At 30.5% G+C, this 565,613-nt stretch overlaps 28 protein-coding genes and 10 long non-coding RNA genes across 63 annotated transcripts; 11 read left to right on the forward strand and 27 right to left on the reverse strand.

The window, feature by feature from the left end:
• Positions 1-3,609: 3,609 nt before the first annotated feature.
• On the reverse strand, positions 3,610-10,724 carry LOC111420184 (MAPK/MAK/MRK overlapping kinase-like). Of its 2 annotated transcripts, none has more exons than XM_023053108.2 (7): positions 10,547-10,724; positions 10,382-10,496; positions 10,242-10,331; positions 9,744-10,169; positions 4,506-4,710; positions 4,235-4,447; positions 3,610-4,180 (listed from the first exon to the last, which is right to left on the reverse strand). In XM_023053108.2, exons 1-7 carry the CDS (start codon positions 10,563-10,565, stop codon positions 3,668-3,670), a joined length of 1,581 nt encoding a protein of 526 aa, XP_022908876.2. In that variant the 5' UTR covers positions 10,566-10,724; the 3' UTR covers positions 3,610-3,667. The 2 variants fall into 2 exon arrangements, with proteins under 2 accessions (XP_022908876.2, XP_022908879.2); XM_023053111.2 differs by having other exon boundaries at positions 10,238-10,331; positions 10,547-10,719.
• A 2,899-nt stretch (positions 10,725-13,623) lies between these two features.
• LOC139429617 (uncharacterized) lies at positions 13,624-19,829 on the reverse strand. The gene is made up of 3 exons (XR_011640185.1): positions 14,550-19,829; positions 14,234-14,494; positions 13,624-14,170 (listed from the first exon to the last, which is right to left on the reverse strand). It is a non-coding gene; the product is annotated as an uncharacterized lncRNA (long non-coding RNA).
• Positions 19,830-25,747: 5,918 nt separating this feature from the next.
• LOC111422097 (aaRS-interacting multifunctional protein 1) lies at positions 25,748-34,486 on the forward strand. The gene is made up of 3 exons (XM_071195563.1): positions 25,748-25,941; positions 25,997-26,479; positions 34,179-34,486. Exons 1-3 carry the CDS (start codon positions 25,804-25,806, stop codon positions 34,464-34,466), a joined length of 909 nt encoding a protein of 302 aa, XP_071051664.1. The 5' UTR covers positions 25,748-25,803; the 3' UTR covers positions 34,467-34,486.
• LOC111422735 (anaphase promoting complex subunit 1) lies at positions 34,459-51,354 on the reverse strand. Its single transcript, XM_071195554.1, has 11 exons — positions 51,198-51,354; positions 50,052-51,119; positions 49,860-50,002; positions 49,606-49,800; positions 48,652-48,835; positions 48,434-48,594; positions 45,727-46,127; positions 44,442-45,669; positions 39,945-41,042; positions 34,916-35,912; positions 34,459-34,864 (listed from the first exon to the last, which is right to left on the reverse strand). Exons 1-11 carry the CDS (start codon positions 51,219-51,221, stop codon positions 34,484-34,486), a joined length of 5,880 nt encoding a protein of 1,959 aa, XP_071051655.1. The 5' UTR covers positions 51,222-51,354; the 3' UTR covers positions 34,459-34,483.
• Positions 51,355-51,376: 22 nt separating this feature from the next.
• On the reverse strand, positions 51,377-52,014 carry LOC111422457 (uncharacterized). The gene is made up of 2 exons (XR_002707338.2): positions 51,878-52,014; positions 51,377-51,798 (listed from the first exon to the last, which is right to left on the reverse strand). It is a non-coding gene; the product is annotated as an uncharacterized lncRNA (long non-coding RNA).
• A 139-nt stretch (positions 52,015-52,153) lies between these two features.
• LOC111422452 (uncharacterized) lies at positions 52,154-52,726 on the reverse strand. Its single transcript, XR_002707336.2, has 2 exons — positions 52,556-52,726; positions 52,154-52,477 (listed from the first exon to the last, which is right to left on the reverse strand). It is a non-coding gene; the product is annotated as an uncharacterized lncRNA (long non-coding RNA).
• Positions 52,727-53,570: 844 nt separating this feature from the next.
• On the forward strand, positions 53,571-54,863 carry LOC111422451 (Mos oncogene). Its single transcript, XM_071195564.1, has 3 exons — positions 53,571-53,731; positions 53,786-54,404; positions 54,468-54,863. The coding sequence occupies exons 1-3, from the start codon at positions 53,634-53,636 to the stop codon at positions 54,759-54,761; spliced, it is 1,011 nt and encodes a 336-aa protein (XP_071051665.1). The 5' UTR covers positions 53,571-53,633; the 3' UTR covers positions 54,762-54,863.
• A 455-nt stretch (positions 54,864-55,318) lies between these two features.
• On the reverse strand, positions 55,319-56,158 carry LOC139429612 (uncharacterized). Its single transcript, XM_071195548.1, has 3 exons — positions 56,055-56,158; positions 55,903-56,001; positions 55,319-55,850 (listed from the first exon to the last, which is right to left on the reverse strand). The coding sequence occupies exons 1-3, from the start codon at positions 56,119-56,121 to the stop codon at positions 55,678-55,680; spliced, it is 339 nt and encodes a 112-aa protein (XP_071051649.1). The 5' UTR covers positions 56,122-56,158; the 3' UTR covers positions 55,319-55,677.
• Positions 56,159-64,069: 7,911 nt separating this feature from the next.
• On the reverse strand, positions 64,070-65,478 carry LOC111422453 (barH-like 1 homeobox protein). Its single transcript, XM_023055641.2, has 3 exons — positions 65,138-65,478; positions 64,522-64,798; positions 64,070-64,469 (listed from the first exon to the last, which is right to left on the reverse strand). Exons 1-3 carry the CDS (start codon positions 65,196-65,198, stop codon positions 64,232-64,234), a joined length of 576 nt encoding a protein of 191 aa, XP_022911409.1. The 5' UTR covers positions 65,199-65,478; the 3' UTR covers positions 64,070-64,231.
• A 5,529-nt stretch (positions 65,479-71,007) lies between these two features.
• On the reverse strand, positions 71,008-71,854 carry LOC111422456 (uncharacterized). Its single transcript, XR_002707337.2, has 2 exons — positions 71,686-71,854; positions 71,008-71,596 (listed from the first exon to the last, which is right to left on the reverse strand). It is a non-coding gene; the product is annotated as an uncharacterized lncRNA (long non-coding RNA).
• Positions 71,855-76,586: 4,732 nt separating this feature from the next.
• LOC111422454 (NDT-like domain-containg protein raw) lies at positions 76,587-114,614 on the reverse strand. Of its 3 annotated transcripts, none has more exons than XM_071195559.1 (7): positions 113,595-114,610; positions 98,003-98,112; positions 92,073-92,210; positions 91,884-91,996; positions 85,521-85,732; positions 85,043-85,461; positions 76,587-78,624 (listed from the first exon to the last, which is right to left on the reverse strand). In XM_071195559.1, exons 1-7 carry the CDS (start codon positions 113,960-113,962, stop codon positions 77,987-77,989), a joined length of 1,998 nt encoding a protein of 665 aa, XP_071051660.1. In that variant the 5' UTR covers positions 113,963-114,610; the 3' UTR covers positions 76,587-77,986. The 3 variants fall into 3 exon arrangements, with proteins under 3 accessions (XP_071051660.1, XP_071051662.1, XP_071051661.1); XM_071195561.1 differs by lacking the exon at positions 113,595-114,610 and adding an exon at positions 98,706-98,873; XM_071195560.1 differs by lacking the exon at positions 92,073-92,210 and having other exon boundaries at positions 113,595-114,614.
• Positions 114,615-116,963: 2,349 nt separating this feature from the next.
• Positions 116,964-120,728, reverse strand: LOC111417267 (uncharacterized). Its single transcript, XR_002706670.2, has 3 exons — positions 119,793-120,728; positions 117,174-119,732; positions 116,964-117,121 (listed from the first exon to the last, which is right to left on the reverse strand). It is a non-coding gene; the product is annotated as an uncharacterized lncRNA (long non-coding RNA).
• Positions 120,729-121,408: 680 nt separating this feature from the next.
• LOC111417258 (kanadaptin) lies at positions 121,409-171,279 on the forward strand. 11 transcript variants are annotated; one of them, XR_011640178.1, is made up of 11 exons: positions 121,409-121,827; positions 122,019-122,177; positions 122,368-122,527; positions 124,586-124,677; positions 125,175-125,600; positions 125,653-125,791; positions 131,427-131,889; positions 132,558-133,789; positions 149,652-155,038; positions 155,132-155,367; positions 170,355-171,279. XR_011640178.1 is itself a non-coding variant. In XM_071195555.1 (9 exons), exons 5-8 carry the CDS (start codon positions 125,239-125,241, stop codon positions 133,763-133,765), a joined length of 2,172 nt encoding a protein of 723 aa, XP_071051656.1. In that variant the 5' UTR covers positions 121,409-121,827; positions 122,019-122,177; positions 122,368-122,527; positions 124,586-124,677; positions 125,175-125,238; the 3' UTR covers positions 133,766-133,789; positions 170,355-171,279. The 11 variants fall into 11 exon arrangements, 3 of the variants coding, with proteins under 3 accessions (XP_071051656.1, XP_071051659.1, XP_071051657.1); XR_011640177.1 differs by having other exon boundaries at positions 149,652-154,675; positions 154,771-155,367; XR_011640180.1 differs by having other exon boundaries at positions 149,652-154,296; positions 154,390-155,367.
• On the reverse strand, positions 134,116-134,939 carry LOC139429618 (uncharacterized). The gene is made up of 2 exons (XR_011640186.1): positions 134,750-134,939; positions 134,116-134,657 (listed from the first exon to the last, which is right to left on the reverse strand). It is a non-coding gene; the product is annotated as an uncharacterized lncRNA (long non-coding RNA).
• LOC111417264 (uncharacterized) lies at positions 138,384-138,913 on the reverse strand. The gene is made up of 2 exons (XR_002706669.2): positions 138,724-138,913; positions 138,384-138,603 (listed from the first exon to the last, which is right to left on the reverse strand). It is a non-coding gene; the product is annotated as an uncharacterized lncRNA (long non-coding RNA).
• LOC111417261 (Sine oculis-binding protein) lies at positions 139,335-157,533 on the reverse strand. Of its 2 annotated transcripts, none has more exons than XM_023049489.2 (4): positions 157,156-157,533; positions 149,829-149,982; positions 140,469-140,644; positions 139,335-140,417 (listed from the first exon to the last, which is right to left on the reverse strand). In XM_023049489.2, exons 1-4 carry the CDS (start codon positions 157,219-157,221, stop codon positions 139,392-139,394), a joined length of 1,422 nt encoding a protein of 473 aa, XP_022905257.1. In that variant the 5' UTR covers positions 157,222-157,533; the 3' UTR covers positions 139,335-139,391. The 2 variants fall into 2 exon arrangements, with proteins under 2 accessions (XP_022905257.1, XP_071051663.1); XM_071195562.1 differs by lacking the exon at positions 157,156-157,533 and adding an exon at positions 150,057-150,150.
• Positions 166,008-167,657, forward strand: S2 (membrane-bound transcription factor site-2 protease). The gene is made up of 2 exons (XM_023049488.2): positions 166,008-166,183; positions 166,238-167,657. The coding sequence occupies exons 1-2, from the start codon at positions 166,112-166,114 to the stop codon at positions 167,639-167,641; spliced, it is 1,476 nt and encodes a 491-aa protein (XP_022905256.2). The 5' UTR covers positions 166,008-166,111; the 3' UTR covers positions 167,642-167,657.
• Positions 167,547-169,032, reverse strand: LOC139429615 (LYR motif-containing protein 2). 2 transcript variants are annotated; one of them, XM_071195565.1, is made up of 3 exons: positions 168,966-169,032; positions 167,973-168,234; positions 167,547-167,895 (listed from the first exon to the last, which is right to left on the reverse strand). In XM_071195565.1, the coding sequence occupies exons 2-3, from the start codon at positions 168,003-168,005 to the stop codon at positions 167,677-167,679; spliced, it is 252 nt and encodes an 83-aa protein (XP_071051666.1). In that variant the 5' UTR covers positions 168,006-168,234; positions 168,966-169,032; the 3' UTR covers positions 167,547-167,676. The 2 variants fall into 2 exon arrangements, with proteins under 2 accessions (XP_071051666.1, XP_071051667.1); XM_071195566.1 differs by lacking the exon at positions 168,966-169,032 and adding an exon at positions 168,309-168,394.
• A 187-nt stretch (positions 171,280-171,466) lies between the features above and the next one.
• Positions 171,467-184,027, forward strand: LOC111417262 (prefoldin subunit mgr). The gene is made up of 3 exons (XM_023049490.2): positions 171,467-171,816; positions 183,256-183,653; positions 183,703-184,027. The coding sequence occupies exons 1-3, from the start codon at positions 171,736-171,738 to the stop codon at positions 183,785-183,787; spliced, it is 564 nt and encodes a 187-aa protein (XP_022905258.1). The 5' UTR covers positions 171,467-171,735; the 3' UTR covers positions 183,788-184,027.
• LOC111417257 (Fancd2) lies at positions 172,006-177,473 on the forward strand. Its single transcript, XM_023049481.2, has one exon. The coding sequence runs from the start codon at positions 172,070-172,072 to the stop codon at positions 175,892-175,894; it is 3,825 nt and encodes a 1,274-aa protein (XP_022905249.2). The 5' UTR covers positions 172,006-172,069; the 3' UTR covers positions 175,895-177,473.
• On the reverse strand, positions 183,913-184,994 carry LOC111417263 (c-Myc-binding protein). The gene is made up of 4 exons (XM_023049491.2): positions 184,830-184,994; positions 184,575-184,747; positions 184,400-184,521; positions 183,913-184,348 (listed from the first exon to the last, which is right to left on the reverse strand). Exons 2-4 carry the CDS (start codon positions 184,596-184,598, stop codon positions 184,102-184,104), a joined length of 393 nt encoding a protein of 130 aa, XP_022905259.2. The 5' UTR covers positions 184,599-184,747; positions 184,830-184,994; the 3' UTR covers positions 183,913-184,101.
• A 157-nt stretch (positions 184,995-185,151) lies between these two features.
• LOC111417259 (eukaryotic translation initiation factor 2 subunit 3, X-linked-like) lies at positions 185,152-200,490 on the forward strand. 2 transcript variants are annotated; one of them, XM_023049487.2, is made up of 5 exons: positions 185,152-185,277; positions 185,418-185,592; positions 199,108-199,748; positions 199,799-200,029; positions 200,085-200,490. In XM_023049487.2, the coding sequence occupies exons 1-5, from the start codon at positions 185,206-185,208 to the stop codon at positions 200,376-200,378; spliced, it is 1,413 nt and encodes a 470-aa protein (XP_022905255.1). In that variant the 5' UTR covers positions 185,152-185,205; the 3' UTR covers positions 200,379-200,490. The 2 variants fall into 2 exon arrangements, with proteins under 2 accessions (XP_022905255.1, XP_022905254.1); XM_023049486.2 differs by lacking the exons at positions 199,108-199,748; positions 199,799-200,029; positions 200,085-200,490 and adding an exon at positions 189,160-191,349 and having other exon boundaries at positions 185,156-185,277.
• Positions 200,491-202,943: 2,453 nt separating this feature from the next.
• LOC111417268 (5'-3' exonuclease PLD3-like) lies at positions 202,944-205,835 on the reverse strand. Its single transcript, XM_023049493.2, has 5 exons — positions 204,703-205,835; positions 204,377-204,645; positions 203,700-204,327; positions 203,340-203,645; positions 202,944-203,287 (listed from the first exon to the last, which is right to left on the reverse strand). The coding sequence occupies exons 1-5, from the start codon at positions 205,006-205,008 to the stop codon at positions 203,024-203,026; spliced, it is 1,773 nt and encodes a 590-aa protein (XP_022905261.2). The 5' UTR covers positions 205,009-205,835; the 3' UTR covers positions 202,944-203,023.
• An 8,148-nt stretch (positions 205,836-213,983) lies between these two features.
• Positions 213,984-215,913, reverse strand: LOC111421880 (ATP synthase subunit O, mitochondrial). The gene is made up of 3 exons (XM_023055079.2): positions 215,586-215,913; positions 215,115-215,489; positions 213,984-214,354 (listed from the first exon to the last, which is right to left on the reverse strand). The coding sequence occupies exons 1-3, from the start codon at positions 215,610-215,612 to the stop codon at positions 214,127-214,129; spliced, it is 630 nt and encodes a 209-aa protein (XP_022910847.1). The 5' UTR covers positions 215,613-215,913; the 3' UTR covers positions 213,984-214,126.
• A 497-nt stretch (positions 215,914-216,410) lies between these two features.
• On the reverse strand, positions 216,411-232,222 carry LOC111421878 (Tumor necrosis factor alpha-induced protein 8-like protein sigmar). 3 transcript variants are annotated; one of them, XM_023055077.2, is made up of 4 exons: positions 232,042-232,222; positions 223,473-223,600; positions 222,268-222,422; positions 216,411-217,569 (listed from the first exon to the last, which is right to left on the reverse strand). In XM_023055077.2, exons 2-4 carry the CDS (start codon positions 223,543-223,545, stop codon positions 217,156-217,158), a joined length of 642 nt encoding a protein of 213 aa, XP_022910845.1. In that variant the 5' UTR covers positions 223,546-223,600; positions 232,042-232,222; the 3' UTR covers positions 216,411-217,155. The 3 variants fall into 3 exon arrangements, with proteins under 3 accessions (XP_022910845.1, XP_071051669.1, XP_071051670.1); XM_071195568.1 differs by lacking the exon at positions 232,042-232,222 and adding an exon at positions 223,327-223,401 and having other exon boundaries at positions 223,473-223,579; XM_071195569.1 differs by lacking the exons at positions 223,473-223,600; positions 232,042-232,222 and adding an exon at positions 222,874-223,299.
• A 107-nt stretch (positions 232,223-232,329) lies between these two features.
• LOC111421877 (nuclear exosome regulator NRDE2) lies at positions 232,330-246,901 on the reverse strand. The gene is made up of 5 exons (XM_023055075.2): positions 246,137-246,901; positions 245,360-246,076; positions 237,281-238,672; positions 232,544-232,674; positions 232,330-232,399 (listed from the first exon to the last, which is right to left on the reverse strand). The coding sequence occupies exons 1-4, from the start codon at positions 246,803-246,805 to the stop codon at positions 232,552-232,554; spliced, it is 2,901 nt and encodes a 966-aa protein (XP_022910843.2). The 5' UTR covers positions 246,806-246,901; the 3' UTR covers positions 232,330-232,399; positions 232,544-232,551.
• A 5,523-nt stretch (positions 246,902-252,424) lies between these two features.
• Positions 252,425-257,317, reverse strand: LOC111419569 (cytochrome P450 4C1-like). The gene is made up of 7 exons (XM_023052395.2): positions 256,993-257,317; positions 256,827-256,936; positions 256,689-256,779; positions 253,570-253,813; positions 253,213-253,519; positions 252,741-253,164; positions 252,425-252,685 (listed from the first exon to the last, which is right to left on the reverse strand). The coding sequence occupies exons 1-7, from the start codon at positions 257,183-257,185 to the stop codon at positions 252,522-252,524; spliced, it is 1,533 nt and encodes a 510-aa protein (XP_022908163.2). The 5' UTR covers positions 257,186-257,317; the 3' UTR covers positions 252,425-252,521.
• An 8,310-nt stretch (positions 257,318-265,627) lies between these two features.
• On the reverse strand, positions 265,628-289,642 carry LOC111419568 (L-type amino acid transporter sobremesa). 2 transcript variants are annotated; one of them, XM_023052394.2, is made up of 10 exons: positions 289,531-289,642; positions 270,850-271,143; positions 270,697-270,798; positions 269,907-270,149; positions 269,727-269,852; positions 266,828-266,972; positions 266,297-266,621; positions 266,086-266,235; positions 265,871-266,039; positions 265,628-265,812 (listed from the first exon to the last, which is right to left on the reverse strand). In XM_023052394.2, the coding sequence occupies exons 1-10, from the start codon at positions 289,571-289,573 to the stop codon at positions 265,748-265,750; spliced, it is 1,662 nt and encodes a 553-aa protein (XP_022908162.1). In that variant the 5' UTR covers positions 289,574-289,642; the 3' UTR covers positions 265,628-265,747. The 2 variants fall into 2 exon arrangements, with proteins under 2 accessions (XP_022908162.1, XP_022908161.1); XM_023052393.2 differs by lacking the exon at positions 289,531-289,642 and adding an exon at positions 278,200-278,326.
• Positions 289,643-304,658: 15,016 nt separating this feature from the next.
• Positions 304,659-411,854, forward strand: LOC111420709 (monocarboxylate transporter 12-like). Of its 3 annotated transcripts, XM_071195571.1 has the most exons (8): positions 388,370-388,619; positions 401,024-401,172; positions 401,225-401,453; positions 401,530-401,698; positions 406,212-406,376; positions 406,432-406,952; positions 410,496-410,633; positions 410,819-411,854. In XM_071195571.1, exons 2-8 carry the CDS (start codon positions 401,056-401,058, stop codon positions 411,481-411,483), a joined length of 2,004 nt encoding a protein of 667 aa, XP_071051672.1. In that variant the 5' UTR covers positions 388,370-388,619; positions 401,024-401,055; the 3' UTR covers positions 411,484-411,854. The 3 variants fall into 3 exon arrangements, with proteins under 3 accessions (XP_071051671.1, XP_071051673.1, XP_071051672.1); XM_071195570.1 differs by lacking the exons at positions 388,370-388,619; positions 401,024-401,172; positions 401,225-401,453 and adding exons at positions 304,659-304,728; positions 313,842-314,610; XM_071195572.1 differs by lacking the exons at positions 388,370-388,619; positions 401,024-401,172; positions 401,225-401,453 and adding exons at positions 348,329-348,451; positions 358,604-358,910.
• LOC111419928 (uncharacterized) lies at positions 320,491-321,704 on the reverse strand. Its single transcript, XM_023052816.2, has 5 exons — positions 321,481-321,704; positions 321,185-321,318; positions 321,018-321,132; positions 320,833-320,950; positions 320,491-320,779 (listed from the first exon to the last, which is right to left on the reverse strand). Exons 1-5 carry the CDS (start codon positions 321,499-321,501, stop codon positions 320,583-320,585), a joined length of 585 nt encoding a protein of 194 aa, XP_022908584.2. The 5' UTR covers positions 321,502-321,704; the 3' UTR covers positions 320,491-320,582.
• Positions 333,446-412,634, reverse strand: LOC111419927 (ras-related protein rac-2-like). Its single transcript, XM_071195573.1, has 7 exons — positions 412,514-412,634; positions 412,387-412,446; positions 401,928-402,171; positions 334,233-334,402; positions 334,070-334,184; positions 333,754-333,871; positions 333,446-333,698 (listed from the first exon to the last, which is right to left on the reverse strand). The coding sequence occupies exons 4-7, from the start codon at positions 334,337-334,339 to the stop codon at positions 333,484-333,486; spliced, it is 555 nt and encodes a 184-aa protein (XP_071051674.1). The 5' UTR covers positions 334,340-334,402; positions 401,928-402,171; positions 412,387-412,446; positions 412,514-412,634; the 3' UTR covers positions 333,446-333,483.
• A 1,532-nt stretch (positions 412,635-414,166) lies between these two features.
• LOC111420712 (mediator of RNA polymerase II transcription subunit 22-like) lies at positions 414,167-414,850 on the forward strand. Its single transcript, XM_023053750.2, has 3 exons — positions 414,167-414,348; positions 414,403-414,616; positions 414,665-414,850. The coding sequence occupies exons 1-3, from the start codon at positions 414,249-414,251 to the stop codon at positions 414,768-414,770; spliced, it is 420 nt and encodes a 139-aa protein (XP_022909518.1). The 5' UTR covers positions 414,167-414,248; the 3' UTR covers positions 414,771-414,850.
• LOC111420710 (neutral alpha-glucosidase C-like) lies at positions 414,758-417,374 on the reverse strand. Its single transcript, XM_023053749.2, has one exon. It carries the CDS (start codon positions 417,303-417,305, stop codon positions 414,789-414,791), a length of 2,517 nt encoding a protein of 838 aa, XP_022909517.2. The 5' UTR covers positions 417,306-417,374; the 3' UTR covers positions 414,758-414,788.
• A 1,140-nt stretch (positions 417,375-418,514) lies between these two features.
• On the forward strand, positions 418,515-545,954 carry LOC111419075 (gamma-aminobutyric acid type B receptor subunit 1). Of its 5 annotated transcripts, none has more exons than XM_071195577.1 (14): positions 418,515-419,844; positions 420,751-420,901; positions 420,960-421,061; positions 421,139-421,531; positions 442,627-442,860; positions 465,300-465,434; positions 530,938-531,738; positions 531,792-531,933; positions 535,723-535,873; positions 535,927-536,416; positions 536,480-536,704; positions 536,759-536,896; positions 542,705-542,807; positions 543,386-545,954. In XM_071195577.1, the coding sequence occupies exons 4-14, from the start codon at positions 421,529-421,531 to the stop codon at positions 543,394-543,396; spliced, it is 2,433 nt and encodes an 810-aa protein (XP_071051678.1). In that variant the 5' UTR covers positions 418,515-419,844; positions 420,751-420,901; positions 420,960-421,061; positions 421,139-421,528; the 3' UTR covers positions 543,397-545,954. The 5 variants fall into 5 exon arrangements, with proteins under 5 accessions (XP_071051678.1, XP_071051677.1, XP_071051676.1 ...); XM_071195576.1 differs by having other exon boundaries at positions 543,587-545,954; XM_071195575.1 differs by lacking the exon at positions 543,386-545,954 and having other exon boundaries at positions 542,705-543,379.
• LOC111419700 (uncharacterized) lies at positions 428,796-428,956 on the reverse strand. The gene is made up of 2 exons (XR_011640091.1): positions 428,922-428,956; positions 428,796-428,862 (listed from the first exon to the last, which is right to left on the reverse strand). It is a non-coding gene; the product is annotated as an uncharacterized lncRNA (long non-coding RNA).
• Positions 503,802-504,830, reverse strand: LOC139429620 (uncharacterized). The gene is made up of 2 exons (XR_011640187.1): positions 504,529-504,830; positions 503,802-504,470 (listed from the first exon to the last, which is right to left on the reverse strand). It is a non-coding gene; the product is annotated as an uncharacterized lncRNA (long non-coding RNA).
• On the reverse strand, positions 525,445-525,916 carry LOC139429621 (uncharacterized). Its single transcript, XR_011640188.1, has 3 exons — positions 525,840-525,916; positions 525,656-525,786; positions 525,445-525,595 (listed from the first exon to the last, which is right to left on the reverse strand). It is a non-coding gene; the product is annotated as an uncharacterized lncRNA (long non-coding RNA).
• A 12,672-nt stretch (positions 545,955-558,626) lies between the features above and the next one.
• LOC111422611 (von Willebrand factor-like) lies at positions 558,627-560,061 on the forward strand. The gene is made up of 6 exons (XM_071195580.1): positions 558,627-558,816; positions 558,872-559,207; positions 559,261-559,411; positions 559,465-559,580; positions 559,632-559,791; positions 559,846-560,061. The coding sequence occupies exons 1-6, from the start codon at positions 558,739-558,741 to the stop codon at positions 560,022-560,024; spliced, it is 1,020 nt and encodes a 339-aa protein (XP_071051681.1). The 5' UTR covers positions 558,627-558,738; the 3' UTR covers positions 560,025-560,061.
• The last annotated feature ends 5,552 nt before the right edge of the window (positions 560,062-565,613 follow it).

Below are 565,613 nucleotides of genomic sequence, written 5' to 3' on the forward strand. Positions count from 1 at the left end.
AGATTCTATTTTTTTAAATTGTCACTAGAACTAGAACAATTCGGATTTAGCCGAATGTCTCTAAAGACGGCTAAACCCGAATGTTTCTAGTTCTAGGGTTAGTATTAGTTCTAGTGACAGTGCTAAATAGTGCTAGAATCTTTATTTTTTTAAATTGTCACTAGAACTAACACTAAACTTAGAACTAGAACCATTCAGGTTTAGCTGAACGTCTCTAAAAACGGCTAAACCCGAATGTTTCTAGTTCTAGGGTTAGTGTTAGTTCTAGTGACAGTGCTAAATAGTGCTAGATTCTATTTTTTTTTAATTGTCACTAGAACTAACACTAAACCTAGAACTCGAACCATTCGTGTTTAGCCGAACGTCTCTAAAGACGGCTAAACCCGAATGTTTCTAGTTCTAAGGTTGGTGTTAGTTCTAGTGACAATGCTAAATAGTACTAGATTCTTTATTTTTTTAAATTGTCACTAGAACTAACACTAAACCTAGAACTAGAACCATTCGGGTTTAGCCGAACGTCTCTAAAGACGGCTAAACCCGAATGTTTCTAGTTCTAAGTTTAGTGTTAGTTCTAGTGACAGTGCTAAATAGTGCTAGATTCTTTATTTTTTTAAATTGTTACTAGAACTAACACTAAACTTAAAACTAGAACCATTCGGGTTTAGCCGAACGTCTCTAAAGACGGCTAAACCCAAATGTTTCTAGTTCTAGGGTTAGTATTAGTTCTAGTGATAGTGCTAAATAGTGCTAGATTCTTCATTTTTTTAAATTGTCACTAGAACTAACACTAAACTTAAAACTAGAACCATTCGGGTTTAGCCGAACGTCTCTAAAGACGGCTAAACCCAAATGTTTCTAGTTCTAGGGTTAGTATTATTTCTAGTGACAGTGCTAAATAGTGCTAGATTCTTTATTTTTTTAAATTGTTACTAGAACTAACACTAAACTTAAAACTAGAACCATTCGGGTTTAGCCGAACGTCTCTAAAGACGGCTAAACCCAAATGTTTCTAGTTCTAGGGTTAGTATTAGTTCTAGTGACAGTGCTAAATAGTGCTAAATTCTTCATTTTTTTAAATTGTCACTAGAACTAACACTAAACTTAAAACTAGAACCATTCGGGTTTAGCCGAACGTCTCTAAAGACGGCTAAACCCAAATGTTTCTAGTTCTAGGGTTAGTATTAGTTCTAGTGATAGTGCTAAATAGTGCTAGATTCTTCATTTTTTTAAATTGTCACTAGAACTAACACTAAACTTAAAACTAGAACCATTCGGGTTTAGCCGAACGTCTCTAAAGACGGCTAAACCCGAATGTTTCTAGTTCTAGGGTTAGTATTAGTTCTAGTGACAGTGCTAAATAGTGCTAGAATCTTTATTTTTTTAAATTGTCACTAGAACTAACACTAAACTTAGAACTAGAACCATTCAGGTTTAGCTGAACGTCTCTAAAAACGGCTAAACCCGAATGTTTCTAGTTCTAGGGTTAGTGTTAGTTCTAGTGACAGTGCTAAATAGTGCTAGATTCTATTTTTTTTTTAATTGTCACTAGAACTAACACTAAACCTAGAACTCGAACCATTCGTGTTTAGCCGAACGTCTCTAAAGACGGCTAAACCCGAATGTTTCTAGTTCTAAGGTTGGTGTTAGTTCTAGTGACAATGCTAAATAGTACTAGATTCTTTATTTTTTTAAATTGTCACTAGAACTAACACTAAACCTAGAACTAGAACCATTCGGGTTTAGCCGAACGTCTCTAAAGACGGCTAAACCCGAATGTTTCTAGTTCTAAGTTTAGTGTTAGTTCTAGTGACAGTGCTAAATAGTGCTAGATTCTTTATTTTTTTAAATTGTTACTAGAACTAACACTAAACTTAAAACTAGAACCATTCGGGTTTAGCCGAACGTCTCTAAAGACGGCTAAACCCAAATGTTTCTAGTTCTAGGGTTAGTATTAGTTCTAGTGATAGTGCTAAATAGTGCTAGATTCTTCATTTTTTTAAATTGTCACTAGAACTAACACTAAACTTAAAACTAGAACCATTCGGGTTTAGCCGAACGTCTCTAAAGACGGCTAAACCCAAATGTTTCTAGTTCTAGGGTTAGTATTATTTCTAGTGACAGTGCTAAATAGTGCTAGATTCTTTATTTTTTTAAATTGTTACTAGAACTAACACTAAACTTAAAACTAGAACCATTCGGGTTTAGCCGAACGTCTCTAAAGACGGCTAAACCCAAATGTTTCTAGTTCTAGGGTTAGTATTAGTTCTAGTGACAGTGCTAAATAGTGCTAAATTCTTCATTTTTTTAAATTGTCACTAGAACTAACACTAAACTTAAAACTAGAACCATTCGGGTTTAGCCGAACGTCTCTAAAGACGGCTAAACCCAAATGTTTCTAGTTCTAGGGTTAGTATTAGTTCTAGTGATAGTGCTAAATAGTGCTAGATTCTTCATTTTTTTAAATTGTCACTAGAACTGACACTAAACTTAAAACTAGAACCATTCGGGTTTAGCCGAACGTCTCTAAAGACGGCTAAACCCGAATGTTTCTAGTTCTAGGGTTAGTTTTAGTTCTAGTGATAGTGCTAAATAGTGTTAGATTCTGTTTTTTTTTAATTGTCACTAGAACTAACACTAAACCTAGAACTAGAACCATTCGGATTTAGCCGAACGTCTGTAAAGACGGCTAAACCCGAATGTTTCTAGTTCTAAGGTTGGTGTTAGTTCTAGTGACAATGCTAAATAGTGTTAGATTCTTTATTTTTTTAAATTGTTACTAGAACTAACACTAAACTTAAAACTAGAACCATTCGGGTTTAGCCGAACGTCTCTAAAGACGGCTAAACCCAAATGTTTCTAGTTCTAGGGTTAGTATTATTTCTAGTGACAGTGCTAAATAGTGCTAGATTCTTTATTTTTTTAAATTGTTACTAGAACTAACACTAAACTTAAAACTAGAACCATTCGGGTTTAGCCGAACGTCTCTAAAGACGGCTAAACCCAAATGTTTCTAGTTCTAGGGTTAGTATTAGTTCTAGTGACAGTGCTAAATAGTGCTAGATTCTTCATTTTTTTAAATTGTCACTAGAACTAACACTAAACTTAAAACTAGAACCATTCGGGTTTAGCCGAACGTCTCTAAAGACGGCTAAACCCGAATGTTTCTAGTTCTAGGGTTAGTATTAGTTCTAGTGACAGTGCTAAATAGTGCTAGATTCTATTTTTTTTAATTGTCACTAGAAGTAACACTAAACTTAGAACTAGAACCATTCGGGTTTAGCCGAACTTCTCTAAAGACGGCTAAACCCGAATGTTTCTAGTTCTAGGGTTAGTGTTAGGTCTAGTGACAGTGCTAAATAGTGCTAGATTCTATTTTTTTAAAATTGTCACTAGAACTAACACTAAATCTAGAACTAGCCGCACGTCTCTAAAGACGGCTAAACCCGAATGTTTCTAGTTCTAGGTCTAAAGTTAGTTTTAGTGATAGTTCAAAAAAATATGCAACATAGCACTGAATATCAATTGAAACTCGAACTAACACTAGTTCTAAAAATCAATAGATTGTTTTAATAAATTTAAATCGACTAACTTTACTAAAACTGTAAATTATTTTTTTTTTAAATTTTTACTTTTATTTTTTACCCCAACATTTCAAAATACAAACATCTCACTTTTTAGCATTTAAATTTACTTTTATGACCTTTTCGATCCAATTCTCATTGACACAATCGATTTTGTGTTTGGCTTTTCGCGGGATAACGAGCGATTTTGAATAAAACTGTTTCTGTTTCGAATGTTCCGGTACCGTTTTAGTCTTGCTGCTGAAAATGTTCGGTAGATTCGACGTGGTTTTTCTGTACGTTTCGTTCGGCGGATGCGATTTAATCGTCTGTTGACATTTATGGACGTAATATCTTCTCGTGGCTTCCAACTTTCTCTTCAACATTTCCTCGTCCGTTAGCTTTTCCAAATCTTTCTTAGCACTTCTTATCATTGTTGAAACACTTCGCATCGTTGAAACGCTGTCCATTGCACCTATACTTTTCAACGTTGAAACGCTTTCCATTGATGAAAGAATGCTTTGAATTGATCCATCTTTTTTGACTATAACAGTTTCACCTTCTTTTTCAACTAGATTCTTATTGAGTGGTTTCGCGTCATTTTTATTCATGTTTTGAAACTAAATTAATTTTTTTTTTAATAAAAGAGATTAATTTATGAGTGAATTAATTACTTTCGGGGGTTTCCATTGATCTGAAGTCGAAGTGGGACAATTCGTCGGGGTTTTTTGATCACCCCTGCCTTTGCTACACCTTTCCAAATCCCTTTGGTTTTGAATCGCGTTAAATTTGAATTGGTAAATGAGATAATATTGACGCACAGAGGCGAAATAACGGTTTTCTATTAATCGACGGACGTTTATTCGGGTTTCAGGGTCGTATTGGAGCTAAAAAATACAAGTTGATATTAACTTTATATATTATTATCATTACCATCACATTTACCATCAACTTTAAAATAATGTGTGCCTCCTCAGAAAAGCTATTCATCATAATTTTTAAACCGCAACCGATTTGCCGTGGAAAATGTTGGCAGTTATGAGATTTCTTTTTGATTTTTGTAACCAATCTGTTACTGGGACTTCCTAAGATCGCGTGGATCTTCGCTAGTTGATCTATTTCGTTTGATCCGGGAAAAAGGGGATGGAACCTAAAAATAGTTTGCTTTGAACTGTACTGTTCAGAGGGAAATTATAACTTTTATAAGAGTACACAGCGCCAACAAGCAACAATATTGAAAAATGTTTCAAACAAAAGTTATTGCTTACTTAATTCTAAGCAAATATTGTTTGAGAAATTTTTCAATACAACCAACAATTATTAAGATAACCTCAAAAATATCAATTTTTATATCTATATATAGCCCCATCTAGAGGAGATACAAAAAAAAATTATTAAGATAATCGATTTCAAATCAAATTTCAAACAAGATTTATTTGAAACATTTTTCGATACTGATAATAAAGTAATAAAAATATACAGGGTGATTCATTTTTTTTTAATTTTTAACTTTTTTTAAGTAACTTTAAGAAATGTTGTTATTAAAGCAATTTTGAGCGTGTTTTGATTAAATTAGTTTATTATTACACCAAGTATTGCTAAAATAACCTCAAAAATATCAATTTTTATACCTATATACAGCCCCATCTAGGGGAGATACAAAAAAATTTTATTAAGATAATCGATTTAGAATCACATTCCAAACAAGATCTATTTGAAACATTTTTCGATGCTGATAATATTTCGTCTTCCACGGAGACATAAAGTCATAAAAATATACAGGGCGATTAATTTTTTTTTTTAATTTTCATCTTTTTTTTGAGTAAATTTAAAATATGTTGTTATTAAAGTAATTTTGAGCGTGTTTTGATTAAAATAGTTTGTTGTTACACCAAGTATTGCTGAAATAACCTCAAAAATATCAACTTTTATACCTATATACAGCCCCATCTAGGGGAGATACAAAAAAAATTTATTAAGATAATCGATTTCAAATCAAATTCCAAACAAGATTCATTTGAAACATTTTTCAATGCTGATAATATTTCGTTATCTACGGAGACATATCATAAAAATATACAGGGTGGTTAATTTTTTTAATTTTTCTCTTTTTTTGAGTAAATTTAAAATATGCTGTTATTAAAGTAATTTTGAGCGTGTTTTGATTAAAATAGTTTGTTGTTACAACAAGTATTGCTGAAATAACCTCAAAAATATCAATTTTTATACCTATATACAGCCCCATCTAGGGGAGATACAAAAAAAATTTATTAAGATAATCGATTTCAAATCAAATTCCAAACAAGATTCATTTGAAACATTTTTCGATACTAATCAGATTTCGTCTTCCACGGAGACATAAATTCATAAAAATATACAGGGTGATTAATTATTTTTTAATTTTTAACTTTTTTTGAGTAAATTTAAAATATGTTGTTATTTAAGTAATTTTGAGCGTGTTTTGATTAAAATAGTTTGTTGTTACACCAAGTATTGCTAAAATAACCTCAAAAATATCAATTTTTATACCTATATACAGCCCCATCTAGAGGAGCTACAAAAAAAATTTATTAAGATAATCGATTTCAAATCAAATTCCAAACAAGATTCATTTGAAACATTTTTCGATACTAATCAGATTTCGTCTTCCACGGAGACATAAATTCATAAAAATATACAGGGTGATTAATTATTTTTTAATTTTTAACTTTTTTTGAGTAAATTTAAAATATGTTGTTATTTAAGTAATTTTGAGCGTGTTTTGATTAAAATAGTTTGTTGTTACACCAAGTATTGCTAAAATAACCTCAAAAATATCAATTTTTATACCTATATACAGCCCCATCTAGAGGAGCTACAAAAAAAATTTATTAAGATAATCGATTTCAAATCAAATTCCAAACAAGATTCATTTGAAACATTTTTCGATACTAATCAGATTTCGTCTTCCACGGAGACATAAATTCATAAAAATATACAGGGTGATTAATTATTTTTTAATTTTTAACTTTTTTTGAGTAAATTTAAAATATGTTGTTATTTAAGTAATTTTGAGCGTGTTTTGATTAAAATAGTTTGTTGTTACACCAAGTATTGCTGAAATAACCTCAAAAATATCAATTTTTATACCTACATACAGCCCCATCTAGAGGAGATACAAAAAAAATTTATTAAGATAATCGATTTCAAATCAAATTCCAAACAAGATTCATTTGAAACATTTTTCGATACTAATCAGATTTCGTCTTCCACGGAGACATAAAGTCATAAACATATACAGGGTGATTAATTTTTTTTTAATTTTTATCTTTTTTTGAGTAAATTTAAAATATGTTGATATTAAAGTAATTTTGAGCGTATTTTGATTAAAATAGTTTGCTTTTACACCAAGTATTGCTGAAATAACCTCAAAAATATTAATTTTTATACCTATATACAGCCCCATCTAGAGGAGATACAAACAAAAATTATTAAGATAATCGATTTCAAATCAAATTCAAAACAAGATTTATTTGAAACATTTTTCGATACTAATCAGATTTCATCATCCACGGAGACATAAAGATATAAAAATATACAGGGTGATTAATCTTTTTTAATTTTTATCTTTTTTTGAGTAAATTTAAAATATGTTATTATTAAAGTAATTTTGAGCGTATTTTGATTAAAATAGTTGTTGTTACACCAAGTAATGCTGAAATAACCTCAAAAATATCAATTTTTATACCTATATACAGCCCCATCTACACGAGATACAAAAAAAATTTATTAAGATAATCGATTTCAAATCAAATTCCAAACAAGATTTATTTGAAACATTTTTCGATACTAATCAGATTTCGTCTTCCATGAAGACGTAAAGTCATAAAAATATACAGGGTGATTAATTTTTTTTAATTTTTATCTTTTTTTGGGTAAATTTAAAATATGTTGTTATTAAAGTAATTTTGATCGTGTTTTGATTAAAATAGTTTGTTGTTACACCAAGTATTGCTGAAATAACCTCAAAAATGTCAATTATTATACCTATATACAGCCCCATCTAGGGGAGATACAAAAAAAATTTATTAAGATAATCGATTTCAAATCAAATTCCAAACAAGATTTATTTGAAACATTTTTCGATACTAATCAGATTTCGTCATCCACGGAGACATAATGTCATAAAAATATACAGGGTGATTAATTTTCTTTTAATTTTTATTATTTTTTGAGTAAATTAAAAATATGTTGTTATTAAAGTAATTTTGAGCGTGTTTTAATTAAAATAGTTTGTTATTACACCAAGTATTGCTAAAATAACCTCAAAAATATCAATTTTTATACCTATATACAGCCCCATCTAGGGGAGATACAAAAAAAAATTATTAAGATAATCGATTTCAAATCAAATTCCAAACAAGATTTATTTGAAACATTTTTCAATACTAATCAGATTTCGTCTTCCACGGAGACATAAAGTCATAAAAATATACAGGGTGATTAATTTTTCTTAATTTTTAACTTTTTTTGGGTAAATTTAAAATATGTTGTTATTAAAGTAATTTTGAGCCTGTTTTAATTAAAATAGTTTGTTATTACACCAAGTATTGCTGAAATAACCTCAAAAATATCAACTTTTATACCTATATACAGCCCCATCTAGGGGAGATACAAAAGAAATTTATTAAGATAATCGATTTCAAATCAAATTCCAAACAAGATTTATTTGAAACATTTTTCGATACTAATCAGATTTCGTCTTCCATAAAGACGTAAAGTCATAAAAATATACAGGGTGATTAATTTTTTTTAATTTTTAACTTTTTTTGGGTAAATTTAAAATATGTTGTTATTAAAGTAATTTTGAGCGTGTTTTAATTAAAATAGTTTGTTATTACACCAAGTATTGCTGAAATAACCTCAAAAATATCAACTTTTATACCTATATACAGCCCCATCTAGGGGAGATACAAAAAAAATTTATTAAGATAATCGATTTCAAATCAAATTCCAAACAAGATTCACTTGAAACATTTTTCGATACTAATCAGATTTCTTTTTCCACGGAGACATAAAGTCATAAAAATATACAGGGTGATTAATTTTTTTTAAATTTTTTATCTTTTTTTGAGTAAATTTAAAATATGTTGTTATTAAAGTAATTTTGAGCGTGTTTTAATTAAAATAATTTGTTATTACACCAAGTATTGCTAAAATAACCTCAAAAATATCAATTTTTATACCTATATACAGCCCCATCTAGGGGAGATACAAAAAAAATGTATTAAGATAATCGATTTCAAATCAAATTCCAAACAAGATTTATTTGAAAAATTTTTCGATGCTGATCATATTTCATCTTTTACGCAGACATAATGTCATAAAGATATACAGGGTGATTAATTTTTTTTCAATTTTTATCTTTTTTGAGTAAATTTAAAATATGTTGTTATTAAAGTAATTTTGAGCGTGTTTTAATTAAAATAGTTTGTTATTACACCAAGTATTGCTAAAATAACCTCAAAAATATCAATTTTTATACCTATATACAGCCCCATCTAGGGGAGATACAAAAAAAAATTATTAAGATAATCGATTTCAAATCAAATTCCAAACAAGATTCATTTGAAACATTTTTCGATACTAATCAGATTTCGTCTTCCACAGAGACATAAAGTCATAAAAATATACAGGGTGATTAATTTTTTTTAAATTTTTACCTTTTTTTGAGTAAATTTAAAATATGTTGATATTAAAGTAATTTTGAGCGTATTTTGATTAAAATAGTTTGTTGTTACACCAAGTATTGCTGAAATAACCTCAAAAATATCAATTTTTATACCTATATAGAGCCCCATCTAGAGGAGATACAAAAAAAATTTATTAAGATAATCGATTTAGAATTAAATTTCAAACAAGATTTATTCGAAACATTTTTCGATGCTGATAATATTTCGTCTCCCACAGAGACAAACGTATAGAAATATACAGGGTGATTATTATTATTTTTTTTAATTTTTCATTTTCTTTGAGTAACTTTAATGGATGTTGTTATTAAAGTAGCTTTGTTTAAAATTACACCAAGTATTTCTGGCATAACCTCAAGAATATCAATTTTATTCCCATAAACAGCCAGAAAATAGAATTTTAAATCAAATTCTTTACCTCTACTATACCTAATAAATACTATTTTTTGCTTACGTTAACATTTCGTAAAAAACACATCCAGCAGCCCAAATATCCATTTTCGGTCCATAATATCCAACCGATAATAAACACTCAGGCGATCGATACCATCTGGTTGAAATGTATTCGGTGTAAGGTTGTCGACTATAAACGCCTCTTATAGATCCTAAATCACCTAATTTGACGATTTCCGACGGAAATCCGCCTCCTCCCGAATCCGATTTGTTTCCGTCCGGATTCAATTTGACGAGAATATTTTCCGGTTTTATGTCGCGATGAAACAGTCCGTTCTTGTGTAAATGTTCCAAACCTTTTAAGATTTGATACAAATACCACTTCACTCTTGACTCGGCGAACGGGCGCCGTTTCAACTTCATAAAATCGTACATACTCAAATCCATCAATTCAAAAACGTACGTTAACGATCCTAGATTTGTATCGCTAAATTTGGGGAAAAATGAAGAATTTTTTTAATATATCGACGGAAGTAGGTTTTGATTATTGAGTACCTACTAAAAAAAATCCATCATGTAAACCACGTTTGGGTGTCTTGTTAATTTATGCATTGCCACCACCTCGGCACAATTCATTGCATCCGATGGACTAGAAATTAAAAATTAGTAAATCAATTTTTTTTTTAAGATTTTTTTAACCTTTTAAAATGTTTCTTTAATCGTTTAGCAGCATAAAGATGACCCGTTATTTTCTCTTGACATTTAAGAACTTCCGAAAATGATCCTTCTCCGATTTTTTGTATAACTCGATATTCTGGAAATCAAAAATGAATCGTTAAGATTTCTTGTTTAAAAACAATTTACTTTCTGTAAACAATCCCATCCTAAATCACCACCAGACATTGGTATTCGCGTGGCTGGAATTTCAAAATTAAACCCCGAGTCGATCGTGGCGAATGGAGAAGGCGCGAAATGAAATTTTTTCAGTTTTTTTTTTGACGTTACATATCCATTTAGGATAGATGAATGACATACAAATTTGACAGCGATAGAAAAAAAATATCATCATAGTGTGTAAATGTACAATAGAAATTGATAGCTACTGATTACAGAGTGTTACAGAGCTTATCTGAGGAAACCAAAGAAGATACGGTCGTTTGTTAATAACAAAAAGGGTTCCTCATCCGGCATGCCAGCCTCAATGATGGAACCATAGTTGACTCATGTCTTGCAATCTCTTGTGCTCTCTCGAATTACTTCTCGTCTGTTTTTGTAGATGGCACAATCGACAGCTCAGTGATTGACACTTGGTTTACTTTATCCAACATAAAAGCTGTGTTTGGTACACTTGCTATAAATACTCCTAGTGTAGCAAGTGTAGTGCAGTTGTCAACTGTCTAAACGCGAAAAAAACTCTATAATTAGGTATTGTGAAGAAGTACAGACGGAGACACCAAATACGAATTTAAAATATACAGGGTGTCCCGTTAAGCGTACGGAGCGGCTGTATCTCTAGAACGGTAAGGCCAAGAGGTTTGGAAAAAAAATCCTTATAAGCAAAGTGACCAAGAGAAATAGCTGGAAATTATTTTGAAGTTCGTAATTCGACCGCTAGGGGGTGTAACTGCCATTGAAAAACATAAAGTTCCCGCTATCTCAGAACCTTAGACGATGAGCTATAACTTTGACAACATCATTTAATAGCTTGGATAATACCGCATCGCTTTTGGTTTGCGATATTTCTCATATCTGTCATAATAAGGGAGGGGGAGGCCAATGCGTTTTCATATGTTTACATTTTAATATCTCCTAGACCATTCAACCGATTTGAATATATATTTTCGGTGTTGTTTGAAAGAGCATTTTATGCTCTTTTTAAAGATATTTTCAGTAAGGCGGTCTGCTTTAAAACAAATGAGCTAGAGGACGTTATCTGCAGCGATTACATACTTTTGTGATTTTTGAAGAAAAGTTAAATGGAACGATACTATTTACTTCACAGACCCTTAGTCACCTTCAAATTTGCAAAATTTTAGTGAAAACCGCATCTCGATGTCGCCACCCGTTCTCGAGTTATAGAAGAAAATGTTAAAAACTCGAGTGCCATCAATCGGATCCAGTTACCTCATCGAGAAAAACAAGTCACATAACCATGGTAACTGTAAACATGTCATTTACTAACGCAGAAGCGTATGATAGAGCGTATGATGATTTATTTTCAATGTTTAGAATACGATGCAACTGCATGGCAAAAATGTGCAATGCAATTACGACAAAGAAAGACATTTTTCTCTAGAAGTGTTTTTAAGATTGACTTAGCGATTACGGAAAACTGGCAACGTGTAGCCCATTCAGACATCTCTATGAATTCGTAAATCATATTGGTGCGCAATGTGATCCCACATAATCTGGGAACTCCGAAAACAATTGTCCACAAGAGTTCTCAAGAGAATAATATCTCCACCACGTTGTTTTACATCAGGCCTTAACAGATACCGATTTTGATAACAGACTGAACTATTACCATTGACTTTTAAATATGATTTGGGCAAATCCAAACCTTTTATCACGAATGCTATGGATGCATGAAGCATCTGTCCACAAGCTGATGTAAACTTGCATAATATGCATTCTTGGTTCGAGCAAAACCCACATTGCTTTCACCCCTTTATCTATTGGGCAGACTAAACGACCTGACTTTTCCAGAAAAACCAATAACCAGGGAAAATATGACAAAACACTAAATACCAGTAAAAACGTTTCCAGGGAAGAGACTTAAGCAGCGCTTTTTTTTCGTCGAAACTAGATTAAATAAATGCATCAAGGTTTATGGAAGGCATTTCGCTCATTAGTGCGTTATTTTTGCCAAAAATTTAAGTTATTCTAGGTGTTTTGGTTTATTTTGTTTTATTATCATTGTTGATGTTTCATTGATCCGTTGGCTTTTCAACACGCCTCAAAAGTAGTTTTGAAGCAGTTCTAAGCTTAGATAAAGTGTGAAGGAAGGTTCTAGATAATAAAATTTTTGTTCTCTCTTATTTGTTTCCTAAGGTAACTTGATCCCATTAAGATATACGAAATTTTAACATTTTCTTTTATAATTCGAGAATGCATGGAGATATCGAGATGCGGTTTTCACTAATATTTAGCAAATTTTATGGTGATTAACGGTCTGTGAAGTAAATAGTATCGTTCCATTTAACTTTTCTTCAAAAATCACAAAAGTATGTAATCGCTGCAGATAACGTCCTCTAGCTCATTTGTTTTAAAGCAGACGGCCTTACTGAAAATATCTTTAAAAAGAGCATAAAATGCTCTTTCAAACAACACCGAAAACATTCAAATCGGTTGAATGGTCCAGGAGATATTAAAATGTAAACATTTGAAAACGCATTGGCCTCCCCCTCCCTTATTATGACAGATATGAAAAATATTGCAAAACAAAAGCGATGCGGTATTATCCAAGCTACTAAATGATGTTGTCAAAGTTATAGCTCATCGTCTAACTTTCTGAGATAGCGGGAATTTTATGTTTCTCTATGGCAGTTACGCCTCCTAGCGGTCGAATTACGAACTTCAAAATAATTTCCAGCTATTTCTCTTGGTCACTTTGCTTATAAAGATTTTTTACCCAAACCTCTAGGCCTTACCGTTGTTGAGATACAGCCGCTCCGTACGCTTAACGGAACACCCTGTATATGTGATAAAGCTTAACGTATTTTTGATGTATGTGTATTGCACTTGAGTTTTAAAATTAAATTTATATTCAACATAATTGTATTAGGTTCACAGCACGACGGTTTTTAAAATTATTCAAACCTACAAAAAATATTAAACTGTAAAAAAACCAAAAACACAAGGACGTTGTAAAATGAACTACAAAACGGATAATAATTTATATTTTATTAAAGAAGAGTTAGGAAGACAAATACAAAAAGTGCATGAAAAGAAACAGTATTTTAAGCTTAATGATTTACTTAATTTTGCAAGAAATGAATGTGATTTTACTAATGGTAGATCAAAATTACATAAAATTATAAAATCTATGGGATATAGATATAAAAAGATTAGCAATAGAAATGTGTTAATTGAACAACCACATATAGTTTCAAAAAGAATTACATTTTTAACGACATACTTGCAATACCTAGAATCCGGAGAGTATACTTTTGTTTTTCTTGACGAAACTTGGATTTACGAAAATGGCACCCAAGTTTATCAATGGGTAAATGAAAATGAAAGATTCGGTATTCCGCAAAGAGCAGAAGGCAAAGGAAAAAGATTTACAATCTTGCACGCAGGCACTTCGTCAGGGTTTTTGCCAAATTGACAACACGGAGCACAGAGATTATCATAAAAATATGACGTCAATTATTTTTATGGAATGGGTGAAAAATCAATTACTTCCAGCATTAAATAATTTGGGTGCGAAGTAGTAATGGATAATGCTCCATATCACTCAAAACAAAGCGAGAAAGCTCCAAGTTTCTGCACAAAAAAAAATGATATGAAAAAATGGTTAACTGAACATAATATACAGTTTGAACCAACCTTAAATAAAAAATCGTTATGGGAAATAATCCGTTATTACAAGCCTCAAATTGAAAAATCCTTTGAAATTGAAACTGTTCTTCGCCTTCCTCCATACAATTGCCAATATAATCCCATGGAACTATGTTGGGCGTTCTTAAAAACTTATTACAATAAACATGTTCAGTCCAGCTCGGAGAAAAAGATCTGTCGTGTCAAGGAGACTTGGCAAAAAGCTCTTGGTCATTACACTCCGGAGATGTGGGCAAACACTGTGAAGAACTAATTAAAAAAGATTGCACAACATTAATGGGAAATTCATTAATAACTGGTTTACCTCCTGTCATCATCCAACTAGCGGAAGACTCAGATTCTTCCAGTAATTCTGATTTTTAAACAATATTAAAATTTTAATTATAGCACTTAATTATGTTATCTTAATATATTGCTCACGAGTTTTAATTTCAAAACGTAGATATTAGCCAAGCGACGAGAGATTAGTGGCTTCGTCTTTAAAGTGACAATCAGTGACAACTTCGTTTAGAATATACACAACCTTACTTATTATTTAGTGGAAAATATTATAAAGCGTGGTCATAGAACATGGTATCTAGGGTGGTACAGACCGTTTTTTTATAAAAATTTGACAATGACAATTGATTTAAATAAAAAACAAATATTAGTTCTATACTCTGTTTTTAAACCAGGAGGAGTATTTTAAATTTGTCACCAGATTGACCTTGCACGTGATTGGTTGAATGCGAGGAAGGTTCACACACAGGCAATTTTGAATTTGAAGGTTAGGTAATTGATAATTCGACAGTTTCGTGTCATTATTGTATATTTTGTGTTCTTAAACCCTTTTTTATTATATTTTCAAATAAATACACTCATAACTTCAATGTTAATTTGTATGTATAATGTTGACAATAACAAACGAAAATAAATACAATAATAAGTAAATAAATAAATAATAATTATTAATTTAAATTTACCGCCAAAATATCTAGTGATATTTTCTGGTGATTTTTCCTAGTGTAAATCTGACTTTCGCGTTTACTCCTCCTGGTTTAAAAACAGAGTATAGTTCTAGTGCAAGTGTTAGTTCTAGTTTTAATTGTTATTCAGCGCTAAGTTGTATATTTTTAAGTTTCGGGTTTAGCCCTGTGTCTTCAGACGCTGAATGTTAGGTAAGGTTAGTTTTGTTTACAAACATTAATTATACCATGAAGTATTCTTTGGCAATTAGTAATGGCAATTATAGCGTGAAGTTTTCTTTTGTAATGTCAATTATAGCGTGAAGGAATGTTCGGTAAGGTTAGTTTTGTTTACAAACATTAATTATACCATGAAGTTTTTTTTGGCAATTAGTAACGGCAATTATAGCGTGAAGTTTTCTTTTGTAATGTCAATTATAGCGTGAAGGAATGTTAGGTAAGGTTAGTTTTGTTTACAAACATTAATTATACCTTGAAGTTTTCTTTGGCAATTATACTCTGTTTATAGGTTGATGCATATAGTAGAACAGGAAAACCTACTTTCTAACTTCCAATTTGGATACAGACAAGGTCGCTCCACAATTGATAGTATTGTTTTGCTTGAGAATGCTATTCAGGAAGCCTTTCTACAAAAACAGGTTTTGGTAGCGGTGTTTTTTGACTTAGAAAAAGCATATGACATGACATGGCGCCATGGAATAATGGTTCAATTGCACAGCTGGGGTTTACGTGGCATTTTGCCTATGTTTATTCAATCATTTCTTTCGGACCGTTCCTTTTGTGTCAGAGTGGGGAATGGGATCTCATCGGAGCATTTGTTGGAAAATGGCGTTCCTCAGGGTTCTACTTTAAGCGTGGCCCTTTTTCTCATTGCTATGAATGGTGTAATATCCAATCTTAACCCAGAAATAGGAACATCTTTATACGGGGATGACCTTTGTATATATTTGAACAACAACTTAACAATTCACTTCAGCCTGCCATCAACACTATATTAGAGAACACTATATCGATTGGTTATAAGGTATCTGTGCAAAAAACAAAGTGTGTTCTATTCTCTAGACGATACCGTCATCAAGAAAATCCCTCTTTGTATTTACAAAGTATCCGTATTGGTGTTGTTCCTGAAATTAAATTCTTAGGGATGATATTCGATGCCAAGTTACGATGGCAGAGCCATATTCAGTACATTATTTCGCGTTGTCGGAAATCCTTGGCTGATACTACAGTGCTGAAGATGTTGTATAAAAGTGTGATATTGCCTGTTATTGATTATGGTAGTGTGGTGTATTCCTCTGCAAGAATAACCGTACTCAAAAAACTTAATGTAATACACAATCTTGCAATACGGTACATAGTTGGGGCTTTTCCCACTAGTCCGGTTCATAGTTTGTATTGTGAGTCTGGTATTGCTCCTCTTCGCCATCGGCGTAATTGGCAAATTCTTAATTATTTTGTAAAAAAACGCATACAACCTGAGCACCCAATCTCTATATTGTTTTCCCAACAGCCACCTGTCTACAGATTAACAGCCACAAGACCGGCAATAGTAAGAGCCAAAGAACTGCTGGGAACTTTAGATTTTACGATGCCCCCCTTACTTTCTTTATGCAGTATCGAATTTACTCCTTGGCAGTTAAATAAACCCGTTTTCAATTTAAATCTAACATGTTATGCTAAAGAGAGTACACCACGGGAATTACTTAGAGCTGAATTTAGGAATATAATCAATGCCTATGATGATGCTGTTTTTATTTATACTGATGGTTCCAAAATGGAGAGTGGGGTTGGTTGCGCGTTTGTGGTTGGGGATAGTGATTATTCATGGAGCTTACAGAGTTTTGCGTCTATCTTCTTTGCGGAGTTGTATGCCATCTTCTAAGCTCTGTTATTCATCCGTATGAGTCATAATGGAAATAACTTTGTCATAGTTACAGACTCGTTGAGTGCTCTTAAATCTTATAATGATTTAAGACAGATCGTATTTATATGGGTGCCCGGTCATATCGGCATTGAGGGTTGGGTTGGGTTGGGGCAGATAAAGCAGCAGGACACGGGGTTGACGGTAACAGTGTTGACGTCAGTGTATGTCGTCATAAGGATGTCATAAGGCATCTTAAATCGCTGGTATATAACAAGTGGCAGAATGACTGGCAACACAATGAAAGTTTTCTACGCCGTATCAAACCCTTAATAAAACCTTGGAATCAGCCCATTATCTTCAATAGATTAGAACAGGTGAAACTAGCGAGATTACATATAGGACATACACAACTAACTTCCGGTTATTTGTTAAAACGAGAACCAAGACCTGTATGTCTGGGCTGCGAAGTTCATCTCACGGTAATGCATATCCTGCTAGACTGTGAATTATATGCCAACGAGAGACAATTACATAATATCTCATGTCTGGATGATGCATACGCGAATCCTGTTAATTTGATTGAATTTTTTAAGTGCATTGATTTGTTCCATCAATTATAAATACGGTGAGCGCTAAAGATCTTCGCTATCGAAGCGCTTCTAATATCAATAATAATAATATACTCTGTTTTTAAACCAGGAGGAGTATTTTAAATTTGTCACCAGATTGACCTTGCACGTGATTGGTTGAATGCGAGGAAGGTTGATTTTGAATTTGAAGGTTAGGTTATTGACAATTCGACAGTTTCGTGTCATTATTGTAAATTTTGTGTTCTTAAACCCTTCTTTATTATATTTTGAAATAAATACACTCATAACTTCAATGTTAATTTGTATGTTTAGTGTTGACGATAACAAACGAAAATAAATACAATAATAAGTAAATAAATAAATAATAATAATTATTAATTTAAATTTACCGCCAAAATATCTAGTGATATTTTCTGGTGATTTTTCCTAGTGTAAATCTGACTTTCGCGTTTACTCCTCCTGGTTTAAAAACAGAGTATAGTTCTAGTGCAAGTTGTATATTTTTAAGTTTCGGGTTTAGCCCTGTGTCTTCAGATGCTGAATGTTAGGTAAGGTTAGTTTTGTTTACAAACATTAATTATACCATGAAGTTTTCTTTGGCAATTATAGCGTGAAGTTTTCTTTTGTAATGTCAATTATAGCGTGAAGGAATGTGAGGTAAGGTTAGTTTTGTTTACAAACATTAATTATACCTTGAAGTTTTCTTTGGCAATGGGGTCATACACACTTATTAAATTTAGAGAAAATTTTTACGTCAAACGATATATGCAAGTATATGCATGAACACAAAGTAAAAGACATTTTTTGATCAATTTTATATTTTGCGTAATTTGAAGTGAAAAATAGCAAATATTCAAACGAAATAATTTCGCGGCTTTTCTGTGACCGTTAGATAGCGCTTGCGGTGTGACAGTGTCATTGAGGTCTTATATATAGAGACCGGATTTTAAGCATTATGCTTATTGCTCAATTTTATAAGCAAATATGAGATATTAAGTTTCTAGACGAATTACGCAAAATTAAGTATGTTGCGACATATTATTTAATGCTTTTTTTGCTTTTTTTGAGATTTTATGCTTTTTTTTATTTCGTGCTTATTTTTAACTTTTTATGCATGTTTATATCATTTTTAAGAATAATACAATATAATATAAAACAATATACGCGTAAAAACGTGTACATAGAGTAAAATTGGCAACTGTGTAAAGAGTCGCGTGATTCCCCGAAGTTTCCGATATCTCTGTTTACGTCATATTGTGTCGTATGTGCGTGGTACTTATTTGCAAAATGCCAAAATATAAATCAACCGTAGAAGAGTGGATTAGAGGCCACAAATAATTGAAAATTGACAATAAAAAGATTTTTTGTCAAGCATGTTCTAAAACTGTAAGTACAAATTTGCGAATTCAACATTACTTCGTCTTTTCTTAACTGTTTAAAACGTCATTTTATTTTGATGGCTCTTACGGGACGTTCTTAATGTCTTTAAAATGTGAATAAAATCCTTAACAAAATATGTTTTAATCAAGAACATAACCTTACGTCGTATGGACTTTAGTTTTAATAAACTACTCGCTTACTTTATTGCAGATCGTCTGTAACAAAAAATATGATATTACTCAACATTTGAAAACTGACCGGCATAAGGAGCACATTAAAAAAATCGAGGAAAATAAAAATAAGCAACACACTATTTCGACTTCAATAGCTTCAAGTTCTGGTTTCAATGAACAAAAACACTTTAATTTTGATTTGTGTAGTGCTATGATTAAATCAGATATTCCCTTGAATAAATTACAAAGTAGGTCTTTTAGAGAATTTCTAGAGAAATATTGCAAAAAAAATATCCCAGATGAAAGCACTCTCCGTAAGAACTATGTCGCCCCAGTTTATGATGAAACTATGCAACAAATTAAAAAATATATTGCAAATAACTATATATGGTTCGCAGTAGATGAAACTACTGATACGTGTGGGAGATATGTAGCCAAGCTTATTATAGGAGTTTTGAATGAAGATGTTGTAACAGAGGGTTTTTTAATAAGTTCAAAAGAATTAACAAAAACGAATAGTAATACGATTTCTAGATTTGTTCACGACGAGTTAAACAAGATTTTTTTGCCCGAGGCAGTTCCAAATGAAAAAAATTTATTAATGCTTTCCAACGCTGCAGCTTACATGATAAAAGCTGCGTCAAATATAAAAATTTTCTATTACAATTTAATACATTGCACCTGTTTAGCTCATGGACTCAACCGCATAGCTGAAACTATAGGATTGCAGTATCCGATGGTAAATACACTAATAAAAAATGGTAAACAAATATTTATGAAAGCTCCATTGAGAGTGCAATTGTTTAAAGAGACATTGCCTGACATTCCTCTACCCCCAGCACCAGTTTTAACAAGATGGGGAACTTGGCTAGATGCTGCCGTGTACTATGCCGATCATTTTAAAGAATTTCAAGGCATAATACTTGAATTTCAAAGTACAGAAAGCAAATCTATTGAAGAATGTCAGAGAGTTCTAAAAATACCCGAACTTGCACAACAATTGGTTTTTATTAAAAGTCACTTTAAATTTGTAAGTTAGTATATTCAATTTTTAGAAAAACAGCAGCTACCCTTAGTAGAATCCGTAAATATTATAAAAAATTTTGAAGCGGCAGCAAATAGTGTCCCAGGATCTATTGGTCAAATAGTAAAAGAAAAAGTGATTCAAACTCTCTCAAAGAATGAAGGATTCCAGACATTGTACAAAATATCTACTATTTTAAATGATTATACCAAAATTTAAATATGCACCAATAACAAGTGTAGATGTTGAACGTAGTTTTTCTACATACAAAAACATTCTAACAGACAGGAGACAGAATTTTAGCATAAAAACTTGGAGAAACATTTAGTTATTCATTCTTTTAAGCATTAATTAAGAAATCTTTTAAGCATTGTATAATAGCAGATAGATATTTATTATGTAAACGCAATAAATTGTAAAATATAAATATTAAATATATTATTATCATCATTATAACAAATTTTTATTTATTTTTTCTCTATTATCGTTTTTTGCTTAATTTTGTTTATTCTATGCTTTTTTAACCGATTGTGTGCCTTTTAAGAACTTTTTGTTTAAGATTTTCATGCTTTTTTAAGCACTTTTTTCCAGTTTTTTTACACTTTTTTATCCGGTCTCTACTTATATATAATCTAGAGTGCGTATGCTGTTGTCCCCACCACGCCTAAAATGAAGCCAGAAAGGTCAGCCATTAGATGTACCAACTTAGCGGGAAATTCGAAATTCTTATCTATACTTATGCAAGAATTTACATTATTAATAATTATTATTAATTATAATAATTTATTAATTATACGATATTTTAAAAGAACTTAATAATTTTTAGCCACAATCCTTATAATTAACATAAACTAAGAAGAAAATATTTAAACCAATTCTGATTGATCACGTTAACCTTTGCTTATAAATAATTGTTAGTTTATTTAAAAAAAACTGAACATTCTTTAATAATAAACTTTACTTGAACTTCAATTGAAGACCTCGGTGCAAGAAGGGAGTAGCTCCATTTATCAAGAGAAAGAGTTGTCCCCTTCTTACACCGAGGTCTTCAACTGTTAATTCCAAGTCAAGTAACCAGAAACACTTTATGGACTGTTGTAAATAATCGTCCAACCTACCAAATTATAAAAAACATATGTGAAACGAAAAGAATTCGAAAACTTTCATCAAAAATCAAATTTTAATAAAAATAACAATATGTTTATGAGAATTGTGAGGTTATAATTGTAGGTACAATAGAGACTTGAAACTATAGCTAAATTCAGGTCGGTACATCCAACATGTCTGACTTACTGATTACCCCCACCACCACCACATACGCTCTCTAGATTATATATAAGACCTCAATGGACGTAGGGCTAAATCCGAATGTTTCTAGTTGTCGGTCTAGTGTTAGTTCTAGTCTTTGATTATATATAATATGGATTGAGCTAACTGAATATATCTACTAACAAAAATGTGGCTCAAGGTGAATAGACGCAGATGGAAAGCGATAATGTGAAAGTGTAACAAAGATAGACACAAAACGGTACTAAACAGACGGGCGCATGCGCACAAAAGTGTCAAACCTCTTCTATTTGACGTTTATCGTTTTGTTGTGTCACAGCCAGTCACACCGTTATGTTTAAAAATGTATTGTTTCGTGTGCAAAGTTCGCGATAATACAGTTTCACATCACCTGTAAGTATTATAAATGTTACTTCTAATTGATAGTTTTTTATCTTATAAATTAACGCACGCCCATTATATATCAGTACGCTTCTATGTCTATCTCGGTTCGATCACCTTGCGCAAGCTATCTCTCTCGTTGGCTCAATCCATATTATATATAATCAAAGATGATATACAAATAGCCGTGTTAATGATAAAAATTTGTAAAAAAAAGTTCTTTAAAAGGAATTAAGTTGAATTAGGATACGTTCGAAAACGTCAAAATTTAAGAAAACCTCATTGACTTTATTTATTGGAGTTAAGAAACGATTTATGTCACAAATTAAAGATAAAAGACCATATTTTAAAGTATGATATAAAAATTGCCGTGTTAATGATAAAAATTTGTAAAAAAAGTTCTTTAAAAGGAATTAAGTTGAATTAGGATACGTCCGAAAACGTCAAAATTTAAGAAAACCTCATTGACATTATTCATTGGAGTTAAGAAACGATTTATATCACAAATTGAAGATAAAAGACGATATTTTACGGTATGATATACTTTGATTATATATAATATGGATTGAGCTAACTGAATATATCTACTAACAAAAATGTAGCTCAAGGTGAATAGACGCAGATGGAAAGCGATAATGTGAAAGTGTAACAAAGATAGACATAAAACGGTACTAAACAGACGGGCGCATGCGCACAAAAGTGTCAAACCTCTTCCATTTGACGTTTATCGTTTTGTTGTGTCACAGCCAGTCACACCGTTATGTTTAAAAATGTATTGTTTCGTGTGCAAAGTTCGCGATAATACAGTTTCACATCACCTGTAAGTATTATAAATGTTACTTCTAATTGATAGTTTTTTATCTTATAAATTAACGCACGCCCATTATATGTCAGTACGCTTCTATGTCTATCTCGGTTCGATCACCTTGCGCAAGCTATCTCTCTCGTTGGCTCAATCCATATTATATATAATCAAAGGTTCTAGTATTGCACTAGCACTATCACTCAGATTGATGGGAGTGCCCGCTATAGCCAAAAGAATCATTTTAATGCACACAAATTCGAAATGTTATCCACACCGTTGCGTTTTTTAATAATTATAAAGAGATGGCATAGCTAGGAACCAAATTCCTATTATATACACAAGTTTTCAGTGTTATCCAGCTAGCTTTTAATTATTTAGACAAGCTTTCAGTGATACTTATCAATTTTTAATCATTTCGAATAAGTTTTACACCTGTGAACCAGATATTAAGCATTTAGACATTGTATCAAAGATCACCAACAAGTTTGTAATTATTTAGAACAACCTGGCATAGCTATAAATCATTTTGTAATCATTTAGACAATATTTTAGACAATATCAACCAAGTTTTAATCACTTTGAAACATTTTGCAACATCATAGACGTGTTTTGAACGACATTCGATGCTGTTTCATATGGTTTTGAACAACTTGAAATAGCTATAGATCATTTTGCAATTATTTAGACAAGTTACCAACTAATTTGTAATCACTTTGAACAATTCTGCAACGTTATAGGTTTGTTTTGCACAAAAGAGTCATTTTAATGACACAAATTCGAAATGCTATCCACTCCGTTGCATTTTTTAATAATTATAAAGAGCTGGCATGGCTAGGAAGCAATTTGCAATGATATACGCAAGTTTTCAGTATTAACCAGCTAGGTTTTAACCATTTAGAAAAGCTTTCAGTGATACTTATCAATTTTTAATCATTTCGAATAACTTTTATACCTGGGAATGAGATATTAAGCATTTAGACATTGTATCAAAAATCACCAACAAGTTTGTAATTATTTAGAACAACCTGGTATAGCTATAAATCATTTTGTAATCATTTAGACAATATTTTAGACAATACCAACTAAGTTTAAATCACTTTGAAACATTTGGCAACGTTATAGATTTGTTTTGAACGACATTAGATGCTGTTTTATATGGTTTTGAACAAGTTGGAATAGCTATAGATCATTTTGCAATTATTTAGACAAGTTACCAACTAATTTGTAATCACTTTGAACAATTCTGCAACGTTATAGGTTTATTTTAAAAACAAAAGAATCATTTTAATGCACACATATTCGAAATGCTATGCGTTTTTTTAATAATTATAAAGAGCTGGCATAGCTAGGAAGCAATTTGCAATGATATACACAAGTTTTCTGTATTAACCAGCTAGTTTTTAACCATTTAGACAAGCTTTCAGTGATACTTCTCAATTTTTAATCATTTTGAATAACTTTTATACCTGTGAACCAGATATTAAGTTATGCGAATTACCCATGTTGCAAGTAAAATGAAATTTGAATATGAAAATAAAACAGAATTTATGAACCTTACACTTGCAGAGATTATTTAATTTATATCGGAACCGGTTTCGAAGTTTATAACTTAATCTTCAGCCGAAAACTATACAAAAATGTAAAAAATATAAAATACTCACTGTCAGAAAGTGGCTTCGCTTCTATAAAATATGTGTCGTTAAAATTTAAAATTCCAAATGGAGGAGGCATTAAAAATTACAATGAAATCTAGAAAGTAACATAAATTAGATTAAGATCAATCTAACAAACATAAAAATAACTTACAAATCGAAAGTGATGGTTAAATATAAAATTCGTTGAACAATTACAGCAAATGAGGTATTAAAGGTTAAATGTGACCATCTTGGCGGAGCGAGGACAATGTATCAAAGATCACCAACAAGTTTGTAATTATTTAGAACAACCTGGCATAGCTATAAATGATTTTGTAATCATTTAGACAATATCAACTAAGTTGCATCACTTGAAATAGCTTTTTGGCATAGCTATAAATCATTTAGACAATATTTTAAACATTATCAACCAAGTTTTAATCACTTTGAAAAATTTTGCAACGTTATAGACTTGTTTTGAACGACATTGGATGCTGCTTCCTATGGTTTTGAACAACTTGGAATAACTATGGATCATTTTGCAATTATTTAGACAAGTTGTCAAACATTACCAACTAATTTTCAATCAGTTTGAACAATTTTGCAACGTTATAGGCTTGTTTTGAACAAAAGCATCATTTTAATGCATGTCTGAAGACGCACGGCTAAACCCTAATTTTTGTAGTTCTCGTTCTTGTGTTAGTTCTAGTTTTACACTAGCACTATCACTAGAACTAATACCTAAAGGATTAGTTCTCGGTCTAGTATTGCAGGAAAAATTCTGAGAAAGAGGTCCATAGGAAGAAGACGTAACTCTTGGATGAAGAACCTTCATGAGTGATTAGGCTGCATTAGCAACAAACTATTCAGATCTGTGGTCTCAAAAGTTAGAATCGGATTCGGCACCTAAAAAAGTGATTGATTTTATTAAAACTCTTTCAATGAAGTTCATTGATTAGGATGCAATTCTTGTTTTTATGTGTTCTAATTAATCAGGTTTTATTAATTATAACAAAACCTATCTTAATCCTAATCTATAATACTAATCGGTTTCATTACATTGATTAGCTATAGTGTGGGGTTTCAATATCGAGTTGTGTCAATATTTTTGATAGATTAAAGTGATTATTTGATAGATAAAAGGATAAAAAGATTATTTTTATTTGTATAAAAATATAACCTTACTTTTCATATTTTGAATATGTCAAAAAAAATTGACAAGATAACTTAGATAACTATAAATCTAAAAGCATATCTTATCTTTATAATAACAAATTAATTTAATTAACCACATAATTTCGAATCATTAATTTATATTTAAAAAAAATAAGTAAATTTAATTTAAAATTGCATTAAAAAAATATTAATTTCGCTTTTCCGATAGATGTCGCAACAAACCACATTTTGACATAATCGAACCTAACCTTACTTCTATAATTGACAAGTTTAATCTGTATGTTAACAAACCGATTTTCTCTAATTTTTTCACCGCTTTTAAGGCGTTTATTAAAAATGACCGAACCAGTTAGTTGGGTGGCCCTACAAGATAAAGCAACCGCTATACAAAATACTATTGTTGAAGTACAAAAAGAGGTATGTAAAAATCGAAAAAATCGTTCAAATATACACCTAAAACGATTTTCTTTAGCTTGATGTTGTAACCCAAACCTACAACGACGCTTTCTGCGATCACTTACGCGATGAAAATCGTCGATTAAAAGAAATGATCGAAAACGCTCGCATGAAATTGATAATTGCAGAAAAAAAGAACGGAGTTCCTCAAATTGCTGTTCCAAAGCGAAACGTTGCGTGTTCTAATGAAACTCAAAAAGTAGAGGAGAAAAAAGATAAGGGTGATGTTCCAAAGAAAGAAAAAAAAGCACCGAAAGAAACCAAACCGAAACTTCCTGTTGCCCCTGAACTTCCTGTTGATGTAGGTCGTTTAGATTTGCGTATTGCAAAAATTGAGGATGTTCAAAAACATCCCGATGCTGATACTTTGTATGTTTTAAAAATTAATTGCGGGGAGGATAAACCAAGGACTGTTTGTTCTGGATTGGTGGAACAGATTCCTAAAGAAGATTTGGAAAATAGATTCGTTGTGTTACTTTGCAACTTAAAACCACAAAAGGTAATTAAATTAGGAAAAATTAAAGAATCATCATGTGGTTGCATAAAAAAGCACGTTAAAAATAAAAAGAAAGTGCAAAAAAGTGTAGAATATACCAAAAAATCACATTAAAGTTTTGATGTGACGTCAGAAGTAATGTTAGCCATGCATTTTACTCGTGCCTCAGCCAAGTAGACACACTTTTATGAGAAATAACATTTGTGAGTGTCTGCTGTGGCCCCCAAGGCTGGCTATATAGAGAATATTTCCCTTTTGTTTACTCAAAACTTTATTTTTTACCAATACAAAAGAAGGTTAACCTTATTTCTCCTTATGAACAATATTAAAACAAGTGACATGGTTATCAACGTTTTCGCAGAATAAAGTGATGCCAGTAGGGTATGCAACCAACATTGCTCTTACTAAAATAGCATAATAAGACAAGTATGAGCAAGTTGCTTCATGTGTATATCTAAAATGACATTATTAAAATGTTATTATTAAAATATTATTAAAAAAATTATTTTATCAGCCCCGCAATAGCATTAACTACGCTTTTGCCTACAATGGTCACTGTTGGTTGCCTAACCCATTGACATCACTCTTTTACACGGGAACTATGCGGAACGCTCAGTCCAGTTAATAATCATGTCACTGTATTAAAACATTCCAAACAATATCTTGGCTGTTTCTTGCACTGGGTGCAATACGTCACCTTTTTCACCTGAGACTTAGGAATGATTCCATCCTGCTTCTTTTTGTAGCAGCCACGACAGTATTTGTGGTTTTCCCTAAACTTGTAGTTTAGTTTACTACACACGTGGCTACGCATATTAGTGTTTGAAATATTAGGGGCTTCAACCTCATCTTTATCTTGCCATTTCAACAGATCTTCTATAACCGAATACCGGAAATACATAATGGAAAAGACGCTGTTCTCGACTAGTTTGTACACAAAGTGAGCGCTTATGACAGACGTTCCCATCAGTATTTCCGTTGCTACTTTCTTATACCAACGAATTGTTCTCCGCAAAGCGATTTGGTCACTGAGCTTCTCGCTTATCGAGCCATTTTAGGACGCAGATTCCTTTTTCATTTTCTAGAAGCTCAAGATGAAGCTAAAAAAGGAGAAATGGTAGTATTTCTCCTTTCTTTAGCTACATCTTGACAACATTAGCTGGATTTCCTTTCCTGTTGCTGCGTAAAGTTCCAAGACAGTGTGTTTTACAATCTAACAGTATATGCGCGAGCTGGAGACTTGTATACCAATTGTCGGTCACACAAATCCGACAACATTGCAATAGATTTTTAGCCAAATTGAGAACAATTTTTGGTCGATTTTACAAGTTCCACGTGTAACCTTTTCCGCAGCAGAGTTTAGAAATTTTGATACCATATTTATGCGCTTTTTGAGAGTTGTATTGCTTGAATAGCGACCTTGCTTGGACAAGCCTTTATGGCAACTTGCCACTCTGGTCTTATTGCACTTTGAAAATCATCTGCAAATTGCAACTGGTTTCCTGAAGAAATAAATTTCTAATTTCGTACTGACCAATATCTTCAAATTCAGTTAGTTCCGGTTCTAAGTCTAGTGTTAGTTCTACTTTTCTTTCAATAAAAATACACCTAGAACTAGAAAGTATCGCGTTTACCCGTGCGTCTTCAGACGAAATTTACAACCCACCCTCTGCTCTATACAGGGTGTATCTGAATGACATGCCCAAACTTCAGGGGGTGATTCTTTAGGCAATTTTAAGGGTACTTTGATATATAAACCATGGGCGACTTGGGCTCCCCCTAAGGAGCTACACCCCTCCAAAAATGGCGGAAAATTTTGGTTTAATTTTTTTTTCTCAAAAACCATAAACGCTAGGACAACGAAATTTGGGGAATATGTTTAACTGGTAGTAGGGCACGTTTTCACCCTATTTGGACTTTCAACCTATCCTTCTAAACTACTAAACGCAACCACCCCCTTTACATTTGTGCTAAAAATTTTTTATGCAGAGGGTAAATACATTAAAAAAAAATTACATAGGTAGATGAAAGTATCCTAAAACTTTTTTGTCTCTCTAAAATTTTTCCAAAAACGACTAATTTTTGAGAAAAAAAATAATAAAGCAAACACTGCCCGTTCAACAACGGGGTTGTCGATCAAAAGTTGGAATGAATTTTTAATGAAAAAATCTTAGTAGGCTTTGCAATCTTTATCAGAAATATTTTTGACGTTTAAATGTCAGTGGTTTTCTTACTATTATTATTGTTTTTCAAATTAATTTATGAATTAAGTTCTACCGCATTTACGCTCGTTCACTCGACGTTTCAAAATTTTAAATAAAACAATAATAATAGTAAGAAAACCACTGACATTTAAACGTCAAAAATATTTCTGACAAAGATTGCTAAGCCTGCTAAGATTTTTTCTTTAAAAATTCATTCCAACTTTCGATTAACAACGCTACAGCTTAACAGTTAGTGTTTGCTTAATTAATTTTTTTCTCAGAAACTATTAACTTTTCGAAGAACATCAGAGAGGCAAAAAAGTTTTAGAATATTTTCGTCTATCTAAATAAAATATTTCCAATGTATTTATCATCGTCATAAAAAAGATCTAGACAAAAATTGAACGGGGGTGGTTATGTTTAGTAACTTAGAAGGGAAGATTGAAAGTACAAATAGGCTCGAAACATGTCCTATTATAAGCTAAACATATTTCCCAAATTTCATTTTCTTGGTGTTAATGGTTTTCGGGAAAAATATAATAACCCAAAATTTTTCGCCATTTTTGAAGGGGCGTAGCTCCGCAGGGGAGTCGAAATCGCTGATAGTTTATATGAGAAAGTACCCTTAAAATTGCCTAAAGAATTGCCCTCTGAAGTTTGGGCACGTCATTCAGATACACCTGTACATAACCCAACATTTGAGAAATTCGCCTTGGTTTAAATGTTAATTAACCTAACTCAAAGTAGAATTTCTACACAAAATTCTGAAATAAATCAATAAATTAGGTGAATCTGAATGTAACATTTAAGGAGATATCCCCTCTAAAAAGATACGTCGCATCTGGGTGACAAAGAATCGAGTGTTGTAGCAGCAATTTTTAAATCTGTAATGGAAGGAACACAGAAAGGTATCACTCAATAAAAGAATAGTATCAGTAAATAGTCTTCAGCCAGTAGTATTGTAATCTCCAAGCACTTAGTAGTGTTTTGGGGTTATACAGGGTGTTTCAGGTTTTCGTAGCAGGATTTTGATAGATCTTTTAAAATTAGCACAAAAACTTCATATAAACATACAGGGTGTACAAAAAAGTATGGAATAATGGTTCTACAGCCTAAATTCCAACTTATATTAAAAAAAGTTTTAAATAAAAGTTATTTGAAACTATTTTCCGCATATCTTGGCGTAGAAATAAAGTAAAAATGATGACGGCAGTCTGAGTTACGACATGGTGAGTGTGTTTTTTAAATGGAACACCCTGTATATTGTAAGGTTTTTGGATTCTTTTGACAAGTTGTTGCAAAATGCCATAAGGTTTTAATGCTTTAAACTACATAGTTTTCGAGATATTGAAACTTTTATTTAAAAAGATTTGACATAGCGACAACTAAATTATTGAAAAGATAACCTAAGCCTTGACGTCACAGGGATGGGCGGAGCATATACCGACTCCAAATATCTTCGTTGCTAACGAAAAATTCCCATATGCAATTTTTCAATAGTCAAGGCTTAGGTTGTCTATAGACTGCCTAAGTCTGACGTCACAGAAGTGGGCGGAGCTTATACTGACTCCAAACAATTTCGTTGCTAACGATAAATCGCCAAAAAATGTCATTTGAAATGTCATCACTTAGTTTATTTTATTTTAACACTAATGAAACATTGCATATGGTAATTTACCGTTAGCAACGAAAATGTTTGGAGTCGGTATAAGCTCCGCCCATCCCTGTGACGTCAAGGCTTAGGTTGTCTATTCCATAATGACAACCTAACCCGTCATCATTTTTATTTTATTTCTACGCCAAAATATGCGGAAAATAGTTTCAAGTAACTTTTATTTAAAACTTTTTTTAATATAAGTTGAAGTTTAGGCTCTAGAACCAGGGACTAAGAACGGAACGAAAACGAGAACGAAATTAACCGAATAATTTATAAGAACGAAAACGGAAACAAAAACGAAATTTTTAATGACACAATATTTTTATAACCTACTCCTAGTAGAGATTCTTAGATTAAATAGTTACAATTAATTTTTATATAAATATATTCATATATACTAAAAGTAATAATTATCCTGTGATTTACTTTAGAATATATCTTTAATTTAATTAACTAAAATTTTTATTTATTTTGGAATGCTGAATTATTTATATACAGGGTGATTCACATAAGAACCGACATAGAACAGGGACATGTAGAGGATAATAAATTAAGACGATTTCACACAACTTATCTCTATACTAAGTTGTACTCCTGAGGAGTTATAGGCCTTCAAAGTTAGGTCTTAAATTTTTAAAACATTGAATATCTTCGTAATACATTAAGTTAGAAAAACCAAATTTGGTATACGTTATGAGTGTACCGAGGGTATTAATTGGTAGCAAGTTGAGACCAATTGAGGCATTTGAAAGGGTTTATTACGGGTGATGGTCCCCTAAATTTTGACAGATTTTTTAAACCTTTTGGTGGATTTAACACATTATTACCTGATTTCATGTGGAATTTAATTCTAAAACTTTTTTTACTCTTATTATTTTTTAAAAACATTGTCGTTTTCATAAAAAACTCCAATAACTAAAGACACGAATTTCGTTAATGCTACTTAAAATCATCGAAAATTCAGTAGTCGGCTGTGAAATTGTACGTCAAACTTGACAAATAGGTTATAAAACCTTGTCGTCAAATAACTTTATAACCTATTTGTCAAGTTTGACGTACAATTTCATAGCCGACTACTGAAGATACTACCTACTTGAGACTACTAAAGAGGTTTCTTATTCGAGTAAAACATTCCAAGCTACTCGACGTGCTTTAGAACTCTATCTTAGGTTCGTTTCAAAGTGTCGAAGAATTCCGAAACGTGCAATTTCGCTATTAGTTCCGCGAGTTCCAAGAAATTCTAGATAATCATTTAAAACTAAAATGCTTTAAGGAAAACACGTTATACCTTAAGCAAAACTTTAAACTTATTTTTCAATAGATCTTACGATATATTGAATGGTTTAAAAGTAGGCTAAAAAATTAAATTTTACATATTTGAAATCTTTTGATATCTAAATGTAGATTGATATTGAATGTAATTGAAGAAAGTTATTTACTTTGTTGCTATAATTCATTATCTATTACTTTGATCATACATCTCTGACATCCTGCCGCGCATCCTGCTCTGACACTCGGCTATGAAATTGTACGTCAAACTTGACAAATAGGTTATAAAACCTTGTCGTCAAATAACTTTATAACCTATTTGTCAAGTTTGACGTACAATTTCATAGCCGACTACTGAATTTTCGCTTATTTTAAGCAACATTACGAAATACGTGGGTTTAGTTATTTAAGTTTTCTATGAAAACGTCGAAGTTTTTTAAAAAATAATAAGAATAAGAAAAGTTTTAGAATTAAATTCCACATGAAATGAAGTAGTAATGTATTAAATCCGCCAAAAGATTAAAAAAATCTGTAAAATTTAGGGTACCATCATCTTTAATCAACCCTTTGAAATGCTACCCTTGGTACACCCATAACGTATACCAAATTTGGTTTTTCTAGCTTAATGTATTACGAAGATATTGAACTTTTTAAAAATTTAAGAGCCAACTTTGAAGGCCTATAACTCCTCAGGTGTACAACTTAGTATAGAGGTAAGTTACGTTAAATCATCTTAATTTATTGTCCTCTACATGTCCCTGCTCTGTGTCGGTTCTTATGTGAATCACCCTGTATATTTTTACTATAAAATAAATATGTTAAAAATTTTTTTCTTTTATTTTTAATAATAATAATAACTTTATTTACAAATAACCAAAAATTAACCATAACACAAAATTTTTAAATAAGTAAAAGTTAATTGAAATTAAGCAAGATCAGAGAGAAAAGAAACAAATATTATTATTTAAAATATGTAGCAAAAAAAATCTGTCACTGGCATACCACTAAACTGCATAGCAGTTTGTGCGTGGTTTTCAAGTAACTAAATTTAATGGGAATAAATGAAAGAAACTAAAACAGATTCGTACCTCTCCAATACAGAAACGGTCCCAAACAATTCATTCTAAATTTTATTTTTAATATTTATAAAAAGCAAAAATGCCATTATCACTTAAAATGCAGTTGATTGAAATTTTTAACATTTAAGTTTTTAAAAGCATAAATTTTATGTTAGTAATTTTTGCCAGCTATGATTAAAATTATGACAAGTGACTTATTTGTCAAATATAAAAAAAAATTAAAAAAAGCATGTTGGCATACTTTTATTAGAAAAATAGTAAAAAAACGGTTTTAACCGTTATTTCATTTCGGTTCACGAAAACGATATTTTTTGGGTGTGAACGAAAAGAACGAAAACGAAATTTTTTGTTTTCGTTCTGATCGGAAACGAACAAAATACTTTTCGTTTTTAGTCCCTGTGTAGAACCATTATTCCATACTTTTTGTACACCCTGTAGGTCGACAAACGATTTGTTTTGAAGATACAGGGTGTTTAAGTTAAATTTTTAAATTGATTTTTTTTAATATTACACGTGTATTTCAACCGATTCTATTCAAATTTGATATACGGAGGTTTTGTGGCATGAGAAAGACGATTATGGAGTCCGTTTTACTATAGCCGGTAGAGGGCGTCCCGTAACGTATTCTTTACGGATTAAAATAACAATAACTTTTCTGACAGAATACTTTTTGGGGTTTTGAATAAAAACTTTTATTCTCTGCACTTTTTAAGCAAAAAGAGTACTCTTATCAAAATGTGCTAGAATTGATCGTTTTCAAGATAATGCGCTTTTTATTATTCGATATAGACCAATTTTTTTAGTATCTACCTTTTTTGGAGAGCATATCTCTACTTTCTAAGTAGTTATTAGTCTTTTCCAGTAGTATTTAGCATTATGGCTGCATTAGGTAGCTTTTTGGAAAGCATATCTCTTCTTTCCAAGCACTTGTTAGTCTTTTCCAGCAGTATCTAACATTCTGGAAGCGGTAGGTAGCTTTTTGGAAAGCATATCTCTTTACCAAACAGTTATTAAAGTCTTTGAAAGCAATAAGTAGTCTTAGAAGCAGTATTCCGCCTATCCAAGCAGGTCGAAACCTTTAACAGCAGTGTTTATTTTGCGTTCTGGAAGCAATAGGTATTATTTTGAAAACAGTATCTAGTCTTTTAGGCGTGTTAGAAGCAGTAGGTAACTTTTTGAAATAGTATTTCCTCTTTCCAAGCAGTTTTTAGTCTTTTACTAGCAGTATTTAATCTTCTGATAGTAATAATTAGTCTTTTGCCAACAGTATCTAGCACTCAAAAACCAATAACTTAAAGAGGAAGCGTTTTAATCAAATGTGCTGCGAAAGTATTTGGTTAGTAGTGACGTCGTGTCGAAACGTTAAAGTGATTTTTCAGTAAATTTTACACTTTGCCCATCGATTAAAAAAAAATTGTCGATTTTTAAGCGACATGATGATTCCTTAAATTAATTAAAATAATATCTGAACAAAAAAATAAATTTACCTTTAGATGCGGGGAATTACTTCGGAAGCAATGGTCATGTGCGCATGTTCTTCAGATGCTGTTGAAGTCTTAATGCCTCCTGAGAACTCCCAAATTGGTGATTTAGTGTATTGCGAGGGTTATGAAAGGAATCCAGACGCTGTTATGAATCCGAAAAAGAAAATCTTTGAAGCTGTAGCTCCCGATTTACGCACTAACGATAAATTGGAGGCTTGTTATAAAGGAGTTGTTTTTAATGTTCCAGGAAAAGGAAATATTGTTGCTAAAACTTTAAAAAACGTCCCAGTTAAATAAAAAAAATTTATTTCATCCTACTCACTAAGAATTATAACCTTATTTAACATCTCCAAAGGTACATTTAATAACTTTAAATTTTGCATCATCTCGAATTTATTTTGAGACGCGCTAAAGTTATTAAAATGGAAAGGAATATCAAAAAACGTTACATAACTAACAAGATCGTATAAAACATCGTTTTTGCAATCGTCGATTTTCCCATTCAAGTACGATTTTATACTTTGTTTTAATTTAATTTCTTGCCTTTCTAAATAATCGAGCAGGTTATTTCGCATTGATGACATATTTTCGATTGAAATCAACGTTGTGCATAAATTCCTTTTTAAAATTGCCCGCGATATTATTTTAAATTGCCATAATTGGATGTAGTCGATCGAGGAAATATTTTCGATAACCTAAATTTAAAATTTTTTGAGATTAAATTAAAAAGTGATTTAAAAACGTACCTTTAATAAATTTAAAAAAATCGGAAGAACATTTAATTTATCTCCAATAACCGATTCGTAACTTCCCCTTAAAATTTGTTGTTTCAAAACGTGTTCTTTTTCGCTTAACTCTTTGCGTTCGCTTAAAAAATAATTACAAAAACTCCAAACGGTACAATCAGGTGAAAATGTTAAAATTGATTCTTTCGATGGTAACCATGGGCTTTTTTCTGTTAATTCTAATCGATTATTTTCGTTGTCTTCTTCGGAAAATCCACCGCAACCGGCTCTTTGCATGATACAAACTCCTTTGTAAGTACTCAAAATTGATTCTAATTTATCCCAGTTTCTTCCCCTTTCAAAAACGACGGGTAAATAACGTTCGTCGTCTACGCAAACTTTAAACAACGAATTTAATTCCGGAAGTAACGCCGGTGCTTTTAACTGGATCGTTTCGCCGTTTAATTTGATTAAACTTAAATTTGCGTAACACATTTTTCCTTTCATAACATCCTTAGTTACTAATAATCTTGGTTCAATCGCCAAAACATATAAATGTCTAAACGCTTGAAGATGGTAACGATTATCGTTGGAATGCATTGGAAATTTTGGATAAAACGCAATAATTAAAGCGGCAACACTCGCCGGGTTATTACACAGCGTGTATCTTCCACCTCCTAGAAATAATAAACCTAACGCCATATGAGTGGCTAAGTGAGAGCCGTATGTGACGACAGCGGAAGCCGCCGTTCCAACGCGACGTCTTAAATGTCGAATGATTCTCATTATTTCTATATTTCCAGTTCCGGCCATTACCATTGATGTTGAAAGTAGCACGAGATTTAAACAACACTCTATACACGGTTTTCCGGCTAATTCAGCTAAAGATTTTCCTAAGAGGCTCGTGAATAAATGGCAATAATGGAGGAGAACTTGAAAAACTTGTTCGTTTGCCGATCCCGCGTGTTTTAATCCTAACGCGAAACACGCACCGGAAACTATATTACAATAAGCTTGACTAAAAAAAAAGGAAAAAATATTATTTTAATATAATTCATAGGCAACTTTAGGTAATAAATGTCAGCTTTAATTTTGTTATATTCTTAATCTTTACGAAAAATCCTTTAAAATGAGTCCAAACTCGACTATTTTATCTCAAAAAATAACAAAGATACAACAAAAAGTTGATAAAATTAAAGTTAACAAAGTGAAGTTGGCTACAAACCATTAAAAATGTTAATATCTCGGTTATTTTTTGAGATAACCCCATCGTGTTTGAACTCATTTTAAAGGATTTTTCATAAAGATTATGAATATCACAAAATTAAGATTGACATTTAAAACCGGAAGTGTCCCGTATTTCGATTATTTTTAAAGTTGTTGTTGTAATATTCAACAAACATTAAATTAAAATGATTACAAACAAACCATATTTAACTAAAAAATGCTTAATGGGCGACTTCCGGTAATAAATGTCAACTTTAATTTTGTTATATTCTTAATCTTTACGAAAAATCCGTTAAAATAAGTCCAAACTCGACTATTTTATCTCAAAAAATAACAAAGATACAACAAAAAGTTGATAAAATTAAAGTTAACAAAGTAAAGTTGGCTACAAACCATTAAAAGTGTTAATATCTCGGTTACTTTTTGAGATAACCCCATCGTGCTTGAACTCATTTTAAAGGATTTTTCATAAAGATTATGAATATCACAAAATTAAGATTGACATTTAAAACCGGAAGTGTCCCGTATTTCGACTATTTTTAAAGTTAAATGTATACTTTTTGTAATATTCAATAAACATTCACTAAAATGATTACAAACAAACCATATTTAACTAAAAATATGCTTAATGGGCGACTTCCGGTAATAAATGTCAACTTTAATTTTGTTATATTCTTAATCTTTACGAAAAATCCGTTAAAATAAGTCCAAACTCGACTATTTTATCTCAAAAAATAACAAAGATACAACAAAAAGTTGATAAAATTAAAGTTAACAAAGTGAAGTTGGCTACAAACTGTTAAAAGTGTTAATATCTTGGTTATTTTTTGAGATAACCCCTTCGTGTTTGAACTCATTTTAAAGGATTTTTCATACAGATTATGAATATCACAAAATTAAGATTGGCATTTAAAACCGGAAATGTCCCGTATTTGATTATTTTTAAAGTTAAATGTATACTTTTTGTAATATTCAACAAACATTAATTTAAAATGATTACAAACAAACCATATTTAACTAAAAAAATGCTTAATGGGCGACTTCCGGTAATAAATGTCAACTTTAATTTTGTTATATTCTTAATCTTTACGAAAAATCCGTTAAAATAAGTCCAAACTCGACTATTTTATCTCAAAAAATAACAAAGATACAACAAAAAGTTGATAAAATTAAAGTTAACAAAGTGAAGTTGGCTACAAATCATTAAAAGTGTTAATATCTTGGTTATTTTTTGAGATAACCCCATCGTGTTTGAACTCATTTTAAAGGATTTTTCATAAAGATTATGAATATCACAAAATTAAGATTGACATTTAAAACCGGAAGTGTCCCGTATTTAGATTATTTTTAAAGTTAAATGTATTCTTTTTGTAATATTTAACAAACATTCATTAAAATGATTACAAACACACCATATTTAACCTAAAAAATTCTTAATGAGCGACTTCCGGTAATAAATGTCAACTTTAATTTTGTTGTATTCTTAATATTTACGAAAAATCCTTTAAAATAAGTCCAAACTCGACTATTTTATCTCAAAAAATAACAAAGATACAACAAAAAGTTGATAAAATTAAACTTAACAAAGTGAAGTTGGCTACAAACCATTAGAAATGTTAATATCTCGGTTATTTATAACCCCATCGTGTTTGAATCCATTTTAAAGGATTTTTCATAAAGATTATGAATATCACAAAATTAAGATTGACATTTAAAACCGGAAGTGTCCCGTATTTCGATTATTTTTAAAGTTAAATGTATACTTTTTGTAATATTTAATAAACATTCACTAAAATAATTATAAACAAACCATATTTAACTAAAAAAAATGCTTAATGAGCGACTTCCGGTAATAAATGTCAACTTTAATTTTGTTATATTCTTAATCTTTACGAAAAATCCTTTAAAATAAGTCCAAACTCGACTATTTTATCTCAAAAAATAACAAAGATACAACAAAAAGTTGATAAAATTAAACTTAACAGAGTGAAGTTGGCTACAAACCATTAAAAGTGTTAATATCTCAGTTATTTTTTGAGATAACCCCATCGTGTTTGAACTCATTTTAAAGGATTTTTCATAAAGATTATGAATATCACAAAATTAAGATTGACATTTAAAACCGGAAGTGTCCCGTATTTCGATTATTTTTAAAGTTGTTGTAATATTCAACAAACATTAAATTAAAATGATTACAAACAAATCATATTTAACTAAAAAAATGCTTAATGAGCGACTTCCGGTAATAAATGTCAACTTTAATTTTGTTATATTCTTAATCTTTACGAAAAATCCTTTAAAATAAGTCCAAACTCGACTATTTTATCTCAAAAAATAACAAAGATACAACAAAAACTTGATAAAATTAAACTTAACAAAGTGAAGTTGGCTACAAACATTAAAAGTGTTAATATCTCGGTTATTTTTTGAGATAACCCCATCGTGTTTGAACTCATTTTAAAAGATTTTTCATAAAGATTATGAATATCACAAAATTAAGATTGACTTTTAAAACCGGAAGTGTCCCGTATTTGATTATTTTTAAAGTTAAATGTATACTTTTTGTAATATTCAACAAACATTCATTAAAATGATTACAAACAAATCATATTTAACTAAAAAAATGCTTAATGGGCGACTTCCGGTAATAAATGTCAACTTTAATTTTGCTATATTCTTAATCTTTACGAAAAATCCTTTAAAATAAGTCCAAACTCGACTATTTTATCTCAGAAAATAACAAAGATACAACAAAAAGTTGATAAAATTAAACTTAACAAAGTGAAGTTGGCTACAAACCATTAAAAGTGTTAATATCTCGGTTATTTTTTGAGATAACCCCATCGTGTTTGAACTCATTTTAAAGGATTTTTCATAAAGATTTGAATATCACAAAATTAAGATTGACATTTAAAACCGGAAGTGTCCCGTATTTCGATTATTTTTAAAGTTAATGTATACTTTTTGTAATATTCAACAAGCGTTCATTAAAATGATTACAAGCAAACCATATTTAACTAAAAAAATGCTTAATGGGTGACTTCCGGTAATAAATGTCAACTTTAATTTTGTTATATTCTTAATCTTTATGAAAAATCCGTTAAAATAAGTCCAAACTCGACTATTTTATGTCAAAAAATAGCAAAGATGCAACAAAAAGTTGATAAAATTAAACTTAACAAAGTGAAGTTGGCTACAAACCATTAAAAGTGTTAATATTTCGGTTATTTTTTGAGATAACCCCATCGTGTTTGAACTCATTTTAAAGGATTTTTCATAAAGATTATGAATATCACAAAATTAAGACTGACATTTAAAACCGGAAGTGTCCCGTATTTCGATTATTTTTAAGGTTAAATATATACTTTTTGTAATATTCAACAAACATTAAATTAAAATGATTACAAACAAACCATATTTAACTAAAAAAATGCTTAATGGGCGACTTCCGGTAATAAATGTCAACTTTAATTTTGTTATATTCTTAATCTTTACGAAAAATCCTTTAAAATAAATCCAAACTCCACTATTTTATCTCAAAAAATAACAAAGATACAACAAAAAGTTGAAAAATTAAACTTAACAAAGTGAAGTTGGCTACAAACCATTAAAAGTGTTAATATCTCGGTTATTTTTTGAGATAACCCCATCGTGTTTGAACTCATTTTAAAGGATTTTTCATAAAGATTATGAATATCACAAAATTAAGATTGACATTTAAAAAGTTTAGCCATATTGAGAGACGTGTGGCTAAACCCGAATGTTTCTAGGTAATATCTCGAATTAAAAAATAAAGTATAGTACTCCTTAAAAATTAACTTACTTCACAGCTTCATAATCAATGTCATTATTCCAAGGTTCAACCATACAAAACGGCTTAATATTCGCAGGAATGTGCCCCTCGATCCAATCTATGGAAGCTTCGATATCATTCCAAAGGATTAAAGACTTAGCTAAAGTTCTTAGTATTAAGAAGTCGGGTCGAACGGCGTCTAATAAAAATTGTGTATCTGGAATTGACATCCAATCAGCAACGACTTTATTCCCCGTTCCAAAATACATCATTCCCAAAGCTAATGTAGACCCCGAAGCTGTTACATCTAAATTAACGGTGGCACCTTCTTTGATTTGAAACGACGGTATTTTATATTTTTCTCTTTGTGGTCCCGTTCTAGGTCTTTTATTTCCGCCGATGATGTAGTAATGAAGTGTATCGGCGATATTTAAATCTCCAAGCCCGCAAGGTTTATCTCCTTGCCCTAAAATAACTAAACCCAATCCTAATCCAGCTGCTAAAGCATAAGATTCTCTATCAACGCTGTTATCCATTTCCGGCCCAGGTGGACGTCCAATTTCGTTTAATAAAACTTCAGTCATATGCCTATGAGCTGTCCCTTGATATAACAACCCAATCCCTAATAAAGTCGCGATTTGAGAATTGTGCGAAACTTCCATTTCCATCGATGTGGGCGGTAATAAAGCCTCGGAATGGATACTTAACATTCTCGCAATGTTAACATCGCACGTCCCACGAAAAGCAGCCGCTAAACCCAATAAAACCCCCACAGTAATCGTTTCTTGCGCTTTCGATAAATAATCAAAAATACTTTTAGTTTCTAAATTTTTTAAGTGACCATTTAAACCCATCGCTAACAAAAATCCACCGTGTTCTATTTCACTACTTCCGGTTGGTTTATTAAAAACAATCCAAGTCGAATCGATTTTAGCTTCCGGGCAAATTCTAAGTCCGTTTGCGACGCCGTTATGGAAAAGAGGCCAATGATTCATCGAGGGCGGTGTATCAATGTGACTTAATTCGACGGTTGTACCACGTGGTGGTGCTTTTCCGGTTAAACACAGAGGGGGAACTGTTAAAGGTTCTGTTATTACCGGTGAAGCCATTCGTAATGTAAAAATTCCTCTAAAATGAAATAAAGTAATGATATAGTGAGTTTTAATTAAAATCAATATACAAAAATATATTTTCAACTTTTAATTTTGACAAATTTGTCAACTTCATAAAAAATCCTTTAAAATGAGTCCAAACTCGACATATTTAGCTTTAATATTAATGAAGATACAATCACTTCCGGTTTGAAACGTCAACGTCAATTTTGACATATTTGTCATCTTCATTAAAAAACCTTTAAAATGAGTCCAAACAAGACGCACTTATCTCAAAAAACAAAAAAGTTAGAATAAAAAACATTAAACCGGAAGTTAGCAACAATGAAGATAGCGATTTAATTTTTAAATATTAATACCAACCTTAATTCTTTATTTTTTTTTTATTATGTTTGTTTTTGTGAAAAATATTAAGACATTTTATAAAAATTAAGAATATGTCAATGACGTTGACATTTCAAACCGGAAGTTGCTTATATCTCGAGTAATATTGGAATTAAACGTATCATGTTTAGACTCATTTTAAAAGTTTTTTCACGACGATTACAAATATGTCAAAATTTACGTTGACATTCTTAACCGGAAGTTGACCATAACTTTATTAATATTGGAGATAAATATGTCGTGTTTGTACTCATTTTAAAGGGTTTTTAATGAAAATTACAAATATGTCAAAATTGAGGTTGACATTTTAAACCTGAAGTTAGTTATCATATAATAGACAAATGGGCAACTTCATGGTGTTCTTTCATGATGTATTCCTTATTAAAAAAACATTTCAAATGAGTCCAAACAAGACGCACTTATCTCAAAAAACAAAAAAGTTAGAATAAAAAACATTAAACCCGAAGTTAGCAACAATGAAGATAGCAATTTAATTTTTAAATATTAATACCAACCTTAATTTTTTATTTTTTTCTAGTATATTTTTGTTTTTGTGACAAATATTAAGTCATTTTATAGAAATTAAGAATATATCAAAATGACATTGACATTTCAAACCGGAAGTTGCTTATATCTCGAGTAATACTGGAATTAAACGTATCATGTTTGGACTCATTTTAAAGGATTTTTCACAACGATTACAAATATGTCAAAATTTACGTTGACATTCTTAACCGGAAGTTGACCATAACTTCATTAATATTGGAGATAAATATATCGTGTTTGTGCTCATTTTAAAGGTCTTAAGATGCACGGCTAAACTGGATACTTTCTAGTTCTAGGTCTAGTTTTACACAAGCACTATCACTGGAACTAACACATGACGTAAAACTAGAATCATTCGGGCTTAACCGTCTTGAGAGACGTGTGGCTAAAGCCGAATGTTTCAAGTTCTCGGTCTATATACAGGGTGTACCTAGAATATACACTAAAAGTACACTAGAAACATTCGGTTTTTAGCCGCTAGTTTCATTTTTCTGGTGTTTATAGTTCTCGAGAGAAAAGAATTAAACCAAAATTTTCCGCCATTTTTGAAGGGGCGTAGCTCCCCACGGGAGTCGAACTCGCTCATAGTTCATATCAGAAAGTACCCTTAAAATTTGCTAAAGAATCACCCCTGAAGTTTGGGAAAGTCATTCAGATACACCCTGTATATGCAGAGTGAGTTATTAGTATCCCGACGGACGATAGTTGCTAAACCGGTTGAGAAAGAAAAAAATGCTTTATACAAAAGTTGTTTGATCCATCAATTTCTATTACGTAAAATTATTTTCACTTATACAGGGTTGTTCCATTTAGGCGTAACGGAGAATATGTAGATTTTTTTTAAATGGAACATCCTGTATATTTTATCATATTATGAATAGAATTAAATTTGTTTATACAACCGTATATGTTACTAATAGTCAAAGCTAGAAGGCAAATGATAGTATTCAAATATATTAGATATGCTATACAGCGTGTTCATAAAACTTAGTTACTTTTGATATTTTTAAAATGGCTTTTTCATAAATTTTTTAAATGGAGCACATGTATTTTAATATAAATATACTGATTTACAAATGATAGACAAACAAAAAAGAAAAATCAAAAAAATGGTCATTCTATCACTTTTTTAAGTACAATAATGACATTTTAGTACACATTTTTCTTTAAATTCTAAATATCAGGAAAACTATTAAACTTAGACATATGACATACTTATCATTAATTAAAGGGAATTTGATGAGCAATTCAACTAGCACATAATATACAGGGTGTTCCATTTAAAAAACTTAAGAAAAAGCCATTTCATCAAAAGTAACAGATTTATAAACAACCTGTATAGTGTATCTAATATCTTTGAATACTATCATCTATCTACTGATTTTAATTATTGTTTTTTCGTTTTTACATCGTTTTCAAAAAGATCCTGTAACAGGTATGTTGGAAGAACAATAGACTGCCTAAGTCTGACGTCACAGAGATAGGCTTATACTGACTCCAAACAATTTCGTTTCTAACGATAAATCGCCAAAAAATGTTATCACTTAGTTTATTTTATTTTAACACTAATGAAAAATTGCATATGGTGATACTGTTAGCAACGAAAATGTTTGGAGTCGGTATAAGCTCCGCCCATCTCTATGACATCAAGACTTACGTTGTCTATTGAATATTTCAGGAACTATGAACGCTGTAAAATAGTAACATGTACGATTGTATAAACAAATTTAGTTGTATTCTTAACATGATAAAATATACAGGTGTCCCATTTAAATAAATTTACGTACTCTGAGTTACGCTTAAATGGAACACCTGTATAATTGAAAATAATTTTACGTAATAGAAAGTGATGAGTCAAAGAACTTTTGTATAAAATATTTTTTTGTTTTTTAAATGGTTTAGTAACTATCGGCCGCCGGGATACTAATTCTAATAACTCACCCTGTATACAGGGTGTGTCAAATGTCTGGAATATAGCCAATAACTTCGCCATTTGTGGTTTTAATGAAAAATGTTTCGAATAAAAGTTTTTTTATTAATCGTTGCGCATTTTTTGGCGATATTTGTTTGTTTGCATTAATTTTTGTTTCGTTGCTATGGCAACCAACATTGTTATTTTAAATGGAATGCATATCTTTTTTCTGCATATTTTGATAGAAGATAAATCCCTCTATGCGATGAAAATATGAAATCAGTAATTTATCTATTAGGTTTTTCAAAGGATCTCTAATTCCAGTATATCAAATGGCAATATCTCTAAATCTTATGGCGTTATCTGGAATGGATGATATTTCAAGTAGATTTCTGATTACAAGTATTTCTAGGAAGGTTCTTATAAACGAAAACTATGCTATATAGAACTAGTTAAAAGTTTGAGAACAGAACATGAACTTTGCTACAAATAGAATTAGTAATGACAGAAACGTATTGGCCATATTCCAGACATTTGATACACCCTGTAGATTAAGTTTAAAACTATTTTTACCTCCCAACTGGTAAAGCCATCGTTCTTGAGCATAAAGCATAAAGATGTCTTTCTTGTTCTTCGATATAATCGTGATCAGAAACGTCAGGTCTTTGCGTCACAATAACAGGAACCGGTTTTGAGCTACACAATAACCGACGTACCTCTAAAACCCTCAAATCGTTGGGAAATCTTAATTTTAATAACGCATTATCGGTGTCTTCCATTCCATCGTCAGTTTCAGATTCGGTTTGTGAAAAAATCGGGATGCTTTCGCTTTTATTTTCTTTATTTGTGATTAAAGTTAATGCTGTTAAATCGGGTCTTTGTAATAAAGTGTAACATTCGGTTGGCCAATCGTTTGGTGGGTTCTCTCTGCACAACCAAATCGTGTCGTAAAGAATGAGATAAATACTGCTTGGGTAAGTTTCTAATTCACGGTTTGTTATTCCAAGGTGGGTCATCATTTCAATTACACGAAACAGATTGTTATAGGAGCAATTTGATAACAATTTTGGTTCGGATATAATTTCTTGTTTTAACCCAGACGGCGATATAATATTGATTAAATTTTCGATGTTTAGGTCCACATCTTTTTTTGAATATTTTATATAAAAAACGAATAATTGTATGACGTTTTTCGTGCGAGAATTAACGTTTTTAATGTAAGGGAATCCGCTTATTTTGTTGGTGTTTAATAGTTCATAAAGAAATTGGAATATCCCTGATGGTTTGTTACTCATCCCAGACCATGTTAAAGTTCCTTTTAATTCCTGTTCATTTAACATCTTCCTATCATCATAATTCACTTTGCAAGTATCGGGGTAATCCTTCCAATAATGTACTTGAAACTCAATTAAGCATAAATCGTGCGAAATTTTGCTTAAAAATTGTGCTAAATGTTTTAATTCGTTTTTACGTAAAGTATTCAATTTTAAATCTTCGTACAACAAATGAAGCGTAAAATGAATTATTTTAATGTAAGGGAATAAAACAGAGTTTGTATTCACTTGAATGCCACAATTTGGATTGGTTTGTTTCGAATCAAATCCAGATTGAGATGGTTTTAAATGCAAAATTTTCGAAAGATGGTTATGAATTTTTTTGTGGTGATTCGTTGTTAATAAATAATCCCAGTTTGAATTGTTTGGGGTGAATGAATGCCTCGAACGTTTCGAGCTTGAACTTGGAGTGCTTGAATTATCGCTCGAACCATTACTCACATTCGAATCTTCATAACCCAAGAGTTCTAAAACGAAAGATAAAAATGTTTTAATAAAAAATTAAGTTAAGAAATAAATCTTACGGAAAATCACGCTATAAAATAACTCCCACTCCTTCTCTGGCGTTAAATCGAAATTTCCCAAAGAATTTCTCGTTGTGTACCACCGCACAATAACCGTCATTAAAACATCCCTTGGTAAACATTCTCTTAAAGCGTTTAAGCAACTCTCAACTAAAGTTGATGTGGATAAATAAGGTATTTTAATTCGATAGAAGGTGTCATCAGAATATTGGAGGGTAATTCTATTTAAAACGGGGTCTCTTAATCCAATTAATTGAGGCTTCGAATCACCAGAAATAATTGTGCTTATATGGACCGATTTTGGTCTTGAACTAACAGTTGGTAAAACTGGGGATAATAAATGTTCATCAAAACGTGGAGCTGCAGCTGATGAATCCGAAGTAGGCAATAAACTACTTCTCCTATTACAACAAAAATTAATCAAAATTAGTATATTATTATAATTTATTTTTTTAAATAAATTTTTGAATAAAGTTTAAACGTCAATGTGACACAAATTCAATGTTACCAACTGTAACCAACTTCACAATTTGTCAAAATTAAATGTCAATTTTATGAAACGTCATGTTTTTTTTTACGAAAATTAATTAATTTATGCTTAAATTATACGAAAAAATCAATTTGTTTAGGTTTCTTTAATGTCAAACGTTTAGAAACTCGTAAAAAATGGAATGAAATTAAAAATATAAGACTTTGAAGTTGAAATTTTTGAAGAAAATAATTCATCGTATAAAATAATTAATCAACGTGAAATGACCCAAAAAAACACGTTAAAAATAAAAAGAAAGTGCGGAAAAGTGACTAAAACTAGATTAACTTCAGTTATAGAACTTCTATTATACAGGGTGATTTATAACATACGGAGCAGACTAAGAGGGTAGGTACTAGAGGTAAAACTGAAGAGATTTTCTTAATAATGTTTTGTTAAAAAGTTAAGTAGTAAAGAATAAGTCAGTAAAGAATAATTAAAATACTTGTCCGCTGCTAAGTAACCCAATCCACATACCAAAAATGGTATGAATCAAGATATGGACGTACTACTTAGATTATTTCACCACATACATTATTAAGAAAATATCTTCAATTTGGCTCCTAGTACTTACAATTTTAGTCTTTTCCGGATGTTATAAATCACCCTGTATATGATAACTAACTTCAGATTTAAAATGTCAACCTCAATTTTGACATGTTTGTTATCTTCATCAAAAATCCTTTAAAATGAGTACAAACAAGACATATTTATCTCCAATATTAATGAAGTTATGGTCAACTTCCGGTTTTAAATGTCAATGTCATTTTGACATATTGTTAATTTTTATAAAATGTCTTAAAAACTAAAATATAATAAAAAAAAAATTAAAAATTAAGGTTGGTATTAATATTTAAAAATTAAATTGCTATCTACAGTGTTGCTAACTTCCGGTTCAACGTTTTTTAGTCAAACTTTTTTGTTCTTTGTGATAAGTGCGTCTTGTTTAGACTCACCATGAAGTAGTTAATTTGTTTATTATATGATAACTAACTTCAGGTTTAAAATGTCAACCTCAATTTTGACATATTTGTAATCTTCATCAAAAATCCTTTAAAATGAGTACAAACACGACATATTTATCTCCAATATTAATGAAGTTATGGACAACTTCCGGTTAAGAATGTCAACGTCAATTTTGACATATTTGTAATCGTCGTGAAAAATCCTTTAAAATGAGTCCAAACATGATACGTTTAATTCCAATATTTCTCGAGATATAAGCATCTTCCGGTTTGAAATGTCAACGTCATTTTGATATATTCTTAATTTTTATAAAATGTCTTCATATTTTTCACAAAAACAAACATAATAAAAAAAAATAAAGAATTAAGGTTGGTATTAATATTTAAAAATTAAATTGCTATCTTCATTGTTGCTAACTTCCGGTTTAATGTTTTTTATTCTAACTTTTTTGTTTTTTGAGATAAGCGCGTCTTGTTTGGACTCATTTTAAAGGTTTTTTAATGAAGATGACAAATATGTCAAAATTGCCGTTGACGTTTCAAACCGGAAGTGATTGTATCTCCATTAATATTAAAGCTAAATATATCGAGTTTGGACTCATTTCAAAGGATTTTTTATGAAGTTGACAAATATGTCAAAATTAAAAGTTGAAAGTTCGAACTTTTTGGTTTTTTTGAGATAAATGCGTCAAGTTTGGACTCAATTTAAAGGTTATTATATGGAGATTACGAATATAATAATAAAATTAAAGTAGACACTGACAACTAGTTTTAGTTCAATAAAAATATACGACATAGTGATATCTTATTTCTGGTTCTAGGTCTAGTGTTAGTTCTAGTTTTAGGCCCACTTTTACCACCTCTTGATAAATTTAACCGATAGATAATTACCATGGTTACAGCGGTTTTAAGCGCTCTTAATTTTTGAATAAAGTTTAAACGTCAATGTGACACAAATTCAATGTTACCAACTTCACAACAATTTGCCACAATTAAATGTCAATTTTATGAAACGTCGTTTTTTTTACGAAAATTAATTAATTTTTGCTTAAATCATACGAAAAAAAGAATTTGTTTACGTTTTTTTAATGTCAAACCTTTAGAAATAAATAAAAAATTGAATTAAATTGACGTTTTTTGAGATTTTGACGTTTCAAATAATTATTAATAGTCTGATAATTGTGGACAAAAATATTTATTTGCTCATTATTACCTTGGAAAAGGTGATTGTAAATGGCGAATATTCTCCATAACGTACGGTGATGAAATATGTTGTGGTAAAACTCCGCCTATGTTTAGTTTTCCAATCATTGTTAATCCAGAATATAAAACTACGTTTCCACTGTGTTCTAAAATCCCATACATATGCATCGACTGAAAAGAAATTAATATTTTATTTGGAATTAATTATTGGAATTATCGTTTTTTTACCGGAATTGAAATGGCATCTTTAGCCCCAATGCTCATCGACATTCCAAAAATAACATTATTAATTGAAATTTCAATTTTAACTACGTACAACTGATTTTTCGATGGGACCATAAAACATAAATAATTTTGGGAGGTGAAATCTTCAGTTATAAAAGCTTTCGAAGCCGAACCATTTAAAGCATCTCTTAAATAAAACAAAATCACATAATTAAATCAAATAAAATAAATGTATTTATCCCGGTAGACCGGAAGTGGCGACCATTTTGAAAATATTTTAGATGGAAAGTTTCAAATCAAAATTTCAAATATTTACGAATAGTGGAACTTGAAAAAGTTCTAACGACACCCTGTATTATACTACATTCCTTATCAAACCAGGTTTCATCTCGTTTTTGGCATTTTTCTTATCCCAATGTTAATTATAATCTATCACTTTACTAATTGCACAAGTAATTACATATTACGTAATAAAATAACAAGATTTAACAACATTATGTCTTTGTAGGTTAGAAAAATATGACATTTGACAACTATCACTTGAAATTTGAAATAACTGAGATGTGTGAAGTTGTTTCATATGTTCGCTAACTTCACATCAGTGTCAAATTTAAATCGTCTATTAATAGGTTTGTTCTAACCACACTTTTGACTATCTAATAGTGTTCTAACCGAACCGTTGATTGATTTTTGCCATGAATTGCAACGATTATCGGACTAGTTAATGTTCGCGATCACTCAAATTCGTACCTGGTCAGGAGCAAATACATTTTGGTAGTAAATACATGTCAATGTGTGTTGAGGTTATGTTTGCTGTCAAAGCATACCTATGGATTAGGAAAAACGTATAATTTCTTAATTTTTATGAAAACCGGACAAATTAATAACTGACTAGGACTAATAACCTAATAACCTCTGGTGGCAACATTGATTTTAAATAATTATTTCGAAACTTACAAATTTGTTGGTGGATTCTCCGTCCAAAGGTGTTCCAAACATATTTTAGGAGTCGTCGGTGGCAAAATCTCCCCATCTTCCATTTCAATATATCCATATTTAGGAACATTAACGTTTTTTAATAAACTGTTCATTCGAGATGATTTTAAATTTGATGGGGTTAATGACCCAATTGATGTTGATGAGTTATTATATCTTAAAAAAGCAAAAATTAAACCAATTTTAATTAATAAATTAAATCATTCTCAAGTTACATCATTGGACTTTGAGATCCTGAAGGATGATAACCACTTTGACCACTTGTATAACTATTCGATCGTGTACTAAATGGACTTGGAGCTCCAGGAGTTGTCATGTTTGGTTTTAAATGATCCCAAATTGATGTTATATTTTTCATCTAAAAATAATTTATTAAATTTAAAAAATTACTATAAATTACTACTTACTTTACTAGAAGTACTAAAACTAGAATGACTATATCCTTCAGTTTTATTCAAATCATCCACCCATTCGTTTAAAAATAACCTCCTAATTTTATAAACGTTATGAACACCCAAATTGGCATCGTAAATCATACAAATACTAGGAGATTCGCTTGTAAAGACAACTTTAAATGCTTCATCATTCGCAATTTGAGTATTGTGATGTTTTAAAACAACAGGGCTTAATTCATCCAAAGGATGTGATAATGAATACATAACCGGTGATTTTGCAACACAAGTTTTATTGTTTTTATCTATTGTTGTGGTATCGCGTTCTAATAGAACGCCAAATTTTGTTGTCCAAACTTTTTTTACTTGAAACATTAAAGCAACAGTGAAATCTTCACTTTCTTTTATATACGTTCGAAGATAATGAGTGTCCAATATAATTACACCAGGAATTGGGTCATTTAATAAATCATCGTTACATATTTCTTGATTTTCAATGTTTAAAATTGGTTTTTCACAATAAAAATTACACCAAAGTGCTTGTTTTATTGGGAATGTTGACGAATAACAGCTGATTATATCTTGAGTTGGATTTGGATCTCCACAAGAAATTCCTCGACTCCAAATAACCGTGTTTTCTTTAAAATAAAGTTCTTCCTCCATAAAATTTAGCAAAGGCTTACAAGTAATTGGAAGAGATTTATTATTTATGCTATTTCCTGGTGATTTAGCACCACTTTGACATGTTTTACCATCTCCGGCACCCGAAAAAATTCTTTTAAAAGCAACATCTGATAACCTTTTTTTTGATAAATTCACTTTGCTTTGATATAATTGACTATTTTCGTTTGGTTCTTGTTCAAAATTATTTTTATTTTCTTCTTTAACTGTCTTAACAGCGTAATCATCAAAATATTCCGGGCTAAGCCTTAAAATCCACTTTTCTGAACATTGATCGGCAACAATAGAAACTTTTTCAAAGTCTTCAATTAAAAACTTATCATGACCTTCAGCTTCCGTTTGAAGAACTTCAATAGGACCCGGATGTTGGTTTGCTTGCTGCCTTCCACGTGGAACGAATTCCTAAAATAAAAATAAAGTAAAAATTAAATTTAATGAAAAGTGAGGTTATGTTGATTCTTTTAAGTTTTCGTGATTTACCTGTGGTTCATTGGCAGCAATCATTATTTCGGCTTTCACATCCAGATTTGCCACGTTTTAAATCGATTCCATACGGAGGAATCCTTTTTTTTTAATTCTGTAGAAAAAACCGGTTGAAATTGAAATCTGAAAATGTTAGGTTATGTTTAAGATTTGTAGTGGAATTAAAATTCATACAACAATATTTAACAGTTTTATTTTTTAATTTATAATTATATATGTATTTATAAATAATCATTAAATTAATTTGGGGCTATAATTGTTTTAATTATAAAAATTATCAACTTTTAGAATTAATTTAATTTTTGTTCAAAATTTATACAAAGTGGTCGAAATACATACATTTACAAAATATTTATTTTCGTTTGGTTCTTGTTCTAAATTATTACTTTTATTTTCTTCTTTAACTGCCTTGACGGTGTAATCATCAAAATATTCCGGGCTATGCCTTAAAATTCACTTTTCTGAACATTGATCGGCAACAATAAACTTTTTCAAAGTCTTCAATTAAGAACTTATCGTGACCTTCAGTTTCCGATTAAAGAACTTCAATAGGACCCGGATGTTGATTTGCTTGCTGCCTTCCACGTGGAACGAATTCCTAAAACAAAAATATAGTAAAAAACTAAATTTAATGAAAAGTGAGGTTATGTTGATTCTTTTAAGTTTTCGTGATTTACCTGTGGTTCATTGGCAGCAATCATTATTTCGGCTTTCACATCCAGATTTGCCACGTTTTAAATCGATTCCATACGGAGGAATCCTTTTTATTTAATCCTGTAGAAAAAACCGGTTGAAATTGAAATCTGAAAATGTTAGGTTATGTTTAAATTTGTAGTGGAATTAAAATTCATACAACAATATCTAACAGTTTTATTTTTTAATTTATAATTATATATCTATTTATAAATAATCATTAAATTAATTTTGGGCTATAATTGTTTTAATTATAAAAATTATTAACTTTTAGAATTAATTTAATTTTTGTGCAAAATTTATACAAAGTGGTCGAAATACATACATTTACAAAATATTTATTTTCGTTTGGTTCTTGTTCTAAATTATTACTTTTATTTTCTTCTTTAACTGTCTTAACAGCGTAATCATCAAAATATTCCGGGCTAAGCCTTAAAATCCACTTTTCTGAACATTGATCGGCAACAATAAACTTTTTCAAAGTCTTCAATTAAGAACTTATCGTGACCTTCAGCTTCCGTTTAAAGAACTTCAATAGGACCCGGATGTTGATTTGTTTGCTGCCTTCCACGTGGAACGAATTCCTAAAACAAAAATATAGTAAAAATTAAATTTAATGAAAAGTGAGGTTATGTTGATTCTTTTAAGTTTTCGTAATTTACCTGTGGTTCATTGGCAGCAATCATTATTTCGGCTTTCACATCCAGATTTGCCACGTTTTAAATCGATTCCATACGGAGGAATCCTTTTTATTTTTAATCCTGTAGAAAAAACCGGTTGAAATTGAAATCTGAAAATGTTAGGTTATGTTTAAGATTTGTAGTGGAATTAAAATTCATACAACAATATCTAACAGTTTTATTTTTTAATTTATAATTATATATGTATTTATAAATAATCATTAAATTAATTTGGGGCTATAATTGTTTTAATTATAAAAATTATTAACTTTTAGAATTAATTTAATTTTTGTTCAAAATTTATACAAAGTGGTTGAAATACATACATTTACAAAATATTTATTTTCGTTTGATTCTTGTTCTAAATTATTATTTTTATTTTCTTCTTTAACTGTCTTAATGGTGTAATCATCAAAATATTCCGGGCTATGCCTTAAAATCCACTTTTCTGAACATTGATCGGCAACAATAAAAACTTTTTCAAAGTCTTCAATTAAGAATTTATCGTGACCTTTAGCTTCCGTTTGAAGAACTTCAATAGGACCCGGATGTTGATTTGCTTGCTGCCTTCCACGTGGAAGGAATTCCTAAAACAAAAATATGGTAAAAATTAAATTTAATGAAAAGTGAGGTTATGTTGATTCTTTTAAGTTTTCTTGATTTACTTGTGGCTCATTGGCAGCAATTATTTCGGCTTTCACATCCAGATTTGCCACGTTTTAAACCGATTCCATACGGAGAAACCCTTTTTATTTTTAATCCTGTAGAAAAAACCGGTTGAAATTGAAATCTGAAAATGTTAGGTTATGTTTAAGATTTGTAGTGGAATTAAAATTCATACAACAATATCTAACAGTTTTATTTTTTAATTTATAATTATATATGTATTTATAAATAATCATTAAATTAATTTGGGGCTATAATTGTTTTAATTATAAAAGTTAATTTAATTTTTATTCAAAATTTATACAAAGTGGTCGAAATACATACATTTACAAAATACCCACCTATACAGGGAGTAAAAAAGGTGCTTTTCAAGTTTTTCTTGTTAAGATTAAAAATGGCAACCCCAATAAAGATGATTTTAAGCCCAAAAATCTTATCTCCCATAGGAAATAAGGTAAATTCCTTATTATTTATACCAACAACTCAAAAAAGGTAAAAACCACCTTTACGATCAAAAAATTTTATTCCTCAATGTATTTTTTTTAGTTTAAACATTCCAAAGATTATTTGTACATCACCAATACAAGATAATTATAGTAATAACACGATAAAAATACACGTAACAAGATGTAAAGATCACAAAAAAGTCTTAGAAATTAATACACCAAATAAAATTGATCTTTTAGAAAATGGTCTCGCCGGTTTTGATTTTAACATTTTGGGTCGAGGTTCGTTTGGAACTGTGGTAAAAAGTACTTATAAAAACAAAGCGGTTGCCGTTAAAATCGTAAAATTACGTGAAAATAAGAAAGTGTTGAATGAAACGTTTGCTTTGAATTTAAATCATAAAAACGTAATTAAATTTCACGAAATTATTAATTACGCCGATAAAAATTATGGGATCATCATCATGGAATATGCTGATAACTTTCTGCACCTAGAAAGTGTTATTAATCGTCATGAATTGGATGATTTAACGATTTATAAATATTCTAATGATATTTGTGCTGCTATTAAATATTGCCAAGATAACGGAATTGTTCATTTAGATATTAAACCGAGAAATATTTTAGTAAACACTGATGCTTGTGTTTGTAAATTATGCGATTTTGGAAATTGTTATAAAATGGGTTTAAAAGAAAATGAGTTTAAATACGTATTTCATGTAAGTTTATTTTGTTTAAAATGAAATAATAATAAATGTGTAAGGTTTTGATTTGTTTTATAGGGAACTATTAGTTACACAGCTCCTGAATTACTTTTGGGGAAATCACCAACGTTTAAATGTGATATATTTTCATTTGGAGTTCTACTTTGGCAATTAATGCATCGAGATACTCCATATAAAGGAGTTGAATTTGAATTAATTATTTACAGAGTGGTTAAATTTAATTTAAGACCAACGTCTTTTATAAATAATCAAATTTTTCAACCGTTATATACAAAGTGTTGGTCCACAAATCCCGATGAGAGGCCAACAATCACCGAAATTATAAATTATTTGAACCAAAAATTTAATTAATACAAGTATTTATTTATATATTAGGTTAAGTTCAATTTCTTTTAATATTATTTTGTACAAATATTTATTTTTTGAGTCTTTTTAAAGCTGAGGGATTCATTAAAAATTATTTATTTAACCGAGCGTGTTTTATTCCTCCTCAGTTGGTGCCCACTTCACTCTCGTCCATCCGTCTCATCCCATTCCTCATTGCAAGGGGTTTGCGCAAATTTTTCTCTATCCCTTGAATACTTTTTGAATATATAAACTGAAATGGAGAGAGATGGAAAAAACGGGGAGATGTAATGCCTCGGAATCCGGCAAATAGCAGCGAAGAAGGGATGAATGTAGAAAAAGAAAGAAAAAATTCTACAAAAAAAGTGCGCTCTTCTCTCGTGGCTTTTAGATCTCGTTGAAAATCGGACCCCGAGAAATACTAATGATGCCTGCGGATGATGTTTAATTGGGATGAAATGTTTTTTAAAGCTGTGTTATAATAAAAGGTAAAAGAGGTTAAGTTAAATAATAAAAAATTCCTCTTATAATTACGAAAAATTAGTATTAAAATTTATTTTGATTTAAAAAAATAAATGTATGCAACCCAACGTACATAGAATGATTCGGTAATAGAGTTAATTATTTATAAAATGCTTTTGTCTACGACTACCTTATAATTTATAATATATACTTTATTAATGAGTGACATTATTATTGATTTAAGTATAAATTAATTAATTTTCGTAAAAATCGTTTCATAAAATTGACATTTAATTTTGACAAATTGTTGTGAAGTTGGTTACAATTGAATTTGTGTCACTTTATTCAAAAATTTATTAAAAAAATAAATTTATAGAATCAATTTCAATAGTCGTGGAAAAATTATAGTATAATAATATACTATTTTTACATTTTGAAGGGAAACTACTATAATTTTTTATTACTTAGCTACTTGTCCTTTTTGAATACGACTCATTCTATGTTGGCAATAATGCTTCGCCCAATTTTGATTATAAGAAATGATGGCAAGAGTTGCTTCAACGTATTTTACGACATTCGTTAAAAGATCTACACCAAAACCAGGGCGAGTTATTGAAGATTTTCCATTAACACCTTACAAATAAAGAAAGTAATAATTCAACATATTTAATGAATAAATTTTTACCAGGACATAAAGTTGATTCCCATCCAATCGGATTTTTCATTATGTTAAAAAGAATCGTTGCTGATTGACTTGCCACATACTGCAAATTCTGTTGAGCTTCTATAAAAACGTTTTTAAATTAAATTAATTAATTAATAAAATTAAAATCATACGGGTTGATTGAAATAAACATAATTGTGTAATCGATAACAAAAATACGACTTTTGATACGTTTTTCATTTCTATCTTCGAGTTATGACGGTTAAATGTAAAATTTTAATTAACAATACGCTTATTAACTTTAATATAATGATCCTCCTACATAGAAACCCACATTTAATAGAATTTACTTAATTTTGTTTTAATCCAATCCTGTTTAAGTATTTCTACAACAAAATTATTTTTTTATAATTTTTTTTAGTATTATAACCAATTATCAAATTAACAAGTATAACAACTATATACAGAGTGAGTCAGAAATAATGGGAAATCCGAATACCGGAGACACCAAAATATGACGATTTAATCCAACATCTCCTATACAGATGTCGTTGAAAGATAAATACTTAATAATTTTGAAGCTTTTTGTACTATTAACATAAAATTTGGTAGTTTTGTGTTTTCGAGAATGAGAAATACGAATTTGAAACTTGTTTTGTGATTGTATAGTGAGAGAAAATATCTCTTTTACAATTTATTATAGCCCCTTATTACTGTTTTAAATTTGCCGCGTGTTATTTCCACAAGGATCCTTTAAATATTGTCTTCTCAAAAACGAAAAGTTATTTTTCAAAACGGTTTGGTTCATTGGAAAGATGAATTTAGATTTTATTAGACATTATTAGACATTATTAGACAGATTTTATATGAATTTTTAAAACTTAATGGGCGAAAATTGCAAAATTCGAAAAAATTGTCGATTATTTCATAAATTTATTTCTCAAGAACTAAAAGCGATTTTTCAAAGCGGCTTTTTGCATTAAAAAGAGGATACTTTAATTAATAATTGGTGATATTTCCACAAGGATCCTTCAAGAAATTAATTTTATAGCGAATTTTGAAAATTATCGATGAAAATTGCTACATCGAAAATTTTATGAAAACTTCAAATGTTGTTTTCTCAAAAACGAAAAGTTATTTTTCAAAACGGGTTTGTTCATTGGAAAGAGGACACTTTTATTAACATTTTGCGAAATTTTCATACTCATATTCCAAGAAATGGATTTTATACGAATTTTTAAAACTTAATCGGCGAAAATTGTAAAATTCGAAAAAATTATCGATCATTTCAAAAATTTATTTCTCAAGAACTAAAAGTGATTCTTCAAAACGGGTTTTTGCATTAAAAAGAGGATACTTTAATTAATAATTGGTGATATTTTCACAAGGATCGTTCAAGAAATGAATTTATAGCGAATTTTGAAAGTTATCGATGAAAATCGAAAACTTTATGAAAACTTCAAATATTGTTTTCTCAAAAACGAAAAGTTATTTTTCAAAACGGGTTGGTTCATTGGAAAGAGGGCTCTTTTATTAACACTTTGGGAAATTTTTATACTCATATTCCAAGAACTGGATTTTATAGGAATTTTTAAAACTTAATCGGGAAAATTTCAAAATTCGATAAATAGTCGATCATTTGAAAAATTTATTTCTCAAAAACTAAAAGTGATTTTTCAAAACGGCTTTTTGCATTAAAAAGAGGATACTTTAATTAATAATTGGTGATATTTTCACAAGGATCGTTCAAGAAATGAATTTATAGCGAATTTTGAAAGTTATCGATGAAAATTGCAACATCGAAAATTTTATCTAAACTTTAAATATTGTTTTCTCAAAAACGAAAAGTTATTTTTCAAAACGGGTTGATTCGTTGGAAAGAGGACACTTTTATTAACACTTTAGGAAATTTTCATACTCCTATTCCAAGAACTGGATTTTATACGAATTTTTAAAACTTAATCGGCGAAAATTGCAAAATTCGAAAAAATTATCGATCATTTCAAAAATTTATTTCTCAAGAACTAAAAGTGATTCTTCAAAACGGGTTTTTGCATTAAAAAGAGGATACTTTAATTAATAATTGGTGATATTTTCACAAGGATCGTTCAAGAAATGAATTTATAGCGAATTTTGAAAGTTATCGATGAAAATCGAAAACTTTATGAAAACTTCAAATATTGTTTTCTCAAAAACGAAAAGTTATTTTTCAAAACGGGTTGGTTCATTGGTAAGAGGGCTCTTTTATTAACACTTTGGGAAATTTTTATACTCATATTCCAAGAACTGGATTTTATACGAATTTTTAAAACTTAATCGGGAAAATTTCAAAATTCGATAAATAGTCGACCATTTGAAAAATTTATTTCTCAAAAACTAAAAGTGATTTTTCAAAACGGCTTTTTGCATTAACAAGAGGATACTTTAATTAATAATTGGTGATATTTTCACAAGGATCGTTCAAGAAATGAATTTATAGCGAATTTTGAAAGTTATCGATGAAAATCGAAAACTTTATGAAAACTTCAAATATTGTTTTCTCAAAAACGAAAAGTTATTTCTCAAAACGGGTTGGTTCATTGGAAAGAGGGCTCTTTTATTAACACTTTGGGAAATTTTTATACTCATATTCCAAGAACTGGATTTTATACGAATTTTTAAAGCTTAATGGGAGAAAATTGCAAAATTCGAAAAAATTGTTGATTATTTCAAAAATTTATTTCTCAAAAACTAAAAGTGATTTTTCAAAACGGCTTTTTGCATTAAAAAGAGGATACTTTAATTAATAATTGGTGATATTTCCACAAGGATCCTTCAAGAAATTAATTTTTTAACGAATTTTGAAAATTAACGATGAAAATTGCAACATCGAAAATTTTATCTAAACTTTAAATATTGTTTTCTCAAAAACGAAAAGTTATTTTTCAAAACGGGTTGATTCATTGGAAAGAGAACACTTTTATTAACACGTTGGGAAATTTTTATACTCCTATTCCAAGAACTGGATTTTATACGAATTTTTAAAACTTAATCGGCGAAAATTGCAAAATTCGAAAAAATTATCGATCATTTCAAAAATTTATTTCTCAAGAACTAAAAGTGATTTTTCAAAACGGCTGTTTGCATTAAAAAGAGGACACTTTAATTAATAATTGGTGATATTTCCACAAGGATCCTTCAAGAAATGAATTTTATAACGAATTTTGAAAGTTATCCATGAAAATTGCAACATTGAAAATTTGATCAAATCTTCAAATATTGTTTTCTCAAAAACGAAAAGTTATTTTTCAAAACGAGTTGGTTCATTGGAAAGAGGACACTTTTATTAACATTTTGCGAAATTTTCATACTCATATTCCAGGAAATGGATTTTATACGAATTTTTAAAACTTAATCGGGAAAATTGCAAAATTAGAAAAAATTGGCGATTATTTCAAAAATTTATTTCTTAAGAAGTAAAAGTGATTTTTCAGATCGGCTTTTTGTATTAAAAAGAGGATACTTTAATTAATAATTGGTGATATTTCCACAAGGATCCTTCAAGAAATTAATTTTATAGCAAATTTTGAAAGTTATTGATGAAAATTGTAACATCGATAATTTTATCAAAACTTCAAATATTGTTTTCTCAAAAACTAAAAGTAATTTTTCAAAACGTGTTGGTTCATTGGAAAGAGGACACTTTTATTAACACTTTAGGAAATTTTCATACTCCTATTCCAAGAACTGGATTTTATACGAATTTTTAAATCTTAATCGGCGAAAATTGCAAAATTCGAAAAAAATTGTCGATTATTTCAAGAATGTATTTCTCAAGAACTGAAAGTGATTTTTCAAAACGGTTTTTTGCATTAAAAAGAGGATACTTTAATTAATAATTGGTGATATTTCCACAAGGATCCTTCAAGAAATGAATTTTATAACGAATTTCGAAAGTTATCGATGAAAATTGTAACATCGAAAATTTTATGAAAACTTCAAATATTGTTTTCTCAAAAACGAAAAGTTCTTTTTCAAAACGGGTTGGTTCATTGGAAAGAGGACACTTTTATTAACATTTTGGGAAATTTTCATACTCCTATTCCAAAAACTGGATTTTATACGAATTTTTAAAGCTTAATCAGCGAAAATTGCAAAATTCGAAAAAATTGTCGATCATTTCAAAAATGTATTTCTCAAGAACTGAAAGTGATTTTTCAAAACGGCTTGTTGCATTAAAAAGAGGATACTTTAATTAATAATTGGTGATATTTCCACAAGGATCCTTCAAGAAATTAATTTTTTAGCGAATTTTGAAAATTAACGATGAAAATTGCAACATCGAAAATTTTATCAAATCTTCAAATATTGTTTTCTCAAAAACGAAAAGTTATTTTTCAAAACGGGTTGGTTCATTGGAAAGAGGACACTTTTATTAACACTTTGGGAAATTTTCATCCTCATATTCCAAGAACTGGATTTTAATAAGTGATTTTATATATCGTATTGGGATTGTTATAATGAGGTTGCTAATGACAAATCTGATATAAATAAAGTTGTATTCAATGAAAAAAGTCCTATTGGGGTTGAACTTGATTATTACCTGCAGTGTCCAACACCTAAAAGAAGTAATAGATTTGTAATATCTTAATATTCCTTTTTAATATCTTTAAAAAGTATCCGGCCGGATTTTAAAAAATGGCCGGGTAGGCCGGATATCCGTTCCACCACTAAACTCGGGGTTGCGTTGGTTTACTATCTTGGCAAGTTTTCTAGGTTGATGGATCTGAAACCTGATCACTAGCTGGACTGATAACTTTTGTAATAACATAGCTCCCTATGGTTACGTTTTGGAACAAACTTTTCAGAAACTTTCTTATCAGTACTACTAAGCACATGCGAGCCAACCAAAACTCAGTCTCCAACCTTGAATTCACCATCTTTTGTCGATCTTGCTGTTTCTTATGCGTGCTACGGGCATCTTGTAGAATTTTGAGTAATCGTTTTAGACAATCGTTACCTCACTGGTTTGGTGGCCAAAAACAAATCATAAGACACCACAACAACAGCTGGCATAAATCTATTCTGTCGGGCCGCCCTAAACACAATTTTGATTCCGCAATGATTAGAGAGTGTATCAGCAACCTGAGAGAACTCGTTAGGGGCAATGATGTTACTCTTGGTATAAAATTTGTTTGTATAACCGCGGGGATTTCTTGATTTCTGGTGCCTAACAGTAATTTTTCATTTTGTTACTGCATGGGATTAATAGATGGCGTTACATAGCACATTAAATGTCACCAATTGGTGCCATCTCTTATTCAATAGGACAACTATAATTGGACGTGGATAGTTTCAGACATGGTAGTCTTTATGCTAGATATAAAATTCTTTAAATCTTAATAAATGCATAACTGCATAACATCTCGTAGAAGACTAAAAAGAGGGGTGACTAAGACTAAAAAATAAAAAAAAAACAGAAAACGAACGAGAATATCCAGGGGGTTCTTAATACGGTCCTCTTGCATTCATCGTATTCAGAAGCGTGCCTTTTCTCTTCGTCGTTAACAAGACGGCTCCGGTCGACGAGTTTACCCCAAGCAATTAACATATCATTTGAGTGTTTGTTGCTCGTTATTGCGCGCCGTGGGCGGTCCAATTGCCCAACAACTCCCAGCCCCAAACTTGCGTAATCGGTCCTGATTGGAACCCGAGGCGACGCGCGACGTCGCGACGCCCCAAAAACCGTTTCGAGAACACGGAAACGTTGTCGTCGATTAACCAACAAGCGCCCTCTATATCCCCCCGGGTTTCGATTGCTTATGTAATGGGAACTGGAAAGCCGAGACCGAGCTGGACTCGGTGATGTTTCAATTTGCAAGTTAAAGGATATCTTTTCGAAGTGGGAATCGAAACTTTTTTACTTTTCAAATAACAATTGAACGAGAAGAAAGAGGCAATTTCAAAACAACCACGACATTAAATTTATTAAAAACCAAAAATCGCTTTAATTAAGACTTGTAATAGTGATAATCCTGGGGTTTAAATCTCTATTATACTGGGGGCCAAATGAACCGTAACGATGTAATTAGGGTCTTCGAGGCCCCTTTTTCAACAGTGTTTACTGTCAATTATTCCGCATATCTAACAGTTGCTGAATATATCCCTTAGTTTGAGGCGCAAATTGGGGGAGCTTGAATTCTATTTGAGTTTTTGATTGCGGTTAGAGGTCTAATTAGAGAATAATAACCACTTTGAAAAATATATACAGGGTGTTACACGCCATCTATCGATTTTTATTGTAAAAAGAATTAATTAAATTTGATCTTTATAAATTTATTTATTTTTCTTTTTTAAGTTAATAAAAATTTTCTTCTTTCTTTTTTATATTTAAAATAAGGTTTTAAAGTCAATTTTTAAACATTAAGAAATAAATTAAAATAATAAAATTAAAATATAATAAGTAGCTACTTCACATTGGTTGGAGTATCGTTGCGATTTAATCGTAAGTATTTCGTTAAAAATTATTTTCTGAAATATTAAATTAAGTCTGCTGAATAAGTAATTAATTCATAAAAAAAATCAATCAAAAAATTATTTCAATTAATTGGATAAATAATTAGAAAAAATATGGCGCCATCTGTTGATTTTAATAGCAAAAATAATTCGTTAATGATGTTCGATCTTAATTAATTTTTAAAAATTTTTTACATTACTTTTTTAAATAAATTTTCTTTTTATTCTTTTACATTTAAAATAACATTTTAAAGCCAATTTTTGAAGATTAAGAAATAAATTAAAATAATAAAATTAAAATATTTTATAATAAGTAGCAACTTCACGTTGGTTGGGGTATCGTTGCGATTTAATCGTATTTGGTTAAAAATTATTTTCTAAAATACTAAATTAAGCGTGCTGAATAGGTAATAAATTCATAAAAAAAATCAATCAAAAAATTATTTAAATTAATTGGATAAATAATTAAAAAAATATGGCGCCATCTGTTGATTTTAATAGCAAAAAAATTATGGTTAATGAAGTAAGATCTTAATAAAGTTATAAATTATTTTACGTACATTATTTTTTTAAATAAATTTTCATTTTATGCTTTTACATTTAAAATAACATTTTAATGCCAATTTTTGAAGATAAAGAAATAAATTAAAATAATAAAATTAAAATATTTTATAATAAGTAGCAACTTCACGTTGGTTGGAGTATCGTTGCAATTTAATCGTAAGTATTTCGTTAAAAATTATGTTCTGAAATACTAAATTAAGCGTGCTAATAACTAATCGAATCATAAAAAAAATCAATCTATAAATTAATTGGATAATTAAAAAATATGGCGCCATCTGTTGATTTTAATAGCAAAAAGAATTCGTTAATGAAATTAGATCTTAATAAATTTATTAAGTAATTTTTTAAATCCATTTTATTCTTTTATATTTAAAATAAGATTTAAAAGTCATTTTTCAATATCTAAAAATAAGTTATTATTATTTTATTTCAATACTTTTTTTATAAGTACTAACTTCACTCATGTTTTGGTTTTGTTGTGATTCAGCGGTTGACAGTTTTAAAATTGTTTAAGTTTTAACCGTAAGTATTTCATTAAATATTATTTCCTGATACTTAAATTCATTCTAAATCGCTTCGTGGAACGATAAATTAACTATAACAATAATTATTCTTCTTCGGGAAATAAGTAAAAAAAATCAATAAGAATCGATAATTGATTTAGAATTAATTTATGATATCAACACTTTTATTTCAAATTAAGTCATTGAGATTGATTTATTATTAATAATGTTGCAGCATCTTAGAATATTTGGAATTGTGGCACCATCTATTAGGGATCGGATTTTTTCCATAAAAACCAACTTCACTTATGTTTTGGTTTTGTTGTGATTGAGTGGTTGACAGCTTTAAAATTGTTTAAGATTTAATCGTAAGTATTTCATTAAATTTTATCTCCTGATACTTAAATTCATTCTAAATCGCTCCCCGGAACGATAAATTAAGTATAACAATCGTTTTTTCATCATCATGATGTTGATTTATTATTAATAATCTTATTGTTGTAGCATCTTAGAATATTTGGAGTTGTGGCGCCATCTATTAGGGATTCGTGAAAATTTTTGGGTGAGCTTTTATTAATAATTTATTATTTTCTTTTTAATTAATTTATTATTAATTATATCTTCTACATAGATAGATTAAAACAAACATCTAATTTTATTAATAATTGCACCGTATGGTTTAACAAATACATAATCTACAATAAATAATTATTGTTATAAATCCTAAAAAAATGCTTAAAAATTTTTAAGATAACTTTCACCCTCACTTTTTAATTTTAATTTAAATTTTATAATTGGCATCCATGAACATAAGTGACATTGTGAAAAATAGCAGCTGCTGCAGTGGTCAAAAAGCTGCACGGACTTTGAGTTGTGTATCTACCCATGGTAACTGGAGGGCAACAAGGTGGTTGTTGTTGTTCGTTTGAAGATCTTAATGAGCTCGTCGAAAGCAACTCCTTTTCAACATTCGCTTGATGCCTTAATTGTTCCAATCTCAATTGGTTTTGCCTTTTCCATTTTGTCCTAATCAAATCATTTCAATCTTTTTTGATCAAATACTACAAAAAAAATTTACCTTCTATTTTGATACCATGTTTTTACTTGAGTTTCTGATAGATTTAAAGCGTCGGCCACATCGCTTCTATCAGCTACTGAAAGATATTTTTGACACCGAAATTTTCGCTCCAAATATGCCAATTGAGCGTGGGTGAACGCGGTTCTTCGTCGACGGGGTTTTCGTCCTTTTACGGATTCATTAGAATCTGTCGGATTGATAATGGATTCTTCGGAACTCAATCGAGAATCCGACGGGTCGATATCGTTCCGTTGGGTTTGAACCAAATCTTCGGTATCTAATCGTTCGAAAAAAGAAATTTAATTTAATTTTAAAACATTGAGATGATTTTGTGAAATGTAATTTTAAAAAACGAGTTTTTCTCGCTAAGGTGATGTAATACGTTTGGGAAAAAGTCCCTTCAAGTGCCCAGATCGCCTTCGGCATTAATTAAGCTTTGTTTCCGTGCCTTGCGTATATTAAAGCGAAGTCATGAAGCCGCTCTCCAATTATTTTTTTCCAAGAACAACAACAGCAACAACAAAAAGAAGTACTTTTATCCCCCGAAACAAAAAAAAAATAAGAAAACAAAGCGAAAATCTCTCCTTTTTTTAAATAAAATTAAATTAGTACTCACCTGATGTCGCCAAAACATCCCCCAACAAATCCTTGATTAAAAATGATTTATATTCTTGCATTTTTTTGGATTCAAAACGATTCACTTTGTTTTAACCACTTAATTGTACATATTTTCTCACTAAACAATCTTCTTTAATATGTTATTATATTATTTATACATTTTTATTGAGGCAGAAAAAAATTAAATTAAAAATAATATTAAAATCACTTAATAGTTAGATGATTTAATGGAAAATTTGTTTCTAAATCGTTCGTAACCGCAGTTGTGGATCGACTTCCGGTAGGAAAATCTGTTGGCGGTGGTAACAACGGCGGCGGTGGTGGTGGTGGCGTAAATACATCGCCTATCCACGAGAATCCACCCCCGTATAAATGCTCCGCCCATCCAGATTACCAAGAGCCACGCCTCGCACATCCCCCTTGCGCTATTATCCGACTAATTTCGGGGCAAATCTGCCACTTTCAAGTACTCTGTATATATTTACGAATAGCAAGACAGAGAACGATAGCGAGAACGCGAGGGTTGAAACGAAAAATACCTTGAAAACGAATTGTAAACGAATTTTTTTGTGTTTGTGAGTTAAGAAAGGGATGTTTTGTGTATTTTGATGAAGGATGAAAAATGTTGTAATTAAATTTCAAGAAGGTATGTACGAAATATTTCAGTGCTTTAATTTGACGTATTTAATTCTTTTTTAGGTTTTCAAGATTTCCAGAGAAGACGAGTTTAATAACGAATTTGTTGGCTTATTGTTAGAAGAACGACATGGATTTTCAGCGATGATCATGTTTGTGAGGAAATGGAAGATTCATCTTCTAACTTCATCATTAGGCTTCAAAAATAGACTCCCAACAATGAAGTTTAGCTGTTTTAGCAAAGTTGACAAATTCAGGATAAAATCCTATAACGGAAATTACCACACAACTCTATTCTTTACTTTATAAGCTGTCTCCTCTTCCATCTTCTTATTATATAGAAGGTGTTCTTCTTGAGAAATTATCTACAATCAAGGATCTGGGAGTAACTTTTGACCGCAAATTGTCTTTTGTACCTCACATCGAAAATATTGCATCTTCTGCAGCGAGGATGCTTGGTTTCGTTTTGCGCACCTCGCGTGCTTTTTCTGATATCGGTGTGTACAAGACCCTATTTTCGACCTTTGTATTGTCCAAATTGGAATATGGCTCTGTAATTTGGTCGCCACATTATGTGTGTCATAGACTTATATTGGAGAGAATTCAGAGGAGATTTCTCAAATATTTGTCTCTACGCCTGGACGGATCATACCCGGATCGTGGAATGGATTACGCATCCCTGCTGCGGCGTCACCATTTTTCTGCATTAGACGTAAGAAGAGATGACCAGTGCATCAAGTTTTTGCAGAAGTTAGTGCAAGGTGAATTGGATTGTGGTTGGTTGTTGTCGCGGATCATTTTCGCGGTGCCTACGCGTGCAACACGTAGTACAAATCAGTTTTATTTGAGGAATTGCAGATCCAATGTTTTAGCCAACTCCCCGGTGCAGAGGATGTGTAAACTAACTAACAATCAATAATAGTGTAAGAGTGTTTATGTGAATTATTATTATTATTATTATTTATAATCCATAAGCACAACACACCAAGCCACTTTCATTGGTTTAAGAAATACCACATCAAAGTTTGCAGATATGCGTATACAGCGTGTCCCGTATCTTCCGCATCAGAGCATTATACGGTTGTAGAATACATTATTCTGAAGCGATCTTTCTAATAAAATTTTTTCGAAATGTTTATAATAACCGCACGGGAACTGTTTAACGACGACCAATAACGGACAACTTTGATTCATCGAAAAAGTTTATTTCTCTTTCCATGACGAATTTATTGGTGAGTACACGTGGGAAACGAGTTATCATCGGCGTAGCGGACCGGCCGAGGGTGGCACCGATTACCTGAGTCTGATTTGCGATCTACTGATTGGACGAAAAACAGTTCCTTTAAACAGTTCCCGTGCGGTTATTATAAACATTTCGAAAAAATTTTATTAGAAAGATCGCTTCAGAATAATGTATCCTACAACCGTATAATGCTCTGATGCGGAAGATACGGGACACGCTGTATAGAATGTGGGACAAGACACACAAAGAAAATTTTATTTTCTTCACACAGACGGATTACAGCATTTTAAAACGTGATGCTAAATTGTTAAATCGTTTGGCATGTGGCATAAAACAAGACTCTAACTCTTGGACATCATTTGTATCCACTTATTTATGAGAAGTCTTGTTAACTCATCACTGCGACTTATAATATTTATTGTAACTTGCGCCCTCCGATAGTTTCGGGCAGATCTAGTCCTTAGTATTGCGCCAAAGTGCCTTTGTGTCGGTAGGTGTCAGATAAACCTTTTCGAAAATTTTACGTCTTAGGCAGCTTCTGACTCGTCGTTCCAAAGTCAACAAGTTTCATTCTCAGCTTATCCAAACTTGAAGAGAAGGTAATTTAAGGAGTCCCCTTTGCTGAAGCATACAACCTTTCTAGTTTTGTTTTGCGACGAATTATCATATTCTTCGTCTTTCTGTGTTCTGGAAAATCATTCCAGTGCAAAGCTTTCTTTGAGTCCTCCCATCTTTGGCCTTTTCAATATCCACAATGTCCTGTATATTCTTTGACCAGTGCGGATTTACACGTGTAGGCCTGAATTGCCATTAGGGCAGCACTTCATCAAGGTTCAAAATGGTGCAGAAGGTTTTAAGGCTGGAAAGTGGTTGTATCCGGCTTCAAGTTTTAATGAGGCCAGGGCTCTTCTTTTGAGTTGAGGAAACATGATACATATAATACAGCAGGGTTTATTACATGGTTTATCTTTATCACTGTTCATCACTGTTTATGGTTTATCTCCTGAAAAGTTGATTGCCACCTCCCTCTCCATCTCTTTGGACCAACATCAATTGCACTTTTTTCCCCATCTCACAATGTCTTGAACATTGTATTAGTCTCTGATGCCGGAGTTTCTAATTCTGTGCTATTTATCTAATTTCTTGAAATTATCCTTCATTTCTACATGTTCTTAGTTTTGTTCGGGTATTCGCGTATTTCAAAAGTCTGCTCTTTATTATCCATACGCATGAATTTTGTTGATCTGACTTTTCAGGAAATTTGCACAAAATCATGAGTGCTTGAGATGTGCATAGCCAAGTGAGATAATTCCATGACTTGTTTGATAGGGGTGTTATTGACTACCAGCTTACATCTTATTGGCTCCCTTGCTACCACCATGCATTGAGTTTTTGAAGTTGAAACAGCCAAGATAAGTCATCCACGTTGCATATTACAGATTTTCTTTTGGCCCACTATGTTTAACAAAAATGAGCTGAAACTACCGCCTTGTCTGATGTCACGTATTATTGCAATATCTTCTGTATTATTATAAAGGGGTTTATATTTCCATATCACATAAAGGAAGCAGCATCCTGTCAGCAAATCGGCAAATCATAATTATCCAGTAAGTTCTAGTAAGTATGTAGAATGTTGTTACAAGTGTAAAAAATACAAACATCGCCGGACATCTATGTCCCTCTATGTCTACTCGTATTAAAGCTAAGGTATACTTGGAGCGCGTGATACATCACTTGATTAAGCGACATTTTATCGTTTTTAGAGATTTTCAAGCTGTCTGGTAGGTAAAGGTGTAACTTATGTTAGAAAAAATGCAGAATACCGAAAAACCTAAAATACTATTTGTTTTCAAGGATAAAGCTAAGCTCCAATCACGCAATCACCAAGAAATTCTACAATAGAAAAAATAGATAAAACTACAGTTTCAGGCGAGTGTCGTTTTCTAGATGTTAGTATAAAATTAAAAGTGTATGCCTTTTATTTTATATAGAATTTAAGTCTAACTAGTTTCGGCCCTTAGCCATCTTCAGAGACTCTACAAATAGATTAACATCTCTCATCTTATCCATTTTATAAACCACAGCGGTAGGACGCGCTTGGTAGCTATGTTGCATACTTTTATTGCACTAAAACTAGAACTAACACTAGACTGAAGACTGATGACTATGTTGTATTTTTTTATTGAACTAAAACTACAACGAGAACTAGAAACATTCGGGTTTAGTCGTGAAAAGAACTTTCAGTTGTCAATGTCAACTTTAATTTTATTATTATATTCGTAATCTTCATAAAATAACCTTTAAAATGAGTCCAAACTCGACATATTTAACTTTAATATTAATGGAAATGCAATCACTTCCGGTTTGAAACGTCAACGTCAATTTTGACATATTTGTCATCTTCATTAAAAAACCTTTAAAATGAGTCCAAACATGATGCATTTATCTCAAAAAACAAAAAAGTTTGAATAAAAAACATTAAACCCGAAGTTAGCAACAATGAAGATAGCAATTTAATTTTTAAATATTCATACCAACCTTAATTTTTTATTTTTTTTTTGTTATATTTTTGTTTTTGTGACAAATATTAAGACATTTTATAAAAATTAAGAATATGTCAAAATGACATTGACATTTCAAATCGGAAGTTGCTTATATCTCGAGTAATATTGGATTTAAACGTATCATGTTTGGACTCATTTTAAAGGATTTTTCACGACGATTACAAATATGTAAAATTGACGTTGACATTTTTAACCGGAAGTTGACCATAACTTCATTAATATTGGAGATAAATATGTCGTGTTTGTACTCATTTTATAGGATTTTTAATGAAAATTACAAATATGTCAAAATTGAGGTTGACATTTTAAACCTGAAGTTAGTTATCATATAATAGACAAATAGACAACTTCATAGTGTTCTTTCATGATGTATTCTTTATTAAAAAAACATTTAAAATGAGTCCAAACAAGACGCACTTATCTCAAAAAAGTTAGAATAAAAAACATTAAACTGGAAGTTAGCAACAATGAAGTTAGCAATTTAATTTTTAAATATTAATACCAACCTTAATTTTTAATTTTTTTTTTATTATATTTTAGTTTTTAAGACATTTTATAAAAATTAAGAATATGTCAAAATGGCATTGACATTTCAAACCGGAAGTTGCCTATATCTCGAGTAATATTGGAATTAAACGTATCATGTTTGGACTCATTTTAAAGGATTTTTCACGACGATTACAGATATGTCAAAATTGACGTTGACATTCTTAACCGGAAGTTGACCATAACTTCATTAATATTAAAGATAAATATGTCGTGTTTGTACTCATTTTAAAGGATTTTTAATGAAGATTACAAATATGTTAAAATTGAGGTTGATATTTTACACCGGAAGTTAGTTATCACATAATAGAAGTTTTATAATTGAAGTTAATCTAGTGTTAGTCATTTTTCCGCACTTTCTTTTTATTTTTAACGTATTTTTTTGGTCATTGATTAAAAATATTCGTCGATTTTTAAGCTACATTTTGTTAAAAGAGTGGTTAAATTTTAACCTGTTTTAAACTTTTTTAACAAAACAGAAATATTAAGAAGCTTATTTGTAAAATGGATAAAATGAGAGTCTCTGAAGATGGCCCCTAAATTCTATATAAAATAAAAACCAGTTTAAAAGTACAAAATCAAACTCTACATTAATTCTTCAAAAATTTTTACACGAATCGTCATCATTTTGTCTCTAGTTTTGGTGATTAAATTAAACAGAAACAGCCTGTATAATTGTAAAACATAACGAGTGACCAAACGGCTTCTGTGATTGGGATAAAAATGGACAGGCACCAAACAATTTTCAATAGTTTGTGCCTGTCTATTCTGAGAAGTCTTATATTTTTAGAGATCTCGTTTTTCTCAACATTATTCATTTCTCGCTTAGTGAAGTGATGCATGACGCGGTCCACTTAAGGTTGAAACAAAGATTGACAATGTAATGCAAAAGTTATATTGGTTCTAAAACAGATCCTAGCAGTATTTCTGAAATAGTAAAGCTTTAATTCAAAATTAGAGCCATTTTGATACAAAGTATCAAGTACAACGGGTTTACAACTAAAGTACATTCTTATCAAATTTTGTATGTATAGCACCATTTATAATTTGACTAAAATTGAAATCTCTTTATTCGTATACTTATAAAAAATCAAAATATAAATATTTGATTTAAACCAAAGATCATTAAAAGATCAAAAATAAAGCTTTTATAATCAAACATCGTCCGTTGTAGAAAATCCTTTTAAAGATCGCGTCGCACAGATAATCGTAACAAAACCAATCCCCATTGGGGCCCAATGAGCGATAACGCGCCCCCCCATTTTTACCATTGACTCGTGTGCAACGGCGCTTTTGCACAACGCTAATGGCTCTCCGAAGACCATTATATGCGCGATCCCGTCGGTTTCTTGCTTGTAATGGGGCCTCGTGCCGGCACTCGACTTCGACTCTTCACCCATTGTCCGGTAGTCTCCAAAAAAAAAAACCCTCACATTCAATACAACCTCAAAATCCTTCAGTTTTCTGTCTTTCAAGTCGACGTTAAAATAGAAAAAAAATAAATAAATTTGAATTAATACGATAATTTATAAAATTATTTGATTTCGTAACGATTACCTTTGGGTCAGTGACTTCTTCGTTTTAAATGCGGCGCGAATGAATAGGTCCATCATCAAAACGGGAGCGGTTTTGCGAACGTAATAGGCTCGTTAGGCTGGTTTAGTCTCGCGCAAATTGCGGCCTTCGACGCGGCAGCGGCGGCATCAGCCGGGGGAGTCCCCGCGTCGATCTCCTCTCTCAATTACTGCCAATCAGTGCGGCGTTTGTACACCGACGTGCTCATCTCTCCCGGCCTTTAGTTAAAGCATCCCGATAACCACCCCATTTAACGATGCAAATCGAGACACAAACTTCCTACTTCACCAAACTCTCTTTATATCATTATTTCACTCTTTCAACGTTCATAAAGAAAAATTATAAAAGAACTAAATAAATAGGTTTAATGGAATGAGATGATAATGATTTGTGACGGTTTGTGTTTGGTTTTGATGGTAGCATTGATTATTAATACGTGGATGGGAGTGTTCATAAACACACCTCAATATACACCTTCGGAATAGGTGAACAGCTCAAAGGCCCGTTCGTGACGTCAGCGCTGACTAACAATTGGAATTAGAACTAACACTAGAACCAGAAACATTTGGGTTTAAGTGTGCCTCTCTTAAGACGGCTAAACTTTATGTATCTCTCTATCTCTTCAAACCATTTTCTTATGTCGTTTTCTGACACGCAACTGCTTGCGGCAGTTACTCCTTCAGAGGTTCTAAATGTAATATCAGAATGACGTTTCAAAAATGCTTTGAACCAACCGATTCCTGGTTTGTTGTTTGCAAAGGGATTTTTCCTTGGGTTTTCTTTCAGAAAGTTCATACTATTTATATCTAGAAAACTATTAAAAACAAATGGTTTGAATGAATGAAACCTGCGTATTCGAAATATTCGAGCCAAAATGGTGGTTTGACAGCTTGTCAGTGCATCTTACTACTTATCTACAAAAATAATGCCGTCTTGTTGCCTTTGGAGCAAAAATAGCAGTAAGAAGAGCTTCGACTCTTCAAAGTACCACGAGAGAGGCGTAATTTTATCAACAGAACGACATAGTTTTACCAACCTTAATTTTATTATTATATTCGTAATCTTCATAAAATAACCTTTAAAATGAGTCCAAACTTGAGGCATTTATCTCAAAAAACCAAAAAGTTCGAACTTTCAACTCTTAATTTTGACATATTTGTTAACTTCATAAAAAATCCTTTAAAATGAGTCCAAACTCGACATATTTAACTTTAATATTAATGGAAATGTAATCACTTCCGGTTTGAAATGTCAACGTCAATTTTGACATATTTGTCATCTTGATTAAAAAACCTTTAAAATGAGTCCAAAGATGACGCACTTATCTCAAAAAATAAAAAAGTTAGAATAAAAAACATTAAACCCGAAGTTAGCAACAATGAAGATAGAAATTTAATTTTTAAATATTATTAGCAATCTTAATTTTTTTTTAATATATTTGTATTTTTGTGATAAATTTTAAGACATTTTATAAAAATTAAGAATATATCAAAATGACATTGACATTTCAAACCGGAAATTGATTATATCTCTAGCAATATTGGAATTAAACGTATCATGTTTGGACTCATTTTAAAGGATTTTTGACGACGTTTACAAATCTGTCAAAATTGAGGTTGACATTTCTAACCGGAAGTTGATCTTCATTAATATTGAAGATAAATATGTCGTGTTTGTACTCACTTTAAAGGATTTTTAATAAAGATTACAAATATGTCAAAATTGAGGTTGACATTTCACACTTGAAGTTAGTTAAATATTAATACCAACCTTAATTGCCGTTTTTTTTATTATATTATTGTTTTTGTAACAAATATTAAGATATTTTATAAAAATTAAGAATATGTCAAAATGACGTTGACATTTCAAACCGGAAGTTGACCATATTAATATTGAAGATAAATATGTCGTGTTTGTACTCAATTTAAAGGATTTTTAATGAAGATTACAAATATGTAAAAATTAAGGTTGACATTTTAAACCTGAGGTTAGTTATCATATAATAAACAAATGGACAACTTCATGGTGTTCTTTCATGATGTATTCTTTATTAAAAAAACGTTTGCACTGTATCCAAACATGAACATTTATCTCAAAAAACAAAAAAGAGAATAAAGAGCATTAACCTTGACTGTTTTTAGTTATAGGTCTAGTCAAAGATTAGAGAATAAACAAAATGCGACGCTAAAGAGAAACGAGTTTTGAGAAGAGATAGAAGACATTCCACTTTAAATGTCCTGGCAATAACTAACCTAACATACAAATGTGACAGTTGGCATATTCTAACCTACAGTGTGTCCCAGGATAGATGTTACAAGAGATATATTGACTTAAAAGTTTTTGAATTTTATTTTAATACTGAGGAATTAAGCCCTGCTTGGTGTAAAGAGAATTTTAAGAATATTTTCATATTTTGAAAACAAAGTCGGCCTTGACAGTGAATCAAAAACTATTTTTAGTTTAGGTAAAGTAACCTTTTTGTTCATGATACGGAAAAATTTTATTTAAAAAAGTTGTTCAAAATGAGAAATTATGGTCCTATACAAAATTTCAGAAGGATCTATCTGCTTTGGTTGAACCATCACATTTTAGTTTAAATAACATAAATGTTGTATAATTTTATTTTATTTATAAAAAGTCTAACGTACACACTGTCGTTTATTCAACATAATAACCACCCTTTGTTGCACACTTTTCTATACAATGCCTGAATTCTCTTAACCTAATTTTCTATTGTCGTTATATTTCTTTTTCTCGCATAACAGTCATATATGTGAGATTAGTATTAGGAAATCTCTCGTTAAACTGCTGCACCACTGCTCTTACAATTAGTGCACTTGGCCCAAGCCCATAACACTATACGACGTAAATTTTCTGTTCTAATATTAAAATAATGCAAGAGTAATCGAAAAGTGAATTAAAACTGAGGGATAATACATTTTTTTTATGGCATTTTTCATTGTTTTTGTTTACTCTGATCTAATCTAAAATATAGTAATTTAATCAATGTAGGTACATCTTTCTGGAATTTTGCATGGTGCCAAAATTTTTCATACTGAACAAGTTTTCTTAATAAAATTTTGCCGTATCATAAACAAAAAGCCTACTTTACCTGAACTAAAAATAGTTGAATGAAAAAATTGATTTTCAAAATATGAAAATATACTTAAAATTCTCTCCACACCAAGCAGAGCTTAATTCCCCATCCTTAAAATAAAATTCAAATATTTTTAGGTCATTATACCTATTGTAACATCTATCCTGGGACACACTGTATATAAGATGAGACGTTAGAGTGAGAAACCCTAGTTTTGAAAAAAGATAGAAAACATTCCAATTTAAATGTCCTGACAATAACAAATCATACCAAATTAAATGTCCATAGCATTCAAGGTCATAAAAAATGGTAGTCCTACATCAAAGGTGCCTACACGAAGCGTCGCATCTTGTTTATTCTTTAATCTTTGGTCTAGTGTTAGTTCTAGTTTAACATTAACACTAACACAACAATTAGAACTAGAATTATTCGGGTTTAGCAGTATGGAGAGACGTGCGGCTTTTTTGTTCTAGTTTTACACTAGTACTATCACTAGAACTAACATTATACCTATAAATAAAATCATTTGGGTTTAGACTAGAATTAGAATCATTCAGGTTTAGCCGTCTTAGGAGACGTGCGGCTAAACCCGAATGATTCTAATTCTAGGTATAGTGCTAGTCCTAGTTTTACACCTACACTATTTCTATGTAGAACTAACACTATACCTAGATCTAGAATCATTTGGGTTTAGCCGCACGTCTCTTAAGACGGCTAAACCTGAATGATTCTAGTTCTAGGTTTTGTATTAGTTCCAATGATAGTGGTAGTGTAAGACTAGAACTAACAGAATGAACCAAAGGGAGGGGTATGAACCAAAGTTTGGGGGAAAAAAATTAGGTTGGTATTAAAAGTAACTAGATCTAGGGATTTTTAGAAAAGTAAATAGAAAAATTTAAATACAATGGCGCCACCTAGATTTGAGTGTGGTGAATAAATAAAACACAAATTTAATAAATAAAAATTAATATATTTATTTTAAAACACATTTTTAGTGTTATCTTATGCTAACTAGCACTACCTACCACTGCCACTAGAACTAACACAAGACCTAGAACTAGAATCATTCGGGTTTAGCCGTCTTGAGAGACGTGCGGCTAAACCCGAATGATTCTAGTTTTAGGTCTTGTGTTAGTTCTAGTGATAGTGTAAAACTAGAACTAACACTAGACCTACAACTAGAAAGTTTCCGGCATTAGTCTAGAATGTGTTTTAAAATAAATATATTAATTTTTATTTATTAAATTTGTGTTTTATTTATTCACCACACTCAAATCTAGGTGGCGCCATTGTATATAAATTTTTCTATTTACTTTTCTAAAAATGCCTAGATCTAGTTACTTTTAATACCAACCTAATTTTTTTCCCCCAAACTTTGATTCATACCTCTCCCTATACTTAATACATTGAAACGTGACGTCACCGCAGGATTGGCAGTTAGAGGGCGCCGCGACCGCCATCTATAGGTTATCAGGCCAACCACACCCTTTTAGTTTCACCACCCACCGCTAGGTGGCGTCGCACGAGGTAGGCAACCAACAACGCATGCGCGTGTGACGTCACGAAAGAATGAAGGAATCCTTCCGCTGCAGAACTCTCATTATTCCCCTACTTGTTGTATATTTGTATTGAAGTAAAACTAGAACTAGAATGTTTTTAGGCGGCCAGCAACATCTCGAATTTTCTTAGTATAATTTTTGCTAAAAAACTGACCAATAGTAATTTTAATTATTTTTATCTTTAGTTAATAAATTTAATTTAATTATAGGTGAGAAATAAATAAAAATAAAATTTTACAATTCTTTATTAGACATTAGAAAATACAAATAAATATTACATTAATTATAATAGATAAATCGTAACAAACATCATTTAGTCTCGAAATGTACACAAAAAAAAAATATAGATGAAAAAAAACCTGTCGCCTATTAACTATGTGGTAATTACTTGTATTTTTTTGTGATTAATTAACTAAACAATATAATACAATCCCTAATAACGTATTGGGAGGGCGTTTTTTTAAATTTATTTAAATATTAATATAGTTATTTACGACCATTTCTATTTAACAAAAACAAAAACGGTTGTTCTATTTTTTTAAAGATATCCTACGCGTAATAATTAATAATATACCGAGAGATTCGCATTTTATTAAATTCTTGCTTCTCCTTATCATAATAAATTCAGGTACTTTTCCTATCCCAATAAAAAACCGTACCTTTCATTTTCAAGATGAAAATAAAGTCGGTTCATCACACCAAACTAATTTGGCAGTATGACATTATTTTTTTCTTTAATCTAATCATAATATACCTTCTATAAATTCATAATACAACCCTTTTTAGCTTTAAATGTGAAGAAAAAAATATATAGTGGTTTTATTACGTATTGAATATTGTTAAGTGATGTGAAAATACAAAAATTATGTTATTACACGTTATCAAGGTTATATTTGTTTAAAATTAAACATTTGGTAAAGATAACAATATTGATTGGGATTAAATTAAATTAAATCATTCAATATGGCTTCTTTTTGTATGTTTTTTTTTTTTGGAGATTTTTAATATAAACCTTGATGCTTATGGGTGATGTAAATATAAAAATATATCAAAATAATATCAATTTGTTAAACAAAAAAAATCAGATTGTTAAAAAAATCTTTTTTTTGGTGTTTTTCAATTTTTAAATAGTTTTTTAATTAATAATTTATTTCATATAGCTGCCTATAAGGAAACAAATTACACAAATCACGCAATTTTTTAATTAATTAAACAAAAATCGCGCGTACACAATAAGCCATAGTCCTTTCGATTAAGATCCATTTCTAATTAAATCAGTATAAGAATCGATTTATTCAAAAAAAATATATATAATCTAATAATAATAACTATAAATTAATAAATAATTAACAAAAAATATAACGTACATCTTCAATTTTCAATAAATTTCCATCACAATTTATACACACCCAACTTTCTTTTAAACATCTAAGTACACGTATTTGTAAAAAAATATTTACAATAATTATTACGAAAAAAAAATCTAAGATTAAGTATAAAACGTGATGAGAACTTAATGAAACACAGAAACAAACAGACAAATTTTTTTTCCATTTCTCAATTTTCAAAAATTACCCACACAAAAAAAAAACATCCACAAAGAAACAACCAAATTTCGTTTAAACCCCTACCTTGACCTTTGACATTCATCTACAGCGCATTGGACAGCCATCGTAACATTCTCAAATACTGGAACTTGTTTCCGTTTTGCTAAATCCGTCAAATACACCCTACCCCTATTATAATCCTTAACAGCTTGTTTACTTAACTTTTCATTACCCACCTCAATATCATCCTCACCTAAATGTTGCACACACAAAACAACTTTTCGATTCAAACCAATATAATAAGCGGCCATTATCATCGTCGTTAAACATCTCGTTTCATTCGAAACGACAAACAATAAAACACGACTCCGATCGATCGCCTTCCTCCATTGCAAAACGGTGCTATCATCCAACGGTTCATCGTCGTAAAACGAATTGTTTGAAACGAAATATAACGATGTTGATCGAAGAACGTTTCCGTTCGTGAAATTTTGATAGTTTGATAACGATGTTGAACAAGTTGTTGGGTTATAATAAGACAATCCGTGTTTCGAGATGAGATGTTCCGCTTGTAACCTCCACCGACGGCTGCTCGTGTGACAAGAACCACCGAGGAAGATATCGTGGATTTCCCGAGGATTTGTGATCACATTTCTGTTTGTTATTAAACTGTTGTCAGGTTGATATCGTGATGATTGTAAAGGTTGACTTACCCAAGCTATAACAAAAATAATAATTAAAATATTAATTTACAAATTTATCATATAACTCGCAATATACAGGGTGCCCATATGTATGGAATATAGTATATATCTTGGTAGGTATCAACTTTATAAAAACACATTTTATACAAAAGTTGTTTAATATTTTATTTGCCATAATAAGACAGCATTCAAATGTTTTTATTTCAGAAAACAAATGAGCAACGAATAACACTTGAAGTTTTTTAAATGGCAATGTACCCTTTCGTTAGGCTCATTTGATAGAGATTTTTTATCTCTTTACGATGACGTAAAATTTTAGTACCCTTATATCAGAAAATTTTTGAAACAAATGTAATAATTGTTTATTAAGAAAATTTAACTAATAACATTAATCTAGATATCCGAGTCGTCAAGTACCTCGAATTATTGGGGATATGTACACTAATTCTTCGTTTATTTGTTTTATTTTGTATGTAAATTTAATTTACAGTAATAATTCGAGGTACTTGACGATCTCGGATAACTAGATTAATGTTATTGATTAATTTTGATTAATAAACAATTTTTCCATTTTTCTCAAAAATTTTCTGATGTAAGGATACAACAATTTTACGCCATCGTAAAGAGAAAAATAATCTCTATCAAATGAGCCTAAAGAAAGAATACATTGCTATTTAAAAAAATTTAAGTATTATTCTTTACTCATTTGTTTTCTGAATTAAAAACAATTGACTGCAGTCTTATTATGGCAAATAAAATATTAAACAAGTTTTGTATAAAATGTTTTTCTATAAAGTTTGATACCTACAAAGATATATACTATATTCCATACATAATGGGCACCCTGTATAAATGCAATAATCATAGTTATGAAACTACTATGTGTTTGCATTGTTCCACATAAAATGCAATATAACTTAATAGTTCAGGCATTGCGTAGTTTTGCAAAGGAAAAGTTTTGCTTGGAAAGGGTGACGTCCTTATATCTCTGAATTTCCGTCTTAAAAGATGCATGGCTAAACCGAAATGTTTCTGGTTCTAGGTCTAGTGTTAATCGTAATTAAATAAATTCCTTCAATAGAAATATTACACATTCTAACGCTGAATAACAATTAAAACTAGATAGATAACTATAAACATTCCGGTTTAGCCGCATGTCTCTTAAGGCGGCTAAACCCAAATGATTCTAGTTCTACTATACAGGGTGTGTCAAATATCTGAAATATAGCCCAATAATTTACTGTAACTATTTGTGGTTTTAAAGAAAAATGTTTCAAATACAAGTTTCTTTATTAATCGTGATGCATTTTTTGGCGATATTTACTTGCTTACATTGTTTTTTGTTTCGTTGCTATGGCAACCAACATTGTTATTTTAAATGGGATGCATATGTTTTTTCTGCATACTTTGATGATGGAGGATAAATTCATCCACGCGATGAACATATTAAATCATATGGTTGTTTAAGAAAAAAATCGAGAAAAATGCGTTTTCTGAAAATATCAAGAAATATGCAAAAAAAAGTATCAGCTTTTAACAATATTTTCCAAAAAATCGTCAAAAATACATTTTTTTTTAAATCATTATGTAATTACCACCAATTATAAGCTTTTCAATGAAAAAGACCGCTTCTTAAAATAAGATTTAGTTTTTGAGATAACAATTTGTAAAATCTGTCGTGTTTTTTGAACATGTGAGGTTAAGATATTTTTCGAACACATTTTAAAAAATCGTAGAAAATCGATTTTTAAAGATATCGTTATGAAATTTTCAGGAAATATGCAAAAAAGTATCAGCTTTTTAACGAAAAAGACCGCTTTTGAAAATATCAATTAGTATTTGAGATAAACATTGTTAAAGGTGACGTTACATTTATCAATTTTTACTTTTAACAATATTTTTCAAAAAAATCGTCAAAAATACATTTTTTAATAAATCATTATGAAATTATCACCAATTATAAAAAGGATTATAAGCTTTTCAATGAAAAAGACCGCTTCTTAAAATAAGATTTAGTTTTTGAAATAACAATTTTTAAAATCTGTCATGTTTGTTGAACACGTTGAGGTTAATTACTTTTTAAAAAATCGTAAAAAATCGATTTTTAAAGATATCGTAGCGAAATTTTCAAAAAATATACAAAAAGGTATAAGCTTTTTAACGAAGAAGACCGCTTTTGAAAATATCAATTAGTATTTGAGATAAACATTGTTAAAGGTGACGTTACATTTATCAATTTTTACTTTTAACAATATTTTTCAAAAAAATCGTCAAAAATACATTTTTTAATAAATCATTATGAAATTATCACCAATTATAAAAAGGATTATAAGCTTTTCAATGAAAAAGACCGCTTCTTAAAATAAGATTTAGTTTTTGAAATAACAATTTTTAAAATCTGCCATGTTTTTTGAACATGTTGAGATCACTTTTTAAAAAATCGTAAAAAATCGATTTTTAAAGATATCGGTGACATACATTTAATGTAGTATCGTCATTGGTAGCCATCCACTTTTTGGAAGGTTTTTAACACTTCCGGTGTTAAAGAATTTTTTTAATATTTTGGATACTGTGGATTGTGTAATTTGTGTATGCGGGTAAATATTATTGAACAAACTTCACTTTGAGTGCGTTTTATATCACCGTACCCATACAGCATTAATATTTGGATACATTATCGTTCATCTGTCAATTTTTGACATTTAAAGCTGTCAATGGCGTTATTGCGGCGCCTACTTTGATTGTAATTTGCTGATTCAATATTTTCCTATTTTTAATATTTGATTTATTGTTAGTTTTGATATGTTGATCGTGTAAAGGGATTTATCCTCTATCAAAATATGTAAAAAAAAATATGCATTCCAAGGACAGTAGAATCTAACAGAACTATTACATCCATTCTTGTTTTGTAGCCCACTAGGGGTTGGTTCTTAGAGGTTATATGATAGACATTTGATTTACTTTTTAAGTTAATATGAATACGTCTACGATATAACCTCTAAAAATACATACTGGGCGTGGCGAATGGTGTGACGTAGTGTGCGGGCACGTTGTCACAACAATAGATGTAGCAGTCCTGTTAGATTCTACTGTCCTTGATGCATCCCAAGGACTGTAGAATCTAACAGGACTGCTACATCCATTGTATTTTTGTAGGGTTGGTTGCCCACACTCTACGTCACACTATTTGCCACGCCTGGTAACTGTCTGTGTTTTTAGAGGTTATATGATAGACATTAATACGTCTAAAAACATAAAACTTCAAAAATAATATGAATACGTCTAGGATATAACCTCTAAAAATACACAGCAAATAAATAGACCATAACAACAGCAGGGTGTGGAAAATGGTATGACGTAGTTTGCGGGCAGGTTGTCACAACCATGGATGTAGCAGTCCTGTTAGATTCTACTATCCTTGATGCATCCCATTTAAAATAACAATGTTGGTTGCCATAGCAACGAAACAAAAAACAATGTAAACAAGCAAATATCGCCACAAAATGCGCCACAATTAATAAAGAATTTTTTATTTGCAACATTTTTCTTTCAAACTATAAATGTCGAAGTTACTGGCTATATTCCAGACATTTGACACATCTTGTATAATCTAATATACGTACTTTTCTAATACGTATATTTAACCTTTCAACTACTTCAATAAAAATATACAAGAATCTAGCGCTGAATAACAATTAAAACTAGAACTAACACTAGACCTAGAACTAGATACATTCGGGTATCTAGTTCGGGTTCTAGTTTTACGCTAGCACCGTTACTCCGTAGAACTAACACTAGAATCATTTGAGTTTAGCTCCAACCAGTTTTACACTTGCATTGTCACTAGAACTAACATTAGACCTAGAACTAGAAACATTTGGGTTTAGCCGCCCGTCTCTAAAGACGGCTAAACCCAAATGATTCTAGTTCTAGGTATAGTGTTAGTTCTAGTTTTATGCTAGCACAGAACTAACACAATACCTAGAACTAGAATCATTTGGGTTTAGCTGCACATCTCTAAAGACGTCTAAATATTCTAGTTCTAGGTATAGTGTTAGTTCTACATAGTAACAGAACTAATGTAAAACTAGAACTAACACTATACCTAGTACTAGAATCATTCGGGTTTAGCCATCTTTCGTGATGTGCGGCTAAACTCAAATGATTCTAGTTCTAGGTATAATGTTAGTTCTAGTTTTACACTTGCACTGTCACTAGAACTAACATTAGACCTAGAAACTTAGAAATTAGAACTAGAAACATTTAGGTTTAGCCGTACGTATCGTAAGAAGTCTAAACCTGAATAATTCTAGTTCTAGGGTTAGTTCTAGTTATAGTTCAATAAAAAGATGCAACATAGTGATATTTTACACTAACTAGCGCTACCTACCAGCCGTCTTAGAGGTATGGCTAAACGGAATATTTCTGTTTCTAGGTCTGGTGTTAGTTCTAGTGCTAGTGTTAGTCTAGTTTTATTTATTATTCAGCGCTAGATTGTTGTATATTTTTATTAAGCTATGCATTCCCCGTACTAATCCGTTATATCGAGGTTTTACTGCAATCTCAAATTATTTTGACATGTTGCATTGGATGTGGGACAATGTAAGTAGGTACGCCCTGGTTTCTATACAGGGTGATTCGCATAAGAACCGATACAGAGCAGGGACATGTAGAGTACAATAAATTAAAATGATTTATAACGTAACTTTCCTCTGTACTAAGTTATACCCCTTAGGTTATATACTAAGTCTTAGGATAGGGATTGCAATCAACAAGAGTTTTTATAATCCCGGGATTTTGGGATCAGAATTCTCTATCCCAGGTAATCCCTGCTTTTTTGGGCCACATATACAGGGTGGTTCGGGAGGAAATGGAAAGATTTTAAGGACATGTCTAGGAAGCTAATATAAGCAAAGTAAGCCCATATGTTCAAATCCGATTTTCATTTGTTTCCGAGATAATTAGGTTTTTCTTTTTAAAAAGTTAATCAAGTTATGTTTGACAACGTTATCCTATATGACAATTTGAAACAAAATGTTAATTAAAGTGATAGTTGTAATTGTTACGAAATAATAAAAATGCCTCACATTTTCAGTCATAGAGAATATGCAGATATTTGGTTTGTTTATGGTTTTTGTAATATTAATACTGTTCGTTCAGTAGAAGAGAAAGCGGCAAGGCTTAAACGCCTTTCATTTGCAGAAAGTACAAAATCTCCAAGAAGGCGATTATCCATTAAGACTACAATTTTGTCAATGGATTCGTGAAAACAGAAGATTACTTAAATGCATATTATTTTCTGATTAGTAATTATAAATAAAGTGTTGAAGGTGGTTTTAACGTTACAGTTTATTCTAACCATAACACAAAGCATTATAAAAAAATCCACCATCCATAAAACTATTTTTAAAAAAATGTCGCTGAACATGTAATTTATCTATTGTTTTATCTCCTGAACAAGATCTAAAATTTGTGTTTAATAAACTTGCTAAAGAGAAGCAACGTTCCAATTCCACACTTGTTGGTGGAATAGTTTTCAAACATTGAAGATTTTTACCGCTATTATTAAATATATCAATTTTTTTGGCAGGTAGCTGTTGTTGAGGCTCCGCAATTAGTAAATCATCTTAATCATTTTCAAACATATTTTGTTCATCTTTTAATTGTTAAACGTAATATAAGATTCTCTAATGTTTTGCTCTAATACATTTTGTTGTTCTTTTGGCTTTTTGTATAACACATCTATTACTGCCAGCTGTAAACCATGTGTTAAACATAATTGTAGGCTTGAAAGCGTTGATGTGCCTAAAGTACTAAGTGAATTTAAAGTTGCAAGAGAAGCTTGTTCTTTTCGTTGCTCTTTAATGTTCATTTAATCATTCAATCGTTCGTTCATTCATTCATTTAGTTCATTAAATTCGCTTTTTATAGGGATCATCACCTTTAATCAACCCTTTGAAATGCCTCAATTGATCTCAACTTGCTACCAATTAACACCCTACACTCATAACGTATACCAAATTTGGTCTTTCTAGCTTAATGTATTACTAAGATATTACTGAATGTTTTAAAAATTGAAAACCCATCTATGAAAGCCTATAACTCCTTAGGGGTACAACTTAGTATAGGGGTAAGCTGCGTTAAATTAGCTTAAATTAGCTTCTTATGCGAATCACCCTGTATTTTTGTATATTGCATCTTAAGTAAAATTTACTGTAAATTTAAAAAAAAAAGGTTAAAAAGCTTTTAAGAATCTGTAATCTGCACAAATAAATAAAACCGAAACAAATTAAAACTAAAAAATTAAAATTAACCCAATCTTTTTCTTTTTTAAATAACTACCTATAACAGTCGTAACTGGTTTAATAACCACAGCAAGCAGATTTCGGCTTCTTAAAAGTAACCCACTCGTAAAAGACACCCTCATAGTACCGTTGTTAAAATCATCGCATCCGTCAACGCTAAATTCGGCAACCAACGCACAAAAGTGTTGAAACGTAAACCCCGCCGTTGAATTTGCATCTTCCGCCGGAGATTTTCTGTTGTAATTTAAATAATTGTGAACGCGAATAGGCTCGATGTTATGATTCGTCAGTTTTGTATAAGCATCAACAACGTCTATCAATGATATCTCCCCCGTTTGATCCTTATCGTAGCGATCGAAAGTCTCCCGAAGTTTTCTTAGTTTAAATGTGATTTGTTCTTCGGCCGTTAATCGATTCATACTAGGATTTCTTAAGATTCGCGTCGTACATTGAATTGCCGATTTTAAATTATCGTGTACTTTAATTCCGTGACTTTTTACTAACGTCAGTAAAGTGGTTTGGCCACTTACTAAATCGAAACATTCCCTGTAAAAACAAAAATTAGAACGATAAAATTAATTTAAAAAAAACTTAAATTAATTTACCTTTTCGTAATAATTTCCCCCATAATCGTTTGTCCTAAACTATACGGGTAAGCGACTAGTACAACACATCTTCCAGATGCCACTAAATACGCTACCTCAATCATTCCGGAAACACTTCTCGTTTGACTATCAACGACATATAATAAAACCGATGCAGATTCTTTAGCGTTATGTTCAGCTGCCACTAATTCAGGAGCCCACATAGGAACTTGCTGGAAATGTTTGATATTATTTTTAATACTATTTTATTAATTAACGAAATCGGAAAAATTCAAGAATCATCATGTGGATTAAAAATGGACGATTTTTTTTTATTTTGTGACGTTACAGGCAATGTTAACCATGCATTTTTCTATTAAACTGAATTAAATTGTTTATTTTATAGCCACGCACAAAATTAATTTGATAAACTTAAAAATAAAGTTATTTTCACTAAACTAGATGAGATTACAACGTATATTATTACAGATGAAACACCCTTGTTTTTCTTAGGCTGTAATCGATGCATAACGACTAAATACTTGTCGTTAGATAGATTGTGTGCTAATACTACAACTAACACTAGACTAAAAACTAGAAACATTTGAATGATGCTAGTGCTAGGTCTTGTGTTAGTTCTAGTGATAGTGTAAAATTAGAACTAACACTAGACCTAGAACTAGAAAGATTCGGCACGTTAGTTCTAGTTTTAGTTCAATAAAAATATACAACTTGCTATCTTATGCTAACTAGCGGTACCTTCTTAGTGGTGGAACTGGTTGGATTGGGTTACCATTGTTTAAAATCCGGCCGGAAATAAAAATCTATTACTTAGTACTCCACCATCCACAGAAATTAGTATCTCTTTTAGGTGTTGGACACCAGAGGCTTTTTAATGTTTTCTGCAACAATATCTTATCTTTCTTTTGCAGTATTTAGACCTGTTAGCAGTATCTAGTCTTCAGAAAGCAGTATTTAGTCTCCACAAAGCAATTTTAGTCTTTAGAAGGCAGTATTTAGTGTTCCAGACGTTGTATTTAGACCTCTCGGAAGTATCTAGTCTTCAGAAAGCAGTATTTAGTCTTCTAGAAGCAATATCTAGTCTCCTGCCAACATTATGTATGTTTTCTCCGACAATATCTTATCTTTCTTTTGCAGTATTTAGACCTGTCAGCAGTATCTGGTCTTCAGAAAGCAGTATTTAGTCTCCATAAAGCAATTTTAGTCTTTAGAAGGCAGTATTTAGTGTTCCAGACGTTGTATTTAGACCTCTCGGAAGTATCTAGTCTTCAGAAAGCAGTATTTAGTCTTCTAGAAGCAATATCTAGTCTCCTGCCAACATTATGTATGTTTTCTCCGACAATATCTTATCTTTCTTTTGCAGTATTTAGACCTGTCAGTAGTAGCTAGTCTTCAGAAAGCAGTTTTTAATCTCCACAAAGCAATTTTAGTCTTTAGAAAGCAGTATGTAGTGTTCCAGACGCTGTATTTAGACCTGTCAGTAGTAGCTAGTCTTCAGAAAGCAGTTTTTAATCTCCACAAAGCAATTTTAGTCTTTAGAAACCAGTATTTAGTGTTCCAGATGCTGTATTTCGACCTGTCGGCAGTATCTAGTCTTCAGAAAGCAGTATTTAGTCTTCTAGAAGCAGTATCTAGTCTTCTGCCGAAGTTATGTATGTTTTCTCCAAATATTTTATCTTTCTTTTGCAGTATTTAGACTTGTTAGCAGTATCTAGTCTTCAGAAAGCAGTATTTAGTCTCCACAAAGCAATTTTAGTCTTTAGAAGGCAGTATTTAGTGTTACAGACGTTGTATTTAGACCTCTCGGAAGTATCTAGTCTTCAGAAAGCAGTATTTAGTCTTCTAGAAGCAATATCTAGTCTCCTGCCAACATTATGTATGTTTTCTCCGACAATATCTTATCTTTATTTTGCAGTATTTAGACCTGTCAGTAGTAGCTAGTCTTCAGAAAGCAGTTTTTAATCCCCACAAAGCAATTTTAGTCTTTAGAAAGCAGTATTTAGTGTTCCAGGCGCTGTATTTAGACCTGTCAGTAGTAGCTAGTCTTCAGAAAGCAGTTTTTAATCTCCACAAAGCAATTTTAGTCTTTAGAAAGCAGTATTTAGTGTTCCAGACGTTGTATTTAGACCTGTCTGCAGTATCTAGTCTTTAGAAAGCAGTATTTAGTCTTCTAGAAGCAGTATCTAGTCTTCTGCCGAAGTTATGTATGTTTTTTCCAAAATATTTTATCTTTCTTTTGCAGTATTTAGACCTGTTAGCAGTATCTAGTCTTCAGAAACCAGTATTTAGTCTCCACAAAGCAATTTAAGTCTTTAGAAGGCAGTATTTAGTGTTCCAGGCGTTGTATTTAGACCTCTCGGAAGTATCTAGTCTCCAGAAAGCGGTATTTAGTCTTCTAGAAGCAATATCTAGTCTCCTGCCAACATTATGTATGTTTTCTCCGACAATATCTTATTTTTCTTTTGCAGTACTTAGACCTGTCAGCAGTATATAGTCTTCAGAAAGCAGTATTTAGTTTCCACAAAGCAATTTTAGTCTTTAGAAAGCAGTATTTAGTGTTCCAGATGCTGTATTTCGACCTGTCGGCAGTATATAGTCTTCAAAAAGCAGGATTTAATCTTCCAGAGCAGTATCTAGTCTTCAGAAAGCAGTATTTAGTTTTTTAGAAGTAGTATCCAGTCTTCTGCCAACGTTATGCATGTTTTGATACTGACAGCTACTTCTTTCTGGGTCTCCATCATCATCTTTTTGGGAGCCTCTTATTATCTATACAGATCTTGTACCACCCGGTACCTCATTTCTGCAGCTGTTACTTTGCTTTTGTGCTTATCCTGCTCCAAATTGATTGGTGATTTCCTGTCCTGTGCAATAACAAGACAAGTCCATTGGTTTCTTGTTCATATTCTTCACATTCTTTTATTAAACACATAAGTATTGCCATGAAAAATCATGTTTGGTTTATAATCAATTTTTTGTTTTCTCAAAACAGTAATTTCAGACTTCATGTGGACTTTGAACAATGTAATTCATGTTTTTTGCTGAAGTCTAGTTTATAACTATTGCAATTTCAGACTTTTTCTTGCAAATTATCCTTCTGACCAGAGTATTCCCGACTATTCCCTTACGTTTGGTTTTTCACCAGCATAATTCTTAAATTTTTGCTAAAGTATGGATTATGATTATTCCAATCTTTTTTAAGTTTATTTATATTTCTTTGATTATATATTTTTTTTTTATTAAAATGCATTTTTTAATTTTTCCCCCGCATTTTGGGCGCTTCCCCCCGCACTCCGCCCAAAATGCTTGTTGGACACTGCAGATAATAATCAAGTTCAACCTCAATAGGACTTTTTTCATTGAATACAACTTTATTTATCATTAACAACCTCATTGTAACAATTCGTCTAGTTTCCTTCTCTTCGCTTATAATTCATCATCACATTCATTACTAACAGAACTGTCGCTGTTATCACTTTCGATTATTAATTAAAGTATTCTCTTTTTAATGCAAAAAGCCGTTTTGAAAAATCACTTTTAGTTTTTGAGAAATAAATTTTTGAAATAATCGACAATTTTTTCGAATTTTGCAATTTTCGCCGATTAAGTCTTAAAAATTCGTATAAAATCCAGTTTTTGGAATATGAGTATGAAAACTTCCCAAAATATTAATAAAAGTGTCCTCTTTCCAATGAACCAACCCGTTTTGACAAATAACTTATAGCTTTTGAGAAAACAATATTTAAAGTTTTGATAAAATTATCGATGTTGCAATTTTTATCGATACTTTTCAAAATTCGCTATAAAATTCATTTCTTGAAGGATCCTTGTCTAAATATCACCAATTATTAATTAAAGTATCCTATTTTTAATGCAACGAGCCGTTTTGAAAAATCACCGTTAGTTTAGTAGTTGGCAATACTTATTTCTAGCATTTCTATAATTTTATAGTGTAGTCCAAAAGACATTGATATCTACGTTAATGTTTATTTTGTCATCATGATTAAATGTATAGTTTGCCAATAGCTGCCACTCATCCTCTACACTCTGTTTCGTACTTTTTTCTACTAATCTTTCTAATTTATGTAGAATACGCGTGTCTCATTTGCCTTATTAAAAATCTTATCGTTTTCTTATTTCTTTATAGAGAGTTACGTAGAATTGAAGACAACCGTCGTAAAAATAAATTAGTAACTCTTGTTGTTGCTGAATTTTGGGTTTATTAATTTCCTTACAGATCTGTATGTCAAAATATAAATATATTGTTTTCTGGAAAAAAATGTCTGGAATCCGGCTTTAATTAAATTAATTTCAGTGCTATTTACGTAAGAACTTTGCATATAACATAATAAAAAATCTTTATTCGTATTAAACATTGCATTATGTAAGTCTGTGATTATAATCTTCTCTGTCTGAAAATATTGATTTAGTTTGCATATTCTTGGAAGGACATAATTAAGAAATGTATGTCATTGAAAATTTTTTTTGAAAAAGTGTGTGGTTCCCCGTTTATCGATTGAACAGCAATTTACCCCACTTGTTATGGCGCCACCTAACGCCATCCTACGTACAGTACAATTTTTTTATATTAAATTACAGATTTCTAAATTACCTTACATTTTTTTATGGTATTCAGCTTTGTACTGTACATTTAGTAGTTCTAACACTAGAGCTAGAACTAGAAAGTGTCGGGATTAGCCGTCTTCAGACCTAACTCAAAGTGGAATTTCTACACAAAATTTTGAAGTATTATCCTATCTGTTTAGTGCGCCTTACCCCCCACTAAACAGATATGTCGCATCTGGGTGACAAAGAATCGAGTATTGTAGCAGTAATTTTTAAATCTGTAATGGAAGGGACACAGAAAGATCACTCAATTAAAGAATGGTTTCAGTAAATAGTTTTCAGCCAGTAGTATTGTAATCTCCAAGCACTTAGTAGTGTTTTGGCAGCAGTATACAGTCTTCTGAAAGCATTAAATACTCTTTGCCAACAATATCTAGCTATCTCCAAGCAATTAGTAGTCTTTCCAACAATATTTAGCATTCTGAAAGTAGTTAAAAGTCTTTTGGAAGCAGTATCTTATCTTTCCAAACAGATAATAGTTTCTCCCAGCAGTATTTAGTCTTCTCCAAGCAGGTCGTAATCTTTTCTAGTAATATGTAGCGATCTGAAAGCAGTAACTAGTCTTATGGAAGCAGTATCTCGTCTTTCCAATCAGTTTGTAGTTGTTTGTTAGCACTATCTAGTCTTTTCCAAGCAGATTGTAATCTTTCCACCAGCATCAAGCATTTTGGAAGCAGTAGGTACCCTTTTTGGAGAGCATATCTCTTCTTTCCAAGTAGTTATTAGTCTTTTCCAGTAGTATTTAGCATTCTGGCAGCATTAGGTAGCTTTTTGGAAAACATATCTCCTTTCCAAACAATTATTAAAGTCTTTGAAAGCAATAAGTGGTCTTGGAAACAATATTCCGCCTGTCTAAGAAGGTCAAAACCTTTAACAGGAGTGTTTAGCGTTTTGGAAGCAATAGGTATTATTTTGAAAACAGTATCTAGTCTTTTCCAAGTAAGTTGTGGTTTTTTCTGCAGTATCTAGCATTTTAGAAACAGTAGGTAACTTAGTAGTAATAATATTTCCTCTTTCCAAGCAGTATTTAATCTCTGATAGCAATAATTAGTCTTTTGCCAACAGTATCTAGCATTCAGGAACCAATAAGTTAAAGAGCGGGGGCATCATGTATAGATTTTAGGTTATCTTTGGTTTATAGATTTATAAACAACGACATTTTAGTCGTTGTGCGTCAAAAACAACCGTATTTCACCCGAAAATATGCGTTTTAACCAAATGCGCTGCGAATATACAAAGTAATTCAGTTTTTAAAAGTTGACCAATCCTTGTAATTGTTGATGATTATATTTTTTTATGTTAATATTCCATGGCGTTAAAAAGTTGTTTTAAAAAATCAAAGTGGTTGCAAATTTCATCCTCTTAGAGTATGGTTGAAAATAAGGTTGAAATAAAAGATAAAATGTAAATTTTTGGTTCAACTTTGACAGCTCATAGCTTGAAAACAAAAGAGTTGCGCTCCTATGTTTATATAAAAAACTTGTGTTATTTTGGCAAGTAGTAGATCCTAGCAAAAGTTTCCCAATTAAAAAATGAACCACCCTGTATATGTATCATTAGCATGGTCGATGACGTCACAAAAAGTGACGTCACGTCGAATCTTTAAAGTGATTTTTTGGTAAGTTTTACACTTTTTCACGCATTTTTTTGTATTTATAAAGGCTTACTTGAGTGATTAAAAAAAAAATTGTCGATTTTTAAGTGACATGATGATTCTTGAATTATACCACGAAATCTTACAGGATTATAATAAGATATTCCATGTTTTTGTAATTCAGGTATAGCAGTATCCACTCTCCAAGTAGTTGGGTTACAAGAACCACCCAAAAACACCTCACAATTATTCGTACAATCTACAAAAAAAAACAATCACAAAAAAAACGAAAATATAACAACAAAAACTCCTTTAAAAATTAAAAATTTACCTACTTTTCGTCCTTAGAGCGTTTAAAGCTAGTCGATTAACAGTTTTCATTTCACGGGCGAATAAACAAAACTCTGGAAATGTAAGGCAAGGGGTCCCATTTCGCCTGCTGCACTGTCGCGCACATTGCAACATATCTGATACTATAATAAACAATAATTATTAAACTCCAAAGTGGTGAAAGTTTTTTCTTTTTTAAGGTTATGGTGTTAAATTTACCTTTAGAGATAACCTCAAATTTTGAGATGTAACCTTTTAAATCGAAACGAAAACATCTTTTAAGCGTAAAAACGACGAGATTTTGTCGTTTTGGTAAAGTGCAGCTTTGGTTTGCCGCAGTTTCAGAACTGCGCCCACTACATTTTAGTTGTTTTCGAGGTTATTTTGAGAATGCCAAAATATCGATTTGCTTAATAATGAGGTCGTTTGGGTTGCATATCGTTAAGGGGGGAAATTTATTGTAATAATTTTTAGAAAAAGAATAAAAATGTAGGTAAAGTTTTTATATTTAGGAATTTTTATTGTTTTAAGTTTGGTAGATTATTGATTTTAATTGAACTTTTTTTTTATTGCAAATAAAAGATAAATTTAATCTTATCTTAAGCATAAATCATTATTAACGTAAATAAGAGATAGTGAGATAGTAAATAAAATTAATTTTTATTAGTATACAGGGAATTTCATATAACTCGCAATATATGAACGTAGTAACCATGGTTACGAAAGATAGTTACTATGCAGTTGCATTGTCCTATATAAAATGCAACATAACTTAAAAGTTACTATACTTTTGATAATAAAGTTTTTTTGTAAAATCGAAAAACGTCAATGAGTAATTGTAACTTTAAAAAATCATACCAACTTCATTTTTAAGAACTAAGAAATGATTTTTTTATTAAATTACAGCTTAAACTTTGAGCTTTGCTTGCATGCATAATTATTAATACGTTTGATGATAAAGTTTTTTTGTAAAATCGAAAAACGTCAATGCTTAATTGTAGCAGAAATCGAAAATCGTTGTTAAACTTTAAAAAATCATACCGACTTTATTTTTAGGAACTAAGAAATGATTTTTTTATTAAATTAAAGCTTAAACTTTGATCTTTGCTTCTATGCATAATTATTAATACGTTTGATAATAAAGTTTTTTTGTAAAATCGAAAAACGTCAATGTTTAATTGTAGCAAAAATTGAAAATCTTTGTTAAACTTTAAAAAATCATACCGACTTTATTTTTAGGAACTAAGAAATGATTTTTTTATTAAATTAAAGCTTAAACTTTGATCTTTGCTTCTATGCATAATTATTAATACGTTTGATGATAAAGTTTTTTTGTAAAATCGAAAAATGTCAATGTTTTAATTGTAGGAAAAATTGAAAATCTTTGTTAAACTTTAAAAAATCATACCAACTTTATTTTTAGGAACTAAGAAATGATTTTTTTATTAAATTAAAGCTTAAACTTTGATCTTTGCTTCTATGCATAATTATTAATACGTTTGATGATAAAGTTTTTTTGTAAAATCGAAAAATGTCAATGTTTTAATTGTAGGAAAAATTGAAAATCTTTGTTAAACTTTAAAAAATCATACCAACTTTATTTTTAGGAACTAAGAAATGATTTTTTTATTAAATTAAAGCTTAAACTTTGATCTTTGCTTCTATGCATAATTATTAATACGTTTGATGATAAAGTTTTTTTGTAAAATCGAAAAATGTCAATGTTTTAATTGTAGGAAAAATTGAAAATCTTTGTTAAACTTTAAAAAATCATACCAACTTTATTTTTAGGAACTAAGAAATGATTTTTTTATTAAATTAAAGCTTAAACTTTGATCTTTGCTTCTATGCATAATTATTAATACGTTTGATGATAAAGTTTTTTTGTAAAATCGAAAAACATCAATGTTTAATTGTAGCAGAAATCAAAAATCTTTGTTAAACTTTAAAAAATCATACCAACTTTATTTTTAGGAACTAAGAAATGATTTTTTTATTAAATTAAAGCTTAAACTTTGATCTTTGCTTCTATGCATAATTATTAATACGTTTGATGATAAAGTTTTTTTGTAAAATCGAAAAACGTCAATGTTTAATTGTAGCAAAAATTGAAAATCTTTGTTAAACTTTAAAAAATCATACCAACTTTAATTTTAGGAACTAAGAAATGATTTTTTTATTAAATTAAAGCTTAAACTTTGAGCTTTGGTTCTATGCATAATAAGTAATACGTTTGATGATAAAGTTTTTTTGTAAAATCGAAAAACGTCTATGTTTAATTGTAGCAGAAATCAAAAATCTTTGTTAAACTTTAAAAAATCATACCGATTTTATTTTTAGGAACTAAGAAATGATTTTTTTATTAAATTAAAGCTTAAACTTAGATCTTTGCATCTATGCATAATTATTAATACGGTTGATGATAAAGTTTTTTTGTAAAATCGAAAAACTTCAATGTTTAATTGTAGCAAAAATTGAAAATCTTTGCCAAACTTTAAAAAATCATACCAACTTTATTTTTAGGAACTAAGAAATGATTTTTTTATTAAATTAAAGCTTAAACTTTGATCTTTGTTTCTATGCATAATAAGTAATACGTTTGATGATAAAGATTTTTTGTAAAATCGAAAAACGTCAATGTTTAATTGTAGGAAAAATCAAAAATCTTTGTTAAACTTTAAAAAATCATACCAACTTTAATTTTAGGAACTAAGAAATGATTCTTTTATTAAATTAAAGCTTAAACTTTGAGCTTTGGTTCAATGCATAATTATTAATACGTTTGATGATAAAGTTTTTTTGTAAAATCGAAAAATGTCAATATTTAATTGTAGGAAAAATCAAAAATCTTTGTTAAACTTTAAAAAATCATACCAACTTTAATTTTAGGAACTAAGAAATGATTTTATTATTAAATTAAAGCTTAAGCTTTGATCTTTGCTTCTATGCATAATTATTAATACGTTTGATAATAAAGTTTTTTTGTAAAATCGAAAAACGTCAATGTTTAATTTAGCAGAAATCGAAAAACTTTGTTAAACTTTAAAAAATCATACCGGCTTTATTTTTAGGAACTAAGAAATGATTTTTTTATTAAATTAAAGCTTAAACTTTGAGCTTTGCTTCTATGCATAATTATTAATACGTTTGATAATAAAGTTTTTTTGTAAAATCGGAATACGTCAATGTTTAATTGTAGCAGAAATCGAAAATCGTTGTTAAACTTTAAAAAATCATACCGACTTTATTTTTAGGAACTAAGACATGATTCTTTTATTAAATTAAAGCTTAAACTTTGATCTTTGCTTCTATGCATAATTATTAATACGTTTGATAATAAAGTTTTTTTGTAAAATCGAAAAACGTGAATGTTTAATTGTAGGAAAAATCAAAAATCTTTGTTAAACTTTAAAAAATCATACCAACTTTAATTTTAGGAACTAAGAAGTGATTTTTTTATTAAATTAAAGCTTAAACTTTGAGCTTTACTTGCATGCATAATTATTAATACGTTTAATGATAAAGTTTTTTTGTAAAATCGAAAAACGTCAATTTATCATTGTAGCAAAAATTGAAAATCTTTGTTAAACTTTAAAAAATTATACCAACTTTAATTTTAGGAACTAAGAAATGATTTTTTTATTAAATTAAAGCTTAAACTTTGAGCTTTACTTGCATGCATAATTATTAATACGTTTGATGATAAAGTTTTTTTGTAAAATCGAAAAACGTCAATGCTTAATTGTAGCAGAAATCGAAAATCTTTGTTAAACTTTAAAAAATTATACCGACTTTATTTTTAGGAACTAAGACATGATTTTTTTATTAAATTAAAGCTTAAAGTTTTATCTTTGCTTCTATGCATAATTATTAATACGTTTAATAATAAAGTTTTTTGGAAAATTAAAAAACTTCAATGTTTAATTGTAGCAAAAATTGAAAATCTTTGCCAAACTTTAAAAAATCATACCAACTTTATTTTTAGGAACTAAGAAATGATTTTTTTATTAAATTAAAGCTTAAACTTTGAGATTTGCTTCTATGCATAATTATTAATACGTTTGATAATAAAGTTTTTTTGCAAAATCGAAAAATGTCAATGTTTAATTGTAGCAGAAATTGAAAATCTTTGTTAAACTCAAAAAAATCATACCAACATTAATTTTAGGAACTAAGACATGATTTTTTTATTAACTTAAGGCTTAAACTTTGAGCTTTGCTTGCATGCATAATTATTAATACGTTTGATGAAAAAGTTTTTTTGTAAAATCGAAAAACGTCAATGTTTAATTGTAGCAGAAATCGAAAATCTTTGTTAAACTTTAAAAAATCATACCAACTTTATTTTTAGGAACTAAGAAATGATTTTTTTATTAAATTAAAGCTTAAACTTTGATCCTTGCTTATATGCATAATTATTAATACGTTTGATAATAAAGTTTTTTTGTAAAATCGAAAAAGGTCAATGTTTAATTGTAGCAAAAATTGAAAATCTTTGTTAAACTTTAAAAAATCATACCGACTTTAACTTTAGGAACTAAGAAATGATTCTTTTATTAAATTAAAGCTTAAACTTTGATCTTTGCTTCTATGCATAATTATTAATACGTTTGATGATAAAGTTTTTTTGTAAAATCGAAAAACATCAATGCTTAATTGTAGCAGAAATCGAAAATCTTTGTTAAACTTTAAAAAATTATACCGACTTTATTTTTGGGAACTAAGAAATGATTTTTTTATTAAATTAAAGCTTAAACTTTGATCTTTGCTTCTATGCATAATTATTAATACGTTTAATAATAAAGTTTTTTGGAAAATTAAAAAACTTCAATGTTTAATTGTAGCAAAAACTGAAAATCTTTGCCAAACTTTAAAAAATCATACCAACTTTATTTTTGGGAACTAAGAAATGATTTTTTTATTAAATTAAAGCTTAAACTTTGATCTTTGCTTCTATGCATAATTATTAATACGTTTGATAATAAAGTTTTTTTGTAAAATCGAAAAATGTCAATGTTTAATTGTAGGTAAAATCAAAAATCTTTGTTAAACTTTAAAAAATCATACCAACTTTAATTTTAAGAACTAAGACATGATTTTTTTATTAAATTAAAGCTTAAACTTTGATCTTTGCTTCTATGCATAATTATTAATACGTTTGATGATAAAGTTTTTTTGTAAAATCGAAAAACGTCAATGTTTTTTTCAAATGTAGGAAAAATTGACAATCTTTCTTAAACTTTAAAAAATCATACCCACTTTAATTTTAGGAATGAAGAAATGATTCTTTTATTAAATTAAAGCTTAAACTATGATCTTTGCTTCTATGCATAATTATTAATACGTTTGATAATAAAGTTTTTTTGTAAAATCGAAAAACTTCAATGTTTAATTGTAGCAAAAATTGAAAATCTTTGTTAAACTTTAAAAAAGCACACCGACTTTCTTTTTAGGAACTAAGAAATGATTTTTTTATTAAATTAAAGCTTAAACTTTGATCTTTGCTACGGCTAAACCCGAATAATTCTAGTTCTTGGTTTAGCGCTGCATAACAATTAAAACTAGAACTAACACTAGACCTAGAACTAGAATCATTCGGGTTTAGCCGCACGTCTCTAAAGACGGCTAAACCCGAATGTTTCTAGTTCTAGGTCTAGTGTTAGTTCTGGTGCTAGTGTTAGCCTAATTTTATTTGTTATTCAGCGCTACATTGTTGTATATTTTTATTGAGCTATAACTCACACGTTCCGCATATTGATCCGTTATATCGAGTTTTTACTGTAATATCAAATTATATTAGCATGTTGCATTTTATGTAGGACAAAGTAATTAGGTACTCCCTGGTTTTTATGAAAATATATTTTTGTATATTGCATCTTAATAGAAATTCACTGTAGATATAAAAATAAAAAATTAGATTAAAAATTTCAATTACCTAGTTGTTTGGACGGAAACAGATCTATATCGTGAAAAAATGGTAAAACGTTTTCTTCGGTGATGTATTGAGTATTCCCCAACCGTCCGCTGATTGCATTGTAAATTTCTCTGAAATCAAAAATTAACTCGATTACTTTAAATTGTTTTTATTTCCGATTACAATTACAAAAGAATCCAAAATAATCTAACACTTAACAACACGATCGACTGCATTCTCGAAAAGCTTACGCTCAACTAACGAAGTCAAGAAAATGTTATCAAGAGTTAGAGTTTATCAAACTGAATAAAAAAGAGATAACTTCAAATTTTTGAAATTTTCATAAAAATGGCGCGTAATAATCAAAAAAACACGCCAAGTTTAATAATTAGATGGATTACTCAAGTGTTTCGTTGTAAGCGGTCGTTTATAAAGACGCATTTTACTAATTATGTCGTTAGGATCGTTGAGGACGTTAATTGGTGGATGAGTTACGGCTTTCTTGTGTATCTCTTGTAAACAAATATGTAGGTAGTAGTTAAAAACGGTTATAAACAACGTTTACACCTCATTAATATCTTTCTTTAATTGACTTATAAAATTTGTAATATGTCAAATTTGACGTATCAAAGAATTTAATTGTAATATGTCAAATTTGACGTTTCTTTGCCAACTTAAGAAAATTTAGGTTAGGTTATTTGATTTAAATTGATTTCTTTATTACCTGTTATTGCAAGGCATTCTTTATGAAACGAAATTCCCAATTAAATTTTAAATAACTCAACTACATAAAATAAACACAAAACAGAAACGAATTACAAACAATTACAACAACAAAAATCGACGAAAACGCGACGTCAAACGATCATTTACAAGAGCTTTAACAATTCCGACTGTGAACTGGTTCTCATTTTCAATGACGAAATGTTTTTATTACGCTCGCCCCTCTCCAACACAACAAAACGAGACTAAAAGGAAGACTACTTCCACTTCAACTTTATATATTATCCCGCTTAAAAAAAAAATAGTAAAGCAGGAAATAGCAGGAATTTTTTTATCATAAATTCCCAGCATTTCTATCTATGCAGTATCTCAGCAACTTAGTAAATAGGATACTATATTCTTACTAAACGGTTTTAACTTACTCTTTTTTCTTTTTCCGGTATGTAAAAAAATAATTAAGGAAATTATTGGAAAGAATTTATCTCAACTTTGACGTTTAATTAATTTGACATTTCTGGTTATCTTTTAGAGCCAACCCTAAAAAAATAAAAATTACCAAAAAAAAATTTATATTTATTTAAATAATTTTAATATTAATTTATAATCTCATCCAATAAATAAATAAACGGTTTTAACTTTTTTTTTTCTTTTTCCGGTATATAAAAAAATTGTCAATGAAATTAAGAAAGAATTTATATCAAATGTGATGTTTGATTAATTTGACATTTTTGGTTATCTTTTAGAGCCAACCCTAAAAAAATAAAAATTCCGAAAAAAAAATTATATTAATTTAAATAATTTAATACGTTAAATTTTAAAATTAATTTATAATCTCATCCAAAAACACATCATTTGACGAATATTTCTAGTTCTAGTGTTAGTTCTAGTTTTAATTGTTATGACAAATGATTCTAGTTCTTGGTCTAGCGCTGCATAACAATTAAAACTAGAACTAACACTAGAACTAGAAATATTCGTCAAATGATGTGTTTTTGGATGAGATTACAAATTAATGTTATAATTTAACTTATTAAATTATTTAAATTAATATAAATTTTTTTTGGGAATTTTTATTTTTTTAGGGTTGGCTCTAAAAGATAACCAGAAATGTCAAATTAATTAAACGTCAAATTTGATATATGCAAATTCTTTCTAAGAACTTAATGAATCTTAATTATTTAAAAAAATGGTATGTTATGTCACATCTCATTTCGTTTTTTTTGTTGTTTTAAACAGGATGTTAAAGTAAACCGTAAGTAAAAGAAATTGTCTCACGTTACTGTTTATTTTTATTTTATCAATGAGTCTCTTCCGTCCTATACTAATGCTTAGATTGAACTTTTTTATACCGCACACAAATTACCATCAATGACGCTTTTGTTACTTTTGTTACATATTCTCGATGAATGAAACTAAGTAGCAACAATGTAACAAATAGTAATTGATAAGAAAATGTGTCTCTTAAAATGATTCATAAATTGTTTAATGAATTAAAATTTGTTTAATAATTAAACTATGTTTTTGTTTTGTTTTAGATTCGTCAACAAAAGGAAACATTATCAACAACAAATTTAGAAAATTGTGTCAATGTCTGGTTCTTTGACTTCAATTTCTTTCAAAACCGATTCGTTCAAGGCGAAAGGAAAGTATCAAGGTAAGAATTAAGTTAAGGAAGAAAATGTTATAACAAAAAGAGTCGCTTTTGAAACAATTTAAGTAAAAAAAAAAAAGAAATGACTCATTATTTCAGTAATTTTTCTGTGTAACTCGTATGAAACTATAATACACGTCATCCACGTTTATTACTTAATTATTTAATAGGAAATATCTAACAATTACAATAAAAACGTTATTTTTTGTGAGTTGGCAACATTAAAATATTTGACATTTGATAAATTTCGTAGGTTAATAATAATAGTAGTTAATAAATATCGTGTAAAACCGAATAAACCACAAAAAACTAACCGCCGGCGTCGCTTAATCAAAAAAAAAAAATTAATAGAAAGAAACATAAAACGCAACGCAATGTTGTCATTTAAAACTTATTCATAGCCATAAAAAGATTATGTTTCACAAAGCTGATTTCAGCTTCCTGTCTTTTTTAATTCGCCAATCTAAGTCCACAAAACCCGATAACGTTAAATTAAAAAAAAAAATTAAAAGCATCAGATTTTATAATGTGTATATTAGAAGTATACATGTAAAAAAAAGTCATGATAAGGCGCCGATTTTCTTATCAAATTACTGAGCTAATATTTAATTTTGACTCGATGATATCATCAACATCTTACACACCACTTCTTTTATAATTAGGTAAATTGTAATACGATTTTCTATTTCAATTCAAAAGGTAAAAGGTAACTTTTTCCCATTTATATCCTCATGTTGAACACTTTCTTAGCTATTATATTCTATTCTTCTTTCATTCGAACCAGATGACCATACCAATTTTGTTGTTTTCCCTCTATTTCCTGTATCAGAGGGTTCAAGTTTAGTTCTTCCCTGATGTTCTTGTTCTTTCTGGTTTTACTGCCGTAACTTTTCATCTTTACTGCTGTTATTTTTGATTTGTACAACATTCTCCAAGTTTCTGATCCACAATTTTATTAAGTGTGAGTTTATTGATTAAGTGTGATTGCATTTTTGCTTTAGTACCAGGCAAGGGCTCCTCTTTGAATTAGGTTGGGTTTGGTTAAGTTAGTACTTTACTTTAGGTTAAACAAATCATTAATACAATATCTTCAATCTTAATATCAAAACTTGGAATTATCGCTAATTTATCATAGATGGCGTCTTATCTACTTACGTCAAAATTGACACAAATGTCAAGTTTTGAAGTTGTATCGCATAGAAAAAGATCTAATTTAAAGCAGGAAACGCGTCAAAATAATATCCACGTGTCATATCCATAAGTCTAATCCGTCCCTATATCCCGGATTTGGACTGATATCAACAATAAATGTACTAGGTGGCGCAAAATTCATCGGCCTATTGATGAGCAATGCTGATGGTTATCTTATATTGATAAATTACATTATTTAACTTTTCAATTCAATAAGATCTCAGAGTTTGCAATAATCATACAACCATCAGAAACTCCAGGAAATTTTTGTATAACTCATTGAAGTCCAGAAATATGAATCATTTTCATTAGAAATTTTAAACATTTGTATTCCGACGGGTTCGCCTTCCTAATACAGAGAATTTTAGTACACTAAAACTAGACCTAGAACTAGAAAGTATCGGGTTTAGATGACGTCTTCAGACAAAGTTTTTTTGTAAAATCGAAAAACGTCAATGTTTAATTGTAGCAGAAATCAAAAATCTTTGTTAAACTTTAAAAAATCATACCGACTTTATTTTTAGGAACTAAGACATGATTTTTTTATTAAATTAAAGCTTAAACTTTGAGCTTTGGTTCTATGCATAATTATTAATACGTTTGATGACAAAGTTTTTTTGTAAAATCGAAAAACGTCAATGTTTAATTGTAGCAGAAATTGAAAAACTTTGTTTAACTTTAAAAAATCATACCGACTTTATTTTTGGGAACTAAGACATGATTTTTTTATTAAATTAAAGCTTAAAGTTTGAGCTTTGCTTCTATGCATAATTATTAATACGTTTGATGATAAAGTTTTTTTGTAAAATCGAAAAACGTCAATGTTTAATTGTAGCAGAAATTGAAAAACTTTGTTTAACTTTAAAAAATCATATCGACTTTATTTTTGGGAACTAAGACATGATTTTTTTATTAAATTAAAGCTTAAAGTTTGAGCTTTGCTTCTATGCATAATTATTAATACGTTTGATGATAAAGTTTTTTTGTAAAATCGAAAAACGTCAATGTTTAATTGTAGCAGAAATTGAAAAACTTTGTTTAACTTTAAAAAATCATACCGACTTTATTTTTGGGAACTAAGACATGATTTTTTTATTAAATTAAAGCTTAAATTTTGATCTTTGTTTCTATGCATAATTATTAATACGTTTGATGATAAAGTATTTTTGTAAAATCGAAAAATGTCAATGTTTAATTGTAGCAGAAATTGAAAAACTTTGTTTAACTTTAAAAAATCATACCGACTTTATTTTTGGGAACTAAGACATGATTTTTTTATTAAATTAAAGCTTAAAGTTTGAGCTTTGCTTCTATGCATAATTATTAATACGTTTGATGATAAAGTTTTTTTGTAAAATCGAAAAACGTCAATGTTTAATTGTAGCAGAAATTGAAAAACTTTGTTTAACTTTAAAAAATCATATCGACTTTATTTTTGGGAACTAAGACATGATTTTTTTATTAAATTAAAGCTTAAAGTTTGAGCTTTGCTTCTATGCATAATTATTAATACGTTTGATGATAAAGTTTTTTTGTAAAATCGAAAAACGTCAATGTTTAATTGTAGCAGAAATTGAAAAACTTTGTTTAACTTTAAAAAATCATACCGACTTTATTTTTGGGAACTAAGACATGATTTTTTTATTAAATTAAAGCTTAAATTTTGATCTTTGTTTCTATGCATAATTATTAATACGTTTGATGATAAAGTATTTTTGTAAAATCGAAAAATGTCAATGTTTAATTGTAGCAGAAATTGAAAAACTTTGTTTAACTTTAAAAAATCATACCGACTTTATTTTTGGGAACTAAGACATGATTTTTTTATTAAATTAAAGCTTAAAGTTTGAGCTTTGCTTCTATGCATAATTATTAATACGTTTGATGATAAAGTTTTTTTGTAAAATCGAAAAACGTCAATGTTTAATTGTAGCAGAAATTGAAAAACTTTGTTTAACTTTAAAAAATCATATCGACTTTATTTTTGGGAACTAAGACATGATTTTTTTATTAAATTAAAGCTTAAAGTTTGAGCTTTGCTTCTATGCATAATTATTAATACGTTTGATGATAAAGTTTTTTTGTAAAATCGAAAAACGTCAATGTTTAATTGTAGCAGAAATTGAAAAACTTTGTTTAACTTTAAAAAATCATACCGACTTTATTTTTGGGAACTAAGACATGATTTTTTTATTAAATTAAAGCTTAAATTTTGATCTTTGTTTCTATGCATAATTATTAATACGTTTGATGATAAAGTATTTTTGTAAAATCGAAAAATGTCAATGTTTAATTGTAGCAGAAATTGAAAAACTTTGTTTAACTTTAAAAAATCATACCGACTTTATTTTTAGGAACTAAGACATGATTTTTTTATTAAATTAAAGCTTAAACTTTGAGCTTTGCTTCTAAGCATAATTATTAATACGTTTAATGAAAAAGTTTTTGTGTAAAATCGAAAAACGTAAATGTTTAATTTAGCAGAAATCGAAAATCTTTGTTAAACTTTAAAAAATCGTACCAACTTTAATTTTAGGAACTAAGAAATGATTTTTTTATTAAATTAAAGCTTAAACTTATAGCTTTGCTTCTATGCATAATTATTAATACGTTTGATGATAAAGTTTTTTTGTAAAATCGAAAAACGTCAATGTTTAATTTAGCAGAAATCGAAAATCTTTGTTAAACTTTAAAAAATCATACCGACTTTATTTTTAGGAACTAAGAAATGATTTTTTTATTAAATTAAAGCTTAAACTTTGATCTTTGCTTTTAAGCATAATTATTAATATGTTTGATAATAAAGTTTTTTTGTAAAATCGAAAAACGTCAATGTTTAATTGTAGCAGAAATCGAAAATCGTTGTTAAACTTTAAAAAATCATACCGACTTTATTTTTAGGAACTAAGAAATGATTTTTTTATTAAATTAAAGCTTAAACTTTGATCTTTGCTTCTAAGCATAATTATTAATACGTTTCATGATAAAGTTTTTTTGTAAAATCGAAAAACGTCAATGTTTAATTGTAGCAAAAATTGGAAATCTTTGTTAAACTTTAAAAAATCATCCCGTCTTTATTTTTAGGAACTAAGAAATGTTTGTTTTATTAAATTAAAGCTTAAACTTTGAGCTTTGTTTCTAAGCATAATTATTAATACGTTTGATAATAAAGTTTTTTTGTAAAATCGAAAAACGTCAATATTTAATTGTAGCAGAAATCGAAAATAGTTGTTAAACTTTAAAAAAATCATACCAACCTTATTTTTAGGAACTAAGAAATGATTTTTTTATTAAATTAAAGCTTAAACTTTGATCTTTGCTTCTAAGCATAATTATTAATACTTTTGATGATAAATTTTTTTTGTAAAATCGAAAAACGTCAATGTTTAATTTAGCAGAAATCGAAAATCCTTGTTAAACTTTAAAAAATCATACCGACTTTATTTTTAGGAACTAAGACATGACTTCTTTATTAAATTAAAGCTTAAACTTTGAGCTTTGCTTCTATGCATAATTATTAATACGTTTGATGATAAAGTTTTTTTGTAAAATCGAAAAACGTCAATATTTAATTGTAGAAATCGAAAATCGTTGTTAAACTTTAAAAAAATCATACCAACCTTATTTTTAGAAACTAAGAAATGATTTTTTTATTAAATTAAAGCTTAAACTTTGAGCTTTGCTTCTAAGCATAATTATTAATACGTTTAATGAAAAAGTTTTTTTGTAAAATCGAAAAACGTAAATGTTTAATTTAGCAGTAATCGAAAATCTTTGTTAAACTTTAAAAAAATCATACCGGCTTTATTTTTAGGAACTAAGAAATGATTCTTTTATTAAATTAAAGCTTAAACTTTGAGCTTTGCTTCTATGCATAATTATTAATACGTTTGATGAAAAAGTTTTTTTGTAAAATCGAAAAACGTCAATGTTTAATTGTAGCAGAAATCGAAAATCTTTGTTAAACTTTAAAAAATCATACCAACTTTATTTTTAGGAACTAAGAAATGATTTTTTTATTAAATTAAAGCTTAAACTTTGATCTTTGCTTCTAAGCATAATTATTAATACTTTTGATGATAAAGTTTTTTTGTAAAATCGAAAAACGTCAATGTTTAATTGTAGCAGAAATCGAAAATCGTTGTTAAACTTTAAAAAATCATACCGGCTTTATTTTTAGGAACTAAGAAATGATTTTTTTATTAAATTAAAACTTAAACTTTGAGCTTTGCTTTTATGCATAATTATTAATACGTTTGATGATAAAGTTTTTTTGTAAAATTGAAAAACGTCAATGTTTACTTGTAGCAGAAATTGAAAATCTTTGTTAAACTTTAAAAAATCATACCAACTTTATTTTTAGGAACTAAGAAATGATTTTTTTATTAAATTAAAGCTTAAACTTTGACCTTTGCTTCTATGCATAATTATTAATACGTTTGATGATAAAGTTTTTTTGTAAAATCGAAAATGTCAATATTTAATTGTAGCAGAAATCGAAAATCGTTGTTAAACTTTAAAAAAATCATACCAACCTTATTTTTAGGAACTAGTTCTTGGCCTAGCGCTGCATAACAATTAAAACTAAAACTAACACTAGACCTAGAACTAGAAAGTTTCGGGTTTAGCCGTCTTTAGAGACGTGCGGCTAAATCCGAATATTTCTAGTTTAATGTCTAGTGTTAGTTCTAGTTTTACACTATCACTAGAACTAATACAAGACCAAAAACTAGAATCATTCGGGTTTAGCCGTCTTGAGAGACGTGCGGCTAAACCCGAATGTTTCTAGTTCTCGGTCTAGTGTTAGTTCAAATTTTGCAACTAGAATTAACACAAGACTAAAATGCTATTAATGAATTTCTTGTTGGTTATCAATAATTTCCTGCTTTATGAGCTAATTGCGACATATTGAACAACACAAAGAACAGCTCATTTTATTTGTTTATTTATATTAATGATGAAAAATTACAAAACAATATCTGCTGACACCAATAAAACCCAAATAAGATTTTATTAAATCGATACGATAAAGTAATCTTGTTTTATCTAAACACAAAGTTTAACCGCAAGAAAGCTGTCTCCTTTTCGGGCCGTTTTGTTATGTCTACAAAAAAAAATAACAAAGAACGATTTATAAGATTACAAAGAAGTTGACTTAAGTAGATAAAAACTTAAATTGTTGTGATTTGGTAAACTAGCATAGATTAAATTAGTGGTTAAAAACTAAGTTAGGTTAAAACGAAATTACTTTACAACGAAAACTACTTTACAACCAAATTAAAGGTCCAATAAAAGCGAGAAGAAACCGTTTACTTTTTGTAAGAAAAAATTTTAAGTTTATTTACACAAATCATTCAACGTCGGATCATTTCAAATTTTTTTTATTAAACACAAAGACAACACTGAGATTATGGCCAATTTATGGCTCGAGCGGTTTATATTTAGACGTCCAACCGTGAGCAGTGTGTATGTTTTGTGTCGATAACCGTGACCCGATATTCTTTTAATAAATCCAATTTCGAGATTTTAGTTCAAATTCGATTTAAATTGTAAAACACAAAGAGAAGGGAAAAAAACGTTTGCGGTTTTTTGTACGTTTTAACATTAAACTGCTTTACTATTCTGTACAAAGCAAATTCATTTCGTATGATGTAATTTACCACTTTTATAGATTATTTTATCGTTTGAATATTTTCATTTTAATAAGTATTAATTTTTTTAGGTTAGTTTTGACGTTTAATTAATTTGACATTAGTTACTTTTTAGTGCCAACCATAAAAAATGAAAATTTTCTAAATTATTTTTATCAAATAAAAATGACGTTTCTTCATTTTTAGGTTATGTTAATTATTTATTTCGTTTTTCTTGGTTTAATATGATTAAATATTGGGGTAAAATGAAATAAACGATTTTAATTTTTTTAAAACGACCGAACGGGGCAACAGGAACATGATGTCATCGTTATTTTCAGTTCCTCCTGCGGGGCCGGCTACCTATAATTGGACGGCGGCGCTCACTGTTCTCTACGTTTTCTCTGTTTATAAGTTCAAAAGGCCCCGGCGCTTACACGTTTTCAATCGAATACCTTAAAAACTCTCAAAAGAATTTGTATACGAAAAGTTTTCACTTCTTAAAGCGCCAAAAAAGGGATAGACTTTAATGTTTAACACTTTTATGCGAGAACATAAACAAATCGGCTTCCTGCATTTCCCGAAAAGGAGCGTTACTTTACAAGAAGCGAGGTTGTGTTATAAACCAAGGTTATGACATTTTCCGGTATTGTATAAATTTGTTGTAAAAAATTTTATTTCCTGGTTGTATTGTTGATGCAAACGATTGTTATGAATGAAAATGAAATGATATTGAGCTGTTATCTCTTTAATGCGGGGAGATAAGAAAACCATTGTAATTCTGAGAAAACGCGAGGCAATTCTAAGAATTTAGGTTAAAATTCTAAGTATGTATTTACTCCGTTTTTTTATTTATTTTATAAAGTTGTAAAGTATTAGAGAAGTATAAGAACAATAAAGCGTCACTCACTTTAGATCACTTTGTAAATAGAAATAAATTAGATAGTAGATTCTTTGGCGTTTGCTCGCGTTTGCTTCTCGACCTCGACAAGGTTGTTGAATTGGATTCAAAACAAAAAAAAAAATTTTTAATATAAATGAAAATTCTTTAATATTTTTTTGCTTTCTCGGCCTCGACAAGGTTATTGGGTTGGAAGAAAAACGGTCTCTATTAAAATGCCACAATTAACTCTTTTTTTTGTACTTTCTCGTATATGTACCGTTTTAACGGCGCCAAATCAAATACAAAAACCTTTTGAACAGCGTTTACAAAGCACTTATCGCGTTGTTTATCACTTATCTATTTCGATTCTCATTGGATTGCGATGACACTATTTTTATAAAAATAAACGAAAATTAATGTGTAATAACAAAGCTGATAGAGACAATAACATTGTTTATATGTTAAGATAAAGGTTATAAAAATAAAACAATAAAGAAATTCAAAAAGTTAATACTAAAATTAAAGAAAAATGTTATAGATTATGATATCATCACTAATTTTAGTACATTTTAACGATAAGTTATTATGGACACGGAATATTATCTGAACGTTTTTATTGACGAGACAATCTACGTTTAGAAATTACATACAAACTCAAATTATACCAAAATTCCCGCAAACAAAAACTGCTTTGCAAATTTTTTTTAAAAACTTAAAAATTTTTAATTGGTACTAAAAGACATTAATGTCATCGATCGAAACAGTTTTGAAGAATGCTTATTATCATTAAGCCGAGGTCGCTTACGGCCGAGGCGCTACATCGATATCTTGTCCATAAGAAAATCAATAGTTCTCAACGATGTTTATAGTAATTAAGCCGAGGTCGCTTGCGACCTAGGCGCTACAATGATATCATGTCGATTTCTTATCGACAGTTCTCAACGATATTTAGAGTAACTAAGCCGAGGTCGATTGCGGCCGAGGCGCTACATCGATATCATGTTGAAAAGAAAATCAACAGTTTTCAACTATATTTATAGTAATTAAGCCGAGGTCGCTTGCGGCCGAGGCAGTACATCGATATCATGTTGATAAGAAAATCAACAGTTCTTAACGATACTCATAGTAATTTAGCCGAGGTCGCTTGCGGCCGAGGCAGTACATCGATATCATGTTGATAAGAAAATCAACAATTCTTAAGCCTTGTTTTCGTAAGGACACAACATGTCGGTCGACTTGTCGGTTATAACGTAAACGAAATGCATTTCTTGTCGGGACAATAAAATGACATGTCGGTGTCGGATACAAAAAATGAACCGCACATGTCGGGTCACCGTTCATTTGCCCCTACGTAAACAGTCGTTAATTTGTGTTGTGATCAAATATTATGTTGGGAATCCATGTTGCAAGTCATTTCAATAAAAAAAAAAGGTTTACTTTCTGCCAACACCAAGAAAGCTGACACTACTTGTTCGACTTGATCGTCTGCCATCTTGATGCTAACTGCAGAGTTCAATTTTCAGATCGTTTCCACGACATGTCGGTTGCCGACAAGTAACTACGTAAACACACGTTAATTTTGACAACTTGTCGCCCAACAAACATGTCGGGCCGACAAGTCGGCCGAATTTGTCCTTACGAAAACGTACCTTTAATGATACTCATAGTAATTAAGCCGAGGCAGTACATCGATATCATGTTGATAAGAACATCAATAGTTCTTAACGATACTCATAGTAATTTAGCCGAGGTCGCTTGCGGCTGAGGCAGTACATCGATACCATGTTGATAAGAAAATCAATAGTTCTTAACGATACTCGTAATAATTTAGCCGAGGTCGCTTGCGGCCGAGGCGCTACATTGATATCATGTCCATAAGAAAATCAACAATTCTCCACGATATTTATAGTAATTAAGCCGAGGTCGCTTGCGGCCGAGGCGCTACAATGACATCCTGTCGATTTCTTATCGACAGTTCTCAACGATATACAACATCGATATCATGTCCATAAGAAAATCAACTATTCTCAACGATATTTATAGTAATTAAGCCGAGGTCGCTTGCGGCCGAGGCGCTACAATAATATCATGTCGATTTCTTATCGACAGTTCTCAACGATATTTAGAATAACTAAGCCGAGGTCGATTGCGGCCAAGGCGCTACATCGACTACATGGTGATAAGAAAGTCAACAATTCTTAACAATACTCATAGTAATTTAGCCGAGGTCGCTTGCGGCCGAGGCGCTACATTAATATCATGGCGATTTCTTGTAGATAGTTTTCAACGACATTTATAGTAATTAAGCCGAGGTTGATTGCGGCCGAGGCGCTACATCGATATCATGTCAAAAGAAAATCAACAGTTCTCAACTATATTTATAGTAATTAAGCCGAGGTCACTTGCGGCCGAGGCGGTACATCGATATCATGTCGATAAGAAAATCAACAATTCTCCACGATATTTATAGTAATTAAGCCAAGGTCGCTTGCGGCCGAGGCGTGCGTTACATCGATATTATGTCGATAAGAAAATCATCAGTTCTCACCGATACGCATAGTAATTATACCGATACGAAAGTTAACAATTGTCAATGACATTGATCTTAACTAAGACGAGGTCACTTGCGATAACATCCTTAAAACTTATCGCCTTCCATAACAGTACAATATCAATGAAATGCCTCGGCCGCAAGTAACCTCGGTTTATTTATAAATATTGTTGAAAATTGTTATCTTTCGTATTAGTATAATATTGATTTGCTGCCTCGGTTGCAAGCAACCTCGGCTTACCTATATTTAATATTGTTGAAAATTGTTATCTTTTGTATCAGTATAATATCGATGTATTGTCTCAACCGCAAGCGATCTCGGCTTAATTATGATAAACATCCTTAAAAATTGTTACCTTTCAAATCAGTACAATATCAATGAACTGCCCCGGTCGCAAGCGACCTCGGTTTACCTATAATAAATACTGTTTAAAACTTGTTGCCCTTCACATCAGTATAATATGAAAGAACTGCCTCGGTCGCAAGCGACCTCGGCTTAATTATGATAAACATCATTGAAAATTGTTATCTTTTGTATTGATATAATATTGATCTGCTGCCTCGGCCGCAAGCGACCTCGGTTTAATTATGATAAACATCATTGAAAATTGTTATCTTTCGTATTTGTATAACATTGATCTGCTGCCTCGGCCGCAAGCGACCTCGGTTTATTTATAATAAATATTGTTGAAAATTGTTATCTTTCGTACTAGTATAATATTGATCTGCTGCCTCGGCCGCAAGCGACTTCGGCTTATTTATAATAAATATTTTTGAAAATTGTTATCTTTCGTATTGATATAATATTGATCTGCTGCCTCGGCCGCAAGCGACCTCGGTTTAATTATGATAAACATCATTGAAAATTGTTATCTTTCGTATTTGTATAATATTGATCTGCTGCCTCGGCCGCAAGCGATCTCGGGTTATTTATAATAAATATTGTTGAAAATTGTTATCTTTCGTATTAGTATAATATTGATCTGCTGCCTCGGCCGCAAGCGACCTCGGCTTATTTATAATAAATATTTTTGAAAATTGCTATCTTTCCTATTGATATAATATTGATCTGCTGCCTCGGCCGCAAGCGACCTCGGCTTATTTATAATAAATATTTTTGAAAATTGTTATCTTTCGTATTGATATAATATTGATCTGCTGCCTCGGCCGCAAGCGACCTCGGTTTAATTATGATAAACATCATTGAAAATTGTTATCTTTCGTATTTGTATAATATTGATCTGCTGCCTCGGCCGCAAGCGACCTCGGGTTATTTATAATAAATATTGTTGAAAATTGTTATCTTTCGTACTAGTATAATATTGATCTGCTGCCTCGGCCGCAAGCGACCTCGGCTTATTTATAATAAATATTTTTGAAAATTGCTATCTTTCCTATTGATATAATATTGATCTGCTGCCTCGGCCGCAAGCGACCTCGGCTTATTTATAATAAATGTTGTTAAAAATTGTTATCTTTCGTATTGGTATAACATTGATCTGCTGCCTCGGCCGCAAGCGACCTCGGAAAATGTGACTTACTATTGATGACAGTATTTTTATATAAATGAACGACAATTAATGTGTAATTAATAACAAAGCTGATATAGATAATAACATTGTTTATATGTATGTTAAGATAAAGGCTATAAAAATAAAACAATAAAGAAATTGAAAAAGTTAATACTTAGTTTGTCAAAAAAATTAAAGAAAAATTGTTATAGGTTATGATATCATCACTAATTTTAGTACATTTTAACGATAAGTTATTATGGACACGGAATATTATCTGATCGTTTTTATTGACGAGACAATCCACGTTCAGAAATTACATACAAACTCATCTCTACATCCAAATGAAATGAATGAGTTTGTTTACTGTATTACTAGAATAGAGATGGATCTTCTCGCATTAAAAATTATTACGTGGGGCGTAGAAAGTGCACGGGAATCTAAAAATAGCTAACACGGGCCCCGTGTGCGATTCGCGAATTGCCCAAACAACAACCGAGTTTCAATTACGTCATCTGTATTAATGGAATATTGTATGTGTATAAAAATTAACGTTTAACTACATAACATACATAAATTTAATTTGATTCACAATCAATTTGGATCAAGTTTAATCAACTTACTGATTGTGGATGATTTAAATTGACATAAATTGATGATAATATTTTATTGAGATTTCTTTCTAGATATTTATCGTGCTCGAGATAAAACGATAACAATTAAAAAAATACAATTTGACACTGACGTTTAACTTTGACGTTTTAGCGCCAACTGCAAAAAAATTAAATAAATAAAAAAATGACAGAATTTTTTTAGGTTATGTTATATTTAATCGTTAAATTCGGTTTGAAGGTGATGTTTCGTTTTTGGGCAGGTGTAAATTGCAAATTTGAATTAACTAGGACAAGGTTGGCAAAAATTGCACAAAAAATTTAATTTTCAAAAGTTCCAAATCAACAAAAACATCGCAAATTTATTCAGTATTTCCATATTAACTTTAAGAAAACTCTTTAAGTCTCGTTTAATATCCAGTTTGCCTACGCATGTTCGAACCGGCACTTTTCTGGGGATACATTACGTAAGTTTCTCTCTCTTTCTTTACACCGGTACCAACACCGGCCAATTGGAAAGTTAAATAAGTGCTATGTAAAGTAGTTTTAACTAGAATTTAGAAGGAATTAGTAGATACTCATTATACTTAAACTTTTTTTTTTATTTTGAGGTTAGAACAATAAATTCAATGTCTTGGCATTGTTAGGCATGCTAAAGGTCACGTGAAGCTGAATCAGTTGACCCCTTCGCATTATTATTATTGTTTTTTAAGTCCGGAAGACATTCAAATTCTTGCATATTTTTTAAATAATTTAATAATTTATAATTGAAATTTTTGATTTATGAATTGACGTTTAAATTTGACATTTAGTAGTTTTAGTGCCAACATTTAAAAATGAAAATTTATTAAATAAATCTTACCTTGTAAAAGTTCCTATGATAAAATTATCCCAAAATCCATTATTATTTGAAGTTGTCGATGAACATTGAGATGTTGACGATGATAATGTTGTCGAAGAAGAAGAACTTGAAGATGCCGAATTATTATTATTGTTGTTGTTGTTTGAAGTTGAAGAATAATTATTTCTATAATAATTCTTATTTTGATGGTGATGAATTCGATTATGTTTATTACTAGAGGTTGCGCTACAGTTATTATTAACAGAGTTGTTCCTATTTCCGGATTGTTGTTGTCTTCCTTTAGTTTTCTTAAAAAGATTTGTAGCGGCCGTTCTAAACCTTTTCAATTTCAGATCGTTTCCATGTCCGGACATCACAAAGCTTTCCATCTTCCAAAATATTTCAAGTCAACATCTCGTTCATTATTTTTAACGATTAAAATATTAGCGTTTTATTAAAAAATTTTAAAAATTTCTTCGTGTCACCAAAAATTAAATTCAAATTTATCTTCAAAATCAAACACAACATTTTTAAAACAATCTTATTTCTTCTTATTTCTTTGCCTCTTTTTGTTTTAGTTAATTTTGTTATTTATTTTTATCTAACTGGATAAATAATAAATACGCGTGCCATTTTCGCGCGCATTTCTTATTCGCGAAAACGTTCCAAAAAGTAAAACAACGTCGTCCTTTAAAGAGAGAGATGAGGATAAAAGAAAATGAAAAAAAAATTCGTTGTAAACGGAACGTTACGCGGATAGCGACGATTTCGCGGGGACTAAAATACTATTTAGTCGGTAAGTCGACGGCCAAAGTGCTGTGCCGTTCATGTCTCTCCCACCAGTATGGGGCGCGCGCCGAACGGTTTTATCTTTTTATAACGTTCCCCCATCGTTGATTCTCCGTTCTCCGTTCGTGTCTAACAGCCTCAAAGAACGCTACTTGCATGTGAGACAGAAAAACGACAAAACGAACGGTTTACGTCATCGATATATTGGTGGTTTATCGTTCGCACTTATATTAAAACTTTATCTACTTTTTACAAAATTTTCTTTCTTTTATTCTTACTTTAGATTTATTTTTTTGACAAAAAAAATCGCTTAAAATTTAATTAATCTTATCTTATTAACATAAGAATTAAATTTGACGTATGATTTGACGTTTCTAAGAATTTTCAAATTATACCAACCTCAAAAAATTAAAATTCCCAATAACAAAAACTACTTTTTCGATTCTTTTTAGAAACTTTTTGTAATTAAAAATAATAAAAGGCATCGATAGAAAGTCAACAATTATCAAGGATATTTATTACAATTAAGCCGAGGCGCTACATCGATATTGAATCGATAGAAAATCAATAATTTTCAACAATACAGGGTGTTTCATAATATATGCGCAGGACTTCAAGATGTGATGGCTTATCCAAAAGTTTGGAAAAAGTTTCTATCAACTCCCTCTAAAATATTCGTTTTTTGCGAAAATCAACAATTAAGTTTGGGAAATCCAACGGTTTGGGTATTCGTCGTCCAAGTATTGGCGAGCAACCAAACTAAAGTGGGCCGGAGCTTCATCATGCATAAAATACATGTTTTGTCTTACTTGAAGCGGTACATCTTCCACCAGTTCCGGTAGTACTTCTTCTACATATTGTCAATAATCTGCACCGTTTAATCTGTTAGGTAAAAAATGTGGGCCTATCAAATGATCACCGACGATGGCAGCCCAAACATATACGAAAAATTGTTGCTGATGATGGCCTTCTGCAATTTTATATAGATTTTCTTTTGCCCATACGTGGGTATTATAAAAATTGAAAATACCATCCATCGGTAAACAGAACTTCGGCTCCAAACTCAGGATTTTGAGCTATTTTGTCTTGCATCCATGTACAAAAAGCCAATCTTAGCAATAAGACTTGTACTCTTTGGATATGGTAGGGATACAAAAGTTTCCTTTTCAAAACTCTCCTTTCAAAACTGTCGAGTGAGATAGATTTAAGTTGTGAGCAATTTTTCTGGTAGTTGTGGTCGGATTTTCATCAATTTCTTAGTTCTACTTGGGGATTTGCAACATCCATAAATCGCCGATTATCAACAGTATTCCTCCATTTTCCCATAGTCGTTGGTGAATGCGTAGAAACAAGTTATGGTGTGGTACTGGGCGATCAGGATATCTTTCTTGCTTCTGCCGAATTACCGCATGCCATTCCGTAAAGGTAATGCCTTTCGCACATTTCAGCGGTTGTGTATGTATTGTTATTTTGACAAGAGGTAGCTTTTGTTATAAAATTTAAAGCCTACTTATAAAAAATTATACAACTTCTTACACAAACGCTAAAATGCAACTTTTGTATCTAGCTTGCTTTTGTTACTTGTTCTAACGTTTCCATAAACTTTGTTTGATTGTAAAATAAAATTTTTATTTCAAAAAATTGACCATTTTTTTCAACATAAAAATTGATTTTTCTAGAAAACTGTCAACTTTAAAGCTCATGACCTACAATACCTTTTTTGTGTAGAAAACATTGACGGTTAAAATGAGCGTCTCAAAACCATACTTTTTCCAGTGGCGTAGAAGTTGGGGAGAAAAACAACCACTACCCCTTCAAAATCTTCACCAATTATGACTTTAAAAAAATTTTTTCTCGCACAAAACTTTGCTAATTAAGAGTAGAAAATGCTTACAAACGCTGTTTTCTGTGCGATAAACGGTTCCGGAGATATTCGCAAAAAACGTTTTTTTTTATTAAATTTCAACACCCTGTATCTCGAAAAGGTAAGTTGATAGAAACTTTTTTTTCAAATTTTTGGACAAACTATCACATCCTGAACTCCTGCGCATTTATTATGAAACACCCTGTATTTACAATAGGTAAACCGAGGTTGCTTGCGGCCGAAGCGCTACATCACTCCTGCACAGTCTACAAGGATTTGTTATTTATTTAAGCCGAGGTCGCTTGCGACAATATCCTTAAAAGTTGTTGCCTTTTATTTCAGTATATCATTGAACTGCCTCGGCCACAGGCGACCTCGGCTTAATTATGATAAACATCCTTAAGAAGTGTTGCCTTTCATGTCAGTATAATATCAAAGAACTGCCTCGGCCGCAAGCGACCTCGGCTTAATTATGATAAACATCATTGAAAATTATAAGTACGAAGGCTTTCACGGCCGGTGTGAATTAAACTAAGATTAGAACTAAAACTAGAACTAACACTAGAAACTTTCGGGTTTTGCCGTGCGTCTTTGAATAAAAGGTTTGACGTTTCGGATGCCATGTTGCAACCTTCTTCAGAAACTGGTTCGAAGTGACACTTCGTGTCTTATAAAAACTTATAAAAAATTAATAAAACACTTCGTGTCACTTCGAACCAGTTTCTGAAGAAGGTTGCAACATGGCATCCGAAACGTCAAACCTTTTATTCAAAGACGCACGGCAAAACCCGAAAGTTTCTAGTGTTAGTTCTAGTTCTAATCTTAGTTTAATCATTGAAAATTGTTATCTTTCGTATTTGTATAATATTGATCTGGTGCCTCGGCCGCAAGCGACCTCGGCTTATTTATAATAAAAATTGTTGAAAATTGTTATCTGTCGTATTGACCTCATGAAGGTTTGATGAAAACTATGATTCATACTATAAATAAACTTTATCCAATGCCATCTTCAATTTCAAGCGATTATCAACTTTTGATTTTCAAATTGCTCGGTGTGTTTTTCTTCACGCTATTGGATAGAGATTCCTTTTTTGAATCCATTAATGTATAATACATCAACATTAATTATGTTAGTTTCCTAACATTCTCTTAAAGTTACTTGTGTTATACTGTAGTGTGCCATGGGAAAAAATAAAAAAACAACTTATAAGCATTTAATGATTGTTATCAGTCTTGCGCGTTATTTTTTTCCATGACACACTACAGTATTACAGAAGTCACTAAGACAGACAATGTTTGGAAAATGTTTTTTTTATTGTTTTTCTCTGCTAAAATTACAATTAATGTTAATGTATTGTACATCATTGGGTTCAGAAAAAAATCTTAATCCAATAACGTGAAGAAAAACATACCGAGCGATTTGAGAATCAAAAGTTGATAATCGCTTGAAATTGAAGTTGGCATTGGAAAATGTTTATTTGTAGCATGAATCATAGCATTCATCAAACCATTTCATTTGATACCTCGTTCATGAGAATCAGAAGGTAAATAACAGAGTTACAGCTTGGGGTGTTTTTTGTGTGACCCCCTGTATATATTTTCCAGTCCAGTCAGACTGTCTACGTCATCTTTTAGATGACATGCGACTATTAGAGTGTTAATAATTATGAATTATGATAAATGTTGAAAATTGTTGCATTTCATATCAGTACAATATCAATGAACTGCTTCGGCCGCAAGCGAGTTCGTCATACCTATATTAAATATTGTTGAAAATTGTCGCTTTTCATATCAGTACAATATCAATAGACTGCCTCGGCCGCAAGCGACCTCGGCTTACCTATAATAAATATGGTTAAAAATTGTTGCCTTTCATATCAGTATAATATCAATGAACTGCCTCGGCCGCAAGCGACCTCGGCTTACCTATATTAAATATTGTTGAAAATTGTTGCCTTTCATATCAGTACAATATCAATAAACTGCCTCGGCCGCAAGCGACCTCGGCTTACCTATAATAAATATGATTAAAAATTGTTGCCTTTCATATCAATATAATATCAATGAACTGCCTCGGCCGCAAGCGACCTCGGCTTACCTATATTAAATATTGTTGAAAATTGTTGCTTTTCATATCAGTACAATATCAATAGACTGCCTCGGCCGCAAGCGACCTCGGCTTACCTATAATAAATATGGTTAAAAATTGTTGCCTTTCATATCAGTATAATATCAATGAACTGCCTCGGCCGCAAGCGACCTCGGCTTACCTATATTAAATATTGTTGAAAATTGTTGCCTTTCATATCAGTACAATATCAATAGACTGCCTCGGCCGCAAGCGACCTCGGCTTACCTATAATAAATATTGTTAAAAATTGTTACCTTTCATATCAGTATAATATCAATGAACTGCCTCGGCCGCAAGCGACCTCGGCTTACCTATATTAAATATTGTTGAAAATTGTTGCCTTTCATATATCAATACAATATTAACGGACTGCCTCGGCCGCAAGCGACCTCGGCTTAATTAATCTAAACATCTTTGAAAATGTGACACCAATACTGTAAAAAAAATCTTGAATTTCATTGTCATTTAAATTTGACATTTCTAAATATTTTTTAGTACCAACCCTAAAAAGTTAAATTTCCTAAATAAAAAGAAATTTAACTGAATTATAAATTTTAATGATGTTATTTGTATGATTCAACAAAACTTAACATGTAGAATGAATAGAGTAAGTTATATTATTAATTCTTTACCTTTCTCAATGCATTTAAAGTTCCGCAATGAACCAAAGAACTTGACGTCACCTTTCAGAAGATTACTAACGGTCATTCTGAGTGTGTCACATCGTCGGTAGTCGATAATAATTTTCCTTTGTGTTTTTACCGCGATGTTCTCATTAACCAGGATGATCGCTACCTTTTTTTATGTATGAAAGCCATGACGACATCGCTTCAAGCAAGAATATCAAATTAAAATCCGCTTGTATTCCTCGAAATTACAAACCAATCTGTGATGGCATTAATCAAAATAGATTTTTATTTACTCTTAGCTTTCTGGTAAATGCGTTACATTTTTATTTAGTTAATATTCGAAAAGGATCCGACTTTTCCGAGAAGTTCCTTTACTTTTTAATAATTTGCATTTTAAAAAAGTCATCGCACGATTTCAAAATGAATAAAGAAATAAAGAGAAGTATCAGTTCTAAATATATCAATGACTTGTGTTGACTTCCAACTCTCCCTCCAAAGAAGTCTCCGACTCTTTTCCGATGCTTCTCTCACTTTCACTGGTTCTCTTTGTGCCCCAGCGTTGCCTTTAGGTTTTTGTTACAACAACAGAGCCAGAAGTCGACGTCGGGTTACAACCTTACGAAGTCAAGGTTTTTTTAAGTTCTTTTTGTCAGTGACCTTGTCATTGAAATGAAAAAAACCTATTCGAAACGATTTCTTTATAAAACATTATTTTTTAACTCCAATATAGATGTTTTTAAGTCTCTCTATAAACAGGATGGTAAAAAAAGGCGTTTGCATGATATAATTCTTAAAAATACACTCACTCAATCGACGTTTGACGTTGTACTCGGTGTATATCTCCTATTGTAACGTTTTATAAAACGTTCTTAAAACGTACGACGTTGTTATTTATTAATAAATATGATCTGGTTGTTCATATTAATGTTAAAAAAATTATTTTATAATATAAGTAGGTGTCAAATTGACATTTCATAAACTTGACGTTTAGTATTTTTAATTAGTGCCAACCTAAAATTATTTATAAATAAATTTTATAACAAAATTGTTAATTAATGACCACGATATTGTTCAAATTGTTTCTAATGCGATTAACAAACGATAAATCTCTACAATAACCATTTATTAGAAGCGCAACTTCTCAGTTTTCGCATCTACGACAATAAACTTAATAAAGTTTAAGTTTATGGCTTACTCCTTCTAATGACGTGTTATTGTTGATTTTATTGCTTTAACGAGTGTGTTAAACATTACGTGCGTACAATCCTTTTTTTTTTTTTTTTCGTTTTATAAAGATCTAGAAAATGATTATTTAAATACGGAAACGATTGCGAGTTTCACGTTTCACCCGAACGAGATCCAATGAAAACGTTTAACCTTCGAATTGTTTTTCAAAAGAGAGGGAGAATTAATAATTACGTAAAATGAAAAAAAAATTATTATTTAAAAAGACGTAATTTGTAACCTATACGATTACATTCGTACGGAGGCGATTTGCAAAACACTTTCACGGGACAAATTTATCGCCCATACTCGAAAACCTACGTCTTAAAACGAAATTCCTTGAATATCTTTAAGACCACCTACTTTTCTAATCTAATTTGAAATTTTAAATCAAATTTGAAATTTATTCCCCCATCTATCGGCGTTTATTTGAATTATTAAATTAAAGCGATCTCTACTAGATGGCACCATTTTATTTAAACACTAATTTTTATTAATAACAAATTTATTAATTCTAATTATTAAAATTTAAACAAACTCTGGGACAACTAGCAAATTTAAACTTATTGGAAATTTTATATCCATCTAACGCTAATAAACCCTGATGCTTCCACTCATCCGATCCATCACAACAATCACAAACACGATCGTTTACTTTATCCGAAGGAATTTTTCGTGGATATTTCCCATATTTTCCTCTAAATAAACAATAAAATTCTCCGTTCCCGCAAGCATTCGTCCCCGGCTCATCACTCCCATCCGAGCAATCACAATAATCGTCGTTAATCTTATCGTAACTAATTAATTCACCACTCTTTATACACTGGAATATCACATCATCGTTTTTTTCGTAAAAATGCTGCAATTTTGGGTCAATCCCCATCACTATCACTCCGAGATTTTCGTAATTTGGCCGTTGCGGTTCAGTAATTTGCCAAAAAACGGCTATTTGATAGAAAACGTAGATAATCGAACCGATTATTGTTAACGTTAGGGCGTACGTTAATTTTTTTCGATAAATATGAACGTAAATAAACTTACTCATTTGAAATGTTTTGATTTTTGAGATATAACCTTAAAAATCAGCTGATTAGAATCAATTAATGCAAAATGACAGAAAGGGTAGGTAACCTAAAAGATTTCTTTTTCGATTTAAAGTTGCAATCTTGAAAACATAAATACAAACAAAAAAGTGAGGTTATGTGTATTTGGTTTCATTAAAATCATATTAAAATGGATCAAGGTCCGTTAAGTAAATATACTGTATAATGTTATAAAACTCCATATGGACACTGTTGTTATGAACGTATCCCCCCGCAAAGGCTTTGGTGTGACATCATTGGAAAAATTGATATTTCTATGTTTTATATACAGTATATTTCACTAAAAAGAAGCAATATACAACAATATTAAAAGCGAAATATTAACGGTTATAATTTTATTATTGTTAGGTTATCCAACTTGTCTCGGTTACCATGGTGATTAAGATCCAAATATTGCAGGTGTTTGTCAAAATTGAAATTGAATTTAAGTTTTTTTAAGGAAAAAGTCTTATTTAATTGGTTTAAAAGGCTGTATTTAACTCAAAATTGGTTTATCTAGGATATTATAAACAAGGTAAATGGATTAAATAAAAAAAAAAGATATTTTTAATTTATTTCTCTTAATTAGAATCGATTTAAATGAACTACAATTAACGAATTTGTTATGAATGCGAGATAATCGTAAAGAATTCGAATTGTTTTAAAATTAATAAAAATTAGGTTAGAATTGATAAAAAAATTGGAATAAAATTTTATTATTTTAAGGTTATTCAACTTGACTTGGTTACCATGGTGATTAAGATCCAAATATTGCAGGTGCTTGTCAAAATGAATTTAAGTTTTTTTAAGGAAAAAGTCTTATTTAATTGGTTTAAAAGGCTGTATTTAACTCAAAATTGGTTTATCTAGGATGTTATAAACAAGGTAAGTGGATTAAATCAAAAAAAAGATATTTTTAATTTATTTCTCTTAATTAGAATCGATTTAAATGAACTACAATTAACGAATTTGTTATGAATGCGAGATAATCGTCAAGAATTCGAATTGTTTTAAAATTAATAAAAATTAGGTTAGGATTGATAAAAAAGTCGGAATAAAATTTTATTATTTTAAGGTTATCCAACTTGACTTGGTTACCATGGTGATTAAGATCCAAATATTGCAGGTGCTTGTCAAAATTGAATTTAAGTTTTTTTAAGGAAAAAGTCTTATTTAATTGGTTTAAAAGGCTGTATTTAACTCAAAATTGATTTATCTAGGATGTTATAAACAAGGTAAGTGGATTAAATCAAAAAAAAGATATTTTTAATTTATTTCTCTTAATTAGAATCGATTTAAATGAACTACAATTAACGAATTTGTTATGAATGCGAGATAATCGTAAAGAATTCGAATTGTTTTAAAATTAATAAAAATTAGGTTAGAATTGATAAAAAAATCGGAATAAAATTTTATTATTTTAAGGTTATCCAACTTGACTCGGTTACCATGGTGATTAAGATCCAAATATTGCAGTTGCTTGTCGAATGATTCTAGTTCTAGGTCTAGTGTTAGTTTTAGTTTAATTCAATAAAAATATGCAAAATAGTGATAAATCTTATAAATAATAACGAAAAACTTTATTTTTTGATCTAAAAGCTTAATTAAACGAATAATTTTTCCTTTATAATCCGCCATTTTGTTATTATTATCAAATTTGATTAATCCAACATCGTATTCATAATCTAAATTAAATTCTCTTTAAAACGAGCCCAAACTCGATGGGATTATCTTAAAAGATAACAAACTTCTGATTGTCACTTTTTTGAGGTTATATCAAAATTAAATGTTGAATATCTCGGGTGCTTTTTAAGATAATTGGGTCGAGTTTGGACTCAATTTGAAGCATTCTTAATTCCCCGCACGATCGTGAATAAATAAAAACCTAACCTCACTTTATAAACGTCAAATTAATATTATTTGATTTTTTTCCGCCATCTTGATTAATAATTTTAATTAAATAATAGCGAAATTCTATATTTTTACTTAAAAGTCCCCCGCGAACTTAATTTCGTTCAAATCGAATTATTTTTCATTGAATTATCCGCCATTTTGTCTTTATTTTGACAGAATTTAATTAAACCAACATCGTATTCGTAATCTATATTAAATTCTCTTTAAAACGAGCCCAAACTCGGTCGAGTTATCTTAAAAGACACGATTGTCACTTTTTTGAGGTTATGTCAAAATTAAATGTTGAATATCTCGGGTGCTTTTTAAGATAATTGGGTCGTGTTTGGACTCGATTTAAAGGATTTTTAATTCCCCACCCGATTATGAATAAAAAAAGAACCTAACCTCACGTTGTAAACGTCAAATTGATATTGTTTCATATTTTTCGCCATCTTGATTAATAGTTTTAATTAAATAATAATAAAATTCTTTATTATTAGATCTAAAAATACCCGGTGAATTTAATTTCGTTGGAATCGAATCATTTTTCTTAAATCATTTTTCATTTTGTTTTTATTACTATCGAATTTGATTAATCTAACATCGTATTCGTAATCTACATTAAATTCCCTTTAAAATGACCCTAAACTCGGTCGAGTTATCTTAAAAAACAACATACACCACCAACTTCCGGTTGTCACTTTTTTGAGGTTATATCAAAATTAAATGTTGAATATCTCGGATGTTTTTTAAAATAATTAGGTCGTGTTTGGACTCGATTTAAACGATTTTTAATTCCCCACCCGATTATGAATAAAAAAAAGAACCTAACCTCACGTTGTAAACGTCAAATTGATATTGTTTCATATTTTTCGCCATCTTGATTAATAGTTTTAATTAAATAATAATAAAATTCTTTATTTCTAGATCTAAAAATACCCGGTGAATTTAATTTCGTTGGAATCGAATCATTTTTCTTAAATCATCTTCCATTTTGTTTTTGTTACTATCGAATTTGATTAATCTAACGTCGTATTCGTAATCTACATTAAATTCCCTTTAAAATGAGCCTAAACTCGGTCGAGTTATCTTAAAAAACAACATACACCACCAACTTCCGGTTGTCACTTTTTTGAGGTTATATCAAAATTAAATGTGGGATATCTCGGGTGGTTTTTAAGATAATTGGGTGGTGTTTGGACTCAAATTAAAGGATTTTTAATTTCTCACGTGATTATGCACAAAGATAAAACCTAACCTAACTTTGTAAACGTCAAATTAATTTTATTCGTTATTATTAGGCATTTTAACGCAACGTTTTGTTTTTATTTTTATTTATTGACTTATTTTTGCAGTAAACTTGGTACACTCCTAACGAATACCAAATTTGTTTTTTCTAGCTTAATGTATTACGAAGATATTGAACTTTTTGAAAACTTAAGAGCCAACTTTGAAGGCCTATAACTCCTGAGGTGTACAGCTTAGTATAGAGGTAAGTTACGTTAAATCATCTTAATTTATTGTCCTCTACATGTCCCTGCTATGTGTCGGTTCTTATGTGAATCACCTGTATATACTATATTCCATACATAATGACCACCTGTATATTATACTTTATACATAAAGAAGGAAGAAAGAGTAATTAATTCACACTCTTTATATATTGGAATATCACATCATCGTTCTTTTCGTAAAAATGCTGCAAATTTTGGGGTCAATCCCCATCACTATTACTCCGAGATTTTCGTAATTTGTCCATTGCGGTTTAGTAATTTGCCAAAAAACGGCTATTTGGTAGAAAACGTAGTTAATCGAACCAATTATTCTTAACGTTACGGCGTACGTTAATTTTTTTCGATAAATATGAACGTAAATAAACTTATTAATTTGAAATGTTTTGATTTCTTAAAAATCAGCTGATTAAAATCAATTAAAACGAGATGACAGGAAGGGTAGGTAACCTAAAAGTTTTTTTTTTTCGATTTAAAGTTGTAATCTTGACAACATAAATACAAACAAAAAAGTGAGGTTATGTGTATTTGGTTTAATAAAAATGGAAAAAGAAAGCTTTAAAAAACCGGTTTTAATAGGGAAAGTGGGAAAATTCCCTAAAAAAGTTATAAATGAAGTTAAAAAAGAAACCCTCAAAAATGAAATAACCGAAAAAGAAGTGATTCAAAAAGAAGATAACCCTATTATCGAGAATACTTCATTAAAGTCACAACCACAAACAGCTGAGTTATCTTATAAAGAACCAGATTGGGGTGGAATCCCCGATTGCGATGATGAATATGTTTTAGAGGTTTTAAAATCGGGACAAATAGTTGAAAGGATTAATTTGATGAAGAAAAGTTTTACGGTTATTGGTAGATTAGATGATTGTGATATAACGATGGCACATCCTACTGTATCAAGGTGGTTTTTTTTATGCCTTTTCCTGTTATTTTTGTTAAAATTTAATTTGTAGATATCACGCGATATTACAATATAGAAAAATAGAATCGGAAGATAACCCAAAAGGATTTTATTTATTTGATTTATCGAGTACTCATGGAACATTTTTAAATAAACAAAAATTAAAACCGAGGGTATATGGAAAAGTTTATGTGAGTATATAAAAAAAATATAAATAAAAATTTGATTATTAGTCCCCATATTTTCCTTCGCTAACATCACTTAAAGCACTTATCGTTTTCGAAATCGCCTCTTCAAACGTTTTCGTTTCACTTTTTGTTTGTCCGTTAAGGGTTTGTAATCGGTTTTGTAAATTTCCTAATTTCTCTTGAACGAGTTTAATTTCCTCTTCGATTTCTTCATCCGTTTTATCGATATTATCCAAATATTCGGGACTGCTCATTTTACTGATATGATCCCTTTGAAATAAAAACTTTATATTTTCAATATCGTTTTTAGCCGAACGTAAAAAAGCCCCGCTCGAATCCAAACGTTGCCGCAACTGTTGAAAGTACTTTTCCGCTTTGTTGTGGTGATCGTCCGCGGCCAATTTCATTTTTGTCGTTTTCTCAATTAACTCTTTTATTCTTTCGTTGGTTTTGTTATCGCCCGGAGGAGAACTCTTTTTTATTGAGCTTTTGTGAACGCTCATGATTTTCGTTTTTTTTTTAATTACGTTCTCAATTTGTCAAAAAAATGTTTGATCAATAAAAGAAAATTAGAACGACTTGATTCATAGAAAATAGCTTGTGTGGCGCCATCTGTTAAGGATCTTTTTAAATTATTAAGCTAAGAACCGAACCACTACAATACAGGTTGGATTGGGTATATAGTATATACAGGGGTGTTTCAGGTTTTTGTAGCAGGACTTTAACAGTCGATAGATCTTTTAAAATTAATACAAAAACTTCATATAAACATAAGTCGACAAACGCTTTATTTTGTAGATACAGGGTGTTCAAATTAAATTTTTACAATGATTTTCATTTAATATTACACGTGTATTTCAACCGCTTCTATTCAAATTTGGTATACGTAGGTTTTCTGAAATGAGAAAGACGATTATGGAGTCCGTTTTACTATAGCCGCTCTGTAATGTATTCTTTACGGATTAAAATAACAATAACTTTTCTGACAGTATACTTTTTGAATAAAAATTCTTATTTTCAGTATTTTTTAAGCAAAAACGGTACTCTTATAAAAATGCGCTAAAGTTGATCGTTTTCAAGATAATCCGATTTTTATTATTCCATATAGACCAATTTTTTTAGAGGATTGTTAAAGATAGATATAATAATGTTTGCCATTGAAATAAAGTAGGTAAGTTTACTAATGTTTTAGTTTATTGCATCAAGTGTCAAATCACCAGTAGTTGTTGATCAGTGTTAAATTTTTCTTAACCAAGAGTTAGCGGATATATAATATATACAGGGTGGTTCAGTTTTTAATCGGGAAACTTTACTAGAACGTAGTACTTGCTAAAATAACACAAGTTTTTTATATAAACATAGGGTCGCAACTCTTTTGTTTTCGAGCTATGAGCTGTCAAAATTGAGCCAAAAATTTACAGTTTATCTTTTATTTCAGGTATAAGTAAACCATAGAATTTGAAATTTTGTATGCATGTACTACTGGTTAATATCTTATTTTCAACCATACCTTAAACTTCCCTAGCGCCCTCTAAGGGGATGAAATTCACAACCCCTTTGATTTTTTTATAACAACTTTTTAACTTAAGTAACCTTCCTTAATGTAACTTTAAGGAAAATACTAAAGAGACAAAAAAGTACCGTTAACGAATGAGCTTTACAACCCATATTTTTTAATGTTAATATTCTATGGCGTTAAAAAGTTCTTATAAAAAAAATCAAGGGGGTGGTGAATTTTATCCCCTTAGAGGGCGCTGAGGAAGTTTAAGATATGCTAGAAAATAAGGTGTTAACCAGTAGTACACACGTACAAAGTTTCAAATTGTACGGTTTACTTACAACCGAAATACGAAACAAAATGTAAATTTTTGGCTCAACTTTGATCGCTCATAGCACGAAAACAAAAGAGTTGCGAGCCTATGTTTATATAAAAAAATTGTGTTATTTTAGCAAGTACTACATCCTAGTAAAGTTTCCCGATTAAAAACTGAACCACCCTGTATATATATACAGAGTGTCTCACGTAACTGGTTCGTTAGAACTTTTTCATTTTCCACTATTCGTAGAGATTTGAAATTTTGGTAGCATGGGTTGTTCATTCGGAACTTTCGCTCTAAAATATTTTCAAGATGGCCGCCACTTCCGGTCTACCGGAAGTAGATCATAACTTCGCTATTTTAAATGGAATGCTATAGTTTTTATTACACACTTTAATTGTACGTAAAAAAATAGGTTGACTTTGATAAAAGTTATTGATACCTAGCGTTTTTTGTTTTCGAGTTATTTTGGTTTTAAGCTTTTTTTTGGAAAATTTCAACATACTCTTTAAAACTCCATATCTCAGCCAACGTTCGTTCAAAAAATATCTACGTTGGCACGATTACTCTTCAGATGTTGTCAAATAGATTGTCATTTGTTGTATCGGAGTATCTTATACAGAGTGGTCAAAAATTGAATTACCGTTTCTCCCTATTCAATGAGGAGAAAGTCGAAAATTTTAAATAGAACGCCCCATATTTTATAATCATGCCAATTTAGAGCTTATTTGAATGAACGTTGGCTGGAATATAGGATTTTAAAGAGCATGGTGAAATTTACCAAAAAAACCTTAAAATCCAAATAACTCGAAAACGAAAAACGCTTGGTACCAATAACTTTTATGAAAGTCAACATATTTTTTTGTGTACAATTAAAAGGTGTAATAAAAAGTAGAGCATTCCATTTAAAATAACGAAGTTATGGTCTACTTCCGGTAGACCGGAAAGTTCCGACTGAACAACCCATACTACCAAAATTTCAAAACTGTACGAATACTGGAACCTAAAAAAGTTCTAACGAACCAGTTACGTGAGACACCCTGTATATATATTCATTTTCTTTATGCATAAATGCTATGTGGACATCTTTTCCTATATTCTAGGGCTACTTCTGCTGAATTTCCGTTTGTAAACCCAACCCAACCAATGGGTTTACAAATGGGTTCCTATACTCTAGGACTACTTCTGCTGAATTTCCGTTTGTAAAACCCAACCCAACCCAACCCATGGGTTTACAAATGGGTTTACCCATGGGTTGGGTTAGGTTGCGTTTACAAACGGAAATTCAGCAGAAGTAGCCCTAGAGTATAGGAAAAGATATCCACATAGCAGACGTCCGCATCGTTTTGTGTTTGTGAAAGTGCATAGACAATTAGTTGAACAAGGGCTAAATAATGACGGGTAGATCGTAATGATGACAATGTTAAACTGCAAAGAAACTTGAAGAAAATTGTATGAGACACCTGGTCCCACAAGGGATGGGTGATAATAGGATTAAAAATCTATCGACTGTTAAAGTCCTGCTACAAAAACCTGAAACACCCTGTATAATATAAAAGCTCCAACCACAGATAAGGTGGTTTTTATTTAAAGATTTCGGTGCTTATTGATAAATCACCATAGTAATGGCAAGGTTGAAAGCTTTTAAACCTTTGATTATATATAATATGGATTGAGCTAACTGAATATATCTACTAACAAAAATGTTGCTCAAGGTGAATAGACGCAGATGGAAAGCGATAATGTGAAAGTGTAACAAAGATAGATATATTATATGTCAGTACGCTTCTATATCTATCTCACTTCTATCAGTACACCCATTATATGGCAGTACGCTTCTATGTCTATCTCGGTTCGATCACCTTGCGCAAGCTATCTCTCTCGTTGGCTCAATCCATATTATATATAATCAAAGTTTTAAACACAAAATTATTTTCATCACAAAATTTTCAGACTTTTCTGTCGATGTAATAAGAAATAAAACTAACTGAACTATAGTTTTAATAGTTCGTTTTTTTTCTATAATACTTGTCAATGTAAATTTTTTAGGGTTTCTGTTGGTATTATCTAGGACCCTTATAAAATTTATGTTGTTTTCCTGATTTTTAGTAACATTTTCAGTAACTAAATAATTGAGGTTAAAATACTAATAAATTTTTAGATAAATACGATTTTAACCAAGTACATATTTATTGTAAAAACGTGCTACATAATAATTAAATAGAACAAAACACCTTTTGTAGGTAAATAAATGCCAAATATTATATCAAATATCATATTTATTTCAAAACATCATATAACAAAACTCCCTGTTAGTTTTGCCAACTTTACAACAATTTGACAGGTATTATAGAAAAAAAATGAACTATAGAAATTTTCGGGTTATTTCGTCTTTGACGCACGGCGTAACCTCAAAATTTCTAGTTTTAGTTTTATTTCTAATGCAAAATGAGTTGAATTAAATTATTTTTTAATGAAACGACAAAAATGTCACTTGAAAAAGACGCATAAGAGATAGATGGCGCTATCTCCTATAAGTGACGTTGTATTGACATTGTATTTTGACATTTTAATGAAAAAACGGATGTATTCAACTCATTTCGCGGTAGAAATAAAACTAAAACTAGGAATTTTGAGGTTATGCCGTGCGTCAAAGGCAAGTTTATTTCTACAGCAAAATGAGTTGAATACATTTTTTTTTTATTAAAACGTCAAAATACAATGTCAGTTGAAAGTGAGGTTAGGTTGTGTTATTAAAGTGAGGTTAGAAATCTTTAACATGACTTTCCAGTACCAACACGGCCGTTTTCGAAGACATCGGCCGCCCCCGGCCATCCCAGACGCTACAACATTAAGAACTTTCATTTCTTGGTGCCGAAATTCACTTTTTGTTACAAAGTACTCCTCGATTTAGATTTAATTCTTTGACGCACGGCATAACCTCAAAATTCCTAGTTTTAGTTTTATTTCTACCGCAAAATGAGTTGAATACATTTTTTTTATTAAAACGTCAAAATACAATGTCATTTGAAAGTGAGGTTAGGTTGTGTTATTAAAGTGAGGTTAGGAATCTTCAACATGATTTTTGAGTACCAACACGGCCGTTTTCGAAGACATCGGCCGCCCCCGGCCATCCCAGACGCTACAACTTTCAGTTCTTGGTGCCAGAATTTTTGTTACAAAGTACTGGTCGATTTAGATTTAATTCATTGACGCACGGCATAACCTCAAAATATTTAGTTTTATTTCTAACGCTGTATGTGTTAAATAAAAGTTGAGAGAAATGACAACACAAATTTTACAACGCAATAACAACAAGATCATTAAAAAAGTTAAATGTACTTACTCTGCCTTTACAATTATGTTTTTGCTTGGTTTTTATTTAAAAATGACGGTGCTTATTGACAAATCACCATGGTAACGGCAGGGTTGAAAACTTTTACACACAAAATTATTTTAATCACAAAATTTTCAGACTTTTCTGTCGATGTAATAAGAAATAAAACTAAAAAACGTCTTAGACGCACGGCATAACCTCAAAATTTCTAGTTTTAGTTTTATTTCTAATGCAAAATGAGTTGAATAAAATTATTTTTTAATGAAACGACAAAAATGTGACTTGAAAAAGACGCATAGGCAACAGATGGCGCTATCTCCTATGAGTGACGTTTTCATGTGTCATTCTGAACAAACTTCAACTTTTAAAATTCTTTACGGCAAATTTAAAAGTATAACACGCGGTGGGATTGCGACACATAATCATAGCCAAGTTCTCCTATCTAAGATATCTGGGGCTGACTCGATTTTATTTCTGTTTAAAGGTTGGTCACATGATAAAATTTGGTTGTAGCACCCGAACTTATTTATTAAACGGACCGGAATATGACACGGAAAATGAAGATCCCTTAACTGTAACCGAATTAAAACAAAAACGTAAAGAGGACATTGAGAAGCGAAGGCTAAAAGAGGAGGAAGATAAACGGATGTTGTTGGAGGAGGAGGAGGAGAAACGGCGGAAATTAGAGGAACGTGGGGTCGATTGGGGGATGGGGGATGATGCCGATGAAGAAACCGATTTAAGCGAGAACCCTTATGCGCAAACTAACAATGAGGAGCTGTATTTGGATGATCCTAAAAAGGCTTTGAGGGGATTTTTTGAACGGGAAGGCTTGGATTTGGAGTATGATTGTAACGAACAAGGCCCAGGACAATTTTTATGTAAAGTACAACTTCCGATTGATGACGAAAGAGGGAAATCTATTTTTGCTGAAGTTTTACATAAAGGTTAGACAAATTACATAAAAAATAAATAGAGGTTACGTCAAATTTAGACTCAAAATATAACCGATAGATGGCGCTCAAATTAAAATTAAATTAATTTTTTTAACATTTTTATTTCTTAGAAAGTAAGAAATTAATTAAAGAAAGTTTAAGGAAGCTTAAAGTGATTAAAAGGACTTACCTTTATTTAATTAATGATGTTTAATCATTTTTTTTTTAGGTGTTAACCCCAAAGTTGGAACTGTCAAAGTAAAAAATGATTAAATTTTTATTATAAAGGGGTTTTTAGTAATTACTTACCTTTATTTAATAAAATAACTTCGTCTTAGATGTTTAATTAATATTATTTACGATTAATCACTTTATATTATTAAATTATTAATTTCCGTTTTGACACATTAAAAAAGTTTTTAAAATTCGCCGCTAGATGGCAGCTTTTTTAAGTGTTAACCTTAAAGTAAAAAATGATTAAATTTTTATTATGAAGTGGTTTTTAGTAATTCTTTATTTAATAAAATTACTTCATTTGAGATGTTTAATTAATATTATTTATGATTAATCACTTTATATTATGAAATTATTAATTTTCGTTTTGGCACATTAAAAAAGTATTTTAAATTCGCCGCTAGATGGCAGCTTTTTTGAAATAATTAATATTAATTTAATTAAAGGAAAGAAGAAAGAAGCTGTTATTCAATGTGCTTTAGAAGCATGTAGGATTTTGGATCGCCACGGAATTTTAAGGCAAGCAACTCACGAATCGAGAAAGAGAAAAGCGAAAAATTGGGAAGAAAATGACTTTTATGACAGTGATGACGACACGTTTTTGGATAGAACCGGGGTTATTGAGAAAAAGCGGGAAATTCGGATGAAAAATAAAGTCCCACAACAAGCAGAAACTTACCAAAGTCTCGCCGAAAAAGAATTGAAATTAAACGGTGACATAAAAAGGATAGAAACTCAACTCCTCGAAGCTGAAAACGAAGAAAAGAATCGTAAAGACCACGAGGAAGGTGATTCTTTGGAGACGTTTATGAAAAAATTAAAACGTTCGAAAGGTATCGATAAGGAGAAAAAGAATAAGTTGAAAATTGAGCTCCAACAAATTAAAAATGAAATGGAGCGGGTTAAAAAATTAATGGGGATTGCAAAACCAACGAATTTACCTGAATTGGTGGTAAAAGAAAGTAAAAAGAAAGATAAATTACCTATTTTTGGAAAAAGACTTAAAGTTAAAGTGAATTTGCCTCAAAGAAATGAGGAAAAATTTGATTTCCACGAAGAAAATGAGATTGAAAGTGAAAATAAAATTGAAGAAACCACAAATAAAGAACTCGAAAAAGAAATTGTAAAAGAACCCGAAAATAATCCTAAAACCGAAAAAGATCAAAAAAAATCATCAAAAAGCAACTCATTTATTAAAGATTGGAACAAAATCGAAATAAATTTTTCGAAAACTTACCCGTTAATGCCGCATAATCACGAAAGATACGTTTCATTAATTTGGCAAAACTTAAAAAAATTACATCCCGAATACTTAGAAGATATGAAAAACGACGTAATAAAAATCTTCGAAGAATACTTATCGATTTCATCATCATTAACGGGAAATAAATTCGCGAATGACGTTGATTTTATAATAACCGGTATTAAATTGGCAGAAAACGGCGCGGACATTTCAAAATTAGCCTCAAAGTTTTTAGAGTTATCTCGTGAAATAACCCATTTAGTCAACGAAAATGAAAAGGACGACGATGATGATGATGATACATCAGAGATGAAAGAGGATGATTTTGAGGAAGACTATGATATGTGGGTTCCCCCAGAAAATCAAACCGGTGATGGAAGAACGAGTTTAAATGATAAATTTGGTTATTAAATAAAGTTTAAGATATTTTTTAAGGTAAGTTTTAGTTTTATTTCATTTTTTTTTATTAAAACGTCAAAATACAATGTCATTTGAAAATGAGGTTAGGTTGTGTTATTAAACTGAGGTTAGGAATTTTCAATATTATTTTCGAGTACCAACACGGCCGTTTTCGAAGACATCGGCCGCCCTCGGCCATCCCAGGTGCTACAACATTAAGAACTTTTAATTTTTGGTGCTGGAGTTCACTTTTTGTTAAAAAGTACTCCTCGATTTAGATTTCATTCTTTGACGTACGGCATAACCTCAAAATTCCTAGTTTTAGTTTTATTTCTACCGCAAAATGAGTTGAATACATCCGGTTTTTCATTAAAACGTCAAAATACAATGTCATTTGAAAGTGAGGTTAGGTTGTGTTATTAAAGTGAGGTTAGGAATTTTCAATATCATTTTCGAGTACCAACACGGTCATTTTCGAAGACATCGGCCATCCCAGACGCTACAACATTAAGAACCTTCAGTTCTTGAGGGCGGCCGACGTCTTCGAAGTCGGCCGAGTTCAATTTTTGTTACAAAGTGCTCCTCGATTTAGATTTGTCTTTGACGCACGACATAACCTCAAAATTTCTAGTTTTATTTTTATTTCTAACGCAAAATGAGTTTACATTTTTTTTTATTAAAACGTCAAAATACAGTGTCATTTGAAAGTGAGGTTAGGAATCTTCAACATGATTTTTTAGTACCAACACGGCCGTTTTCGAAGACATCGGCCGGCCCCGGCCATCCCAGACGCTACAACTTTCAGTTCTTGGTGTCAGAATTTTTGTTACAAAATACAGGTCGATTTAGATTTAATTCTTTGACGCACGGCATAACCTCAAAATGTTTAGTTTTATTTCTAACGCTGTATGTGTTAAATAAAAGTTGAGAGAAATGACAACATAATTTTTACAATGCAATAACAACAAAATCATTAAAAAAGTTAAATGTACTTACTCTGCCTTTAAAATTATGTTTTTGCGCTATTTAATGCTGTCACAAGTGGTTTTTATTTAAAGATGTCGGTGGTTATTGACAAATCACCATGGTAACGGCAGGGTTGAAAACTTTTAAACACAAAATTATTTTAATCACAAAATTTTCAGACTTTTTTGTCGATGTAATAAGAAATAAAACTAAAACTAGAAATTTTGAGGTTTTTGGTGCTGGAGTTCACTTTTTGTTAAAAAGTACTCCTCAATTTAGATTTCATTCTTTGACGTACGGCATAACCTCAAAATTCCTAGTTTTAGTTTTATTTCTACCGCAAAATGAGTTGAATACATCCGTTTTTTCATGAAAACGTCAAAATACAATGTCATTTGAAAGTGAGGTTAGGTTGTGTTATTAATGCGAGGTTAGGAATTTTCAATATTATTTTCGAGTACCAACACGGCCGTTTTCGAAGACATCGGCCGCCCTCGGCCATCCCAGGTGCTACAACATTAAGAAGTTTCAGTTCTTGGTGCTGGAGTTCACTTTTTGTTAAAAAGTACTCCTCGATTTAGATTTCATTCTTTGACGCACGGAATAACCTCAAAATTCCTAGTTTTAGTTTTATTTCTACCGCAAAATGAGTTGAATATATCCGTTTATTCATTAAAACGTCAAAATACAATGTCATTTGAAAGTGAGGTTGGGTTGTGTTATTAAAGTGAGGTTAGGAATTTTCAATATTATTTTCGAGTACCAACACGGTCATTTTCGAATACATCGGCCAAGGTTTATAGAACATAAGGTTACCTCATTCCCTATGCCTCTGTAGTATCGATTATTACCCCGCAAATTGACGTCACTGGTTCGATACAGTCAGAATAAAAGATAGCCTATACACGTGCCTATACTGTGGTACAGTCTATATAAAATATTTAAACCTCGCATCGTGTTGTGTTGTTCATAGAACCAGCTACGTCACTGACCCACCTTGCCTCTCAGAGGAGGAGAATCGGTATTGGGTAACCTTATGTTCTATAGACCTTGGACATCGGCCATCCCAGACGCTACAACATTAAGAGTCCTGCTTCCACGCGTGGGAAATTAGAATTGGGAGGCCGGGTTAAAATAGGGTGTGGTTTTAAGAAAAGCATGAAACAGAGATAAAAGGATATTGTTGACCAATAAGATATCAGTAGTTATTCGTAGAAGACGACTGTAATAAAAAAAACGGCTAACCGGTGTCTGATTGTTCTTACAGAGAACGCCGCGCAACGGGTTTAAAACCTTGTGGTTTGTGACTGTAAGAGGTAAACAAACGTTTAATGTAGAGTAAAATAAAAAAAAGAAGTTTTATTAGTTTTATTATCGTGATATCTAAATATAAAAAGTGAGAAATTATCTTTTCTATATGGTTAGTACAAACTCCCGGACTGGTCAAATATCGTTGTTACCTGAGATTTTTTTTTAATGCGGCGTTATATGTATAGTAAATGACGAATTTATTACAACATTCAAATTTTTTTTTTCGCTACCGTTCTTGGCCGAAAATGTCATTTTTTTTAGATAGGATCCCAGTAATTTTTTTCATTTTTGAATACAACATAAAAACTCCTTTCAGAAATTGCAACAAAAATATTAAAAAATTACTACATTCAAAGAAAAGGAAGTATTTTGTATGAAACTGTTCCGGGCCTATTTGTACTATCCCGGTGTAGATTTCATTGAAAGAAGTAATTTTCGATATCATTGTAGTTCTTTTATACTGTTACTGTTACTGGTCGTTTTCGATTTATCTGCGCTGCTTTTATAAAATTTGGTTCGCGAATTGGTAGGTGACGAGTATGCCGTGGATCAACTAATTCTGGTAACATACATTCTTTATAAAATCTTAGTAATTTAATTTCCATATTTGTTCTCCAAAACTGTTTATCTCTACGAATGTATGCTACTTTCATGGGAATGTTGTGTCCTGTCCAAATTGCAAATAAACATCCTTTTCTCCCTGTAATTTGTAGTTGACCTTGAATTTGGTAAAACCATTTATCCTTTTTGTTGATATCAAAGGTATTCGATGTTGCATTGAAAGTTCAATATTTAATTTTTTTCTGTTTGATTGCTTCTTCGGGGCACGTTTTGTATGCAGAGAAAGGACACTTCACTTCCACAACTAGATCATCTCCGACTAAACCGTCAGGTGTGGCTCCTAAAAAGCAGTACTGTGAATCCACAAACAAACCACATTTCTTAATTTTGACATTTTCTTGTACTTCTAGTTGCCTCAATGCTATACCCTCATTATTTCTTTCATGTTGCACTGCTTTGGATTTAATTGCCGTACCACAATAATATAAAATACGTTTTACCAAATTAGCGCATAATGTCGTATCTTTTCTAATACATACAGGGTAAAAATTTGATGCAGTTAATAATTTCCTTCTCTCTTCGAGCCAGTAATCACTTTCTGCTTGTAAAGTAGAATTCCTTTCCAAGTATTCCCGTTGAGTTGAAGTTCTTTCCATATTTTTTAGGAACTTGTTTATTTCTTGCTCTAAAATGTCGGTATATAGGTCAGGTTTCAAGCTGTTATCTCCGTAATCTTCATCATCAATTTGCGATTTCTGCAACTTTGTCTTTTTTTTACCCGTAAGTTTTAGTTTCTTTGCGTTTTCTCTTGATTTTCTTCTTCTTTTTTCCAGGTTTTCTACATTTAAGTTTTTATGCGCAAATGTATGTGTTTTACTAACAAGCGAATGAATTCGGTTTGAATTAAATGATATCACTGCGCCTTGACAACGAGTTTGATACGACCGTTTTTGTGAAAATTTATTCGTTTGCCTCCAACAAATTTTGCAATTATTGCATGAAATTGTTCAACTATGTTGCTGTTGACTTTTTCTAGTAAGCTCCTGCTATGGTTTGAAATTGAGGATATAATTTCATTCAGGCGACAATATAATTCAGGACACTGCGTTTTGATTTCTGAAATGTAGTCATATTCATTTTTTGGTTTACAGAAATACGTATCACACATCGCATGATTACCAAATATATGATTTAGCGAATTATCGATATCTTTCTTTAATAAATACACCGCACTTTCATTTCTTTCTTGCTTTCTGAACTCGACTGCACCGTTAATCGATTTCGGAATCGTAAAATGTTTTTTGTAACAAATTTTCTATACTTTATAGGAAATCTTGCATCTTTCGATAATGCAGTTAGTTTGTTACAAAAATTTCGCAGAAGATGATTGGAACATTCTATCTTTTGTACCGTCAGGTTTTTATAAGGTCTAGCATTCAATATACGTTTGTATGTACTGCTATCTCCATCAGCAATAAGGGTTGCAAATCGCACCCCATACAATTCTTAGCTCTTACGGAAGCCCTCTACTAAACCATCAGCTTCCATTCCCGTAGAACTTCCACTATAGTTTTTGTAACAAATGTGCTCTTTATTTTTGTCTCTTGCACATATACAACAAAACTTATTTCTGATTCCCTCTTAAGAACCTTCAGTTCTTGAGGGCGGCCGACGTCTTCGAAGTCGGCCGAGTTCAATTTTTGTTACAAAGTGCTCCTCGATTTAGATTTAAGTCTTTGACGCACGGCATAACCTCAAAATTTCTAGTTTTAGTTTTATTTCTATCGCAAAATGAGTTGTTACATTTTTTTTATTAAAACGTCAAAATACAGTGTCATTTGAAAGTGAGGTTAGGAATCTTCAACATGATTTTTGAGTCCGTTTTCAAAGACATCGGCCGCCCCCGGCCATCCCAGACGCTACAACTTTAAGAACTTTCAGTTCTTGGTGCCGGACTTTTTGTTACAAAGTACAGGTCGATTTAGATTTAATTCATTGACGCACGGCATATCCTCAAAATTTTTAATTTTATTTCTAACGCTGTATGTGTTAAATAAAAGTTGAGAGAAATGACAACGTAATTTTTACAACGCAATAACAACAAAATCATTAAAAAAGTTAAATGTACTTACTCTGCCTTTAAAATTATGTTTTTGCGTTATTTAATGCTGTCACAAATGATTTGTATTTAAAGATGTCGGTGCTTATTGACAAATCACCATGGTAACGGCAAGGTTGAAAACTTTTAAACACAAAATTATTTTAATCACAAAATTTTCAGACTTTTTTGTCGATGTAATAAGAAATAAAACTAAAACTAGAAATTTTTAGGTTATAACCCGAAAATTTCTAGTTTTAGTTTTATTTCTAATGCAAAATGAGTTGAATAAAATTATTTTTTAATGAAACGACAAAAATGTCACTTAGACGCTTAGGAGATAGATGGCGCTATCTCCTATGAGTGACGTTTCCATGTGTCATTCTGAACAATCAACTTTTAAAATTCTTAACGGCAAATTTAAAAGTATAACACGAATTGGAATCTATACTTTTTAAATTAAAAAAATGATACTGGTAATACTTATTATTGCTGTCTCTCATCATTCCCACTATTAATAACAAAATTATTAGTTTAATCAAATTATTTCAGCCCTCTCGCGGTGGGATTGCGACTTATAATCAGACCCAACTTTTCCTTTCTAAGATATTTGGAATAAATTTGATTATTAAATAAAATTGAAGATATTTTAAGATATTTTTTATTAAATACTGATATAATCTATAATTAAAAAAGAAAGATCTACGTCGGGACGGATTTTTTCGAATTTTTTAATATAATTTTATTACCTCCGTCCAAAATTCGTTTCCTTTTCCTTAGAGGTCTTGAAATTCCATTACTTAAATCATCTTTTACATCATCTTTAACTAGATTTGAATTATCAAGAGGTAAAGGAGTCGAATTCGACTCATTTTCCACATTATCACTATTAATTACATCTTCAGTTCCATTCACAACATCAACAACATCGTTTTCGTCCGTTTTATCATCATTATTACTTAAATTATTCGCTTTATTATCGTCGTTATGACTAGAAATGTCTTTTAAATCAGTGTTAGTTTTATTCCTAGTTTTTTCGGCATCGAGAAATGATTGAATAGGTAATGGTACGGGGATTGGTAACGGAACTGGAATTATTATTGGATAAGGGACTAGAATTGTTACAGGTGGTACGATATTTTGATTAGTTTGTTTTTGTGTAGTATTTGGTAAAGGTGGATTTTGATTAATACAATTATTAGAGTTAATATTAGGATTATTAAATTGAGGTGGAACACGAATATCGTTTTGAAAACTTAAATCATTTTGATTTTCGTACGATAAAGGTGGCGATTGTCGTATTCTCAAATCTTGCGGTAAATCGATCGACGTTGTTTTTGGAAAATCTAAAACGTTATTTGGTCGTTTTCTTTTTCGTTGCACAGGAGTCCGTTTTCTTTTATTATTTTCTTCTAAAGTAGATGGTGCTAATAATTTCGAAGGGTGCGCAACCGTTATTAAAGGTAACTTTGAAGTTTGCGGTAAAAATTCCCTCGGATTAAACACCGACGTTGATTTCGGCGAGGTCGCAGGTGGACTTATCGAGACCCTATCGGGGGATTTACAATTTTTTAACCACAAATCGGGCGTGATTAAACCACTTCCGTTATCAACGTTTGGTAGATGAGGGTGCATTTCTAAATGGGCGCGCGTTTCACGGCAGAATATGTGCATTTTGTATTGATTTAGGCACTTATCCGAACAAAATTGTAATTGAGATGCACCATCCTAAAAACAAAGTAATTAATAAGTAATCTTTGCGAATTAATTTTTGTTTACTTGAAAATCCACGTAAGAAACTGTGTGGCGAACGTGACGACACCAATCGCAAGTTTTGTTCTTCTTAAAATTGGCTCTTCGTGATTGCGAGAAACAAAGTTCCGAACAAAATGATAATGCCCCCACGGAAATTCCCGTTTTTTCTTCCACTATTTTACTACACCAACCGCATCCCTCTAAAATAAAGAAAATAATTAGATTAACAAGTAGATATAAACTAAAAAATTTGGTGTAAATTATTAATTAGGGGCGACATCTCGTATGGGATCATTTAACTTCGAATGACATCTATTAAAAAAGCTCAAAATAATAATAAATACAAAAAAATCCTTTAAAATGAGTCCAAACTCGACATATTTAACTTTAATATTAATGGAAATACAATCACTTCCGGTTTGAAACGTCAACGTCAATTTTGACATATTTGTCATCTTCATTAAAAAACCTTTAAAATGAGCCCAAACATGATGCACTTATCTCAAAAAACAAAAAAGTTAGAATAAAAAACGTTAAACCCGAAGTTAGCAACAATGAAGATAGCAATTTAATTTTTAAATATTAATACCAACCTTAATTTTTAATTGTTTTTATTATATTTTTGCTTTTGTGAGAAATATTAAGACATTTTATAAAAATTAAGAATATGTCAAAATGACATTGACATTTCAAACCGGAAGTTCTTATATCTCGAGTAATATTGGAATTAAACGTATCATGTTTCGACTCATTTTAAAAGATTTTTCACGACGATTGCAAATATGTTAAAATTGACGTTGACATTCTTAACCGGAAGTTGACCATAACTTCATTAATATTGAAGATAAATATGTCGTGTTTGTACTCATTTTAAAGGATTTTTAATGATTACAAATATGTCAAAATTGAGGTTGACATTTTACACCTGAAGTTAGTTATTATATAATAAACAAATGGACAACTTCATGGTGTTCTTTCATGATGTTTTCTGTATTAAAATAACCTTTAAAGTGAGTCCAAAGATGACGCACTTATCTCAAAAAACAAAAAAGTTAGAATAAAAAACATTAAACCCGAAGTTAGCAACAATGAAGATAGCAATTTAATTTTTAAATATTAATACCAACCTTAATTTTTAATTGTTTTTATTATATTTTTGCTTTTGTGAGAAATATTAAGACATTTTATAAAAATTAAGAATATGTCAAAATGATATTGACATTTCAAACCGGAAGTTCTTATATCTCGAGTAATATTGGAATTAAACGTATCATGTTTCGACTCATTTTAAAAGATTTTTCACGACGATTGCAAATATGTTAAAATTGACGTTGACATTCTTAACCGGAAGTTGACCATAACTTCATTAATATTGAAGATAAATATGTCGTGTTTGTACTCATTTTAAAGGATTTTTAATAAACATTACAAATATGTCAAAATTGAGGTTGACATTTTACACCTGAAGTTAGTTATCATATAATAAACAAATGGACAACTTCATGGTGGTCTTTCATGATGTTTTTTTTATTAAAATAATCTTTAAAGTGAGTCCAAAGTTGACGCATTTACCTCAAAAAACCAAAAAGTTCGAACTTTCAACTTTTAATTTTAACATATTTGTCAACTTCATAAAAAATCCTTTAAAATGAGTCCAAACTCGACATATTTAACTTTGATATTAATGGAAATACAATCACTTCCGGTTTGAAACGTCAACGTCAATTTTGACATATTTGTCATCTTCATTAAAAACCCTTTAAAATGAGTCCAAACATGACGCACTTATCTCAAAAAATAAAAAAGTTTGAATAAAATACATTAACCTGAAGTTAGCAACAATGAAGATAGCAATTTAATTTTTAAATATTAATACCAACCTTAATTTTTTATTTTTTTTATTATATTTTTGTTTTTGTGAGAAATATTAAGACATTTTATAAAAATTAAGAATATGTCAAATTCTGACATTCTGACAAATTGACATTTCAAACCGGAAGTTCTTATATCTCGAGTAATATTGGAATTAAACGTATCATGTTTGGACTCATTTTAAAGGATTTTTCACGACGATTACAAATATGTCAAAATTGACGTTGACATTCTTAACCGGAAGTTGACCATAACTTCATTAATATTGAAGATAAATATGTCGTGTTTGTACTCATTTTAAAGGATTTTTAATAAACATTACAAATATGTCAAAATTGAGGTTGACATTTTACACCTGAAGTTAGTTATCATATAATAGACAAATGGACAACTTCATGGTGTTCTTTCATGATGTATTCTTTATTAAAATAATCTTTAAAGTGAGTCTTGACGCATTTATCTCAAAAAGTTCGAATTTTCAACTTTTAATTTTGACATATTTGTCAACTTCATAAAAAATCCTTTAAAATGAGTCTAAACTCGACATATTTAACTTTGATATTAATGGAAATACAATCACTTCCGGTTTGAAACGTCAACGTCAATTTTGACATATTTGTCATCTTCATTAAAAAACTTTTAAAATTAGTCCAAACATGATGCAATTATCTCAAAAAACAAAAAAGTTAGAATAAAAAGCATTAAACCCGAAGTTAGCAACAATGAAGATAGCAATTTAATTTTTAAATATTAATACCAACCTTAATTTTTTATTTTTTTTATTATATTTTTGTTTTTGTGAGAAATATTAAGACATTTTATAAAAATTAAGAATATGTCAAATTCTGACATTCTGACAAATTGACATTTCAAACCGGAAGTTCTTATATCTCGAGTAATATTGGAATTAAACGTATCATGTTTGGACTCATTTTAAAGGATTTTTCACGACGATTACAAATATGTCAAAATTGACGTTGACATTCTTAACCGGAAGTTGACCATAACTTCATTAATATTGAAGATGAATATATCGTGTTTGTACTCATTTTAAAGGATTTTTAATGATGATTACAAATATGTCAAAATTGAAGTTAATGAAGTTAATTATCATATAATAGAAGTTTTTTATTTAGAGGTTTAGTACAAAAAAGTACAAAATCAACAACAAACTACTAGACAAATTTACTAGACTAGCTAGAACTAGAAGTCATTGTTCATGGCGTCATGCGATTTTGGGAATTATTTGATTAGCTGTCTCTATTTCAAGGTCATTGTGGAGATCACATTGTTTCTCAGTGCTTTGTTTCGAATATTACTTCTACTAGCACTTAGATGTGTCCAGCCCATCCAAGTCTGTGTGACCTTACAAACCCTATGACGTCTTTCCCTCCCATCAAATCTCAGAGTTCAAAATTCATTCTTCTCCGTATTCCATCTGCTTCTATCACTGGTCCAAATATCCTACGGAGTATTTTTCTCTCAAACACCCGAAGAGCGCTTTTGTTCGCTTCCGTCAGATTCCAGGATCAAGGTCTTAGGCATCCTCAGGTTGACCTCTCTAGATATGTCTTTTTATTTGAAAATTCTCATGTGCGTATAGTAACATCTGTGTGCAGCCTGTATTCTGTCTTGTATTCTTACCGTTATGTTATTATCAGTTGTAAAGACCAATTGTATTTTTGCTCTCTTTTTATGCCCTTGTGTGCAGTTACAGTGGCCATATTAGCTTTAATACTTAGTGGGCTTTTCAGCATAGCCTTGCGTCTAAGGTCATGTCCAGGTATTTCGCCGAGTTAGTATGTGGGATCATTTATTCTGATGGGTATATGCTGTTTTAATTTATTACTTATATATTACAAGTATTTATTTTGTTCATAGAGGATTGTAATTTTTCAGCAACCTCTTCATGATTGCAATGGTGTTCTGTTTAAGATCAGGAATATCACTACCTTATGGGCACTCCAACCTAGATCTTTTTAAAGTTAGAATACGCCTTCTCCTGCATTATTCTAAAATATCTTCTTGTAAGTGTTAGCGTTCTTTTATGTGTGGTGCGGTTTTTGTACGATAGATGGCGTGGGGAGGTTCTTGTGGTGTGTATATTTAAAAACTGGCACATATGTAGTCATAAGGTTTAGAGTAGAGTAGTTTAAAAAACCGTTGGATTAAGTGTAACCGTTGGATAATAAAGAGTTGTTTAGCCATTCAGAGGAGTGTGTTTAAATAGTTAACATATCAGAAGTGGGATAGGGATAAGTTCTACTGTGAAGTGACCAAAAGTCTGGACCTACTGTGAAGTGCACAAAAGTCTGGATCTACTGTGAAGTGCCCAAAAGTCTGGACCTGCTGTGAAGTGCACAAAAGTCTGGATCTACTGTGAAGTGCCCAAAAAATCTGGACCTACTGTGAAGTGAAGTGCACAAAAGTCTGGACCTACTGTGAAGTTAAGTGCACAAAAGTCTGGACCTACTGTGAAGTTAAGTGCACAAAAGTCTGGATCTACTGTGAAGTGCCCAAAAGTCTGGACCTACTGTGAAGTGAAGTGCCCAAACGTCTGGATCTACCGTGAAGTGATTTTCGCTGGACAGATTCCACGTCTAAGATTATACTGGACTTATGAGTGATCCACATAGTGAGTTGCCGTCAAACAACACCGAACCGAATAAAGCAGAAACAGGGGGCTTTTGTTTCAATTTAAACGAAGCAGGAACATCGACCATGGCGGAAAATTCAACTGGAATAGGCGGCGGAAATATGCAGAACGTGTTGATCGCACTGACCGAATGTTTGCGAGAAATGCGAGCCGAGACTAATACCAGAAAAGCCGAACTTGCAAGTAGTAAACCAGAGCAATTCCAAATAATGCCTGACTTAAATAAAACCATTTCAACGTTCGATGGAGATGTTGATTTGTTGTGCGCCGCAGAATGGATAAGAGGTATCGAAAATAGTGCTTCGATGTATAAGTGGCCGGAATGTATTAAAATCGAAACGGCGAGAAACCATCTCGTAGGACCTGCACGCGATTGGTATAACGCACGAAGCGGCGATATCCGAAATTGGGATGACTTCAGGGTGAAATTTGAGAAAACGTTCATCGAAACTACTAGTACGGGAGAAAAATGGGACCGTATGCGAAAACGAATTCAAAAACAAAACGAGTCCGTGATGTCGTATTATCATGATAAATATAAATTATGCAGAGCATTACAATTAAACAATAACGAGATAAAAGAGGAGATCTTACGAGGTCTTTATTCGAGAGTGATTGCCGGTAATTTATGCGTTAAGTCTTACGGCGATTTAGATGAATTGTACCAGGATATCGTAAATAGTGAACGATTAATTGAAAAGAGAAAGGAAGTTCACGAAAAAAGAGAATCAACCACAGGAAATAAAAATACAAAATCACAAGGTACAATGTTGCGGAAAAGCGTAGGGGAAAACGAAGGTGAGCAAGATCAACGTAGAAACAAGTCAGAAAGTATAAAATGTTTCCGATGTGGAGGGTTGGGACATATGGCATCACAATGTCTAAAACGAGAAGCAGTATGCTTTTTGTGCAACAAATCAGGGCATCAACGTAAAGATTGCAGATGGAGAAAAGAAGATAGTGATAGAAGAGAAATTCGTGTAGTAGAAGATACAACAACGACATACAACAGCGGTATTGAAAAGTACTTTAAGCGAATCCTATTGAACGAGAAAAAGTATGTGGCCTTAGTCGACCCAGGCAGCGCCGTTTGTACAATTCAAGCTCACTTGGTTGCTGAGAAAAATCGGCAGAAAACAAATATTGAGCTTACGGGATTCGGAGAGGGAAAACCAGTAAAGTGCAGCGAGAAGATAATCGCGCGGGTAATGGTGGACGAAGTGTTCGTAAATAACGTGGACATTTTTGTGGTTCCAGAGAACGCTCAATCCGTGCCGGTGATAATTGGTCGATCTTTTACGGAAGCTCCGGAGTTAGCTTACGCTCGAATTAAAGACAGTCTCGTGTTTGGTTGGGATGATTCATTGCCGTTTAGTGAAATCAGCGAACTTGATCGATCGCGACGCGAATGTGTGGTGGCTGCTGAGGACGTTATTGTGTCTAACAATTCAATGCAGCTAATCAAAGCAAAGGTAGCGAACATTGATGTACTTGTACCAATGAAAAACAAAAGTGAGAATCCGAAACAATTTATGAAGGATGACGTGGTTGGGATTGTGCGTGATATAAACACTATTTCGGAACAAATACCGTCGAAGGAACCCATAACAGTGGATATGCTCCGGGTAGATAGTGAAACAAAGGACGAAGTGATTGACAAATTGTGCAACGAATATCGTGACTGTTTTGCGTTGAATGTGTCGGAACTAGGATGCACAAATGCGATTACTATGGATATTGACGATTCGGGGGTGCCGGTAAGATCGAAACCATATCGCGCAAACATTGACGAGAGAAAAACTATCGCAGAAATTGTAAATGAATGGAAAATAAATGGAATCGTGACGAAGACCGATTCTCCTTACGCGAGTCCGGTCTTATTAGTTAAAAAGAAAACGGGTGAACCGCGTCTAGTGGTGGATTATCGGAGGTTGAACCAACAGACGATAAAGAAAAACTTTCCGATAGCCAGTTTGGACGAACATTTAGAAAATTTACAGAATGCCAAATTATTTACGACGTTGGATCTGGCACAGGGCTATCTGCAACTACCCCTTAGTGAAGCAGCAAAACTGAAAAGAATAATTGAACTTCTTAAAAAGCCTAAACGTATACGACAAGAAGAAGAAGAAGTAAAATTGTATGAGATTGATAACTCTAGATTAGTACGAAACGTGAAGGTGGGAAAAATAGAGAGAAAACTCTACGTTGTACCGAAAAGTGTCCGGAAAAGTATTGTGGTACAACACCATGATGGACAAGGACATTTCGGAGTGGATAGAACGATGGCGAGCATTCAAAAGTATTATTGGTTTGGAGGCATGAGATCATACGTGAAACGTCATATTCGAGCTTGTGTTGAATGTTTGTTATCAAAGATTCCAAGTGGGAAGAAACCGGGAGAACTACATCCAATACCTGTATCTCAGCGTCCGTTTGGACGCATTCACATTGATCACCTAGGACCATTAATTCGTAGCAAGAAGGGAAATGTACACATACTGGTGGTCGTGGACGCGTTGACTAAGTTTGTTAAGTTGTATGCGGTTCGTGATACAAAGACTGTTTCGACAATTCGTGTATTGAAAAAGTTCATTGATCAATTCGGGATTCCAGATCAAATTATCTGTGACCGGGGAACAAGTTTTACATCGGACAATTTTCGGAAATTCATGACGGAGTGTGGTATTAAACAAACGCTAAATTCGTCTCAATGGCCAAGTGCGAACGGTCAAGTGGAACGAGTAAACCGAACATTAATTCCGTGTTTAATGACTGAAAAAGAAGAAGAGGACCGATGGGATACGAATCTAATTCAAATAGAGCAGAATTTAAATCTTGCGGTAAACAAAACCACTGGTAAGACGCCGTACGAAGTACTTTACGGGTATTTGCCAAAATTTGGATCCGCTAAATTAAAAACAGTAGCTAAAGACGCGCAGAACGAGTGGATACCATCTGAAACTGTACAACGTGAAGTACGCGATGTGATCGAAAAAGAACAAATTCGATATAAAGAACGATATGACCAAAAAAGATATTCAGGTTTAAAATATAACGTTGGTGACATAGTATTTATGAAGCGTGTCGCGAAGCCGGGAGATGGCGAGCCGACAAAGCTACAAGATAAGTACCGAGGGCCGTTAGAAGTGATCGCCGTACTGCCAAGCGACACATATCGAGTGGCAACCTTGGACGTAGAAGACCAGCGAAAGTTTGCCACAACTGCCCATGTATCGCAATTAAAAATATACCAAAATCATGAGGAGTCGGATGATGAAACCGAGGAAGAATCACCCTCAGATGAGAGTGAGAAGGAGCAAGACGATCCGCCTTGTCGCAGTGCTTCAAAGATAGAAATCGGAGAGGAATCTACAACTCGACGAATACGAAGAAAACCCACATATTTAAATGATTATGAAGTATAACATCGCGCGGGTGCGCGATTAACATCAGGGTGGCCGAGTGTTAGCGTTCTTTTATGTGTGGTGCGGTTTTTGTACGATAGATGGCGTGGGGAGGTTCTTGTGGTGTGTATATTTAAAAACTGGCACATATGTAGTCATAAGGTTTAGAGTAGAGTAGTTTAAAAAACCGTTGGATTAAGTGTAACCGTTGGATAATAAAGAGTTGTTTAGCCATTCAGAGGAGTGTGTTTAAATAGTTAACATAAGATATGATTTTATCAATTGAGAGTGTTGTTGTGGCAAGATTTTATTCAATTTATGAAGTAATCCTTCGTGCCAGACTTTATCAAAACTCATCATCCAGGAATATTACAGAGCAGACTTCCTTTCCCTCTAAAGACTTTTGAATAATATTTGTAATCCTGTGTATCTGATCTATTATAGAGTGGCTTTCTCAGTTATCCATTCTTGCCTTCTTCTGGACGTCTGTTTTGATACCACAACATTTTTCGTTGACATTTTCCTTTATCTTAGGTTGCAATTCATTTCGTACTGTTTGTTTCTTCAGTTGTTCATCCGATTTTCTTTTTTTCTTCATTATTCTTTTGAGTTTGATGTGCATTTTTTTGGTTTTCTCGACATTAATTGCGACACCGTGTCTACGATGACTCTCCCTATTGCCAAAGAAATATAATTTTTGAATAAAAATTTTGTATTAGTTTTGGTATCAACACGTTCCATGCCCAATTCGATTTCCCCAAATTTTTTTGTTGTAATATTCCAAATTAACCCCCGTTATTGGTCTGAAACCTCGTTTTCCTTTAAAGGTAAAAAGGGGCGGATTGGCCAAAGTCACAATTCGAGGAAATCCAATTAACCCCCGACCAATAACCTTCCGTTTTCGCACCCTCTTTTATAAATAACGTCGAAAACTTATTGGTTAACCCTTAATTATCTTCGTAAATTAGAATAAATGATTGATATTTAGGTTCCATTTAGATAATTGCACCAATTCGAAGTCGAGTTCAATTAATTACCATCATCATCAGATTCATCAGATTCATCAGCATTTCCGGATGGTTTTTCATAGTTGGAAACGGCCGATAATGAACCTCCCAGCAGTCGTTACTTTTCCAATTCGAATTTAGCGTATCTAATGACAATTAGTCTAATTATTTCCGGTTCGTTTCCAAAATCAATGTTGAAAATTCTTCGTTTATTTTTAAATATGCATCGCGTTTTATGTTTAATTAAAAAGAATTTTTTTTTTAGATCACAAGTTACAAGTCAGCTGAGCTTTGTATGTGCAGGTATCATTGGCATTGAATAACGCTTAGAATCCGTTTATAATTAAATCAAACCAGGTTTAATTAGTCATTACAACATGTGAGTCTATCAATCACGTTTTAATAATAGGATTTTTTAATCGACCAAGTTATTATAACTCACCTGCGCTTTGTGAGGGTGAAGAAGGACCCGAACTATTATTACTATTCGAATTCGAATGGCTATTAACGGTTGTTTTGACCATCATATCTTCTTTGGTAGCACCACCGTATCCGTACCAACCCAATAATTCGTTCATTGCAGTTTCAGCATATTGCTGAAAAGAAATAAAAATAAGAATTTTGTGACCAATTGTGGAAAGATAAGTTAAACGGTAATTGAATACCGTACGTCTTCCTTCCCTGTATTTCCTTCGTTCCTTTCGGATGAGGAAAATTTACGACGAAACTAACCCCATCCAGCGCGTTCGGGCGTATTTTAATTAAAGAAGTTATTAATAAACCCCGCATCGCGCGCGCTTGTCTCGGCGCGCGGTGTAAACGGATACTGTAGTCGCGATCGTGTTCGTCAGTATATTAAAAAAATAAACAAATTAATAAAAAATATATAAATTAGTATTAAATAAAGTAAAAAAAAATTATTTGACACTTCTAACCAAAAATAATTTTGAGGTTATATTTTTTTTATTTATTTAGGGTTGGTATTGAAATGTCAAATTAATTCAAAATGTCATACGAAAAGTGTCATTTGGACCGCGTTATGCAACTTAACTAAACGACAAATGAATAATAAATATTGAGAAAAACGAGATTATCGTTTTCACCTCTCTAAAAATGTAAGACTTCTCAGAATAGACAGGCTCAAACTATTGAAAATTGTTTGGTGTCTGTTCATTTTTATCACAAAACACTGGTGACAGCTATCACAAGTACAGAGCCCTATCACGTTTTAACAATTAAGGTGAGTTTAGACAAGTTTTTATAACTATATACACAAATTAGGACCTCAACCGAAACGAAAATAGATATATTCTAGGTTAAATGTGGATAATTAAACGTTATCTTTGAATGTGTTAACGTGATTGGGATTTAATTTGAATGCAATGAAACATAACCTAAATTTGACATTAAAAAATTTTATGTTTTTGTGGATACTCATCTATGTTGTCATGGTTATATGTTTTTAGACTCATCACTGGCGCCAGTGATTTCAGAAGGGTGCAGACTTTTCCGATCCATGCATGTGTGATTTCCTAATATAATAAAAACGCTCCTTTTTAACAAAAGAAATATTAAAAAACTTGAGTAACATTCAAGAATCATCATGTGGCTTAAAAATCGACGATTTTTTTTAATCAATGTGAAATGATCCAAAAACACATTAAAAATAAAAAGAAAGTGGGGAAAAGTGATTAACACTAGGTTAAATCCAGTTATAAAACTGCTATTACATGATAACTAACTTCAGGTTTAAAATGTCAACCTCAATTTTGACATATTTGTAATCTTCATTAAAAATCCTTTAAAATGAGTACAAACACGACATATTTATCTTCAATATTAATGAAGTTATGGTCAACTTCCGGTTAAGAATGTCAACGTCGATTTTGACATATTTGTAATCGTCGTGAAAAATCCTTTAAAATGAGTCCAAACATGATACGTTTAATTCCAATATTACTCGAGATATAAGCAACTTCCGGTTTCAAATGTCAATGTCATTTTGACCTATTGTTAATTTTTATAAAATGCCTTAAAAATTAAAATATAATATAATGTTTTTTATTCAAACTTTTTTGTTTTCTGAGATAAGTGTGTCATCTTTGGATTCGTTTTAAAGGTTTTTTAATGAAGATGACAAATATGTCAAAATTGACGTTGACGCTTCAAACCGGAAGTGATTGTATTTCCGTTAATATTAAAGTTAAATATGTCGAGTTTGGACTCATTTTAAAGGATTTTTTATGAAGTTGCCAAATATGTCAAAATTAAAAGTCGAACTTTTTGTCTTTTTGAGGTAAATGTGTCAAGTTTGGACTCACTTTAAAGGTTATTTTAATAAAGAATACATCATGAAAGAACACCATGAAGTTGTCCATTTGTCTATTATATGATAACTAACTTCAGGTTTAAAATGTCAACCTCAATTTTGACATATTTGTAATCTTCATTAAAAATCCTTTAAAATGAGTACAAACACGACATATTTATCTTCAATATTAATGAAGTTATGGTCAACTTCCGGTTAACAATGTCAACATCAATTTTGACATATTTGTAATCGTCGTGAAAAATCTTTTAAAATGAGTCCAAACATGATACGTTTAATTCCAATATTACTCGAGATATAAGCAACTTCCGGTGTGAAATGTCAATATCATTTTGACATATTCTTAATTTTTATAAAATGTCTAAATATTTCTCACAAATACATTAAAAAAATAAAAAATTAAGGTTGGTATTAATATTTAAAAATTAAATTGCTATCTTCATTGCTAACTTCGGGTTTAACGTTTTTTATTCTGACGTTTTTGTTTTTTGAGATAAGTGCATCATCTTTGGACTCGTTTTAAAGGTTTTTTAATGAAGATGACAAATATATCAAAATTGACGTTGACGTTTCAAACCGGAAGTGATTGTATTTCCGTTAATATTAAAGTTAAATGTGTCGAGTTTGGACACAATATGTCAGAATTAAAAGTCGAACTTTTTGAGGTAAATGCGTCAAGTTGGGACTCACTTTAAAGGTTATCTTAATAAAGAATACATCATGAAGTTATCCATTTGTTTACAAATATCCAAATGGAACAAGATAGACTAATGAAAAGGGCCAGGGATAAATCGCCGCTAGGTAAACGGAGTCTAGGACGACCAAGGATAAGAAGATTTCTGCACAGAATAGCGACATCATTGACTTAAATTTAGAATTATTTCATGGTTATGTTTTCTTTCTTTTTTTATTTATTTAGGGTTGGTATTGAAATGTCAAATTAATTCAAAATGTCATACGAAAAGTGTCATTTGTGGCATCGAAAAGTTAATTCAGATTTATCGAATTCAAATTTACTTTCAAAAATATTTTAACTGCTATATTATTTTTAGTTATTTAAATTTAAAAATCGCGTATTCACCAACTGATCAAATTTAATTCTCGTTTAATTCTCCACGTCTTATGGATTGAAGCGAACATAACCTCAATTCTCTAATTTGGTTTTAACCATTTATTTATTGGAAACAGCAGAAATCAAGATAATTTTGAAGACATAAAAAGGTTATGTGGAGTGGAAAATATCAACAATTGGACACATAAACGAAAAAAAGGAGAGAATGCACACATAAGAAAGAATGGGATAAGATAGACTATTGAAAAGGGTCAGGGATAAATCGCTGTTAGGTAAACGAAGTCTAGGACGAACAAGGAGCGATAATTTCTGCACAGAATAAAGACATCATTGACTTAAATTTGGAATTATTTGATGGTTATATTTTCTTTTTTTTTATATTTATTTAGGGTTGGTATTGAAATGTCAAATTAATTACGTCTTATGGATTAAAGTGAACATAACCGCAATTCTCTAATTTGGTTTTAACCATTTATTTATTGGAAACAGCAGAAATGAAGATAATTCTGAAGACATAAATAGGTTATGTGGAGTGGAAAATATCAAAAATTGGACTCATAAACGAAAAAAAGGAGAGAATGCACACATAAGAAAGAATGGAACAAGGCAGACTAATGAAAGGACCAGGGATAAATCGCCGCTAGATGAACGAAGTCTAGGACGACCAAGGAGAAGAAGGAGCGACAATTTCTGCACAGAATAGTGACATCATTGACTTAAATTTGGAATTATTTGATGGTTATATTTTCTTTTTTTTAAATTTATTTAGGGTTGGTATTGAAATGTCAAATTAATTACGTCTTATGGATTAAAGTGAACATAACCTCAATTCTCTAATTTGGTTTTAACCATTTATTTATTAGAAACAGCAGTAATGAAGATAATTCTGAAGACATAAAAAGATTATGTGGAGTGGAAAATATCAACAATTGGACACATAAATGGAAAAAAGGAGAGAATGGAACAAGATAGACTAATGAAAGGACCAGGGATAAATCGCTGTTAGGTAAACGAAGTCTAAGACGACCAAGGAGAAGAAGGAGCGACAATTTCTGCACAGAATAGAGACATCATTGACTTAAATTTGGAATTATTTGATGGTTATGTTTTCTTTTTTTTAATTTATTTAGGGTTGGTATTGAAATGTCAAATTAATTACGTCTTATGGATTAAAGTGGACATAACCTCAATTCTCTAATTTGGTTTTAACCATTTATTTATTGGAAACAGCAGAAATGAAGATAATTCTGAAGACATAAAAAGATTATGTGGAGTGGAAAATATCAACAATTGGACACATAAACGAAAAAAAGGAGAGAATGCACATATAAGAAGGAATGGGATAAGATAGACTAATGAAAAGGACCAGGGATAAATCGCTGTTAGGTAAACGAAGTCTAGGACGACCAAAGAGAAGAAGGAGCGATAATTCTGCACAGAATAGAGACATCATTGACTTAAATTTGGAATTATTTGATGGTTATATTTTCTTTTTTTAATTTATTTAGGGTTGGTATTGAAATGTCAAATTAATTACGTCTTATGGATTAAAGTGGACATAACCTCAATTCTCTAATTTGGTTTTAACCATTTATTTATTAGAAACAGCAGTAATGAAGATAATTCTGAAGACATAAAAAGGTTATGTGGAGTGGAAAATATCAACAATTGGATACAAAAACGGAAAAAAGGAGAGAATGCAGACATAAGAAGGAATGGGATAAGATAGACTATTGAAAAGGGTCAGGGATAAATCGCCGCTAGGTATATAAACGAAGTCTAGGACGACCAAGGAGAAGAAGGAGCAACAATTTCTGCACAGAATAGAGACATCATTGACTTAAATTTGGAATTATTTGATGGTTACGTTTTTTTTTATTTATTTAGGGTTGGTATTGAAATGTCAAATTAATTATTTCTTATATGGATTAAAGTGAACATAACCTCAATTCTCTAATTTGGTTTTAACCATTTATTTATTAGAAACAGCAGTAATGAAGATAATTCTGAAGACATAAAAAGATTATTTGGAGTGGAAAATATCAACAATTGGACACATAAACGGAAAAAAGGAGAGAATGGAACAAGATAGACTAATGAAAGGACCAGGGATAAATCGCTGTTGGGTAAACGAAGTCTAAGACGACCAAGGAGAAGAAGGAGCGACAATTTCTGCACAGAATAGAGACATCATTGACTTAAATTTGGAATTATTTGTTGGTTATGTTTTCTTTTTTTTAATTTATTTAGGGTTGGTATTGAAATGTCAAATTAATTACGTCTTATGGATTAAAGTGGACATAACCTCAATTCTCTAATTTGGTTTTAACCATTTATTTATTAGAAACAGCAGAAATGAAGATAATTCTGAAGACATAAAAAGGTTATGTGGAGTGGAAAATATCAACAATTGGACACATAAACGGAAAAAAGGAGAGAATGGAACAAGATAGACTAATGAAAGGACCAGGGATAAATCGCCGCTAGATAAACGAAGTCTAGGACGACCAAGGAGAAGAAGGAGCGATAATTCTGCACAGAATAGAGACATCATTGACTTAAATTTGGAATTACTTGATGGTTAGTTTTCTTTTTTTTTTAATTTATTTAGGGTTGGTACTATATCGAAATGTCATTAATGACGCCGAAAATTTAACTTAAATTTGTGTTAAAAAAAAGTTTTGGAAAAAGTTTGCATCGATGATGATGATGATAACCTAATGGGTGCTGCCCTGTAAGGGAATACGACCAGTAAAACACGCTGTAACGTATAATTAGAGAACGTTTGAAACTTTATCTCCCCGGTTCGGTTTACTCTCATCTCGTCGGCTTTCTATCTGCTTTCATACGGCGCGACGAAACCCCCACAACCCTATTTACATCCCTACGCCACTGACACACGTTTCGAACGCATCGTATACTATCAGTAAAATGCACCTCAAAATATTCTTTTGAAATCACTTTTTTTTTAATTGAAAAAAGGCGGTAAAAAAGTAAGAAAAATAAAACAATAGAAAAAGGGTTGTCGGTGTCGTGACCCTTCGGGTCCACGGATAAAGTCTAAAAATATGGAGAGTAATGCGGCATGTAAGCCAGCACGAGCCCTAACACGGTTTAGAAACGCGATACCGCAACCGAACACCGCGGCGTCGAATTGCAGATGGCTTGGAACTGATATCCATCAGGGCCCCAGACGCTGTAAATACGCGGTCACCCAACACCGAACCAACCGAAGATACCATCCGAACCTCGCTTACTATTTTTTTTTAATTTAAATTAATTTTTTTGCGCATTTCAAATCACGACTAAAATTAACCTAAAAAATAATTTTGACATTTATCGAAAAAGTTTGGCAAACATTAAAATAATTAAATCACTAATAATTTGACGTTTAAATTGAGGTTATATACGATTTTATTTTATTTATGTATTAATTAATTGATTAAATATTCTAGGAATGAAATGCAATTTGCTAGGGTTCGAATAAACAGTAATATTTGAAATTCCTAGAAATTTAACCGTAACCCCGTTTCAATTAATATGTTTTGCCCTCACCCCCAGATTGAAAATTTCGAATCCAATTATCGGTATTATTCGAAAACGAAAAAATCGGGGGTTTGGGGGGTTGGGAGGACCATTAGCGGTGATGCGTTATTCGCAAAATCTCGAATACGAATCTACGCACTTCGGCCGTAAAACCGAGCGTTTTACCGTTTCGAATGCATCGGCGAATTACGATCGGTTTCGTTTACAAATTTGTAACTTTAAACCAACGTGCCATATCGAATATACACACCCTGAGCAACTCTCCAACACTCCGATATAGCTATAACATGGTATCCTGAATATTTTATTATTTACAACAATCGTGATTCAAAAAAAAAAAGGATTAATTAAAAACAATTTTATCCGTTTCCTATTGACACAACTTCCTGTCGATACCAAAACGTATTTTAAACCTCCAAATATTGAGTCAGATTCGAAATTTTGAGTCATTATCCTGTTCGATATTAAAAATCTTTATTTTTAATCAATTTCACGATAACAACCCGGAAAATTCCTAAAAAAAATCATCAAATTAAATTTGGCGCTAAAAAAAAATAAACGTCAAAATGACATTTCAAGCAAAAAGTGACGTTTAAAATGTCATTAAAGATTAAGGTTAAAGATTGGATTACATTTGAGTTTCGAGTGGCAGAAAATTTTAAAAAAAGACCCGACACGGGCCGAATTACCAAACAGTAAGTTATTTTTAACCGCCCAAAATCCGATTCGCGACCTGAAAACTCCGCATAACATTATCACGCGCTTCTCGCGCCACATCTCGATACAAATTTTCGAAAAAAAAAAAACCTTAAAATGTGTTACCTTAAAATCTTCTTCTGCTGATTCCTTTTTTACATGTAATCCCCGCGGTGCGCCGACATTATCCATGAAAAACGACGTCCGATTGTCAAAATTTTCATTCGAATTTTGATTTTTTTTTCTCTGCTATTTTAGCGTTACTCTTATTTAGATTTCTTTCTTTGACTAACAATAAGCAAAAGACGTAGCCGGTGCACACGACTCCAAATTAAGAAAACGACTCGAAACGAGCGCCCAACGCGCGGAACTCGCTCTATTGTGAGAACACTTTACGCGAACACTTTCCGACAACGAGTGGGATTTATTTTCGGTACTCTACGTCTCTGTGTTGGGTACACGATTCCCGCCATACAATTTTAAATATAAAATGCGCATGGCTAAAATTCCCTTAAAACATTTAGTTTCACTTCTCAATCATAGATGTCACTTATTCTTTAAATATTCTTTTTTGTAACTGTCATTAGTGTCATTACAATAGATTTAAATTATTTTGAAATCGGTTTGTTATTAATAAGTATTAGGTTGTGTAACAATATCAATATTAAGATAGTGTATATTATTGGTTTTAGTGTCTCGCCCGCAAGGCGCAAACGACCTGAAGTGAACCAAGTGTACAGGGTGGTTCAAATTCGATGTCCGAATAGGCTAATTCGGAAACTATAAGAGTTAGAAAAAAAGTAGCTTAGATGTCATGATCTCGTTTTTCGAGAAACTGCTAATGCCGAAAACCTCAAAGCGGTATCGTCTTTTGTTTTTTTGCTAGAGGCCAAAATTGAAAATATCGTAAAACCAACAAATGCAATTATCTTCGTTATTATTCCAGGTGGAGTATTATAACTAAGACAATATATGGACACTTTTTTACAAAGAATTTCATGACGTAGCCAAAAAAAAATTTTCGGTTTTAGATTTTGAGATATCATGACAATTTTCGTTTTTTTAAATGGAAACAACCACTGATTATTCGCTTATTAAATTCGTTATTTTTTTCTGATTATATAAATATAAGGTTTGACAGGTCTATTTCTTATTGTTTTAGAATAAAGCTAAAAATAAACTTTTTTTTAGTGTCAAAGAAATTAATTTTACAGTTTCCTGTAAATTATAACTAAAAATTAAAAAAACATTTCCGATATTTGAAACAAATACATTTTTTGAACTATTTAATTTATATTTGTTTTACAAAAAAAGTTGGAATAGATTGCATTATTTCACATTTTTTATTAATATTTAATATTATTATTAAATGACTTAATAAATTATTGATAGATGGCGCTCATATATTTTGAAGAGAGATGGCATTAGCGTCTATACTAAAATAATTTAATTAAACTAACAATTTTATTATTAATAGTGGAAATGATGAGAGATAGCAATAACAATTATTACCAGTATCATTCTTTTAATTTAAAAATTATATATTCCAATTCGTGTTATATTTTTAACTTTGTCGCTAACTTAAATTTTTAAAAAGTGAAGTTTGTTCAAAGTGACAGACGAAAACGTCATTTTAAGGCCAAAATTGAAAATATCGTAAAACCAACAAATGCAATTATCTTGGTTATTATTATAGGTGGAGTATTATAACTAAGACATTATATGGACACTTTTTTACAGAGAATTTGATGACGTAGTCAAAAAAATTTTTTCGGCTTTAGATTTTGAGATATGACAATTTTCGTTTTTTAAATGGAACAACCACTGATTATTCGCTTATTAAATTCGTTATTTTTTCTGATTATATAAATATAAGGTTCGGCAGGTCTATTTCTTATTGTTTTAGAATAAAGCTAAAAATAAACTTTTTTTAGTATCAAAGAAATTAATTTTACAGTTTCCTGTAAATTATAACTAAAAATTAAAAAAACATATTTCCGATATTTGAAACAAATACATTTGTTGAACTATTTAATTTATATTTGTTTTACAAAAAAGTTGGAATAGATTGCATTATTTCACATTTTTTATTAATATTTAATATTATTATATTACTTAATAAATGATTGATAGATGGCGCTCATACATTTTGAAGAGAGATGGCATTAGCGTCTATACTAAAATAATTTAATTAAACTAACAATTTTATTATTAATAGTGGAAATGATGAGAGATAGCAAGAACAATTATTACCAGTATCATTCTTTTAATTTAAAAAGTATAGATTCCATTTCGTGTTATATTTTTAACTTTGTTGCTAACTTCAACTTTTAAAAAGTGAAGTTTGTTCAGAATGACAGACGAAAACGTCATTTTAAGGCCAAAATTGAAAATATCGTAAAACCAACAAATGCAATTATCTTGGTTATTATTATAGGTGGAGTATTATAACTAAGACATTATATGGACACTTTTTTACAGAGAATTTGATGACGTAGTCAAAAAAAATTTTTCGGCTTTAGATTTTGAGATATCACAATTTTCGTTTTTTTAAATGGAAACAACCACTGATTATTCGCTTATTAAATTCGTTATTTTTTTCTGATTATATAAATATAAGGTTCGACAGGTCTATTTCTTATTGTTTTACAATAAAGCTAAAAATAAAGTTTTTTTTAGTGTCAAAGAAATTAATTTTACAGTTTCCTGTAAATTATAACTAAAAATTAAAAAAACATATTTCCGATATTTGAAACAAATACATTTGTTGAACTATTTAATTTATATTTGTTTTACACAAAAGTTGGAATAGATTGCATTATTTCACATTTTTTATTAATATTTAATATTATTATTATATGACTTAATAAATTATTGATAGATGGCGCTCATATATTTTGAAGAGAGATGGCATTAGCGTCTATACTAAAATAATTTAATTAAACTAACAATTTTATTATTAATAGTGGAAATGATGAGAGATAGCAATAACAATTATTACCAGTATCATTCTTTTAATTTAAAAAGTATAGATTCCAATTCGTGTTATATTTTTAACTTTGTCGCTAACTTCAACTTTTAAAAAGTGAAGTTTGTTCAGAATGACAGACGAAAACGTCATTTTAAGGCCAAAATTGAAAATATCGTAAAACCAACAAATGCAATTATCTTGGTTATTATTATAGGTGGAATATTATAACTAAGACATTATATGGACACTTTTTAACAGAGAATTTGATGACGTAGTCAAAAAAATTTTTTCGGCTTTAGATTTTCAGATATTATCACAATTTTCGTTTCTTTTAATGGAAACAACCACTGATTATTCGCTTATTAAATTCGTTATTTTTTTCTAATTATATAAATATAAGGTTCGACATCTATTTCTTATTGTTTTAGAATAAAGCTAAAAATAAACTTTTTTTTAGTGTCGTCAAAGAAATTAAATTCACAGTTTCCTGTAAATTATAACTAAAAATTAAAAAAACATTTCCGATATTTGAAACAAATACATTTTTTGAACTATTTAATTTACATTTGTTTTACAAAAAAGTTGGAATAGATTGCATTATTTCACATTTTTTATTAATATTTAATATTATTATTATATGACTTAATAAATTATTGATAGATGGCGCTCATATATTTTGAAGAGAGATGGCATTAGCGTCTATACTAAAATAATTTAATTAAACTAACAATTTTATTATTAATAGTGGGAATGATGAGAGACACCAATAACAATTATTACCAGTATCATTCTTTTAATTTAAAAAGTATAGATTCCAATTCGTGTTATATTTTTAACTTTGTCGCTAACTTCAACTTTTAAAAAGTGAAGTTTGTTCAGAATGACAGACGAAAACATCATTTTAAGGCCAAAATTGAAAATATCGTAAAACGAACAAATGCAATTATCTTGGTTATTATTAAAGGTGGAGTATTATAACTAAGACAATATATGGACACTTTTTTATAGAGAATTTGATGACGTAGTCAAAAAAATTTTTTCAGCTTTAGATTTTGAGATATTATCACAATTTTCCTTTTTTAAATGGAAACAATCACTGATTATTCGCTTATTAAATTCGTTATTTTTTTCTGATTATATAAATATAAGGTTCGACAGGTCTATTTCTTATTGTTTTAGAATAAAGCTAAAAATAAACTTTTTTTTAGTGTCAAAGAAATTAATTTTACAGATTCCTGTAAATTATAACTAAAAATTAAAAAAACATTTCCGATATTTGAAACAAATACATTTTTTGAACTATTTAATTTATATTTGTTTTACACAAAAGTTGGAATAGATTGCATTATTTCACATTTTTTATTAATATTTAATATTATTATTATATGACTTAATAAATTATTGATAGATGGCGCTCATATATTTTGAAGAGAGATGGCATTAGCGTCTATACTAAAATAATTTAATTAAACTAACAATTTTATTATTAATAGTGGAAATGATGAGAGATAGCAATAACAATTATTACCAGTATCATTCTTTTAATTTAAAAAGTATAGATTCCAATTCGTGTTATATTTTTAACTTTGACGCTAACTTCAACTTTTAAAAAGTGAAGTTTGTTCAGAATGACAGACGAAAACGTCATTTTAAGGCCAAAATTGAAAATATCGTAAAACCAACAAATGCAATTATCTTGGTTATTATTATAGGTGGAGTATTATAACTAAGACATTATATGGACACTTTTTAACAGAGAATTTGATGACGTAGTCAAAAAAATTTTTTCGGCTTTACATTTTGAGATATTATCACAATTTTCGTTTTTTTAAATGGAAACAACCACTGATTATTCGCTTATTAAATTCGTTATTTTTTTCTGATTATATAAATATAAGGTTCGACAGGTCTATTTCTTATTGTTTTAGAATAAAGCTAAGAATAAACTTTTTTTTAGTGTCAAAGAAATTAATTTTACAGATTCCTGTAAATTATAACTAAAAATTAAAAAAACATTTCCGATATTTGAAACAAATACATTTTTTGAACTATTTAATTTACATTTGTTTTACAAAAAAGTTGGAATAGATTGCATTATTTCACATTTTTTATTAATATTTAATATTATTATTATATGACTTAATAAATTATTGATAGATGGCGCTCATATATTTTGAAGAGAGATGGCATTAGCGTCTATACTAAAATAATTTAATTAAACTAACAATTTTATTATTAATAGTGGAAATGATGAGAGATAGCAATAACAATTATTACCAGTATCATTCTTTTAATTTAAAAAGTATAGATTCCAATTCGTGTTATATTTTTAACTTTGTCGCTAACTTCAACTTTTAAAAAGTGAAGTTTGTTCAGAATGACAGATGAAAACGTCATTTTAAGGCCAAAATTGAAAATATCGTAAAACCAACAAATGCAATTATCTTGGTTATTATTATAGGTGGAGTATTATAACTAACACATTATATAGACACTTTTTTACAGAGAATTTGATGACGTAGTCAAAAAAATTTTTTCGGTTTTAGATTTTGAGATATCACAATTTTCGTTTTTTTTAAATGGAAACAACCACTGATTATTCGCTTATTAAATTCGTTATTTTTTTCTGATTATATAAATATAAGGTTCGACAGGTCTATTTCTTATTGTTTTAGAATAAAGCTAAAAATAAACTTTTTTTTAGTGTCAAAGAAATTAATTTTACAGTTTCCTGTAAATTATAACTAAAAATTAAAAAAACATATTTCCGATATTTGAAACAAATACATTTTTTGAACTATTTAATTTATATTTGTTTTACAAAAAAAGTTGGAATAGATTGCATTATTTCACATTTTTTATTAATATTTAATATTATTATTATATGACTTAATAAATTATTGATAGATGGCGCTCATATATTTTGAAGGGAGATGGCATTAGCGTCTATACTAAAATAATTTAATTAAACTAACAATTTTATTATTAATAGTGGGAATGATGAGAGACAGCAATAACAATTATTACCAGTATCATTCTTTTAATTTAAAAAGTATAGATTCCAATTCGTGTTATATTTTTAACTTTGTCGCTAACTTCAACTTTTAAAAAGTGAAGTTTGTTCAGAATGACAGATGAAAACGTCATTTTAAGGCCAAAATTGAAAATATCGTAAAACCAACAAATGCAATTATCTTGGTTATTATTATAGGTGGAGTATTATAACTAAGACATTATATGGACACTTTTTAACAGAGAATTTGATGACATAGTCAAAAAAAATTTTTCGGCTTTAGATTTTGAGATATCACAATTTTCGTTTTTTTAAATGGAAACAACCACTGATTATTCGCTTATTAAATTCGTTATTTTTTTCTGATTATATAAATATAAGGTTTGACAGGTCTATTTCTTATTGTTTTAGAATAAAGCTAAAAATAAACTTTTTTTTAGTGTCAAAGAAATTAATTTTACAGATTCCTGTAAATTATAACTAAAAATTAAAAAAACATATTTCCGATATTTGAAACAAATACATTTTTTGAACTATTTAATTTATATTTGTTTTACAAAAAAAGTTGGAATAGATTGCATTATTTCACATTTTTTATTAATATTTAATATTATTATTAAATGACTTAATAAATTATTGATAGATGGCGCTCATATATTTTGAAGAGAGATGGCATTAGCGTCTATACTAAAATAATTTAATTAAACTAACAATTTTATTATTAATAGTGGAAATGATGAGAGATAGCAATAACAATTATTACCAGTATCATTCTTTTAATTTAAAAATTATAGATTCCAATTCGTGTTATATTTTTAACTTTGTCGCTAACTTAAATTTTTAAAAAGTGAAGTTTGTTCAAAGTGACAGACGAAAACGTCATTTTAAGGCCAAAATTGAAAATATCGTAAAACCAACAAATGCAATTATCTTGGTTATTATTATAGGTGGAGTATTATAACTAAGACATTATATGGACACTTTTTTACAGAGAATTTCATGACGTAGTCAAAAAAATTTTTTCGGCTTTAGATTTTGAGATATCACAATTTTCGTTTTTTTAAATGGAAACAACCACTGATTATTCGCTTATTAAATTCGTTATTTTTTTCTGATTATATAAATATAAGGTTTGACAGGTCTATTTCTTATTGTTTTAGAATAAAGCTAAAAATAAACTTTTTTTTAGTGTCAAAGAAATTAATTTTACAGATTCCTGTAAATTATAACTAAAAATTAAAAAAACATATTTCCGATATTTGAAACAAATACATTTTTTGAACTATTTAATTTATATTTGTTTTACAAAAAAAGTTGGAATAGATTGCATTATTTCACATTTTTTATTAATATTTAATATTATTATTAAATGACTTAATAAATTATTGATAGATGGCGCTCATATATTTTGAATAGAGATGGCATTAGCGTCTATACTAAAATAATTTAATTAAACTAACAATTTTATTATTAATAGTGGAAATGATGAGAGATAGCAATAACAATTATTACCAGTATCATTCTTTTAATTTAAAAATTATAGATTCCAATTCGTGTTATATTTTTAACTTTGTCGCTAACTTAAATTTTTAAAAAGTGAAGTTTGTTCAAAGTGACAGACGAAAACGTCATTTTAAGGCCAAAATTGAAAATATCGTAAAACCAACAAATGCAATTATCTTGGTTATTATTATAGGTGGAGTATTATAACTAAGACATTATATGGACACTTTTTAACAGAGAATTTGATGACGTAGTCAAAAAAATTTTTTCGGCTTTAGATTTTGAGATATTATCACAATTTTCGTTTTTTTAAATGGAAACAACCACTGATTATTCGCTTATTAAATTCGTTATTTTTTTCTGATTATATAAATATAAGGTTCGACAGGTCTATTTCTTAATGTTTTAGAATAAAGCTAAAAATAAACTTTTTTTTAGTGTTAAAGAAATTAATTTTACAGTTTCCTGTAAATTATAACTAAAAATTAAAAAAACATATTTCCGATATTTGAAACAAATACATTTTTTGAACTATTTAATTTATATTTGTTTTACAAAAAAAGTTGGAATAGATTGCATTATTTCACATTTTTTATTAATATTTAATATTATTATTATATGACTTAATAAATTATTGATAGATGGCGCTCATATATTTTGAAGGGAGATGGCATTAGTGTCTATACTAAAATAATTTAATTAAACTAACAATTTTATTATTAATAGTGGAAATGATGAGAGATAGCAATAACAATTATTACCAGTATCATTCTTTTAATTTAAAAAGTATAGATTCCAATTCGTGTTATATTTTTAACTTTGTCGCTAACTTCAACTTTTAAAAAGTGAAGTTTGTTCAGAATGACAGATGAAAACGTCATTTTAAAGTGATTTTTTGCTGAGAGTATAATAATGTAATAATGGTAAGATTAAATAATTAGATTATAATTGACAGTATAGCTTTGTTTCAGCTAACGTTATAACTGGTTGGAAGCAATCTCACATGTCATATGATGCCGTGATATTCAAATGTGGCGACATTATTTGACAGGTGTAATTGCCATAGGTAATTGCATTTGAGGAATTCCCAACCAGTCCGAATGTTAATTATCTGGCTCCAAACAGTTATTTTGTGGTTTAAGCTTTTATATATTAAACCCAATCCAACCTGTATTCTAGTGATTCGGTTCTTAGCTGAATCTAAAACATCCCCAACAGATGGCGCCACATGCGTTCAATTTTTAGTACGAAATTTTTGTTTAGAGAGTTACTTTTCTACGAAGCTATATATACTTTTGCGCACTTTTTTTAATCATTAACGCCTTTTTTGAGTCATTTCCTATCGATTAAAAAAAAAATCATCGATTTTTAAGACAGACCGCTAATCTAGAATTATTCCATTTATTTATACTTTTATATTTATTTATACTTCAGTTTTTAGCGAAATTATTAAAAATCACAAAATCATTACAATATTTATTATTATTCGTTTTTGAATCGAACAATTATTCTAAATAAAGTACACTGATTTATCGACATTTATGACACAATAATAAAATGAAGTTGGTTACGTCAAAAATGGGGAAAACATCAAAATGATTCCAACGTTTTTCTTAGTTATTCTTTTTATTTATGGCCTTTTATACTTCTTCGATAAATTTTACAAGGTAAAAACAAGATGATTTTGCATAAACAATTTTAGTACCAATTTTCTTTTTTAGACATGTGCTCATTACCCTTACATCCAGTTTTTGAAAAACACCGGATTTGAAATCAAATTTTTACAAATTAAATGGGAAACGACCGCTTTTAATCGTTTATTATTAAGATGGGGTAGCTCTCATTCATCGTTTCTCTCCACATGGTTTTCAATAGGCTTAAATGTAACTTTAATTTTTTTACCAATTTCTTTCGTGTTACTTTTAGTTTCTTTATATCAAATGTTTTTTGTACAAAACGAAAATCCTTTAGAATCGAGTATTATTGTGCCTATAATACCAGGAGCTACCTTGGCAATATCAGATTTACCTTATTATGTTGTAAGTTTGGTGATATCGAGTGTTTTCCATGAATTTGGGCATGCTTTAACGGCTGTTAAAGAAGATGTTCATTTAATTAATGTTGGATTTACTTGTATATTTATCTTACCCATTGCTTATGTTGGTTTAAACACTGAAGATATATTAAAATTAACCCCGATTAAATCACTTAGGATTTATTGTGCTGGTGTTTGGCATAATATTTCGTTAAGTATATTTTTTTATTTAATCTTTTTGATGTTGCCGTATATCTTTTCACCATTTTATGAGGTTAATAACGGTGTAATTGTAACTGATTTATCTCCAAATTCCCCATTAATTGGCGAAAATAACGGTTTAAACGTAGGGAATCAAATTTTTAAAATAAATAATTGTAAAATCAACAATTTTCAAGATTGGATTAATTGTATTAACATGTATCGTAATTTAAATCTCGGTTTTTGTACTCCCAGTGAAGTTATTTCGAATCATGATGAAACTGTGTTTAAACATTCTAGTACAAATGATTTTGATTGTTGTAATGATCAACCGGGTGCTTTATGTTTTGAATACTTAGAAGCAACAAATGGAATATTGGAAATTCCCCCTCATACATGTCTACCAGTTCGAGTTGTTGTTAGCCATTCAAATAATTATTGTAATTCATCGAATGATTGTGTGATTATCGAGAACACGCATTGCCTTAAACCGATGTTAAAAGATCACAGTCGCGTTTTAGTTATAAAAAGAAAAAGTGAAGAAAAACCAATTGTCTATTTAGGTTTAGCCGAAGATTTACTTTTAACCGTTCGAGTTTCTGAGTATATTCCGAAATATGTTTATTTAAGTTTAAATTTTCCAAATTCAGTTGAAAAAATCTTTAAATACATTGTAGTGATTTCGTTGGGTTTAGGGATTGTTAACGTCCTCCCATCACTTTGGATGGATGGGCATTATATTTCAAACGCTTTAATTAAGATATTATTAGGGAATAGAATTAAAAACGAAAAAATTTATTTAGGTGTCACTTTATTAGTGCCTTTTTTTGGTACTTTACTATTTTCTAGTCTTGTTTTACACACATTATGGGTTTTTGTATTTAAATAAAAGCAATAAAATAAGATTTTTTTATTTTCTTTAACCTATTTGGCTAAAGCAAGACTTGACTCTAACTCTTTCAATGATCTTTCGCCGTAAGTAATCATCATTTTTATTGTTACTTCATCAGTATGATGAGAATTATTCTTAAAATCACTTCTAGCCCAATCCAACAATTCTTTTTGATGGGTTTTATCCGGCACTTCTTTTATTGTCCTCAAAATCCTTCGATATAACCTCAAAACTTGTTGTCGTAGCATAAACTTTATTATAAATCATTTATTATTACGTTATTCATCGAGGATTAATAATGAAATTAACCAAAATTGATTTGCTTTACCTGTTTTAAATTCATAATACGTTTTCCACTCATTTTAAGTAAAAAAATTTTTAATTTTAGGTTATGTTATGAGTTGGGTTGACACAATTTTTTTTACTGCCAGATAACTGTTGTTATACAAGATTTTTAATCGTGTTTTATCCCCATTTTAGTTGGTAAGCATTGATTTCTTCAATCCAACAATTATTTTTGATCTATTTTATCCGACACTTTTTTTTTATTGTCCTCAAAATCCTTCGATATAACCTCAAAACGTGTTGCCCTAGCATAAACCATTTATTATTACGTTATTCGTCAAGAATTAATAACGAAATTAACCAAAATTGATTTTTTTACCCGTTTTAAATTCGTATACGTTTTCCACTAATTTTAAGTTAAAAAAATTAAATTTTAGGTTATGTTATGATTTGGGTTGACACATTTTTTTTGACAGCTTTTATACAAGATTTTTAATCGTGCTTTGTCCCCATTTTGATTGTTAAGCATTGGTTTCTTCAATTCAACAATTCTTTTTGATGGGTTTTATCAGGCACTTCTTTTATTGTCCTCAAAATCTTTCAATATAACCTCAAAACGTGTTGCCGTAGCATAAACCATTTATTATTACGTTATTCGTCAAGAATTAATAATGAAATTAACCAAAATTGATTTGTTTTACCTGTTTTAAATTCATATACATTTTCCACTAATTTTAAGTTAAAAAAATTAAATTTTAGGTTATGTTATGATTTGGGTTGACACATTTTTTTTTGACAGCTGTTATACAAGATTTTTAATCCTGTTTTGTCCCCATTTTTATTGTTAAGCATTGATTTCTTCAATTCAATAATTCTTTTTGATGGGTTTTAACCGGCACTTCTTTTATTGTCCTCAAAATCCTTCGATATAACCTCAAAACTCGTTGCCTTAGCATAAACTTTATTATAAACCATTTATTATTACGTTATTCATCAACAATTAATAATTAAATTAACCAAAATTGATTTGTTTTACCTGTTTTATATTCATAATACGTTTTCGACTCATTTTAAGTAAAAAAAATTAAATTTTAGGTTATGTTAGGATTTGAGTTGACACATTTTTTTTTGACAGCTTTTATACAAGATTTTTAATCGTGCTTTGTCCCCATTTTGATTGTTAAGCATTGGTTTCTTCAATCCAACAATTCGTTTTGGTGAGTTTTATCCGGCACTTCTTTTATTGTCCTCAAAATCCTTCGATATAACCTCAAAACTTGTTGCCCTAGCATAAACTTTATTATAAACCATTTATTATTACGTTATTCGTCAAGAATTAATAATTAAATTAACCAAAATTGATTTGTTTTAAATTCATAATACGCTTTCGACTCATTTTAAGTAAAAAAAATTAAATTTTAGGTTAGGTTATGATTTGGGTTGACACATTTTTTTTTGACAGCTTTTATACAAGATTTTTAATCGTGCTTTGTCCCCATTTTGATTGTTAAGCATTGGTTTCTTCAATTCAACAATTCTTTTTGATGGGTTTTATCAGGCACTTCTTTTATTGTCCCCAAAATCCTTCAATATAACCTCAAAACTTGTTGCCTTAGCATAAACTTTATTATAAACCATTTATTATTACGTTATTCGTCAAGAATTAATAATTAAATTAACCAAAATTGATTTTTTTTACCCGTTTTAAATTTATAATACGTTTTCCACTCATTTTAAGTAAAAAAAATATAATTTTAGGTTATGTTATGATTTGGGTTGACACATTTTTTTTGACAGCTTTTATACCAGATTTTTAATCGTGTTTTGTCCCCATTTTTATTGTTAAGCATTGATTTCTTCAATTCAATAATTCTTTTTGATGGGTTTTATCCGGCACTTCTTTTATTGTCCTCAAAATCCTTCGATATAACCTCAAAACTTGTTACCCTAGCATAAACTTTATTATAAACCATTTATTATCACGTTATTCATCAAGAATTAATAATTAAATTAACCAAAATTAATTTTTTTACCCGTTTTAAATTCGTATACGTTTTCGACTCATTTTAAGTTAAAAAAATTAAATTTTAGGTTATGTTATGATTCGGGTTGACACATTTTTTTTGACAGCTTTCATACAAAATTTTTAATCCTGTTTTGTCCCCATTTTTATTGTTAAGCATTGATTTCTTCAATTCAATAATTCTTTTTGATAGGTTTTATCCGGCATTTCTTTTATTGTCCTCAAAATCCTTCGATATAACCTCAAAACTTGTTGTCGTAGCATAAACTTTATTATAAACCATTTATTATTACATTATTCATCAAGAATTAATAATCAAATTAACCAAAATTGATTTTTTTACCTGTTTTAAATTCATAATATGTTTTCCACTCATTTTAAGTTAAAAAATTTTAATTTTAGGTTATGTTACGATTTGGGTTGTCACAATTTTACAAAAAATGCTAAAATAAGGATTTTAACTTCTGGAAAATAGTAATCCACATAATCGGATACCTACATTCAAGCGTGGTGGAAGTTTGGTGATGATATTGGGACGTTTTTTAGCAGCAGGAGGCCGAAATCTTCACTTTATCGATGGAATACTGACTTTGAAGGGGTGTATAATTATTAAAAAAAAAAATTGAGCAATGTGCAACAAAAATTGGGTTGTTTACGAGATTTTATCTTTCAACAGGATAATGATTAGCTAGATGTTAGATTTTGGATCATGTACAACTGTCTAAAGCAACTCAAAAGCCATTACAAAGCCCAGATCTTAACCCTATTGTCAATATTCAACAAGAAACTGAAATATTACGATATTAGAAACGTAATTGACTCAAAAATAACGTAGAAGACAGTGGATTAAACAACCACTGCTGCCTTGGTTTCCTTCAATGTTAATTGTACAAGATTAACCAATTTCTGTGGGATATCCAGGAGTAACAGGTTCTGAAAGTTGTAATGTTAGTTCTAGTTTTACATTAGCACTATTACTAGAACTAACACTGGACCTAGACCTAGAAACATTCGGGTTTAGCCACACGTCTTTCAAAATGGCTAATCCTGAATGATTCTAGGTCTTGTGTTAGTTCTAGTGATGGTGAAACGGTAAAACTAGAATTAACACTAATACTAGAAAGCATCGGGTTTGCAATCATCTTGTTTTTACCTTGCAAAATTTATCGAAAAAGTATAAAAGCCCTTAAATAAAAAAAATAACCAAGAAAAACGTTTTTGACGTAACCAACTTCATTTTATTATTGTCATAAATGTCGATAAATCAGTACACTTTATTTAGAATAATTGTTTGATTTAAAAATTAATAATAAATATTGTAATCTTTTATGATTTTTAATAATTTGGCTAAAAACTGTAGTATAAATAAAAAAAAAATTTAAAAAAAGAAAAAATTAAAAACATTAAAACTTTATTTATAGATATACATAGTTATTGAACCGATGTTAGTTTGTGTTCGTGATACACAGATGGCAGGCTAATTTATGTATTAATTTACACGTGGAATACAAGAATGAACTAATCGTCAGATTATAAAGAAGTTATAAGTGCAAGAAATATGGTGTAAAGAGAACAAAAAACTGAAAAGATTATGTATTAATTTACACATAAATTGCCCTGCCATCTGGTTATCACGAACACAAACTAATATCTATAAACAAGGATTAAAATAGGATTTTTTTCTTGACAACTTAATAAAAATAAAATTACCCAAAGCAACCCATCCTACCGATTGACAAATTTGGTAAAGTTATTTTTATAGAGATATTTCAAGAAAAAGAACATGGAAAAAGAATCAAACAATACAACGGCGCAAATAGAAACCACCACAAAACCCAAAGTATGCCCGGAAGCTGAATTTGTGGTGAGTTAATTTCATTTCTATAATCTAACCTCACTTTTTCAATCAATTAATAATTAGCCCCGTCTTGTTACTATAATATAAATAATTTAAGTATAATAATATTGTAAATGATATTATTTTATTCATCAAATTATTCTTATTTATTATAAGAATAAAAACGTTTTATTTATAATTAATTTATTATCGACAGTTGGTATTCCTTACTGTCATTTATTTTCATATAAATGTTATTACAAAAAATTTCGTTATTAAAATGGATATATTAAGTAAATGTGGTGTTAAATTATCAGACGATGAAGAAACACCTCACGTTTTAACTCAAGAGCAATCATTGGTTATAAGAGACATCGAAAAGTGTTTAAATCAAGGAATAAAAGAAGATAACCTCAAAATTTTTCTCAACACTTTGAAGGAATTATTTGATGACCGCCAAAATTTTAAATTGGGTTTATTACCGACTATTTTAAGAAAAAACGATGTCGGTGATATCAATCAAGATAGTTTAATAAGGATGTTATTAACCATAGATGATTTACAATGCGATATTATTAAAAAACTTTTGGATGAGATAACCCGTTGCGCCCCCGAAAACACCAACGAAAGCGCTTTATTTCTACGATTGTGTTTAAGCGCTTTATCAAACTTACCTTACATTAAACAAAGCGTTAAAATAAAATTAATTAAAATCATTGATGTTTTAGATATTGCCACTTTTGAGAATCGATTAGAAATGTTAAATGCAATTCCGTATATAATTCCTGATTCACAATCAGATGTGGCAGGTAAAGAAATTTCAAAACTATTAAGAGAAGATTTTAGTTTGGCAGCTGCAATAATCGATTGTTTGAACGCTTTAAATTTATCTGTTGAGTCTAAAATGGAAATTGAAGACATTTTGATTGAGTTTTTAAACGATTCAAACGCGATTAAATTTTTCGCCGTTTTATACGAATTTTTGGTTAATAATACTCCGAAAGTTGGGTTATTTGGAGTTTTAGAAAAATGTAGAAATGCTTTAAGTGATGTTTTGTTGTTTGAAGAAGCTGGGGAATCCCATAAAGTAATTATTTTCATGAAAATTGGGTATTCGATGTTGATTAAGGACGTCCAAGACATGTATTTGATGTTTTATGGGAAAATCAAAGAATTTAAATCGATCGATATCTTATTTTTGATTTTGTTGCATTCGTTTAGTGATAACAAAAAGGTTGAGGTTATGTTTAAGAGGCTTGTTAAAGAGGATTCTTTGAGAATAAACCATTTGGAGGAGTTTTATGGGAAATATTTGGATAAATTCATCGTGGAGAATTATTTAAATTCGATTAAATCTTTGTGTTCTTGCTTAATTTGTGATAAAAAAACGGTGGATTTTTGTGGGGGCATGTTTAAATTGACTTTTGATAATGAAAATTTAAATTTTAATCAGCGCAGGGGGATTGTGGAGACTTTAATTATGTTAATGGGGGCTTATGGGGTCAAAAATGTTACTGAGACTTTGAAAATTTTGTTGATTTTGTCGGAAAATGTGAACAAAATGAAACAAAACGCGCATCAAATGATGTTATTGTTGGAATATTTCGATATTTATAGTGTTAATGACGCGAAAATCGTCTTTGATATACTTTTTTCGTTGGTTTGTGGCGATGAGAATTATTCTGGGATTAAAAATGAGTTGCATATTATAATTAGGAAGGAGTTGACTTCATTGAAGACTTCAATGAAGCAATTTGGGTTAATTGGGGCTGTGTTTATGATTAAGCACGTTTTGATTTTGATTAAAGATGAGGGTGAGATGGAGAATTTGTCGAGGGAATGTAAGGAATGTGTTAAATTGTTTAATTTGGCCCAAAATGCGTGCGAGGATTCCCCGAGTTTAACCGCGCTATTTTACGACCAATTAGCTGATGTTATTATATTGAATGAGTTAAATAAGAACTTTTTGAAGTGGTTAAATGAAAAAATAACCGCGGATTTCCAAAATAAGTATTTATCCGATTTTATTCCGAAATCGACGAATTCAAACGTCGATTTTATTGCGTCATTTTCTTTAAATGGGGTTGATGAGGTTGATTCAGAAATTTACGTCAATATTGCTGAATTAACGACGAATCAAAACAACGAAATCGAAATTTTAGCCCCTTTTTTCCGCCTGGTGCGGGTTTTACACTACATCGAAAACAACGGTGATTTAACACCGATTAACGCCGTGTTAGGATGCGGGGTAATTTTGCCCCAATTCGAAGACATCCTTTGTTACTCAATGGATGATTTAAAATTCGTCGCGGATTGCTTATTTCATTGCACCAGTTGGTTTCGGGAGGTAATCAGCGCTTTCGTTGCGCAAAAGGCGAAAAATATTCGAAGGAAAGTGTTGGAGCGTTTAAAGAATTTGATCGAAATCGAAAATGTGTTAAGCTCCGTTATGAAACAAATCCCGCATCACAAATTACCTGGGGGTTTAGAATCTGAGGGGGATCCCAAAAAGATAAAAAAACCAGCGAAAAGGCCCAAATTAGATACAACGACGTCGAGTGTAACAACGAATATTACGAAATCGAAGAAAAATGTTAATGTTGTTTATAATTTCCGCGAAATGGACGCGAGCGTTATGATCCTCCTAAAATATCCGCTTAAATTAGAAACGGGCGATCTCGAAGAATTATCCCAATTAACTCAAGAAACAACAATCGATTTGTATTCGTTTGATTTCCTCGTTAAAGATTTAGCCAAAAAATTAGAAACAATTTCAAAACACAACATCAAACCCCAAAACTCAATCACCTCATCAATAAAACCCATCGAAATAATAACCGACTGCATCAGATTATTACCAAAAATTCTTAACAAATTCAACGTAATCCATAACAGATTAACAATAACCTTAGAAGAAAACAATTTCATTTTCGACCACCAAAAACTCTTCACCCCCGAAATCAACGAGTTAAAATCAACGATTACATCGAATCTAAAATGTTTACACTTAATTTTTGATTGGAACGGATTTAAGAACCCAAAAAATCTGAAATTATTAAAAGAAGCGATAAATAACGTATTAATAAAAAAGGATTCGAAAAAATTGCAATCATTGAACCAATTAAGCCTCGATTTAACAAACGAATTAGTTAATTACTCAAATAATTCGTTAAATTTAACCTCCGCCGTTTATTTAATTAAAATCGTCGATAATTTGCATCAAATAACATCAAATTGTGAAATCAACAAAAAAATAATCTCGATGAGTCTAAATTTATTATCGAGACCTTGGTACGATTCAAAATTAAGCTTGGAAATTGGAAAAGAGCACTATTTACAATTAGATTATTTGATTAATAATTATTTAAGAGGGGCGAACGTAAAAACTTTGGGGGGGTTAATTTCAACGCTACAAGAACAAGTTAATTCGTTAAAATCGAAGGAAGATAATTTAGAAATGTTGAAAGCGGTGACTAAGTCGAGTTTTCACGTTTTATACCGACGATTTTGTACGAGTTTATTAGAAAAAATTAAAATTGAAATTGTTTCATTAACAAACAACGAACATTTAATGTTATGGAAAACCACCGCTTTAAGTCTTCAAGGTTTAATGGCAATCGTAAAAGTACAAGAATCCCACTCGAATTTAATCCACTTCTTGAAGCAATCAATCGGAGTCTTTAAAATATTTTTATCACAAGGAATACCCATCATGGAAATACTTCTAAGAAATAAAACCGATCAAGTTATCGAAATTTTAAAAACTTTACAACTAACGGTACGGTTTTTGCATCATTTGTGTTGCCACTCGAAAATAACTAAAGATATCTCCTTAATTGCTCACGTTCCTCGATGTCGATTAACTTTGGAGACTTTTGTGTTTCGCGTAAAAGCCATGTTGGTTGCGAACGATTGTTCCGCGGCGTTTTGGATGGGGAATTTAAAAAACCGGGATTTACACGGTGAAGAAATTTTGTCACAAAACTCAATTAGTACGGATCAAAATGTTAATGATGAAGATGAAGAATTACCACCCGATGAAGATGATTCTGATGTTGATGGAAGTGAGGTTGAAGAAAGAAGTGCAAGCGAAATCTTCGATTAGGTTGTTACATTAATTAAGATTCATTAAAAACAAATTAATTTAAGTTTAATAAAAGTTTTTTAAAAATTAATTTTAACTCAATGAGGTTATGTCAAATTTTTGTTACCAACGTCAAAAAAAAATTTTTTTTTCTTAACCTTAAAAAAATTTGAAATTCAAAGAATCATGTGGCTTAAAAATCGGTGATTTTTTTTTGAATCGATGTGAAATGACCAAAAAAAATACATTAGAAATAAAAATAAAGTGTAGAATTATCGAAAAATCGCATTAAAATTTCGATGTGACGTCACAAGCAATTTCCTGTTAAACCGGCCACCACCCTAACCTATAAATTGTTTATTTTATGACCATTTATGACTACCTGTCGTTAGATAGACTGTATGTGAATAGATTAATACTAGAACTAATACTAGACTGAAAACTAGAAACATTCGGATTTAGTCGCACGTCTCTCAAGACTAGAACTAACACTAAACTAGTTTTATTGCAATAAAAATATGCAACATAGAGATATTTTATGCTAACTAGCGCTACTTACCACTATCACTAGTAGGTCAGGTAAGTCCTTTTAATCACTTTAAACTTCCTTAAACTTTCTTTAATTCATTTCTCACTTTCCTAGATATAAAAATGTTAAAAAAAAATTTAATTTGAGCGCCATCTATCGGTCATATTTTGAATCAAATTTTGATGTTATAACCTCTTTATTTATTTTTAATGTAATTTCTCTAACCTTTATGTAAAACTTCAGCATATGTAAATAGATTTCCCTCTTTTATCATGAATCGGAAGTCGGTCATATTTTGAATCTAATTTTAATGAAATTTAATAATTTTTTACTTTGACAGTTCCAACTTTGACGTTAAAAAGTGGATAAAATTCAAGAATCATCGTGTGGCTTAAAAATCGACGATTTTTCTTTTAATCGTTGTGAAATGACCCAAAAAATACGTCAAAAATAAAAGGAAAGTGTTCAAAATTGTAGAACATACCAAAAAATCATATTAAAGTTTCGATGTGACGTCATAAAAATGTTAACCATGCATTTTCCTATTAAACCGGCCAACACCTAACCTATAAATTGTTTATTTTATAACTACCTTTCGTTAGATAAACTCTGTGTTAATACTAGAACTAACATTAGACCTAGAACTAGAATCATTCGGATTTAGCCGCACGTCTTTCAAGACGGCTAAACCCGAATGATTCTAGTTCTTGGTCTTGTGTTAATTCTAGTGATAGAGCTGGTATAAAATCAAGAGACGTACGGTTAAACCCAAATGTTTCTAGTTCTGGGTCTAATGTTAGGTTTAGTGACAGTGCAAGTGTAAAACTAGAACTAACACTATACCTAGAACTAGAATCATTCGGGTTTAGCCGTCTTGAGAGACGTGCGACTAAACCCGAATGTTTCTAGTTCCACCACTTAAGTGGTGGTCCCGGTCCTCTAAAGGTTAACACGTTGACTACCACGACAATTTTCAGGATTCCGGTCCAAAAAGACAAATTAATTTTATAATATTATGTTATACTGTCATAAACTCTAAATTATGGTTAATATAAATAATCAAAAAGCGTAGGGAATTTTTTTTTTTAGAAAATAACGATCATACGAATTATCTCGTAGTTGGCTTCTGTTACAAAAAACTCTTCGCAGAAGCCAACTACGAGTTAATTCGTACATACCAAACACGTTTCGACTTGTCGCTTGATGCGTCTAACTTCGTCAGTAGAAAATCAGATATAGTGGAGTGCATTACGTTTTTACGTCTTTCTTGAGTGTGTATCTTTATAATTTTTATTTATAATTAATATTATTAGTTAATTATAAATATCTCAATATGGATAAGAAACGACGACGGACTGAAAAACAAGTTGATTTTTACGACAATCCCAGCGATTCACAATTGGACGAGGGTAGTAACGACAGTAGCGATTCCGAATTTTCTGAAAATTCAATGGACAGTGATTATGAAGTAGTCTCCGAAACTGAAGATAATAATGATGTGTCCGAAGCAAGCACATCAAGTACGGGTGACAATTTGTGGACAGAAATTCCACAAAACCTTGAATTATTTGTTTTCCAAGAAAACGTTGGTTTTAAATTGGATACGACAAATCTTAGACTTATTTTTTTCGGAGGAGTTTCTTGCATTATTGGTTGAGCAAACTAATTTATACGCTAAGCAAGAAATTGCAAATCTTAAAAAGATAAAAAAATCTATAAAAATAGAAAACTTTTTGTGAGAAATAATTAAAATTAAAATTTATTATTAAAGAGTAGTTTAGTTATTAAAGATGAAACAATCGTTTCGAAACATGTCTACTCTTTAATAATAAATTTTAATTTTAATTATTTCTCACAAAAAGTTTTTACTTTTTCTATTTTTATATATTTTATTGAGAAATATGGAGAATTTCATCCCCCATAAAAAAATCTAACAGGGCGTCACAGTGGATAGATGTAACAGTGTCAGAAATGAAAGTTTTTATTGCACTTTTGTTACAAATGGGCCCTTGTACATTTCCTTCAATAGAGCATTATTGGAGTAGAAATAAACTATATAATGTAATGTTTTGGCGATCGCATATGAGTCGAAATAGATTTCTATTGCTACTGCGTTATTTTCACTTAGTTGATAACTCAGTACCATCTTCTGATAGATTATACAGGGTGATTCATAAGTAATGGGCCAAATTGTAAATGTACGTTCAGGAGGCCAAAATAATAATATTTTCATTAACAATAATGGGTCTTAGTCTGCTCCTTACTGAGATACAGGATGTTAAAGCGAAAAAAATAAAATAGATTTTTGTTAATAGATCAGCTACTTTTCTACATAATGACTCATAGTTGACTTATAGTTTTTGTAAGGGTAAACAATAATGTGTGAGAGGATTTGAGGACGTCCTAAGATTATCACTCCGCAGCAAGAAGATGAAATTTTGGTAAGAATTGCGCAAAATTCTGAAATAAGCACTCGTCGATTATCTGCAGCAACTGGAATAAGCCAACCATCCGTGACTAGAATTTTACACAAGGAAAATTTATATCCCTATCATTTATACCTGTGCAAAATTTACTTCCAACAGATTATCGAATCAGAGTTCAATTTTGTCAGTGGCTAAAAGGAAAATTGAATAATAATCCAACATTCCTAAATAACATTCTTTTCACGGATGAAGCAACCTTTACCAGACGCGGAGTTTTTAATTGGCGAAATAGTCATGCCTGGGAAACCGAAAACCCTCGTTTAAAAAAAGATAGACATTTCCAGCACGAGTTTAAAATAAATGTGTGGTGCAGTTGAATTACCTCCTAATTTAAATGGAGAGTCATATTTAATTTTTTTAAATAATGACTTAGTCGACCTCTTGGGAGATCTTCCATTACAACTAAGAAGAAATATGTGGTTCATGCAAGACGGTGCTCCTCCACATTTTTCACGTGCTGTGCGCGAACATCTGAATGAAACATTCCCTCACCGTTGGATTGGACGTGGTAGTGAATTTCAGTGGCCACCATGTGTGGGGTTACATGAAATCAATGGTCTATGCTGAACCTACTATAAATACACGAGACGAGTTATGGAATAGAATTCAAGATGCAGCCAATTCAATACGAAATAATCCTGCTACATTTTTTAAAGTCAGACAATCCTTAACCAAACGGTTAAATGCGTGTATAAATGCTGGTGGTGGTCATGTTGAAAACCTTTTGCAGTAGCTCATAATTAAGCTTAAATTTAATTTAACTTCGCACAACATTAACATGTAGGTTTTGATAACAGTTGTCGTAAGTGGTCTTAGTTCAAGTCTGTTCTAATGTTGTATTTCGTTTTATTAACTGGCGTACAATAAATTGTTTTATTACGTAATTTTTTTATGGTTTCAGTTTAATATTGTTATCAATTATCAATTACGGTTAGGTAAATGTCAACATTCCATGCCATGCTTGTGTCTTAACAGATTAATGCTACGTCGACCACCGTGAAATGTAGTGTAGTGAATTAGTAAAATTCAAATATCTCGAAAATCGTTAATATTTTCAAGATCAAAGAAGTATAGCTTTTTTCTACAGAAATGATATGAGCGATAAAAAATTTGTAGCTGATTTCATCTAATTCATATGGCGCATGTGGCGACATCTACGAGTTAACTCAAATCCTCTCACACATTATTGTTTACCCTTACAAAAACTATAAGTCAACTATGAGTCATTATGTAGAAAAGTAGCTGATCTATTAACAAAAATCTATTTTATTTTTTTCGCTTTAACATCCTGTATCTCAGTAAGGAGCAGACTAAGACCCATTATTGTTAATGAAAATATTATTATTTTGGCCTCCTGAACGTACATTTACAATTTGGCCTATTACTTATGAATCGCCCTGTATAAGGTAAGACCTATACTAAATCATTTCAATGATATTATGAGCCAAAACTACGTGCCAAATAAAAATATTTGTATTGATGAATCAATGCTGCTATGGTGTGGAAGATTATATTTTCGCCAATACATAAAAAATAAAAAACATAAATATGGTATCAAACTGTATGAATTATGCGAGTCCGATGGTATTCAAGGTTTATAGAACATAAGGTTACCTCATTCCCTATGCCTCTGTAGTATCGATTATTACCCCGCAGATTGACCTCACTGGTTCGATACAGTCAAAATAAAAGATAGCCTATACGTGCCTATACTGTGGTACAGTCTATATAAAATATTTAAACCTCGCATCGTATTGTGTTGTTCATAGAACCAGCTACGTCACTGACTCACCTTGCCTCTCAGAGGAGGAGAATCGGTATTGGGTAACCTTATGTTCTATAGACCTTGGATGGTATTGTCATGAAAATAAGAATTTATAGCGGAAAATCTGAGAAAACTGACAATAATTTAGGTCACACAACTGATATAGTCTTACATTTAGCTGAAGATTATCTCGATAAGGGATATACACTACACATGGACAATTTATAATTCTGTTACATTTACAAAATTACTGACAACCCGAAAAACTTTTGTATGTGGAACTTTACGAAAGAACCGAAAGGAGAATCCCCAAGATGTGATAAATCGAAAGCTGAAAAAAGGGGAAGTTACATGACAGCGAAACGGTCCCGTTACTGTATGTAAATGGAAAGACAAACGAGAAGTCTTGACTATTTCAAACATGCATGTTGTTGAAATGGTGGAGGTATCCAATCGCAATGGTAAACTTTCGACGAAACCAAATATAATTCGAGATTATAATAAAGGAATGTCTGGTATTGATCGATCAGATCAAATGCTGGCTTACTACACATACCTAAGAAAAACTATTAGGTGGCCTAAAAAGGTTGCTTTACACATTATAGAAATATATATACACAATGCGCATAAAATATTTCAAAAAATAACTGCATCTAAAATAAAACTAATAAAATTTAGGGAAGAATTTGTCATTGTGTTGATGGGAGAACAGTTTCAACCAGTTGCGGAGAAAATAAGATTGCAAAATCTTCATTATTTGGAGTGTATTCCACCCAGCGAGAAAAAACAGCGGCCCACAAAGCCATGTCGAATTTGTACTCAGGCTAAACAACGCCGAGAAACGCGTTATTTCTGCCCAGTTTGTGCAGAGAAACCAGCTCTTTGTGTGGAAGATTGTTTCAAAAAGTATCATAAACAATAAACGTATTATTTTGTATAAAGACAATAATGATTTTGCATAAATCAGATAGTACTATATTTTCTGTTCATTTATTAATAAATTTTCTGTTCATGGAAACATTTGTTTTTTTAAAATATAATGCTAACTGTACGGTTATGGAAAATAAACAAACTACGAGATAACTCGTACTTGGCGTCCTAGGCCAGAACGTACACTACGAGTTATCTCGTAGTGGGCAGTCAACGTGTTAAGAAACACACGGTATTGAAAATTGTTTCGGACGGCGTGTCTCTCTATGTAGGCACACTACAATGCTATTCTTACGAGAAATGGTTGTATGCTGTCTATGGGGAAGGATTGATAATCTGCAGACTGGGTACAGCGAGACTAAATCAATTTATTTATATTATATCAATTTATTAATCATCTTGTACGTTTATTTTCTTCCAATGTGTGGTGATCTTAGGTCCATTACTACCATGTTTTAGTTAAATTTATCTTATAGATAAACCCATCTACTAGCCAATCAGAGCGCGTGAAGTAGCCGTATCCATAGTAATAATCTCATAGATAGCTTAACCAGAAGATGGTAGTAACGAGCCTTACTTGTATTTATTTCATTTTAGCCAGTAAGATGGAACAACTCTAAATTTTGATTGCATGATCTCTATACAATATATATGTATTTGTTATAGCAGATCCATAGATGTGTTATACCATTTTGTGCCGCGTTTTAGGCAGTGGGAATACGATTTCATTTGATCTGAAAGATAAGCCTTTATTCGTTCTAGTCCAATACCAAACTAGGCTTTACAAGTGTTCCTTTGCGATGTTGTTTCATTGTAGTGTCATCACTATACTTGGTAGTTAGCATACATCTCTTTGGTCCTTCCATTTTATCATTACTACATTTTTCAATTTATGTTTTACAACTTGTGTACAATTCCGTTTTCTGTTGCTTCTTATTATAGTAGTACTTACAAGATGCGTTTTTCGTTTTATAAGTTCTTGGGCAAGATGAACATTCGTATAGAAATTATCAGTGAATAAAGTTGGGTTGGTTCATTGGAAAGAGGACACGTATATTAATACTTTGGGAAATTTTCCGATGCTGTAATGAGATTTTAGTAACATTTTATGGAACCAGTTCAAGTTGGTGACATTGGGTCATTAATTTTTCTAGTTGTCAATGTGACAATTTTTGTCTATGGATGTTTAAACACGTTCTTAGCATCGAATACAAGGTCCACAATGATTTCTCTTACTTTGGGAAGTGTACATGAAACATTTTTTCAGGTGAATACATTTTGTGTTTTGACAGTTTCTAATTGTCAATTCAAATTTCTATTTTCAAGTGTTACTGTGTTACCAACCGCTATTTCATACCTATTTCCCTACGTTGTCTAAATTTATTTTATTTTTGTTAAAAAAAAAAGGATACAAACTCGAATTACAAAAAATAGCATAAAAAACACGTTTCTTTTTTTCCGGGGGGTCATCCTTTTTTTTTATATACCATGTTAAAAATTAATCTTAATTCAATGAGGTTATGTAAAATTTTTGTTACCAACGTACAAAAAAAAATTTTTTTAACCTAAAAAAAATCTGTCATTTTTGAGATAAAAATATTTTAATATAATTAATTAATATTTTAATCTACTGATTAATTAAGATTAAATATATTTATTTACTTTGTTTAAGGATGATGTTGATGCTTACATGTCGAAAACAGAAAACAACAATAGTGTGGATGTTGTTTTACGAAGATTCGACGAACAACACGCTAAATACAAGTTTATGGAAGCTAATTTATTGATGAAACGAAAAAAATTAGAGGTGCAAATGCCAACGTTGAAAAAAACACTCGAAATTTTACAGAAATTAAAAGAACAAAAAGATGACTTTGAAACGGAATACTTAATGAGCGATTTGGTGTTTGTAAAAGCGGTGGTTCCTCCAACAAAAACCGTTTGTCTTTGGTTGGGGGCGAACGTAATGCTTGAATATAGCATCGAAGATGCGGAAGCTTTAGTTTCAAAAAATATCGAAACCGCCAAAACCCACATGGAACAAGTTGCTGAAGATTTGGATTATTTAAGGTAAATTTATTTATATTTCTAATAAACAAATTGTTATGGGATTTTTTAGGGATCAAACAACGGTTACGGAGGTGAATATGGCGAGAGTTTTTAATTGGGACATAAAACGTAGACAGTCGGGGGCGAAGAAATAAAACATGATTTTTTTGTACGATTTTGCCGTTTTTTTTTATTGAATAATCTTTCTTTTTCTTGTAAGGCACTCAATAAGTATTAAAAAAAAATCCTTTTACACTTTAAAAAGAAAGATAAAAATAAATAATAATAACATGCTTTAAACAAAGCCGTTTTATTTGTGTCAATAATAATAATAATAAGAAGAAATATTAACAAAAACAAAAAATATATGCTGATTAAAAAAAAATTAATAATAATACTCTTTTTTATTTTATTGGAAATGAAACATTATTCCTTTTTTCCTTTTTGTCAATAATAATGTGTCTTAGAATTATGCTGGGGGAGCATCATCTGCAGGGGCATCAGGTGGTGGTGCATCTGCTGGGGCATCAGGAGGGACATCTGCGGGTGCATCAGGAGGAGGGGGAGCGTCAGGATCTGGTGCTCCATTTCCACTTTTTAATGCATCATTCTCCTTTTGCAAAGCATCCAATTTATCAGTGGATTCTTGTAAGCGCTTCTTTATTGAATCAAGCGTTTCGCCACCCGTTTGTAGGGCAAGCTTATTCAATAAATACCTTTAAAAACGAAATCAATTAAATTTAAACCAAAATAAATCATTTATTTACATTAAAGCATCAGCTGGTTTATCCGGTTCTTCGTATAAACTAACCAAAGCCTTTGTGAGCGCATCCATAACACCCGTTTTTTCTAAATACCTCCTAAATTCTTCTCGTTTACTCTCCGACGGCTACAATTCAAACAAAATTTAACCCCAAGTTAAAAACTAACAAAATTAATTACCTTGTAAGTTTGGTTCGCTGCCATTCTTGTGTTAGAAAGATTTGTTTAGGATCTTAACAGTAACTTATCCTCTTCAAAGAGATAATTTAGAACGAAATTAGGGGGCGATTATTATAATTAAAGCTAATGGGTACACGCGATGAAATGATTTTTATCCGGAACGGTGACGTTTACTGAAAATTTTTATAACAAAACGGTTTTTTTGATATCCGCCTACTTTTATACATTTACAAATTTAAATTTAAAACTTCATACCTTATTACAAAGATGAACCGTTTAAACGAGACATCATTTCTTGTTTAAAGCGGAAAAAATAACGATGGTCTTAAATCTGCAAATCTCAGCAAAAAACCTAACCTCAATTCAATATTCAATTCAATTCCGGTTTTTTAGGTTCGATTGAATCACTTAATTTTGTTGAATATAATTTTGATTTAAATTAAATTGATTTAAATTCTTTTTTTTATATAATTTTTAAGAATTAAGATATAATTTAAATTAAATCTTAAATTATTAAGGATTCAATCGAAACACTTAAATCGATTATTATTTTTAGTGACTTTATTTTTTTTGAGATGGTACCATTCTGACAGTTACAGTTCAAGCTTTCCGCCTTTTTAACCAAAAAACGATGGCGTCTCCGGAAGGTTTAGGAGTTACAACGGGGCAACCCAACCTTTATAAACAAGATTTATCAAAACTAGTAAGTAAATCGGTTATTATTTACCCCGAAAAACGCGGTTAATTCATCAAATAGCCGCCCCGTAAAAACTTTAAAATCCTAACCTAAAAAATCCACGCGTATGTTTGTTACACGTATTAAAATGATATAATTTTTTGTAGGATGTAACGAAGCTAACTGCGCTTTCGCCGGAGGTTATTAGCAGACAAGCAACGATAAATATGGGGACCATTGGGCATGTAGCCCATGGAAAAAGCACTGTTGTTAAAGCAATATCGGGGGTACAAACGGTTAGGTTTAAAAATGAACTTGAGCGTAATATCACTATTAAATTAGGTGAGTTTATTTCAAAGCTTATTTATTTGGTATAATTCTAGAATCATCATGTGGCTTAAAATTTTTTTTTAATCAATGTGAAATGACCCAAAAAGACAGGTTAACCAAAAAATTACTTTAAAGTGTCCATGTAACGTCATTGGCCATATATTTTTGCAGCACATTTGGTTAAAACCCATATTTTTGGGTGAAATACGATTGTTTCTTAGGTTTTCGAAGCACAACAATTAAAATCAAGGACATTTTACCATTTATAAACTAAAGATGGTGCCCTTTTTAACCTATTGGTTCCTGAATTCTAAATACTCCTGGCAAAAGATTAATTATTGGTATCAGAAGATTAAATACTGCTAGTAAAACACTAAAAACTGCTTCTAAAATGCTAGATAATGCAGAAAAAGGCTACAACTTAATTGGAAAAGACTAGACACTGTTTTCTAAATAATACCTATTGCTTCCAGAATGCTAAACACTGCTGTTAAAGGTTTTGACCCAGTTGGACAGGCTTCCAAGATTACTTATTGCTTTCAAAGACTTCAATAATTGTTTGGAAAAAAGATATGCTCTTCGAAACTGCTTCTAAAATCTGCTTGGAGAAAACTAGATTGTGCTAATAAACAACTACATAAGACTACTTACTACTTTCAGAGAGCTATACACTATTAGAAAAGATTACAACCTGCTTGGAGAAGACTAAATACTGCTGGGAGAAACTATTATCTGCCTTTAAAGACAAAGTACTGTTTCCATAAGACTATGAATTAATTTCAGAATGCTAAATATTATTAGAAAGATTACTAATTGCTTGGAGAAAGCTAGATATTGTTGGCAAAGACTATTTAATGCTTTCAGAAGACTATATACTGGGTTAATTACTACTTGGTTAATTTTAATCCAAATTAAGTCGAATTTGGACTCAAATGAAACGATTTTTATTTTTAAATCGATTTAAAATGATTAATTTGATAAATTAAATAAGTTTTTATTAAAAATTCGATTTAAAATCGTTAATAAATCGTAAAAAAAGCCTTACTTCCTTTCAACTTTAAAAATTCATGTAAAATCGATTTATTTATGAATTGATTCGAAACTTATTGAGTAGATAAAAGAAAGCTTTCCCTATTTAGTGGTCCAAACCGTTTTTGAAAATATTTCTTAGTTTTTGAGATAAAAATGTTTTAATTTACCAAAAACCGGAAGTTGATTAATTTTAGTCCGAATTAAGTAGAGTTTGGGCTCAAATGAAACGATTTTTGATTCTAAGTTTAATTTTAGCGATTAATTTGAATTATTATTCCGTTACTTCCGGTTTAACCGGAAGTTGGTTAATTTTGATCCGAATTAAGACGAATTTGGGCTCAAATGAAACGATTTTTATTTTTAAATCGATTTAAAATGATTAATTCGATAAATTAAAGAAGTTTTTATTAAAAATTCGATTTAAAATCGTTAATATATCGTAAAGAAAGCCTTACTTCCGGTTTAACCGGAAGTTGATTAATTTTAATCCGAATTAAGTCGAGTTTGGCCTCAAATGAAACGATTTTTGATTCTGAATTTAATTTTAGCGATTAAATTGAATTCTTATTCCATTACTTCCGGTTTAAGCGGAAGTTGGTTAATTTTAATCCGAATTAAGTCGAATTTGGGCTCGAATGAAAGAATTTTCAATTTTTAAATCGATTTAAAACGATTAATTCGATGAATTAAAGAAGTTTTTATTAATCATTCGATTTAAAATCGTTAATTAATCGTAAAAAAAGCCTTACTTCCGGTTTAACCGGAAGTTGATTAATTTTAGTCCGAATTAAGTTGAGTTTGGGCTCAAATGAAACGATTTTTGATTCTAAATTTAATTTTAGCGATTAATTTGAATTATTATTCCGTTACTTCCGGTTTAACCGGAAGTTGGTTAATTTTGATCCGAATTAAGACGAATTTGGGCTCAAATGAAACGATTTTTATTTTTAAATCGATTTAAAATGATTAATTCGATAAATTAAAGAAGTTTTTATTAAAAATTCGATTTAAAATCGTTAATAAATCGTAAAAAAAGCCTTACTTCCGGTTTAACCGGAAGTTGGTTAATTTTAATTAGAATTAAGTCGAGTTTGGGCTCAAATGAAACGATTTTTGATTCTGAATTTAATTTTAACGATTAATTTGAATTATTATTCCGCTACTTCCGGTTTAATCGGAAGTTGGTTAATTTTAATCCGAATTTGGGCTCGAATGAGACGATTTTTAATTTTTAAATTGATTTAAAACGATTAATTCGATAAATTAAAGAAGTTTTTATTAAAAATTTGCTTTAAAATCGTTAATAAACCATAAAAAAAAGCCTTACTTCCGGTTTAACCGGAAGTTGATTAATTTTAATCCGAATTAAGTCGAGTTTGGGCTCAAATGAAACGATTTTTGAATCTAAATTTAATTTTAACGATTAATTTGAATTATTATTCTGCTATTTTCGGTTTAATCGAAAGTTAGTTAATTTTAATCCGAATTAAGTCGAATTTGGGCTCGAATGAAACGATTTTTATTTTTAAATCGATTTAAAACGATTAATTCGATAAATTAAACAACTTTTTATTAAAAATTCGATTTAAAATCGTTAATAAATCGTAAAAAAAGCCTTACTTCCGGTTTAACCGGAAGTTGATTAATTTTAGTCCGAATTAAGTCGAGTTTGGGCTCAAATGAAACGATTTTTGATTCTAAATTTAATTTTAGCGATTAATTTGAATTATTATTCCGTTACTTCCGGTTTAACCGGAAGTTTGTTAATTTTAAGCCGAATTTGGACTCGAATGAAAGGATTTTTAATTTTTAAATCGATTTATAACGATTAATTCGATAAATAAAGAAGTTTTTATTAAAAATTCGATTTAAAATCGTTAATAAATCGTAAAAAAAACCTTACTTCCGGTTTAACCGGAAGTTGATTAATTTTAATCCGAATTAAGTCGAGTTTGGGCTCAAATTAAACGATTTTTGATTCTGAATTTAATTTTAACGATTAATTTGAATTATTATTCCGCTACTTCCGGTTTAACCGGAAGTTGGTTAATTTTAATCCGAATTAAATCGAGTTTGGGCTCAAATAAAACGGTTTTTAATTCTGAATTTAATTTTAGCGATTAATTTGGGTCATTTCAAATTGATTAAAAAAAAATCGTCGATTTTTAAGCCACATGATGATTCATTGAATTTTTCCAATTATTTTTAATAAAATTAAAGCCGATTTAAAAATCCAATTATTTCCTATGAAGTGCTTTAATACAAGTGAGTTTTGTGTGAAGAAGTGATCAAATTATGTTTATTACTGTGATTATTTATTGATTCTTGTCCCATCAAACTGCATCCACTTCATAGTTTTTAAAAGTACCCCTTTTCATTTAACCATTAAAATTTTTCAATAATTTTAATCTTTTTTGCAATTAAATCTCTTAATTAATTTAATGATTTAGTATTTTACAAATGTAAATTTAAAAATAAACACAAATTATAAATAAGAATCTTATACTTAGTTTTTTTTTGTTTTCTTTGCGGATTACGATCTTGCAGAGAGGTTGCAGTTTGATGAAAACGGACAAGTAATCATGCCGCGGAAGAGTGTTGAATCAACGAGACGGAATGGATTCTTGCACGGCAAAGAAAACCACCAAAATAACAAGAACGGGCGTCGATTGAGTGGAACGTACAATGGTATAAGTTGTAATGGTAAACGTAAACGAGATGACGAAGAAAAAGAGTACGATGAAACTAGATCGAAAAAAAGGAAAATTAAAAATAGCACCAAATCAGTTTTTGCAAGAGAATATGTGGTTGAAGAAATACTACAACACCGATTTAAGAATAATCATCACGAATTTTTGGTAAAATGGGAAGGATTCGATGTAAACTTGAGTACTTGGGAGCCGATTGAGCATTTAGAACACGCCCCGAACATTCTAAAATCCTTTTTATGTTCCCACATCAAAGAAAATTACAACAAATTAAGCACCATGCTAAATTTGTTGGATCCGAAACGATCAATGCTTCATTTCATCGCCAAAAACGGAATTGCAAACGTCCCCGACCAAATCGCATCAAGTAAAGTCTTATTAAACGTTTTACACAAAAATAAATCAAACTTTAACGAACAAAAAGTAGCACTTTATCACTTTTTAGCGATGGAAAGACGTACTAAACAGTTAGAATTATTAAAATCTTGGGAAAATCAAATTAATGCGATAGCGAACGAACCGGCTTTAATTAAAATCGAAAACGACGTTGATTTAGAATACCCCCCAAAAGATTTTCAATACATTAATTCGAGAATTTTCTCGAATGGGATAACCCCATTAACGAAAATTAAACGAAAATGTAGTTGTAACCCGTGTAATGGAAACAGCATTAATTGTTGTGGAGTTCACATCGAAAAAAAGCACTATTTTCAATACAAATTTAAAAGAATGAATATGCCACCGGGTTGCCCCATTTACGAATGCAACAATAATTGTGATTGTGACTCAAATTGTAACAATCGAGTGTTACAACACGGTCGTCACGTCCCTTTAGCTATATTTCGAACTAATACCGGTTGCGGTTGGGGAGTTAAAACTTTAAAAAATATCACTCGAGGTGAGTTTATTTGCGAATACGTCGGGGAGGTTATATCGCACGATGAAGCCGAAAAGAGAGGGAAAATTTACGATTCTCGGGGAAGAACTTACTTATTCGATTTAGATTATAACTCATCGGATAATCCCTACACCGTGGACGCCGCGAAATTCGGAAACGTCTCTCATTTTATAAATCATTCGTGCGAACCGAACATCGGGGTTTGGGCCGTTTGGGTCGATTGTTTAGATCCGAATTTGCCGCGATTAGGGTTGTTCGCTTTGAGATCGATCGCGAAAAATCAAGAATTAACCTTCGATTATCGCATGAACAACGGCGATCCTAAATCGCCGAATCGACAGAAGGTGATTGAAGAAAACTTGGCTAATATGAAGAAGATTTTGTGCAAATGTAACGCTAAGAAGTGTAGGAAATATTTGTTTTGTTAGTTTTAATGTGTAAATTAATTTTTTTTTAATAGTCGTGTCGTTTTTATAGGTTATGTGTCAAAATAATTTGAGGTTATGTTTTTATGTGTATTTTGAATTTATTTTAAAATTAAATTATAATAAGAACTTTTAAAGTTTTTAACTTTTTTAAGTTTTATGTTTAATTTGTAATTTCGATATCTTTTAAAATATATTATGTACAATACAACAAAAGATTTTTTTAACCTCACTTAGGGCCGGATGTACAATACACCAATAAATCGACCTGATAACTATCTGAGTAATTAACTTACCGGTATGATGAAAGATATTCGCTGTTTTACGTGTTTTTCTCGATATGTCCTAATTTTCGTAAAAAAAACATGACGTTTCATAAAATTGACATTTAATTTTGACAAATTGTTGTGAAGTTGGTTACAGTTGGTAACGTTGAATTTGTGTCACATTGACGTTTAAACTTTGAAATTTGAATCATTTTGACATAGCTTAATAAAAATTACAATCTAGCGCTGAAAATAACTAAAAGTAAAATTAAAAAATACTACAGAGTGAAAGTGATAAATCTGACAACGATTTTGGATCGGATGATGTAGTAGATCATGTGATATATCGTCACTACGACCTTGATAATAATAACAATAATAATTATTAAGACTTAGAGCTGTCAAACGTTTCAAGTATGGATGAAGAAGAACCTCTACCTCTCTTATTTCTGATCCACACCTAATGGTTTGTGATAAAATTAGTCACAGAGAGAAAAATGGACATTGTTGGACGAACAAGCTAACGACTGCTAGCAACAGATCATCAATAGGCAGAAATATTATTCATATAACACTGATACTGCAAAAAACAGAATAATGCCGATAGAAATTTTCAGTCACTTTTGAATAGTTTAGCATAATAATCGTAAAAAAAGGTACTTACTGCCGGTTTTAATTTTCAAATCGATTTAAAATGATTAATTCGATAAATTAAAGGAGTTTTTATTAAAAATTCGATTTAAAATCGTTAATAAATGGTAAGAAAAGCCTTACTTCCGGTTTAACCGGAAGTTGATTAATTTTAATCCGAATTAAGTCGAGTTTGGGCTCAAATTAAACGATTTTTGATTTTGAATTTAGTTTTAGCGATTAATTTGAATTATTATTCCGCTACTTCCGGTTTAATCGAAAGTTGGTTAATTTTAATCCGAATTAAATCGAATTTGGGCTCGAATAAAATGATTTTTAATTTTTAAATCGATTTAAAACGATTAATTCCACAAATTAAAGAAGTTTTTATTAAAAATTCGATTTAAAATCGTTAATAAATGGTAAAAAAAAGCCTTACTTCCGGTTTAACCGGAAGTTGATTAATTTTAATCCGAATTAAGTCGAGTTTGGGCTTAAATGAAACGATTTTTGAATCCGAATTTAATTTTAGCGATTAATTTGAATTATTATTCCGCTACTTCCGGTTTAATCGGAAGTTGGTTAATTTTAAGTCGAATTTAGGTTCGAATGAAACGATTTTTAAATCGATTTAAAACGATTAATTCGATAAATTAAAGAAATCTTTATTAAAAATTTGATTTAAAATCGTTAATAAATGCTAAAAAGAGCCTTACTTCCGGATTATCCGGAAGTTGATTAATTTTAATCCGAATTAAGTCGAGTTTGGGCTCAAATTAAACGATTTTTGATTCTAAATTTAATTTTAGCGATTAATTTGAATTATTATTCCGTTGCTTCCGGTTTAATCGGAAATTGGCTAATTTTAATCCGAATTAAGTCGAATTTGAGCTTGAATAAAATGATTTTTAATTTTTAAATCGATTTAAAACGATTAATTCCATAAATTAAAGAAGTTTTTATTAAAAATTCGATTTAAAATCGTTAATAAATGGTAAAAAAAGCCTTACTTCCGGTTTAACCGGAAGTTGATTAATTTTAATCCGAATTAAGTCGAGTTTGGGCTCAAATGAAACGAGTTTTGATTCTGAATTTAATTTTAACTATTAATTTGAATTATTATTCCGTTACTTCCGGTTTAATCGAAAGTTGGTTAATTTTAATCCGAATTAAATCGAATTTGGGCTCGAATGAAATAATTTTTAATTTTTAAATCGATTTAAAACGATTAATTCCACAAGATAAAAAAGTTTTTATTATAAATTCGACTTAAAATCGTTAATAAATAGTAAAAAGAGCCTTACTTCCGGTTTAACTGGAAGTTGATTAATTTTAATCCGAATTAAGTCGATTTTGGGCTCAAATGAAACGATTTTTGATTCTGAATTTAATTATAGTGATTAATTTGAATTATTATTCCATTACTTCCGGTTTAATCGGAAGTTGGCTAATTTTAACTCGAATTAAGTCGAATTTGGGCTCGAATGAAATAATTTTTAACTTTTAAATCGATTTAAAACGATTAATTCCACAAATTAAAGAAGTTTTTATTAAAAATTCGATTTAAAACCGTTAATAAATGGTAAAAAAAGCCTTACTTCCGGTTCAACCGGAAGTTGATTAATTTTAATCCGAATTAAGTCGAGTTTGGGCTCAAATGAAACGATTTTTGATTCTGAATTTAATTTTAACGATTAATTTGAATTATTATTCCATTACTTCCGGTTTAATCGGAAGTTGGTTAATTTTAACCCGGATTAAGTCGAATTTGGGCTCGAATAAAATGATTTTTAATTTTTAAATCGATTTAAAACGATTAATTCCACAAATTAAGAAAGTTTTTATTAAAAATTTGATTTAAAATCGTCAATAAATGGTAAAAAGAATTTTATTTCCGGTCTAACCGGAAGTTGATTAATTTTAATCCGAATCAAGTCGAATTTGGGCTCGAATGAAAAGATTTTTAATTTTTAAATCGATTTAAAACGATTAATTCGATAAATTAAAGAAGTTTTTATTAAAAATTCGATTTAAAATCGTTAATAAATCGTAAAAAAAGCCTTACTTCCGGTTTAACCGGAAGTTGATTAATTTTAATCCGAATTAAGTCGAGTTTGGGCTCAAATGAAACGATTTTTGATTCTGAATTTAATTTTAGCGATTAATTTGAATTATTATTCCATTACTTCCGGTTTAATCGGAAGTTGAATAATTTTAACCCGAATTTAGGCTCGAATAAAATAATTTTTAAATCGATTTAAAACGATTAATTCCACAAATTCAAGAAGTTTTTATTAAAAATTCGATTTAAAATCATTAATAAATGGTAAAAAAAGCCTTACTTCCGGTTTAACCGGAAGTTGATTAATTTTAATCCGAATTAAGTCGAGTTTGGGCTCAAATGAAACGATTTTTGATTCTGAATTTAATTTTAGCGATTAATTTGAATTATTATTCCATTACTTCCGGTTTAATCGGAAGTTGAATAATTTTAACCCGAATTTAGGCTCGAATAAAATAATTTTTAAATCGATTTAAAACGATTAATTCCACAAATTCAAGAAGTTTTTATTAAAAATTCGATTTAAAATCATTAATAAATGGTAAAAAAAGCCTTACTTCCGGTTTAACCGGAAGTTGATTAATTTTAATCCGAATTAAGTCGAGTTTGGGCTCAAATGAAACGATTTTTGATTCTGAATTTAATTTTAACGATTAATTTGAATTATTATTCCGCAACTTCCGGTTTAATCTTAAGTTGGCTAATTTTAATCCGAATTAAATCGAATTTTGGCTCGAATGAGAGAATTTTTAATTTTTAAATCGATTTAAAACAATTAATTCCACAAATTAAAGAAGTTTTTATTAAAAATTCGATATAAAATCGTTAATAAATGGTAAAAAGAGCCTTACTTCCGGTTCAACCGGAAGTTGATTAATTTTAATCCGAATTATGTCGAGTTTGGACTCAAATGAAACGATTTTTGATTCTGAATTTAATTATAGCGATTAATTTGAATTATTATTGCGTTATTTCCGGTTTAATCGGAAGTTGGCTAATTTTAATCCGAATTAAGTCGAATTTGGGCTCGAATGAAATAATTTTTAATTTTTAAATCGATTTAAAACGATTAATTCCACAAATTAAAGAAGTTTTTATTAAAAATTCGATTTAAAGTCATTAATAAATGGTAAAAAGAGCCTTACTTCCGGTTTAACCGGAAGTTGATTAATTTTAGTCCGAATTAAGTCGAGTTTGGGCTCAAATGAAACGATTTTTGATTCTAAATTTAATTTTAGCAATTAATTTGAATTATTATTCCGCTACTTCCGGTGTAATCGGAAGTTGGTTAATTTTAACCCGAATTAAGTCGAATTTGGGTTCGAATAAAATGATTTTTAATTTTTAAATCGATTTAAAACGATTAATTCCACAAGATAAAGAAGTTTTCATTAAAAATTCGATTTAAAATCGTTAATAAATCGTAAAAAAACCTTACTTCCGGTTTAACCGGAAGTTGATTAATTTTAATCCGAATTAAGTCGAGTTTGGGCTCAAATGAAACGATTTTTGATTCTGAATTTAATTTTAACGATTAATTTGAATTATTATTCCGCAACTTCCGGTTTAATCTTAAGTTGGCTAATTTTAATCCGAATTAAATCGAATTTTGGCTCGAATGAGAGAATTTTTAATTTTTAAATCGATTTAAAACAATTAATTCCACAAATTAAAGAAGTTTTTATTAAAAATTCGATATAAAATCGTTAATAAATGATAAAAAGAGCCTTACTTCCGGTTCAACCGGAAGTTGATTAATTTTAATCCGAATTATGTCGAGTTTGGGCTCAAATGAAACGATTTTTGATTCTGAATTTAATTTTAGCGATTAATTTGAATTATTATTCCGTTACTTCCGGTTTAATCGGAGGTTGGTTAATTTTAATCCGAATTAAGTCGAATTTGGGCTCGAATAAAATGATTTTTAATTTTTAAATCGATTTAAAACGAATAATTCCACAAATTAAAGAAGTTTTTATTAAAAATTCGATTTAAAATCGTTAATAAATGGTGAAAAGAATCTTATTTCCGGTTTAACCGGAAGTTGATTAATTTTAATCCGAATTATGTCGAGTTTGGGCTCAAATGAAACGATTTTTGATTCTGAATTTAATTTTAACGATTAATTTGAATTATTATTCCGCAACTTCCGGTTTAATCTTAAGTTGGCTAATTTTAATCCGAATTAAATCGAATTTTGGCTCGAATGAGAGAATTTTTAATTTTTAAATCGATTTAAAACAATTAATTCCACAAATTAAAGAAGTTTTTATTAAAAATTCGATATAAAATCGTTAATAAATGGTAAAAAGAGCCTTACTTCCGGTTCAACCGGAAGTTGATTAATTTTAATCCGAATTATGTCGAGTTTGGACTCAAATGAAACGATTTTTGATTCTGAATTTAATTATAGCGATTAATTTGAATTATTATTGCGTTATTTCCGGTTTAATCGGAAGTTGGCTAATTTTAATCCGAATTAAGTCGAATTTGGGCTCGAATGAAATAATTTTTAATTTTTAAATCGATTTAAAACGATTAATTCCACAAATTAAAGAAGTTTTTATTAAAAATTCGATTTAAAGTCATTAATAAATGGTAAAAAGAGCCTTACTTCCGGTTTAACCGGAAGTTGATTAATTTTAGTCCGAATTAAGTCGAGTTTGGGCTCAAATGAAACGATTTTTGATTCTAAATTTAATTTTAGCAATTAATTTGAATTATTATTCCGCTACTTCCGGTGTAATCGGAAGTTGGTTAATTTTAACCCGAATTAAGTCGAATTTGGGTTCGAATAAAATGATTTTTAATTTTTAAATCGATTTAAAACGATTAATTCCACAAGATAAAGAAGTTTTCATTAAAAATTCGATTTAAAATCGTTAATAAATCGTAAAAAAACCTTACTTCCGGTTTAACCGGAAGTTGATTAATTTTAATCCGAATTAAGTCGAGTTTGGGCTCAAATGAAACGATTTTTGATTCTGAATTTAATTTTAACGATTAATTTGAATTATTATTCCGCAACTTCCGGTTTAATCTTAAGTTGGCTAATTTTAATCCGAATTAAATCGAATTTTGGCTCGAATGAGAGAATTTTTAATTTTTAAATCGATTTAAAACAATTAATTCCACAAATTAAAGAAGTTTTTATTAAAAATTCGATATAAAATCGTTAATAAATGATAAAAAGAGCCTTACTTCCGGTTCAACCGGAAGTTGATTAATTTTAATCCGAATTATGTCGAGTTTGGGCTCAAATGAAACGATTTTTGATTCTGAATTTAATTTTAGCGATTAATTTGAATTATTATTCCGTTACTTCCGGTTTAATCGGAGGTTGGTTAATTTTAATCCGAATTAAGTCGAATTTGGGCTCGAATAAAATGATTTTTAATTTTTAAATCGATTTAAAACGAATAATTCCACAAATTAAAGAAGTTTTTATTAAAAATTCGATTTAAAATCGTTAATAAATGGTGAAAAGAATCTTATTTCCGGTTTAACCGGAAGTTGATTAATTTTAATCCGAATTATGTCGAGTTTGGGCTCAAATGAAACGATTTTTGATTCTGAATTTAATTTTAGCGACTAATTTGGATTATTATTCCGTTACTTCCGGTTTAATTGGAAGTTGGCTAATTTTAATCCGAATTAAATCGAATTTTGGCTCGAATGAAATCATTTTTAATTTTTAAATCGATTTAAAACGATTAATTCGATAAATTATAGGAGTTTTTGTTAAAAATTCGATTTAAAATCGTTAATAAATGGTAAAAAGAGCCTTACTTCCGGTTTAACCGGAAGTTGATTAATTTTAATCCGAATTAAGTCGAGTTTGGGCTCAAATGAAACGATTTTTGATTCTGGATTTAATTTTAGCGATTAATTTGAATTATTTTTCCGTTACTTCCGGTTTAATCGGAAGTTGGATAATTTTAACACGAATTTGGGCTCGAATGAAATAATTTTTAATTTTTAAATCGATTTAAAACGATTAATTCCACAAATTAAAGAAGTTTTTATTAAAAATTCGATTTAAAATCGTTAATAAACGGTAAAAAGAGCATTACTTCCGGTTTAACCGGAAGTTGATTAACTTTAATCGGAATTAAGTCGAGTTTGGGCTCAAATGAAACGATTTTTGATTCTGAATTTAATTTTAACGATTAATTTGAATTGTTAATTCTAGTTTTAATTGTTCAAACGTTTCAAGTATGGATGAAGAAGAACCTCTATCGCCAGTTAGGAAGGAGAAGAAGACTGGTGACGTTAATCTTGTTGTTTTTGATCCACACGTAGTGGTTTGTGATAAAATTAGTCTCACTGTCAGAGGGAAAAATGGACATTGTTTGACAAACGGTTGCTAGCAACAGATCATCGATAGGCAGAAATATTATTCATATAATACTGATATTGCAAAAAACAAAATAATGCCGATAGAAATTTTCGTCAGCAAGATACCATAGTACCATAGATACCACGTCACCATGAGCTGCGATCGTTTTGATTATGGTTCGATGATTATAACACTAGAGCTGATAGGAGAGAAGCTGACAACTTTGCTCCTATAAGATGTAATAATTGATGAGCAGTTGCTTTCATTTCGAAGACGATGTTATTTTAGGATAAAAAGCTAAAGTTGATGCCATTTCTTACACAAGTAAAACGTTGGACAGAAGGTTTGCCTCAAGCCAATATAATCCAATCGCAATATAACAGTTGACAACTGGTTCAACTTTGTATCATTGGGCAACCTGACTCTAAGAGGACCCCTACAAACTCACCATTGTAGGTACTCTAAAAAGAACAAACGAGAAATCAAAGCATATTTTGTTTTGATGATCCAAAAACTATGGTTTCTTACAAGGCAAAAAATTAAACGAAAAAGTGGTAAATTCAAACACCTTGCTATCATTATTGAACACTCTGCATTTTTGTCATTGCCACAATTGAAATGTGTGTATTAATCGTGTTACTAAGAACATTTTACAAATTCTAGAAACAAAAAATGCTCAAAAATGACAATTTCAAATTTAGAGCTAATAAAATAACTTTTTGCAAATCGCGTAATTTTTTTTTGCAACTGCCAAATTGGAATTGCGTGTACTTATCGTGTTCCTTGGGTCATTTTGAACATTTTAGGCACAAAAAATAAATAAAAGAATTAAAGTTGCCAATTTAGAAGTTAAGGGATCAAGTATTTTGACTCTGCCAAAATTGAAATGTGTGTATTAGTCGTGTGATCAAGGATATTTTACATATTCTAGAAGCAAAATCTTTGCAAAAATTTAAAATTGCTAATTTAGGGTTACTCTTTGAAGTTGTGTAATTTTTTTTGCTTCTGCCAAATTTGAATTGAGTGTACTTATCGTGTTTCTTGGGTCATTTTGAACATTTTAGGACCAAAAAATAAATAAAATGAATAATAATCATTATATTGTACAATCGGCCCTTAAACAATTACATTTAATTCTTAATTATTATTATTAATTTTTGCTTTTAGGTTACGCAAACGCAAAAATCTATAAATGCGACAATCCGAAATGTCCTCGACCTGCGTGTTACATTTCCGGTGGCTCTTCAAAAGACGACTCTTTCCCGTGTCTTCGTGCTGCATGTACAGGTCGTTTCCAATTAGTACGACATGTTAGTTTTGTTGATTGTCCCGGTCACGACATTCTTATGGCAACGATGTTGAACGGAGCCGCGGTTATGGACGCCGCCCTCCTCTTAATAGCTGGAAATGAATCGTGCCCCCAACCACAAACTAGCGAGCATTTAGCGGCTATCGAGATCATGAAACTCAAACACATTTTAATCCTTCAAAATAAAATCGATTTGGTGAAAGAGGGTCAAGCGAAAGAACAACACGAGCAAATTGTTAAATTTGTTCAAGGTACGGTCGCTGAAGGGGCACCGATTATTCCAATTTCTGCCCAGTTAAAGTATAACATTGAGGTACTTTGTGAGTATATCACGAAAAAGATTCCGGTCCCCGTGAGGGATTTTACATCGGAACCAAGATTAATTGTTATTCGATCGTTTGATGTTAATAAACCGGGTTGTGAAGTTACCGATTTAAAAGGAGGCGTCGCTGGAGGAAGTATTTTAAGAGGTGTTCTCAAAGTTGGACAAGAAATTGAGGTTAAAAATTAATTAATTTTAATTAAATAAATAATCGATTATTAATTTAGGTTCGTCCTGGTCTTGTAAGTAAAGATTCTGAAGGAAAATTAACTTGCAAACCAATCTTCTCTCGTATTGTTTCCTTATACACGGAACAAAACGAATTACAATTTGCTGTCCCTGGTGGATTAATTGGTGTTGGGACGAAAATTGAACCAACTTTATGTAGGGCTGATCGCCTGGTAGGTCAAGTTCTTGGAGCAGTTGGTGCTCTCCCAAGTATTTTCATCGAACTTGAGGTTGGAACAACCTTTAATAAGTACTTTTTTAATTAATTTATGTTTAAATTTATAGGTGAGTTATTATTTATTGAAACGATTGCTTGGAGTTCGTACTGAAGGCGATAAAAAAGGAGCTAAAGTTCAAAAATTAACGAAAGCTGAAATATTATTAGTTAATATTGGTTCGTTGAGTACCGGAGGAAGAGTTGTTGCGACTAGGGCTGATTTGGTCAAGATTTCTTTAACCAGCCCTGTTTGTACGGAAATCGGGGAAAAAATCGCGTTGAGTAGACGTGTTGAAAAACATTGGCGCTTAATCGGATGGGGCCAAATTAGAGGTGGCGAAACTATCGAGCCCACCAAATAAAATAAATCTCTGCTTTTTCGCTTATTTCGTACAGAGTAAGCTTATATTGATAATTTTTTTCGAACCGGAGTTTTATTAGGTGTGAGAATTAATAAATATTTACATCATAAAATTATTTCTTTTATTTCATCCATTATACTCTATTTTTTAATTTGGAATAAATAATTAATCGCTAAAATTAAATTCAGAATCAAAAACCGTTTCATTTAAGCCCAAACTCGACTTAATTCGGATTAAAATTAATCAACTTCCGGTTAAACCGGAAGTAAGGCTTTTTTTACGATTTCTTAACGATTTTAAATCGAATTTTTAATAAAAACTTCTTTAATTTATCGAATTAATCGTTTTAAATCGATTTAAAAATTAAAAATTGTTTCATTCGAACCCAAGTTCGACTTAATTCGGATTAAAATTAAACAACTTCCGATTAAGCTTCGTATTGAAAAAATTGCGTATAAAACCGACCGATCACTTACACTGTTTTCAAAAATTTCCTCTTTTTGCATTATTTCGGTATAAAAGAAATGTTTTTATTCAAATTAACCTTTACGACGTTTTTGACAACGCTTAAATGTCAAATTTTAAATGAAATAGGAGCCATCTAGTTTCGTTTTATTGTATTAAATTAATAAACGAATTTAATTTATTTAAAATTATGCGATTATTTAAATTAAGATTGATTAAATGTTTATATTATTATTCTTATTATTAATTTTTTTCTTTAATATATATCCATATTCATTAAATATAAGTTTATTCATAGGTAGGTGTTATGTTTGTTGCCTACTAAATGAAGTTTTGACACAGCATAATCAGAAATGACATTGACGTCGATTCGTTTGATGTTGACGGCACCTCGTTTTGTACAAAACCTTTAACAATTAATAATCGAATTTATTTTATTTAAAATTAATCGATTGTTTAAATTAAGATTGCTAAAATGTCAAATTTTAAATGAAATAGGAACCATCTAGTTTCCTTTTATTGTATTAAGTTAAACGAATTTAATTTATTTAAAATTATGCGATTATCTAAATTAAGATTGATTAAATGTTTATATTATTGTTCATTATTAATTTTTTTCATTATAATATATCAATATTCATTAAATATATGTTTAATCGTAGGGAGATGTTATGTTGGTTGCCTATTAAATGTAGTTTTACCACAGAATAATCAGAAATGACACTGACGTCGATTCGATTGATGTTGACGGCACCTCGTTTTGTACAAAACCTTTAACAATTAATAATCGAATTTAATTTATTTAAAATTATGCGATTGTTTAAATTAAGATTGCTAAAATGTCAAATTTTAAATGAAATGGGCGCCATCTAGTTTCTCTTTATTGTATTAAATTAATAAACGTTTTTAATTTACTTAAAATTATGCGATTATTTAAATTAAGATTGATTAAATGTTTATGTTATTATTGATTATTATTAATTTTTTTCTTCAAATAATATATCAATATTCACTAAATATATGTTTATTCGTAGGGAGATGTTATGTTGGTTGCCTACTAAATGTAGTTTTGCCACAGAATAACCAGAAATGACATTGACGTCGATTCTTTTGATAAATATTAATAAAAAATGTGAAATAATGCAATCTATTCCAACTTTTGTGTAAAACAAATATAAATTAAATAGTTCAACAAATGTTATTTGTTTCAAATATCAAAAATATGCTTTTTAATTTTTAAGTTATAATTTACAGGAAACTGTAAATTTAATTTTTTTGACACTAGAAAAAAGTTTATATTTAGCTTTATTCTAAAATAATAAGAAATAGATCTGTCAAAACCTATATTTTTGTAATCAGAAAAAAATAACGAATTTAATAAGTGAATAATCAGTGGTTGTTTCCATTTAAAAAAACCAAAATTATCATGACATCTCAAAATCTAAAACCTAAATTTTTTTGTCATGAAATTCTCTGTAAAAGAGTGTCCATATAATGTCTTAGTTATGATACTCCACTTATAATAATAACCAAGATAATTGCACTTGCTGGTTTTACGATATTTTCAATTTTGGCCTCTAGCGATCACTTTAAAATGACGTTTTCATCTGTCATTCTGAACAAACTTCACTTTTTAAAAGTTGAAGTTAGCGACAAAGTTAAAAATATAACACGAATTGGAATCTATAATTTTGAAATTAAAAGAATGATACTGGTAATAATTGTTATTGCTATCTCTCATCATTCCCACTATTAATAATAAAATTGTTAGTTTAATTAAATTATTATAGTATAGACGCTAATGCCATCTCTCTTCAAAATATATGAGCGCCATCTATCAATAATTTATTAAGTCATATAATAATAATATTAAATATTAATAAAAAATGTGAAATAATGCAATCTATTCCAACTTTTTTGTAAAACAAATATAAATTAAATAGTTCAAAAAATGTATTTGTTTCAAATATCGGAAATATGTTTTTTTAATTTTTAGTTATAATTTACAGGAAACTGTAATGTAAAGTCTATTCGGGCATCGAATTTGAACCAACCTAGCTCTATAAGATGATAAAAAGAATGATTTCTGTTAAGAAAATAGAAAAGAAAAAAGCGAATTTATTAGAATCATTCTTTCTAAACAACATATCACAGAAAATAAGGCATACAATGTTAAAATGTTAACGTAAAACATCTAAAGGGAACGAGTACTTTGAATTCCAATCGCGCTCGAATAATTCAACCAAATCTTCCCTTAACGACCGATTATTTTTAGAATTCTCTAAAAGAACGAAACCAATCGAAGACATATCCATAAAATAATCTCCGGTCCATCCGGATGTTCCAACATACACTGATGACTCAGTTACCATAAAATTTCCATTACTCACCCTTGCATTCTCAATTTTGAGTTGATTTGAAGTTCCGGATATTATAAATCTTCTCTAAAATAACAACATAATTATAAAAGAATTAAAAAAGAAATTATAAACGAACCACTTCAATATCAACCTTCGGATCGGAATGGGAAATATCTTCCAAAGCTTTTAAGAAATATTCCTGAGCAAACCAAGTTTGATTAAAACTACCAACTAACATTTTGATATGTACGTGATGATCAATGGCTGATTTTTTTAATGCGTCATCAAGAATCGGCCAATATTTGGTTGTTGGTGAGAAAATAGAAAGAGGTAAATAATCCATAATTGAGATATAAATGAAATTTTCCGTCTTTTGGATCAAATTTAATATCGTATCGAGATCTTTTTCTCGACCCGGTGGTAAAAATTCATCGGGAGATGTCTAAAAAGGATAAATTAATACTATTTTTATAGCTATTTTTTTAAATGTACTTACAGCAATAAAAATTTCATAATTATCAACATCTATAGGATTTGTGCCATTAAACTTTGTGTTTAAATAACTTGGAAATTGATCGGGAAGTCGAAAATCTTTCTCACCCATCATCCAAAACAACTGGAAAATCTTATTCAAATCCTCAACGATACAAGAACAATTATATCCAACCAAACCGAGTTCTTTCGTTTGAGTTAACGACCTCCAATCCAAATTGGCACTACCGAGATAAAAATGAACGTCATCGATAATCCATAACTTTGAATTTGATTTTCCTCTGCCTAATATTTGCGGAAAATTCAAATTTCGTACCGAAGCCACTTTCTTTTTTAATAAGTAATCTGTATCGATGTTCGGTTGATTTCTGGAAGGTATATTTTGTATTATTTTGATTGTAATTGACTTTTCTTGTGTCGCTTGAAGTAAGGAGGTAAAAATTTCTTCGCCGTGAATCGAGGAAGGATCCGGATATTTATCTTTTTGTTTTAAAGCCCAATGAGTTGAGAGAATCTTGATGGAATCGTCAGCGGAATTTATTAGATTTAACCATGTTTCATGAGTGGAAGAGTAAAGTTTTTGATTATGTTCAAAAGTCATTCCAAAAGGAATCGTTTCAGTTAAAGATATGCTAAAAAACGTTTTGTGGTGAAATTAGATTGTTGTTTAACTATTTTTACCTGCATTCTTGTAAACATTTATCTTTTACGATTGGGGTTGCATTAATTTGTTGCTTTTCTGCTCCATGATCAAGAAGAGGGAGGAGAACGACCAAGAATATCAATAAAAGAATGATTGATATTGGAATACAAGACGGTTTACACCACCCTTTTCGTCCTGATATTCTTCGAATTGGACTACCGTCGTTGTTGTTAGCTGGAAGAGTAAATCCGTGGTTCCATAATTCACCATCTTCCTCGTTTCCTAACGGAGATGTTTCAAGAACTGTCTAAATTAAAAAAAAATAATAATAAAGATGAATTGAAAAAAATTGAAGAAATCTTACAGATAATTTTGGTTTTAAAATCCCCCCACCAAACGATTTTGATCTTCCAATTCTCCCCGAAGGTTTATCCGGTGGAATTAAAACGACGACTTGGTCGCTTTCTTCGCGGGTGCTTTTATATTTTTGAAATCTTGAATCCAAAGTATTCGATAAAATATTCGTTGTGTTATCACCGAAACTAATGTTATTCGTGTTATTTACTTGAACCAATAAATTGCAAGTTTGAGAGGCAATCTGAAAGAGACCATCTTGAAGATTCCGATGCTTCGGGGAGGTTTTACCGAGGTAATCCCAAATTTTCGGCATTTTCGACCAAGAAATGTTACAGCACTATAAGCTAAAAATGGTTTGTGATGGTTGTTTTGGAATTGATTTTAGGGAAAAATTGATCGGGTTTTCCCCACCACGTGGGGTAAGAAAAGTATTGATCGGGGACGAAAGTGGAAATTAAAAACGAGTTATAAATCTGTTTATAGCCCTTATTAGGATAAACGCTAATGAAAAATTAAAACCACAGGTGATGAATAATTTCGTCATTTATTAATTCTGTTTTAAAATTCTTGGACTGTCTTCATTATCTAATATTAATTTATTATATTTAATTTAAAATTTTATAAAAAACGTTTTTTATATTTGCATCATATCGATTTTTAAGTTTTTTTGACAATGTCAAATTTTTATAAATTTGGTGACGGTTGGTATGATTAACAGGGAATTTTGGTTATATCATGTTTTTAAGTTAATGTGTCATTTTGAAGTGTGAAGTTTCGTTATTAAAGAAAATTTAGTTTTTGGTTTTATATTTATTAAGAAATAATTGAAATCAAATTGTTGCTAAATGTTACTAAAAATCAGAATAATAATATTCATTTAGCTTTAATACCAATAGAAAAAAGAAAAATTTGAATTTGACCTTGACAGGAATAATAGAAAAAAAAGTAAGGTTATAATTTATATGTTTTTTTATATACAGGTGGTCTAAAATTAATAGATCATAGAGCTGAGTATGAAAATTTCCCAAAATATTAATTAAAGTATCCTCTTTTTAATGCAATAAGCCGTTTTGAAAAATCGCTTTTAGTTTTTGAGAAATAAATTTTTGAAATGATCGACATTTTTTCGAATTTTTCAATTTTCGCCGATTAAGTTTTAAAAATTTGTATAAAATCAATTTTTTGGAATATGAGTATGAAAATTTCCCAAAGTATTAATAAGAGTGTCCTTTTTCCAATGAACAAAACACGTTTTGAATAATAACTTTTAGTTTTTGAGATAACAATATTTAAAGTTTGATAAAATACATTTCTTGAAGGATCTTTGTGGAAATATCACCAATTATTAATTAAAGTATCCTCTTTTTAATGCAAAAAGCCGTTTTGAAAAATCACTTTTAGTTCTTAAGAAAAAAATTTTTGAAATAATCGACAATTTTTTCGAATTTTGCAATCCTCGCCGATTAAGTTTTAAAAATTCGTATAAAATCCATTTCTTGGAATATGAGTATGAAAATTTCTCAAAGTGTTAATAAGAGTGCCCTCTTTCCAATGAACCAACCCGTTTTGAAAAATAACTTTTAGTTTTTGAAAAAACAATATTTGAAGTTTTGATAAAATTTTCAATGTTACAATTTCAATCGATAATTTTCAAAATTCGCTATAAAATTCATTTCTTGAAGGATCCTTGTGGAAATATCACCAATTATTAATTAAAGTATCCTCTTTTTAATGCAAAAAGCCGTTTTGAAAAATCATTTTTAGTTCTTAAGAAAAAAATTTTTGAAATAATCGACAATTTTTTCGAATTTTGCAATCCTCGCCGATTAAGTTTTAAAAATTCGTATAAAATCCATTTCTTGGAATATGAGTATGAAAATTTCCCAAAGTGTTAATAAGGGTGCCCTCTTTCCAATGAACTAACCCGTTTTGAAAAATAACTTTTAGTTTTTGAAAAAACAATACTTGAAGTTTTGATAAAATTTTCAATGTTACAATTTCAATCGATAATTTTCAAAATTCGCTATAAAATACATTTCTTGAAGGATCCTTGTGGAAATATCACCAATTATTAATTAAAGTATCCTCTTTTTAATGCAAAAAGCCGTTTTGAAAAATCACTTTTAGTTCTTAAGAAAAAAATTTTTGAAATAATCGACAATTTTTTCGAATTTTGCAATCTTCGCCGATTAAGTTTTAAAAATTCGTATAAAATCCATTTCTTGGAATATGAGTATGAAAATTTTCCAATGTGTTAATAAAAGTGTCCTCTTTCCAATGAACCAACCCGTTTTGAAAAAGAACTTTTAGTTTTTGAAAAAACAATATATGAAGTTTTGATAAAATTTTTGATGTTGCAATTTTTAACGATAATTTTCAAAATGCGCTATAGAATTCATTACTTGAAGGATCTTTGTGGAAATATCACCAATTATTAATTAAAGTATCCCCTTTTTAATGCAAAAAACCGTTTTGAAAAATCACTTTTAGTTCTTAAGAAAAAAATTTTTGAAATAATCGACAATTTTTTCGAATTCTGCAATCTTCGCCGATTAAGTTTTAAAAATTCGTATAAAATCCATTTCTTGGAATATGAGTATGAAAATTTCCCAAAGTGTTAATAAGGGTGCCCTCTTTCCAATGAACTAACCCGTTTTGAAAAATAACTTTTAGTTTTTGAAAAAACAATACTTGAAGTTTTGATAAAATTTTCAATGTTACAATTTCAATCGATAATTTTCAAAATTCGCTATAAAATACATTTCTTGAAGGATCCTTGTGGAAATATCATCAATTATTAATTAAAGTATCCTCTTTTTAATGCAAAAAGCCGTTTTGAAAAATCACGTTTAGTTCTTAAGAAAAAAATTTTTGAAATAATCGACAATTTTTTCAAATTTGCAATCTTCGCCGATTAAGTTTTAAAAATTTGTATAAAATCCATTTCTTGGAATATGAGTATGAAAATTTCCCAAAGTGTTAATAAGAGTGCCCTCTTTCCAATGAACTAACCCGTTTTAAAAAATAACTTTTAGTTTTTGAAAAAACAATATTTGAAGTTTTGATAAAATTTTCAATGTTACAATTTCAATCGATAATTTTCAAAATTCGCTATAAAATTCATTTCTTGAAGGATCCTTGTGGAAATATCACCAATTATTAATTAAAGTATCCTCTTTTTAATGCAAAAAGCCGTTTTGAAAAATCATTTTTAGTTCTTAAGAAAAAAATTTTTGAAATAATCGACAATTTTTTCGAATTCTGCAATCTTCGCCGATTAAGTTTTAAAAATTCGTATAAAATCCATTTCTTGGAATATGAGTATGAAAATTTTCCAATGTGTTAATAAAAGTGTCCTCTTTCCAATGAACCAACCCGTTTTGAAAAAGAACTTTTAGTTTTTGAAAAAACAATATATGAAGTTTTGATAAAATTTTTGATGTTGCAATTTTTAACGATAATTTTCAAAATGCGCTATAGAATTCATTACTTGAAGGATCTTTGTGGAAATATCACCAATTATTAATTAAAGTATCCCCTTTTTAATGCAAAAAACCGTTTTGAAAAATCACTTTTAGTTCTTAAGAAAAAAATTTTTGAAATAATCGACAATTTTTTCGAATTCTGCAATCTTCGCCGATTAAGTTTTAAAAATTCGTATAAAATCCATTTCTTGGAATATGAGTATGAAAATTTTCCAATGTGTTAATAAAAGTGTCCTCTTTCCAATGAACCAACCCGTTTTGAAAAAGAACTTTTAGTTTTTGAAAAAACAATATATGAAGTTTTGATAAAATTTTTGATGTTGCAATTTTTAACGATAATTTTCAAAATGCGCTATAGAATTCATTACTTGAAGGATCTTTGTGGAAATATCACCAATTATTAATTAAAGTATCCCCTTTTTAATGCAAAAAACCGTTTTGAAAAATCACTTTTAGTTCTTAAGAAAAAAATTTTTGAAATAATCGACAATTTTTTCGAATTCTGCAATCTTCGCCGATTAAGTTTTAAAAATTCGTATAAAATCCATTTCTTGGAATATGAGTATGAAAATTTTCCAATGTGTTAATAAAAGTGTCCTCTTTCCAATGAACCAACCCGTTTTGAAAAAGAACTTTTAGTTTTTGAAAAAACAATATATGAAGTTTTGATAAAATTTTTGATGTTGCAATTTTTAACGATAATTTTCAAAATGCGCTATAGAATTCATTACTTGAAGGATCTTTGTGGAAATATCACCAATTATTAATTAAAGTATCCCCTTTTTAATGCAAAAAACCGTTTTGAAAAATCACTTTTAGTTCTTAAGAAAAAAATTTTTGAAATAATCGACAATTTTTTCGAATTCTGCAATCTTCGCCGATTAAGTTTTAAAAATTCGTATAAAATCCATTTCTTGGAATATGAGTATGAAAATTTCCCAAAGTGTTAATAAGGGTGCCCTCTTTCCAATGAACTAACCCGTTTTGAAAAATAACTTTTAGTTTTTGAAAAAACAATACTTGAAGTTTTGATAAAATTTTCAATGTTACAATTTCAATCGATAATTTTCAAAATTCGCTATAAAATACATTTCTTGAAGGATCCTTGTGGAAATATCATCAATTATTAATTAAAGTATCCTCTTTTTAATGCAAAAAGCCGTTTTGAAAAATCACGTTTAGTTCTTAAGAAAAAAATTTTTGAAATAATCGACAATTTTTTCAAATTTGCAATCTTCGCCGATTAAGTTTTAAAAATTTGTATAAAATCCATTTCTTGGAATATGAGTATGAAAATTTCCCAAAGTGTTAATAAGAGTGCCCTCTTTCCAATGAACTAACCCGTTTTAAAAAATAACTTTTAGTTTTTGAAAAAACAATATTTGAAGTTTTGATAAAATTTTCAATGTTACAATTTCAATCGATAATTTTCAAAATTCGCTATAAAATTCATTTCTTGAAGGATCCTTGTGGAAATATCACCAATTATTAATTAAAGTATCCTCTTTTTAATGCAAAAAGCCGTTTTGAAAAATCATTTTTAGTTCTTAAGAAAAAAATTTTTGAAATAATCGACAATTTTTTCGAATTCTGCAATCTTCGCCGATTAAGTTTTAAAAATTCGTATAAAATCCATTTCTTGGAATATGAGTATGAAAATTTTCCAATGTGTTAATAAAAGTGTCCTCTTTCCAATGAACCAACCCGTTTTGAAAAAGAACTTTTAGTTTTTGAAAAAACAATATATGAAGTTTTGATAAAATTTTTGATGTTGCAATTTTTAACGATAATTTTCAAAATGCGCTATAGAATTCATTACTTGAAGGATCTTTGTGGAAATATCACCAATTATTAATTAAAGTATCCCCTTTTTAATGCAAAAAACCGTTTTGAAAAATCACTTTTAGTTCTTAAGAAAAAAATTTTTGAAATAATCGACAATTTTTTCGAATTCTGCAATCTTCGCCGATTAAGTTTTAAAAATTCGTATAAAATCCATTTCTTGGAATATGAGTATGAAAATTTTCCAATGTGTTAATAAAAGTGTCCTCTTTCCAATGAACCAACCCGTTTTGAAAAAGAACTTTTAGTTTTTGAAAAAACAATATATGAAGTTTTGATAAAATTTTTGATGTTGCAATTTTTAACGATAATTTTCAAAATGCGCTATAGAATTCATTACTTGAAGGATCTTTGTGGAAATATCACCAATTATTAATTAAAGTATCCCCTTTTTAATGCAAAAAACCGTTTTGAAAAATCACTTTTAGTTCTTAAGAAAAAAATTTTTGAAATAATCGACAAGTTTTTCGAATTCTGCAATCTTCGCCGATTAAGTTTTAAAAATTCGTATAAAATCCATTTCTTGGAATATGAGTATGAAAATTTCCCAATGTGTTAATAAAAGTGTCCTCTTTCCAATGAACCAACCCGTTTTAAAAAATAACTTTTAGTTTTTGAAAAAACAATATTTGAAGTTTAGATAAAATTTTCGATGTTGCAATTTTCATCGATAATTTTCAAAATTCGCTATAAAATTAATTTCTTGAAGGATCTTTGTGGAAATATCACCAATTATTAATTAAAGTATCTTCTTTTTAATGCAAAAAGCCGTTTTGAAAAATCACTTTTAGTTCTTAAGAAAAAAATTTTTGTAATAATCAACAATTTTTTCGAAATTTGCAATCTTCGCCGATTAAGTTTTAAAAATTCGTATAAAATCCATTTCTTGGAATATGAGTATGAAAATTTCCCAATGTGTTAATAAAAGTGTCCTCTTTCCAATGAACCAACCCGTTTTAAAAAATAACTTTTAGTTTTTGAAAAAACAATATTTGAAGTTTTGATAAAATTTTCGATGTTGCAATTTTCATCGATAATTTTCAAAATTCGCTATAAAATTAATTTCTTGAAGGATCTTTGTGGAAATATCACCAATTATTAATTAAAGTATCCTCTTTTTAATGCAAAAAGCCGTTTTGAAAAATCACTTTTAGTTCTTAAGAAAAAAATTTTTGAAATAATCGACAAGTTTTTCGAATTCTGCAATCTTCGCCGATTAAGTTTTAAAAATTCGTATAAAATCCATTTCTTGGAATATGAGTATGAAAATTTCCCAAAGTGTTAATAAGAGTGCCCTCTTTCCAATGAACCAACCCGTTTTGAAAAATAACTTTTAGTTTTTGAAAAAACAATATTTGAAGTTTTGATAAAATTTTCGATGTTGCAATTTCAATCGATAATTTTCAAAATTCGCTATAAAATTCATTCCTTGAAAGATCCTTGTGGAAATATCACCAATTATTAATTAAAGTATCCTTTTTCTAATACAATAAGCCGTTTTGAAAAATCGCTGTTAGTTTTTGAGAAAAAAATTTTTGAAATAATCGACAATTTTTTCGAAATTTGCAATCTTCGCCGATTAAGTTTTAAAAATTCGTATAAAATCCATTTCTTGGAATATGAGTATGAAAATTTCCCAAAGTGTTAATAAGAGTGCCCTCTTTCCAATGAACCAACCCGTTTTGAAAAATAACTTTTAGTTTTTGAAAAAACAATATTTGAAGTTTTGATAAAATTTTCGATGTTGCAATTTCAATCGATAATTTTCAAAATTCGCTATAAAATTCATTTCTTGAAGGATCTTTTTCGAATTTTGGATAGTATATTCAATATTTATTCTTTTATTTTTACAAAAATTTAAAAAAAAAATCGTAAATTCTCCTCCTTTATCACATCTTATTCTATTATATTATTCATGTTGCGTTTTAATTAATTTTATAAAATCAATTACATTCTGTACAGCTTCTCGTTTACTCTTTAATAAATGTACTACAGCAAAATGAGAATAATCATCAATTAGTATTTGAAAATATTTAAAATCTTCACTTGTTGACGGTTGTACGGACCCTGATATGTTCGTGTGAATGCTTTTCTTGTCGATTTTCCTTCTATACATATTCTGCATCTTTCTTCACTTACTGGTAAATTGAGTAACTTTAACCCAATTTTATTTAGATGTCCTAATCTTCTATGCCACACATCTTCATTTTGTATTATATTACAACACATTTTTGGATGAGCATTTTTAAATTTTAATTCTAATATAAATAACCCTTTTAATTTCTTATAAACGTTACTTTTATTCCTTTTTTAATTAGTTGTGAAACTGATAGCAAGTTATGTTTTAATCCTTCTACTATTAATGCATTAATTGTAATTTGTCTTTCTTTATAATATTCTAAATGCATATTATTGTTGCTTTCTTCTTTGCCAACATATCATTACCAGTTGCTACTTGTATTTTTACAAAGGTTTCCAAATTTTCAACTTCTGTTGCATAGGATAATAAATCTATAAATATATTCAATGCAATAAAGGTGATATTATTTGTATGTACTTCATTTGCAGTTTCGACATTATATATCTTCCTCGCCCACGATACTTAAAATCTCTATCACCTCTTCTTCTTTTTCTTTTGAAATTAAATTGTGCCCGTTTTTTTACATTCATTACTTTTGTGTCCACTCAGTCAAATTTTTTTTGTTGGTATTAAAGCTAAATAAATATTATTATTCTGATTACCACACGAATAACATGAAAAAGGCAATGCTTTGATTACTTCTTCAATATTTCTTGATTCACCTTTACTTATCTGTTTTAATTCCTCATCTAACAGTCTTGATTTTACAAAATCCATACTGATTTCTGTATTTGATGTTTCTATAGCTGTAATAACTTGATCATAATCTTCGTTTAATGACAAATCTTATCAGATTCGTCAATTTTTGTTCCTATACTTTCCAATTCTCTGATATTATTATCAAATTTTAAGAAATAATCTTCCAGTTTTTCTTGTTTCTTTAATTTTAATGTCAATAATTTCTTTTTAAGTGTTAACATTGTAAATACACTTTTTCTATGGAAAACATCTTTTAAAGATTTCAACATTTCCTTTGCTGTTTTTGAACCACTGAATTATTATAAATTTCGCACGAGCATCTTTCATTTTAAATTCAGATTTTTCTTTATCATCTTTTACACTTTCTATATCTTTCTCTAAAGTATTTTCCAATAATCTTTCTTCAAATAAACGAAATTTCCAGTTATTAAAGTTTTCAGAATTTAGTTGTGGTAGGTTTTCTATATTTTGACTCATTTTTATTTTATATCTTTTTAACACTTTATTTAATTTATTACTTCTCTGAGCTCTGGGCCCATAACCTGTTGTAATTATTTAATAATAATAATATTGCACATAACAACTGTAACTAACATTATATTATTAATTTCATTATTAACATGTCAATTCAACACTGTCAAAGTCAAATTCAAATTTTTCTTTTTCCTGTTGGTATTAAAGCTAAATGAATATTACTATTCTGAATTTTAGTAATATTTTTCAATAACTCTAAATAAATTACGCCTTTTTCGCGTAAATTTGATTTCAATTATTTCTTAATAAATATAAAACCAAAAACTAAATTTTCTTTAATAACGAAACTTCAAATTTCAAAATGACACATTAACTTAAAAACATGATATAACCAAAATTCCCTGTTAATCATACCAACCGTCACCAATTTTATAAAAATTTGACAGGTGTTGTCAAAAAAAATCGACATGATAAATTGAATAAAAAATAAAAAAACGTTTTTTGGCTGGAACCAATTTCGTTTATATCCAAGAACAAACAAGTCGTTTGGTACCAAGATCATATTTTATGATTTTATTTATGTACTAGTCCTCAAATAAGTTTATTTTTAAAATCGTTCAAAAATAAATTGGAATTTAAAAAGCAAACTCAATTTTTTTTCATTTATTGTTTTTCTATTACACCAATATAATTGAAAATTCATTCATACCTAAAATAAGCTAACGAACGAGGTTGTTTCATCAAGATGATGGTTTCATAACCATATTCTCCTTTTCACTTAGTTTATTTTTTTAAACTGGGGTACTAATTATATCCGTGTACTTCTTAATCTTGCTGGAAACGCTCATATCAACGTATCGATCCCCGATACTGACAATCATCCCGCCAATAATACCCGGATCAACATTAGCCGTTAAATGTAAACTTTGGCTACCTTTCAAAAACGATTTTAAAACTCCCTCTAACTTTTGACGTTGAGCTTGATCCAAGGGTTTCGCTGTGGTTACTTCACATTGCACCTATTCAAATTCAACAAAAAGTAACGTTCATGAAACAAATTCAACAAAGATTTAATTACAACAAAAAATATAATGTTTGGGAACAAAAATATGCCTAAAAGCTGAAAAAAAGTGTTTTAGAGTTTTTGGGTTGCCAGGTTACACACAAAATGTCGTGAGCAAAATCATAAAAAATCGTGAGATGTTGAAATTTGTTTAAAAATCACTCAATTTTAATAATATGTGTTGCATATAGGCATAGGATACAAGTAAAATAGTTTAGACAGCGTTTAATAATGAAAAAAAAATAAAATATTAGTGTAAGTAATTTTAGCGCCATCTAGCGGCGAATAGATGTAACTAATAGAGAAATTTACAGTAACCTACAATTTGAGTTGAGAATGTTATGATTTTATTAACACTAATTATTATATTATTTTTGTAATAAAATCGTGAGAAATAGATATCAAATCGTGAGACCTGGCAACCTTGCCCACTGTATTAAGCAAAAGGACTAACCTCACCGGACATAAGCAAACCTTGTTCTATGTGAAAGATGGTTGTGTCTTGTACATAATAAACTCTAAAAGTATGAAACCGCCGCCGCTGTAGTTGTCCCTCTGCTCGTACAGTGGCAGCAACTGTAAAAATCGCCCGACCAAACCAACTATGCTAGAAGTATGAAATTCTGATGAAATGAACTTTTTGTTAAAATGAATTAACCATGAACCTAAACCTTTTAGAATCGAAATAAAATCTAAATCCGCAATAATAATCTTACCTCTCCTCTATGGGCAGACATAATAGTTTTAAAAGCATTAATAACCCCATTTAATTTTTTCAATCGGCCGTTTTCGGCCAAAATTTGCAACAAATTAGCAGAAGCCGGCGATAATCCCGCTTTGGAAGCGATCGCTTTCACTCCTTCGGTTTTCGTTTGCTTCTTAATAGTCGGATTTAAAATAAACTCGTTCAATTTAACGTCGGATTTAAGCACACCTTGGAATTGAACCAATTCTTTTTCGACCGCATCCAACTTTTTTTCTTTTGAAGCGGCCGAGTATAAAGCGGTAGCGTACCGACCCTCAATTCCAAACACTTGGATTGGAGGCTTGATTAATTGGTTAACGGCCCCAGAAGTACTGAAACTCCTCGCCTAAAACCGAAAAAGTTAACATAACCTAGAAATCTTGATTACATAACGATTAAAAGGAGGCGGTTTTAATTTGATTTGAGTTAATACGGTACTTACGAGGATTGTGAACTTTGTTGATGCCATTATTACCGAATTCTTCTGGTACGAAGCCCCAGAAATTACTTAAAAGACTTTAAAAGATGAAATGAGTGACGTTTTAGAGGAGTTTGAAGTTAGCTGGTTAAGTTAACCCTGTCGAATTATGTCACAAAATTTATTATTTTTTTTAATTAATTTATTATCAATTTAATTTTAACAATCATAATTTCGTAACAATAAATAAAATTTAAACAACGATTAAACAAAGTTGATTCAAACAAACTTAATTTTTTTTTGGTTAGTAACTGTTTTGTATTAGGTTGGTGTCATATATGGTTGCGCCATCTAGTAGTAGGTGACAGAAGAACGATGACTGTCATTGTCATGAGTTAAGGTTATGATTTAAAACTAGACTAATACTAACATTAGAACTGACCCTTGAATTAGAAATATTTCGTTAAGATGGCTTGTAGGTAACACTAGTTAGCATTAAATATCACTTTGTATTATTATTGAACTAAAACTAGAACTAGTCTGAGACTAGTCTTGAGATTTTAAACGAAATTAAGTCGAATTTGGGCTCAAGTGAAACGATTTTTAATTTTTAAATCGCTTTAAAACGATTAATTCGATGAATTAAAGAAGTTTCTATTAAAAATTCGATTTAAAAAGTTTAATAAATCGTAAAGAAAGCCTTACTTCCGGTTTAGCCGGAAGTTGATTAATTTTAATCCGAATTAAATCGAATTTTGGCTCGAATGAGAGGATTTTTAAATCGATTGAGTATTTGGAGATCGTATAGAACTAGGATGAACTATTCTTTCATTAAATAATACGAATATATCATTTTATAAATTTATTTTTGGATATAATTATAAAATAAACATTATTCAAAGAGTGAGAAAATATCCTTACAACCTAATATAACAAACGATGAGTTTTGTTTTATAGCCATTTATGTGTATTGCTAATAATTAACAAAACAAAAAATGCTTTTTTTTTACATACAATAAAATTACGTTTTATTTTTATTTGCCGTTTCACTTGACTAGGTTTTTCACGGCTTAAATTCGTTTCAATATCGATTAACTTCTTAACTATTAATTATTATTAACCTTAATACATAATAAGATAATTTAATTAAATTAAACTTAAATCAAACAAAAGGAAATCACAGAAAATTTAATAAATTAATTATTTTACAAAAAAAACGCAAGAATATTTCGATTAAATAAAACTCTTTGGCAAAAGCCTTTTATTTTAACACTTTCTGTTTTTATTATTATTTAATAGTAAAACGGGGGACAGATTTTTTTTAGCATTTATTGTCTAAGAACGGTGACATTATTTATTTCAATGCGTGGATGTAAAAACTATTCTAAGTATTAGAAAAAAAATGTTATGCTCGTGATATGATTCATTTTTTAGTGTAAAAATACCTTCATCAATTTCGATTCTTGGTCTTTTATCTAAAGACAAACCTACGTAAGAAGATATGTGATAGAGAAAAAAATACGAAACATTCTTTCCTTTGATATTAACATTTTTGAAGAATTTTTTGGTCGCTTTTTAATATTTAATTTAATCACTAAAGATCTCCGCTTTCGATGGCTTTATTCAAATCGGTAACGACCCGACCTAAAATATCCCTGTATTCGCCGTCCGGCTTAAAAATCGAATCCAAAAAGTGTTCGTTGCCGAAATAATTAAAGACGCTGTCGATTCTCGCTAAAGATTTTTCCGTTAAGTGGTTCGAAACAATGAACCTGAGGCACTTGTGTGATTCCCCGAGGGCGTTCGTCAAATAGTTACGGTCGTAACTAAAATCGACTTCGTAAAAGGATATAATTGCCATTCCAGCGATTCGAAACTTTGATTTAAAACGTTCCGCTTGTTTTAATTCTTCGGCGGTGAAAAGACCGTTACGGTGGAGAACTCCTAATTTTATTACTACTTTTATTATGTTTTTTACTAACTTTTCGGCTTCTTTTTTATTATTTGACTGAAAAAGAAAATAATTATTAGGAAATAAATTAATAAAAATTACATTTAATAAATAATTGAGGATATCATCAGTCATAACCTCATTGATTGATTCATAGGATTACTAAATATAAAACTTCTCAGAATAGCCTGTCTATTCTAAACTATTGAAAATCGTGTCTATTTTGATCACAGCTATCACAAGATTATACAGGGTGATTCTCTTGATGAGTAAATATCTAGAGTTTGATTTTGTACTTTTAAACTGATTTTCCCTTGGCCATCTTCAAAAACTCTATAAATAGATTAATATCTCTCATCTTATCCATTTTACAAACAAGTTACTTAATATTTCTTAACAAAGTCGAAATCAGATTATTAGTTAAACATAAAAAGAAAGTGCGGAAAAGTGACTAAAACTAGATTAACTTCAGTTATAAAACTTCTATTACATGATAACTAACTTCAGATTTAAAATATCATGACATATTTGTAATCTTCATTAAAAATCCTTTAAAATGAGTACAAACACGACATATTTATCTTCAATATTAATGAAGTTATGGTCAACTTCCGGTTAAGAATGTCAACGTCAATTTTGACATATTTGTAATCGTCGTGAAAAATCCTTTAAAATGAGCCCAAACACGATACGTTTAATTCCAATATTACTCGAGATATAAACAACTTCCGGTTTGAAATGTCAATGTCATTTTGACATATTGTTAATTTTTATAAAATGTTAATATTTGTCACAAAAACAAAAAAGTAATAAAAAAAATCTAAAATTAAGGTTGGTATTAATATTTAAAAATTAAATTGCTATCTTCATTGTTGCTAACTTCGGGTTTAATGATTTTTATTCTAACTTTTTTGTTTTTTGAGATAAATGCATCATGTTTGGACTCATTTTAAAGGTGTTTTAATAAAGAACACCATGAAGTTGTCCATTTGTGTATTATATAATAACTAACTTCAGGTTTAAAATGTCAACCTCAATTTTGACATATTTATAATCCTCATTAAATATCCTTTAAAATGAGTACAAACACGACATATTTATCTCCAATATTAATGAAGTTATGGTCAACTTCCGGTTAAGAATGTCAACGTCAATTTTGACATATTTGTAATCGTGGTGAAAAATCCTTTAAAATGAGTCCAAACACGATACGTTTAATTCCAATATTACTCAAGGTATAAACAACTTCCGGTTTGAAATGTCAATGTCATTTTGACATATTCTTAATTTTTATAAAATGTCTTAATATTTGTCACAAAAACAAAAATATAATAAAAAATTAAGGTTGGTATTAATATTTAAAAATTAAATTGCTATCTTCATTGTTGCTAACTTCGGGTTTAATGATTTTTATTCTAACTTTTTTGTTTTTTGAGATAAATGCATCATGTTTGGACTCATTTTAAAGGTTTTTTAATAAAGATCACCATGAAGTTGTCCATTTGTCTATTATATGATAACTAACTTCAGGTTTAAAATGTCAACCTCAATTTTGACATATTTATAATCCTCATTAAATATCCTTTAAAATGAGTACAAACGCGACATATTTATCTTCAATATTAATGAAGTTATGGTCAACTTCCGGTTAAGAATGTCAACGTCAATTTTGACATATTTGTAATCGTCGTGAAAAATCCTTTAAAATGAGCCCAAACACGATACGTTTAATTCCAATATTACTTGAGATATAAACAACTTCCGGTTTGAAATGTCAATGTCATTTTGACATATTCTTAATTTTTATAAAATGTTTTAATATTTGTCACAAAAACAAAAATATAATAAAAAAAAACCAAAAATTAAGGTTGGTATTAATATTTAAAAATTAAATTGCTATCTTCATTGTTGCTAACTTCGGGTTAAATGTTTTTTATTCTAACTTTTTTGTTTTTTGAGATAAATACACCATGTTTGGACTCATTTTAAAGGTTTTTTAATAAAGATCACCATGAAGTTGTCCATTTGTCTATTATATGATAACCAACTTCAGGTTTAAAATGTCAACCTCAATTTTGACATATTTATAATCCTCATTAAATATCCTTTAAAATGAGTACAAACACGACATATTTATCTTCAATATTAATGAAGTTATGGTCAACTTCCGGTTAAGAATGTCAACGTCAATTTTGACATATTTGTAATCGTCGTAAAAAATCCTTTAAAATGAGCCCAAACACGATACGTTTAATTCCAATATTACTTGAGATATAAACAACTTCCGGTTTGAAATGTCAATGTCATTTTGACATATTCTTAATTTTTATAAAATGTTTTAATATTTGTCACAAAAACAAAAAAGTAATAAAAAAAAATCAAAAATTAAGGTTGGTATTAATATTTAAAAATTAAATTGCTATCTTCATTGTTGCTAACTTCCGGTTTAATGTTTTTTATTCTAACTTTTTTGTTTTTTGAGATAAATACACCATGTTTGGACTCATTTTAAAGGTTTTTTAATAAAGATCACCATGAAGTTGTCCATTTGTCTATTATATGATAACTAACTTCAGGTTTAAAATGTCAACCTCAATTTTGACATATTTATAATCCTCATTAAATATCCTTTAAAATGAGTACAAATACGACATATTTATCTTCAATATTAATGAAGTTATGGTCAACTTCCGGTTAAGAATGTCAACGTCAATTTTGACATATTTGTAATCGTCGTGAAAAATCCTTTAAAATGAGCCCAAACATGATACGTTTAATTCCAATATTACTCGAGATATAAACAACTTCCGGTTTGAAATGTCAATGTCATTTTGATATATTCTTAATTTTTATAAAATGTCTTAATATTTGTTACAAAAACAAAAATATAATAAAAAAAAAAATAAAAAATTAAGGTTGGTATTAATATTTAAAAATTAAATTGCTATCTTCATTGTTGCTAACTTCCGGTTTAATGTTTTTTATTCTAACTTTTTTGTTTTTTGAGATAAATACACCATGTTTGGACTCATTTTAAAGGTTTTTTAATAAAGATCACCATGAAGTTGTCCATTTGTCTATTATATGATAACTAACTTCAGGTTTAAAATGTCAACCTCAATTTTGACATATTTATAATCCTCATTAAATATCCTTTAAAATGAGTACAAACACGACATATTTATCTTCAATATTAATGAAGTTATGGTCAACTTCCGGTTAAGAATGTCAACGTCAATTTTGACATATTTGTAATCGTCGTGAAAAATCCTTTAAAATGAGCCCAAACACGATACGTTTAATTCCAATATTACTTGAAATATAAACAACTTCCGGTTTGAAATGTCAATGTCATTTTGACATATTCTTAATTTTTATAAAATGTTTTAATATTTGTCACAAAAATAAAAAAGTAATAAAAAAAAAATCAAAAATTAAGGTTGGTATTGATATTTAAAAATTAAATGGGTATCTTCATTGTTGCTAACTTCGGGTTTAATGTTTTTTATTCTAACTTTTTTGTTTTTTGAGATAAATGCACCATGTTTGGACTCATTTTAAAGGTTTTTTAATGACAATGACAAATATGTCATAATTGACGTTGACGTTTCAAACCGGAAGTGATTATATTTCCATTAATATAAAAGTTAAATATGTCGAGTTTGGACTCATTTCAAAGGATTTTTTATGAAGTTGACAAATATGTTGGTTTCATAAAGGTCTAAATCTCCTCTAACTTAATTGATTTCTTTTTAATGTTGAGGTTAAATCTGTCAAATTAATTGACAGTTGGTAAGATTAACAGGGAATTTTGTTATATCAAGTTTTTAAATCAATTTATCACAGAGACGTTTACACAAATAATTAAAATAAAATAAACATTTATTGGTTGTTAAAAAATGTTGTTAATTAATTATCTTTATTAATTTTTTTGAATCAAATTTATCCCCATTTTAATTCCACATAACCTATACAAAATAAAAACCAATGAGTTAGGTGAAGTTAGCTGTCAATATTTGACAATTAACTCATAATTTAGAACGTAGCCAATAAAATGTGAGAATTGTTAATTTCTTTGATGATAACCTTAACTTATGGTTGTACTTTTCATAAAGTGTACTTCTTGTTTTAGCCATTGCACTGGTAGTGTACTAACTTCTGTCAGAATTTCGTCGATTTTTTCAGCAATATATTCTGTGGTATGTTTTATAAAACATATGGTTTGGTGAAGTAATAATGAAGTTAAGTTAAGCTCCAACCATCACACTGTAAGATAAGTGCATTCGCTCTTCTTAATGGTCTCAAATATTTGAAAAATGATTGCCAGTGATTATTACCTGTTGCATAAACAGCCCTAGCTAATAGTTGATTTAGCTTCTCTTGTTCAACTTTTGATGCAACATTAATAAAACCATCAAGTGTGGAACTTGATGAGGGTCTATTTAAGAATTTTCTAGCGGAGAATATTTTTCTCTTTCATCTCTACACTGGACAATCAATTTTCTTTCCAACTTAGTTTCCTTAGAGTTGAAATCTCAAGTACTTGAAGCTCTCAATACACCTCATAGGGCTACTATGTTACTACTATGTTAGTAAAAGTACAATATAATGCTAAATCATCAGCTTATCGCAATTACATCAAGCTCAATCAGTTCTTAACTAAGTGAGATATATTGAATAAAATTGGACTTCTCTGTAGGAGGCCCCTTGAGGCAAACATAACTTTTAATAATTGATAAATAATTCTTTACTTACGTATTGCTTAGCCAAACGATATAAATTATCCAACAAAGACGCCGTTGTGTCATCGATAAAAGCCCTTGCGACATTTTTTCCTGCCATCCTCGAAAGAATTTTCTTTTGAGCCCTTAGGCCGATATCGCGGGCCCTAAACGCACTTTCCGTCATGACTGCAACAACGCATAAAGCACTTTATTAATCGCATTTAAGAAACGTACGTCGTTATAAGAAAAGGAAATATTTACGAAACGATTAAGCAATAACCAAACAATAGATTAAGAACTAAACCATAACACCATTGTTATAATGAAAAATAATAATAAGACAAAATAAACGTTTTTCCTTATAATGTGTTAATAATGTGAATAATCGATTTTTATCGTATTTATGCGGAAATTATGACTAAAACGTTTCAATCATTTAAATTCTTTGGTTTAATTATTATTTTATTAGGTTCTCGTTGAGGAATTTTATAAATTGAAATGACCTAGACCGCATATCACGAAGATTATTTTTCTCTTTTCCTTTTAACATCGCATTCAATTCCAGGCAATTATTAATCATTAATACGACATTGAAGGAGACGAGTTCTCTTTTAAAAAAATCAACAACAAAACTCACCTAAATACTTCACTTTTAATTATTTAAATTAAATCTTGATCATTATTTTATTTATTTAATAAACATTTAAATGACTCGTGTCTTTAACGAATTAGAATTATGCTCAAAAGGAGTGGGTACTTTTAGTTGAGATTATCTTATCGTGTTATTTTCCTTATCTAATTGAAAAGAAAATATGGGTTTAGCGAGATTGGTAAATAACTTTTAGATTAGAACGAAACTGATTGTGAGTGAGAGAGAAAATGTTTAAAAACGGATGTCGAATCCCGTTTTTCCGTTTCCGTTCGGATAAGAAAACAAGAAAGAAAGGAACTTGCCCGGGTTGGAACGGAAAAGATTAAACTAGGACCAAGAACGAGCTATATCTATTAATAGGAGTGTTTTTGGTTAGATTTAACTTCCTCTTTCAAACACGTTTCATTTATTTATTATTAGAGTAAAAAAATAACTTACCTGGATCCAACATTTTCTATTTTTTTAAATTTTTGGGGGTATGTAGGCGTTGTTTAAAAAATAATAAAATAAATCCTAAAAAGCAAACAAAAAGGAATAAAAATAAAAATAAAAAGATGTAATAACATTAAAAGCGAATTACTTACATAAACAATCGTTGCATTCAGTTACAATACATTGATAAATCAACCAACTTTCCAATTCAACTATTGCGGTCATTTTATCCCCAAAAAAATCTTCACTTAATCTTAAATTAATCCAGGTTTGAAGTCATCTAAAATGAATAATTAAGTATTAATTAATAGTATTTAACGTCTTTTAAAACGAAGAAATATAACGAAAGAAATAATTATTAATGATTTGTTAATAACATTTAAACGATAAATTGAAAAACCGTTGAGAGCCATCTAACGTCAAATGTCACAATTAATTTTATTTACATCTTTTTAATATGTTAAAAAAGTTTCTGATCCATAATAATTATGGAAATAATAATTAATAACTTATTAATAATTAATAATAATTAATTATTAACTCCCGTGACATTTTAAACGTCAGATGAAAAACAGATTGCTGTTATTTTATCTTGACAGTACGTGATGTCAAATTTCGTATAAACGTCAAATGGATTTTTGAGGTTAGTTATGTTTATTCGTAGTTGCACAAGTTTTTATCTGTTTTTTTTATAAGTAGCAGTTTAATAATCTAATTTCTAAGGTATTTACTAGATAATTCACATTTATTTTATATTTTATATAGATTATATAATTTCACTTAATGTGTTATGATTATTTCGTATTAAAAAATGCACAGTGGAAGTTCTATATAAACGTAGTGATAAGGAAAGCACGACTGAAAGGTACACAAACCAACAAGATTTACATTTCCAAACATTGATAGAAGCTAGGGAAATTAAGTGTAGAAAGAAGAAAAACTCAGATAGTGCTTCATTTTCAAGTCAAATTCGACAGACAAAAAGTAGATGTTTTGTATACAATATTAAAATCAATGGCGAATTTACTCCAGTTTGCAAAAATGTCTTTTTATAAATACATGGAGTTTCTCGAGATTATTCTATTAGTACAAAATAGAACACCTGTCGATATGAGACAGTTTCCTGTAATTATAACTGAAAATTAAAAAAACATATTTCTGATATTTCAAACAAATACAATTGTTGAACTATTTAATTTATACTTGTTATACACAAAAGTTGGAATAGATTGCATTATTTCACATTTTTTATTAATATTTAATATTATTATTAAATGACTTAATAAATTATTGATAGATGGCGCTCATATATATTTTTTTTAATTCAAATAAACAGCAATATTTGTGTTAAATTAAATGTCAAATCAAAAATCCTGTTTTTTAAGATGAATTACGAAAAGTTTAACATGTTAGAATGTTTAAAGTAAATTTTTAGTAGAATAATTTTTATAGTACCGTTATTTACAGGAAACTGTAAATTTAATTTCTTTGACGACACTAAAAAAAGTTTATTTATAGTTTTATTCTAAAACAATAAGAAATAGACCTCTCAAACCCTATATTTTTGTAATCAGAAAAAATAACGAATTTAATAATCGAATAATCACTGATTGTTTCCATTTAAAAAAACAAAAATTGTCATAATATGTAGAAATCTAAAACCCAAAACATTTTTTTGACTACGTCATCAAATTCTCTGTAAAAAAGTGTCCATATAATGTCGTAGTTATAATACTCCACCTATAATAATAACCAAAATAATTGCACTTGCTGGTTTTACGATATTTTCAATTTTGGCCTCTAGGGGAAAAACAAAAGACGATAGCGTTTTGAGGTTTTTGGCATTAGAAGTTTCTCGAAAAACGAGATCATGACATGTAAGCTACTTTTTTTCTAACTTTTATAGTTTCCGAGATAGCCTATTCAGACATCGAATTTGAACCACCCTGTACTTCATTGACGTTTGAACGCTGTAAATTACAGATTTCTTTCTAATGTAATTCAAAATATGTGGTACCAGCACGATGGTGCCCCACCTCATCGCGGAAGAGTAGTTGTCGAGTGGTTAAACCAATATTTTCCAAACAAGTGGTTTGATAATAATAGTCCATTTGCTTGGCCACCTAGATCCCTCGACCTTAATCCATTGGATTTCTACTTATGGGGTCATATGAAACAAATTGTGTACCAAGTGAAAATTAACACACGAGAACAGTTATTAAATAGAATACAAATGGCTGCTACTGAAATAAGAAATCAACCAGACATTTTAATTCGTCTGAAGAACTCGTTAATTGGCAGAAAGAGGCTATTTTGAACAATATTTGTAATATTTATGTGTTTTAAAAAAAATGTAGCAATTAATTATGATATAAAAATTAAAACTTTAAAGTGTTATAATTTCGTAAATAAATAATTGAAATAAGACATATGTTCATTAACATTTTTTTTGGTAATTGGATTAGCTATCATATGTCAAAATGTGATGGTGAGCTAATAAATCACCCTGTATATTACGAAGGCGAGGCCAATAAATGGTTTTATATAATTGTATTTTTGCTTTAGGTTCAGTTCTTTCTTGCCAACGAGGGTGTTATTAATTTGATAGTAGACTGATACTTATTATGGTTCCAAGATATTCGTACTTTACTACCACTTCCAGTCGTCCCTCTATTCTTACGTCAATTACTTACTGCCTGACATTAAGTCGGAGTTAGGTTGTGGTACCCCAGTCTCGTTTTGACTTGCTTTATTCTGTCCATGTATGCTACAAAGAGTAGTGGGCTTAAACTGACATCCCTTTTCCATTCTGAACTTTTCGGATGTCTTTCCATTCAGTCTAACCCTTCCCATTACGTTATGGTATGCGCTTTTGATTGCTCTGTTTAGTTTTGGATTTGTCCCAGTTCACTTAAAGTCTAGGAAGGCCAAATTTATATCAATTTATCTGTTTGGCCAGAACGCCGTTTATTCCTCTTCGAGTTTTTCTTCCTTCTGGGTTCTCAGCCGTTTTTCTAGAATTGTCTAGATTGTTCTTCTGATTCTACTTTCCTGGTTTTCCAATTCTTCCAGTTTTAATCTTACATATATTGTTGTTGTTTCTTTCAGAGCTGTTTTGAGGTTGGTATCAGTTATCAATAGTTCTGCTTCTTTTATTACCTTTACATCTTGTACTGCATATTTCATGGATCTAGAGTAAGTCTATTATGCTCTTCTGTACTCTTTCTTTCGTTTCGTATGTTATTTTATGAATATTTTTGATTGTTAAAGTTGAAGTGGTAATAATTTTTCATATAACGAACTTTTGGCTACAGCAAACACTCTTTTCTCCATATTAGTCCGTTATATCGAGAGTTGCCCCCCTTAATAGTTTAACGTAAAGAATTTTACGTAATTTAATGTAAAGAATGTTATTGAAATACTAAAAGTAGCGAGATATATATAAATCAAAACAGCTATTAAAAAAATCGACAAGAAATATTCGACATTCATCAAAATAATTCCAAAAATTTAGGTTGGTACCATTTTAGGGAAATGTGTTGTAAATTTAAACGTCAAAATGACGTTTAACGTTACATGATGACATTTGTGTGTCAAAATAAAGAGTGTAAATAAGTATCTATATATTTAAGGATTTATATACATATATATCTAATTAAATACTTGTGTATTTACATAAACATTCGTATTTTGACGATTATTCGAAATTATTGTTTTAATTAAATACAAAACATATTCACAATTCGAATAAAAACTCAAAAGCAATTAATTATGTAATGAAAAGAGATTGAATTGTGGGTTTGGAATTTGATTAAATTTAAATTAAATTCCGCTTATGTAATACTAATAAATCATAAAATTCGTTTATTATTAATCGTTTATTTAAATATATAATAAATTAAGATTTAAATCGATTAAGTAATGAGATTCTTTAACACGGACTCGAGAACGACTCATACATTATGTATTGTGAAAAATTAACCGTTTACGCAACGATTTTATTGCGTTGTTAAAACTTCTTTTATTCTTTATCCACGTCGCTTTGGGTGATTTGTTTTAAAAACCGTTGGTGGATAAGTTGCGATCCGTTAAATTCTAAGAAAGCACCAGGTGGAAATGTCGTTCCCCTCGAAGAACATCTGCCTCAAAGGTTTTCGTTAAAAAAAGGGGGCACGTGCTTCATCTCCCCCTATTTTTACTTCCATTTCTTATTTAATTTTTTTCTTTAAAATTAAAGAAAAGCCGTTTCCGAGTTGCTTCTGAACCTTTGGAATCCGTGACCTTCTCGGGTATTTCAAATGTCCGGCCACTCCTCTTTGCCCAGCTGTTCGCTCTTCTTGTCCCTCTTCGTGTATATGCAAAATCATACTCATCATCATCTTTTCTCGCGGTCAATTCACTTTCAAGGTCAAAACACTCAATTTTTATTAAAATGTTTTCTTTTTTTTTAAATAAAACCTAGGTAATGGTATGGTTTAGTCACCGGAATTAAAGAATGACTCATTTTAGCCGTGATTAAATCATTGGGATTCTTAAAAATTAAAAAAAAAAACACTCAACTGATCTTGGAGGATTTTGAGATTTAGGTTTTTAACGATGTTGATGTTTAATTGTCAAATTGACGTTTAAAAGTCAAATATGTAATTCTGAATTTTATTATTTACTTTTATGTATTAAATCTATTAGATATGAAGACACACGGCTAAACCCTATACTTTCTAGTTATAGGTCTAGTGTTAGTTCTAGTTTTACACTATCACTAGAACTAACATAAAATCTAGAACTAGAATCATTCGGGTTTAGCCCCACGTCTCTCAAGACGGCTAAACCCGAATGTTTCTAGTTCTAGGTCTAATGTTAGTTCTAGTAACAGTTATAGATTGCGCTAGTTAGCATAAAATATCACTATGTTGCATTTTTCATTGCACTAAAACTAGAACTAACACAAGACCTAGAACTAGAATCATTCGGGTTTAGCCGTCTTGTGAGACGTGCGGCTAAATCCGAATGTTTCTAGTTCTCGGTCTGGTGTTAGTTCTAGTTTTATACTAGCTCTATCACTAGAACTAACACTAGACCTAGAACTAGAATCATTCGGGTTTAGCCGTCTTTAGAGACGTCCGGCTAAACTCGAATGTTTCTAGTTCTCGGTCTAGTGCTAGTTCTAGTTTTACACTAGCACTATCACTAGAACTAACGCAAGACCTAGAACTATAATCATTCGGGTTTAGCCCCACGTCTTTCAAGACGGCTAAACCCGAATGTTTCTACTTCTAGGTCTAATATTAGTTCTAGTAACAGTTATAGATTGCGCTAGTTAGCATAAAATATCACTATGTTGCATTTTTCATTGCACTAAAACTAGAACTAACACAAGACCTAGAACTAGAATCATTCGGGTTTAGCCGTCTTGTGAGACGTGCGGCTAAATCCGAATGTTTCTAGTTCTCGGTCTGGTGTTAGTTCTAGTTTTATACTAGCTCTATCACTAGAACTAACACTAGACCTAGAACTAGAATCATTCGGGTTTAGCCGTCTTTAGAGACGTCCGGCTAAACTCGAATGTTTCTAGTTCTCGGTCTAGTGCTAGTTCTAGTTTTACACTAGCACTATCACTAGAACTAACGCAAGACCTAGAACTATAATCATTCGGGTTTAGCCCCACGTCTTTCAAGACGGCTAAACCCGAATGTTTCTACTTCTAGGTCTAATATTAGTTCTAGTAACAGTTATAGATTGCGCTAGTTAGCATAAAATATCACTATATATTGCATTTTTCATTGCACTAAAACTAGAACTAACACAAGACCTAGAACTAGAATCATTCGGGTTTAGCCGTCTTGAGAGACGTGCGGCTAAATCCGAATGTTTCTATTTCTCGGTCTGGTGTAAGTTCTAGTTTTATACTATTTCTATTACTAGAACTAACACTAGACCTAGAACTAAAATCATTCGGGTTTAGCCCCACGTCTCTCAAGACGGCTAAACCCGAATGTTTCTACTTCTAGGTCTAATATTAGTTCTAGTAACAGTTATAGATTGCGCTAGTTAGCATAAAATATCACTATGTTGCATTTTTCATTGCACTAAAACTAGAACTAACACAAGACCTAGAACTAGAATCATTCGGGTTTAGCCGTCTTGAGAGACGTGCGGCTAAATCCGAATGTTTCTAGTTCTCGGTCTGGTGTTAGTTCTAGTTTTATACTAGCTCTATCACTAGAACTAACACTAGACCTGGAACTAGAATCATTCGGGTTTAGCCGTCTTTAGAGACGTACGGCTAAACTCGAATGTTTCTAGTTCTCGGTCTAGTGCTAGTTCTAGTTTTACACTAGCACTATCACTAGAACTAACACAAGACCTAGAACTAGCATCATTCGGGTTTAGCCCCACGTCTCTCAAGACGGCTAAACCCGAATGTTTCTACTTCTAGGTCTAATATTAGTTCTAGTAACAGTTATAGATTGCGCTAGTTAGCATAAAATATCACTATGTTGCATTTTTCATTGCACTAAAACTAGAACTAACACAAGACCTAGAACTAGAATCATTCGGGTTTAGCCGTCTTGAGAGACGTGCGGCTAAATCCGAATGTTTCTAGTTCTCGGTCTGGTGTTAGTTCTAGTTTTATACTAGCTCTATCACTAGAACTAACACTAGACCTGGAACTAGAATCATTCGGGTTTAGCCTTCTTTAGAGACGTACGGCTAAACTCGAATGTTTCTAGTTCTCGGTCTAGTGCTAGTTCTAGTTTTACACTAGCACTATCACTAGAACTAACACAAGACCTAGAACTAGCATCATTCGGGTTTAGCCCCACGTCTTTCAAGACGGCTAAACCCGAATGTTTCTACTTCTAGGTCTAATATTAGTTCTAGTAACAGTTATAGATTGCGCTAGTTAGCATAAAATATCACTATATTGCATTTTTCATTGCACTAAAACTAGAACTAACACAAGACCTAGAACTAGAATCATTCGGGTTTAGCCGTCTTGAGAGACGTGCGGCTAAATCCGAATGTTTGTAGTTCTCGGTCTGGTGTTAGTTCTAGTTTTATACTAGCTCTATCACTAGAACTAACACTAGACCTAGAATCATTTGGGTTTAGCCGCACGTCTCTAAAGACGGCTAAACCCGAATGATTCTAGTTCTAGGTCTAGTGTTAGTTCTAGTTTTGCACTAGAACTAACACAAATATTTAATTAGATATATATGTATATAAATTCTTAAATATAGAGATACCTATTTACACTTTATTTATACATGTTTACAATTTATACACATTTTGACATACAAATGTCATCATGTAACATTAAACGTCATTTTGACGTTTAAATTTACAACGCATTAATTTCCCTAAAATGGTACCAACCTAAATTTTTAGATATCATTTGATAAATGTCGAATATTTCTAGTCGATTTTTTTAATAACCGTTTTGATTTATATATATTTCGCTATTTTTGAGTTTTTATTCGAATTGTGAATTTGTTATGAAGTGCTTTTGTATTTAATTAAAATAATAATCGTCAAATTGTTGAAAAGTTGAAACAGTTGGTAACAATTGACAGCATTAATAGGGAATTTTATTATTAATGTTTTTAAATCAATCTGTCACATTGACGTTTGAATTTTCATTACTTAACAAGCTGATCTAAACAATTTATTGATTAATACACAAAAACCTTGAGTAGGTTTCGATGTCATCGATTCATTCTTTGTAAGTAAACAACGTTTCTACTTCATTCATTAAAATTGAATTATCCTCAAGGTGAATACAATATGTTTAAAGAAGAAAAATTTTAATTAATACCATATCATAACTTAACTTGTTGAACGATGGTGTGAAGAGCACACTCTCTCTGTAAATTCAGATAAGAATGGAGCAAAATAAATACTGGGCTTCAATGTCGAGCAGATTAGAAGCAATTACCAAGAATAAGGGCTATCCCATTAATTATTGAGAAGTAGTACCGGTTTAAAATTACAGTCAATAAAAAAAACCTTGAAAAATAAGTAAAACAATACATCGAGTTTTTCTTAGATAACGTTGAAATAAATTCTTAATAAATACGATTAAATTTAGAAAGGTTTCTTTTTCTAAATAAACACCACAATTTCTAAGAAGTTGTAATTAAACCATCCACGATTCACCTAAAATCCTTTTTTCAACGCACCAATTCCTTTAAAAGCCGATAAGAATTGAATTAATCAAAATTGTGCGAAATCCCACTTTAGATTTTAGTCGTTGATAACTAAATAGAAAGAAATGTCAAAGAAAACGTAATTGTTAGCTGTCAAGCGGTTTGCCATCCGAAATTCAACGGTTACAAATCAATAATCCGGTAGCTTTCACCCTCCTATGGTCAATTTAAATCGTGCCACCCCTTCTTTTTCCAGGAAACCTCGTCCTTGAACTTTCCAAACACACACCAAAAATACACCCCCATTAAAATATAATAATTTTGCAATAAACTAAATCTTTTAGTAGTAATTTTTATGGTAAGGAAACAAACATGCCCGTTATTCATTATTATCATTCCCCCTTTTTTTTCTTAATCAAAACCAATTAATTAACAACAAAGACAAAGAAAAAATCAAGATAAACAAGAATTAAGATAACGATATCGCCCTTTTTTGTGATTTTTCTTCGTAAAAGAATTAATTAACCTATTAAATTGTTTGATGGAACTAAAATTTACTTCAAAGAGAACTTACCAATAACCAAATAATGTTGTTCTTGCAATTTTGGGTCCTTCTCTCAATTTCGACTTCTTTTAAAATGTCAAAAAGTCATGACACACCGCGTTTCTTTTGCAATTCACTCACACATCGACGATGTCACCGTTTTTCTTGTACCGTTTCTTTTTTTATTTCCTCAACGCCGAAGAGTTTTGCAGACCGAACGCGAATGCTTCTTGAAACTGCGAGATACAAACACAGTCTACCTATTTGGAGTGGGGGGGTTGGTGACGTCATGGAAAGCTCTCACTTCTTCGATGGAAGGGAAAGCTCCCTCAAAATTAATTAATAAATTTTTTTTTTAATAAGGATCTTGTAGCAATAACATTTTAATCTAGAAATTAATTAAAAAATTATGGAAATAATTTTTTTTTAAATAAATTAGGCAACCCAAATTGCACCAAAATTTTTTTTTGGGAAATTTAGGAAAATTTAAATAAAATAAATTTTATATACAATATTTATTAATGAAAAATACCTGATAAATTATCCTCTTAAAATATCTAATTCTTCCGGAGTTACATGAAGCCTTAACTGCTTCTCAATAAGTAAATCTTGAATTTGAGGTAACTCAGCAGGAATATAAACAGCAGCATCAATGTACAAAGCCTAAAACAGAGCATAAATTAATCTTAAATTAACTATGTGATCCATGTTGGAAGTTATTTTCAGAACCGGTTTTGAATAATCATATTCATCAAATTTGGTATACATTATGAGTGTACTAAGGGTATTAATTTATTAATTGGTAGCAAATTGAGATCAATTAAGGTATTTCAAAGGGTTGATTAATTAAGTTGTTTTTCTGTTAAATCATTTTCGTTTATTATTTATGTTGTTTTTTATGTAAAGGACAATGCTTTATAAGTTATAAATCCATGTCCCTTATATCTAAATCTGTCAAAATTCGACCATCACCCTTAATTAGCCCTTTTAAATACTTCAATTGGTCTTAACTTGCTACCAATTAATACCCTTGGTACACTTATAACGTATACCAAATTTAGTTTTTCTAGCTTAATGTATTATGAAGATATTGAATGTTTTAAACATTTAAGACCCAACTTTGGAGGCCTATAACTTCTAAGGGTTAGTATAGAGATAAGTTGCGTTAAATCATCAGCTTTGTATCTGTTCTTATATGAATCATCCTGTATATAGCATTGCAATTGTGACATTCAACAGAGTAAACTCCGTTGCTCTACAAGGAATCTTGTTTATAATGGTTACTATTTGACAGAATCTTGCTTATTGTATACACAAAATGGCTTTAGATTGAATAGTTAAATTATTCCACTTTCAGTTAGGTTCATTAACATTTAAACCAGTGAGATCTAGTGTTAGTTTTAGTTTTACACTAGCATTCATTTAGTTTTGAAATAAATATGTCACACTGACGTTTGTTTGAACTTTTGTTATTCAAAAAGTCAAAAGATTAAAATAAAAGATAATCTAGAAAAATAGTATTTATCTAAAAATTTACTAATATTTTAACCTCAATTATTTAGTTACTGAAAATGTTACTAATAATCAGGAAAACAACATAAATTTTATAAGGGTCTTAATAATACCAACAGAAACCCTAAATAATTTACCTTGACAAGATTTATAGAAAAAAAAAAACGAACTATACATCATTTTGACACACAAATGTCATCATGTAACGTTAAACGTCATTTTGGCGTTTAAATTTACAACACATTTCGCTAAAATGGTACCAACCTAAATTTTTGGAAATCTTTTGATGAATGTCGAATATTTCTTGTCGATTTTTTTAATAACTGTTTTGATTTATATATATCTCGCTACTTTTAGTATTTTAAGAACATTCTTTACATTAAATTAACTGATCTTTGAGTATTTCGAGATTTAGGTTTTTAACGATGTTGACGTTTCATTGTCAAATTGACGTTTAAAAGTCAAATAATTGTCAATTTTATTATTTACTTTTATGTATTAAATGTATTAGGTTGATGTATAATTATTGCATAGATTATTGTTGCATTTTTCATTGCACCAAAACTAGAGCTAACACTAGACCTAGAACTAGAAAGTATCGGGTTTAGCCGTGCGTCTATTATTCTAGGTCTAGTGTTAGTTCTAGTTTTACACTAGCACTAGAACTAACACAAATATTTAATTAGATATATATGTATATGAGTCCCTAAATATATATGTAGATACTTATTTACAGTATTTATTTATACATGATTTTGACACACAGATGTCATCATGTAACGTTAAACGTCATTTTGACGTTTAAATTTACAACACATTTCCCTAAAATGTTACCAACCTAAATTTTTGGAAATCTTTTGATGAATGTCAAATATTTCTTGTCGATTTTTTTAATAACTGTTTTGATTTATATATATCTCGCTACTTTTAATATTTCAATAGCATTCTTTACATGCATTTACATTAAATTTAAACTGATCTTTGAGTTTTTTCAGATTAAGGTTTTCAACGATTTTGACGTTTAATTGTCAAATTGACGTTTAAAAGTCAAATATGTAATTGTGAATTTTATTATTTACTTTTATGTATTAAATTATTAAGTCTAAAGACGCACGGCTAAACCCGACACTTTCTAGTTCTAGGTCTAGTGTTAGTTCTAGTTTTGCACTAGAACTGAGATAAGTATTTAATTAAATATACAGGGTGTGTCAAATGTTTGGAATATAGCTAATAACTTCGCCATTTGTGATTTTAGAGAAAAATGTTTCAAATACTATTAATTATTGCGCATTTTTTGGCGATATTTGCTTATTTGAGTTGTTTTTTGTTTCGTTGCTATGGCAACCAACATTGTTATTTTAAATGGGATGCATATATTTTTTTGCATACTTTGCATAAGTCCTTCTATGCGATGAACATATCAAATCATATGGTTGTATAAGAAAAAAATCGAGAAAAATGCGTTTTTTGAAAGTATTAAATCACCTAATTACAATCAAAGTAGGCGCCGAAATAAAGCCGTTGACAGCTTTAAATGTCAAAAAAATTACAGTTTCAACAATTATGAATAATTAATAATATATGGTCATTGGTAGCTGTCTTTGGCCATCAATTTTTTTGAAGGTTTTTAACAGTTCCGGTGTTAAAGAATTTTTTTAATATTTTCGATACTGTGGATTGTGTAATTTGTGTATCCTGGTTAATATCACCGTACCCATACATTATTAATATTTGAATTCTTTGTCGTTCGCTTAATTGCGCCATATTTGTTTAAACTATCAATTTTTTGACATTTAAAGCTGTCAACGGCGTTATTTCGACACCTCCTTTGATTGTAATTTGCTGATTTAATATTTACAGAGTGAATACAACCATATGATTTGATATGTTGATCGCGTAGAGGGATTTATCCTCTATCAAAATGTGCAAAAAAAACATATGCATCCCATTTAAAATAACAATGTTGGTTGCCATAGCAACGAAACAAAGAACAATGTAAACAAGCAATTATCGTCAAAAAATGCGCCACAATTAATAAAGAATTTTTTATTTGAAACATTTTTCTATAAAATCACAATTGGCGAAGTTATTGGCTATATTCCAGACATTTGACACACTCTGTATACAGGTGGTTCAGTTTTTAATCGGGATACTTTACATTTTACAAATTTATTTTTGTAAAATTGGATTTTTTTTACTTTACAAATTTACATTTTTATCTTTTATTTCGGGTATATGTAACCCGTAAAATTTGAAATTCTGTATGTATACTTTATTGTTTGTATACTTTATTTTCAACCATATCTTAAACTTCCCTAGCGCCCTCTAAGGGGATGAAATTTACAAAACCTTTTTTGTCTCTTTAGTTTTTTCCTTAAAGATAATATTATGTATATAAATCCTTAAATATACAGGGTGTCTCAGCGAGACCGGTCATTAGACGTTTCTGGGGTTCTGGCGAAAATAAAAATTTGAGAATTCAGACTTAAGTATTATCAATTACGATCTCTTCGTCTAAAATATTTTCAGATTTCTTGCACTTCCGGTTATACCGGAAGTCGCCACCAACTTTATTTTTTTAAATGGAACATCCTGTATATTTTTACATATTTGGATTTCTCTGTTTTCAAGGTTTATGAATAACTTTACTTTTTGCAATTTGATTCGGCCGTTCTCGAGTTATTCGAATTTTTCTAGAAAAATATGCTCCAGCAGACATTTGTTCAAAAAATCAGAGAACACTCGATTTTTGGGATATCAATTTAGGATTGAGAACATGCTTAAGCAACATGATGGAGTATGTTTTGGTGCCGAGAACGGCTGTCTAGATCGTTTGGTCACTCTACTATGACATGTTCACTTTTCGAAATTTGGAAGCATCGTAACTTCATTTTTTTAAATGGCACCCCCCATATTTTATTACTTAGTCGTCTTCAGCGTCTCATTTTACATCTTTTATATTCCATATGTCCTATGCCTAACATTAATAGTTTGAGAAATAATTAGGGGTTTTTCAAAAATGCACACATATCATATGGATATTTAGCCTAGTGTGCCATGGAAAACAAATGTTTAATGACTTATTGATAAACGTCAAAGTCTGATTTACGTTGTTTGATGCTTGTGAGTCTAAAACCAGTTAAAATGGATATTAATAACGTAAATAATGTTTATACAAATGAAGAAATCCATAATTTATTTTTTGTGCACGAAAAGTGCGACAAAGTCACCCTGTATAGATGCGTATTTACACTCTTTATTTATACATGATTTTGACACATAAATGTCATCATGTAACGTTAAACGTCATTTTGACGTTTAAATTTACAACACATTTCTCTAAAATGGTACCAACCTAAATTTTTGGAAATCTTTAGATGAATGTCGAATATTTCTTGTCGATTTTTTTAATAACTGTTTTGATTTATATATATCTCGCTATTTTTAGTATTTTAATAACATTCTTTACATTAATATAACTGATCTTTGAGTTTTTTGAGATTTAGGTTTTTAACGATGTTGACGTTTAAAAGTCAAATAATTGTGAATTTTATTATTCAGATATTTGAGGAACAACTAAAACTATATAGAATTATTTGGGTTTAACCAAACGTCACTTAATTGTGTTTTTCGTACTTAATTTAGATTCAGCTGATGATCAATAAGATTATTCGAAACCGGTTCTGATAAAAATATTAATAAATCTAAGTTTGTTTTTTCTTTTAATCTTAAATTACTTAAATCAAAAAAGAATTACCTTTAACCACGGACATTCCTCAACAGCTTTATAATAAACATTCCTACACAAATTAGCGTCGTAATTCTCGTACAAAAATTGCAAATACAACCTCCAAATTAATCCGCACCGTCTCGTACAAACGCCAGAACTTGTTAAATCGCGAAATAACGAAGATATTTTATTTTTTAAGCACCCATTTGCGACCGTTTCTACCCAAGTTTCTTCGATTATATTGATTTTTTCCATTTCAATGAGGATTAAAAATAAATTTGGGAATGCGTGCCCCGTTTGGGTTAATAAACGTTTTAATTTCCAAAAATTTTTCCCAATCGAACAAGAAAGATTTTCCGTTTTTGATAAAATCGTTAAAAAAAAGACGTTGTTTGGATAAGAAACGATGCTTTTAAACAATAACTCGTTTAAGTTTGTTATTTTTTGTGGTGATACATTTTTTAGACGATCCTTAAAAACGAGGGAAACGTAAAATTCGAGTATAATTTCTTTTTCGAATACTTTCGATTCGAAATTTAATAAAATCTCGTCTAGAAATGTTTTAGTTTCGTCAATTCCTTTGGTGTAATACATAAAAATCGCTTGACAAGTAATCCAATCGATCAAAAAATTCGGTAAGAAATGCTCAACAGTTTCAATTATTGAATCATCATCGTTTTGAAACAATTTTATCGTAACGTGTTTAAATTTTAGTGTTGCCTCGTTAATCGATGACTCAGATATTTGAATATTTCTTTCAAGATTGATCCCTAATGCTAATCGTAATCCGTACTCCAAAGTTTTTTCACGATCATCCTCATTTAAATAAATCTCCATTAACGTTTTATAAACAAAACATAAAGAACTTCTTAATAATCGATCACCAATTAAATCAATCGAACGGAAATTATCCTGCATTTTTAAAGTCGCCATTAAAACATTCACCCCATTTTCAACACCATCATTCGTAAAAATCTCAATTAAACCAAACTCAACGTACAAAATAATATTATTTCCCGAATTTTTTAATAAATTCTTTCGATCCGATTTCAACTTTTTCTGTAACTCTTTTGAAATGTTTAAAAATCCTTTTCTCTCCAAAACTAAGAGAACTCGGTGAAAACGCAACATCCAAACTGCAATTGCAGTCTTTTCAGCTCCATTTAAAGCCTCTATCGATAAAGAGATTATTTCAAGAATCGATTTTAAGTATTCTTCTTGCCCAGGAAATTGTTTTAGATATTGGGGACCAACGGTAAACTTTTTTAAATAATTTAAAAAGTGTTGACTTGTTAAATCAATATGATGCGTTCGTAAAAATGTTGGCAAAACAATCGTTTCAATTGAATCCAACGACCATGGGACATAATCTAAACCGAAATTTTTCATTGTTGTGTGTCTACATGGTAAAAGTGGGACCTAAAATATAATAATTAATAATTATTATTATTTTATAACCTCGTAGAATCTTAAGCTGATTCTGAAACTGTCTTAAATTTTTCTCCATCACGTCCAGAATCTGTATATTGACTCCATTACACATCACTAACTAGGTTTGATGAAAAACTTTGTGAAAATGTTGAATCCAGAAAGCCCAACATTTAAATATCGTACCGAGCTTTTTAAGGCGAGCGGTTCCATCAAGATTTAATGACATTGGAAAGACATTATTAAGGTTACTGGGATGCAGGGATGGTGAGAGATTATCTCTGGAGTGTCGTCAGAGAAACCAACCCAAAGACATAAAAAAAATTGTCGAAAACTAAGCACCGTAATAAATACCATTAAATTCATCTTTGTGTTGCATACCACATAAAATAAAACTAAATCAAGTGCTTCATAGACAGCGCAAAAAATGGTATGCTGGCAGATAAACCTCAAAAAAGTCAACATACAGTAATGATTTGATACAAAAGAGCTTACACAGACATTTCTAGTTAATATTTATGTTATTTTATGTTTAAAAAGTTTATGTTATAGTATCTAATTAACTTAGTAGAAAATCCCAGAACAAGTGCTCCTCAACTGGCAGTTCAACAAGCTACCCATAAAGTCGTGCATCCAGAAACTGTAAGTAGAGTGTTAAACCTTGTGTAAAACCTTTGATTTCTCAACAAAACAGGCAGAAAAGGATTGAATTTGCTAAAAGATATCTTGCAAGTGACTTTGAATTTTGGAGAACTAACACTATACCTAGAACTAGAATCATTTGGGTTTAGCCGCACGTCTCTAAAGACGGCTAAACCCAAATGATTCTAGTTCTAGGTATAGTGTTAGTTCTACATAGTAACTGTACTAGTGTAAAACTAGAACTAACTTGGGTTTAGCCGTATTGAGAGACGTTCGGCTAAACCCTTCTAGTCTAATGTTAGTTCTAGTTGTTCCTTAAATATCTGAGCTTATTATGCAAATGGGTTAAGTTATATAGATTTAATACATAAAAGTAAATAATAAAATTCACAATTATTTAAACGTCAATTTGACAATTATTGACGTTTAATTGTCGATAAAAACTTAAATCTTAAAAAACTCAAAGATCAGTTAATTTAATGTAAAGAATGTTATTGAAATACTAAAAGTAGCGAAATATATATAAATCAAAACAGATATTAAAAAAATCAACAAGAAATATTCGAAATTCGTCAAAAGATTTCCAAAAATTTAGGTTGGTACCATTTTAGGGAAAATGTGTTGTAAATTTAAACGTCAAAATGACGTTTAACGTTACTTGACGTCATGTTTTTTTAAAGAAAATTAATTAATTTCTGTTTAAATCATATGAAAAAAGAATTGGTTTACGTTTTTTTAATATAACCTTTAGAAAGTCCGAAAAAATTAAATGAAATTGACGTTTTTTAAAATTTTGACGTTTCAAATAATTATTATTAGTCAGTCAATTTGATTACCCGTGACTAATGATTATTTACCTCTATTATTCACTCTGTGAAAAATGACCACCTTTTGTTTTAGAAAATTCATTTATATGGTACATACCATCAGGTAGTCATGGACAAATATTATTATTATACAGGGTGTCTCACGTAACTGGTTCATTAGAACTTTTCAGGTTCCACTATTCGTAGAGATTTGAAATTTTGGTAGCATGGGTTGTTCATTCGGAATTTTCCATCTAAAATATTTTCAAGATGTCTGCCACTTCCGGTCTACCGGAAGTAGACCATAACTTCGTTATTTTAAATGGAATGCTGTAATTTTTATTACACCATGTAAAAAAATAGGTTGACTTTGATAAAAATTATTGGTACGTAGCGTTTTTCGTTTTCGAGTTATTTTAGTTATAAGCTTTTTTTTGTAAATTTCAACATGCTCTTTAAAACCCGATATCTCAACCAACGTTCATTCAAAAATGATCTACATTGACACGATTACTCTCCAGATGCTGTTAAATAGATTGTCATTTGTTGTATCGGAGTATCTTTTACAGGATGGTCAAGAAAGTGGCGATCGTCTTGAAAATATTTTACGTCGAAAGTTCGGAATGAACAACCCATGCTACCAAAATTTCAAAACTATACCAATAGTGGAACCTAAAAACGTTATGACGAACCAGTTACGTGAGACACTCTGTATTTATATTATATGTATGTATATTATATTAATATATTAATTTTTTGTCAATTTGTTCGAGTTGGATAACCTTATAACTAATACTCAACTCCAATTAATGCCATCAATACCTCAAAATGTTCGTCTGGATCTCTACTTTTATGTCCATAGAGGTACAGAAGCACACTAAGTAAAATAAAAAATATACTGAGCATGAACCGTTACTATGTTTTTGAATTTACGATTTTCCACATTTTTGGGAATATCTCGAAAACTGGACATGATGGAGAAAAGCTAAAGACAGTTTCAGAATCAGCTCTACGTTATAAAAAAATATCACAGTCTAAAGACGCACGACTAAACCCGAAATTTTCTAGTTCTAGGTCTAGTGTTAGTTCTAGTTTTAACTGTTGTAACAAACCGCCCTGTATATTAAATTGCGTTTTGTATAATTATTTTGCTTAAGTCAGCGTTATCGGGTGAGGCGTTGATGCGCCACCGAGTTCGACTCGGGGAGTCGAGTACCAACTACCAAGGTAGATAGAAGCTACAGTCTTCCCCTTGAGTTCGCTCCATTTCATTTTATTTTTAATTTAAACTCTCAATACTAAATTCGGAAAAGCTTCTAAATACGCTGGTGGTTTGTGCTGGGTAATTTGCTAGAGAAATCGAATCCACAGATCGAAATTGTGCCTTGAAGCCAGTTCCTGAAGCGTCCGAAACCTGGTGGAAGAGCGTCGTCGTGGCGTAGAATAAGTAAGCATGATTAATTACTATTGTTCTTGAAACTCATAATCATCGCTAGTATTTGTATCCATAGTTAACGTTCCGTTATCTAAAATTTGTTCAATTAGTTTTCGTTTTTCTTCTTTAGAATTTTAATTCAATTTTTGTTGGTTAATTTATTTTTCTATTTTTTTTAATATATTTTAATTTCCTTAATTTAATATATTAATATTTTTTTATATAAATTCTTGTTTCGTATTATTTCACTTTCAACACAAGGGCTACGATCCTCCCTCCTTTTACTCATTAACTTCTTAAACCGTTCGGCCAAGTACGAAACTTGCCTGGTGGTAGCATCTTAAAAATCTTCTATAATTTTTTCTCTTTTTCTGTAAGTACACGCTACCGTACTTCTATCTTTTCCCGTCCGCATAACGTTGGTGGCGGGTGCCCCTTTCTTCCTCTAATATTACATTGGTGGCGGCGGTGTTCCTTCCCTCCGCCAATATTACACTGTTATGCAGCGCTAGACCAAGAACTAGAATCATTTAGGTTTAGCCGTCTTTAGAGACGTGCGACTAAACCCAAACGATTCTAGTTCTAGGTATAGTGCTAGTTCTACATAGTAACAGTGTTGGTGTAAAACTAGAACTAACACTAGACCTAGAAAGCCTCGGGGTTTTAATTATTATGCACCTAGAATCATTTGGATTTAGCCGTCTTTAGCGTCGTGCAGCTAAACTCAAATGATTCTAGTTCTACGTATAATGTTAGTTCTACATAGTAATAGTGTTAGTGTAAAACTAGAACTAACACTACACTTTCTAGTTCTAGGTCTAATGTTAGTTCTAGTTTTAATTATTATTAAGCGCTAAATTGTTGTCTATTTTTACTAAAATAAAAGTAGATATTAACACTAGACCTAGAATCATTCGGGTTTAGATGTATTGAGAGACATACGGCTAAAGTCGAATGTTTCTACTTTTGTATCTAGTGTTAGTTATACAGTATGTACCCAGATCGAGTTACAAAGAGGAAAAAAAATTTTATTACTGATTTTTCAAACTTAGCATAAATAATGCGTCGGATATGTTCAAACCACTAAATCGCACAAATTTTATACTCTAACTATAGAAGTTAACTAATTATTCCCATTTTTATGTAAAAATTGGACTTTTTTCTAAATTGAAAATTGTTCAAGTTCAATTTATGATATGTAACCATAGAAACCATAAAGAAGCAGACAAAGAAATTAAATGAGGAAGACGCTGCTTCTGTAATAGCATTAAATTCCATTCAAGAAGCTCCAAAATTATCACTTTAAAGAAGTGCGTTACAAAGAAAATAAAATTAAACCATTTAGACCACGATTTAGACAGACTTTGGATGCCGGGGGTGATGCCAAACGTTTGGATTTCTGTCTTGAGATTGGTAATGAAATATTAAATAACCTAAATTTTCATAAATTGATTGTAATTTCGGATGAAAGCACCTTTTCAACAAATGGCATTGTTTCTTAACAGCATTGTCGTTATTGGAGTGATGTAAATCCAAATTTTACACTCTCTAGAAGAAATATTTGGATATGTAACAAAATTATTTTAATGAACAACTTGCTGAATTACCCTTAAATTTTATACGGCCAATGTACTTTCATCAAGACGGTTGTCCAGCTCACCATTATGAAAAATGGATTGGATGAAATGGATTTTTATTTCTGGGGCCGAATGAAACAAATTGTTTACAGTGAATCATTATAAGACGATGCAGAACTATTAAAACTAAGAATAATTAATGCGATAGAATCTCACCACTGGCGGAAATTCGTAATTCTTATGAAGAATTTAGAAGTCGTCTTCAAATGTGTGCCGAATTAGGAGGTGATTTGTTTGAATGCATAGTTGATTTGTTCACTTACAAATAAATAATATTTATTACTTACATGGTGTGTTATTCCATAAATTTACATTTGAAATACTATTTTATTCAATTATTTAGCCATATTTTAACTTGATTTGTATCAACAAATTTTTTACTTCATAAATATACTCAAATTCAGAATGTATTATCTCAAGAACGAATTGAGATATCTAAGTGCGGTTTCGTTCACGTAAAACTGCGTACTTTCCTATATAAGATAGGAATGTTTCATATAGATATCTTAAGAATTCGATTTTTTGCGATTTTTTAAAGACGATTGTAAAAAAAATTTTACTTCATAAAGATACTCAAATTCAGAATTTATTATCTCAAGAACGAATTGAGATATTCAAGTGCGATTTTGTTCACATAAAAGTACGTACTTTCCTCTATAAGATGGGAATCTTTCATGTAGATATCTTAAGAATTTGATTTTTACGATTTTTTTTTAAATAATGTGGAAATTTTTTTTACTACATAATTGAGGTTGAGTTCAAAAACTATTATCTCAAGAAAGAGTTGAGATATTCAAGAACGGTTTTGTTCGCATAAAAGTACATACTTTTTTCTATATAGTGACAATGTTTCATGAAGATATCTTAAGAATCCGATTTTTTGCGATTTTTTAAAGACAATTGTAAAAAAATTTTTACTTCATAAAGACACTCAAATTCAGAATGTATTATCTCAAGAACAAATTGAGATATTCATGTGCGGTTTTGTTTACGAAAATGTACGTACTTTCCTCTATAACATGGGAATGTTTCATATAGATATCTTAAGAATTCGATTTTTATCGACTTGATTTTTATCAAGATTTGTCCGTATATTTTTCACTAACATAAGTTGTAACTTTTATGGTTTCTATGGTTACATATCATAAATTGAACTTGAAAAAATTTTAATTTAGAAAAAAAAGTCCAATTTTTACATAAAAATGGGTTTAAACATATCCGACGCATTATTTATGCTGAAATAAGTTTGAAAAATCAGTAATAATTTTTTCTTTCATCTTTGTAACTCTATCCGGGGACATACTGTAGTTTTAACTCTTTATTTCTTAAGTTTAATAACACTTGTTTAGTGTCTAAATAATTATTTTTAAATAAATTTGTGAATAAAGTTTAAACGTCAAGGTGACACAAATTCAATGTTACCAACTGTAACCAACTTCACAACAATTTGTCAAAATTAAATGTCAATTTTATGAAACGTCATGTTTTCTTACGAAAATTAATTAATTTATGCTTAAATCATACAAAAAAAGGAATTTGTTTATGTTTTTTTAATGCCAAACTTTTAGAAAGTCCTAAAAAAATTAAATTAAGTTGACGTTTTTTAAAATTTTGACGTTCAAATAATTATTAGTAGTCTGTCAAGTTGATTACCCATGAATAATGATTATTCAAGCTCATTTATAAGGTAGTTGTGGACAAATATTATATTTATATTAATATTATATTATATTTTTCCTCCAATGACGTCACGTTTCCTACCTCACCCCATCAACGTCAATTTATTCGACTTAGATAACCTTATAACAGAAACACACTATCCAAATAAAAAATATACTGAAGACGAACCCTTACTATGTTTTTTAATTTACAATTTTCCACTGCTTCCACATTTTGAGGATATCTCGAAAACTGGATGTGATGGAGAAAACCTGAAGACAGTTTCAGAATCAGCTCAACATTATACGTTATAAAAAAGTACCGCAGTCTTCGAGGAAAAAATTGATTAAAATTTGTAAATTATAGTGTTACTTTTATAACCTCAAAAAAATATATTTTATTTTTTAAGGTTATATCATTTTATAATAGGCAACCCATTTAACACCAAATCAAACATAACCTCTAATAAACAATTTAAATGAAATATCTTAATATTTACCTTTAATAAAGTTAAAATAATCGCAGTCATTTTAAAAGTATTCCCAGGCATCGTAATTGGATGAATTAACTCGTTCACATCCTCAACAAAAACCATCCTTTGTGGATCTTCGCAATTTTCATCACCGTTAAATGGCACCCAATGACAAGCTTCGCGTAATTTTTCAATTCTCAACCAAAGTTCGTGCAGAGGTAATTTAGAATTTAAAACGATTTCTTCGAGTTTTAATAATTCCCGATCGTTAACACTTCCGTTTCCAATCCCATTAAAAATATTACTTTTATCTTGATGAGATAAATTCAAATTTAAATACATCCTTAATAACGTCCATAACTGTTCGAATAAACCGCTTTGTTTCAAAAATAAACCACATTGATACAACATCCTTAAAATGTTCTCTTCAAGAATTGATTTTTCAATTTTAGCAGTTCTACGTAATTGGTGTAAAGTGGAAAGACATTTGGTGTATAATTTTAAGACTGTTGGGGTGTTACAATGAGACATGGAACATTGCTTTGATTCTATATAACCTTGCCATAAAATTATGTTGCTTTGTTCTTTTTCCACCATTTTTTCTAAATGTATGTTGAGTTCATCGGATGGGAATGCGTTCACACAAACGTTTAAGCGTTCTCGTTGGAGTTTTTCGTTATTTGGAAGATGGGTTAAAGCTTTATCAAGGATTGAAAGCTTTCTATCTGCAGTTACACGATTTCCCTATTAAATCAAATAAGCATTAATTAAATTAATTAAACAATTAACTTTTAATTTATTAACCTTTGCAATGCTACCTTTTTTATTACATTTCTCAAAATTATAAACTGTATCTTGAAATTGCACGTAATCAATCCAAGTTTGTACATCTAAAGGATTTTGGGTCAATTTTTGGTTATATTCTTGTGTTGTTTTGGTTAAATTTATTTCTTCACTAAATCCAGAAATACTTTCGTTCTTTTTAACCTCAATTTTTTTGTCTAAATCTCCTTTTTTTATTGCGTTATCTTTAATTTCTTCACCAAAAAGTTTTAGTTTAAAGTATCGTTTATATCGTTTGTTATTGAAACGATTTTTTTTAAACATTGAATATTTCCTATCATACTTCGGCACTGCCGGTCTTGAAATTGTATTAACACTAAAATATTCCTTCGTTAAGGTTTTATCGATTACAAATTCATCAGATTTTGTTATTAAGTTTTCTGGATTTTCTTCAATTTTCTTTTTTTTGTGCTTCTTAGAGGATTCTTCTTTTCTCGGAGAAGATTTATTTCTTTTTGTTGATTCTTTATCTTTAATATTTTTATTTTCTGGTTCATTGTTTACTAACAAACTTAATTTTGAAATATCTACTTTAAAACTCGAATTTTTTAACCAGTTTTCATCGTTATTTTCCTCTTTTTCTTGTTCCCCTTTAGCATTTGCATCAGAAAATGCGGGAAATAGCGACATGATTGTGTAATTTTATATTTGTTGTCAGATTTTTACATTTTACAATTAGATTTGTATAACGTTAACGACATAACCTAGAATCGCCCAGAATAAAGTCCCGTTTTGTTGCGTCATCTATTGAGGTGTATTGAGGCTAGTTTACAGATTACTGTCAAACTTTAACTATAAACATAACCTTAGTCTGAATATAGGAAATTAAAATACAATTCATAAATTTAAAACCCCTTTAAAACTAATAGTAAAATGTGTAGAAGGATAATTGTATGGAAACAATATAACCTAGAACGCCATAACTTAGAATCCCAAGAAAAGAGCATTTTGTTGCGTCATCTGTTGAGGTGTATTGAGGTTAGTTTACAGTTTACTGTCAACATTGACAATAAACATAACCTTAGTTCCAATATAGGAAATTAAAATCAATTAATAAATTTAAAACCATTTAAAACGAATGAAGAATATACTAGAAACAATATACGACATTCACTCATAATAAATCACGCGAAGAAATAATCGAATATGATCAATTACTATAAATATGAGAAAAGGCAGTGAATAAAGGTGAAATAATACAACATAAGGGGAAGAAAGAAAAGGATTTTTATCCAATTTTTGTAATTAGATTATATATGAAAGATAAAACATTAATAAGGTAGCTAAAAGACATATTCCTTTGACAAAATAGTACATTAAAAAGCTAGTTTCGTAAAACACGCTTGAAATGCACGAATTCAAGTTTAAAAACGCTAAATGAGTGCTTTAAGTCTTATGAAACGTGTTTTTATGCTATTTTTTGTAATTCGCGTTTTTATCCTTTTTTTTAACATAATAAAATAAATGTTGACAATGTAGGGAAATAGGTATGTAGCAGTTGGTAATACCGCAACACTTGAAAATAAAAATTTGAATTGACAGTTAGAAATTGTCAAAAGACAAAATGTATTTCTGTAGTAAGAATGAATTGTATAATGATTATGAGTGGTCATCAGAGTTTTTGAATAACTCGTGTTTTATGTACATATGTACCAGAAGAGAGAGAAGTCCTGAATACAAAATATTCAATCGACATTAACAATCAGACGTAATAGACCCCATAAGTTTAGAAGAATTCGAAATGATATCATAACATATTCAATGATTTTCACAACCGAAAGAATGGGAAGTCTCAGACCAATATCGCTTATGTTGTGTATTAGAAAAGTCTTTTAGAAAATTATCACTAATCGATTGGAATGATGGTTAAAGCATAACAAGGTGCTTGAGGAAACATAATTTGTATTTTGAAAGGATAAGGAAGTAATCATAAACACATTCTTAACAACAAATATATAATTAGCTTTTCTTAAAAAACACTCAGTGCGGGCATTGTTACTAGATTTGAAGGACGCCTATTTATAGCTAAATTGATGGATATTCTGAATGATCATAAAGTACCAAAAACGTTAATGAGTAATACATAAATTAACAGCACTTAAAATCTTAGAGTAGAAGAATGACATTTTGAATATAGGCAAAAAACCAAGTACAGAGGATTACCTCACCTACTGCTATATAGTATACAGATGATACAGCAATTTATGCAGGTGCAAAAGAGGAAGAAAGCTGCATATACCAACTTAATGAAGCTACTAAAGTATTATCAGGATGTTTAGAAGAGCGAGACTTAACATTGGCCACAGAAAAAACTAAGGCTATGATATTCTCTAGAAAAAGGCATATAACCAGATACAATGTATTATGAAGGAGCTATGATTGAATATAAATATAGACAATGTATGTATCTAGTGAAAATAGTACAAATGGACATTAAATTATTGACTTCAACAAAGCGGGGATGGCTTCAACAACCCAATAACTATGCCAACAGCAAAAAGTCAAATGTTGAAATTGGACAGAATATGTTATGGAATGTAAATAGGAGAAATGCCGTTAACATATAGGGCGGAGGTGCTGTGTACAAAATTTACAAGGCCTTGGAATAGTCAAGAAGGCATCGCTCTCACCACATCATCCACAATATCAATCAATGCAGTAACGCAGCTGAAGTTATTATTCATAATATAGTCGTTTAGTTGTTCAAACAAAAACCTCTCCATCACCTTGGACAGAACTGGAAGAATACTAATCGGTCTTAGATCCGTCATCCTCTGTGGATTATTAATTTTGGGGAGGGGATTTATTAAAGATATTTTCCATGCTGCTGGAAAAAGAGTAGTCCCAATTGCGCTATTTATAATATGCCTAATATATGGTGTAATATGTTTAACAACATAGTTTAATAGTTTGCATGTTTAATTTATCTTGACTTGTGGCACCTTAACATCTTCAATCTGATTAAACTCAAAAACACCCCCACGTATAGCTACATTTAAATAATGATTATAGAGGTCTATGTCATACTCCAAGGTACCTCCCCCCGAAAAATGTTTATTTAGTTCATTCAAGTTTCTGAGGTGTACAGATATTGCTATCTATTTTTTATTAAAAAGTCCAGCCTTTTTTATCGCTGCCCACTTATTGTCAACACTTCCTATTTGTAATTCAATATAAATTCAACGTTCTGTACTAATAGCTTCCGTGACTGTTTTTCTCATAGCTTTGTAAAAAGTCCGGTTATGTGGTAATTTAGATGCTCTAAAATCACGATATGCTGTGGTGAGGCCGCCTCTGAACGATCTCGACCTTTGGTAATACCGCTGCCACCAGAAACAGTATTTTAGTAATTGATCTTAGCAAATCAATCAAAACTAAATGACAAGCGCGCGGCCACTATTTCAAAACCGTGGGTTCTTGCACTAAGGCTCTGTCAGGAAAAGGGGAAAATTAAAAGACAAGTATTCTAATCCCACTTAAACTATATTAACAAAATAACAAGAAATATTTAACAATGAACAAAATGAACCTTAAAATCTACCTACATTTATTTACGACACGACGTTACTTAAAAAGAGATATTCCTGAATCTAACCCCGACAGCTAATTCTCGTTGACAGATAGGTATAACGGAAACTGGCAGACTTACTTAGGACTTGTCTTGTATTGATTTGGTGGCACGCCGATGAATCGCAATCCTGGATCCTTTTTGTTGGCTTCTCGGAATTTAACCGGGAAGGTTCCAACACCACTCTCGCACCAAATCCTCAGTGGAAACACAATTACGACACGACGAAACTAAGTCACAGTTCTCGATATGCGACGACACTTAGGATTGGCGTTAAAGCGAATTCTAAGTTGCTGTCTAACGTAGCGCTGACGACGTTTCGTCTCAAAAATCTCTTAGGTTCGTTGTGGTTCTAATTGATTGTGATTGAATTCTGATTCTCATTCTCTGAAAAAGGTCTTACAAGCTCTTAAGTAACCTCGGGTGTTGGAGGGGTGCAAAAACCTTCTTGAGGCGTTCCTATCCCCTAGACCTGGGCCAATCCAAAATACGGGGCGGATGTTTTACAATAATTTTCTGAGCCAATGAGGGAATTTGGGGAAGGGAACAATTTTTGACCACGGGGCCAGAAGATAACATCCGCCGCTAGCTAATCCCAAAAATCATCACGTAAATCCCAAACTGTAGGAGCCATCAAACTTTACGTTTTTAACGTCTATTTTATTTTTAACGACTTCTTCGTTATCGCGATTTACATTTCCCCATAAAATTGCTTATACATAAATCTTTCCCAAAATTTATTTCGACCTCTGGTCACTATTCCGGATGTCGGTCGTAAATGCGAGACGTGATTTTTGGTTTTTAAAAGCAAAAGGTTGCACGCCAGGAATATATCATTCGTATGGTTTATTCCCAAAACCATTAAATAATTCCCGAATTATTACAATGCTTTGTCTCTAAGTTTTTGCATGGATAGTGTCGGTAATCCATGGTGTCTGGGGTTTTACAAATTTACAGGTGGTCCTTAGTACACTATTTTTTTTTTTTATAAGTATGGCGCTGCTTAAGAAATTTACTTTAGTGTCGACATCTGGCATGTCAAAAATACAGAAGAATGGAATCTTGTACAAATCCTGCATGAATCTATTATACTGAAAATTACCGAAACAGCGAATAGTCCTGGCTATGGGCGCCATTTGGGCCATTAGGCGCCATTTATCAATGAGAAAAGTATATACATATGTTGAATTCCTACAGGGTTATTATGGTATATTGGGAAACGAACGTGGTGATACTTTAGCAAGAGAGGGTTATAATAAAGGTCAAGGATAAATACTAAAATAGAAGTAAATGAGTTGTTTTTGGAGAAGAGAAGAAGAATTTGGGAAAGATGGAAATGATATGTGTGCATTTTTCAAAAAACCCTAATTATTTCTCAAACTATTAACGTTAAGTATAGGACATACGGAGTATAAAAGATGTAAAATGAGACGCCGAAGACGATTAAGTAATAAAATATGAGGGGTGCCGTTCAAGAAAATGATGTTATGGTACATCCAAATTTTGAATAGTTAACTTCATAGTAAAGATTTAGACAGCCGTTTTCGGCACCAAAACATACTTAATCACGTTCTGAATCCTAAATTGATATCCCGAAAATCGAGTATTCTCTAATTTTTTGAACAAATGTCTGCCAGAGCAGATTTTTTTTAGAAAAAATCGAATAACTCGAGAACGGCCGAATCAAATTGCAAAAAGTAAAGTTATTCATAAACCTTGAAAATAGACAAATACAAATATGTAAAAATACAGTGTGGTAATTAATTATCGTACCCGACGTTATGCAACCAAATACGCAAATCGCGTATTTTAATACCAATACTGTGATATTGGTTGCATACTTGCAATGATGACGTCGAGTAGAACCATCGTTTCATCCATAATCACTCCAATTTTGTTATATTCATAGTTTATTTGTGATTTTGTTGCTCCAACTAAATCACCACAGGGCAAAGTAATAATAAAATAGCAACAGATAGTAGATAGTACTGGAATAATAGCTACTTAACAAAGAGATTAGAGAAGAAGAGCTCATATTCCAACGTGTCCCTTATAATAATATCAATCAATCAATAATCTTAGTCAGTCAGTGGTTATTTGGATTAAATTCTCTATTCTTTTCGGTGTTTCGGGTTGGGTTGAGTTAAAAACATTTAAAAATTAATCAGTTTTATATAGACTTTATTTCGCAATAGACTATTTAAAAATTAGTGATAGGAACCTTATAAATATTGTATATACAGGGTGTTTCGGTGACCCGGGGAACAAAATAAATGTAACCACATGTACTAGAGTGAAAATGATGCCGATTAATGTAAAAAAAATTAATAAAAGTCCTCAAATTGCAAAGATACAGGCCATCAAAGTTAGGAAATTTTAACAATATCACGTAAAATCATTAGGCAATTTTTGAGTTGGATCAGTACACGAGAACAATGCTATACAGGCTGTTCCTAAAGTTTGTTTGCTCAGAACTTTTTTATTCCATCATAACCCTATATTTATTTTTGCAGTTTCTAATAGTAAATTTAGTTTAGAAACTTTTATCACTCTTAAAGAATATTGATAAAAACCACCGTTTTCGTATTAAATGCAAAAATTCTACTGTAAATAGTGTTTAAGATATTTGGAAAAATGTGTTAAAATTTTGAACCTGTATCTTTGAACCTTGAAGACTTTTACTAATTCTTTTTTACATGAATCGTCGTCATTTTCACTCTAGTGTATGTGGTTAAATTTGTTCCCCGAGTCACCGAAACACCCTGTATGTATATATATTTATAATTTCCTCGGTATAAACTTCATTTTCAACCCATGGGTTGTCCTGATAATTATATCGGTTTGAAGTGTGATGGTATCCGGTGTATCAACCGGTTCTAATTGAAAATGTCTCATTACAGAAGCAACTGCGGTTTTTAATTCCAACATTGCAAATTTTTGGCCTAAAATAATTTAATTATTTTATTTTTTGTATTTTAGACCAACACAAAATCGAACCTATGCAGTTCCTGGGTCCGGCACTGAATGGTATATAAGCAAACGGATGTCTTCCTTTGGAATTTTCGGGTAAAAACCGATCTGGATCGAATTTTTCCGGATCCGGATAAATTTCCGGATTCCTATGGATGTCATAAATCCTCACCATCACAATCACATCTTTTGGAATTTTACATCCCGTACTGGTCACCATATCCTCGCTTGTACAACGTCCAATCATAGGAACGCTCGGATACAATCGCAAAGATTCTTTTATAACTCGCTCCAAGTATTTCATTTGGCTTAAATCGTTCATCGTTATATCCCGATCGGAATCATCGCCGAAAATATCGTAAAGCTCTTCAAATATTTTTTGCTGAACGTCTTTATTGTTGGCGAGAAGCATGAATGTAAATGAAATGCTGGTTGCTGTTGTGTCGTGGCCCTTAAATGAAAAAAGATAGATTTTTGTATATATCATTTTTGTGTATACCTCAAACATAAAGGTATCAACTTCTTCTTGAATTCCTTTATCATTGATGGCAGATCCGGATCGTTTTGCCGATAAAAGTAAATCAAGCATAGCCATTTTTTTCTTAGTATTCAATTGAAAACCATCCTTCGTAGAGGTAATATCGGATGGATTAAATGTTGTTTCTCGGTCTTTGATTACTTTCATGGTGAATTTGTGAAGATAATTCGTGGTAATCCAAGATTCCCAAAATTGTCGTGAAAATATATAAATTAAAGGTGAATAGTACCACGGTCTAACTATTCTATGCACTGTTAATTCGCCCATTCTAAAAAGAAGAATTACTAATTTAAGTAATTATTTGGATATAAATCTTACTTATAAATCGAATCTCGATAAGCATCGCCGGATTTAGCCAAAGTTGTTCCCATAGCTGTTTCACAAATCGTTTGTAACGTGAATTGTGTCACGATCGGGACCACATCTATTACTTTATTCGCGTTTAATTTCAAATCTTGAACCAATTTTTTACCTTCGTCGATAAAAACGTCTGTGAATTCTTGTAAAATGTTAAAATGGAATGTCGGTGTTAAAACTTTACGTCTATATTGCCATTTAGGACCTTGAATAGAAAAAGTTTTCAATATTAAGAGATCTGGGAGGATATCGAAATGAAGTTAATATTTGAGCCCGATTTTATAACACGAGCGGGCGCGTGTCATAAATTTTATGACATCAGGTCTGTATTAATATGTATTATGTTATTTTTAATAAAACAGTTAAAACGCACATTTTGCTAGAGTAAAAATATTTCATTTATGTTAAACAATAATTGTTAAAAACACAAAATGAAATCGATTAATTTTAGGAATTTTCTACGGAATTTCATATAAGTCGCAATATATAAATGCAGTTCTAGGTCTTGTGTTAGTTGTAGTGATAGTGCTAGTATAAAAATAGAACTAACACTAAACCTAGAACTAGAATGTTTCGGATTTAGCCGTGCGTCTTCAGACGCTGTCAGTCTTGTTTGGACTCATTTTAAAGGTTTTTTTAATAAAGAATACATCATGAAATAGCACCATGAAGTTGTCTATTTGTCTATTATATGATAACTAACTTCATGTTTAAAATGTCAACCTCAATTTTAACGTATTTGTAATCTTCATTAAAAATCCTTTAAAATGAGTACAAACACGACATATTTATCTTTAATATTAATGAAGTTATGGTCAACGTCTGGTTAAGAATGTCAACGTCAATTTTGACATATTTGTAATCGTCGTGAAAAATCCTTTAAAATGAGTCCAAACACGATACGTTTAATTCCAATATTACTCGACATATAAGCAACTTCCGGTTTGAAATGTCAATGTCATTTTGACATATTCTTAATTTTTATAAAATGTCTTAATATTTGTCACAAAAACAAAAAAGTAATAAAAAAAAATCAAAAATTAAGGTTGGTATTAATATTTAAAAATTAAATTGCTATCTTCATTGTTGCTAACTTCGGGTTAAATGTTTTTTATTCTAACTTTTTTGTTTTTTGAGATAAATGCATCATGTTTGGACTCATTTTAAAGGTTTTTTAATAAAGAACACCATGAAGTTGTCCATTTGTCTGTTATATAATAACTAACTTCAGGTTTAAAACGTCAACGTCAATTTTGACGTATTTGTAATCTTCATTAAAAATCCTTTAAAATGAGTACAAACACGACATATTTATCTCCAATATTAATGAAGTTATGATCACTTCCGGTTAAGAATGTCAACGTCAATTTTGACATATTTGCAATCGTCGTGAAAAATCCTTTAAAATGAGTCTAAACACGATACGTTTAATTCCAGTATTACTCGAGATATAAACAACTTCCGGTTTGAAATGTCAATGTCATTTTGACATATTCTTAATTTTTATAAAATGTCTTAATATTTGTCACAAAAACAAAAAAGTAATAAAAAAAATCAAAAATTAAAGTTGGTATTGATATTTAAAAATTAAATTGCTATCTTCATTATTGCTAACTTCGGGTTAAATGTTTTTTATTCTAACTTTTTTGTTTTTTAAGATAAGTGCATCATGTTTGGATTCATTTTAAAGGTTTTTTAATAAAGAACACCATGAAGTTGTCCATTTGTCTGTTATATAATAACTAACTTCAGGTTTAAAATGTCAACCTCAATTTTGACGTATTTGTAACCTTCATTAAAAATCCTTTAAAATGAGTACAAACACGACATATTTATCTCCAATATTAATGAAGTTATGATCACTTCCGGTTAAGAATGTCAACGTCAATTTTGACATATTTGTAATTGTCGTGAAAAATCCTTTAAAATGAGTCCAAACACGATACATTTAATTCCAATATTACTCGAGATATAAGCAACTTCCGGTTTGAAATGTCAATGTCATTTTGACATATTCTTAATTTTTATAAAATGTCTTAATATTTGTCACAAAAACAAAAAAGTAATAAAAAAAATCAAAAATTAAGGTTGGTATTGATATTTAAAAATTAAATTGCTATCTTCATTGTTGCTAACTTCGGGTTAAATGTTTTTTATTCAAACTTTTTTGTTTTTTGAGATAAATGCATCATGTTTGGACTCATTTTAAAGGTTTTTTAATAAAGAACACCATGAAGTTGTCCATTTGTCTATTATATAATAACTAACTTCAGGTTTAAAATGTCAACCTCAATTTTGACATATTTATAATCCTCATTAAATATCCTTTAAAATGAGTACAAACACGACATATTTATCTCCAATATTAATGAAGTTATGATCACGTCCGGTTAAGAATGTCAACATCAATTTTGACATATTTGTAATCGTCGTGAAAAATCCTTTAAAATGAGTCCAAACACGATACGTTTAATTCCAATATTACTCGAGATATAAGCAACTTCCGGTTTGAAATGTCAATGTCATTTTGACATATTCTTAATTTTTATAAAAGTCTTAAAAACTAAAATATAATAACAAAAAAAATAAAAAATTAAGGTTGGTATTAATATTTAAAAATTAAATTGCTAACTTCATTGTTGCTAACTTCGGGTTTAATGATTTTTATTCTAACTTTTTTGTTTTTTGAGATAAGTGCGTCTTGTTTGGACTCATTTTAAAGGTTTTTTTATGAAGATGACAAATATGTCAAAATTGACGTTGACGTTTCAAACCGGAAGTGATTGTATCTCCATTAATATCAAAGTTAAATATGTCGAGTTTGGACTCATTTTAAAGGATTTTTTATAAAGATGACAAATATGTCAAAATTAATAGTAACATTTTTTATGAATACTTTAGCGTTAAATCCTTTCAAATGCATAATATAAGAAGAGATATATTATAAAACCGAAAATTGTCATAAATTTTATGACAGCGCGCCCGTTCGAAGGTTAATATGTGCCACAGAAATAAAGGAATGTTCGGAACAATTGGATGATGTTTAATGTGCCGAAGGTATTTTGGTAATAATTCTTTACCTGTACTCAATAATAACCCTTCTTGTAACCAATTCTCCAAAGGTTTATACATTAAATTTTTATCAATATGTTTCATTCCAGATAATATCGTCTAAAATAACACTTAATAGTAATTAGAAAATATATTAAAATATTTACCTCTGCATCAATTGGCGAAGAGATAAAAACAGCGTCTTTAATTCCAGTGCAAAGTCGATAAGTTGGATAAAACTTTTTGCTGTATTTTGTTAATTTATTAAATAATTTATCTAAAAACCCAACCAGTTTAAATCAAAAATTCGCAAATTTAAAAAGAAATTCTCACCTGGAGATACCAAAACGCTAAATAAATGTCCTATAAAAGGATATTCTTTTGGCCCGGGAATTTTAGACATAGCAATTCGATATTTTATATAACAAAAAAGTTTGTACGTCAAAAGCAAGGAAAGAGTGGTCGTGACGATCATCACTACCGATGTTGGCAGAGATTTAAAATCGATTTGAACGAATTTTTGCATCTTGAAAAGACCACTTTGAAAGGCAAACACAAATTGATGAAATTTTTCAATTGACTGAACTAAATTGGGTTTTAAACGGTTTATTTATACTTTTATTTTATTGGAGGGGAAAGTTTCTTTCTTCTCATGATTAATCTCAAACGAATAATAAAAACTTAAGAACTGTTTATATTCAAGAATATCTTGACGTGATTGAACTAAATTTATCGAAAGATAACCTTTTAAAAAAGGATTTTTCAAATGAATCATGATTAAGTAATTAATAATCATCATTTTCAAAATATCCAAAGTAAATATTTGGATAGTTTATATTTTATGCATATTACAGAGAAAATACTAATTATTAACTTCTAAGGTCAAATTCTATATTTGGTTTAAACTTTATACGAGATAAAGATTACTAAGAATTTATTGAACTCGATATTTTTTTTGTATTAATTTATTTCATGAAGACAAGTTTGCGTCATTTAATAATTTTAATCTTTTTATTTTTTTAAAACTAATCGGATCTTTTTTTTTGTAGGTTTTTGATAATTTTATCATAACCTATATTAGTCATAAAATATTGTTTTGAAACAATGATGATTCATTTTTTTAATTAATAAAATTAAAATAAGTTGTTATCTTAGCCGATTTATTTAAATAACCAATTAAAAACACCTACAGTATGAAAAATCCGTGTTACTCAAGAATGGTAGTACAAATTTCAAATATTTTTAATGATTTATTTCACTTACAATTAGAAGAGTAAAAGTAAAAGTGGATGTCTTGGTTACCTATACAGTTCGATAGTTGTAGGCGAAAGAGCATAAAGCCAGCAAAATTCCAAGTCAAATCACCGTATTTGTGATAAATCTCCAAAAGTGAATGATGGCAACTTTTACATCAATCCATCTCCTTTGGTTAAATACCTGAGTATAATTTTGGATAATGGCTTAATATTATCCAAACAATAGATAACATAAAAGAGATGAAGCCAAATACTTTTATTTAATCTTCATTTAGACGAAAATTAAAATTTGACATTTAAATGTTATTTTTGACGTTTCGCTCACCCCATCTAGCGTCAATTTTTTAATTTATTTTTTATTGTTCTTCTAAAAAACTTTGATTTAATAAGTTATATTGTTTGAAAATAAGAGGAAAGAATATTAATCTTTGTTTAGGAGAAAATTTCAAATTTTTACATTTAATTTTTATTTAAATCGTAAAAACCCTTTTTACACTAGCGCCATCTAGCGTAAATCACCTACGTTAAGTCATATTTGACATTTTAAAACCACCGATTTATTTCTTGCTAATATTATCGAGTTTTATCAAAAAAATAAGTCCAAATGAAGCGAAAGAAACCTCAAAATACGTTTTTGGACTCCCAAAGTATATGTTTAAAGTGAGTGTGGATTCCAGTAAGCGATTTTTTCTCTTAAATTAGGGAATGTAGTTTGAGTAGAAAACATAACCTAACTTTCTTAATTGAAGATTATTGGAGATTTAAAAAAATCGATTTGATCTATTAAACGGAAAAATGGTAAGTATAACTAATTTAAAATCATTAATTAACCCCATTATTAATTTGTTCAATAAAAATATACAACATGGTAATATCTTACCACTGCCACTAGAATTAACACTAAACCGAGAACTAGAAACATTCGGATTTAGCAGCACGTCTCGCAAGACTGCTAAACCCGAATGATTCTAGTTTTAAGTCTTATGTTAGCTCTAGTGATAGTACAAGTGCAAAACCAGAACTAACACAAGACACACAACTTATCATCTACCATTTTGAAGCAGATTAAGCTTTAATTTTAATTAGTAGACGATTCTTTTAAGATAACACAAGACAATTAATCTTCATTTAGACGAAAATTAAAATTTGACATTTACATGTTATTTTTGACGTTTCGCTCACCCCCATCTAGCGTCAATTTTTTAATTTATTTTTTATTATTCTTTTAAAAAACTTTGATTCAATAAATTATATTGTTTGAAAAATAAGAGGAAAGAATATTAATCTTTGTTTAGGAGAAAATTTCAAATTTTTACATTTAATTTTTATTTAAATCGTAAAAAACCCTTTTCTACACTAGCGCCATCTAGCGTAAATCACCTACGTTAAATCATATTTGACATTTTAAAACCACCGATTTATTTCTTGCTAATATTATCGAGTTTTATCAAAAAAATAAGTCCAAATGAAGCGAAAGAAACCTCAAAATATGTTTTTGGACTCCCAAAGTATATGTTTAAAGTGAGTGTGGATTCCAGTAAGCGATTTTTTCCCTTAAATTAGGGAATGTAGTTTGATAGAAAACATAACCTAACTTTCTTAATTGAAAATTATTGGAGGTTTTAAAAAATCGATTTGATCTATTAAACGGAAAAAATGGTAAGTAATTAATTTAAAATCATTAATTAACTCCATTATTAATTTGTTCAATAAAAATATACAACATGGTAATATCTTAAAACTGCCACTAGAATTAACACTAAACCGAGAACTAGAAACATTCGGATTTAGCAGCACGTCTCGCAAGACTGCTAAACCCGAATGACTCTAGTTTTAAGTCTTATGTTAGCTCTAGTGATAGTACAAATGCAAAACCAGAACTAACACAAGACACACAACTTACGCAACACACAACTTATCATCCACCATTTTGAAGCAGATTAAGGTTTAATTTGAATTAGTAGACGATTCTTTTAAGATAACACAAGACAATTAATCTTCATTTAGACGAAAAATAAAATTTGACATTTAAATGTTATTTTTGACGTTTCGCTCACCCCCATCTAGCGTCAATTTTTGAATTTATTTTTTATTATTTTTCTAAAAAACTTTGATTCAATAATTTATATTGTGTGGAAATAAGAGGAAAGAATATTAATCTTTGTTTAGGAGAAAATTTCAAATTTTTACATTTAATTTTTATTTAAATCGTAAAAAACCCTTTTTTACACTCGCGCCATCTAGCGTAAATCACCTACGTTAAGTCATATTTGACATTTTAAAACCACCGATTTATTTCTTGCTAATATTATCGAGTTTTATCAAAAAAATAAGTCCAAATGAAGCGAAAGAAACCTCAAAATATGTTTTTGGACTCCAAAAGTATATGTTTAAAGTGAGTGTAGATTCCAGTAAGCGATTTTTTCCCTTAAATTAGGGAATGTAGTTTGACAGAAAACATAACCTAACTTTCTTAATTGAAAATTATTGAAGAGTTAAAAAAATCGATTTGATCTTTTAAACGGAAAAAATGGTAAGTAATTAATTTAAAATCATTAATTAACCCCATTATTAATTTGTTCAATAAAAATATACAACATGCTAATATCTTATGCTAACTAGCGCTACTTACCACTGCCACTAGAACTAACACTAAACCGAGAACTAGAAACATTCGGATTTAACAGCACGTCTCGCAAGACTGATAAACCCGAATGATTCTAGTTTTAAGTCTTATGTTAGCTCTAGTGATAGTACATGTCGCGAATCATAAGACCACCGGTCTTACATTCCACGATGGTTCGGAAACAAAACGCTTACAGTCATTGATCAACGTTTATTTCAACAAAACACGTGTTATCATAACCACTCGAACTCAATATATAATATGAGCCATACACCATACATGAGCCGAGCGAACGCGATACGACGGAGTTCTAAAAGCTACTAAAAATAACGTCGATTCTTCGCAGGTCCCCCCCTAACAATAAAGCGCTGACGCCCCTACTCGGTAGGCAACCCAATTGACAACTAAATAAATACGAATTCTCAACAGTACAAGTGCAAAACCAGAACTAACACAAAACACACAACTTATCATCCACAATTTTGAAGCAGATTAAGGTTTAATTTGAATTAGTAGACGATTCTTTTAAGATAACGCAAACCAATTAATCTTCATTTAGACGAAAATTAAAATTTGACATTTAAATGTTATTTTTGACGTTTCGCTCACCCCATCTAGCGTCAATTTTTGAATTTATTTTTTATTATTCTTCTAAAAAACTTTGATTCAATAAATTATATTGTTTGAAAAATAAGAGGGAAGAATATTAATCTTTGTTTAGGAGAAAATTTCAAATTTTTACATTTAATTTTTATTTAAATCGTAAAAAACCCTTTTTTACACTCGCGCCATCTAGCGTAAATCACCTACGTTAAGTCATATTTGACATTTTAAAACCACCGATTTATTTCTTGGTAATATTATCGAGTTTTATCAAAAAAATAAGTCCAAATGAAGCGAAAGAAACCTCAAAATACGTTCTTGGACTCCCAAAGTATATGTTTAAAGTGAGTGTGGATTCCAGTAAGCGATTTTTTCCCTTAAATTAGGGAATGTAGTTTGATAGAAAACATAACCTAACTTTCTTAATTGAAAATGATTGGAGATTTAAAAAAATCGATTTGATCTATTAAACGGAAAAAATGGTAAGTAATTAATTTAAAATCATTAATTAACCCATTATTAATTTGTTCAATAAAAATATACAACATGGTAATATCTTACCACTGCCACTAGAATTAACACTAAACCGAGAACTAGAAACATTCGGATTTAGCAGCACGTCTCGCAAGACTGCTAAACCCGAATGATTCTTGTTTTAAGTCTTATGTTAGCTCTAGTGATAGTACAAGTGCAAAACCAGAACTAACACAAGACACACAACTTACGCAACACACAACTTATCATCCACCATTTTGAAGCAGATTAAGGTTTAATTTGAATTAGTAGACGATTCTTTTAAGATAACACAAGACGATTAATCTTCATTTAGACGAAAATTTAAATTTGTCATTTAAATGTTATTTTTGACGTTTCGCTCACCCCATCTAGCGTCAATTTTTGAATTTATTTTTTATTATTTTTCTAAAAAACTTTGATTTAATAAATTATATTGTTTGAAAATAAGAGGAAAGAATATTAATCTTTGTTTAGGAGAAAATTTCAAATGTTTACATTTAATTTTTATTTAAATCGTAAAAAACCCTTTTTTACACTCACGCCATCTAGCGTAAATCACCTACGTTAAGTCATATTTGACATTTTAAAACCACCGATTTATTTCTTGCTAATATTATCGAGTTTTATCAAAAAAATAAGTCCAAATGAAGCGAAAGAAACCTCAAAATACGTTTTTGGACTCCCAAAGTATATGTTTAAAGTGAGTGTGGATTCCAGTAAGCGATTTTTTCCCTTAAATTAGGGAATGTAGTTTGATAGAAAACATAACCTAACTTTCTTAATTGAAAATGATTCGAGATTTAAAAAATCGATTTGATCTATTAAACGGAAAAAATGGTAAGTAATTAATTTAAAATCATTAATTAACCCCATTATTAATTTGTTCAATAAAAATATACAACATGGTAATATCTTACCACTGCCACTAGAATTAACACTAAACCGAGAACGAGAAACATTCGGATTTAGCAGCACGTCTCGCAAGACTGCTAAACCCGAATGATTCTAGTTTTAAGTCTTATGTTAGCTCTAGTGATAGTACAAATGCAAAACCATAACTAACACAAGATACACAACTTACGTAACACACAACTTATCATCCACTATTTTGAAGCAAATAGTTTAAGCTTTAATTTGAATTAGTAGACGATTCTTTTAAGATAACACAAGACAATTAATGTTCATTTAGACGAAAATTTAAATTTGTCATTTAAATGTTATTTTTGACATTTCGCTCACCCCCATCTAGCGTCAATTTTTTAATTTATTTTTTATTATTCTTTTAAAAAACTTTGATTCAATAAATTATATTGTTTGAAAATCAGAGGAAAGAATATTAATCTTTGTTTAGGAAAAAATTTCAAATTTTTACATTTAATTTTTATTTAAATCGTAAAAACTTGTTTTTACACTAGCGCCATCTAGCGTAAATCACCTACGTTAAGTCATATTTGACATTTTAAAACCACCGATTTATTTCTTGGTAATATTATCGAGTTTTATCAAAAAAATAAGTCCAAATGAAGCGAAAAAAACATCAAAATACGTTTTTGGACTCCAAAAGTATATGTTTAAAGTGAGTGTAGATTCCAGTAAGCGATTTTTTCCCTTAAATTAGGGAATGTAGTTTGATAGAAAACATAACCTAACTTTCTTAATTGAAAATTATTGGAGATTTAAAAAATCGATTTGATCTATTAAACGGAAAAATGGTAAGTAATTAATTTAAAATCATGAATTAACCCCATTATTAATTTGTTCAATAAAAATATACAACATGGTAATATCTTATGCTAACTAGCGCTACTTACCACTGCCGCTGGAATTAACACTAAACCGAGAATTAGAAACATTCGGATTTAGCAGCACGTCTCGCAAGACTGCTAAACCCGAATGATTCTAGTTTTAAGTCTTATGTTAGCTCTAGTGATAGTACAAGTGCAAAACCAGAACTAACACAAGACACACAACTTACGTAACACATAACTTATCATCCACAATTTTGAAGCAGATTAAGGTTTAATTTGAATTAGTAGACGATTCTTTTAAGATAACGCAAGACAATTAATCTTCATTTAGACGAAAATTAAAATTTGACATTTAAATGTTATTTTTGACGTTTCGCTCACCCCATCTAGCGTCAATTTTTTAATTTATTTTTTATTATTCTTCTAAAAAACTTTGATTCACTAAATAATATTGTTTGATAATAAGAGGACAGAATATTAATCTATGTTTAGGAGAAAATTTCAAATTTTTACATTTAATTTTTATTTAAATCGTAAAAAAACCCTTTTTACACTCGCGCCATCTAGCGTAAATCACCTACGTTAAGTCATATTTGACATTTTAAAACCACCGATTTATTTCTTGGTAATATTATCGAGTTTTATCAAAAAAATAAGTCCAAATGAAGCGAAAAAAACATCAAAATACGTTTTTGGACTTCCAAAGTATATGTTTAAAGTGAGTGTAGATTCCAGTAAGCGATTTTTTCCCTTAAATTAGGGAATGTAGTTTGATTAGAAAACATAACCTAACTTTCTTAATTGAAAATTATTGAAGATTTAAAAAAAATCGATTTGATCTATTAAACGGAAAAAATGGTAAGTAATTAATTTAAAATCATTAATTAACTCCATTATTAATTTGTTCAATAAAAATATACAACATGGTAATATCTTAAAACTGCCACTAGAATTAACACTAAACCGAGAACTAGAAACATTCGGATTTAGCAGCACGTCTCGCAAGACTTCTAAACCCGAATGATTCTAGTTTTAAGTCTTATGTTAGCTCTAGTGATAGTACAAATGCAAAACCAGAACTAACAGAAGATACACAACTTACGTAACACACAACTTATCATCCACTATTTTGAAGCAAATAGTTTAAGCTTTAATTTGAATTAGTAGACGATTCTATTAAGATAACACAAGACAATTAATCTTCATTTAGACGAAAATTTAAATTTGTCATTTAAATGTTATTTTTGACGTTTCGCTCACCCCCATCTAGCGTCAATTTTTTAATTTATTTTTTATTATTCTTCTAAAAAACTTTGATTCAATAAATTATATTGTTTGAAAAATAAGAGGAAAGAATATTAATCTTTGTTTAGGAGAAAATTTCAAATTTTTACATTTAATTTTTATTTAAATCGTAAAAAACCCCTTTTTACACTCGCGCCATCTAGCGTAAATCACCTACGTTAAGTCATATTTGACATTTTAAAACCACCGATTTATTTCTTGCTAATATTATCGAGTTTTATCAAATGAAGCGAAAAAAAACTCAAAATACGTTTTTCGACTCTAAAAGTATGAGTTTAAAGGAATAATAAAAAAAATTTTTAGGCAATGCTCTATTTATTTGTATCTTCTTATTAAAACTTCACATAAAGAAATCAACAAGGAATCTCTTTCAAAGCGATTCCCTTCTTATAATAATAGTCAAAATAGAAAATCTTCATATAAAATAAAAAACTATTAACACATCAATGCTATGATCTCTTAATAATCTTCAATAATATTGCATCTGGTAACGATATTTTCTCATCACTTCCTACTTTGGCAACATTTCTTAAATTAAAATCGCAGTATAAAACTTCTTTAATTTCCCTATTTTTAAAACATTTTTTCTTTTTATATTCGTTTCTTTTTAATCAACTGTTGTATTGATATGTTACAACCAACATGCATTTTTTAAACACTTAATTTTTCTACCTGCAGGTACACGTTTTGCGAAACAAATTTAATTTCTATTGTTAGCTCTGCGTGAACGACAAGGAATGACAAAAAAGTATTTTAAATTCTTTTTCTTAATTTGAATACAAAAATATTGTCGGTTGTACACTTTGATTTTTATTTCCGTATCTTTTTAAAGGTAATTTTTCGTTAGAAAAATAGTCGGGGTTTCAGACTTATTTATTTTTTTTTGTAGTAAGATTTTAAATGAAACGAAAAGATGGAATGACACGTTGTTTTTTTTTTTAAGTGATTAGGACCTACACTTTCATTCGGTTAATTAATTAATTAACCTTGATTTAAATTTTTTTTATTTTAATTTTAAGTTGTTTCGTTAGGGTCTACTCATACATTGATGCAGTTGGGGCAACTTCAAGTAACATTTGTAAGAAAACTGTTACTCCATCTAAATTAAAAAAAAAATAATTAGATTTTTCTTCTTTGGCAAAAAATTTAGGACTTACCCATAAATGGTACTCGCAACTTGTAATGCACGAATGGAAGGTAAAAAACCATTCCACCGAGAATAAAAAGGGCCGCATAAAGATATTCAATGGTTGGCTTATCAATTATTGGTCCAACAACCAAATAGATCGAAACTAGTAACACCAGGATAGGAATGATGACTGGAACCTAACAGAAAATTGATTAAAAAGTAATTTCTTTTTTAAATTCATACTTTGTATGGTCTCGGATGATTTGGTTTTGTGAATCGCATTACAATTAACGCCAACATAGCACCACCATAAAAAATCCAAGCGGTAAAACTAAAAAAGTCAATCAACGAATCTATCGTTCCATATAAAACCATCGCTCCTGCTATTAAAGACTAAAAATCATAAAAAGAAAATATCAATTTTATTTTCAACGATTTTATTTGAAATTATTACATGAAAGATTAATCCTGGCGCGGGAGTATATCTTTTGATGTGAACATACGACAAGATATCGAGTAGGTGTCCTTCTCTGCTGGCAGCGAAACAAAGTCTCCCTGCTGCGAATAACGTCCCATTGGCCGCTCCAAACGTTGATATGGTGACAGAAAGGGGCATCAGCCAAGCCATAGCGCCTAACAAACGATTTCCAAAGGTAACGGCGACCGCTTCCGAAGTCATCATTTCCAGTGGTGACATTACTGTTAAGTACGATACATTAATGAGCGCATAACATATCGTTACTAATGGAATCCCGATTACTATGCTACGTGGCAGATTCCTGTAAACCAGAAACAGAAAATAGGGCATCATAACTGTATCGATTTTTTCAGACCGTATTCACTGTTGTATGATGGTCGAGACCTAAAAAAAATTTTTTCAACAACAGAAAAATTGGGATGGAAAGTAAGGGTTTAAAGGGATAAATTAAAGAGATTGAGAATTATGAGATTTTATATGATCCTTTATCCAATCGTATTGACTTACTTGGAGGGATGTTTAATTTCTTCCGTGACATAATTGAGGTTATTCCATCCATCGTAAGCCCATAATCCAGTGTAAAACGCTGTGGCGATGTTCCCGATGGAATAAACCGTACCCTTGAAGGGATTTTTCAAATGTTGTACGTTACCTAAAAAATAAAACTCATTTTTTATATCAAAAATTAATGTTTAAGTGATGTGCAGTGTGTTAATTAATTATCGTACCCAAGTATGCAACCAATATCACAGTACGCGTATTGCAATACCAATACTGTGATATTGGTTGCATACTTGCAATGATGACGTAATTAATTAACACAGTGTATTACGTTACATTTATAAAAAATTTTTTTAAATTTGTCATTAAAAAACACTAGAGAAACATTACAAATTTTGATGATGACTCTTATTTTTTCTACTATGATTTTAATGGCTACCTTTCTTCTGCAATGCGAGTTGTAGCTTTACCCAACATTGGTTTCAACAGAGTTTCGATATTTGTCAGAGGGAAAACTAAAAGAAGGAATTTTTGTGGGTCCTAACATACGTAAATTAATGTTTGATGAAAAATTTTAGTACACAATGTCAGGTGTTGAAAGAGAAGCTTGGAATGCTTTCAAAAAGGTGATCACTAGATTTTTAGGGAATGAAAAAGACCCTAATTATATCAGCATTGTCGATGATCTTCTGAAAAGAATGGAAAAACTTGGTTGCATTCTTATTCTTCATATTCTTTTGATATCAAATTAAAGCTTGAAATCTCCTCTTTCAAATGATATAATTTAATGTATGAGTTGAGTATAAAAATTAACGAGAAAACCAACTTTAATGATTACCCACAAAAAGAGGTTAGATTTGACGACGTTTATAAACTTGAAAAAATCATATCTAATTTGTTTATAACAACTAAGAATTGATTTTGATATCAAATTAAAGCTTGAAATTTCCTCTTTAAAATGCTATAATTTTATGCATGAGTTGATTATAAGAATTTCCGAGAAAAACAACTTTAATGATTACCCACAAAAAGAGGTTAGATTTGACGTCTATAAACTTTAAAAAATCATACCTAATTTGTTTATAACAATTAAGAAATGATTTTAGTATCAAATTAAAGCTTGAAATCTCCTCTTTAAAATGATATAATTTAATGTATGAGTTGATTATAAAAATTAACGAGAAAACCAACTTTAATGATTACCCACAAAAAGAGGTTAGATTTGACGACGTTTATAAACTTGAAAAAATTATATCTAATTTGTTTATAACAACTAAGAATTGATTTTGATATCAAATTAAAGCTTGAAATTTCCTCTTTAAAATGATATAATTTTATGCATGAGTTGATTATAAAAATTTCCGAGAAAAACAACTTTAATGATTACCCACAAAAAGAGGTTAGATTTGACGTCTATAAACTTTAAAAAATCATACCTAATTTGTTTATAACAATTAAGAAATGATTTTAGTATCAAATTAAAACTTGAAATCTCCTCTTTAAAATGATATAATTTAATGTATGAGTTGATTATAAAAATTAACGAGAAAAACAACTTTAATGATTACCCACAAAAAGAGGTTTGATTTGACGTTTATAAATTTGAAAAAATCATATCTAATTTATTTATAATAACATAGAAATGATTTTAGTATCAAATTAAAGCTTGAAATCTCCTCTTTAAAATGATATAATTTAATGTATGAGTTGATTAGAAAAATTTCCGAGAAAAACAACTTTAATGATTACCCACAAAAAGAGGTTAGATTTGATGACGTTTATAAATTTGAAAAAATCATATCTAATTTGTTTATAATAACTAAGAATTGATTTTGATATCAAATTAAAGCTTGAAATCTCTTCTTTAAAATGATATAATTTAATTTATGAGTTGATTAGAAAAATTTCCGACAAAAACAACTTTAATGATTACCCACAAAAAGAGGTTAGATTTGACGTTTATAAATTTGAAAAAATCATATCTAATTTATTTATAATAACTAATAATTGATTTTGATATTAAATTAAAGCTTGAAATTACCTCTTTAAAATGATATAATTTAATGTATGAGTTGATTAGAAAAATTAACAAGAAAAACAATTTTAATGATTTACCCACAAAAAGAGGTTAGATTTGACGTTTATAAATTTGAAAAAATCATATTTAATTTATTTATAATAACAAAGAAATGATTTTGATATCAAATTAAAGCTTGAAATCTCTTCTTTAAAATGATATAATTTAATGTATGACTTGATTAGAAAAATTTCCGAAAAAAACAATTTTAATGATTACCCACAAAAAGAGGTTAGATTTGACGTTTATAAATAAAAAAAATCATACCTAATTTGTTTATAACAACTAAGAAATGATTTTAGTGTCAAATTAAAGCTTGAAATTTCCTCTTTAAAATGATATAATTTAATGTATGAGTTGATTATAAAAATTTCCGAAAAAAACAATTTTAATGATTACCCACAAAAAGAGGTTAGATTTGACGACGTTTATAAACTTGAAAGAATCATATCTAATTTATTTATTACAACTAAGAAATGATTTTGGTATCAAATTAAAGCTTGAAATCTCCTCTTTATGCCTGATGAGCATAAAACTTTCTACATTCTTATTTGGATTGTTTCCCTGAAAACTTGGGTAGTACCAGTGAAGAGCTGGCTCAATGTTTCCATCAGGATGTTAAGGTCATGGAGAGGAGATATCAGGGTAAATGGGACGTCAGACTACTGCTAGTCACTTCATCGATGAAAACCAGGTGTTACAAGTGGAAAATTATTTTTTTTTAGATTGATTGAAAAGGATCGATTAAAAACAACTTGTTGGCGTTCACAAAAGAGGCCACGTCATCATTAAAACGATTTTTCAGTTAATAATTAACGAGTAACATACCTTCGAACATTTTATATGCTCCCCCGACAATCACAATAAGAACAGCGACCAATTTCGCTGCGGTAAAAATGTTTTGGACGCTTGTAGCCAAGTTGACACTGTAGCAGTTGATGTATAAAATCACAACTAAAAAAGAATTGTTTAACAATAATCAAATAGGTAATAAATTACTATATTTACCTATTGTTAACAAAGTAACCATCTTTACAACAATCTCGGGAGGTTCGCACTCGGTGACGAATGCCTCGACGGCATATTTACCAAAACTGAGACAGATTATCGCCATTTGTGAGGGTTTTAATACCAGAGTGCTCGCCCAAGAGAAAAGGAACGCGGGCGGAGCACCAAAAGCGTCCATAAAATACGCGTATTCAGCCCCCGATGATGTGTTCATGGTACCCAATTCAGCATATGATAGGGCACCTAAAAAAAGTAAACAAATTAATCAATAAAAGTTCAATATCTCATAGACTAAACCGAATTTCATCATAATTACGATACCAAATTAACCCAATTTTCAAGTAAATTTGGATTAAATCCAAAATGCACATTTCCCACACGTAAATGTTATGATTTCAGTCAACATACGTTTATGTGTTTGTCGGTATTTTTTTGGCGAAATTTAACTTACATATATCTTGTTACGTTTAGATTAAAACGTTCTAAAGTACATACATACAATGATTTTAGAAACTATTTTCAATGTAAATTGAACGTGAATTTACATCAACTTGAATTATTACCACTTAGTTTTCAAACAACTTTATTTTATTATGATTTTTTTTAGAAAAATGAGTAAGATCGGATTTGGATTCGATCGAAAAGTTGTGCGTGCCTCGTATGACGTCAAAAAGCGAACCGAAACGCGTTACTAAAAATATGTGTGAATGGAGCGTTACTATTTTCGTTCTTTGCGCCACTTCGATTTTTGTTACGACCGAATGGTTTTTGGCGTTCAAAAATTATTTACCTAGTAATGATAGACCTCCGCAGGCCATCCAAATTACAAAGCTCATCCCAATTGATCCAGTTCGCTCCAACAAACCAGACGGTGAAACGAAAATTCCAGATCCTAAAATTTTCTTTTTTATTTTCCCTTTTTTTTTGATGGTTTCAAATTTACCAATCATTGTGCCAACAATTAAAGCCACCCCACTGACGAGTCCCACCCGTCTCTTGAGGTGAAGAGCGTCATTCTCAGTTGGGCCGGGTCCCTCCAACTGGTCCGGCCCTGTGCAGCCTGTACCCTCAAAGCAGCCTGTGCCCCCTTCCGAGTCGCCCCCTGAGCCCCCGATTGTTGACCCAACATTTGGACCCCCTGAACAGTCGCCCCCTCCATTGAGTATCCCTGGACTGTGCCCATTAGACCTACCACGCCACTGTAAACCTTCTTTTGTGATGGACGCATTATTGTTTCCTACAACAATAAATAGTTATTAAAGTTCAAAAAATCATATCTACTTTGTTTATAATAACTAAGAATTGATTTTGATATCAAATTAAAGCTTGAAATCTCTTCTTTAAAATGATATAATTTAATGTATGAGTTGATTAGAAAAATTTCCGAGAAAAACAATTTTAATGATTACTCACAAAAAGAGGTTAGATTTGACGTTTATAAATTTGAAAAATCATATCTAATTTGTTTATAATAACTAAGAAATGATTTTGATATCAAATTAAAGCTGGAAACCTCCTCTTTAGAATAATATTATTTAAAGTATGAGTTGATTAGAAAAATTTCCGAGAAAAACAACTTTAATGATTACTCACAAAAAGAGGTTAGATTTGACGTTTATAAATTTGAATAAATCATATCTAATTTATTTACAACAACTAAGAAATGATTTTGATATCAAATTAAAGCTTGAAATCTCCTCTTTAAAATGATATAAGTTAATGTATGAGTTGATTAGAAAAATTTCCGAGAAAAACAACTTTAATGATTACTCACAAAAAGAGGTTAGATTTGGCGTTTATAAATTTGAAAAAATCATATCTAATTTGTTTATAACAACTAAGAATTGATTTTGATATCAAATTAAAGCTTGAACTTTCCTCTTTAGAATGATATAATTTAAAGTATGAGTTGATTAGAAAAATTTCCGAGAAATACAATTTTAATGATTACCCACAAAAAGAGGTTAGATTTGACAACGTTTATAAATTTGAAAAATCAAATCTAATTTGTTTATAACAACTAAGAATTGATTTTGATATCAAATTAAAGCTTGAAATCTCCTCTTTAAAATGATATAATTTAATGTATAAGTTGATTAGAAAAATTTCCGAGAAAAACAACTTTAATGATTAGTCACAAAAAGAGGTTAGATTTGACGACGTTTATAAATTTGAAAAATCATATCTAATTTATTTATAACAACTAAGAATTGATTTTGATATCAAATTAAAACTTGAAATCTCCTCTTTAAACTGATATAATTTAATGCATGAGTTGATTAGAAAAATTTCCGAAAAAAACAATTTTAATGATTACTCACAAAAAGAGGTTAGATTTGACGTTTGTAAATTTGAATAAATCATATCTAATTTATTTATTACATCTAAGAAATGATTTTGATATCAAATTAGAGCTTGAAATCTCTTCTTTAAAATGATATAATTTAATGTATGAGTTGATTAGAAAAATTTCCGAGAAAAACAATTTTAATGATTACTCACAAAAAGAGGTTAGATTTGACGTTTATAAATTTGAAAAATCATGTCTAATTTGTTTATAATAACTAAGAAATGATTTTGATATCAAATTAAAGCTGGAAACCTCCTCTTTAGAATGATATAATTTAAAGTATGAGTTGATTAGAAAAATTTCCGAGAAAAACAACTTTAATGATTACTCACAAAAAGAGGTTAGATTTGGCGTTTATAAATTTGAAAAAATCATATCTAATTTGTTTATAACAACTAAGAATTGATTTTAGTATCAAATTAAAGCTTGAAATGTTCTCTTTAAAATGATATAATTTAATGTATGAGTTTATTAGAAAAATTTCCGAAAAAAACAATTTTAATAATTACCCACAAAGAGAGGTTAGATTTGACGTTTATAAATCTGAAAAAATCATATCTAATATGTTTATAATAACTAAGAATTGATTTTAGTATCAAATTAAAGCTTGAAATGTTCTCTTTAAAATGATATAATTTAATGCATGAGTTGATTAGAAAAATTTCCGAGAAAAACAACTTTAATGATTACTCACAAAAAGAGGTTAGATTTGACGTTTATAAATTTGAAAAAATCATATTTAATATGTTTATAACAACTAAGAATTGATTTTAGTATCAAATTAAAGCTTGAAATGTTCTCTTTAAAATGATATAATTTAATGCATGAGTTGATTAGAAAAATTTCCGAGAAAAACAATTTTAATGATTACTCACAAAAAGAGGTTAGATTTGACGTTTATAAATTTGAAAAAATCATATCTAATTTGTTTATAACAACTAAGAATTGATTTTGATATCAAATTAAAGCTTGCAATCTCTTCTTTAAAATGATATAATTTAATGCATGAGTTGATTAGAAAAATTTCCGAGAAAAACAACTTTAATGATTACTCACAAAAAAAAAGTTAGATTTGACGTTTATAAATTTGAAAAATCATATCTAATTTATTTATAACAACTAAGAATTGATTTTAGTATCAAATTAAAGCTTGAAATCTCCTCTTTAGAATAATATAATTTAAAGTATGAGTTGATTAGAAAAATTTCCGAGAAAAACAACTTTAATGATTACTCACAAAAAGAGGTTAGATTTGGCGTTTATCAATTTGAAAAAATCATATCTAATTTGTTTATAACAACTAGGAATTGATTTTGATATCAAATTAAAGCTTGAAATGTCCTTTTTAGAATGATATAATTTAAAGTATGAGTTGATTAGAAAAATTTCCGAGAAAAACAATTTTAATGATTACTCACAAAAAGAGGTTAGATTTGACGTTTATAAATTTGAAAAATCATATCTAATTTATTTATAACAACTAGGAATTGATTTTGATATCAAATTAAAGCTTGAAATCTCTTTTTTAGAATGATATAATTTAATATATGAGTTGATTAGAAAAATTTCCGAGAAAAACAATTTTAATGATTACTCACAAAAAGAGGTTAGATTTGGCGTTTATCAATTTGAAAAAATCATATCTAATTTGTTTATAACAACTAGGAATTGATTTTGATATCAAATTAAAGCTTGAAATGTCCTTTTTAGAATGATATAATTTAATATATGAGTTGATTAGAAAAATTTCCGAGAAAAACAATTTTAATGATTACTCACAAAAAGAGGTTAGATTTGACGTTTATAAATTTGAAAAAATCATATCTAATTTGTTTATAACAACTAAGAATTGATTTTGATATCAAATTAAAGCTTGCAATCTCTTCTTTAAAATGATATAATTTAATGTATGAGTTGATTAGAAAAATTTCCGAGAAAAACAATTTTAATGATTACTCACAAAAAGAGGTTAGATTTGACGTTTATAAATTTGAAAAAATCATATCTAATTTGTTTATAACAACTAAGAATTGATTTTGATATCAAATTAAAACTTGAAATCTCCTCTTTAAACTGATATAATTTAATGCATGAGTTGATTAGAAAAATTTCCGAAAAAAACAATTTTAATGATTACTCACAAAAAGAGGTTAGATTTGACGTTTGTAAATTTGAATAAATCATATCTAATTTATTTATAACAACTAAGAATTGATTTTAGTATCAAATTAAAGCTTGAAATCTCCTCTTTAGAATAATATAATTTAAAGTATGAGTTGATTAGAAAAATTTCCGAGAAAAACAACTTTAATGATTACTCACAAAAAGAGGTTAGATTTGGCGTTTATCAATTTGAAAAAATCATATCTAATTTGTTTATAACAACTAGGAATTGATTTTGATATCAAATTAAAGCTTGAAATGTCCTTTTTAGAATGATATAATTTAAAGTATGAGTTGATTAGAAAAATTTCCGAGAAAAACAATTTTAATGATTACTCACAAAAAGAGGTTAGATTTGACGTTTATAAATTTGAAAAAATCATATCTAATTTGTTTATAACAACTAAGAATTGATTTTGATATCAAATTAAAGCTTGCAATCTCTTCTTTAAAATGATATAATTTAATGTATGAGTTGATTAGAAAAATTTCCGAGAAAAACAATTTTAATGATTACTCACAAAAAGAGGTTAGATTTGACGTTTATAAATTTGAAAAAATCATATCTAATTTGTTTATAACAACTAAGAATTGATTTTGATATCAAATTAAAGCTTGCAATCTCTTCTTTAAAATGATATAATTTAATGTATGAGTTGATTAGAAAAATTTCCGAGAAAAACAACTTTAATGATTACTCACAAAAAAAAAGTTAGATTTGACGTTTATAAATTTGAAAAATCATATCTAATTTATTTATAACAACTAAGAATTGATTTTAGTATCAAATTAAAGCTTGAAATCTCCTCTTTAGAATAATATAATTTAAAGTATGAGTTGATTAGAAAAATTTCCGAGAAAAACAACTTTAATGATTACTCACAAAAAGAGGTTAGATTTGGCGTTTATCAATTTGAAAAAATCATATCTAATTTGTTTATAACAACTAGGAATTGATTTTGATATCAAATTAAAGCTTGAAATGTCCTTTTTAGAATGATATAATTTAAAGTATGAGTTGATTAGAAAAATTTCCGAGAAAAACAATTTTAATGATTACTCACAAAAAGAGGTTAGATTTGACGTTTATAAATTTGAAAAATCATATCTAATTTATTTATAACAACTAGGAATTGATTTTGATATCAAATTAAAGCTTGAAATCTCTTTTTTAGAATGATATAATTTAATATATGAGTTGATTAGAAAAATTTCCGAGAAAAACAACTTTAATGATTACTCACAAAAAGAGGTTAGATTTGGCGTTTATCAATTTGAAAAAATCATATCTAATTTGTTTATAACAACTAGGAATTGATTTTGATATCAAATTAAAGCTTGAAATGTCCTTTTTAGAATGATATAATTTAAAGTATGAGTTGATTAGAAAAATTTCCGAGAAAAACAATTTTAATGATTACTCACAAAAAGAGGTTAGATTTGACGTTTATAAATTTGAAAAATCATATCTAATTTATTTATAACAACTAGGAATTGATTTTGATATCAAATTAAAGCTTGAAATCTCTTTTTTAGAATGATATAATTTAATATATGAGTTGATTAGAAAAATTTCCGAGAAAAACAATTTTAATGATTACTCACAAAAAGAGGTTAGATTTGGCGTTTATCAATTTGAAAAAATCATATCTAATTTGTTTATAACAACTAGGAATTGATTTTGATATCAAATTAAAGCTTGAAATGTCCTTTTTAGAATGATATAATTTAAAGTATGAGTTGATTAGAAAAATTTCCGAGAAAAACAATTTTAATGATTACTCACAAAAAGAGGTTAGATTTGACGTTTATAAATTTGAAAAATCATATCTAATTTATTTATAACAACTAAGAATTGATTTTGATATCAAATTAAAGCTTGAAATGTCCTTTTTAGAATGATATAATTTAAAGTATGAGTTGATTAGAAAAATTTCCGAGAAAAACAATTTTAATGATTACTCACAAAAAGAGGTTAGATTTGGCGTTTATCAATTTGAAAAAATCATATCTAATTTGTTTATAACAACTAGGAATTGATTTTGATATCAAATTAAAGCGTGAAATGTCCTTTTTAGAATGATATAATTTAAAGTATGAGTTGATTAGAAAAATTTCCGAGAAAAACAATTTTAATGATTACTCACAAAAAGAGGTTAGATTTGACGTTTATAAATTTGAAAAATCATATCTAATTTATTTATAACAACTAAGAATTGATTTTGATATCAAATTAAAGCTTGAAATCTCTTTTTTAGAATGATATAATTTAATATATGAGTTGATTAGAAAAATTTCCGAGAAAAACAATTTTAATGATTACTCACAAAAAGAGGTTAGATTTGACGTTTATAAATTTGAAAAATCATATCTAATTTATTTATAACAACTAAGAATTGATTTTGATATCAAATTAAAGCTTGAAATCTCCTCTTTAAAATGGTATGATTTAATGTATAAGTTGATTAGAAAAATTTCCGAGAAAAACAACTTTAATGATTAGTCACAAAAAGAGGTTAGATTTGACGACGTTTATAAATTTGAAAAATCATATCTAATTTATTTATAACAACTAAGAATTGATTTTGATATTAAATTAAAGCTTGAAATCTCCTCTTTAAAATGATGTAATTTAATGTATGAGTTGATTAAAAAAATTTCCGAGAAAAACAACTTTAATGATTACCCACAAAAAAAGGTTAGATTTGACGTTTATAAATTTGAAGAAATCATATCTAATTTGTTTATAATAACTAAGAATTGATTTTGATATCAAATTAAAGCTTGAAATCTCCTCTTTAGAATGATATTATTTAATATATGAGTTGATTATAAAAATTTCCGAGAAAAATAATTTTAATGGTTACCCACAAAAAGAGGTTAGATTTGATGACGTTTATAAATTTGAAAAATCATATCTAATTTGCTTATAACAACTAAGAATTGATTTTGATATCAAATTAAAGCTTGAAACCTCCTCTTTAAAATGATGTAATTTAATGTATGAGTTAATTGTAAAAATTACCGAGAAAAACAATTTTAATGATTATCCACATAAAAAGCTTAAATTTGACGTTTATAAATTTTAAAAAATCATATCTATTTTATTTATAACAACTAAGAAATGATTTTGGTATCAAATTAAAGCTTAAAATTTCTTCTTTAAAATGAAATAATCTAGTGTATGGGTTGATTATAAAAATTTCGAAGAAAAATATTTTTCAACATAAACGATAGCTATTCTTTTTTGGTTTGGATTGGAAGAATTTAGTGGGTGTGCCTCAAAATTTAAAATTAGAATTTCAACAAAAATAATGTTCTTGTGCGAAAAACAGTGGGACTTTCCAAAAAATGTCTTCAACCGTGAAAATAGAATGCAGCTGAAAAATAACCCGAAACGTGATGATTAATACGTTTAAATTGATGTTTTTGGATGTAGATGTGACATTTTTTAGACGACAAAGTGCGTTTTATTTACGCTAATAGATCTAAGTGCCACTTAATTTAGTGTTCGTTTGGATTAAAATGTAATTTTAAAGGTATCTTTTAATAAACACACCGGTTGCTTGAAATAATAGTAAATTTCGTTTTGAAATTTTGCCAAAATCGATGTTACTATAGACGGGAGGTGCGTAAATTGTTGAACTGTTGCCTTGAAAATTTTGCATTTATCACGTGTTCTATTACATAACTTTAATTTGTAATTTTTATTGAGGAAAATCCTTTATTGATTATTTTACCCTTAATTGAATTAATTTTCTTGTCTTTTTTTCAAGTTACCTGAATTATTATCTAAGGAATGTCGACGTGCATTGGAGAAAGTACACTCAAAAAGTTCTTTAATAGTATCTAGCATATTCCGAAGACACACACATCAACGACAGCACACAACTGAAGCCTAACTACATACAAATTCGCTGTTGTAAATTTTCTTTTACTAAATGCGTCCCCACTTTTTTAAATACAGAGTACTTCAAAAGTTTTTTCGTTTCAAATTCGTTCTCGTCTCGTGCTTTATTTAGATACGCGCGAAGCTCATTCGCGTAACCGATGCAAGGACGAAATTCTTCATAAAAAAAAAATCTTTTTATTAAACATTTTATTTCTTCATCTTTATTGAATCAGTCGTCCTAGGTTCAACGAAACAATTAAAATTAAATTCAATCCGACTTAATTTATGTGACGCGAGTGAAGAAGTGAATTTATTATCAAGGTCGCGAATTCTTTACATTTATTTTAATCAATTTAGATTTTAATAATCAAAAATTAAAACTTTGTAAACAAAATTTGTTGGACCACTGTTATCCGATTTTAAAATAGCAATTTATAGGCGACATCACGAGTATAACACGAAAATAAAACAGCTCAATGGTTCAATTTTAGAGATTTTCGGTTTCTTCAAATTGATTTTTTTGAATGTCCTAAATTTAGAATGAAATGAACTCAAAATTATCCGCGTATCTTACTGTGTGTATAAATAGATCATGAACGTTTATGATTCTGAAAAGATTTATCACCGAAGAAGCTGCAATAAAAAAATCGCGTAAAGTGTTGCGTCAATGTTTCGAAAAAAAGGGAAATTTAAGTAAAAACATCACGAGATCCATTAAGTTTTTCGTTTTTTCCACACTAAATCCTCTACACTCAATTAAATTATTTATAACTAGGGTAATGTGCGTCATTTAGAACGAAAATTCACCGCTTAGGTATTCCAGTGATATCGTTTAGAATTATTTTTGACTTGATTTCATTTGTTAGTAATAACAAAGTTCAATTAAATAATCGTATCATCGGAATTAATAGGAACGAAACAATTATCTTTGGTGTGTTAAAACTTTATTAAATTATCTCTAAAATGGTTCTTATTTCATGATGATATCTCAATCCGTTCTTAAGATACGATTTTTTAAATTTCACTCTCCAGTAATAACAGAGTTGAATAAAAAAAATCGTATCATCAGAATTAATAGGATCGAAACAATTATTCTTGGCGATTTAAAACTTTATGAAATTATCTTTAAATTGGTGCTAATTTCATGATGATATCTAAATCCGTTCTTGAGATAAGATTTTGAAAATTTCATTCTTTAGTAATAACAAGGTTGAATAAAAAAAATTATGTTATCAAAATTAATAGAAACGGAACAATTATTTTTGGTGTGTTAAAACTTTATTAAATTATCTTTAAAATGGTTCTTATTTCATGATGATATCTCAATCCGTTCTTGAGATACGATTTTTTAAATTTCACTTTTCACTAAGAACAGAATTGAATAAAAAAATCGTATCATCAGAATTAATAGGAACGAAACAATTATGTTTGGTGTGTTAGAACTTTATTAAATTATCTTTAAAATGGTTTTTATTTCATGATGATATCTCAATCCGTTCTTGAGATACGATTTTGAAAATTCCATTCTTTAGTAATAACAAGGTTGAATAAAAAAAATTATGTTATCAAAATTAATAGAAACGGAACAATTATTTTTGGTGTGTTAAAACTTTATTAAATTATCTTTAAAATGGTTCTTATTTCATGATGATATCTCAATCCGTTCTTGAGATACGATTTTTTAAATTTCACTTTTCACTAAGAACAGAATTGAATAAAAAAATCGTATCATCAGAATTAATAGGAACGAAACAATTATTTTTGGTGTGTTAAAACATTATTAAATTATCTTTAAAACGGTTCTTATTTCATGATGATATCTCAATCCGTTCTTGAGATACGATTTTTTAAATTTCACTTTTCAGTAATAACAGAGTTGAATAAAAAAATCGTATCATCAAAATTAATAGGAACGAAACAATTCTTTTTGGCGTGTTAAAACTTTATTAAATTATCTTTAAAATGGTTCTTATTTCATGATGATATCTCAATCCGTTCTTGAGATACGATTTTTTAAATTTCACTTTTCAGCAATAACAGAATTGAATAAAAAAAATCGTATCATCACATTTAATAGGAACAAAACAATTATTTTTGGTGTGTTAAAACTTTATTAAATTATCTTTAAAATGGTTTTTATTTCATGATGATATCTCAATCCGTTCTTGAGATACGATTTTTTAAATTTTACTTTTTACTAATAACAGAGTTGAATAAAAAAAAATCGTATCATCAGAATTAATAGGATCGAAACAATTATTTTTGACGTGTTAAAACTTTATTAAATTATCTTTAAAATGGTTCTTATTTCATGATGATATCTCAATCCGTTCCTGAGATACGATTTTTTTAATTTCACTTTTCAATAATAGCAGAGTTGAATAAAAAGAATCGTATCATCAGAATTAATAGGAACGAAACAATTATTTTTGGTGTGTTAAAACATTATTAAATTATCTTTAAAATGGTTCTTATTTCATGATGATATCTCAATCCGTTCCTGAGATACGATTTTTTTAATTTCACTTTTCAATAATAGCAGAGTTGAATAAAAACAATCGTATCATCAGAATTAATAGGAACGAAACAATTATTTTTGGTGTGTTAAAACATTATTAAATTATCTTTAAAATGGTTCTTATTTCATGATGATATCTCAATCCGTACTTGAGATACGATTTTTTAAATTTCACTTTTCAGTAATAACAGAGTTGAATAAAAAAATCGTATCATCAGAATTAATAGGAACGAAACAATTATTTTTGGCGTGTTAAAACTTTATTAAATTATCTTTAAAATGGTTCCTATTTCATGACGATATCTCAATCCGTTCTTGAGATACGTTTTTGAAAATTTCATTCTTTAGTAATAACAAGGTTGAATAAAAAAAATCATGTCATCAAAATTATTAGAAACGAAACAATTATCTTTGGTGTGTTAAAACATTATTAAATTATCTTTAAAATGGTTCTTATTTCATGATGATATCTCAATCCGTTCTTGAGATACGATTTTTTAAATTTCACTTTTCAGTAATAACAGAGTTGAATAAAAAAATCGTATCATCAGAATTAATAGGAACGAAACAATTATTTTTGGCGTGTTAAAACTTTATTAAATTATCTTTAAAATGGTTCTTATTTCATGATGATATCTCAATCCGTTCTTGAGATACGATTTTTTAAATTTCACTTTTCACTAATAACAGAGTTGAATAGAAAAAATCATGTCATCAAAATTAATAGAAACGAAACAATTATCTTTGGTGTGTTAAAACTTTATTAAATTATCTTTAAAATGGTTCTTATTTCATGATGATATCTCAATCCGTTCTTGAGATACGATTTTTTAAATTTCACTCTCCAGTAATAACAGAGTTGAATAAAAAAAAACCGTATCATCATAATTAATAGGAACGAAACAATTATTATTGGTGTGTTAAAACTTTATTAAATTATCTTTAAAATGGTTCTTATTTCATGACGATATCTCAATTCTTTCCTGAGATACGATTTTTTTGATTTCACTTTTCAGTAATAACAGAGTTGAATAAAAAGAAATCGTATCATCCGAATTGCTAGAAACGAAACAATTATTATTGGTGTGTTAAAACTTTATTAAATTATCTTTAAAATGATTCTTATTTCATGATGATATCTCAATCCGTTCTTGAGATACGATTTTGAAAATTTCATTCTTTAGTAATAACAAGGTTGAATAAAAAAAATCATGTCATCAGAATTAATAGAAGCGAAACAATTATTATTGGTGTGTTAAAACTTTATTAAATTATCTTTAAAATGGTTCTTATTTCATGATGATATCTCAATCCGTTCTTGAGATACGATTTTTTAAATTTCACTTTTCACTAATATAGAGTTCAATAAAAAAAATCGTATCATCAGAATTAATAGGAACGAAACAATTATTTTTGACATGTTAAAACTTTATTAAATTATCTTTAAAATGGTTCTTATTTCATGATGATATCTCAATCCGTTCTTGAGATACGATTTTGAAAATTCCATTCTTTAGTAATAACAAGGTTGAATAAAAAAAACCGTATCATCAGAATTAATAGGAACGAAACAATTATTATTGGTGTGATAAAACTTTATTAAATTATCTTTAAAATGGTTCTTATTTCATGATGATATCTCAATCCGTTCTTGAGATACGATTTTTTAAATTTCATTCTTTAGTAATAACAAGGTTGAATAAAAAAAATCATGTCATCAAAATTATTAGAAACGAAACAATTATCTTTGGTGTGTTAAAACTTTATTAAATTATCTTTAAAATGGTTCCTATTTCATGATGATATCTCAATCCGTTCTTGAGATACGATTATTTAAATTTCACTTTTCACTAATAACAGAGTTGAATAAAAAAATCGTATCATCAGAATTAATAGGAACGAAACAATTATTATTGGTGTGTTAAAACTTTATTTGGTGTGTTAAAACTTTATTAAATTATCTTTAAAATAGTTCTTATTTCATGATGATATCTCAATCCGTTCTTGAGATACGATTTTGAAAATTTCATTCTTTAGTAATAACAAGGTTGAATAAAAAAAATGGTATCATCAGAATTAATAGGAACGAAACAATTATTATTGGTGTGTTAAAACTTTATTAAATTATCTTTAAAATGGTTCTTATTTCATGGCGATATCTCAATCCGTTCTTGAGATACGATTTTGAAAATTTCATTCTTTAGTAATAACAAGGTTGAATAAAAAAGATCATGTCATCAAAATTAATAGAAATGGAACAATTATCTTTGGTGTGTTAAAACTTTATTAAATTATCTCTAAAATGGTTCTTATTTCATGATGATATCTCAATCCGTTCTTGGGATACGATTTTTTAAATTTCACTTTTCAGTAATAACAATTGAATAAAAAAATCGTATCATCAGAATTAATAGGAACGAAATAATTATTTTTGGTGTGTTAAAACTTTATTAAATTATCTTTAAATTGGTTCTAATTTCATGATGATATCTCAATCCGTTCTTGAGATACGATTTTTTAAATTTCACTTTTCAGTAATAACAGAGTTGAATAAAAAAATCGTATCATCAGAATTAATAGGAACAAAACAATTATTATTGGCGTATTAAAACATTATTAAATTATCTTTAAAATGGTTCTAATTTCATGATGATATCTCAATCCGTTCTTGAGATACGATTTTTTAAATTTCACTTTTCACTAAGAACAGAGTTGAATAAAAAAATCGTATCATCAGAATTAATAGAAACGAAACAATTATTATTGGTGTGTTAAAACTTTATTAAATTATCTTTAAAATGGTTCTTATTTCATGATGATATCTCAACCCGTTCTTGAGATATGATTTTGAAAATTTCATTCTTTAGTAATAACAAGGTTGAATAAAAAAATCGTATCATCAGAATTAATAGGAACGAAACAATTATCTTTGGTGTGTTAAAACTTTATTAAATTATCTTTAAAATGGTTCTTATTTCATGATGATATCTCAATCCGTTCTTGAGATACGATTTTTTAAATTTCACTTTTCACTAAGAACAGAGTTGAATAAAAAAATCGTATCATCAGAATTAATAGGAACGAAACAATTATTTTTGGTGTGTTAAAACATTATTAAATTATCTTTAAAATGGTTCTTATTTCATGATGATATCTTAATCCGTTCTTGAGATACGATTTTTTAAATTTTACTTTTCAGTAATAACAGAGTTGAATAAAAAAAATCGTATCATCAGACTTAATAGAATCGAAACAATTATTATTGGTGTGTTAAAACTTTATGAAATTATCTTTAAAATGGTTCTTATTTCATGATGATATCTCAATTCGTTCCTGAGATACGATTTTTTAAATTTCACTTTTCAGCAAAAAAAAAATCGTATCATCGGAATTAATAGAAACGAAATAATTATTTTTGGTGTGTTGAAACTTTATTAAATTTATTACAAAATTGTTTTTATTTCGTCTTAATATCTCAATTACTTATTAAGATACGATTTTCTAATTTTGATATCTAATGTATGATGTTTTGTAAGGTATTTTAATCATATTAATCACCCGATTAGATCATTTGTTGTTTGAGGTTTTATACAATATTTAATATCTATGTTTTTCCAAGAAAGAACAATTAAAAAAAACTTTATTATTTAAACATTTAAAACAAGCCACGTGTTTTTACGTCTTTTTAATGTGTGTTGTTTTGGTTGTTGCGCAATTTTGCGTCTCTATTGATCTCTCTTTGCTCCACCCAGTTAAAATTTCTAAAACCAAATACTGTACATAGTTTTAAACTAATTTTTAAATTATAGCTTTTTTTCTTGAAAATAGATAACATATTTTATTGATTGGTAATAAGGGATTAAGTTATAAAAATGGATTTGAAATAGTTACTAAAAACGTGATGCAAGTTGTTTTGTAGACTTGGCAAATATTATTTATCGCCATTAATTTTATTTTGAGAGTTGAAAAACGGTTTAGGGCGCTTCTCACTCGGCACGTGAAACATTTTACCATTATAAATAGTCACAATAATAATAATAAGACGTGATTTAATACAAACAATGAATCTTTGTTTTAATTAACTCGATCCAATTGTTAAAAATTTTTTCTATTAATTTTCTTCGGAAGGGTTATTGTTCCAATTTGTGTCTAACATTTTTTTTTACGATTCGCGTGCTTCTCCTAAATGGATAAATTACTCTAATTGATCTACTTAATTGAAACGCATCGTGCGACAACACAAAAAAGAAACATTTTTTTGTACACACATTTTTTTTTTATTGGTAACATACATTTATCGATTTCTCTTTTTAATGCATTTCTTGAAACATTATTATAACATTTTCAAAATTCATAAAGAAAATCTCATTTAGTTTCTGAGATATCAATTTTTGAACACAACCCTACATTTATAGGTTAATTGTTATTGAAGATTTTTGAAAAAATCGTTATAAATTGATTTTTAAAGCAATCGTTTTGAAACTGGGTAGATTTATAAAGAAAGGATTCCCCTTTTTAATGATAAAATGCACTTTTAGAAATCGTCTTTAGTTTTTGAGATATCATTTTTTTAATTTAACCGAAATTTCATGATTTGCCAAAGTTAACAATTTTTTTACATGAAATTTAAAAATTCGTGACAAATCCATTTCTTGAAATATTGTTATGATATTTTCATGATATACAAAGATAACTGTCTATTTTATCATGGTGAAATCCGATTTTGAAAATCTCATTTAGTTTCTGAGATATCAATTTTTGAACACAACCCTACATTTATAGGTTAAAAATTATTGAAGACTTTTTAAAAAATCGTTATAAATTGATTTTTAAAGCAATCGTTTTGAAACTGGGTAGATTTATAAAGATGGGATTCCCCTTTTTAGTGATAAAATCCACTTTTAGAAATCGCTTTTAGTTTTTGAGATATCATTTTTTAAATTTAACCGAAATTTTATGATTTGCCAAAGTTAACAATTTTTTACATGAAGTTTAAAAATTCGTAAAAAATCCATTCCTTGAAATATTGTTATGATATTTTCAAGATATACAAAGATAACTGTCTATTTTATCATGGTGACATCCGATTTTGAAAATCTCATTTCGTTTCTGAGAAATAACTTTTTGAAAACAACCCTATATTTACAGATTGATAATTATTGAAGATTTTTGACAAGATCGTAATAAATTGATTTTTAAAGAATTAGTTTTGAAACTTGGTAGATTAATAAAGAAAGGATTCCCCTTTTTAATGATAAAAACCACTTTTAGAAATCGCTTTTAGTTTTTGAGATATCATTTTTTAATTTAACCGAAATTTTATGATTTGCCAAAGTTAACAATTTTCTACATGAATTTTAAAAATTCGTCAAAAATCCATTTCTTGAAATATTGTTATGATATTTTCATGATATATAAAGATAACTGTCTATTTTATCACGGTAAAATCCGATTTTAAAAATCTCATTTCGTTTCTGAGAAATAACTTTTTGAAAACAACCCTATATTTACAGATTGATAATTATTGAAGATTTTTGAAAAAATCGTAATAAATTGATTTTTAAAGAATTAGTTTTGAAACTTGGTAGATTAATAAAGAAAGGATTCCCCTTTTTAATGATAAAAACCACTTTTAGAAACCGCTTTTAGTTTTTGAGATATCATTTTTTAATTTAACCGAAATTTTATGATTTGCCAAAGTTAACAATTTTTTACATGAATTTTAAAAATTCGTCAAAAATCCATTTCTTGAAATATTGTTATGATATTTTCATGATATACAAAGACAACTGTCTATTTTATCATGGTGAAATCCGATTTTAAAAATCTCGTTTAGTTTTTGAGATATCAATTTTTGAACACAACTCTACATTTACAGGTTAATAATTATTGAAGATTTTTTAAAAAATCGTTATAAATTGATTTTTGAAGCAATCGTTTTGAAACTGGGTAGATTTATAAAGAAAGTATTCTCCTTTTTAATGATAAAATCCACTTTTAGAAATCGCTTTTAGTTTTTGAGATATCATTTTTTTAATTTAACTGAAATTTTATGATTTGCCAAAGTTAACAACTTTTTACATGAAGTTTAAAAATTCATAAAAAATCCATTTTTTGAAATATTGTTCTGATATTTTCATGATATATAAAGATAACTGTCTATTTTATCATGCTGAAATCCGATTTTGAAAATCTCATTTAGTTTCTGACAAATACATTTTTGAACACAACCCTACATTAATAGATTAATAATTATTGAAGATTTTTGAAAAAATCGTTATAAATTGATTTTTGAAGCAATCGTTTTGAAACTGGGTAGATTTATGAAGAAACGATTCTCCTTTTTAATGCTAAAATCCACTTTTAGAAATCGCTTTTAGTTTTTGAGATATCATTTTTTTAATTTAACCGAAATTTTATGATTTGCCAAACTTAACAATTTTTTACATGAAGTTTAAAAATTCGTAAAAAATCCATTTCTTAAAATATTGTTATGATATTTTCATGATATACAAAGATAGCTGTCTATTTTATCATGGTGAAATCCGATTTTGAAAATCTCATTTAGTTTCTGAGAAACAACTTTCTGAAAACAACCCTACATTTATATGTTAAAAATTATTGAAGATTTAAAAAAAAAAATCGTTATAAATTGATTCTTGAAGCAATCGTTTTAAAACTGGGTAGATTAATAAAGAAAGTATTCCCCTTTTTAATGATAAAATCCACTTTTATAAATCGCTTTTAGTTTTTGAGATATCATTTTTTTAATTTAACCAAAATTTTATGATTTGCCAAAGTTAACCATTTTTTTACATGAAATTCAAATATTTGTAAAAAATCCATTTCTTAAAATATTTTTATGATATTTTCATGATATACGAAGATAACTGTCTATTTTATCATGGTGAAATGCGATTTTGAAAATCTCATTTCGTTTCTGAGAAAGAACTTTTTGAAAACAACCCTATATTTGCAGGTTAATAATTATTGAAGATTTTTGAAAAAATCGTAATAAATTGATTTTTAAAGCAATCGTTTTGAAACTGGGTAGATTTATAAAGAAACGATTCTCCTTTTTAATGCTAAAATCCACTTTTAGAAATCGCTTTTAGTTTTTGAGATATCATTTTTTTAATTTAACCGAAATTTTATGATTTGCCAAACTTAACAATTTTTTACATGAAGTTTAAAAATTCGTAAAAAATCCATTTCTTGAAATATTGTTATGATATTTTCATGATATACAAAGGTAACTGTCTATTTTATCATGGTGAAATCCAATTTTGAAAATCTTATTTAGTTTCTGAGATATCAATTTTTGAACACAACCCTACATTTACAGGTTAATAATTATTGAAGATTTTTAAAAAAATCGTTATAAATTGATTTTTGAAGCAATCGTTTTGAAACTGGGTAGATTTATAAAGAAAGGATTCCCCTTTTTAATGATACAATCCACTTTTAGAAATCGCTTTTAGTTTTTGAGATATCATTTTTTTGATTTAACCGAAATTTTATGATTTGCCAAAGTTAACAATTTTTTACATGAAGTTTAAAAATTCGTAAAAAATCCGTTTCGTGGAATATTGTTATGATATTTTCATGATATACAAAGATAACTGTTTATTTTATTATGGTGAAATCCGATTTTGAAAATTTCATTTAGTTTCTGAGATATCAATTTTTGAACACAACTGTTAATAATTATTGAAAATTTTGGAAAAAATTGATTTTTAAAGGAACAGTTTTGAAACTTGGTAGATTAATAAAGAAAGGATTCCCCTTTTTAATGATAAAATCCACTTTTAGAAATTGCTTTCAGTTTTTGAGTTATAATTTTTTAAAATGTTATGGTATCGATTGAAACGTTGATTAATTAGATTTCGATAATTATGTCAATTTTTCATTTTTAACTGACACGCAACATCGATAAACTTAAACAATAAAATTGATTTTTGACCATTATCGATTGAAATTATCATCGCATCATCTTTTCCCACTTTATGTAAGTTAACGTCAATGAACTTTTTCTATTTATAATAATTCGTGTTGAATTTGAAATCGATCTTTTGCGTGTCATTAGATGACAATTAGAACAAAACCGATGATGTGTTAGATGTTTTGAAACGTAGTACTTGTATGATAATTGACAGATAAATAACGATCGAAGAGAGGAAATAGAATTTGTTTACCGTGTCAGGTAATATCTAATACGACTTTGAAAAATGATATTAAAATCGTTGTGCAATAAAATGAAACTTAAGAAGATGTTTGGCAAATAAAGAAACGACCTCTAAATTGCTCGCAATTAACTTATTGTTTGGATATTTCTAAATCAGCAAATTATTAAAACTTACTAAGTCATTAAGTTATAAAACGCTGATGTTAATAAAAATCTGCTTAAAACGCTGATACAACCATATGTATGTGTGGTTAATTTTTTTGATTTTAATATAAACATTTTTTTTAATTCCCCAAATTCCTTTCAATTCAAGGCTAAATTATGCGTATCAAACCAAAATTTTTTTGCAATCATTCTTAGAATCAACGAGATAATTATTTCTGCTTAAAAAAATTAAAGACGCCCTTTTAGTGATACGTTTTCAGTGACAACGTGGTGTTCTTTCATGGGGGTGACTTTTTCGTCTCAATTCTCAGAGAAATTACCATAAAGATGGTGTAAATAACATAAACTTACCGCAAATAGAATGTTTGCTGTTGTAAAATTCATCGTTATACATTTCTTCAGTACCGGATGGCTTTCGGTGCGGTATAACGTCGATGATGCTATCATGTCACTCGCAAACCAACTGAACGTTTTCGAGCGTCGCCGCCGTCTAAAAAGGGACGCCAGGCGTCGCGGCGCGCCATCCTAACGTGAAACTTACCAACTTCATCACCGTTTCATTATAGATTACTGTAGAATTTGTTCTAGAACATCGTAATATTTCGTTTTGTATTAGTTGAGCTGGTAATAAAAAGGTGATGTAATTCGGGTTTTCTGGGTATTAACATTATTACAACGAAATTAAGTGGTTATGTAAACTGGGAAAAACTATTTCTGTTTAATAAAATATAATTCTCAGAAAAATTATTTATAAATATAATTTATTTTTAAAAAAAGTAACAACATTGATTTTGTAATAGCAAAATATCTGTAGTGTTCTAGTTATGCATCTGGGAAATTTATGACCCTGTTACAAACCAATTTAAATACAAATCTCCGCTTGCGTAGGAGATAGATATCATCAGAAACCCGATAGATAAATCCGTCGGTGATAAAATGTGATATAATTCACGATTTCACGGCGATAACAAAATTTCTCTTCGGGTTAATTCTGATGTAAAATGTAAAATCATCGCGAAATTTATTTTTAAATCTTTCAACACCATCACTCGTATAAGAGTGTTAACAAATCAAAGAAGTACTGAAATTATAAACATAAAATTTGTGGAATTCCCGAAATATTTCAAAATAACGCATTGTTGATTGAAACCGATAATCATTAACCTGTAAATGAAGGGTTGTTTTCAAAAATTTATTTCTCAGAAATTAAATGAGATTTTCAAAATCGGATTTCACCATGATAAAATAGATAGTTGTCTGTGTATATCATGAAAATATCATAACAATATTTCAAGATATGATATTTTGATAGATATTTTGTGAACTTTTGCAAAAACTAAAAGGGATTTCTAAAAGTGGATTTTATCATTAAAAAAGGGAATACTTTCTTTATAAATCTACCCAGTTTTAAAACGATTGCTTCAAAAATCAATTTATTACGATTTCTTCAAAAATCTTCAATAATTATTAACCTGTAAATGTGGGGTTGTGTTCAAAAATTGATATCTTAAAAACTAAATGAGATTTTCAAAATCGGATTTGACCATGATAAAATAGACAGTTATCTTTATATATCATGAAAATATCAGAACAATATTTCAAGAAATGGATTTATCACGATTTTTTAAACTTCATGTAAAAAAATTGTTAACTTTGGCAAATCATAAAATTTCGGTTAAATTAAAAAAATGATATCTCAAAAACTAAAAGCGATTTCTAAAAGTGCATTTTATCATTAAAAAGGGGAATACTTTCTTTATAAATCTACCAAGTTTCAAAACGATTGCTTTAAAAACAAATTTATAGCGATTTTTTCAAAAATCTTCAATAATTGTTAACCTATAAATGTGGGGTTGTGTTCAAAAATTGATATCTCAGAAACTAAATGAGATTTTTAACATCGGATTTCACCATGATAAAATAGACAGTTATTTTTGTATATCCTGAAAATATCATAACAATATTTCAAGAAATCGATTTTTTACAAATTTTTAAATTTCATGTAAAAAAATTGTAAACTTTGGCAAATCATAAAATTTCGGTTAAATTAAAAAAATGATATCTCAAAAACTAAAAGCGATTTCTAAAAGTGGATTTTATCATTAAAAAGGGGAATACTTTCTTTATAAATCTACCCAGTTTCAAAACGATTGCTTTAAAAACAAATTTATAGCGATTTTTTCAAAAATCTTCAATAATTGTTAACCTATAAATGTGGGGTTGTGTTCAAAAATTGATATCTCAGAAACTAAATGAGATTTTTAACATCGGATTTCACCATGATAAAATAGACAGTTATTTTTGTATATCCTGAAAATATCATAACAATATTTCAAGAAATCGATTTTTTACAAATTTTTAAATTTCATGTAAAAAAATTGTAAACTTTGGCAAATCATAAAATTTCGGTTAAATTAAAAAAATGATATCTCAAAAACTAAAAGCGATTTCTAAAAGTGGATTTTATCATTAAAAAGGGGAATACTTTCTTTATAAATCTACCCAGTTTCAAAACGGTTGCTTTAAAAATCAATTTATAACGATTTTTTCAAAAATCTTCAATAATTATTAACCTGTAAATGTAGGGTTGTGTTTAAAAATTTATTTCTCAGAAACTAAATGAGATTTTCAAAATCGGATTTCACCATGATAAAATAGACAGTTATCTTTATATATCATGAAAATATCATAACAATATTTCATGAAATGGATTTATCACGATTTTTTAAACTTCATGTAAAAAAATTGTTAACTTTAGCAAATCATAAAATTTCGGTTAAATTAAAAAAATGATATCTCAAAAACTAACAGCGATTTCTAAAAGTGCATTTTATCATTAAAAAGGGGAATCGTTTCATTATAAATCTACCCAGTTTCAAAACGATTGCTTTAAAAACCAATTTATAACGATTTTTCCAAAAATCCTCAATAATTATTAACCTGTAAATGTAGGGTTCTGTTCAAAAATTAAAATCTCAGAAACTAAATGAGATTTTCAAAATCGGATTTTACCATGATAAAATAGACAGTTATCTTTATATATCATGAAAATATCATAACAATATTTCAAGAAATGGATTTTTTACGAATTTTTAAATTTCAGGTAAAAAAATTGTTAACTTTTGGCAAACCATAAAATTTCGGTTAAATTAAAAAAATGATATCTCAAAAACCAAAAGCGATTTCTAAAAGTGGATTTTATCATTAAAAAGGGGAATCCTTTCTTTATAAATCCACCCAGTTTTAAAACGATTGCTTCAAAAATCAATTTATAACGATTTTTTAAAAAATCTTCAATAATTTTTAACCTATAAATGTAGGGTTGTTTTCAAAAAGTTATTTCTCAGAAAGTAAATGAGATTTTCAAAATCGGATTTCACCATGATAAAATAGACAGTTATCTTTGTATATCATGAAAATATCATAACAATATTTCAAGAAATGGATTTATTACGATTTTTTAAACTTCATGTAAAAAAATTGTTAACTTTGGCAAATCATAAAATTTCGGTTAAATTAAAAATGATATCTCAAAAACTAGAAGCTATTTCTAAAAGTGGATTTTATCATTAAAAAAGGGAATCCTTTCTTTATTAATCTACCCAGTTTTAAAACGATTGGTTTAAAAATCAAATTATTACAATTTTTTCAAAAATCTTTAATAATTATTAATCTGTTAATGTAGGGTTGTGTTCAAAAATTTATTTTTCAGAAACTAAATGAGATTTTCAAAATCGGATTTCACCATGATAAAATAGACAGTTATCTTTGTATATCATGAAAATATCATAACAATATTTCAAGAAATGGATTTTTTACGATTATTTAAATTTCATGTAAAAAAATTGTTAACTTTGGCAAATTATAAAATTTCGGTTAAATAAAAAATGATATCTCAAAAACTAAAAGCGATTTCTAAAAGTGGATTTTATCATTAAAAAGGGGAATCCTTTCTTTATAAATCTAGCCAGTTTCAAAACGATTGCTTCAAAAATCAATTTATAACGATTTTTTAAAAAATCTTCAATAATTTTTAACCTATAAATGTAGGGTTGTTTTCAAAAAGTTATTTCTCAGAAAGTAAATGAGATTTTCAAAATCGGATTTCACCATGATAAAATAGACAGTTATCTTTGTATATCATGAAAATATCATAACAATATTTCAAGAAATGGATTTATTACGATTTTTTAAACTTCATGTAAAAAAATTGTTAACTTTGGCAAATCATAAAATTTCGGTTAAATTAAAAATGATATCTCAAAAACTAGAAGCTATTTCTAAAAGTGGATTTTATCATTAAAAAAGGGAATCCTTTCTTTATTAATCTACCCAGTTTTAAAACGATTGGTTTAAAAATCAAATTATTACAATTTTTTCAAAAATCTTTAATAATTATTAATCTGTTAATGTAGGGTTGTGTTCAAAAATTTATTTTTCAGAAACTAAATGAGATTTTCAAAATCGGATTTCACCATGATAAAATAGACAGTTATCTTTGTATATCATGAAAATATCATAACAATATTTCAAGAAATGGATTTTTTACGATTATTTAAATTTCATGTAAAAAAATTGTTAACTTTGGCAAATTATAAAATTTCGGTTAAATAAAAAATGATATCTCAAAAACTAAAAGCGATTTCTAAAAGTGGATTTTATCATTAAAAAGGGGAATCCTTTCTTTATAAATCTAGCCAGTTTCAAAACGATTGCTTCAAAAATCAATTTATAACGATTTTTTTAAAAATCTTCAATAATTTTTAACCTATAAATGTAGGGTTGTTTTCAAAAAGTTATTTCTCAGAAACTAAATGAGATTTTCAAAATCGGATTTCACCATGATAAAATAGACAGTTCTCTTTGTATATCATGAAAATATCATAACAATATTTCAAGAAATGGATTTTTCACGATTTTTTAAACTTCATGTAAAAAATTGTTAAGTTTGACAAATCATAAAATTTCGGTTAAATTAAAAAAATTATATCTCAAAAACTAAAACCGATTTCTAAAAGTGGATTTTATCATTAAAAAGGGGAATCCTTTCTTTATAAATCTACCCAGTTTCAAAACGATTGCTTTAAAAATCAATTTATAACGATTTTTTCAAAAATCTTCAATAATTATTAATCTGTTAATGTAGGGTTGTGGTCAAAAATTTATTTCTCAGAAACTAAATGAGATTTTCAAAATCGGATTTTACCATGATAAAATAGACAGTTATCTTTATATATCATGAAAATATCATAACAATATTTCAAGAAATGGATTTTTTACGAATTTTTAAATTTCAGGTAAAAAAATTGTTAACTTTTGGCAAATCATAAAATTTCGGTTAAATGAAAAATGATATCTCAAAAACTAAAAGCGATTTCTAAAAGTGGATTTTATCATTAAAAAGGGGAATCCTTTCTTTATAAATCTATCCAGTTTCAAAGCGATTGCTTCAAAAATCAATTTATAGCGATTTTTTCAAAAATCTTCAATAACTATTAACCTGTAGATGTAGGGTTGTGTTTAAAAATTTATTTCTCAGAAACTAAATGAGATTTTCAAAATCGGATTTCACCATGATAAAATAGACAGTTATCTTTGTATATCATGAAAGTATCATAACAATATTTCAAAAAACGGATTTTTGACGAATTTTTAAACTTCATGTAAAAAAATTGTTAACATTGGCAAATCATAAAATTTCGGTTAAATTAAAAAAATTATATCTCAAAAACTAAAAGCGATTTCTAGAAGTGGATTTTATCATTAAAAAGGGGAATCCTTTCTTTATAAATCCACCCAGTTTCAAAACGATTGCTTCAAAAATCAATTTATAACGATTTTTTAAAAAATCTTCAATAATTTTTAACCTATAAATATAGGGTTGTTTTCAAAAAGTTATTTCTCAAAAACTAAATGAGATTTTCAAAATCGGATTTCACCATGATAAAATAGACAGTTATCTTTATATATCATGAAAATATCATAACAATATTTCAAGAAATGGATTTTTTACGAATTTTTAAACTTCATGTACAAAAATTGTCAACTTTTGCAAATCATAAAATTTCGATTAAATTAAAAATGATATCTCAAAAACTAAAAGCGATTTCTAAAAGTGGATTTTATCATTAAAAAGGGGAATCCTTTCTTTATAAATTTACCCCGTTTCAGCACGATTGCTTCAAAAATTAATTTTTTACGATTTTTTAAAAAATCTTCAATAATTTTTAACCTATAAATGTAGGGTTGTTTTCAAAAAGTTATTTCTCAAAAACTAAATGAGATTTTCAAAATCGGATTTCACCATGATAAAATAGACAGTTATCTTTGTATATCATGAAAGTATCATAACAATATTTCAAAAAACGGATTTTTGACGAATTTTTAAACTTCATGTAAAAAAATTGTTAACATTGGCAAATCATAAAATTTCGGTTAAATTAAAAAAATTATATCTCAAAAACTAAAAGCGATTTCTAGAAGTGGATTTTATCATTAAAAAGGGGAATCCTTTCTTTATAAATCCACCCAGTTTCAAAACGATTGCTTCAAAAATCAATTTATAACGATTTTTTAAAAATCTTCAATAATTTTTAACCTATAAATATAGGGTTGTTTTCAAAAAGTTATTTCTCAAAAACTAAATGAGATTTTCAAAATCGGATTTCACCATGATAAAATAGACAGTTATCTTTATAAATCATGAAAATATCATAACAATATTTCAAGAAATGGATTTATCACGATTTTTTAAACTTCATGTAAAAAAATTGTTAACTTTGGCAAATCATAAAATTTCGGTTAAATGAAAAATGATATCTCAAAAACTAAAAGCGATTTCTAAAAGTGGATTTTATCATTAAAAAGGGGAATCCTTTCTTTATAAATCTACCCAGTTTCAAAACGATTGCTTTAAAAATCAACTTATAACGATTTTTTCAAAAATCCTCAATAATTATTAACCTGTAAATGAAGGGTTGTTTTCAAAAAGTTATTTCTCAGAAACTAAATCAGATTTTCAAAATCGGATTTCACCATGATAAAATAGACAGTTATCTTTGTATATCATGAAAATATCATAACAGTATTTCACGAAATAGATTTTTTTACGAATTTTTAAACTTCATGTAAAAAATAGTTAACATTGGCAAATCATAAAATTTCGGTTAAATTAAAAAATGATATCTCAAAAACTAAAACCGATTTCTAAAAGTGGATTTTATCATTAAAAAGGGGAATACTTTCCTTATAAATCTACCCAGTTTCAAAACGATTGCTTCAAAAATCAATTTATTACGATTTTTCAAAAATCATCAATAATTGTTAACCTGTAAATGTAGAGTTGTGTTCAAAAATTGATATCTCAAAAACTAAATAAGATTTTTAAAATCGGATTTCACCATGATAAAATAGACAGCTATCTTTGTATATCATGAAAATATCATAACAATATTTCAAGAAATGGATTTTTTACGAATTTTTAAACTTTATGTAAAAAATTGTTAAGTTTGGCAAATCATAAAATTTCGGTTAAATTAAAAATGATATCTCAAAAACTAAAAGCGATTTCTAAAAGTGGATTTTATCATTAAAAAGGGGAATCCTTTCTTTATAAATCTACCCAGTTTCAAAACGATTGCTTCAAAAATCAATTTATTACGATTTTTCAAAAATCATCAATAATTGTTAACCTGTAAATGTAGAGTTGTGTTCAAAAATTGATATCTCAAAAACTAAATAAGATTTTTAAAATCGGATTTCACCATGATAAAATAGACAGCTATCTTTGTATATCATGAAAATATCATAACAATATTTCAAGAAATGGATTTTTTACGAATTTTTAAACTTTATGTAAAAAATTGTTAAGTTTGGCAAATCATAAAATTTCGGTTAAATTAAAAATGATATCTCAAAAACTAAAAGCGATTTCTAAAAGTGGATTTTATCATTAAAAAGGGGAATCCTTTCTTTATAAATCTACCCAGTTTCAAAACGATTGCTTCAAAAATCAATTTATTACGGTTTTTCAAAAATCATCAATAATTGTTAACCTGTAAATGTAGAGTTGTGTTCAAAAATTGATATCTCAAAAACTAAATAAGATTTTTAAAATCGGATTTCACCATGATAATATAGACAGCTATCTTTGTATATCATGAAAATATCATAACAATATTTCAAGAAATGGATTTTTTACGAATTTTTAAACTTCATGTAAAAAATTGTTAAGTTTGGCAAATCATAAAATTTCGGTTAAATTAAAAATGATATCTCAAAAACTAAAAGCGATTTCTAAAAGTGGATTTTATCATTAAAAAGGGGAATCCTTTCTTTATAAATCTACCCAGTTTCAAAACGATTGCTTCAAAAAGCAATTTATAACGATTTTTTTTTAAATCTTCAATAATTATCAACCTATAAATGTAGGGTTGTTTTCAAAAAGTTATTTCTCAGAAACTAAATGAGATTTTCAAAATCGGATTTCACCACGATTAAATAAACATTTATCTTTATATATCCTGAAAATATCATAACAATATTTAAAAAAATGGATTTTTTACGAATTTTTAAATTTCATGTACAAAAATTGTGAACTTTGGCAAATCATAAAATTTCGGTTAAATTAAAAATGATATCTCAAAAACTAAAAGCGATTTCTAAAATTGGATTTTATCATTAAAAAGGGGAATCCTTTCTTTATAAACCTACCCAGTTTCAAAACGATTGCTTTGAAAATCAATTTATAACGATTTTTTCAAAAATCTTTAATAATTATTAAACCATAAATGTAGGGTTGTGTTTAAAAATTTATTTCTCAGAAACTATATGAAATTTTCAAAATCGGATTTCACCATGATAAAATAGAAAGTTATCTTTAGATATCCTGAAAATATCATAATAATATTTCAAGAAATGGATTTCTCACGAATTTTATGAAATTCCCGAAATATCTTAAAATAACGCATTGTTGATTAAAATCGTTTTTATAAAAATAATCAACCCATCTAAAAATCTATAATTACACCCCGTTTCAAATATAAAATCGACAGATTAATTATAATATTTTAAAATATGTTTTAGTAAACACAAAATGAACGATTATTAAGACCACCGAGCCTCAAAACCCCGAAATCCACATCATTAATTTCAATTTCAGCCACCTTAGACACGATTATTAATGAAAGTTCTCGTGAGGGACAAGTTGACGGGTCTCTTCGTTGTTGCGTGTGTTAAATGAACATGTGTGGGTGTAATGAATGGTTTTTTTTGAATGAAATGGCTTTTAAAAGGGAGAATGGGTTAGAAAATTTTGGGACTCAGGAATTTAAAAAATTTAATTATTGAACTAATAGGAAATTGATTAAAAAGGGGTAATCGAATACGAACTCAGGGGTGAACGGAGACGACAGAAAAATCCCATTTAACCCCACATCCGTCACATACCATTTGCGGTAGAAAGAAAGGCGGAAAGCTCTTTTCTTCCAGTTCATGCAAAATCCGGGTTTTCGAGGGGCGACGACAGCTAACGACTTCCTTTCTATATAATAATAAGGGTGAACTGAATGATTTTCAGTTATGTATCAAGGAATTTATTATTTCCTGTTTATTAAAATGATTCGATCATTTTAACCTGTCAAAAGTGATATGTGGAGATGAATTCAAAGAATCTCCACGTTAAAATTTGTAGACGTGAAAAATGATTGAAAGGCTTCAGGAAAGGCAGATCGATAACAGATGCCGTATTTGGCATGGATAAAATAAAAAAGAAGTCAATTGAGTTCAACAAACCCGCATACATGTACTTTGTGGTTTTGACTAATAGAGTACGATTGGGTGACATTATAAATATAAAAATTAAATATTGATAACACAACAAAAGTGAAACATCAGGAGGAATCAGGCAAGGTGACAGGTTCAGTCCATTCTTATTCAATCTGCTAATGGACAATATTATAGAAGAAGTGAGAACTATGCACCTTGGTTACACAATAGGACAAGAAAAGATATTTACAAGTTCTACCAAATAAACAAAGAACTGAACATGATAATCTCTATCGATAAAACCAAAGGCATGGTGATAGCAAAGGGACCAATTAAAAACACTCCAATCAAGCAGGTCATGCAGTTTGTCTACCTGGGCGTACAAATTTCCAACTACCATGACCCTATCTCTTCCCTAAACTCAATGCACTCTACAATTTCGGCGTATTTTGGGTTGCACCTACTTTCCCTTAGTCCATCTCTCTTACATTCGCACATCCCTGTCTTAGTTCTCCTGTTGTTTCCACATCTCAATCCCCTCTTTTCTTTTCCTGTTCACTTCTTCTGTTGAATACCCAACCTTCTATAGTATTCCTCCTTTTCTCGCCGCCCATAGATCCTTACTTGCTTTAATTTGTCTGTAACACTCCCCCAAGATTTTACAATGCTCTCTATTTTCACTCATCTTATCTGCCTACATTTTTTTTCTGAGTATATCTCCCTAGCCAACCCCAACATCCACCTCCAGTACCTGGTCTGCACATTCTCTAAGATTTCTTGCTCCTTCCATCTCAAACATTAATTTCGTTTTCTCCAAAAATCCTCTCACTCCATCTCCAAACCTGTCATTCTAATATGTTGTCTTTAAATCTGTACCCCAAATATGTGTACTCGGAACTGCATCATTTTCGTTTTGTCTACGTTTATGGCTAAATCCTTCCAGCTAAAATACGCCTCTCATCTGTCCTCCGGCCAATCTGTCTTCTATTTCTGCAGTGTGCAAAGCGAAGAGGACATCCCTGTCTCAATCCCCTTGTCGTTCAAAACCGCTCGCTTAGATCTCCTCATACCTTTATTTTGGCTACCGTCTCTGCGTATATGTCTCTCATCCTGTTTATCATTCTTCCCGATATCCCTCTTTTCTCTATCTCCTCCCATAATTTCTGTTTATTTACTCTGTCAAACGCTGCCTTTAAATCTACAAATAGAGTATAAAGCTTCCCTCCCTGTCGATGCAGTTCTCCATTCACCAGGTGTTTCAATATATGCACGTCGTCTATCGCTCCCCTTCCCTTTCTAAACCCTGCCTGGCCATCTGACAAGAGCTCCCTGTCCTCTATCTCTTTTTTCAGCCTCGCAAGCAGTACCTTCGCGTATATCTTGTACGTCGTATTCAGTAAGTTGATACCTCAATAACTCTCCACCCCTTCGGAAACCCTTCTATACCTTGCTAAACGCCATACACAACCTCTTCCTCACCTCCACCGTTGCTTCAACTCAACCCAACCCTCTCATGGAATGAACACTTGCAGGGACTTTTACACAAAGCTAGATTATCCTTGTGGAATTGTTAGCCTTTGTCAAAAAAAAATTGTAAGGACTGTACTGGCTCTATATGACTATGGTTAGACCTATGATCACATACGGAGCAGCAGCCTGGTATTGGAAAGATCGATAGAGTTTCACGAATTCAACGAGTAGCTGGATTGGCAATCTCTGATGCGATGAGCACAACGCTAACTCCAGCAATGGCTGGTCTGCTTCGCCTATCTCCTTTGCATTTGCATATAAAGACGTCACAACTTTCTTATATGATACAGAGAAAATTCCAAGATCATACCAAATCCATAAGAAATTTTCCGCTCTATACAGTGGTATATAACTTTAGTAGATCGCATGGTTGCACAAGGAGTTTCCCCCAAAAACTGCAAGAACCGCGTATAATTATAGTATGTAAATCTTCACGGCGTCATAACTTTCTTATATGATATGGACAAAACTTCAAGATCATATCGAAATTATGGGTAATTTTCCGCTCTATACAGTGGTATATAACTTTAGTAGATACCATAGTTGTACTTCCATTTCCCCCCAAAAAACTACAACATTCGTATATAATTATTGTATGTAAATGTTTAGGACGTCATAACTTTCTTATATGATACAGACAAAATTCCAAGATCATATCAAATCCATAGGAAATTTTCCGCTCTATACAGTGGTATATAACTTTAGTAGATCGCATGGTTGCATAAGCAATTTCCCCCAAAAACTGCAAAAACCGCGTATAATTTTATTATAGTATGTAAATGTTTACGATGTCATAACTTTTTTATATGATATGGACAAAACTCCGAGATCATATCGAATCTTTGGGTAATTTTCCGCTCTATACAGTGGTATATAACTTTAGTAGATCGCATGGTTGCAAATTAAAAGTTTATGTCTTTTATTTTATATAGAATTTAAGTCTAACTAGTTTTTGGCCATCTTCAGCGACTCTACAAATAGATTAACATCTCTCATCTTATCCATTTTACAAACGACAGCGGTAAGTAGCGCTAGTTAGCATAAGATATCACTATGTTGTATATTTTTATTGGACTAAAATTAGAACGAGAACTAGAAACATTCGGGTGTAGTCGTAAAAAAAACTTTCACTTGTCAATATCAATTTTAATTTTCAAAAAGTTCGAACTTTCAACTTTTAATTTTAACATATTTGTCAACTTCATACAAAATCTTTTAAAATGAGTCCAAACTCGACATATTTAACTTTAATATTAATGGAAATACAATCACTTCCGGTTTGAAACGTCAACGTCAATGTTAACATATTTGTCATCTTCATTAAAAAACCTTTACAATGAGTCCAAAGATGACGCACTTATCTCAAAAAACAAAAAAGTTAGAATAAAAGACATTAAACCCGAAGTTAGCAACAATGAAGATAACAATTTAATTTTTAAATATTAATACCAACCTTAATTTTTTATATTTTTTTATTAGATTTTTGTTTTTGTCACAAATATTACGACATTTTATAAAAATTAAGAATATGTCAAAATGACATTGACATTTCAAACCGGAAGTTGCTTATATCTCGAATAATATTGGAATTAAACGTATCATGTTTGGACTCATTTTAAAGGATTTTTCACGACGATTACAAATATGTCAAAATTGACGTTGACATTCTTAACCGGAAGTTGACCATAACTTCATTAATATTAAAGATAAATATATCGTGTTTGTACTCATTTTAAAGGATTTTTAATGAAGATTAGAAATATGTCAAAATTGAGGTTGACATTTTAAACCTGAAGTTAGTTATCATATAATAGACAAATGGACAACTTCATGGTGTTATTTCATGATGTATTCTTTATTAAAAACCCTTTAAAATGAGTCCAAACAAGACGCACTTATCTCAAAAAACAAAAAAGTTAGAATAAAAAACATTAAACCCGAAGTTAGCAACAATGAAGATACCAATTTAATTTTTAAATATTAATACCAACCTTAATTTTCGATTTTTTTTTAATTCATGTTTGTTTTTGTGGCAAATAGTAAGACATTTTATAAAAATTAAGAATATGTCAAAATGACATTGACATTTCAAACCGGAAGTTGCTTATATCTCGAATAATATTGGAATTAAACGTATCATGTTTGGACTCATTTTAAAGGATTTTTCACGACGAATATGTCAAAATTGACGTTGACATTCTTAACCGGAAGTTGACCATAACTTCATTAATATTGAAGATAAATATATCGTGTTTGTACTCATTTTAAAGGATTTTTAATGAAGATTAGAAATGTGTCAAAATTGAGGTTGACATTTAAACCTGAAGTTAGTTATCATATAATAGAAGTTTTATAACTGAAGTTAATCTAGTGTTAGTCACTTTTTTTTTATTTTTAACGTGTTTTTTGGGTTATTTCACATTGATTAATGATGATTCTTGAGTTTTTCCCAAGTTTCTTAATTTTTTTTTTGTTAAAAAGAGCGTTCTTATATTTTAACCGGTAAACTTGTAACACTTCGTCCTTAATTTCATTATACAACTTTTTAAACTTTAATTTTGCAAATTAGTAATTAATAATCTAATTTCGACTTTGATACGCGATCTTTTTTAACAAAACAAAAAGAAATATTAAGAAACTTGTTTGTAGAGTCTCCTGGTTTTGGTGATTAAATTTATGCCACGACTTACAGAAACACCCTGTATAATCGTAAAGCGTAACGAGTGACCAAGCGATGTCAATAGTGTTCTGTGATAAAAATGGACAGGCACCAAATCATTTTTAATAGTTTGAGCCTGTCTATTCTGAGAAGTCTTATATTTTTAGAGGGATGAAAACGAAAATCTCATTTTTTTCAACATTACTCGCTTAATCAAGTGATGCAAGTTCACTTTCTTATATGATAGGGACAAAACTCCGAGATCATATCGAATCTATCGGCAATTTTCTGCTCTATATAGTCGCATATAACTTTAATAAAGCGGCAGATGAGGCAAAACATATCATCGTGCCAGTTCTCGTGGAATGAGACACGCTAAGTTGTTTATTAACACCGTCAGTGTCAAATCCGGGAATATTTTAGGACTTGTTCGTAGCAGCATAAGAGTTCTAATGGGTGTCTTTACTGGGCACTGCCAATTAAAGACACACTTCTATACCAGATTACACAGCCCAATACAAATTAACCCAGTCTCATCTCAAAAACGTTTTCGATGATGTTTTATACTTCTCTTGGTCTATGATTTACTCATGTCTATTTTGGCAACTTCAGGAATCATTATTCTTTTATTTTTCATTAAATTTAAGAACTCCTGTTGATTATGAAATTCAATGGAAAAGGTGAAAATTTTTATGTAGGTTAAAATTGAAATTTTAATCATCCCCCGTTTGTAATTAACAGTTTCAGTTGACTGCACACGTAGTCGACACGAAACGCTTTTATTTCCCGAAAACGAAACAAACCGTCTAGCATCAGACAAAGATACAAACTCCTCAACACTTTCCGGTTGTCTCTGTGTGTGTTGCGGAAATTTGGTTAATAAAAGCTGCAGCCCCTTTCGTTACGGGTCACCGGTATAGGGCGCGCTCAAAATTATTATTCGCCGACCGTATTTTGTATAATTAACGGCGAATTACGAGGTCAAAAATTGGGGGCAAACATTTTCACACATTTCCAGCTTTTTTTTTTAGATTAATATTAGAAATTGTTTAGTTGGGAAAGTTGGGGAGGGATTTTTGATTAAATACTTTAACTTGAGAACGTTTCTCTCTCTGGAGACGTCGGGTGTAAGACATAAAACTTGCAGCTGACGTCGGATCCGTATCAAATAATCTCTTTGGGGATGAAGAAGTGGTCAATTTAAAATAATTCTTTTATTAAAACATTAATGATTTTGTTTGTGTATTTTGAAATTTATTGTTATTTGATGTTTTCTGGTTATGCAAAATTTTATCTGTTTTATTCGAGATAAAAATTGTTATTTTCGTATTTGCCAAGCGGTTTTTAATTAATAAATTTAAATGAACCGGATCGAAATTTTCCCTCTCCATCACTTTGCCTCGTTTTAGCTGAAACCGTACTGAAACCGGGATCACTTTTCAGACAGTCCGCGTCGGGCTTTCGTTGAACCAACAACTTCTCGAGCCCCAACATCAAAATTTCGCGCTCTTTTATTCTCGTAACACAAATCATTTAACATTAATAAAGTGATAACTTTAAATAAAAAAAAGGATATGTTGGATGAAACATTTAAAGTAAGTTATTTTTTTTATATTTAACCAATTTATATCGTTATCTTTGATAAGGACATTGATTTTTACGATATTGTCCAATAAAAAAATCACCAGCGCATTTTCCGCGCCGTTAAGCTGTATTCCCGAGTCATCTGATTGTGTAATCCTAACTTAACTACTTCAAAGCTTGAACCTCATCCAAAAGAACCCAGACGGCTATTTGTCTCTTGAGTCTCCAATTTTTAAATCACCCACTCCTGAGCTTATCTCAATTAGTTTTAGTACCATTAGAGAAGTTAATGAAAACAAAGAACTCTACTATCAAAATTAACTTGTATTACTATATTTCATATCTATAACAATGAAATAATGTTGAACTGAAGTATTTCATGATGATATCTCAATTAGTTTTTGAGATATGTAAAGATTAATTACCCTAACACTTATGTTTAAGATTATGCAAGGTTGCGTTCAAAAATTCATAAATCTGAAACTTCAAGATTCGAAAAAATGATATTCAAAATATCGAATACTAAATAAATTTGCTTTAAATTGCTTTTTATTTCATGATGATATCTCAATTCGTTCTTGAGATACGATTGTTTAAAGTTTATTTACATATCTATTACAATGAAATAGTGTTGAATGGCAGAGGTGGATTTAAAAAATCATAATAGCGACGTTTATGGAAAATAAGAAATTATTTATGGCACATTAAATCTTCATTAAATTTGCTTCAAACTGTTTCTTATTTCATGATGATATCTCAATTAGTTTTTGAGATATGTAAAGATTAATTACCCTAACACTTATGTTTAAGGTTATGCAAGGTTGCGTTCAAAAATTCATAAATCTGAAACTTCAAGATTCGAAAGAATGATATTCAAAAAATCGAATACTAAATAAATTTGCTTTAAATTGCTTTTTATTTCATGCTGATATCTCAACTCGTTTTTGAGATACGATTATTTAAAGTTTGTGTTCCATATCATAACAATCAAATAGTGTTGAATTGCAGAGTTGCATTTAAAAAATCATAATAGCGATGTTTATGGAAAATAAGAAATTATTTATGGCACATTAAATCACCATTAAATTTGCTTTAATCTGTTTCTTATATCATGATGATATCTCAATTGGTTTTTGAGATATGTAAAGATTAATTACTCCAACATTTATGTTTATGGTTATGTAAGGTTGCGTTCAAAAATTCATAAATCTGAAACTTCAAGATACGAAAAAATGATATTCAAAATATTGATTACTAAATAAATTTGCTTTAAATTACTTTTTATTTCATGATGATATCTCAATTAGTTTTTGAGATATGTAAAGATTAATTACTCCAACATTTATGTTTAAATCGTTGTAGCCATTATTTCTTTCCATTTTATTCATTAAATATAATAAAATACTATTTATTGTTTTGTACTTTTTATTAAAATGGATGTTATTGTGTTTTAATTCTACCGGTTTCGATTTTCTACAAAACCATCTTCAGGACCTTCGAATTACGTCAGTTTATTTAAAAAAAATCATTCTAATCTAAAATTAAGACAAACACGTGCATATCTAATCCTGTCCGATGATTAAAAGCAGAAAACAATCCTTAAAAATAGTGACATTAATCTATATAAATATAAAAAAGCTCAACAGACAAGAAAAGATTCAATATGATAAGTACCACAACAGATTTTTTTAAATAAACTGACGTAATTCAAAGGTCCTGAAGATGGTTTTGCAGAAGACCGAAACCGGTAGAATTAAAAACCAATAACATCCATTTTAATAAAAAGTATAAAACAATAAACTATATTTTATTATATTTATGTTTAAGGTTAAGCAAGGTTGCGTTCAAAAATTCATAAATCTCAAACTTCAAAATTCGAAAAAATAATATTCAAAATGTCGAATACTAAATAAATTTGCTTTAAATTGCTTTTTATTTCATGATGATATCTCAATTCATTTTTGAGATATGATTATTTAAAGTTTATATTGCATATCTATAACAATGATATAGTGTTGAACTGCAGACTTGGATTTAAAAAATCATAACAGCGATGTTTATGGAAAATAAGAAATTATTTATGGCACATTAAATCTTCATTAAATTTGCTTCAAACTGTTTCTTATTTCATGATGATATCTCAATTAGTTTTTGAGATATGTAAAGATTAATTACCCTAACACTTATGTTTAAGGTTATGCAAGGTTGCGTTCAAAAATTCATAAATCTGAAACTTCAAGATTCGAAAGAATGATATTCAAAAAATCGAATACTAAATAAATTTGCTTTAAATTGCTTTTTATTTCATGATGATATCTCAATTCGTTCTTGAGATACGATTGTTTAAAATTTATTTACATATCTATAACAATGAAATAGTGTTGAATTGCAGAGGTGGATTTAAAAAATCATAACAGCGATGTTTATGGAAAATAAGAAATTATTTATGGCACATTAAATCTTCATTAAATTTGCTTTAAACTGGTTTTTATTTCATGATAATATCTCAATTCGTTTTTGAGATATATAAAGATTAATTACTCCAACTTTTATGTTTAGGGTTATTCAAGGTTGCGTTCAAAAATTCATAAATCTCAAACTTCAAAATTCGAAGAAATAATATTCAAAATGTCGAATACTTAATAAATTTGCTTTAAATTGCTTTTTATTTCATGATGATATCTCAATTCGTTTTTGAGATATGATTATTTAAAGTTTATATTGCATATCTATAACAATGATATAGTGTTAAACTGCAGAGTTGGATTTAAAAAATCATAACAGCGATGTTTATGGAGAATAAGAAATCATTTATGGCATATTAAATCTTCATTAAATTTGCTTTAAACTGTTTTTTATTTCATGATGATATCTCAATTAATTTTTGAGATATGTAAAGGTTAATTACTCCAACACTTATGTTTATGTTATGCAAGGTTGCGTTCAAAAATTCATAAATCTGAAATTTCAAAATTCGAAGAAATAATATTCAAAATGTCGAATACTAAATAAATTTGCTTTAAATTGCTTTTTATTTCATGATGATATCTCAATTCGTTCTTGAGATACGACTTTTTAAAGTTTATATTTCATATCTATAACAATCAAATAGTGTTGAATTTCAGAGTTGGATTTAAAAAATCATAATAGCGATGTTTATGGAAAATAAGAAATTATTTATATCACATTAAATCTTCATTAAATTTGCTTTAAACTGTTGTTTATTTCATGATGATATCTCAATTAGTTTTTGAGATATGTAAAAATTAATTACTCCAACTTTTATGTTTATCGGTTATGCAGGGTTGCGATCAAAAATTCATAAATCTGAAGTTTCAAAATTCGAAGAAATGATATTCAAAATGTAGAATACTAAATAAATTTGCTTTAAGTTGCTTTCTATTTCAGGATGATATCTCAATTCGTTCTTGAGATACGATTATTTAAAATTTGCTTCATATCTAAAACCAACATGCAGAGTTAGATTTAAAAAAATCATAACAACGGTGATTATGGATATTAAAAAATTAATAATGGCACTTTGAATCTGTATTAAATTTGCTTTAAAATGCTGTTAATTTCGTCATTACATCTCAAGTGGTTCTTGAGATACAATATTTTAGTGGAGCTAATGCAATTTTTTGGGGTCTGCTTCTCGTTGTTTCCATAAAATGTTATTAACTGAATTATCTCACAATCCTTTTCACACGTACGCAACATACTAAAAACGAGCTCAAGTTCGTTTTGTGGAGTTTCCTTTTACTACCAACCCTTTATTTATCCAAGAAACGAGAAGTAGGTGAATCGAATTCCAAAGTTACTGCCAAAGTTCGCGAATCATCCAGTCCGGTCAAATTATTTTCGGTTCCATGCAAAGTACTCCTTCTATACGAAGCGACGACGAGATCATTCCATTCGCGATTGAAATTGCAAAACTTCTTCCGCAATTCAATTTTTATTTGATCAAAAATACTCAAACAAAAATAAAAGGAGAAGTTATTTTAAGACATTTAGAAAGGATTAATTAATCACTGTTCAATGAATGGAGACGTAGAAAATCGATTCCGAAACAGTTTGGGAAATGCAAATTGTTGAGCAGGTTTGGTGATTTAATGTTTTGAACCAGCTGCAATTTATTTGTCATCGTGGCAAACCTAGCTTATAAATTTTGTAGCGGGGGGATGAAAGTCGTCCGTTATTATTTTTTTGTGCGGTTGAAAAGAACGATTTATGAATGGGGATGCAAAAAAATGTTTCTAAACAAAAATTCCGGCTCCTCCACCATTTTTAAAAATAAAATAAACTCATAAAATCCCCCATTATTTTTATTGTAGAGAAGATATTAATAAATAACTAACATTTTCAACCTCGACATTCATCATAAGGTCCAATCCAACTTTTTACCACGAGATAACACAACCACCATCCCCTCTAATGATAAATAACGCGCAGTCCGTTTTTATTAAAACAAAACTTTACCGCTTCCGCTCCCCAATATCCCCATCATCCTCTTACTCTTCCCTGTACAATAAAAACTCAACGCGATCGCCCTCTTTTTCCACCTCCTCCTCAACCGACGACGTCATCCCGTTTAAACTAGCGCTCGTATAATTTGGTTCGCTAGCGGGTCAAAGGTCCTGGAACGCTGGACTCCACCGAGAACACACTTTACCGTTGACACTGATTAGCATTTCCTCGTAATCTAGTAGTTTTCGGAAAAGAGGAGGGAAAAGAAAACGAAAAAGAGTCATGGTGTGTCGAGGGGGAGAATTGTTTAAAGAAGGTACTAGGAGTGAGGGAAAAAATTTTTAAACCTTAGTTTGTTGGGTTTAAATAGAAATTGTGTTGAGAATTTAAACAAAGACTTCGGATTGAAAAAGAGAGATAAGACTAAAACTGGGGTAGTAAGCATACAGTGAAGTGTGTCCCCCTTTGGAATAACAAACGTTTTGATGGGATAAAATCGTCCTTGAGTATGCGGGTCACGTTCGTTTTACCGGTTGAGTTATTATCCGGATGATAACTTTACAGGTATCCCAACAGATGGATGTGTTTAAGGAACGTTTATATCATCTACGTGACATAATAACTTCGTCACCTTATTATTAAACCCGAATTTACTTTTAACAATTTCGCATTAAGATAATGAACGTTGTGGTTCCTGGTGGGGAATAGTTTATGGCTTAGAATCGATATGCAAAGCAACTGGGGCGATGTTCTACGTCATTGTTTTACAAGTACGATGTGTTCAAGTTAATTTGTGAGACCCGAAAGCCAAACTTCCTCAGGATATTATTATCATTCCATTTCAATAGTTGCTAGAATACCTGTTATCAGTTTGATTAGTTTCTGAAATTATTTTGCTTTATGGGACGTAACTTTAAAAAAGTAAATTAATCTATTTTTACGACCATCCCATTGAAATAAATAAAGAGTATTCCACCTCCAAAACGGAACCCAAGAGAGGTATCTTACTCCAAAAACGCCACGGTAACGACTAAAAGTCGGATCTTAACCGATTTATAGTCAAAAACGTTGGTATCGTTTATTATTTTTACTCGGTTTGTTTTTCAACTTTATAACATATTTATTATCAATATCATGAAATAATGCATCATAAATAATTTCTTATTTTCTTTAAACATCGTTGTTACGATCCTTTAACCTCAACTTTGCATGTTTAATTGTTATATATTTGAAATATATACATTTAAAAAATCGTATCTCAAGAACGAAGTGAGATATCATCATGAAATAAAAAGCAATTTAAAGCAAATTTATTTAGTATTCTACATTTTGAATATCGTTTCTTCGAATCTTGAAATTTCAGATTTGCGATTTTTTGAACGCAACCTTGCATAACCTTAAACATTAATGTTATGGTGATTAATCTTTACATATCTCAAAAGCTAATTGAGATATCATCATGATGTAAACGACGGTTTGAAGCAAATTTAATGGAGATTTAATGTGCCATAAATAATCTCTTATTTTCCATAAACATCGCAGTTATGATTTTTTAAATCCAACTCTGTAATTCAACACTATAATATGATTGTTATAGATATGAAATATAAACTTTAAAAAGTCGTATCTCAAGAACGAATTGAGATATCATCATGAAATAAAAAGCAATTTAAAGGAAATTGATTTACAATTCTACATTTTCAATATCATTTCTTCGAATCTTGAAATTTCAGATTTATGAATTTTTGAACGCAACCTTGCGTAACCTTAAACATCAATGTTGGGGTAATTAATCTTTACATATCTCAAAAACTAATTGAGATATCATCATGAAATAAGAAACGGTTTGAAGCAAATTCAATGAAGATTTAATGTGCCATAAATAATTTCTTATTTTCCATAAACATCGCAGTTATGATTTTTTAAATCCAACTCTGCAATTCAACACTATTTGATTGTTATAGATATGAAATATAAACTTTAAATAATCATATTTCAAAAACGAATTGAGATATCATCATGAAATAAAAAGCAATTTAAAGCAAATTTATTTAGTATTCGATTTTTTGAATATCATTCTTTCGAATCTTGAAGTTTCAGATTTATGAATTTTTGAACGCAACCTTGCATAACCTTAAACATAAGTGTTGGTGTTATTAATCTTGACATATCTCAAAAACTGATTGAGATATAATCATGAAATAAAAAACAGTTTGAAGCAAATTTAATGAAGATTTAATGTGCCATAAATAATTTCTTATTTTCCATAAACATCGCTGTTATGATTTTTTAAATCCAATTCTGTTTAACACTATTTGATTGTCATAGATATGAAATTAAAATTTAGAAAAATCGTATCTCAAAAACGAATTGAGATATCATCATGATATAAAAAGCAATTTAAAGCAAATTTATTTACAATTCTACATTTTGAATATCATTTCTTCGAATCTTGAAATTTCAGATTTATGAATTTTTGAACGTAACCTTGCATAACCTTAAACATAAATATTGGAGTAATTAATCTTTACATATCTCAAAAACTAATTGAGATATCATCATGAAATAAAAAACAGATTAAAGCAAATTTAATGGTGATTTAATGTGCCATAAATAATTTCTTATTTTCCATAAACATCGCAGTTATGATTCTTTAAATCCACCTCTACAATTCAACACTATTTCATTGTTATAGATATCTAAATAAACTTTAAACAATCGTATCTCAAGAACGAATTGAGATATCATCATGAAATAAAAAGCAATTTAAAGCAAATTTATTTAGTATTCAACATTTTGAATATCATTTTTTCGAATCTTGAAATTTCAGATTTATGAATTTTTGAACGCAACCTTGCATAACCTTAAACATTAATGTTATAGTGATTAATCTTTACATATCTCAAAAACTAATTGAGATATCATCATGAAATAAAAAACATATTAAAGCAAATTTAATGAAGATTTAATGTGCCATAAATAATTTCTTATTTTCCATAAACATCGCTGTTATGATTTTTTAAATCCATCTCTGCAATTCAACACTATTTCATTGTTATAGATATCTAAATAAACTTTAAACAATCGTATCTCAAGAACGAATTGAGATATCAGCATGAAATAAAAAGCAATTTAAAGCAAATTTATTTAGTATTTAACATTTTGAATATCATTTCTTCGAATCTTGAAATTTCAGATTTATGAATTTTTGAACGCAACCTTACATAATCTTAAACATAAGTGTTAGGGTAATTAATCTTTACATATCTCAAAAACTAATTGAGATATCATCATGAAATAAGAAACAGTTTGAAGCAAATTTAATGAAGATTTAATGTGCCATAAATAATTTCTTATTTTCCATAAGCATCGCTATTATGATTTTTTAAATCCAACTCTGCAATTCAACACTATTTGATTGTTATAGATATGAAATATAAACTTTAAAAAGTCGTATCTCAAGAACGAATTGAGATATCATCATGAAATAAAAAGCAATTTAAAGCAAATTTATTTAGTATTTAACATTGTGAATATCATTTCTTCGAATATTGAAATTTCAGATTTATGAATTTTTGAACGCAACCTTACATAACCTTAAACATTAATGTTAAGTGATTAATCTTTATATATCTCAAAAACGAATTGAGATATCATCATGAAATAAAAAGCAATTTAAAGCAAATTTATTTAGTATTCAACATTTTGAATATCATTTTTTCGAATCTTGAAATTTCAGATTTATGAATTTTTAAACGCAACTTTGCATAACCTTAAACATTAGTGTTGGGGTAATTAATCTTTACATATCTCAAAAACTAATTGAGATATCATCATGAAATAAAAAACAGATTAAAGCAAATTTAATGGTGATTTAATGTGCCATAAATAATTTCTTATTTTCCATAAACATCGCTGTTATGATTTTTTAAATCCACCTCTTCAATTCAACACTATTTAATTGTTATAGATATGTAAATAAACTTTAAACAATCGTATCTCAAGAACGAATTGAGATATCATCATGAAATAAAAAGCAATTTAAATCAAATTTATTTGCAATTCTACATTTTGAATATCATTTCTTCGAATCTTTGAATTTTTGAACAAAACCTTGCATAACCTTAAACATTAATGTCATGGTGATTAATCTTTACATATCTCAAAAACTAATTGAGATATCATCATGGAATAAAAAACAGTTTAAAGCAAATTTACTTAATATTTAATGTTTTGAAGATAATTTTTTCAATCTCTCATAATCTCCGATAAATCCCTTCATAACCCTTTAACATAAAATTGATATTAAGGCCATAAACTTGCAAACTTTATAAACCCAACCCTCCGAAACATTTACATAACCTCTCTATTTATATATTTATCGTTTGAAAATTCCTTAAAAACGACTTTAGAAACGAGGGAGTGGTAAACAACTTGACGCCGATTTAAATCGACTTTCAATTCAAAATGACTTTCGATTTATTTTAAAAACAAGAAAAATACGACTTAGAATACTCCATTCGTAGAGATTTTCAATTCCAATCAACTTTCCGAATTGAATTTCGATTTAAATTCGAACGCTCATTCAATTTTATTATTACGATCTTAAGGATTCCGGTTTTTTGGTAATAATAATCCTTTTTTAATTTTTTTAAAGGAATTTTAAGAGATGGAGTTCGCTTTGAGTCATAGCAAATCATGGCCGGTTAACACGGTGGCGGTTGTTCAATTACGAGTCGATTCTAATGGAAAATCGTACAGCACTTTCATGGAGAAACTCGAGGAAGATGCAAAAATTGAAGTTCAAAATGAAAATGGCTTAATTTTAAAGTTGTCCAAAGAAAATTTCGACATATTAACAAAATCCAACGAAAGAAGATGTAAAACGATAAGAACCGATACGGTTTCGACGATTCTCGAGCAAGAATTCGAAACGGACGTCGACATTCAAACGGATTCGGAGAAAATTTACGAAACATTTCACGTTTTAGCTTTATCATCCGCCGAAGGAAACAATTCCAAAGAGATTATTATTAATAAATCCGAAAAAAACGGGATTTCGAGACGAGAAAGTGCTAAATTTGATAATTGGGATTTAATTTATACTGAAACGCGTTCGAATAAAGCGAAATGTCCGATTCATGGTGATTCGCAAGCTTTAAATGTTTGCCCTTGTAATAAATCTAACAAACCAAAAGGGCCGCCTTGTATGGAACACACCGATTGTATGCTTCCGGAGTTGCCGTTGGACGCGAGAAAAGTAACAACATTACGAAGACATTATTATCCGGAAGGGGGGTGGGGTTGGGTTATAGTCGCGTGTTCTTTACTCGTTCACGTTCTAAACCATGGAATTCAAGTGTCAAGTTCGCAATTGGTACTTCCGGCTTCAACGAAATTCAAGACGTTACCAGTACATGTTGCAGGTAAGAAAATCAATTAAAATTATTGTTATAGTCTTAAGTGAGTCTTAAACTATTTATTTGGAAGTCGGGGAAGCTTTTTTTTTCATTTTCCAGGTCTTCTTATTCATTTTCCTTCTTTTCCAGTTCTTCTTTGACTGGCGTTGAAGTTAGAATAACTGAAATTCTAAAAGATCTGTAAAACTTGTGCTTTTTTCTTTGCACAGCCTTGTCTTCCTCGTCAGATATCTCATCTTCTGAAACTTCTTCTAAATCTAAATTTGAGGAAGATTCTGATTCTGTTAAAATTCGAAACTTTAAATAGTCGTATCTCAGGTATGAATTGAGATATAACCATGAAATAAAAAGCAATTTAAAGCAAATTTATTTAGTATTCAACATTTTGAATATCATTTCTTCGAATCTTGAAATTTCAGATTTATGAATTTTTGAACGCAACCTTGCATAACCTTAAACATTTGTGTTGGGGTAATTAATCTGTACATATCTCAAAAACTAATTGAGATATAATCATGAAATAAAAAACTGTTTGAAGCAAATTTAATGAAGATTTAATGTGCCACAAATAATTTCTTATTTTCCATAAACATCGCTATTATGATTTTTTAAATCCAACTCTGCAATTCAACACCTTGATTGATTATAAACTTTAAATAATCGTATCTCAAGAACGAATTGAGATATCATCATGAAATAAAAAGCAATATAAAGCAAATTTATTTAGTATTCAGCATTTTGCATATCATTTCTTCGAATCTTGAAATTTGAGATTTATGAATTTTTAAACGCAACCTTGCATAACCTTAAACATTAGTGTTGGGGTAATTAATCTTTACATATCTCAAAAACTAATTGAGATATAATCATGAAATACCAAACGGTTTAAAGCAAATTTAATGAAGATTTGATGTGCCATAAATAATTTCTTATTTTCCATAAACATCGCTATTACGATTTTTTAAATCCAACTCTGCAATTCAACACTATCTCATTATTATAGATATGAAACATCAATTTTAAATAATCGTATCTCAAGAACGAATTGAGATATAATCATGAAATAAAAAGCAATTTAAAGCAAATTTATTTAGTATTCAATGTTTTGAATATCATTTCTTCGAACCTTGAAATTTTAGATTTATGAATTTTTAAACGCAACCTTGCATAACCTTAAACATTAGTGTTGGGGTAATTAATCTTTACATATCTCAAAAACTAATTGAGATATAATCATGAAATAAAAAGCTGTTTGAAGCAAATTTAATGATGATTTAATGTGCCATAAATAATTTCTTATTTTCCATAAACATCGCTATTATGATTTTTTAAATCCAACTCTACAATTCAACACCTTGATTGATTATAAACTTTAAATAATCGTATCTCAAGAACGAATTGAGATATAATCATGAAATAAAAAGCAATTTAAAGCAAATTTATTTAGTATTCAATGTTTTGAATATCATTTCTTCGAACCTTGAAATTTTAGATTTATGAATTTTTAAACGCAACCTTGCATAACCTTAAACATTAGTGTTAGGGTAATTAATCTTTACATATCTCAAAAACGAATTGAGATATAATCATGAAATAAAAAACTGATTGAAGCAAATTTAATGAAGATTTAATGTACCATAAATAATTTCTTATTTTCCATAAACATCGCTATTACGATTTTTTAAATCCAACTCTGCAATTCAACACTTTGATTGTTATAGATATGAAGTATAAACTTTAAATAATCGTGTCTCAAGAACGAATTGAGATATCATCATGAAATAAAAAGCAATTTAAAGCAAATTTATTTAGTATTCAACATTTTGAATATCATTTCTTCGAATCTTGAAATTTGAAATTTATGAATTTTTAAACGCAACCTTGCATAATCTTAAACATTAGCGTTGGGGTTATTAATCTTTACATATCTCAAAAACTAATTGAGATATAATCATGAAATAAAAAACTGTTTGAAGCAAATTTAATGAAGATTTAATGTGCCACAAATAATTTCTTATTTTCCATAAACATCGCTATTATGATTTTTTAAATCCAACTCTGCAATTCAACACTATTTGATTATTATAGATATGATATATAAACTTTAAAAAGTCGTATCTCAAGAACGAATTGAGATATCATCATGAAATAAAAAGCAAATTTATTTAGTATTCAACATTTTAAATATCATTTCTTCGAATCTTGAAATTTCAGATTTATGAATTTTTGAACACAACCTTGCATAATAGAAGTACGAAGGCTTTCACGGTCGGTGTGAATTAAACTAAGATTAGAACTAAAACTAACACTAGAAACTTTCGGGTTTTTCCGTGCGTCTTTTAATAAAAGGTTTGACGTTTCGGATGCCATGTTGCAACCTTCTTCAGAAACTGGTTCGAAGTGACGAGATCAAAAAATCAGTAACTATATATAAGTCGGAAAAACTAATTAATAATCAGTTAACGCTAATTACAAACTAATTAATAACTAATTACGTCGCGTCCGGTGTGAGGCGGGAAGAGGTCTTCGTGTTCACCACCATCTTCCATGTTCTGGTAAGCTCCCAGCCATCCTCTCTGTTGACGTTATTTTTATGTCGGTGAATCTCTATGGCTTCTCTTGTCAGTCTTTGGTAGTATCTGTTGTCCCTAGCCAGCACCTTTGTTTGTTCGAAGTCTATTCGGTGCCCCTCTGCATGGCAATGTTCCGCAACCGCCGACTGCTGGATCTTCTTCAGCCTTACATCCCTCTCATGCTCCTTGATGCGGCACTCGGCGTTGCGTCTGACGTTGCGAACTGATAAAATCCACAGGAATTCCAGCAGAACAGCAGAAAGGTTTGTTTGTGCAGGCGCCGGTACCACCAAGAATCTACGGACTACCGAAGATTCACAAACCAGACGTCCCCCTCCGCCCTATCGTCAGTGCCATCAACTCCCCAATATACCAGCTGGCTAAACATCTTGCAAAGATTCTGTCCTCCTTTACAGGTAACATGGAATCGTATGTCAGGGATTCTACACATTTTGTGGAATCGGTAAAAGGTGTAAAGCTGGATGCTGGGGATATGTTGGTAAGTTTCGATGTGGAATCCCTTTTTACTAGGGTACCAGTTAAGGATGCTGTAGAGGGTCTTCGCCGAAAACTCATTCCGGAGGGTTTACCAGGATACGTGCCAGATCTGGTGGAGTATTGCTTATCGTCGACGTATTTCAGCTGGAAAGGAGAATTTTACGAGCAGTTCGAAGGGGCAGCCATGGGATCTCCACTATCGCCAATTATAGCTAATTTCTACATGGAATTATTCGAAGAGGACGCTTTGAATAAGAGCCAGTGGAAACCAAAACTATGGCTCCGATATGTGGATGCCACGTTTGTGATATGGCAACATGGTCAAAAACGGCTCCAAGAGTTCTTGGATCACTTGAACTCTCAACATCCTATGATTAGATGTGTTGGTCACCAGGACGACAAATGGAGATATAGAACTTGGTGTATACCGAAAGAAGACCCATACCAACAGGTATTTACAGGCATGTTCACATCATCATCCCCAACAAAAGAGGTCCGTGATCCGTACATTATTTCAGCGAGCAGCGAGACTATGTGAAGGAGAGAACTTGAAGAAGGAGCAACACTGTCTACGAGGCGTGCTGCAGAAGAATGGATACACTTCGAGGGACATCAACCAGGCCATCAAGCAGCGAAAGCAGAAAGAGGACACGGTAAGTACAAAACCACTTGGATTTATCCACCTCAAGAAGAACGACATCGTAGTGCGGTACGGCACGGTCAGCAAAATTCGGAACACACTCCCGATAGCCAAGGACAAACTAACTCCATTAAAAGGAGCGGGAGTCTATCAACTATCGTGTAGTTGTGGGAAGGTTTATGTTGGCTAAACTGGACGCAAAGTCGAGTGAGGAGCATGAGAGGGATGTAAGGCTGAAGAAGATCCAGCAGTCGCCGGTTGCGGAACATTGCCATACAGAGGGGCACCGAATAGACTTCGAACAAACAAAGGTGCTGGCTAGGGACAACAGATACTACCAAAGACTGACAAGAGAAGCCATAGAGATTCACCGACATAAAAATAACGTCAACAGAGAGGATGGCTGGGAGCTTAGCAGAACATGGAAGATGGTGGTGAACACGAAGACCTCTTCCCGCCTCACACCGGACGCGACGCAATTAGTTATTAATTAGTTTGTAATTAGCGTTAACTGATTATTAATTAGTTTTTCCGACTTATATATAGTTACCGATTTTTTGATCTCGTCACTTCGAACCAGTTTCTGAAGAAGGTTGCAACATGGCATCCGAAACGTCAAACCTTTTATTAAAAGACGCACGGCAAAACCCGAAAGTTTCTAGTTTTAGTTCTAATCTTAGTTTAACCTTGCATAACCTTAAACATAAATGTTGGGGTAATTAATCTTTACATATCTCAAAAACTAATTGAGATATCATCATGAAATACCAAACGGTTTGAAGCAAATTTAATGAAGATTTAATGCACCACGAATAATTTCTTATTTTCCATAAACATCGCTATTATGATTTTTTAAATCCAACTCTGCAATTCAATCTACGAAATGTTTGTGAATATCCTATGATTAAATCAATTTCCACCAAAACAAATTTAGACCACTTAACTCTATACAAGAACATTACCGATGTGTGCACAACATTTTTATCAAGATAGCAGCAAATCGTGACGAAGTAAATTTCAATTTAATTAATTTAGCTTTGCTTCGGCCTTTATATATTATATATATTTTTTTATATACAGGTGTGTCAAAGGTTTGGACTATAACCAATAACTTCGCAATTTTTGGTTTTAAAGAATAATCGTCGTATTTATCATTTGATAAAGGATAAATAAATAAATAGAAGGATTTACCCTTTATCAAAGTATGCAAGAAAAACATATGCGTCCTATTTAAAATAACAATGTTGGTTGCCATAGCAACGATACAAAAACAATACAAACAAGCAAATATCGCCAAAAAATGCGCCACGATTAATAAAGAATTTTTTGTTTAAAACATTTTTCTATAAAACCACAAATGGTGAAGTTATTGGCTATATTCCAAACATTTGACACAGCCTGTATACAGGGTGATTCAAAAAACCGCTGACAGACAAAGTTTCTTTAAAATTAAACATTATCTGCAATAAAAAGCCCTTTTTTAAAAATATTTTCAACTCTACTGCTACTTTTGTCAAACGTGCAGTATTTTCGTGTAAAGTGATCAATTATCTATCAATTGGTCTCTTACTAAACTTTGATTAAAGGAACAGTTTTTGATTGAATTAACAAATTTTCTACAAACGTGTTTTTCCTAAAAACTATTGCTTTGATCAAAGTTTTGTAAGAGACCAATTGATAGATAATTTTTAATTTTAAAGAAACTTTGATCCGCTATATCTCGCCAACGAGACATTTGCGACCCTATGTATATTAAGACTTTTCATCTTAATTTTTGATGTATTACCCGCCGTAGAAGTCTGTCAGCGGTTTTTTGAATCACCCTGTATATATATTTTTATATACATACTGTACTCCCAAAACTTATTAGAATTGTACTATTCTGTAATTAATAGATTTGGCTAACTTTTGGTAGCATTCCTCTTAAATCCAACATTTTAATAGTCATTACAAATCAAAAAGTAACTCGGTCGGATAAAGTTTTATAATTGGTAGTGGCAATAAAAGGATAATGTGATGTATTTTTATCATTTTCTTATCATTGTTGTTGGAGGTTTTCTCTAAAAGTTACCTTCGAGTATGAGACGCGGGGAAACCGGAAGTTATCTGGGCTATTCGTCTAGTGGGTAATTGGGTCTGGAATAGGGTGGAAAACATGTTTACCTCAGCGATATATCTCTTGCGGTACTTACAATTTATTTACATCAACTAGATACAAATGTAATCGTTTTTAATTGTAAAATAAATTAAAATAATCGTTATTTTTTTTACAAAATTAGGCACTTTTGTTTCTTCGCGTAATAAGGGGATAAATACGATGAGATGGCAATTGCGAAAACTTGATTAACATTTCTCATTAATTTCGATGAACACTCAACGTAATCATCCAGTTTATTGCTTTTGCAAACGGCGAAACCATCAGCTGTTTGGATGTTATCGTCAGTTCTTAAATCAATTTTTGTACCTTAAACACAAAGTTAAAGTTAAATTTGGTGATAATTTGGTTTAATAACTTACAAGTTAAAATAATCTTAGCCTGTGGTTTGTGATGCCTTATTTCTGGTAACCATTTATTCTCGACGTTTTTTAAAGAAGCTAAATTATCTACAGCGAAACAAATCACAAATACATCCGTCTAAAAGAATTGTTTAATTCAATTTCTCTTAAAATTAATTATTTTCTTGTATTATTTATTTATTTACCTCCGTATATGCTAAAGGTCTTAATCGATCGTATTCTTCTTGCCCAGCTGTATCACAAAGAACTATCGTATATTCATGATCTCCAATTGGGACAGTCATTGAATATGAATCAAAACTAAAAAATTAAAATTATTTACCACAAAAAAAGTTTCTAAAAACATTCTTACACAGTGGGGATATAATAAGGCTCAAATTTCTTATCTTTATAACAGATTAAAAGACATGTTTTTCCTGTGGTGCCATCCCCAACAACAGTTATTCTAATATGCTTATGAGGTCTCGATTTGATGGTGTTTCGCCTCTAAATTAACAAAAAAAATGTTTTAATTTGAATTAATTTATTAATAGAGAAAAAAAATTATCTCGAAACACAAACATCATTAGTCATCTAGTTATTTATAATTATAAAAAGATTATAAAAATCTAGATTACAAAGAAAAATAGTGTTACATTAAGTACTTACCGAATTATTATTGCTGGACATGTTTCGATATTAAAAACGAAATTTTCTCGATATCACAGATTTGTTTGCAAAAAAGTCGCACGAATTCTTTCGCGTGTTAACATAATTATGTGGTCATCAAGTGGATTACGCGTCGACGACACGAAATTCGCTCGAACCTAAACAATAAGTTGATAGTTTACAAAATAATAGCGTTCTCGAACGTGTGACAAAAAATGCGCAACAGTACGGCGCGATACGGATTAGATAAGACAATGATAACGATTTCAAAAGGTTCAAGATAAAAATTAAATTGAGGTAATTATCAAATAAAAAATATTTTGCCTTGAAATTTTAAACTAATATTTATTTGGCAATAATTGAAAAAAAATTAATGCTAATTGCAATCTTGTGTTGCTCATATATAGTTTTCCAATACAAACTTTTTCTGCAAACAGCCTTTTATTCTGCATCCACAATATAATTTTGAACATGATCTTGTCTTCTGCAAATAATAAATAGTCTTCTGACAGCAGCATTTAGTCTTTTGCCAACAGTAAATAGTTTTTTGCCAACACTGTTTATTTTTCCACAAGATCTAGTTTTTTATTATCTCTATTTAGTCTTTTGTAAGTAATAAGTAGTCTCTTGGGAGCTGTATCTTGGCTTCTGCAAACACTGTCTTCTGTTTTGTAAGCACTATCCAGGTTTCTACATGATCTAGTGCTCAATTACTAGTATTTAGTCTTCTGCGAACAATACTTAATCTTCTGCCACCAAGATCTAGTCTTCTACAAGCAGTGAATAATGTTCTGCAAACACTATCTTCTGTTCTGTAAGCACTCTCCAGCTTTCTACATGATCTAGCGCTCGGTTATTATTATTTAGCCTTCTGACCCCATATCTAGTCTTATACAAACAGTGAATAATGTTCTGCAAACACAGTCTTCTGTTCTGTTAGCACGATCCAGGTTACTACATGATCTAGTGTTCGAGTATTAACATTTAGTCTTCTGCGAACAATACTTACTCTTCTGCTAGCAGTATCTAGTCGTTTGCAAACAGTAAGAAGTATTCTGCAAACATTGTCTTCTAATCTGTAAGTACTATTCAGGTTTCCACAGAATCTAATGTTCGATTATTAGTATATAGTCTTTTACAAGCAATAAATAGTCTTCTGCTAACAATATCTTCTTTTTATCAATTAGTAAATAGTCTTCTGCAAACACTGCTTAACATTTAGCATGATCTAGTGCTCGATGATTAGTATTTAGCCTTCTGCGAGCAATACTTAGTCTTCTGAACCCATATTTAGTCTTATACAAACAATGATTAAAGTTCTGCAAGCACTGTCTTTTATTCTGTAAGCACTATCCAGGTTTCTACATGATCTAGCACTCGATTATCAATATTTAGTCTTCTGTGAGCAATACTTAGTCTTCTGACTCCAGTATTTAGTCTTATGCAAGCAGTGAATAATGTTCTGCAAACACTGTTTTCTGTTCTGTAAGTACTCTCCAGCTTTCTACATGATCTAGCGCTCGGTTATTATTATTTAGCCTTCTGACCCCATATCTAGTCTTATACAAACAGTGAATAATGTTCTGCAAACACAGTCTTCTGTTCTGTTAGCACGATCCAGGTTACTACATGATCTAGTGTTCGAGTATTAACATTTAGTCTTCTGCGAACAATACTTACTCTTCTGCTAGCAGTATCTAGTCGTTTGCAAACAGTAAATAGTATTCTGCAAAGATTGTCTTCTAATCTGTAAGTAATATTCAGGTTTTCACAGAATCTAGTGTTCGATTATCAGTATATAGTCTTTTACAAGCAATAAATAGTCTTCTACTAACAATATCTTGTTTTTATCAATTAGTAAATGGTCTTCTGCAAACACTGCTTAGCATTTAGCATGATCTAGTGCTCCATTATTAGTATTTAGCCTTATGCGAGCAATACTTAGTCTTCTGAACCCATATCTAGTCTTATACAAACAGTGAATAAAGTTTTGCAAGCACTGTCTTTTGCTCTGTAAGCACTATCCAGGTTTCTACATGATCTAGCACTCGATTATCAATATCTAGTCTTCTGCGAGCAATACTTAGTCTTCTGACTCCAGTATTTAGTCTTATACAAGCAGTGAATAATGTTCTGCAAACGCTGTTTTCTGTTCTGTAAGCGCTCTCCAGGTTTCTACATGATCTATCGTTCTATTATCAGTATTTAGTCTTCTATGAGCAATATTTACTCTTCTGCCAGCAGTATCTACTCGTTTGTAAACAGTAAATAGTATTCTGCAAACATTGTCTTCTAATCTGTAAGTACTATTCAGGTTTTCACAAAATCTAATGTTCGATTATTAGCATATAGTCTTTTACAAGCAATAAATAGTTTTCGGCTAACAATATCTTGTTTTTATCAATTAGTAAATAGTTTTCTGCAAACACTGCTTAGCATTTAGCAAGAACTATTACGCATTATCCACGTTTCTACATGATCTAGTGTTAATACTTAGTCTTCTGAACCCATATCTAGTCTTATACAAACAGTGATTAAAGTTCTGCAAGCACTGTCTTTTGTTCTGTAAGCACTACCCAGGTTTCTACATGATCTAGCACTCGATTATCAATATCTAGTCTTCTGCGAGCAATACTTAGTCTGCTGACTCCAGTATTTAGTCTTATACAAGCAGTGAATAATGTTCTGCAAACGCTGTTTTCTGTTCTGTAAGCGCTCTCCAGGTTTCTACATGATGTGGCGTTCTATTATTAGTATTTAGTCTTCTATGAGCAATATTTAGTCTGCTGACTCCAGTATTTAGTCTTATACAAGCAGTGAATAATGTTCTGCAAACGCTGTTTTCTGTTCTGTAAGCGCTCTCCAGGTTTCTACATGATGTGGCGTTCTATTATTAGTATTTAGTCTTCTATGAGCAATATTTACGCTTCTGCCAGCAGTATCTAGTCGTTTGTAAACAATAAATAGTGTTCCGCAGACATTGTCTTCTAATCTGTAAGTGCTATTCGGGTTTCCACAGAATCTAGTATTCGATTATTAGTATATAGCCTTTTTCAAGCAATAAATAGTCTTCTGCTAACACTGTTTAGAATTTAGCAAGGATTATTATGCACTATCCACGTTTCTACATAATCTAATGCTCGATTATTAGTATTTAGTTTTCTGCGAGTAATACTTAGTCTTCTGCCACCAGTATCTAGTCTTATCCAAACGGTGAATAATGTTCTGCGAACACTATCTTTTGTTCTGTAAGCACTTTCCAGGATTCTACATCATCTAGCGCTCGATTATTAATATTTAGTCTTTTACGAGCAATACTTACTCTTCTGCCAGCAGTATCTACTTGTTTGTAAACAGTAACTAGTGTTCTGCAAGTACTATTTAGTTTTCCACAAGATCTAGATTTCGATAATCAGTATTTAGTCTTCTGCATGTAGTAAATAGTCTTATGAAAGCAGGATCTAGTCCTTTGCAATTAATAAATAGTTTTCTGTAAACACTGTTTTTTGTTTTGTGAGCACCATCCAGAATTCTACGTGATCTAGTGTTCGATTATTAGTATTTAGTCTTCTGCGAGCAATACTTAATCCTCTGCCAGTAGTATCTAGTCGTTTGCAAACAGGAAATAGTGTTCCACAGACATTATTTTCAAAAAAATACAGGAAACCAAAAAACAGCGTTAATAAATTGGGAACAAATGAATATCGATAGTTTCTGATCAGACCAAAAAAACTAATCTTAAAAAATATCTTAAGAATGTAATAGTTTAAAAGTTATTGCATTAGGCGTTATCGAGTTATTAGAAAAAATTAAAATCAGCAAAATTCAGTTTTTTTTTAAATATCTCAAAAACGAAAAAAGTAAGGATGAATTTGAAATATGATTTGTTGCCTGCATTGAATTTTGCGAAATAATCCAACCATTGCTCTATCTCTTATAATATACCAATGATGAGCATCAAAATCTGGACACACTCTATAGCCTTTTTCAAGCAATAAATAGTCTTGTCTTTTGTAATTGGTAAATAGTCTTTTGCAAACACTGTTTAGTATTCAGCAAACAATAAGTAGGTTTCTGAAAGCAATAGGTCAGAGTTTAGTACTCTGATAGCGGTATGTCTGTTATGAGCAGTATTTAGTGTTCTACGAATACACTCTGCTGTTCTTCTCTGTACGTACCATTCAGGTTTCCACAGAATCTAGTCGTCAATTATTAGTATTTAATCTTTTGCGAGCAATACGTAGTCTTCTGACAGCAGTACCTAATATTTAACGAACAGTATAGTTATTAGTATTAAGTTAAAATTTTGGAAAAAATAGTCACCAGGCAATAGTTTTTGAAGGTTGAGCGTATTGTTCCAGTGAATCAATTTGGTTTCAGGGAAGGACGTAGCTGTGAAACTGCTCTTAAACAGTATAGTGGATGATATTGTTACTCCAACTGATTGCAATAGCTTGACTCTTCTGGGGTGTTAGATTTCTCCAGAGTATTCGATACTCTAAACCAAGACTGGGATCTTGTTAGTGTTCTAGCCTGGTCTAGATGCCATGGCTTGAGTTTGAATAGAGCAAAGACTCAAGCTATTGTTTTGAGATCTAACAAAATTTTACTCCAGCAATAATACCCATCTGACACTTGATGATAACATCATACAATTCTCTCAAACAGTTAAAAACTTGGGTGTGGTGATAGATTTTGCATTGTCCTGGTAGCCTCAGATTCTGTCTGCAGGAAGATATATTTCTGTTATTTCTGCGACCATAACCACGGTCGCGTTCCCTTTATCTGCTGGTAGGACGATGATGTATCTTTATTCCCCTATCGTTCGTAAAGTTATTATTAACTTAAACTTATTATTATTAATACTCTTTACTGGTTTCTTCTGCAAGCATAGTCTTTTGTTCTGTAAGCACTATCCAGGTTTCCATAGGATCTAGTGTCCGATTATTAATATTTAGTCTTCTGCGAGCAATACATAATCTTCTACCAGTACTATCTAATCTTTAGCAAACAATACATAGCCTTCTGCAACCACTGTGAAGTCTTCGGCAAGCATTATTTAGTTTTCTACAAGATCCTAGCCATCGAGTGTCGGTATTTAGTCTTTTGCAAACAATAAATAGTCTTCTGTAAGCGATAAGTAGTACTTTTCTAGCGGTATGTAGTCTTCTGCGAGCAGTATCTAGTCTTCTGCAAACACTGCGTTCTGTTTTGTAAGCACTCTCTAAGTTTCCACTAAACATTAATATGTTTAGTCTTCTGCAAGCAATACATAATCTTCTGGCAGTAGTATCCAATCTTTAGCAAACAGTACATAGTCTTCTACAACCACCGTGTAGCCTTCGGCAAGCAATATTTAGTTTTCCACAAGATCCTAGCCATCGAGTGTCAGTATTTAGTCTTTTGCAAACAATAAATAATCTTCTGTAAGCGATAAGTAGTACTTCTCTAGCGGTATGTATTCTTCTGCGAGCAGTATCTAGACTTTTGGAAACACTGCGTTCTATTTTGTAAGCACTACCCAGGTTTCCACAGAATCTAGTGTTCGATTATTAGTATTTAGACATTTGCGAGTAATACGTAGTCTTCAAAATATTTCAAATGCCATTAAAGAAAACAAAATATATTTGGAGTGTATTAAATCAAGATAAAAAGATAACGAAATGTTATTAGATCTTTTTTAATTTTGAAATCTAGATTGTACACGAAATGTTTACGAATATCCTAGCAAATACATGATTAAATCAATTTCCACCAAAACAAATTTAGACCACTTCTATACAAGAACATTACCGATGTGTGCACAACATTTTTATCAAGATAGCAGCAAATCGTGACGAAGTAAATTTCAATTTAATTAATTTAGCTTTGCTTCGGCCTGTATATATTATATATATATTTTATATACAGGATGTGTCAAAGGTTTGGAATATAACTTCGCAATTTTTGGTTTTAAAGAATAATCGTCGTATTTATCCTTTGATAAAGGATAAATAAATAAATAGAGGGATTTATCCTTTATCAAAGTATGCAAGAAAAACATATGCGTCCTATTTAAAATAACAATGTTAGTTGCCATAGCAACGATACAAAAACAATACAAACAAGCAAATATCGTCAAAAAATGCGCCACCATTAATAAAGAATTTTTTGTATAAAACATTTTTCTATAAAACCACAAATGGTGAAGTTATTGGCTATATTCCAAACATTTGACACAACCTGTATACAGGGTGATTCAAAAAACCGCTGACAGACAAAGTTTCTTTAAAATTAAACATTATCTGCAATAAAAAGCCCTTTTTTAAAAATATTTTCAACTCTTCTGCTACTTTTGCCAAACGTGCAGTATTTTCGTGTAAAGTGATCAATTATCTATCAATTGGTCTCTTACAAAACATTGATTAAAGGAACAGTTTTTGATTGAATTAACAAATTTTCTACAAACATGTTTTTCTTAAAAACTATTGCTTTGATCAAAGTTTTGTAAGAGACCAATTGATAGATAATTGATAAGATTTGATAAGATAATGTTTAATTTTAAAAAAACTTTGATTCGCTATATCTCGCCAACGAGACATTTGCGACCCTATGTATATTAAGACTTTTTATCGTAATTTTTGATGTATTACCCGCCGTAGAAGTCTGTCAGCGGTTTTTTGAATCACCCTGTATATATATTTTTATATACGGCATGTGTGAAATGTTTGGAATATAACCAATAACTTCGCAATTTTTGATTTTAAAGAATAATGTTTCAAATAAAAAATTCTTGATTAATCGTTGCGCATCTTTTGGCGATATTTGCTTGTTTGTATTGTTTTTTGTTTAGTTGCTATGGCAACCAACACTATTATTTTAAATAGAATGCATATTTTTTTTTGTATACTTTGATAAAGGATAAATAAATAAATAGAGAGATTTATCCTTTATCAAAGTATGCAAGAAAAACATATGCGTACTATTTAAAATAACAATGTTGGTTGCCATAGCAACGATACAAAAACAATACAAACAAGCAAATATCGTCAAAAAATGCGCCACCATTAATAAAGAATTTTTTGTATGAAACATTTTTCTATAAAACCACAAATGGTGAAGTTATTGGCTATATTCCAAACATTTGACACAACCTGTATACAGGGTGATTCAAAAAACCGCTGACAGACAAAGTTTCTTTAAAATTAGACATTATCTGCAATAAAAAGCCTTTTTTTAAAAATATTTTCAACTCTACTGCTATTTTTGTCAAACGTGCAGTATTTTCGTGTAAAGTGATCAATTATCTATCAATTGGTCTCTTACAAAACTTTGATTAAAGGAACAGTTTTTGATTGAATTAACAAATTTTCTACAAACATGTTTTTCTTAAAAACTATTGCTTTGATCAAAGTTTTGTAAGAGACCAATTGATAGATAATTGATAAGATTTGATAAGATAATGTTTAATTTTAAAGAAACTTTGATCCGCTATATCGCGCCAACGAGACATTTGCGACCCTATGTATATTAAGACTTTTCATCTTAATTTTTGATGTATTACCCGCCCTAGAAGTCTGTCAGCGGTTTTTTGAATCACCCTGTATATATATTTTTATATACAGGATGTGTGAAATGTTTGGAATATAACCAATAACTTCGCAATTTTTTGATTTTCAAGAATAATGTTTCAAATAAAAAATTCTTTATTAATCGTGGCGTTTGTTTTGGCGATATTTGCTTGTTTGTATTGTTTTTTGTTTAGTTGCTATGGCAACCGACACTATTGTTTTAAATAGAATGCTTATGTTTTTTTTGCATACTTTGATAAAGGATAAATAAATAAATAGAGGGATTTATCCTTTATCAAAGTATGCAAGAAAAACATATGCGTCCTATTTAAAATAACAATGTTGGTTGCCATAGCAACGATACAAAACAATACAAACAAGCAAATATCGCCAAAAAATGCGCCACGATTAATAAAGAATTTTTTGTTTAAAACATTTTTCTATAAAACCACAAATGGTGAAGTTATTGGTTATATTCCAAACATTTGACACAACCTGTATACAGGGTGATTCAAAAAACCGCTGACGGACAAACTTTCTTTAAAATTAAACATTATCTGCAATAAAAAGCCCTTTTTTTAAAATATTTTCAACTCTACTGCTATTTTTGTCAAACGTGCAGTATTTTCGTGTAAAGTGATCAATTATCTATCAATTGGTCTCTTACAAAACTTTGATTAAAAGAACAGTTTTTGATTGAATTAACAAATTTTCTACAAACGTGTTTTTCTTAAAAACTATTGCTTTGATCAAAGTTTTGTAAGAGACCAATTGATAGATAATTGATAAGATTTGATAAGATAATGTTTAATTTTAAAGAAACTTTGATCCGCTATATCTCGCCAACGAGACATTTGCGACCATATGTATATTAAGACTTTTCTTAAAAATTAAGATTTTTGATGTATTACCCGCCGTAGAAGTCTGTCAGCGGTTTTTTGAATCACCCTGTATATATATTTTTATATACAGGATGTGTGAAATGTTTGGAATATAACCAATAACTTCGCAATTTTTGGTTTTAAAGAATAATGTTTCAAATAAAAAACTCTTTATTAATCGTGGCGTATCTTTTGGCGATATTTGCTTGTTTGTATTGTTTTTCGTTTAGTTGCTATGGCAACCAATACTATTGTTTTAAATAGAATGCATATGTTTTTTTGTATACTTTGATAAAGGATAAATAAATAAATAGAGAGATTTATCCTTTATCAAAGTATGCAAGAAAAACATATGCGTACTATTTAAAATAACAATGTTGGTTGCCATAGCAACGATACAAAAACAATACAAACAAGCAAATATCGTCAAAAAATGCGCTACCATTAATAAAGAATTTTTTGTATGAAACATTTTTCTATAAAACCACAAATGGTGAAGTTATTGGCTATATTCCAAACATTTGACACAACTTGTATACAGGGTGATTCAAAAAACCGCTGACAGACAAAGTTTCTTCAAAATTAAACATTATCTGCAATAAAAAGCCCTTTTTTAAAAATATTTTCAACTCTACTGCTATTTTTGTCAAACGTGCAGTATTTTCGTGTAAAGTGATCAATTATCTATCAATTGGTCTCTTACAAAACTTTGATTAAAAGAACAGTTTTTGATTGAATTAACAAATTTTCTACAAACGTGTTTTTCTTAAAAACTATTGCTTTGATCAAAGTTTTGTAAGAGACCAATTGATAGATAATTGATAAGATTTGATAAGATAATGTTTAATTTTAAAAAAACTTTGATCCGCTATATTTCGCCAACGAGACATTTGCGACCCTATGTATATTAAGACTTTTCATCTTAATTTTTGATGTATTACCCGCCCTAGAAGTCTGTCAGCGGTTTTTTGAATCACCCTGTATACAGGGTGTATCTGAATGACTGCAACAAACTTCAAGGGGAGATTCTTTAGTGAATTTTAAGGGTACTTTGATATATGAACTATGGGCGACTTCGGCTCCCTTCAGGAGCTACACCCCTCCAAAAATGGCGGAAAATTTTGGTTTATTTTTTTTTTCTCAAAAACCATAAACGCCAGGAAAATGAAATTTGGGGAATATGTTTAACTCATAATAGGGCACGTTTTGACCCTATTTGTACTTTCAACCTATCCTTCTAAACTACTAAACGTAACCACCCCCGTTCAATTTATGCCTAGATTTTTTGTATGAAGATGATAAATACATTGGAAAAATTTCAGTTAGATAGATAAAACTATTCTAAAACTTTTTTGTCTCTCTGATGTTCTTCGAAAAATTAATAATTTCTGAGAAAAAAAATAATTAAGCAAACACTAACTGTTAAGCTGTGGGTTGTTAATCGAAAGTTGGAATGAATTTTTAATGAAAAAATCTTAGTAGGCTTTGCAATCTTTGTCAGAAATATTTTTGACGTTTAAATATCAGTGGTTTTCGTACTATTATTATTGTTTTATTTGAAATTTTTAAACGTCGAGAACTTTATTTAGTTCTAGACTTATAGAACTTTATTTAAAAATTAATTTGAAAAACAATAATAATAGTAAGAAAAACACTGACATTTAAACGTCAAAAATATTTCTGACAAAGATTAGAGAGCCTACTAAGATTTTTTCATTTAAAATTCATTCCAACTTTTGATCGACAACCCCGATGTTTAACGTGCAGTATTTGCTTTATTATTTTTTTTCTCAAAAATTAGTCGTTTTTGGAAAAATTTTAGAGAGACAAAAAAGTTTTAGGATACTTTCATCTACCTAGGTAAAAATTTTTTAATGTATTTATCATCTGCATAAAAAAAATATTAGCAAAAATGTAAAGGGGGTGGTTACGTTTAGTAATTTAGAAGGGTAGGTTGAAAGTACAAATAGGATCAAAACGTGCCCTATTATGAGTTAAACATATTCCCCAAATTTCATTTTCCTAGCGTTTATCATTTTTGAGAAAAAGAAATTAAACCAAAATTTTCCGCCATTTTTGGAGGGGTGTAGCTCCTTACGGGAGCCGAAGTCGCCCATGGTTCATATATCAAAGTACCCTTAAAATTCACTAAAGAATCACCCCTTGAAGTTTGTTGCAGTCATTCAGATACACCCTGTATATATTTTTATATACAGGATGTGTGAAATGTTTGAAATATAACCAATAACTTCGTAATTTTTGATTTTCAAGAATAATGTTTGAAATAAAAAATTCTTTATTAATCGTGGCGCATTTTTTGGCGATATTTGCTTGTTTCTATTGTTTTTTGTTTAGTTGCTATGGCAACCAACACTATTATTTTAAATAGAATGCATATGTTTTTTTTGTATACTTTGATAAAGGATAAATAAATAAATAGAGAGATTTATCCTTTATCAAAGTATGCAAGAAAAACATATGCATCCTATTTAAAATAACAATGTTGGTTGCCATAGCAACGATACAAAAAACAATACAAACAAGCAAATATCGCCAAAAAATGCGCCACGATTAATAAAGAAACTTTTATTTGTAACATTTTTCTATAAAACCACAAATGGTGAAGTTATTGGCTATATTCTAAACATTTGACACAGCCTGTATACAGGGTGATTCAGACCACCCGTACCAGGGATTGCAATTTGATAATAAAATCGCATATGAAGAATTCAATGCATCAGTTTTATCACGCTGGTAACACCGGAAGTTGGTGGTAATGACATCAACTTAAAAATTTTCCAAAATGTCATATGAATTGTTTGTTCAGATTGTTCTTTAATTAATTACTTCAGCATTTTTTATAATACATGTTTAGTTATGTATCAATAGGACTTAAACGTTGCATTAAATCTAAGAAGAGTTAAAGCAAAAGATGTTTATTTTTAAAATATCTATTCTATGATAAAACTTAATTCATATGACAGCTTGTAAAATTTTTAAGTTGATGTCATCACCACCAACTTCCGATATTTTCATCGTGATAAAAACTGGTGCATTGGATTCTTCATATACGATTTTATTATCATATTTTTTATTGCAAAAAAAATCCCTGGTACGGGTGGTCTGAACCACCCGGTATATTATTATTTTAGAAAAATTTTAGAAAAAGTCAATTAAACTCCATCTATGATTAAAAAGTGAAACTTATCACTATTAATACTTTTACAGAGCCATCTATGAAGTGAAACTCGAAGCAAGCGAAACATTGATTTTTCTAGTTTTAGTTTCGCCGCTTTAATCATAGATGGAGACGTAAAAAAAGATAATAATTTGATTTATTTTAAAGTGAATCACAATCAATAGATGTAATAATCTATTTTATTACCTATTGTTTTAATTTATCTTCTCTGAAATTGAGACTAAATTAAAAAAAAATTTTATTGATCTTATAAATATGAAGTAACTAACTATTTTGAGAAAATTGATAAGATTCAAATCACATAATGGATTAAGACCGATGCGAAAATGATATCAACAAATTTAAATTATTTATTAATAAATAAATTTTTTGTTTAATTACTTTTACATCGAACGAATAAGCAATGATAAAACGGTTTTTTCGTCGTGGTGACCTCGCATAACTTAATTAAAACATCTTTGAAAATTTCCTCGACGTTTATGTTCCAAAGAGCCGAGCAATATCCAACGTGCGAGAAGTAATAGTGTCTCCTTAATTCTTGGATTTCATCGATTAGGATTCTTTTATTTTTTAAATCAGACTTTGTACCTAAATGTGATGGGAATAAAATTATTTAAATAATTTCTTCTTTTCAATTACTTACATACTAAAACTATTGAGGCGTTCGGTTTGTGATATTTAATTTCTGGGTACCATTTCGTTCGAACGTTTTTGAATGAATTCATGTTGTTTATGGCGAAACATATTATAAAAATGTCGGTCTGAAATGAAAAATTATTATTTTAAAGATTTTGAAGATAAGAAAATTTATTTGCCCAAAAAATTAATAACTTTTTTCTTATTTTAGTAATTATTTCTGGCGCCGAAAAGTCGATTTATTAACAAGATTCGATTTTAATCATCTTTTGCGGCATCTTTTGATAAAAAATGACTGTTATTTATTAATTAAATTAACTTACGTTTCTATAAATTCTTATTCTTTCTTCTAAATTGCGTTTACCTCCTAAAGTATCGCAAATTTCCAATTCATATTCTCCTTTATTTACGATTATTTTCTTGGTAAATGGTTCCAATCTAAAAGGATTTATTAAAACAAAAATTAAGATTATTAATTTTTTTTACCTCTTACTTTGATGGGTTTCTTTAAATCCATCCCCATTGAGTACCGAAAGCCAGCTGGTTTTACCCGTTTGCGAATCTCCGACGATTGTAAATCTGATCCCGCTCATTCCATCAGCAGATGCCTCGAGGGGCACTTTTTAGTTCTCGCCTTCGCCCGCACCAAACTGAAACTGATAATACCAAACGCGATCGCTATGAATTCCTAAATCTTTTTTTTGATATCATTTACATCTCGTTTTAATTTATTGACATAAAGATAAAGAGATCGATAAATATTGAAATGAAAAGAATTATTTTGTTGATAATTTTTATTAACCAGAAGTTATTTTCTAACTTCACTAACTTTTTTTGGGTTATCGGAAAACGCAGCAAATTAATCTGTAGTATTGGGAAGTTTTAATTAATCGTTATCTTGTATCTAACGGAATTAAATTATCGATTAACAATATAGAGTGGCTATAAACTAATAGCTTTTTTTCCAAATCCAAACACAATGTTTGGAGCGTTACTATAATTTTAGATAAGGAAAATTACTTATTAATTACTTTAAGTCACTCAAATCGTCATTACATATCACCCGTGACTAAATGTTGTGTTGATATATCATCACAAAAGAAATCAACCTCACAAATCTTAAAAAAAGCACAAAAAATGTGGGTTAAGCCTTATCTCTGCTATGATTACTAAGCGATTCCATTCACAGCATTAACACTTAATGGGACTAATTGGTGCAGGTACCAAAATCTTAATTGGGTACTAACCAATCTTCATTAATGATTGCCAACAACATCTAAACAAAACAATCTCCTTAATTATTACCTTTCTTAAATCTGGAACCACTTTGGCAATAAGCGACCAATCGATGAAATAAGCAGCAATTTAAAGGAAATTTAATGAAGATTGAATATATAATTTCTTATTTCTAATAAACTTTGTTGTTATTAATAATATCTTTATAATTATAATATCTTTGTTGTTAAAATTAATAACGATGAAAAGTACAGAGTTGGGGTTAAAAAATCACCACAACGATTTTTATAGAAACTAAGAAATTATTTATGGCACATTTAATCCGGATTGAATTTGCTTTAAAATGTTGATTATTTCATCATGATATCTCAATTAGTTCTTGAGATACGATTTTTTTAATTTCCATTAAAATGAATAATGATGAAAAGTACAGAGTTGGGGTTAAAAAATCATAACAACAGTTTTTATGGAAACTAAGAAATTAGTTATGGCATATTTAATTCTCGTTAAATTTGCTTTAAAATGTTGGTTATTTCACCATGATATCTCAATTGGTTCTTGAGATACGATTTTTTTAATTTCCATTAAAATTAATAACTACAAAAATTGCAGAGTTGGGGTTAAAAAATCATCAGAGCGATGTTTATGGAAACTAAGAAATTATTCATGGTACATTTAATTCGCATTAAATTTGCTTTAAAATGTTGGTTATTTCACCATGATATCTCAATTGGTTCTTGAGATACGATTTTTTTAATTTCCATTAAAATTAATAACTACAAAAATTGCAGAGTTGGGGTTAAAAAATCATCAGAGCGATGTTTATGGAAACTAAAAAATTATTTATGGCACATTTAATCCGCATTAAATTTGCTTTAAAATGTTGGTTATTTCATCATGATATCTCAATTAGTTCTTGAGATACGATTTTTTTAATTTCTATTAAAATGAATAATGATGAAAAGTATAGAGTTGGGGTTAAAAAATCATCACAACGGTTTTTATGGAAACTAAGAAATTATTTATGGCACATTTAATCCTCATTAAATTTGTTTTAAAATGTTGGTTATTTCATCATGATATCTCAATTAGTTCTTGAGATACGATTTTTTTAATTTCTATTAAAATGAATAATGATGAAAAGTATAGAGTTGGGGTTAAAAAATCATCACAACGGTTTTTATGGAAACTAAGAAATTATTTATGGCACATTTAATCCTCATTAAATTTGTTTTAAAATGTTGGTTATTTCATCATGATATCTCAATTAGTTCTTGAGATACGATTTTTTTAATTTCTATTAAAATGAATAATGATGAAAAGTATAGAGTTGGGGTTAAAAAATCATCACAACGGTTTTTATGGAAACTAAGAAATTATTTATGGCACATTTAATCCTCATTAAATTTGTTTTAAAATGTTGGTTATTTCATCATGATATCTCAATTAGTTCTTGAGATACGATTTTTTTAATTTCCATTAAAATTAATAATGATGAAAAGTGCAGAGTTGGGGTTAAAAAATCATCACAACGGTTTTTATGGAAACTAAGAAATTATTTATGGGACATTTAATCCTCGTTAAATTTGCTTTAAAATGTTGATTATTTCATCATGATATCTCAATTAGTTCTTGAGATACGATTTTTTTAATTTCCATTAAAATCAATAACTACGAAAATTGCAGAGTTGGGGTTAAAAAATCATCACAACGGTTTTTATGGAAACTAAGAAATTATTTATGGGACATTTAATCCTCGTTAAATTTGCTTTAAAATGTTGATTATTTCATCATGATATCTCAATTAGTTCTTGAGATACGATTTTTTTAATTTCCATTAAAATCAATAACTACGAAAATTGCAGAGTTGGGGTTAAAAAATCATCACAACGGTTTTTATGGAAACTAAGAAATTATTTATGGGACATTTAATCCTCGTTAAATTTGCTTTAAAATGTTGATTATTTCATCATGATATCTCAATTAGTTCTTGAGATACGATTTTTTAAATTTCCAATAAAATTTATAACTTTAAAAAGTGCAAAGTTGGGTTCAAAAAATCATAACAACGATGTTTATGAAAACTAAGAAATTATTTATGGCACATTTAATCCTCATTAAATTTGCTTTAAAATGTTGGATATTTCGTCGTCATATATCAATTAGTTCTCAAGATACGATTTTTTTAGTTTCCATTAAAATTAATAACGATGAAAACTACAGGATGTCCCAATTTCATTGTCCGCATAGGCTATCTCCGAAACTAAAAGAGATAGAAAGAAAGTAGCTTACATGTCATGATAAAACCATAGTTGGCTATGACTTAAAATAATTTGTCATTTTCTTCTGATAACAAATATATACAGGGTGTCTCACGTAACTGGTTTGTTAGAACTTCCATTATTTGTACAGTTTTGAAATTTTGGTAGCATTGAGTTGTTCATTCGGAACTGTCGATCTAAAATATTTTCAAGATGGCCACTTCCGGTCTGTCGGAAGTAGACCATAACTTAGTAAAATTCGAAAAATAAGTATAAACGAAATAAAAATATTTAGAAAAATTAAATAATCTGCTGTTTGTTCAAAATGTCATCTGGACCGATGAATGTGATAGAATCCATGTTGCAAGATGTTTATATAATTAAGAAATAAAAAACAGTAACTTCTTTCTTGCTTTTTTTATATATTATTAAATTTCCTCGGTACCGGTTTCGACTAAACAGTCATCCTCAGCCGAATCTACATATAAAAAACTTAATTCAATAATTATTAAACTTACGGTCAAATAAAATCTATTTATGAAAAATTGAGCACATCATATTGAAATAAATCATGCATAAAACATTTTTTAGTGAAAATATGACGATGAAGTTCAACGTTAGTAGTGCGTGCATTTTTTCTAACGTATTTTTAACGTATTTTTCTGAATGTTCTCAAGGAAGATTCGAGTTTAATGTATGGCGTGCCCTTTTAAATAATAGAATTTTGACATATAGTATCTACTATGAAAACTTAAACTCAGGTAGATACCTCAATAAATGAAGGCAGCACATTGTCTCAAATGACGTATTTTCAACATGACACAAGATTGTTAGTGAATTTTTAAATACAATCTTTGGCAATAATTGAGAACACTGTTTTCCATCATGGTATGGTTATCACCATAACAACAATAACTTTTAAATACATACAATAGTTTTAGAAAGAACAAAAAGAATTTTTGCTAACTATTCAATAACTATAAGAAATATACCCAATGCAGTATATACAGGGTGAGTCAAAAAACCACTGACAGACTTCTAGAGCAGATACATAGTACATGAAAAATTAATATGAATAGTCTTAATATACAACGTAAGGTAAGAAAATTATGTGTTTTCTAGAAGATGGATATATTTATTTGAGGCTCAACCGGTTTAAATTGCTAGTTACAATCATCTTCAGGAGCTAGCCACCTATTATTATAAAAATAAAAAAATACATTTCACAAATTAAATCAAACAATATTCAAATATAATATTTTAACAATATTAAATAATATTTTTAAAACCATAACTTGTTCTATATCTTCTGGTATTGTCACTGTTCGTATTCTGGCTTTTTCCGGATGTCTTATTTTTTGTTGTTAATTCCTCAAAGTTCGTTAATTCAGTTCGACCATTATTGTGTTTTGAGGTTATGTCTGGTTAGGTCGTCATGTCAATGAAGATAGTCGCGAATTATACAGTCAATCAGATTTAACTTTAAATTCAAATTCAATTTATCAATGTTTGAAACATAAAATTAAATAGATGCACTTTATATCACTAATATTAAACATAGTATTCAATGGGTACCGTATTTCAAAAAACTCTTAAATGTTACTGTTTTGATAAGGAATTGAAGTTGTAAGGGAAATGAAAAATGGGAAATTGCAGAAAAGGTGAAGATTTTGGAATAAAGAAAGGATTGGTAGTTGTACATAATTGTAGTTACATGTTTGACAAAATTAGCAGTGGCGTTGAAAGTATTTTAAAAGAAGGGTCTTTTATACCAGATAATGTTTAATTTTAAAGAAACTTTGACACCCTTATATCTCGTTAAGGTGGCATTTGCAAGTCCATGTATATTAAGACTATTCATCTTAATTTTTGATGTACCTATTACCTGCCTTAGAAATCTGGCAGCGGTTTTTTGAATCACCCTGTATATTTATTATTATTTTATTATTATTAAAAAATTCTACCTACGCCACTGAATTCTTCGTAAAAAGTTGCGCATACAATGCTTTAATTATAATACTCCATCTTTTGTAATAAGTGAGATATTCGCGTTTGTCGTTTTCGCAAATTTTTCAGTTTTTGCCGATAGGGCGAAAACAAAAGACGATAGCTGTACGGAGTTTTCGGCATTAGCAGTTTCTCGAAAAACGTGATCATGACATGTATGCTACTTTTTTCTATCTCTTTTAGTTTCGGAGATATTGTCCGCAATATCTCCGACAACGTATTTGGGACATCTTATACAGAGTTGGGTTTTAAAAAATCATCACAACGATGTTTATGAAAACTAAGAAATTATTTATTCTCAATTAGTTCTTGAGATACGATTTTTTTAATTTCCATTAAAATGAATAACTACGAAAATTGCAGAGTTGGGGTTAAAAAATCATCAGAGCGATGTTTATGGAATCTAAGAAATTATTCATGGCACATTTAATCCTCATTAAATTTGCTTTAAAATGTTGATTAATTCATCGTGATATCACAATTAATTCTTCAGATACGATTCTTTTAATTTCCATTAAAATTTATAATTATGAAAAGTGCAAAGTTGGCTTCAAAAAATCATAACAATGATGTTTATGGAAACAAAGAAATTCTTTATGGCACATTTAATCCTCATTAAATTTGCTTTAAAATGTTGATTATTTCATTGTCATATCTCAATTAGTTCTTGAAATACGATTTTTTAAATTTCCATTAAAATTAATAACTACGAAAATTGCAGAGTTGGTGTTAAAAAATCATCAGAGCGGCGATGTTTATGGAATCTAAGAAATTATTCATGGCACATTTAATCCTCATTAAATTTGTTTTAAAATGTTGATTAATTCATCGTGATATCACAATTAATTCTTGAGATACGATTCTTTTAATTTCCATTAAAATTTATAATTATGAAAAGTGCAAAGTTGGCTTCAAAAAATCATAACAACGATGTTTATGGAAACAAAGAAATTCTTTATGGCACATTTAATCCTTATTAAATTTGCTTTAAAATGTTGATTATTTCATTGTCATATCTCAATTATTTCTTGAAATACGATTTTTTTAATTTCCATTAAAATTAATAACTATTAAAAGTGCAGAGTTGAGTTTAAAAAGTCATCACAACGATGTTTATGAAAACTAAGGAATTATTTACGGAACACTTAATCCTGACTAAATTTGCTTTAAAATGTTGGTTATTTCATCATGATATCTCAATTAGTTCTTGAGAGACGATTTTTTGAATTTCCATTAAAATTTATAACTATAAAAAGTGCAAAGTTGGGTTCAAAAAATCATCACAACGATGTTTATGAAAATTAAGAAATTATTTATGGCACATTTAATCCTCATTAAATTTGCTTTAGAATGTTGGTTAAAACTATGTACAGGGTGTTCCAATTTCGATGTCCGCATAGGCTATCTCCGAAACTAAAAGAGATAGAAAAAAAGTAGCTTACATGTCATGATCTCGTTTTTCGAGAAAATGCTAATGCCGAAAACTCCGAACAGCTATCGTCTTTTGTTTTCGCCCTATCGGCAAAAATTGAAAATTTTGCAAAAATGACAATCGCGAATATCTCACTTATTATCAAAGATGGGGTATTATAAATAAAACATTATATGGGCAACTTTTTACGAAGAATTCAGTGGCGTAGGTAGAATTTTTTTCCCATCTTTGGTTTTCGAGATTTGAGACATAACTTTATTTTTTTAAATGGAAACCATAGTTGGCTATGACCTAAAATAATTTGTTATTTTCTTCTGACAACAAATATATATAGTTTGTGGGGTATATTTCTTATGGTTATTGAATAATTAACATAAATTCATTTTGTTCTATCTAAAACTAATGTATGTATTTAAAAGTTAATGTTGCTATGGTGATAACCATACATACTATGATGGAACATAATGTATCAAATAATTGCCAAAGTTTGTATTTAAAAATTCGATAACAACTCTGGCATTATGAGCTGGTATGATGCACCAGCATGTTAGGTGTCAAAGTATAACAAAACTAAATAACACTTTACAATGAACTTCGAAAATTATGAAAATGTAACATGATGGAATGCTATATGTTATCAAATAAGAATGCGACGTTAGCCGCGGAATTATATTTCACAAGGTATCCGGAAAGAAGACAACCGCACGTAAGAACCTTCAGCCGGTTAGCAGAAAATTTAATAGATTTTTGGTCCATCCCCAAACCACGTGCAAAAACATACCAAAATGGCCTGCAAGAGGATGAAGTCAATGTGTTGGCTTCACTTGCGATAAATCCATCAACATCTTGCAGAGAAATTGAACAAGACGTCTGACCCAAAAACCGCTGCTCCCGAATATGAAAGAAAAATATGTATAAACCATACAAAGCGGGCCTAACTCATTATTTACGTGCCGGAGATGTCAATCTAAGATTAGAATTTTGTAGATGATATTTAGAAAAATTAAATAATCTGCTGTTTGTTCAAAATGTCATCTGGACCAATGAAGTCTCTGAGTGTTCAATGTATGGTGTGCCCTTTTAGATAATAGAATGTTGGCATATAGTATCTACCATAAAAACTTAAACTCAGGTAATACCTCAATATATCAAGGCAGCACATTGTGCCTTTGGTCGACAATTTGCCATTAAATAAGTCTCAAATGATATATTTTCAATATGACGGAGCACCAGCACATAATGCCAGAGTTGTCAGTGAATTTTTAAATACTACTACAAACTTTGGCAATAATTGGAAACAATGGGCACGTTCAGCCGGTGTCAACTGTTAAGTTGCTATATTAGCAGTCACGGCTGAACGATATGTTAAGTCAGCGCTGTTACGCAGCAGTTTAGTAAATATCTCAGCGTAAGTAATCTGCGCTTAGTTTGTCAGCGGTTGTGAAATTCTAGGTTAGAATTAATATTTTTTGTTTCTCCCTTTTAATTTTGAAAACTGGCAGAACTGTATAAAATGAAATGAGCCTTAAAATCAACATCATCATCTATTATCTCTTGTAATAACACAAAATTTTCAAAAATATTATTGTTGGCCATAGTTTTAGGTTATGCTGAACTACTAATTCTCAATTGTTTGTTCAGCCGATTTCGTTCCGCTGTATTAAAGCTCATACAACTAGCTGACTGATTTAATTCAACTGTTGACACCTGCTGAACGTTCCCAATGTTTTCCATCGTGGCATTGTTATCACCATAACAACATTAAGTTTTAAATACATACAATAGTTTTAGAAAGAACAAAAAAAATTGATACATTATGTTCCATCATAGTATGTATGGTTATCACCATAGCAACATTAACTTTTAAATACATACATTCGTTTTAGATAGAACAAAATGAATTTATGTTAATTATTCAATAATTATAAGAAATATACCCCACAAGGTATATATATTTGTTATCAGAAGAAAATAACAAATTATTTTAGGTCATAGCCAACTATGGTTTCCATTTAAAAAAATAAAGTTATGTCTCAAATCTCGAAAATAAAAGATGGGAAAAAAATTCTACCTACGCCACTGAATTCTTCGTAAAAAGTTGCCCATATAATGTTTTATTTATAATACTCCATCTTTGATAATAAGTGAGATATTCGCGATTGTCGTTTTCGCAAAATTTTCAGTTTTTGCCGATAGGGCGAAAACAAAAGACGATAGCTGTTCGGAGTTTTCGGCATTAGCATTTTCTCGAAAAACGAGATCATGACATGTAAGCTACTTTTTTTCTATCTCTTTTAGTTTCGGAGATAGCCTATGTGGACATCGAAATTGGGACACCCTGTACTTTTCGTTGTTATTAATTTAAATTTAAATTTAAAAAATCGTATCTCAAGAACCAATAACAATATCACGCTAAAATAAGAAGCAATTTAAAGCAATGATATCTTAATTGCTACTAAGAACATTGTTATAATTTTTAATCCAAATTCAGCATAAAAAATAATGACTTGAGTGTTTCATTTTCTTAACATTTTTTCCTCCACATCCCTTTTTTATATTGAAGCAAATAAGACAATTTAGGGGTAGTGTTAGACTTGTTAGCTTTGCATCCTGAAAAGCTGAAAGCTCTTCGTATGTCCGCCGCCGCCGGGTAAATAGTTCGATTAACGAGAAGAGTTCCCGTCCGGACAAATTTTTTCTTTTCCTTTTTTTTTGGCGGAGAAGGAACCTTTTCGACTTGGGGTTTATCTGGACTTTCCCTTGATTGGTACGGGATTATCGTCTCTGCTCGCCTTAATAAGGATAACTCGACGATTTGTCCACGGTGATTGATAAAGGATATTAGATCTAAAGACGGTTTCTTACACAATTTAATCCCAAAGATTATTATTATTATTATTATTAAGAAAGAGAAAAGAAAAAAAATGATTTCAAAGAGATAATAAATCGTTTTTGATACTTACAAAGAGATAAAGAACGATTTAATTTATGGTTAATTCGTTCTATTTAAGTCCGAGTTGCGTTTAGTTCAAGGTGATTATAAAATGCAAATTACTTGTCGTCTCCAATTTAATTTAACCGAGTTAGTTCTCGTTATTATTATTGTTATTATTTCTTTTTTTTTTTGACATTTCGTTTTATCGCGGGTACGATTTGCATAACGTTTCGAGAAAATTTCAATGTGACTTTTTATAGTGGTGTAAGAAAAGCCTGAAATGAATTTTCTCTAAGTAGACCAAACTATATATTTACAATACAAAAGGTTTCTTTTTAATTAAACCTTAATAAAAAATAATAAAGAAAATTGCGATGAATCATTTTTTTTAAAGGAAGATAACGATCGCGAATTATTACATCGCGGAAAGGTTCTTTGAAAGTTGAAGGTACCGAAATGATTTTTTGATGAACCTGAATCGTCGAAATAATTGCATCATCATACTAGGTTTAATTTAATTTTCGATGACTTAAAGTTTTTATTTAAATTATTTTTTATTTCCTTGTTGGGGTTGATACATCCCATAAATTGATTGAATTTGCATTTTTTGAAACATATAATTTTAAACAGTCGTATCTCAAGAACAAATTGGGATATCACGATTAAATAAGAAGAAATTTAAAGCAAATTTAATGAAATTTGAAATAACCACTGATTATTCGCTTATTATTTCTTATTGTTTTAGAATAAAGCTAAAAATAAACTTTTTTTATAAAATTTCCAAACGCCGTCAAAATCTAGTGTCATTGAAGAAATAAAATTTACAGTTTCCTGTAAATTACGGGGCGGTATTTAAATTACGAGGTATTATTTTTCTGGTATTTAAAAACAAATAATTATATTTATTACACCAACTGTTAATACGGAAATATTTAATGGATTGCATTGTCTTGGATTAGAGAAATATGTTTTTTTAATTTTTAAGTTATAATACCGTAATTTACAGGAAACTGTAAATTTGATTTCTTCGATGACGCCAAAAAAAAATTTTTATAACCAAGATAATTGCACTTGCTGGTTTTACGATATTTTCAATTTTGACCTCTAGAGGAAAAACAAAAACGATAGCGCTTTGAGGTTTTCGACATTGGTATTTATTTCAAAAAAGAGATCAAAATATGTAAACTACTTTTTTCATAGTTATTAATTTTAACCCTTTCGGTCACCCAGTTCACTGTACAACAGTAGTGTACACCACTTTTCCATTATTTCTTAATTTTAATGAAATTTAAAAAAAAAATGTCAAAAATTAAGAAAAAAAAATAAGTAATATTTTAAAGTAAAGTTAATGAGGATTAAATGTGCCATAAAAAATTTCTTACTTTTCATAAACATCGTTGTTATGATTTTTTAAACCCAATTCTACACTTTTCATTGCTATTAATTTTAATGGAAATTAAAATAATCGTATCTCAAGAACTAATTGAGATATCATGATGAAATAACAAACATTTTAAAGCAAATTTAATGACAATTAAATGTGCCATAAATAATTTTTTAATTTTCATAAACATCGTTGTGATGATTTTTTAACCCCAACTCTGTACTTTTCATCGTTATCAATTATAATGGAAATTTAAAAAATCGTATCTCAAGAACGAATTGAGATATGACCATGAAATAACCAGCACTTCAACGTAAATTTAATGAGGATTTAATGTGCCATAAACAATTTCTTAGTTTCCATAAATATCGTCGTGATGATTTTTTGAAACCAACTGTGTACTTTTGATAGTTATTAATTTTAATGGAAATTAAAAAAATTGTATCTCAACAACTAATTGAGATATCATCATGAAATAAGAAGCATTTTAAAGCAAATTTAATAAAGATTAAGTGTGCCATAAATAATTTCTTAATTTCCATAAACATCGTTGTTATGATTTTTTGAACCCAACTTTGCACTTTTTATGGTTATAAATTTTAATGGAAATTCAAAAAATCGTACCTCAAGAACTAATTGAGATATCATGATGAAATAATCAACATTTTAAAGCAAATTTAATGAGGATTAAATATGCCATAAATAATTTCTTAGTTTCCATAAATATCGTCGTGATGATTTTTTGAAACCAACTGTGTACAGGGTGGTTCAAATTCGATGTCCGAATAGGCTAACTCGAAAACTATAAGAGTTAGAAAAAAAGTAGCTTACATGTCATGATCTCGTTTTTCGAGAAACTGCTAATGCCGAAAACCTCATAGCGCTATCGTCTTTTGTTTTTCCCCTAGAGGCCAAAATTGAAAATATCGTGAAACCCGCAAATGTAATTATCTTGGTTATTATTATAGGTGGAGTATTATAACTAAGACATTATATGGACACTTTTTGACAGAGAATTTCATGACATAGTCATATCATGAGAATTTTCGTTTTTTTAAATGGAAACAACCACTGATTATTCGCTTATTAAATTAGTTATTTTTTTCGGATAACAAAAATATAGGGTTCGACAGGTCTATTTCTTATTGTTTTAGAATAAAGCTAAAAATAAACTTTAAAAGCAAATTTAATGAGGATTAAGTGTGCCATAAATAATTTCTTAATTTCCATAAACATCGTTGTTATGATTTTTTGAACCCAACTTTGCACTTTTTATGGTTATAAATTTTAATGGAAATTCAAAAAATCGTATCTCAAGAACTAATTGAGATATCATGATGAAATAACCAACATTTTAAAGCAAATTTAGTCAGGATTAAGTGTTCCATAAATAATTTCTTAGTTTCCATAAACATCATTGTGATGATTTTTTAAACCCAACTCTGCACTTTTAATTGTTACTAATTTTAATGGAAATAAAAAAAATCGTATCTCAAGAACTAATTGAGATATCATGATGAAATAACCATCATTCTAAAGCAAATTTAGTCAGGATTAAATGTGCCATAAATAATTTCTTAATTTTCATAAACATCGTTGTGATGATTTTTTAACCCCAACTCTGTACTTTTCATCGTTATTAATTATAATGAAAATTTAAAAAATTGTATCTCAAGAACTAATTGAGATATCATGATGAAATAACCAACATTTTAAAGCAAATTTAGTCAGGATTAAGTGTTCCATAAATAATTTCTTAGTTTCCATAAACATCGTTGTTATGATTCTTTGAACCCAACTCTGCACTTTTAATAGTTATTAATTTTAATGGAAATTAAAAAAATCGTATCTCAAGAACTAATTGAGATATCATAATGAAATAACCACCATTTTAAAGCAAATTTAATGAGGATTAAATGCGCCATAAATAATTTCTTAGTTTCCATAAACATCGCTCTGATGATTTTTAATTCCAATTCTGCATTTTTCATAGTTATTAATTTTAATGGAAATTCAAAAAATCGTATCTCAAGAACTAATTGAGATATCATGATGAAATAATCAACATTTTAAAGCAAATTTAATGAGGATTAAATATGCCATAAATAATTTCTTAGTTTCCAAAAACATCGCTCTGATGATTTTTTAATTTCAATTCTGCACTTTTAATAGTTATTAATTTTAATGAAAATTAAAAAAATCGTATCTCAAGAACTAATTGAGATATCATGATGAAATAACCACCATTTTAAAGCAAATTTAATGAGGATTAAATGTGCCATAAATAATGTCTTAGTTTCCATAAACATCGCTCTGATGATTTTTTAATCCCAATTCTGCATTTTTCATAGTTATTAATTTGAATGGAAATTCAAAAAATCGTATCTCAAGAACTAATTGAGATATCATGATGAAATAACCAACATTTTAAAGCAAATTTAATGAGGGTTAAATGTGCCATATACAGGATGTTCAGAAATTAATTGTAAAATGCTTCATACGTCTTCATGAGGTTCTCAAAGGACGGATAATTTGTCCATAAATAATCATTAATATTCAATATCTGTGAATAATAATAATTATTATTAGAAATTATTTTCTTTAGGTTCAAAGATCGTTTTTAAAATTTTTTTATCATATCTTCATGAAACACACATTTGGCAACATAGTAGAACAACATTTTAACATTAAAATTTTCGATTCAGAGTCGGTCGTAGAATTTCTGAACACCTGTATAATTACTTGGTTTCCATAAACATTGTTGTGATGATTTTCTAACCCCAACTCTGTACTTTTCGTAGTTATTAATTTTAATGGAAATTAAAAAAATCGTATCTCAAGAACTAATTGAGATATCATGATGAAATAAGAAACATTTTAAAGAAAATTTAATGAGCTTTAAATAATTTCTTAGTTTCGTATTAATGATTTGATTTAAATAATTTCCTTGGTTTGTTATTTCCTTGTTGGGGTTGAGAAATTGTTGGGTTTAAACGTGTATAGGTCACCCACGCGTTTATAATTTGAGATGGGGTGGACCCCATCTCAGAATAATCCCCATTCAAGGGGTGAAATCTGATAAATTATTCAACGTAAACACAAAGGATATTAATTTTTTGTGAATTACAAAATGAAAATTATAGGGTTATTAGCATCAAAGTTATTTCTAAAAATCGTTAATAAATTAACGACATTCTTTTAACAGTTTTAACCCGTTTAAAGCCACCAAACTTTGTACGCAAGCGTCTCTTTTCGCGTCTCTTTCTCTTGCATCCGCGAGTTTTGCACCGAGTGCGTCTCGAAACCCATTCAGTTTTTGACGCGTCGTCGATCCAGCATAAAGTTGCAAAAAAGCTCCAAAAAAACTTAGTTTTAATGAAACATTAAGCTTTTTAAACGTGCCCAAAAAAATGTTAACTCAAAAAAAAAGTGATTTATTAAATTATTTTTGTAAGTATTAATTTTTAATAATTAACTCATCAATTTCTTGAGTGATCTGTATGAGAATAACGAGAAGGGAAAATTATTCCAAGAAATAACTTCTCTTCTTCGCCCGAATTTGTCGCGAGAAATTTATTAATTGAGTTAAAAAAAAGCGGCTCAATCGGAATCATTTTAATTTTTTTTTTGTTATAAACACTTAGTTATGTCCAAATAAAAGCGATAAAGATAAAACGAAATGATTGAAATAAATTTTGGTCAAGTTACAACCGGGTCGTTTAATGTTTTTAAAATTTTTTTATTTTGCACCGAAGCGCCGGGACATAAAGTTGAAAAAGGGGCTGTTAAAATCGAACGATACGGAACTGTGTGGCCATAAAAGTTAAAAAATGTTTATGCGTGTTTATAGTTTAACCATATACAGCAATAAAGCCGAGGGTTTATATAAGAAATCTAAAAAGCTAATAAATAAAATCTTTTATTCGAAACTAAAAACTGATTTTAACACGAAACCAAAGCAAGAATCACAAATAAGGTTTTCCACTTCATTTGCTATCGATTAAGGAAAATTCTTAACCTTGTCGGCCGTTTTTTTAAACTCCATCCGGAGAATTCGTCGATTGCGAGCAATAATAATCGAAATTACGTAGTAAAACGACGTCAATTGACGATTACGTCGACGTCAGCACTGTTAAGGTCTTTTTAAAGTTGCTTCCGCTTTAACGTTGGTTTAGAGTGGAAGCAGAAGAAGAAGAAGAAGAGAACAATCAAGACGAAGACGTAGCGGGACGTTTGATCTTAACGTTTAAGGACTTACTTTACGGCGTCCCAGGGAATTCTCTACGTTTCCTTTTGCGCGTGCATCTCTTCTTCTTCTTCTTACATTTGATTCTTCTTCGACTTTTCTAAGGTAAAAAGGATCATGCGGCGCCTTAATCGAAACGGATTGATTATATTGTAAGAAAAAAATAATAAAGTGTATGCCAAAGAAAACGTTAAGTTGTAAACCGTTACGGTTAAAACATACATAATCTATTTTCGAGATAATAAACAATCCTATATTTGTACAAACGTATTTTCGTTTGTGACAAAGCTTTCAAAATTTAAAAGCTTTTCTAAACCTTATGTAAACGAGATTTAACAAATATTTTTCTTAAACTCTTTCAAACCGCAATTTATTTACTTATTTACTTAAGAGCACATTAATTTAATTTCAAGTTATCAATTCGTCGTCGATTTTTAATAGTTTAGAAGTGTTAAAAAAATTTCGAATACACTACAGTTATTTTTAACGTTCTCACGTAAACGGCCGCCTTTCTATACATAATGTATATAGTTAGGTATGAGCATTACACGTAATTGTGTCGGCAACGTTTCAGTTAATGTTCGCCTCAAAGGGGAAAGCTTTAATCGTTTCATTTTACCCGAGGCTCTTTCGTAAATTTTTGTTTCTTCCTTTCTTTCCTTTTTGGATGATTCCAAAATTATCTTTCAAACAAATCTAAAAAATTTATCACAATTCAAATCCATTACATTGTAGCGCCTCGGCCATAAGCAACCTCAGTTTTATTAGATAAAATTGTGAATTTTTGACTAATTAAACCGAGGTGGCTTGCGGCGAAGGCTCTTTAATTAAAATTATATCAATCCGAAACTGGTCATCATAATGTGGTCCCTCAGCCACATTTAAGGTCCTTCGGGGTTCATTTAAGGTCATATACAGCGTATCTTCCGCATCAGAGCATTATATGCTTGTACGATACATCATTCTGAAGCGATTTTTCTAATACATTTTTTTCGAAATGTTTATAATAACAGCACGGGAACTGTTTTTCGACGTCCAATGGCAAATCGTAAATGTGTACTTTTGTACTTACCAATAGATTCGACACGCAAAGAGAAATAAACTTTTTTCGTGAATCAAAATCGTCTGTTATTGGACAAAAGCTGAGAATTTTAAACAGATGCCGTGCTTGAGAATGTGCGTGAAATATCGCTTCAGAATAATATATTCTACAACTGTATAATGCTCTGATGCGGAAGATACGGGACACGCTGTAGATCACGCAGCCGTAATTATTAGAGATATAAAAATTTTTTATTAACATTTTTGATTCAAAATTAAAATCTAAGCAAGTTTTGTTCGAAAAATTTTTTGATTTAACCAATAATTAATAAGATAACCTTAAAAATCTTATTTTTTATACCAGTATACAGCGCCATCTAGCGGAGATATCAACTTTCTTTATTAAAATAATCGATTTGAAATTCAAATATAAACAACTTTTATATGAAACATTTTTTAATTAAACCAACTTTTTAATGAAGCCCAATTTAGGAATTTAAGGTCATATAGGTCACACAGCCATAATTAGTAGAGATATCGAATTATTTTATTAACATTTTTGATTCAAAATTAAAATCTAAACAAGTTTTATTCGAAAAATTTTATGATTTAGCCAATAATTAATAAGATAACCTCAAAAATCTTCTTTTTCATACCAGTATACAGCGCCATCTAGCGGAGATATCATTTTTTTTTATTAAAATAATCGATTTGAAATTGGAATATAAACAACTTTTATATGAAACATTCTTTAATTAAACCAACTTTTTAATCAAGCCCAATTCATGCATTTAAGGTCATATAGGTCACACAGCCGTAATTATTCGAGATATCAAAATGTTTTATTAACATTTTTGATTCAAAATTAAAATCTAAGCAAGTTTTGTTCGAAAAATTTTTTGATTTAACCAATAATTAATAAGATAACCTTAAAAATCTTATTTTTTATACCAGTATACAGCGCCATCTAGCGGAGATATCAACTTTTTCTATTAAAATAATCGATTTGAAATTGGAATATAAACAACTATTATATGAAACATTTTTTAATTAAACTAACTTTTTAATCAAGCCCAATTCATGCATTTAAGGTCATATAGGTCACACAGCCGTAATTATTCGAGATATCAAAATGTTTTATTAACATTTTTGATTCAAAATTAAAATCTAAGCAAGTTTTGTTCGAAAAATTTTTTGATTTAACCAATAATTAATAAGATAACCTTAAAAATCTTATTTTTTATACCAGTATACAGCGCCATCTAGCGGAGATATCAACTTTTTCTATTAAAATAATCGATTTGAAATTGGAATATAAACAACTATTATATGAAACATTTTTTAATTAAACTAACTTTTTAATTAAGCCCAATTTAGGCATTTAAGGTCATATAGGTCACACAACCATAATTAGTACAGGTATCGAAATTTTTCATTAACATTTTTAATTCAAAATTAAAATCTAAACAAGTTTTAACCGAAAATTTTTTTGATTTAATCAATACTTAATAAGATAACCTCAAAAACCTTATTTTTTATACCAGTATACAGCGTCATCTAGCGGAGATATCAACTTTTTTTATTAAAATAATCGATTTGAAATTGGAATATAAACACCTTTTATATGAAAAATTTTTTAATTAAACCAACTTTTTCAATCAAGCCCAATTTATGCATTTAAGGTCATATAGGTCACACAGCCGTAATTATTAGAGATATCAAAATTTCGAATTAACATTTTTGATTCAAAATTAAAATCTAAGCAAGTTTTATTCGAAAATTTTTTTGATTTAATCAATAATTAATAAGATAACCTTAAAAATCTTATTTTTCATATCGATATACAGCGCCATCTAGTGGAGATATCAACTTTTTTTATTAAAATAATCGATTTGAAATTGGAGTATAAACAACTTTTATATGAAACATTTTTTAATTAAACGAACTTTTTAATCAGGCCCAATTTAGGCAATTAAGGTCATATAGGTCATACAGCCGTAATTATTAGAGATGTCAAAATTTCGAATTAACATTTTTAATTCAAAATTAAAATCTAAGCAAGTTTTATTCGAAAAATTTTATGATTTAGTCAATAATTAATAAGATAACCTCAAAAATCTTATTTTTTATAACAGTATACAGCACCAACTAGCGGAGATATCAACTTTTTTTATTAAAATAATCGATTTCAAATTTGAATATAAACAACTTTTATATGAAACATTCTTTAATTAAACCAACTTTTTAATCAAGCCCAATTTATGCAATTAAGGTCATATAGGTCACACAGCCGTAATTAGTAAAGATATCGAAATTTTTTATTAACATTTTTGATTCAAAATTAAAATCTAAGCAAGTTTTATTCAAATTTTTTTTTGATTTAGCCAATAATTAAGATAACCTCAAAAATCTTATTTTTTATACCAGTATACAGCGTCATCTAGCGCAGGTATCAACTTTTTTTATTAAAATAATCGATTTGAAACTAGAATATAAACAACTTTTATATGAAACATTTTTTAATTAAACCAACTTTTTCAATCAAGCCCAATTTAGGCATTTAAGGTCATATAGGTCACACAGCCGTAATTATTAGAGATATCAAAATTTCGAATTAACATTTTTGATTCAAAATTAAAATCTAAGCAAGTTTTATTCGAAAAATTTTATGATTTAGTCAATAATTAATAAGATAACCTCAAAAATCTTATTTTTTATAACAGTATACAGCGCCATCCAGCGGAAACATTTTTTAATTAAACCAACTTTTTTAATCAAATCCAATTTATGCATTTAAGGTCATAAAATGTTTATTAATATGTATTTTTGTTTCAAAATTAAATTCTAAGCAAGTTCTATTCGAAACAATTTTTGATTTAACCAATAATTATTGGTATTTTGAATAAAATCGCGGGAAATCCGAATTCTTCGGTCATTAAAGAGCATGCCTTCTTTGTTTCGATGATGATAATAAAAATCGTTTCCAAAAGTGGAAAGGTGAATTCGCGTATCTTAATTGGAAGGGGATGTAATCCGTCGAAAAGAGTTTACGACTTTGAAATGTCTATTGTTGGGGACTTTTCGGTGCGTGTAAGCGGCTTTTTTATTTTCAAGAAAAACTTTATTGTTGTATTGTCTAAAAAATTTTTTTAAATGTTATATAAGAAGTAACGTCGTGTTGTTAAGTCAAGATCTCGTATTTCTTCTCAACGTCCTTCCTCAACTTGAAGAAGCGCTACGTGCCGATACGCGCCTCATTCGTGATTTACAGCATTCTTGAGACGTAATAAGTTTTAGAATTTCTTTTTAACCCGACCACAACAAAAAATAAAAAAATAAAGAAGAAAAAAAGAGAAAAGGAAATGATCGGTGTCGTTGTCTCATCCTTGAGATGTCCTCACGTAAACCGAACCGACATCGCTGCTTACCGTCTAACTCCCCTAACACCACCTTTGGGACGTTTCCCCGTTTGTACAGAAACGACGACACAATCATAATGGTTAGTGCCTAATGAACACGCCGACTTTAATCGACTTTTTTTTATTTATCCCTCGAGATAAATTAAAAATAGAAGAAATTTTCTTTTCTAAAGAAAGTATCAATCGAATCAAATCGATTTTGGGATATTTCGAAAAGGATGCTGTTAAAAACATTTCTTGGTGAATTTTAATGTGGTTCGGTTGTTATTTTTTTTTTTTGGGTGCAAATCGAGGAGAAATTCGCGTCAGGAAATATTAAAAGGGACGTCCGATGAATGATGGATTCGATCTTTGGTGCACATCCGATGGACGAGATACTCTGCGGCTTCTTCTTTGTGACGGGATCAAAATAACAGCACATCAAGAAATCGAACCAGCACTTTTCTTTCATTGTGGTTGTTACGATTAAATTTAAACAAAAAAGAACGAACGGGTTTTAAGAAATACATCTTTTTCATTCTTAAATTTTTGAATTAAATTCATACCAAATAATTTCTTTTAATATAGAAATGAACCACCTTCTCTACGGGTAGTAAGATTTAAATATAAATCACTCAAGATACTTACTTCTATTATATCAGAATATGCTTTCGCATGCTAAATAATTTATTTTAGAAGAACAACTTCTCGAACACTAAGATTCAGACTTAAATCACCCGATATACCATGATATATCTTCAAAAATGAGTTCATTTGCTGTACTGTTCAGTGGGAAATAACAATAACGATGAACATTAATTAAAAGATGTTAGAAAAGTTGATGCCGAGACCAGAAATATGATATCTTATTAAAACAAAGCTGGCCAATGTATTGTAATGTTCCAACAGGAATTCGCCTCTACTAAAAGCTGAGAGTTGGTTCGAGTAGCAAAAAGTTAAAGTTTCTGGATCAAATCATTTTAGTGAGGCATCCTCTACCACTTCATTCAGATGTATAAAAACATGTACTGGGAATTTATGAAGATTTGTCTCAAGATAATTTGGTAGTCGGATGTTTTGGAGCTCACCTCTACGTTTTTACAAGTCTTGGACACGATATTGCAAAAACTACTCGAAAAATCTTCCTGAAATTTGTTACACATAAATAGTTATATTGTTTTCTACTTGAAACCTAAAAAATGACAAATTATTTTGAAAAAGTGCTTTTTTTGAAAAATTCATCAAAATTAAAAAAAAAAAAGAAAATTTTCTTGAAAACATTCTATTTCTTTTAATCATTAATTTTCTTCAAATATTTTAGGTTCACATAGAAGGTATGAATGTTAGGAACAATTTAAATGTATTTCCAAGTAATTCTAACCATTGTAACGATTCCTAGAACGTCCAAAGCGAAGTAATTAACTATTCTCACCACGTAATCTTCTTATATGCGTGCCATTTTGAAAAGTTTAGGAATGAATTGGCCTCGGCCATACTAAGAACAAAAATCGTTGGGTTTTACTTAATTAAGCTGAGGTCGCTTGCTGCCGAGGGGCTACAATATAATTGTTATGTCATTAATTATTGGTTAAATTAAAAATTGTTTCGAATAAAACTTGCTTAAAATTTAATTTTGAAACAAAAATGTTAATAACATTTTTTTATACCTCTGTTAATTAAGGTTGTGTACTTCTATGACCTTAAATGTATAAATTGGTTTTGATTGAAAAAGTTGGTTTAATTAAAAAATGTTTTATATAAAAATTGTTTATATTCCAATTTTAAATCGATTATTTTAATAAAAAAAATTGATATCTCCACTAGATCGCGCTGTATACTGGTATAAAAGATAAGATTTTTGAGGTTATGTTATTAATTATTGGTTAAATCAAAATTTTTTTCGAATAGAACTTGCTTAGATTTTAATTTTGAATCAAAAATGTTAATAAAAAAATTCGATATCTCTAATAATTACGGCTGCGCGACCTATATGACCTTGAACGATGCCCGAAAATTTATTAACATTTCTGTTTCAAAATTAAATTTTATGCAAGTTTTATTTAACCCATAATTAATGACATAACCTCAAAAATCTTATTTTTCACATTTTTGTATGTGGTTGATAACAAAATTACTGAATGAAAATTACTTTCACCTTTTTCAGTGTAATAGTGATTAATGTTAAATTTGATAAATCTTCTCATTATATTGTAGCCCCTCGGCTGTAAGCAACCTCGACTTTATCAGGTAACCTTGGAGATCTTTCGACTAATTAAGTCGAGATCACTTGCGGCCGAGTCTCTTTAATTAAAATTATATAAATCTGAAACTGGTTATCATAATGTAGTGTCTCGGCCACATTTAAGGTCCTTCGGGCATCATTCAAGGTCATATAGCTCACGCAGCCGTAATTATTGGAGATATCGAATTTTTTTATTAACATTTTTGATTCAAAATTAAAATCTAAGCAAGTTCTATTCGAAAAAATTTTTGATTTAACCAATAATTAATAACATAACCTCAAAAATCTTATCTTTTATACCAGTATACAGCGCGATCTAGTGGAGATATCAATTTTTTTTATTAAAATGATCGATTTGGAATTGAAATATAAACAACTTTTATATGAAACATTTTTTAATTAAACCAATTTTTCAATCAAGCTCAATTTAGATATTTAAGGTCATATAGGTTGCACAGCCGTAATTATTAGAGATATCAAAATTTCGAATTAACATTTTTGCTTCAAAATTATAATCTAAGCAAGTTTTATTCGAAAAATTTTATGATTTAGCCAATAATTAATAAGATAACCTCAAAAATTTTATTTTTTATACCAGTATACAGCGCCATCTAGCGCAGATATCAACTTTTTTTATTAAAATAATCGATTTGAAACTAGAATATAAACAACTTTTATATGAAACATTTTTTAATTAAACAAACTTTTTCAATCAAGCCCAATTTATGCATTTAAGGTCATATAGGTCACACAGCCGTAATTATTAGAGATATCAAAATTTCGAATTAACATTTTTGATTCAAAATTAAAATCTAAGCAAGTTTTATTCAAATTCTTTTTTGATTTAGCCAATAATTAATAAGATAACCTCAAAAATCTTATCTTTTATACCAGTATACAGCGCCATCTAGCGGAGATATCAACTTCTTTTATTAAAATAATCGATTTGAAATTGGAGTATAAACAACTTTTATATGAAACATTTTTTAGTTAAACCAACTTTTTCAATCAAGCCCAATTTATGCATTTAAGGTCATAGAACTACACAGCTTTAATTAAAAGAGATATCAAATAATTTTATTAACGTTTTTGTTTCAAAATTAAAATCTAAGCAAGTTTTATTCGAAATAATTTTTAATTTAACCAATAATTAATGACATAACCTAAAAAATCTTATTTTTCACATTTTTGTGCGTGGTTGATAGCAAAATTACTGATTGCAAATTACTTTCACCTTTTTCAGTGTAATAGTGATTAATGTTAAATTTGATAAATCTTCTCATTATATTGTAGCCCCTCGGCTATAAGCAACCTCAACTTTATCAGGTAACTTTGGAGATTTTTTAACTAATTATTAAGCCGAGGTCGCTTGCGCCGAGGTTCTTTAATTAAAATTATATCAATCTGGAACTGGTTATCATAATGTAGTGCCTCGGCCACATTTAAGGTCCTTCGGGCATCATTCAAGGTCATATAGGTCACGCAGCCGTAATTATTAGAGATATCGAATTTTTTTATTAACATTTTTGATTCAAAATTAAAATCTAAGCAAGTTTTATTCGAAAAATTTTATGATTTAACCAATAATTAATAAGATAACCTCAAAAATCTTATTTTTTACACCAGTATACAGCGACATCTAGCGGAAATATCAACTTCTTTTATTAAAATAATCGATTTGAAATTGGAATATAAACAACTTTTATATGAAACATTTTTTAATTAAACCAACTTTTTCAATCAAGCCTAATTTAGGCATTTAAGGTCATATAGGTCACACAGCCGTAATTATTAGAGATATCAAAATTTCGGATTAACATTTTTGATTCAAAATTAAAATCTAAGCAAGTTTTATTCGAAAAATTTTATGATTTAACCAATAATTAATAAGATAACCTCAAAAATCTTATTTTTTACACCAGTATACAGCGACATCTAGCGGAAATATCAACTTTTTTTATTAAAATAATCGATTTGAAATTGGAATATAAACAACTTTTATATGAAACATTTTTTAATTAAACCAACTTTTTCAATCAGGTCCAATTTATGCATTTAAGGTCATAGAACTACACAGTTTTAATTAACAGAGATATCAAAAAATTTTATTAACGTTTTTGTTTCAAAATTAAATTTTAAGCAAGTTTTATTCGAAACAATTTTTAATTTAACCAATAATTAATGACGTAATTCATCATATTGTAGCCCCTCGGGTGCAAGCGACCTCGGCTTTATGACGTAAAGTCATTTAAGTAATTAATATTGACTAATCATTGATTAATTTTGTATCGGATTACATCCCCTTCCAATTAAGACAATTTTTATTATTTTCATCGAAACAAAGATGGAATGGTCTTTAACGATTATTTCTTTTTGAATTTTAAAACGCTTCGGGAATTCGGATCAAGAGTAACGCGACCGAAGAATCCGGATTCCCCGCGGAATCGTCGCGTATCTTCGGATTAATGCCATTTCTAACGACATCCAAGCACATGTTCAACTCGATGTTTACACGCGATACGCGATCTGTTCGAGCTTTAACAAACCAATACGTATGCCACCGTTGTATCAACCCGACGAGAAACAACACGATGAATTAAGTATAGAGCTTTTATTTTCATACAGATCACCGGATAATTTTAATTTATTTTTAACAAATGCCGTTTTATTTGAAGGATTAAAAATGTGAGTGTTGTGATTTTAAAAAAATGTCTTCGTTGTCTCGCGCGCAAAGTTGGCCCCTTCTTTCCGGTGCAGTTCCCGGTGCTGAAGATGTAGCTCGACAGGCGAATGCAAGAGTAGCGCAGATACAAGCAAGAAGATTTTTGTGTCGACATTATTACCCGGAAGGTGGTTGGGGGTGGGTTATCGCAACTTGTGCTCTTTTGGTTCAAATTTTGAATCATGGGGTACAATTTTCGTGCTCTCAATTGGTTGTTCCAGCTACGAGACAATTTCAAGTGAAACCAGCGTATCCTTCAGGTAATTTATTTTTAAATTCAACATATACCTCCTGTTCTCGTTCGTGATAAACGACGTCGATTTAACACTATTAGCGCAATCGTTTATTTAATTGCGGTCGTAACTCAGTATCTATGAGTTTTCATCGCAGTAATAATTGTTATTTATCGCTTATTGCCGAGTCTAGAAAAGGTTCCATGGTTAACATTTGTCTTCTAGATTCTTAGATACCGGTTGGTGAGTCAAGAAAGAAAACTTGGTACGTGATTTTAGACATTAATGATCCAACTCGATTCACCATTATCTTTATCTATCGAATAAATATCGATTAAAAAAAAGTATTTTGATGGAAAGTATTTCTTCGGTGAGAAAAACATCACCATCCATATGAAGTTAGGTCCAGCACAATTGTAAATTTAGATCGCTTTGTCCACGAATGGACATTAATTGCGGTTCGGTCGAGAGCGGAAACGACAAAAAGGAATAGAAAGAAAAAACGATGCAAGTAGATACGGAATTGGTAAAGTTCTCGTCTTCGAGAATTGGCCGGCATCCGGAGTAATGTATTGTAATTTTATATCGGGGCGTTGTTATCCGGAAAGTTAATCGATTCAGGTGCCGGCGCGCGGCTGCTTGAGCTTTCTATGGAGGTGTCGTAGATCTTGTATTAGATCTTGTGCGCCTCTCGCGCGGCTTTTTCCCCGAAGAGTAAAGACACACCACATCAAGTTCAAGAACCCGCGGCAAATTTCTTGGCACGTACCGTGGCCAGTTTATACAAACAGCTTAGTTGGAAACTATTAACCGAAGAGACCATTAACGTCAAATGACATCGGTGGAGAAGATCGTTTTCAAAGTCAATTTTATCTAAATAATTGCACTTTTTTTAAGATCGACATTAAATTGGACCGCGTTATGCAACACTTGAGAACAATCGTTTTTATCTCTCTAAAAATATGACTTCTCAGAATAGACAGGGTAGACACGATTATACAGGGTGTTTCTGTAAGTCGTACCATAAGTTTAATCACAAATACTTGAGTCAAAATGATGTTTAGTGTAAAATTTTTTGAAGGAAATTACCTACAGTTTGATTTTGTACTTTTCAACTGGCTTCTATTTTATATAGAATTTAAATCTAACCAGTTTCGGCCCTTGGCCATCTTCAGGGACTCTACAAATAAATGGGATGAAATTCTCCATATTTCTCTAACATAATAAAATAGGATGTATGTAAAAGCAAAAACTTTTTGAGAAATACTAAAATGTTTTAATTCTATTCAAGCAGACATGTTTCGAAACTAATGTTTCATCTTCAGTACATAGTAAGGTATCGTATATACGATACCTTCCAAGATTTTATTTTTATTATTGAAGATTTTTAATTTTTGATTTTGTTAAATTTAATTTAAATTTTATTTGTAAATTAAGTTAAAAGAGATTTAGATCTATTCCTGAACCCCACCTACTAACATAATTTTATTCCATTATATTGTATAATATTCTATGTACTGAAGATGAAACATTAGTTTCGAAACATGTCTGCTTGAATAGAATTAAAACATTTTAGTATTTCTTAAAAAGTTTTTACTTTTACATACATCCTATTTTACTCTACAAATAGATTAACATCCCTCATTCTACCCATTTTGCAAACAAGTTAGATTAATTTCATTTATAAAACTTCTATTATATGATAAGCAACTTCAAATTTAAAATGTCAACCTCAACTTTGCCATATTTGTAATCATCATTAAAAATCCTTTAAAATGAGTACAAACACGACATATTTATCTTCAATAGTAATGAAGTTATGGTCAACTTCCGGTTAAGAATGTCAACGTCAATTTTGACATATTTGTAATCGTTGTGAAAAATCCTTTAAAATGAGTACAAACATGATACGGTTAATTACAATATTACTCGAGATATAAGCAACTTCCGGTTTGAAATGTCAACGTCATTTTGACATATTCTTAATTTTTATAAAATGTCTTAATATTTGTCATAAAAGCAAAAATATAATTAAAAAAATCAAAAATTAAGGTTGGTATTAATATTTAAAAATTAAATTGCTATCTTCATTGTTGCCAACTTCGGGTTTAATGTTTTTTATTCTAACTTTTTTGTTTTTCGAGGTAAGTGCGTCTTGTTTGGACTCATTTTAAACGTTTTTTAATAAAGAATACATCATGAAAGAACACCATGAAGTTGTCCATTTGTCTATTATATGATAACTAACTTCAGGTTTAAAATGTCAACGTCAATTTTGACATATTTGTAATTGTCGTGAAAAATCCTTTAAAATGAGTCCGAACATGATACGTTTAATTCCAATATTACTCGAGATATAAGCAACTTCCGGCTTGAAATGTCAACGTCATTTTGACATATTCTTAATTTTTATAAAATGTCTTAATATTTGTCATAAAAGCAAAAATTTAATTAAAAAAATCAAAAATTAAGGTTGGTATTAACATTTGTTTGATATCTTCATTGTTGCTAACTTCGTGTTTAATGTTTTTTATTCAAATTTTTTTGTTGGCGTTGACATTCTTAACCGGAAGTTGACCATTACTTCATTAATATTGAAGATAAATATGTCGTGTTTGTACTCCTTTTAAAGGATTTTTAATGAAGATTACAAATATGTCAAAATTGAGGTTGACATATTAAACCTGAAGTTAGTTATTGTATAATAGAGAAATGGTCAACTTCATGGTGTTCTTTCATGATTTATTCTTTATTAAAAAACCCTTTAAAATGAGTCTAAATATGATGCACTTTTCTCAAAAAAGAAAAAAGTTAGAATAAAAAACATTAAACCTGAAGTTAGCAACAATGAACATAGCAACTTAATCTTTAAATATTAATACCAACCTTAATTTTTTATTTTTTTATATTGTTTTTGTGACAAATATTACGATATTTTATAAAAATTAAGAATATGTCAAAATGACATTGACATTTCAAACCGGAAGTTGCTTATATCTCGAATAATATAGGAATTAAATGTATCATGTTTGGACTCATTTTAAAGGATTTTTCACGGCGATTACAAATATGTCAAAATTGACATTGACATTCTTAACCGGAAGTTGACCATAACTTCATTAATATTGAAGATAAATATGTCGTGTTTGTACTCGTTTTAAAGGATTTTTAATGAAGATTACAAATATGTCAAAATTGAGGTTGACATTTTAAACCTGAAGTTAGTTATCATATAATAGAGAAATGGTCAACTTCATGGTATTCTTTCATGATTTATTCTTTATTAAAAAACCCTTTAAAATGAGTACAAACATGACGCACTTATCCCAAAAAACAAAAAGTTTGAATAAAAAAACGTTAAACCCGAAGTTAGCAACCATGAAGATAGCAATTTAATTATTAAATATTAACACCAACCTTAATTTTTAATTTTTTTTATTGTATTTTTGTTTTTGTGATAAATTTTAAGATATTTTATAATAATTAAGAATTTGTCAAAATGACATTGAACATTTCAAACCGGAAGTTGCTTATATCTCGAATAATATTAGAATTAAATGTATCATGTTTGGACTCATTTTAAAGGATTTTTCACGACGATTACAAATATGTCAAAATTGATGTTGACATTTTTAACCGGAAGTTGACCATAACTTCATTAATATTGAAGATCAATATGTCGTGTTTGTACTCATTTTAAAGGATTTTTAATGAAGATGCCAAATATGTCAAAATTAATGTTGACGTTTCAAACCGGAAGTGATCGTATTTTCATTAATATTAACCCATTAGTGCATGAAGTTAGACAATTTTTTTTTGTATTTTTCTTTAATTTTATGATAAAAAATGAATTTTTATTGGATTAATGCACTCCAATAATATACAACCAATCAGAGTAACGATCGTTTAAAATTTCGACCAATAACGTGAATTTCTAGGTGGATAAAAGTTACCTAGGTTTTTCAACTGAATAAATCACACGTGATATTTTATAACTGATTAAAACGCGACTACCATATATATACTTTTGTTTACGTCACATTTTTGACAACTATAATTAAGTCAAAAATAGTTAATAAATAATTAAAAATTGTTGATAAATTGTGCAATTGTCGTGTATTAATCTCCCTAAAATACGCTCGAGCTTGATTTTAAATCAGGATAATTTTATTTTTAATTCACTCAAGTTTTGTTACCCTTTGGAAATAACTCTCAATCAAAATCAAAAGATAAAATCGCTCCAGCTAAAGCTGTCGCGATTTTATCATGCTTTTGATTTCGAGTTATTTCCATGGTAACAAAACTTTCGTGTAAAAATAAAATTATCCGATTAAAAGTCAAGCTCTTGTGTATTTACCCCCGATTAATGCACTCCAATAATATACAACCAATCAGAGTAACGATCGTTTAAAATTTCGACCAATAACGTGAATTTCTAAGTGGATAAAAGTTACCTAGGTTTTTCAACTGAATAAATCACACGTGATATTTTATAACTGATTAAAACGCGACTACCATATATATACTTTTGTTTACGTCACATTTTTGACAACTATAATTAAGTCAAAAATAGTTAATAAATAATTCAAAATTGTTGATAAATTGTGCAATTGTCGTGCATTAATCTCCCTAAAATACGCTCGAGCTTGATTTTAAATCAGGATAATTTTATTTTTAATTCACTCAAGTTTTGTTACCCTTTGGAAATAACTCTCAATCAAAATCAAAAGATAAAATCGCTCCAGCTAAAGCTGTCGCGATTTTATCATGCTTTTGATTTCGAGTTATTTCCATGGTAACAAAACTTTCGTGTAAAAATAAAATTATCCGATTAAAAGTCAAGCTCTTGTGTATTTACCCCCGATTAATGCACACCAATAATATATAACCAATCAGAGTAACGATCGTTTTCAAATTTCGACCAATAACGTCATTTTTTAAGTGGATAAAAGTTACCTAGGCTTTTCAACCGAATAAATCACACGTGATATTTTATAATTGATAAAAAAGCGACTACTAAATTGTGCAATTGTCGTGTATTAATCTCCCTAAAATACGCTAGAGCTTGATTTTAAATCAGGATAATTTTATTTTTAATTCACTCAAGTTTTATTACCCTTTGGAAATAACTCGAAATCAAAAACATGATAAAATCGCGACAGCTTTAGCTGGATGATCCATTTGTGGATTGATTTGTAGAGTCTTTGAAGATGGCCAAGGGCCGAAACTAGTTAGACTGAAATTCTATATAAAATAAAAGACATACACTTTTAATTTTATACTGACATCTAAAAAACGACACTTGCCCGAAATTTCTCCGAAATATTTTTTCTATTGTAGAATTTCTTAGTGTATCTAAGTGTTGTATCTAAATCGGTTCTTAGACGTATGATGTAAATCGGACTTTACCCTTTAAAACAAATTTAATGGTATTTTAGGTCTTTCGGTATTCTGCATTTTTTTCTAAGTTACACCTTTACCTACCAGACAGCATGAAAATCTCTAAAAACGATAAAATGTTGCTTAGTCAAGTGATGTATAACGCGGTCCAACTATTGTTTGCCAAGACAGATGACAAGAAGCTCATTTTATCAGTTATCGCAAATGTTTCATCAAGACTGTATACAGGTGTCTCAGCGAGACCGGTCATTAGACGTTTCTGGGGTTCTGGCCAAAATAAAAATTTGAGAATTCAGACTTAAGTATTATCAATTACGTTGTCTTCGTCTAAAATATTTTCAGATTTCTAGCACTTCCGGTTATACCGGAAGTCGCCACCTGCTTTATTTTTTTAAATGGAACACCCTGTATTTTATTACATATTTGGATTTGACATACATATGTGTGCATTTTTCAAAAAACCTTAATTATCTCCCAAACTATTAATGTTAGGTATGGGACATATGGGATATAAAAGATGTAGAATGAGACACCGAAGACGATTAAGTAATAAAATATGGAGGTTGCCATTTAAAAAAATGAAGTTATGCTACTTCCAAATTTCGAAAAGTTAACGCGCCATAGTAAAGTGACCAAACGATCTAGACAGCCGTTCTCGGCACCAAAACATACTTAATCACGTTCTGAATCCTAAATTGATAACCCAAAAATCGAGTGTTCTCTGTTTTTTTGAACAAATGTCCGCTGGAGCAGATTTTTCTAAAAAAATTCGAATAACTCGAGAACGGTCGAATCCAATTGCAAAAAGTAAAGTTATTTATAAACCTTGAAAACAGACAAATCCAAATATGTAAAAATATACAGGGTGTTCCATTTAAAAAAATAAAGTAGGTGGCGATTTCTGGTATAACCGGAAGTGCTAGAAATTTGAAAATATTTTAGACGAAGAGAACGTAATTGATAATACTTAAGTCTGAATTCTCAAATTTTTATTTTGGCCAGAACTCCAGAAACGTCTAATGACCGGTTTCGCTGAGACACCCTGTATATTAGAAATATGACTTAACTTTTCTGCTAAAACTAAGACCCTTGCATAACAAAATCATATTATTTGCAGACAAAATTGCCTTTGTAGTAAAGCTCCAAGAGTCTTGTCTCTCGGAAACTAAGTTAATGACTAAAGAAAAAATGTCAAACATTAGACTAGGTTAAATATACGTATTAGAAAAGTAAGTATATTAAATTATAATATAGTAGAACTAGAAACATTCGGGTTTAGCCGTGCGTATCTTAAGATCTTTTCCTTTGCAAAACTACCCAATGCCTGTACTATTAAGCTATGTTGCATTTTATGTGGGACAATGCAAGTGCATAACGGTTTCGTAACTATGTTTACTGCATTCGAGAAGCATTCAAAAAAGTACATTAATACCAGAATTCGGGCAACTAATCGGAATGAACTTTGGAAAGTGTTTAAAACTCTGAATATTCACTCGAAATCCAAAACTAACAGTGTCCCCGATTACCTCAAACGCGTTAATGATATTAATAATCATTTTGTCGATTCTATTCCTGCTATTGCACCCGATGTAAATCTTATCAATCGGTACATGACTTCGCGCCATAAAAATTTTACAACTGAATTTGATTTCTGTCTTGTGGACGATATGGAGATTGAAAATGTTATATTCTCAATCACGTCTAATTCAGCCGGATCAGATAAAATTGATATTAAAATGATACAGTTTTCTTGTCCGGTTATAATTCCATATATTACCCATATCATTAATTTCTGTTTGATGAATGGTGTCTTTCCCGAGGCCTGGAAACAAGCAATTGTTGTACCAATTCCTAAGAAACCTCAGCCCAAAGCTCTAAATGACTTAAGACCTATAAGTTTGTTACCAGTTGTATCTAAAATTCTGGAGAAAGTGGTAGCAAAACAGGTCATTACGTACTTGGAAGGGTTAGATGTTTTGGGAAACACGCAGTCAGGCTTTCGGTTGGCGCACAGCTGTGCTACTGCATTGACTCTCATAGTTGATGATATTCTACAGGCAGCAGACAATAATAAAATAAGTATTTTAGATTTTGTTAGATTACAGCAAAGCTTTCGATACTGTCAACCATGATCTGCTTGCATCCATTTTATATCACATTGGCTTTAATAGATACGTTTTAAATTTTTTTAAATCCTATCTTTTCGGTAGACAGCAATGTGTGGGTATTGACTGCGAATTCTCTTCATATAGGAGTGTTAATTTGGGAGTCACGCAGGGCTCAGTATTGGGTCCGGTATTGTTTTCTATTTATACCCATAATATTACGCAATGTGTTGCTCATACGAACATACATAGATATGCTGACGATATCCAGTTATATTACTCCTTTGCACTTCATGATGCTCTACAAGAAACTAATAGAATTAATGACGATCTGAAGTCATTGGATAAATTCTCAAGGAATCACTCTTTAATTGTAAATCCCACCAAGTCCGTCGCTATTATTTTTGCAAGATCACAAGTCCGAACGCAACTTAAAAATGAACTTAATTTGGTTATGGGAAATAGGAAAATTGAGTTCTGCGATAATGCTCGCGACTTGGGAGTTATATTAGATTCTGATTTGAGATTTGAGCAGCATGTAGGAAAATGCATTAGAGCAGCTTTTGCTAATCTAAAGAGACTGTACGGTAGCAGATCAGTTCTCGATCAAGCTAACCGTATAATGTTATGTGATGCCCTGGTTTTGTCGCATTTTAACTATGGTAGTGTGGTGTATGGCCCTTGTTTATCTGCTACTATCGCTGCAAGGATACAAAGAGTCCAAAATGCGTTTGTGTGTGGTTTGCGAAGGCGCGATCATGTATCGTCCAAGCTGGGTGAAATTGAATGGTTGAATATGATTAATCGTCGAAAATTGGGATACGCTATGTTCTGTCGAAGAATTATCGAATCTAAGAAACCATTTTATTTATATAGTAGGATCGAATTCCGTAGAGATGCTCATACTGTCAATTTGCGAAATAAAAATTTGATTGCACCTCCGATACATAGAACTACTCTGTATGAAAGATCTTTCTCATATCAGATATCAAAAATATGGAACGGTCTCCCGGTTGGTCCCTATTGCAGCTTAGCTACTTTTAGAAGTAGTTATCGAAACCATCTATTGCAGAGTCAGGGTGTAGAGCACGTGTAACGAGCGAAAGTCGCCCTGTGACGCGGCATTATTTTGTTTTGTTTAAATTCCCATAAAATTTTATTTTGATAAGTGAAGCTCAGATCAAGTGGAAGAACAGATCATCCATCTCAGGATGGATGACCTGAACTTCGCCTTTTGCCCATTTTCTATTTGTTTTTTTTGTAACTATCTTTATGTTTTAATTGTAATTATACAGGGTGTCCCAGACCACCCGTACCAGCCGATTTATTCGGAAACGGTGAGTCCTAGAGAGTTGAAATAAAAAATTCGTCAACTAAAGCAGACACCCTCCTTCTAGATAGTGTGTTACGACCGACCAACAACAACCGGAAGTGGGTGCAATTGAGTAGTACTTTAATATTTTATATGTAAAGAGGGGTCAATTACGATATCATCGTAAAGAACTCTTCAATAGAAATCTCTTTTGCTTGAAAAAAATTTTTATATTGCTAATCGTTTTCGAAATAATCCACCCTAATTGTTGGTACTTTTTACCGGTGTTATTTAAGTTGACAAATAGATGTCGCTATTCGTCGTTTTGAAAAATCGTGTATTTTAGAAATGACTGGTTAATAACAAAAGCATTGTTTTTACTAACAAAATGAATAAAATAAACAATAACTTTCATAAGAGTACATTAGAAAACAGTTTTAGTAAATTACAAAAAAAAAACGCTCTTCTTAAAATATTTAAGTAAAGTTTAATTTTAAAACAGTCGCCGTTTGTCAATTATTTGACAAAAAGTTATTGACAGAACGTCAACTTTGTGAAACTAGCAGTTATCAATTCTTCGTATTTATCTTGAACAACTAATTAGAATTTTATTTAAACATCAACATGCCTTTCAACAATGAAGAAGCGTATGACATGTTGATGTTATTGGGGGAATGCAGACAAAATTTTCGGGCTGCCGAAAGATTGTATGCCGAGCGCTTTCCTTACCGACCACAGCAAAGTCGTCATGTCTTCAGTCGTCTTGCTTGTAGAGTTAAGCGATTTGGGGTAGTTCGTCCTAATCACAACATCAGACACAGAATAAAAAGAACCGTGCAAGACAATCGAACAGCGGAGGTAATAGCCGGTGTTGAGTTATACCCTCATTTATCCGTCCGTGATATGGCAAGGGAATTCGATATCACCAAGAGCTCAGTCCAACGGATATTAAAAGAAAATAAATTTTACTCTTATCATGTAAATCTTTGCCAAGAATTAAGAGATCAAGATTTTAATAACCGATTACAATTTTGTAATTGGTTATTAGGCCAAACTCAATTTTTTCATCGGAATATCCTTTGGACAGATGAAGCGACATTTAAAAGTAATGGGCAGTTAAACCTGCACAATGCCCACTACTGGTCAGAAGTTAACCCCCATTGGATGGTTGAAATGAACAATCAAAATCTGTGGTCTCTAAATGTGTGGTGCGGGATTTTGGGCGACACCATAATTGGGCCCTTTTATTTTGATGGCACTCTCAATGGTCGCAGGTATGCGGAATTTCTTGCTGGCACATTGCAGCATGATTTGTTGGGTGACATTCCACTAGCAATAAGGAGGAGATTGTGGCTACAACAAGATGGCTGCCCAGCACATTATGCTGCGGTATCTCGTGCGATTTGTGACCAAAAACTCCCTGGGCGATGGATTGGAAGAGGAGGTTGTGTGGCGTGGCCAGCACGATCACCCGATTTGACCCCTCTTGATTTCTATCTTTGGGGTCGACTTAAGAATTTAGTTTATAAACATCGACCAACAACAAAGGAAGAAATGAAGAACAGAATTCAAGAAGCGTGTCAGAATTTAAGTGCAAGAGAAATTTTAAATGCGGTAGATAGTGTAAGGCTCCGGCTTGAAAAATGTGTTGCTCAAAATGGTAGACAATTTGAACATTTATAATCTTTATTATCTTGATTTTGTTAATTTTTTATTAGATTGAGCGTTTTGTGTCGTTTTGTCGTCCAAATAATTCCTTTCCATAGTTATTTTATTCATTTGTTTAATAAGAACTGGTATTTTTACTTTAATTTATTAAGTTTTATTATTTAGTGTTTTGTAATATTCTTCTGTGGTAAAAAAAACTCCTTGTTATTTTATTCATTTTGTTAGTAAAAACAATTTCTTGTTATTAACCAGCCATTTCTAAATTACACGATTTTTCAAAACGACGAATAGCGACATCTATTTGTCAACTTAAATAACACCGGTAAAAAGTACCAACAATTAGGGTTTATTATTTCGAAACCGATTAGCAATATAAAAATTTTTTTCAAGCGAAAGAGATTTCTATTGAAGAGTTCTTTACGATGATATCGTAATTGACCCCTCTTTACATATAAAATATTAAAGTACTACTCAATTGCACCCACTTCCGGATGTTGTTGGTCGGTCGTAACACACTATCTAGAAGGAGGGTGTCTGCTTTAGTTGACGAATTTTTTATTTCAACTCTCTAGGACTCGCCGTTTCCGAATAAATTGGCTGGTACGGGTGGTCTGGGACACCCTGTATTATCTTTTTTGTATTTGTATTTGTATGGGCAATAAAGTCATTATTATTATTATTCATGTATTGCGAGTTATATGAAATTCTCGGTATGCATAAAAGCTTTTTCAGGTATGAATCGATCTTAACTTGGTCTTCGATAAACGCCCTGTTAAAGTCGGATCTGGTTGGATCGGAGAAATTATAGCGGCGGCTGTAGGGAAATTTGAATATTTCGGGAATTTCGTCGAAATTTACGACGACGATAAGACTTCGCTTTCCATTACGGCACTTTAATAGTGAAATTAATGTTAATTAAAGGTATGCACTTTACGTGTACGAAATAAATGGGGCGCCCGAAATTCGAATTTTATACACATTCGATACGATCGTAGACAATTTCGAACGTTCAATTAGATCAAATGAAGCAATTATGATAAACTTCTGTCCGCTTACTTAAACATTTTGAAATTCGTTTTATAAATGTGTTTCGAACCGAATTATTTCTCCTGATGTATTGTTTTGTGCGGATGGTGCTGAATTATTGATGGCGCACGAGGTGTATCGGAATCATTGGTGCGGGGAGTGAGAGAGAGGTGGAGAGTCGAAGAAAATTTATGCGCCCCCCATAAATCGGGCGGCAATCTCGCGAACGGCGACAACAGACCCAACAGATCTTCTCTCATCGCGGCGGCAACGGTATAATTTGCCCTTAATATAGGGTAATTGCCGGTTGGTCGCCTGCCCGTACATGGGACGGCATTAAAAATTTGTTTTTACTGCCTCACTCGGTCGAATTGGACACGGCGCGTGCACCGATTTTACGGCTGTTTTATCGTTCAACAATTTCTTAAAGCTCGATTCATACCTTTATTTTTTTATCATGCTAAAGAACTCTCACCATTCGTGACATATTAGATATACGCAGTCTTAAAGTGATAATTTTGCTTCATTGAGATAGTGTGCTTAAGAGTTTTCGAATCTAATCTTGACCTTACTTAGAAGTAGGTTATCTCCATAATCTACCCCAATCCCGTCTTGATCAGCATCGTCATAAACACATCTCTACATCAGCTTTGGTCTCCCTCAAAATGACTTGGGCTACCTTTCAAGGTCATCATTGACACATCTTTATATTGGCCTTGGTCTGCTTCAAAAAGATATTTCCTATCTTTCAAAATCATCACATAACTTTCTCTCTCAAAATGGTTTCTACTATCTTTCAAGGTCATTATGTAACTTCCTTGGCATCATCATTGACACATCTTTATATTGGCTTTGGTTTGCCTCAAAATGATATTTGCTATCTTTTTAAAAAATTTCGCACCAACAGTCACTTTTTGTGAATACGTTGGACTTGGTGAGTCTCACATAACATTAAAAAATGCGATTCTTTTCCAAAATTGAGGTTCTTTTAACGCTCTGAAGCTCACTTAGTGAAGAAACACAAAAAAGTCATTAACTTTGAACTCCTGAAGCATTTGGATCTTACATGTCTGCGAAAGTTGGAGGAATCGGCTGTCTCAAGTTTTTCTGCACACTTTGTATGATATCTAAGTATGCCAAAAAGATTGCAATACCTCGAAAAAGATGACTCACCATGCTGGAATCTTAACAAAACAATATGTATGTAAAAAGTCGGTAATAAAAACATTATATCGCTACACAAAGAATTGCAATTTTGTATATGGTTCTTTGCTATGAAACAGAAATCTGTAACAGGAAAGTTAAAAACTGAATCGCAAAGTAAATGCTATTTGGTGAGTCAACGTTGTTTCTTCGATAGTTAACAATGCCTAGAATTCGTAAAAAACCGCGGTTTAACTAATTGTTTGACTTTGAAAGAGGACGAACTGTTGGCCTGCACGAGGTAGGTATTCCGTTTTGTGAAATTGGTTCATGATTGAATCGAAACTTTAGACAAATGAGTATTAGAGACAGAATTCTATAAGTACGAAGAATGTTTCACTAGAAACCCTAGACCTTGAACTAGAAACATTTGGGATTCTAGAAAACTTTCTAGTTCTAAGTCAAGTGTTAGTTCTAGTTTTAATTATTATTTAGCGCTAGATTGTTGTATATCTTTATTGAAGTAGTTGAAAGGTTAAATATAGGTATTAGAAAAGTACGTATATTAGGTTATATTATCAAAATAAAATTGCTAAATTGCTAAAATAAAATAATTGCTAAAAATAATGAACTACTAATAAACTGTAAATAATTGCTAAAATAGGATGGAATAATAACTTTCATAGAAAATGTTCTTAGGAACATTATAGAACATTTTTTATAACAAAACTTCTTTCCTCCTCTTTTAGGTTTTGAGATATAACCTAAATTGATGATTAAAACGTCAGAATAGAGACTTTTTAGATTATAATCAATTAGATTCGAAATAATCAACGCTGAAATAGAAACGATTGCGCAAAAAGTTTTTGGGAACATTATAGAACATTTTCTAATAACAAAACTTTTTTCCTCAGCTTTTAGTTTTTGAGATATAACCTAAATTGATGATTAAAACGTCAAAATAGCGACTTTTGAGGTTACAATCAATTAGGTTCGAAATAATCAACGCTGAAATAGAAACGATTACGCTAAAAGTTTCTGGGAACATTATAGAACATTTTCTAATAACAAAACTTTTTTCCTCACCTTTTAGTTTTTGAGATATAACCTAAATTGATGATTAAAACGTTAAAATAGCGACTTTTGAGGTTATAATCGATTAAATTAGAAATAATCAACGCTGAAATAGAAACGATTATGCAAAAAGATTTTGGAAACATTATAGAACATTTTCTAATAACAAAACTTTTTTCCTCAGCTTTTAGTTTTTGAGATATAACCTAAATTGATGATTAAAACGTCAAAATAGCGACTTTTGAGGTTACAATCAATTAGGTTCGAAATAATCAACGCTGAAATAGAAACGATTACGCTAAAAGTTTCTGGGAACATTATAGAACATTTTCTAATAACAAAACTTTTTTCCTCAGCTTTTAGTTTTTGAGATATAACCTAAATTGATGATTAAAACGTCAAAATAGCGACTTTTGAGGTTATAATCGATTAAATTCGAAATAATCAACGTTGAAGTAGAAACGATTATGGAAAATGTTTTTGGAAACATTATAGAACATTTTTTAATAACAAAATTTTTTCCTCAGCTTTTAGTTTTTCAGATATAACCTAAATTGATGATTAAAACGTCAAAATAGCGACTTTTGAGGTTATAATCGATTAAATTTGAAATAATCAACGTTGAAATAGAAACGATTATGGAAAATGTTCTTGGGAACATTATAGAACATTTTCTAATAACAATACTTTTTTCCTCGGCTTTTAGTTTTTGAGATATAACCTAAATTGATGATTAAAACGTGAAAATAGAGACTTTTTAGATTATAATCAATTAGGTTCGAAATAATCAACGTTGAAAATAGAAACGATTACGCAAGAAGTTTCTGGGAACATTATAGAACATTTTCTAATAACAAAACTTTTTTCCTCAGCTTTTAGTTTTTGAGATATAACCTAAATTGATGATTAATACTTGATCCATACTTGAAATCCATCAAATCCATCAACGCTGAAATAGAAACGATTACGCAAAAAGTTTTTGGGAACATTATAAAACATTTTCTAATAACAAAACTTTTTCCCTCAGCTTTTAGTTTTTGAGATATAACCTAAATTGATGATTAAAACGTCAAAATAGCAACTTTTGAGGTTATAATCGATTAAAATCGAAATAATCAACGCTGAAATAGAAACGATTACGCAAGAAGTTTCTGGGAACATAATAGAACATTTTCTAATAACAAAACTTTTTTCCTCAGCTTTTAGTTTTTGAGATATAACCTTAATTGATGATTAAAACGTCAAAATAGAGACTTTTTAGATTATAATCAATTAAATTCGAAATAATCAACGCTGAAATAGAAAGGATTACGCAAAAAGTTTCTGGGAACATTATAGAACATTTTCTAATAACAAAACTTTTTTCCTCAGCTTTTAGTTTTTGAGATATAACCTAAATTGATGATTAAAACGTCAAAATAGCGACTTTTGAGGTTATAATCGATTAAATTCGAAATAATCAACGTTGAAATAGAAACGATTATGGAAAATGTTTTTGGGAACATTATAGAACATTTTCTAATAACAAAACTTTTTTCCTAAACTTTTAGTTTTTGAGATATAACCTAAATTGATGATTAAAACGTCAAAATAGAGACTTTTTAGATTATAATCAACTAGGTTCGAAATAATCAACGCTGAAATAGAAACGATTATGGAAAATGTTTTTGGGAACATTATAGAACATTTTCTAATAATATAACTTTTTTCCTCAACTTTTAGTTTTTGAGATATAACCTAAATTGATGATTAAAACGCCAAAATAGCGACTTTTAAGGTTATAATCGATTAAATTCGAAATAATCAACGTTGAAATAGAAACGATTACGCAAAAAGATTTTGGAAACATTATAGAACATTTTCTAATAACAAAACTTTTTTCCTCAGCTTTTAGTTTTTGAGATATAACCTAAATTGATGATTAAAACGTCAAAATAGAGACTTTTTAGATTATAATCAATTAGATTCGAAATAATCAACGCTGAAATAGAAACGATTACGCAAAAAGTTTTTGGGAACATTATAGAACATTTTCTAACAACAAAACTTTCTTCCTCAGTTTTTACTTTTTGAGATATAACCTAAATTGATGGTTAAAACGTCAAAATAGCGACTTTTGAGGTTATAATCGAATAAATTCGAAATAATCAACGCTGAAATAGAAACGATTACGCAAGAAGTTTCTCGAAGCGTTATAGAACATTTTCTAATAACAAAACTTTTTTCCTCAACTTTTAGTTTTTGAGATATAACCTAAATTGATGATTAAAACGTCAAAATAGAGACTTTTTAGATTATAATCAATTAGATTCGAAATAATCAACGCTGAAATAGAAACGATTACGCAAAAAGTTTTTGGGAACATTATAGAACATTTTCTAATAACAAAACTTTTTTCCTCAGCTTTTAGTTTTTGAGATATAACCTAAATTGATGATTAAAACGTCAAAATAGCGACTTTTGAGGTTATAATCGATTAAATTAGAAATAATCAACGCTGAGATAGAAACGATTATGCAAAAAGATTTTGGAAACATTATAGAACATTTTCTAATAACAAAACTTTTTTCCTCAGCTTTTAGTTTTTGAGATATAACCTAAATTGATGATTAAAACGTCAAAATAGTGACTTTTGAGGTTATAATCGATTAAATTCGAAATAATCAACGCTGAAATAGAAACGATTATCATATATAGATATTAGAAACGACATGTACCATTTTATGTGGAACAAAGTAAGTAAGTATACTGTAGTTTCTATAGAAATATATTTTTGTATATTACATCTTGAGTGAAATTCACTGTATTATGTATATTTAGAAGTGATTTCGATTTTTCTGATCTAAGAAAATCGTTTCTAGAATTTATTTGGAACTAACAAATCCCATATTTGAAAGTCAATTCAAATTCCCATTTTTTTTAAGATAAAAATTCATCGTTATATAATCTGCCATCTCTTAGCGAAAAGAAAGAACTAAGCAGCGTTAGTCTTCCTTTGTTTCAAAATTGGCTGCTTCTACATTCGTTCAACAGATGGTAACAATCGCAAAACGAGTTTTTTTTAACTTACATCCAAAAGATGGCGCTTATTAAAAAAATCGTTTTAAAATAAACGATATTAATCAACGAAATTTGTCGAATTTTCTTAATAAGAAAATAAATTTGTTTATTTTTGTTAACAATTTAATTTCTTTAGGGTTTAATATCAGGTGTGAGGGCGTCTCTTTATTATCAGGCGCCATTTAACTCACTGCACTACCAAAAGGATGTGCAGGATGTTGACCCAGACTACAATGTCTCCTTCTACGAAATGAGAAGGTTCATTCGAAGCCGCAGTCGAGAATTAAACGTGGCAAATTGCGCGGATGTCGACGTCTTTAATTGGAATTTCGGAGTTTGCCAGACACCTCTTCGAAATCCTCCTTATTAAAATCACAATAAAATTTGTTGCTCGTTGTAAATTCTCCTTTATATACAATCGTTTTGACGTTAAAGAATTACTGGGCCACTAAACGAGAGTAACACATCAAAACATCGTGTCTTTGTAGCGGATGTATTAAAAAAAATTAAAAATAAGGAGAAAAATGGTAAAACAAGACGTGAGTATGTCGGTCGCGTTTCGGAAATTAACGATGTTTATTCTTCGCCTCGCGCCATTTGGTCGAATTTAAAACGAACAGAAATACCGCAAACGGTGACAGCGTGGCGAAATTTTTTACGTGAAACGCAAATTTATTAAAAAAGATTTTTTACGGTTTTGTTAGAGTTTATGAATTCTTTTTCTTTTGTCCTTTAAACTTGAATTGAGAGTTTCTGCGGATACTCTCTAAATGAATGCATTGCGGTCAGCGTCGTCGGTTTTGATGCACTTTTCCAAGCGGGGAGCAATAACGCAAAGAAGCTTCACCCATCGCATTTTCAACAATTCCAATGCTAACCCGGCCAGTTTTCCGAGCTCGAAAGTTTCTCGTATAATTCCGGGATTAACCGTGTTTGCTCCCAGTTGTCTAACTCAAATCCTTTCTATCGCGTCGCTTTTAGTTTTAAAACAAGTTTAAATTTGAAAAATATTATTGTTATTTAGATTCGATTTTGATAACTTTGCATTTTATTGATTATTATCGTTCTCGTTGTGTAATAACGAATGTATCTAGTTTTACTATATAATTTAATATTTGTATTTTTCTAATACGTATATTAATTTAATCTTTCAACTACTTCTATAAAAATATACAAAAATTTAACGATGAATAACAATTAAAACTAGAACTAACAGTAGACCTAGAACTAGAAAGTTTTAGTTCTAGGTCTAGTGTTAGTTCTAGTTTTTATTCAATAGAAGTAAACACCAACAAAGTGCTGTCTGATGCTAACTAGTTCTACTTAGCATTATTATTGGAACTAACACTAGACCTAGAACAAGAATCATTCGGGTTTAGCCGTCTTTAGAGACGTGCGGCTAAACCCGAATGTTGAAATAAGTAGTTGAAATACATATAGTTAACTATATGTATTAGAAAAGTAAATATATTAGATTATATAATCAAAATAAGATTGCTAAATAGCTAAAATAAAATAATTGCTAAAAATAATGAACTACTAATAAACTGTAAATCTGTAAATAATTACTTAAAATAATTGCTAAAATATAGAATAATAACTTTTATAGAAAATGTTTTTGGGAACATTATAGAACATTTTCTAATAACAAAACTTTTTTCCTCGGCTCTTAGTTTTTGAGATATAACCTAAATTGATGATTAAAACGTCAAAATAGAGACTTTTTATAAACGGGATGAAATTCTCCATATTTCTCTAAATATAATAAACTAGGATTTATGTAAAAGTAAAAACTTTTTTGAGAAATATTAAAATGTTTTAATTCTATTTAAGTAGACATGTTTCGAAAACTAGTGTTTCATCTTCAGTACATAGAAAAATTATACAATATAATGGAATAGTTAATACTCTAAAAAATCTACTCCTAAACCCCACCTATTAACTATTCCATTATATTGTATAATTTTTCTATGTACTGAAGATGAAACACTAGTTTTCGAAACATGTCTACTTAAATAGAATTAAAACATTTTAATATTTCTCAAAAAAGTTTTTACTTTTACATAAATCCTAGTTTAGAGACTTTTTAGATTATAATCAATTAGGTTCGAAATAATCAATGTTGAAATAGAAACGATTACACAAAAAATTTGTTGGGTACATTATAGAACATTTTCTAATAAAACACTTTTTCCTCAACTTTTAGTTTTTGAGATATAACCTAAATTGGTCATTAAAACGTCAAAATAGCGACTTTTGAGGTTATAATCGATTAAATTCGAAATAATCAACGTTGAAATAGAAACGATTATGGAAAATGTTTTTGGGAACATTATAGAACATTTTCTAATAACAAAACTTTTTTCCTCAGCTTTTAGTTTTTGAGATATAACCTAGATTGATGATTAAAACGTCAAAATAGCGACTTTTGAGGTTATAATCGAATAAATTCGAAATAATCAACGCTGAAATAGAAACGATTACGCAAAAAGTTTTTGGGAACATTATAGAACATTTTCTAATAACAAAACTTTTTTCCTCAGCTTTTAGTTTTTGAGATATAACCTAAATTGTTGATTAAAACGTCAAAATAGAGACTTTTTAGATTATAATCAATTAGGTTCGAAATAATCAATGCTGAAATAGAAACGATTACACAAAAAGTTGTTGGGTACATTATAGAACATTTTCTAATAACAACACTTTTTTCCTCAACTTTTAGTTTTTGAGATATAACCTAAATTGATGATTAAAACGTCAAAATAGCGACTTTTGAGGTTATAATCAATTAGGTTCGAAATAATCAACGCTGAAATAGAAACGATTACACAAAAGTTTTTGGGAACATTATAGAACATTTTCTAATAACAAAACTTTTTTCCTCCGCTTTTAGTTTTTGAGTTATAACTTAAATTGATGATTAAAACGTCAAAATAGAGACTTTTTAGATTATAATCAATTAGATTCGAAATAATCAACGCTGAAATAGAAACGATTACGCAAAAAGTTTTTGTGAACATTATAGAACATTTTCTAATTACAAAACTTTTTTCCTCAACTTTTAGTTTTTGAGATATAACCTAAATTGATGATTAAAACGTCAAAATAGCAACTTTTGAGGTTATAATCGATTAAATTCGAAATAATCAACGTTGAAATAGAAACGATTATGCAAACTGTTTTTGGGAACATTATAGAACATTTCTTAATAACAAAACTTTTTCCCTCAGCTTTTAGTTTTTGAGATATAACCTAAATTGATGGTTAAAACGTCAAAATAGCGACTTTTGAGGTTATAATCAATTAGATTCGAAATAATCAACGCTGAAATAGAAACGATTACGCAAGAAGTTTCTGGGAACATTATAGAACATTTTCTAATAACAAAACTTTTTTCCTCGGCTTTTAGTTTTTGAGATATAACCTAAATTGATGATTAAAACGTCAAAATAGAGACTTTTTAGATTATAATCAGTTAGGTTCGAAATAATCAATGCTGAAATAGAAACGATTACACAAAAAGTTGTTGGGTACATTATAGAACACTTTCTAATAACAACACTTTTTTCCTCAACTTTTAGTTTTTGAGATATAACCTAAATTGATGATTAAAACGTCAAAATAGCGACTTTTGAGGTTATAATCGAATAAATTCGAAATAATCAACGCTGAAATAGAAACGATTACGCAAGAAGTTTCTCGAAACGTTATAGAACATTTTCTAATAACAAAACTTTTTTCCTCAGCTTTTAGTTTTTGAGATATAACCTAAATTGATGATTAAAACGTCAAAATAGAGACTTTTTAGATTATAATCAATTAGATTCGAAATAATCAACGCTGAAATAGAAACGATTACGCAAAAAGTTTTTGGGAACATTATAGAACATTTTCTAATAACAAAACTTTTTTCCTCAGCTTTTAGTTTTTGAGATATAACCTAAATTGATGATTAAAACGTCAAAATAGCGACTTTTGAGGTTATAATCAATTAGGTTCGAAATAATCAACGCTGAAATAGAAACGATTACACAAAAAGTTGTTGGGCACATTATAGAACATTTTCTAATAACAACACTTTTTTCCTAAACTTTTAGTTTTTGAGATATAACCTAAATTGATGATTAAAACGTCAAAATACAGACTTTTGAGATTATAATCAATTAGGTTCGAAATAGTCAACGCTGAAATAGAAACGATTACGCAAGAAGTATCTGGGAACATTATAGAACATTTTCTAATAACAAAACTTTTTTCCTCAGCTTTTAGTTTTTGAAATATAACCTAAATTGATGATTAAAACGTCAAAATAGCGACTTTTTAGATTATAATCAATTAGGTTCGAAATAATCAATGCTGAAATAGAAACGATTACACAAAAAGTTGTTGGGTACATTATAGAACATTTTCTAATAACAACACTTTTTTCCTAAACTTTTAGTTTTTGAGATATAACCTAAATTGATGATTAAAACGTCAAAATAGCGACTTTTTAGATTATAATCAATTAGGTTCGAAATAATCAACGCTGAAATAGAAACGATTACACAAAAAGTTGTTGGGTACATTATAGAACATTTTCTAACAACAAAACTTTTTTCCTCAGTTTTTACTTTTTGAGATATAACCTAAATTGATGGTTAAAACGTCAAAATAGCGACTTTTGAGGTTATAATCAATTAGGTTCGAAATAATCAACGCTGAAATAGAAACGATTATGGAAAATGTTTTTGGGAACATTATAGAACATTTTCTAATAACAAAACTTTTTTCCTCAACTTTTAGTTTTTGAGATATAACCTAAATTGATGATTAAAACGTCAAAATAGAGACTTTTTAGATTATAAACAATTAGGTTCGAAATAATCAACGCTGAAATAGAAACGATTACACAAAAAGTTTTTGGCACCATTATAGAACATTTTCTAATAACAAAACTTTTTTCTTCCGCTTTTAGTTTTTGAGATATAACCTAAATTGATAATTAAAACGTCAAAATAGAGACTTTTTAGATTATAAACAATTAGGTTCGAAATAATCAACGCTGAAATAGAAACGATTACACAAAAAGTTTTTGGGAACATTATAGAACATTTTCTAATAACAAAACTTTTTTCCTCAACTTTTAGTTTTTGAGATATAACCTAAATTGGTGATTAAAACGTCAAAATAGCGACTTTTGAGGTTATAATCAATTAGGTTCGAAATAATCAACGCTGAAATAGAAACGATTACACAAAAAGTTTTTGGGAACATTATAGAACATTTTCTAATAACAACACTTTTTTCCTCATCTTTTAGTTTTTGAGATATAACCTAAATTGATGATTAAAACGTCAAAATAGAGACTTTTGAGATTATAATCAATTAGGTTCGAAATAATCAACGCTGAAATAGAAACGATTACACAAAAAGTTGTTGGGTACATTATAGAACATTTTCTAACAACAAAACTTTTTTCCTCAGTTTTTACTTTTTTGAGATATAACCTAAATTGATGGTTAAAACGTCAAAATAGCGACTTTTGAGGTTATAATCAATTAGGTTCGAAATAATCAATGCTGAAATAGAAACGATTACACAAAAAGTTCTTGGGTACATTATAGAACATTTTCTAATAACAAAACTTTTTTCCTCCGCTTTTAGTTTTTGAGTTATAACTTAAATTGATGATTAAAACGTCAAAATAGAGACTTTTTAGATTATAATCAATTAGATTCGAAATAATCAATGCTGAAATAGAAACGATTACGCAAAAAGTTTTTGGGAACATTATAGAACATTTTCTAATAACAAAGCTTTTTTCCTCAGCTTTTAGTTTTTGAGATATAACCTAAATTGATGATTAAAACGTCAAAATAGCGACTTTTGAGGTTATAATCGATTAAATTCGAAATAATCAACGTTGAAATAGAAACGATTATGGAAAATGTTTTTGGGAACATTATAGAACATTTTCTAATAACAACACTTTTTTCCTCAACTTTTAGTTTTTGAGATATAACCTAAATTGATGATTAAAACGTCAAAATAGAGACTTTTTAGATTATAATCAATTAGGTTCGAAATAATTAACGTTGAAATAGAAACGATTACGCAAAAAGTTTTTGGGAACATTATAGAACATTTTCTAATAACAAAACTTTTTTCCTCCGCTTTTAGTTTTTGAATTATAACCTAAATTGATGATTAAAACATCAAAATAGACACTTTTTAGATTATAATCAATTAGATTCGAAATAATCAACGCTGAAATAGAAACGATTACACAAAAAGTTGTTGGGCACATTATAGAACATTTTCTAATAACAACACTTTTTTCCTCAACTTTTAGTTTTTGAGATATAACCTAAATTGATGATTAAAACGTCAAAATAGAGACTTTTTAGATTATAATCAATTAGGTTCGAAATAACCAACGCTGAAATAGAAACGATTATACAAAAAGTTTTTGGGAACATTATAGAACACTTTCTAATAACAAAACTTTTTTCTTCAACTTTTAGTTTTTGCGATATAACCTAAATTGATGATTAAAACGTCAAAATAGCGACTTTTGAGGTTATAATCGATTAAATTCGAAATAATCAACGTTGAAATAGAAACGATTATGGAAAAAGTTTTTGGGAACATTACAGAACATTTTCTAATAACAATACTTGTTTCCTCAGCTTTTAGTTTTTGAGATATAACCTAAATTGATGATTAAAACGTCAAAATAGAGACTTTTTAGATTATAAACAATTAGGTTCGAAAGAATCAACGCTGAAATAGAAGCGATTACACAAAAAGTTGTTGGGCACATTATAGAACATTTTCTAATAACAACACTTTTTTCCTCAACTTTTAGTTTTTGAGATATAACCTAAATTGATGATTAAAACGTCAAAATAGCGACTTTTGAAGTTATAATCGATTAAATTCGAAATAATCAACGTTGAAATAGAAACGATTATGGAAAAAGTTTTTGGGAACATTATAGAACATTTTCTAATAACAAAACTTTTTTCCTCAGCTTTTAGTTTTTGAGATATAACCTAAATTGATGATTAAAACGTCAAAATAGAGACTTTTTAGATTATAATCAATTAGGTTCGACATAATCAACACTGAAATAGAAACGATTACACAAAAAGTTTTTGGGAACATTATAGAACATTTTCTAATAACAAAACTTTTTTCTTCCGCTTTTAGTTTTTGAGATATAACCTAAATTGATGATTAAAACGTCAAAATAGAGACTTTTGAGATTATAATCAATTAGGTTCGAAATAATCAACGCTGAAATAGAAACGATTACACAAAAAGTTGTTGGGAACATTATAGAACATTTTCTAATAACAACACTTTTTTCCTCAACTTTTAGTTTTTGAGATATAACCTAAATTGATGATTAAAACGTCAAAATAGCGACTTTTGAGGTTATAATCGAATAAATTCGAAATAATCAACGCTGAAATAGAAACGATTACGCAAGAAGTTTCTCGAAACGTTATAGAACATTTTCTAATAACAAAACTTTTTTCCTCAACTTTTAGTTTTTGAGATATAACCTAAATTGATTATTAAAACGTCAAAATAGAGACTTTTTAGATTATAATCGATTAAATTCGAAATAATCAACATTGAAATAGAAACGATTACGCAAAAAGTTTTTGGGAACATTATAGAACATTTTCTAATAACAAAACTTTTTTCCTCAGTTTTTAGTTTTTGAGATATAACCTAAATTGATGATTAAAACGTCAAAATAGCGACTTTTGAGATTATAATCAATTAGGTTCGAAATAGTCAACGCTGAAATAGAAACGATTACGCAAGAAGTATCTGGGAACATTATAGAACATTTTCTAATAACAAAACTTTTTTCCTCAGCTTTTAGTTTTTGAGATATAACCTAAATTGATGATTAAAACGTCAAAATAGAGACTTTTGAGATTACAATCAACTAGGTTCGAAATAATCAACGCTGAATTAGAAACAAGTTTTAAAACAAGTTTAAATTCAAAAAATATTATTATTTAGATTCGATTTTGATAAGTTCACATTTGATTGATTATTATCGGTCTCGTTGTGTAATAGAAAATCGTGTATGAAAGAAGCTAAGTGGGGAATAATCGAATAAGAATGTTGTCGTTTTTATTCGATTTACGGCTGTCAAGTTGACGAATTAATTTCGTTCGAAACGCGTTTGTTGTCCTTTTTCGGGGTCGGGCGCCTCGAAAAACCGCCGACTTTCGTTCTCTTTTACTCCATTGCTCCATTGCTTGTCGGCAAACCGATAAGCTAATGGAGCAATTAATCGAAGATTCTTGTATTTTGAAATTGAAACGATAAATTATTTTTTAAAAGTCAACGTTGGTCTTACGAAATTGGAACGAAAATTCGTTCTTTATTTTTCAACCTTTAATACGGCGTTAATTTAATTTATTTTATTAATTTGTATATTGGTATCAAATACCTCGGCCAGCATATAACATTATGCCTCGGCTAGGATAAATAATACCACGTTGTTTCAATAAGCCGAGGTCGCTTGCGGCCGAGGCATTAGAGTATAATATATGGTGTTTAATATGGTGTAATATGGCAAATGACCTCGGCTTAATAAAATGACATACTACTTTCTATCCTAAGCCGAGGTCGCTTGCGGCCGAGGCATAATACTGCGTGCTGGTATGAAATGCTTCGTTCAGCTCATAACGTTATGCCTCGGCCGCAAGCAACCTCGGCTAGGATAAATAATACCATGTTGTTTTATTAAGCCGAGGTCGCTTGCGGCCGAGGCATTAGAGTATAAGTTGTTTAATGTGGTGTAATATGGCAAATGACTTCGGCTTAATCAAATGGCATAGTACTTTCTACCCTAAGCCGAGGTCGCTTGCGGCCGAGGCATAATATTGTGTGCTTATATGAAATGCCTCGGCCAGCACATAACATTATGTCTCGGGAGCAAGCAGCCTCGGCTAGAATAAATAATACCATGTTGTTTCATTAAGCCGAGGTCGCTTGCGGCCGAGGCATTAGGGTATATGCTGTGTAATATGGTATTAATTGCACCACTTCGATCGCAAATAACCTCGCCTTAATAAAATAACATACTACTTTCTATCCCATGCCGAGGTCGCTTGTGGCCGAGGCATAATACTGTGTGCCGGTATGAAATGCCTAGGTCAGCACATAACATTACGCCTCGGCCTAAACCAACCTCAGCTAAGATAAATAATACCATGTTGTTTCATTAAGCCGAGGTCGCTTGTGGCCGAGGCATTAGTGTATACGCTGAATTTCACTTTAAATGTTATACACCAAAAAAATATATTTCCATAGAAACCAGGGCGTACTTACTTACTTTATCCCACATAAAATGCAACATGTCTGAATGTTTCTGATTTTAGGTTTAATGTTAGTTCTAGTGACAGTGGTAAGTCTAATTAGCTAATTAACATAAGAAAGATATCACTATGTTCAATATTTTTATTGAACTAAAACTAGAACTAACACTAGACCTAGAACTAGAAAGCATCAGGTTTAGCGGTGCGTCTGAAGACCATGCTAGTTATACACTAGCAGTAGGGGGTGAATGGCCCCGTGGTAAGCTCTCGGGCTACCACGCCGGCGTCCTGAGTTCGATTCCCAGTGAATACACGCCGAGTCGCCTCCCCGTCCTTCGGAGGGGACGTTAAGCCGTCGGTCCCGGCAACCAGTCTAACATCTCTGGTTGTCGTCAGATACATGTGTAGTTGGAGGTTGTGAACGTAAAAACGGGTTGAAAGCGCGTCTGCGCTCTTTGAACGGTACTCAGCCATGCACCCAAGTTTCTGGGCGTTGGAGTACCAGCTCGGCTTGGGGGTCGTCTTCAAATTGCTGGGCGTTGGAGTACCAGCCCGGCTGAAGGCGAGGCGAGAAGCGGTATCAGCCTGATCGGATGCCATCTTCGAACATCTTTCACTCCTCCAAATAGACCTACACATGACCTAAGTAAACCGTGAGGATGTACAAAGGGACCGTTGGGGCCTAAGTGCTTTGGTTATACCACCTGTGGTTTAACCAACCTCACATGAAACTACATACTACACTACACTAGCACTATTACTAGAACTAACACAAGACCTAGAACTAGAATCATTAGGGTTTAGTCGTCTTGTGAGACGTGCAGTTAAACCCGAATATTCTGTCTAGATGGAATTTTAAAAAGCCTGAGTGGGAGAAAATCTTTAGGGACCACCAAACAACAAAAACCATGGTAGATTCCTTGGAGGGGTAACAAGTACCGCTTTCAATGTCTAAGTTGGTGCTAATCAATTGTTGGAATACCAACGATATATTATTGCTAGTCGTGAAAGTTGAAACCGTTCAAGCCAAAACATCCATATATCGCAACCTTGTTATATAAGTAACTATTGTTAAAATTATGAAGATACATTTTTTATTGGTTTACTATGGGGGTGTACAAATAACTTTTGCTTATTAAGGCAGCGACGATCTAAATTTGTTGATTGTGTGAGATATTGCTCTGAATTGAGTGAATTTAAGATGAAACTTCTCGGTAGTAAGCGATATCTGCTTTAATTTCTAAGTCTGTGGTGATAAACTATAGGAAATTATTTTCAGAAGCTGGCAGAATTAAGCAAAATATTTCTAAACGGTTATAAAGCAACAAAATGTTACAAGCCGTGTTTTCGGAGATTGACACAATTATCCAAAAGATTTCCAAAAAATTATAAAGCAATGAAAAAATATTTGTAGAAGTTGATAGTATGAAACAAAATGTTACCAAAAACTAATGGAATTATGCACAATATTTCCATATCCTGAAAGAATTAAGCAAAATACTTGCTGGAAGCTAGAAAAATTAACCAAATTCTTGTAGACGCTGGCAAATTAAGCAAAATACTTCCAGAAGCTGGCAGAATGAAATAAAATGTTACCAAAAACAAGTAGAATTAAGCAAAATATTTCCTAAACCTGACAGGATTGCAATGGTGTACGTAATATACAGGGTGTTTTATAACATATGGAGCAGACTAAAAGGGTAGGTACTTGGGGTCAAACTGAAGAGATTTTCTTAATAATGTTTTGTTAAAAACTTAATAGTTACATAGATATCGCATGTTAAGTTTTTAAATAAGTTATCGTCCATTTTTGAGAACCGAATATCAGTCAGTAAAGAACAATTAAAATACTTGTTAAATGACATGTCCGCTGCTAGGTAACCAAATCAACTGGATTGGCAGCAATAAAAACATGGTATCAGCGGTTCTGAACAAACAAACACCAGTTTTTGAGCGATTTAACAAATTTTTAAATAGCCGTAACTGCCATATTACAAAAATTTTAATATTGGGTCTAATTATGCATTGTTTAAGTAACCCCAAAATATTCGCAGTTAGTAACGGCCGAGTATATCGTAAGAAATACTCGGCCTTTAATTCAACTTTAACGTTCTATATCTTTATGGTTATTACGTTGTAGTCAGAACATTATTACGAAAATATCTTCAGTTTGGATCCTAGTACCTACCCTTTTAATCTGTTCCGTATGTTATAAATCACCCTGTATATATATATACAGGGAAATCCGCAAGTTTATGCGTATAAGTTGAGAATCACTCTGTACGGTATTAATTGTAACACTTCGGCTGCAAATGACCTCGGCCTAATAAAATGATTTTGCACTCCTAAACCGAAGTTACTTGCGGCCGAGGCATAATATTATGTGCTGTTATCAAATGCCTCGGCTAGTGTAAATGGTAGGATGTCATTTTATTAATTAATGGTTTCAATTAGTCCTTAAATTTATTTTATAATTTGTTGAACTTTAATTTTGTAAACTTAATAATTAATGATATGACCTTCAATTTCGTTTTGTGATCTCTATAAGAAGAAATAGTCTCTGAAGATGGCCAAAGGCCGAAAGTAGTTAGATTTATATTATGTTTTTTTTTTTGCACAATAAACGGTTTATTTATTTATAAAAATTAGTTTAAAAGTACAGATTCAAACTTTGAATTATTTACCTACTTCTAAATTAACAACTGGTAGAATGGATTTCAATAATCTTTTTAATAATTTAAAAACTGAGTAGGAATCTGATAAAAACCGTAAAATAAAATTATTTTGGTTTGCAGGATTCCGTTGTTGTTTGTAGACGAACATTCAAAATTTATACAAAGTTTTTTATTTTGCATCTACTCTGCAAGTTCAATTAACTCGTCCTTCGAAAGTGGCTGGCGATCAGCATCCAACAAATTCACGACATCATCTTCTTCCAAGTCCTCAAATATTGTATTCTTCGCCAATATTGTCTACTTTGAATGTTGTTACTACTTTTTGAACCATTGGTTGAATCAACATAGTTGTATTTTTAGGCAGGTATTCAATTTTCACATCTTCAGACGGTATAATATACTATTTAGAATTAACATCACGTAAGTTGTACGTTTATTTCGATTTTTTAGAACATTTGTTTTAATATCAATAGAAAGAAAATGAATTAAAATTTTTTTCCAAGAGATCATCTTCAGGTGGTAGATGGATGATGTCAATTGAAGCAGGTCGACCAGCTGACGAATGGTATTCTGCGCATTTCATTTCATTTCACCATTCGATATCGCTCGGTCCTCGTCTTTCTCTTTGAACTCCATTCGAAACAGTATCCGACTTTAATATTCGGCGGCGCACTTCGCCGTAGAACACAGTCTACATCAGGCAGCAGGAGAACAGCAAAACCTGCAGCCTTGCCTCAGTCGACTTCCGTCTGTTGATCGAAGAGATCCGTACAAACTCTTCGTCGGTTCGTTCCAGTTCAACGACACTCTTTTAAAACCGACAACGGCCACGTGTTTTAACAAATTCATTTTAAATTTTAATTAATCAAGATGGTGTGATTAATCTTTTTGATGGAGATTAGTTTTTATTTTTTGAAGAAGTCGACTGGATATTTATAAAGGTTGTATTCGATTTTGATTATATCTTTATTTTTATTGATTTATAATAAAAGAAATATTGAGTTAACCAGATCATATGAGTTTCTCTTTAAAAATAACAAAAATGCACCGCGTGCTGCTGCTGCAGGATACGAGATAAAGCTAACAACTTGGAAAGTTTTTGCTAAGTTTGATAAACTTTCCGGGGAGAAGTTGTTCGGGTTAAAAGAGATAAAACTGAGCGCTTTAAAAATGTTATTGTCTTCACTAGATTATTCGAGTCTTTAAGAATTTTTTTTTCTAACAAGTTAAGAGAATTAATTTCATTTTTAAACCTTGTGTATAATATGTTTTCAACAAATTATGTTATAATAATATTTTGATTATGACCATAATCCTTGAATTTTATATATAACTTTTTTGTTATAGTTTCAATATTTTCATTTCCATCAAAATCAATAAACTGTGGTGAGAATTCCAGGGTAGCAAACAAAGTCAAAGAACTAAATAACCCGGAGAATCATAAAATATCCATAATAGCTTCGACTCAGATTCAGTTTCCGGGGTTTCCCATACATACCAATCAGGTAGGGGGATTTAATCCTCAAAAATAAATTCTTTTCATCTATACATATAAAAAAGATATTTTTTCCGTTCTTTCCATTAAACTTTAAACTATCATCTAAATATACTTTTTTTGGTTCAATAAAGAACGGGACGAGGATTCCAAGAATTTTTATAGGATTTTATAGGAGGGGAAGTTTCCCTTAACGATAGATAAATTCGCTAACACAAAATACTGCGAGACAGATCTCGTCTCGTGTCTCTGATTATCGTGATGCTTCTATCCTGATTAATCGAACTCGACGTGAAAATTCTCTTAAGAAAATTGGATGCAGCTTTTTAGAACAATGTAAAAGATAAAATCGGTTTCACGACAACTGATTTTACTGCACCTTTTACGATTGCTTATCCATTTTATGAGATCGAATTTTTATTGTTTGCAGAGATAATACTTTTTTAAGTTTTACTTCAAATTAATTTCGTTCTTTTAATATGGATGTTTTCAAATAATCAAGATAATATTTTGAGAAAAGGATTTATTTTAATTAAAATGCTTATAATCCTTTTTATAGCTGGTGAATTTAAAAAAGATTGTTAAACGTAAAAATTGAAAAATGCAACGTCACATAATGTTCTTCTTTAGTTCTTTGTGCCTTAGTCTTATTGATTTTATTTGTGTTTGAGCGTATAGGCCTTATTAGTTGCTTATATTGTGCCGAGAATTTCTTGGATGTCGTATTTTAGTTATTATTCTTATGCATTTCCTTTCTGCTTTATCAATGATATCTTTGGTCTTATTACTCGCGTTAATCGTTAATATGTGTCCATGTCTAATACAGGTCTTATAGATCTTCATTGCCATGTTGGTGTGTATCCCTTTGTTTTTATAAGTTAGTGCTCGGAAATATTTTGCCCTTCTGATTGCTTCGTCTCTTTTGATTTTGTAAGACTTGGATAGTTTTAGGGCATTATCCAAAATAATGCCCAGGTTGTCAGAATACAATGTTGGAGATTTTTCGCAAATGCGGTGGTTGGGGACCATGACTTGGAATTTTCCCAAATTGGGAGTAAGTCTCCATTTATGTAACCACTTCAATACTCTATTATATAGCATTTGTAAATTTGATGTGGCTTTGTCCAATGTATTGCTATGTGAGATGAGCGTCGTGTCGTCTGCATATTGCAAGATGTAGAGGTTGAAATGGTTAGGATCTTCTACGTAGATGTCATAGCATAAGGTGTGAAAAGGAATGAGAATGTGTCATCAATTCTTACTTGAAGCGTTCTATTTTTCAAAAATTCGTCTATTAAAGTAATTATGTTTCTTTTGATGCCCATTTTTTCCATTTTGAATAACAATAAATGAATGTCCAAGAACAAAGTAATAGTTTTCTTATTTAATTTGTGGTTCAGTTGGATGTTGTTTACAAGCAAAACTAACGGATGTATAGTAGAGTTGTTTAGTTTGAATCCAAATTGGTAAACCGGGATTGAATTATTTGCGTATTTAAGGATTCGTTGGTTTACTATGCTTTCTAGGATTTTGCCTATGACCGGAAGGAGTGTGATTGGTTTATAGTTTTTGGGTAGATGATGGTCTGAATCGGGTTTGGGGATAGCAATTTAATTATTTGTCTCGATTTTAAACAATAATTCATAGACTTACGTATGAATTTGTCTGTGTTGGAATTGAGGTTCCTTAGTAGGTGTTTTGTTACTAGGGCTTTTCCTTGGGATGAATTTTTTCCTTTATTGATGTGGTCCATGTTTCGTCTTCTTCAATATCGGTAATTGCTTCCGACTCAGTTGTATTTTTAATGAAATTTTTGTACCAACCCTCCAGGATATTCTTGTTGTTGACGTCAAACAAAATATTTTCTTTTGGGCTAAACGCGATGTTAAAGTGTTTTGCTAATACATCGCATTTTTTGGGGTTGTTTCGTGTTCTTTATCTTCTCATATTAACGGTGAAATTAACCTAGATTTGCGATACTTGGTAACTTTCTTATTTTTCTGCCAAAAGGATCGTCTTATTTTGACGATTTTTTAAAAAAGATTATTTATCGTAAAAATTGAAAAATGTAATGTCACGTTTAATAATGTTTATCTCAAATACTAATTGATATTTTCAAAAGCGGTCTTTTTCATTAAAAAGCTGATACTTTTTTGTATATTTCCTGAAAATTTCACTACGATATCTTTAAAAATCGATTTTTTACGATTTTTTAAAAAGTAATTAACCTCAACGTGTTCAACAAACATGACAGATTTTAAAAATTGTTATCTCAAAAACTAAATCTTATTTTAAGAAACGGTCTTTTTCATTGAAAAGCTTATACTCCGTTTTATAGTTGGTGATAATTTCATAATGATTTATTAAAAAATGTATTTTTGACGATTTTTTGAAAAAGATTATTAAACGTAAAAATTGAAATAATGTAACGTCGCCTTTAACAATTTCTATCTCAAATACTAACTTATATTTTCAAAAGCGGTCTTTTTCATTAAAAAGCTGATACTTTTTTGTATATTTCCTGAAAATTTCATAACGATATCTTTAAAAATCGATTTTTTAAAAAGTAATTAAGAAGTATCTTAACCTCAACATGTTCAAAAAACATGACAGATTTTAAAAATTGTTATCTCAAAAACTAAATCTTATTTTAACAAGCGGTCTTTTTCATTAAAAAGCTTATAATCCTTTTTATAAATGGTGATAATTTCATAATGATTTATTAAAAAATGTATTTTTGACGATTTTTTGAAAAAAATTGTTAAAAGTAAAAATTGATAAATGTAACGTCACCTTTAACAATTTTTATCTCAAATACTAATTGATATTTTCAAAAACGGCCTTTTTCGTTAATAACCTGATACATTTTTATATATTTCCTGAAAATTTCATAACGATATCTTTAAAAATCGATTTTTTATGATTTTTTAAAAAGTGATCGAAAAATATCTTAACCTCAATATGTTCAAAAAACATGACAGATTTTAAAAATTATTATCTCAAAAACTAAATCTTATTTTAAGAAACGGTCTTTTTCATTGAAAAGCTCATAATCCGTTTTATAATTGGTGATAATTTCATAATAATTTATTAAAAAATGTATTTTTGACGATTTTTTGAAAAAAAATGTTAAAAGTAAAAATTAAAAAATGTATCGTCACCTTTAACAATTTTTATCTCAAATACTAATTGATATTTTCAAAAGCGGTCTTTTTCATTAAAAAGCTGATACACTTTTGTATATTTCCTGAAAATTTCATAACGATATCTTTAAAAAACGATTTTATACGATTTTTTTAAAAAATGATCAAAAAATATATTAACCTCACATGTTCAAAAAACATGACAAATTTTAAAAATTGTTATCTCAAAAACTAAATCTTATTTTAAGAAACGATCTTTTTCATTGAAAAGCTTATAATCTTGTTTATAATTGGTGATAATTTCATAATAATTTATTAAAAGATGTATTTTTGACGATTTTTTGAAAAATATTGTTAAAAGTAAAAATTGATAAATGTAACGTCACCTTTAACAATTTTTATGTCAAATACTAATTGATATTTTCAAAAGCGGTCTTTTTCATTAAAAAGCTGATACATTTTTGTATATTTCCTGAAAATTTCATAACGATATCTTTAAAAATCGATTTTTTACGATTTTTTAAAAAGTAATCGAGAAGTATCTTAACCTCAACATGTTCAAAAAATATGACAGATTTTAAAAATTGTTATCTCAAAAACTAAATCTTATTTTAAGAAACCGTCTTTTTTACTGAAAAGCTTATAATCTGTTTTATAATTGGTGATAATTTCATAACGATTTATTAAAAAATGTATTTTTGACGATTTTTTGAAAAAGATTATTAAACGTAAAAATTGAAATCTTTAACAATTTTTATCTCAAATACTAATTCATATTTTAAAAAGCTGATACTTTTTTGTATATTTCCTGAAAATTTCATAACGATATTTTTAAAAATCAATTTTTTATGATTTTTTAAAAAGCGATCGAAAAATATCTTAACCTCACATGTTCAAAAAATATGACAGATTTTAAAAATTGTTATCTCAAAAGCTAAATGTTATTTTAAGAACCGGTCTTTTTTATTGAAAAGCTTATAATCCTTTTTATAAATGGTGATAATTTCATAATAATTTATTAAAAAATGTATTTTTGACGATTTTTAGAAAAAAATTGTTAAAAGTAAAAATTGATAAATGTAACGTCACCTTTAACAATTTTTATCTCAAATGCTAATTGATTTTTTCAAAAGCGGTCTTTTTCATTAAAAAGCTGATACTTTTTTGCATATTTCCTGAAAATTTCATAACGATATCTTTAAAAATCGATTTTTTACGATTTTTTAAATTACCCAGGTCCCGAATCTAGGATGGTTCTTTAGCACTCTATCCTTGATATGGATTGATCTTCTCCTTCCACGATCTAAGTCTGTAAGTTGTTTTCTAATCAGTATTCTTAGATAACCAAAAGAGAAATTATTAACATTTTAGTCTGGAGTTAAAAGTAGACAATCTATAAAGAAGGTGCAGAATCTATATAAAAATCTTAAGAAGCAAGATTTGCAATGAATGGATTTTTGAATAAATTTTTAAACCTCGCTTTAGATAATTTTTGCGATAAGAAAAATTGATAATCTCTCATAATCCATTTAATCCACAAAAGATTCTAAAACCTTCACGCCCGAAATTTGCTCCCCCTAAAACCCTTTTAATCTACAATAACCCCCCTCAAAGTCGCGGCATCATTTATCATCCCATTTTATCCAAGAAAAAAAGGGCCGAATGCGCTAAACGGTATCCACACGACAATCCCTTCACGTTTTCTCCCCTAATTTTTTTTTCGACGAAGTTCATTGAAAATAATCTCCCCTTTTATATCCCTTAAACGTCGTTGTTTTATAGTAACAAAAATTATTTTTTAACAATTTAAATTTTTAACCTGTAACAATGTTTAAGCCAAAACTAAAAAAAAAATAAGGACTTGAGTTATTTACGCTTGAGATAAAGTGCATTTTACGAGCGGCGACCGTAATTTTTATCATCTCGTCGCAGCTCGGCGTCAAAATAACTTTCCCCACGGCACGTAAAATCGGGGGGCACATTCTATTTCGTTCCGGACGAGGAGGATCTCGTAAAAATTCGATATTAACTTTTTCGGACGTCTGGAACTAAAAGTAAAAGAAAAAGCGTCGTCAATCAATATCGAGAAAAAGAAACTTTAGATTTATGTATTGGTCGAAAATGAAATGAAAACTTAATGAATAAAGTAAATGATGTATGCAACAAATTTCGTAATGTGAAAACTGTACGAGAGATACGCGGATGAAAAGATTGCAAGAGATCGTATCTTTGGGCCCCCGAGAAAGCTAAAAATAGCCCAAGTTATTTTCGTGACATCCAAAGAGAGCAAAAAAATAACTTGAAACGCGAACGAGGATGCAAGCAGAAATTTTGCAAAAGAATTAATCTTAATCTCGAGATTCTTAATAAAATAAAATTTGATGTATGATTTGTTTGGTAATAAATCTTGAAAAAGATAAAAGAGTTGGTGCAGCAAAAATGTTTCTTATCTAGTTTTATCCCTGCATGATCGAAACTCGGACGTTGGTAGGGAAAAGTTCTTGAAAACGATCACCTCCCTCGGTTTATAGGAAAACGTTTCCTACATCACCAGCAAAGAGACAAGAACCGGATACCTGCTGCTCTTCTAGTTTTCAGTAAGATGAGAGATCACACAAACAAAGTTCGTATTTCTCTTCTCTGCAGGATTGCTTGTTTGCGAGTTTCCGAGATGTCTCGCTTAAATAGGAGACTCGGATAGGGACAAACAATGTTTGGGGAATTACTCTACACACAAGTACTGTGGAGAATAAATAGTTCGTTTTTACTTTTCAAGATAATATTATTTTTCAGTTATTTGCTTCTAAATCGATTTTTTACGCACTCAATAAAACGTCATTCTCCGAAAATGATATATTCCCCATATACAGGGTGTATCAGGTATGAGTAAAAAAATTGAGGGGTTATAGGTCTCCTTCTGAATAAAAAATCTTATAACACAATGTCCTATTCTTTGTCCTTCTCAAGATATGATAAAGTTAAGAGTTCACAAGTTTGAGTACTACTGGTTAATGAATTATACTAAGCAGGCTTTGCTTTGCAATTTGTAATTTGTTTCTAGTTTTGTAATTTTGTTGTTTTAATATTAAATATCTCAAAAATGACTTTTATGTGTCAAATTAAAGCTATATTACATAACTAAAGCCTGCTTAATATAATTCTTTATACAGCAGTACTTAAACTTTCAAACTCTTAACTTTATCGTATCATATCTTAAGAATGGGACATTGTGTTATAAGAATTTTCTATTCAGAAAGAGGAGACCTATAACCCCTCAATTTTTTTTTACTCATATCTGATACACCCTGTATATACACACTTCCCAACTTCATGCTCGAAATGATTCGCAACAAAAGACGAACATATAGAGAATATAAACGTACAAATGATAAAGAATTAAAAAGCAAATTAAACAGTTTGAACAGAAGAACACAAAATTTAATTAAAAAGTATCAATTAGATCAATGGCTGAAAGTATGTAAAGAAATCGAAACAGACCACGGAAAAACATATTGGGAAAAAATCAAAAAGTGACAAAATACAAGAAAACCGGCGGCATTCCAACATTATATCATAACAACACAGAATATAGTACAGATCAACAAAAATGCGACATACTTGTCCAACACTTCGAAAATTCCTGCACTCCCAATCGAAATAGAGTGACTACGATAATGAACATCAATCATCTCATTTTTATAAACGAGTGGTACATAAGATTTCTGAACATATCCAAATACAACCATGATCAAATACCCGAGAAGAATATGATGAACATCTAGCCAAAGGAAAAAATTCATGCCCCGGATCTGATCTTATCTATCTAGCTTAGAAGTACACAATACAATCTGCAATATATATAACTTCTGCATACAAAAATTTATATTTCCACCTATATGGAAGAAGGACACAATTATTACAATCCCCAAACCTGGTGCTAACTGTCGGATTACTTTATTACCTGTGATCGGTAAAATGTTTGAAAACATTATCAAATCTAGAATTATTAATCTCACAAATAATAAAATCCCTATACACTAATTCGGCTTCAGACCTAAACAATCCACAATCCACTCTTTAATTGTTCACAAAAAAACTGGGACCTTGTTCTTGGATATAAACAAGGCATTCGATACAGTTTGGCACCAGATTTAAAATGGGGCAGATAGAAATTCCTATACCATATTTAAAAATTATAGACGAGTATCTCCGCAACAAGACGTTGAACATTAAATTTTCCTTCTCTACCGTCCAAGGAGTTCCGCAAGGATCACCGACCTTATACAATATCTATAGCTACGATATTTACCAACTAGACACTAATACAATAAACCCAAAGAGTTACATACTCCAATACGCAGACGACATGTGCCAAAAACATCCAAGTTACCCTTGAACATCTGTAGGAGTTGTACAACAAGACGTCAGCATGGTTTAAAAACTGAAGAGTTTCCCCCAATCTGGATAAATTCCAGCTACTGATTCCGCACTCCAGAATACCCGAGCATCTGCTACACATCACGTCATAACTCAAAAATTATTGCTTAAATAAAAAAATCAGTTAGACTGCTTTATTAAACATGTAATACCCTACAAATTTTTCCTTTGCACATTTTTCCTAAAATCAATAATAGCGGAGTCATAGGTATCTAACGATATAGCAAAAAAAACGGTTTTTTCGAGATATCTAGTTAGCCATGCATTTCATCCAAAAAACAAAAAGCTCATTAAATTGAGTTCATGAAACTGCAATTCTTTCCCTATTTAATCGTCTCTCTATCTCCGAAAGTTTTCGAGATCTCCATACCAAACATGGAAAAAAACCCACCCTGTATATGTTAAGTCATATACGTTAATAACATAGAATTGTCCACAGTAAGCGGAAAGACCCGATACCGGGTCGATAGCTTTAATAAAAATATTATTATATACAGGGTGGTTCAGTTTTTAATCGGGAAATTTTACTAAAACGTAGTACTTGCCAAAATAACACAAGTTTTTTATAGTATAAACATAGAAATTTACATTTTATCTTTTCTTCAACTTCCCTAGCGCCCTCTAAGGGGATGAAATTCACTACCACTTTGATTTTTTTATAACAACTTTTTAACGCCATGGAATATTAACATAAAACGTACGGGTTGTAAAGCTTATTCGTTATTGGTAATTTTTTGTCTCTTTAGTTTTTTCCTTAAAGATAATAGTTTTAGCGTAAAAAAATAAAATATAATATTTTTTTCTTTACAGCTGGCTATGGAAGTTGTGCACTTACTAGGATCTAGTACGTAATTACGTTGTTTTAAACAATATTAAAAATTGATATTCTTGCTTAATAACAGTCAAAAATTATTAATAATTATGAGGATTCACCGTAAATAAAACTTACAAGTTCTCAGAGCCAACTTTTAGAATAAGTGTAACTAAACATGGCGGCACATAGCGGTACATGGCACGATATTTTATTTTTTTACACGGAAACTATTAACTTTAAGGAAAATACTAAAGAGACAAAAAGGTAATACTAAAGAATAAGCTTTATAACCCATATTTTTTTATGTTAATATTCCATAGTGTTAAAAAGTTCTTATAAAAAAATCAAGGGGGTGATGAATTTCATCCCTTTAGAGAGCGCTAGGGAAGTTTAAGATATGCTTGAAAATAAGGTCTTAACCAGTAGTAAATACGTGCAAAGTTTCAAATTCAATGGTTTAGTTACAGAGGAAATATAAAACAAAATGTAAATTTTTGGCTCAACTTTGATCGCTCATAGCACGAAAACAAAAGAGTTACGACCCTATGCTTATATAAAAAACTTGTGTTATTTTGGCAAGTACTACATCCTAGTAAAGTTTCCCGATTAAAAACTGAACCACCCTGTATATGTAATGTCACCTTTAACAATGCTTATCTTAAATACTAATTGATATTTTCAAAAGCGATCTTTTTCATTAAAAAGCTGACACTTTTTTGTATATTTCCTGAAAATTTCATAACGATATCTTTAAAAATCGATTTTTTACGATTTTTTAAAAAGTAATTGAGAAGTATCTTAATCTCAACACGTTCAAAAAACATGACAGATTTTAAAAATTGTTATCTCAAAAACTAAATCATATTTTAAGAAACGGTCTTTTTCATTGAAAAGCTGACAATCCGTTTTATAATTGGCGATAAGTTCATAATGATTTATTAAAAATTGTATTTTTGACGATTTTTTGAAAAAGAATATTAAACGTAAAAATTGAAAAATGGTACGTCACCTTTAACAATTTTTTTATCTCAACTACTAATTGATATTTTCAAACGCGGTCTTTTTCATTAAAAAGCTGAAACTTTTTTGTATATTTCCTGAAAATTTTATAACGATATCTTGAAAAATCGATTTTTTACGGTTTTTTAAAAAGTGATCGAGAAATATCTTAACCTCAACTTGTTCCAAAAACATGTCAGATTTTAAAAATTTTTATCTCAAAAACTAAATCTTATTTTAAGAAGCGGTCTTTTTCATCAAAAAGCTTATAATCCTTTTTATAATTGGTGATAATTTCATAATGATTTATTAAAAAATGTATTTTTGACGATTTTTTGAAAAAGATTGTTAAACGTAAAAATTGAAAAATGTAACGTCACCTTTAACAATTTTTATCTCAACTACTAATTGATATTTTCAAAGCGGTCTTTTTCATTAAAAAGCTGATACTTTTTTGTATATTTCCTGAAAATTTTATAACGATATCTTGAAAAATCGATTTTTTACGGTTTTTTAAAAAGTGATCGAGAAATATCTTAACCTCAACATGTTCCAAAAACATGTCAGATTTTAAAAATTGTTATCTCAAAAACTAAATCTTATTTTAAGAAGCGGTCTTTTTCATCAAAAAGCTTATAATCCTTTTTATAATTGGTGATAATTTCATAATGATTTATTAAAAAATGTATTTTTGACGATTTTTTGAAAAAGATTGTTAAACGTAAAAATTGAAAAATGTAACATCGTCTTTAAACATATTTATCTCAAATACTAATTAATATTTTCAAACGCGGTCTTTTTCATTAAAAAGCTGATACTTTTTTATATATTTCCTGAAAATTCCATAACGATATCTTTAAAAATCGATTTTTAACGATTTTTTAAAAAGTGATCGAAAAGTATCTTAACCTCAACATATTTCAAAAACATGTCAGATTTTAAAAATTGTTAACTCAAAAACTAAATCTTATTTTAAAAAGAGGTATTTTTCATTAAAAAGCTTATAATCCTTTTTATAATTGGTGATAATTTCATAATGATTTATTGAAAAATGTATTTTTGACGATTTCTTGAAAAAGATTGTTAAACGTAAAAATTGAAAAATGTGCTATCGTCTTTAAACATATTTATCTCAAATACTAATTGATATTTTCAAACGCGGTTTTTTTCATTAAAAAGTTACTATGTTTTTGTATATTTCCTGAAAATTTCATAACGATAACTTTAAAAATCGATTTTTTATGATTTTTTAAAAAGTAATCGAGAAGTATCTTAACCTCAACATGTTTCAAAAACATGTCCGATTTTAAAAATTGTTATCTCAAAAACTAAATCTTATTTTAAGAAGAGGTATTTTTCATTAAAAAGCTTATAATCCTTTCCATAATTGGTGATAGTTTCATAATGATTAATTAAAAAATGTATTTATGACGATTTTTTGAAAAAGATTGTTAAACGTGAAAATTGAAAAATGTAACATCGTCTTTAAACATATTTATCTCAAATACTAATTAATATTTTCAAACGCGGTCTTTTTCATTAAAAAGGTGATACTCTTTTTGTATATTTCCTGAAAATTTCATAACGATATCTTTAAAAATCGATTTTTTAAAAAGTAATCGAGAAGTATCTTAACCTCAACATGTTCCAAAAATATGTCAGATTTTAAAAATTGTTATCTCAAAAACTAAATGTTATTATAAGAAGAGGTATTTTTCATTAAAAAGCTTATAATCCTTTTTTATAATTGGTGATAATTTCATAACGATTTATTAAAAACTTTATTTATGACGATTTTTTGAAAAATATTGTTAAAAGTAAAAAAAATTTTATCTCAAATACTAATTGATATTTTCAAAAGCGGTCTTTTTCATTAAAAAGTTAATACTTTTTTGTATATTTCCTGAAAATTTCATAACATTATACATAAGTACTGTGGAGAATAAATAGTTCGTTTTTAGTTTTCAAGATAATATTTTTCAGTTGGTAAAGATTTATTTGATTCTAAATCCAACATATTTGCAATTCACGTCAATTATTTCTGATAGATGTGTGGGATACTCTAGTTCTGTCTCTATAAAGAGTATAAAGGATGCAATCGACTCTTATTGTACAAGTTTATAATAAAAAAAGGAAATAACTAAAAGTAGTAATGTTTTAATATACATAAGAGAGGTTTGACCTCAATCAATAAATACGGTATCTTGGCGGGTTTGCGGTAACAGCTACATCAAGATAATAATTCAGGATTATCACAGCAGTAGTAAGTTGTCGCCGATGTACACACAGTTGTAACCGTTGTAATTATTTATAGGGAATACGCCAAAACAGGGTTGTAAATACGTCAAAGTAATGCCGATTTATTGATACGTAAATGGGTGGGTGGTCAAAAAAAAACTTATATGTTCTGGTTTAACTCATAAAATATTCATTTTACTAATCATAAAGATTTCTTAGAAAATGTAAATGAATGAAATGAAGTTACTGGAATGGCTAATTTCGAAGAACTGTCATCTGAAGACAGACCTAGAAGAAGTACGTTTTCTCGTTCACACTCTTTACCGCAATTATCACAACATGATTCCGGATTAGGAAGTTATTATGGGGTTGGTTTTTTGGGATTCGTAACAATTTTGTATTGGTAATTTTTTCAATTAGGGTTCTGGAGGTGATGTTATTCAAGTTAGTAGAGCGGAACGTTTAGTCGCCGATTTACGACAAATCCTCACGCTCAAACAACATTATTATCCGGAAGGGGGATGGGGATGGGTCGTTCTTATCGTTGGCGTTCTCGTTCATATTTTAAGTCAAGGTTTTCTTGCTTCTTACGGGTTATTTTCAACGGAAACTAATAGACATTTCCACGTTCCTTCAAATCAACTTACAGGTATCAATAATCCATTATACAGTTTATAAATTTTGTTTTAAACATTTTTCTTTCAAATTTACGCTTTTTGTTTCAGGATGGTTGGGTGCTGTTTCGACCGGTGTCGCTTTATTAATATCACCAGTTACGATTGCTTTTTGCAGAAGAAAATCAACGAGAGTTACAGCTGTAATGGGAGGATTAATTACTGCTTTGGGATGTCTTTTTACATCTTTTGCTACACAATTTCATCAATTATTTTTTAGGTAAATAATAATCTTTTTTTTATGTGTAAAAGTACTATACAATATTATATCTATACATATAGTAGCGTCTCGGCCGCGAGTGACCTTGACTTAATTAATCAAAAGGCGGAATCAGCTTTATCACGTTAATTTGTAGAGTTTTTTGCTTACGGCCGAGACTCAGTGATTATATAGGCCGACAGGGAACTTAATTATTAATTATTAATTAATTATCAGAAAGAAAACTAACCTTCTTTTGCGTCGTATCCTCATAACTAAGAAGTTGTGATTCCATGTTTATGAACATTCTTTTACTTCATTCTTCCATAACTGGCGATCTTGTGCTTCTTGAAGTGCACCTTGAAGCGGAGTGTTTGTTATTTTGGTCTTAAACCGTCCACTTTTCCTTCAACTTATAATTTTTCTACATTATCTCCATCTCTTCTGATTATATGTCCTTTTCATTAAAAAGCTGATACTTTTTTGTACATCTCCTGAAAATTTCATAACGATATCGTTAAAAATCGATTTATTACGATTTTTTTAAAAGTAATTGAGAAGTATCTTAACCTCAACACGTTCAAAAAACATGACAGATTTTAAAAATTGTTATCTCAAAAACTAAATCTTATTTTAAGAAACGATCTTTTTCATTGAAAAGCTTATAATCTGTTTTATAATTGGTGATAATTTCATAATGATTTATTAAAAAATGTATTTTTGACGATTTTTTGAAAAAGATTGTTAAACGTAAAAATTGAAATAATGTAACGTCACCTTTAACAATATTTATTGCAAATACTAATTGATATTTTCAATAGCGATCTTTTTCATTAAAAAGCTGACACTTTTTTGTATATTTCCTGAAAATTTCATAACGATATCTTTAAAAATCGATTTATTACGATTTTTTTAAAAGTAATTGAGAAGTATCTTAACCTCAACACGTTCAAAAAACATGACAGATTTTAAAAATTGTTATCTCAAAAACTAAATCTTATTTTAAGAAATGGCTTTTTTCATTGAAAAGCTTATAATCAGTTTTATAATTGGTGATAATTTCATAATGATTTATTAAAAAATGTATTTTTGACGATTTTTTGAAAAAGATTATTAAACGTAAAAATTGAAATAATGTAACGTCACCTTTAACAATATTTATCGCAAATACTAAGTGATATTTTCAAAAGCGGTCTTTTTCATCAAAAAGCTGATACTTTTTTGTATATTTCCTGAAAATTTCATTACGATATCTTTAAATACCGGTTTTTTATGATTTTTTAAAAAGTGATCGAAAAATATCTTAACCTCAACATGTTCAAAAAACATGACAGATTTTAAAAATTGTTATCTCAAAAACTAAATCTTATTTTAAGAAATGGCTTTTTTCATTGAAAAGCTTATAATCAGTTTTATAATTGGTGATAATTTCATAATGATTTATTAAAAAATGTATTTTTGACGATTTTTTGAAAAAGATTATTAAACATAAAAATTGAAATAATGTAACGTCACCTTTAACAATTTTTATCTCAAATACTAAGTGATATTTTCAAACGCGGTCTTTTTCATCCAAAAGCTGACACTTTTTTGTATATTTCCTGAAAATTTCATAACGAAATCTTTAAAAATCGATTTTTTAAAAAGTAATCGAGAAGTATCTTAACCTCAACACGTTCAAAAAACATGACAAATTTTAAAAATTGTTATCTCAAAAACTAAATCTTATTTTAAGAAACGGTCTTTTTCATTGAAAAGCTGATAATCCGTTTTATAATTGGTGATAATTTCATAACGATTTATTAAAAAATGTATTTTTGACGATTTTTTGAAAAAGATTATTAAACATAAAAATTGAAATAATGTAACGTCACCTTTAACAATTTTTATCTCAAATACTAAGTGATATTTTCAAACGCGGTCTTTTTCATCCAAAAGCTGACACTTTTTTGTATATTTCCTGAAAATTTCATAACGAAATCTTTAAAAATCGATTTTTTAAAAAGTAATCGAGAAGTATCTTAACCTCAACACGTTCAAAAAACATGACAAATTTTAAAAATTGTTATCTCAAAAACTAAATCTTATTTTAAGAAACGGTCTTTTTCATTGAAAAGCTGATAATCCGTTTTATAATTGGTGATAATTTCATAACGATTTATTAAAAAATGTATTTTTGACGATTTTTTGAAAAAGATTGTTAAACGTAAAAATTGAAATAATGTAACGTCACCTTTAACAATTTTTATCTCAAATACTAATTGATATTTTCAAAAGCGATCTTTTTTATTAAAAAGCTGATACTTTTTTGTACATTTCCTGAAAATTTCATAACGATATCTTTAAAAATCGATTTTTTACGATTTTTTAAAAAGTAATCGAGAAGTATCTTCATCTCAACACGTTCAAAAAACATGACAAATTTTAAAAATTGTTATCTCAAAAACTAAATCTTATTTTAAGAAACGGTCTTTTTCATTGAAAAGCTGATAATCCGTTTTATAATTGGTGATAATTTCATAACGATTTATTAAAAAATGTATTTTTGACGATTTTTTGAAAAAGATTATTAAACGTAAAAATTGAAATAATGTAACGTCACCTTTAACAATTTTTATCTCAAATACTAATTGATATTTTCAAAAGGGGTCTTTTTCATTAAAAAGCTGTCACTTTTTTGTATATTTCTTGAAGATTTCATAACGATATCTTTAAAAATCGATTTTTTATGATTTTTTAAAAAGTGATCAAAAAATATCTTAACCTCACATGTTCAAAAAATATGACAGATTTTAAAAATTGTTATCTCAAAAACTAAATCTTATTTTAAGAAACGGTCTGTTTCATTGAAAAGCTTATAATTTGTTTTATAATTGGTGATAATTTCATAATGATTTATTAAAAAATGTATTTTTGACGATTTTTTTAAAAAGATTGTTAAACGTAAAAATTGAAATATGTAATGTCACCTTTAACAATTTTTATCTCAAATACTAAGTGATATTTTCAAACGCGGTCTTTTTCATCAAAAAGCTGACACTTTTTTGTATATTTCCTGAAAATTTCATAACGATATCTTTAAAAATCGATTTTTTACGATTTTTTAAAAAGTAATCGAAAAGTATCTTAATCTCAACAAGTTCAAAAAACATGACAGATTTTAAAAATTGTTATCTCAAAAACTAAATCTTATTTTAAGAAACTGTCTTTTTCATTGAAAAGCTGATAATCCGTTTTATAATTGGTGATAATTTCATAACGATTTATTAAAAAATGTATTTTTGACGATTTTTTGAAAAAGATTATTAAACGTAAAAATTTAAATAATGTAACGTCATCTTTAAAAATTTTTATCTCAAATACTAAGTGATATTTTCAAAAGCGGTGTTTTTCATCAAAAAGCTGATACTTTTTTGTATATTTCCTGAAAATTTCATAACGATATCTTTAAAAATCGATTTTTTACGATTTTTTAAAAAGTGATCGCAAAATATCTTAACCTCACATGTTCAAAAAACATTTTACGATTTTTAAGATATTTACAGATTTCGGTCCTTTTCATTGAAAAGCTTATAATCGCTTATAATAAGAAGCTTATAATTGGTGTTAATTTCATAATGAGAGAGAAGTAATCTTTATTGGCTACCGATCAGGAGCTTTGAAAGCCCTGATCTTTCCACCATACAGCATTATGTAATACATTTTGATTTATTTAAATAATTTTATGTTTCTTCTTCTGTGTTGTGTGTCAGAGTTTGCTATAGGGTCCAGTTGTTTCTGTCACTTTGTCAAGCAATCGTCTATTATGTGGTTTTTTGATGAATTTTTTACTGATTTCTGCATGTCTTAGGTTAATTGGTTGTATTTTTGTTCTTACGTATAGATTCTTTGATGTATTGGCTGTGAGAATTTGACTTTAGTCTAAAACCGGTTTGCATATAGCGTTATAGATCTTCGTAGCAGTTTTCGTTGAAATGCCTTCAGCGTTCTTGTATGTTAGAGCTCTGAAATATTTTGCTCGTTTGGCAGCTTCAACTCCTTTGGATTTGAAGTGTTTGAATAGTTTTATGTTGTTGTCTAAATCTATACCCAGATATTTAATAACGTTGAAGGTTAAAGGTTTTCGGTTGCTTTGTCTAGTGTGGTGTTGTGTGAGACCAATCAGTCTAGGATGTACAGTTTTGGGTCAAAGCTTTCGGGTTTTCTTCATAGATATCGTGGCAAAATATATTGTATAAAGTTGGAGACAGAGGAGATTCCTGTGGGACAATTGTTGGTATGATTTCTTGTGTAGCTTTGAGGATTCGTTGATTAATGATACTTTTGAATATTTTATCTATCACTGAACAAAATTAGAACTTAGCTCCGAAATAGACTATTTGACTGCCAAAACTAACCTTACCCAAGATTCTTTCTCAAATTGATTAATGTTTCAATAGAAAACTAACCTCACTCAACATTCCAAAATAAAACATAATTTCTATCAATTGAATTTAATCATAAAATAAATTTCACCAATCTTGTTTTATAATAGTTATGGAACGGTTGTTGGAATTGGAGTTGGAATAACAAGAGATTGTTCAACTTTAATGGTAGCTCAATACTTCAAGAGAAAACGAGAATTCGTCGAAATTTTTATCGTTTCAGGAAGCGGATTGGGAATAGCGATTATGTCGGCTATAATAAAAACGACAATAAGGTAAATTAATCAAATTCTTTCAACAACTTTTACACATATTTTATTGGAATTTTAGTGCTTTAGGTTGGAGATTAGGTCTTCAAGTAGTGACGGGCGCAGTTTCCATAACGTTCATCTTGGGAACATTCTACCGATCGGCATCTTTATACCACCCCCAACGAAGGGCGATACTACACATAAAAAATCAAAAGCGCAAAATTAAAGATAAAAATAAAATCGAAGATAAAATTCCATTCTTCGATTTTAGCACGTTAAAAAGCAAAACGGTCCGGATTTTATTGGTATCAACGGGAATTAGCGCTTTCGGTATAAACACGCCACTTTTTTATTTGGCTTATCAAGCGGAAGTTGAGGGACTCGGAGATTCGACGGTTTTCTTACAAATGTATTTAGGGATCGCTTGGACTGTTGGATGCGTTGTTTTTAGTACTTTAGTCCTTCACAATTCAACTGAATGTAGAATTGCGAGGCAATATCTTTGCCAAACTGCCGTTTTTATGTGCGGTTTATCAATTTTAGCTTTTACGGTTGTTAGTGGAAATTATCATGCTTATGTTATGTTTGCATGGATTTATGGTAAATTATTTATTCTCAATTGGATCGCGTTATGCATCATTTGACTAAGCGATAAATGAATAATGTTGAGAAAAACGGAATTTCCGTTTTCATCTCTCTAAAAATATAAGACTTCTCAGAATAGACAGGGTCAAAGTATTGAAAATTGTTTGGTGCCTGTCCATTTTTATCATAGAACACTGATGACAGCTATCACAAGCACAGAGGGCATACAGGATGGTTCAAGTCGTTGCATAAATTTAATCACTAAAATTAGAGATAAAATGATGACGATTCGTGTAAAAATTTCGGTTTCGGCCCTTGACCATCTTCAGAGACTCTACAAATAGATTAATATCTCTCATCTTATCCATTTTACAAAGTTTCTTAATATTTCTTTTTGTTTTGTTAAAAAAGTTCACATATCAAAGTCGAAATCAGAACGCTCTTTTTAACAAAACAAATATTAAGAAACTTCATTCATCAAGAATCATCATGTGGATTAAAAATCGTTGATTTTTTCTAATCAATGTGAAATGACCCAAAAAGCACGTTAAAAATAAAAAGAAAGTGCGGAAAAGCGACTAACACTAGATTAACTTCAGTTATAAAACTTCTATTATATGATAACTAACTTCAGGTTTAAAGTGCCAACCTCACTTTTGACATATTTGTAATCTTCATTAAAAATCCTTTAAAATGAGTACAAACACGACATATTTATCTTCAATATTAATGAAGTTATGGTCACCTTCCGGTTAAGAATGTCAACGTCAATTTTGACATATTTGTAATCGTTGTGAAAAATCCTTTAAAATGAGTCCAAACATGATACGTTTAACTCCAATATTACTCGAGATATAACCAACTTCCGGTTTGAAATGTCAACGTCATTTTGACATATTCTTAATTTTTATAAAATATCTTAATATTTGTCACAAAACCAAAAATATAATAAAAAAAAATCAAAAATTAAGGTTGGTATTAATATTTAAAGATTAAAGTACTATCTTCATTGTTGCTAACTTCATGAAAGAACACCATGAAGTTGTTCATTTGTCTATTATATGATAACTAACTTCAGGTTTAAAATGTCAACCTCAATTTTGACATATTTGTAATCTTCATTAAAAATCCTTTAAAATGAGTACAAATACGACATATTTATCTTCAATATTAATGAAGTTATGGTCAACTTCCGGTTAAGAATGTCAACGTTAATTTTGACATATTTGTAATCGTCGTGAAAAATCCTTTAATATGAGTCCAAACATGATACGTTTAATTCCAATATTACTCGAGATATAAGCAACTTCCGGTTTGAAATGTCAATGTCATTTTGACATATTCTTAATTTTTATAAAATATCTTAATATTTGTCACAAAACCAAAAATATAATAAAAAAAAATCAAAAATTAAGGTTGGTATTAATATCTAAAGATTAAGTTGCTATCTTCATTGTTGCTAACTTCAGGTTTAATGTTTTTTATTCTTACTTTTTTGTTTTTTGAGATAAGTGCGTCTTGTTTGGACTCATTTTAAAAGTTTTTTTAATAAAGAAAACATCATGAAAGAACACCATGAAGTTGTCCATTTGTCTATTATATGATAACTAACTTCAGGTTTAAAATGTCAACCTCAATTTTAACATATTTGTAATCTTGATTAAAAATCCTTTAAAATGAGTACAAATACGACATATTTATCTTCAATATTAATGAAGTTATGGTCAACTTCCGGTTAAGAATGTCAACGTCAATTTTGACATATTTGTGATCGTCGTGAAAAATCCTTTAAAATGAGTCCAAACAGGATACGTTTAATTCCAATATTACTCGAGATATAAGCAACTTCCGGTTTGAAATGTCAATGTCATTTTGACATATTCTTAATTTTTATAAAATGTCGTAATATTTGTCACAAAAACAAAAACATAATAAAAAAAATAAAAAATTAAGGTTGGTACTAATATTTAAAAATTAAATTGCTATCTTCATTGTTGCTAACTTCAGGTTTAATGTTTTTTATTCTAACTTTTTTGTTTTTTGAGATAAGTATGTCTTGTTTGGACTCATTTTAAAGGTTTTTTTAATAAAGAATACATCATGAAGGAACACCATGAAGTCGTCCATTTGTCTATTATACGATAACTAACTTCAGGTTTAAAATGTCAACCTCAATTTTGACATATTTGTAATCGTCATTAAAAATCCTTTAAAATGAGTACAAACACGACATATTTATCTTCAATATTAATGAAGTTATGATCAACTTCCGGTTAAGAATGTCAACGTTAATTTTGACATATTTGTAATCGTCGTGAAAAATCCTTTAATATGAGTCCAAACATGATACGTTTAATTCCAATATTACTCGAGATATAAGTAACTTCCGGTTTGAAATGTCAATGTCATTTTGACATATTCTTAATTTTTATAAAATGTCGTAATATTTGTCACAAAAACAAAAACATAATAAAAAAAAATAAAAAATTAAGGTTGGTATTAATATTTAAAGATTAAGTTGCTACCTTCATTATTGCTAACTTCGGGTTTAATGTTTTTTATTCTAACTTTTTTGTTTTTTGAGATAAATGCATCATGTTTGGACTCATTTTAAAGGTTTTTTTAAAAGAATACATCATGAAAGAACACCATGAAGTCGTCCATTTGTCTATTATACGATAACTAACTTCAGGTTTAAAATGCCAACCTCAATTTTGACATATTTGTAATCTTCATTAAAAATCCTTTAAAACGAGTACAAACACGACATATTTATCTTCAATATTAATGAAGTTATGATCAACTTCCGGTTAAGAATGTCAACGTCAATTTTGACATATTTGTAATCGTCGCGAAAAATTCTTTAAAATGAATGCAAACATGATACCTTTAATTCCAATATTACTCGAGATATAAGCAACTTCCGGTTTGAAATGTCAATGTCATTTTGACATATTCTTAATTTTTATAAAATGTCTTAATATTTGGCACAAAAACAAAAACATAATAAAAAAATAAAAAATTAAGGTTGGTATTAATATTTAAAAATTAAATTGCAATCTTCATTGTTGCTAACTTCAGGTTTAATGTTTTTTATTCTAACTTTTTTGTTTTTTGAGATAAATGCATCATGTTTGGACTCATTTTAAAGGTTTTTTAATGAAGATGATAAATATGCCAAAATTGACGTTGACGTTTCAAACCGGAAGTGATTGTATCTCCATTAATATTAAAGCTAAATATGTCGAGTTTGGACTCATTTTAAAGGATTTTTTATGAAGTTGACAAATATCAAAATTAAAAGCTTAAAGTTCGAACTTTTTAGTTGTTGCGTCAAGTTGGATTCACTTTAAAGGTTATTTTATGAAGATAAATAATAATAAAATTAAAATTTACAACTGAAAGTTTTTTTTTTACGACTAAAGCCGAATGTTTCTAGTTCTCGTTCTAGCTTTAAGAAACGAATTTAGAATTTCTCTAAAAACGATAAAATGTCGCTTAGTCAAGTGATTTTATAACGCGGTCCAATTAATTTGTTTTAACGCATATTTTTTTTAGGAATTTTTTGCGGGGGTTATCACTACTCATTAAAAATGTATACTTATGAAAGAGTGAGAGCAAGAAATTTTGCGAGAACTTGGGGATTCGTTCAATGTTCTCAAGCAATTCCTATCGTTATCGGAGTTCCATTTTCAGGTAAGAAATTATAATTAAAATGAGATAAGTTTTTATGATTCTTCGCATCTTAAAGTTTTCCCCACTTGATATCCGGTCCAAGAAGGGATTCTTAGAGATTTATAGGTTCCGTTTCGAGCACCAATAACTGAATTGATTTGTTCAGGAAAATAACAAAAAGTTTTAATTTTATTGTTTCTTTTAAGGTTATATGAATGAACGTTGTGGAGATCGAGCTGGTTATTATTTTAGTTCAACATGCGTCTTAGTAGGAAGTTTAACATTGTTCCTAATTGATTTACACCGTCGTAACATAACCCGTCACAAACATACTCGCGAAAACGGAACGAAACATCTTTGCGTATCCGAAAATTGTCCTCAACGTAGAAAATTATCTTTTACTCAAGACGGTGATAACGAACCAGGGGTTACAGCCGGAGCAGCAGCTGCAGCTTTAGTTTTAGGAACTGATTTAATGCCGAACCATCAACCGGGTGGTTTGATAGAAAATATAATTTGCTCGAACGATAAACCGGAACTAACATGTATTTCAGAAGAAGGAATTGCGGATATGGATTTACCCGATAACTTACTTGACGATTTAGATTACATCGGAGATTGTATCACTTCATGTAACAAAGTTGAGAATTATTTGATGTTGAGCGAATTTGAAAATAATTTAATTGCGGAAATGCCTGTGATACTTGATAGAAAAGGTAGAAGATGGTCTTTGGCGAGGCCGAAAAACGGTGGGAGTCAATCCGAAGAAAACGGAGTTGTTGAAGAAGAAAATGGATTGGGGGCGAAAAATAATAAATGGAAGGTTTTCCCGAACCGGGTTATAACAGTTATTGATGAATCATCCGTTTGAGCACAAAAATCTTTTTGTTTTGCAACGAATAACTGCCATTTTAAGACTACCTCATGTAATCCGCAAAAAAATAATAACAATAATGGACTGAGTTGGATTTTAAGACTGTTTTTTTTTTAATGGAGGCATTTAAATGTGAGTTCAAGGATGAAGAAGTCTTTTAAGGGTTGAAATCGGTTCATTCGTCAAACGCCGCCCAACTATATTGTAAATAAATAATAATTTAATTTAAGAACTATTTAAAAATGAAGAAATAAAAAAAATGAGTACAATAAATTATTGTTAAATGTTTTTTGAATGTGTAGTGTATCTGTTTATATATCTTAGTAATTTATATGCAAGACTTGAACAATAATAATTAAGAAAAATTATATTTGTTTCTTTCTTAACCCATCAAAAATTTGTATGGTGAATTTACAGGACTTAGCCCCAGCGAGCTCTTGCTTGGAAAAAGGTAAGCCACACATCTCTCAAAACTTCTAGCTCTAGTGTTAGTAGATTTAGCTGCATGTCTCTCAAGGTGGCTAAACCCGAATGATTCTAGTTCTAGGTCTTGTATTAATAATAATAATAATACTTACTAAATCAGTTTTTGACACTTAGGAAATTGTAATAATTGCTAATAACACTGCTATTTTCATCATGTCGACAAATTTGAAAAAGTATTCGGTATTTTGATGGTTTTTTCGTTTCATTTAAACTTATTTTTTTAATAAAACTCGGTAATATTAGAAAGAAGTTAATCGGTGGTTTGAAATGTCAAATATGACTTAACGTGGGTGATTATATTAACACTAGATGGCGCGATCGTAAAAAGGGATCTTTTTTATTTAAGTTTAGTTATTTAAAACTTTTATTTGAAAATTTAATGGGTTAATTAACGATTTTCAATTAATTGCTTACCATTTTCTTCGTTTAATAAATCAAATCGATTTTCTTAAATCTCCAACAATTTTCAATTCCCTTAAAAAAGTTAGGTTATGTTTTCGATCACGCTCATTAAGTAATTTAAAGGGAAAAAATAACTTACTGGAATTTATACGCACTTTAAATTAACATTTTGGGAGTCTAAAAACGTATTTTGATGGTTTTTTCGATTCATTTAAACTTATTTTTTTAATAAAACTCGATAATATTGGGAAGAAGTGAATCGCTGGTTTTAAAATGTCAAATATGATTTAACGTGGGTGATTAACACTAGATGGCGCGATCGTAAAAAGGGATCTTTTTTATTTAAGTTTAGTTATTTAAAATTTTTAAATAAAAATTTTAAATTACCGGGTTAATTAAGGATTTTAAATTAATTGCTTACCATTTTCTTCATTTAATAAATCAAATCGATTTTCTTAAATCTCCAACAATTTTCAATTCCCTTAAAAAAGTTAGGTTATGTTTTCGATCACGCTCATTAAGTAATTTAAAGGGAAAAAATAACTTACTGGAATCTATACGCACTTTAAATTAACATTTTGGGAGTTTAAAAACGTATTTTGATGGTTTTTTCGATTCATTTAAACTTATTTTTTTAAGAAAACTCGATAATATTGGGAAGAAGTGAATCGTTGGTTTTAAAATGTCAAATATAATTTAATGTAGCTGATTAACGCTAGATGGAGAGAGTGTAAAAAGGGATCCTTTTTATTTAATTTTCTGATTTAAAATTTTTAAATAAATATTATAAATTACGGGGTTAATTAATGATTTTAAATTAATTACTTACCATTTTTTTCGTTGAATAGATCAAATCGATTTTTTTAAATCGCCAATAATTTTCAATTAAGAAAGTTAGGTTATCGTTTCTGTCAAACTACATTTCCTAATTTAAGATGAAAAATCGCTTACTGGAATCCACACTCACTTTAAACACATACTTTGGGAGTCCAAAAACGTATTTCGATGTTTTTTTCGCTTCATTTGAACTTATTTTTTTAATAAAACTCGATAATATTAGCAAGAAATAAACCGATGGTTTTAAAACGTCAAATATGATTTAACGTAGGTGATTAACGCTAGATGGCGTGAGTGTAAAAAAATAAAATTAAATGTAATAATTTGAAATTTTCACCTAAACAAAGATTAATTTTCTTTCCTTTTATTTTCAAACAATATAATTTATTGAATCAAAGTTTTTTAGAAGAAAAATAAGAGATAAATAAAAATGTAGTTGTGGCCTATTTTAATATCAATAGCAAGAGATATGTATTAGCACATGGTAGACCTCCTCTTTTATAGGTTTCAGATAGATATCGCCCAAACACAAGAAATACACAAAACAGAACATTTATGACATTGACATTTCCAACATTTAATTATGACATTAACGTCAAAATGACATTTAGTTTTTAAAAAGTAACATTTCGCTTCTAAAATAAAATTTTTAGATTAAAACCCGACATAGTGAACTTAAAAAAGCATTTCGAAGCTATCAAATAATAAATTTAACTTTTTAAATGATAAAATAACATTAAAGGTGATATTAAAAATGACATTTCTAACCTATATATTCTAACAACGTAAAAATTACATTTCAATCATAATCTTTCGTTACCTTTAATATTAATTTAAAGCGATAATTTATAAAAATTAATTGGTTTTAATAATTTAAAACCAAAAATGATGTGGATATAGTGAAATAACTTTCGGTATTGTTTAAAAGATGGCACCACTATCTATAAACGCCATTATCCAACTTCACGTTTGTTATTGTAAAAAAAAGCTGATTGTCAAATATTAATTTATAAGAATATATAATATTATTAACCGCAATGTCTTCTCGGGCTCTCCCACAAAGTAAAGAGGCTCTTTTAAAATCTTATAGAACTCGTTTAAAAGATGATGTGAAAAGTATGTTGGAGAATTTTGAAGGTTAGTAAACATAACCTCAATTAAGGTTATCTTATAAATTAATCGGATTTTTAGAAACGATAAAGTTAGCAAAAGGAGAACATGATACACAATTATCGAGGATGACTCAATGCGAACAAGATACTTATGAAATGCACGTTAGGGCTGCTAATATCGTTCGTGCTGGAGAATCTTTAATGAAACTCGTCTCGGATATTAAGCAATACTTAATTTTGAACGATTTCCCATCGGTTAATGAGGCTATTGCACAAAATTCAAAATTATTTAGGTAAATTTTATAAATTATTTAACAATAAATGTATTAATTTGTTTTTAGGACCAAACAAACTGAGTGTGATCAAAAATTAATGTCACTTCGGGATGATATAGCAGCAGACTTGTACGATTTAGAGGAGGAATATTACAATAGTATTAACAAATAATTTATTTCTCGTTTAATTTTACAATAATTTAATCTGTAATCCAGATTTTAATTTCAAATTAAGATTGTTTTTAATCAAAACATTATCAGTACTTAATTTGATGTATTTAGTACCTTCTTCAAATTGATTTGGGTTGCGATAGACAAGAATAGATTCGATAAAGGCTTTATCTTCAAAGTGGGAGTCTTCATCGAGGGTGTACATATTTAACATGCCATTTATGTATGTTAGTTGGTAATATAGGAATGATTTATTGTTTTTGTAATCGAATGAAATGTTATCATCAACGTATAAGGTGCCTTCAGCTTCATTGTTGTTGTCTAAGAATACATAAATGTTGTAGGGGTCGTTTTGCATGTCAATTGATGATCTTCTAAGGGTGTTTTTTCTTGTTATTATACTTCCACCTCTATAAAAATAGGGGGTGTAATCGATTGGTGTTTCAACTTGAACATTTCCTACTCCAAAATACATCAAATTTTTTTCTACACTGTACCAAAAGGTTTCAATTCCACCAGGGAAATAAACGTTTATTGAAGAAGTTTGTGGTTCAGCTACTGGATGTATTAAAATATTTTTTCCAACTAACCATTGATCATCTATATCTAAAGTGTTTATATCATTGTTGTAGTAATAAGAAATTGGGCGTATAACTGGGTAACCAAATAATTCATGTTCAAAAAATGTTGTGTACCAATATTGTAAATGGGCATATCTTTCCCTTAAAGCTTTCCTTATAGTTGCTTGTACATCATCTGGGAATAAATAAGGTTCTCTTCTATCGCTGTCTTTAGTGGAATGTTGCCTAAAAAATGGCAACCACGCCCCAGCTTGATACCATCGCTGTAATAACTCCGTTTCCACGTTTCCAACAAATCCTCCAACATCCGCCCCGCAATTACTAATCCCAGCTAAAGCTTCCGATAAACACATTGGAAAACTCACCCTTAAATGTTCCCATGTTGGTAAATTATCCCCCGTCCAAATCGCAGCGTAACGTTGACTTCCAGCGAAATGGGACCGAGTTAAAACGAACGGTCTACGCGTATTTAACGATCTATCCATTAACCCAGTCCAAGTTCCTAAAGTTTGAAGGAATCCATACATATTATGTAAATCTCTATGAAGCCAATTATCGTAATGAACGAGATAATTCGGCATTGTTTCTTCATCTTGATCAAAAACAACCGGTTCGTTCATATCGTTCCAAATAAACATATTTTCCGTCGAACTTGGAAAATAATCCAAATCGAATAAGTTCGAATACCATTTTTGAGCATGTGGATTTTTAAAATCAATATAAGTACTCAACCCAGGCCAACATTGCCCCGTAAAAACACTTCCATCCGGGTTATGAACGAAATATCCATTTTCCATACCTTGATCATAAACGAAATAACCCTCCTCAACTTTAATATGGGGATCAATAATAACAACCAATTTCCGTCCGGTTGAGTTTAAAGTTTGTTGCATTTCTACGGGGTTGGGGAACGCGTCGAAATTCCACGTGAAATATTTAAAATTATCCGTGTAATCAATGTCTAACCATAAAACATCAACGGGGAAATCGTGTTCATCGAAATTTTTAACCACACTTAATAAATCGTATTGAGACATATAACTATAACGACTTTGGTGGTGGCCCAAAGAAAATTGTGGTGGTAAATTAGCACTTCCCGTTAACAAAGTGTATTGTCTAGTTGCTTCTTCTAATGTTGGTCCGATTAAAACGTAAAAATCCATTTCGCCGCTTTCGCTAATAAAAAAAGTTTTGGTGGTATCCGGATTATTTTGAATGTCAACGAAAGTTTGGGCCGAATTTAACCAAAATAAACCGGTTGTTCTTCGCCTTCCATGAGCGTATAAAACCGGGACTGAGCCGTAAAGTGGTTCTTGCGAATCAACGGCGTAACAACAATGATCAACGTTGTATAAACGATACGGGATGGTTCCTCCAGGTCCCGTATTTCTCAAAGACAATCTTTCCGCGTGTAACGGAATCCCATAAACTCGTTCAGTTTCCATAAACTCAAAGTCCATTGAAATCGATTCATCGTCATCATCGGTGTTTATTACTAATTTTCCATCATTATTAGCAGTTGCTATTAAGGTATCGTATATATGAACCTCAATTCGAAATGGATCCGCGTATAAAGTAGTTGTACTTGGACCACAATAAGTGATTATGCGATCATTTGCAATTATATAATTACCATTTTCTTTAAATTGAAATTCTTGCAAAGATTCTTTTGGATTAAACCTCCTCTTTTCTGGATCTTGAATGTTGAAGCGATGAATTTGTTCGAACGCACAATTCACGGTTAATAGAAACGTTTTATTTCGACTTGTATCGACGAGATCGAGAAATAAGGAATCGTGAGTTATTGTAGCATGATCGGCTAATAGTTTAAACGAAGATTCGCCGAATTCTTTGTACCGGATGTTTCTGCAGAATGTTTTATCATCACAAGTGTACCAACCATAAATTTGAGTGGTACAAATAAGTAAATAAAGTAACTGTATTGCAAGATTCATGATTTGAATTGATTTGGAATAAAAATAGATTCGGTTTTTATAGGGTTTTAAATCTTTTTATCTTCATCTTAAAGATAACTTCTTGAAGTGTTTAGACATGATATTTTTAATATTTCACAACAATCTTAAGTAGAGCAAACATAAAATTATCTTCCTATCGTTTTTCCTAAGCTGATAACCCATTTAAAGTCTCTTCAAATTGTGTATCTTGTAGACGTTTAATTTAGGGGTCCTTTAAATTTTGCATTTGAAATATTGGGAAATTGTTGTTGACGAAATTTTTCATTAAATCTAATTTTATGTGTAATGGGGGTAAAAATGTTTCATTAAGTTCCATTACTCCAAGTATATTCTTTTGTTCATGAATATATAGCCCTCTATAGTCCCACTCAGTAAGGAAATAGTAAAGCAAATAGAATTGCTACAACTTTGATGTTAACACCGATATGCTATTTGTACACTTTGTAATGAATTTTGTCAAGAAGACGAATCATATTGTCATAAGTTTCTGTCATATGGACTGCGTGGCCAGCCAGGGTGGACAAAAAGACGCTCTGGGTTATGTTGATGATCTAATGTTGGTCAGCATCAAATTGCGACAGTTCTTTCTGGCGATTATGATACACTGAAATATGTGTGCTTGGAGCTAATAGCTTCCATCCTTGAAGAATTAGTAGATCCTAGTATTTCTGCTTGAGTTTTTGACAAATTCAGCATCAAATTATCAACATTATTGCAGAATGAAAGACCTTCTTTGGTTGAAAAATACTGTGACAGTTCTTCTGGCGATTATGATACACTGAAATATATGTGCTTTGAGCTAATAGCTTCCATCCTTCTAGTATTTCGCTGATCGATAACTCGGAAATTTGTTCTTCTGCTTCTATAATGGCAAATTCTTCTAGGTCTTGGCACTAGCAAAGTTTCTGAATAAGATACTAGACGAGTAGCTGAAGACGCACTAGTAGTCAATAATATTTGCTGGGACGTCAAATTGTGTGTAGGTGTACGTTCTGACGGGGCTGCTGCAATGATGAGACTACATTCTGGAGTAGTTACACAGATTAAAAAGCTTGCACTTGAATGCAAGTCAACACACTGCTTCATTCGTTAGTGAAAAGCAAAATAAGTGGATTACACAAGAAATAAGAACACTATCAGCAATAAAAAGGCAAATGTACGAAAGCCACAAGCATAAAAAAATTGATAAAGAAACGTACGACAATTTTTGTAAATTATTAAAGGGTGAAATTGAAACTACTAATAAATCGCCTTCAAAGTAAAGCTACCACAAGTAGTATAAAGCCAGTAGACTTTGAAGCTACAAATGAGCAATATTCTGACGGAAATAAATAACTATTTTATAAAAATTTGTCAAAATATTGATAACAATGTTGGTCACTACCTAAATATTCACTATCAACCGTCAGTGGCCCACATTTTCTCATTATACTTAACTGATGAAATTGAAGTCATACAAATAATAAATAATTTAAATAACACAACGGCAACGGGTGTACAACAATCTAACGCTGTATAACATAGCACATACTTTAAGCTTTAAATTGAATTAGTAGATGATTCTTTTAAGATAACACAAGATAATTAATCTTCATTTAGACGAAAATTAAAATTTGACATTTAAATGTTATTTTTGACATTTCGCTCAACCCCATCTAGCGTCAATTTTTTAATTTTCTTCTAAAAAACTTTGATTCAATAAATTATATTGTTTGAAAATAAAAGGAAAGAAAATTAATCTTTGTTTAGGAGAAAATTTCAAATTTTTACATTTAATTTTTATTTAAATCATAAAAAACCCTTTTTTTACACTTGCGCCATCTAGCGTTTATCACCTACGTTAAATGCTATTTGACGTTTTAAAACCGTAGATTTACTTGCTAATATTATCGAGTTTTATTAAAAAAATAAGTTCACATGAAGCGAAAAAAACATCAAAATACGTTTTTGGACTCCCAAAGTATGTTTTTAAGGTGAGTGTGGATTCGATTAAGCGATTTTTCTTCTTAAATTAGGGAATGTAGTTTGACAGAAAACATAACCTAACTTTCTTAATTGAAAATTATTAGAGATTCAAAAAATCGATTTGATCTATTAAACAAAAAAAATGGTAAGTAATTAATTTAAAATCATTAATTACCCCGTAATTTCTAATTTTTATTTAAAAATTTTAAATAAGCAAACTTAAATAAAAACGATACCTTTTTACACTCACGCCATCTAACGTTATTCAGCTACGTTAAATGATATTTGACATTTTAAAACCACCGATTCACTTCTTCCCAATATTATCGAGTTTTATTAAAAAAATAAGTTTAAATGAACCGAAAAAAACATCAAAATACATTTTTAGACTCCCAAAATATTAATTTAAAGTGCGTATAGATTCCAGTAAGTTATTTTTTCCCTTTAAATTACTTAATGAGTTTGATCGAAAATATAACCTAACTTTTTTAAGGGAATTGAAAATTGTTGGAGATTTAAGAAAATCGATTTGATTTATTAAACGAAGCAAATGGTACGTAATTAATTTAAAATCACTATAATTTATAATTTTTATTTAAAAATTTTAAATAAGCAAACTTAAATAAAAAAGATCCCTTTTTACACTCACTCCATCTAGCGTTAATCAGCTATGTTAAATCATATTTGACATTTTAAAACCGTCGATTTACTTCTTGCTAATATTATCGAGTTTTATTAAAAAAATAAGTTCAAATGAAGCGAAAAAAACACCAAAACACATTTTTGGACTCCCAAAGTATGTGTTTAAAGTGAGTATGGATTCCAGTAAACGATTTTTCCCCTTAAATTAGGGAATGTAGTTTAACAGAAAACATAACCTAACTTTCTTAATTGAAAATTATTGGAGATTTAAAAAAATCGATTTGATATATTATTGTTAGGATATATATTGTTAAAATTGATATATTAAATGTTAGGTAAGGTTAGTTTTGTTTACAAACATTAATTATACTGTGAAGTTTTCTTTAGTAATTAGTAGTGGCAATTATAGCGTAAGTTTTTTTTTGTAATGTCAATTATAGCATAAAGGAATGTTAGATAAGGTTGAGATCAGATCCCATCTCTCTAAATCAATTGAGACCTTATTCTAATATCGATTTCGCGATTCGCAATGCTCGAGGACGTGGTTATAAAGAGCTTAGTTCTGATTACATGTTTACAGATGACTCTTAAATCCCATAACCTTCTCTACTCAATGAAAATCACCATTCTTGATATCACTTAGTATTATAGCCTTAAATATCTCGCAATATATTTGCTTATAACCCCCAACAATGTATTAGGCAGCACTCGAAATTCTATCAAAAAATCTTAACTAAATGGTTCAAGTTTTTATATGAATGCCAAAGACTTTCATATACAATAAATAAGTCATATGGTTTAATTTGCATATTTTTAGCCTCTCCAAGAACATCATCAGGGATTGAAACAACGAAATTGAAAAGTTGTAGAGACCTCTACTAGTACCTAACTGAACTAGTTTTACATTACATGATCCTGTAATTGACTCATACGAATTTGGTGCTGCCATCTTTTGATAAATAATAAAGGTTTGTTCAAATTTAAGTTTACCAACTATAAAAAATTAATAATCCACTTTTCTTTTAGATAAACTTTAACGTTTTATTAAGAATTTATGGTTTATAAATTAATAAGGTGAGAATACGAATTAATAATTTTGCTGAAACTAAATTTATAGTTAATATATAGGTATATATATAAGTTTAATTTTCTTGTTTGTTCCAAATTGAATTTAATATCGTTTAATATCTTTTTTGTTTTTGCAGTTTTTGTATGAATGTACGGCGAGTACCCGACGGAAGCTTTAGCGCATGTTTGCGCATGTTTCCGTTGATTCCGGAAGGGAGTTCCGCTGCGGACGGGCCGTAAGCCAGTCGGCACAAGCCCTGCGGGACGGTAGCGTCGCGACGACCCGACGAACTTTTGCGCCTCCGGCCCGTGGTTGTTGACACGGCGTTCGAATCGCCGAGGGCTTTTCGAAGAACGCTCAAACAGAGAGGGTGAGTGGCGCGAATCGATAGGCCGCAACTCCCCCCGCGCTTGGGTGATACACGCAAAAGAGAGCGACATCTACCGCGACATGACGGCGACGTGTCGGGACAAGTTTTCGCCCCCGCGGACGGATTTTAAGCTGTAACGGAAAATAACATGAAATAATGGTAAGTGAATCGGCCATTTTTTTTGTTCTTTCTCCCCATGGATGGGGTGGAGGGAAGATTTAGTGCAACGATAGGAGCGCCACCTGCGTCTGACAACAACAGGTTACGGAACTCGCCCTACGTCTTTTACTTTTTTTTGGTACTTTTTGTATTGGGACTTTGAATTTTCTTGTAGTTCTTTTTGGAATGAATTTCTTTTTGGCTCATTAAATTACGTATTGGAAAATCGAAATCATAATTAAACTGTCCGTTGGTTTCTGAACCGGCTAGGATTTTCATCCTCCCGTCAACCTAATGGATTAATCACAGTTCGCTAACTATTACGACGTCATTGGGGAAATTGGGTTGAATACATCAACGCCTCCATCACCTTACTACATTGTTTGCCGAGATAGTTACACAGCAGGATGTGTTTATTAAATCCCATCAATTGAATCAACATAAACTTGGAAAAAAGTTGATTGAGATCGACCAATTCAAATTGAGAGAGTGGTTTCTCAACATTAATTATAATCGACCAATATTCCCCTCAAACACTTTGATTGATGGGGTTTGCGGTGTGTTTCGAACATTATCGACCACAACCCGCCCCCTCTTTAAAGACATCATCAAAGTGGATTTGGTCAAAGTAGACGTAAACTAAAACGGATATTTATCGGAACGAACAAGTAAGGTTCAAGGATAAAAGGTGGGGAAAGGAAGAAGGCGCGTGACAAAAGTGCTTGAAATCTTTGGGAAATCGAAGCTGATGGTGTCAGCGAGTTTGCCCCCCTTTTCCGAGTAATAACCGTATAAGGGACGCGCGGTTTGTTACTTTATTGCCTGTAAATGTCGCTCGGTTTCACGTGATTTAGGACGAAAATGAAAAAAATTTGTTCGATGTAATATTCTGATAAAGATTTATTTTCTTACAAAATTTTTTGCGAAACCGTTTCACGGTTCATTTCGTTTCCGCCTCGCTCGAGCGATCTGGCCATAATAGAAAATTCGAGATTTACAGCAATTTTTTGAACCGAATCGAGCGTGATGGAGCCAATTGATCGGTATCGGTTGGGTTTATCGCTGGAGGGCCCCTTTCTTTGAATGGTGCGTAAATTCAGTTGGGACGCGGACAATGCGATTCGTATCTAGCAAATGAATTTGCAAAATTTACGAGTAGGATCAAGCGTTGCACTGCAGCCTGTCGACGGTATAATCAATTCATGAACCGTAGACTCAGTACAATTCTGCGCTAATTGCTGGCACGGATTTATGGGCTTGATTTAGAGATTAAGATAGTTTGCGTGTGGATCTTCTCCGCAATAGTTACAGATAACCATTTGAATGGTTACGACGTCATTGTAGACTAATACAGGGCGATTCATGACCTCATGACACATAATGACTAATTGGTTAAAAAAATTGTAGCAAAAGTGTTTTAGTTTCCAAGATATCTTTACAATAGCTTTGTTCGTTGGGTCTCTGCACAACATGGCACTAGTATGACGTCATAGTGCAATTAAGTGTAACTAAGTGCAAGGTTATGTCAACTGAGTGCAGGTTAGAAAAGTGTGTAAAGCGTGGTCGCAACGAACAGGTTTTTATCAAGTGTCAAGATCTAGCAATCCCAGCCAATTAAAAGATTTGAGACCGATTAGTATTTTGCCGGTTATATCTAAAATTCTGGAAAAAATTATTGCTGACAGGTTGCGAGAGCACTTAGATAAGTTCAATATTCTACCTATGCGGCAATCTGGCTTTCGTAAAAGATACAGCTGTACTGCTGCCCTATTGGATGTGACCGACGACATTGTTCGTGAGATTGATCAGAAAAATGTCACTATTTTAATTTTACTGGATTATTCAAAGGCTTTTGATACCGTTCATCATAAAACTCTTTTATCTATGCTTCATTACATTGGACTTTCTGATGATTCCATTTTATTTTTCTGTAACTATTTAACTGGTCGTAAGCAAATGGTAGCTCTAAATGGCAACTTCTCTACTGAATGTGCTGTATCGTCTGGAGTTCCTCAGGGATCAGTTCTTGGTCCAATTCTCTATTATATTACACTTGCAATTTATATAACGTACTGAGAAGTTGTAAGGCTCACATGTATGCTGACGATACGCAACTTTACTATTCTTTTAACATCAATGACCTTGCTGATGCACAAAATTGTATAAATTCTGATTTGACAAGATTGGTTGAGGAATCTTCAAAACTTTGCCTTCAATTAAACCCGGATAAATCGTCGGTTATGGTCTTTGGGGGGCGGCGAGCCGTTGGGGAAGTCAAGGCATCTGTGGATCTAAAATTGAATGGCGTTAAGCTAAATATTACTGATGAGTCGCGAAACCTGGGAATCTCTATTGATTCTACTCTTAGATTTCGTAAACATGTCGCTTCTCTTCTCCAGCGTGCTTGTGCCACGTTGAAGCTACTATATGGTAATAGACAACTGCTTAATCAGCGTCTGAGAGCGCAGCTTTGTGATGCACTGGTGTTAAGCATTTTTAATTATGGGGATCTTCTATATGGCTCCTGTTTAGATGTTGCCGAGTCGTTGCGTGTTCAACGTGTGCAAAATGCATGCTTACGCTTTATATTTGGCATTTGAAAGCGAGAAAAAATATCCCATACCTTAAACTGGGTTGGGTGGTTAAATATGTCTCGGCGTCGTAAATTGCACTCTGCTTGTTTTTATCGAAGAATTATTTTCAATCAAAAGCCTCCCTACTTGTTAAATAAATTGAGATACCGCTCTGACGTGCATAACATCAACATCCGTCGTCGTTCTTCCTTGTCTATACCCCAACATAGATTGCAAATTTTTGAACGATGTTTTTCATATAGTATACCTAATTTGATCAATAGCATTCCTACTGATATTAACAATAAATCTAAGAGTAGTTTTAAATTTTTTTACAAAGCATATCTTCTTCGGCAGCAGGGTGATTTAAGATAAATATATATAGTATGTATAAAACTATCCCTTCTTTCTTATCCTTCGTCTTCTATTTATTTTTCTTTTTCTTCTCTATTTCTTTTTCGGCTCCTTCCTTTATTCTTCTTTTACTTTTACTTCTTTCTTACCTTATTGTGTTACTGCATGATCGGATTCTGTTTATATATATTTTCTATATTGATCAAGGGACCGATGAAAAACAATAACACCTGAGTCCATCAGGTGCATTGACTCGGTTTCCTTTGGTAAACCGCTTATTATTTATGATTTAGTACTTCATTTTTTTTATACAGGGTGTCTCAGCGAGACTGGTCATTAGACGTTTCTGGGATTCTAGCGAAAATAAAAATTTGAGAATTCAGACTTAAGTATTATCAATTACGATCTCTTCGTATAAAATATTTTCAAGTTTCTTGCACTTCCGGTTATACCGGAAGTCGCCACCAACTTTATTTTTTTAAATGGAACACCCTGTATATTTTTACATATTTGGATTTGTCTGTTTTCAAGGTTTATAAATAACTTTACTTTTTGCAATTTGATTCGGCCGTTCTCGAGTTATTCTAATTTTTCTAGAAAAATCTGCTCCAGCGGACATTTGTTCAAAAAATCATAGAACGCTCGATTTTTGGGATATCAATTTAGGATTGAGAACATGCTTAAGCAACATGATGGAGTATGTTTTGGTGCCGAGAACTGCTGTCTAGAACGTTTGGTCACTTTCCTAATGCACGTTAACTTTTCAAAATTTGGAAGTACCATAACTTCATTTTTTTAAATGGTACCCCCCATATTTTATTTCTTAGTCGTCTTCGGTGGTTCATTCTACATCTTTTATATCCCATATGTCCCATACCTAATATTAATAGTTTGGGAGATAATTAGGGTTTTTTGAAAAATGCACACATATCATATGGATATTTAGCCTAGTGTGCCATGAAAAACAAGCCTTCTCAATGAATTCTTGTCAAAGACTTACTTGTTTACGTCACTTGATGCATGTGAGCTAATAATTATCTGTTATGTCCCTTAATATTAGTACTGAAACGAGTTAAAATCGATAACAATAACGAAAGTAATATTTACACAAATCAAGAAATTCTTAATTTATATTTTATGCATGAAAAGCGCGACAAAGTTCGTAGTATGATTCCCAGATCTTCTTTGGCAGCTCAAATTGAGGTGTTGGGACTGGGCTCGAAATAAGTCAAGGTATTCACCTCTTCCGTTGCATTATCTACTACATTTTTTAGTCAGTTTAACACGTGATTAATTCGTCCAAAACGCAAAAAATTTGCTTTCTTCTAAATTTACCTTTTGTCATCGGAAATAAATGTGGATAATTTTCATTAAACATTCTGCAAGTTCTACTAAGAATTTTGTCGCACTTTTCGTGCACAAAAAATAAATTATGGATTTCTTCATTTGTATAAACATTATTTACGTTATTAATATCCATTTTGGTTTTAGACTCACAAGCATCAAACAACCTAAATTAGACTTTGACTTTTATCAATAAGTCATTAAACATTTGTTTTCCATGGCACACTAGGTTAATATCGATATGATATGTGAGCATTTTTCAAAAAACCCTAATTATTTCTCAAACTATTAATGTTAGGCATAGGACATATGGAATATAAAAGATGTAAAATGAGACGCCGATGACGACTAAGTAATAAAATATGGGGGGTGCCATTTAAAAAAATGAAGTTATGGTACTTCCAAATTTTGAAAAGTTAACGTGCCATAGTAAAGTGACCAAACGATCTAGACAGCCGTTCTCGGCACCAAAACATACTCCATCATGTTGTTTAAGCATGTTCTGAATCCTAAATTGATATCTCAAAAATCGAGTGTTCTATGATTTTTTTAACAAATGTCCGCTGGAGCAGATTTTTCTAGAAAAAATCAAATATCTCGAGAACGGCCGAATCAAATTGCAAAAAGGAAAGTTATTTATAAACCTTCAAAACAGACAAATCCAAATATGTAAAAATATACAGGGTGTTCCATTTAAAAAAATAAAGTAGGTGGCGACTTCCGGTATAACCGGAAGTGCTAGAAATCTGAAAATATTTTAGATGAAGAGAACGTAATTGATAATACTTAAGTCTGCATTCTCAAATTTTTGGTTTGGCCAGAACCCGAGAAACGTCTAATGACCGGTCTCGCTGAGACACCTGTATAGTATAATTTATTTTTTTTTACTTTTTTTTTACCTGATATTTTCTTTTGTAATTGTAAATTGTACTCTTTTTTTCTTGGTTTCACCAATAAATATATTATTATTATTATTATAATATTTGAAATTGACGAACAGGAGATTGTCAGCGAAATAGTTTTCATTTCTTGGATTAACTCCTGCCTTTGTTTAAATTTTCTTTCCTCATTTTCCTTTTTAAATTTAAACATTTCTTCTTGCAATTGTCTTAATTTGCTTAATTCTCCAGCCGTGGTGCGATCCCGATTTCTGTTCTGGGATGGAGTTTGTATTTCTTGAATCACCACTTGGTCACTTAAATTGATTGGAGGTTCTGTTACTGTTGATGTAAAGCATGTTTCAGCTTCAGGAACCGAAACGTTCAAATGTCCTGCAATTGGTTCATCTTCTATGTACTTTTCTGTTGCACAAGGTACAAATTCCCTTTCGTATGGACAGATTCTTCCACCTCTTCCAGTTTTCTTTGATGTTGTTTTTATAGCCTCTTTCAAGACTCTTCCACTTGTTCTCTACTTGGAGAGGAGATGCAATGTCCCCTTACCCTTTCATTTTATTGCTTATCAAATTCCATATTTTTATTTGATTATTTCTTAATCGTTTTATCTTCAAAACTATAACATTCTTGTCCATTTTCTACTGGCTCTTTTATTTCTTAATATTTAATATTAATAATAATATTATGGCTACTTACCTACAACAATCAAATAACAATTCTTTTCGATGATTTTATCTCCATCTTCATTTATTACAAAACACGCTTCCAAATATTCCGCCGTTTTAGTTACAATTACACTGCACTTGTTGAACTTAACCGAAAGCAGGTTCAACAAAATTTGCACTAACTTGCATCGGCTGCACGAAATTGGCCTAACGAACAATATGAGTGCAACTGCACTTTCCCAACGAACACACAACATCTGCACTAAACTGCTTAGTGCAAGTAGTGCAGTCCCAACGAACAAAGCTAATTGCAATTTTTACAACTGTTGTTTAAGTACGCTTGCGTCATTGTGACATTTAAATTGTGTAATAAAACTAATAACATTTAAAGCTTTTAAAATTAGAACAATTAAAACTAGAACTACCGTCCTTAATTTATACACCGTATAGACAACTCGGGGATTACCCCGAGTTTATCTATGAACATGGAATAGAGCAACTAAAGAATAACCCGAGTTGGATTCTATCTATGTGACTTTGCATCCTCTGTTATATTAGTAAAACTGCTGAAAGGACAAGTTAGCCTCAATAAGTAAGAAAAATTATTTACTTACTTAAGATGGCTAATCCTAAATGTTTCTAGTTCTAGATTTAATGTTGATTGTAGTGACTAGTTAGCATAAGATATCACTATGTTGCATAGTTTTATTGAACTAAAACTAGAACTAACACAAGACCTAGAACTAGAATCATTCGGGTTTAGCCGTCTTAAGAGACATGCGGCTAAACCCGAATATTTCTAGTCTCGGTCTAGTGTTAGTTCTAGTATTGCACTATCACTACAACTAACACAAAACCTAGAACTAGAATCATTCGGGTTTAGCCGCACGTCTCTAAAGACGGCTAAACCCAAATGATTCTAGTTCTAGGTATAGTGTTAGTTCCAGTTCTACATAGCATTGTTACTATGTAGACCTGGAACTAACACTATACCTAGAACTAGATATTCTAGTTTAGTCGTGTAGTTCTAGTTTTACACTTGCACTGTCGCTAGAACTAACATTAGACCTAGAACTAGAAACATTTGGGTTTAGCCGTCTTTAGAGACGTGCGGCTAAACCCAAATGATTCTAGTTCTTGGTCTAGCGCTGCACAACAATTAAAACTAGAACTAACACTAGACCTAGAACTAGAATCATTTGGGTTTAGTCGCACGTCTCTAAAGACGGCTAAACCCGAATGATTCTAGTTCCAGCTATAGTGTAGTTCTAATTTTACACTTGCACTGTCACTAGAACTAAGATTAGACCTAAAACTAGAAACATTTGGATTTAGCCGTCTTTAGAGACGTGCGGCTAAACCCAAATGATTCTAGTTCTTGGTCTAGCGCTGCACAACAATTCAAACTAGTTCAATTAAACAAATTTTGCACTTAAAGGTGAAATGTGTTTATTATCACTCTACCGGTTTCGCTCCTTTCGGAGCATCTTCAGGAGTTCCTAAAGTTATTAATTTTACAACACTTTCTATTAATATATAATTTTACATTTTAAGTTACGTCAATTTTTTGAACAACTAAACATGTATGTGATAGTTTATTGAATTAATTCACTATTAAAATGTTAATCTCTAAACATGTGCTATCATACATCACTTTTTATTATATTTTAGGTTATGTTGAAACTGTCAATGGTATATTTTCTATTTTAATGTTGGTAATCTGTCAAATGTGATTGTCGTGTATTGAATTTAAACTTTCTTGTTTTGAATAGGTTGATTTTCAACAGGTTAAAATGAGGTATTATAACATAAACATATTAACTCCCTACATCAAACACATTGAAAAATATAATGGTACAGAGAGAGCAGCTATTTCTAGAGTTCGGGAGGTTTTCGTGGAGGTGTGTATGGTTGTTTGAGATAGGTATATAGTGGTCTTCTTGTAGGTATAATTTGTTCGTTTAGGCATGTTACATCTTACATCAGGGCTGTCTTCAGACGCACGGCTAAACCCGAAACTATTACTAACTAACACTATTACTATGTAGAACTAAGACTATACTTAGAACCACAATCATTTGGATTTAGCCCCACGTCTCTAAAAACTTCTAAACCAGAATGACGACATCTAGAGATAATGTGTTTCCCGGAAGATGGATAAGTCGAGGAGGTCCAATCGCCTGGCCACCCCCATCGCCCGACTTCACTCTTCTGGATTTTTATTTTTGAGGTCACTTTATGCACTGAAGTGCATAATGAGCAAGAATTGCGAAATTGGATACATGCTATTGTCGAGACAAACCGCCAACATCGTAAATTCGGCTAGCCCAATTGTGATATCTAGTCATTATTTGTCATGAGGAATGAATCCCCAAGTTGTATGCGTATAGGTTGAGAACCACCCTGTATAACATTAGTTTTATTGTTTACGAGTTGTGCAATGCGAAAAATTCTATAAAATCAACGAGCATTGTGTACGTATGGCAAGTTCGAGCGGAAAGCGGATTGTGTTTTTATTTAAAATCGACAATCGGGACGGCTGTAAAAGCCCCCGCTGAGCCTTCTTTTTTTATGAACTCCCAACTCCGAATACTACATGTAATGAAAAAAATCAGCTTCGAATACAATAACCACCCAAACGCAAACTTTTATTCAATTTACGTAAAACCTAAAATTCCAAATGAAATTGATAAAAAAGATTTATGGAAAACAATTTATTTAAAAAAGGACACTGTTTATTTTGAATAACAAGGAAGAAACATTTATTTTCAAGCGAAGGAATAAAGCTTAAACGAATTGCTCCGAGGGATGTATTCAATTTCCATTTTCCATTTTCATTTTCCAGATGGAATAAAGTTGAAAACATATATTTTGTGTTATTTAATTTCTAAACCTTAACCCATCATATTTTTTCCATAATAAAACAGTGTTCTTAAATACCCGGGTATTTATTTTCAAGTTTAAATTTCCTGGATATATACCCCGGGGTGTATATTGGAGATACATTGGAGGAAAGGATAGGGAGGATGTAAGAAAAACTGTTATGGAAAGAGATACAAATTAAAAGGTTAAATAAATTAAAGGATAAGAGAGTTAGATCGTGGATTGTCGACGATGGGACTCTGATTGAAGAAGTGTATAGGAAGAACGTTGAAAAAGAGGTGGTATTCAAAACTAGGAGGAGAGATAGGAATAAATAGTACAAATATTGTAACTTAGGCCCTCCAAAAGTTTAGGACAAATGTAGGTCCTTGATGAACTTTTTATTTTAGGCGACGTTTTTGCACTGTATATGTTCAGCAGTCTTTGACTCATCGTTACAAAGTCGACAAGTGTGATCCTCAGCTTCTCCAATGTGGAAGAGATGCTATTTTAGGGGCACATGACTGGTCAGCAAGCTTAAGAGCGACCTTAGATCCCCTTTGCCAAAGCATAAAACCTCTTTGGTTTTGTTTTGCGACGGAGTTATCATACTCTTCGCTTGTCTGTGACCTGGAAGTTCTTTCCAGTGTAAGGCTACCTTTGAGGCCTCCCAATTATTGATTACCTGTTTTAAGTTAAGTGGCTTTTTTGTACAACCGAGGTTGGGTCTAATAAAGGGACCTCTTTAGCCAGCTTGTCCCACAAAGTAAGATCATTGCTCCTTGCGCGTTCTTTCAGGTTGCTGGTACATTTTCTGATCAATGCGGAATTTATTAAAAATATTTCTGCTTATGATATATTTTGAAACATGGAATTACACAAAGTCAAACATATTCCTTACATTTTGTTTATTTTTCGTTGGGGGCACCAAGTCTACGTCAGTCGCAGTGGATTTGAGGTTGTTCCATGCAGTTTCAATTTTATTATGTTCGATTAGTAGCAAATCCAACCAAAACTGTGCATGTAATTTGCTGCCTCCACTTTTTCTATAAAGCACATGACAGTTCCAAATAGTTCCTTCCAATAAATGAAGGAAGATCTTCATGTAAAACTTCAAGTCAATAAGTCAATAAGTCAATAATGCATCCTTTGGCTAATTTAGTTGACTTCAAATTTACAGGAACGTCCTTACAACCCCAACCTCAATGTCCCGTATGTATCTGTTTTGTGTGTTATCAATAGATCTGCTAGTAGAGGAGACGTATTAAAATTATCAGTAGTTAGACAATATCCTTTTTCTAGCATATCTTTTATAAGAGTTATAACAATTCGTGTTCTTTTAGGCAAATCGTTATAATCGGTTACTAATAAAGTGTCTTTCCCTGTGTATATGATAATTTTCCATATATCCAGAGGTCGATTCACAAAGTAAGAAACTTTTTATTCCAAACCCAGCGAGTTTGGAAGGAATATATCGCTTCCAGCTTAGTCGCCCCTTATAAAGCGGTAAGCTTTGGTCCATGGAAATGGAAATATCTCTTGTTGGTGTAAGTATTTCGGCGAAACGCATATTCAGGTAATGGTAAATTGGCCAAATTTTTTTTCAATTTTGGATTGGAACATTCTTCTATGGATGCCATTTCTTCAAAATGAGTGAACTTTCTCAAGAGCGTAAATCTAGTGAAAAATGGGGTTCCTATACTCTGCCGCTTTGTCCAATACCATTCCAAATTAGGTGCCTTCAATTATTATATTGGCACAGAAAATTAAAATTTCACTAGCAGATGTTGCTCTTCAACCCTTCAAACGTGAGTAGGTTTAAGGGATTAAGAGGAGGTCGAAGGTGGTATTTAAGACCAAGAGGAGAAATGGAAATAATCTTGGTAAGGTTTGAGAGGCTGTATGTGGTTCTGGAAAACCTGCAAAGAGCATGTCATGCAGAGCTAAGATGTGGACTTTGCAAAGTAAGAGATGCAAAAGAGAGCGTTGATTGAAAGAAGGGCAGTTCGGTAATAACACTGTGGTGATAATGACGTTTAGAATGCGTCCAAGATAGTGTGGATATCGGGTGTTTTACATGCGTTAGAGAGAAATCCAGCTATCTTATGTGCGCAATAAATTATTGAGTTATAAAGATATGGAGTGTTATATAAAACAAGCAGGGGATGCCCCCATAGTTCTAGTCTGTGTAAGGGGTGGCACAAGAAATGGTTGAAACTCAAAGAGAGAGAATAGGAAAAGAGTGGAGCTATTGCGAGGTGAGCAGAAGAGGTGAAACCTACAGGGGAGGATGTGATGGAAATGTATACGAAGAAGGTGAATGAAAGATGGAGTCTTTGCCATGGGCAAAATGTCCTGGGAAAGTGTGGAGTGTGCATACAGATTGTAAATACAGCTTGTGCAAACTCTTAGGTTGATATTTGATTTAAAAAAAATAAATCTTAATTATCTTTTTGTTGGCTATGAACCAGTTAATTCTTCTTAGGTGCAAATCCCTCGCGATCATTTGTTATAACTCCGGTGGATGTTTGCGGAGCAAAGAAAACCGTAGTAGCAAAAAGTCGACGTTGGCAAAAAGTTCTCTAAAACTTCTAGACGCCATAATTCTTTCTCGGTTATTAGGTCACGGGAAGTTGTTCGCGCCATGTTTTATTTATCGCACGGGAGCATCTGAGGCCATCCTGTGGGATCAGCTTCTCTCGGTGGTGGACGGTGCCATAGCACCGAAATAGCTGTTGCTGCCACTTTTATCGATCGGATGTTATTGTCTCTGGGAACAAAACCAAAAACTTTTCCTATTCCTATTCCTATCGTTTCTTTCTTTGGACGCGATCCACACGAAAGCACATTATTTTGCAACGATTTAATGCTAACAGGTTTTTTAAAATGCATTATGTAAAAAATAAAGCAAGTTTCATTTATGATGTCAAAATTTAACTAGACGTTGAATTTAATGGGTTCTTTTGATTATTATAATAAAAATGATGATGAAAGAAAATTTTCTTGAATGCGAGTACGAAATTTCCAGGAGTAAATTGGGTTGGCGTAGCTCGCGGCGTCGCTAACAAAGTTTCCTACGCCAACAAGTCGATTATAATACAATCCAGGACGATACGGCTCGTTCTCGTTGTACTGCCAACCGCCTCTTCCGTTCTAATTACCGACGCGTTAAGAATTTCCAAGCTTACGTTATCTCAAAATAACTCACTACGAAAAAGAACTAACACCTTATCTTACCATTGTCCTTCTTGAAGTGTTTCCGTCACCTCATACTTTCTCTATTTTACTACGTAGGAAATTTTCGGGAAAACGACCCGGGCCAAGTGGCTTTCTTTTACAAACAAGAATTGCTGCTGCGGCGGCGGCTCCGAGCTCGTTCGGGACTGGATCGATTTCCTCATCCTGCAGGACAATAGCCTCTCGCAGTTTGTGCTAGAACGGATACAGCCAGAAGCTCGCAATTCGCTTCGGCACAATGAAGACTTATTAGGAATTGAAGCTCACCGTTAATATGCCAATAACCAGGATCGGATAATCCGGAATTGTAAAGAGCAACAATTAGTCGCGTGCAAGAATTTTGTATTATTAAGTTTAAACACGCTATCGTATAATCCTAAATTACACAGCTCTATAACAAAAATTTTTTTTTGTTGGCCTGGTTATCTTATATTTTGAATTTTAAAAAAAATTTACTTTCCCCAGTCATGATTAGGCTTCTGCGCAACTTTTTCGCGCATACAAACATCACGTGATTCCCACTCTCAAACCCCTTGTTTCGCAGAACAGCTGAGATCTTAGTTATTTGACAATATTGAAGTACTTATTGAATGTCCATTCTAATATATTTGTCTTGTCTTTTAAAATATGAGTTCGTCACGAAGAAAGTGTAAATATAACAAAAAAAGAAATATTACAGACTTTGTCGAGGAGACTTATGTTGAATATTTTGCTTTTAAAATGGACAAACTAGATAAATCATGGGTTCTTCATAAAGTTTGTAAGTCCTGTGTTGAGTCTTTACGGTTGTGGAAAAAAGAAGAACGTTCTGGATTAGACTTTGGTATTTCTATGATCTGGATGGAACCTAAGAATCATTTCGATGATTGTTACTTTTGCGTAGTAGATGCTAAAGGTTTTAATCAAAATTAAACGTGGAGATATCCAGACTTACAGTCTACAAAATGTCCTATTCTATACAGTGAAAATCTCCTTCGGCCTATTTACATTTCAAAAGTAAATCGCATGCCCTCAGAAACAATGACGTTGCCAAATTCACAGAAATCGGGACAGTCTACCAGTGGAAGTGAAACATCTACGCCGAAGTTATTTTCTCAAAATGAACTCAGTGATTTAATACGTGATCTCAATTTATCAAAACAAGGATCGGAACTGTTAGCTCCAACAGTAACAATTACAACATACAGAACACGAGAAAGTGAATAATTACAATTTTTTTGTGAAAATGAAGGACTGATGTACTGTAATGATATGGAGAAGCTGCTTCTAGACATGGGTTTAAAGGAATACAAACCTACTGAGTGGCGCCTAAAAGAAGTTTAAAATGCGTCTTACTGCACAATGGAAATAAATTTGCATCAATTGCCCATTCAACAAAACTCAAAGAAGAATATGAAAATGTAAAATTAGTTTTAGAAAAAATTAATTATTCGGAGCATCAATGGCCGATCTGTGTGGATTTGATTTTTACTTGGTCAACAAAGTGGATATACGAAATACCCTTGCTTCATTTGTATATGGGACAGTAGAGCAAAGCAACTTCATTGGGAACAAAATATTTGGCCTGTAAGAAATTCTTTAATTGTCGGTAAAGCCAATGTAATAAGCGGTTGGTGAGCAGAGACAATTCCACCATTACATACACTGTTGGAAATAATTCATGAGCACACCCTATATAATCTGAACGGGTGAAGATAAATCCATAATATTTACGGAGCATAAAGGTATACTGTAGACGAGTTTATTCAGCGAGTTTCGAGTTTTTCTGCCGTAGCATTGATGACTGAGCCGCCCTTCCAAGTGGAACATTCCGTTGCTGTGGAAGCGAGTTTGAGCGAGGAATGGTTGTAGGTATGCACATTGAGGGTGTATCGTTTCGTGAAATTGCACGTCGTCTCGAGAGGTCACAGCACGCGAGGATCGCACCCTTGTGCTCAGCGCTTTAGCGTCGCGTACGTCTTCCTCAAGGCAACTTGGAGCTGTTTGGCCAGCGGGAAAAGATGGCCAGCGAAGGCGCACTACGCTATCTGTACGACGACTGTTTCGTAAACAGTGGACTTTGCGCGCGTCGTGCAATACAGCGGATTCCACTAACACCCGAGCACCGCCGCATACGTCACGAGTGGGTCGACGCTAGACATTGGTGGGTTATCGAGTGGAGTGACATTTTGTATTCCGATGAATCAAGATTTGAATTAAGCACCGGTGATGCGCTAATTTTGGTTAGCGCTACTCGAACAGTGCTTGACAGAACGCCCTATCCACTGCCAACCGGACATTATGGTATGGTTGCGATTACACATGGTGGACGTACACGTCTGCTGCCTATACAGCAGACAACGACGGATCAACGATACGTGAATCCGATCGAACATGTTTGGGACATGATTGGTCAGAGACTTCAACGTTATCCGGCTCTCCCAGTTAACGTTGAGGAGCTATGGAGGCGAGTTGAGGCGGCATGGTTGGCCATCCCTCCCGCTACAATACAGCAACTTATCGACTTTATGCCACGTCGTGTAGCGATGGTACGTGTTGCTCACGGGGGATACTCTCACTATTGATGTATCCCCTACCAGCAGAGTTGCGCCACTCTCCATGTGAGGGTAAGTTACACTACTTTAGTACTACTTCCATACCAAATTTCATAGCGCTAGACACACGCGTTCAGATTATACAGGGTGTGCTCGTGAATTATTTCCAACAGTGTATTAAGTTAGGAATGATAAAGCAATTTGTAAAAGCGTTGGAGAAGGAAAGAGATTGTTTTAATTACATGTGTAGAAAATTACCGAAGCTTAATATGGAAAAGTTGAAAAGTGGAATATTTGATGGTCCTCAAATACGGCAATTGATGAAAGACACAGATTTTATTAAAGTATTGACTCTTCCGGAAACTAAAGCTTGGAAAAGTTTTGTGTTGGTAGTCGAAAGTTTCCTAGACAACCTTAAAGCACCAAATTATGAAGAAATTGTGCAAAATATGCTGACAAACTTTCAGACTCTAGGTGCAAATATGAGTATCAAGTTACACTATCTCCGCAATCATCCAGATAATTTTCCGGATAATTTAGGAAATTATAGTGAGGAACAGGGAGAGCGGTTCCACCAGGATCTAAAGTGATGGAGGAAAGGTATCAGGGTCGATGGGATTGTCACATGATGGCAGATTACCGCTGTCTTTAAAAAGAGATTGTCCCCTGAAAAATTATAAAAGAAAAGGTCATAAAAGGTGTTTTATGGAAATACACTCACTTTCACATGAAATACACCACCCATCAAGAATTAGACTACAATTTTGAAACTTTGGTAAAATAATGCTTTATTATCAACTATGTATGTGTATGTATGCTACGGGGAATGCGTATTCTATACGCACTCCCCGTCTAAGCGCACTCCCCGTTCTGGCTGATTCCGCTTTCTGACCGACCCCCCTCTCACCGGGCGTGCTATGGCACACTCACTCGCTGGCCCCTCCGAACCAAGGAGGAGCAAAGCTGCTCTCATCAACCCTTGGCCTGGGTACGCTCTCACGAGGTGTAGCTTCATGAACGCTAACGCGCATTCAGCCATGTGTTCAAACCCTTTACACACATGGGTGATAACAACAACCAGTGGTGTACGACTGGTTGCCGGGACCGACGGCTTAACGTCCCCTCCGAAGGACGGGTGGGTGGCTTGGTGAATATGTTTAAACCGGGGCTCGAACCCGGATCGTCTGCGTGTCAACCCAACCTCATTATTATCAACTAAATAACGATGAAAGTTTGCTTGATAAAAAACAAAACAAAAATTATCATTTTTTAAGAAAAACCTAGTAGTGGGTTGCTTCCCCACGCTCAGTTATGTATGCATTAACTCTTCTACCCATGCTCTCTATTAAGTGGTCGATGTCCTCCTGGGGTATCTCGTTCCATGCAGCCTCTAGATAGTGTCGAAGTTCATCCAGATTCTCAGGAGGCCTGGGTAGTTGTCTTAGTCGCCGACCCATCATATTCCAGACATGTTCAATCGGCGATAAGTATGGTGACCGTGCAGGCCAGGGTTCTTGTAACCACAGCAGTATGGGGTTTTGTATTATCCTGTTAGAAAGTGGCACGTCTGCATGAAAGGTACTAACACCGGTTCCAGAACGTTGTCGATGTAAGGACGTGCGTTTAATGTGCCTGCAATGATCTTCGTCAAGCACATATCGCCCCTCAAACCATAACCCCAGGTGTTAAGACTGTGTCGTCTTTGAACGAACTCCCATAAACAAAACCTTGATTCATCACTGTCATTCCATTGATGAATCCACCCTTGCAGTTCTTGACACCATGAAAGTCTGGCTGCTTTATGGGGAGGTGTTAATGGAAGCCGAAGGTAAGGACGGTATAAATAAAGCCCAAGGGAAGAAATTCTTCTGTAAACAGTTGCCATCGACAAGTGTCGGTTCAAAGCTCTCGTCCAGTCCACAGCAATCGATCTTTTTGTTTGAAATCGATCCCTGGTAGCCATTCGCCTAAGGAGCCGGTCTTCACGTGCGTTGCTTCTTCGGGCAGGTCTTCCAGCAGGACGGCGCCTCTGAATACCTTCTTCGTACCATAAAGAGCATATCCTAGCAACTGTAGTGTGGTCCCGATTCAGCCTTCTCCCAATCTCTCAGAATGAGAGACCCGCCTCTTTCATACCGATAATTCAATCAGTCATTGATATGGGCAAAATTTCGACGACGTCACACTGGGGGCATTACAAGGGGAAAATATTGAAAGTTGGAGATAACAATGGTACAGGAAACATAACAGTTGACTTTTTTCGGCGGAAACTTTCATCGTCTCTTAGTTGATAATAAAGCATTATTTTTCAAAACAAAACTGACATTATATCTGTTATTTTGTTTTTTGTTTTCCGATTTTTTTAATGTAAAATGATACTAAAGATTTTAGAGCAAATCTTACAAAATCATTGATAGTTTCATGAATTGTGAGCATAAATATATCCAAAATCAATTTTATATCTAGGATAACAAAACCACTGTAGGCCAGTGTTTTTTTTTGATTCTCCTCAAATATGTCACCTTTTCTTTGTATTATAACGATTCCGGAAGTCGTCTCAAGTCGTCGTCAAAAATGATTCATAGCTTAGAATTTGAGACGATAAATTACCCTTGACAGATTTTACCATCATCTCACCCCCTATAAAAATGGTAATGCTGTCGCGTTCACCTCTCGCCATGGTTCTCGGCGTAATAATACGTGTTCGTTGCGGGTATTATCAGATGTTCCCCACATTCTTGGTCGCCTTTTTTCCTTTCCAATATCAATTTTGGCGGCGGTTCAATATCCTTTCGATTTCCAGCTAGTTACACCCGAGGCGTACGAGATTTCTATCGCTTTAAAAAAGAGAGCTCCCTCTTCCTTCTTCTGCGGTTCTTATCAAACAGGAAGAGTTCCTTCGGCACATACTCGCACAACACCTCATTCGTTTCGATATATATCTTTTTTTCTCATCTTTTTGTCGTTGAAGCAGTCCCGCATTCGCAATAACGAGGTTTAAAATTCGATACGAGACGTTGCTTGGCAAATATTTGCGGAAGAATTTCGCATGACATTTCCTCCGGGAAGGTCGTAGGATCGGTGTTTACTTAAAATCCCTTTCGAACAGGTTGTTTACGTTGTCTGAAACGTATACGAAAAGGTATCGTGGTTTTTAGTTAAAACCATTTAAACGAAAGAAATCTAAATTGGCTATAAAAGAAGCTGTTGTAATTCCTTGGAGCTATAAACGGGGTTAATGCTTCGGGTATTAAACCTTCTTATTCAATTTTCTCCAGCAAAAATGTTTTAGTTACAAGATAATAAGAATATCTTTATTTATACTTATTTTGAAGTTAGACCGAAAACTTTCTTAACAAGATAAAGCTTCAAGAATAACAAAATCATCCCTAGAGGGATCAAACGGACATAAACAGTCAATTTCGATCAATTTCAGTCTTAATAACTGTATCAGATGGCGAGGGAAAAACGTCCAAAAAAACCCCGACCTGATTTATAGATATTAATAAAATTAGAGACTTTTGGTTAGGAACTGCTAAATAAGCCGGAATGTTATGATTTAGTGTAAACATGGAGGAGAGTTTGTAATTAATATTCAGCGTACGTGGAGTGTGAGGGAGTGGAGCGTTCAAAGTTTCGAGGAATGATCCATGAACTGTTTGGACGTTGCGTACTAAACACGAGACCATGGCAAACAGGATCTACATGTAATCGGATATTTATCTATATTTACACAGCGGCATTACGTACGTGCTTTACTAACTTATTTCGCAAACATATCCAATTAACTGGTTTGCTCTGGGGGAATATGGAGCTGAAAATGGCAAATACTAATTTTGTGTATAACTAATTTATTGATATAACATTTTTGTAAATAACCACTTTTTGGTAGAGTTATTCATCATAAAATCGTAAACTAAGCCAATAGCATAAAATATCCATCACTCTATCGTAAGGTGCTATAATTTTTTTGTACATGATACAAATATCGCTACTATGGACGTGATCAACGACTGTCTCCTTCCTCAATTGGATGAATTGTGACTAGAGAATATGTGGTTCCAATAGGATGGAGTAATGGCGCAAACTACACGAGCCATAACCGAAATTATAAAGGCTACATTTCCCCTTTATAAAGGCGACCCTTATCTCTCGTTTGGTGATTTGCACTGGACGGCAAAATCGTCCAATTTAACAGTTTCGGACTTCTTTTAGTGGGGTTTTTTGAAGCCACGAGTCTATGTTAACAAACTTCAGACTCTTGAAGCCCTCAAAAAGAATATGGAAAATGCCATAAATCAATTCTGGCGGCGGCCATGAAAACATTATTTAAAAATAATTCAAAAGCCAGTTTTTCATTCACAACAAAAATTACAGCCAAAGAAAATCGGATGACAACTTTTGTACCACTTTGTATAATCATTCCTCCTCTACGGCTTCTATATCTAGTGCCCAGAAATCATAAAAGTTATTTGTATGAGTAGAGGTGGTCGCAAATGCTATGCTTCGACCGCAAGCAATCTCGGCTTGTATTCTATTACCAAGAAATAATAAAACTTGGTTGCCTTAGTATGTAACAATTATGTGTATGAGTACAGAATGCCGTAATTGTTCTGCCTCGGCCGCAAGCGACCTCGGTTTCTATATCTATTGCCCAGAAATGATAAAACTTGCTTGCCTCAGTATATAATAGTTATTTATATCAGTAGAGATAGTCTTAAATGCTATTCCTCGACTAATATTTATATGTCCAGAAATGAGAAAAGTTGAATGTCTCAGTATATATGTAATAGTTATATGTACGGGTAGAGATGGTCGCAATGTTCTGCCTCGGCCGCAAGCGACCTCGGCTCTATATCTATTGTCCAGAAATGATAAAAGTTGCTTGTCTCGGTATATAATAGTTATTTGTATGAATATAGATGAACTTAAATGCTGTTCCTCGGCCGCAAGCGACCTCGACTTTTATATCTGTTGCCCAGAAATTATAAAAGTTGCTTGTCTTAGTACATAATAGTTATTTGTATGAGTACAGATGGTCGCAATGTTCTACCTTGGCCGCAAATGACCTCGGCTTTTATTCTATTTCCAAGAAATGACAAAACTTGCTTGCTTCAGTATACAACAATTATGTGTATGAGTACAGAACGTCTCAAATATTCTGCCTCGGCCGCAAGCGACCTCGGCTTCTATATCTATTGCCCAGCAGTGATGAAAGTTGCTTGTCTCAGTATATAATTGTTATTTATACGAGTAGAGATGGTCGCAGTATTCTACCTCGGCCGCAAGCGACCTCGGTTTTTATTCTATTGACAAGAAATGAGAAAACTGGTTTGCCTCAGTACATAATAGCTATTTGTATGAGTACAGAATGTCTCAAATGTTCTGCCTCGGCCGCAAGCGACCTCGGCTTCTATATCTATTACCCAGAAGTGATAAAGGTTGCTTGCCTCAGTATATAATAGTTATTTGTATGGGTAGAGATGGTCACAATGTTCTACCTCGGCCGCAAGCGACCTCTTTTTTTATTCTATTGACAAGAAATAAGAAAACTTGTTTGCCTCAGTATATAATAGTTATTTGTATGAGTAGAGATGGTCGCAATGTTCTACCTTGGCCGCAAACGACCTCGGCTTTTATTCTATTTCCAAGAAATGACAAAACTTGCTTGCTTCAGTATACAACAATTATGTGTATGAGTACAGAACGTCTCAAATATTCTGCCTCGGCCGCAAGCGACCTCGGCTTCTATATCTATTACCCAGAAGTGATACAAGTTGCTTGCCTCAGTATATAATAGTTATTTATACAAGTAGAGATGGTCGCAGTGTTCTACCTCGGCCGCAAGCGACCTCGGTTTTTATTCTATTGACAAGAAATGAGAAAACTTGTTTGCCTCAGTATATAATAGCTATTTGTATGAGTACAGAATGTCTCAAATGTTCTGCCTCGGCCGCAAGCGACCTCGGCTTCTACATCTATTACCCAGAACTGATAAAAGTTGCTTGCCTCAGTATATAATAGTTATTTGTATGAGTAGAGATGGTCACAATGTCCTACCTCGGCCGTAAGCGACCTCGGTTTTTATTCTATTGACAAGAAATGAAAAAACTTGTTTGCCTCAGTACATAATAGCTATTTGTATGAGTACAGAATGTCTCTAATGTTCTGCCTCGGCTGCAAGCGACCTCGGCTTCTACATCTATTACCCAGAAGTGATAAAAGTTGCTTGCCTCAGTATATAATAGTTATTTGTATGAGTAGAGATGGTCACAATGTTCTACCTCGGCCGCAAGCGACCTCGGTTTTTATTCTATTGACAAGAAATGAGAAAACTTGTTTGCCTCAGTATATAATAGCTATGTGTATGAGTACAGAATGTCTCAAATGTTCTGCCTCGGCCGCAAGCGACCTCGGCTTCTATATCTATTGCCTAGAAATGATAAAAGTTGCTTGCTTCGGTATATAATTGTTATTTGTATATCACTAGGCATGGCTTGATTATGCTGGGCTATACATTTTTTAAGACTGTATATTATTCCATTATTTTTGTTTAAAATATATATATTTATTATTGATCTTGTTTATTTTAATAATTAACTGAAAAATCTTTGTTTATTTTTGATTCAGTACCGGTTACAATGTGTGGTGGTGGTGTTGTTGTATCGTTTGGCGTTCGTCCTTCCGAGGCAAAACGACGCGCACGTGCTTCATATCGGAGGTATATTCCCCATTATGGGCCAAGGAGGGTGGCAAGGGGGCCAAGCCTGTATGCCGGCTGCTCACATGGCCTTAGAAGATGTCAACAAACGAAAGGATCTTTTGCCCGGATACGTCTTGGAATTACATCAAAATGACAGCGAGGTAAGCAAATATTAAAAGTTATATTTTCCCCCCTTTTTAAATGTTTCCTCAACTGTAAACACTCTTGATAAAAATGTATATAAATTTTATTTTAGACCGTTTTAAATTTTAATTTTCCGGCGCCTCCACCATTTTTGCGCGATATGAATGATTTTTTTACTTGTTGTGTTAATTGAAATTTGATTGCAAACTAGGTATGCGAACCTAGCAAACTAAATTTGTATAGTTGAATTGAAACCGTATTAAACCGTGCAATGTTGCTTGCAATTTCGAACTCAATTTTTTCCTTGGTCGTTTTCTCTTTGCGAATGCTGACCGTCCCCTTTTCCCCCCTTTTTTTGTGGGCGGTGTGGCGAATGCGCTCGTGATTGAAAAGCTCGGTCTTTTCGGTTTCTTTGTGAACGAGGAAAACTCGCCGTAGAAGTTCGTTGATTTATCGGGGCGTCGCTGTATCGACTCAAAACAAGATATACGCCTCGCGAACCCGGCTTAACAAATTTATGCCCTATTTACACTGAAAACAACAACGGTACAGGAAATTCTTCAAAACTAAAATAATCATTATTATTAATTTCAATAGTAAAGTAAATATTTAAGTGCATCGAGTCGGATTCGATTTTGTATACTCTATTTTTTAATTTAGACGAGTAAAATAAAAAGTCACGTTTAGATAGTGTAATTTTTCAAAGATATTTTTTGGCGGTAGTTTATCAGAGAGATATTGCACATTTTTATTGAACTAAAATTAGAACTAACACTAGACCTAGAACTAGAAAGTATTGGGTTTAGCCGTGCGTCTTTTGAGTCTTTAGACGCACGACTAAACCCGAAACTTTCTAGTTCTAGTGTTAGTTCTAGTTTTACAGTATCACTATCACTAGAACTAACACAAGATCTAGAACTAGAATCATTCGGGTTTAGCCGTCTTAAGAGACGTGTGGCTAAACCCAAATGATTCTAGTTCTTGGTCAAGCGCTGCATAACAATTAAAACTAGAACTAACACTAGACCTAGAAACATTCGGGTTTAGCCGTCTTGAGAGATGTAATAAAAATTATAAATTACGGGGTTAATTAATGATTTTAAATTAATTACTTACCATTTTTTTCGTTTAATAGATAAAAATCGATTTTCTTAAATCTCAATAATTTTCAATTCCCTTAAAAAAGTTAGGTTATGTTTTCGATCAAACTCATTAAGTAATTTAAAGGGAAAAAATAACTTACTGGAATCTATACGCACTTTAAATTGACATTTTGGGAGTCTAAAAACGTATTTCGACGTTTTTTTCGGTTCATTTAAACTTATTTTTTTAATAAAACTCGATAATATTGGGAAGAAGTGAAATCGGTAGTTTTAAAATGTCAAATATCATTTAACGTAGCTGAATAACGTTAGATGGCGTGAGTGTAAAAAGGGATCTTTTTTTATCTAAATTTGCTTATTTAAAATTTTTAATTAAAAATTATAAATTACGTGGTTAATTAATGAATTTAAATTAATTACTTACTATTTTTTTCGTTTAATAGATCAAAACGATTTTTTAAATCTCCAATAATTTTCAATGAAGAAAGTTAGGTTATCTTATCTGTCAAACTACATTCCCTAATTTAAGGGGAAGAATTGCTTATTAGAATCCACACTCACTTTAAACACATACTTTGGGAGTCCAAAAACGTATTTTGATGTTTTTTCGCTTCATTTGAACTTATTTTTTTAATAAAACTCGATAATATTAGCAACAAGTAACTCCACGGTTTTAAAATGTCAAATAGCATTTAACGTAGGTGATTAACGCTAGATGGCGCGAGTGCAAAAATAGGATTTTTTATGATTTAAATAAAAATTAAATGTAAAAATTTGAAACTTTCTCCTAAACAAAGATTAAATTTCTTTCCTTTTATTTTCAAACAATATAATTTATTGAATTAAAGTGTTTTAGAAGAAAAATAATAAATAAATTAAAAAATTGACGCTAGATGGGGGTGAGCGAAATGTCAAAAATAACATTTAAATGACAAATTTTAATTTTCGTCTAAGGGCCGGTTTATCAATGTCAAGTTAAATGTGTTAGATACGCAACTCGTGGATAAGCTTGCCTAACAGATAACCTCAGTGAACCGTTTATCCAGCAGCGTTGTCTTTCTACCCGACAGGCAGCAACCTACGAGATAGAACATAGATGGTACCCCTGAGTGTTAACATTAGAAACGGAAATGAAACGTAATTGGTGAAATTTGAATAATTGACTTTAGTTTGTGAAGTTGATATAAACAGCTGATCGTGTTTTGGAGGTTATCATTCCCGTGTGCTTTCGGTATTGTGCTTTGTTTTCGAAAACCTCTTTTATAATGGAATTCCTACATGAATATTTATTAGATAGCGATAAAGATGAGGATATTGTCCAACTCTTAAATTATAAACGACGACCATATATTATAAAAGAAAGACAAAAGTCATCTAACAAAAACGTTTTTTTGTTAGATTTCGATTAAAAAGGACACAGTTTTGTCAATCTTGGTTAAAATTAAGACGAGATTATACTATATTAGATTATAGATAATATTATTATTTTTTTTTAATTACTAGATTATTATTTATTTTCTATAACATTTTTATATTCGTTTGCCAAATCCATCAGCAAGTTCTTTTCTGCTGTACTAAAATTTGATGATCTTTTCTTTCTCTTGCTTATCCATCACCACAATTATAAGCTTAATTTATTTTTGACGTTATATTTTGATTTTATTATCATTTCCTTTCATCAAGCAACCAAACTTGAGCTCACATTTTTTTGACAATATCTAATAGGTAAACCTTTAACCAGTACTTTAATCTGGTGGGTATCGTATCTCAAATCAATCGTTAATCTTATAGATAAATATGTCATATTTATCTATAAGATTAACGGGTGGATAAACGATTCGTCGACGTTATCTATCAGCTACAATTTAAATTGACAGATAAATCGTCTTAATTAGATATTGATAAACCGGTCCTAAATGAACATTAATTATCTTGTTATCTTAAAAGAATCATCTACTGATTCAATTTAAAGCTTAAAGTATCTGCTTTAAAATGATGCATGATAACACGTTAAAAATAAAAAGAAAGTGACTAATACTAGATTAACATCAGTTATAAAACTTCTATTGTATGATAACTAACTTCAGGTTTAAATGTCAACCTCAATTTTGACATATTTGTAATCTTCATTAAAAATCCTTTAAAACGAGTACAAACACGACTTATTTATCTTCAATATTAATGGAGTTATGGTAAACTTCCGGTTAAGAATGTCAACGTCAATTTTGACATATTTGTAATCGTCGTGAAACTTCCTTTAAAATGAGTCCAAACGTGATACGTTTAATTCCAATATTACTCGAGATATAAGCAACTTCCGGTTTGAAATGTCAATGTCAATTTTGATATATTCTTAATTTTTATAAAATGTCTTTATATTTGTCACAAAACAAAAATAAAATAATAAAAAAAAAAATTAAGTTTAAAAATTAAATTGCTATTTTCATTGTTGCCAACTTCGGGTTTAATGTTTTTTATTCTAACTTTTTTGTTTTTTGAGATAACTGCGTCATCTTTGGACTCATTTTAAAGGTTTTTTAATGAATATGACAAATATGTCAAAATTGACGTTGACGTTTCAAACCGGAAGTGATTGTATTTCCATTAATATTAAAGTTAAATATGTCGGGTTTGGATTCATCACAATTTTCACAATTAAGCTTATAAATGCCACTTTTAAGGTTACGATCAAATTTATGTTTATTGTTAACAAGCAATTGACCCAATTTATTACTGGGAGAAAATACAGGAGTAATTTTATGAGATTTAAAAATATTGGTGAAAGAGTTTTGTAAGTTAGGATGAAAAGGGATAGAAACAAATTTAAGTTTTTTATTAATTTTTGGGAAGATGATCTTATTGGTAATATTATTCTGGGTTTTATTATACAGGGTGTTTCACGTAACTGGTTCGTTAGAACTTTCTCAGGTTCCACTATTCGTAGAGATTTGAAATTTTGGTAGCATGGGTTGTTCATTCGGAACTTTCAATCTAAAATATTTTCAAGATGGCCGCCACTTCCGGTCTACCGGAAGTAGACCACAACTTCGCTATTTTAAATGGAATACTATATGTATGTAAAAAAACATACATATTTTGGTTTTCAGCTTTTTTTGGTAAATTTCAACATGCCCTTTAAAACTCCATATCTCAGCCAACGTTCATTCAAAAAAGATCAACGTTGGTACGATTACTCTTCAGATGTTGTCAAATAGATTGTCATTTGTTGTATCGGAGTATCTTATACAGGGTGGCCAAAAATTGAATTACCGTTTCTCCATATTCAATGGTGAGAAAGTCGAAAATTTTAAATGGAATGCTCCATATTTTGTTAGCCTATCAGAAAGAGAATTTAATTCTCTACAAATTATCTATAAACATTTCCATACCTATTTATTGTAGTTTGCCTCATATTGCGAAATTTATTAAAGCATGCACGAAATGCAGGTTTTTTTTTTAGAAAGCTATCTAATTTTGACAGTTTGTCTACTTCCGGTAGAAGTAAGTGGCAGCCATCTTGAAAATATTTTATACTGGAACCTAAAAAAGTTCTAACGAACCAGTTACGTGAGACACCCCGTATATGTTTTCAATTTCTTGAAGAGAATAACAGTTATTTAAGCCGATCTTGATTATCTTTTTTCGTTCGATAATTAAGTCAAAATGTTGTAAGGGAAAATTGAGAAGTCTATTGAAGGGGAAACGAAATAAAGCAAATTTATGATGTGAACTGGAGAAGGAGGATTTCGGATAATCGTATCAGTGGCTGTCTCTTTTCGGAATATGTTGAAACTAACAAGGGAAGTATCAGAACTGTCCCTCACCGATTTTGTTGAAATTTGGTACAGCGATAGTATGGCCAAAAATAAGGTTTACGTATTTTTTTATACGTGCTAATAAAGCCCCTGGGGTGAGTTATAAGGGTTGGAAATCGGAGCGAAATATATATATTCGCTTATAGGCTGAAAACGAAAATAGCTATCGAAATGTGGTAAATGTAAACTGATATTCATTTTCAAAGAGCTTTCCATTGATATATCACAGATATATCTGAGGGCTTCAGGGGGTAAACTACCCCTAGTTTTTTGGAATATTTTAAAAACTACCCTGTCGATTTTGGCGATATTATGTATCCTTGTAGTACGTTTAAAAATATTAATGACGTGTTTTTTCTTATTTGCCTCTGACCATCCCCTGCAAAGTTACGGGGTATGATAGATAACCCCTTTCTTTAAGAATAATGTGATAAACAGTTACACTTTTCAACAATATTTTGAAGAAAACCATTAATTAGATGTAAATTAAGATTTACGCAGTAAAATAAACTCTATACGACATTAAGGAGTGGCGGGGGTTAACTACCCTAACCACCCCAAATAAATTTTTTTTTGCGAAAATTGTTTGTCAATTTTGGAGCAATTTACCACGCTGATTTTTTTATACGTTAGTACTATTGTAAGAACTTACAAGGGTTAGAAGTTTGGGGTAGAAAATATATTTTCGCTAATAACTTTCATACTCCTACAGAAAAAGCTTTTTTATCCTTATTCTATTTAAATAACACAAAAGCTACGATAATTATATAAATATTTATTAATAATGAGTTAAAAAGCAACTGAAAAAAAGTTGTTAAATATCACAAATTGTATTCTACATTGTTAGAATCCTCTGGTACGTTTAGACCGAGGGTAATAAATACAATGTTCAAAGCAGATAACATATTCGTTTTGGCATCAAAGTCTGGTAAACTGACTTCTGCTCATATGAAAAATTGGCTACAAAATGTCTATTTCCCAAACACCGGACCCAAATTATTACTAATACTGGATTCTTGGAGTGGCCACTGCCCTGAAATTAATAGTAAAGTAACTCCATCGGATGTTAAGTTTAAATATTTGTCTATACCTGCAGGAACAACAGGTCAAATTCAACCCCTGGATGTACTTGGTTTTAGAATATGGAATAATTTCATTAGAAGATTTTCTGATCAAATTATTCTCTACCAGTACGATGTCAATTTGCATCAGCAAGATAATATTTTAAAATTGCAATTCCTAACGCAAAACCATATCTGTGGAGAAATAGCTGTTATAACTTGTACATGGTGTAAACAATCGTTGTGTTTAAAACATTTTTTCCATGATTTTCATTATTGCCAACAATACATTGAATAAAAAAAGTAAAAGAAAAAGAAATTAAATTAATAATGTAGAATACAATTTGTAGTAGTCAACCATTTCTTTGCCAGTTACTATATCCAACAAACTATATCAACTATATCCTTGGTAAACAAGGAATATTTTTTTGAGAAGAGAGTCTCCTCAAACTTGTTCACAAAAATATCAGCCATGATACAGGAAATTGAACTAACTAGAACAAACTAGAACTGGAACTACTAACACTAGACCTAGAAGTAGAAAGTTTCCGATATTTTCTAGTTCTAAGTCTAGTGTTAGTTCAAGACCTAGAACTGTATGTTTCTTTTTTGGCGCTTCAATTTCAAAACACTCCTTCGAATTAAAAAATAGAGTATAGTAAAATAAGCGGGGAAGTCATAAAACGTGATATTCTTAACTCGTCCGTTTCAAGGTTGGCTCACAGCCCAACGTGGTCGTTATTAATGATTTTTTAGGTCTCGCACGCTCGCCCTTGATCTAAATCGTAGTGACGGTCGGCCCGCAAATTCAACAAAACGCCACCACCGCCTGATATCGCCCATTTCATATCGTTAAACCCCGACCGACCTTCACGTCAACCGCAAATAATCGTATCGATTTGAGTTAAATTACGAATAAAGGAAGCGAAATAAATGGATAAGTTCGTAATTGTTTAAACGAAATCAACAAAAATTTCAGGTCCATTATCCACCCCTTAAGTGCATTTGCATTTTCGCGATATGTGTTTCGAGTGTTGTCGGAGCTCGTTGTTGTTTAATCGAATAACGAACGGCGTCGTCTGGGGTGATATCCAAGGGGGGTTGAAAGCTCTACGTACCATTCGGAATTGGGGATGGCGAATGCGTCGTAAAGCTCGGATTTCCGCGCGGTGCTAAACCATAACTTGGGGGGTGAACGATAATAAAAGCTGCGTGTACAAGGTTTCTAACCCGCTTTCGATTTGTTTTTCTTTGTCGCAATATTTTTATTATTATCTAATTAGGGTTATAAAGATTCTTACAATTTACATCTTTAGTGGTTCCCAGAAAGTTTTTAATTAAAAACCGTAAACCACACAAACTCTTTTGGTTAATTGAGGTGTACTTTTTCTTTCTACCTCTTCACATTTGCATATTCCATTTAGTCGAGGCCCAATTAAAATTATATTTGTATCCATTAAAAACGTGCAAAGGGCGTGGTTTTACGCGTTTTACTTCTGCGGCGGACGTTTTATTTAAAATTATTAATCTTCGAGGCGCGCTACTTTAATTTCAATTCACTCCCATCCATTTAAATTGCCACCACAGCAACCGCAAACGAAGTTACCCCGTCGATCGTAAATTTAGCGATAACTTTGTTTGCATAATTTTCGTGCGAAAACGTTACGATGTGCGAAATTGTCGCAAACCACAAAAACATGTAGATTGTCGAATTTTCAGACTCGGTTTCAGCTCGGTAACTCCGTCGGTTTTCGCGGCTTCGAGCCAAATTTTAATTAAACCAAATCCAGGGGGTGGTTAACGTGAAACCTAGGTTTCGGTTATCGTGCTGCAATAATCTGGTCGAATGCGCCCCGACCTCTGATTATTTCCCTCTCTTGTGCATAATATTCACGAAATTTCAGGGCAAAAGAAAAATACTAATCACCGTTAAATTTGCAGTCGAGTTATTGATTATGCGGCTTAAACAAATTTTGGCATCGATTGATGTGCTCGATGGTGACCACAAACTGTCAGAAATGTTGGGAGTGGTCATATTTGACGAATGTCCATCCATACGTTATGCGAATGGTCGCAGGAAACCCTCTAGCAATCGATCAAATTGTTCACTAGACAAACTCTACAGAGATTGATTTTTTTTTTTTAAACGGCGTAACAATTCGGGCAATTTTTTTGCAAACAAAAAATCGTTAACTAAAGCGCTGTTTGAATTTCATGGCAAAGATATAAATCGTTGGAATAAACGACCCAGCTTTAAAATTCAATCGGCTTAAAGTTTTCAATCGTTACCTATAATTTTTATGGATTAGCGTCGGATAAAACAAGTTAGGTTGATTGTATTTGATTAAATCCAGACTCAAATATTAAAGCTAAAGATTCTTTGTTTTCATGAAAATTCTTTAGAAAAAATAAGATGGTGAAACTTAAAAAGACCTTAAAAACTTCAATTTCATGAATGCATAGAGAAAGACCAAATGGTGCATAGCCATGCTAAAAAGTCGACAGATCACACTTAGACACTTAGAGGATGTCCCTAAGGTGGGAGTACTTTCACCTCTCCTATGATGCTTGGTAATTGATGATTTTATGAACACCTTAACAAAAAAAAATCATAACTTAACTAATGCAGAAAGCCCTACTACTTCCTAGCACTTGGTGCAAAAGCAATGTGCTCAGCATTAATCCAAACAAAGTCGAAATAGTTCCTTTCACTCGGAAAAGGAAGCTACAATTGAGAGCACCCTCCATTGAAAGCAGAACTATTAACCTCAAAACAGAAGCCAAATACCTAGGGGTAATATTAGACAGTAAATTAAACTGGAACTCCCACATAGTCATTGGAGTATGTTACAAAAGAGCTTCTAGAACAAAAGTTGTACCAAATTTTATTCTTAACATTATTGCTCTGTTGTATTTTTGCTCTTAGATGCGTCAATATTGAGAAAAATAAAAAATGTGAGAATTTGGTGCTTTTTCATGTTGCTATGGTAACACTTGGGGAACAGAGCACAATACAAAAAATCTTTTAGAACACAAGTTATGGCAAATTTTATTCTCAACAATATTGCTCTCTTGCACTTTTGCTCTTAGACACGTCAATATTGAGAAAAATACAAAAATGTGAAAATTTAATGAATATTTTGTTTTTTCGTGTTGCTATGGTAACACTTGGGGAACAGAGCACAATACAAAAAATCTTTTACAACACAAGTTATGGCAAATTTTATTCTCAACAATATTGCTCTCTTGCACTTTTGCTCTTAGACACGTCAATATTGAGAAAAATACAAAAATGTGAAAATTTAATGAATATTTTGTTTTTTCGTGTTGCTATGGTAACACTTGGGGAACAGAGCACAATACAAAAAATCTTTTAGAACACAAGTTATGGCAAATTTTATTCTCAACAATATTGCTCTCTTGCACTTTTGCTCTTAGACACGTCAATATTGAGAAAAATACAAAAATGTGAAAATTTAATGAATATTTTGTTTTTTCGTGTTGCTATGGTAACACTTGGGGAACAGAGCACAATACAAAAAATCTTTTAGAACACAAGTTATGGCAAATTTTATTCTCAACAATATTGCTCTCTTGCACTTTTGCTCGTAGACACGTCAATATTGAGAAAAATACAAAAATGTGAAAATTTAATGAATATTTTGTTTTTTCGTGTTGCTATGGTAACACTTGGGGAACAGAGCACAATACAAAAAATCTTTTAGAACAAAAGTTATGGCAAATTTTATTCTCAACAATATTGCTCTCTTGCACTTTTGCTCTTAGATGCGTCAATATTGAGAAAAATACAAAAATGTGAGAATTTAATGAATATTTTGTTTTTTCGTGTTGCTATGGTATCACTTGGGAAACAGAGCACAATACAAAAAATCTTTTAGAACAAAAGTTATGGCAAATTTTATTCTCAACAATATTGCTTTCTTGCACTTTTGCTCTTAGATGCGTCAATATTGAGAAAAATACAAAAATGTGAGAATTTAATGAATATTTTGTTTTTTCGTGTTGCTATGGTAACACTTGGGAAACAGAGCACAATACAAAAAATCTTTTAGAACAAAAGTTATAGTAAGTTTTATTCTCAACAATATTGCTCTCTTGCACTTTTGCTCTTAGATGCGTCAATATTGAGAAAAATACAAAAATATGAAAATTTGATGAATATTTTGCTTTTTCATGTTGCTATGGTAACACTTGGGGAACAGAGCACAATACAAAAAATCTTTTAGAACAAAAGTGATGGCAAATTTTATTCTCAACAATATTGCTCTCTTGTACTTTTGCTCTTAGATACGTCAATATTGAGAAAAATACAAAAATGTGAGAATTTTATGAATTTGGTGCTTTTTCATGTTGCTATGGTAACACTTGGTACAAAAAATCTTTTAGAACAATAGTTATGGCAAATTTTATTCTCAACAATATTACTCTCTTGCACTTTTGCTCTTAGATACGTCAATATTGAGAAAAATACAAAAATGTGAAAATTTAATGAATATTTTGTTTTTTCGTGTTGCTATGGTAACACTTGGGAAACAGAGCACAATACAAAAAATCTTTTAGAACAAAAGTTATGGCAAGTTTTATTCTCAACAATATTGCTCTCTTGCACTTTTGCTCTTAGATGCGTCAATATTGAGAAAAATACAAAAATATGAAAATTTGATGAATATTTTGCTTTTTCATGTTGCTATGGTAACACTTGGGGAACAGAGCACAATACAAAAAATCTTTTAGAACAAAAGTGATGGCAAATTTTATTCTCAACAATATTGCTCTCTTGTACTTTTGCTCTTAGATACGTCAATATTGAGAAAAATACAAAAATGTGAGAATTTTATGAATTTGGTGCTTTTTCATGTTTCTATGGTAACACTTGGTACAAAAAATCTTTTAGAACAATAGTTAATTTTATTCTCAACAATATTACTCTCTTGCACTTTTGCTCTTAGATACGTCAATATTGAGAAAAATACAAAAATGTGAAAATTTAATGAATATTTTGTTTTTTCGTGTTGCTATGGTAACACTTGGGGAACAGAGCACAATACAAAAAATCTTTTAGAACAAAAGTTATGGCAAATTTTATTCTCAACAATATTGCTTTCTTGCACTTTTGCTCTTAGATGCGTCAATATTGAGAAAAATACAAAAATGTGAGAATTTGATGAATTTGGTGCTTTTTCATGTTGCTATGGTAACACTTGGGGAACAGAGCACATTACAAAAAATCTTTTAGAACAAAAGTTATGGCAAATTTTATTCTCAACAATATTGCTCTCTTGCACTTTTGCTCTTAGACACGTCAATATTGAGAAAAATACAAAAATGTGAAAATTTGATGAATATTTTACTTTTTCATGTTGCTATGGTAACACTTGGGGAACAAAGCACAATACAAAAAATCTTTTAGAACAAAAGTTATGGCAAATTTTATTCTCAACAATATTGCTCTGTTGCACTTTTGCTCTTAGACACGTCAATATTGAGAAAAATACAAAAATGTGAAAATTTAATGAACATTTTGTTTTTTCGTGTTGCTATGGTAACACTTGGGAAACAGAGCACAATACAAAAAATCTTTTAGAACAAAAGTTATGGCAAGTTTTATTCTCAACAATATTGCTCTCTTGCACTTTTGCTCTTAGATGCGTCAATATTGAGAAAAATACAAAAATATGAAAATTTGATGAATATTTTGCTTTTTCATGTTGCTATGGTAACACTTGGGGAACAGAGCACAATACAAAAAATCTTTTAGAACAAAAGTGATGGCAAATTTTATTCTCAACAATATTGCTCTCTTGTACTTTTGCTCTTAGATACGTCAATATTGAGAAAAATACAAAAATGTGAGAATTTTATGAATTTGGTGCTTTTTCATGTTTCTATGGTAACACTTGGTACAAAAAATCTTTTAGAACAATAGTTAATTTTATTCTCAACAATATTACTCTCTTGCACTTTTGCTCTTAGATACGTCAATATTGAGAAAAATACAAAAATGTGAAAATTTAATGAATATTTTGTTTTTTCGTGTTGCTATGGTAACACTTGGGGAACAGAGCACAATACAAAAAATCTTTTAGAACAAAAGTTATGGCAAATTTTATTCTCAACAATATTGCTTTCTTGCACTTTTGCTCTTAGATGCGTCAATATTGAGAAAAATACAAAAATGTGAGAATTTGATGAATTTGGTGCTTTTTCATGTTGCTATGGTAACACTTGGGGAACAGAGCACATTACAAAAAATCTTTTAGAACAAAAGTTATGGCAAATTTTATTCTCAACAATATTGCTCTCTTGCACTTTTGCTCTTAGACACGTCAATATTGAGAAAAATACAAAAATGTGAAAATTTGATGAATATTTTACTTTTTCATGTTGCTATGGTAACACTTGGGGAACAAAGCACAATACAAAAAATCTTTTAGAACAAAAGTTATGGCAAATTTTATTCTCAACAATATTGCTCTGTTGCACTTTTGCTCTTAGACACGTCAATATTGAGAAAAATACAAAAATGTGAAAATTTAATGAACATTTTGTTTTTTCGTGTTGCTATGGTAACACTTGGGGAACAGAGCACAATACAAAAAATCTTTTAGAACAAAAGTTATGGCAAATTTTATTCTCAACAATATTGCTCTTAGATGCGTCAATATTGAGAAAAATACAAAAATTTGAAAATTTGATGAATATTTTACTTTTTCATGTTGCTATGGTAACACTTGGGGAACAGAGCACAATACAAAAAATCTTTTAAAACAAAAGTTATGGCAAATTTTATTCTCAACAATATTGCTTTCTTGCACTTTTGCTCTTAGACACGTCAATATTGAGAAAAATACAAAAATGTGAAAATTTGATGAATGTTTTGCTTTTTCATGTTGCTATGGTAACACTTGGGGAACAGAGCACAATACAAAAAATCTTTTAGAACAAAAGTTATGGCAAATTTTATTCTCAACAATATTGCTCCCTTGCACTTTTGCTCTTACAAGGGAAGTGTCACAACTGTGTCTCACCGATTTCGATGCAATTTGGTACAGTCATAGAATGGGCCAAAATAAGGTTCGTACATTTTTTTATACGTGCGGTAAAAGCCCCTGGGGCGAGTTATAGGGGTTGAAAGTTTGGAGAAAAAGTACGTTTTCACTTATATTTTAAAAATGAAAAGTGCTATCAAAATTTGGTAAATTGTAACTGATATTCATTTTAAAAGAGCTTTCTTTTGATGTATCACACATATACCAGAGGGTTAAGAAGGGCGAACTACCCCTATTTTTTTGGAATTATTTAAAAACCACCCTATCGATTTTGGCGGCATTAAGTATACTTCCAGCACGTTCAAAAATATTAGTTAAGGGTTTTTTCCCATTCGCTCTAGATCATCCCCAGCGAAGTTACGGGGGTTAACATGTAACCACTTTTCGTAAGAATGATGTGATAAAATTGTCAGGTATTTTGAAAATACTTTAACAAAACCGTAAATTAGTCGCACAATAAAATGTTTAATGTAAAATAAGGCATAATACACCATTTAGGGGTGGTTGGGGTTAACCACCCCCTTAAAAATTAATTCTATCCCGGGCATTACTTGTTGATTACGGCGAAATTTGGTACTGTGTTTGTTTTATATTTGAAGTAAAAATTTTTGAAAATGGTTATAAGGGTTACAAATTAGGGGTAGTTTTTTGTTTATACCTCGAAGATGAAAACTGCCATCGTAACTGTGGTATTGTTTTTTAAAAATCTATCTATCGATGTTCCACGAGGTAAACTACCCTCATTTTCTTTAAATAATAAATATAAAACTACTAGATAAATAAGATATTTTATTTATTTATGAGTTAAAAAGCAACTGACAAAAAAAAATAGTTCAATATACCAAAGAAGTTTATTCTACATTACTAATTGACGTTTTTTATGTTCAATGTTAAATTTATTCTTTCATTAATTTAACACTTTTTTCCTATCTTCTATAAAATTCCTTTATTAATAAAGGAAAATTAATGAAAGAATAAATAGAAATTCTCTATCACATCATTAACATTGTTAAGTTTATTTTTATTCTACATAATGTTGCCAAAAATACACCTACCAAAAAAATTTTGGCACAATATTTGTTTTTTTAGTGCCGCTTGCTAAAGGTCATTTCTCAAAATAGTTTTTTCTAGTATAAAAGAACGTGTGCCCAGTGGGTAGATTTTAGTTTCAGAGCAACTGACAGAAGCAATGGTTACAATAAACCCAATAAACGTTTTAAATTTGCTAATGACAGTTTTTACTGTTATGAATATTCCCCAGACTCCTGTAAATGAAGCAGAAGTTAGTTTAAAAGAAAATATACAGCGTATTTTAATGGAAAGTATGGAAGACTACAATATGCAAATTGAAGACGAAACTGTATTAATTTTCGATTCATCCAATGGCATCAATGACGGTCAGCAAATTATTGAAGACCAGGATACAACTGACAGGTTTGTAGAAGATACTGATGCTCATTGTCCATTGAAGGATGACATCGACTACGAGTACAAATTAGAGGCGGTAAATTACTGGACAAGTGGGAAGAAAGGTTATTTGAAACTAGAAACCGTAAAAAACAAATACCGAAAAGTAACGTCAAAGACCCAATTGCACAGATGGTCTAAATATATTGAAGAAAGAGGGACATACAAAGAAAAATTAGCAGAAATTACCGAATTTGTAATTAATCAAGCGAGAGCCGCCGTAGATAATAAATTGCCACTACATGATATTGATATACGCAGATGGGCTATACAAGCTAGAAATGAAAAGAATTTATCTCCTCAACTGTTCAAAGCATCTCATAGCTGGGTGCAACGTTTTAAGAAAGCAAATCGGTTAGTAAGCCGAAAAATAACAAAATTTCTATCCCAAAAACAAATTGGAAATGTTGATCGAGTAAAAACTTTAGCAAAAGATTTCGTTAAAGAGGCAAAGCTACAAATCCAAATATATGGACCTGAAAACACCTACAATTCGGATCAGAGCGGTTTTAACTTGGAATTCCATTCGGGAAGAACATTAAGCGATTTAGGAGTTAAAACCGTAGAAAGTGTGGTCCAGTCGGTGTCATCTACAACGCACAGTTACACAATTCAACCCGTAATATCTGCTGATGGGAAACTTCTTTCTCCACTTTTTATTGTTTTAAAAGAACCCTCTGGCAGCTTTGGACCGAGGGTAGCAAATACAATGTTTAAAGCAGACAATATATACGTTTTGGCATCAAAATCTGGAAAGTTAACTTCAGAACACATGAAAAATTGGCTCCAAAATGTATATTTTCCAAATACTGGTTCTAAATCATTATTATTATTAGATTCTTGGAGTGGCCATTGTCCTGAAGTTATTAGTGAAATAACTCCATCAGGTACTAATTTTAAACATTTATCTATACCTGCAGGGACAACAGGTCAAATACAGCCCCTAGATGTATTTGGTTTCAGAATATGGAAAAATTTTATTAGAAGATTCTCTGATCAGATTATTCTTTACCAGTATGATGTCAATTTACATCAGAGGGATAACATATTAAAATTGCAATCGTTGACGCATAACCAGTTGGCTTCCCCTCGGTTTATAAATGTTTTTAAATACGCATGGTTTGCAAGTGGCTATATAGAGGAGAGACCAGACCATTTTGAAAATCCCGTGGAAGTTTGCTTTTCGAGTGAGAAGCCAACGTGTGATATCTGTGGGGATATAGCGGTCATAACATGTGCATGGTGTAAAAAATCCTTATGTTTAAAACATTTTTTCCACGACTTTCATTTTTGCCAACACTACGTAGAATAAAAATAAATTTAATATTGAAAATTAATATAATACATAAAAAACGTCAATTAGTAATGTAGAATAAACTTCTTTGGTATATTGAACTATTTTTTTTGTCAGTTGCTTTTTAACTCATAAATAAATAAAATATCTTATTTATCTAGTAGTTTTATATTTATTATTTAAAGAAAATGAGGGTAGTTTACCTCGTGGAACATCGATAGATAGATTTTTAAAAAACAATACCACAGTTACGATGGCAGTTTTCATCTTCGAGGTATAAACAAAAAACTACCCCTAATTTGTAACCCTTATAACCATTTTCAAAAATTTTTACTTCAAATATAAAACAAACACAGTACCAAATTTCGCCGTAATCGACAAATAACGCCCGGGATAGAATTAATTTTTAAGGGGGTGGATAACCCCAACAACCCCTATATGGTGTATTATGCCTTATTTTACACTAAACATTTTATTGTGCGACTAATTTACGGTTTTGTTTAAAGTATTTTCAAAATACCTGACAATTTTATCACATCATTCTTACGAAAAGTGCTTACATGTTAACCCCCGTAACTTCGCTGGGGTTGATCTAGGGCGAATGGGAAAAAACCCTTAACTAATATTTTTGAACGCACTAGAAGTATACTTAATGCCGCCAAAATCGATAGGGTGGTTTTTAAATAATTCCAAAAAAATAGGGGTAGTTCGCCCTTTTTAACCCTCTGCTATATGTGTGACACATCAAAAGAAAGCTCTTTTAAAATGAATATCAGTTACAATTTACCAAATTTTGATAGCACTTTTCGTTTTCAAAATATAAGTGAAAACGTACTTTTTCTCCAAACTTTCAACCCCTATAACTCGCCCCAGGGGCTTTTACCGCACGTATAAAAAAATGTGCGAACCTTATTTTGGCCCATTCTATGACTGTACCAAATTGCATCGAAATCGGTGAGACACAGTTGTGACACTTCCCTTGTTAGATGCGTCAATATTGAGAAAACTACAAAAATGTGAGAATTTGGTGCTTTTTCATGTTGCTATGGTAACACTTGGGGAACAAAGCACAATACAAAAAATCTTTTAGAACTAAAGTTATGGCAAATTTTGAACAATATTGGCTCACAGGGTCTACGTAGCAATAATCAGACCCATGATCGCCTATAGAGACTGCATAACAACAGCTGGCACAAATCCTGCGGTTAGCATGTCTTAATATAACGCGTGCAATGAGATCTTGTCCAACGGCTGCTCTTGAAGCCCTACTCGGCCTCACACCACTTCATTTATACATACAAAGGAAGGCAGCTTTAAGTGCTTTATCACTGAAAACGTGCGCTTTACTCAAGTTGATGCAGAGCAACCTCAGAGGACACCTCGAAATCCTCAAGAATATGCTCCACGTCTAAACATTATTTAAAGATGTAAACATTTAATTCTGAAGGTGGAATTGGAAGGAATATCTGCTCTATCATTCTCTTTTATTCCAGAATGTCCCTTAATCCAATAACAATCTATTCTTTTATCAAGTTCCAAGTTTCTCCTTGCAAAATTGTTGGGTTCCTCATATTCTTCTAATGCAGAAACACTATCACTATATATTTCACATTTTTCTATTTTTTCTTTTATTACATATTTAATAGTACTGTTTATTGCAATTTCTGCATGATAATTATCACATAAACTACCTAGTTTTTCAACACCTTTACAATACACATAATTTCCTGTTCTGTTGGATGTATTTCCATTAAAAATTTACCTTCCTTTTCAATATCATCTTGATGGAAATCATCTCCTGTAATTAATTTTAATTCCTCTACGTTTAAAATCCCTGATAACACTCCAAAAGCATCATTAGATACTGAAACTTAAAAAGTTGTGAAAAGATTTTGGTCAAAACACATCTTCTGAAAGTTAAAGACTTTTGAAAATGATAGAAAAAGTATATTTCTCGATATTATAGATACACTTATTGTTTGTCAAACGTTTAATTTTCGTTTCATCTCTTGATCCCATAAAACTTGATCTTCAATTATTTACTCATCACTAGGTAGCTTTTATCGACCACTCCGTCGAAAACGTTTTAAGGGAGACTTTGTCGCTTAACTCGTCTCCGATTCCATCTTGAGTCTCCCGCAGGGTTAATTTTCAATCGGCTACGAGATAATGTTCTCCTTTGATGAGCGTGTGGGGCGAAAGGAAACGAGAAAGGCGTCGAAAGGAGAACGGGGTTTGAAAGATTAAGAGCCTCCGAAGGGGTGGTTCTTTTATGGCCGAATCGGCGCTCAATCGACGCCAGTCGTCTGCTTAATGGGAATTTGTATCCGAAAGAACTAACTAATGGGGTAGATAGCAATTTATTCTTTTTTATACTTAAAAAGGGGTTGATTTTAAAGAAAAACTTTTTATTTTTTAAGTTTCTTTTAACATTTGAGAAAGAAAGAGGAAGTAAATTTAGTGGGAAACTTTCTAATTGCCTCAATTTTCTCTAGAATCTTCTTTGCGTTTGAGTTCGGCTTTTTAATTTTCCGAACACGCCTCCAAACCGTTATATATAGAGGGGTTATTGGAAAAGTTATTGGGCAAACTTTCAGATCCTTTCGTATAGCACCATTAGATCGATTCAAAGCCGCGGTTTAAAGCTTCATTTCAAACCTTTATTAACACCTCTATTAAAATTTGGTAGAAATTTACAAAAAGATTTCTATTTAAATGGGAAGTAGGTCGAAACGTAACAAAAACGTCGAAATGGTAAATCGATGCGTTCCCTTCCGGTGCTCTTTTGGGAAAGAGGGTCCATTTGATTTAACGCGAAATTTCATTCTCAACAATATTGCTTTCTTGCACTTTTGCTCTTAGATACGTCAATATTGAGAAAAATACAAAAATGTGAAAATTTGATGAATTTGGTGCTTTTTCATGTTGCTATGGTAACACTTGGGGAACAAAGCACAATACAAAAAATCTTTTAGAACAAAAGTTATGGCAAATTTTATTCTCAACAATATTGCTCTCTTGCACTTTTGCTCTTAGATACGTCAATATTGAGAAAAATACAAAAATGTGAAAATTTGATGAATGTTTTGCTTTTTCATGTTGCTATGGTAACACTTGGGGAACAGAGCACAATACAAAAAATCTTTTAGAGCAAAAGTGATGGCAAATTTTATTCTCAACAATATTGCTCTCTTGCACTTTTGCTCTTAGATGCGTCAATATTGAGAAAAATACAAAAATGTGAAAATTTGATGAATATTTTGCTTTTTCATGTTGCTATGGTAACACTTGGGGAACAAAGCACAATACAAAAAATCTTTTAGAACAAAAGTGATGGCAAATTTTATTCTCAACAATATTGCTCTCTTGCACTTTTGCTCTTAGATGCGTCAATATTGAGAAAAATACAAAAATGTGAGAATTTTATGAATTTGGTGCTTTTTCATGTTGCTATGGTAACACTTGGGGAACAGAGCACAATACAAAAAATCTTTTAGAAGAAAAGTTATGGCAAATTTTATTCTCAACAATATTGCTCTCTTGCACTTTTGCTCTTAGATACGTCAATATTGAGAAAAATACAAAAATGTGAAAATTTGATGAATGTTTTGCTTTTTCATGTTGCTATGGTAACACTTGGGGAACAGAGCACAATATAAAAAATCTTTTAGAGCAAAAGTGATGGCAAATTTTATTCTCAACAATATTGCTCTCTTGCACTTTTGCTCTTAGATACGTCAATATTGAGAAAAATACAAAAATGTGAAAATTTGATGAATTTGGTGCTTTTTCATGTTGCTATGGTAACACTTGGGGAACAGAGCACAATACAAAATATCTTTTAGAAGAAAAGTTATGCCAAATTTTATTCTCAACAATATTGCTCTCTTGCACTTTTGCTCTTAGATACGTCAATATTGAGAAAAATACAAAAATGTGAAAATTTGATGAATGTTTTGCTTTTTCATGTTGCTATGGTAACACTTGGGGAACAAAGCACAATACAAAAAATCTTTTAGAACAAAAGTGATGGCAAATTTTATTCTCAACAATATTGCTCTCTTGCACTTTTGCTCTTAGATGCGTCAATATTGAGAAAAATACAAAAATGTGAAAATTTGATGAATATTTTGCTTTTTCATGTTGCTATGGTAACACTTGGGGAACAAAGCACAATACAAAAAATCTTTTAGAACAAAAGTTATGGCAAATTTTATTCTCAACAATATTGCTCTCTTGCACTTTTGCTCTTAGATGCGTCAATATTGAGAAAAATACAAAAATGTGAGAATTTTATGAATTTGGTGCTTTTTCATGTTGCTATGGTAACACTTGGGGAACAGAGCACAATACAAAAAATCTTTTAGAACAAAAGTTATGACAAATTTTATTCTCAACAATATTGCTCTCTTGTACTTTTGCTTTTAGATGCGTCATATTGAGAAAAATAAAAAATGTGAGAATTTGGTGCTTTTCCATGTTGCTATGGTAACACTTGGGGAACAGACCACAATACAAAAAATCTTTTAGAACAAAAGTTACGGCAAATTTTATTCTCAACAATATTGCTTTCTTGCACTTTTGCTCTTAGGTACGTTAATATTGAGAAAAATACAAAAATGTGAAAATTTGATGAATTTGGTGCTTTTTCATGTTGCTATGGTAACACTTGGGGAACAAAGCACAAGAGAAAAAATCTTTTAGAACAAAAGTTATGGCAAATTTTATTCTCAACAATATTGCTCTCTTGCACTTTTTGCTCTTAGACACGTCAATATTGAGAAAAATACAAAAATGTGAAAATTTGATGAATTTGGTGCTTTTTCATGTTGCTATGGTAACACTTGGGGAACAAAGCACAATACAAAAAATCTTTTAGAACAAAAGTTATGGCAAATTTTATTCTCAACAATATTGCTCTCTTGCACTTTTGCTCTTAGATGCGTCAATATTGAGAAAAATACAAAAATGTGAGAATTTTATGAATTTGGTGCTTTTTCATGTTGCTATGGTAACACTTGGGGAACAGAGCACAATACAAAAAATCTTTTAGAACAAAAGTTATGGCAAATTTTATTCTCAACAATATTGCTCTCTTGCACTTTTGCTCTTAGATGCGTCAATATTGAGAAAAATACAAAAATGTGAGAATTTTATGAATTTGGTGCTTTTTCATGTTGCTATGGTAACACTTGGGGAACAGAGCACAATAAAAAAAATCTTTTAGAACAAAAGTTATGGCAAATTTTATTCTCAACAATATTGCTCTCTTGCACTTTTGCTCTTAGATGCGTCAATATTGAGAAAAATACAAAAATGTGAAAATTTGATGAATATTTTGCTTTTTCATGTTGCTATGGTAACACTTGGGGAACAAAGCACAATACAAAAAATCTTTTAGAACAAAAGTTATGGCAAATTTTATTCTCAACAATATTGCTCTCTTGCACTTTTGCTCTTAGATGCGTCAATATTGAGAAAAATACAAAAATGTGAGAATTTTATGAATTTGGTGCTTTTTCATGTTGCTATGGTAACACTTGGGGAACAGAGCACAATATAAAAAATCTTTTAGAGCAAAAGTGATGGCAAATTTTATTCTCAACAATATTGCTCTCTTGCACTTTTGCTCTTAGATGCGTCAATATTGAGAAAAATACAAAAATGTGAAAATTTGATGAATATTTTGCTTTTTCATGTTGCTATGGTAACACTTGGGGAACAAAGCACAATACAAAAAATCTTTTAGAACAAAAGTTATGGCAAATTTTATTCTCAACAATATTGCTCTCTTGCACTTCTGCTCTTAGATACGTCAATATTGAGAAAAATACAAAAATGTGAGAATTTTATGAATTTGGTGCTTTTTCATGTTGCTATGGTAACACTTGGGGAACAGAGCACAATACAAACAATCTTTTAGAACAAAACTTATGGCAAATTTTATTCTCAACAATATTGCTCTCTTGCACTTTTGCTCTTAGATACGTCAATATTGAGAAAAATACAAAAATGTGGAAATTTGATGAATATTTTGCTTTTTCATGTTGCTATGGTAACACTTGGGGAACAAAGCACAATACAAAAAATCTTTTAGAACAAAAGTTATGGCAAATTTTATTCTCAACAATATTGCTCTCTTGCACTTTCGCTCTTAGATGCGTCAATATTGAGAAAAATACAAAAATGTGAGAATTTTATGAATTTGGTGCTTTTTCATGTTGCTATGGTATCACTTGGGGAACAGAGCACAATACAAAAAATCTTTTAGAACAAAAGTTATGGCAAATTTTATTCTCAACAATATTGCTCTCTTGCACTTTTGCTCTTAGATACGTCAATATTGAGAAAAATACAAAAATATGAAAATTTGATGAATTTGGTGCTTTTTCATGTTGCTATGGTAACACTTGGGGAACAGAGCACAATACAAAAAATCTTTTTAAACAAAAGTTATGGCAAATTTTATGGAAATTTACAAAAAGATTTGTATTTAAATGGGAAGTAGGTCGAAACGTAACAAAAACGTCGAAATGGTAAATCGATGCGTTCCCTTCCGGTGCTCTTTTGGGAAAGAGGGTCCATTTGATTTAACGCGAACCGCTATCTACGAAATTCCATATTCTAAACTGAAATTCTGTTGCAGTGCGAACCGGGACTGGGCGCCAGCGTGATGTATGACTTGCTGTACAACCAGCCGCAGAAGCTAATGCTCTTGGCGGGATGTAGCACCGTCTGCACAACCGTTGCCGAAGCGGCCAAAATGTGGCACCTAGTCGTGGTAAGTTCAAATATTTCTTTTCTCATCCCACCCTTTCAGAACGATTTATCGATTTAATTTGGACCGAATCGGACGAGATGGACTTCAATTTCTCAACGCGATTTATTCGAACCTAATGACTCAATTAAATCCTTAATAAATGACAAAAATAAATTTTCTATCTAAAAAGAAATCTAATAAGAAAGAAGTTAATAAAAACTAGGTTCCGTCGAAAATAACTTTTGAAAGCTCGGAACCTTACCATTTGCTAAATTAAATTTTCGTTTCCGACCTTAAAAGAGACGAGACGAGACGAGTAGAGTGACGTCAAATCACAATGTTAAGGTGGCCAATTTTAGACTTGGTGAACCTGATGACGTCTGCACAGGTAGAAAACGGATCAATGCCACTAGACTCACTCTCTAACACCGGAAATGTACACGACTAATGCATTAACCTAATCCATTCGAATATCATTTCATACTTATTTCATATTAAAATTTTTCTTGTATTGAAATAAAACTAGAACTAACACTAGACCTAGAACTTAAAATGAAAATAAATAATTTACCAATATTTCGGTAGACAATTTAAAAAGGCGTAAAATGAGTCCAAACTCGACATATCTAGGTGGTTTAACACCCGAGATATCTTTGTTTTTAAAAATCAAGATGGCCGAAAACAAAACACTAATTATTTATGTCATTTATAGTTTCAAAAGTGAATTTGATGGTAGATATAGACCGTGATATATCAAATTAGGTTAGAATTTTCTGATCTCTACAAAAATTGTATTATTTTTAATGTTGTTTAAATTTTATAAAATTCAAGATTGCTGAAAATAAATAATGCGTGTGTATTACGGTAGATAATTAAAAAACGCGTAAAATGAGCCCAAACTCGACCTATCTATGTGTTATAACACCCGAGATATCTTTGTTTTTAAAAATCAAGATGGCCGAAAACAAAACACTAATTAATTATGTCATTTATGCTTTTAGAAGTGAATTTTATGATAGATATATAGTGTGATATATTAAATTAGGTTAGAATTTTCTGATCTTTACAAAAATCGTATTATTTTATTTGTTTTTTAAATTTTACAAAATCTGAGATGATCGAATATAAATGGTGCGTGTATAGTACGGTAGATAATTAAAAAATGCGTAAAATGAGTCCAAACTCGACCCATCTATGTGTTATAATACCCGAGATATCTTTGTTTTGAAAAATCAAGATGGCTGAAAACAAAACACTAATTAATTATGTCATTTATGCTTTTAAAAGTGAATTTTATGATAGATATATAGTGTGATATATTAAATTAGGTTAGAATTTTCTGATCTTTACAAAAATCGTATTATTTTATTAGTTTTTTAAAATTTTAGAAAATCTAAGATGGTCGGAAATAAATAATGCGTGTATATTACGGTAGTTAATTAAAAAACGCGTAAAATGAGTTCAAACTCGGCCTATTTATGTGTTATAAAACCCGAGATATCTTTGTTTTAAAAAATCAAGATGGCCGAAAACAAAACACTAATTATTTATGTCATTTATAGTTTTAAAAGTGAATTTGATGGTAGATTTAGAACGTGATATATCAAATTAGGTTAGAATTTTCTGATCTCTATAAAAATCGTATTATTTTTTTTGTATTTTAAATTTTACAAAATCTACTAAGATGGTCAAAAATAAATAATGCGAGTATATTACACTAGATAATAAAAAAATGCGTAAAATGAGTCCAAACTCGACTTATTTATGTGTTATAAAACCTGAGACATCTTTGTTTTAGAAATTCAAGATGGACGAAAACAAAACACTAATTAATTATGTCATTTATGCTTTTAGAAATGAATTTTATGATAGATATAAAGTGTGATATATCAAATTAGGTTAGAATTTTCTGATCTTTACAAAAATCGTATTATTTTATTTGTTTTTTAAATTTAAAAAAATCTAAGATGGTCCGAAATAAATAATGCGTGTATATTACGGTAGTTAACTAAAAAACGCGTAAAATGAGTCCAAACTCGGCCTATCTGTGTGTTATAACACCCGAGATGTCTTTGTTTTTAACAATCAAGATGGCCGAAAACAAAACACTAATTATTTATGTCATTTATGGTTTTGAAAGTGATATTTATGATAGATATAAAGTGTGATATATCAAATTAGGTTAGAATTTTCTGATCTTTACAAAAATCGTATTATTTTTTATATTTTTTAAATTTTATAAAATCTAAGATGATCGAAAATAAATAATGCTTGTATATTACGGTAGATTACTAAAAAACGCGTAAAATGAGTCCAAACTCGACCTATCTATGTGTTATAAAACCTGAGATATTTTTGTTTTAAAAATTCAAGATGGAGGAAAACAAAACACTAATTAATTATGTCATTTATGCTTGTAGAAGTGAATTTTATGATAGATATAAAGTGTGATATATCAAATTAGGTTAGAATTTTCTGATCTTTACAAAAATCGTATTATTTTATTTGTTTTTTTAAACTTTAGAAAATTTAAGATGGTCGAAAATAAATAATGCGTGTATATTACGGTAGATAATTAAAAAACGCGTAAAATGAGTCCAAACTCGACCTATCTATGTGTTATAAAACCTGAGATATTTTTGTTTTAAAAATTCAAGATGGACGAAAACAAAACACTAATTAATTATGTCATTTATGCTTTTAGAAGTGAATTTTATGATAGATATATAGTGTGATATATTAAATTAGGTTAGAATTTTCTGATCTTTACAAAAATCGTATTATTTTATTTGTTTTTTAAATTTTAGAAAATCTAAGATGGTCGAAAATAAGTAATGCGTGTATATTACGGTAATTAATTAAAAAACGCGTAAAATGAATCCAAACTCGACCTATTTATGTGTTATAACACTCGAGATATATTTGTTTTTAAAAATCAATATGGCCGAAAACAAAACACTAATTATTTATGTCATTTATAGTTTTAAAAGTGAATTTGATGGTAGATATAAAGTGTGATATATCAAATTGGGTTAGAATTTTCCGATCTTTATAAAATTCGTATTATTTTTTGTTTTTTAAATTTTATAAAATCCAAGATCCTCGAAAATAAATAATGCGTGTATATTACAGTAGATAATAAAAAAATGCGTAAAATGAGTCCAAACTCGACCTATCTATGTGTTATAACACCCGTGATATCTTTGTTTTAAAAAATCAAGATGGACGAAAACAAAACACTAATTAATTATGTCATTTATGCTTTTAGAAGTGAATTTTATGATAGATATAAAGTGTGATATATCAAATTAGGTTAGAAATTTCTGATCTCTACAAAAATTGTATTATTTTTTATGTTGTTTAAATTTTATAAAATCCTAGATTGCTGAAAATAAATAATGCGTGTATATTACGGTAGATAATTAAAAAACGCGTAAAATGAGTCCAAACTCGGCCTATCTATGTGTTATAAAACCCGAGATATCTTTGTTTTTAAAAATCAAGATGGCCGAAAACAAAACACTAATTATTTATGTCATTTATGGTTTTGAAAGTGAAATTTATGATAGATATAAAGTGTGATATATCAAATTAGGTTAAAATTTTCCGATCTTTACAAAAATCGTATTATTTTTTTTGTTTTTTTTAAATTTTAGAAAATCTAAGATGGTCGAAAATAAATAATGCGTGTATATTACGGTAGTTAATTATAAAACGCGTAAAATGAGTTCAAACTCGACCTATCTATGTGTTATGACACCTTAGATATCTTTGTTTTTAACAATCAAGATGGCCGAAAACAAAACACTAATTATTTACGTCATTTATGATTTTAGAAGTAAATTTTATGATAGGTATAAAGTGTGATATATCAAATTAGGTTAGAATTTTCCGATCTTTACAAAAATCGTATTATTTTTTATGTTTTTTTAAATTTTATAAAATCTAAGATGATCGAAAATAAATAATGCCTGTATATTACGGTAGATAACTAAAATAATATCATTTATGCTTTTAAAAGTAAATTTTATGATAGATATAAAGTGTGATTATTAAAATAATAAACAAATAAATATAACTTCTTATCTTGCAAAATTCAATTTATTTTAACGGAACCGGTTTCGACTAGTTTTACTTAGTCATCTTCAGCCGAATGGTGGGCCGAATGGCATTTTAGTGTTATTTTGTACATCGTTTGTGTAAGAACTTATGTGGTTCTTGTCTTTTTACAGTTTATTTATTTATATATTATATTTTAAAGTGTAATTTCACCTATTTTAAAATGTTATTTATACGTCTGCTCTTTGTGATGTTGATTTTATTTTATTGACCATTCGGCTGAAGATGACTAAGTAAAACTAGTCGAAACCGGTTCCGTTAAAATAAATTGAATTTTGCAAGATAAGAAGTTATATTTATTTGTTTATTATTTTAATATTTAAACGAAACTTGCAACATGGATATCAACAGTTATAAAGTGTTATGTATCAAATTGGGTTAGAATTTTCCGATCTTTACAAAAATTGTATTATTTTTTATGTTATTTAAATTTGTCTGATGACGAACGGCTAAACCCGACTGTTTCTAGTTCTGGGTCTTAGGTTTAGCCGTCTTAAGAATTTGAATATACTGAATATTTCCATAAACTCATGAAAAACCGAAAAGATTGAAATATTGAAAAGATGAAAAAGATATCGATTACGACAAAATTGTTATTGCGGGCCTGTATTTTTCAAAAATGTGCAAACGATCCCAAACCTTTATGTATGGCTCAAAACCTGTTTATAATACAGTTATATCCCTTAATACATCCCATAATATAAATACGGCCTTATAAATCAGCAATTAATGTGTAAATTTTTTTTTCATCATGTTCAAGATACATAATTACATGAATACTTTAAAGTTAAATCCTTTCAAATGCATAATCTAAAAAGAGATATATTACAAAAACGAAAATTGTCATAAATTTTATGACAGCGCGCCTGCTCGAAGGTTAATTAAAATATGCTGGTGCTCAAATGAAACCTAATTAAGTTAATTAATCAGATCATAAGCCCCCTCCCTTTGAAAGGCTGAAAACAGACGTTGTTATCCGGAAATTTCTTGGAAAATATAACACCTCCGACCTACTTAGAAACTTGAGGAAGTCTCGTCGAAAACCTGATAAGGATAATAACGTCCTTAGCAATAAGGGAAAGCTTTCCTCCGGTTTCCAAGATCGAAGATAACGATAAGCGCTAAACCGAAAACATTTAACCTAATTATTTTTTTAAAAACTTTTTCTTTAAGTCGAAACAACACGACGCGACGGTTAGGTTTTTAACTTTTCCGGACCTTACACATCCCAAGCACGAAAGCTTATATATCTTTCGTGGCGCGACATTGATGAATTGTCCTGCGGGTCGGGTTCTTTATCCTCTTTGCCAGGACGAAAACGTTAATCTCGAGCGAAAAGATTGATTCAAGTCCTAACTACGCGCTTAGCATATGCACTAAAAGAAAAAAACAACATTTATCTAAGTCCCAAGAAACGTTTTTTACCTTAATAAAATTTTCATTAAAACTTGTATAGTTTGTATCTTTCGTTCAACGAGTCGAATCAAACATTTATAGACTCGTGTACGTTTACTTTTACAAACGGGGAGAATTGAAGAAAATAAAACCAAATGGATGTGCATTTATTGTATGTTCCCGTTGGGAAAAGTGTTATCGATTTAAATTTGAAGAAAAATCTAGCAGAAAAGGGTTTCTATTTAATTTTCTCCCGCAGAAATCCGGGGCTTTTGTTCTGGAGCGAGGACGTGTAAAATTAATTTGCCATTACCTTGGGCCAAAGGGCGCGTTCGACTGTTTACCCGAATTACCTCCCTTTACAACTAGGAATGAATACAAACACCTCCAGAAGATAATTTATCGTTTTAATACGAACCATGTAAATATTTATCTATAATTTACTTTGGATTAGAAATTCTAAAACTTAAATTAATTCTCTTACCACAAAAATTTTTGTCTCATTAAACCTTATTAAGTTATATATCGAACACATTGCTGCACCTCAGCTAAACTTAAAGCGAAGAATCTATAACTTTGACCGAAACTAATATTTCCAACTGATTAAGCCGAGGTCGCTTGCGGCCGAGGCTCTACAATTAATACCACATCAAACCAAAACCAATCAACTCATTGCAGCACTTCGACCTCAAGCGTTCTCCTCTAAATTTACAGCGAAGAATTTATAATTTCGGCTGATTACTATCAAAACCAATATTTTCATCTGATTAAGCCGAGGTCGCTTGCGGCCGAGGCCCTACAATTAATACCACATCATAGCAAAGCTAGTCAAGACATTGCAGCGCTTCAGCTAAACTTAAAGCGAAGAATCTATATCTATAACTTCGACTGATTACTATCGTAATTAATATTTTATATGATTAAGCCGAGGTCGCTTGCGGCCGAGGCTCTACAATTAGTACAACATCAAACCAAAACCAATCAACACACTGCAGCGCCTCGACCACAAGTGTTCTCAGCAAAATTTACAGCGAAGAATCTATAATTTCGGCTGATTACTGTCGAAACCAATATTATCATCTGATTAAGCCGAGGTCGCTTGCGGCCGAGGCTATACAATTAGTACAACATCAAACCAAAACCAATCAACACATTGCAGCGCCTCGACCACAAGTGTTCTCAGCAAAATTTACATCGAAGAATCTATAATTTCGGCTGATTACTGTCGAAACCAATATTATCATCTGATTAAGCCGAGGTCGCTTGCGGCCGAGACTCTACAATTAATACCATATCAGCCCAAAATTGGTTAAGACATTGTGGCGCCTTGCTCATCATTGAACTAGAATCTCGCTAGTAAGCTTATACTAGATTTGATATTGTGATAACAAAGTTTTTTTGAAAAAATGTTGTCAAATGAAAACGTGTTCGAATTCATTTAAATCAATGAAACTTTAAAAATCACCTGGACTGTATTTCTGAAAATTAAGAAACGTGTTATGGCTTAAATTAAAGATTAAAATATGTTCTTTAAAATGGTGTATGATAACCTATATGTTAGATGACATAGATTTTTAGAAAAAAGTTTTTGAAAAAATGTTCTCTATACTATACAGATGAGATTACAGTATGCAATAAAATCTGATCTGGTTGAGACATTCATGTTTATATGGTTGGATTTAGTCATTCTAGAATTAAAGATGCTTTGAAACATCGTGACGTGATTGGAATGATTCTGTATAAAATGAAAATCTTATAAAATGTCAGGCTGAGTTACAAACTTTTTTTTTATGGATAATGAGGTTATACCGAGATTCTTTAGAAATAAGGATGAGGTTGGGTTACGGCACAAATATTTATGGTTATGTGCTTTTGCAAAATATGGTGTATCATAACATATATGATACATAACATAGATTTTTTAAAAAAAGTGTTTGAAATAATGTTGTTAAATGAGGCCATGTTGGAATTCATTTAAATCAATGAAACTTTAAAAAAATCACCTCGGCTTTATTTTTGAGAATTAAGAAATGCTTTATGGCTTAAATTAAAGCTTAAAGTATCTTCTTTAAAATGAATTTTCAGAAAAAGTGAGAATCTACAATTAGCAAAACCCAAACTGGATAAGGAAGTCTGGAATCAACTTGGTCATGCACTACGATGCAAGAAATAATTTGGAATTATCCCAATTAGACTTGAAAATGCAAGAAAATATTAGGAATTACGTTGTATGAACCTCAAATTGCAAGGTAAAGCTGGAAGTGTTATGGTAGGACTTGGTAGTTTAGGAATATGTTTGGAATTACACTGGATAGATACCATTCTGCACGAACAAGGCCGGAATTGCACTAACAAAATTATGGATTGCAAGAAAAAACTTATAATTACACTGGTAAGACGCCAAATTTTCAGAAAAAGTCAGTATCTACAATTAGCATAACCCAAACTGGATGAGGAAGTCTTGAATCAGCTTGGTCGTGCACTACGATGCAAGAAATAGTTTGGAATTACTTCAATTAGACTTGAAAATGCAAGAAAATATTAGGAATTACATTGTATGAACCTCAAATTGCAAGGTAAATCTGGAATGTAATGGCAGGACTTGGTAGTTTATGAATATGTTTGGAATTACACTGGATAGATATCATTCTGCACGAACAAGGCTGGAATTGCACTAACAAAATTATAGATTGCAAGAAAAAACTTATAATTACATTGGTAAGACGCCAAATTTTCAGAAAAAGTCAGAATCTACAATTAGCATAACCCAAATTGGACGAGGAAGTCTTGAATCAACTTGGTCGTGCACTACGATGCAAGAAACAATTTGGAATTTTCCCAATTAGACTTGAAAATGCAAGAAAATATTAGTAATTACATTGGGTGAACCTCAAATTGCAAGGTAAATATGGAAGTGTAATGGCAGGACTTGGTAGTTGATGAATATGTTTGGAATTACACTGGATAGATATCATTGTACACGAACAAGGCTGAAATTGCACTAACAAAATTATGGATTGCAAGAAAAAACTTATAATTACACTGGTAAGACGCCAAATTTTCAGAAAAAGTCAGAATTTACAATTAGCATAACCCAAATTGGACGAGGAAGTCTTGAATCAACTTGGTCGTGCACTACGATGCAACAAATAATTTGGAATTATCCCAATTAGACTTGAAAATGCAAGAAAATATTAGTAATTATATTGGGTGAACCTCAAATTGCAAGGTAAATCTGGAGTGTAATGGCAGGACTTGGTAGTTGATGAATATGTTTGGAATTACACTGGATAGATATCATTGTGCACGAACAAGGCTGAAATTGCACTAACAAAATTATGGATTGCAAGAAAAAACTTATAATTACACTGGTAAGACGCCAAATTTTCAGAAAAAGTCAGAATTTACAATTAGCATAACCCAAATTGGACGAGGAAGTCTTGAATCAACTTGGTCTTGCATTACGATGCAAGAAATAATTTGGAATTATCCCAATTAAACTTGAAAATGCAAGAAAATATTAGTAATTACATTGGGTGAACCTGAAATTGCAAGATATATCTGGAAGTGTTATGGCAGGACTTGGTAGTTTTTGAATATGTTTGAAATTACACTGGATAGATATCATTCTGCACGAAAAAGGCTGGAATTGCACTAACAAAATTATAGATTGCAAGAAAAAACTTATAATTACACTGCTAAGACGCCAAATTTTCAGAAAAAGTCAGAATCTACCATTAGCATAACCCAAATTGGACGAGGAAGTCTTGAATCAACTTGGTCGTGCACTACGATGCAACAAATAATTTGGAATTATCCCAATTAGACTTGAAAATGCAAGAAAATATTAGTAATTATATTGGGTGAACCTCAAATTGCAAGGTAAATCTGGAGTGTAATGGCAGGACTTGGTAGTTTAGGAATATGTTTGGAATTGCACTAGATAGATACCATTCTGCACGAACAAGGCCGGAATTGCACTAACAAAATTATGGATTGCCAGAAAAAACTTATAATTACACTGGTAAGACGCCAAATTTTCAGAAAAAGTCAGAATCTACAATTAGCATAACCCAAATTGGACGAGGAATTTGGAATTATACCAATTAGACTTGAAAATGCAAGAAAATAGCCGTCTTTCAAGACGGCTAAACCCGAATTATGATGAGACAAGTTTTTAATAACTATCAACTAATATTAGTCATTTTGAACAACATGGAGTGTTTAAAAACTAGTTGTTGATCATTTAGACAAGTATAAAATTATGCTCAACCAGTTCTCAATGATTTTGAACAACATGAGATGGCTATGAACTTATTTCTAATCATTTGGAACAATTTTGCTACGTTATAAAGCAATTTTGAACAATATTGGTGCAGTTTTTAGTAATTCTGAGCAACCTGGACTTGCTATAAACTAGTCCTTATACATTTAGACAAGTTTTTAATGACTATCAACTAGTTTTCAGTCATTTTGAGCAACATGGATTGTTTAAAAACTAGTTGTTGATGATTTAGACAAGTATAAAATTATACTCAAACAGTTTTCAATAATTTTGCTATCTTATAAACCAATTTTAGACAATGTTGGTGCAGTTTTCAATCATTCTGAGCAACCTAGACTTGCTACAAACTAGTCCTTATACATTTAGACAAGTTTTTCATGACTATCAACTAGTTTTCAGTCATTTTGAGCAACATAGATTGTTTAAAAACTAGTTGCTAATCTAGCTAGAACATATAATGTCACTAATAAGCCTCTACTTAATTTAATATTGTAAAGAAATCGATCATTCCAATAGGAATATAACGTCTTTCAAATAAACAATTTCCTTCAATTCCAAATCATCACCAAATCAATCTCTGTCAAGTAACGGGGTAATTGAGTAAACCAAAATGTAATTTAGAAAAGACTTTTACCCGGAACTACAAAGGTTTTCTTTTTCTTTTCAATTTAATGCAAGATAACACAATTTAATCAAAATTATTTTTGTTGATAAATTTTTATTTTTACCCATAATTAAAAATGTAAAGATACATTTACATTATTAACGACCGTTGCCCTTAGAATGTGGTAATTATGCAAGTAGCAATTTCCAGGTGTAATTAAAAGAGGATGCGACCTCCTGCTGCTTCGGGTATTTCAGGAAAATATTAGCCTCTGTATCCTTTACATAGTTAATCTCAATTATTCCCGTCAACGTTTTTTCTTCCTTCTTTCATAAAAGAATTTCTCTTAACTTCTAATCGAAACGTGCAGTTTGAGTATAAATTTTCGTGAAACGATTAAACTCAGCTTTTAACTTCTGACAGGAGTCACTTCCAGACGTTGGAACGAGCAAGTTGAGGTAAATGGATAACCTTTAACTGCTCAAGCATAAAAGCGTTTGATCTCAAATCAAATTTTTAAAAATTTGTCAATAATTGTCAGTATGAAAATGTATAATAACCTCTTAGCAATAATTTCCTTTTTTTTTAACGTAAAATTTTGCGAGTTACAAGATCTCCTTGCTAAATCTGATTTGGAAGAGTTTGTGCCCGATTTAACAAAGGTGGAGGATTTGATGTGTTACAAATGTGATAGTACAAGTAATGACGTCATTCCGATTTGTGACTCGGGGGTATTTATGTCTTTAGATTCTTATGAGAAGATAAATTTTATGAGTATTTGCCCGAGGATACGAAATAATTTTTGTGTGAGGCGAATTGAATGGATTGATGAGGTAAAAAGAACAACGAGAGCTTGTCACGGTCCCAACGATGACATTGGAAATAAAATTAGATCAGGATGTATGGTTATAGCAAAAAATAAAACGTGGCAAGAAATTTGTATTTGCAACACTCAATTATGCAACGAAACTTATCATTTAGAACTTAACCGATTTATTTTGTATCTTTTTGGAATTATTTTGCGATTTTTTTGAGACGTTTTGTCAATTTCAAATTTCAAATGGTTGTCTTATTAATCTTGTTATTGAAATTAATTTCCGCCGAAATAAACTTTGTGTTTGAACCAGATTTCGAAAAACTCGATGGATTATTGTGTTACCAATGCGATAATTACTCCATCGAGAAAAATCCTGTTTGCGACGAAACAGTTTTCAAGGCGTTAACTGAAAAAGAAAGAATGGATTACGTGTATTTGTGCCCATTAACTTGGGGGAGTTTTTGCATCCGAAAAATAATTATTGAAGATGAAGTTACAAGAACAACAAGGGCGTGTCATGGTCCCACCGATAATTTAGGACGCTCACTAAGAAATGGGTGTATTGTATCAGGAAATGGTAAACGCAAACAAGAAATTTGTATCTGTTCGGAGCCGTTGTGTAATAGCTCACAAAAAATTAAATCTAATTTCATTTACGTTTTAATTACTTTCGTTAAAATGTATCAAAAAGTGTTAATTAAACAGCGAAACTAGAATTAAATCTCAGCACAAAGGAATCAAAAGATACTTGGGAGTTGGCTAACTTACTTCGGGCGGTTTATGAATATTAAAACCCCTAATTGAAAGATGTAACCACTAAAAATGGGAAAACCGAAAGAAACTCACTTTAATTTACCCTTATTAAAAGAACATCGTGTCGATTGAAATTGAATCTTTGACCATTTTCTATTTATCAAGTTTCAACAATCCCAATGTAATCTTCGTAATACAATTAAAGTAAAAGCGCAAACGCAAATCTCGTTTCGTAGTCCTTCCGTTTAATTAGGCTAATACCACTTCCTGTGTGGAACTGGATTGGTTAATTAATTGCCTGGTCGTAAATTATACGCGTGATTTGGAGGTTCGATAGTTTGGAAGTGGTTACACTTGAGTTTAAACTGCGGTCTTGGTCAAAACTGTTTATCCTGGCTTAAATTCGACCGAGTTACAGAGAAAAACAGTACATAAATCTGCTTTTTGGAACTTGGTCTAATCTTTCAATCCCTAAATCTTGTGAGCAGTAAGACGAAGAAACTGGAACAATGAACACCAGAGGCGCTGAGTCATACTGATTTGGAACAATTCCAAAGTTCCTGAAGGGAACGTCAAAGGGAGATGGAAGTTTTTTTTTGTTGGTGTATTATGATTGAGGAATTTTGTAATATTAAAACGTTCCTTAGAAAGTGGTGATGTTTGGAATTCATTTATCAAAAAACTTTAAAAAATCACTTCTGCTTCATTTCTATTGTAAATAAAAGCTTCCTCTTTAAGAGTAAAAATTTGCAGAAAAAAAATTGTTATTGCTATTCGTTTTTATGAAAGAAATTTTAAAAATCACCTTTGCTTTAGTTCTGAGAATCAAGAAATGTTTTATGGCTTAAATTAAAGCTTAAAGTATCTTCTTTAAAATGGTGTATGATAAGCTGTATGTTAGATAACATAAATTTTTTGAAAAATGTAAAATTGCTTTGAATCAAAGAAACTTTAAAGAATCACCTTAACTTTATTTCTGATAATTAAGAAACGCTTTATGGCTTAAATTAAAGCTTAAAGTATTTTCTTTAAAATGGTGTATGATAAGCTGTATGTTAGATAACATAAATTTTTTGAAAAATGTCAAATGAGGACGGGGTAAAATTGGTTTGAATCAAAGAAACTTTAAAGAATCACCTTAACTTTATTTCTGATAATTAAGAAACGCTTTATGGCTTAAATTAAAGCTTAAAGTATCTTCTTTAAAATGGTGTATGATAAGCTGTATGTTAGATAACATAAATTTTTTGAAAAATGTAAAATGAGGACGGGGTAAAATTGGTTTGAATCAAAGAAACTTTAAAGAATCACCTTAACTTTATTTCTGATAATTAAAAAACGCTTTATGGCTTAAATTAAAGCTTAAAGTATCTTCTTTAAAATGGTGTATGATAAGCTGTATGTTATATAACATAAATTTTTTGAAAAATGTCAAATGAGGACGCAGTAAAATTCGTTTGAATCAAAGAAACTTTAAAGAATCACCTTAACTTTATTTCTGATAATTAAGAAACGCTTTATGGCTTAAATTAAAGCTTAAAGTATCTTCTTTAAAATGGTGTATGATAAGCTGTATGTTAGATAACATAAATTTTTTGAAAAATGTAAAATGAGGACGGGGTAAAATTGGTTTGAATCAAAGAAACTTTAAAGAATCACCTTAACTTTATTTCTGATAATTAAAAAACGCTTTATGGCTTAAATTAAAGCTTAAAGTATCTTCTTTAAAATGGTGTATGATAAGCTGTATGTTATATAACATAAATTTTTTGAAAAATGTCAAATGAGGACGCAGTAAAATTCGTTTGAATCAAAGAAACTTTAAAGAATCACCTTAACTTTATTTCTGACAATTAAGAAACGCTTTATGGCTTAAATTAAAGCTTAAAGTATCTTCTTTAAAACGGTGTATGATAAGCTGTATGTTAGATAACATAAATTTTTTGAAAAATGTAAAATGAGGACGGGGTAAAATTGATTTGAATCAAAGAAACTTTAAAGAATCACCTTAACTTTATTTCTGATAATTAACAAACGCTTTATGGCTTAAATTAAAGCTTAAAGTATCTTCTTTAAAATAGTGTATGATAAGCTGTATGTTAGATAACATAATTTTTTTTAAAAATGTCAAATGAGGTCGAGGTAAAATTGGTTTGAATCAGAGAAACTTTAAAGAATCACTTTAACTTTATTTCTGATAATTAAGAAACGCTTTATGGCTTAAATTAAAGCTTAAAGTATCTTCTTTAAAATGATATATGATAAGCTGTATGTTAGATAACATAAATTTTTTGAAAAATGTAAAATGATGATGGAGTAAAATTCGTTTGAATCAAAGAAACTTTAAAGAATCACCTTAACTTTATTTCTGAGAATTAAGAAACGCTTTATGGCTTAAATTAAAGCTTAAAGTATCTTCTTTAAAGTGGTGTATGATAAGCTGTATGTTAGATAACATAAATTTTTTGAAAAATGTAAAATGAGGACGGAGTAAAATTGGTTTGAATTAAAGAAACTTTAAAGAATCACCTTAACTTTATTTCTGAGAATTAAGAAACGCTTTATGGCTTAAATTAAAGCTTAAAGTATCTTCTTTAAAGTGGTGTATGATAAGCTGTATGTTAGATAACATAAATTTTTTGAAAAATGTAAAATGAGGACGGAGTAAAATTGGTTTGAATCAAAGAAACTTTAAAGAATCACCTTAACTTTATTTCTAATAATTGAGAAATGCTTTATGGCTTAAATTGAAGCTTAAAGTATCTTCTTTAAAATGGTGTATGATAAGCTGTATGTTAGATAACATAAATTTTTTGAAAAATGTCAAAAGAGGACGGGGTAAAATTGGTTTGAATCAAAGAAACTTTAAAGAATCACCTTAACTTTATTTCTGACAATTAAGAAACGCTTTATGGCTTAAATTAAAGCTTAAAGTATCTTCTTTAAAGTGGTGTATGATAAGCTGTATGTTAGATAACATAAATTTTTTGAAAAATGTAAAATTAGGACGGGATAAAATTGGTTTAAACCAAAGAAACTTTAAAGAATCACCTTAACTTTATTTCTGATAATTAAGAAACGCTTTATGGCTTAAATTAAAGCTTAAAGTATCTTCTTTAAAATGGTGTATGATAAGCTGTATGTTAGATAACATAAATTTTTTGAAAAATGTCAAATGATAACGGGGTAAAATTGGTTTGAATCAAAGAAATTTTAAAGAATCACCTTAACTTTATTTCTGATAATTAAGAAACGCTTTATGGCTTAAATTAAAGCTTAAAGTATCTTCTTTAAAATGGTGTATGATAAGCTGTATGTTAGATAACATAAATTTTTTGAAAAATGTCAAATGAGGACGGGGTAAAATTGGTTTGAATTAAAGAAACTTTAAAGAATCACCTTAACTTTATTTCTGATAATTAAGAAACGCTTTATGGCTTAAATTAAAGCTTAAAGTATCTTCTTTAAAATGGTGTATGATAAGCTGTATGTTAGATAACATAAATTTTTTGAAAAATGTAAAATGACGGGGTAAAATTGGTTTGAATCAAAGAAACTTTAAAGAATCACCTTAACTTTATTTTTGATAATTAAGAAACGCTTTATGGCTTAAATTAAAGCTTAAAGTAACTTTTTTAAAATGGTGTATGATAAGCTGTATGTTAGATAACATAAATTTTTTGAAAAATGTAAAATAAGGACGGGGTAAAATTGGTTTGAATCAAAGAAACTTTAAAGAATCACCTTAACTTTATTTCTGATAATTAAGAAATGCTTTATGGCTTAAATTAAAGCTTAAAGTATCTTCTTTAAAGTGGTGTATTATAACCTATATGTTAGATAACATAGAATTTTAGAAAAAAGTTTTTGAAAAAATGTTGTTAAATAAAGCCATGTTGGAATTCATTTAAATCAATGAAACTTTAAAAAATCACCTCGGCTTTATTTCTGATTATTAAGAAATGTTTTATGGCTTAAATTAAAGCTTAAACTATCTTCTTTAAAGTGGTGTATGATAAGCTATATGTTAGATAATATAAATTTTTATAAGAGCTTTTTTGAAAAATGTCCAATAAGGACGGGGTAAAATTCGTTTGAATCAAAAAACTTTAAAGAAACACCTTGACTTCATTTCAGATAATTAAGAAACGTTTTATGGCTTAAATTAAAGCTTAAAGTATCTTCTTTAAAGTGGTGTATCATAACCTATATGTTAAATAACATCGATTTTTAGAAAAAATGTTGTCAAATAAGGCCATGTTAATTGGGCGCATTAATTGGCGATACTTGCTTGTTTGCATTGTTCTTTGTTTCGTTGCTATGACAACCAACGTTGTTATTTTAAATGGGATGCATATGGTTTTTTTGCACATTTTAATAGAGGATAAATCCCTCTACACGATGAACATATCAAATCATATGGTTGTATTAGAAAAAAATCGGAAAAAATGCGTTCTTTAAAAATATTAATACAGCAAATTACAATCAAAGTAGGCGCCGAAATAACGCCGTTGACAGCTTTAAATGTCAAAAAATTGACAGTTTAAACAAATATGGTGCAATTAATCCTAGGATGCATAAACCTAAATAAATTTTCTTAAAATAATTTCAATCGGCTTGAGCATTTAGATATGCTCTAAACACATCTTTATTCAATACACATTTGATTCAAAAACATTCAAGTGTAATTAGCAATCGAACAAAAAAATCGTTTCCATTAGCACCCCGTATTTGCATAAATCGGGCCTCCGAAGCCCGTGTACTACTAATTACTATAGAACAAGTTTCAACTTGATCATTACAGGTTGAGGTTTATTATAATTTATCAAACATTTCCGCGCGGAATTGTGCGTGTCTGTGCAGGTTAAAACGTGCATTACTGTTGGATGTATAAAAGTAGGTGCAGCTGTTTTTCATTCAGTTGGAATAGAAGTTGGATTGAGTGAACTTGTGAGATACATATGATAATGGCGTCAAAAAGGAATGTGAAAAGCGTGAGATTTGGTGACCCCGGTTATGAAGAAATATTGGTGCAGTGGGCAGCTGAATGTGATGATCTGCCTTCTGAAGAAAGTGATGTGTCAGAAGCAGAAAATGATGACACAGAAGATAGAAATTCGAATTGGTTCTTGACGAGTATTCTGGATCCAGTTCTGATCATGGTGACGATAATTCAGAGGATGATGTTGATGATATTGGTAAGCCTTCAACGAGCGGTTACATTGTACCAAGTGGTCTGGTATGGAGTTTGTAAAAAATAGAAATAATCCTGAATCCTTGAAACTATTAAATTTAACAATTAAAACATTTCAAGATAGAACGTGGAATAAGGAAACGCTTGTATAATAAGTAGGGCACGGAACTTTTGTAACGGAACGATACGATTTACCCCCACCACTTGTTCTCCTAGAAAACAATTCGCTGGCGTCAAGTCAACTCACCTCATCGGTTGTTGTTGACGACCGACAATCGGTTTATTACACGTCAGTGTCAACTGTCAGTACGATTTGAAAATATTAAAGAAAAATATATTTTATAACTTTAATTCAAAAAAACATGATCCGATTTGTAATATCAATCACAAATCGGATACGGATATAAAAAAATTGCTGTTAACGCATATTGAAACAACCATCCCTAAATTTTCTTCTGTAAATGACGTTCTAGTTGACGTTAAAATGAGTTTGTACCTAGAAAATAATCTTTCAACATCACAACTTGTAAATGGAGCATAAATAAAATACTGAGCTATTGAACCATATTTTTCCTTAAGAGTTAAAGGTATATTGTTTTCGGCAATTTGTTGAACAATTCTCAAATCCGAACAACAATTTTACCACAAAGGGAAACTAAAAACAATTCTTAAAAAAAACAATAATACGAACTCAAACAGAACTCCAAATTCCAATTAAAGGTAACTAAAGAAAGATAAATAGCAAATTTGACGAAATTATGCGGATGAAAAGCGTCGAATACTGAACATTTGGACAACAGTGAAATCGTACTGACAGTTGACAATGTTGACATTGATGCGCAATAAAAAACCGATCGTCGGTCGTCAATAACAACCGATCATTTTCTAGGAGAACAAGTGGAGGGGGTAAATCGTATCGTACCGTTACAAAAGTTCCGGGCCCTAATAATAAGGCTTGATGCACTCGCAATTACGCGGTTGTCTGTCATATTTAGTTTTTTGATTGAATTCACGCTAAATAAAGCTCTTTTCTTTGTTCTCGCTGTGAATCCTGTAAAAATAAGTAAGTAAGCAATTTATAGTGTAAAAGCAATTAGAGTTTGTTGAATATTAGTAAAGATTTATTTAAATGCCATCGTATTAAAAAGATATTTATCTCAAAGAAGGACAAATGGCTCGGCGAAAACATTGTTTTTAAGGAACTTCCACCCAAAAAAAAACTCTATTACGGTCTGAAAGACCAGAAAAATCTTTTGGTAGTTGTAGTGATTCAGTCAAACGAAGAAAAGTTCGTCCATTCCTGCAGACGTTTATGCAAGATGAACTATGATATAGATGTCGTATTAAAACGAGTGATAAAAGAAGATAAGTTGGAATATGGAATTTCAAACCTCCATTCGTGGATAAAAGCGTTTGAGTGCTTTTTACATATTGGATACAGATTAGAGATATGTAAATGGCAAGTCAGGAAAGAAGATAAGGAAAAAGTAGAAAGAAAGAAATACAAGAGAAATTTCGTTGTAACATGGGTCTTTTGGTTGATATGCCTAAGCCAGGTTTTGGGACAACCAATGACGGCAATACAGCCAGACGTTTTTTCAGAAGTCCTGAATTAGCTTCTGAAATCACAGGAGTGAATGAAAATTTTATAAAACGAATAAGTACCATTTCCTGTGGTTTCGAAGTAAATAGCGTACTATTTAAAACTTATTGTATAGATACTGCAAGGATCTATGTTAATTTGTATCCTTGGTATTATATGCCACAAAGTTTACATAAAATATTATTTCATGGGGCAGATCTAATTAAAAAGTCGGTTTTACCTATCGGACAAATGTCCGAAGAGGTACAAGAATCACGAAATAAGGATTCAAAACAATATAGACAGTTCTTTTCGCGTAAATTCACTCGGCAGCAGATACTCGAGGATATGATGTACTTGCTACTCGTATCATCCGATCCACTAATTAGTAGTTTGCGACCATCACAACCTAAGAAAAGTACCACTTTGCCATCAGAAGTTAAAAAATGATTAGTGACATAGACAATAACTAAAAAATAAAAGCGTTTTTTTTTCTATTTTCAGTTACATGTTACACTTTAAAAACTGGTATTGTTTGATTAAGTGTAACTAAATATCAAAAACTATTGCCTTAAAGCGTTTCTTCGTTTATTTATACTTTGTACGTTAATTTTCTTTTATTTTAGTACTTTTTCAACAATATATCCTTCAATATTTATAAACTATTCACCTAAAGTAGTGTTCTATCTTTTCGTAAACTTTTTCAAGAGTTAATTATATGTTTTATCTGACAAAATAATTTCACGTGGTAGAAAAAATTTCGAATTTTGTTGTACTTTTACTGGTTTATTTATATTTTTGTTGTCTAACTAGTTTCGGCAAAAGCCATCATCAGAGACAAAGGTCATTGTATCTTACAGGAAATTAACATCGAAAATATAAAGCGGTGAACGAATTAAAATTATTACTGTCACAAAATTTACTTAAAATACATGTGAAAAGATGGTCAGACCATCTTGTAACATCTACCACAAAAGATGTCCATGCGGAGTTAAATCTTTAAAGTTTTATAAAAGAATTTTTACATGTATTAAGTAAATTTTGTGACAGTAATAATTTTAATTCGTTCACCGCTTTATATTTTCGATGTTAATTTCCTGTAAGATACAATGACCTTTGTCTCTGATGATGGCTTTTGCCGAAACTAGTTAGACAACAAAAATATAAATAAACCAGTAAAAGTACAACAAAATTCGAAATTTTTTCTACCACGTTAAACAAACTGGTATAATGGATATTAACTTCAATTTCAACCTAAAAATAATTTCACTCGCTTAGATCGACAAAAGTGACCACTGGTAGTGGTCTAGTTCTAGTATTGCACTAGCAATATCATTTGAACTTTTTTTTTTTAAGTACTTTTATTGCCAGACCAGTAAATTAACAGTACTATACAAGGCTTTTTCTTATACTAAATAAATGTCACATTACATAACTAAAAGGACCTCGTCACTTACAAAATAATAAACATAAGTCAAATTGGATGGTAACATTTAACGTATTTTAAATCAAGTAGATGTCTTGTGGTAGTTTCCCTTTAAGACGACAGTGGATGTTCTTTTTGCTGAGGTTGTATGGCTGTAGTACTTCTGTGTATTGTATGCGTTCGTGAAACCGGGAAGTCATTTTAGATATAAAGGCTGTGATACTATCAATTTTTAATTCGTTGTGTAGTTGATCATTAGAGATATACCACTCGGAGTCTACTGCTATGCGTAGTATTTTGTTTTGTAAAACCTGAACCTTATTAAGATTTGTTTTAGCCGAGTTTCCCCAGACAACGCAGGCATAGGTAACGAGTGGTCGAATGAGTGTTTTATAAATTAGAATAGTGTTTTCGCATTTAAGTCTTGTTCTCCTGTTTATCAAGGGATACAGTTGTTTCAACTTTCCGTAACCTTGATTAACTTTTTGGAGTATATGGTATTTCCAAGTTAATCTTGTGTCAAGGAATATGCCAAGATATTTAACCGGTTCGTCCGAGTCGTTCCATCTAATAGTTTCTCCGTTAATTGTTAATTCCGGTGAGCTTTTAATTCGTTTGAGTGTAAAAATTTTAGCGATGCACTTGGATGTATTTATTGCTATATTCCAAGACTTGAACCATTTAACTAGGGTGTTTATAGCTATTTGCAGATTTTTAGTCGCATCCTCGAGTTCAAAGCTTTGCGCTATTAAGGCTGTATCGTCCGCATATGCCAGCATGTGAACATTTGGTTGTGGCATATCACTCATGTAGATGTTGAACAGGGTGGGAGAGAGGACGCTGCCTTGAGGTACACCAGCGAGTATATTTTTTGTTTCGGAGAGGGATTCATGAATTTTAACACAGAAGGATCGGTTTTTAAGGAAGGATATTAGTATTTGCTTGATATTGCTGTCAAGATCCAGGTGTAATATTTTATAAATTAATCCGTTGATCCATACACGGTCGAAAGCTTGGGCAATATCGAGAAATAAGGCGGTCGAGTATTGCTTCATTTCAAATCCGTTTTCAATTATGTTCGATAATCGTTGTAATTGATGACTGGTCGAGAACTGGTTTCTAAAACCAAATTGGAAGTGTGGAATCACATTCATTTCGTTTAATGCTTCACATAGGCGGTAATTAATTACTTTTTCTAAGATTTTGGATAATGTAGATAATAGACTAATCGGTCGGTAGCTGGTGATGTTGCTCTTGGGCTTCCCTGGCTTTAGAAACATAAGTACATGGGCGTGTTTCCAACAGTTTGGAAAATAACCTTGTTCCAGACAGGCATTGAGTAATCTCTTCAAAAACTGCACTACTGTTTCCGGTAGATTTTTTATGGTCAAGTTAGGAATTTGATCAGGTCCTGGAGCTTTCTTAGTTTTCAGATTTTTAATAATCTGTCGAATTTCATTTATTGTGACTTTTTGAAAGTTACTGTTCAATACCGGATTATGGTTTTCGTTATATGATATCACAGAAGTTGTGAAATTTGGGGTGCTGAAGAAGTGGGGTCTGAATATTTTCTCCAGATATTCTGCAAAACCAGTACTTTTCTGTTGATCAGTTACTAAGTGTCCATTATCAATATTTAAAGTTGATATTTCATTAGATTTTCTCGTGATTCTTCTTGTTGCTTTCCATATTTCGTGACTATTGGGTTGTATGTTGTTTAAATATTGTTGAAAAGATTTTATGCGATACGCATCAAGTTCCTTTCTTATTTGTCGTGTTAATCGATTTACAATTGACTTGGTTGCAGGGTTTCTCGTCATTTGCCATTCACGTCGCAGGCTGTTTTTCTGGTTTATAAGAGATTGGATTTTTGATGGCGGGAGATAATTATCAAACTGCGGTTTACATTTGGGGAATGATGATTGTTTTATACAAATATTGATTGTTTCTGTGAGACGCTGTACACTTTGGTCAATTGACTTTTGGGTATTTAGACTGTAGTCGTTATTATTGAAGGTATTCTCAAGTGCGCCTTTAAACAAAAGCCAGTTAGTTACTAGTTTGTTGTTATTTTTGGTAAGACACGGTGAGGTTTTGAACGATAAAATCACAGGAAGGTGATCTGAATCCAAATCTACCACCACTTCTTGATTTATTAATTTATTGAAATTTTTAGTCAATGCGACGTCTAGAATATCGGGTTGGTAATCATTTCTATGTGGATAGTATGTGTATGTATTAGGTGCGTGCACCATGAAGTTGTATATTGAGGACAAATTTAATAGTTTAATTCCCGCTTGGTTATTAGCTCTACATCCCCAAGCTGTGTTCTTACTGTTTATGTCACCCAACATCAGAATTTGGCGGTTAGTATTGAAGATTGATTTTATATCCTCCTCAATGAGGGGTTTATTGGGTTGCTTGTAAGCACTAAAGATGTTAAGGGTAGAGTTATCAGTAAGTGTAATTTCTATACCGATAATTTCAATATTACTGCAGTTAAGTAATGGGAGTTGTTGATTCGTGAACTTTTTTTTAATTAATATAGCCACCCCTCCGGAAGCTATGCGATTATTTCTGTCCTTACGATAGATTTTGTAACCTGGAATTGTGAAATTCTCATTTAGAGCCAGATGTGTTTCAGTGATACATGCAACGTCAATGTTTTTTCTCTGTAAGAAAGTTATTAGTCTATTGCGTTCCTTTTTAATTCCGTTAATGTTTAAGTTGAGTATTTGGAGATCGTATAGAATTATATTTGCGTTATTAATCATTTTTCTGGAGAATATAGGAGAGGTTTGTTAAAATTAATGTTTTTAATTGGTGCAGAAGCGGTTGTAAGTATGAAAGTATGGCGGATATTATGGTATTAATGATGGGATCAGTTGAGGAAGTTGTAGGTTCATTTGAATTTTGTGGTGGATTTGTATTTTTAATTGCATTTGCGTAGGTTTTATTGGGATTATTAGAAGAATTGGGTAGGATTGAGTTGGGTTGTGCACTTAAGGATGGAGTGGTTAATTCGTGCCGTCTTTGTCGACTTGTGGTAGGTTTGTTTCTAGAATTAATTTGTTCTAGATAGTATTTACATCCCCTGTAATTAGCTGGGTGATTTTCATTACAGTTAACACATTGAGGTGGATCGCTAGTAGGTTTCGGACATTCATTAGTTAAATGATTTTCTTTACATTTGACACACCTTGGTGGCATTGCGCAGTAATTTTTGGTATGACCGTATCGTTGACAACGATAACATTGTGGAACAGAGCGAGATGCGCGTCTGGCTTCTACGGTTACAATAGTGTGGTCAAGTTTATTCAACTTGAAGATTTCTGATGCTTTTTCGGTCGCCGTGAGTTCGATAGCGCATATGGGTATTGCTATCTTATTTTTGTTATACAATCTACTTACTTTTAATACTGGGAAACCTTGTTCGATTAGTAAATTTGTTATTTCTTCTTCTGTCAGTGACGGGGGAATATGTCTGATAACCACCGAAAGTGGTTTGGAATCTGGGTTTCTATAGGTGTAGTGGTCTATTTTACTGGTTTTATAATGGTTAATTAAGGTCCGAAAATCATCTTCAGTGGTTATGTTTATTTTAGTTGTATCAGTGGAATAATGTATTGTGAATTCACATTTTACTAATTTTTTTATATCCTTAAGAATTTCTTGATGGTTAAAAGACCCTTTTAGAAATATTGGTGGAATTCGTTTAATTTTTTGAGCAGTTGTTTGACTTGAGGTAGATGGACTCGGTTCGTTGTCATCTGGTCGATTGTCGAGTTGAGAAAGTGGAAAAAATTGATTTGTTTCGAGAATATGAACAGGTTTGGTATTTGGAGTCCATATGTATCTCTTCAAGGTTTCATTTATAGGTGGTGACAATTCGTCAGATTTTCTCTTGGAGCTCATAAAGTTAAGGTTGAATTACAACCCCTTAGGGCTGCTCCTCGTTTATACCGATATATAAGGGTTGACACTCCCGACAACACGATAAATAAAAGTTAATATTATGAATAATCGAGTGTTTACGTTAAGGTTTATATCAGTTGGATCAGATCTCACAATACGCACGTCCGTATCGCTTGAATGACCGACATAAACTCTCATTTGAACTAACACAAGACCTAGAACTAAAATCATTCGAGGTTAGCCTTCTTGAGAGACGTGTTGCTAAACCCGAATGTTTCTAGTTCTAGGTGTAATGTTAGTTCTAGTGATAATGATAGGTAGCGCTAGTTAGCATAAGAAGTCACTATGTTATATATTTTTATTGAACTAAAACTAGAACTAACACTAGACCTAGAATTAGAATGTTTCTAGTTGTAGGTCTAGTGTTAGTTCTATTTTTAATTGTTATTCAATATTACATTGTTGCAAATTTTTATTGAATTAAAAGTGGAACTAACACTATACCTACAACTAGAATCATTCTGATTTAGCCGAACATTTCTTAAGACGGCACAAAAATCATTCTACTTCTAGGTCTAGTCTTAGTTCTAGTTTTAATTGTTATTCGGTATATTTTTATAGAACTGAAAATAAAACAGCTTTTACTATAATGAAACTGTTTTAGACACTACTTTAGAATGAAATAATTATTATTTTCTTTTTCGTAACTTTCAAGGATCAAACGAAAGGGGTTTTTGAAAGTCCTCTAAGCTGGATTTAGAGCCGTCCGATAAATACCAAGGGATTCACCCTCTATGGCCCTAAGCTTTAGAGATAGTGGCCTCCGCGGTTCTCTAAGTTATTTCACGAGAGTTCGTGAAACACAATTTGATCTTGTTCGCAACACCTTTAAAAAAAAATTTTAAAGATTTTCGGTTCTTTTCGATGAACTTTCTCGAAGACGACTCGTTAACGACTCTCGAAAGGCAATTAGTTTTCAACAAACCCTCGCCGTGGCTTCTAATTGGCTTAATTTATTTCACTCAGAGTCAAGTCGTCTCTTTAAACTAAGTAGAAGTGTTTTAGAAAGGTTTTCGTTTTTGCCCGATCGATTTTTATCAGAATGGGAAATATTATTTGTCGACTATATCGTTTTAGTCGTTCGAAAATTTTGAAGTTTTAAACGAAAAGTTCCGCTCTGTGCTGAGCCATAAATAATACAGCTCGTTTAAAGTTTCAACGACGAGGTCTCTCTCCAAGAACTTTGAAGGGGGATACGAATTTCGTTGCTACTCCCGTTTCGCAACGTCAAATTCCAAAGCTCTCTCATCAGATTTACACAACAACTACTTTTGTACTAAAACGATCAAACAATATCAATTTTGACATCGCTTTTTAATCAGATCTTTTTATAACCCTCGATTCTGATTTGACGAACGGTTTTAGGGACTAATGGAACGAATATGAATAAAACATCACAAGGGGGAGAAAGAGAGAAGTTAGTCGAGGGGTAGATAGCTTCGGTGGTAATTTAATACACTCCAATGTTCGAAAACTTTCTCTGAAAAAGCCCTTTTATGTTATTCCACCAACTCCATTTAGCTTAACACACACGTTAAATGAATTTTGCTACAATAAGTTTCAACCATTGAGATCTTATATATAATCTAGAGTGCGTATGCTGTTGTCCCCACCACGCTTAAAATGAAGCGAAAAAGGTCGCCATGTTAGATGTACCAACTTAGCGGGAAATTCGAAATTCTTATACAGGGTGTACAAAAAGTATGGAATAATGGTTGTACAGGCTAAACGTCAACTTATATTAAAAAAAGTTTTAAATAAAAGTTACTTGAAACAATTTTCCGCATATCTTGGCGTAGAAATAAAATAAAAATGATGACGGCAGTCTGAGTTACGACATGGTGAGTGTGTTTTTTAAATAGAACAGCCTGTATATTTTAAGGTTTTTGGATTCCTTTTGATAAGGTGTTACAAATAAATAAAATAAAATGTTTGGAATCAGTATAAGCTCCGCCCATCTCTGTGACGTCAAGGCTTAGGTTGTCTATTAGTGTTAAAATAAAATAAACTAAGTGATGACATTTCAAATGACATTTTTTGGCGATTTATCTTAGCAACTGAGGTTAGCAACGAAGATGTTTGGAGTCGATATAAGCTCCGCCCATCCCTGTGACGTCAAGGCTTAGCTTGTCTATTCCATAATGACGCCATAATTTGGTTGTCACTACGTCAAATCTTTTTAAATAAAAGTTTTAATATCTCGAAAACTATGCAGTTCAAAGCATTAAAACCTTATGGCATTTTGCAACACCTTGTCAAAAGGAATCCAAAAACCTTAAAATATACAGGATGTTCCATTTAAAAAACACACTCACCATGTCGTAACTCACACTGTTGTACAGATTTTAATTTTATTTCTATGCCAAGATATGCGAAAAATGGTTTCAAGTAACTTTTATTTAAAACTTTTTTTAATATAAGTTGAAGTTTAGGCTGTAGAACCATAATTCCATTCTTTTTGTACACCCTGTATGTAGTTATGCAAGAATTTACATTATTATAAACTGGAAAGACAGAAAATAATAACCAAAACAAAATACATTAATTTTTATTAATAAATAATTAATTATATAATATTTTAAAAGAACTTAATAATTTTTAACAATAACCCTTATAATTAACATAAACTAAGAAGAAAATATTTAAAATAATTCTGATTGATCACGTTAACCTTTTGGTTATAAATAATTGTTAGTTTATTTTAAAAGAACTGAACATTCCTTAATAATAAACGTTACTTGAACTTCATTATTAATTTCAACTCAACTAACCAGAAACATTTTATGGACTGTTGTAAATAATCTTCCAACCTACCAAATTATAATAAACATATGTGAAACAAAAAGAATTCGAAAACCTTTAACAAAAATAAAATTTTAATAAAAATAACAATATATTTATGAGAATTGTGAGGTTATAATTGTAGGTACAATAGAGACTTGAAACTAAGTTCAGGTCGGTACATCCAACATGTCTGACTTTCTGATTACCCCCACCACCACTACATACGCACTCTAGATTATATATAAGACCTCAATGGGTACAATAGAGACTTGAAACTATAGCTAAGTTCAGGTCTGTACATCCAACATGTCCGACTTTCTGATTACCCCCACCACCACCACATACGCACTCTAGATTATATACAGGGTGTCACACAAAAAACGCCCCAAGCGGAAACTCTGTTATTTACATTCCGATTTTCATGGCCTAGGTATCAAATGAAATGGTTTTATAAATACTATGATTCATGCTACAAATAATTTTTTCCAACGCCATTATCAATTTTAAGCGATTATTAACTTTAGTTTTTCAAATTGCTGCATATATTTTTCTTCACGTCATTGGATAGAAATTGTTCTTCTGAATCCATTGACGTACAATACATCCATTTTGAATGTAAGTTTAGCAGAGAAAAGACACCTGTATATACAGGTTGTCACACAAGAATGCCGCAAGCTGTAATTCTGTCATTTACATTCCGATTTTCATGAGCGAGGTATCAAATGAAAAGGTTTGCTGAATACTATGACTCATGCTACAAATAAACTTTTTCCAACGCCATCTTCAATTTAAAGCGATTATCAACTTTTGATTTTCAAATTGCTCGGTAAGTTTTTCTTCACGTTATTGGATAGAGATTTTTTTTCTGAATCCATGAATGTACAATACATCAACATTAATTATAATTGTAGTAGAGAAAAACATTAAAATAGTCTCCGAACATTCTCTTAAAGTCACTTGTAGTATATTGTAGTGTGCCATGGGAAAAAATTAAAAAAAACAACTTATAAGTATCATTTACAACTGCTTCGGGCATTGAAATAACATTTAATGACTGTTATCAGTTTTGCCCGTTATTTTTGCTATGGCACACTAGAGACAATGTTCGGAAAATGTTTTAATTGTTTTTCTCTGCTAAAATTACAATTAATGTTAATCTTTTGTACATCAATGGGTTCAGAAAAAAAATCTCTATCCAATGACGTAAAGAAAAATATATAGAGCAATTTGTAAAGCAAAAGTTAATAATCTCTTAAAATTGAAGGTGGCCTTGGAAAAAATTTATTTGTAGCATGAATCATAGTATTCATGGAACCATTTCATTTGATACCCCGCTCATGAAAATCGGAATGTAAATGACAGAGTTACAGCTTGGGGCGTTTTTTTTGTGACACCCTGTATAAGACCTCAATGGGTACAATAGAGACTTGAAACTATAGCTAAGTTCAGGTCTGTACATCCAACATGTCTGACTTTCTGATTACCCCCACCACCACCACATACGCACTCTAGATTATACAGGGTGTTTAAAGTTTTCAAATGGCCACGATATGGGCCATCAAAGTTCAGAAATTTTAACACATTTTTCTAAATATTTTCAATACCATTTATGGTAGAGCGTTGAAATTTGGTACAGGGTAAACAAATATCAACCAAAATCATTGAACCAATTTTGACTTTGATCGGGCGGCGGCAACCATGCTATACAGGCTGTCCCTAAAATTTGTTTGCTCAGAACTTTTTTGTTCGCTGGTAACCCTACATTTATTTTTGTGCTATTTAATAGAAAATTTATTTTAGAAACTTTTATCACTCTTTGAAAATTTTGATAACATTGACCGTTTTCGAGTTATACGCGAAAATGTTAAACTTTGATTTCAATCGTAACAAAGAAAAAAAGGAAACATATTCCGCAAGATCTTAGTTGGCTAAATTTCTAAGTGCAGATTTAGTTAAATCCAGTGTTAATTTATTTCAGTTGAATAAAAGAAGGTAATTTCCAAAACAATAAATTTAATTTTCACGGTAACAACAAACAAAAATTCTAACAAAAATATTAACAAGAGCAATAAAATTATAAACAAATAGTAATAAATAAAAAAGAAGAAAAAAATACTAAAGCAGATGTTCAAAAACACTGCCTGATATCGCCGTCTTAAATTAAAGCGCACTCTGCGGAGAACACTGATCTTAATTCGAAGTTGATCAAATGAATCAACAATTCGCAACCTCAGTTGATCAACTGAAGTTATTAAGATCCGGCGATCGTCCAATCCACCGTCCCGGAAAACGTCCCCTCAGAAATTCTTGGACACCCTGTGTGCTATGCGCAGGAGCATCATGCATATACCACATTGCTTGCCTTGTGTTTAAAGGAACGTCATCTAAAAAATCATCTAATTCCTCTAAATGTCGCCTGTATGTATGTCCATCCAGCCTTGATGGCAAGAAAACGGGTCCAATAATTACATCGCCTACAATGCCAGCTCAAACGTTAAGAGAAAATCTCCATTGTGATTTCCAAGTTTTCTTAAATCTTGGATTTTCGTCCGCCCAACTATGTAAATTTCTCAAAATGGTGATTCCATCTTTAGAAAAAGTGGATTCATCTGTAAAAAGCACTTTTTCTAAAAACTGATCATCAATTTGGATTTTGTGCTGCATTATTTGGCAATATTGCAGTCGCAGTGGGTAATCCGCTAGTCGATTTTCCTGAACTTTGTAACAATGAAATGTTTTTGAAGTTAAAAAATGCCTCGCCATATCCTAAGTACTAGCTGTAATATTTTAGTCTAGAATATCTTCTTCTAGTTCAGGTGTTCGAACTGATCTTAGCGGATGCTACGGCGTTTCCATGACATTCCCATAATGTCAAAATCATGTCAATTTGTTCACTAAATGTGTAACTCTCCATTTTGAACACTTAAAATTAATAAAAACTTAACTATAGTAGAAACCACGAGAGCTGGCAGTGACAGATCGCTTAAAAATGGTATGAATCAAGATATGGACGTACGACTTAGATTATTTCACCACATACATTTAAATGTAGGTTATGTTAGTAATGGAGGTTATATGTCAAACATTGTCAAATATATTATTTAATGATTTTCCTTTCAAAGAAAACATTTTCGGCTTGTGAAAACACTGACAGATTCATGACAACGCTCACAAGCCGTTTCGATTTGAGGTTATAATTATAGAGTTACATCCCTTAGAAGAACAGACGTACTTTTTCGACGTGGCCATTTGAATTGTACAGTAGACATATTAAACTAATGCTATCTCTTTCTAACACACATTACTCTCTAGCGGTTTATGAACTACGTATGCCATTTGTAAGAGCGGAAAATGATGATTTACTGCCAGCTCTCGTGGCGTCTACTATAACAAAAAACTATCATTTGTGTTTAAACGACATAAGCAAGTTGACAGCTAAATTTGTTTTTTTTTTAATTGCCATGGCCAACCTTGACTTTTTCAAATATTTTTGTTTTTTTAGTGTTACCATTGAAATCGAAGCTTAATATTTTCGCGTATAACTCGAAAACGGTTAATGTTATCAATTTTCTATTAAATAGCACAAAAATAAATGTAGGGTTATGAGCGAACAAAAAAGTTCTGAGCAAACAAATTTTAGGGACATCCTGTATAGCATGGTTGCCGCCGCCCGATCAAAGTAAAAATTGGTCCAATGATTTTGCTTGATATTTGTTTACCATGTACCAAATTTCAACGCTTTACCATACATGGTATTGAAAATATTTAGAAAAATGTGTTAAAATTTCGGAAATTTGATGGCCTATATTTTGGCCATTTGAAGACTTTTATAATAATTTTTTTTTCACGATCATCATCATTTTTGCTCTAGTATATGAGGTTCATTTTATGCCCCGAGTCACCGGAACACCTTGTATACAGGTGTCTCTGAAATGCGTGTACAACGGAAGACCACAAATTCCTTGACTCAAAATAGGTCGATTTAAGTTAAGTTATCTATACCCAAAGTTGCTTCGTTTCGCCGCTAGAGGACTGCAAAATTAGCAAAAAAAAATTCTTTTATTTTTTATAACTCGAAAACGCGTAAATCAATTGAAACCATTTTTCAGAAGTGTATTATGCTTGATGCTTATTATGCTTAGATATCTTAACTTAAATCGACCTATTTTGAGAAAAGGAATCTATGGTCTTCCGTTGTACATGCATTTCGGAGACAGCCTGTATAAGACCTCAATGGTTTCAACCCAATCATTGTGTTAAAAAATCATTTACTCTAGAAAGCTGTTATTATATAATAACTGCAAATCTTAGCAAACATAATTTGGGAATACCGCAGTTAAGTTAGTTTTAAATAAATTTGATGTTTGAAACTAACATCGTACATACTGCAATATTCCTGGTTCTATTTCGGTTTATACATTCAATTCTGTTTTGTTGTATAGAATATTAAATTTCCTGTAACAGCTAATAGGTTGTCAGCGTTCGCGAACGTGTGGCATTTACCCAGAATACACGTTTCCGCACCTACGAGAGACACGAATTATTCGGATCGTTGGTTGGAACGTGGAAGCTGCCATTCTAATTTTTAGATTTATAGCGCAATTATTCCTGAATCTTCCCCTCTCTCTCCAACCATCTCTTCTTCATGTTCTTATTCCCGGGATAGTACCACTAGTACAGTTTCCCAGAATATCGATCCTCCTCGACGTAACCCTACCCCATCAGAATCCGGAATTCAATTAAAGATAATTGCAACATTATCGCAAGGGGTTCGGTCCACTCGGCATCAAATTAATAAATCCGGTCTTAATTAAGTCAAATTTCCCACCCCCTTAGAAAGGTACTTATTAATTTAAATAGGGGAACTAATGCGAACCACTTTTATTTATGTGGATTAGGAAATGGTTGTTTTAGGAAAATGCATCATCCTCAATTGGGAGCTTTATGTACCGGAAAATATTGCCGTCATAAAAAAGCTGCACTCGGGTCGTTTTCGTTCAGTACCCATTTCAACTTGATAGATGGTTTGGAGGAGGTAATTTCCAACGATTATCTTTCTAATAAAAGTTGCGTTAAATGATTGTTTAGATGTATATATTGTTTTATTAAAAGATAAGTTATTTTCGCGTTTAATTTCGAACAAACTCCGAGGACAACGCAAAGAGCAAACACGGCAAACTCGAAACAACAACTAAACTCGGCCGAAAGTTTGCCTCGAAACGAGGAAAATAAGACTTTCATATTTTCGGTGATTAAAGTTTTTAATGACGAAACAACTTGGAGATTGATTAAAACGCATTAAATTTAATTAAAATGAAGAGCTGTTTAGCTTTGGGATATTAGCAGATAAATTTTGATTTTTAGGTTATTTGATCGGACTTTCAAGCAGACAGAAAGACAGACAAAATTAATTATATGATAGATATTATCAGATACTGTTGGCAGAAGATTAGATGCTGCTGATAGAAGACTATAGGCTACTGGCAAAACATTAGGTACTGCTAATGAATGATTAGAGAGTGTTAATAGAAGAATAAACACCGCTTGCAAAACTAGTTACTGATGGCAAAACATTAGATATTGTCTTATAAATAACTTGATAACTATTGCAAATAGGTATAGGACATGCTTTATAAAAAAGAAACCTTATTACATGGCGAATAATTTAAGATAAAAAAAATGAGATATAGATATTTCAAGTTTCTGGTATTGAGTACAATATTACGAACACCCTGTAGAAGGTTACCACATTTTTATAGGGGCATGAAGTTATTGTAACTATGCATTAATAATCTACAAAAGATTTGCTTTGTAGGGTCTTTAAATAAATAAATTTTATAGACACGTGCAGACGGAGATTTTTTCACAAAATGTTGAATATTTCAAAAACGGAAAACTTTTGGTATAGGTAATGCTTAACAAAAAGTATGTCGAATTTTAAGGGTAATTCAAAAATATAATAAAATATGGGGTATTTCATTTAAATTTACGAAGTTGCACCTTGTACTTTGTTTTTGCAACACCCTGTATAAACAAAAATATTTTTAGGTTATGCACCTTCGAACACCAAACAACTTTATAAATAAACATTTTCTTCTAGCGACACCCTGTAAGGAGATATCGTCCGATATCGCACTAATTAGACACCCTGTATATATAATATACAGGTGTCTCCGAAATGCGTGTACAACGGAACACTAATTTTTATAACTCGAAAACGTGTAAATCAATTGAAACCATTTTTCAGAAGTGAGTTCCTAAGTTCAATTAACGTCTTTTTATGGTTTTTGATACAATTTTAGAAACAAGAATGATGGAAATGTCATGTGTTCACCGGATATTACTCCATATTTTTTTTATTACAAAAGTTACCTTATCGTAGTTGGCAATGATTTCAACTAATTGCAATTTATGTTTAACGTGAATACACTTCTGAAAAATGGTTTCAATTGATTTACGCGTTTTCGAGTTATAAAAAATAAAAGAATTTTTTTTGCTAATTTTGAAGTCCTCTAGCGGCGAAACGAAGCAACTTTGGATATAGATAACTTAACTTAAATCGACCTATTTTGAGTCAAGGAATTTGTGGTCTTCCGTTGTACACGCATTTCGGAGATACCTCTATATATATATATATATATACAGGGTGGTTCAGTTTTTAATCGGGAAACTTTACCAGGACGTAGTACTTGCCAAAATAACACAAGTTTTTTATATAAACATAGGGTCACAACTCGTTTGTTTTCGAGCTATGAGTTGTCAAAATTGAGCCAAAAATTTACATTTTGTTTTGTATTTCGGCTGTAAGTAAACCGTTGAATTTGAAACTTTGTACGTATTTACTACTGGTTAAGACCTTATTTTCAAGCATACTTTAAACTTCCCTAGCGCCCTCTAAGGGGATGAAATTCACCACCCCCTTCATTTTTTTTATAATAACTTTTTAGCGCTATGGAATATTAACATAAAAAAGTATGGGTTGTAAAGCTCATTCTTTAGTGGTATTTTTTTGTCTTTTTAGTATTTTCCTAAAAGTTAATAGTTTCTGTGTAAAAAACTAAAATGTCCTGCCATGTACCACTTTATGCCTCCATGTTTAGCTAAAATTATTCTAAAAGATGGCTCTGAGAACTTGTAAGTTTAATTTACGGTGAATACTCATAATTGTTGATGATTATTAATAATTTTTGACTATTATTAAGAAAGGGTATCAATTTTTTAATATTGTTTAAAACAACGTAATTTCTTCAGACAGACTTTATGTTTTTTTTTATGAAAATCACAATTAATTGGAGTTATTTAGTTAGTACTAGATCGTAGTAAGTGCACAACTTTTTTTAATAATACAGTGCTTCATAGCTCGAAAATAAAAGAGTTGTGACTCTATGTTTATATAAAAAACTTGTCTTATTTTAGCAAGTACTACGCCCTAGTAAAGTTTCCCGATTAAAAACTGAACCAGCCTGTATATATATATATACAGGGCTTCCCAAAACTCCCGGGACGGAGCTATAAGTTTTGAACGAGTGAAAAAAAAAATTTGAAAATTTGGGGATTACTAAAGGGTCATAAAAACAACACCCCTCATAATTCTTGAAAGAATTAAGATATCGGGTTGTGGTTTATGGGGTTGTGTGTCTTTTTTCATTACCTTTAAAATAAAGGAAAACTCGACAGGGGTTGCTATTTAAAAATGTAGGGGTGTATTCTTTAAATTCTAAATATCAGGAAAACTGCTAAAGTTAGATATATGACATATTTATCATAAATTAAAGGTAACTTGATGAGCAATTCAACCAGCACACAACATACAGGGTGTTCCATTTAAAAAACTTATGGAAAAGCCATTTGAAAAACATCAAAAGTAACTAAGCTTTATGAACACGCTGTATAGCGTATCTTTTATATTAGCGTTATCTTTGGATATTATCATTTACCTACTAGCTTTGACAATTATCTGACATAGTTTCAAGGCAAAATTGGAAAAAATGTCGTTTTTATATCGTTTTTAAAAAGATTCTGCAATGAACATATTTAGGAAAAACAATTGAATATCTCAGGAACTATGAACGCTATGAGTTAGTAACATATACGGTTGTATAAACAAATTTAATGCTATTCATAATATGATAAAATATACAGGATGTCCTATTTAAAAAAAATCTACATATTCTCCGATACGCCTAAATGGAACACCCTGTATAAGTGAAAATAAGTTTACGTAATAGAAAGTGGTGAGTCAAACAACTCTTGTATAAAACATTTTTTTTCTTTCTAAAACGGTTTAGCAACTATCGTCCGCTGGGATATTAATAACTCACCCTGTATATCGTCTTATTAAAACATAAGTTATTTTTACGACATTCAATGTTTAATTTCGAACAAACTCCGAGGACAACGCAACTCGGCTGAAAGTTTGCCTCGAAACGAGGAAAAGACTTTCATATTTTCGGTGATTAAAGTTTTTAATGACAAAAGAAGTTGGAGATTGATTTAAAGGCATTAAATAAAAATGAAGAGCTGGTTAGCTTTGGGAAATTAGGAGATAAATTTTGATTTTGAAGTTATTTGATCGCACTTCCAGGCAGATAGAAAGACAGATAAAAATTAATTATATGATGGATATTATCAGATACTGTTGGCAGAAGATTAGATGCTGCTGATAGAAAACTATATGCTACTGGCAAAAGATTAGGTACTGCTAATGAATGACTAAACACTGTTAATACAAGACCAGACACCGGTTGCAGAAGATTAGACACACTACCAGAAAACTACATAGCTGAAATGATAGTTTAGATATACAGGATGTCCCACGACGTGACTTGCTTGGGAAGTAGCTTGGGAGTGTGTTGCTGGAGTGATTTCAAGTCAAAAAGGACCGCTACATCCATTGTTGTGGTCTATGCCGTATTCATATTATTTTTGAAGTTTTATGTTTTTAGACGTATTAGTGTCTATCGTATAACCTCTAAAAACACAAACAGTTACCAGGCGTGGCAAATGCTGTGACGTAGACTGCGGGCAATCAACCCATAGTAGGCTACAAAAATACAATGGATGTGTACTTTGGTAGTAAACTATTTAAAAATAAACAGCTTTATTGAATTAGTTGCTCAAAATGTCCACCGAGTTGCTGTATACATAGTCTAGCTCCTCTTAGAATTGAAGTGGTAGCTCTGCTAACGAATAGTTTCTGCAGCAACAATAATTCTAGCTACTAGTTGTTCTCTGTTTTCAATATTTTCTGCATACACTAAACTTTTCAGTCTTCCCCATAAAAAGTAATCTAATGGATTAAAGTCTGGTGACCTTGTTGGCCAAGGAACTGATTAACCTCTTCCAATCCACCGGTTTGTATAAACAATACAGCCACCTGGACTTTTTAATAATAACAAAATCTTGTAGCTCGATTACGATAGCGTTTTTGAGTTGAAATCACCCCAAGCTGTGGCAGTCACGTCGTGGGACACCTATATATAACGTTTTATGAAAAGATAAGTTATTTTTACGACATTCAATGTTTAATTTCGAACAAGCTCCGAGGACAACGCAAAAAGCAAACTCGAAGCAACAAAAACTCTGCTGAAAGTTTGCCTCGAAACGAGGAAAATAAAACTTTCATATTTTCGGTGATTAAAGTTTTTAATGACGAAACAACTTGGAAATTGTTTAAAGCGCATTAAATTTAATTAAAATGAATTTTTATTGATCCAAAAAACAAAAAAGGAAAACCCTTGAGGATATAAAAATTTCAAACGCAGAAGGAAAGTATGAAGGGAAGAAGGAATAATGGAGGAGTAGCTTTGGGATATTGGGAGTTGTCCAAAAATAATTCTTTTTGAAAGACATTTTAAGATACGTTTTTAAACAAAGAGACAAGCATCGGACTTTGTCCTTCATAATTAAATTTGTCACCGGTTGTTTACCAACCCCTTTAACGCGACTCCTACAAACTAGTTAATTAAAGAGAGTCTCTCACTCCCCGAAAGGATATCCCAGTGGAATTCCTTTCTGGATAATAAAGCACCGTTTGACGTGTTCTAGCTGGTTTAATTAAAACAGACGAAAAGACCTTTTTCTTTATTACAAATTTTCGATATATTTATTTCACGTCACAAGGGGGTGTTGGGGTTTTCGTTTCTAGGTCGTGGATGAAAATCCCCCTATTCTCTTTTCTCGCGCACTAGTTGTATTCTCCCTATCCACCCTTCGAAGACAGTACGATTGTTTTAGCGGAGACGTCTTGAAGTAACTCTGCCCCTTTTGTCTAGCTCCATTGACACCGAGTTACGAGGGTAAACTACTTCGCTTGGACCCTGAAGGGCCCACCGCTAAGTGTATGTGTGAGGAATCCACAACTGCGATGATAACGATGATGGGATTTTGAATGGAATGAATAATAACGCTGAAAAGTTCGATCAAATAAAAAATGGGAGAACAAAAAAAGCATAAATAAAAACTCCCTCCCTATTGCGTTTCTGTGTTTACCGTTCAATTTCGCGGTAAGTTTGCTTAAACGATTGGATCGGACGTGTGTTTGTTCAGCTCCTCGTTTCCAATTTGCAGCCGTGGTTTAAGCGGTCAAAGGTTAACCTGACGGCTAATTAAAATGGGCATCGATTTAGGACGTGCCCAATGTAATTAAGCTAAAAAGTTCATTGTGATTGAGAACACTGACATATTAATGTACAGGGTGTCCCAATTTAGATGTCCCCATAGCCTATCTCCGAAACTAAAACTAGCTTACATGTCATGATCTCGTTTTTCGAGAAAATGCTAATGTCGAAAACTCCGAACAGCTATCGTCTTTTGTTTTCGCCCTATCGGCAAAAACTGAAAATTTTGCGAAAACGATATTCGGGAATATCTCACTTATTATCAAAGATGGAGTATTATAAATAAAATATTATATGGGCAACTTTTTACGAAGAATTTAGTGGCGTAGGTAGAATTTTTTTCCTATCTTTTATTTTCGAGATTTTAGACGTAACTTTATTTTTTTAAATGGAAACCATAGTTGGCTATGACCTAAAATAATTTGTTATTTTCTTCTGATAACAAATATATATAGTTTGTGGGGTATATTTCTTATAGTTTTTGAATAATTAACAAAAATTCATTTTGTTCTATCTAAAACTAATGTACAATGCGATCAAGAAAGCCGGTCCGCTAAAAACTACTTTCCCAAGCGCTTGATACCAATACTTACTGCCCTCGTCACAGCGGTCACACCCTCCTTCCACTTGTTTTAATAGTGGTGGGGAAATGGGAGGCAACTTTTAGTTTAGTAACCATAACCTTAAAAACTGACACGCACAAAATTAAAAATGTTACTCTCGTTAAAGAAAATTCGAAATAAATTCCCTCTGGAGTTAGATTGGTGGATGTAAATTTAAATTATGATGAAAATAATTAAAAAGGATTAATTAATAAAAAGAAAAGCCTTTAAACTATTCTTTTGTAATTAATTTATTTCATAAATCAAAAAAAGATCTTTTATTTTATTATAAAAATAAAGGTTTAGAAGTTTTATTTATTATAAAACGAATTCAAAATCTTGACCATTCTTTTCTAAACATAAAGTGATTCTTCTTTTCATATTATCGAAGACCTGTACAAGTTGCTCTGCAGGCTCTGCAGTTATTTGTTGAACATTGTGTCGTATTGCATCTTCCAATTCTTCTATGGTCTGTAAACGGTTTTTGTAGACAGAATTTTTGAAATGACCGAATAAAAAGAAATCTAGTGGGGTTAGATCGGGTGAGCGAGGTGGCCAACATCCTCTACCAATTACTCAATCATCATAAAATTAATGAAGGAATCTTTTGTTTGTTCGTGTAGTTGCATTGTCATGTTGAAAAAATCCTTCTTCCAATTCATCATCATGTAATTATTCAATGAATTCTTGTAACAAAGCACTTTGACAACTTTCCTAATGTCATGAGTCATGACATAAGGTAATTCACTACATTTTCCAGGCATGTCTCCCTAAATTCCTCTACACAAAGACTTGTTGAATATTTTCATATCCCATTTTGATCTTTTACTCCATTTCGAAGATAAGATTGGAGAAGAAACTTTGAAACTTGTCTTCTTCTAAGGTGAACGGTATGATTTAACCTAAAAATAAATCAACAAAATTTATACCCAACCGATTTAAAATAAAATAATTATTTACCTTAGAGAAAAATCACAATCGAATTTTTGTCTTAATAAAGACAGATAACATTAAATAAAACCGCAATAAATTCATAATGAAATATTGAAAACACCAAACGCCAAAACCAAGAACACGACTCTGAGCTCAGCTGATCGAAACCATTGAAACTAAAAATCGATATCACCTCGTCGACCAATAAGAACGTTGAAAATTAAAAACAAGTAGAGATGGGAGGAGGCTGTGACGAGGAGAGTAAGTATTGGTATCAAGCGCTTGGGAAAGTAGTTTTTAGCGGACCGGCTTTTTTGATCTCTCGGTATGTATTTAAAAGTTATGTTGCTATGGTGATAACCATACATACTATGATGGCGCATAATATATCAAATAATTGCTTAAGTTTGTATTTGAAAATTCGGTAACAACTCTGGCATTATGTGCTGGTACGAAGCACCAGCATGTTAAGTGTCAAAGTATAACAAAACTGAATAAAACTTTACAATGAATTTCGAAAATTATGAAAAATGTAACATGATGGAATGCTATACAGGATGATTCATTAGCTCTATGACAAACTTTGGCAGATGAAAGGTGATGCGATTCTAAGGAAAAAATGTTATATGTATATGGGTCCGATTCATTTTGGTTAAAGAGTTACAAGCCTTTGAAAATTTTACACAGTTTAATAGGCAAATGAAAATGTAACATAAAAAATAAGTTTAAAAATTACAAAAATTGTTCGAAATGTCCGTCTTCAGCTTGAATGCACGCTTCACATCGACGAAGTAAAGATTTGCAACAATCGCAACAATAATTATGAAACACAAATACAGAGTTGGCTGTGATAACAAAACTGAGTTCTTTATGTCAAACATTTCAATTTACTCTATTCTGTGTGTTTCAAAGTTTATAATTGTCAGAGTTTTGATCGAAAACGAAAATGCATGTATTTACGACTGAAGAATATGCAGATATTATTTTTGTATACGGGCTTTGTAACGGGAACGCTCGGCAAGCAGCAAGAGAATACCTTCGTAGGTTTCCAAATAGACAGCAACCTGCCCATACAGTGTTTAGTGCATCATTTCGCAGACTGAGAGAAACAGGTAACCCCGCTCCACTACATTCCGTTCGTCCCCATGATGTGAATGTACAAAATGAAGAACGTGTTATTGATTTAGTACTTGATGACCCTTCAATTAGTACTCGGCGTATAGCGAGCATGTTACAAATATCCCAAAGTTTTGTATGGCGTGTATTGAATCGAGAAATGTTACATCCGTTTCATCGCCAAAATGTTCAAGCATTACATCCTGGAGATACTGAGCAACGCTTAGCATTTTGCCACTGGATTATTCAGCAACATGCTCAAAATAATAACTTCATTTCCCAAGTTCTGTGGTCTGATGAAGCGTGTTTCACTAGGGACGGCATAAATAATTATCATAACGAACATGTGTGGTCCTTGCAAAATCCACATGCAATTAGACCAGGAAGATTTCAGCAACGGTTTAGTGTAAACGTTTGGGGTGGCATTTTTAACAATTCTTTGCTACCTGTATGGGTGATAAATGAACGCTTAAATGCAAATACACTGTTGGAAATAATTCACGAGCACACCCTATATAATCTGAACGCGTGAAGATAAATCCATAATATTTGCGGAGCACAAAGATTTACTGTAGACGAGTTTATTCAGGGAGTTTCGAGTTGTTCCGTCGCGGCATTGTTGACTGAGCCGCCCTTCCAAATGGAACATTCCGTCGCTATGGACACCGAAGTGGATGGAAAATACCGGTCGTTTTTAGTGTGGTGTGAGGAACCACATTGTTATCGTACTCTGTGCGCAATGGATGGGCGATCGCGTTACTTAAGCGAGTTTGAGCAAGGAATGTTTGTGGGTATGCACATTGAGGGTGTATCGTTCTGTGAAATTGCGCGTCGTCTCGAGCGGTCGTTATCGGCAGTGCAACGGGCATGGCGAGAATGGTCTGAGGTAGGACATAGGTACCTTCAGCCGCCGCCGGAACGGCCCTGCGCGTCCCCAGCACACGAGGATCGCACTCTTGTGCTTAGCGCTTTAACGTCGTGTGTGTCCTCCTCAAGGCAACTTGGAGCTGTTTGGCCATCGGCAGGGGAAGGCTCACTCACTACGCGAACTGTATGGTGACGTTTGGTAGATAGTGGACTGCGCGCGCGTCGTGCGATACAGCGGATTCCAATAACACCCGAGCACCGCAGCATACGTCACGAGTGGGTCAACGCTAGGCATTAGTGGGTTGCCGAGTAGAGGGACATTTTGTTTTCCGACGAATCAAGATTCGAATTGAGCACCGGTGATGCGCGAATTTTAGTTCGTCGGAGACGTGGTGATCGTCTACTCGAGCAGTGCGTGCAAGAATGCCCTAAAATGCTAAGAATGCTAATGGCCAAACAGTAAACGTGTGTAAAACCGAGTTTCTGAATGTTCACGGTCTGCAAAAATCAAAGGGTAGACTGAACAACATCGTTTCAAAGAAAATAAGAGGAACTCCTGTACCAGAAAAAGATAAACGTGGCCGACATTCGAACAGACCCAATCAAATTAGTGAACAGCAAAAGCAGAGTGTTATACAGCATATAGATTTAATACCTCAATACCAAAGTCACTATAGCAGGGCTGAAAATCTAGGGAAAGTATACCTTAACTGTGATATGACCATATCGCGTCTTTATTCTGAGTGTTATGTTCCGTGGTGTCAACAACAACATATCAAACCTGTTCTGGAGCACACATATAGGCAGATATTTTGTACAGAATACAATATTGGCTTTAAATTACCCAAATCCGGGACTTGCAAAACTTGTGATCAACTTAACATCAGAATAGACTCTTCAACAAAAATAAATGAAAATCAGGAATTGTCTCGGCTAAACATTGACCTCACGACTCAAGAATCAAAAAACACCAATAGAACGTTGGTAATTTCATTTGACTTACAACAGGCATTACCAATCTCGAAATTAACAACGGGTCCAGCGTTTTATTGCAGAAAAACCTGGTTATACAACTTAGGCATTCATGATTGTACAAATGGCAAAGGGCACATGTTTCTCTGGACGGAAGATATAGCAAAAAGAGGAAGTGATGAAGTCGCTTCAATCCTCCTAAAATTTCTTATGACGAAGACCGAAATTGACCACCTAATTATATTTACAGATAATTGCCCAGGGCAAAATAAAAATTGGCTAATGATGAGTTTATGGTTACAACTGATAAAGGAGAATAAATTTAAAACAATAACGCACCATTTTCTCGTAAGTGGTCATACTCATCTTCCTTCTGATAGAGACTTCGCACTTATAGAAAAGCGACACCGAAGGTATGCACCACAAGTTTTTTGTCCAAATGACCCAACTTCTAAAATTCTCAGCTCTTTATAACTCAAAAACCGTGATGACTAGAAAAATTCTACGTGCACCATTGGATTCTACGTAAAAAAATCTACTAGAACCCGTTTTTACGTTTACGGATAGTCGAGATACAGGAGATGTCTGAAAATCGTAAATTTTGAAACACCCTGTATATCAAAAACGAAGAGGGCTATGAAAATTTGGTTTGCGCCATTGTAAGTTTCACAAAAAAGTAACTTATCTTCTATCTTTCATAACTGAGATACCCTGCAAACCCGTCGAAATTTGGACACCCTGTACGTTGGAATTTATAATTTAACGTTAAAATTTATTATTAAAACGTTGTTTGAGAATGTAAGTTATTATTTGTTATGGACGATAATCCCGTGTTGTTATATTTTATAAATTTAACGAATTCACCTGGACGACCCAGTTTGTCATGGAATTTCGGGGGATGTGATCACCCCCGGGGAAAACCGATAATCGATTCCTAATTACCCTTAGGGATATACAAGCACTAACAAGGGGATAAATATCGTTTCTAACTGGACATCAGAAAAATTTTCTGATACCCTAAGGATCGAAATGAAAGGGTGGTTCTCCCCTCGTAGCTATTTTACGATCGTCTGTCTCACCCGGATGAAAAAGGTCATCGGATTTTATTACCGCAGGCTATGATTATTTCTTTACGACACATAAAAAAATGTATAAATGATTTCTTTTTTAACCATAATGGATATTTTTTTGATAGAAAATTATTTGGATTAAGCGAAACAAGTTACAATGCGATCGTTCGTTTCTATTGTTCCCACCTTTCCGTTCATGGAAAATAGGGGCATTTCGCGGAATCAACCGTCGCGACGCTTCCACCACCGCCGACCGTATTGTAAACCGGCGCCGACGTCGCTTTATGCGTTTAAAAATAGCAACTAACCCGTCGCATTGTGCTTTCGATTCAACAATACCTGAGCAGCGACGTGAGCGAAATGATTAATTAATTTATTCAGCGATTAAAGTGAACTACTAATTCTAATCTTTCGTTCGTAAGAAAATTATTTTCTTTTATTTCCAATTTATAAAGTATTAAAATAAAGAATTGCACTTTTTGTAATGGATAGTTTATTATATTTTCGTTCTACCGGTTTCGACTCAACTTAGAGTCATCTTCAGGAACACGTCACAATTTGAACTAAAACCATGGTACTATTATTGAACATTTGTTCGTGATTAAAAAAAGCAGTAAGGATATCAAGAACTTAATAATTGCGTAATTATAGGTGGATGTGATGATCGATGATCACATGTTCCTGAAGATGACTCTAAGTTGAGTCGAAACCGGTAGAACGAAAATATAATTACAAAAAGTGCAATTCTTTATTTTAATACGAATAATGGAAACAAATAATTACACCAAAACAATTTATAAAGGTCTCTCAAATACAAAAATTAACTATACACTCTTCTAAACACCCGTGAAATCTACGATTTCCTCATCGTCTCCTGATTTTGATTTTGGGACTGAGGTTATTTGATCGCACTTCCAAGCAGATAGAAATACAGACAAAAATTAATCATATGATAGATACTATTTACTGCTGGCAGAAGATTAGATGCTGCTGATAGAAGACTATATGCTACTGGCAAAAGATTAGGTATTGCTAATGAATGATTAGACAGTGTTAATAGACCACTTGAAAAAGACTAGATACTAGTAACCGAAGACTATATTGCTGAAAACTATATATTCTATGCAAAAAGGTAGTTATTGCTAGACTAGATATTGCTTCCTGTAGATTTGCAAAATCTGCTTCCTGTCCATTACCACCGCCCTTAGCTCATTACATCCTCTCAGCATGTATTCCAGCTTCTCCCAATCCTTTTCACACAGCCTACACCACCTCTCCACATCGTCCGCCCAGTACCTATTCCCCCGCTCCTCATTGCCACAACGGAATCTGGCCACCAATCTCCTCTGTCACTATCTCCCCATACCTTTCATTGTATCTCCCTTCTCGTATCTGTCTATATCTCACTCTTCATCAGATATCTGTCTATCCCACTCTTGTATAATATTCTTCTCTGTTTCTTTGCCCATAGATCAGCCTCCTCTCCTTAATTTCCCTCCAGCACTTTCCCAGGATCCTGCAATGCGATCTTGCTTCTATCATTTCCTCATATTGCTCTTCTCCCCACCTCCACCCTCACTGCATCCACCTTAACCTCCTCCCTCACTACATACCCATCTCCAATATCGTGTTTGTATATCTTCCAGCAAACCTTGTTCTCTCCATCTCCATACTTTTGCGCCGTACATCGTTGTGCTCCTTACCAAGTCATCAAATATAACCTTTCTTTTTCCCACGTCCCTCCCAAAAGTCTTCTCCCCCCATCCCCAGACCTGTCCCATCACTATTTGCAAAAGAATAGATAGTGTTAATAGAAGACTAGATTCTATTAATGGATGACTAGATACTAGAAAAAGAAAACTACACAGCTAAAGACTACCTATTCCGCGCAGAAAAGTAGTTACTGTTGGTAGAAGACTATGTACTGCTGACAAAGGATTAGGTACCGCTAACGAATGACTAGGTAGTGTTAATAGAAGATTATACGCCACTTGTAAAAAGCTAGATACTAGTAACCGAAGACTATATTGCTAAAAACTATATATTCTATGCAAAAAAGTAGTTATTGCTGGAAATACATTAAATATTGCTAATTGCAGACTAGATACCGCTCATGGAAGGTTAGACATTGTTTGCAAAAGAATAGATAGTGTTAATAGATGACTAGGTACTGCTGGTAGAACTCTAGATTCTATTAATGGATGACTAGATACTACTAACAGAAAACTACATAGCTAAAGACTACCTATTCTGTGCAGAAAAGTAGTTACTGCTGGTAAAAGACTATGTACTGTTGACAAAAGAGTTTCAAAGCTATTTTAAAACCAGAGAGGATTTTAAGTAACCTGTAGTTACGAATTTAATTACTTATTTGTTTAAACATAATAAAAACCAGGGCGTTCTCCCACATAAAATACAACATGTCAATATAATTCAGTGTTGTTAAATATATAGATATATACCCGGGGATATTTACCCAAGATGGATATTTAGAGATATTTATAAATTTTAAGTAAAATTGAATTGATGGTAGTTTTCCAAGCACTTGAAGAATGCAGAGTCGCTTATCGATATACCAAACTTATTTATAACATCTACAAGAATATTGTAGCATTCTTGTAGATGTTTGTTTTCTTGTAGACGGTAAAATTGCATGTATGAAAGTACTGAAGAGAGTAAAAGTAGTAAAGTACTGATTGTGAGTAAAACAAGCAGAGACATTGTTGAACCGAAATTGTGCATCACAGTCCTCAGAGTGCATTTAAACAACTGGATTGGACCCAAAAAGGCATAAACATTGATTGCAAATACTTAAATAATTTGCGCTACGCGGACGATATAGTTCTTATATCGGATAGCCTTGGAGAGATTAAACTAATGGTGAACGACTTAAAGGAGGTGTGTGTAAGAGTTGGGCTAAATATCCACGAGGAGAAATCAAAATTTATGATAAATCTTGTTTCCAGCTCTAACATCAATATTGGGGATAATGAGATTGAGAGGGTTCACAGCTATGTATATCTTTAATTGTTGATAATTCCTCGTCTTCAATGTCTTCATCATCTTCCTCTTTATTTTTTTTTTTTTTGGAATCTTCTACATTTTTACTGGGTTCACTTTTATACCCACTGTTTAGGTATTTATTCAGGGGGTAAATACCCGGATAATACCCATTTTCGAAATACCTACCCATCACTGATATAATTTGACATTACACTAAAACCTCGAAGTAACGGATTAATACGGGGAAGGCAGTGTCCGTTATAGCTCAATAAAAATATATACTAATCTAGCGGTGAATAACAAATAAAACTAGACTAATACTAGCACTAGAACTAACACTAGACCTAAAACTAGAAACATTCCGTTTAGCTGCACCCCTCTTAAAACGGCTGGTAAAAAAAAGATAATTTACGCAAAGCTTAGTACAGAATGGCTGCCAGCGTACATAAAATCCTGTTTCATGGCTCATTATTTTATGGCCTTTTTTAAGCCCATGAAATAATTTTGTCCTGCTACAATCGAAGACTACATTGCTGAAAACTATGTATTCTTTGTAGAAAACTATTTACTGCTGGCAGAACATTAGATACGGATTATAGAAGACCAGGCACTGCTAATGGAAGACTAGACATTGTTTGCAAAAGAATAGATAATGTTGGCAGAAGACTAGATACTGCTGGTAGAGGAATAAATATTGTTAATAGATGACTAGACACCGCTTGCAGAAGACTAAATACTACTAACAGAAAACTACATAACTGAAGATTATCTATTTTGTGCAGAAAACTTGTTACTGCTGGCAGAACATTAGATACTGCTGATAGAAAACTATATACTGCTGACAAAAGACTAGATGTGTACTAATAATGGAATCCTAGTCTATGCCTTAAATTAAAGATCTTCTTTAAAACAGTGTAAAAAGTTATAGAGATCCTCTTCCCCATAAATCTTTTATTTTCTTTTTTTTTTTTTCTTCTATTATTACGTGAAATAGAACTAGTACGTTAGCAATTCCAATTCGTAGCTTTTTATATCGGAATACATGAATATAATTCATCCACAGATGTTGCCGTTCCTTGCAAACAAAACAGACAGTTATGCATTTGACAAATTCTAAACGAATACTAGAACTAACACAAGACCTAGAACTAGAAACATTCGGGTTTAGCCGCACGTCTCTCAAGTTAGTTCTAATGTTAGTTCTACTGACAGTGGTAGGTAGCGCTAGTTAGCATAAGATATTACTATGCTGCATATTTCCATTGCACTAAAACTAGAACTAGAACTAAGACTAGAACTTAGTTTTACACTAGCACTATCACTAGAACTAACACAAGTTTCGTAGAAAATTAGATATTGCTAAAGTCTATGCTTTAAATTAAAGCTTAAAATATCATCTTTAAAACAGTCTAAAAAGTTGTAGAGATCCTCTTCCCCATTAATCTTTTATTTTCTTTGAATCTTATCCATTATTACGCGAAATAGAACTAGTACGTTAGCAATTCCAATTCGCAGCTTTTTATATCGGAATATATGAATATGATTCATCCACAGATGTTGCCGTTTCTTGCAAATAAAACAGACAGTTATGCATTTGACAAATTCTAAACGAATAAGCATTTTTCTATTGCTATTTCCTATTTTGTGCTCATTTTATAAACAATGAGATTACAAATTTAGACAGTTTAGTTTTCTTCTTGTTATTTTTGCTCTGTAAAAGTAATTTGTTGGGTTCATATAGATCAAATCGTGTACCTTCTGTTTACATCGAACGGCCTAAAAACCAAGTATAACTGAAGACGCACGGCTAAACCCGAAACTTTCTAGTTCTAGGTCTAGTGTTAGTTCTAGTTTTACACTATCACTTGAACTAACACAAGATCTAAAACTAGAATCATTCGGGTTTAGCCGTCTTGAGAGACGTGTGGCTAAAGCCGAATGTTTCTAGTTCTCGGGTTAGTGTTAGTTCTAGTATTGCACTAGCACTATCACTAGAACTAACACAAGACCTAGAACTAGAATCATTCGGGTTTAGCCGTCTTGAAAGACGTGCGGCTAAACCCGAATGTTTCTAGTTCTAGGTCTAATGTTAGTTCTACTGACAGTGGTAGGTAGCGCTAGTTAGCATAACATGCTGCATATTTCCATTGCACTAAAACTAGAACTAACACTAGACCTAGAATTAGAAAGTTTCGGGTTTGGCCGTGCGTCTTCAGACGCACGGCTAAACCCGAATGTTTCTAGTTCTAGGTCTAGTGTTAGTTCTAGTTTTACACTAGAACTAACACAAGTTTCGTAGAAAACTAGATATTGCTAAGGTCTATGCTTTAAATTAAAGCTTAAAATATCATCTTTAAAACAGTCCAAAAAGTTGTAGAGATCCTCTTCCCCATTAATCTTTTATTTTCTTTGAATCTTATCCATTATTACGTGAAATAGAACTAGTACGTTAGCAATTCCAATTCGCAGCTTTTTATGTCGGAATATATGAATATGATTCATCCACAGATGTTGCCTTTTCTTGCAAACAAAACAGTTATGCATTTGACAAATTCTAAACTAATAAGCAGTTTCTATTGCTATTTGCTATTTTGTGTATATTGGGCTCATTTTATAAACAAATTTAGACAGTTTAGTCTTCTTGTTATTTTTGCTCAATAAGAGTAATTTGTTGGGTTCATATAGATCAAATCGTGTACCTTCTGTTTACATCGAACGGCCTGAAAACCAAGTATAACATATGCAAATGCGTCCTGGAGAACTAGGTCACCGTCGACGTCTCGTCGTAGAAAGGGGTATGAAACGCGAACGGACGGCCAACGTTCAATTTCGGAGTTTCCGCGGATCGAACCGTCCTTAGAATGCGAAGGACGCGCGCTCCCTCCATATGACATCGGTAAAATACTATGTATTATACATTCGGAATGTCCGACGGCACGCGATCCGACCGGAAATCGATACCCGAGTCGGTGTGTGCCTTTCGTCACATCGTTCAACAACTTTTCAAATGACACTAATCGTTATGGAAATCTAATTTCTTAAACAATACTTAGGCATGTTTGAAAATAAAATGAGTAATTTTGGCATTGTGAAATTTAAAACAGTAATTAGTACGAAGTAACATGAAAGAACCTTGTATGGTTCGCCTCACGTTAATTTATATTTTTTTTGTTCGAAATTTTCCACCAACTTTATTTCATTTGCGCTGTGCATTCGGAGTGTTTCACCTTTCACCTTTTGATCTTCCACGGGAAGAATTTTAGTTGACACCGATATTCGCCCAAAAGCTTTTTTAATTTCCGAGTTTGTTCCCCCCCGAGCTATTTACTCGTATCACGGGTCAAGCTCGGCTTACGTGAATGGAAATGGATGGTCCGTTGAGAGAATTTTATGTTACTTTTTTTTCTACCGAAAATACACCCCTAATGCTTCGACGTTGTCTCATTTTGCTTTTCCGGTTTCATGGTTCGTGGTAAATTTATGGGTCGGTGCGGTTACTGAGGATTTTGAGTCCTTTGAGGTCGGGAAACGCCCGAGATATAATTAACAAATACGTGTTATTAAGAGGGTGGAATTTCATTTGCAGAGGTGTTCCATAAAAATGACAGCTTCATTAAAAATTTATTTATTTATTTGAGATAGATGTTTTAATTGAAACATCAAAGCGGGCTTTTCAGAGTGCTTGAATATCGACAATTTAATCATAGATTCCTATTAATATGCGAAACGCTTCAAAAATGTCCAATATTGCATCGAGAATTGTAGATTGGAACGTCAGGAAAACATTTTCGGTTAACGATTTGCATCACGTACATGGTGAACAACCCAAACGCGTTCAGAATTTCTTTATTTAGTTTTGAAATATTTATTTTCTCCAGGTGGAGTAATCAACGTTTAGTGGGGTTGTATCTTTCCTGCTGTGAGCATTCTTGAAGGGTACTTGCTCCCCGGCACACAAGGATACACGCTGTCATTCACCTTGATAAACGAGCTGTCTCACGAGCAACTCTGCGTTTCCTCCTGTTTTATCAAGAACCAGAAAAGATCCTTAAATGAAACGCAGCGAAAATATCCACGAAGAATTTGTGATTGATGGCGTTTACGATCTGGCGCGGGACAATTAGAAAGTCAAAACTTTCAGATTAACCGGGTAGGATTGTCGTTGAAATCCTCGTCGTCTCTAGATAAATCCCCGGATCACCATATATTTGGATTTCTGGCTTAAGATACCCTTTCTCGAAATATCAAATTAGGCGAGAGTATTGATGCGAAAAGTGTGAATTGTAAAATCAACGGGAAATTCCGATTTTTCATCGTGTTGGTGATGTGTAGTATCCAATGTTGGGGACGTGTTGAACACATCAGATATGCATGCAGGAAACCCGGACGTGTCCTGTCTCTCGTCCGGTTCACACTCGCACGATTGGACACTGTACTGCAGGAACTAAAATAAACAGGTTAACGGGATCGTCAAGCTTTGGACGTGTAATCCGCCCAGTTCGTGTCATATTTTGAGTTAATCGTAGCGGGATTATCACCTAACCGTATTTAAAACTACCAAAACAACCATAAAGCTGTTACAGCACATTTTGCAGTTACAATAAATTCGTTAGCACCCACATAAATCATTAATAAAAGCGATGAGATTACCTTAGTGAGCAAACTCAAGCAATATTTCAAGTTCCATCTTGCTCATAAGCAAGTTGATATTGAGACTTTTTCACAATCTTGTCTAAAACTAATAATAAAAACAGAACTTCCTCACCAACAAATCTTGGTTAATGGATCACACTTCTTCTTTGACACTTAAGAAATTGTTTAAATATCCTCATAGAACTATTCAGTATTTTGATGGTTTTTTCGCTTCATTTAAACTTATTTCTTTAATAAAACTCGGTAATATTATTAAATGAATCGGTGGTTTGAAATGTCAAATATGATTCAACTTTGGTGATTAACACTAGATGGAGTGAGTGCAAAAAGGGATCTTTTTATTTAAGCTTATTTAAAATTCTTAAATAATAATTATAAAGTACGGGGTTAATTAGTGATTTTAAATTAATTACTCACCATTTTCTTCATTTAATAAATCAAATCGATTTTCTTAAATCTCCAACAATTTTCAATTCCCTTAAAAAAGTTAGGTTACGTTCTCCATTAAACTCATTAAGTAATTTAAAGGGAAAGAATAACTTACTGGAATCTATACGCACTTTTAATTAACATTTTGGGAGTCTAAAAACGTATTTTGATGTTTTTTTCGGTTCAATTAAACTTATTTTTTTAATAAAACTCGATAATTTTGGGAAGAAGGTGGTTTTAAAATGTCAAATATCATTTAACGTAGCTAAATGACGTTAGATGGCGTGAGTGTAAAAAGGGATCTTTTTTATTTAAGTTTGCTTATTTAAAATTTTTAAATAATAATTATAAATTACGGGGTTAATTAGTGATTCTAAATTAATTACTTACCATTTGCATCGTTTAATAAATCAAATCGATTTTTTTTAATCTCCAACAATTTTCAATTTCCTTAAAAAAGTTAGGTTATGTTGAGTTCGGACACCCGTCCACATCATACTCGAGTCACAAGTTTTCTATTCTTCTCCCATGTAGATTGTATGTAGAACTCTCTTCAGCTTGGTGATATCTTTGGTTCACTGCTCCTTGTATTTTACAGACAAAGACAAGGACGGACACAACAGTTCAGTCTAAATACAAACAGAAAAACAAACATGGATTAATACTTCTTCCGCGGGCCAGAGGCCTAGTGACTCGTCTTATTTTATATAGAGTATGGAAGGCCCTCGGATTCATATTTGTTATAAAGGATTCAGGTCCATTTGTTTGAGATCGGGAGTAATTATTTGTGAAACCACTAGATTATCACAGTATTCATCCCTATTATTGCTTTATTTCGAAACAAATTCCAATATATCACCTCGATGCATTGGTTGTCTTCAAATATAAGAAATTAATTAAATGTACTATTACTTATCACAGTTTTCTACACATTTATATCACAGTTAAGTTAGGTTATATTTTCGATCAAACTCATTAAGTAAATTAAAGGGAAAAAATAACTTACTGGAATCTATACGCACTTGTAATTAACATTTTGGGAGTCTAAAAACATATTTTGATGTTTTTTTCGGTTCATTTAAACTTATTTTTTTAATAAAACTCGATAATTTTGGGAAGAAGTGAATCGGTTGTTTTAAAATGTCACATATCATTTAACGTAGCTAAATAACGTTAGATGGCGTGAGTGTAAAAAGGGATCTTTTTTATTTAAATTTGCTTATTTAAAATTTTTAATTAAAAATTATAAATGACGGGGTTAATTAATGATTTTAAATTAATTACTTACCATTTTTTTCGTTTAATAGATCAAATCGATTTTTTTAAATCTCCAATAATTTTCAATTAAGAAATTTAGGTTATGTTTTCTGTCAAACTACATTCCCTAATTTAAGGGGAAAAATCGCTTACACTCACTTTAAACACATACTTTGGGACTCCAAAAACGTATTTTGATGTTATTTTCGCTTCATTTGAACTTATCTTTTTAATAAAACTCGATAATATTAGCAAAAAGTGAATCGATGGTTTTAAAATGTCAAATATGATTTAACGTGAGGTGATTAACGATAGATGGCGTGAGTGTAAAAAATGTTTTTTAAAATTTAAATAAAATTAAATGTAAAAATTTGAACTTTTCACATAAACGAAGATTAACTCTCTTCCCTATAAATTTCAAACAATATAACTTATTGAATCAAAGTTTTTTAGAAGAAAAATAAAACATAAATTAAGAAATTGACACTAGATGGGGTAAGCGAAATGTCAGAACTAACATTTAAATATAAATTTTAATTTTCGACTAAATGAAGATTAATTGTCTTGTTTTATCTTAAAAGAATCACCCACTAATGCAAATTAAATCTTACAGTATCTGCTTCAAAATGATGCATGAAAACTTTTGTGTCTAGTGTTATCTCTAGTTTTAGATGCTATGTTAGTTTTAGATGGTTGTATACTTGTATTGAAATAAAACTGGAGCTAGAATTAGAAAGTTTCGGGTTTAGCCTCTAGTGCATCTTCAAACGAGTTCTAGTTTTATTTCAATACAAGTATACAACAACCTAACGCTGTATAACATCTAAAACAAGAGCTAACACTAGCTCGAACTGACACTAGACCTAGAACTAGAATCATTCGGGTTTAGCCGTCTTTAGAGACGTGCGGCTAAACCCAAATGGTTCTAGTTCTATGTCTAGTGTTAGTTCTAGTTTTACTTTAGCAGTATTACTATGCAGAACTAACTCTATACCTAGAACTAGAAACATTTGGGTTTAGCCGTCTTTCGAGACGTGCGGCTAAACCCGAATGATTCTAGTTCTAGGTATAGTGTTAGTGCTAGTGAGAGTGCAAGTATAAAACTAGAACTAACACTATACCTAGAACTAGAATCATTCGGGTTTAGCCGTCTTTAGAGACGTGCGGCTAAACCCAAATGATTCTAGTTCTTAGTCTAGCGCTGCATAACACTTAAAACTAGAACTAACACTAGATCTAGAACCATAAAGTTTCTAGTTCTAGGTCTAGTGTTAGTTCTAGTTTTACACTAGCACTGTTACTATGTAGAACTAACAATGTACCTAAAACTAGAATCATTCGAGTTTAGCCGTCTTAAGAGACGTTCGGCTAAACCCGAATGATTCTAGTTCTAGGTCTAGTGTTAGTTCAACTTTTAATACAATAAAAATTTACAATCTAACGCTGAATAACAATTAAAACTAGAACCAACACTTTTAACTTTTTTTTTTAATCAGTTTCGAGTTCTCTCTTTTAATTTTGATGTCAACATCGATAAATCAACGATAATTGTTGATTTATTGGCAAAATTGTTACGAATAGTTGAGAGACAATGTTTCGAAACTCAACGCAATTTGTACTTTGTATATGACGCACTGTTGGGAATGAATTCGCAACACAACGGGACGTATAATGATAAATAATCTCAATTCGCGTTGAATAACGCGTTAATAACCATGCTAATTGACTATATCCTCGCTACACTGACCTTTGCTTCTGTAATAATTAATATTATCTTAATGTGTTTAATTTACAAATGTGTTTTTTAAACGTGTGTTTGTGAATGGAGTTTTGAAATATTCATAAGCCCATTTGAATACAGGTGTTGAGTAGTCGAGACGTACGTTATCTCGCGGTGAAAACATCCCTTTTGGGTGTAGTACAGCATAAATTATAGCGTCCTCGGAGAAAATGATTATGAAACCCAAATTTGCACTAGACGCTTTCCAGAAAATACATACGTACAAAGTCTATTTCTCACAATTTATGTAATTCAAGGAGAATGTCGAAGAATGAAACGAGAAGGGGGAAGACAACCTGCTATCTTTCCAAGTTGTCTAGGTCGAAGTGAAAAATTATCCCCTTATTACCGTTTCTTATTCCGAGCGCGTTTTTTCCCTTTTATATGAAAGAAAAGTACCGCCCTTTTAAATATAAATTGTGGGAGGGCTCATCGTTGAGGGTCGTAATTGCCGGATTTTTGCATTTTCCGGCCTTTCCTACGCAAAAACGAAAAATACTTTCGCAACCCACTTTTATTTTTTTTTCTTTAAAACGTCCTTTGACTTTCCGATTATACCAACATTAAATGATCATAGGTTCGTAGATCGTAAACGGTAAACGTAAAGAGTAACAATCTCGTGTGCATTAACTCTATGTTTAGCCATATTTCAAGTTTATTGTTTTTCATCTGCGGTTTACTTCCTTCATAAATCTCGGCAGAGGGGAGCTATAAAATTACAGTAAAACCGCGACATAACGGACTAATATAGCGAAGGGATATGTCCGTTATAACCAAAAGTTCATTAAGTTCACTAAGTCCAAAAAAATTTTAATCTGAAGACGCACAGCTAAAGCAGAAACTTATCATGCATCATTTTGAAGCAAATTAAGCTTTAATTTGAATTAGTACATGATTAACTAAATAAATAGTAAATGTTATTTTTGACATTTCGCTTACCCCATCTAGCGTGAATTTTTTAATTTATTTCATATTTTTCTTCTAAAAAACTTTGATTCAATAAATTATATTGTTTGAAAATAAAACGAAAGAAAATTAATCTTCGTTTATGTGAAAAGATAAAATTTTTTCATTTAATTTTATTTAAATCTTAAAAAACCTTTTTTTACACTCACGCCATCTAGCGTTAATCACCTACGTTAAATCATATTTGACATTTTAAAACCATCGATTTACTTTTTGCTAATATTATTGAGTTTTATTAAAAAAATAAGTTGAAATGAAGCGAAAAAACCATCAAAATACGTTTTTGGACTCCCAAAGTATGTGTTTAAAGTGAGTGTGGATTCCAGTAAGCGATTTTTCCCCTTAAATTAGGGAATGTAATTTGATAGAAAAGATAACCTAAATTTCTTAGTTGAAAATTATTGGAGATTTAAAAAAATCGATTTGATGTATTAAACGAAAAAAATGGTAAGTAATTAATTTAAAATCATTAATTAACCCCGTAATTTATAAGTTTAAATAAGCAAATTTAAATAAAAAAGATCCCCTTTTACACTCACGCCATCTAACGTTATTTAGCTACAAATGATATTTGACATTTTAAAACCACCGATTCACTTCTTGACACTATTATCCAGTTTTATTAAAAAAATAAGTTTAAATGAACCGAAAAAACCATCAAAATACGTTTTTGGACTCCCAAAATGTTAATCTAAAGTGCGTATAGATTCCAGTAAGTTATTTTTTCCCTTTAAATTACTTAATGAGTTTGATCGAAAATATAACCTAACTTTTTTAAGGAAATTGAAAATTGTTGGAGATTTAAGAAAATCGATTTGGTTTGTTAAATGAAGAAAATGCTAAGCAATTAATTTAAAATCATTAATTAACCCAATAATTTATAATTTTTATTTAAAAATTTTAAATAAGCAAATTTAAATAAAAAAGATCCCTTTTTACACTCACGCCATCTAACGTTATTTAGCTACGTTAAATGATATTTGACATTTTAAAACCACCGATTCACTTCTTGACACTATTATCCAGTTTTATTAAAAAAATAAGTTTAAATGAACCGAAAAAAACATCAAAATACGTTTTTGGACTCCCAAAATGTTGATTTAAAGTGCGTATAGATTCCAGTAAGTTATTTTTTACCTTTAAATTACTTAATGAGTTTGATTGAAAACATAACCTAACTTTTTTAAGGGAATTGAAAATTGTTGAAGATTTAAGAAAATCGATTTGATTTATTAAATGAAGAAAATGGTAAGCAATTAATTTAAAATCATTAATTAACCCCGTAATTTATAGTTTTTATTTAAAAATTTTAAATAACCAAACTTAAATAAAAAAGATCCCTTTTTACGCTCACGCCATCTAACGTTATTCAGCTACGTTAAATGATATTTGACATTTCACATCACCGATTAATTTCTTCCTAATATGAAGCGAGTTTTATTAAAAAAATAAGTTAAAATGAAGCAAACAAAACCATCAAAATACTGAATACTTCTTCAAATTTGTTGACATGATGAAATAGCAGTAGCCATGAGTAAGTATGGTAACCAATTATTTTAAACAATTTCCTAAGTGTCAAAAACTGATTTAGTAAGTAATTGACCAGCACTGTTACTATGTAAAACTAACACTATACCTAGAACTAGAAATATTCGGGTTTAGCCAAACGTCTATTAGACGGCTAAGCCCGAATGTTTCTAGTTCTAGGTCTAATGTTAGTTCTAGTGACAGTACAAGTGTAAAACTAGAACTAACACTATACCTGGTTTTACTAACACTATACCTAGTGCAAGTTTTACACTTGCAGTGTTGATCTCCCGCTACGTCCTATTGTCAATGTCATAAATTCTTGAACGTATCAGCTGGCGAAACACCTTGCCAAGGTTCTGCCTTCTTATACAAGTAAAACAGAATCAAAGATCACAGATTCTTCGCATTTTGTGGGATCAATCAGAAGTATGAAGTTAGATGGCCAGGATATTCTGGTAAGTTTCGATGTAGATCTCTATTACCATTACGAACCAGAATACCAGTCAAAGATGCCGTGGATGGTCTTCGCCTGAATCTCATCCCGGAGGGCTTACTAAAGTATGTTCCAGGGCTTGTGAAGTACTATCATAGTACCTATCATAGTACCTATCATATTACCTATCATAGTACCTATCATCAACATATTTTAGCTGGAAGTTAGAATTCTATGAGCAATGCGAAAGGGCACCTATAAGATCACATTTATGACCTGTAATCGTCCATTTTTACATGGAGATATTTGAGGTTCGTAGATCACACCGTCTTGATCTAGCAACACGAAAGCGCTATTGCAGGAACTCCTAGAACACCCTATAATCAAATTTATCATGGAAACGGAAGCCGTCTTAATAGACGTTCGGCTAAACCCAAATGTTTCTAGTTCTAGGTCTAATGTTAGTTCTAGTGACAGTGCAAGTGTAAAACTAGAACTAACACTATACCTGGAACTAGAATCATTCGGGTTTAGCCGTCTTTAGAGACGTGTGGCTAAACCCGAATGATTCTAGTTCTAGGTCTAGTGTTAGTTCTAGTTTTAATTGTTATTCAGTGTTAGATTGTTGTAAATTTTTATTGAATTGCATTATACAAAGTAAAAATTGCATTGAGTTTCCAAACATAGTCTCTCAACTAGTCGTTACAATTTTGTCAATAAATCAACAATTATCGTTGATTTATCGATGTTAACATCAAAATTAAAAGCCGGAACTCGAAATTGATTAAAAAGAAAGCTTGTAATTTTAATTATTGAAATTAATTGAGTAATCAAATAAAATTTAATGGGTCCATTACAACATAAAATTTATGAATTGAATTTGTAAAGTTGGTGGTCTAATGACGTATGTGTCTCTATTAAATACACTAGAATAGAAACTGATTTAGTACCGGGGTTCGTTTTAATTAGGTATACGTGCTACGCCAGGTAATTGAACGTATTAATTTTGGGTGGAGGCGCCGCGCAAATTATGTTCCAGAACATTGCACACACCAACTGTGCACTTTTCATTAACGTTTCATCCGTTATTGAATGCCGAAAAAATTGTATGCGGTATCCATCTCGTCCCGAATTCCTCTCTAATAATAATAGCTATAATTGCACTCGGAAAAACCGACAAAATTATCCATTCAGCGTTCCATTAATATTTGCGTTCCAACAAAATGAATCCATCGATTATCTTTCAACAATATGAAAATAATAAACAAAATAAATAAACGTCTTTTTTAATTTAATGGTTTTGTTGTGGATACATTAAAAATATTTTTAGTGAGGCTTTTTATCAATTGAAAAATATTGATCATATTAAAGTGTAACAATAATATGCACATTTCCCTATCGTTGGGAGGTGAATGTGCATTGAACTAACATTTACCAAAATAGAAGGGAAATGTACATATTTCCCTAAATACGCAGATTTACCGAAATATGCATTATTTTAATAGCACAGCTGTTAACACCAAAGTTACAAGCTCTAAAAGATAACACAGTTGAAGATACCATGAGCAAGGGTAGACCTTTCAAGTGAAAAAAAAACTCAAATCCAGCAATACCTTCAAAAGTTATTATACAGTTTGAAGCTTGTCATCATTTTAAATGATGTGTTTTATATGCCGCTGAGTGTTTATATACAGGGTGTCCCGTTAAGCGTACGGAGCGGCTGTATCTCAACAACGGTAAGGCCTAGAGGTTTGGGAAAAAAATCTTTATAAGCAAAGTGGGCAAGAGAAATAGCTGGAAATTATTTTGGAGTTCGTAATTCGACCGCTAGGGGGCGTAATTGCCATTGAGAAACATAAAATTCCCGCTATCTCAGAAAGTTAGACGATGAGCTATAACTTTGACAACATCATTTAGTAGCTTGGATAATACCGCATCGCTTTTGTTTTGCAATATTTTTCATATCTGTCATAATAAGGGAGGGGGAGGCCAATGCGTTTTCAAATGTTTACATTTTAATATCTCCTGGACCATTCAACCGATTTGAATATTTTTGGTCTTGTTTGAAAGAGCATTTTATGCTCTTTTAAAAGATATTTTCAGTAAGACCGCTTGGTTTAAAACAAATAAGCTAGAGGGCGTTATCTGCAGCGGTTACATATTTTTGTGATTTTTGAAAAAACGTTAAATGGAACGGTACTATTTACTTCACAGACCGTTATTTACCATAAAATTTGCTAAATATTAGTGAAAACCGCATCTCGATATCTCCATCCATTCTCGAAGTATAAAAGAAAATGTTAAAAATTCGTATATCTTAATCGGATCAAGTTACCTTAGGAAACAAATAAGAGATAACAAAAATTTTATTATCTAGAACCTTCCTTCACACTTTATCCAAGCTTAGAACTGCTTCAAAACTACTTTTGAGGCGTGTTGAAAAGCCAACGGATCAATGAAACATCAACAATGATAATAAAACAAAATAAACCGAAACACTTAGAATAACTTAAATTTTTGGCAAAAATAGCTCACTAATGTTCGAAATGTCTTACATAAACCTCGATGCATTTATTTAATCTAGTTTCGACGAAAAAAAAGCGGTGCTAAGTCTCTTCCCTGGACACGTTTTTACTGGTATTTAGTGTTTTGTTATATTTTCTCTGGTTATTGGTTTTTCTTGAAAAGTCAGGTCGTTTAGTGTACCCAATAGATAAAGGGCTGAAAGCAATGTGGGTTTTGCTCGAACCAAGAATGCATATTATGCAAGTTTACATCAGCTTGTGGACAGATGCTTCATGCATCCATAGCATTTGTGATAAAAGGTTTGGATTTGCCCAAATCATATTTAAAAGTCAATGGTAATAATTTAGGAGTAGTAATGGTCGTTACTGTTAGGAACTAAAGTAGTTTATTGGGATACACGACCAACACGACAAAGGCTAGATAATTGAAAAGAGGCTTCCTTTTATCTTTACCGAGCTTTCGGAAATTTTATTTTTCCTTCTTCATAGGTAACTACAATATTGAAGAACAAAAGTTACAATAGTTAACAAGCAAAACAATTGAACAACTTACAAAAATGGATTGCATAAAGGAACCGAACCAAAGCTAAACATGAGGTCGCAAACTTTGAGCACTAAACATATCTTATAAAAACTATACTTCTAATAATTCACTAAAGGTGAGCAATTAAAGATCAAAAGATACTAAAAATCATTACAAAGTTAATTTTGAAACTATTAAAATAAGTATTACTTACAAAGAGAACACGTTAAAATTTTTCGTTAAAAGTTAAGACGCAATAAGTCACGTAAGTTTTTTATACCACAAAAACTGGAAAAGAAACAAGGCTGGCCAACCGTCATCACGGCGAAACACCAAATACACCAAAAGTAACCACTAGGTGGCGTTGAGAGGGGGAATAAAATTGAAATTATGAAAAAGGAAACAAAAACCGAAAAAGAACTAGAAAACCAACGAATCACCCTCAATCGATGTTTGATCCCTTCTACCCCAGTCCTTCATAACAAGGTAACTGTAAATAGAACTAAGGTTTTGGGTGTCAGTTCTGAAGTTTAAGGAGTTAACCTCTTTATTGATGTAAAACATCTCTAAGAACAATCTCTTAGAATAAATTGACTCTTTATCAACAATCTGAGAATTCTCAAAATTAAAATGGTGACCACTGAGAACATGGTGATGAACCAACGCACTCTTGCTTTCATCTCTAGATTGACAATCACGTTTATGTTGTTTGATCCTAGCATCAAAATACTGACTGGTAGTGCCTATATAGGTTTTTTCGCAATTATTGCAAGGAACCCTATAAATAACATTAGATTGTAAACCTTTAGGAACCAAATCCTTAGTCCTTGAAAAACAGGTGGATAAAGGCAAGGAATTGCATTTAGCAAACTTAACCGAGTCAAACCTCAGAACTGAAACAAGTTTATCAGTCAACCTGGGGACGAAGGGAATCTTAACAAAGTGGGTCCGGGGGCCAGGGAGGCTAGATATGTTGTGTTGGTCGTCACCCTCAGAAGGTTGACTAATATTACGATGGTAAGTACCATTATGATAAAGAATTCTATTAACTAGAGATATCGGATACCCGTTGTTGACGAATATATCCCGGAGCTTTTTTAGGTTAGAGTCAAGAAAGCGGACATCAGAGATGGATCTGACACGGTTCACCATAGCAACCACAGTGTTCAATTTCTGATTGAGAGGATGGTTTGAATGAAAGTTGATATATCTCCCCGAATATGTTGGCTTAGTATACTAATTTAAACTAATAGTTTGATCTAAATTTCTTATAACAATAGTATCGAGAAAAGGAACACTAGAGTTAGATTCAGTTTCAACCGTGAACTGTAAATGACTATCAAAGTTGTTGAACACATCCATAACATCATCGATGCGGTCGACAGGTACAGCGCAAGTTATATCGTCCACATACTTGTAGATAAAAGGAAGAGAAAAACCCAACAAAGGAATACATTGATCGAGAAGATGATCCATCACCATAGTGGCCAAGATGGGGCTCAAAGGACTTCCCATTGGAGTGCCAAATTTTTGACTGTAAATAACATCATTGAAAGTAAATACCGAAGACTCAAACAAGAACACTATCAGTTGTAAAAACAAATCCATATCAATAGGAGTGACAGAACTTACTAGGTCCCAATTTTGTAACAATATACCTCTCACCAAGTTGAGAGGTATGTTGGTGAAGAGAGACACCACATCAAGTGAGATAAGCATAAAGTTAGGAGGGAGTTTTATATCCCTAATTTTCTCTACAAAAGAGAAAGTATCCTTGATATTGTAGGAAGTTCTCTCACTAAAAGAAAGTTTCAGAATACCTGACAGGAACTCTGACAAGTGGGGAACCCACAAAAGATATGATGGGTCTCAAAGGGCAGTTCACCTTGTGGATCTTCGGCAACCCATAATATTTGGGAATGACACCATTGTGACATCTAAGGCTGTTATACAATCTCTTATCAATGTATTCCCTTTCTAATAAAATTTTTGAAAATTTATTGTTTCTGTTTTGTATCTTTGAAGTGGGGTCCCTATCCAAAATACAATAAGTGGACTGATCGTTAAATAAGTCTAAAGACTTAGATATATATTCTGATTTAAACATAGTTACTGTAACCTGTCCTTTATCTGCTCTTAATATAAGAATCGGGTCCTCTCTTTCGAGCCTCAAAAACCTTTTTGTAGAGATCAAACTCCTCTTCAAAAACAGCTGGGTACTATTCAAGTGTTGGTGTCCACTGCTCACCTTTAGTGAATTATTAGAAGTATAGTTTTTATAAGATATGTTTAGTGCTCAAAGTTTGTGACCTCATGTTTAACTTTGGTTCGGTTCCTTTATGCAATCCATTTTTGTAAGTTGTTCAATTGTTTTGCTTGTTAACTATTGTAACTTTTGTTCTTCAATATTGTAGTTACCTATGAAGAAGGAAAAATAAAATTTCCGAAAGCTCGGTAAAGATAAAAGGAAGCCTCTTTTCAATTATCTAGCCTTTGTCGTGTTGGTCGTGTATCCCAATAAACTACTTTAGTTCAATGGTAATAGTTCAGTCTGTTATCATAATCGGTATCTGTTAAGGCCTGATGTAAAACAACGTGGTGGAGATATTATTCTCTTGAGAACTCTTGTGGACAATTGTTTTCGGAGTTCCCAGATTATGTGGGATCACATTGCGCACCAATATGATTTACGAATTCATAGAGACGTCTGAATGAGCTACACGTTGCCAGTTTTCCGTAATCGCTAAGTCAATCTTAAAAACACTTCTAGAGAAAAATGTCTTTTTTGTCGTAATTGCATTGCACATTTTTGCCATGCAGTTGCATCGTATTCGAAACATTGAAAATAAATCATCATACGCTCTATCATACGCTTCTGCGTTAGTAAATGACATGTTTACAGTTACCATGATAATGTGATTTGTTTTTCTCGATGAGGTAACTGGATCCGATTGATGGCACTCGAGTTTTTAACATTTTCCTCTATAACTCGAGAACCGGTGGCGATATCGAGATGCGGTTTTCACTAAAATTTAGCAAATTTTAAGGTGACTAAGGGTCTGTGAAGTAAATAGTATCATTCCATTTAACTTTTCTTCAAAAATCACAAAAATATGTAATCGCTGCAGATAACGTCCTCTAGCTCATTTGTCTTACTGAAAATATCTTTAAAAAGAGCATAAAATGCTCTTTCAAACAACACCGAAAACATTCAAATCGGTTGAATGGTCTAGGAGATATTAAAATGTAAACATGTGAAAACGTATTGGCCTCCCCCTCCCTTATTATGACAGATATGAGAAATATCGCAAAACAAAAGCGATGCGGTATTATCCAAGCTATTAAATGATGGTGTCAAAGTTATAGCTCATCGTCTAAGTTTCTGAGATAGCGGCAACTTTATGTTTCTCAATGGCAGTTACGCCCCCTAGCGGTCGAATTACGAACTTCAAAATAATTTCCAGCTATTTCTCTTGGTCACTTTGCTTATAAGGATTTTTTCCCCAAACCTCTTGGCCTTACCGTTCTAGAGTAAGTATAGACTTAGCGAAGAAATGAAAATAGCGAAGGTTCTACCAGTCCACAAGAAAGACTGTGAACTAACGACTGTGAAAATTATAGGCCGATTTCGATTCTGCCAGGTCTTTGAAAAGTTAATTTTAAACAGATTAGTAAGATATTTAAACCGCAATGATTTTTTAAATAATAACCAACATGGTTATCGTGAAAATAGATCCACAATTTCTGGGATTATGAAGGTAATGGAATTTGTATTGAATGGTTTGGATGAGCAGCAGCTGGTGCAAATCAATTTATTGGACCTAAGCAAAGCGTTTGACACGGTGTGTCATGAAGTACTGTTGGGTAAACTAAGTTTCTACGGAATTAGAGGTCAACAATTAAATCTGATTAGATCCTATCTGCATGGAAGACAACAATATGTCTTCTGGGCAAATCAATCGTCTGAAATGAAGGAAATAAAATATGGAGTACCTCAAGGGTCAATACTCGGCCCTCTGCTGTTTTTGATATACATCAACGACTTACCGGTGCATGTCAAGGAAGATGTTTGTATTTATGCAGACGATACTTCAATCTTGATCAAAGATAGAGATCATCAGGCGTTGCGGGAGTGGTCCACGGCTGCAACCAAAAGAGCTAAAGAATGGTTCTCGAACAATAAGCTAAAACTGAATGAAAACAAAACTGAGAAACTTGTCATTGATTTTAAGAAACCCAACAACTCTGAAGCTGTTAAGTTTCTAGGTTTAATATTGGATGTTAGGCTGACGTGGTGTCCTCACATTGATGCCATATGTAAAAAATTGTCAACGGCTGTTTATGTTATCCGACGTCTTAAAAAAGTTGCCTCTCATGAAGTTGCAAAAATTGCCTACTACGCGAATTTCTATACGATTGCGACGTATGGCATTGTTGTTTGGGGCCACTCGTTCAACATTGGAAAAGTCTTCGGATTGCAGAAAAAGGCAGTTTGTGCACTGTGTGATCTGAAATCGACCGAAAGTTGCAAAGAAACGTTCAAAAGAGAAAAATTACTTACCTTATTTGGGGCATACATATTAGCAACTCTAGTATACGTACATGAAAATAAGATCAAATTTACTGAAAATGGATATATCCACTCACACAACACCAGAGGAAAAGAAATGTTGAGACCGCCACTACACAGAATCGAAACTACTAAAAAATATGCTGACTATTGGGGAGTCAAATTCTACAACAAGTTACCCGAAGACGTCAGAAGTAAGAAAATTTTGAGTTTTAAAAAATGGGTGAAGGACTATTTAGTTGCCAAGTGTTACTATTCGTGGTCTGAATACCTTCTTGATTAGTCTTTTAAATAATCTTTATAATAAATAATCTTTCTTTTTTTGTATGACGATTTCTATGTAATTAGTGATATTACATGAATAAATTATTATTATTATTATTATTATTAGAGATACAGCCGCTCCGTGCGCTTAACGGGACACCCTGTATATCTGTTAATAGATTTCAATAGATGGCGCTTTTACAAATCTCGCCTGTCACTATTAATGCTAATTTGTAATTTAATTTTAGAATCCCATAAATATTTATTTTTCATCGAAACGGATGCTTTTCGTATCGATCCAATTTTCCACCACATTTTTTTATTTAACTCGTAACTTTTTCTCGTTATTACCAATATATGCACTTTTTGCGCGATCTATTTTTACAATTATTTGGCATTCGGAACTTTTTTACAAAGTACAAATCGATGTATTAATTAACGTTCCTTTCATTTATTTGTTTTTTTTTTTTCATTCCAGTTATGTTATGGTGCAAGTTCTCCGGCTCTATCGGATCGAAATAGATTTCCAACCCTTTTCAGAACTCATCCTTCGGCAACCGTTCACAATCCCACACGAATAAAGCTAATGAAGAAATTCGGTTGGTCGAGAGTTGCGATTTTACAACAAGCGGAAGAAGTTTTTATATCGACCGTTGAAGATTTAGAAGCGAGATGTAGCGAAGCTGGAATAGAAATTATCACGAGACAGTCGTTTCTATCGGATCCAGCCGATGCAGTTCGTAATTTACGAAGACAGGATGCTCGAATTATCGTTGGACTTTTTTATGTTGTCGCCGCGAGAAGAGTTCTTTGCGAAGTTTACAATCAAAAATTGTACGGGAAATCTTACGTGTGGTTTTTTATTGGTTGGTATGAAGATAATTGGTTCGAATTTCGCCCGAAAAATGAAGAATTAAATTGTACCATTGATAACATGAGGGAAGCGGCTGAGGGGCATTTAACAACGGAGGCTATTATGTGGAACCAAAATAAAGAGGAAAGAACGATTTCTGGTATGACGATAGTCGATTTTCAAACGAGATTAGATGATATCTTAGAAGTGAAGTATCCTGATATAAAGAAGAAGAGATATCCGGAAGGATACCAAGAAGCTCCTTTAGCTTATGATGCGGTTTGGGCCGTTGCTTTAGCGTTTAATAAAACTATGGATCGATTACATAAATACGGAAAAAGATTAACTGAATTCAATTATAATAATAAAGAAATTGCGGGGGAAATTTATTCATCGATTAACTCAACGCAATTTTTAGGCATATCGGTTAGTTCCCACAATAAGCATATTTTTACAACTTCTAATTTTCTTTTTTTAAGGGTTTCGTTGCCTTTAATTCAGAAGGCGATCGTATCGCCTTAACTCAAATAGAACAGGTGATAAATGGAAGTTACAAGCAGTTGGGGTTTTACGATACTCAAGCTGATAACTTAACGTGGTTTGATGTTGAAGTTTGGAATGGTAAGTTTTTGTGTCATCATAATCTCTACAAAAAATCCTTTAAAATGAATCCAAACACGACCTATTTTGCTATTAAACTTTCCGAGATATCAATTTTTAAATTTTTTTATAAAATCCAAGATGGCCGAAAATAAATAATTCACGCATATTGCGGTAGATAATTTAAAAAGGCGTAAAATGAGTCCAAACTCGACATACCTAGGTGGTCTAACACCCGAGATATCTTTGTTTTTAAAAATCAAGATGGCCGAAAACAAAACACTAATTATTTATGTCATTTATGGTTTTGAAAGTGAATTTTATGATAGATATAGAGTGTGATATAACAAATTAGGTTAGAATTTTCCGATCTTTACAAAAATCGTATTATTTTTTTTGTTTTTTAAAATTAAGAAAATCCAAGATGGCCGAAAATAAATGATGCGTGTATATTACGGTAGATAATTAAAAAAACGCGTAAAATGAGTCCAAACTTGACCTATCTATGTGTTATAACACCCGAGATATTTCTGTTTTTAAAAACCAAGATGGCCGAAAACAAAACACTAATTAATTACGTCATTTATGATTTTAGAAGTGAATTTTATGATAGATATAAAGTGTGATATATCTAATTAGGTTAAAATTTTCCGATCTTTACAAAAATCGTATTATTTTTTATATTTCTTAAATTTTATAAAATTCAAGATGGTCGAAAATAAATAATGCATGTATAAACGCGTAAAATGAGTCCAAACTCGACCTATCTATATGTTATAACATCCGAGATATCTTTGTTTTTAAGAATCAAGATGGCTGAAAACAAAACACTAATTAATTATGTCATTTATGAGTTTAGAAGTCAATTTTATGATAGATATAAAGTGTAATATATCAAATTAGGATAGAATTTTCTGATTTTTACAAAAATATTATTTTTTTATGTTTTTGAAATTTAAAAAAATCCAAGATGGCTGAAAATAAATAATGCGTGTATATTACGGTAAATAATTGAAAAATACGTAAAATGAGTCCAAACTCGACATATCTAGTTGTTACAACGCCCGAGATAACCTTGTTTTTAAAAATCAAGATGGCCGGAAACAAAACACTAATTAATTATGTCATTTATGATTTTAGAAGTGAATTTTATGATAGATATAAAGTGTAATATATCAAATTAGGATAGAATTTTCTGATTTTTACAAAAATATTATTATTTTTTTATGTTTTTGAAATTTAAAACAATCCAAGATGGCCGAAAATAAATAATGCGTGTATATTACGGTAAATAATTGAAAAATACGTAAAATGAGTCCAAACTCGACATATCTAGGTGTTACAACACCCGAGATAACTTTGTTTTTAAAAATCACGATGGCCGAAAACAAAACACTAATTAATGATGTCATTTATGATTTTAGAAGTCAATTTTATGATAGATATAAAGTGTAATATATCAAATTAGGATAGAATTTTCTGATTTTTACAAAAATATTATTATTTTTTTATGTTTTTGAAATTTAAAACAATCCAAGATGGCCGAAAATAAATAATGCGTGTATATTACGGTAAATAATTGAAAAATACGTAAAATGAGTCCAAACTCGACATATCTAGGTGTTACAACACCCGAGATAACTTTGTTTTTAAAAATCACGATGGCCGAAAACAAAACACTAATTAATTATGTCATTTATGATTTTAGAAGTCAATTTTATGATAGATATAAAGTGTAATATATCAAATTAGGATAGAATTTTCTGATTTTTACAAAAATATTATTATTTTTTTATGTTTTTGAAATTTAAAACAATCCAAGATGGCCGAAAATAAATAATGCGTGTATATTACGGTAAATAATTGAAAAATACGTAAAATGAGTCCAAACTCGACATATCTAGGTGTTACAACACCCGAGATAACTTTGTTTTTAAAAATCACGATGGCCGAAAACAAAACACTAATTAATTATGTCATTTATGATTTTAGAAGTCAATTTTATGATAGATATAAAGTGTAATATATCAAATTAGGATAGAATTTTCTGATTTTTACAAAAATATTATTATTTTTTTATGTTTTTGAAATTTAAAAAAATCCAAGATGGCCGAAAATAAATAATGCATGTATATTACGGTAAATAATTGAAAAATACGTAAAATGAGTCCAAACTCGACATATCTAGGTGTTACAACACCCGAGATAAATTTGTTTTTAAAAATCAAGATGGCCGAAAACAAAACACTAATTAATTACGTCATTTATGATTTTAGAAGTGAATTTTATGATAGATATAAAGTGTGATATATCAAATTAGGTTAGAATTTTTCAATCTTTACAAAAATCGTATTATTTTTTATATTTTTTAAATTATATAAAATCCAAGATGGCCGAAAAGAAATAATGCGTGTATATACGGTAAATAATTGAAAAATACGTAAAATGAGTCCAAACTCGACATATCTAGGTGTTACAACACCCGAGATAACTTTGTTTTTAAAAATCAAGATGGCCGAAAACAAAGCACTAATTAATTACGTCATTTATGATTTTAGAAGTGAATTTTATGATAGATATAAAGTGTGATATATCAAATTAGGTTAGAATTTTCCGATCTTTACAAAAATCGTATAATTTTTTATGTTTTTGAAATTTAAAAAATCCAAGATGGCCGAAAAGAAATAATGCGTGTATATTACGGTAAATAATTGAAAAATACGTAAAATGAGTCCAAACTCGACATATCTAGGTGTTACAACACCCGAGATAAATTTGTTTTTAAAAATCAAGATGGCCGAAAACAAAACACTAATTAATTACGTCATTTATGATTTTAGAAGTGAATTTTATGATAGATATAAAGTGTGATATATCAAATTAGGTTAGAATTTTTCAATCTTTACAAAAATCGTATTATTTTTTATATTTTTTAAATTATATAAAATCCAAGATGGCCGAAAAGAAATAATGCGTGTATATACGGTAAATAATTGAAAAATACGTAAAATGAGTCCAAACTCGACATATCTAGGTGTTACAACACCCGAGATAACTTTGTTTTTAAAAATCAAGATGGCCGAAAACAAAACACTAATTAATTACGTCATTTATGATTTTACAAGTGAATTTTATGATAGATATAAAGTGTGATATATCAAATTAGGTTAAAATTTTCCGATCTTTACAAAAATCGTATTATTTTTTATATTTCTTAAATTTTATAAAATTCAAGATGATCGAAAATAAATAATGCATGTATAAACGCGTAAAATGAGTCCAAACTCGACCTATCTAGTTGTTATAACACCCGAGATATCTTTGTTTTTAAAAATCAAGATGGCTGAAAACAAAACACTAATTAATTATGTCATTTATTCTTTTAGAAGTGAATTTTATGATAGATATAAAGTGTGATATATCAAATTAGGTTAAAATTTTCCGATCTTTACAAAAATCGTATTATTTTTTATGTTGTTTAAATTTTATAGAATCCAAGATGGTCGAAAATAAATAATGCATGTATATTACGGTAGTTAATTAAAAAACGCGTAAAATGAGTCCAAATTCGACATATATACGTGTTATAACATCCGAGATATCTTTGTTTTTAAAAATCAAGATGGCCGAAAACAAAACACTAATCAATTATGTCATTTATTAAAGTTTTAAAAGTGAATTTTATGATAGATATAGAGTGTGATACATGAAATTAGGTTAAAATTTTCTGATCTTTCCAAAAATCATATTCTTATTAATGTTTTTGAAAATGTATGTTAATAAAAATAAATAATTTTAATTAATTTTTAGGTGGAAAAGTGCCTCAAGATAGAACAATCATAAAACGCGTACTTAGAACGGTATCTCTACCGCTTTTTATATGTATGTGTTCCCTTTCTAGCATAGGAATCTTCGTAGCGATAGGGTTAATCATATTTAACCTTTGGAATAAGCACAGAAGGTAAAAAATAATCAAAATTAATTAAATTAGCTTTTAATTATTTTTTTGTGTAGAGTGATACAATCATCACATCCAGTATGCAACACGATAATGTTAATTGGAATAATCGTCTGTTTGGCCAGCATATTTCTACTCGGTTTAGATGGAAACTTCGTGTCACCCGATTCTTATCCTTCCGTGTGTCAAGCTCGCGCCTGGTTATTAACGACAGGATTCACCCTTTCTTACGGCGCGATGTTCAGCAAAGTGTGGCGCGTTCACCGATTAACGACGAAAGCGAAAAGTGACCCAAAAGTACGAACGAGAAAAGTCGAACCGTGGAAACTTTACTCGATGGTGACGGGTCTTTTGGTTGTCGATTTCGTTATCCTTTTAGTTTGGCAACTTCAAGACCCCTTACAAAGGAAGTTGGAGATGTTCCCGTCGGAGCAACCCACCAATTCAGCCGACGATTTTAAATTGAGCCCGGAATTAGAACATTGTGAAAGTGATCATAACAATATTTGGTTGGGCGTTATGTATGGATATAAAGGATTAGTTTTGGTGAGATTCATTTGATACGAAAAGGGGGTGTTAAAAGTTAAAAGCGTTTTGATTCATTTTTAGGTTTTTGGGTTGTTTTTAGCGTACGAAACTCGCTCATTAAAAGTAAAGCAAATCAACGATTCGAGATACGTGGGGATGAGCATTTATAACGTGGTTGTTCTTTGTTTAATTACGGCTCCCGTTACGATGGTTATCGCGAGCCAACAAGATGCTAGTTACACTTTTGTTGCTTTGGCGATCATTTTTTGTTGTTTTTTGAGTATGGCTTTGATTTTTGTGCCGAAGGTAAATAAGGAATTATCGATTGTTGGTAATGATTAATTTAAAAATTGCGTGTAGGTAATCGAAGTTGTGCGTCATCCTAGGGATAAAGCCGAAAGTAAATATAACCCGGACGCTGGTGTTTCGAAAGAGGAGGAGGAAAAATACCAGAAACTCGTCACGGAAAACGAAGAACTTCAACGATTAATAGCTCAAGTACAGTAATACATAGATATAACGAATTTCCGATATAACGGACTAATCATTTTTAAGTCATGCTATTAATACAGTATACTGTATTATCTATTTAATACATCAGTATATTTAAATATAAAAAATATTAGTGCTCATACAAAGAATCCAATTCGGGTTATTCCTCAAATTGCTCTATTCCATGTTCATAAATAAACTCAGAGTTAAGTTGGGTTGGGTTGGATGAGGCATTTTTCAAAAAAAATTTTATTTACAGAATAGTACTCAAATGATTATATTTTCAAGTGACGGCCGTTGCAAGTCGCTCTCGGAAGTTGGCTTCCACTCTCTCCAACGTTACTCTGTCGATTTGAATAACTCTAACCTTTATTTTTTCAAGAGTACGTGGATTAAACTCGTATACACGTGACTTGAGGTAACCCCACAAAAAGTGGTCTCTCAATAACGACACTTCTGCCAATGTACCATGCCGTTCAATTGAAATTGTCATTTTGCTTCAGTATAGCCTACATTTCTAAAGCAAAATTTAGACTAACCAAAATGGTAGGAGACACCAATGATGTTACCACATAAATCTCCACCAATCCTATAGTCACTTTTTAAACTATACTCTGTTTTTAAACCAGGAGGAGTATTTTAAATTTGTCACCAGATTGACCTTGCACGCGATTGGTTGAATGCGAGGAAGGTTCACACACAGGCAATTTTGAATTTCAAGGTTAGGTTATTGACAATTCGACAGTTTCGTGTCATTGTTATAAATTTTGTTTAAACTCTTTTGCGTCTTCAATTAATACACTCATAACTTCAATGTTAATTTGTATGTTTAGTGTTGACGATAACAAACGAAAATAAATACAATAATAAGTAAATAAATAAATAATAATTATTAATTTAAATTTACCGCCAAAATATCTAGTGATATTTTCTGGTGATTTTTCCTAGTGTAAATCTGACTTTCGCGTTTACTCCTCCTGGTTTAAAAACAGAGTATAGGAAATATCACCAGAAAATATCACTAGATATTTTAGCGGTAAATTTAAATAGATAATTATTATTTATTAGTGTATTTATTTTCGTTTGTTATCGTCAACACTAAACATACAAATTAACATTGAAGTTATAAGTGTATTTATTGTAAAATATAATTTTACAAAAGTAAATAAAATAAAATGAAAAAAAAATTAATAGTTATTTATGTACCAAGTCGGCAAAGTGATGCTTTATCGAACGAGTCTGAGTTTGCGAGTCGAGTAAACAGGCGAGTTCGATAAAGACTCTTTGCTGACGTGTTGCATACAACATTTTATCGCCAACCGCAAAATTTAACGATATGAAGATATTCTAACTTATCAATATTATGACATGTGTCAAACGATTTGTTTTATTAATATACCTCGGTAAAGTTACACTATGTATCAAAGGTCGGTAGTATAGTGGAGAGGGAAGCGGTTGGCGATAAAAAATATTAATTGACAATAATAACACGAAACTGTCGAATGATCAATAACTTAACCGTCAAATTTAAAATCAAAATTGCCTATGTGTGAACTTTCCTCGCATTCAACCAATCACGTGCAAGGTCAATCTGGTAAGAAATTTAAAATGCTCCTCCTAGTTTAAAAACAGACTATAGTATCTGACCCTGAATAGTATTTGTTTTAAAAACGTCCGTCCGTTCTGCCCCACCTGTATACAGGTGTCTCAGCGAGACCGGTCATTAGACGTTTCTGGGGTTCTGGCGAAAATAAAAATTGAGAATTCAGACTTAAGTATTATCAATTACGATCTCTTCGTCTAAAATATTTTCAGATTTCTTGCACTTCCGGTTATACCGGAAGTCGCCACCAACTTTATTTTTTTAAATGGAACACCCTGTATATTTTTACATATTTGGATTTGTCTGTTTTCAAGGTTTATAAATAACTTTACTTTTTGCAATTTGATTCGGTCGTTCTCGAGTTATTCGAATTTCTCTAGAAAAATCTGCTCCAGCAGACATTTGTTCAAAAAATCAGAAAACACTCAATTTTTGGGATATCAATTTAGGATTGAGAACATGCTTAAGCAACATGATGGAGTATGTTTTGGTGCCGAGAACTGCGGTCTAGAACGTTTGATCACTTTACTATGGCACGTTAACTTTTCAAAATTTGGAAGTACCATAACTTCATTGTTTTAAATGGCACCCCCCATATTTTATTTTTTAGTCGTCTTCGGTGTCTCATTCTACATCTTTTATATCCCATATGACCCACACCTAATATTAATAGTTTGGGAGATAATTAGGGTTTTTTGAAAAATGCACACATATATGGATATTTAGCCTAGTGTGCCATGAAAAACAAGCCTTCTCAATGAGTTCTTGTCAAAGACTCACTTGTTTACGTCACTTGATGCATGTGAGCTAATAATTATCTGTTATGTCCCTTAATATTAGTACTGAAACGAGTAAATCGATAACAATAACGAAAGTAATATTTACACAAATCAAGAAATTCTTAATTTATTTTTTTTGCATGAAAAGAGCGACAAAGTTCGTAGTATATTGAGGTGTTGGGACTGGGCTCGAAATAAGCCAAGGTATTCACTTCTTCCGTTGCATTATCTACTACATTTTTTGGTCAGTTTAACACGTGATTAATTCGTCCAAAATGCAAAAAATTTGCTTCTATTCCTCTAAATTTACCTTTTGTCATCGGAGATAAATGTGGATAATTTTCATTAAACATTCTGCAAGTTCTACTAAGAACTTTGTCGCACTTTTCATGCACAAAAATAAATTATGGATTTCTTCATTTGTATAAACATTATTTACTTTATTAATATCCATTTTAACTGGTTTTAGACTCACAAGCATCAAACAACCTAAATTAGACTTTGACGTTTATCAATAAGTCATTAAACATTTGTTTTCCATGGCACACTAGGTTAATATCCATATGATATGAGTATTTTTCAAAAAACCCTAATTATTTCTCAAACTATTAATGTTAGGCATAGGACATATGGAATATAAAAGATGTAAAATGAGACACCGAAGACGACTAAGTAATAAAATATGGGGGGTGCCATTTAAAAAAATGAAGTTATGGTGCTTCCAAATTTCGAAGAGTTAATGTATCATAGTAAAGTGACCAAACAATCTAGACAGTCGTTCTCGGCACCAAAACATACTCCATCATGTTGTTTAAGCATGTTCTCAATCCTAAATTGATATCTCAAAAATTGAGTGCTCTATGATTTTTTGAATAAATGTCCGCTGGAGCAAATTTTTCTAGAAAAATTCGAATAACTCGAGAATTGCTGGTTCAAATTGCAAAAAGTAAAGTTATTTATAAACCTTCAAAACAGACAAATCCAAATATGTAAAAATATACAGAGTGTTCCATTTAAAAAAATAGAGTAGGTGGCGACTTCCGGTATAACCGGAAGTGCTAGAAATCTGAAAATATTTTAGATGAAGAGAACGTAATTGATAATACTTAAGTCTGCATTCTCAAATTTTTTGTTTGGCTAGAACCCCAAAAACGTCTAATGACCGGTCTCGCTGAGACACCCTGTATATCTATGCATCTGAGAGCTAAAGTGCAAGGGAGCAATATTGTTAAGAATCAAATTTGATACAACTTTTGTTCTAAAAGTTGTTTTGTAACATGTTCCGATTTCCAAGTGTTACCATTAACAAGTAGTAAAAAAAACGAAATGCACTAAATATTCATATTTTCGTCCTTATCTCGATATCTATGCATCTCAGAGCAAAAATGCAAGAAAGCAATATTGTTCAGAATAAAATTTGCTACAACTATTGTTCTAAAAGTCTTTTTGTAACATGCTCCGATTTCCAAATGTCACCATTAACAACTTGTAGAGCAATGAAATTCACCAAATTTTTGGATGTTCGTCTTTATCTCGATATACATGCACCTGAGAGCAAAAGTGCAAGAAAGCAATATTGTTAAGAATAAAATTTGCTACAACTATTGTTCTAAACGTTGTTTTGTAACATGCTCCGATTTCCAAGTGCTACCATTAATAACTTGTAGAATAACGAAATTCACCAAATTTTTAGATGTTCATCTTTATCTCGATATCCATGCATCTGAGAGCAAAAATGCAAGAAAGCAATATTGTTCAGAATAAAATTTACTACAACTTTTGTTCTAAAAGTTGTTTTGTAACATGCCCCGATTCCCGAATGTTACCATTAATAAGTAGTAAAACAACGAAATTCGTCATATTTTCATATTTTCGTGTTTATCTCGATATCCATGCATGCAAAAATGTAAGAAAGCAATATTGTTTAGAATAAAATTTGCTACAACTTTTGTTCTAAAAGTTGTTTTGTAACACTCCCCGATTCCTGAGTGTTACCATTAATAAGTAGTAAAACAACGAAATTCGTTAAATTTTCATATTTTCGTGTTTATCTCGATATCCATGCATCTGAGAGCAAAAATACAAGAGAGCAATATTGTTTAGAATAAAATTTGCTACAACTATTGTTCTAAAAGTTGTGTTGTACCATACTTTGATTTCCAAATGTCACCATTAACAACTTGTAGAGCAATGAAATTCACCAAATTTTTAGATGTTCGTCTTTATCTCGATATCCATGCATCTGAGAGCAAAAGTCCAAGAGAGCAATATTGTTCTAAAAGTTGTTTTCTAACATGCTCCGATTTCCAAGTGCTACCATTAATAACTTGTAGAATAGCGAAATTCACCAAATTTTCATATTTTCGTGTTTATCTCGATATCCATGCATCTGAGAGCAAAAATACAAGAGAGCAATATTGTTTAGAATAAAATTTGCTACAACTTTTGTTCTAAAAGTTGTTTTGTAACACTCCCCGATTCCTGAGTGTTACCATTAATAAGTAGTAAAACAACGAAATTCGTCAAATTTTCATATTTTCGTGTTTATCTCGATATCCATGCATCTGAGAGCAAAAATACAAGAGAGCAATATTGTTAAGAATAAAATTTGCTACAACTATTGTTCTAAAAATTGTGTTGTACCATACTTTGATTTGCAAATGTCACCATTAACAACTTGTAGCGCAATGAAATTCACCAAATTTTTAGATGTTCGTCTTTATCTCGATATCCATGCATCTGAGAGCAAAAGTGCAAGAGAGCAATATTGTTCTAAAAGTTGTTTTCTAACATGCTCCGATTTCCAACTGCTACCATTAATAACTTGTAGAATAACGAAATTCACCAAATTTTCATATTTTCGTGTTTATCTCGATATCCATGCATCTGAGAGCAAAAGTGCAAGAAAGCAATATTGTTGAGAATAAAATTTGCCACAACTTTTGTTCTAATAGGTTTTTTGTAACATGATCTGTTTCCCGAGTGTTATCATTAACAACTTGATCTAGTGTTCGTTCTAGTTTTAATTGTTATTCAGCGATGACGTCACTATTGGGCCTTCGAGCTGTGCATCTGTTTTCGATACGTCCTTGATAGAAATAGACTGAACGTAACGGTGTGGATATCTATCCGAATTTGTTGTGTTGTGTATTAAATTTATTTATACAAACAGCTTAAAGTGCCTCTCTTCCCCGTATTACATTACATTACATAAATCATATATCGGATAGATCGGCGTTAGAACTTTAATGCTGCTACAAGCAAGTTCTAAAATATTCCTGGGTTCGACAGTGACGATGTTGATAAACAACTTAGCGTCTCTCATTCCAGGATAATCGAGTTTCTCCATATTAGTCCGTTATATCGAGGTTTTGTAACTGTATTATAATAATTTAAGGGTATCAATTAAAAGTAAATTTTTTTTTGGAATAGAAAGAAGAAAAAATTAAGTTACTGAAGGATCGCTTGGCTGAAAGAGAAGTTCCAGCTGGAAAAAGCGGCATTTTTTTGGCTCCCCCACCAACGATAACACAAGGTAAGGAGATCACCGTAGTTGCTGACTTTATCACAGACGCTGGCACTTCCGATTCCGCTTTTGGAGGGGGCGTTTCAACGTACACCCGATCAAGCAGGGCGAGTCAATCGGATATTGAATTTAGCGAAAGCTACTTATAAATTAAAAACATAAATAAGTCAATTAAAAATCAAGAATTAAATAAAAATTAAGGTTGTATCTTAATTAAATCTAAAAGTTAAAAAATATAAGGCGAAAATGGGGGGTTATTTTTAGAAGGGAATTAGACCATCCCGTTGTGCCTTAAAAAAAAAGCAAACGAAAATTGCTGATTAAATTTCAACGTTCTGATTTTGAGGAATAAATTAAAACATATCTATTATTAAAGTAGAAATTGAAAAAAAGTGTTCCTAAAATTAAAATCAGTTAATTAAAAGAAATCAACCCCTTTCTCTTTTAAAACAAACCCCTCCAGGTTTTGCGATGGTTAAAAAGAGCGCACAATTACACTTTAAATCAAAAAGAAATCACGAAATCACTTTTTTTTTGATTTTTTTTTAGTTAGTTGTTTTAATTTGTTATTTTTTTTTATTTTTTAGAGACTTTTTAGAGTCATATCTCGTTATAACATAAGGACACGACGGTTATTTTAATTAAAAAATAATTCTGTAATTGAAAAAAGAATAAGAACCTCCCAAAAATTTATGTTCTAACGAGATTTTACTTTTAATTAATTATTAACAATAAATTTTTAGTAGTTTATTTGGGAGTGATCTTCTTCTTTTTTTTTTTTTTGGCAGATGTACACGACGAGCACGTGTAGAACGTGTAAAAAGAAGTTTTTTTGGGAAAAAATCGACGAGAGGCGACGGTGTAGAGTTACTATTATCTTAGTAAATCATAATCTCGTCCCCATAAGATTTTAGTTCGCTCTTAAATTTAAATTTAAATTAAAAAGAAATCGTCAATTTCATTTTTGATACACGTTAAACTTGGAAGATTTTTATTTCTCCCATTAATTATAATTAATTAATTAATTAATAATAATAAAAAAAAGAAATAAAAATCTTCCAAGTAAAATTAAACGAGCTCAAACGTTTTTTGGATAAAAATTGCTCACAAAAACGAAAGTAATAATAATAGATTAAAGAAAAAGAAAAAAATTTGGATGCCGAAAAAAAATTAATTAAAACGTAAGTAAAGTTTTAGGGCAAGCGTGGAATTACAATTCTAAATGTTGTGATAGCGATTCTAGTGATATTTAATTATTTTTAATTTTTGATGTAGTTACGACGAGATATGACACGAAAACAATAAAAAAAAATAATCTTTTTTGTATTTCTAATTCATTTTAAAAATAATTTTCTTATTAATAATAATAATAAATAAAATCTATCGTTGTTATTATTATTAAAATAGTCGTTATGAGCACAAAGCCTTCGATAGATAAATCGAAATAGAATTAAACAAAAATTATACTATATTTAAAAACAAAATTAAAAAAAAAAAAACAAATCGCATATCTTCTCTTAAAAAACTAAATGTATATATTGAACTAGAACTAAATGTTTTTAAACTAAAAGTTTTTTTTTAAATTAAAGGTGTTGGTTCTAGTTTTAATTTCATAAAAATATACTACATACAACCTAGCGGTGAATAATAATTAAAACTAGAACTAACATTAGACCTAGAAATAGAATCATTTGGGTTTAGCCGTACGTCTCTAAAGACGGCTAAACTCGAATGATTCTTTTATAGTGTTAGTTCTAGTTTTATACTTGCAACTGTCACTAGAACTAACATTAGACTTAGAACTAGAGAAACATTTGGGTTTAGCCGTCTTTAGAGACTTGCAGCTAAACCCAAATGATTCTAGTTCTTGGTCTAGTGCTGCATAACAATTAAAACTAGAACTAACACTAGACCTAGAACTAGAAACATTCGGGTTTAGCCGAGCGTCGGAAGATGGACGGCTAAACCCGAAACTTTCTAGTTCTAGGTCTAGTGTTAGTTCTAGTTTTACACCAACACTGTCACTATGGAAAACTAACACTATACCTAGAACTAGAATCATTTGGGTTTAGCCGTACGTCTCTAAAGGCGGCTAAACCCGAATGATTCTAGTTCTAGGTATAATGTTAGTTCTACTTTTACACTTGCACTGTCACTAGAACTAACATTAGATCTAGAACTAGAAACATTTGGGTTTAGTCGTCTTTATAGACTCGCAGTTAAACCCAAATAATTCTAGTTCTTGGTCTAGTGCTGCATAACAATTAAAACTAGAACTAACACTAGACCTAGAACTAGAAACATTCGGGTTTAGCCGAGCGTCGGAAGATGGACGGCTAAACCCGAAACTTTCTAGTTCTAGGTCTAGTGTTAGTTCTAGTTTTACACCAACACTGTTACTATGTAAAGCTAACACTATACCTAGAACTAGAATCATTTGGGTTTAGCCGCACGTCTCTAAAGACGGCTAAACCCGAATGATTCTAGTTATAGGTCTAGTGTTAGTTCTAATTTTATACCAACACTGTTACTATGTAAAACTAACACTATACCTAGAACTAGAATCATTTGGGTTTAACCGTACGTCTCTAAAGACGGCTAAACCCAAATGATTCTAGTTCTATTTATAGTGTTCGTTCTAGTTTTATACTTGCAACTGTCACTAGAACTAACATTAGACCTAGAACTAGAGAAACATTTGGGTTTAGCCGTCTTTAAAGACTTGCAGCTAAACTCAAATGATTCTAGTTTTTGGTCTAGCGCTGTATAACAATTAAAACTAGAATTAACACTAGATCTAGAACTAAAAAGTTTCGGGTTTAGCCGTGCATCTTCCGACGCACGGCTAAACCCGAATATTTCTAATTCTAGGTCTAGTGTTAGTTCTAGTTTTACACCAGCACTGTTACTATGTAAAACTAACACTATACCTAGAACTAGAATCATTTGGGTTTAGCCGCACGTCTCTAAAAACGGCTAAACCCGAATGATTCTAGTTCTAGGTATAGTGTTAGTTCTAGTTTTATACTTGCACTGTCACTAGAACTAACATTACACCTAGAACTAGAAACATTTGGGTTTAGCCGTCTTTAGAGACTTGCAGCTAAACCCAAATGATTCTAGTTCTTGGTCTAGCGCTGCATAACAATTAAAACTTATACAGTATGTCCCCGGATCGAGTTACAAAGAGGAAAAACAATGTTATTACTGAACTTTCAAACTTATCTCAGCATAAATAATGCGTCGGATATGTTCAAACCACTAAATCGCACGAATTTTATACTCTAACTATAGAAGTTAACTAATTATTGCCATTTTTATGTAAAAATTTGACCTTTTTTCTAATCTAAAAATTTTTCAAAGTTCAATTTATGATATGTAACCATAGAGTGAAGTAAATCCAAATTCTACACTCTCTAGACGAAGTCAACATTTCAAAAAAAGTAAATGTGTGGTGTGCTATAACATATTGTACGATGATGTACAATATCATGTACAATATTTTTATTGAATTTTAAAAATTATTTTTATTCTACCACATTTTAGGTTGTTGATGGATAATTTATTTTTTTAATCTGTGTTTTTTTTTTGTAAATTATATAACAAATCATTTTATTAAAAACAACTCTATAAATTTATTTTTTAAATAAATTTTTGAATAAAGGTTAAACGTCAATGTGACACAAATTCAATATTACTAACTGTGACCAACTTCACAACAATTTGTCAAAATTAAGTGTCAATTTTATAAAACGTCGTTTTCTTTACGAAAATTAATTAATTTATGCTTAAATCATACAAAAAAAGGAATTTGTTTAGGTTTTTTTAATGTCAAACATTTAGAAACTCCTAAAAAATTGAATTAAATTGATGTTTTTTGAATTTTTAACGTTTCAAATAATTATTATTAGTCTGGTCAAGATGGCTACCCGTGAATAATGATTATTATTCACCTCTATTATTCACTCCGTGAAAAATGACTACCATTTTGTTTTAGAAAACTCATTCATAAGGTATATATTATAAGGTAGTCGTGGACAAAATATTTTGTCTCAGGTTAATTCTCAGTTAATAAACTTAACCTTCGTGAATAATAGCCCTCATTATATGCTCATATAATAATATACTATTATTCAATTATTTAGCCATATTTTAATTTAATTTGTCCGTATATTTTTCACTAACATAAGTTGTAACTTTTATGGTTTCTATGGTTACATATCGTAAATTGAACTTGAAAATTTTTCAATTTAGAAAAAAGTTCAATTTTTACATAAAAATGGGAATAATTGGTTAACTTCTATAGTTAAAGTATAAAATTCGTACGATTTAGTGGTTTGAACATATCCGACGTATTATTTATGCTGAGATAACTTTGAAAATTCAGTAATAAAAATTTTTTTCCTCTTTGTAATTCGATCCGAGGACATACTGTATATAAAACATTCGGGTTTCGAAACCCGAATGTTTCTAGTTCTAGGTCTAGTATTCTAGTTTTACACCAACACTGTTACTATGTAAAACTAACACTACAGTGTGTCCTTAAAGTAACGGATATAGGCGATAAAATCATTATAAACGGTTTGTAGAATGTGTAGATTTTAAATTTCTTCGGCCATTTTGTTATGACGTCATTGGTATTTTTTTCAAATGGCAATCCCCCATTTTTATTACAGAATATGAAAGAAGATTTTTTTCTGAATGTAATACAGTCAATATTAATATTGCTTACATAAGAAAAATTACTTTAAAGTTTAACAACTTCAGATTTGTTGACATGATGATAATAGCAGTAGCCATGAGTAACTATGGTAACCAATTATTTTAAACAATTTCCTAAGTGTCAAAAACTTATTTAGTATGTAGTTGACCTCTTTAAGTCAACAATAAGTGAGCCTAGCTGTGACTAAATTTAAACAGCACGGCCATCTTTCGAAGCATTTCTCGAAGTCTGGCCTACTAAATGTTGCAAGGGAAGTTCAACAAATCGTGGTTTTGGCTGGGCAAGAAAACCCTCATGTTACTGTAAGGAGTATTTGGTCTAATTTCGACATTAGTAAATCAACGGTTCATAAAATTTTAAAACCCGCAAAATATCATTCCCATAAAGTAAACCTGATTCACGAGCAATGAATCGTAGTTTTTGCAACAACAATTTTGCAACGATGACGAAGACTTTGTCAAAAATATAATTCTTTCGACGAAAGGACATTTATAAATTCATCAGCTACACTTCAAATTAGCCAAGAAAGTCGCACACCCAATATCCGCAAAAGATTTGAGGAAACCTTAAGTGGAAAAAGATGTTTAAATTTTTTCCTTCCATCCCGATAATGTTGACACAACTCAATTCCAACAAGATGGCGCGCCACCAAGAAGCTTTACTACACAAATTTAAAGTAATTTTTCTCGAAATTTTTCTTATGTAACCAATATTAATACTGACTGCACTAGACCCAGAAAAAGATCCTCTTTCATATTTTCAGGGATTTTTCCATAAACCGTTTATTATGATTTTATCGCCTATATCCGTTACTTTACGGACACACTGTATACATAGAACTAGAAACATTTGGGTTTAGCCGTCTTTAGAGACGTGCGGCTAAACCCAAATGATTCTAGTTCTTGGTCTAACGCTGCATAACAATTAAAACTAGAACAAAAAAACAAATCGCATATCTTCTCCTAATCATTAAAAAAAAAAACAACGAGAGTTTTTCTATCGAAGGCTAAAATTCTGTATAAAAATTAAGAGAACGAACCTCACACAAAATAAGAAAAAAAAAATAATGTGAAAAAAAATCCGTAAACGTTAATAATCTTTAAGGAAAACTGTTGACCTTTGTATAGATCTATCAAAAAAAAAAAAAGAATTAAAAAAGAAATCATTCAACATTATTGTACCCCTCACACTAAATGTATAGGGAAATAGTTTTTTTGTTAAGTTTCGTTTTGTTGTTAAAATTATAATTATTATTAGACAAAGCGATCGAAAAGAAATTAAATAAAATTAAATTAATAAAAAATGAAAGAAAAACGTCGACGAATTGGCAATTTATTAAAACAAAAAAAATAAATAAATAAGTAAAGTAAGTTATCTAGGTGTACCGTCAAAAACTATGTGTTCATCGTTAATCTTTAACTACCTTATGTAAAAATAAAATTGATATTGAGTGTAAAAATTTTCTTTTATTTTCCCAACCATAACTACAAAACTTTCTAGTTCTAAGTTACCAGAAAGTAGAAAAAGGTTGTTAATGAGTGTCAAAATTATTCTAATCGACAAGAAACATCTCGAGGATACTTGACAAAGAGAAAATTTGTCAATGTTGTTGTCCATAAACTTGAAAGTATTCAAAAAATGGGATTTATTGACGATTTTGATTCAAAATGGTTCTAAATGGTTTAAAATATCTCTCTGACACATAAATAAGATGATTAAATTGAAAAAAAGATTTTGTTGGGTTTAGAAAGTGTTTCAAAATTGTCAAAAAGTAGAAAAAGGTTGTTGGTGAGTGTTGAAATTATTCTAATCGACAAGAAACATCTCGAAGATACTTGATAAGGAGGAAATAAGTTAGAATAATCAAATGGGATGTGTCTATAAAGTGGAAAGAATTAAAAAAATAGAAATAATCGGTTTTGGTTATGATTTTCGTATATATATATATTGAACTAAAACTAAAAGTTTTTTAAAGCCAAAAATGTTGGTTCTATTTTTAATTCCATAAAAATATATTACAACCTAAGAGTGAATAACAATTAAACCTAGAACTAACACTAGGTATTCGAGTGCGTCTACACTACTTTCTAGTTCTAGGTTTGGTGTTAGTTCTAATTTTACACGAGCACTGTAACTATGTAAAACTAACACTATACCTGAAACTAGAATCATTCGGGTTTAGCCGCACGTCTCTAAAGACGGCTAAACCCGAATGATTCTAGTTCTAGGTATAGTGTTAGTTTTACATAGTAACAGTGCTGGTCAACTACTTACTAAATCAGTTTTTGGCACTTAGGAAATTGTTTAAAATAATTGGTTACCATACTTACTCATGGCTACTGCTATTTTCATCATGTCAACAAATTTGAAGAAGTATTCAGTATTTTGAAGGTTTTTCGCTTCATTTAATCTTATTTTCTTAATAAAATCCGGTAATATTAGGTAGAAGCATATATATACTATCTTCTATATCGCTGACTCCCTATCTAAGCAATGAGTGGCGAGCGTTTCCATCAAAAGAAGACGGAATGATATATGTTTTGTCTTTGTCGTACCCCCGTGTCGCGAAAGCGCTAGCGCGAATCGTAAATTTTAAAGAGTTTGAAGTGTTTCGCGCGTATTTTATGCAGCTTTAAAATGCAATTATTATTATAGATGGTTTACTTTAACTATAAATTATCACTGATGCATCAAATAAATTAGAGTATATGTACTTTTGTGTGAAATTGAGGTTAAATATTGCATTAAATATCAACTTTATGTAGATTGTTCATTAAAAAAAATATATAATTTTTAACATAATTTGTGGGCTCACGCTATTTAAAGAAGTTGTTACATTAATGAAAGATATAAAATATATACTTACTATTTAAAGTACATAACATTCTATCTTAAAATTTTCATTATTAATAATTAGCTGCTTGTTTGTTTATGTTTGCGCCCTGTACTTACCAGACTTGTGGGTTACACCAATTATTTTTGATTAGATTACAAAAGGGTAACAAAATAAAAGACGAATTTTAAGAAAACTATTTTACTCTATTGATTTTTAAATAAAACGAGTTTATAATACTTAGATCGGATGTAATTAAGTTTTAAAGAATTTAATTTAGTCTCATGAAAAATACGAACGTCGTAATATTTTTCGGCAATAATTTTTATGAGTTGCATCATATGATTATCTAAATAATCTTGATCTTGTATGTGTGTTAGAAATTCAGCGTCATTAAAGACTTTAGGAAAACACCTTTTTAAACAGTCATTAATCATTTTGCCTTTTATATTTGGACTAAATATTCTTATTATATTTTCTCTGTAAACTTTTTCAGCGATTTTACAAATAACAACGACGTCATTTGAGGGAAAAATGAGTTTCCCCTCATTTTTTAAATTAATTAATAACGATTTTGTTTCGGTAGATACAATATACATTTTGCAAAAATTGCATATATTTAAAGACATAATTTTTTTGACAATAAATCCGCTGATATATTCGATCACATTCTCTACAAAAGAATTAAATTTCCACATAGTATGAATGTAATCATGATCGAATTCATCAGCGGATATATTATCGTTTTCCACTAATGGAAATGCGGCCCGTCGGCGTTTTGACGATACATATAAAATATCTAAACCGTCTGCCAAGCAATTTGAATTGTCGAACATTTTTATTTCGTTCCTAATTAACAATCTCTTAAAAGCGCTTTCAAATTGCTTGGCATTAGGGTTGTTATTGAAACCACCACGGCTTCGAATAGCACTAAAGTATGTCTCAAGAAAGTCTTGACTTAACTTAAATGTTAACAGGTAATGTATTATGTTATTAACCTCATTATAATAATAAAATAGATTCGTCAAATTTATTATAAAACCCAAAAACCCAGTTTTTCTTGGTCCGTCTACAATCTTCGTCCCGTGTGGATCTCTAAGATTGGTTATGTAATTAATAAAGTTGAGTGCCTGTTCACTAAAATACTTAATTGTTTCGCTTGATAATGGTCAGTTAAATGAGTTTCTTTTTGCGAATTTGTTGCGACAGTTTTTTTGTTCAGGATCACTCGGTGTTTAAGAAAAATGTTTCAAGAAAAGGAGGACTTTGAATTCTTTTTTATTACACTGAGACCTTTCCTTCTACCTGCTCAACCAATTTTTAGGACCCAAAAATATCTCCACTACTCTTTTTCTTTTTTATTTTACTTTTAACACATTTGCTTCACTTTCTTAACAAATAACAATTACATTTTAAATTGCTTAGTCCTAAAATATGTTAATAATTATGTTATTATACACATGAAACCTATAATATACATAACTAAATATTTATATTTTAGGTTATGTTTATGTCAAACATTTATTTGTTGATTTATAAACATCAAGGTCATCAGCTGCTATTAATTTTTAATTCACCGTCCAATAAGATAAAAGCGTACTCATCACGTGTTCACACATGTCTCTTGAGTCGACGGGGGTACGACAAAGACAGATATATATATATCTGCACTCTAGTGTTTACACTCTTTTGCTGCCTTAGTCAGCGATATAGAAGATAGTATATATATGGGTAGAAGTGAATCGGTGGTTTGAAATGTCAAATATGATATAACGTGGGTGTAACACTAGATGGCGCGAGTGTAAAAAGGGATCTTTTTTATTTAAGTTTGGTTAATTAAGATTTTTAAATATAAATTATAAATTACGGGGTTAATTAATGATTTTAAATGAATTGCTTACCATTTTCTTCATTTAATAAATTAAATCGATTTTCTTAAATCTCCAACAATTTTCAATTCCCTTAAAAAAGTTAGGTTATATTTTCGATCAAACTCATTAAGTAATTTAAAGGGGAAAATTAACTTACTGGAATCTATACGCACTTTAAATTAACATTTTGGGAGTCTAAAAACGTATTTTGATGTTTTTTTCGGTTCATTTAAACTTATTTTTTTTAATAAAACGATAATATTGTCAAGAAGTGAATCGGGGGTTTTAAAATGTCAAATATCATTTAACGTAACTAAATAGCGTTAGATGGCGCAAGTGTAAAAAGGGATCTTTTTTATTTAAATTTGCATATTTAAAATTTTTAATTAAAAATTATAAATTACGTGGATTAATTAATGATTTTAAATTAATTGCTTACCATTTTCTTCATTTAATAAATTAAATTGATTTTCTTAAATCTCCAACAATTTTCAATTCCCTTAAAAAAGTTAGGTTATATTTTCGATCAAACTCATTAAGTAATTTAAAGGGGAAAATTAACTTACTGGAATCTATACGCACTTTAAATTAACATTTTGGGAGTCTAAAAACGTATTTTGATGTTTTTTTCGGTTCATTAACTTATTTTTTTAATAAAACTCGATAATATTGTCAAGAAGTGAATCGGTGGTTTTAAAATGTCAAATATCATTTAACGTAACTAAATAGCGTTAGATGGCGCGAGTGTAAAAAGGGATCTTTTTTATTTAAATTTGCATATTTAAAATTTTTAATTAAAAATTATAAATTGCGTGGATTAATTAATGATTTTAAATTAATTGCTTACCATTTTCTTCATTTAATAAATTAAATCGATTTTCTTAAATCTCCAACAATTTTCAATTCCCTTAAAAAAGTTAGGTTATATTTTCGATCAAACTCATTAAGTAATTTAAAGGGGAAAAATAACTTACTGGAATCTATACGCACTTTCAATTAACATTTTGGGAGTCTAAAAACGTATTTTGATGTTTTTTTCGGTTCATTTAAACTTATTTTTTTAATAAAACTCGATAATATTGTCAAGAAGTGAATCGGTGGATTTAAAATGTCAAATATCATTTAACGTAACTAAATAGCGTTAGATGGCGCGAGTGTAAAAAGGGATCTTTTTTATTTAAATTTGCATATTTAAAATTTTTAATTAAAAATTATAAATTACGTGGATTAATTAATGATTTTAAATTAATTGCTTACCATTTTCTTCATTTAATAAATTAAATCGATTTTCTTAAATCTCCAACAATTTTCAATTCCCTTAAAAAAGTTAGGTTATATTTTCGATCAAACTCATTAAGTAATTTAAAAGGGAAAAATAACTTACTGGAATCTATACGCACTTTCAATTAACATTTTGGGAGTCTAAAAACGTATTTTGATGTTTTTTTCGGTTCATTTAAACTTAATTTTTTAATAAAACTCGATAATATTGTTAAGAAGTGAATCGGTGGTTTTAAAATGTCAAATATCATTTAACGTAACTAAATAGCGTTAGATGGCGCGAGTGTAAAAAGGGATCTTTTTTATTTAAATTTGCATATTTAAAATTTTTAATTAAAAATTATAAATTAATTAATGGTTTTAAATCAATTATTTACCATTTTTTTCGTTTAATAGATCAAATCGATTTTTTTAAATCGCCAATAATTTCCAATTATGAAAGTTAGGTTATCTTTTCTATCAAACTGCATTCCCTAATTTAGGGGGAAAAATCGCTTACTGGAATCCACACTCACTTTAAACACATACTTTGGGAGTCCAAAAACGTATTTTCATGTTTTTTTCGCTTCATTTGAACTTATTTTTTTAATAAACTCAATAATATTAGCAAGAAGTAAATCGATGGTTTTAAAATGTCAAATATGATTTAACGTAGATGATTAACGCTAGATGGCGTAAGTGTAAAAAAAAGGTTTCTTAAGATTTAAATAAAATTAAATGTAAAAATTTGAGATTTTCACCTAAACAAAAATTAATTTTCTTTGTGTTACATCATAAGTTATGTGTCTAGTATTAGTTCGAGTGCTAGTGTTAACTCTAGTTTTAGATGTTATACAGTGTTAAATTGTATATTTTTATTGAAATAAAACTAGAACTAACGCTCGGCTAAACCCGAATGTTTCTTGTTCTAGGTCTAATGTTAGTTCTACACCAGCACTGTTACTATGTAAAACTAACACTATACCTAGAACTAGAATCATTTCCAGTTCATCAGTCTAGTTCCAGTTCTAGTTCCTGGATAACAATTAAAACTAAAAAAAAAAACAAATCGCATATCTTCTAATCATTTAAAAAAACAACGAGAGTTTTTCTATCGAAGGCTTAAATTCTGTATAAAAATTAAGAGAACGAACCTCACACAAAATAAGAAAAAAAAAAATAATGTGAAAAAAATCCGTAAACGTTAATAATCTTTAAGGAAAACTGTTGACCTTTGTATAGATCTATCAAAAAAAAAAAAAGAATTAAAAAAGAAATCATTCAACATTATTGTACCCCTCACACTAAATGTATAGGGAAATAGTTTTTTTGTTATGTTTCGTTTTGTTGTTAAAATTATAATTATTATTAGACAAAGCGATCGAAAAGAAATTAAATAAAATTAAATTAATAAAAAATGAAAGAAAAACGTCGACGAATTGGCAATTTATTAAAACAAAAAAAATAAATAAATAAATAAAGTAAGTTATCTAGGTGTACCGTCAAAAACTATGTGTTCATCGTTAATCTTTAACTACCTTATGTAAAAATAAAATTGATATTGAGTGTAAAAATTTTCTTTTATTTTCCCAACCATAACTACAAAACTTTCTAGTTCTAAGTTACCAGAAAGTAGAAAAAGGTTGTTAATGAGTGTCAAAATTATTCTAATCGACAAGAAACATCTCGAGGATACTTGACAAAAAGAAAATGAGTTAAAATAATGAAATGGGATGTTGTCCATAAACTTGAAAGTATTCAAAAAATGGGATTTATTGACGATTTTGGTTCAAAATGGTTCTAAATGGTTTAAAATATCTCTCTGACACATAAATAGGATGATTAAATTGAAAACAGGATTTTGGTGGGTTTAGAAAGTGTTTCAAAGTTGCCAAAAAGTAGAAAAAAGTTGTTGGTGAGTGTTGAAATTATTCTAATCGACAAGAAACGTCTCGCGGATACTTGACAAAGAGAAAATAGGTTAAAATAATCAAATGGGATGTTGTCCATAAACTTGAAAGTATTCAAAAAATGGGATTTATTGATGATTTTGGTTCAAAATAGTTCTAAATGGTTTAAAATATCTCTCTGACACATAAATAGGATGATTAAATTGAAAACAAGATTTTGGTGGGTTTAGAAAGTGTTTCAAAGTTGCCAAAAAGTAGAAAAAGGTTGTTGGTGAGTGTTGAAATTATTCTAATCGACAAGAAACGTCTCGCGGATACTTGACAAAGAGAAAATAGGTTAAAATAATCAAATGGGATGTTGTCCATAAACTTGAAAGTATTCAAAAAATGGGATTTATTGACGATTTTGGTTTAAAATGATTCTAAATAGTTTAAAATATCTCTCTGACACATAAATAAGATGATTAAATTGAAAAAAGGATTTTGGTGGGTGTAGAAAGTGTTTCAAAGTTGCCAAAAAGTAAAAAAAGGTTGTTGGTGGGTGTCAAAATTATTCTAATCGACAAGAAACATCTCGAGGATACTTGACAAAGAGAAAATAAGTTAAAATAATGAAATGGGATGTTGTCCATAAACTTGAAAGTATTCAAAAAATGGGATTTATTGACGATTTTAGTTCAAAATGGTTCTAAATGGTTTAAAATATCTCTCTGACACATAAATAGGATGATTAAATTGAAAAAAGGATTTTGGTGGGTTTAGAAGTATTTCAAATTTGCCAAAAAGTAGAAAAAGGTTGTTGGTGAGTGTTGAAATTATTCTAATCAACAAGAAATATCTCGAGGATACTTGACAAAGAGAAAATAGGTTAAAATAATCAAATGGGATGTTGTCCATAAACTTGAAAGTATTGAAAAAAATGGGATTTATTGATGATTTTGGTTCAAAATAGTTCTAAATGGTTTAAAATATCTCTCTGACACATAAATAGGATGATTAAATTGAAAAAAGGATTTTGGTGGGTTTAGAAGTGTTTCAAATTTGCCAAAAAGTAGAAAAAGGTTGTTGGTGAGTGTTGAAATTATTCTAATCAACAAGAAATATCTCGAGGATACTGAACAAAGAGAAAATAAGTTAAAATAATGAAATGGAATGTTGTCCATAAACTTGAAAGTATTCAAAAAATGGGATTTATTGACGATTTTGGTTCAAAATGGTTTAAAATATCTATCTGACACATAAATAGGATGATTAAATTGAAACCTATACCTAGAACCTATACCTATACCTACACCTAGAACCTACTACCTATACCTAGAACTAGAGACATTTGGGTTTAGCCGCACGTCTCTAAAGACGGCTAAACCCGAATGATTCTAGTTCTAGGTATAGTGTTAGTTTTACATAGTAACAGTGCTGGTCAATTACTTACTAAATCAGTTTTTGACGCTTAGGAAATTGTTTAAAATAATTGGTTACCATACTTACTCATAGCTACTGCTATTTTCATCATGTCAACAAATTTGAAAAAGTATTCAGTATTTTGAAGGTTTTTCGCTTCATTTAATCTTATTTTCTTAATAAAATTCGGTAATATTAGGTAGAAGTGAATCGGTGGTTTGAAATGTCAAATATGATATAACGTGAGTGATTAACACTAGATGGCGTGAGTGTAAAAAGGGATCCTTTTTATTTACGTTTGGTTAATTAAAATTTTTAAATATAAATTATAAATTACGGGGTTAATTAATGATTTTAAATTAATTGCTTACCATTTTCTTCATTTAATAAATTAAATCGATTTTCTTAAATCTCCAACAATTTTCAATTCCCTTAAAAAAGTTAGGTTATGTTTTCGATCAAACTCATTAAGTAATTTAAAGGGAAAAAATAACTTACTGGAATCTATACGCACTTTAAATCAACATTTTGGGAGTCTAAAAACATGTTTTGATGGTTTTTTCGGTTCATTTAAACTTATTTTTTTTAATAAAACAATAATATTGCAAAGAAGTGAATCGGTGGTTTTAAAATGTCAAATATCATTTAACGTAGCTAAATAACGTTAGATGGCGCGAGTGTAAAAAGGGATCTTTTTTATTTAAATTTGCATATTTAAAATTTTTAATTAAAAATTATAAATTGCGTGGATTAATTAATGATTTTAAATTAATTGCTTACCATTTTCTTCATTTAATAAATTAAATCGATTTTCTTAAATCTCCAACAATTTTCAATTCCCTTAAAAAAGTTAGGTTATATTTTCGATCAAACTCATTAAGTAATTTAAAGGGGAAAAATAACTTACTGGAATCTATACGCACTTTAAATTAACATTTTGGGAGTCTAAAAACGTATTTTGATGTTTTTTTCGGTTCATTTAAACTTATTTTTTTAATAAAACTCGATAATATTGTCAAGAACTGAATCGGTGGTTTTAAAATGTCAAATATCATTTAACGTAGCTAAATAACGTTAGATGGCGTGAGTGTAAAAAGGGATCTTTTTTATTTAAATTTGCATATATAAAATTTTTAATTAAAAATTATAACTTACGGGGTTAATTAATGATTTTAAATTAATTACTTACCATTTTTTTCGTTTAATAGATCAAATCGATTTTTTTAAAATCGCCAATAATTTTCAATAAAGAAAGTTAGGTTATCTTTTCTATCAAACTACATTCCCTAATTTAAGGGGAAAAATCGCTTACTGGAATCCACACTCACTTTAAACACATACTTTGGGAGTCCAAAAACGTATTTTGATGTTTTTCTCGCTTCATTTGAACTTATTTTTTTAATAAAACTCAATAATATTAGCAAGAAGTAAATCGAAGATATTAAAATGTCAAAAATGATTTAACGTAGGTGATTAACGCTAGATGGCGCGAGTGTAAAAAACAGGTTTTTTAAATTTAAATAAAATTAAATGTAAAAATTTGCAATTTTCACCTAAACAACGATTAATATTCTTTCCGTTTATTTTCAAACAATATAATTTATTGAATCAAAGTTTTTTAGAAGAAAAATAAGAAATAAATTCAAAAATTGACGCTAGATGGGGTGAGCGAAATGTCAAAAATAACATTTAAATGTCAAATTAGTTTTAGACTTGCACTGTAGAACTAACATTAGACCTAGTACTAGAAAGTTTATATTGCGATTATTAAAAAGTGTTAAAAAATAATAAATGTTTGTTGCAATTAATTTATGTTATAATTTATAACACTTACATCATATTTTAAGCGTTTTATGCGAGTAAATGCATCAACAATAGTCCAATAAAAAATTAGGAAGTATAAAAAGGTAGAGTTACATAAAAATTGTTATTATCTTTTATAATGGAGATGTTAACATTTTTCTTATTAATTCTCATCAACAATTTGATCCCAAAAGTTTCTTCACAATGCACAAGAGATGTAAGTATTTTTTTTTAACAATTTAAATGTCGAAATTAATCTTTTTGTATCTTAGTTAATTTCTGATTGTGTGATTTACGACTCAACTCACATAAAAACTTTCGATGGAAAAGTCTACAGCTTTTCCTCAACGTGTAGTTACACGTTAGTTTCAATTCCAGCGAAAGGTTTGATCATTAATTACTTGAGAAATCCAAACGCACTTGAAATAATTTATCATTCAAAAACCTATATGGTTTCTGTCGATAATTATGGATCTATTTCGTTTACAATAAATGGATTTCCTTATCAAGTACCAACGACTAATAGTGGAATTAAAATTTCTCAACCAGGAAGTATGGCGATTATTGCGTTACAACCATTCAAAATGAAGATAAGATACAACGGAAACGTACGAAACGATCATATAATGTTTATAATTTTATGTTTAATTTTGTTTTTTAGACACTTGAGATAATTCAAAATAACAAAAATAATTTCGATTCGACTAATGGTCTTTGTGGAAACAACGATGGTTGTAACTACAATGAATTGACTATGTCTGATGGTTCAAGCACTACCTCTTCTCTTGCATGGGCCAACAGTTGGGGTTTAAGTAAGACTTGATTCATTTTTTAATTCCAATTTTTATTAAAATTCAATTTTTAGATGGATGCCTCTCAAATAATTTTTTGAACCATTGTGGAACATCCCCAATATTAATCCATAACTCGGAAATTTTTTGCCATAATCTTTTCCAAAGGCCAGAATTTGCTGGATGCGCGGTAAATAATTTTTTTTAATGATTTTATTATTATTATTATTTTTTAATGAAGGACTTTGAAGAATCGTACCGAAACATATGCAGATCGGAATATTGCGCATGCTCAAATCCAATTCGCGAGGAATGTATGTGTGATATGTTGGATTCGATGGTAAGAAGTTGCCAAACGAAGAACAATAATCTTATTAATTGGAGAAGTCCTGGATTATGCGGTACATTGATTGACGAAAAACATTTTTTTTTTGTTAATTAAGTTTTTTATTTAGAGATTACGTGCCAAAATATATTCCAATACATGACGTGCGCCCCGAATCATAAACAACTAATTTGTGGGGAATCCCCAAGAAATAATCGGGAACGTTTCGATTGCGAAGAGGGGTGTTATTGTCCGGAAGGAATGCGGTGGTATCAAGGAGTGTGTTATTGGCCTTCAGAGTGTCCTTAATATTAAAAAATATTAAATAAATATTGACTTTCTTCTCACCAAATTGTATTTTTTTATTTAATAATAACCACACCGTTCTTGATGTTTTAAAAGTTACAATTTTTACCTATCGCGTTTATAAAAATCGCAAAAAGTCGAGTTTTCTACCAATTTAATCAAAATTTTCAAAAATAATTAAGAAAACTATGATCTTTCGAATGAAAAAGACCGATTTTAAAAATATCTTTTAGTTCTTGAGATATTAATTTTTGAAGTTGAGGTAAATTCTTGATGTTTTAAAAATTATAATTTTTACCTATCGCGTTTATAAAAATCGCAAAAAATCGATTTTTCTGCCAATTTAATCAAAATTGTCAAGAATGATTAAGAAAACTATGATCTTTCGAATGAAAAAGACCGATTTTAAAAATATCTTTTGGTTCTTGAGATATTAATTTTTGAAGTTGAGGTAAATTCTTGTTGTTTTAAAAATTAAAATTTTTACCTATCGCGTTTATAAAAATCGCAAAAAATTGATTTTTCTGCCAATTTAATCAAAATTTTCAAAAATGATTAAGAAAACTATGATCTTTCGAATGAAAAAGACCGATTTTAAAAATATCTTTTAGTTCTTGAGATATTAATTTTTGAAGTTGAGGTAAATTCTTGATGTATAAAAATTACAATTTTTACCTATCGCGTTTATTAAAATCGCAAAAAATCGATTTTTCTGCCAATTTAATCAAAATTTTCAAAAATAATTAAGAAAACTATGATCTTTCGAATGAAAAAGACCGATTTTAAAAATATCTTTTAGTTTCTGAGATATTAATTTTTGAAGTTGAGGTAAAATCTTGATGTTTTAAAAATTACAATTTTTACCTATCGCGTTTATAAAAATCGCAAAAAATTGATTTTTCTGCCAATTTAATCAAAATTTTCAAAAATGATTAAGAAAACTATGATCTTTCGAATGAAAAAGACCGATTTTAAAAATATCTTTTAATTCTTGAGATATTAATTTTTGAAGTTGAGGTAAATTCTTAATGTTTTAAAAATTACAATTTTTACCTATCGTGTTTATAAAAATCGCAAAAAATCGATATTTCAACAGATTTCATCAAAATTTTCAAGAATAATTAAGAAAACTATGATCTTTCGAATGAGAAAGACCGATTTTAAAAATATCTTTTAGTTCTTGAGATATTAAATTTTGAAGTTGAGGTAAATCTTGATGTTTTAAAAATTACAATTCTTACCTACCGCGTTTATAAAAATCGCAAAAAATCGATTTTTTTACCAATTTAATCAAAATTTTCAAAAATGATTAAGAAAACTATGATCTTTCGAATGAAAAAGACCGATTTTAAAAATATCTTTTAGTTCTTGAGATATTAATTTTTGAAGTTGAGGTAAATTCTTAATGTTTTAAAAATTACAATTTTTACCTATCGTGTTTATAAAAATCGCAAAAAATCGATATTTCAACAGATTTCATCAAAATTTTCAAGAATAATTAAGAAAACTATGATCTTTCGAATGAGAAAGACCGATTTTAAAAATATCTTTTAGTTCTTGAGATATTAAATTTTGAAGTTGAGGTAAATCTTGATGTTTTAAAAATTACAATTCTTACCTACCGCGTTTATAAAAATCGCAAAAAATCGATTTTTTTACCAATTTAATCAAAATTTTCAAAAAGGATTAAGAAAACTATGATCTTTCGAATGAAAAAGACCGATTTTAAAAATATCTTTTAGTTTCTGAGATATTAATTTTTGAAGTTGAGGTAAAATCTTGATGTTTTAAAAATTACAATTTTTACCTATCGCGTTTATAAAAATCGCAAAAAATTGATTTTTCTGCCAATTTGATCAAAATTTTCAAAAATGATTAAGAAAACTATGATCTTTCGAATGAAAAAGACCGATTTTAAAAATATCTTTTAGTTCTTGAGATATTAATTTTTGAAGTTGAGGTAAATTCTTAATGTTTTAAAAATTACAATTTTTACCTATCGTGTTTATAAAAATCGCAAAAAATCGATTTTTCAACAGATTTCATCAAAATTTTCAAGAATAATTAAGAAAACTATGATCTTTCGAATGAGAAAGACCGATTTTAAAAATATCTTTTAGTTCTTGAGATATTGAATTTTGAAGTTGAGGTAAATCTTGATGTTTTAAAAATTACAATTCTTACCTACCGCGTTTATAAAAATCGCAAAAAATCGATTTTTTTACCAATTTAATCAAAATTTTCAAAAATAATTAAGAAAACTATGATCTTTCGAATGAAAAAGACCGATTTTAAAAATATCTTTTAGTTTCTGAGATATTAATTTTTGAAGTTGAGGTAAAATCTTGATGTTTTAAAAATTACAATTTTTACCTATCGCGTTTATAAAAATCGCAAAAAATTGATTTTTCTGCCAATTTAATCAAAATTTTCAAAAATGATTAAGAAAAGTATGATCTTTCGAATGAAAAAGACCGATTTTAAAAATATCTTTTAGTTCTTGAGATATTAAATTTTGAAGTTGAGGTAAATCTTGATGTTTTAAAAATTACAATTTTTACCTATCGTGTTTATAAAAATCGCAAAAAATCGATTTTTCTACCAATTTAATCAAAATTTTCAAGAATGATTAAGAAAACTATGATCTTTCGAATGAACAAGACCGATTTTAAAAATATCTTTTAGTTCTTGAGATATTAATTTTTGAAGTTGAGGTAAATTCTTGATGTTTTAAAAATTACAATTTTTACCTATCGCGTTTATTAAAATCGCAAAAAATCGATTTTTCTGCCAATTTAATCAAAATTTTCAAAAATGATTAAGAAAACTATGATCTTTCGAATGAAAAAGACAGATTTTAAAAATATCTTTTAGTTCGTGAGATATTAATTTTTGAAGTTGAGGTAAATTCTTGATGTATAAAAATTACAATTTTTACCTATCGCGTTTATAAAAATCGGAAAAAATCGATTTTTCTGCCAATTTAATCAAAATTTTCAAAAATAATTAAGAAAACTATGATCTTTCGAATGAAAAAGACCGATTTTAGAAACACCTTTTAGTTCTTGAGATATTAATTTTTGAAGTTGAGGTAAACTCTCGATGTTTTAAAAATTACAATTTTTACCTATCGTGTTTATAAAAATCGAAAAAGATCGATTTTTCAACAGATTTAATCAAAATTTTCAAGAATAATTAAGAAAACTATGATCTTTCGAATGAAAAAGACCGATTTTAAAAATATCTTTTATTTCTTGAGATATTAATTTTTAAATTTGAGGTAAATTCTTGATGTATAAAAATTACAATTTTTACCTATCGCGTTTATAAAAATCGGAAAAAATCGATTTTTCTGCCAATTTAATCAACATTTTCAAAAATGATTAAGAAAACTATGGTCTTTCGAATGAAAAAGACCGATTTTAAAAATATCTTTTAGTTCTTGAGATATTAATTTTTAAAGTTGAGGTAAATTCTTGATGTATAAAAATTACAATTTTTACCTATCGCGTTTATAAAAATCGGAAAAAATCGATTTTTCTGCCAATTTAATCAAAATTTTCAAGAATAATTAAGAAAACTATGATCTTTCGAATGAAAAAGACCGATTTTAAAAATATCTTTTAGTTCTTGAGATATTAATTTTTGAAGTTGAGGTAAATTCTTGATGTTTTAAAAATTACAATTTTTACCTATGGTGTTTATAAAAATCGATTTTTCTGCCAATTTAATCAAAATTTTCAAGAATAATTAAGAAAACTATGATCATTCGAATGAAAAAGACCGATTTTAAAAATATCTTTTAGTTCTCGAGATATTAATTTTTGAAGTTGAGGTAAATTCATGATGTTTTAAAAATTACAATTTTTACCTATCGTGTTTATAAAAATCGCAAAAAATCGATTTTTATGCCAATTTAATCAAAATTTTCAAGAATAATTAAGAAAACTATGATCTTTCGAATGAAAAAGACCGATTTTAAAAATATCTTTTAGTTCTTGAGATATTAATTTTTGAAGTTGAGGTAAATTCTTGATATTTAAAAAATTAAAATTTTTTTCGATTTTTATAAAAATCGTATCTTAAGAACTAATTGAGATATAACGATGAAATAACCACCATTTTAAAGCAAATTTAATAACGATTCAATGTGCCATAAATAATTTTTCAGATTCCATAAACATCGTTGTGATTCTTTACCGCCAACTCTATATTTCATGATTATTAATTTTAATAAAAATTTAAAAAATCGTATCTCGAGAACTAATTGAGATATAATGATGAAATAACCACCAGTTGAAAGCAAATTTAATTAGGATTAGATTTACCATAAATAATTTCTTAGTTTCCATAAACATAGTTGTGATGATTTTTTAACCCCAACGTTGTACTTCTTATCGTTATTAATTTTAATAGAAATTCAAAAAATCGTATCTCAAGAACTAATTGAGATATAATGATGAAATAAGCAACATTTTAAAGCAAATTTAATTAGGATTAGATGTACCATAAATAATTTCTTAGTTTCCATAAACATAGTTGTGATGATTTTTTAACCCCAACGTTGCACTTTTTATCGCTATTAATTTTAATAGAAATTAAAAAAATCGTATCTCAAGAACTAATTGAGATATAATGATGAAATAACCAACATTTTAAAGCAAATTTAATGAGGATTCAATGTGCCATAAATAATTTCTTAGTTTCCATAAACATAGTTGTGATGATTTTTTAACCCCAACGTTGCACTTTTTATTGCTATTAATTTTAATAGAAATTAAAAAAATCGTATCTCAAGAACTAATTGAGATATAATGATGAAATAACCAACATTTTAAAGCAAATTTAATGAGGATTCAATGTGCCATAAATAATTTCTTAGTTTCCATAAACATAGTTGTGATGATTTTTTAACCCCAACGTTGCACTTTTTATCGCTATTAATTTTAATAGAAATTAAAAAAATCGTATCTCAAGAACTAATTGAGATATAATGATGAAATAACCACCATTTGAAAGCAAATTTAATTAGGATTAGATGTACCATAAATAATTTCTTAGTTTCCATAAACATCGTTATGATGATTTTTTAACCCCAGCTCTGTTCTTTTTATCATTATTAATTTAATAGAAATTCAAAAAATCCTATCTCAAAAACTAATTGAGATATGACAATGAAATAACAATCATTTTAAAGCAAATTTAATGAGAATTTAATGTGCCATAAATAATTTCTTAGTTTCCATAAACATCTTTGTGATGATTTTTTTAACCCCAACTCTACATTTCATCGTTATTAATTTTAATAGAAATTCAAAAAATCGTATCTTAAGAACTAATTGAGATGTAACGATGAAATAACCACCATTTTAAAGCAAATTTAATAAAGATTAGATGTACCATACATAATTTCTTAGTTTCCATAAACATCGTTGTGATGATTTTTTAACCCTAACTCTGTACTTTTCATCGTTATTAATTTTAATTGAAATTAAAAAAATCGTATCTCAAGAACTAATTGAGATATCATGATGAAATAAATAACATTTTAAAGCAAATTTAATGAGGATTCAATGTACCATAAATAATTTC

Source organism: Onthophagus taurus, chromosome 3 (genome assembly GCF_036711975.1).
Source record: "Onthophagus taurus isolate NC chromosome 3, IU_Otau_3.0, whole genome shotgun sequence".
In the NCBI taxonomy this organism is placed as follows: domain Eukaryota; kingdom Metazoa; phylum Arthropoda; class Insecta; order Coleoptera; family Scarabaeidae; genus Onthophagus; species Onthophagus taurus.

What these genes read in the sequence shown, in the direction of transcription:
- LOC111420184 (XM_023053108.2), bottom strand. An exon ending in TACATGATGGATTTTTTTTA is followed by an intron (nt 10,170 to 10,241) that starts GTAGGTACTCAA and finishes CCCCAAATTTAG; the next exon opens with CGATACAAATCTAGGATCGT. An exon ending in ACATTATTTTAAAGTTGATG is followed by an intron (nt 4,448 to 4,505) that starts GTAAATGTGATG and finishes TGTATTTTTTAG; the next exon opens with CTCCAATACGACCCTGAAAC.
- LOC111422097 (XM_071195563.1), top strand. Translation starts at nt 25,804, where the DNA reads ATGTTAACAAACCGATTTTCTCTAATTTTTTCACCGCTTTTAAGGCGT. An exon ending in TTGTTGAAGTACAAAAAGAG is followed by an intron (nt 25,942 to 25,996) that starts GTATGTAAAAAT and finishes GATTTTCTTTAG; the next exon opens with CTTGATGTTGTAACCCAAAC. An exon ending in GCAACTTAAAACCACAAAAG is followed by an intron (nt 26,480 to 34,178) that starts GTAATTAAATTA and finishes ATTTACCTTTAG; the next exon opens with ATGCGGGGAATTACTTCGGA.
- LOC111422735 (XM_071195554.1), bottom strand. Translation starts at nt 51,221, where the DNA reads ATGATTGCTGCCAATGAACCACAG. An exon ending in AAGATGCCATTTCAATTCCG is followed by an intron (nt 48,595 to 48,651) that starts GTAAAAAAACGA and finishes ATTTCTTTTCAG; the next exon opens with TCGATGCATATGTATGGGAT. An exon ending in ATGGCTTTACCAGTTGGGAG is followed by an intron (nt 41,043 to 44,441) that starts GTAAAAATAGTT and finishes ATTTCATTTTAG; the next exon opens with AGGAATTTTTACATTACGAA.
- LOC111422451 (XM_071195564.1), top strand. Translation starts at nt 53,634, where the DNA reads ATGGCAACCCCAATAAAGATGATTTTAAGCCCAAAAATCTTATCTCCC. An exon ending in ATACCAACAACTCAAAAAAG is followed by an intron (nt 53,732 to 53,785) that starts GTAAAAACCACC and finishes TATTTTTTTTAG; the next exon opens with TTTAAACATTCCAAAGATTA. An exon ending in AGTTTAAATACGTATTTCAT is followed by an intron (nt 54,405 to 54,467) that starts GTAAGTTTATTT and finishes TTTGTTTTATAG; the next exon opens with GGAACTATTAGTTACACAGC.
- LOC139429612 (XM_071195548.1), bottom strand. Translation starts at nt 56,121, where the DNA reads ATGAAAAACGTATCAAAAGTCGTATTTTTGTTATCGATTACACAATTA. An exon ending in ATGTTTATTTCAATCAACCC is followed by an intron (nt 56,002 to 56,054) that starts GTATGATTTTAA and finishes ACGTTTTTATAG; the next exon opens with AAGCTCAACAGAATTTGCAG. An exon ending in GGAATCAACTTTATGTCCTG is followed by an intron (nt 55,851 to 55,902) that starts GTAAAAATTTAT and finishes TTTATTTGTAAG; the next exon opens with GTGTTAATGGAAAATCTTCA.
- LOC111422453 (XM_023055641.2), bottom strand. Translation starts at nt 65,198, where the DNA reads ATGCAAGAATATAAATCATTTTTAATCAAGGATTTGTTGGGGGATGTT. An exon ending in GGATGTTTTGGCGACATCAG is followed by an intron (nt 64,799 to 65,137) that starts GTGAGTACTAAT and finishes TCGAACGATTAG; the next exon opens with ATACCGAAGATTTGGTTCAA. An exon ending in ACATGGTATCAAAATAGAAG is followed by an intron (nt 64,470 to 64,521) that starts GTAAATTTTTTT and finishes TGATTTGATTAG; the next exon opens with GACAAAATGGAAAAGGCAAA.
- LOC111422454 (XM_071195559.1), bottom strand. Translation starts at nt 113,962, where the DNA reads ATGGAAAGCTTTGTGATGTCCGGACATGGAAACGATCTGAAATTGAAA. An exon ending in ATCATAGGAACTTTTACAAG is followed by an intron (nt 98,113 to 113,594) that starts GTAAGATTTATT and finishes TTTTGATTTCAG; the next exon opens with AGAAATTTACAATGCAATCA. An exon ending in GTTTCCGTCCAAACAACTAG is followed by an intron (nt 92,211 to 98,002) that starts GTAATTGAAATT and finishes TGTTTATTATAG; the next exon opens with TATCAGATATGTTGCAATGT.
- LOC111417258 (XM_071195555.1), top strand. Translation starts at nt 125,239, where the DNA reads ATGGAAAAAGAAAGCTTTAAAAAACCGGTTTTAATAGGGAAAGTGGGA. An exon ending in GGGTATATGGAAAAGTTTAT is followed by an intron (nt 125,792 to 131,426) that starts GTGAGTATATAA and finishes TTCTGTTTAAAG; the next exon opens with GTTGGTCACATGATAAAATT. An exon ending in TGCTGAAGTTTTACATAAAG is followed by an intron (nt 131,890 to 132,557) that starts GTTAGACAAATT and finishes ATTTAATTAAAG; the next exon opens with GAAAGAAGAAAGAAGCTGTT.
- LOC111417261 (XM_023049489.2), bottom strand. Translation starts at nt 157,221, where the DNA reads ATGGATAATGTCGGCGCACCGCGGGGATTACATGTAAAAAAGGAATCA. An exon ending in TTCACCCTCACAAAGCGCAG is followed by an intron (nt 140,645 to 149,828) that starts GTGAGTTATAAT and finishes TCTTTATTTTAG; the next exon opens with AGGGATGCGGTTGGTGTAGT. An exon ending in TTTCTTACGTGGATTTTCAA is followed by an intron (nt 140,418 to 140,468) that starts GTAAACAAAAAT and finishes CTTTGTTTTTAG; the next exon opens with GATGGTGCATCTCAATTACA.
- S2 (XM_023049488.2), top strand. Translation starts at nt 166,112, where the DNA reads ATGATTCCAACGTTTTTCTTAGTTATTCTTTTTATTTATGGCCTTTTA. An exon ending in TCTTCGATAAATTTTACAAG is followed by an intron (nt 166,184 to 166,237) that starts GTAAAAACAAGA and finishes TTTCTTTTTTAG; the next exon opens with ACATGTGCTCATTACCCTTA.
- LOC139429615 (XM_071195565.1), bottom strand. Translation starts at nt 168,005, where the DNA reads ATGAGTGGAAAACGTATTATGAATTTAAAACAG. An exon ending in GTATTATGAATTTAAAACAG is followed by an intron (nt 167,896 to 167,972) that starts GTAAAGCAAATC and finishes TTTATAATAAAG; the next exon opens with TTTATGCTACGACAACAAGT.
- LOC111417262 (XM_023049490.2), top strand. Translation starts at nt 171,736, where the DNA reads ATGGAAAAAGAATCAAACAATACAACGGCGCAAATAGAAACCACCACA. An exon ending in GCCCGGAAGCTGAATTTGTG is followed by an intron (nt 171,817 to 183,255) that starts GTGAGTTAATTT and finishes ACTTTGTTTAAG; the next exon opens with GATGATGTTGATGCTTACAT. An exon ending in GAAGATTTGGATTATTTAAG is followed by an intron (nt 183,654 to 183,702) that starts GTAAATTTATTT and finishes GGGATTTTTTAG; the next exon opens with GGATCAAACAACGGTTACGG.
- LOC111417257 (XM_023049481.2), top strand. Translation starts at nt 172,070, where the DNA reads ATGGATATATTAAGTAAATGTGGTGTTAAATTATCAGACGATGAAGAA.
- LOC111417263 (XM_023049491.2), bottom strand. Translation starts at nt 184,598, where the DNA reads ATGGCAGCGAACCAAACTTACAAG. An exon ending in CAGCGAACCAAACTTACAAG is followed by an intron (nt 184,522 to 184,574) that starts GTAATTAATTTT and finishes TTTGAATTGTAG; the next exon opens with CCGTCGGAGAGTAAACGAGA. An exon ending in AAACCAGCTGATGCTTTAAT is followed by an intron (nt 184,349 to 184,399) that starts GTAAATAAATGA and finishes TCGTTTTTAAAG; the next exon opens with GTATTTATTGAATAAGCTTG.
- LOC111417259 (XM_023049486.2), top strand. Translation starts at nt 185,206, where the DNA reads ATGGCGTCTCCGGAAGGTTTAGGAGTTACAACGGGGCAACCCAACCTT. An exon ending in AACAAGATTTATCAAAACTA is followed by an intron (nt 185,278 to 185,417) that starts GTAAGTAAATCG and finishes AATTTTTTGTAG; the next exon opens with GATGTAACGAAGCTAACTGC. An exon ending in TAATATCACTATTAAATTAG is followed by an intron (nt 185,593 to 189,159) that starts GTGAGTTTATTT and finishes ACGATCTTGCAG; the next exon opens with AGAGGTTGCAGTTTGATGAA.
- LOC111417268 (XM_023049493.2), bottom strand. Translation starts at nt 205,008, where the DNA reads ATGCCGAAAATTTGGGATTACCTCGGTAAAACCTCCCCGAAGCATCGG. An exon ending in AAATGTTTACAAGAATGCAG is followed by an intron (nt 204,328 to 204,376) that starts GTAAAAATAGTT and finishes AACGTTTTTTAG; the next exon opens with CATATCTTTAACTGAAACGA. An exon ending in ATTATGAAATTTTTATTGCT is followed by an intron (nt 203,646 to 203,699) that starts GTAAGTACATTT and finishes TATCCTTTTTAG; the next exon opens with ACATCTCCCGATGAATTTTT.
- LOC111421880 (XM_023055079.2), bottom strand. Translation starts at nt 215,612, where the DNA reads ATGGCATCAACAAAGTTCACAATCCTC. An exon ending in CAACAAAGTTCACAATCCTC is followed by an intron (nt 215,490 to 215,585) that starts GTAAGTACCGTA and finishes TTTCGGTTTTAG; the next exon opens with GCGAGGAGTTTCAGTACTTC. An exon ending in TGTCTGCCCATAGAGGAGAG is followed by an intron (nt 214,355 to 215,114) that starts GTAAGATTATTA and finishes GAATTTGAATAG; the next exon opens with GTGCAATGTGAAGTAACCAC.
- LOC111421878 (XM_023055077.2), bottom strand. Translation starts at nt 223,545, where the DNA reads ATGACCGCAATAGTTGAATTGGAAAGTTGGTTGATTTATCAATGTATT. An exon ending in TGAATGCAACGATTGTTTAT is followed by an intron (nt 222,423 to 223,472) that starts GTAAGTAATTCG and finishes GCGTTGTTGCAG; the next exon opens with TCATGACGGAAAGTGCGTTT. An exon ending in ATCGTTTGGCTAAGCAATAC is followed by an intron (nt 217,570 to 222,267) that starts GTAAGTAAAGAA and finishes TTTCTTTTTCAG; the next exon opens with TCAAATAATAAAAAAGAAGC.
- LOC111421877 (XM_023055075.2), bottom strand. Translation starts at nt 246,805, where the DNA reads ATGTCGCTATTTCCCGCATTTTCTGATGCAAATGCTAAAGGGGAACAA. An exon ending in AAAAAGGTAGCATTGCAAAG is followed by an intron (nt 246,077 to 246,136) that starts GTTAATAAATTA and finishes TTGATTTAATAG; the next exon opens with GGAAATCGTGTAACTGCAGA. An exon ending in AGGAATGTCCGTGGTTAAAG is followed by an intron (nt 232,675 to 237,280) that starts GTAATTCTTTTT and finishes GCTCTGTTTTAG; the next exon opens with GCTTTGTACATTGATGCTGC.
- LOC111419569 (XM_023052395.2), bottom strand. Translation starts at nt 257,185, where the DNA reads ATGCAAAAATTCGTTCAAATCGATTTTAAATCTCTGCCAACATCGGTA. An exon ending in TTGATACCTTTATGTTTGAG is followed by an intron (nt 253,165 to 253,212) that starts GTATACACAAAA and finishes TTTTCATTTAAG; the next exon opens with GGCCACGACACAACAGCAAC. An exon ending in CGGACCCAGGAACTGCATAG is followed by an intron (nt 252,686 to 252,740) that starts GTTCGATTTTGT and finishes AAATTATTTTAG; the next exon opens with GCCAAAAATTTGCAATGTTG.
- LOC111419568 (XM_023052393.2), bottom strand. Translation starts at nt 278,275, where the DNA reads ATGCTAGATACTATTAAAGAACTTTTTGAGTGTACTTTCTCCAATGCA. An exon ending in TTCCTTAGATAATAATTCAG is followed by an intron (nt 271,144 to 278,199) that starts GTAACTTGAAAA and finishes TTATTGTTGTAG; the next exon opens with GAAACAATAATGCGTCCATC. An exon ending in AGCATATAAAATGTTCGAAG is followed by an intron (nt 266,973 to 269,726) that starts GTATGTTACTCG and finishes TTTATTTTTTAG; the next exon opens with GTAACGTACAACATTTGAAA.
- LOC111420709 (XM_071195570.1), top strand. Translation starts at nt 313,854, where the DNA reads ATGGAGTTCGCTTTGAGTCATAGCAAATCATGGCCGGTTAACACGGTG. An exon ending in TTTCATCAATTATTTTTTAG is followed by an intron (nt 401,699 to 406,211) that starts GTAAATAATAAT and finishes GTTTTATAATAG; the next exon opens with TTATGGAACGGTTGTTGGAA. An exon ending in TATGTTTGCATGGATTTATG is followed by an intron (nt 406,953 to 410,495) that starts GTAAATTATTTA and finishes TATTTTTTTTAG; the next exon opens with GAATTTTTTGCGGGGGTTAT.
- LOC111419928 (XM_023052816.2), bottom strand. Translation starts at nt 321,501, where the DNA reads ATGTCCAGCAATAATAATTCG. An exon ending in TGTCCAGCAATAATAATTCG is followed by an intron (nt 321,319 to 321,480) that starts GTAAGTACTTAA and finishes TTGTTAATTTAG; the next exon opens with AGGCGAAACACCATCAAATC. An exon ending in GGCTAAGATTATTTTAACTT is followed by an intron (nt 320,780 to 320,832) that starts GTAAGTTATTAA and finishes TTTGTGTTTAAG; the next exon opens with GTACAAAAATTGATTTAAGA.
- LOC111419927 (XM_071195573.1), bottom strand. Translation starts at nt 334,339, where the DNA reads ATGAGCGGGATCAGATTTACAATCGTCGGAGATTCGCAAACGGGTAAA. An exon ending in GAATAAGAATTTATAGAAAC is followed by an intron (nt 333,872 to 334,069) that starts GTAAGTTAATTT and finishes TTTTCATTTCAG; the next exon opens with ACCGACATTTTTATAATATG. An exon ending in CGCCTCAATAGTTTTAGTAT is followed by an intron (nt 333,699 to 333,753) that starts GTAAGTAATTGA and finishes CATCACATTTAG; the next exon opens with GTACAAAGTCTGATTTAAAA.
- LOC111420712 (XM_023053750.2), top strand. Translation starts at nt 414,249, where the DNA reads ATGTCTTCTCGGGCTCTCCCACAAAGTAAAGAGGCTCTTTTAAAATCT. An exon ending in TATGTTGGAGAATTTTGAAG is followed by an intron (nt 414,349 to 414,402) that starts GTTAGTAAACAT and finishes TCGGATTTTTAG; the next exon opens with AAACGATAAAGTTAGCAAAA. An exon ending in CAAAATTCAAAATTATTTAG is followed by an intron (nt 414,617 to 414,664) that starts GTAAATTTTATA and finishes ATTTGTTTTTAG; the next exon opens with GACCAAACAAACTGAGTGTG.
- LOC111420710 (XM_023053749.2), bottom strand. Translation starts at nt 417,305, where the DNA reads ATGAATCTTGCAATACAGTTACTTTATTTACTTATTTGTACCACTCAA.
- LOC111419075 (XM_071195575.1), top strand. An exon ending in CGCAATTTTTAGGCATATCG is followed by an intron (nt 531,739 to 531,791) that starts GTTAGTTCCCAC and finishes TCTTTTTTTAAG; the next exon opens with GGTTTCGTTGCCTTTAATTC. An exon ending in TGATGTTGAAGTTTGGAATG is followed by an intron (nt 531,934 to 535,722) that starts GTAAGTTTTTGT and finishes ATTAATTTTTAG; the next exon opens with GTGGAAAAGTGCCTCAAGAT.
- LOC111422611 (XM_071195580.1), top strand. Translation starts at nt 558,739, where the DNA reads ATGGAGATGTTAACATTTTTCTTATTAATTCTCATCAACAATTTGATC. An exon ending in AGATAAGATACAACGGAAAC is followed by an intron (nt 559,208 to 559,260) that starts GTACGAAACGAT and finishes TTTGTTTTTTAG; the next exon opens with ACACTTGAGATAATTCAAAA. An exon ending in GGCCAACAGTTGGGGTTTAA is followed by an intron (nt 559,412 to 559,464) that starts GTAAGACTTGAT and finishes TTCAATTTTTAG; the next exon opens with ATGGATGCCTCTCAAATAAT.